The following is a 521820-nucleotide window of genomic DNA, read 5'->3' as shown; positions in this document are numbered from 1 at the left end:
TAGCCCGGATCCATCAAAGGAAAGAATCATAAAGTAGCGTTGCAAGGGACCTGCCTGGGTCAGTGTTAGAAACCAGCCATTGCTGTGATTAATCATGAAAAATTAAACCAGGGTAATAGTGTTGGAGCAAATGAGGCAAGGCTGGAATAATCTGTCACTTGACTGGGCATGAGCATAAGGGATAGATCTCCGGATACACTGTGTCACCCTGGGTCACAGATTACCTGAGGGAGAGAAAGAGAAGGCCAGAGCTGGAGTTGCTTGGAGTCACCCTCAGCCCCTACAGCGTGACTTCCATGCTCAGCAAGGAACCAAACAGGAAATGTGGGGAAGGCAGGGCACAGCAGGTAGGGGCACTGACCAGCCCTGCTCACAGACTTCCTGTTGCGGAGCTCTGAGTGCTGGCGGCCCAAAATCAAGGCACCGATGTGGCTATGCTTCTCTGTGTTTCTCTCAGGTCTTAACCATTAGGGCTCACAGAATTATCCCATCTCAAGCTGCCAATCTTAGGAAGGCCCTGTTTTCAAACAAGGCGGTGTTTCAGGATTCCAGCAGATCTTTCAGGGAGCTGCAGGCAGAGTTCCCTCAAGGTCCCCCCAAACTCCTGGCAGAGCTCTCACTGGAGCCCACGCCCCACCATCCTCTCTGACCTGACCCTCTCAGGCACACTGTCTCCCCCAAGCTGGTAGCCCCATGTGGCAGAACCACCCCACTGTTCCTCACTCTGTGTGTCCACCCTGAACCAGGTCTCAGGAGGATTCTTCAAGCCCCCAGGTCCCTCCCTGTTCCTGGACTTGAGAATCTCCATGAAGTTTTCACTAGTATGACAGTAGGAGGCTGAGCCCAACTCCTGCTGCCATGAGCCACATCCCCAGGGGACTCTGTGCCTCTGCATCCTCTTCAGGGCAGTGGGGAGCCATCTCCCAGACCCAGACACACCTAGATAGCAAAGCAGCCATTCCCTTGGGGCTCAGCTCAGAATGGTTCCACCTACAACCGAGGAGTCTCCGTGGGTGCTCTGTGAGGCCAGCGGCTTTCCAGGAAGGAACCCACAGCACAAATTAGTTTCCTAATAACCTGGCCTAAGAGCCCACAGTAAGTCCAAGCTCACAGTACAGTCAGCACAGAAAAAGGGATATGCCCCAGCCAGGCCCAGGCTGGGCTCAGACAACATCACCCACAGTGCACCAGGTTTTCTGAGGCCTCATAAACTCTGGAATTTCCTGCAGCCGGTACAGTTACGCCACTCTCCCCAGAAGCAGACACACACATCAGAAACAGATTCGCTCTGTCATGTCCATGGTGACACGGCACACCAGAAGCCAGACTGATCTTCCCAGCAGATCGGGCAGCCGCTTCAATATCCATATGGAAAACGCATCGACCCTCTGCCTCATCATAAGCAAAATTCAATTCCAGATGGGTGCAGGTGGCGGCTGCTTTGAAAACAAACTTACCAAGCCCTCCCTGACCTTGGAGAATGGGGGAAAAAAACCTCAGGACACAAAAAGTCCCATAACTGAATGAAGTATTAAAATGAAAAACTCTACTCAATAAAGGACATCAGTGTGACTGCTCCAAGTGGGAGATGAGTGTCTGACAGTCTCCAAGTCTCCAGATGATCTGACTCCATGTATACATCAAGAACAGGATCGCCAAACCGGAAACCGTCAAAAGTTTAGCTAGCATGTAGGCATTTCACAAGACGGTAGTTAAGTGGCTAATAAACTCCCCCAAATTCTCCCTGTCATATACAAATGATATGGCACAAATACACAATATCTACAGATGAAATGCCATTGCACAGCTAACAGGATGACCACAGATGACAGCGACAATTGCCAGAGGGCTGTATGGAGCAACCAGAACTCTCATGCAAAGCCTTGAGTACTCTCAGCTGCACGTAACGACCCCATGGTCCAGCGTTTCCTATTGGTGCATGTCAGCACACATACCCACGTGGGCACAAGAAGCATGCTAGCTGTTCGTAGCAGCCTTGTTTGGTATAACCAAAGGCTGGAATCAGGTCTGGGACCCATCGCCACAAGACCTGGGGTCCGTTCACACAATCTCTACCATAGGGAAACCAGAACCCATGTAAAAACTGACCAGGTCAAACGTATCAACAGCATCATGTCGAAGTATCAGAACTCAAGGGACTGTACCTTGATTCCCATTTAACACAGCCTTCAACCAGCAATTTAGTGTTAGAAACCAGGGCGGAGTTGTCCTGTGGGATGCAGGATGGGAGACTATGACCTCTTGATGGGATGTTACAGGGGAGTTTCCACCTTCCGTACAAGTGTGCCAAGCTTTAAAGTGCACTTGGGTAGAAGGGATGGCTCAGAGAGTAAAGTGCTTGCCATGCTCATACGAGGACCTGAGTTCAAATCCCCAGCACCCTGTGGAACCTAGATGCAGTAACACATCTGTCATCCCAGGACTCCTGACCTGAAGACCAAAAAATCCCCAGAAGCCCTCAGACCGGTTAATCTGGTGTGACCAATAACAGATACCCTGTTCAAACAGCATGGAAGATAAAAAACCCAGGTTTTCCTCCGACCTCCACATTCATGCTGGGGCGTGCCCCACCACGCTGACATGAACACACACACACACCACAGTTAAGCCAGGGATGGAGGTGAACATCCTCCATCCCAGCAGTCAGGTGACCAAAGCAGGAGAATTGTGAGTCTAAGGTAGCCTGGGCTATACAGCTAGGCCCTGTCTCAAACACACGAGAGAAAAGTGTTTGCAAAACATTTATGCTCAGTCCTCTAATAACAAAGTTCTGCTTTCACCTCTAGAAAAAAGGCCTCTATGGAGAACCCAAGCACAGACTCCTAACAATAGTGGATAAGTAGCTTGAACTGGCCATCGCCTGTGATCAGACTGTTGCCTGGCCCAGCTGTTATCAGAGAGGCATCATCCAGCAACTGATGGAGGCAGATGCAGAGACCCATAGCTAAACATTAGCCAAAGTTTGGGAATCCTGCAGAGGAGGAGGAGAAAGGAGTGTGGAGCCAAAGGGGTCAAGGACACCACAGGAATCAACTAACTCACAGAATCAACTATCCTAGGCTCATAGGGTTCACAGAGACTAAACTGACAACCAGGGAGCCTGCATGGGACTGACCTAGGCACTCTGCGTATATGTTACAGTTGTGTAGTTTGGTCCTCTTATGGGAACAGGGGCTGTCTCTGACTCTTTAACTGGCTTTTAGGACCCTACTTCCCATACTAGGTCTCCTTGTCCAGCCTTAATATATGGGGATGTGCTTAGTCTTACTGCAACTTGATTTGCCATGTTTTATTGATTCTCGCAGGAGACGTACGTACCCTTTCCTGGCTGGAGAGAGAAAAGGAGGGAATTTAAGGGGAAAGGGAGGGGAATGGGGAGAAGCTGCGGGTGGGATGTAAAATAAATAGATGAATGAATAAAAATGAAAAAAGAGAGGAAGGGAGGAAGGAAGGAAGGAAAGAAGGAAGGAAGGAAGGAAGGAAAGAAGGAAAAAGGGAGAGAGAGAAGAAAAGGAAGAAAGAAGGGAGGAAGGAAGGAAGAAAAAAGAAAGGAAGAAGAAAGATAAAGAAATAAGAAAAAGAAAGGAAGAAAGAAGAAAGGAGGAAAAGGAGATAAAGAAGAGAAAAACAAAAGCCTGAAGGCAGTCCTCCCCACCCGCCTTCTTTCCTTCCCAAGAATTTTCTCTCTAGAGGCCACCAGGTGGCGCTCAATCCCAGCGCAAGATGCTCTTCTGGAGGCACCCATAGGCATCCGCTCAGTTGCTGGCAGAGCCACAGGACCCATGCAAAGATGACCGGACATTCTAGCCTGAGCTCAGAGTGGCACACACGCAACTATTCACAACCCAGCTAAGGCCCCATGGGTATATTACTTCCCTGAGGCTGTGATTCTTCCCCCAAAGTAGGATTAAAAAAAAAAACGTATTTTAAAACAAGGTGGTATGCATGTATGTCAACTAGACAGAATTAAGGGGACAATGAGACTACAGGAGGATACTAGAGTTACTGTCACCAAAGGAGGGACTCTCAATGCCTTGTGGCAGCAGAGCACACATTCTAAGATAGTGCCCACCCTCTAGGAAAAGCAGATGACCCTGGCCTGAGTGTAAAACCCAAAAGTCTATTTAGATTTATTCACAGATACCCCAGTACACATGGGATCTGCAGGGTCCTAGAGAGCACCCATACCTGGCATCATATGGATGACAAAATGTGGTGGATTACAGGAGATGTGAAATATGAAATGTGACATGCTAGTCACTCCCCATACACACACGCACACACACACGCATGCACACACACTGCTTACAATAAATTACATGCATGGATGCCTTAGAATGGCCAGAATGAAGAGGGGAGTAGGGAAGGAAGGAGGGAGGGAGGGAGGGAATGAGAAAGGGAGGACAGGTGAGTGAGTTCCAGTCCAGGGCTGCTGTGAGCAGAATTCTGAGGATGCCCCTCTAGGAGGGCACGGATCACCCAGGAGATGACTGTGTTTCTGCTGTACCACACGTGAGGGACACACAGTTTCTAAACGTCTGCTGTGTCGGGCAGGGTTCATAGACTGCGATGCAGTGTAATGGACACAACAGATCAAAACCAAACTCCACCGCCCTGGGCTGACGCATTAGCAGCTCTGAGCATTCTGCCACTCTTCAGGGCAAGGAAAGTGGGTGGCACCCTTGTCTAAATCAATGCTGGGGCAGCTGATTTCATAATCGGTCTTACTGGACAGTGGGACATCCGTGTGACCCAGATATAATACTCCTCACATCCTTGAGACCGAGGCTCATCAGGAGCCCCATCTGGCGCTAGTCCCAAGGGACTACCAAATCCAGTCTCCATCCAGAACTGTCTGGAGAATTGCTCCAAGATTCCCCATGGTTGTGACATTGCCTCCTGGGGAGGCCACTCTTCCCAGCAACAAAGACAGCACCTTCCAGCCACCCTGCTACTAGTCCCTCTCCATGATTCTGCCTGCCCCTCAGCCAGAGCATGCCTCAAGGAGCCCACCTTCTGGACTCTGGGCCTCTTGTGTGTGCATGCTTTCTGCTCCCTGCCTGGGACAGCAACTTTCTGCAGCTATGGTTAAGCCAGCATGAAGCTGCTGTCCTGGGGGAGGTGGGAGAGAGATTCAGAGACCTGAGCACCATGAATTCGCAGCTTTTAAATTCTTTTCCAAGGCTGTGAACAAAACACAAATTAAAATGGCAACAGATATTCCTGATATCGGTCACACTTCTAGACGGTTAATTTATCCAGCATACTGATGCTACCGAAAGACGATGTTCCCGGCGCCAGTGGCTTTGATGGGTGTTGTGACTGCAAATGATCTGAAGCAAATGGTAGCAGTGGCATACCTGTCTTTGGCAAAAGAGGAAAGTCTGGGGCTCCGAAGAAGGCTCAGTGGGCGAGAGCCATGGCTGAGGCAAGCATGAGAAGCCGAGTTTGAATTCCCGGCACCCATGTTAAAAAGCCAAGCGTAGGGTGCCTGCAGCCCCAAAGATGACAGGCAGAGACAGGTGGAGCCTGTGAGCTGGCTGGCTGCTCAACCTACTTGAAATGGGGAGCTCAGGTTCAGCAAGAATCCCTTTCTTGAGAGAGTGAAAGAGAGAGCAAGAGAGGAAGGCATTCCACATCTTTCTTTGGTTCTGAATGAGCACATACATGTGTGTGTGCATACACACTCACACATACATGCTCGGGATGTATGTATGTGTATATGAATATGTGTGTAAATGCATGTATATATACATGTGCATATGTGTGTATGTCTGTAATGTTTGTGTGAATGTGTGTATATGTATATGCATATATGCCGATTGTGTGTAAGTATATGTGTATGTATGTGCATATACGTGTGTATATGTGTGTATGTATATATGTATTTATGTTAGATGTCAAGTAATTTCCAGAATCAACACAAGTTTCAGGGAGAGTTTCTGGAGCCTCCACTGTTGGCTCCAGAAGGGCCACATGCTGGAAGAGGGGAAACCCCCACAGAGCACTGAGGAGTTCCTCAGCTGTCTGAAGCTAGGTATCACAGCCCTTGAGCAATGAGAAGCCCTCAGCCTTCCACAGTGTGCCTGAGCACTGGAGCAGACTCAGAAGCAGTTAAATGGGAGCTCCAACTCTGTCAGTTTCAAAGTTCATTAGTTGTCCCAGAGTGACCACTGTCCACTGTGTGGGAGCATCTTCATCCACCATGCCCAGGTCTCAAGGCTGGCTGGGGCTGATTGGGGATAACTCTCCACATGGTCCCCTTTATTGGGCTGCATAAACTTCAAAATAAAAGCCTTCTTCAGGCTAAGCAGTCCACGAGGAGCAGGTGAAAAAAAAAGAGTCCCTAAAGCTCACCTCAGAAGTCACCACCACCACCACCACCATGTCTGTGATGTCCTGTTTGTCACACAGCTCAGGTCTAGTCAACAAGAAAGGGTATAACATCATGCTGTTTGCAGATCCGGAGTTGTAGGCACCTATCAGGAGCCACCAGCTGTCAGAGTGGCACTGTAGGAAAAGGGACAAGGAGGCGAGGAGCTACACAGCAGAAGTTGGGACCACACCTTTGGACTCCTGGCGAGTGCAAGGTGATGTCAAGAATGCTGTTCAGGGAGGAAACACAGAGGCTAGCAGCTACCCTGAGGAGCCCCGAGGCCCCGGAAGGCAGTGGTATATGACTTAGAACTCTAGGGAGAGAGAGAGGATGCACCATAGAAGGGCAGATGGTGCTGGGCTCTTCTGAGAAGTTTGATGTGGCTGGATAGTGGAAATTAACAGCCTTTGAAATGTCCCAAGGTGATGCTCCCTGCCCCTGCCCCCCTTTGCTCCCAATGATAGAACTCAAGGTGAGTGGACTTGGTTTCTGGGCTTAGAGCTCCCACTTCACCAGCCCACTAACTCCCAAGATGGCTCGTCCACACAGCTAAGAGTGAAAGACAGGGAAGTGAGTTTATGTTTGCCTGACATTAGGCCCTTTCTGGGACTGGTGACAGCCAGTCAGCCTACAAGTGCAGAATTCCCAGGGCTTGGGCTGCTGGGCACTTATTGCTCTGGGCAGGCTGAGCTTCCTCGCCTAAGGCATCTGCCTCCCCCAGGATGCATTAGGCAGACTCCACCAGTCAGGCTTCAAGTCCTGCAGGGGAAACAGGCTCAGAGGGCTCCATCCCAATGGGGAGGCCATGGTGACTGGTTAGAGAAAAAAAAAAGGGGGGGGGGCTACAGGATCTTCCTCCTTCGTCACAGTACAAAGGAAGGCCTGAGGGAGGAGGCGTGGAGGAGTAGTGGAGAAGTTGGGGAGATACAATTAAGACGAGGCAGAATGCTTCAGGGCTGCAGACCTCTGGTGTGTCCCTCTGGCAGGGAGAGGAAGCCGGGTCCATTCTCTACAGTGTCCTTGAAATCCAGGTTGCTTCTCTGGACCCAAGTAAGAAAGGAGAGGCCACAGTGGCCACCAACCTGTAGGTTCACAGTAAACGGACTCACGCATCAGAAGTAGACTCCCCTAAAGTCAGACGCCACTTGGGAGAGACAGCTTTATCCCAGATCCACAGAAACTTCCAGAAAAGAAAACCTCTGCTCAGCCAGCTCGTGTCCTTGATAGAGAGACGGGCTGTAACACAGCTCTGCTGGGGTCCACCTGTCAGTGTGCTTTTTATCTCCCTCAACACCCTCTGGGCCTCCTTAGACTCTGAGAAGGAAGTGAGTTCAGTCACTGAGAGAAACTGAGTCCCAGAGAAACCGAAGAACCAGGGGCAAATTAGCAACTTTCACAGGAACCCTAGGTTCTCTCCTTAAACTGCCCTTTTCTCCCGCTGCCGCCTCCAATGGAGCCTTTCCTGAATGGCAGGTTCTCAGTCCCCCCTCAGCCCCCAGATACTCGGAAAGACAAAGTTATACATTTGGGGCTTTGGGGGTTAGCCAAGAACGGGTCCTATATAAGTGGGTGATTGTGAAGTATGAAGGAAACAATGGGGGGCGGCTACTTCAAAAAGGCAGCAGACCTTTAACCCACGCTCAGGAATAGCAGAAATGAGCTCTGGGATCGATTAATAATGTCTGCTGTGGCTACTGAATTTGGAAATGGGTGGGTACCCCAAATGCTTGCTTCTTTCACTTTTAACGCCTTCTCTAGAATGCTTGCTTTGCAAAGAACTAGAGACAACGCTGCTTCTCAGTCTCTCATGATAGAGAGAAGAAGAACACTCAAAGGACCATGAGCCAAGGCAACTCACTAAGCTCATTAGTAGAAAAATCAAGGAAGTGAAGTAGAACCATTGTGGGAGACACTTCTTCCCAACCAGGAAGGTGTTAGCCTTGAAGAGCCCGTGTTGAAAAGATGGCAGTGTTGACTTAGCACATAGACTACAGCCGTGACGGGAAGGACAGCTGAGCCTGTGCAGATGCACACATCCGCCTAGATTTGTAACCCCCTCCTGCTTTGAGAGTGCCAGCCCCACTTCAGGCCGCCGAGTAGAAACGACCCCCTCCCATCAGCTTTGCTCATAACCCCATCGGGAGTCCCACCAGTGTGGCCCCTGGCTTTCTTGTGTGTGGCCACATGCAAGTGGCCTGCTCCAAGTCCACTGGATGTGACCAGCTGCCTTGAGGAACAAGGGCTAAAGCAACCCGCCCCTATATCTCCCACACACACACCCACATCCCCCGCCACAATTGTAGTCATTCCTTTCCATGACTCTCGACTGTCCTTACCCCAAGGACTGTGTCCTACGCATTCGCCACCAAATACCCAGGACTCGCAGAGAGCGGATTGGTTTTCAGTTTCCTGCTGAATGGTAGAAAACTGAAAAGTTTAAGACCTCACCTCACACACACCACTGGCTCTGGGTTCTAGGATAGCTAGCGGGTGAGGACAGCATGAACGCCATTCCCCTCAAACCCTACTTCTAAAGCCTTGGCGCTGGGAGAACTCCAGGAGCAGGTGAGCCCACACCCTTCGGCTTCTAGTCTCGTCACTTTATATTGTTTGAAGAGACCCATCCTTCTTACCGAGTTGCTCTGTTGGTCCTGTGCCGTGTACTAGCTTCAGACAGGACCTGTGTTCCCGGAGAGCTGGGAGATTAGCTGAGCAGTCAAAGAGATGTGTCGAATACTCACAGATGAGCATAAAAACTTCGAGACACATTCAGTGAAGACGGTGAAGCTCCGGGACTCAAGACAGGATGGTTTGGGGCAAGTGGAGAAAGGGCTCTCAGAGAAAGAAGCTTTACATGGAAGAAAAGGAATAACTTAGGATCAGTCTGATACGAGTCGGAGTCTTGCTGAGCGGGGTCCCTTGGAGGGAACTGGAAAGAAAACAAAGTGAAGCCAGCTCATGGTAGGCTTTGGTTCTGAGACTGAATGGCTTCAAGTTGGGCACATAGGTGCTAGGAGGCCACCATGAATTTTCTAGAGTCAGGATCCCGGGGGGCAGGGGGGTTCTGGAGTGATGGGCAGAAGACACACCTATGCCCCCAAGAGGCCAGACTTTGGAGAAAAGGGAAAGACACCCCAGGGCGCAGCAATGGATGACTCTATAGACCTTGATTTTCAAAATGTGTCTCATCAGAGAAACCAGCCACCTTGTTAGTTCTCGAAACGGCGTATCTTCCCTGGATCAAGACGCCTGTACAAACACAATGGCCACAAAGTGGGTTTTGTGTCTTGGTTTTTCTGGGCCTCTCTCCCCCGCCCATATCTGTTCTCCATTATTGGCCAGACAAAGCCCATCCCAAGATCCCGCGTCTCCGTTGTCACTAACATCTGTCCTTTCTCACCTGTGCGTTTACCCATGCACGTCGCCACCGAATCTTTCATCCCATTGACATTGTAAGGGTTCAAAGTAAGGAGGTTCACGTTGTCAAAGAAGCCTTGATCTGAACGCCTTCCCCCACTTTTGCCTTAAATGAGTTGTTAACAGGAACCCAAGTGTCTGTTGAACCTAAAATACTTTTTAAAAAAAATAAAATAAAATAACATTTCAAGGTAACTTGAGACGCACACTTTAAGAAGCGAAGACTCAGCGTGTCCCCGGCTGCTTCCTCCTTGAAGCTCTGGTCTTCGGGGCTGTGGGAGGCATCCAATCAGACGGCCGCCGCTGAGGGCCAGGGAGGAGGGCTGGTGGGGGTTTTATTTTAGATTGAGCTAAGACCATGAAATGGAAGGCAGGAGGAAAAGTGAGTGAGCGAGCAAGTGTGCATCTGTGTGAGGGCGGCCAGAATAATGAGTCGCACTAATTCATAGGACTCCATTTGACCATCACACACGGCCCCCTTTTCTCTTGAAGGCCACTTTGAAAAATCCCATTTTTTAAAAGTCATTTACTTCCCCTAGGAGGGCAGGCCTTCTAAAAATATTCCCCATTTCTTATACCTTGGAAGCAAATTATTTATGTTAAAGTAGCTTCGTTATCCCGGCCCCACTGGGCCAGCCAGGAAATGGAGGTGACTTCCAGAAGGCACCATTGTCGATGGCAAAGTCCTGGGAGCCGCCTGTTCCCAACCAAACAAAGCAAAGCTTGCTGCCAGACCTAAGGGGCCCAAAGGAGCTTTCGTGTCCATAAGGGGCCTTCCTTACAATCTCCCACAGAGGCTGTGATCCACTGTGAACAGCGTGAAGTACTGGGAAGTCACAATGACACCCCGATCTGCATCTCAGAGTTCACAGTTCACCTTGAGCTGACTGATGTTTAATACAATCACAAATAGAAAAAAAGGCACAAATAGGTATAGTCAAAACTGGGTGGTGAATGGCAGATGGAACCTCTGGGTAGCCCACAGTCAGCCCTGCAAATCCACTGGTCCCATATCTACATATTCAACCAAACATGTATAGACAAAATGTCTTTTTTTGTTTTGCCTTTTTTTTTTTAAAAGGCTGGGTCCGTACTACATAGACAGACTTTTCCTCTGGTCATGATCCCTAAACAATGCAAAATAACAACGGCTTACACGGGGTTTACAAAGCCTTAGGGATTACAGATCACCTGGAAGTGGTTTAAAGTCTGAAGAAAGGGTTGCAAGCAAGCACAATGCCATTTTACAAAAAGGGTCCAAGTACTGTGGTCCCAGAAGCTGTCCCCAGCAGACACACAGACTATGCTTTGACATGGCACCAAACTTGGGGTTAGGATCACCCTGAGGCAGCATCCAAATAAGAAGGGTGTGGGGAAATCTAGTTATGACTTCGGGGGCCTGGAAGGGGCTCCCAGAACAAAGATCTGAGGGTGGAAAAAGCTGGTCTGCCCTGGGGAAGAGAGCCAGGAGGCACACAGTGGGGGGCGGGGGGTCAGAGGGAGGGTTTCCTTTCGCTGACCTGGTCACAAGTCGGCTGAACATTAGAGCTCCACAGAAGCTTGCTCCAGTAAGCAGGAGGATGCTGGGAGACATCCCTGACCCACCCCTCTCATCTCCACTTCCTCTCTCCACCTGGGAAAACGCAATTAAAAATCACCTCTGAAAAGTCGGTGGGAGGAGGAGGGGAGCCGGGAGGGGATAGGCATTCAATGTAGGTGGAACTGTCACAGGCCCCCTAGAGGGGAGTTTGTCTTCCCCCTTTAATCAGCCGCAAGTCTTGTCATTATCCGGTGGGGGAGAGAGGCAGAGCGAGGCGAGGACCGGCTCCCTGGAGAAGCCCCTCCATTCTTCCGATGTCCATAAGGCAATTAAGTCTTCACGTTGCGAACCTGAAGGTTTTCAAGGCTGCGCCAATTGGTGTAGCTATATAGGAGGGGCATCCTGCACTAGACATCCCCTGGAAACCACCACCTCGTTGCAGCACAGAGGCCCTGGTCAGAGATGCAATGGAGGACAAAGCGAGACCTCAATACAAATTGGCCCCAGCACCAAGAGGCTGCCCTGGAGGGTTTGGGGCGACAGGGGGAGGGACCGAGACTCTGGGGGAAGCAGAGGGTGAGCATATACCAGGATGAGCTCTCTGAGAAGTAGCCGGGAACGTGAGGCCCTTCTGTGAACAGCCTCATTACCGGTGAGCCGGGGACTGAGCCTCTACCACAAGCCTCTCATTAGGGAGCTAAATAGTCAGCTGTCACCCTGTGGATGGATGAGCCAGAATGGTTCCTCTGGGTTCCAGTGAGACCCTGGATCAGGGGTGTCCCAGCTGTCCTAATATGCAGGGGAGGGTCTGGATGTGAGTCAGCAGGGCCTGGGATGGGAAACAGCACATGCTGAAGCCCTTGCCACTGGCTGGCCAGACAAGGAGGAGACTTTTAGACCCAGCAGGATGGGGGTAAAGAGTACACTATCTAGCAGTAAGATCCACAGGTACAGAGGCCACGGAGGGAGGCCCTGCTACAAGTTTGGAGGTGCAGACACATGAGGGAAACCGCCGTCAGCCAGTTCCGAGGGGTGGGGGCTGTGGTTTGAAAACGGAACATGGTGCTTGGGGGATGGCTCCGGATGATGTATTTACTTTGCAAGAGCCTGAAGACATGAGTTCGGATCTCTAGCCCGCATATAGAAGCTGACTAAGGAGAGATGCGTGGATCCCTAGAATTCACTGGCTAGCAAAGTAGGCATGCTCCAAGCTTGGTGAGAAACTGCATCTCCAAAAAAGAATGTGAAGAATGATAGAGGTTCAATACTGACCTCAGGCCTCTCATGTGCATGCTCACAAATATGCCACACACACACAACAGACTCTCCATGCTGACCTCCGGTCTCCCGTGTGCACGCTCACAGATATGCCACACACACACAACAGACTCTCCATGTTGACCTCCAGTCTCCCATGTACACACTCACAAATATGCCACACATACAGCAGACTCTCCACGCTGACCTCCGGCCTCCCGTGTGTACACTCACAGATATGCCACACACACAGCAGAAGAGCAATGGGGTGGACCTGAACGGAACTGCCATGCTGACAGAAATGAGGCAGGGACCGAGACCAGAAAGGAGGACAGAGGACGGGGAGAGAAAAGGAAAGCAAGAGCATTGAGGGCTGTTAGCAGCAGAGATGAAACTCTGTCTGGATTCCCTGTCCGTTACTTCCCCTACCCGGCTGTGGACAAGGGAGGCACTACAGTTGGACTCTGGGTATCTCCCACAGGCTGTTGGGTTGAGCACTGAGGCCAATGCTTATGGCTGCTATTTGAAGAAGACGGTGGGAATTTTTCACAGTGGGGTCCTGACTGGAGGAAGTGGGTACAGGGAACCCACCCTGAAAAAAAAATACCTTGTGCCAAATCTCCCTCTCCCTTCCCTCCCCTCTCTCCCACTATTTCCTCTCCCTGTCCCCCATGCAATGAAAACCTTCCTCTGCTACATACATCCAATACCTTATGTTCCACCCAGCCCTGCTGGGACAAGAGATTGCACAGGGAGACGTCTGAAACTGAGTCAAGATGATCTTGTGCTCTCTTCCGTCCATCTGTACTTCCATCTTGGTTGCCACAGAGGACACGGCCCCTCACATCTGCCCTGCTCTGCACTGAATGGATGTTAGGGACACATAACAGCTCATGCCTGCTGGGGACTTGGCAGACGGCAGTCACAGGCAGCAGGCTTACCCTTGCCTCCCAGGAGGCGTCCTGGAGAAGGTAGGAGACAAAAAGACACCCCAGCAGCCATCACCCCCTCCCTGAATTGAGTCCAGGCTTTCCATGGGGCTCAGACCTGCACATAGGAAGGAAAGTGGGTGAACTCAGAGTTGGCACTGACTGGGCATGAGGCACGCCCTGAAGCTGACCTGCAGTCCCCTCACCCTGCTTCCTGATGACTTAGGAATCTACTGAACCCATGGGGAGAAGGGTCTCGGGGATGAATTGGAGGTGGCCACTGTCGTGGCTAGAGGATATAGCCTATCGGAACTCCTTCCCTAGCAGTTAACCTGAGCACGACCTGAGAGGTGCAGAAGCTGGGACCAAGGAGCACACGGCTCTCTTCCCCTGACAGCTATGGCCTGTGGTGGGGAAGGGTGGCCTGCTGAACTTTGGAGGCTACTGGTACACAGCATATAGCAGCCAAAACAGAGAGGCCAATACCTCTCCGCGCCGCAGGGACAGTTATATAATGGGCTGAGGAGTGGGTCTATCTCAGTGCTAGAACACTGCCTGGAACACAAAGCACCCGGGATGTGAAACCCATGGCTGCTAAGTGAAGAAAACCAGGCTCAGAAAATTGATCCATGCTGGCAACAGCTCAGAGCTTGCGAGGGATGAACCTAAGTCTCCTTGTGTCCTAACAATGAAAGGGTGGCAGCGTTCAGCATGGTGCCACCAGACTGCCCATGGCCTTGAGACCACTACCTGGTTATATACATGAAACCTCTCTCAGTGGCCTCTACCCAAAGAACCCGAGGCCTGACTACTTGCCACAAAGGGCGAGTGGCTGATCCCTGCACAATAGGCCCTGCCTTCTTCACAGTCGCCCAAAATCCAGCAGACAGGAGCCTTGGCTGGGAGTCATTGTCCCTAACAAGTTAGTTGTGATGATAGAACATGTCTCCCTACCTGTCCCCAGCCTCATCAAAGCATCCCCTTAAAGACTTGAGACCATGAAAGGAAACTGGTGGGTGACTAACCAGGCGGCTTAAGGCAGCAGGGGGAGCAGGACTGTCTTGTTTGTGGAATGAACACTGCCAGGCCACACGGATGTGAAGTTCGTCCTCTCAGAAAAGCCAACACAGGGCTAGCAGATGCTCAGGTTCTTGTGTGTATCCCTGTGTGTCACCCCAACTCCCCCACGGCAATTCGCCATGGGGATTGTAAACCAGCTTCCTCTCCCCTCCTTTGGGAGGCACCCCAGGACTGCCTAGGTTGAGGCTCAACCCTAGCCCCTCCTCCACTCGGAAGCATGCAGTGGCTCTGTAAGGTCCTCTCAAGTGAGGTTTCAAACTCTCAGATATTTCTATACATTGTAGCCATTACAGCTCCTTCAGTGGCAAGTGACAAAAGCCAGGCTCCCACGATTAAGTAACCAACATGATTAAATGAAAGAGCCATGCTTGAGTAACTCTTACAATCTCACAAACCCATGGCCCGTCTGTCATCAAAAGCCAGCTTGTTCCAGGAGCAGAGTGTGATCATGCCCAGTGAGTCTCTTCCTATTTCTGCAAGCTTCCTTCTTAGACAGCTTCTTCGGAACAATGAGATGACTGGACTGCCCAGGGTTGCTCTCCTACGGCTTCCAGCCCAGCAGGCAGATCCCAGAACACCCGTTTCCTGGTCACTCAAGCAGCCTCTTGCTGGCCCTGATTGGCTGGGTCAGCTCAACTGATGTTTCAAACCAGATCTGTTTAATAGCACAGCCAGGCCGCCAGGTCTAAAAAGAGCAACACTCTCCAAGGGTCAGGCAGGTTGTTTTAAGCAGCAGTCCCCTTTCCAGCTTCCAAGGTCAGAGTTTCGCGTGTGGAGCTGGTGACTGAAAGGCCAAATCTCCTCTGCGGCTTAGGCAGAGGATGGGAAGCCAGCAGCACTAGACAGACTAGTCTGATCCGGCTTAGGGAAAGCTATTTCTCCTCCAACAACCTCAGCCACCCTACTTCCAGAATGGAGTCATACATGGATGGTGGTCAAAAGTTCAAATGAAGACTCAGCTATGGTGGATTCCTATGACCGCTGTACTGAAGGAAGCTGAGGCAGGAGGCTTGAGAACTCTAGGCTATAGCCTGAGCTATATTGCAAGATCCTGTCTCAAAAACAAAACCAAGACAATAATTACATGTGGGGTAAGCTTGGGGTTTGATGACTGTGGAACAAAAGGGGGTGAGCTATCTTTGTCCATACAAGTTATATGACAGATTGGAGTTCTCCCAGACAAGAGACACCCAGATTCAGATGAGGAAACTGAGGTTTGCTGATATGCAGTCTATAAACGTGACCAAGAAAAAGCCCTCTTCCTTTTCGCTAACCGCTAAGGGAGATCTACCATTTGTTCCTTCAGATGACAAATGCAGGCAACAAATGTATAGGTTACAGGGTCCTCAAGACGGCAGCACATGCATCATAGCCTCCAAATGACAGTAGCACCAGACTGACACAGGCTGCACCATGCGCCCGCAAGGAAGCACATTACTAAATCAAATAAAAACGAAACACTTAGGCAACTGTGTTCCCTATGCAAGGCTCTTTCTTTCATTCCTGTGTCTAAAAGCATTGCTCTGCAGCTGCCAAAGGGTCTGTGGTATCATAAGGGTGAAGGTCTCCTCTGGTTGGTGAGAACTGCGGAGTTGGGGAGCTGGGCTGCTAAGCCCCACCTTCCTTACCAACCTCAGGGTACAGCCCTCAGTTTCTTGTTCATCAACTGTTCCCTGGGTCTAGTCCCTCCTCACCAGAGACCTCCACAGGGGCCTGAAGCACTTGTCCCTTGGCTCTCACTTCCCTTGTCCGTGTTGCTGTCACTGTATCAGCTCCCTCTGGCAATGCTGTCGAACATCCAGGACCCGCCTTTCACAAGTTCGCCACACTCTTATTGAAACGTCTTTGTAAGACACGGCTTTGGTCCCAGTGTATATCGGTCAGTATTTTGCTACGCTGCGCTAAGATAACAAACAGCCCCAAATCAAGCAGATTTACAAACAGTGGTGTCTTGCTCTCTTTGGCTCTACAGTGTGCAGGTGGGAAGTGGGTAGGAATGGAAGAAGAGCAGTAGGTGGATTTCTATTCCACCCAAGACAGGAAAGGAGTCACATGAAGGATGCACACAGGCTGATGATGGCCACTACAGAGCTGCCCGAAAAACATCAAAAATGGGATTCCAAAAGGCATTGGAAGGAAGGGAAGGTGCTGAGGTGGGTGGGCCAAGGCGTGGAACTTGGCAGTGAAGAAATGCTACAGCTGACGTTGAAGTGGGGCAGCCCGTCCAGCTTCCTATGCCCTTCCCGCTGCCTGCATGCACACCTTCTCCTCCCTCCCCCCCCCCCCCCCGCAATAGGCTTTCCCTTCTATTTCTGGTCTGTTAAAATTACCCGAAGCTTCCTGTGCAATTCACTGACCCATATTCTTTAAGGAAATGTGTGGAATCTTTTTTGGAGCCCAACTTACAACAGAGAGCAAGGCATTACTAACCTGATTTTACTCAGAAAGGAACCAGCAGCCAGAACCTAACAAGCGTCTTGACAGGTGTCTCATAACAGCAGAGACACGGACCCAGGGCTCCCACGCTGAGGCAGGTGTGCTGCCCCCAGCTGCACCATGGATGTCCCCTGGACACCAGGGGTCAGTCAGGGTCACACTGCCCCAAGTGTGCCTGGATGAGAGGTTCCTCCCAGGCATTGTGGAATAGAAAAAAAAAATGATCACTGTCATCTCCCCTACTCCTACCACCTGCTCCCAGCTACCTCCTGCCACCGCTGGCCACCCTCCACAGAACTGACAGGGTCTGTGGGGCCATTTCTAAGCTATGTCACATGCTCCATCCTCAGAGTTAGGGAAGGGATCTGGCATGGCACCCTCTACAATTCTGTGAGCCGCCATACTACAGCCACATTTGACAGGGACCATGACAGGGACAGTGGGGTCAATTTATCGGTGACAAGCTGGACTAGATGAGGCAGAACATGACACCCCAAAACACAGCCATTCGGAGTTGCTCATGAGCCTCCACGAGCAGGGCCTCCAAAGCATTGACAATTCCGTCTCTCTGAGCTCACATCGGGGGAATCTTCCATATTACCAAGATAATACTATATTAAGCGAGGTTTTGTATTTGGTGTATTTAATGAGCAAGCAACTCCCCAAAGGCCTTTCAATAAAGCCAGTAAATTTAACAGGAGAAACGCGTCAATTGGCTTTGCTGCTTCGGCTAAGAGGGCTGCCGCTTCCCGCTTTTACACATCCTGCCGTGTATTATGCTAAGAAAGCCGTGGAATCAATCTCCGAGAAGAGGTCTGGAAGGTGGGCGCAATTAAGCAGCTAGTTCTCAGCCCTCAGCTGCCCCGGCAGAAGTGATTATCTTTCAGGCGAAAGCAATGAAGTTGACGAGAAGTCACCAGCCCCACTTGCCATGAGAATGTCCCAACCCTGAAGGGTCTCTGAGAGGCTGCTGTTCATAAGGCAGGCCAGAGACCAAATCAAAGACTAAGTGTATAAAGGCATGCTGCACCCCGAACAGCGTGCTCGGGTGAAATTGATTTATGAAAAGCAATATTATAGGTTTTGACAAGAAGGGAGAGGAGATAAAATATTCATATCCTTCATCTCCTCACGGTGACTGTAGGACACTCTGCTGCCCTGGCACAGCACTGACAGAGGGGACCTACAGTGAGATGTTAGAGGAAGCAGGGATCCATTGTGGGACGGGACCGGGGTAGGGGGGCGGGGGGGGGTCTGACTGGCCTTGTCTTCAGTCATAAGCACCTACCTCCCCATTCAGCTTGCAAAGCTCAGCTGTACTCTCCAGATATTTTTCCTTTAGAACACATTTCACAGCAGAACAGAGGTACGCGTGACTCCCCCGCCCTGGGTGCACAGCTCAAGGACGGGGTCCCACACCACCCACAAGCTCTCCTGCCACTGTGATGGAAGGGGCTTTTCAGGCTCTGAGGGAGGCCATGCCAAGGGGAGCATCTGTGGCCATCTGTCTGCTAGCATCTGAATATGGCTATCCCCAAAGTCCCGAAGAAACCCGGCCCACAAAATCCGATGTAAAGGACTTAAGAGATTGGAACCCTAACCTCACCATGGTGTTTATTCGCGAAGCCTTTGGAGATTGTTAGGTCAACAGGGCAGAGCCTCCCGGGAGATGGAGACAAACCACACAGACACATGTGATCCTGCCGTGTTGGGATGCAGCCAAAGGGCATCCATGCAAGACCCTGCGCTTGCTGTTGGGACTCCAAGCTTCTAGACTATGCAGCAAAATAGACGCCTTACTCTTTTTAGTAGAGCGGCTTGTCTCAGGCATTCCATGATAGTCTCAAAAGCTGGCTATTATCCTGCCATATTGTGCCACTGGCCAAGAGCAGGCGCAGAAATGGCACCATCACCAAACTTCTCTTGTGTGCAGCTTTTCTCCCAGGCTGCATTCCTCCTTGCCCCTCTTCTTCCTGTGGAGAACTTCTCGACAGAGCTGGCACTTGCAGTCTGTCCTCTGTGCCTGCTTGCTCCCTCTGCAGAGACATTATGCATTGGGCCTCTCTCTCCTAGAATCTCTGCTTTCAGTGGCCAGTTGTGTCATTCACTGCTAAGGACATGGGCTTGAACTGGGACTCAATTTCCCTGCCACGTGACCCTCAGGCTTGGAAGCCCCGCTGCCACGCAGCAGCTAAGAGGCAGACATTGTTAGACATATGCCAAGCAGTGTGACTCAGATGGATCAACTATTCTACATATCAGGGTCTTGCTCAGCCAGTGAGCCCCAAGCTCCCAGCTTGGCCTTCTCCTCCTTCTAGACTTCAGATCATTGTTCCCAAGGTAGATAAGTGGCCTCACAGTCACTAAAGTAGCACGTGTCCAAGCATTCCTGCATCAGGAGTACACAGGACCACACACATGCACACAGGGCCCACCCAGGAGGTCCCTGTCCCTTTCTGGTATGTTTTCTTTGTACCCTGGAACTGTATCTCCATCCACATAGGCCAATGCAGGTCACTGAATCCTGCCAACAATACAGCAGATAGGCTCCCCCCTCATGCTGAGGGCACAGAAAGTGGCAGCCTGCTGGGGAGGGTGCTCACCACGTCTTCCCATGTATAACATGTGTGGTCCCGTAGTGTAGACAGCTGAAGACTGGTGTTACTGGAAGGTGGGGTGGGGGATGGCTAATTACCTTGTTCCATCAGGTTCACTGGATCATTCTGAAAGCTGGGCGCTACCTTTTAACCTGGGTTGTAAAGGAAAAAGCTAAGCTCCAAGTTCAGGAACAGATCATACCCTCCGCTGACTAACCTGACCCCAGGCTCCTCACCTATGAGAAGCAATAATGTCACAGATGTACAATGAGAATTCCCTGGAGGGGTCAGGGCACCCCACACCTAACGCCACCTCGCAAGGGCTCTTCTGGGAAGCCCCCACTTTCCATTTCCAAAAGCATTCACCACACTTGGGCTGCCTAGCGGACACCGGGTCTTCTCAGCTCGGTTTACCCGGTCCACAAAGACCAAAGCGCTGGTCATTGTGGCCTCCTGACAGCAGTCTGGAGTGGACCCCAGAGTGTTCCATCAGTCTTGTCTGACCAGGTGTGAGCCTGCCTGCGTCCCTCTCCTCCAGACTAGGCCAGGAACAGCCAGAGAGGTTGATCTGAGTGGGTACCAGGTGCAACCCACCTGCTCCGTCTGGATCAGCAATTTCGTGACGGAGGTTTTGCTTCCTCCATACACAATGCTTTCTGAACCCCACTCTGCCTCACACTCAAAAGTCATTGTCAGAGGAAACCATATTCTTCCCCCAGAAGCTCGTCATTCAGGGGCACTCGGGCAAAGAGGGGCTTGAAGTGTAAGCGACAGAAAGGAGGAAGTCAGCCTCCACTTCTCACCACAGGAATATCCCCACAAGGAAATGCCCTCCCGGGTTCTGCCCCCCTCCCGACTGCCTCCTCCCCCTTCCTTTCTCTCCTTGGGAATCCATCCCTGGCCTCTGCCACTCCTGCTCCTGAACTCTTGGCCCGGGGCACACTTGGTCTGAAATCTTTTGCAGGAGCATGTGTTGCCCTGTGTACCACACGGTAGGCTGTGCTCAAACAAAGCCTGATTCAGATAGCAACACATGTATACTTTATAACATGCAGAGGAGCTAAACCAAACCCAGACCACCGGCCCTGAGGATATTTTAACGTCCATGTACCCAGTTCCCAGTCTGTAGGCACATTGGCCTGTTGGGGTTTGGTTTTGTTTTATCTTGCTTGTTTTCCTTTGCTTGATGTTTTTATTTGCTTTGTCTTGTTTGCTTATTGATGTTGGAAATTGTTCGTTTGTTTTTTTAATTTGCTTGATGGCAAGAATCGAATTCTCTCTGTAACCCCAGAGGAAATCTGCCCGAGATGCTTCCCACATTACCCCACACCACATTTGCTTCCCATAATAGGAACTCGGGACAGTGAGGGCCGCTCATGTCCAGCCCATTTTCCCGTCAGGGCTCAGGGCCTTCCGAAGGAGCTTCTTTGGGCAGGTGTCCCTGGTCACCCCAGGACTGCAGGTGGCTGCTGAGCACCAGTGTCTTGAAAGAGAATCTAACCCATTAGCTTACCAGAGTCAACCTTACGCCTAATCCCACATAGATCTTCGGGCGTTAATTAGGCTAAATGCCTAATGATCCCACCTCTGTCTTCAGAGGAATGTCCTCATCCCTGATGGTGATGCGCCCGAAGGGGCCTGGTGGAACATTATCTCAACTGCTGAAGAGCCACGCCCACTCCCACCTCCACATTTGGCGCGCGCCCTTCAGAACCAGCCCCTGTTCATCATCTGTGAATGTTCTAGGTGCTCTAGAAGGTACCTGGCTCCTTTGTTTTCGGCAGATACAGCAGCAACCAGTACAGGGAAGAGCCCCGCCCACATGGTCCTCGAGAGAGGAAGTTGAGCCATGTGGGCAAGCACTGAGAGCTGGAGCGACCGAAGCCAGAGCTGGCTGTACTACAGCTGCCGAACATGATCTAGAACAGGTAGATGTTCCCCAAGTGTCCCCAGGTTGTCACAAAACATCATGACCAAAAGCAGGGGAGAAAAGGATTTTCTTTTCTGCTTATGATTCCACTGTGGTACCACCCCTGAGCAGGTGGTCCTGAATTGTCAGCGGAAGAGACAGGAGGAGCAAGCCAGTAAGCAGGGTTCCATGGTTTCTCCTTCAGTTCCTGCCCCAGGTTCCTGCCTCAAGAGCGCAAACGCTTGCCTTGGCTCCCCAGGATGATGTGCTTACTGCAATGTGCAAGCTGACATAAATTCTCCAAGTTGCCTTTGCTCATGGTGTTTACCCGAACAACAGAAAGGAAACCAGGGCACCTGGATGAGCTCAGAGTGCAGGTAAGAGCTAAGGGGTACCACCTGCTACTGTGAGACATCAGTAGCCACAGGGGACCTGGCTGGTGTAGCAGAGGAGCTGGAGAACGGGGCTGCACTGTGGGCTGCAGGTACAAAGCCCCGGAAAGACCTGTTAAACAATACAGACACACCCCTTGCCCTGGTGGAGCCTGCAGCCAATGAGAAGAGGTTGTGGACCAGCGTTTTCTCTCTGTGCAATGTCTGAGAATGATTTTGAAGGTTTATGGGTGAGGCTCCCCCATTCACTTAGCTCCCACAGAACCTTCACATCTGGTCACACTGTGGTGGGTCTCAATGGTAGGCATGCATGCAGCAGCAGCCAGAGATTCACATCTGGAAAGCTGCAACCCAAGGGCACACTCTCCCACCAAGTCCCACCCCTCAGTGTTGTGCCAAGTCCCATTGCTAACATCCTGACCAACGCTCCAATTTCAGTGGATATGGAGTGGCCAAACCATGGTGGAACCATAGCAAAAAGAAAATAAGGCTAAATTCTGTCCCGACACAGAAGCTACTTCATCACCACCACAGAGGTCCCAGCTAGGTGTGAGCATCAAGAGATTTTTAGAAGCTTGTGTGGAGGGGGGCATTTGAGAGCCAGGGGAACAGGTACCTACATCACAGAGGGAATTGTTACATGAATCAAGGTCCTTTTAATGGATTAGACACAGAAGACCAGGATTTTGCTTCCACTCCGAGAGGGACCCTCTCTAGGCCTCCTAATAGCGAGCAGGTTTTCCTGTTCCTTTAGTGGTTTGTGGGTCCAGATATGATAATGGTCATGAACACATCTTGATAGAGTGTGTGTCTGTCTGTCTGTCTGTCTGTGTCTGTGTGCTGGGGGTGGAACCCGAGGTCTGAAACATGCCAGGCAAGCCTCTACCACAGAGCCTCCCCAGCATAGCACAGCAACTGGAATGAAGAAGGTGTCAAGCCTGGGTGGCTCTCCTTCAGGTGCTCTGGGATAGAACCTTTCACACACATGAAACACTGGTGCATCTGTGAGGATCCCAGGCTTGGCACTCAGAGCAAGGTCTCCCAGGCAATAGCTTTGTGAGCCTGCGTGCTGCACTGTCGAGCCGGCCAGCAGGGGCACCTGTGTCATGGTGACCTTGCAGCCAAGTCTGAGGACAGCAGGACTTCTGCAAAGCTGTGAGAACACACGGGGGAGGGTAGAGTCCCCGTTGTCTGTCCCGTTGTCCCGTTTCCCCTGAGCCAGCCCAACACTGCATCTTACACTCAGGGTCACAGGCAGGACCAGAAACCAGGCCACTGGAGGTCATGCCAAGGAGGGAAATCTGCCTTGGAAGGACAGGGAAAAAGCCGGGTCCAGGACTTCAGCGTTCAGAGAGTGCTGTCTGGTCTCTCTGCCTAGCCCAGGCTCTGGGACTCCCAGGAACTACATCTCCAGTCAAATCTGCCACAGCCATTCCAAGGGAAAAAATATCCTCTGTGGCAATGGGACATCCCACGGACTGCCACCAAGGACAAAGCTGTACACTGGAGGGCAGGGGGCAGCAAAGGCCCACAGATTGTCCAGACCCAAAGGGAGGCCACATCTCCAGACTCAAAGCAAACTTTCCAAATGCAGACAGGATGGACCAGAGGGGATGAGACATCCCAACAAGGAGAGCCAGGTTCCAGAAGAAAGAGGGGTACATGCGGCTCCTTGGGACAGTGTGTGTGTGTGTGTGTGTGTGTGTGTGTGTGTGAGAGAGAGAGAGAGAGAGAGAGAGAGAGAGAGACAGACAGACAGACAGACAGAGACTATGTGTGAGAACATGTATGTGTGTGAACGTGTGTGAGAGTACATATAAGTGTATTTGTAAATATGTGTAAGAGTATATGTGAGCGTGAGAATATATATGAGCGTGTGAATGTGGGTGAGTGTGTATGTGAGTGGATGTGTGTGTGTGCATATTGTTGACTGTGTGGGTGAGTGAACATATGTGAGAGTGTCTATGTGTGTGTGAGTATGCATGAATGTGTCAGTGTGAATGCAAACGGATGTGAGTTGTGAATGAATGTGTGTGTGTGTGTCAATGTGAGAGTGAACTGGGTGTGAACCGTAAATGAACGTGTTGTGTCAGTGTGTGATTGTGAATATGTGTATGTATCTTTTAGTACATATACGTATATAACTCTGTGTGTGTGAGCAAAAGTATGTCTGTGTGAGTTGAGCGAAAGTTTGTGTGCGTGTGATTGTGTATGTGAGTAAATGGAGTGAACGTGTGTATTACCAGTGTGAGGATGAACTGGGGATGAGTTGTGAATGTGTGTGAGAGTATGTGGGTGTGAGTTAACGTGTATATGTGTCAGTGTGTGAGTTGTGGGCTAGTGCTTGGATGTGTGGAGTATATGTATGTGTGCGTGCGCACATATTCCCGTGTCCATGCAAGGGCTGGCAGTAAAAGGGGGAACTTTTTCCAAGGACTATTTTGGGTCCATGATGGGAGGAAGTGGGGTCAGCTGGGATGTGCACCCTGGCCTTGGGTTCACCGTCTGTCCCTGTCTTTAGTGTCCGTCTCCCGCACAGTCTTTCTCTGTGTCTGGGGCATCTTCTGTTCTCGGATTCTGTGTGTCTGTCCTGCTTGGGTCTTCGCTCCTCCTCTGTCCTCTTGTTCTCTCTCTTCCCATCTCTCTCTCAGCTCCATTCCTCTCTGACCCTCCCCCTGGGATCCCAGCGCCCTCCTTTGCCACAGGAAGCCTCTCCTTCAGCCTCAAGTCTGCCTGTTCTTTTGTGCCGTGAGAGGTGCATCTTCCAAAGGAGCTGAGCTGACTCCTCCGGGACATGGTTTCCAGGTCTGAATGCTTAATTCTGCGTTTCTGCTCAGCAAGGGCAAAGACTCAAGCCCCATTGTATCCGCTTATCTTGCACTCTACCAGTCTGGCTAAAATGCTCTCTTCTCCTCCCTTGTGGGCTGGCATCCCCGGAGGAGGGGGTGCATCTGGAGCTTCTCTCAATGCTTTTTGCTTCCCTGGTTATGGAAGGTCGGGAGCCCAAAACAGGGTCTTCACCTGCTCAGCAGCCAGGGAGTCCCGGAGATGGCCACAGGCAGACAACTCCATCTCCCAAGCTGCATATTGGAGCTCTGTATTTTGTTCTGTTCTGTCCCGAGACCCAGTGCATACTGTTTGTAGTTGGGTTTAGATCTGGTTATAATCTGGAAAAATAGAAACTGTGATGAATTTTATGTATGAATGATACTGAACACTTCACCAGTATGAGTTACTGGTTTCCCACACTTCCTCTTCTATAGATGAAGAAACTGAGGCCCATAAAAGGCATACAACTTGCTAAGGTCACACAACCACCTGAGGTGAACCTAAACCTTTCCATCTGCCCTGGCAAGGGTGACCTCCAGAGTCACATTGGAGCCTTTTTCCTGCTGGCGCTTCTGTTCCCTTTCAGCCACAGGACACTGCCCGGAGCCCACTCCAGGTTGGTGCCTAGGACAGCCAAGTCTTTCCACCTCAGAGTTTAAGGACAAAATCCCTAAATCTCAGCTTTTCACGGATCTTCATCTCTCAGTTCTGGTCTCAAACATCCTCTTTGGGGTCTCTTTCCCTATGCCACCCCACACTGCTATGTCCCTCCAGGCTCACACAATAGAAGGCGCCTTGCTATCCTTCATCTGTATTCTAGATACTCCCTCTTCCCTGCAATGGAAACTTGCTCAGCTGCCTCTTCCCCAGCTATGACCTCAACATCCAAAGTAGCCTAACATACACAAGGCGTGTGGGGAAAAGTGGACGCGAGGAGCGTGATGTGGCCTTGCTTGGAGAGGACATGAACCGTAGTGGGTTGTTTCTGAGGAGGACCACAAAATGGAGTCATGGAGGCTCAAGACCATGTGCGGGCTGAAGCAGGTGGCCAGTCACGCTGTGCTATGAATGGCAGGGGTTAAGAGGACAAGAAGGACCAGGGTGTGAACCGTGACTGAGGGACCTGGTCTTCACCAACAGGAAGAGAAAGTGAGTGGGGAACCTTGGGGAGAGGCCGGGGAAGACATGGCCCAGGCAGTGTGGATGCAGAGAACACAACAACTGTGAGCCAGGCAGGAGCAGAACCTGATGAGAGGGAGGAAGTCTCCTACGGTCTGCAACCACCCAGATGCATTTCCTAGAAATAAGAGCAGGTGCGGATCTTTGTTTTCTGTTTCCCCTGCCCACTGAGGGCAATGAGGAGCCGAGTGCGTTTCCAAACACATTGCAAGAATCTGCAGTGGAAGCTGGAAGAATAACCCCAGGCTTCTTGGTCTAATTCTCAAGGTCAACTGATATCATTAGAATAACATGAACTCAATTTGAGTTCCAGCAGGGAAATGATGTTAGGAAATATGGGTCACTCTCAGACCGCGTGATGAAGCCGCTGCCATCGGAAGCACTCGCTCAGAAGCCTGCCAACAGTCCTTGCCCCACCGTGGGGCTGGCTCCCGGTAGCAAATCACCCCCAAAACCCAGAGCCCCCTGGAGAAGCAGAGGTGTGACTGAACAGGGACCTCAGAGTCAGCTAGAAGGGTAGGGTGTCCCCGAGCAAAGTGCGGGCTGGTTCCCATTAGTTTTCATTGAGAAGTTTGCCATGCGATTTGCTTCAAAGTCCTCTATGGAGAAGGAGGGAGAGGGAAGGGCTGGGGTCAGGCAGCACCAAGCCCAGGGTTGGGGAAACATCAGGTTCCAGTGAGGACTGCACTGAGAAGAAAGGCAAGGCTGGGGCTCTGCTTTGGGATAAATGTCAGAGATTTGCTCCCCATTGAAGCATACGTCATACATGCCCACCCCCTCCAACAGCTTGTGGGTGATGTCGGGGGCCCCTCAAGAGGCTTGGGTTCCTCATCCAAACGTGTGACATCTCCAAAGGACCACGCACACACCAAGGCTCTAGTGATCAGCTGAGGACTTTGCACCAAGGGACCTCTACCATGGCCTACCTCGGTCTCTGGCCTCCTTGTGGGGCTGATCCTCACCTCCCAGAAGGCTTTCCTGGCCCCTAGCACTCCCACCTGCTACAGATTGCCGCCTTCATCACGTTCTTTACAAGTGAAATGTGACCTCTTCGGCAGGTGCAGCTTCACTAGAATTCTGCCCGCACTGGACTGGGTAACCCTTTGTGTGTGTGTGTTGGTCTGAGAACACAGACAACAGGGAGAAATGGTGGCTGGAAGGACCAGCCACAAGAAATTCAATCTCCTAAATCAGAGCCTCACCCCAACTTGGGGATTTGTGGGCGACAGGAGTTCCTATAGGATGGAGGATAGCTAGCAAGCTCGGCTCAGTTGATGCCAAGAACCCATATCCAGTGGGGGACAGTGAACAGGGTTCCTAGACACCTCCCAATGTCCCCTGAGGACAAATTTGCCTGTCATTGAGAAGCTGTACCCTGATTCACTAAAGTTCCATGGCACACAGAAGAAGCCACAGACTGGGGGACAAAACTGACCAGGACTCTTTCAGGCCTCACAGAGAAGTGGACTGTCAAGGCTGGCCAACCGGTGTCAGGTACGGGAGGAGCCAGCCCAAAAGGCTGGGCTCCCTACTGCGAGCCCCAGAGACACATCCTGCAGCCTGGACAGCTGGTTCTCTTCTCCCGGCTCCACAGCCTCCAGTGAGAAATAGAGACACCAGTGTCTGAAGAACGATTAGTAAAAACTCAGACACAGATATTGGGGTTCAACCTGAAGACCAGAAAAGCGAAGCAGCCAGCCACTGGCTCTCACCTTGACCTCAGTCCGAAATGGCGATCCTGCCTCCAGGAATCTCAGAATGAGACTGAGAGCTGTCTCCTCCCATTTTATAATCCTCTCTAGTTCTGGGATTAAGGGCATGTACCTCTACTGCCCTGTTTCTATGGCAAACTAGTGTGGCTACTGGGATTAAAGGTGTGTGTCACCGCTGCCTGGTCTATAAGGCTAGCCGGTGTGGCTGTTTTACTTTTCTGATCCTTAAGCAAGCTTGATTTATTAAAATACAAATGAAATGCCACTACAAGTTTCTATCCTGCTGACACCCCCACCTCTCAGAGAAGCGGCAGAGCAACAGTGAGATGCACAGATGAGCACGGGGCACGAGTAGAGAGCTGTGCACACGTGGAATGAAGTCGACATGAACATTCAACACTCCCAGGATCAGCTAAGAAGTTCAGCCCGAGGGAGGCTGAAAAATGAGCAGACAGACAGACAGACAAACAGATGGACTGTCTTTGTTTACCACTTTTTTCTTCCCCAATCCCCAGTTGCCCTGGGAAAAGGAAACCACTGATCAAATGCTCAAAGAGCAAACTATAGCAAATTCTCAGGATCCCCTGAATCCTAAAGAACCCAAGCATTTCATCTTTGCTTCAGACGCTCTCACTTTATGCAGTGGTGCACCCCGACCTTGAGTCGATGCAGGAAGTGGTAGAATCTGTTTTTAATTCCAAGGAGAAAGTGAATTACAAACCTATTAGAGACGGATGACACCTTGACAGACACATTCCGCCAGCAGTGGGCAGCAGACGCAGGAGGAAGAGTTTCCCTCAAAAACACCTGGTGGGAGCCAAGACTTGGTGCCTCTGTCTTCTCTGCCCACCTCCTTCCCACCTCGTCAAGCCAGAGGGAAGCAGTGTGGTCCTGAAATAGCTTGGCTCCCAGCAGCGACAGGAAACTGCAGCCCCATGCCAGACAGCCGCCCTATGACTAACACAAGGACCCGCTCACTGGCCTGTTACTTCCTTCTGGGGACTCTTGGCCGCCCATATTCCCATGATGGGAAGAAGCCATCTGACACCTGGGAGCCAGGAAGGTAGTGGGTGAAAGGGGCTACGGACAGACGTTTGCTCCTCTGTGACTCTTGCATCTTAAGCACAGGGAGTCAGTTTACCGCATATCCCCTCCCAACCGTTAAACAACTTGAAATCGCTTTTAAAGGAGTCTAAAATACGGGGTGGGGGGGGGGGAGGAACCTGTAAAATCAAAATTGGTAGTCATTTCAAGCATAAAAATCTATTTTGTCACATTTTTAAGCAGAAGGAGTTTATTGAACTATTGCACCTTGTGCGAGCTGGGTCGTTTACTACGTGACATAATACGGGAAGGGGGTCTCCCTGTCTTCAGCCAACCAGAACATGCAGGTGCTTCCTTTCCCTTCCAAGTGTGTCTACAGCAACAGTGAGTGTACTTACTGAATCTGTAGAATGGACACAGAGACTCCAGGAAGATCCCGAGCTGTGGGATCTGGGCGCCAACCTGTGTCTCTTAGGTGCATTGGGGAACTGGTTCTAGACATTTAACATAAACATTTACTGCCAGCCAGTTCTTACCATTGAGCCTTGCAGACTGAATCTCTGCAAATTTGGGAGAAGATTCTGGGAGCCTGAGTCTGGACCTAAACCCTGTGCTCTAGTTTTATTTATTTATTTATTTATTTATTTATTTATTTTGTTGAATGACGGGAAAACCCAGTACTTTCTGCTCCCATATCTTGGCCAAAATAAGAGTTAAACAAGACCTACCAAGAGGACCATTTTCACACGAAAAAGAACCCATTCTTTTGTGGAAAAGAAAGCCATTCTCATGGGCTTCAGAGGCATATAAAGCAGACTTGTGAGCACCTCACTTGCTTGGCCTCTCTACACTAGGTCCTTCCAGCCCCGCTCCCCGCTCCCTGGCTCTTCTGTGAAATCGCCTGTGTTGGGCAGAGGGCAAATGCCAGAAGGTATGACAGTCTGCCCAGTGCCTGCTGGTCCCCAGCTGGCAGACATCTCTTTCCACAGTCAGCGAGCAGAGTTGTGTTTATTTTGTAATTAACAAAAAACAAAGGAAGAGGCAGGGGGCTTGGAGGCGGTGCTTGTGGATTGTTTTGGGGGGCTGGGATTCCTCTTTCACCCCTTGTGCACTTGGCTCTACATACGTGGCAGGGGAGGATGGGGTGGCAGCCCTCTCAATTGTTTCATAAGAGTCTGTGTCTTTTGTGGCCAGGTCACCTGCTATGACAAATAGACCTTCTATTTCAAAAGAGAGGTGAGGGCAGAACTCTGCCCAGAAGCGCATTTGGGTTGATCACGTCTGAATGGTGACGAAAGACAGCCATAGTTGCTGATGGAAGGCACTATAGAGGGATTGATGAACCTGGGTACTCCAAGTCCACACCTCAGACAAGAGTATCTAATAATCCTGTGTCAGGATATCTTCAAAATGGGTCCATGTTCCTGTACCCTATGGAGGGATGGAGCAGACCCTACCAACAAAAATGGGGAGGCTTGGGGGAGCTTGGGAAGAACCTATTGAGCAGATAGGATTCCAAGCTACCCATGCTAAACAAAGCAAATTCTATTTACTTCCATGGGAGCCTGAGGTTTTTGACAGCAAAGAGAGACTTATGGTAGAGTTGTCGCTGCATTTATATTTAATAAATTTAAGAGAGAGATGAAATAGACTTTAGCAAGGCTAGTGAAATATTTATAAAAGCACACCGAAGCTGTGTAAGGGAGAGAGGGGAAATAATACGGCTCACATGTGGGATCAAGTCGAGCAAGCCAGCTTTTAACCTGACAGTTCCCTAGCACTGCAGGCATGAGAGCTGCCAACAGGCCACAGATGCACCACACCTGAGCTAGCCGGGAAGGTGGGGAGGTAGGAGCGGGAGGCGAGATGGGGACGGGTGGGCACAGCCAGTTCCACACAGTTCGGGCAGCTGGCGCACCTGCCTAGCTGTTCAGGTGCGCCTGGCACCTTGCAATACTCTCCCAATCCTTCCCGCCCCTGGCCTGGATCCAGAAAAGCCCATGGCCCAGTAGGAGCACATGGAGCTAGCTCCTAGGGAGCCTCCAACGACCGAGGATTGAACACCCTGTGGCTTGTATCTCTTTAAGAGACCCCCATCTGTCTTCAAGTTACTGTCCAAGCAAAGGCTCCTCTTCCCATTAGAAGGGAATGTGGTTAGCTTTGTTTGCATTTTTTAAACACACAGTTAATACATGCCCATGATAGAAAGCTCCAAACACACAAAGAAAACATCCGCACCAGCAAGCATGCGCACTCCACCAACCACCTTGCACTCACCCTGTTTAGGGTGACCTTAATGTCAGGAGGGTCATTTCAGAGCAAGCCCTGCTTGCAGCTGAGGGTTATATGACACAGTGTGTGCTGGACATTTCTCCTCAGTTTTGTATGGGTTTTGGGGGGGGGGTTGCTTTTTTTTTTTTTGAGACAGAGTTTCTCTGTGTAACAGCCCTGGATGCCCTGGAACTTGCTCTATAGATCAGGCTGGCCTCGAACTCACAGAGATCCTCCTGCCTCTGCCTCCCGAGTGCTGGTATTTAAGGTATGCACCACCATTGCCCAGTTTTCTTCTCCCAGCTTAATCCAAATCTAAACTCACCTTGCAATCCCACGTCATTCTGTCTTCCCAGAGGGCGTGTACCAAGAACCACTTCTAAACTCAGCCTCTCGGACACGCCTGTGTGGTTCTTTTCCTTCTCCACCTTCAAGGGCTCGGGCTTGTGGTAGGGTCTGGACCACACCCTTCACCGACCGCTCCCTATAAAAGCATCTTCCATGCCCTTCAATGGAAGAATGGATGAAGAAAGTATGGAATATATACATATTAGAGTATTACTCAGCAGTAAAAAACAAGGACTTCTTGAACTTTGCATACAAATGGATGGAAATAGAAAACACTATCCTGAGTGAGGTAAGCCAGACCCAAAAAGAGGAACATGGGATGTACTCACTCATATTTGGTTTCTAGCCAGAAATAAAAAAACATTGAGCTTATAATTAGCGATCCTAGAGAAGCTAAATAAGAAGGTGAATCCAAAGACAAACATATAGGCATCCTCCTGAATATTAACCTTCATCAGGCGATGAAAGGAGACAGAGACAGAGACCCACATTGGAGCACCGGACAGAAATCTCAAGGTCCAAATCAGGAGCAGAAGGAGAGGGAGCACGAGCAAGGAACTCAGGACCGCGAGGGGTGCACCCACACACTAAGACAATGGGGATGTTCTATTGGGAACTCACCAAGGCCAGCTGGCCTGGGTCTGAAAAAGCATGGGATAAAACCGGACTTGCTGAACATAGCGGACAATGAGGACTACTGAGAACTCAAGAACAATGGCAATGGGTTTTTGATCCTACTGCACGTACTGGCTTTGGGGGAGCCTAGGCAGTTTGGATGCTCACCTTACTAAACCTGGATGGAGGTGGGCGGTCCTTGGACTTCCCACAGGTCAGGGAACCCTGATTGCTCTTCGAGCTGATGAGTGAGGGGGACTTGATCGGGGGAAGGGGAGGGAAATAGGAGGCGGTGGCGGGGAGGAGGCAGAAATCCTTAATAAATAAATAAATTAAAAAAAAATAAAAGCATCTTCCAGTTTCGGCATTGGGCTGTGAGCAACATCTGCGCTTCTCTCTCTCTCTCTCTCTCTCTCTCTCTCTCTCTCTCTCTCTCTCTCTCACACACACACACACACACACACACACAGAGAGAGAGAGAGAGAGAGAGAGAGAGAGAGAGAGAGAACCACACCACTTTGTCCACTTTCCCAAGAGAAGTGGAAAATTGCTTTGCACTTTGCAGACTGAGCTGCAGAAATGGGTTCACCAAAAGCCAATTTGCAGAAGTCCAGCTAAGCAGATGACAGGCTGACCAAGCCTCTTGGGTTTGTGTTCCTCGAACCCCTCTATCCATTCTTGTTCCAAATAAATGAATTGTCATTTCTCAAATTCTACCTCCCTCTCCATCCCCAGCCTTTGGATTTTCCTTTTTGTTTTGGTGTGTGTGTGTGTGTGTGTGTGTGTGTGTGTGTGTGTGTGTTCATGTGTGTGCACAAGCCTGTGTGTTTGCAGGTACAGACCAGAATTTGACTTGACATGGCATGCCTTCCTCAATCACTTTCTGCCTTACATTGTAAGACAGGTTTTGACTGAACCTGGAGTTCATGAATGAATTCAGTAAAACTGACCGACCGTGGAGCACCGGGGATTTGCCTGGTTTTTGCTTCCCCAGAACTGGGATTTTGTTTTGTTTTGTTTTGTGTTTTTTTTTTTTTTTTGAGACATGGTGTCTCAGTGTAACAGCCCTGGCTGTACAGCAGCTCACTCTGTAGCCAAGGCTGACTTCAAACTCACTGAGACCCACCTGCCTCTGCCTCCCCAGTGCTGGGATTAAGGGCGTGCATCACCACCTCCCTGCTGGGATTACGGCTTTTTACATAGGTTTTAGAGATCCGGACACAGGTCCTCATGCTTGTGTGCCATGCACTTTCCCTACTGAGCCACCTACCAATGGCCTTTGGACTATAAATGGTCGCAGGGAGCCCCGCTGGACAATCTAAGATGTGGATCTGATGGTTCATTCAAAAGAACCGTGTCTACTAGCAACCTGCCCACACACTGACTTTTGTGACCCAACACATACCTTCCTTTGGGCTGCAGGGAGGTCTGGGGGCCCATTTCTCTGAGCCCTGAAAGTGCCTTCTCAGGCCCTGCATCAGTATCCAGAGCCTCAAACTCCTACCATGGGGCTCATTTGAATATCTGGGGCAGGGGAGGCTGAGTGTTACAGGATCATAGAGGCAGCCACACTGGGCACTGTCAGGAGTCACAGCGACACTAAGCACAGAACAAATGGAAAGCAGGGACAGTAATTCCTGAGTCTCCCCTTCCTACTTCATGTTCCTGTTCTCCAGCCAGGCCTCCCTGGTGGAACCCTGATGACTGGCCTGCGCCCAAGTCGGTCCTTCTATTTGGGGCATTCTTCCTTACTCCCTCAGCATTCTTTTTGTTTCAAACAGGTTTACTACGGTTTGGTTTGTTCACAATAAATGGCACACGCTTAATGTTTGCAACAAACTAAGTTTTGACTCACACATATACCTATGAAACCACCGTCAAGGCAGTGCACCTGTCTTTACCCCAAGCTCCCTCCTGATGCCCTGTTATCCCCTCCCATCTGTTGTTCCAAATACTCACGACCACTGCCAGGATTTCTGACCCTATGGGTTATTCATAGTCTTTACAGCTGTGTGTACTTTGAATCATATGGTATGATGACTTTTTGCATAAAGCATCACCTCTGAGACTCATATGAGCTATTGAGTAGACCAGTAGGGTCATTCCTCTGTTTTGTTGAATGATATTCCATTTCAGGGGCATACCACAGTTTCTTCATTTGCCTCTGCGTGGATCGTAGGCTGATTGAAATCAAGCTATTGTGAATATCATGTGCTAAGTTTTAGATGGACGTAAGCTTTCATCTCTCTTGATAAATCCCAGGTTCAGAACAGTTGGGTTATGAAATAGGTGTGTGTTTAAAATGTTCAGAACCTAACAACCTGAGTTTTGGCTCCATAGTGTAAGAGAGTCCCTTTTTGTCGACATCCTCACCAACACTTGGTGAGTCACGCAGGTTTTAGTTACAGCACTAACTAGACAATCCCGGGTTGCCCGTCGTGATACAAGCTTGCTTCCTGATGGTGGCTGCTCTTCGTCTTTTCCTCTACTCATGGAACATCTTCTTTTTCTTCTTTTTTTTTTTTTCAAGACAGGGTTTCTCTGTGTAATCCTGGCTATCCTCAAACTAAGAGATCCACCTACTTCTGCCTCCTGAGTGCTGGGATTAAAGGCGTGCATCACCACTGCCCGGCAACTAACATCATCTTATATTTTGGGTTGTGAGTCCAGCTTTTAGCAGCTGAGCCATCTCTCAAGCCCAAACATCTTCTTGATGAAAACATTTCACATTTTCCTCCTTGGGTGTGTGTGTCCCTATATGTGTGTGATGTGCATGCACACATGTAAGCCTGTGTGTAGAGGTCATAGGTCAATATCAGGGGTCTCCATCAAGTGCCCTCAGCTTAGTTTTTTGTTTTTCTTTTTGTTTGTTTTTGTTTTTGCTTTTTCAAGACAGGGTTTCTCTGTGGTTTTGGAGCCTGTCCTGGAACTAGCTCCTGTAGACCAGGCTGGTCTCAAACTCACAGAGATCCGTCAGCTTAGTTTTTGAGGCAGGGTCTCTCACTGACCCTGGAGCTCACCAATTCAATGATCCTACGGGAGCCTCCTGCCTCTACCTCATAGCTAAGATTTCAGATGCTTGCCACCACACGCGTCCTTCCACATCTGCGCTGGGCTCCACGTCAGGACCTCATGCTTGAGAGGCAGGCACTTTACTGATAGGCCACCTCCTCTTAGGGGCCATTTGCTGTCGGCTTATCTTTTTTTTTGTTACTGAATTTTGAAAGTTTTAGAAAAACACCCTAAGAACATTAGTCCGTCAGCTAATAATCTGATTGCAAGTGGCCCCGTGCTTTGTTTCTCCTTCCTTCCGTTGAGTCTTTCAAAGACAGTGCTTTTCATTTTCAGAATCAAATTCATTGTTTTTTCTCCTCGGGACCACAGTTTTGGCACTACGTCTAGAAAAGCTTTGTTCACCTCGAGGCCAAAAAATTTTTTTCTCCTGATTTATTCAGGGATTTTTTTTGGAAGTTTTTGCATTTTTGCATCTGGGTCTGTGGCCCCGTGTTCAGTGCTTTATGTAGCAAGTAATAAATCAAGGTTGATTTATTTTGTGCAAGGCTCTCCAATGGCGCCAACACAACTTCTAGAAGCAATTATTCTAGGCTCACTCTCTGAACTCTGAGAAAGCATGGCTTTCCCACGAATGGAACGCATCCTTCCTTCGCCGTACATGGCGAGCTTACTTCCAGGCTGTCTGCTCCGTTGTCCATCTCTACTTCAACAGCTGCTTCCTTAGCCCGAGTGTAAGTCTGGAAACAGGGATCATGTCAGGCCTTGGCTGCAGGGATTTCAGGTTTGTTTTGAGTTGACACATGTGGGCAGGGCAGGTCCGCCTATTCAGGTCCTCCTAACTCTCAGCAATATGCTAGTCTTTTAGAGAACAGCTCTTAACATCTTTCTCTCAGACTGAGCTCCTAGCATTCCGAATCATATACTACATACAGCAAGCAGTGTTTTTAGTGGTGGTTCTTGGCTCTTCCTCACTAGTCTGTGAACTCAGTAGATTCTGTGTATCACCGCGTGTCCTTCAACCCAGTTCAGCATCATCATTAACAGTAGCGAATATTCTATTGATTATCACATTCCTACACAGACAAGCATGTAAACTGCAAATAAAACTATTTTAACTGCTTTATTTACTTTCTATCCCATGCACATTTGGGAGCCGGACCCTCCTGGATGATGCTGTATAAAAACAAAGAGAAGACATCCAAGCCTTGCTGATGACCTGGCAAGGCATCCTGTTGTCATTAAAGTAAGTACACTGTTACCCGTGGGTTTTTGTGGTCAAGGACACTCTGGGTGTGTTGAGATAAACTTATTTTCTTTTTTATTTTTTAGTGTATATTTGTCTGTTGGAGAGTATGTGCCCATGTGTGCAGGAGCCCGCAGAGGCCAGAAGAGGGTGCTGGATCCCTGGAACTGAAGTTATAGGCCCTTGTGAGCTTCAAAGCCTGGGTAAGGAGAACTGCACTGGGGCGCTGTGTGTGAGCAGTTTGCACCTTGACCTGCAGAGCCCCTCCCTCCTGGGCTCAGAATAGGCTGAATTACCCAGCTTAACATGTGCAGCTTTCTGTTGCTGTGATAAAACACCATGGCCGGAAGCAGCATTTGAAAGAAGGTTTATTTGACTTACTGTTCCAGAGAGAGGAGAGTCCATCATGGTGGGAGGCGTGACAGCAGGGTGACAGTGTGGTGGCTGGAGCAGGAAGCTGAGTGATCACATCTTTAACGGTAGGCACGAAGCAAGGAGCAAGCTGGAGCAAGGCCTTAAACTCTCCAAGTCTGGCTGCAATGATGTATTTCCTTCATCCAGGCTGCAATCCCTCCCTTAACCTTCCCAAACCATAGAACTCACAGAGACCCACCTGCCTCTGCCTCCCAGGTGCTGGGAGGAAAGGTGTGAGCCACCACCGCCCAGCTCATTTATCATATCCTCATCTGTGCCTTTGTGTGCCGGGAGTTAACTGTTTAAACAGGAGTGCCGTCACCAGAACGATTTAATGTCTTTGCTGCTACCTCTAACATCTGTATCCATTCTATGTCAGTTTTGATTGAATAATTTCCCTCTTTCTCATAGGCCATATTTTCCTGCCTCTGGACACATCTGGTGATTTGTAAATGGGCACCAAACTGAATCTTTGCCTTCTGGGTGCCAGATACTTTGGGGTTTGTACACATCCTTAAGCTTTGTTGAGGATGAGCTGAAGTATTTAGGGCCAGCTTCATCCTTCTGGGGTCTTGTTTTCAGGGCTTGTTAGGTGACACCAGAGTGCTCAGCCTAAGGCTCGCCACTGCCTCCCTCTGAGACAAGGCTGCTATGTCAGTCAGCTTTGGGTTACTGTAACAAATAGAAGATGATCAGGTCATGAAGTGAAAAGGTCCGTTTCATCTCAGTTGGGCGGCTTCGGTTCCTGGCTGGTGGGTCCCACCTCTTTGGGTCTATGGTGAACTATGTGCTAGTGGAATGCCTCGTTAGGGACCAAGCTTCTACCACATGGGCATCTAAAGGGACCCAAAAACCCAAGCCATAGCAGCCCTGCTGAGTGCTCTACCCAACGCCTTGTGAATCGCTAGATCTTCCCACCAAGCTGCTCAGAACAGGCAGCGCTCCAGCCCTGTGCCTCCAGACCCTCGTCTCTCAGGGTGTTCAATGTTAACTCCAGGACCCCAGCTAGTTTCCTCCCGTGCCCTGGTTCATTAGTACTGTGTGAAGCACACACAGGAACAATGCCCACTCTGATCTCAGAAACATAGGTCTTTTTTGGGGGAGGGTGAGACAGGGTTTCTCTGTGTAACAGCCCTGGCTGTCTCTGTAGGCCATGATGACCTTGAACTCACAGAAATCCACCTGCCTCTGCTTCCCTGAGAGCTGGGATTAAAGGCGTGCACTGCCGCTGCCACCACCATCACCACCCCAACTCCTGGCTAACATGGGTCTCTTAACTCAGGTCTAACCTTCTGCTCAGGGGCCTGATCGTATTCTGCTCTTCACCCTCCCCTGTGCCCAGGGCTCTGATAGCCCAGGGCCTCACTCCAGCCCTGCTCAGCTCTCTGACAGTCCAGCTCTTTGGAAACCTCAAGGCAAAAAGCTGAGGCAGACACAGGACTTCCTTCACGTGGCTCTCACGTCTCAGGGAGTGTAGCCTTTCATTTCTGTCAGTGTTTAACAAATGACTGCTTAGATCATTCTATTATTTTCTATGTAGGGGTGTTTTGCCCACACGCATGTCTGTATACCACACATATACCCCGTGTCTCAGGAGGCCAGAAGAGAGCATGGGATCCCCTGGAACTGGACTTGCAGATGGTTGTGAGCCATCAGGTGGGTGTTAGGAATCAAGCCCAGGTCCTCTGGAAGAGCAGCCGTCTCTGCAGCCTCTAACCCGCTGTCTTATACCCCTGTCCTATAATCTTTTTGTCTCAGTCTGGCCCATGTTATCCCGTCTTGGCTGGAAGTAGAAGTTCCCTCCCTCACAGGGATGATAGCGCTCCCTATTTCACCCAGAAGTTATATATGAGTGCCTCATTTCTTCCTCTGACGTAGTTTATACCCATTTGTATTGCTCTTGCCTGATTATAATCAAATGGACCATAAGGAAACATGGGGCTGATCCAGGTCTTCCTCACTGGCACAATAAGTCTGGCACACAGTAGGTGCTTGATTCATGTTGAACATTTTGAAGATGTTTAGCTCCCAGTGGTTGAAATAACAATAATAACTCTCTCTTCCTTGTGTTGGGTCAGACACTGAGGACATGAAACTTATTAATATAAGGTGTACCTATGCACCCACAAATAAGACACTAATTCACCAGTTTGTGTCTTCAAGACCCCAGAAGTCACAGTTGGCAGTTAGTCAAGCAATACTGATCAGTGGCAATTTGGACAAGAAGGTGGCATGCAGAAACAAGGAAGACAAGACGGCTGGGCATCCCAGGCAAACAGGGAGCCTGGTCTCAGAGTGAAGAGTCTGTAGCTGTACAGCCTGTCTTCCTCCTGAACTTCAGGCTCCCCAACCCCCAAGGTCATGGAAAAGGTCCTAACCCAGGTAGTTTGAGAACAAAAGTCTATAAAATGACCTGATTTCAAATGATATTTTGGTCTGTATTTGATGGGGGGTGGGATGCTCTTAGTCAAAGAATGCTCAGCCCCTCCTCCCTGCCCTTCCCTACAATGAGGCATTTCCATAAGAGAAACTGCTTGATGGACCTGCTCCCTTTAAATTATTTCCTAACGATTCAGGCCCTGAGCCTCTCCTTGGCTCACCTTTCCTTTCAATTACTTCCATTCTCCAGTGGAACAATGGCGGCGACCGGCCCCTCCTGCCTGGGACTCTGCAATGTGTCCCCCTACAGCCAGGTGCCCAGGCTGGGCCCTGGCTTTGTTCCCCTGGCCAGACAGCCGGTGTTTCATCTTCCCATCTCCCCATTCTGCACCATTTAAACTTTAACCTGGTAGTAACTTTGCCCACCTTGGCTCCCGATTCAAAGGCTGGAAGATGAAAGCCCTCCCCTTGGATGTGGCTGGAAACTTCATCCCCAGTCTCTCTGTGTCTTTGAACTGCCTTGGAGCCTTTGTGCCCAGACCCTTTTATTCCCCCTGGGGCTCTAGCTTTCAGGCTTGGGGGCTTAGGAAAGGCAGCAATGGGGGCTTCCCCACCGGGGCCCGACGAGACCCCCAGTGCCCCTGGTATGCCTCTCACCTGTACGCACACATGTGCCATCCCACCCCGGGCCCAGGAACCAGTCTCTTGGGCCACTGGCCTTCAAGGCCAGTCCCTCGCCTTCATTCAGCCCTCCCCCATCTCAGCTTCCCTTCACAAGCCCCAGACCCACAGCAACTTCAAGGCTGAGAACCCCAGGTGGGTCTTGCAGAAACTTTTTCCTTTCAATGCCAGGCAGGCCACTCGCTGCTCTCAGATGTCGGGCAAGGCACAATGAGAGAATTCTGCAATCACACACACACACACACACACACACACACACACACACACACACACAAATCCAGGTAGTCAAGACCAAATGGGAGAGTAGGAAAGTGAGCCTGAGAGAGTGAACCCCAAAGCAGACCCAACTTTTCTTGGACCTCCATGAAGGTCTCACACTGCCAGGGTGCACAGCACCCACCTTTCAAAGCCACTGGGGCCCCCCTCAATTATACTCCAGGATTTTTGTCATTGACAATGGAGAATAGTCTGTGTCACCCATGTCTCTGATGCTGACAGAGGTAAGGGGCATTGACCTGATTTGTATTGGTGGACTTCAGAAAGATATGTCCAGTCTCTAACCCCTGGGATCTGTGGCTATTCCCTGACTTGGAAAATTGGTCACTACTGACTAAGTTAAGGTTTGAGAAGAGGGAGTCACTGTGGCTCACTCGGTGTGGTCACTTAACCCAGTGACAAGTGTCTTCTCAGACCAGAATTCTGGTAGCACACTGTGACCCTGTTGTCCTCCTGTTCCGATACCACCTGTACCTGTGGGGATGAGATGGGAAGTGTGACCATAAGCTAGGGGACACTAACAATCACTAGAAGCTAGACTATCCCCTACAGCCTTGGTAGGGGAGCCCTACTAACACCTTAACTTTTGATTTATGCCCTGCAGAATGGTGACAAAAATAAGTTCTGTTTTCTAAGTTACCAAGTGTGTGTCAGTTTAGCTTCAGGAAATAAATGGAAGTGTGCAAGGGAATGGGCCATCACACTTCTTCCTCTCTGAGCCTGGATTGTCCCAGGACATCACCAGAGATGGCTCAAAGAGTGACCTTAGCCACGAAATGGGAGAGGGGCATGCTGGGAGCAATGGACCCTCTCCTTTCCCAGGGTCATATGAGGATAACAGAAGGATAAAGGGAGGAATGGGGTCTGTGGAAGCAGAGGAAGAATGAACCAAGATGCCAGTTCATCGCCACCACAAACTGTCCACCAGGCTAGAACAAGAGACAGCACTTCCCAGAGGAGAAACTGCATTCAGGAGTCTAGGACTGGAGACACAGCGTGACTTAATCCTGCCTCCTAAAGAAAGCAAGGCACAGGACTGGAGAGATGGCTTAGTGGTTAAGAGGTCTAGCTGCTTTTTCAAAGGTTCTGAGTTCAATATCCAGCAGCTACGGGGTGGCTCACAACCATCTATGGTGGGATCCAATGCCCTCTTCTGACATGAAGCTATCCACGCAGATAGAGTACTCATATACACAAAATAAATAAATCAATTAAAGAAAGAAGGAAGGGAGGAAGGGAGGAAGGAAGGAAGCAAGGAAGAGAGAAATAAATAAATAAAGAGAGAGAGAGAGAGAGAGAGAGAGAGAAAGAAGGAGGAGGAGGAGGAGGAGGAGGAGGAGGAGGAGGAGGAGAGAGAGAGAGAGAGAGAGAGAAGAGAAGAGAAAACCAAGCACATATGAGGAGCAGGAGGTCAAGACACACACTGTCCACTAACATGCTGGTCACACAAACATGCTGGTCAGAGAAGTCCCTGGAACAAAACATCTTCTGAAGATAGAACCCGCTGACGGCAAAGCTGTATCTTGGGGTAGGGTAAGCAAGTATTCAAGAGCCGTCCTGAGTCTTGACTCATCTCCTGACCACACCTCTCACTTCAAGCCTCACCTTGGGAGTCAGAAGAGCTTTCTATAAATTTGAATGTAAGGCCAAGACATTGAGAGCAGTGATGAGAGATCAAGCAGAAAGGACCCAAACTCCTAGGCACTTTTAGCCACTCAAGAGTGCCAACCCCCTGCGGTGGGAGCATGGTACTGAGGCAGCACAGGACCCGCAGAATGCCACCTGTGTGCGCAAGAGATTGGGGCAGTGCCCGGGCTGCTGTGGGATCTAGTGAAGGTTCTGGGAGCTTATGACAGGCCTCTAGAGATGGCGGCAGAGTCTCCAGTGACTGTCAGACAGCGGAGCTATTCGAAGCACTAACATAAGTGAGAGGCTCCCACGTGTCACTTGGTAGCTGAGAGGTATGTTTGTAAGGTTATATGAGACAAGCTTGGTGGGTCCCCAGACTACTGGATGACGGTGTCAGAGGGAAGACATTGTCAGAGGGATTCTAGAACTGCAACATTAAGTGAATGCAAGAGTCGTGTGTGTGTGTGTGTGTGTGTGTGTGTGTGTGTGTGTGTTACATCTGTAGGTTCAAACTATATTTTTCTTGGAGTTGTCTGCAGGTACCACCTCCAGTGAAGCCAGTGCTTTTAAGCAGGTACCAGCTTCTGGGACCAGAGTTGCCCTGAAGGTTCCAGTGCACAGACAGGTAGAGCGCCACTCCATCTGTCTACCTTGACAGCAGTCAGAGAGCCCCTCCTTCTGCCCCTGTTACCACCATGGCCTGTGCCCTGCTCCTGGCCAAGACTAAGTCTTCTACCGGCCTGGCTCCTTAGGGAGCCTTACCAGGAGGTAAGCATCACTGGTCACCCAGCAGCTTGCCTAGGTACGGCCCACAATCTGCTAATGGCCTCACAGTCATTATGCAAAGGACACACTTGCTCACAGAACCATCTAAACCCCATTGAACTAATCGCATAAATTTTCTAACAGATGTAAACTCTCTGGGAAGACGGGCTGGGCATAAGCACCCTGCTGCTGACCCACTGTGAGTAACCTAGGTTTCCATTTCAAGGCAGATGGCCTTCCAGAGAGAACTGGGCCTCTAACAGTTATTTATGGGCGATGACGGAGGTAGCACAGAAGGCAGGTAACTTGGTTTTGCCCCCAGGAGCCCTCCACATCCAAAATCCCTGAGTGCCCTTTGTTATCCCGCCTCTCCAGACTGCTCAGCGGTGGAGACGGTTCCTGGTCCCCAGGTAATAGTAACGGTGACAACCTCTGCGTGTGAGAGCCCCTTAATAGTGTGCCAAGTGCATGTTTCTCAGAGACACTGCCTGTAGCTAGAAAGGGAGCCCTTTGCGAGCTGCAGGATACTTTTCTGTTGATGGTGGGTGGCTTTTTCAGAGAGCTGATCCAAGAAGAACCATCACTTTGGTGAGTGCACAACCGTGATTAGATAAGCCACATCTCTGGGAACCCAGCCAGGCTATTTCGAACATTTCCACATCGTCCTACCCCCTAAGCTGGAACACATTTTCCTGGAGCTGAAGACCACACCCCCAGGTAGGACGATTGGCATTTATCCCCTTCTTGTGTATAGCCCAGAGCTTTATGTAGTGGTGCCTGGCTCGAAGGGGCCATAGGAGGGTGAACTTTGAGCATGAACTTTTGTCTAGGTGCCTTGGAGGGGAGGGCATTGATTCTGATACAGACTGAGACCCACTCCTCGCAGCTTGTCTGTAAACGCACAGGAGTATATGGGCTGAGCTTATAAGCTGTCCCCGTCCCCCATGCTGCCCTGGCAGGGGAGCCAAGCCCAGGCAAAGGCCGAGCACAGCATCTGTCCTCAAAAGAGCTGGGTCTTAGTTCTGGTTCGGAGAAAAAGGCTTAAAATAGATCATCTTATAGAGAAGGGACGGTCTATTCTGGTTCACAAGTTCAGCAGTCTTAGACCACAGTCACTTGGCCTTGTTGCTCTGGGCCTGTGGCAGACAGTACTCAAAGCCTGTTTACTCTATGACATACAAAGAAGCAAAGAAAGGGACACACAGGAAGGGGTCAGAGTCCCGGCAATTTCTTCAAGGGCATGCCCCTGATTATCTAACTTCCTTCCACTAAGCTCCGCTTCCTTAAGGTCCCATTACCTTCCCATAGCACCCTGGGAAGGAAACCAAGCCTACAAAAAATAGGGCTTTGGGCAAAGGCGCAATGCAAACTCCAGCAAGCCTCTTCTACCTGCCAGACTGGGTAAGAAGGCCTTAGCTTTTACTGCAAATGCCCCGAGCCCGGGCGCCCCAGAACTACCCAGTCCTGTGTAAGATGCTGTGCCTCTTCTATACCCTCAGCACTGTGTACACAATTGATGCATTCATTGCATTTGCATAGTGATGACCAGAATGCCTGGCACAAATAAATTTTAAACGTGTTTATTGGGCTGGAGAGATGGCTCAGAGGTTAAGAGCATTGCCTGCTCTTCCAAAGGTCCTGAGTTCATTTCCCAGCAACCACATGGTGGTTCACAACCATCTGTAATGGGGTCTGGTGTCCTCTTCTGGCCTGCAGGCATACACATAGACAGAATATTGTATACATAATAAATAAATAAATAAATTTTTTTTAAAAAGTGTTTATTTCGATGCACAGTTTCAGAGGCATCAATCCACGCACTTGGGCAGAACACCAGGATGAGACTGAAGAGTTTCTTCACCATGGAAGTAGAGGAGTGGAGCTCAGATAAGATACTGCCAAGGGTCATCCCCTGGCCGTCTAGTTCCTAGAACTGGTCCCCATCTCCAGCATTTCCAGCACTTCCAAAATTAGTGCCACCAGTATGTGCAACCACACAGGAACCTGTGGGGGACATTTCATATTCAAATTATAACTACTGATGATTTGTAACTACCCAGCACTTGGGAAACAGAAGCATGAGAATCTCTGTGAATCTGGGGTTAGCCTGGTCTACGGAGTGCATTCCAAGACATCCAGGGCTACATAGAGAAAGCCTGTCTCAGCGCGCACATGCGCGCGCGCGCGCGCGCGCACACACACACACACACACACACACACACACACACACACCAACAACAACAAAGCTGTAAATGTAGCTCACGCATGGACAGGTGACATGTCTGAAACCCACTTAATGTACAGACACGTCTTGTCATCCGCTGTGCTCCCGCCTGAAGGGTTTTCTACAGCAAACACCTCCTCTGCGTCCCAGGCTGCTTCTGGGCCGTCCCACCCTCACTCTCAATGAGCTCAAGGATTATGAACTAATCCTAATATATTTGCCTGAGCAAAACCTAATTAGAAAGACAAATCTGCAAAAACGGAGAAAAACCATGAAACTATAGAAGGTGCCCCCAGAGTCTGGAGGTGAAGAGAGGATCTTCCTCCCTCTGAGCTATCTCTCTCAGCTCAAATAAGGGAGACAGGGCCCCTCTCTGTAATGGGCAAAGCTGGCAGCCTTTGGAAGATGGCATTTGGAATTCCATCCTGAGAGGGGTCTGGATGCACCTCACCTGCCACCTTCCTTCAAGCTTGAATTCCAAGTCCACCAGAGAATGCCACAAATGGTGACATGTTTCCATCGAAGGCCATAAAATCCCAGTTCCAAGGCAAGTGTGGAGGGTGGAGGAAGAGAGAGAGAGGATGTGTATGAACAAAGAACTTGGGAATCACGTGACTAACGCCTCAGGACTGGTACAGTATGGCAGCTTGCACAGAGAACTCTCCCGCCCTCCATCCCCTCAGCCCCACAGACACTGTCTTCGCATGATTGGCCACTAGTAACCTGCTTCTACTCCATGGCCAGTGGGGCAGAGGTCCAGGATCAGCAGTGGTTGGATCTGATTGGCCTCTCTTTAGCCAACTATGCATATACATATGTGCTAATCATATGTTCAAGGTGGGGGATGTAACCCTCTGACTGATGATCCCTGGGGCACTTTTCCACCTCTACATAAAGTTTATCTCATCTAATACCAGGGTAGCTTCAAGAAGGCGAGGGGCAGCCTAACCTAGGACAGCTCTCAGTGGACAGCACTAGAGATTCTGTGTCCTACAAAATGAATGGAAAGGAGAAGCTCTATGTGGCCTGGGAAGCTCAGGCCCCAGTCTGTTCTGTCACATCATGGGATACCATCAGTCTGCCTGAAGACCTAGTCGATGGCAGACTTTGGTCAGGAGAGACGGCCCTCGTTCCCTCTGAGGTCTCCTCAGCCAGGTCCTGCATGCAGCAGTCACTCAGTCTTTGCCTCTGTTGGATAAGGAAGTCAGCGAGCTATAAAGAGAAGCAGGAGGTGTATACTAAGTAGCGAAAAGTTCTATATAGTCCATGGCAAGTTATTTACCGAGCACCCAAGGGTTCTCAGGTCCCAAATGCAGCAAGCACAGAAGGGTTATGGGGATAAAGGAAAGTGCTCCAGCATAGATGGTACTGAGCGGGACCTGGAAGGATGGTGGAATCATTCAAAAGGGGGCATACATGGGACCAACAAGAACACAGAAGTGTAACTGCTGATGTAAGAGCTGTGCAGTCTGCCACCACATTGGTCAAACCCACCCTGGGGTTGGTCCAGCTGGGCTAGGTCGGTGTCCTCTTCCTCCTTTACCACCCCACGTGCGTTTCTCCAGAAGCTGTGTGTGATGTGGAAGACGACCTTCCCTAAACAGAAGAGGACTGGTCCTCCATCAAGGGTACATGGGTAACTGCTCTGCTGCAAGAACTGCGAAATAAGCTATCAAAGGGCCAAGGTGCTGTGTGAGTTGCCCACGGAGTAGGCTCTATGGCCAGCAGATGACAAAGCTGGCTGCAGAGATAGATATTGTCAGTTCTTAGGATTGGGACCCCCACCCAGGTATTATTTATTAAGTTTTTGCATGATGCTGGGCACTTTGCTAAGTACTTTCTGGTATCACTTGTAGTATTACTGATTGAGTACTCATTCAGTGCTTATGACTGTTATATTATTACAGTATCAGTAGATATTAAGTGCTTGGTGCTATTTCCATATCTTGCTATTGATAAGTACCCACGAAGTGCTTGTTACTGTTCTCTCATAGGATTAGCTCTATCCCCATTAAACAGATGGAACAACTGAGATTCACAGAGTCATATAACCTGAGGTTGGAATGCAAGAGACTGGCTTCCCAGCCAAGATAGCTCCCTTTCGACAGGAGAGTGGGGAATGTACCCTACATCCAGTCTGAGGGGGCTGAAGAGGAGGCTCTGTTTCACCGGTTCCCAGACCCCAGCCCTTTCCAAGCAGACATGCAAGGCGGGGAGTAGATGGAAGCTGCCCACCCAGGGACTGGCTCCAAGCCTTCCAGAACCCGGCAAACATGAAACAATCACAGATGAGACAAGGCTTGAAAGCCACCGTGCCTAAAATAAAAGGAAGTCGCATTGTAAAAGACCTGGCAAAGATGACACAAAAAAACTTGTTAAGATCAAAAATATAGCAAACCCTCAAAAAAGAGGCTTGAGATAAAGGAAGTGGGGATTTACCTGGGGGCTTCCACAGGGGCTTCTAACATGGGTGAGGGCGGGGCCATCCCCAGCAGGGCTTGGGCACACTGGTTCTTTTGTCCTTGGTGGGCACCTTTCATGTCCTCCCCTGCCAGGGCTACGGGGCTGGAGGACGTTGTGCAGACGTCGGACACCCATTAAGTTTTCCAACTTGAAACTCATTTCTTTCCTTTTAAACTTGGAAACTTGGAATCCTTTCAAGGCCTGAGGATGCAGGCCTCCTCACAGTACCGTCTTTCTACCTCCGCGTGCCCAGACAGAGGGGCTTTCTGTCTCTGCCCCACAACTGACAAAGGGCCCGGTCTCCTGTGTTTTGAGTCCTCTGAGGAACAGAGGACCCAACAGATTCCCGGTGTAGTTCTTTCTCAAACAAGTGTGCTTGTGGGATTTACCAGACGATACGGATACGCCACGCCGCAAAAAGCAATGCTCCCTGACTCCCAACCACAACGGTGTGTTTGAGGGGGTCAATCAAGCCCTAGTGTCCAGGCACCCATGCTTAAAGATGACTCTCAGAGCAGCCACAGCCCTCATAGGACTTGGGGGATACCTCACCTTTGAGGATGACCTGCTCCCTAGGTCTTGCTTTAACCCAGCTTAGACAAATTCTCACAGATGCAGCACCTCCCTGGTCAGGCACCACAGAGCTGGCCCAGGAAGACCCAGGAACACAGGCAATGTACAGGCTGGGGCCAAGGGCTTAGTGGTTTGTCAGGCTTCCCCAGCGCCAAGCAAACTGGAGTCAAGCTCACTGACACAGAAGCCCCCCTAATGTGGACTGGGATCTCATTTGGGTTTCATCTACAGTATGCACAATATGGACACCTCCCACCCAGCTGTCCTGATGAAGGGATGGGGGATGGGCAGACTTTGGTCCTGGTCACAGCTGTTGTATGGCACCATGTATGGGTCCCACAGGTTAGGTAGGTCTATCATAGAACTCTGGGCTTGCTAAGCCTGGAAGGTCAGTGTTAGTGTTACTGTGTAGAGAGCTGGAGTCAGCGTGGCCATGGAGCAGAGAATGAGAAGTGAGGTAGGCGTACAGAGAGGGAGAAGAAAGGAGGGAGACAGATAGCAGGATGCCCCTCACCAAACCTCCAAATTTGTGAAGACATAGGAGGGGTTCACACACTCAGTGACCTCCCCCCATCCAACCCTCCCGATCACTGGGAGCCCTACCCTGAGAACCTTGGGCTGTGCAGTTTGTCTACACAGACCTTGGGGTCCATCACCTGGATGGAGTGCCCTTCAGTGCGATCTGAGTGGTGGAGTTTTCTCTCCTGAAACTGGGATCTGAATTCATCCCAGATCACTGGATCTTCAAGAATTTCCATGACCTCTGGTGCAAAGAGCCCAGCTCTGTCCAAGCCTCAGGAATCTGGACTTCAGCCTTGATGGTCTTTAGCCTCCTGCTTTCCCCTTCTTTGCCCAAACCCTGCCAACCCTGGCACTCTTCATGCCCAGCATAGAAGGCAACTGTCCTGCCAACTCTCAACAGTGGCCAGTAGCCTCTAAAGGGGTGCTGCCTGGCCTCCCCTAAGCCTATGCTTTCTCCTGTAGGAGAATTGAGTCCCCAAAGACATCTATCAAGCTTATAACCCCATCAACAGTGTTAACCCCAAAAGGTCTAAGAACTCAAATGTCCCTATATCAAATTTGTCTATAAGATAAAGCATCCAGATGAAGGTAGACGAGAAAAGGTTGAGGATGTGGAAGAAGAAAGGGGAATAGGGGGAAGGACGTGGGAGAAGTGGGGAGGTAGAAGATAGAAGAAGAAAGTGGGGGAGGGAAAGTAGGACGATGAGGGAGGGGAGGGAGGAAGTAGAAAGGGAGAAGGAAGATGGAGAGTAAAGAAATTCGTAAGCCTTTTGTGGAGTGCATGGCTTCTCTGCTCAGGGTCATGGCCCTAAGATAGAAGATATCTCTTCATTGTGAATGCTCCTCCTCGACCCTGGGACTGAGCAAAGGACCAAGAGGTCAGTGTGACTCAAAGTACAAGACTAAAAACGACAAATTAGGGCTGAGTTAGGACTGCAGGGACATGGTGGCTTAAACGTAGTCACCAAAGAGTCTTCATTGACCATTATCTTTGCACGGCTCATGGTTCCCTTTTGCTCTGAACTTCCTAGTTTGGTGTAGGGGGACCCAGAGTCAGTTTGCCACCCTGGACACCCTACGATTCTTTATGACAAGAAGTTAGGCTTTTACCAGATGACAGGAAAGTAACTGTGCAAATCCAGACCACCTCAGGAAAGGGGAAAGGATTTCAAAGTCTGGGGAGTAGGTAAGAAGTATTGGTCCTAAGGAGGGGACATCAGGCTCTTGGTCCTCTGTTCCCATCTGCATAGCCTGGTGGTCCTCTTGCCTCCATGAGTTTTTAGTGAGCCCCTCAATAGAAGGTGGCCATGGCATGCATACAGGTGAAACATCTAAGGACCAGACAGAATACAACAGGGACTATTTAATCGGACATCAGTCATGTGTAGCCACACGAAACCATCTTCCTTGTGGATAAGAAATACTCAAATGCTGGATACTTTATATAACTCGAACTAAAATGGAATTGTCACAATAGGCTCCAAAGAGACTGTGCTACTTGGGTGATACATGGGGCAGGCCTGTTGGGTACAGGGAAAAGAAGGCATTGGTAAGGGAGCTTTGAGTTCCTGTTAGCCCTATTTTAGGATGCTATGTCACTGTCCCCCACTGATATGGGCACAGGTGCCCCCTCCCCTGTCTGGCCCATGGCACAGGTTCCAGGAAGCCAAAGCAGATGAGCTGGACAAGCATAAGTTCCAGGGTAGCGGCAAGACTGAGAACGGCCCAGAGTGGGAAGGTATTGAGGAAGAACTGTGGGTCAAAGGCACAGGTTGGAACACACAGAGGTCCACAGGTGACAGGAATACACGCTTGGTGACAGGCAAAGTACTTGTGGGTTCTTTCCAGGGCTGTCTTGCATTCTAAAGAGGAAAGTGGTAGGAAATGCCTCTGGAGACCCAGTAGGTGGCGCTGTAGTAAAGACTAGATGGAAGCACCCAGCGAGGTTCCTGGTCTCAGAGGCCACAAGGAGCCTAGGAGATGGCAAGGGCCACAAAGAGGCTTTCTGAACACACAATGACTGGAGCCCGGACTCCTGGGACCCTGGTCTGGCCCTTCCCATGCTGTGCTAGGTTTTCAGCTGGATTACAAAAACCGTGTGTGCTAGGGAGCTGGAGCTGGACAGGAAGCAGTGACTGTGAGATATGGCACGAGAGGGACCCTGGCAGGTCCTACTGCGGTGGGGGCTGCCGTGGGTGACAGACATGCCATACAGAGAGAGTTGAGTTTTATTGAGAAGAGGATATTGGGAGGTGAAGAAAGAGGGAAGGAGAAATGGAGGGGAGAAGGGAGGGAAGGAGGGAGGAGAGGGAAGAGGGAGGGAAGGGGGAAACATAGAGAGGAGACAGAGACAGAGAAAGAGAGAGGAGAGAGGGGAAAGAGGGGGAGGAGAGGGAGAGAGAGAGACGGAGTCCCTCCTGTCTCAGCAGGAAGAAAGAGGTCTGGAGTAGGTGGAGCTTGTCTCTTAAAGGGCCCTTTGCACCTAAGTAGAGTCGGAACTGCTTGCCATAAGCAGAGGGGTGACTGTGCCAGGCTTCCAAGGGGCACCAGGATACCACCAGTGACTGGTCGCTTCATGGTGGTGGTCACTCACTAAGCACCTCACTCTTGCCTTGCCAGAAGAAAAAGGATCCAGGATGTGAAAGTCCCTCTAGGCCTCAATGAACTATGTGGCTTGCTGGGATCCACTGAAGAAGAGAGACTGTGACCTCAGGACACGAGGCTCACTATGTGCCGCCTGCCTGGCCAGGCTCTGCTCAGACTCCCTTCTCCAGGGACCTGCTCCAGCCCGAGTTTGTTTTACATGGAGTTGCTGCAAGAACTCTCCTGGATCACCCAGCGCCAATGGACAGTTTAGATGGTCATCCACCTCTCCCCCTTCCCTATCCCCCCATTCACACTGAATCCCCAACAGGAACTGCCCTGGGATGGAGCAGAGCAGAGCTGGGTGTTGCTAGCAGCAGGTTGGGGTGGGGAGCAAGTATAGGAGTTCCAGCAGGTTCTGTTTACTTACTTTCCACATCACTGACAAAACCAGCTTAGGGGAGGTTTATTTTGGGTCACAGTCTCGGAGGGCTCAGTCCATGGTTGCCTGGCCCCATGTGGATGGATGGACAGGAAGCAGGGCAGAAGGAACACAGGAAGAGGATAGAGCAGGATGCAGACCTGAACATGCACCTAGGTGCTGCCTGCCTTTCCCACCTCCAATAACGCCATTGAGATGCCTCTCTGACCACACATCTGAATTCTCATCTAGAAGGCGGAAGATGCGGAACCACAGAGGTAGTTAGCGAACATGGATTGGCAAGAGAGGGAACATGCAACACTTTTGCCTGACGTACATGTCCAGGTTTAGGCACCACTGTGGATAATCTTGGGTTCATTCTGATCCTTCTTGGTCACCAAGTGACCTTGTCTGATATGGGAGATTCTCTGGAACGGATTATCAACAGAACACCATGGCCTGGCAGTGAGAGCCAAGGCAGTCTACACTGTCAAGGGCTTGTTCATGTCTCGGTTGTTCTGAGGACACTTGGCAAAGCAGAGACGCCATTCCAGCTGTGCTAGAGCCTCCGTGGCGGTTAAGTGTTGCTGAGGCCGCTGATGCCACAGAGGCCCAGAGGAAAGTGGGGCCTGTGTGCACAATAACATGAACAGCACACGGCTGGCAAGGCTTAAAGAACGCCTGTGAATTGCAAGGCGAGAATGGCTTAAAGTGAGTTAGAGGGCAGGCTGGGTTAGTCCAGTATGATGACTAGGCAGATGTTGCTCTGTGCCAAAACAGTAGCCACCCACTGTCAACTTGGGACCCTGTGGTCAGTAGACCACAAGATCTGCCACCAAGAGGGAGATCTGAAGAACATGTAGGGTCCCAGAAAGAAAGCTGCTCTTTGGAGAACCATTGCAGTCTTCACAGTGGGTACATGTACCTTAAAGAAGGAGCCAAGGGGCGATGCGAGGGGTCAGACTGTGACCTCTCAGGAGGGCTGACTCCTAGGACTTTTATTGAGCCCCCTACCACAGGACATGTGGCCTCTTCTCTGGCATGGGCAGGCATGCAGGCCTGATTGATTTTGAAATCTTGTCTCTTACACAGGAAAAGGTCATGTTTGCAGGTGGGCGGCCTGAGGTCTCTTTTCAGCAGGAGCCCCGTCCAGGCCACAGGACTTCCATTAGTACAAACGGGGGGCTCTGGGCAGAGGGCTTGAGTGGAGGTAGGAGGAGGCCTGAGTGCGTCAGTGTGAAAATCGTTCCTATCAAAGCTGCTCAGAGCCAGAGGAGAGTAACGCTAGCCTGTCTTCCTGGGCCTGCCAGAGCCAGTGGGCCGCCGTGGGGGCAGGGATCATTGAGGTCCCATCCTGCATCAATGTGCCTAAGAAAGCTAGAACACAAGGCTGGCCACCCTCCTAGCCACAGACAGGGCTGTAGCCAGCTCCCACTGGCCTGTGGTAGAGAGAGTGGGCGAGGCAGAGACCTGGGCCCGGAAGCAAGCGCGGGGTAGGATCGTGTGCCTGAGGCCTGAGAGGGGTCACAAGTGCTATTTCCACACTATCAGCCTCAGTTCTGACCAGACAGGCCTCAGGGGGTTGGGAGGAGGCTCTTGGAGGCAGGTGTTTGCACTAGCCTTCAAGGACCCCAGAACTGAGAGCGCCTCAACTCCTGCCAGACCCCACCTCGAGTCAGGCAGATGGGAGTGGGATCCAATAGTCAAGATCTGAATCAACAGGGGCCTCACAGAAAGCTGGCTCCAAAGCTGCCTGACTTTGCCTGTAGCTGAATTTTTTTTTAAAATATTTATTTATTTATTATGTATACAATATTCTGTCTGTGTGAATGTCTGCAGGCCGGAAGAGGGCACCAGACCTCTTTACAGATGGTTGTGAGCCACCATGTGGTTGCTGGGAATTGAACTCAGGACCTTTGGAAGGGCAGGCAATGCTCTTAACCACTGAGCCATCTCTCCAGCCCCGCCTGTAGCTGAATTTGATCTGTGGTTGGCTCCTCTGTGCCCAAAGCAGAGCTGTAAAAAGCACTTTAAAAACACCCTCCAACTTGTTGGGAAACCATTTTACATTTTAAAACGTAAAACTGGAAGAGCATACCTTTTAAAATATAAAGATTTGAGTGTGCAGTCCTGGCCTGCTTTCCGAGGCCAGGGGATCGGCTTCCTGCAGCAGAACCTGCCTGGTCTCCCAGCCGGGAGGGAAAGGTTGGTATTTTCCTTAACACAGTGTGCCTAGTTTGTGCTCATTCCTGGCGCTATGAGAATTCATAACCTTGGTCTGTCATTGCAGAAAGGCTACCCTTCCCCCACCTCAGGGCCTTTGCACCTGCTGTAGCGTCCACTTAGGATACTCGTCTGGATGGCCACGCAGTCTCTCTTGAATCTCATTCAAGTCTCTGCCCAGAAGTTACCATCATCTCTCCCTTCACCTTGCTTTCCTTTGATAATCAAAGCTCATGCTTCCTCCTAACATAAGAATACATTCATCTCTCAGCCTTGGTCTCCAGCCCACTCTTCCAGGCGGCTAGCCACTCAAGACAGTCCTTGTGTATTTTACTGCTAGCCCATGGGTAGAGCATAGAACACAGCAGATGCTCGACAGATAAAAAGGAAGGATGCAAATTGTGGACCATAAAGAACCTGGAACGCTGGTCTGAAGTGCAGGGCTAGCAGCCTCCAGGAGCTCTAAGCAGTGGCGTAATAGGTCGGGCTGTGTCAGTCTCAGCCTTCTCTGGGAACTGTCTCTGGCATGTTTATGAGAACCTTGAGGGAGCCGCATTTCCACACTGACTATGCAATGCATGTGACAAGCAGCCACGAGATGGCCAGCATCTTGGGAGAGAAAGGCCACCAGAGCCTTGCCTTCAGCCAACTCCAGAAGAACTGGGAGACAATAGGGCATCAGAAGAGGGGGAAGGGATCCCTTGAGCCTGCAGACGCATAGATCACTGTACAGAATGGACAGAACTCAATGTGCCCAGCCATGCACTGAACACGAGCTGATGGGGGTTATAAGCAGAAGCTTGGGGGAGCGGGGAGGCGGCTGAATCTCACCCTTCTATTTTAATTTCTATTTTTTTTTCCAGTGTGAATATAGTGGCCCGTGTGTTCCCACTGAATGCTGATGAAGAAATGCCAGGTTCTCTTGCAGACCAGCTCAGAGAGGTATAAAATTCTTGGGGGCCATGGGGACGCTGCTCAAAGGCAGGGGAGATGACGGAGTCAGGGAGGGTGGAACCCTTAAATTGCTGGGTTGCTTTTCCCTGTGTGTGCTAAGGTGCCTGGTGCTGAGTGGTGGGCTCTGGCCCTGGACCGGACTCTCCCCCTGAGTAGGCACTTCTCCTTTTTCAGGAATGTGCTCTGACTGGCCACCACTTGGCCTGCCATTTTGATGCTCTCTGTGGGCCCAGGATGCTGTAAACACCCATACGCGACTCTCCTGCAGGGTCTCGGGTTGCCAGCAATCACAGCCATCTGGTCGCATGGCATGGAGCCCAAGCCCAGTGTCCAGGGAGCTGTGCCAGGCAACGATTGGTTCTGAGACATGCCCCTCAAACTGGGCAGGGGGCCTCCTCTTTTGAGGAGCCTCTGGGGGCGCAGGGGAACAAAGGACAGATTTCTTTTTCCAAAATTGTAAAAGATCTATTTCACTTAAGACTCAGCACAAAATGAGGAGCGGGGAAAGATGCGGGAGAGAAGAGTGTCTACAGGGTCCTGAATATTCACAAGCTGGCTTTGCATAGCTCTGGGTCCTGGGGGATCAAGAGGCAGCGAGGGCACGCTCCATGTTTTAAACATCCTCCAAAAGTCATAGTTTCATCTGAGTTGCCTGTCTGCAGCCATTCCCACAGCTCAGCCTCTCTACTCACCTCACAAGAAACTGCAGGTAGCCCTGGCCTTGGGGGTCACCAGCCAGGGTGTGTGGGAATTGTATGGGCTCTCTGGTCCTCATACGACAGAGGTGACAGGATGCGATGGGACAAGAGATAGTGGCGTGCCTTTGGAAAGCGAAGCACTCTACATGTCTCCTGTACTTGGCACACATGAGAATCCCTCTCTAGTCCAAGAAGCGTGGCTTAGTGTCATGAGGCCGGAGTATCCTGGTCTCCATAGCATGAGTGTGCTTTGACTTGACTTGGCAAGTGTTACTCCAGGAACCGACACCACTTGTATCAACCATTGCCGACATCTGTAGTCAGGGAGGTGTGAGTGTGCCCAGTGGGTGTACACACAAAGCAAACCTGCCCCTGGCTTGGGGTCTGTCTTCTCCAGAGCCAGCTGTCTGCTGAGTATTTGGAATAAGGGTTCTGTCCCAACCACTCTCCCTTAGGTAGCCAGGTAGAAGCAGGTAGAAGCCAGGCTACCTCCCTGGAAGCTTCTCTTGGGGTAACTACCTCCAATTGGCATTTGGGGGGCTGGTACTCACTTAAAAACTTATGACAGAATAAAGCTGGGAAGTGACCCCGGGCTGTCAGGGGACCTGTATACCCCTGGGTGCCGGTGACAGACAGCTATAAGCTGTATTTAATGTTTCCTGAAACAAGCTGGGCTAAAGAGGCTGAAACAGAGGCCGAATGACTGCTGGACATCAGACACTGTGCCCTACGGTGGCCCAGTTCACCTCTGCCACCATGGCAAGCCAGAATGACTTCCCAACCCACCCACCCACAGATGAAGGAATGAGAGGTACAGGGGAACAGAGAATACACCGGGATGGCCCTGACTTCAAAACCTCTCCCTTAGACTGATGAGTTCACGTTGCCCTAGTATACTGGGCTGGGAAAAGGCTAGTGGCTGTCAGCTGGGTACTGTTGGAAGGGCTCATTTCTTCCTTCCAGACCTTGTAAGATCGATCAGCATTAGCCATGCCCTATCTTAACCCAGGTGATATTTGGTTCACAGAGGCAAAAGACTGTGTGTGCTCTTGTCCATCTCCTGGATGCTGAGCGGCTACTGCTCCGTGGAGAGCAGAAACATGGGGAAGATGGAAGCAGCTCTTGCCTTTTCTTCCTAGCAGAGATGGCAAGGGGCCACCCCACAGTGCCCTAGAACTTTTCTGGATCCTGAGGGCCAGGTTGGGAACTTCAGTCTGGCAAGAGTAAGAGATGAGCCAATGCTGAGACCAAGGACATCCAGATGTCTCCTGAACCACATTCCACCCTGTTCACCCCAGGCTCCACCTGGGGCCAAGCTTCTCACCTGACTGAGAGACAGGTGGCTCTGAAGATGCCTCTGTTCTTGGTGACCCCAGTGGTCAAGGGTCCCTCCTCATCTATCCTGTCCCCAAGTCTTCACCAAGGGAGTGGCTGGGGTTTGGGGCAGGAGGGTATGGGACGGACTGCGAACCCATCAGCCCCTGCAGCTCCTCTGCCTCACTGAGCCGTGTAGGGTTTGTCAATGTAACGTTTAATTACACTGAGCATCTAACAACACAAGGCAAGTCAGATGTGCAGTTCGCCTCCTGCTAAGCCTCCTGGAAGCCTGGATGAGGCAGGTTTTCTCCATATGTGGCTACGTGGGGGTGTGCGTGTGTATCTGGAGGGCCCATCTTTCTGTGTTCCTCTGTATTGTCTGTGTGGCTATAGGGTGTCGCTGTCTGCAGCTCTGAGTGAGTGCATGTACGTGTCTGGGTTGTGCTTTGTGAGACTGTTTAGGTGTGGGTGTGTCTCTTGGCAAGCGTCACTGTGTCCCTGACTTTGTCGCAACTCTTAGAATCAATCTTGCAATAGATATTTGGAGGCCCCCAGTAAAAAGCATCCTGGTCAAAAACTCTCCCAGGATGTACACCACTCTAGAGCCCAACCCTTGAGAGGGGAGGACTGGGTTTTGATCCTACTGCACGTACTGGCTTTGTGGGAGCCTAGGCAGTTTGGATGCTCACCTTACTAGACCTGGATGGAGGTGGGTGGTCCTTGGACTTCCCACAGGGCAGGGAACCCTGATTGCTCTTCGGGCTGATGAGGGAGGGGGACTTGATAGGGGGAGGGGGAGGGAAATGGGTGGCGGTGGTGGGGAGGAGGCAGAAATCTTTAATTAATTAATTAAAAACAGAATGTCTCCCTTAATTAGCCATAGACCTTGGTGGCCCTCTCTCTGCTCGATTTTCTATATGTACCTATATAGTGTTTTCTAGAATGTTACTTTGACTAGGACCTCCTCTTTTAACATTAGACTCCAGAACAGCAGTGTGTTCTAGATCTGTGTCACATATACCCTGCCTTCCATACAGGACATCTCAAAGGATGCCATCATGTGTTCATAGGGCACCGTGCAGTACATACTGTAGTCAAGGCATCCCAAAGGAGATGGTGTGTTCATAGAGCACCGTGCAGTACACAGTGCAATCAAGGCATGTCACTGTGAGAAGCTTGAGTCCCGCTGGAGTTGTGTCTTTAGAGAGGAAAGGATGGGATCCGTGGTGGGATACAGCTGCAGGAAGTCAGATTAGCTGCTGGAGGGATGTATATGTTCTCCCAGGGAGGCCTAGAGAGCTGATGGTCCATAGACAGCAGGACCAAGCTTAGTCAGGGCTAACTGAGAATTTCCAAGAGAACATTGCAATACCTTGACGGCTAAACTGAGGCAGTTCACTTGCTGTTTGGCCCAGGATATGCTGTGGTAGTTGGACAGAAAATGGATCCCAAAGAGAGTGGTATTATCAAGAGATGTGGTTTCATTGGAGGGTGTGTGTCCTTGTTAGAGGGCGTGTGTCCTTGTTGGAGGAGTATGTTACTGTGGAGGTAGGTTTTGAGGTCTCACATATGCTCAAGCCACGCCTAGTGTGCCAGACCACTTCCTGTTGCCTGTGGGTCAAGATATAAGAGCTCTCAGCTTCTTCTCCAGCACCATGTCTGCCTGCATGCTGCCTTGCTTCCCACTGTGATGATAATGGACTGAACCTCTAAACTGTGAACCATCTCCAGTGAAGCGTTTTTCTTCCTAAGACTTGCCATGGCCATGGTGTCTCTTCACACTGAAAGAAACCCTAACTAAGACAGTCAATCATGTGCAACTCTCTACACACCCCTATTTGTCTCTCCACCAAAAGTGTTCGCGTCAAGAACCAACTGGAGTCCAATCTGCTCAGCCAACAAAGTCTAGAATTGTCGCGCACTCACCCAGGGAATAAAGATGTAAGTACAAAGACGTCCCCGGTGGTGTTGTTTATGACACAAAGGCTGGGACTCATGCACGTTTCCCACCAATTACGGTTTGTTTATGCAGTGAGTGCGCTGTGATCGCTGTAAAGAGTGGTCTGCAGGGAATCCAGCAAGGTGGGATGGACTTGCTTTTCCTATTTCTCCCGCTAAGTATAGTGAACACCCAGAACATTACATATTACAGAGAAGGGGGGGGGATGAGGCGGGGGAAGGGCTTGACAGAGGACAGATTGGCTCATAACCTTGAGGACAGCATAATGATGTGTATTCCAACTTTGCTTTTTGCACCATAGACCATAGATCCCATACTTGGTTGGTTTTTTTTTTTAAAAAAGGGGGGGGGAGCCTGATCTCTCTCTCTCTCTCTCTCTCTCTCTCTCTCTCTCTCTCTCTGTCTGTCTCTCTCTCCTCAAACAGCCTCAAACTGAAGCAGAAGACTTTGGAGATTAAGAATTAAGTACAGGCAGATGCCACAAATATAAAGAGTGGCTCCATTCCTAATTGGAGACTGTGACACCTGCCCTCACCGTAGTCTGCAATGGTGCCCTGTGTCTTCACCAAGCAGGTAGTAGAGGGGGCCAAGTAGGAATACAGGATGTTCATCCTTGCTATGCAGCCCTTCCATGGAGACAGAAGACCCTGAACTTCCACTTCCGGGTGAGGGGCCCTCCCTTCCTCATTTGAGAGGTATCAGAGGTTGGTTAGAGAAGCCAGGCCCCATGGGAAGCAATAACTCGCCTTCCAACCGTCCCCAACCTACCCAGCTGTCATGAGAAGCCCCACCTCTAGTCAGTGGGAACAGAGTAGGGGACATAGAATACTATTGGCAATCAGCATCAGGAAGGCAGAGAACCCCCACCCCATCTTCCCCTGCAGGGACTGTATGGTTGAAATGTGATACAGAATTTGACAACATACAAAATGCAAATGTTTCAATAAACCGGGAGGATGTCAGATAGAATGAAAAGGGACAAGGCAAGGCAGAATTGAGCTGACAGGCATGCTAGAACTACTTAGGCAGCCATCATAAAAAATGATCAACTACAAACCTGAAAGGCTCAGCCAAGAAACACATATCATGAGGACTTGAAGAAAATTCTGGATGGGAAAAAAATAACGGTAATGAATCAGCACATTAACTGCTGAGCTCGGCAGCAGAATAGAGGGGACAGGGAGAAGTCAGGGAGCTGGAAGAGAGAGCGATAGGAATCGGCCACGAGGAGTGAAACCGAAACAGAGCCGTGGGTATTGGGGGTTTAGAGTGAAAAGGCAACACTAGTGTCCCAGGAATCCTGGAAAGAAGAATAGGCAAATAATAAAGCAATAATAACAATAATAATACTTGAGGGAATATAGGCTAAAGAAAAATCCTAATTTATTATAAACTCATAAAACAAAGGAATTCTGAAGAAACTTCAAACTACACACAGAGAAACACAGTAAGACAGGCATAGACAAATTCCCAAAACTGACCAAGAAAAAAAAAACCTCTTAAAATGGCAACAGGGTAAAGGGGGGGGAACAAGTCAAATGAAAGTGTGTTTCTTGTAGGAAATCAGAGGCCAGAAGGGGACAGCACAAAGTTCAAGGCTGGAAGAAAGGAGCTGCCAAGCCGGAGTTGTACCCAGTGACAAATGTCCTTCAGGAATAAAAGGGATGAAAATGCGCATAGATGAAGGAAAACTACGAGCAGCCATAACCAGCTGGCTACCCAGAAAGAAGAGAGGACATTCTCTGAACACGAAAGCATCAATGTGTTTAAAACATGGAATCTTAGAACACGAGGGGAAACAAACACGGTAAAAGATATGCATCAGCGAAATTGATTTTTCTTCTTTTGGGTTTTCTAAATTATGTTCAATGGCTGAAGCAAATTATTTAAAATATCTGATATAAAAATAAAATAAAATAAAATATCTGACATAAACTTGTATAGAATATTTAAGACAATTAAATTATAAAGAGTAGAGTATAAAGAATCGTAAGGCAAGGTAATGTTTCATGCCTCCCTGAGCCAGCACAGTAATGACACCACTAGATTTACATATATTTTATGAGAATTATTTATGTGAGGGGGCATGGGCATGCCACAACGTATGTGTGGAGGTCAGAGGTCAAAGCTCTGAGGAGTCAGTTTTCTCCTTCTATACTGGGTCCCAAGGATTAAACTCAATGGCCCACATTAGCAGCTTTGGAACCTGTTCTGAAACTTGCTCTGTAGACCAGGCTGGCCTTGAACTCACAGAGATCTGCCTGCCTCTGCCTCCTGAGTGCTGGGATTAGAGGTGTGCGCCACCACTGCCCAGCACATTAGCAGATTTTAATAAGCTATGTGCATGCAGTGTGAATCTGAGAGCAGTTGCTAAAAGGCCTCAGGGGAAACCCACTAAAAAACACTATTAGTAAATTCTTTGTTTAAGATTTATTTTTCTTATTTTATAGGCGTGTGTGTGTGTGTGTGTGTGTGTGTGTGTGTGTGTGTGTGTTTAGCCCCTGGAACTGGAGTTGTAAACAGTTGTGAGTTACCCAATGTGGGTGCTGGGAGCCAAACTCAGGTCCTCTGGAAGAGCAGCAAGTGCTCTTGCTACGAAGTCATCTCTCCAGTCCCCACCCAATTAAAATTCTTTAAAAATGTTTAAGATAATAAGACTGGAAAAAGCATATGCTAAAAATATCAAGCAAAAGAGCAATTGGCCAAGTACACAACTATCAGCAGACTGCATGAAATCTGTGTCAAGTATGATATAAGCATTCTGAAAATCCAAGATGAGAAGACATATTATTCAAACATTAATCAAAAGAAAATGCAAGTGGTTACATTAGCATCCAATTACATAGACTTCACAGCAAAATGATCAGCTCACAGAGAAGAGAATCCTAAAGGTTTAGGCACCCAACAACAGAACTGCAAAATGCATAAAGCCACCTGATGGAACACAGATAAGAGGCAGACACCCATTACCAGGCTTTAACAACCTTCTGCCAATGACGATGGAACCGAGAGGAAGTCAGCAAGGTTGTGGAGCAAGCTGGCAGTGTCTACAGAACACACGGCCGAGCGCCATTCTTTCAAGTCGCAGCAGAACACACACTGTGATAAACCTTGTCATGGGTCACTGAACGCCCTACGTAACAAAGCTAGAAGAATGAAGTCATATTCTCCAACCACAGTGGAACAAACTAGACTAGGTACCAAATATGATAGGAAAGCCACCACACCCTTGGAAACTGGAAGGAATCCTAAGTGACCCATTAAAACTTTCTCTATACATTGAACTAAATGACAGTATGTTATATATTTGAAGACAAAGAATGAAGAAGTACTGAGAGGAAAACTTAGAACATGCATTTATTAAAAAAAAAAAAGAGGGAAAACAGCCAGGGCTACACAGAGAAACTCTATCTCAAAACAATAACAACAAAAGGAAAGAAAAGAGAGAAAGTTTCTAATTATCAATCTAAAATTCCATATCAAGAACTTTAAAATGGGGCCCGAGAAAGCCATCAGGCTCTGTAGTTAAGAGCATCTGCTGCTTTTCCTGAGGACCTGAGTTCAGTCCCAGCACCTGCGCTGGGAGGTTTACAAACACCTGTAAACCACATGCCAAAACCGCAACATACACACACATCAATAAAAACAAGAAATATATCTTTAAAAGAGAAACGTGAAAAGTAAAAATAAAGAAAAGCCAGAAGAAGTAGTGTACACTTTTAATTCCAGCACTCAGGAGGCAGAGGCAGGTGGATCTCTGTGAGATCCAGGCCAGCCTAGTCTGCAAGAGTTCCAGGACAGCCAGGGCTACACAGAGAAAACCTATCTCGAAAAACAAAAACAAATGATCAAACAAAAATCTAAAAAACAAGAGCAAAATAAATCCAAAACAAACAGGAAGAAAATAATAGGAGAAATCAATGAAATTGAAAACAACATTTGCTCAAAGATTTGAGTCTTTGATGAGATCAATATAAAATGAAGAGCCTCTAACAAGACTGACAGAGAGAAGACAAAGTACACTACTGGAGATGAAATGGGCCATCACTACAGACACTATGGGCGTCAAAATAGGAATAAGGGAATACTATGAACAGTTCGGTACTCAATGTGAAATGGATTGCTTACAATAGCCATACACAGCCTATATTCACTAAGGAAGTTGAAAATGGTGACCCTCCTTGCCATGCTAACATGCATGGGCTCGTTTTCCCCCCTTGCATTCCTTTTTTAAAGGCTGTTTATATGCATTTATTTACTTACTTACCATGTGTGTATGTGTATGAATGGGTTGCACACATGCCACATGCTAACATGAAGAAGTTATAAGATAACACGTCGAATTGAGAAAAGACACAAATGTGAATGTATGTGTTCATGTGCACAGACTATTTTTGGAAGGGATGATGCATCTAGAAATGAATATCCCCATTCTCATGGTGGCATTGGCATTCCCTGCTGCAAATGAAGGAAAATCCCTGGGAGTGGCAGTGGTTCTGGTGTGACTCACATGCCAGGGTTAAAGCAGATGAACCAAACCCAGAACTTGCTTGAGGGAGGCAGGAAGTGCTCTCAGAGGTGGCTGCACTTGAGCTAAGCCTTGAAGGAAGAATAGGATCAGGAGAAGGGAAATGTGACATCGAAGTGCAGGGGGCAGGGCTAACCCACAGTACTGGGGAACAGGGTGACTAGGGGCAGAGTGGAGACAAGAGCCCAGCCTGGAGTGATCCCGCAAGAGGTCAAGTCCAGCTTCAACTTTGCTAAGGTGACAGTTTCCTTGTCATATTCACAGGGCTCGTTTTCCCCCCTTGCATTCCTTTTTTAAAGGCTGTTTATATGCATTTATTTACTTACTTACCATGTGTGTATGTGTATGAATGGGTTGCACACATGCCACCATTCTTCAGATACTCTGGAGGACAGCCTTGTGAAAGGAGTCAGTTCTGACCCACCACTGTAGAGTCCTGAAGACTGAACTGGGTGATCAGGCTTTATGGCGTGTGTCTGCACACTGAGCCACCTTGCCAGCCCTCTCTCTTGGACTCCTTATGGGTGCTCAGCATGTCACCAGGTGCAGCACGTGTCCACCTTCTCCCCAGTCTGAGGCACAGGCATCCTTCCTCCATATATAGATTTACAGACCAGTCATAAGCCCTGTCCCAGTCCCTGGGCCTCCCAAGGAAGTCCCAGACACATCCAGATCTTTAAAGGTAAGAGATGGGTTTATGGGTGAGGAAACTGAGGCAGGGAAGGAACAGGCCTGTGATGGTTTGAACCTTACTGGAGTTTCCCAAACTGTTTTAAAGAGTTGGTCACCAGTCCCAGGTGCTACTAGGAGATGGGAGAACCTTGGAGGTGGGGTCTAGTGAAAGAATCTTAGGATAGGAAGGCATTCCTATAAAGGGAACATTGGAATCCCAATCTTTCCTGGTTTTGCTTCCTGGCTGTGGTGAAATGAGCAGCTTTGGTCCACCATACACAACACCCACCATGCCCTGCATTGCCACAGGCCCCAAAGCTACAGAAGCGAGTAGCCAAGGACTGAAACCTTGGAGACTGTGATCCGAGATAGACCTTTCTCATTGTGAGCGGAGTCTTTTAGATGTCTTGTTATAGTGACAGAAAGCTGACTAACAAAGTGCCCAAAGTCCCATGAGCAGATGATGAGAGAAACAACCCCCCTCCCAACACTTGTCTTTCTACATGAGAAGAAGAACAGGCCTTGTTTGCTGCTGCAACACAGAGACTCAGGTATTAGAACACACAACCTTGAAATGTTCTCTTAGTGCATCTAGCACAAACGAGTAGTGTGGTATCCTCAGACACTCAGGCACAGAAACTGCTTTCCGAGTGGTTTGCTACATGTGGCTTCTTGGTGCCTCTGGAGCCCTCAGCCAAATGCAGGAATGGGTGACCACCTTTGCCATGCTAAGTGCTTGTGACATCATCCTGTCAGATGCTCACAGCTGTGGAGAGTTTGATGCTTGCCCTTGCTTTCCTGATGGGAAAACAGAGGCATCAAGACAAAGATCTAACTCTGACCACCTCCCGCCAGCAGACCCAGCTTCCCCTGTGGCTGCTCATTCTGGTGACTGTCACTCACTCACCCGAGTCTCCTCAGGCACTGGACATGTGAGCCCTTCTCTTATCACAGAGGACTCAAATTGGTGGCCCTTGGAATGCTTTTCTTAAGCACACAAGGGACTTTGTTTTTGTTGTTTTGTTTGTTTTTGAATTAGACTCTGGGATAGGTAGTACTAATGATGCGGCTGCAGATGTTTCACAAGACATTCTGTATTTCGGTGGCTGGAGAGATGGCTCAGCGGTTAAGAGCACTGATTGCTCTTCCAGATGGACCTGGGTTCAATTCCCAGCACCCACCTGGCAGCTCACAACTGTCTGAAAATGCAGTTCCACGAGATCTGACACCTTCACACCAATGCACATAAAATAAAGTTAAATAAATCATTAAAAAAAATTTAAAAAAGAAATTCTGTATTTCTTTCTCTCTCCTGGACCGTCCAGAGACTTGGGTTTGCATTCCTATGGGGCTAAAGGCACTGGGGCTGCCAGGCAGGAGGCACTCACTTCCCTCCCCTCAACCCATTTCCCTCCTCAGTCTGCAGCCTGCTTCAGTCAGCCTTGGGTTGGGGACTCTGACTGTAAACAGTCATTCAACAGGCATTCACTGAACACCTACTGGGTGAGGGTGGTTTCAGAGCAAGAGCAGTCTGTCCTCTCAATGGCAGAGCTAAGGAAGGTAACAGGGTAGTGATAGAGTGTGCTAGCTAATTCTATGTCAACCTGCCACAGCTAGAAAATGCCTCCCTAAGATCAGGCTGTAGTCAAGCCTGTAGGGCATTTTCTTAATTAATGATTGATGGGGCCGGGTTCAGACAACTGTGGGTGGGGCCATCCCTGAACTGGTGGTCCTGGGTTCCATAAGAAACTTTCTATAAGAAAGCAGGCTGAGCAAGCAAGACAATCAGCAACACTCGGTGAGCAAGACAATCAACAACACGTCTCCATGGCTTCTGCACTGGCTCCTGTCTCCAGGATCCTGCCCTGTTTGAGTTCCTGTGCTGACTGCCTTCATTGATGGACGATGATGGGAAGTGAAGCCAAATAAACCCTTTCCTCCCAACTTGCTTTTGGTCATGTGCTTCATCCAGCAATATTAACCCTAACCAAGACAGGGAGCAAATGCAGTTTTTCCCCCTTGGGGTCTCCTAATCCACTGCCGTAGCACTAGCGCAAAGGAAGGGCCAGCTGCTCCATTCTACACATTTTATCCATTCAGCAAGCATTTTCTGAGCACTTACTATGACCTGGCACCATTCTAGGTACTAGGCATCCAGCAGAGATAAAAGACCACACTGTGCCCTTTGGAACTGCGTCTGTTGAAATCTCACAGCAACGACGCCATGGGGGGTTGGGAGGCTGGGGGTGGAGGGGTTTTTCCATCAGACCCGAGGCTGTCATTGTCACTGCTAACCATACTACAAAGAAGTGGAAACAACACAGCTCCACCAGTCTGAGCCCCTGGCCTCTCAGCCTCAGCTTTGAGGAGGACCATGAGGCAGAGGTCAGCCTATCCAAGAAGCAACCAGCGCAGGTCCTCTGGGGAGTGGCGTCTGGCATGGAGACACAGTGGCTAGGATGTGCCTGACAGCCGCCTTAATCTTCCCAGTGGTCTTGACGCAGCTAGCAGGACCTTACAGACTTCCGTGACCCTTTTGCCTTAGCATCCTTTCTCCAAGGTCACCAGAGTTGATACAACTGGACCTAGCGAAGCCTTCCCAAGGATTCCTTTGTGTTGTTATTGAACTAGGTGGGACCGTAACTGGGCTTGGCGTTAAAACTAGGAGCGGCCACGGCAGGTGTAAATTATGCATAGCTATTTCTAGAAGCTTCTCAGATTTCTCAAGAGAGAGAAATTAATTTGCCTGTTTGGGCAAATAACACCAATTTTTTCCCCCTGCTTAAGGTCATTTTGTTAAAATAAAATTGATTAACGTTCTCTTTAAAGTTTAAGTAGAAACTGCTCAAACATATTTTTATGCACAGAAGCACGGCTTGTGCCCTTCAGTAATTAATAACTCCACAAATAAGTTCTCACCGTGCTGCCTACGCTCAGCTCGCTGCAGCAGCGGCCGCGGACACGAGTGGGCGGGGCCAGAGGTAGGCGGGGCCGCCCCGGCCGGACCAATCAGGACTCCGGAAGCAGAGGACAGGCCTCCGGACCGAGCTAGCTCAGCAGGGTGCTCCTGAAGGCGGAGCCGGGCGCCTCCGGACCCCGGTTCTGGTCGGTGTGAGGGGCACACGGTGGTTAAAGGAGATCCACGCGGTGCTCAGTTCGGTGCCCGGGCCTGAGTGCGTAGGACGTAGTTCCGACCTTACTCAGATTTACAACTTTGCGAGCTTAGCTCTGAGTATTCTGTTTGCCGCGGACCGTACCGCCTGGCTTGAGCAGACAGAGTGGCGGAAGGGCTCGAATCCAAGTCGGTCTACTTCCTCAGCAATTGGAGCTCCGAGCTGTCTTTGAGCCCTCTCCTCTTGTCCTGGGCCATCCTTCTTGTCCTTCATTCACCTTCACGCTCACTTTCTGCATCAGGTAAATACACTACTGTGGGAGTGTGTGCCCGCAATGGCGATACCCAACTTTCTGAGTCAGACCCGTCAGTCTGGCAGTTGCTCAGCCTCTCTTCTAGGTGTCAGGCAGGCGCGCGCACGCACGCACGCACACACACACACACACACACACCACGAGCCCCATCAGGCCCCCCTGTGAGAAAGTGAGGTCACGTGTTGCAGTGGCTCCGTTTGTGATGGGGATGGGAGTGAGGGAGTACAGAAACTCCCCAGTCAAGAGCACTGAGTTGCCATTGGGACCCTCCTGTCCCCTGCTTGAATTAGTGACTACATTTAAAGTACTGGCTGCTCTCTGTGCCAGACTTCTAAATAACTCTGATGAAAAAAGGTCCCCGGGGATTCAATTCAGGATGGTCATAGAGCATGAGTGAGCAGTAAATCTTTGTTGTGTCAGCCGCTGAAAAGGTGGACCTTTTTGTTCCGTGTCATAATGTAGCCTGTCCTGACTGATACATGTTCCAATGGACAGACAGGTAAAAAGTGTGTGCACACCCAGCGATGGGCTGAATATCAGGTCTTATCAGAATTCTGGTCTTTGCAGCACCTTGCCAGCTTCAGGAGTCGGAGTGCTCGGGGTAATCGTATGAATGAGGCAGGCACCTACTTAAGCTATAAAGTGAAGTGAATGCAAATCAGCAAGCCAGAAAGCAGACTATTTTCATAGAATATTTCTGAAAATCAGAATTAACAGAAAATAAATAAACTCCCTGAACAAAATAACCAGTTATGAAATAAGCACAGATTTGATGCTGTGTTCTCCTAATCACTGCATTGGGTATTTAAAACCTATTTTACAAAAGAGGCTGCCACCTACCAATTTAGAGTTTAACAGATTGGGTTTTTTTGTTTTGTTTCCTCTTGAACAATGTTCTTGAGGTGAGCATTTCCGTGACACACACCCCCCCCCCCACACACACACACTCAGCAAGAGCTCACCCTGAACCAGAAGGGAATGAAATTCCACCAGAACACAAAAGATGAGCTGGAGGAAGGAGGAAGAGGACACCAAGCCTGTGCAAATAGCTAGCTAGAGACCCAGCAAGAAAGCTATAAATTTTTGGTGTTTGGTAGCTGTCCTGAGTCTTCCTGTTCTCCAGCATCGTGCACACCTGCAGGGTGTGGCTTTCTTGATCCTTCTCTCCCGAGAGAACCAAAATCAAGTGTAAGCTGTACAACAGTGATCCTGCGCTTGTTGCTTGGACAGGCAGCAAGTATTCGGGAGGCAAATCATTTCAGTGTCTCTTCTCCAAAAGTAATTCCAACCTACATCAACAATAGACAATGGGAAAGAACTAGGAACTGAGTGTTTAGTGCTAAGTTACCTACCTAATCATTCAAGGTGGTACCCAGCTCTCCCAGCTATTGTATCCACAGTACAACCAGCCAGAAGAGTAATAAACTCCCTTTTCTCCTTAAAGACAGCTCCTACAATTTCCATTTTCTTTGTGGATATTGCCTTGATAGACTAACTGAGGACACACTAACTTCTGGGAGATGGATATAGAAGCTATACCGGCGTCTCTCCAAGGTGGAGAGCCTGAAACCAATTCTTTCATTATCAAGGAAAAGGGGAGCCAGCAGTCTTTCTGTGTCACCTGATTGATTATCATCCTCATTATGTTTGAATCAAAATATTGCTGGGAGCCAGACATCTAAGGTAGAAGGCCAGTCAAGATGCAGATGCAGTTCTATCTAGTGTGTGACCTTGGACAAATTATCAACTTCTCTGGACTGCTCTCAGACTATCTAAAGTAGAAAGGCAGAGGTGAAGACCTCTAAGGCAACCCCCAGCTTGCTTCTGGCTCAGAGCTCCCCGCAGACTGAGCCCTCTTCCTCCTCTTTGTGCCCGCTGGCCTCTTTTATTCTACAGGTCTCCGTTCAGGTCACTTCCTTGGCAAGGCCTCTTTGACACAACCCTGCTCCTGCAACAAAGGCATTTCGCCATCATAGCACTGTAGTTGTGTGTTGCTGGGTATCTAGTGACTTGCTCATTTAGAAGGTAGCTGTCAAATGACTTTTGAGGAGGGGAAGGGACACATGGACCTCCTCATCTGTCGCCCCTGTGTGCTGGAGGATGGATGAGTGAATAGGTAACTAGGTCAAAGTTGAGTGCTCAACAACCCACGCCAAAGAACTCACCCTCAGACTAGGAGGGAGGAATTCCACATTATCACACTGGGAGTCAGAAAGGACCGCTACATGGTTGGGGGAGGGGCGCACTAAAGACCTTCTTCCTAGGGCAGCTTCCCTGGTAACCAAAACTCTTACAGTCCTGCTTCCAGAAGCTCTGGGAGGGTATGGAGAACAGGGTCAAGTACCCTAGGATTCCTGGGTCATTTCCAAGCCTGGGCAAAGACTGAGCCTAATAAAATGGATGGTCTGCTCATCTAGATGCACCTACCGCGAAAGTGGGCTTCTGGACACCCACCCCTGTAGCAAAATGCAAATGACACAGCTGGTTCCCTGCACCCTCCAGGCTAAAGGTGGCCTGGAGAGAAGGCCGGGCCTCACTTTGCTCACAGCCGAGCCGCAGGCACCGTCACACACACGCCTGGGTTGCGCGGTGAACCCGCTCACTCAGCTCTAAGTCACTGATTTATAGCCGTGCCCCACTCCCCACCCCAACGCCGCTTGACAGCGATGAAGGCGAGTCCCAGCCCCCATCCCGCAGGAAGTGGAGAGGGGCGCTCAGCTGCCGCGATGGGGGCACAGCCAGCAGAGAACAATGGGGTTGGGCGAGGGGAGTCGGCGGGGTTCCCTGGCAGCCTTGTCACCGCCATAAACCTCATTACCTCGCCGTCCCCCAGGCCGCCTCTCTCCTTACCCAAGGCAGCAGCCGGCTTCGCCGCTGATTCCCACTCGGCGTGAAAAGCTCTTAAACCCCCCGCTGTATTTTTAATGGGGGCAGTGACTAATTTAGCCCTACGCCACCAACCGTCAAATCACATCTTCTGTTGGTACTTACTGAGGGCTCACCTGGGCTGCATGGGGCTCGGATAAATCCGGAGCTGGAGAGCGCCCGAGGAAGCGAGGTGGTAAGCTTGGGGACCTGACTGGACAGCCTCCACACTGCCTGCAGATGGCCAAAGCATCCTGGCCCAACCCGGCCATAACGGCGGCCTTGAGAAGCTTCGCGCCAACCCAACTTTTGAGATCTCTCCAGAAACGGCCACCCTCCCTCCGCATCCCCAGGGACTGCATATAGCATCTTCCCACTTTGAGGCCACCCGCATCCAAGGACGATATTCCCATTCTGTGGGCAGGGATAATTCACTGAGTGAATTCTCGGGCCAAAGTTCGCTTTGTAACCTGGGAAGCGCCACCCCCTAATCGTCGTGGGAAGAAGAGGAAGGACCTCCTACAGGTCACCGGAAACCCCTAGCTAGTAACTCCCTAGAAGAAGAGGAGGCTAATTGCTCCAAATTCCGCTGACTCGCTATCACCTTATAATTAGGTGCAAGCTGTCTGCTTCACTTCCGCTCTCCTTGCCCCAGGTGAAACCCGAACCAGGAAAGGTTCCCAGTATAGGGTCCAGCCTCTGCGATCGGTGGCAGTGAAGCAGTGTGGAGCCGAGGGGAGGGGAGTCCAGGAAGCCTGCTGAAATTCGGGGCGAGCCCTGAGGCAGCGGCAGAGCCTGCGTCATTAGGTCCCTGAGAAGCTAGGGGCTTGCACCACCTTCTCCCGGCTTATGTGCGCGGGTAGCCCTTGAACACTGTCTTCTGGAATTCTGCAACTGGAGCACTTTCTTGTTGGGCTTTAGTCCTGACCCGGGTCACGGGTCTCCTTTGCGAACTTGCTATTTCCACCTTGTTCCACTCTGGAGCTACCAACCCTGGACCTCCCACGGCTGGGTAGCTGCTGTTCCCTCCCCTCACATCCTATGCCTTGGCCCAAAGTAGAACCCACGGTTTTTCTGCTGCCCTGGTACCGTGAGGGCTAACCACCAGCCTGCCCCCATCCCGGTAAAACAACAGCAATGGATGAGAGTCAGTCATTGACATGTGGCAGAGGCAATGAAATATCCCCCAGGACCCCTGAGCCTCAGTTTCCTGATCCAAAAATGACAGGAGCAGAATACTTGATCTGTGGATTCTTTCTTTCAGTGACCCCTGCAGCTCATCCGGCCTTCAAGAGTTAGTCTAAGGCGCTTCTTTCTGTGAGTCTATTGTATGGAGTCCCCAGGGGTCTGCGTGAGCCCATGGGAACTTCCCAGAGACACACCTCCTGCCAGCCCCTTTGGCCTGGGGTTGAAGAGGAGAGAACCAGGCAGTGCTGCTGATCGCATGGATTCCCTTTATTGAGCTGAACTAGTTACTGCAGTCAGATCAAGTCACATTTAAAAGCAGACCATCCAGTTGCACGGAAACCGATTATATTCATTACAGAGTTTTAATCACTGTCCGGTGAACTGGCAAATCCAATCAAAGCATTAGTCTTTAATTAAAAAATTAAAAGGAAATATTCAGACAATAGCCAAGCAATCACATCACGATGCACAATTACCTAGAATTGCAATTAAAAAGTAGTTAACCGAAGGGGGAGAAAAGAAAAACAAGAAAGAAAAAAAAAAGAAGCAAAGAAAAAAATCACACTAATCCTCTTTTTAAAAACTATCAATATAATACATGAAGGAACAAAGGACAATAGCCTCAAAAAGCAGGTTTCTCTAACACTAGAAATGTACTCTGCGGCGAAAACTCTAAAAGCACGCTAGCTGTAGCAGGACAATAAAAAACACTGAGCATGGAATACTTTTAATCTCTGCCATTAATATTCATTTCCAGCTGCTTATAATAGCAGCGCCTCATGGCCAAATCATTAGAGTTTTACATCTGGGTTGCAAATGACACTTTGATTGGATGTAATGTTCAAATGGCCCTCCCCACGGCGTCTCCGGCAAGCCTTCTGCGGAGAGGTGTCCTGTCGCGAGGTCCCTCACTGTGCGTGCTGGCTCATCGTGTGGTTCTGCAAAGGCGAAGAAAGGAGACACGCATGAGGGCGAAAGAATGGCGAGCATGCCTGTCCCCTCCCACCCGGGGCATGGACGCCGAGAGCTGCAGAAAGCGGCTAGATCATTACAAAACAAAATGCGAAAGCAAAAAAGTGCTCGGGGGACGCCGCTGCCAAGGCGCCACGTAGATCCGAGCTTGGGGATCGGTTCCTGTTGCTGCCAACCTGGGTTCCCTGTAAATTGTTTTTATTTTTATTTATTTATTTATTTTAGACCATTCGGGTCGCACCTAGAGGGTGGGCTACGTGAAGGGAGAAGGAACAGCCGGGGAGGTGGCAATAATGAGCACCACCTCCCATTCCCTCCAATGGCGAGATGGCGAGGAGGAAACTCTGACGGCCTGCAGGCTGCCCCCCGCATCCCATCTCGGTCCCTTTGCTCACTGTTCTGAGCCACGCAGGAGGAAACCGCAGATGTGCAGAGCAACGCAGCCGCCCAGAGGCACCCGAGCGAGCGCAGACGCGCCAAGGCAGTGGGTGGGCGACGCCCGTGGCCCAGGCAGGGGACAGGTCACCCAGCAGGGAGGGTGCTGGGAAGAGCCAGAGGCTGAGCTCCCAGGGTCCTGCCAGTGTGGTCACGTGAGAAAGAGATGGTGCGCTTTGGCCGCTTGGGCATGGGAAGCCAGGGCCCAGTTGGGACCTTGTGGCCAAACACTTCCCTCTCTCCGCAGCCCACGCACATCCTTCCTCCAGCCGGGACAGACAGGGCGGGCAGTGTGGGGTCTGTTTCCACCACGGCTAGCAGCCTGGGGCTGGATTTTGGCTTCTGAAGCCTGGTCTTTTTATTTCTTTTCTGTCACGGGTGGTGCCCATTCAGACTATTATCGTCCCAGCTTCAGGCAGCGGTCCACCTCAAGACACTTGAAGATGGGAAGCAACATCCTCCAGGGACAGACCCCCAAGGCTACATACAGCCGATCTCCATTGCAGGCTTTTTAGTATGCCTCAGCCTCCCAGCCTCGGTGCCCTACAAGGAGACCCAGTCAACCAGTCGCCAGCTGAAAGCAGCGGCCTGCATCTCTACCACTAACCACTAGGGGGCAGGAGAGACGCCGCGACTTTTTCCTAGACTCCAGGCCTCGCTTCCAGAAAGACCAGAGGACAACCAGATTTTTTTCCTAGAGGTCTGAGAACCTAGGATGGTGATGGGACCACAGCTACTCTCCAGGATAGGTCCTTTGGTAGGCGCTCAGGCCACAAACCGACACAGGCGCATTGCTTTCGATTCTCAAGTGAGGCTCAAGTAGACAAAATACCAGTCCACTTCAACCTGCTAGGATCCAGGAGGGGCTGATCCAGGCCACTAGAATCTAGTGACCTGCACCCAGTAGGTAAATCAACCCCCTGATTATCCACAGCTTGCCCCAGCACCCTGCTGCACACTAAAGCCCAGACAGTCAGCATGACCTCACACCTCAAATGGTCCAAGGTCCAAGGCAGATTGTTTGAGCCGAAGATGGGGTCCAGGTGGTTTCCATGGGAACCCCATCCTCCAGCCCTGTGAAAGCAACCAACCATGTGGAACTGCAAGCATCCTATGTACAGATCTGGCTTCCTTGTAACTCTGGACCTTGGCTGCCTTAATACTTCCTCCAGCCCAGGTGTATCCCTGGGATTCACCTGCCCAGCACCCACACTTCTTGTACTTAGGCCTGGTTGTCCCCACTGAGCCACAGGCAGGACAATAGCACCTGGCCCAGGGCTGGACACATGCTGGGTTCCCCAGTGCCCAGTGGAAGTGTGGTAGGCACAGCTGCCTGGGAACAACCGAACTAACACAAGTCGAGGGTGCTAACCAACACCTGGGTGGAGAGATGGTGTGAATGGGGAGAGCAAACAGTGAGTTCTCGTGTGTGTGAACCACTGCCAAAGACAGCAGGGAGCCAGGCAAGACCCTTGAGGGCTGCTCACCTCCATCTTGGGAGGAGTTCCTGGGAACCTAGGGATAATGAGGCAGCCTCTTGTAAGGATGCCGGAACAAGGACACACGACGCACTGGCAATCTCTAGAGGTGGAAAGCCTTGTCTTGGACCACGGGCTAGGAAACTGGGAATAAAGAACACTTCTCAGAGCCTTCTCCCTTTAGGAGCAATAGTGCATGCATTTTAGGTTAGGCTCATAAAGGAAACTCCTCCAAAAGGCACACTAGTAAAAAAAAAAAAAATACCTTCCTAAAGTTTTACTTTCCCAACAAAAGTCCAGGATGTCACAGTGTACTCAGCTTGTGTCATTAAAAGTATCTGCTAGATGTTCTGCTCCGGGCTGGGAACAGTGACAGCTAACGGCGGGGAAGACTCCAGTTGTCCCCCTCCCTAAAGGGGTCTGATGCAGGAGTGACAAACACAGAATTAACGGTGCCAACAGTAGTCCAGGAGAGGGTCACAGCGTGTGTGTGTGTGTGCTTTAGAGAGGCTGTTCATGGAGTTGAGGGCTCATCCAAGGAGGGTTTCATCCAAGGTCAGTCTCTGAGAAGGCAGAGGGGGTCCAAGATCCATCACTCAGATCCCCCAAACACCTGAAAGGGCATATCTGTGGGAGCTCTTTTCCCAGAACAGCCACTGCTTCAACGCTTCTGATGGCTTCCTCCAACCTCACGGCTCTTCTGAGACCCTTCTAGCTCCAGTCTCTTTCTCTAGTTCTGCTTATGCCATACTGAGTCTCCTTAGAGAAGGAAAACAGACCGACAACAACAAAGCAACCAGTTTTTAAAAGACGCTTCCGATCTTACAGTTGAGCACTCCCCGGAACCATAAAGGCTGGCAGCGGTCTGGCCAAAGGCTGAGATGAGCCTGGCCAGGACGCCTGGCACCTGCAGGCCTCATTGCCTGCCAGGGAGACACAGGTGTGGGGCAGAAAAGCAGGTGAGGAAAATAAAGCGGAGGCACAGGGAAGGCGCTCGGCCGCCCGCCATCCACTAGGCAACGCTCCTGCACTCTCGGATGGGGTTTCTGTGATGCCCTGACTCAGGGCCTCCTCCTGATACATACCACTGGTGTCTGGTTGGCCCTAGCTGAAGGGACCATCCTTTGTGTTAGTTCTTTCACCCACAGAATCTTGACTGCCCTTCTGTTGAGTGACAACCACTAACTGCTTGTTGGGTTTGTGCTGGGTACAGGAGCAGTGAGTTGTGCATGAAGCCAGGTGGAAGGGCTGTTTTCAACCCCAAAGCACATGGAATGCGCTAGAAGGTCACGTGAAGTCCAACTCTGGGCACGGAGTCAGAGCTCCACCCACCTCCTCAGCCCACGATTTTGTGGTCTGGATCCACAGGTCACAGCTCTAGGTCTGGGTTTCGGGTTCTGTTCACTGGCTTGCCCACCAGCAGTCATGCTTGAGGGGACAAGTATTTCAGTACGTTGGTTGTCTGATTGTATGAAATGATGTAATTCCTCCTGCCCTGGAGGCCCTGTTATGGGCCAAAGAGACCCCTCAGTCCTGTACACCACTCTTGGTGTCCCAATAAGCCACCCTACTTGTGTGCTGGCTGCCTTGATAGCCGTCACCTACCTACCCAGTCCTAGCACCTTGCCTGGCTCGTCCCAAATGCCCCACTAGTCACCCTCCCAGGTGACCACAAGACAGGCAGCTTTAGTGACCTGTTAAGTACCTTAGTGACCAAAAGAGCTAGTGTTCAGTGTTAGCGGTCACTTGCCAACCATGTGACCTTGCAGCAAGTTCTTTCACTGCAAGGTTTGTGAGTCGCCTCTTTCTGCGATGCCAGGATGACTCCAAAAATGATGATGCCCATGAATCTACCCACAGACAAGTGCCTGGGACAGAAGGACTGATTACTCCCTGCTAGGACCCCTCCCCAACCAGTAACAGCTGGAGCTCCAAGCTAACTGCTCTCAGGAATGCCCTGCATGGCCCTGCCCTCAGGACAGCAGGTGTCACTGATCCCTTTTCATCAGACCTGGCTGGATACTTGCTTCCCCGTTTCTGCAGTAGAGTGAGTGATCTGGTACCAAGGAGAGCCCTAGGAGATGCTATGGTAGAGGGAGAGGTACATACCAGCATCCATCCATCCATCCATCTCACAGACATTCACTGAGGCCCTGACTGTGAGGTCCCAGGCTGAGCACTGAGCATGCACAGATGGAGACACCTTGCCCCCTCCCTTGTGAGAACACTCCCGTGGTTGGAATAGGGAGTCTGGACTCATAGACATCAAAGACCCTAAGGAGGCAGGGAAAAAAGGATTCATTCCTGAAGATCCAGCCCAGCTGGTGCAGAGACACACTTACTCTCCACGCAAACCAGCCCCACCTCTCACGCTCTTTGTCCGGCTTGCATGACTCCCACCCACCATTATGTCTGCACCTGCGTTCTCCCTGCCCTACCTGCAGGACCTTCTTCTTGAAGCCACTGCACTTCCTCAGGTTCCCAGTCCAGAAGAGGCTATTTCTCCTCATCCTGTCCCCATGCCATCCCTGGATGGCTGCAGCTCGGAGAAGCCCTTGTGGACCTGGTTTTACAGCGGTTTTACACACACACACACACACACACACACACACACACACACTGCCCACAAGGTCAGGGACCAAGGGCTAGGATGGGCCTTAGCCTGAAAGATTCCATTTTCCGAGGAAGACAGATGCCTTAGCTGGCTTGGCTGAGCAGGGCTGCTGTAGGGCACCATTCATTATGTGCCCATTTCACAGTCAAGGAGCCTGGCCTTGGGCAGTGGACAGGGGAGAAGGAGAGGGGCTACAGGCCAGCCTCTGCCAAGTTTCCAGCTGCAGAACTGCATGGAGAGCAGCAGGGAGACAGGGCTTCTGATGGGGACCCACTCCGGAGAAGCCTTTCAGCTGCCCTTGAAGGACGGCTTGAGCTAGGATCTGCACGAGTGTGTGTGTGTGTGTGTGGGTGTGTGTGTGTGTGTGTGTGAGAGAGAGAGAGAGAGAGAGAGAGAGAGACAGACAGACAGAGACACAGAGAGAGACAGAGAATGAGGGAGCACTTTGCCAAGTAGGATAAACACACAAGCATCATGTAGGTGTCACACTCACAGAGACGGTGACTCACAATGACCGAGGCTCAGTGCCTGGCTCCGCCAGCCAGACGCCACACACTTCTATAACATCTGAGCCCTCAGATGCAAGGACCACCTTTATCCCTGCCGAGCAGGACATGAGGTGCAGGGTGCTTTGGATCCCAGGGTTTGACAATGGCAGTGCAGGCAGGATGCGCACCCACCCAGTGTCTGTATAACCCCCTCTGCCGTGGCACCGCTCTGCCTGTGAAATGTGAAAAGTGCAGCATATGCTGGGGGAACAATGAATAATTCAGCTTGGCAGAAGCACAGGGTATGTGCTATGGAGACGAGCCTCCAAAGGAAGGCAGGGGCCTTATTGATGAGGCTCCGCGATGCCAGACGAGGCAGCTTGCCCTTAAATCTGGGCCACTGGGAGCTATCGAAAAGTATTTGAGCTGTGGAGTTACATGACGCAAGGCAGAGGGAAAGCTCATGCCTCCACCCAAAAGGTGTCTCGGCAGGGGCTTGTCATGTCCCTCCGCGCCCTCTCGTGGCTTTCCCAGCACACAGTGTCTCTTGTCTTTCCCTTTGGGGAGGGTGCAGACCCAGGCAGCTCTGCTCCCCTCTCTGCCGTGCATCACCTGGGCAGCCCCTCTCTGCTTGTGAGCACTAATTTTTAGCAGTGCTTGACAATCGTCCAAGGGTCTAAGACGAACAGATGGCCTGTCTTAAAGGCTCGTATGTTCGCTAGTTTGCACTTCTGACAAACGGTGCGCACACTCGAGAGCACCCCATAAACGGCGCCGAATGAATACTCACAACACAATTTAGCTAATGCACGTCATTAAAATTAGGAGTGAGTGATGGCTGGGGCTCCCCATAAATGCCTGCCGGTGACGTGCTGCTCCCTGGGGAGTTGGGGCAGGCCTTGTTATACTTGTACCCTACTTCCCCCAGGAGCCCTCTTGTCACCCACTTATCCCCAGGCCAGAGACATTTGCTGCTGTGCAAGTAACATTCACCTTTGGCATCTGAGGGAGGCTGGTGGCCCAAAAGGCCTGGTACAAAGCCTCAGAGTTACCTGTAAGATAGAGAAAGCGTGGGAGACCCTCCATACACGGGGAGACTTTAATTGTTCCTGCTGCCCAGTCAGCAACAAGGAGGAGCCTGCCCCTCCAGAGCAGCAGCAAGTGAGCTGCAAAACTAAGCTCAGCCTGTGACAGGTCTGGAGTTAAGAGCCCAGCTTTCAGGGAACAAGATGTAGCTTTGGGGGACATTCAAGAGACAGAGCAGATTCAGGGACCCAAGAAATACCTTGAGAACAGGAGGAAGCTCTCTGATCCAGATGTATTTGGCTAGTTGATTCCTGAACACTCCCTCCTCCTCAAACCCCTCGCCTGTTCCCAGGACACAAAAGGCAGGTAGCCCTACTCTATAACCAGTTCCATAGGTGACAACTGTTTACGTGCCTGGGGACCCGCAGCCTCAGAGGAACACACCCCACAAGCGAATGAGCCCAGTTCTATGTGCTTGGTGTGGAGGGTAAGAACTATGACAGCCAAGCAAGGGAAACCAGTAGTTTGATGGCTGCTGTCACAAACAGGGTGTGTGTGTATGTGTCCACGTGCGCGCGCGTGTGTGTGTGTGTGTGTGTGTGTGTGTGTGTGTGTGTAATACTCCCAGGACTGCTTATAGACCTGTCCCTGTGAGGCAATAAGGTGCACATTAGACCCAAGCCTTGAAGAAACTTAGCAACTGTTTCTCTAAAGATGTGCATTTGCGTAGCAGATTCACTTGTGTGTGTGCACACTAGTCCCTCTTGAGCAGGATGCTGCACTGGCTCACTCTGAGCGTACCAGCCTGCTTTGACTCTAGCTGACAGCTCCCAGATATGAACTGGGCCTTGGGTCCCTTCATCAGAAGGGCCAAATCAGATTCCTAAAAGCTGATTCCTCAGGGCAGGCACGAAGCAAGCCTGTCTGTTACAGTCAAGCCAGGGAAAAAGTGCTGTCATGGAAAAAGGTGGGGACCAAGAGCAAGCCAGGGGCTTCTCAGACCAGACCTGCCACTGACTGTGCTGAAGAGCGTAAGCCCCAAAACAAGAACAATATCCTTGTAAGCTAATGGGAGCCCTAAACAGGAACAATACACCCTGCAGGAGATGTGAGGACCAAGAGTAAGCAGGAGGCTAACCCGCCACTAACTGGAGCATACGCATACATGGGGTACACAGGCACAGCCTAAGTAACCTAGAGGTAGTTGTGGGGACTAAACTCAGGAAGTGCTGATGCTAGGGATAGATCCTAGAAGAGCTGCTCCGGTCACACTGACTGGACTCTGCAGGAGGCCTCCAATGCAAGGCATGTGGTGTTGAGAAGGAGTGGGTCCAGGCCAATGCAAAGCAATGGGGCCAGTGGGTCTGTGTCAGCCTCTAGAGCTCAAGCTCGGTAAGATGCATAGCTCAGCCCCACGTGAGGCCACTGTGGGAATACCTGGGCCAGTAAGGCCACATCTGCAAGCTTTGTCAGAAATCTAGAAATGATAGGGATGATTTCAGTTGCTCACCGGCCCTGCCCGGTGCTGCTGCCACGGCTGTCGTGAGGTCAGTCTGCAAGCCATGTAGCAGAGCGTTGGCAGCTAACATGTGGAAGCAGCAACTCCCTCATCCAGTACACGCTGGGCAGTGGTCTTAAAAAGTGCCAGGATCATTTGGGGACATTACACTAGGCAAAATCAGCTAGTCACAGAAAAATGCATACTGCTGGGATCTTCTTGTTTGGGGTCCTGAGTTAGCCCAACTCACAGGACAGCACGTGGCGGCTTCCAGAGGCTGAGAAAAAGGGCAGGGTTTCAGGCTGGGAAGACAAACGCGTTCTGGGGATGGAGACGGTGAAGTCTGCATGGTAGTGCATGCCTCTCAATGCCAGAGCTGCACACCAGAATGGAGCTTCATGGTGCATGAATTTACCACAGCTGAAAACCGAGCAGGTAGGACAAGCAAGGGACAGGCGTGTAGTCTTCACCAAGGGTGGAAACTGTAGATTATTGCTGTGAGGCCATCTCATATCTGTATCCTCAGAGGAAGTAGGACATAGTAGCCTGTGACACCCTGGGCTGTGGACTGAAGCTGCAGCATCCAGGGACACCACGCCCCCTGTCAGCAGTTGCTGGTATTGACTGGAAGGAATCTCCATGACCATGCTATGCTGCAGAAGGCTCTCCTCCACAAGAACAGAACTGACCGTTGGTATCAGTGGCGTGGCTCTCTGAGCCAGGAGATCATGGGCACAGAACCCAGAGAGACCCAACGCCCACAGACTAAAGTCCTATTCCAGGGGACACGGACCTGCTGCTGAAGGAGGTGTCTGCATTTTCCTGGCACTGGAGAGGAAACAAGAGACAAGCATGCAGCCCACCCACTTTAAAAAAACAACATAGGAAGGACCTGGAGAGGGAGGGCCGTTTCCTCTTGGCCCATTTCCCACCCTTGGCAGGTTTTTACTACGTCCACACAGAATCATCCTTCCTCACAAACCTAAAAAAAAAAAAAAAAAAAACCAGGGCAACTAGCCAGTAGTGGGATGTAAGACCTGAAAATGAGGGCTGTCCTGGAAAATCTAGGTCACACGGTCACTAATTATACTGAACACGTATGTTCAGGTCCCTGAACTGCAAGGGTGCTTTTAGGTTTTGTAAATGATAATGAAAACTTAGATCCAGATCTCTTTCTGCTTTCTTCCAAATTCCCGCTAAAAAGAAGACTTTACCACATCTTCCAATTTTCTGGAAAATTATCCCTGCCAACAAAGAACCGTTCCAGCAGATATTCTGAGGGTGGCTGCCCTCACGCCCAGCATCCACAAACGGCTTCTGGCGACCACACGGCTCTGCCCCTCGCCCACAGCCCCCCAGGCTGCAGAGGCAGAAGTCTCGAAGATGGACCTAATTTACTGTGATGAATCGTGGCATGCGCCACTGATCCACACTGCAGCTGAGACCCATTACAGCTAACAATCGCCACAGTCCTCATGGAACACGTAGGTGTGTACCCGTGCCAATCCCGAGGGAGTCACGCACCACAAATCGAAGGGCGCAGGGTGATCTCCCTATTTCTGGGATGTTGCTTTCGGAGACTGTGGCTCAGCTGGCAATAGCGTCTCCGACCACATACCTGTCCTACCAACACCAAGTGGGTCTGCCCGATGCTTCCCTTCTACATGGCAGAACTCACTGGTTCCGTGAGGCAAAGCCACGGTCATCTGCGCTCCTGGTCTATTCCATCCCACTCGGTGAACCAAAGCAGGACGTGCGCATGTGTACAGGCGGTTTCAAGGGGGAATGTGACATTAAGAATATATGAGGCGAAGAGGGCGCTGGAGAGATGGTGCAGTGGTTACGAGCATTTGTTGATCTTGCAGGAGACCTAGGGCCGCTTCCCAGTACCCACGTGGTGGCTCACAACCATCTACTCCAGGGGATCCGACACCCTCTTCCAGCTGCCTCTGGCACTGAATGCACAACACATGGAGAGAAAATAAACACATAAAATTAAAATTAATTAATCTTTTATTTTTTTTAAAAAAAAAGAGCATAAAAGAAAGACACTCTAAAAGCTGTATATGTGGGAACTGGGGAGATGGCTCCGTTGTAAAGAGCACTCACTGCTCTTGCAGAGGACCCAGGTTCAGTTCCCAGCACCTCTGCTGAGCAGGTCATAATCACCTATAACTTCAGCTCCAAGAGAATCTGACCCCTCTAGTTTCGGGCACCTGAACTTGTGCCCCTACCCACGCAGAGATACAGACACATATCACATAATTAAAAATAAATCGTAAATAAAAGTTAACATATATACCTCATTATTGATAGGTGGGTAGATATGTGTGTATCTGCTGGATGGACAGACATCTTGTGGGTGGAGGGGTGGGCAGGTGAGTGGGAGCATAGGTTGTGAAAGCCTCAATGGCAGGAGCCAGAGAGTGCCCGGATGAATGAACAGGTTGGAGGTGGCTTTGGTCAGTCACTACTTCTGCGATCCTAGGTTCTAGGAAAACTTCATTTCTTTTAAGTCCTCACTTATACATCTGAAAGGGGGCGGGGCTAACTGCATCTACCTCACAGCCCCGTTAGGAGGGTTAGAGGAAATACACATAAACCCTGAAATGGCACACAGAATGCCATGTGCCACATGGGGTAGCTGACCGCTGCTGCCAGGGGGACTAGAACATTGGTAAAACCAAATACCAAAGCAGATAGATAGATAGATAGATAGATAGATAGATAGATAGCCAGCCAAGAAACCCAGCTTTTGTGTTTGGTGTGGTGAAGAAAACAGGGTCTTGGGTAGTGGCCTGAGGCTAGCACTGACCAGCTCTGTGGCCTTGGGGCAGTGAATCACCTCTGTGTGTCTTGGTTTTCTTATCTTAATAGAGGCATTGTGAGGACTAGGCGTTTAATGTTCAAAAGTGATGAGGACCACGTCTGGCACTTGATAAACACAAAATAACATTGGGATGCTAACTATAGGAAACCATCCTGTTTGAAAGACAGAAATAATTATTTAGTTTCCACATCTTCCAGACCAGGAGGTTTACCTTTTGCTCTGTGCGGTGTTTGCTGTTATGGTCACAGTGACAACGGCTTACTCCTGTGTGAGTGGAGACTGGAGGGGGTTTTCGAGATAAGGCATGCTCCCCTACCCCACTAGGAACCCCACACCCTGTCCCAGATCGACTTAGCGCCTTACCTTCTCCTCTGCCTCCCCCACAGTCCCCACCAGTGCCGGGCTTTATCTGTTCTAAGATGTATCACAGTGAACCCAAAGGCAACCCAGCTCCACATCCTTGAACACGTCTGTGTCCCGGCTATCACCTATGAGCCCCTGGGCTGCTCTTCACACACTGACATCACTTTTTCAACATCTCCCTTTTCTCTGATGAAGAAACTGAGGCTTTTCCTCAGTCTTTCTGCTGGCCAGAGGTGGCCCTGACTCTCGCTGTCTCTCCTATCACCCCCAGGATGCCACCTAACGCCACACCAAAAGGAAACTGTCAACCAGCACAGGCCTGGACCCACCCTAGCCAGCCGGCTTGATTCTGTGTAAACTTCAGCGGCAGAGTGAGTACAGCCGGCTCACTATTGACACAGCAAAATTAATTTCTTGTCCCCCCCCGACCCCCGCCCTCCGCTCCGTCGAGTGTTCACGGGGCCACTGACTGCTGCTACTGAAATGCCAACTTGCATTTCTCATCATTAATTTCTTTCTAAATGTCATTAGTAATTGTTCCTGCTGCACCGATGAGTACAATCTAAGCTTCCACCAAGAGCCACCCCGGTCTCCGGCAGACTCGTCAATGGGGGGCCAGGGCCCCTACCACACAGAGCCCAGTCTCCTAGCAGGAAGTGGCCAGCCACACTTTCAAGAAGAGGTGGTTTGAGCAGGAGTGGCCTAAGCACATGAAGTCTATCCAGAGTACTGCAGCAATGCACACCTAGGAGCCAGGCTGTCGAGGTTTCTGTCTCCACTGCTGCTCACCCATGTCTCAGCCTTCCACCAGCTGCACTAAGATGGTGCTGTGGGAGACGGTGGCTGAAGGGTCTCCACTGAGTTTGATGTAGGGTGTTTCTGATATCCTTACTATTTCTCATACCACCAGGCCTGCGAGCTCAACTCTGCCACTGACAAGGGCATGCCATGGCATCACTCCACTGGTGTCCTTGACTGTGACCATATCAAAAGTAGAGAGCCCAGCACTCAGGATGCCGAGGCGGGAACATGAAAGTTTGTAGCGTACCTTGGCTACATAGCAGCAGCCGATCAGAGAGAAAGTGAGATGGCAACACTAACCACCATTGTCTCCCCCATAATGCCCCCTTTATCATGTCCCTCCTGGGATCTGATCTCAGTACCCAAGGTCCCAGTGACCAGAAGCGTCAGAGCCTCACAACTGTGTCCTTCCTGTATACTAAATACCCTGTCTCTATCCACATGAGGCAAAGCCTTGTAGTGTGCAACTCTCTGTGAGCGCTGAAGCGACATGTCACCCACTGCCACTGGTATTGTCATTGTTACTAAGAAACTGAAGGCATTTGGTTCTGCCTAAAACGGCGCCGGCAAGGGGCTAGGCTTGAAGCATACACAATGGTCCCAGGCTCAAGGCTCCTGGCAGTCCCCCATGCCCATCTGTCACGATGGCATGGTGCCCCCAGAAAGTTGGTTGGCCCCAGCCCCCGGGCATGAATGGCAGGCTCCAACAGGCAGCCCGAGATCCACTCTAAATGCCATCTCAGCTCAAAGCTGAGCCTCTGGGGAGGCCCCCAGTCCCCACATGGGCCTCATCATGGTTCATTGTTCAGCTGGACCGAATCCTGGGGCTCAGAAGACATCTCAGCAGAGCCGGTCTTCCACTCCCTCTCTGTGACTGTCACAAGTCCTTACACACCCAGGACTGCTGGAGCAGCTGCAGTCTCATGCACCAATGACCACGCTTGGTTCTGGCCTCTCCCTTAGAACAGACCTCCATGAGAAACAAGGCTGCCATCTATCCCAGCATCCTGAGGGCTCTACCTCACTTCACACAGTCTTAGAGTGAACTCTCTGACAAGGAGGTCCAGAGAGCAACCCTGGGAAGGGCTGGCCCTTGGAAGGGGCTAGTCTTAGAATACCAGCCAATACACACTCCACTAGGTCATAGACACAGACCCATGCCCTAGGGTCTCTAAAGATGGGATTGGTGTTCCTCTGCATATAGACCCCAACATTGCCACACATAGTTCCTCAGGACATGCAGCTGACCCCAGTGATGGTAACTGTGGTCAGTGATGAGGTGACATTCTACTGTAGATGGAGAGGCCTTGTGCCCATGGACATCAGACACTGGCTAAGCAAAGCAAGTGGTAAACCAACAGTAAGCAGAGACAGGGTCTAGGCCCAAGGTGTCCTGAAGAGTCCTGTGAGACTTCAATTGTTCGATTACTGATTGACTAATTGATCAATTTATTTCGGGTTTTCGGCGATCTCTTATTCAAAATGCTTGACACAAGAAACATTTTACATTTTGGAGTCTTTTAATTTGTAGCATCTGCATCTGTATAACGTATACCTCTAGATGGGACTCAAGTCTACACACAAAATTCATTTGTGTTTTGTATATATAACGAAGGAATTTTTATCTAAATTTAAAGTAATTTTCAGCCTAAAACATGGTATCATGGTGTGGAATTTTATACTTGTGACATCATGTTGGCTCACAAAAATACTGAAATTTTAGAGCACTCACAAAAGTAATATAGAATTTTAGATGTCATCTTTTTAGATTAGAGTTGAGCAGTTTTGTCTGCTGGGGCTGAGGCAGTGGGGGCAATTCTGTATGATCGATCATTCTTCACTCAGCAAGCAAGCAAGAAAGGCCCAGTCCTACTAGTGCACTGTGCCCTCCGTGCAGCAAGTGCACACACAACTATAGGCCTTTGTGTGTCTCTGTTGCCTGCACACACGCACGCACACACACACACACACACACACACGGCACATAGTAGATGCTCATCAAACAGTGTGGTCACACTGAGCATATGTGTGTACCACTGACTACCTGAATTAAGAAGTTCTCAGCACCCAGACCATGGCTGGACGATGGTGGCAGTGGTAACACTGGCCAATGCCTGTAGACTTGATGCTGGAGGCAATGATACCTTCAGACCATCCAAACTCCACGGGGAAGAAACTCTAATCTCTGGGCTCCTGAGGCTCCAAGATCACGCAGTTGCTTGGTAGCAGGGCTGGGATTCAAAGACAGCCTGGGCTACAAGGGTGGGCAGATATGAGCTGTGCTGGGCTCTTGTTGTCCTAATGGGAACACAGCAACCTCCCTGGCAAGTCACTAGTACTACTAATCACAAGAGTCCTGGCTTTTGAAAACCTCTACCCCTAAGAACAAAACCCAGGCAAAGGAAGAGCCCCTTTGGTCAGAGGTGGCGACTGTACCCTGGGCGATGAGATGCCTGTGAAGCCTCAGAGAAGGGTGGCTCCAGGAGCCCAGCAGCCAGCTTGGCCCTCAGGCCCTGGAACTCAGGAGTGACCAACTCCAGGGCTAGCAACAGATTCAAACTCCCAGGAGTCGCTGGGGTGTCCCCATCCCAGTCCCCCCAAGGCTAAGCTCTGCTCTCCCTCCAGTGGTGAGGTGCCCTGGGCCAGGCCATTTTTAAAGCAGAACAGAAGAAGGCATGCTAGTCAGAGAGAGTGCAGCTAATGAGTCAAACGCTAAGCATATGCCTACAGCACTTCCACTTTTTAATTATTATTAGTTATAATTATCTGGCTGGATCTGACAGCAGCAGCACAAAAAAGCAAGGAAAGCGGCTCCTCCGTTACCCATCTTATCAAGACCAGGGGCTCTGAGAGTGGGCTCAGCCTCTGCAGGCTGTAGCCTTCCTTTCTGTTTTCTTTCCTTTTTTGTTTGTTTGTTCTTTTTCTGCTTGTGTTCTCCTTCCTACTTTCCAAGTGTTCAAAACCTATAGCAAAATATATGGTGGGAAAAGGAAGAAAGGGATGAGAAGATGATGGACGGTTGTGCAGGTGGATGGGGGTGTGGGTGAATGAGTGGTCCAGGGGGTGCATGGATGGACGGAAGGAAGGATCTGTGGATGGATGAACGGAAAGAAGGAGCTGTGGATGGATGGGTGGAAGGAAGGATCTGTGGATGGATGGATGAATGGATGGATAGATGGACGGAAGGATCTGTGGATGGATGGATGGATGGATGGACGGAAGGAAGGATCTGTGGATGGATGGATGGATGGATGGATGGACGGAAGGAAGGATCTGTGGATGGATGGGTGGGGTGGGTAAATATGTGGTGGGTGGGTAGACAGGCTAGTGAATGGGTGGGTGGGTAGATGGACTGGTAGATGGACAGTAGGTGAATAAATGAGTATCTGATAGATGGATAAGATGAGTTGATGAATGGATATAGAGGAGATGGGTAGGTAGGTGGCTGGGTGGGTGGATGGATGGATAGATGGATGGATGGATGGATGGACAGATGGATGGATGTGTGGATGGATGGACAGATGGATGGATGGATGGATAGATGGATGGATGATGAATGGATGGATGGATAGATGGATGGACGGATGGATGTGTAAATGGATGGATGGATGGGTGGAAGGAGGGAGAGTGGGTGGATGGATGATGAATGGATGGATGGATAGATGGATGGATGGACGGATGGATGTGTAAATGGATGGATGGATGGATGGATGGTGGAAGGAGGGAGAGTGGGTGGATGGATGGATGAGTGAATAGATGGATCTGACAACGAATGAATGGCTAGGTGGGTGTATAGTGGATGGATAAGTGTATGGGTAGGTGGATGAAGGGAGGGAGAGAGGGATGGAGGGAGGGTAGGTGCATGGATGGGTGAGTGGTGGATGGCAGAAGTCTTCATCCTCCAAAATCTCACATTTGCATGGGAAATCAGGAATATACATGTTATTTCTAACTCATATTGGTAAAATAATTTAGAGCTAAATCAAAGCCTGAAAAAGTCAGAGGGAAGATGAGGGAGAGCATCCCAGAGATGGGGCTACTTAGGCAGGGTTGAAGCAGAAGAAAGGATGTTCCATTAGGAAGATGGGCAGATGCCTCACACTGGCTTTCTCAACTTCAGGTCTTCCTGACCATTCAATCCAACTGTTCAGCCTTAACTTTTCCTGAACACACATACACACACACACACACACACCTCTACACTACCTCCATCACAACACTGATTTAGTGTATCTCCCACAGAATGTTACCTGTGTGGATGAGGTCCCTGTCTGTGTCCCAGCTTCATCTGAGGCCACTGAACTGTCACCAGGTCGTGAGTGTGTGATAAATGAATAATGGAAATGGGTGAGGGGACTGGGCAAGAAGGGTCCCAGCAGAACTCAGACCACACCCCTGGCTCACAGACGCCTCCCCCTGGCTGGGCACCAGGATCCAGCCTGGCAGGACCGGGCTCTCGCCATCAGACTGCTCCGGGTTGCTTGTTAGAGCACCAGCTCTGCTTTTAATCAATTGTAATCATTTCGCTGGAAGCGGCATGATTAGGCACACACAAGCAAACAGCGTGAGCTAATCCTTTAAACAGGCCCGCTCGGCGCTGTGCTGGCCGCTTGGCCGCCGCGGGCCAGCTCCGAATCACTTCCTACAGCCCCTGGCTTTGTCACTGAGGGCATCAAGAGGCCAGGACATGGAGCAGGCCCATAGGCACTTCCCCCTGACCAGCCCACCAAGGAGAGGTATGTGTGTGTGTGAATACCCATGTGAACACGTGTGGGTGGGCGGCGCACACACATGTGCAAGCTCTCACATGAGTGCACATGTCATGAGCTTGCAAGTGCCCAGGCAGGCTGTCCCCCACCGGCTCAGAAATGCCAGAGCACAACTTTGGAATAAAAAGAAGTTAGAGCTGTAGGGCTCCACCCACACTGTGATAGCACCGCACAAGTCCCTGGACACCATAACAAGCTGGAAAAGCAGCACTGGGAGGCAGGCGGTCTCCAGCACTGGACCCATGACCAGAGCCATCCTCTCCTCTCTTCAGCCCCACCTCAACAGAACCCATCCCGGTGCGGTGCGTGGCTCCTCTGCAAGGCCTTTCCAGTCTGTGCCTGCCAGGCCTGGCTCCCGGCAGGGCAGCCCCACCCACAGCTTTCCCACCTGGCTCACCCAGGAGCACTTTCTTTTTCCTCCCTTGTTACCGCCGCCCGTGCTACCTGCTTGGCCCAACTACTAAAATAGTTTCTGGGTCCCCTGACAACAAGGCTTTTTATAGTTCAGCACTGCAGGCCTCATTTAAATCTATTAGCTCATATAAATGGCAATTTATTTAAACTTTGGAGGGTTTCTGTTTGCCTCCCTGGTAAAGACAATTTGGTTCTGGGGGGGGGAGGGGGGACTCTGCCACTTACTGTGACCTCAGACAAAACCCCCAAAGCTCTCAGAGCCTCAGTTTCCACTCTGTACTCGAGGCTGTGCTGTGACAGGCTATCACAATGGCTAGCAACAGGGTTGGGTCACGGCAGAAATGAAGCAAGGGGCTGTCACTACTGCTCTTCACCCCGGCTCAGGGACACGCCCACCATCAGAGGTAGCAGCGCACCGGCCCAGGCATCCCGGTGAAGACAGAAGGCAGAGAAACCTGAAAGAGGAGGAAGGTCATGCTATCTGTGCTCCGTTAGAGGGCACAGAGGGCACAAGGGGATGTGGAGACAGCTGGGCTGGGCAGGCAGAATCTGTTGCCCCTTCCTTTAGGTTGGCTTACCCTGGCAAGGGGCCGACAGGGCCCCAGGCCTTCATCTGCTGAGGCCTGCGGCTGAAAACACAAGGCCAACAGCCCTGGCATTTTCCAAGTGTCTTATTCCCTAATCAGTCTCCATCCTGCCCTTCTGAGCCAGAGAAAAGGCCAGGGTTATGGGAAACAGAGGCAGGGGGGCCTAGGGCCATGCCCTCCCCCTCTCATTGCAATGCTTCTCTCCCAGCCCTAACATGGCTGGTGGCTGCACACGGCATCCAGGCCAGCATGGTTGTCTCAGATGGAAGTTCTCAGAGTCCTGCTTTGTTCCAGCTCAGAAAATAAAACTCCAAGGGGGAAGGGACCTTACAAACCCATGCGATCCTCAAATTGCCTAAAAGGCAACTGCAGAAAGCAATAGTCAGATCACGGACCACATGCTCCTTCCTGTGCCCACCACGTGCCAGGGGCCTTTCCAACATTTCTATGAGGAAGGGCTGGACCCCCCAGTGTACAGATAAGGAAGCCAACAGCCACAGGCCACCGGGTAAGAACACAAGGAAAGGATAAGGCAGGTGTAGTCCCGCAGCTTAAGTGACACTGGGCTCCTGCAGACAGGACCCCAAGAACCCAATGCCATCTCCTACTCTTGGCTTGCAGGAGCCGCCTATATCGCTACAGTTTCATTCATTTTGAAGTTTTAGCTCTCTCCAGAGGAGAAAACCAGGAGTAGCCATGATCAAACATCATGCCTTTTCCCAAAGCTTGGGGTCCCAGAGCATGCTGGGAAGCCTCTTCTCTCCAGAGTTGCAAACGCTTAGGGACAATAGGCTTTCTGGAAACTCGGAGGTCAGCTTGGGTCCCCATGCCCAGCATGTGACCTGAGCACACAGGCGTGCTGTGTGTGACTGGGGGTGGTTAGGGAAGTCAGTGTTCCCTCCTGTTGTTGGACCACCCGCAGGCACTGACACTGGCCTGCTTTCTGTACTGAAACATTTTTGCTTTTCCCAAAATGTCATGTCAGAATGCACACGGCAGGTCCTTTTGAGTCTGACCTCTCCTGCTTGGCATGAGAAATCCCTCCAGGTTATTTCAACATCCACAGACACGGTTCAGGAAGTGTCACCTGCTCACCAGGAGTGAATGCTGGGAGCGTCCACTGTGGGGCCCCTGCCAGTACAGCTGTTTCAGTTACCAGTGTGGGGTGTGTGTGTGTGGGGGGGGGGTCTCAGCTTCCCTCTTTCTGGACAAATGTCCTGGTTTGATTCTGAGGAATGGCCACTGTAGGCGTAACTTTCTTTTTGTCCTATGGCTCTACCATGTTGGATTCCCTCAGCAGGCTGCCAGAGTTCCCAGCTCCAGTACCCAGGCCCAAGACCAGCTCCCGGCTTTCTTTATTTGCCTGGCTTTAGCCACCCTGGTGCAGAGGACGGCATCATACTGTGGCTTTCTCTACTCCTTCCTGTCACAACCGACATGACATTCATCTTCTCTGGGAGGCCTGCCTGTCAAAAGGTTTGGCTCATTTAATTGAGTTTTAGAGTTCATTACACGTTTGCTCAAACCTTTAGCAGACACGTGATGGGCAAGGACCTCTTCCCTGCCTGTGATTTCCCATTCTCTCAATGGTGTCTTCCCAAAGCACAGTTTCAAAATCTAGATTTAGAATGTCCATCAGTCTTCTCTCCTGCCTGGGCTCCCATCACAATGGAAGTAGAGTCGAATCCCCATGATCCTACACACGTTGCTGTGACCTGTGTTCTATCTCCTTCTCCCTGCCCATGAGGCCCTGCTCTTTGCTTCAGCTGTGCTCTGCCTGGTGGTCACAGGCCTTCTGCACACATGGCTCTCTGCCACAGAAGCTTTAGCCCTAGAACCGGCACTGGGTACACACAGAGCCCTCCGTACACAAGCACCGCGTAGATGAGCTTGGTCCCCTCTCATGCTCCTAACCATGCATAAACACAGTTTATCCAAATTCCTCTGAAGGAATCTCAGCAGAGCAAGCTGAACTCAGATGTAAATAAGGCCTGCACCTCCCTCATTCTGGCAACTGTGCCCCGTGAATGTACCCACTCTTCGGGGGCAGACACAGAAAGAACAAGCCTGGAGGTGTCCAGCGCTGGCACCCTCCTAGCCCCACAGCAGAACACTCCAGTCCTGGGTAAGCTCAGCCCTAGACCGTGCATCTTCTCCTCAAGCGCTCTTAGCACGCAGTCCCTGCGCCCACCGACTCCGGCTCCACAGAGCCTCCGGACTCAGCATCATTCGGCACATGGTTGAGACCCAGCAAAGGCGGGCGTCTTGGCTGGCCTCACCGCCTGTTGCCCCATGAGCCCTTACATGGGGACTCCCAGGGGACACCTCAGCCTTACTGTCTTCACACAAACAGGACAATCCAGACCAGTTCCAGTGAATGGTGATGAAACCGTGGGGCCTGAACACCCTCCTCAAACCCAGAAAATTGCTACTCGAGTTACTTAATGAAAGCCATTATTTGCAGAGATTTAGTGTTGTTACACTTCCCGCTTAAACGGTCTGTAATTAAAATAATTAATTGCAGAAAATAGTGAGTTGTTAAGGCTATAATTTAGTGAGGTTCTTGTACTTGAGGATCCCACTCAAAGGTTATCGGGGTGACCAGGGAAGCAGCAGCTTCTAGGGAGCGCTTTTCCCTTTTGGAAGTGCTAGAGATGGGTCCCAGGGCCTGGGCAGGCTGGAAAGTACTCTACCGCTGAGCTACATAATTCTTTTTATTTTAAGGCACAGTCAAAGTTACCCAGGCTGGCCTTGAACTTTTTATCGTCCTGTTTTAGCCTCCTGAACAGCCAGAATCACAGGCTTTGTTATTCTTGGGTTGGTTCTTTGCCCAAGGTTAGGCAGAGGGAAAGTGAGGTGAAGTATATTACCCTCGTTTCCCAATACCTGTACATTCTGGAAGTCAAGCTAGTACCCATGGTGCCACCGACATGGCAGAGAAACAGGAACAAGGAGCCTCTCTTTCAGTGAGAAATTTGTCTATTTACTTATTTATAGCTCTCTCTCTTTCCATACCCTCGTTCACACAAACATATTCGTGTGTGTGTGTGACAGAGAGAGAGAGAGAGACAGAGAGAGACAGAGAGAGACAGAGAGAGAGAGAGAGAGAGAGAGAGAATGAGAATGAACATGTATGTCGTGGTGCACACATAAAGACCAGAGAACAAGTTGGGTGTCTAACCTCATCTAACACACTGAGACGGGCTCTCTTTGTTGTGTGTTGCTGCATACACCAGGCTAGCTCTCTCATGAGCTTCCAGGGATTCTCCCATCCCCACCTCCCATCTCACGGTTGAAGCAACCGGATTACAGGTGTGTGCTAAGTACCTGGCTTTACAAGCCTTTGGGGAATTGTCAAATCAGAGTGTCACACATATGCAGCAAGCTCTTTATCCACTGAACCACATCTCCCAGACCCTCAGGGAGACCAGTTGTTCCCCTCATGGTATCCAGGAACAATGGAAGAGAACAAAGCCAGGAGTAAGAAAGGCAAAGTGCAAAGCATTGTGACTTTATGTACTAAGGATGGTGGTTTGTACAGACCAAGGTGTTTCTAGGCAGCCTGTCCTGCTGGGTTATAGAAAGCTTCATCCCTCAGGGGACCCTGGCCTACTCTGATAGATGGGCCACACCAGTAAGGCTGTTAGGGTAGGACAAGGCAGCTTCCCAGACTTCCCAGCGTGAGCTGACTGCCCTGGTCCTGGGTCCTGGGTCCTCAATATTCTCAGCACAGAGGCTCAGGGAATGGACAGCAAGAAAGACCCGAGCATCCATCCACTCATGATGCTCTCCTGGAAGTGGAGCCCTCCCCGGCCTGCTCTCTTAACGGAATGTCTAACTCATCCACACTGGGGAGGAACTGAAGGCCACAGGAACAACAGAAGAATGTATGGATGCATTGGGCTTGCCAAGAAGAAAAGAACCCAGCACTCTCCAAGGTCTGGTCACTCGGCTAGAGCCAAGCTCACAGGATTCAGCCAGCCAATGACAAAGCCCCCTCTGCACCCTTCCTGGACCTATTTTCAACAACTAAACAGATGGGGTGAGCCGAAGCCTTGCGAAGAATGCCCAGCCTGCCCTGCACCAAGTACTGCTACAACCAGGAAAGTGTTGGGTGACTGTCAGTCTCTTGCTCTGGGTGGGTGGGAGGTCCCCTGGGTGAGGTAAGTGTTGCCCTGCGGGCTGATGCACCTGTAAGCACAAAGCGCATCTTTAGGGATTTTGTCACATGCCAGCTCCCTTCTGCTTCCTCGGCAGCTTCAGCTTCCTGACCTATGCATTCAGACAGTGATGCTCCTTTCCACCCTCAGGAAGCCAAGCACAGAGTGACGGTGTGACTTGTGTGGAGAGGCTGATTGCTTCACTTCCCAGTGGAAGCCAGAAGAGCTGGTGCTCTTATTACCTCTCCCTCCCTCTTTCCCCTCCCTGCATGGTGACTATGGAAACATAGATGGGCACGGACCCTCTGTGGGCACAGGTCACCAAATATCATGAACTCTGTCTGGCTCTGCCACACAAATGACAAGGAAGCAAGCCTTTGTTCCAGGCTACAGTGATCTCAAGGATGCTGCGGCTGCAAGCTGATCTCCCCATTGCTACTGAGAGCAGTGACTCCCCAGCGGGCAGCGTTTCTGAGCATCCACGCGGCTTGGTTCCAGGGGATGGGGGTATAGTTTCTGAGCCTGCAGTGATAAGCTGTATGAGTCTGCCGCCCCTCGGTGTATGCTCTGTCAGTGTTGATGACGGCGTATGGGTGGGAGGAACTGTCATAGTGATGCTATTACAAGGCATGACTTTTATGTGAGCATGAATGATGTTTCTAGTAGGCACGTGAGCTCTTCCATGTTAATAAGAATTTCCTGGAGAAACCAGTGGGACGGAAAGTTCTGGACCCAGATCCAGATCTTCAGAAAAAATCAGTACCAAGTAAGAAGAGGAGGCGGCCCATGGGACTCAGGGACAGGACTGCACCCAGTGGTGCCCTACATGAGGATCCCTTGGTTATGGTAGACTCTGGAGGATCAAGGAAGCTGGCTGAGACCCTTGTGGCTACCTGAGGGCCACACTGGCCTTACTATTTATTGCCCTTCCTCTGAGCTGGAGCCAATAGACATCCACTACTTCTTATATTCCAATTGCCTGGGCAGAGCTGAATTCAGGCTGCATGAGCCACATAGACCACAAAGCCAAACCCGGGCAAAGACTATCAGATGATCTGAGAGGAGAACATGATGGGATGGAGCTGGAGTCTCCTGCTCCAGGCTCAGTCTCCCTCTGTAGGCTCCCCCAAGAATACACAGGCTGGCACACACTATGCCAGCTGGTCAGGAGTGCAGCCGCTGGCGCACAGAGGCTGCCACACTCACCTGCAACTCTGTCTGGAAGAAAAACTTCTGCGGGCACTGCGAGCAGTCGTAGATTTTGTCCTCCTGTCCGTGCACGGCAAAGATATGCTGCTGCAGCTTGTTGGCCTGGACGAAGACTGCACACACAGACACGACAGTCAGAGGCCAGCTTCAGCCTCAGTCCCACCACCTCTCCCCAAGCAGGGATCACCCAGGCACAGCCAGGGTTAGCCAAGAGTATTTCTGGGAGCGTTAGTACCCATCAGGGGACCTTGACGCTGATAAACTAAGTTTGCCACTTAGTAGCTGTGCAGCCTTGGGGGGAAAAAATCAAGCTCTCTGGGCTCTGGACCTTGCTTTAAACACTGGAGTTAACTGTAGTAAACACCTCACCGGATATCTGGGAGGATCATATGGACAAATATGGGCGAGGTGTCTAAACGAATGAAGTAGCTCATGGTTAAAGATGGTGGATGTACCCTCTATCAGCCAAATGCCTTCGCCCTGGCAAGGCAGTCATTGTTCTTATCCCATCTGACAGAGAAGAAAACCAAGGCTCCAGGAATATGAAATGACTTGCCCAAGGTCCAACTGCAAGCAGGTTGCTGAGACAAGATTGAAATTAGGTCAGCAAAGCACAGTGCCTGGTAGCAAGCAGTTAGGCAATCCCACAAATCACTGCTCCTGTTGTCAGGGTTACTGTCTGCATCCTTGCATGGGATGCTAACAGATGGGCAGGGGATCCTGAGTTGCGGGAGGGAGGGAAGGACCAGGGTGTCCCAGGGTGATGGGACCCCACAGGCATGTGCATATACATGCGTGTCATAAGCAGGTCATAGCAGTGGCTTCTTCACCTCCCAGTGGCAGCAGTCCCCATGGCAGCCCAACCCTGGGCACACCCAGGAGGTCACCCAAAGCAGCTGTGTGTCTGGGACGAAAGCACTTCAGAGATAGCCTCCTGCCAGGCACCCCCCTGGGGTGGGCTTCCCGCAGCAGTAGACAACAGATGTCAGGGAGGCAGGGAGAGCCCAGCTCCCTGTGCACACCGGCTGCCATCTGGGCAGCAGGAGGGGGCCAGTAAGCCCCCCGAGATGTGCCTCAGGCCGGGACAGCCGCTCACTTGCTGGGGTTGGCAGCCAGCCTGGGGGCTGGAGACGTGGCCAACAAAGCTGGCCTTGAGCTGCTTGGCTGAAGCCTGGCTGGGACAGGGGGCTCAAAGGCTGGAAGTGGAGGGTATACAGAGCAGCTCCACTGACGCTGGGTGGGTGGAGGTCATGGCTCCACGGAGCATCGAGGGACCCGGAAAGGGCTGGCCAACTGCAACAGAGATGCAGTGGAGGGAACAGTCACTCAGCTACAACAGGAGGAGGGACAGGAAAGATGTCACCCAAGTTGCCCAAGAGGAAGGTACAGGTGAGTTATGGGTTAGCTTTGTATGCAGGCAATCTGGGGTTCAAAAGAGAGGGGGGCTGAGAGGCTAGGCTCCAGTCATGACGCAGGGTAGGCTCCTCCCCACTCCCATGCATTCTTGTCGTCCCCACGTGGGTACCATACCTGTGAAGCACACGGGGCACTTGAAAGTACCACCCATGCCCTCAAAGCTGTGCTCAATAAGGTGGCAGAGGAGCTTGGCTGGGGAGTCGAACATCTGGTTGCACAGCTTACACTCGTGGTTAATGCCTTCCTCTGCAAGAGAAAGTGACAACTTCAGTGATGCTTACATAGGAGCAACCGGCACCAAGATACTTCACCAGTCCCGGGACACCCCACACCAGCCCCAGAACACTGCCAGTCCTGGGACACCCCACACCAGCCCCAGGACACCACCCTGCACCAGCCCCAGAACACTGCCAGTCCCGGGACACCCCACACCAGTCCTGGGACACCCTACACCTGCACGAGTACATCTCTGATCACCAGAATTGAAGCTGTGTAGGGACCACAGACACAAATCAAATCTCTGCTTTGGATGGCCCAGTCCTGACTCTTGCAGCAGCCAGGGTTTGGGTTTAGATGTAGGTATCTGAAATGTTGGATGTTTCCTCTGGTCACAAGCCATGTTCAACAGCTTGAGTTCTGAGATCCCGTGGAAAGGGGGGCATATTGGGTACTCGATGGTGAAGGGAGTAACCAGGTCTTTAGAAACCCAACTGCATATTCATCGGGTGTGTGTGATGTGCCAAGAACTGGTTAGAAGTGGAGAATGAAAGAGATGTCTTTCCCTCATTCCAGTGGGGCTGGGGGCCACGGCGCATAGGCTGCTAAGCTGGTCTGAGGGTTACTCTAGAAGTACAGGGTCAGAGAGGACAGAGGAAGAGAAGGTGGGTGGGGGAGCTTTGTAGGAGCCTAGAAGTTGCAACAAGCAAGTGTCTCTTGTGGAAACAGTTGCCCACGCTGCAGGTCACAAGAATGGACAGACTCCTCCCTTTGCTTCCTCCCAGAACAAATGCTCCCACCCGGGAACTGCTTCAACACCTAAGCCTTCCCTCCAAGGTGCCCAGAGAGTGCAATGAGTCACTTGCTGGACTGGAGCTGAGATCCACACTTTTAGCCCAGTGGTCAGAGGAGGCATGGGCTCCCTTACTTGAGTATCATACCAGCCAGAGTAGGCATGGGCTTCTGCAGCTCACTATGTCTCAGTGTCTTCTCTTAGAAGCACTCAGGACCACCCTTCCTCTTCTAGCCAAGGTGTGAGTTAACGATTAATTCATATAAAACAGCATAGCCAGTACTCAGTCAGTATATACTGCTGGGCATGGCTGTTCTGGCAAAAATGCAATCTGGGACAGCCAAGGACACAGCCCTCCCTTGGCTCCCCGGGGGAACTGGGCTCACCAAAGGTGCCAGGTGCTCTGATTTGCCCTCAAAGGCAAGAATTAGGTAGCAGAGGGGCCCTGCTGGTGGCAAGCCACAGACACAGATGGGCTGAGCCTCCTGGCGAGTCCCTGGGTCCCCAGGCCCTGGCAGGAATGCTGGGACAGCAGGCTCTCATTCCCCTGGCCCGGCTCATCCCCCCACACCCAGGGCACCCCCACAGCTGAACTGCACACTCGTATGTGCAGGTGGGCCTGCCCCACATAGCCCAGTGGCTGGAATCTGCCGGGTTTTTGTCGTGTCCCTGGAGCCCCAGCAACTAGGCCATGTGCACTCGGCAGAAATGCAGGCAGATCCTCCCTGTACACTGGTGGAAAAGAGACTCATTGACAAGTTTGGGGACATGGGGCAGACTCAGCACGCTTGCCACAAAGGCCCCGCGCACCTCCTCCAGTTCCCATGGGAGACACTCATTGTAATTAGAGATGACTTCCAGTGTGGGGGGCTGCCTCTAAAGACCCCCCAACATGCCCTGCACTCCTCCCCCACTACACCAACAACGCTTCTCAGAGCCTGGTGCATGGATGAATGAGTGCATGCAAGCCTGGTGAGAACCACCCCCTCTGTGTGGTTTTCCTACGGCAATGTGGACAGCAGGAGTGAGGGGGCAGCGGCGAGAGGATTCTACAGACCTTTTACACCAGCAGTCTCAGAAGCAGTACTGCTGACTAGGAAATGGGATTTCCAGGAAGAAGAAACAGGTTCAGAGAATGAGGTCACTTGCTAAGATTGGGGTGTTGTTCTGTGCAGCATACAAAGATGATCACATGTGCGTGCCCTACTCCCACCACCCCACCTCACCCACGAGCCGCAGCCTCTCACTGCTCCGGAATCCAAGACTTCCCAGTCCCAGCACCTGTGGTGGGCAAGGATGCGGATGCTGCCTTGCTGTGGGCAGCTCCCAAGGCACAGGCTACCTAGAGCGGGCTCAGGAAGCCGTCCTGAGGAGAGGCGCCCAGCTGGGCCTCTGCCCCTGTTTGGCTAGAAGCTGGCTCTGCAGCAGAGCTGATGGCTGACTGCTCTGACTCCAGAGCGAGCCTTTCACCGCTTGGCTGTGAGCGGGGCTGGGCTGTCTCATATACAAACACTGAGAGGACAAAGAAGGCTCCTGCAACTTGTAAATCAGAGAAATCATGTCTGACAGTCACTTTCCGTTTCATGAGCGCCGAGCAATTCATCAGCTGCTCCCCTCTGATTCACAGAGGCAGCTCCGCCCAGCACCCGCGTTCATAAATATGTGCACAGTCAGGCGGCCCTGAGCCGCCAGCCGCTTGCGGGGGCCTAAACGGCTGACAAATCACAGCCCGAACCTGTGTCAAAGTGAGGTTCTGGGCTAATTAGATCAAAAGCCCAGCAGACAGACAACTGCCTGTCTGGGACCCTTTCCTCTGTCTCCCCCAAGTGCTTGAAAGAGTCAGACCAGGGGAAGGAGGGTGAGTAGCGCATGCAGAAAAGTCCAAGGGTGAGGGGACAACAAAGAGCCTGGGGGTTCCTGCAGACCTAGGAATATCTTTCCCTCCGTTTGGCCTTTGATTTGCTAGTCTTCACAGGCTGGGCTCCTCCCTATGGCAGGGTGGGCTGCACTCCTTGGGGTGCCCATCAAGTGCACCTCTGCCTAGAAAGCCAGCCCGGAAATGGGGGAGGGCCAGGAGGCGGTGAGGGACTGTCCTAGTTAGTGTGACAAACGCTGCTGGCTGGCAAGTGGGGTGCATATGCCCCACCGCCAGCAAACCCCGCCCGCCCCCCACCATCACTCTCACCCCCAGGAGCCAACAGCCTCTCCTTCTGTCCCAAGACCTCGGTACCCTCCGAGAATCACTTTTCTGAATTATATAAGATTGCACAGAGCTTGCCACACCTCGGAGCAGAATGACAAAGCTGTCTGGGAGCTCTCGGGCCTCTCCGCCCCAGTGTGGGAGCTGGGGGACTTTGTGAGTTAAGACTCACAATCACTTCCATCCTCCTTATCCCCCCCCCTTTTTTTATAAGGCATGACAGGCATCCATAAGAGAGATCTGCCTGCACACCTCAAGTGAGCTACACAGCCCCACTCGTTCGTAAAGTGAAATGCAGATCTCGTCCTGAAATTCAGATCTGCCTCCTGCTCCCTGGAAGTCACGCTGGCACAGGGAATCTATTGATTTTGTCTAATTTTTTTTTAAAGTAAAAATAAGTCGAGCTCGGTGGTACACACCTGAACCCCAGCATCCAGGAGGACCTGCTGTGAGGTCAAGGCCACCCTGGGCTACAGATTGAGTTGGAGGACAGACTTAGCAAGAGCCTGTCTCTAAGACAACTAGATAAACAAACAAACAAACAAAAGTCGCGGTGTGCCAGACAAATAAGCCACCAAGCATGAAGCTTCCAGGGCCCCTGTTTTTCTTTTTTCCTCCTCTGCTCAGGAATAATAAGTGTTAATTTTACACTTCATTTCTCAAAAAAATAATAGGATGTGCGTTTGCTTAAAACCAAGTCAGCACACTGGAACCTTTCAGGCTGAAACTGTGTCACCCAAAAGAGGAGCTGAGGGCTTTGTGGAAGAGCATCGTGCAGAGATGATGGCTCCCTGTAATGTCCTCGGCCCCGACTTTTGTCTCCAAAAGCATTTGATCCGTGGCAGACACATACTTATTTCCATACAGGTCTTGGAGGAAGCCAGGAGGAGAGAGAGCCGATTATCAGAACCCTGAAGGTGAGACGCCAGTGGGTCCCGCTGATGTCAAAGGCAGGCCAAGCGCACACTCAGAGGCCATAATTTGCTGCCTGGGAGGGAGAAGCAGCAGGCTGTGGAGGGAGTGGACAGGGCATTGTTCTTGGACTCCATGGAGCTGAGCAGACCCGCTCCAGACACACTGCCTGATCTGGATCTGTTGGCAGAGACTGCACTGGAAAAGGTACCATTATCATTAATGTGTATCCCTCTTTAGGAAGGGGGCTGGGTGACTGCTGCCTCGTGTTGGTGGGAGGCACAACTAGTCACTTACATTCAGGAAGTGGTAATGAAGGACAGGCAAGTCCGAACTAGAAACACTTGGGTTTGAGCCCCAGCACCACTAACATTTACTATGCATATTTGTGTGATTCACGTAACCTCTTTGTGCTTACGTTTCTGCTAGAAATTGGGAAGAATCATCATAGGGTTTCCACAAGGCAGGCAGGCAAGCAGACTGCTTCTACCACAGGACTTCTGCCCTTGTTGAAACTCTTCCCAAACGTCCATAACCTCCACTTCTCCTTGCACTCAGGTAGGCCTCGGGGACACCTCTCCCTAAACCATGGACACTCTGCATCTCTTCTCGCATTTTTCCTGTCTTTATAACCCTTGGGGGTGCTTGCTACCCCCACAAGGCTGTGGCCCTGGATGCTGGGCCACGGGGTTGGGTGGGTAGAGTTTCCTGATAGCCTGAGGCTGCACAGGTCAGCAAGAAACAACGCCTGCAACGCCTGGAAGATCTGAGAAGGTGCTAGGAAATGCTGTCACACGCCTGTGGGCACTCCCAACCACAGTGATCTCATATTTAATCTTTGGATCCTCTCAGAAGCACAGCTGTTTTCTGGCTCCCTCAACTGACCCGGGAGGCGACCTCTAGAGAAATGATCCTCTCCAAGGACATCCATCCTTCCTCCTTTCAAAGTCCACACTACCCTTAGAAAATGTAAGAAAAGGCAGAAGACTGGACGACCAGAGCCAGAAAGACAACCCGTGCTCCTTAACCTTTTTTTTTAGGGGGGGGGGGGTGTGGCAAGCTGACAGTGACACTCAGACCCCGGGACAAAAAGAGGCTGAAAACCAAACACCTGCCCTCTGTTGCCTGGGACAGCCAAGGGGGTGTCGTGCCACCGGGATAAATAGTGAATCAGGGGCCACTGCAACAAGTTGTAGCCTCAGAATTCTAACTGGAGGAGAGGCCCATTTCAAGTGAGCTCAGCATGGCCTTGACCCTCATTCACCCTGGACTTCGGGTTTTTGCAGATGTGGTGCAGGCAAAAGGGCAAAAAGAAAGCCTCCATTTTCCATGTTTGAGTTGGCTGGGCCCCTTGCTAGCACTAACTCAGGGTTGGCAAGAGAGCTGGGGACTTTTCCAAGCTGGGGAAAGAGTGGCGAGGTAGGATGGAACCCTGCTGCGGTATCATCCTTGGGATAGCATTGTTGCAAGTAGAGGAAATGCAAGGGATTGTGGTCCTTGAAGCTATCAGTTGGCCACCAAAGAAGAGCCCTGTGGGCTTACTCCACAGTGTCAGGCCTGAGGTCCACGGCCTGGCCCAGACATACCCCCAAACCTCCACCCATGGGGAAAAGCAAGGGTGGTGTGTTCCAGCTCTCTAAGCAAATGAGGAGGCAGGAAGTATGTGTGGTGGGGAGACCCAGGAGAGAGCACCCTCTCCCACACCTCCCTCTAAATGAAAGCCTGTAGACTGGAACAGGAAATAGAGAGTTGGCTCCTGGGAGTCAGTCCTTTGTTGTCATCCAGGAACAAAAGTCTCTGGGCAGAAGAGGAGAGGGCAGGTGAGTCTGAGCACAGACACCACCCTGGGGGCGGGAGGAGGTGGTGAGAGGTGGTGCCAATGGGTGAGAGTTGAGAAGGGTCAAGGAAAAATGCCGGTGGGCACGCAGAGGTGACCCTGGACCTGGCAGCCCTTAGTATCCCCCAGATCTCGCACCTTAGCTCCTGGGGGGGGGGGGATCTCAAGCTCAGCTTCAGACCCAAAGAGAAGATGGCTTTTCAGGCACTCTGGTGTGGGGCTTGTACTGAAATTGGACACCCACCCATGTGGCCCAGAGACTGCTGGCCAGAGCACAGCACACCCAGCTCTATCTAAAATTGCACTTTGCCCACACCAGCTAATGTAGGAAACCATTTGCTATAGAAAGAGATACCGGAAACTCCATGAACTAGTGACCACGGCTCCCTGCAGCCCTCAGGCATCACCAAGACCCTGCCCTGGTGCTTGATGCTATGTGCCCCTTGACACTCCATACCAGTCAGGAAGGCTCAGTGGCTACTTGAAGGCCCCACTGTCACTGCCGCTGCTACCCCCACCTTGGGTTCACAGTTTCCTAATTAATCCTGGAGGATGGGCTGTACCCCTCATTTCCCCAGGGGTACTTTTCTAGGCCTGTCTGGCCAGGAGGGACCCATCATCACACTCCCCCGGTGTTTCAGGAGGGCCTATAAATGAGCTCTGGCAGCCTGAACTGGGACCCCACAGGGACCCAAAGCCTCTTCAAAACAGAGCCCTGACAATTAGGCAGTCTGAGTTTTGAAAGGCTTGGGATTGATGGCGTGGACAGTAAAAATATCACCTGGGGAGCTGGGTGTAGTCCTTGGAGGGTTGCCTGAGGTCAGTTGCTATGGCAACGGAGAATGAGCTCAACCTTGTAACTGACCCTTATCTTTTTTTGATCTGTGGGCCACTTGGGGCCAAGGCTTGAAATCAACTGGAAAATAATCCGGTCACATATCAGAAGGAAAACTATTTATACTTATTTACCAGGGTACCCCTCACACACACCCCATCTCCTTAGATGGGAAGGCTGAGGCCATGATGATCCAATGACACCGCACCAATGCTATTTATACTTATTTACCTGGGTACTCCCACACACACCCCATCTCCTTAGACAGGGAGGCTGAGGCCACGGTGATCCGGTGACACCGTACCAATGCTATTTATACTTATTTACCCGGGTACCCCTCACACACACCCCATCTCCTTAGACGGGGAGGCTGAGGCCATGATGATCCAATGACACCACACCATTATACATGAAGGCTATGGGATTTTAGGGAGAAGGAAGCATGACTCTTCCTCCGCAGAATGTAGCCATTGTCATGGACAGGCCCCATGTACATGGGAGGATCTATCAGCTTCTCCCCATAGTCCTTTGCTTTCTCCTAGACTACCGTGGGCCTTCCTGCCTCTTGCTGTCTAGTCAAGTCCACTAAGCAGGTAGACTCTGCAGGGGCCTCTATTGTCTGCTGTGTGGTGGGAGCACTATGGGAGCCTGGGAGGGTCCCCTCCTGACTCTTCCCTGTGCCAAAGGTGTGTTCTAATTGTGAGACTCAGAGGCGCGGGGCGGGTGTGCATGCTTCTCCATAATAACTGAGGTGAACCCTGAGACTAGATGGGTGGCGGGCAGTCTCACACCTTGGGAAAGGCTAAATTGGCCGGCTTGGCTACCCACACCCTCACCTGGGATTCCAGGGCAAGACCAACCACATGACCAATCCGGTCCTCCAGGATGTTGCTCTCCTAAGTTCCAAGTACTTTGCTTTCATCACCTCCAAAACTGAAATCCAAAGACTCTGGATGGTTCCATTGACTAAACGTTCCCGAGAGCCATGTCAGGGGGTCAGATCGCAGCCAGAGGTCAGCAAAGCCAGAGTGATTCCGGGTAGGCATCACTGGAGAATTCTTATCATAGCCAAAGTGACGGTCTATCACGCCACCTGGCAGGTGCCTCTTCAAACAAGCAAGGGAACGAGTCTGGGGCTGTCCAGCTCAAAAGCTGTCCAGCACGAAGGCTGTCCTGCCTCTACCACAGAATATGCACCCCCTTTTTTTGGAGTGGGGGGAGTCCAAGACAGGGTTTCTCTATATAACAGCTCTGGCTGTCTGGGAACTCGCTTTGTAGACCATATTGGCCTCAAACTCAGAGATGAGCCTGTCTTTGCCTTCCAAGTGCTGGGCTAAAAGGGGTGTGCTATCACAGCTCAGCACCAAACACTTTCAGAACACGCAGTTTGCTTCCCAGGGCTGCAGGAGAGTGAGGGGAGATGGAAAGGCCACAGACAAGGCTACTCTGTACTCAGAAACTGGTGCCCACTGTGTCCAAACCCTGGTGGGCAAATCAGAACAACAGCACCCTGCTCACCTTCCAGAATGCATGGCCTGTGCCTCATGCGCTTTCCTGTCAGCACCACCCAAGGCGTGTTTAAACTGCCTCGCCTCGCACTGCAGTAGGTAGGGGGCAAGCAACAGATTTCTGCCATCTCTTTAAAGAGTTCACATCAGCTTCGTCACCACCCTCCATAGTGCTCCCATATATGTGCTGACCTGTGCGGATTCCAGGCCCCTTCACCCAAATGACAGTCATGGCTGGAGGCTCGCAGCACCTTCCTGTGTCAGCAGGATTGGGCATTCCCTGCACCTCTCCTGCTGAGGTGACCAGACTCTCTTGTTTCTCTGTGGTCCCCCCCCCCCCCCGGTGCTCTTTCTTAAATCCATGTTTATGTTGTGTGTGGATGCGTGTGAGAGTACGTGTGTACACACAGAGGTTAAGACAGCTTTTCAGGAGTTGGGTCTCTCCCTCCACCCGGTTAAGCCAGGGTCTGCTCGCTTCTGTCACTGTTGGGTCCTCCAGGCTGGCACATTGCAGTAAGAGATGCACATCAGTACTTTTTATTTCTAGGATTTATTATCAGTGTGTACATGGCATTCTATCTGCATGTTCACCTGCATGCCAGAAGAGGGCATCAGATCCCATTATAGATGGCTGTGAGCCACCATGTGGCTGCTGGGAATTGAACTCAGGACCTCTGGAAGAACTGCCAATGCTCTTAACGGTTGAGCCATCTCTCCAGCCCCACATCTGACTTTAAAAACAACAACAACAACAAAAAATTGTTCCAGCGATCAAACTGAAGTCAACCAGGACTGTGCAGTAAGCACATTTACCTGCTGAGCCATCTCCCAGCCCCTTGTTCTCTCTCAAAACCCAGGGGGACTTTCTTCCTTGGAGGTCAAAGAAGTATGGAAGGGAAGTCTGGCTCAGGTCTGTGTGTGCCCCTGTGCCTTGCCCCTAGCCAACTTCTCTGCAGCTGGGCCAGTGTAAGCGGCTCCCTAACTTGAAAAGCCCCAAGAGCTCAGTCAATCCTGGAGTGGTTTGGGTGGGACACTGCTGGGGAGTCTGTCCCACTGGGGACAATGACAAAAAAACCAACCTCTAGCTCTCTGCATAGAGTGTGACCTCCAGGACAAGGTGACAGGTTGCCTGGGTAAAAGAAATGTCACCAAGGGATAGAAGGTACCTTCTGAGTAGAAAGAGGAAGAGTGGAGGAACCCTCAGCAGCGGCACTCAGACAGAAGAAGGTGATGTCTTCAATAGCAACAACGAGACACACGCTCGTTCTAAGCAGCGGAGACCTCTAGGAGGCTGATGCATAGCTCAGCGGCAGAGTCCTTGCCTAGCGCATGCGAAATCTTTGGTTCAATTCCCAGTACCACAAGAAAACTCAATTTAAAAGAAACTCTCTCTACCTCCCGCCCTCTGGAACTTGAAACTTGAGAGGATTTGAAATACATTGAAAAGGAGCTGGTCCCCAGCCCTCCTCACAACCATACCCTTCTTCCTTCTGTCTGCCACACTGAAGACTGACGTCCCAGAAAGTGAAGATTCCACACCCCCTGCTCAGCGGCCTCCGCCGCCTGGGCGCGAGTAACTTCGCCTCCTTTAGCAGATCGCTGATCTTAGATTAGTTTCCCCAGCAAGGCAACTGCCTAAGACTCCATCTTGTTAATAATCCTCAGATTAATGGCCTCTAATAATATACAATTAACGTGACAGGCAGGCTCCAAAGCCCTCATTGTCACCGACCCTGCCGAGGACAGACGAATTACCCCTGCTTCAAGGGTTTTCTCTGCCGCCGGCATCACTTTTTGTCCCTACCAAAATGATCACTTGAAATGAGTGACAGCATAGGAGAAAAAAAAAAGCCAGGCAGTGGCTTAAGTGGACGTAGAGACACAGCACTTGGTGGCGGAGAAGGAGCCACACCTTCACTGACCTTCCCAAGGTCAGAGGCAAAATGGACCTTGCACTCAGTAGGACCTAGAGTAAGAAACACTGGTGCTCAGATAGCTTGGAACCTACAGTCCACTGCTTTCTTGACTCTCTTTAGCCTTTAACTGGACATGGAGCATCCCAACCTCAGCAGAAGAATTGGGGGACAGAGAGTGATGGATAATTTCTCTTGGAAATTCTTTCCCTTAAAAGAAAAAAATAAAGGCATCTTCTAGATCTATACTGTCCAATATGGCAGTTCCTGGTCACTCTTGGCAATTCATATTTGAATTAATTACAGTTAAAATGAAACCCTCAGGTCCTCGGTCAGGTCTCATGGACTCATTCAGCAGGGCTGCCAGCCACCAGTTAGAACAGTGTATCCCTGCAGAGGGTTCCTCAGGATAGTGCAGAGGCAGGATGCGGCATGGTGAGGAATGCCGGGACCCACAAGTACATGTGTGTCAAAGCACAGCGCACCTCAACTCAGAGAGAGTGGGGGCCACAGTCAGCTAAATCCACCATCAGAAATGTGGGCGCCAAAGGCAATGGGTACACCTCAGCTGGGCAACACGGCCCAACAGGGCCCCTGCTATTTGCCACCATAACTATGTGTGGCCGCCCTGCATCTCCAAATGGTTTCCTATCAGGTGTGTCTAGCCAGGGAAAGAAAACTCACAACCCTAGGTATGACTTCTAATGAATCCGCATGGCTGCACACCACTACAGATCTGAAAGCCGTAATGAGGGTGACTAGGAGCCAGGCCGTCTGAGAGAATGAAGACCCACCCTATGGCTTGCTGACATTGCTTGTGATTGCCTTGTATGGACCTGCTTACACGGGAGCGGCCCTGACCCTCAACTTAACTCTACCTTCATAACAGCATGGCCACTCTGCTCCAGACAGGTAAGAGTCTGGTGAATATGGGAACATTCAAGAAGAATGGGGTGTCTCTGAGGGGTGGATCCAGAGCCTGACAGACAGTATATGATGGATCTGAAACATACAGCTGTTCTAGAAGCCCACAGGCCACCCCACCATGGAACCTGCCCTGGCCACAGCATCTCCATGGGTCAGCAGGAAGGTCAGCAACCAGGAGATACCTGCTGAAAGTCAAAGCCGAAAGAGAGGAGCCAACCAGAGGAGTCCGCCTTTTAAGTCAATCAAGAAACGCATACATGTGTTTCCAAGCCTGACTGTAGGGCTCCTACTGCTGCTTGTGAAACCTCAATCTCAAAGAAGTAGGGTTTTGATTTTTTTCTGTTTTTGTTTGTTTTCCTGGGACCTGAGTTCAGTGAGAAGAAAAGCCCATACTAGAAATTTGAAGGCAACATGAAATAAATGAACAAACACACTCACATGAACGACACTTCCTACAAGCAAGCAGTCACGAGTCCAAAGGAGGATGGAGGAAGCGTTTTTCTGCCTTCAGTTTAGTGGGAGAGCCACACACATAGCAAGGCAGAGTGTCCCAAGGTGTGCAGGCTTCTACGGGATTCTTAGGACCATCCTCCCTTGTCCACTGATCCCCGCTTCTTCTCTATGTGTCCTCATTTCCAGGCCAAGCCTAATGCCATCCCTGACCATCTTCCCCAAGTAGGCACAGGACAGCGGTAAGAGAGCCACGTTAGTTAGCTCCAGGTCATATTAGTGTTGATTAGTTCAGCTCTGAAGCCGGGAGATTCCAGACACTTCCTCAGGATGCTTTGGTGGCAGCACCTGGGCATTTCAGAGCCCTGTAGCGTGGCTGCTGGCCTCTGGCTGTGCTGCCATCTGCCCTGCAGGTGAGGTGGGTGAGGGTCTTTGATGATCCCATTGACCAGGATGAGGTAGTTCAGAGCAAGAGCCCTAACAGCCCCTAGCCCAGAAGGGCAGAGGACAAGTGACGGAGTGGACTAGAAGGAGGGAAGCAGGCTTTCTGCTGAGTTGCTAGAGATCACAGCAGAAAACATACAGGGAACCTCAAGCGAGCTCAACAGGCTGGGAGGAAATGTGGACATCGGGTCTCGCACGGTGGTAAGATGCACACCCCACCTCCAGCCCCATATAGCTCTGGTTTCCATGGCATCTTTTCCTTTCCAGAAATGGCATTTTTCTAGATTCCTTAAAAAAAAAAAAAGCTGGGCGTGGTGGCGCGTTCCTTTAATCCCAGGACTCAGGAGGCAGAGGCAGGTGGATCTCTGAGAGTTCGAGGCCAGTCTGGTCTATGGAATGAGTTCCAGGACAGCCAGGGCCACACAGAGAACCCTGCCTTAACAAACAGAAACAAATAAACAAAACAAACAAACAAAAAAAAACAAACATGGAGAGAGGGAAAGGGAAGGAAAAAAGAAAAAGAAAAAAAAAAAACGGAGAGAACAAAATAGCGCCTCCACCACCTGACTCCGCATCTTGGTTCTATCCACCTGGCTCGTCCCCCACAGCTGCCCAGGCTCCCCTACATCCGTCTGTGCAGCACAGGCCAACCAGACAAACTTTCCAGCTCAACTGCATACTCTGGAGAACCTGCAGCTACTCCCTTTTGCCCAGGCCTCACCTACCCACCCCACCTGACCCCGCCTTCCTCACTCAGGCAGTTCTCTTACCTATACCTCTGTCCTCCTAGCCAAGTGTCTAAGAGATGCCTACTGTACACAAAGTGAGCTGACCTGTTACAACAAATGAGAGCATTCTCTTCTTATGTCTACCTAACTTTCTATCGCTTGCAACCTAGACAACCCCAGCCAATAAATTAGAGTCTTTAGAAGCCCCAGGTAGATACGCAGAAGATGTTCAGTGAAGGCCAGTTGTGTTGATTAGCTGCTGACTCACGCTTCCCGTATCTCATGGCTCTGGTGATGGATCAGCTCTACAGCACATAGGACATGGTGGCACCCCACACCATTTGAGATGCCATTTGCCATCCCTAGACACCACACATAATGACTAGTCTTTCCATGAGTCATGTCCCAGCCAGTGTGCTGCTCTTAGATGGTCCTGGCTGTCTTCTGCCTACTTGTTACAATCAGCTGACACTTCCCAGGCAAGCAGAGCATTCATAGCTCAAGAGCCAACTGCCACCCACAAGCTGAGGGCTCTAGGCTGGTGGCAGCACCCAGAGACCAGTGCCCGCCCTGCCTCACAAGGCTACTGTGTGCCCTTGCCGGTTATAGCAAGTGTTGTTACCATCAACATGATCACTTAACTACTGACCATGGCAGACGTGCAGGACACATGGGGGTGACAGAAGCCAATGAGACTCTCTTTCCCATAGCAAGCTTGCTGAGAAAGAAAAGCCTATAAGGCCAAGCCAAAGAACATATGCAAAAACTCTCGGGGGTGGGGAGAAGGGCGGGGAGAATCCCAAACCAAAGCTCTCAGAAATGCAGAGGCCTAGGCTGGCTCAGCTAGGCCCACACCAGCCCCTTGGTCCTTCCTATATGCTACATTCAGCCTTGAGACTCAGGGCAGGGAGCCCACGGACACTCTGAGGGGAGGTGGAATGGTAGAGGCCAACCATGATGAACCAGAGACCTGGTACTGTCCTAAGACTTGCTTGATGGAAAGATGGTACTTCCCTTCCCACTAGACATCACACACACACACACTCACACAGAGACGTGTGCTTGGTAGTACATTTGCGGAGCCATGATGAAGTCTGGCAAAGTAAACTTTTCCTCTACAACATCTCTCCCTATAGCAAATCCTTACAGCTCCCCACCCCTTTGTGGTGACCTCAGGTTGCTAGAAAAAGAAGACACTTAAAGCTGACTTCCCTGCCTTTACCGTGTGTTTTAACCGCTCTGCTCATATAAGGGATGGGCTTTAGCAAAGCCTTGGAGTTCCTTAAGTCAGGTCTCAGGCACGTTCCAAAACCTAGACTGTGTCTCTAGTGTATGAGTCCCTTGAGTGGAACTCTGGAAGAAAGCTTCCTCTCCCTGCCCAGGGGTCAAAAGGGCAGAGATCCTGTAAGCCCTATAGAGACTAGGCATATACACACAAAACCAGAGTCCAGGATGAAATAGGAGTCCAAGTGGCCTTTAGCCCAGTATATAAGCCAGAACCTCTCCCTGTATTTTCATAAGCCCTTGCAGCCATCTGAAAGATGTCTGTAGAGCTGGGCTTCCATACTTCCTCCTAGGAATACTTCCTGTCCTCAGCCATGCATGGGCTGGGAACCAAGATGCCACTCTGCACCAGGGCACACTCAGAGGTAAGAGTGGACTACACTCTCTTCTCTTGCCAGCACAAGCAACACTCAATCAGAGAACAGAGCTTGGGGTGGGGTGGGGTGGGGGTGGGGGGACGGTGATGTGTGTGTGTGTGTGTGTGTGTGTGTGTGTGTGTGTGTGTCCGTGTCCACGGTAAACAGTATTTAGTACCGTCCATACTGCTGCCCCCCTAGAAACAGCAGTGCCTCCAGCAGGGGACGCAAACATGCCCTCCCTCCAGTACTAGCTGGGTTGTGGGGTGGGGAGAGAAAGCTGCTAGGATCATAGGAAGAAACCAAGGGATCACCTTCAAACAGCAGGACACTTAGCGCTGCCTGGCTGCCCTGCCTAGCTTTTCTGTAATGAGAACAAATAGCTTTTGTAATAAACTAGAATTAAAGCTTTTTAATTTAAAACATTGAACTCAGGCTGAGTTTAGCAGCACATGCCTTCAACCCCAGCACTTGGAAGGCAGAGGCAGGCAATCTGTGAGTTCAAATCCAGCCTGGTCTGGTTAGAGAGTGAGTTCCAAGACAGCCAGAGATATATAGTGAGACCCTGTCTTGAAAAAAAATCGGTAACATAATTAATATAAAAAAATAGAAGCCAGTGAATAATGACTGAGACAGTGGTGGTGTTGAGAGTGTACCCACTCAACCTCTGCCCTGTAGGTCCCTGGATAAGGCAGACTGGTCAAGGCACAGAGGATAAGTGTTGATGAAATGCTCAACCATAAAGGAGACACCCACTTCTCTCCAGGGCTCAGGGAACATCATGGAAGGGAAGAGGATTAGAAAGATTTGAAGAGCAAAGGGTCAAATAAGACCTAAGAGAAACTGTCTTCTGAATGACAGGACCACTTCCCTCATGAACTGAGAGCCGCTGTGGTGGCCTGCATCAGCCCTTCACAGGATCAAACCAGTCCGTATGGAGGAAGTAGGGGTTCACAAGGACACCCCCCCACCTCTAGCTAAGGAGTTGTTGACAGCTGATAGCTGCTAGAGGGAGGTGAGCCTATTTTCATTAAGGATCTGACACCAGGCAGGCCAACGATGCTCCGGTGAATGGCCCCACACCCATGAGTATATGGGCACCATGAATTGGACCTAGCGTATTATTTTAAAAAAAAAAAAAAAGATACAGAAGAGACGTGGAGTTGGGAGGGGATCTTGGGTATGCATCTGGGAGGAGGGGAAAGATATGATCAAAATACATTTTACACAGGCATAAAATTCTCAAAGAACTAATAAAAATATGATATTAAAAGAGACTATAGGCTGTGGTAGCTACCTGCAGGTGGGCAGCTCTAGCTACAGGAGGCCTGCAAAGACCTACATGGGGGCAGGCTGCTCCCTGTTGCCTTGACTGCGTTCTCTCACCTTTCAGGGGGGCTGGATCACCTTCCAAATCCAGGCTCTGCCACTGTGGTGGAAAAAGCCCCATTTCTGGCTGGCTGAGTGATGGCATGCCTTCCTATGGCTTGGCAGACACCTGCTGGGCACTTGGCAAACCATAGTTGCTCAGCACGACAATGATGACGTTTGAACAAGGTAAGTGGCCACGCATTCTCATGTCAGGCATCAACCGTAGCACACGTAAGGCTGGGGGATGGGGAGAAGGTGCTGTAGGCGCATGTCCTGGACAGCCAAATGCAACTAACAAGACTCCTGACCACAAAGCTGGAGGCCAGGAGGAAGGGAGAATGCAGGCCAGTTCTGATGGGTGAGCTCTCGTGGGTGAGGAGCTGGCATGTGACAGACCCCATGACCTGCTCAGATGTTCTTAGCAGCAGAGGCCTCTGGCTGGGTCCAGGCGGGACCCCTGGGGGCAGGCAGCCGCTCCAAGTGCTGAGGGCCAGATGCAGCCCGACCAGATCTTCGGTCTCCATGAGATTGAAGATGACAGGCTCGGGGGCGGGGAGAAGCCGGGTCACAAGGAAACTTGGCAGTGAGACATGGGAGAGGACCAGCTGGACTCAGAGGGCTCAGTGTCCCCACAATTGGAGGGCCCAGCGAGGGGGCCATCTCTTCACCCCTGAAAGTCTAAGAAGGTGCTGAATATTCCAGTCTGGGGTCCAAGCCTTCCTGTCGCCTACTCATCCCTCCGGCGCCTGAAGACAGGGCAGAAAGCAGTAGAAAGATCCAATGTTTGTTCGTTGAATGCTAATTTGACGGAGGAGTGGGCATGGGGGAGTGTTTATAATCAGCACTCCAACAAGCCACAAACGACGCCAGTATTTTATAAGCTTGTTAGAAACAAATCACTCCTCAGCTGATATTTACTTACTGATGAATCATAAAAGGGCTCAATCCACAAAGAGTAAATCCGAGAAGAATGTCTTTCTTGGTTCCATCTTCAGCAACAGTGCTGGGAGCCTGCCTTGGCCCAGCCTCAGCCCTCTCCCCCATCCCCAGCAGCCTCCCCAGGGTGGCATGTTGCTGGCACCAGCCCTGTGTGCTCCCCCCCTTCCACTGGCCTCCGTCCTTCTGCCGCCCCCGGAGTCCTCCGCAGGAGCGGATCCAATCCTGCTAATTTGCATGATGATGAAGCCTCTAGTGCGGGCTGGGTCTTAAGAGGGTTGGGAAGAAATATGCCCTGTCCTTTGGAGAGGAGCACAGAAGGATCTGCGATGCCCAGGAGGATTGGCGCTCCTGGCAGGTGGGTGGGGGTGGCGAGGCAGGGGCAGTGCCCGCCAAGGACAGCTCAGCTCTATTGCCCGCTGAGCTTATGTCCAGCTGGCCCAGCTGAAGAAAGACTGCCCAGGGCTTAAAGCAGCAGGAAGTGAGGTCCCAGCGCCAGCTCCAGACTCAGCCTAGACAGGCCCAGGTCAGAGTGACCGACACTTACTGGCTAAGTGACCTTGAGCGATCGCAGACCTATCCACATCTCACTCAGATCTGGAAAGCAGGGCCACAGGCTGGCTGCGAGGACCAGGAAAGGCAGCTATGAGCATTGAGGAGAGCAGCCTATTAGTCACTGCTGTATTCGTATCTGTGTTAGAATTGCAATTAGTCTTTGTTGAGTTACCAGGTCCTTAAATCTGTCTACACTTATAGCCATCTCTTCCCCCCTCCCTAGCTAGCCCCCACACCTGAGCCATCCATCCACTGACTTAGCCAATGGAAGGTATACTATATTAGGCATACCAGGAGACACGGGTGCATCAGACAAATAACAAAAGGTATCCCAAGGTGAGGACGGTGCTACCCTGGAGGCGGCAGAAGGCAAAGGCAGGCAGTGTGGGGTGTGGCAAGGGGTACCAAGTCTGCTCTCTATACATGTTCAGCCTCGGAGGTCTTTGCATGCTATACTCTTAGGGTGTGAGTTTTTGATGGTGTCTGCACTCTGTCTGAGCAGGAGGGAGGTGGCAGGCGTGGGATAAGCATAAAGTAGGCAGGAAGGAGCCAGGTCCCTAAGGGAGTAGATGACGGGCAGAGGCCACTGCAAGAGGAAGAAATGCCCTAATCTGTCTGTTGCATAATAGATACAGGAACGCCAAGTCAGTGAACGGATGAACAGATGGATGGATGGATAGATGGATGGATGGATGGATGGATGGATGGATGACTTCCTGGGGGTGGGCCTAAGAACATGTTGGAGTACAGAAGTGAGTATAGTGTTCCCAAGAAGAGTGCTCTTGGGAGGGTTTGGGGGAGGCTGGGAGATGCTGGTATACAGGAGGGACAGGAGGATGCCTCCACCTTGCCGGGAGCACAGTCTGGGGAGTTCCTCTACCCTGCAGACACTGGGTATAGGTGCAGTGTTGGCACAGATAACAAGCAGGGACAGGGCACTGCGCTTCTGACTTCCCTGGGTCTCTATTAAACAGAAACTGTCCAGCAGAATTGCAGAGAAGCAGGGTCCTAGTGAGTCGGATGCTCCCCACAGTAGCACACAGCACAGACAGACAAACTGACACTGCTTAAACATGTTAAGTGCCGAGCTTTGTCTAAGGTCCTAGAAACTCAATTCTGAACTTATGTGTTATCCAGGAGCAGGCCAAGGAGCTTCTGGCTCTCTGAAACATATGTCTCTTGCAGCCTTCTAAGTCTGCTGGGAAAAGAACAATTCTTACTCCTATTTTATAAAGATATTATTGTTATTATCACTATTGTTGTTGCTGTATTATTATTATTGCTATTGTTACTATTATAATAATAATTATTATTATGGTCTTTCAAGACAGGGTTTCTCTGTGTAACAGCTCTGGCTGTCCTGGAACTCATTTTGTAGACCAGGGTGGCTTCCACCTCACAGAGATCTGCCTGCTTCTGCCAAGTGCTGGGATTCAAGGTGTGCAACACCACCGCCTCGCTAAGATTTATTTATTTTAATTTCATGTGTATGAGTGTTTGACTGCACACATGTGTGTGTACCATGTGTGTGCCTGGTACCCAAGGAAGCTACAAGAGGGTAGGAAATACCCTGCAACTGGAGTTACAGATGGCTGTGAGCTGCCATGTGAACGTTGGGAATTAAACCTGGATCCTTTGCAAGAGCAGCAAGGGCCCTTAACCACTGAACCAGCCCCAGTCCTATTTTATAGATGTGACACCTCGAGCTTCTTAGCACCAGTCAAAAAAGGCCAAAGTGACAGTGTAAGTGGCCACTCAGGCTTTTGAAGAGAGCTTGTTCTCTGCTCCAGGGTATACGTCAAGATGGTGGAGGCCACGGAAGGGGAAGGGCAGGCTTGAGGAGGGCACCCCAGCACGTGACAGCCGGTGCAAACTGGACCCTGGCCACCACACACCCTTGCCATCTTGTTCACCCTGCTTGCAGCCCATGAACTATGTGGCATCTTGCCGAGTCCTGACATCTACGTGCTGGTCTGGGTGGCCACCTGCTCTACCCACCCAACGCCCAAGGCTGAGCAAGAAAAGCGGCCATGGGCAGACTGCAGTGACCCTCTGAAATTATTATTAATTAACTTTCATTGATGATTTTGAAGTATGGGTGCAAAATAACTTTGTACAGCTTATGGGAGTGAATGGGTTTGTCTGTGAAGGATAGACTAGACCCAAAAGTTAGTGACCACAGGCCCTTCTGGACTCCTCAGTGCCTACTGATGCCAACCAAGACTTCTTGACACTGGATGACCGAGAGATAATTCTTAAGGAAAGTCTGAGGGAGTGTTCCGGTACAGTACATGATGCAGCCTAAACCTCGAACTCTGGACCCCCAGAAGATTCTAATTGCGATCATTAAGAATCTCCATTAGCGCTGGGCAGTGGTGGCTCACGCCTTTAATCCCAGTACTCGGGAGGCAGAGGCAGGCGGATCTCTGTGAGTTTGGGGCCAGCCTGGTCTACAAGAGCTAGTTCCAGGACAGGCCCCAAAGCTACGAAGAAACCTTGTCTCAAAAAACAAAAACAACAACAACAAAAAATTCCATTAGTACCAGGTGGTGGTGGCACACCTTTAATCCCAGCACTTGGCAGGCAGAAGCAAGCGGCTCTCAGTAAGTTCAAAGTCAGCCTGATCTACAAAGCAAGTTCCAGGACAGCCAGGACTGTTACATAGACACAGAAAAACCCTGTCTTGAACAAAACAACAACAACAAAAAACAAACTAAAAAAACCAAAACAAACAAAAATTCCACTAGCTGGCTATGGAGGCACATGCCCTTAATCCAGCACTTGGGTTTCAGAGGCAAGTAGATCTCTGTTAGTCTATATAAAGAGTTCTAGGACAGGCAGGGCTACATAAAGACCCTGTCTGAGAAAGAGAGAGACAGAGACACAGAGAGAAAGTTTCCATTAGTAGCTGAATAAGGACCATTCAGTTCAACCCTAACTGTTAAAGTCACACAATGAGGAGCCAGGCTGCTTGCCAGGAGACGTCAAGCTGTCCACTGGCAAACAGGCTGACCGGCACGACAAGTGGACAGCTCTCCACCACACATTGCATACAGTAGCCCCACAATCAATGCTTTCCGACTCCGTAAAAAAGGGCGACACATTCTTTCCTTCTAGCTATTCTCTACGTCATTTTAAGCCATTTTAATAATTCACTTAGATCGTTACTTCCCTGTTTTTTTTTTTCCCCAAGAAAAGCTTTCCACTCACAAAGTGTTCTGTGGGGGTGTCCTTGGTGCACCAATCCCATCTTTAAGCCCACAGTCCTCATTTCGTGAAAGGGGGGACTCCATCACTCCTGGCCATGAGGGACTAGGTCCCAGAACATTAAATGCTGGTCTCCGAAGGACTTTACCACACACAGGCAGGAGATAAAGGAATAAATGTGAGATTTCATTACAGAGTTCAAGGTTTACAGTCAAGGTCGGGACATCAGAATGAGCGGCTCACACAGAAAACGTGTGCCTAGCTTTGCTGCTGTGAGCAGACACAGAAGCACTGGGAAAGTTCACAGGCTCGGCAGAAAGCTCAGCTGCTTGGCTGTGAAGAGTGTGGTCTGCGATCCTCTCCAGTCCCTGCTGGCCTGCACCCTAAGTCCCCAACCTGGCTGAGGAGAATTCACTCTTTAAAGCAAAGCAAGAGGGAAGACAGAGCTTGGCCGGTGTGACTAGGAAGCATCCGTGCTGGTTTTCTGTACGCTGCGTAACCTTAGGAAAGTTATCTAACTTCTTCCCTGCCAATAATGGGGTTGGGGGAGGGGTGGGGTCAAATGAGATTCTCAGCACACTGCTGAAAATCATTAAGTCTGAGCTAACCACAGGAGAAGTCAGGATAGTCAGGAGTCAGGATGGGCTAGGATATGCTTGGGTAACAAACGGCCCCAGCTTTCAAGGGCTGTAGCCAACAGGTCTTAGTTCTTATTGTCCTTCATATCCATTGCAGAGGGCTCTCGGATCATGAATTGCTTTGAGCACCTGCACTAGTGACAGTTTCATCTCTGACACTGACAGTTGCTGTCCCTGGCCATAAGAGTATTCCAGAGCACCGCCCGCCTCCCCCAACTCCCAGGATAAACGCTCTCATCTGCAGATGACCTAGGCTACTTCCACACACAGAATTAGCTACAAGAGGCCCCCAAACTTAAGGCCCCGGGGTGTGTGACACGGCCTCATGCCAAAAGAGGACACTAAAGACTCTCAGTTACCAAGAAGAGCTGCGTCGCTTGCCAGAGGACTCTCCCACTCTCAAAGTAAAAGTCAGGAAAATGCAGGGCAGACGCTGAAAACTGGTGTCAAGAATGCTCCAGCAGGCCGAGGTCCAGGTTTTGGAGGGGCAGGGAGACTGAGTCATACTCTCCATTTCTCAGGGTCAGCTCCAGAGTGGTGAGGGGACCCAGGAGGGTTCCTGAAGCTTGCATGCCTTCTCCCGAAGGCAGAAGGTGAGCCCTCTCTCCAACCCTGCACAGGCCACCAGCTCTCCAAAGAGCACACCAGGTAAATGCCATAAGCTGTCCTGGGGCTTCCCGCAAAAGTCGCTCTCTCGCCGATAATGGCTTTAGGAGGCTATGCAGCCGCACGCCTGGCATCTGAAGCGTCGTCTGAGGCAGGTGTTGCATCTCTAATTAGGATGGGGATTTTTTTTCACCCCACACAGAATTTACATAATTGGGAAGGAGGTTACTACGAGGACCATCCCCACCAATTGTGCATTTTCCATGCCCCTCCTTCCACCTTCCTTTGCACACACACCTTAAATTTAAGGCAGAAATGAATCTATTTGAATTTTTTGAAATTAATTATCATCATTGCCACAGAAAATGTATCTGCTGCCTTCCTTGGGGAGTTGAGAGAGGAAGGGGGTGATCTTGACTACAGAGGAGAGCTGGGAGGTGCCACGTGCCACCCATCGCTCTCTCAAGCATCCCCCTCCGCGGGCAACTCATAGCCTCATTCAGTGGTCCTTACAGCACCGGTCTGACCATCCTGTGTATTCTTCAGAATTTTTTGAGCATCAAAATTAATGCTTTAAAATGTCACTTGCTGCAGTAAAATTTATCAACATTATTATATACCACGGAAACTGCCATCCCAGACAAATGCACGACATTAAACTTGGTCTAGAGCTCCCCAGAGGGAACGTTTGCTGCAATTTGTATAACAGTTTATATATTTATGCTATTTAATGGTACAAAGCAATAATTATGACTTCATTCACTGATAAGCAACGGTATTACATAAATCTGATGCGGATTTAGAACGTGCCAGCTCTGACGCTGGTGGACCGGTTGTAAATTATGTTGCCGTTAAAAAAAAAATCCAAGCAAATATGAAGGAGCAGCAGGAAACTAATAATGCATCTCCAGCTGCTGCAGTTAACCTGCAAATGTGGCCATCTGCACCTCGGGAGGGGGGGAAGGGAGTGGGAGGCAGGGAGGAGCAGCAGAGCCTTCAGCCTTCCCAAGCACAAAGCCTGCCCCCAACGTCCAACCAAGGCCCTTGCTTTCCTGCCAGCCTGCAACTGCCCCACTCAGGACTTCCGGGCCTCCTCCGGCTACTCTCCTGCTTCTCTGGACTCAGCCTGAGGAAGGCAGGTGCCCTTGCTCCTCTCCTCTCTCCTCCCTTCTTCTAACCTCAGAGCTCCCGACTCAGCAGGGCCTGCCTGGCCAGGCAGGTTCCTTCACAGATCATTTCTGTCCTTTTTTTTTTTCTTCTTCTTTCCATTTCTGAGTTTTCTTTTTTAACACTTCACAGACTTAGCTTGCACGGTTTGTGAGGATTTTTGTTTTTATTTTTGTTTTTTAATAGCAAGGGAGCGAAGGGGAGCAAAGTCATGCTTATGAGACCCAAGCCAGGGCACAAACGGCTCCTGCTCGGCCCAGTGGGGGACAAGCAGAAGAGTTCTGGGCCCTACTCCCCCAGAGGGCATGGCAGTACAGGGAGAGAGCCAGGCTCCCTGGATGGAAATTAGACTCAGAACTGAGGTACAAGGGACCCTGTGTTCTCTCCTTCCATCTGAAGACTGGCTAGAAGGCACATGCCCTCCTCCTCTATGGAGATGATGGCACTGATGGCATCATGCCCCAAGTCCTACCAGCTTTCTGTGCTGGCTGTGGCTTTGAGCCCATTGCTCAGGAAAGAAAACCGAGTCTCAGAGAGATTATACAATTTGCTCGTGTCATTTCAACTCAGGAACCACACATTTGTGCCATGTAGCTAGGAAGAGTGCTTCAACCAGGCAGTGGTGGCGCACACCTTCAATCCCAGCACTTAGGAGTCAGAGGCAGGTGGATCTTTATGAGTTCGAGGCCAGTATGCTCTACAGAGTGAGTTCCAAGACAGCCAGGATTGTGACACAGAGAAACCCTGTCTCAAAAACAAAACAAAAAAACCAGAAGAGTGATTCTAGGCCATCTGACCCCTCCACTCTTTCTTTTCTGAGACAAGGTTTCTCTGTGTAGCTAGCTGTCCTGGAACTAGCTCTGTAGAACAGGCTGGCCTCGAACTTAGAGATCTGCCTGCCTCTGCCTCCTGAGTGCTGGGATTAAGGGCATGTGTCACTACAGCCCAGAATATCTCAAACTGCAACCTGAAGCAAGAAAAACATGCCATGTGACATGGCCCCTTACTAGGACTCACGGATGTGAGGCTAAACACCTGCTCTACAAACGACATCCATGCTTGTGAGTGTGGTAGCTTCCCCCTGCTCACTCGCTCTTTGCTCATTTTGCTGCAGGGGTCGACTGCATTGACTTCATAATTTGCTAATGGGGCTCCTTCCTCAATTTCCAGCAAGGAAACAGGGACTCAGAGGTCTCTCATGGGCCTGTGCCTTAGCCAGGCCTCTAGTCTGCTTCCCACCAAACTCTGGCTTGATGGCCTCCTCCCTGAGTCTTTCCTGGGCCTCCACAGGGCCTCTCTGAGCACACTGAGTTCCTGGCCATAGTGTGGTGCAGAGGGGAGCACCAAGTGAGGATGGAGAGGGAAGAGGCAGGGGCAGGGCTCTCAAGGTGGGTCTAACCGAAGGTTCTGAGAGTCCAGTAGAGGCAACAGTCTCCGTGGGCTGCTCCTCAGAGCAGGGAGTGGTACCTTGACTGGTCCCAGGCTTCCCTCAGAAGGCACTCACCTGCTAGATCCAACAAGGACCGTGGTGGCTGGTGTGCAGGTAGGTCAGCCCTAAGAGCTCCAGGGAGGACATTCACAAACTCTCCCAGCCCAGGACTCTGCCTGTCAGCACATCCCCAAGCTGAAGGTCTCTCCTGCCTTTCCTAGGTCTCTGAAGGGAAGCCTGGGACAGGGGTGAGAGGCACAGTTCCACCAGCTGCCTTCTGCCTTACAACTTCCTATGGTTTTAACAAAATGATTTTATAATTATGAAAAAAAGCCCAGCCTTTTCAGAGTGGGCATGGTGGGCCATGCCTATAGACATAGTACTTTGGAGGCAAAGACAGGAGTTCAAAGCCAGTCTCTGCTACAGAGCAAGTTTGATGCCATCTGGGACTATATGAGACCTGATTCAAGAAAAAGGGAGGGAGGGGGGAGAGAGGGAGGGTAGGTGGTGTTGGAAAATATTATTTTCAAGTGTGTGACTTCTGTTTATGCTGCATTTGGTTAACTCTGTGAAGCTGTGATTCCTTTGCCTGTCTAAAACACCTGATGGTCTAATAAAGAGCTGAACAGCCAATAGCGAGGCAGGAGAAAGGATAAGCGGGGCTGGCAGACAGAGAGAATAAACTAGAAGGAGACCTGAGGAGAGAGAACAGTGAGAGAACAAGGGGAGGAGGGTGTCTGGGGCCAACCATGGAGTAAGAGTGTAAGTAAGATACACAGAAGAAAAGGGAAAAGCCCCGAGGCAAAAAATAGATGGAATAATTTAAGTTAAGGAAAGTTGGCTAGAAACAAGCCAAGCTAAGGCCGGGCATTCATAAGAAAGTATAACCTCCATGTGATTTATTTGGGAGCTGGGTGGTGGCCCCCCCCAAAAGCCAAAAGAGTAAAAGAGTAGCATCACACAACGGGGGGTGGGGAATGAATGAGGGAAGAAAGGAGGGAAAGAAATATCATTTTCTTCTTTCTAAACACCTAATGACAAGGCAGAATCTCAGAAGCCTACATCTATTGCTTTTTCAGGGTGACTAGAAGTGGTCACAACTCCATCCCCACTCCTCTTGGCTTACACGTTAGCATTTATGAGGACAAGATCCCTCAGTGGGAACCTATTTAGTGACACACCCTGCAGATTCTGAGGACCGTCTTCTCAGCAAAGCCCAAGGAGCGTGGGTCAGCCCTGCACACCTCGGGGGTGTGTGGAAACTGGAACTCGGAGCAGGGCTGGCGAGGAAGAGCCGGGTCACTGAAGGACCACACAGACAGAGCTGAAGATGAGAGTTAGCTCAAGATGCCAGGGTCCAGCCCCTTGAGACCACCGCTGAGGACAAAGAGGGATGGCGAGGAAGGTACATCAACTCGACACAAACCTAGACATATTTGGGAAGAGAATTTTAATTAAGAAAACGGCTCCGTAAGATTGACCTGTAGGCAAGTCTATGGGGCATTTTCTTGATTAATGATTGCTATGAGAGGAGCCAAGTCAATGTGGGAAATGTCACCCCAGGGGTAGCTGGTTATGGATGGGATAAGAAAACAGGCTGAGGAAGCCATGGAAAGCAAACCATTGAGCAGCGTTCCTCCGCAGCCTCTGCTGTGCTTCCTGCCTTGAGTTCCTGCCAGGACTTCCCTCCATGAGTGGGACTTGAGAGCTGAAGCTGAATTAAACCTTCTCCTCCCCGGGTTGCTTTTGGTCATGTATTTTATCGCATCTATAGAACCCTAAGTGAGAAAGGCCCCACATGAGGTAGAAGTCAAGGCACCAAGAAAGGTGGGGCAGCAGGGCAACCTCAAGCTGGGACTGAGACAGGACAATGGCCTTCAGCCGACAGCTGTGACCTTGCTGGAAGCCACACTAGGCTTGTCTGCACCCACAAGTGCTTCAGGACTAGCTGTCAACATTTCAAAAGTCGTGAGATTTTACGTTAAATCTGAACCTTTTAGCTAAACAGTGGTGGCACACACCTTTAGTCCCAGCACTTGGGAAACCGAGGTAGGAGTTCGAGGCCAGCCTGGTCTACAGAGAGAGTGCTAAGACAGCCAGAACTATTACACAGAAAAACCCAGCCTCCTAAATAACTAATACAACAAAAACAAAAACCTAAAAACTTCATCTTTACAAACTTGGGACTCTCCAAAAATGTAGTCAGTCTCCTGGATACCAAGGCAAGGGCATGAGTTCTTGCTGACCACCGTGACCTAATCTTGTTCCTTGTACCAAATTGTCTCACACACATTTACAACCCTGGAGCTGTGAGGCCAGATCCTTGGTGACCTTCCACACAGAAGAGCAAAGGACAACATGGTTCCAGTGCCCCTGCCACAAACTATGTGACTTAGGCAGGCTCTTGCCCCTCTCTGGGTCACTGAAAACCTAGAACAAAGGCTGGAAATCAACTCCTCTTAGGCTTGCTGTCTCTTCCTCATCGTCTCTGGCCCTTTAGCTGGGCATGGCCTAGGCGAGGGTTTCTCAAGAGAAGAGAGCGTGGTGGGGACAGAGAAGGGGAGGCACAGCTGTGGCAGTCACCCCCACCAGCCCAGGCACCATCCCCGAGGCTGTGCTGACGCCACTCCTCGGAAGCCTGATATGAATATTGTGTCAGAGACTGGCTATATCAAGAATGGCAATGCGTTCTTGCTGCAGCAGGGAAATCTCATGAGTCCAAGAGATAGGGTTTCAAACTCCGCAGCCAAAAATCAATAGCAACGCCCAAGCATTTATAAAGAAGCATGTCAGCCTGCATCGGAGGAGACATGCTTTCAGTTTCCACAAAATCAAAGGGACAGGTGCAAGTGTGTCGTTCACACAAGCAGAGGATGGGCAGCAGGGCACGCTTGTGGACCTGAAGACCACACCAGGGCCTTACCAGGCCAGCAGCAAAGTCAGGGGTGCTCCCTGCCCTGACAGATGCAGGAGAACCCTCTTCCCAAATTGTTTCTGGAAACTGTTCTGTCCTGGAAACCAAGCTTGCCTGGGAAGCAAGAAAATAAGTGCGTAGCTTGGAACACCATCAGAGGGATTCTTAGTTGCAAACTGGGTAGAGGGAGAACAGCCTTACGGACTTCCTGGGATACCAGGAGAACCAAAACTCAGGGTTTTTAGACAGCTCAAACGCGCCATAGGAGGATGAAGATCCACGGAAAACCCCCAGGCTGCGGGCAGACACAGCTGGTTCCAGACTCAGTAACAATGACCTTCTTTAACCTTCAAGGCTATCACAAGAGTTGGTGGAAGCTTCTGCTGTGTATGGCACAGTGTCACCTCCCAATAACTATAGAATTTTCAATATTATGATCATTTACTAAAGATATAAAGAAATGCAAGATCTCCTGCCCCTCTATTTTTTAGAAACAGGGTCTTATAGGTAGCCCAGGCTTCTAGCTCTGCCTCCAGAGTGCTGGAGTTCCAACTGTGTACCATGGCTCTCTATGTGCATTTTTTAAAAATTATATTAGCTGGCAGTTGGAGTAATTATATGAAATATTGTCTTTCTCTGATATAGGACTCCCCAGTTTACAAAATTTCTGTTTTTGAGGGGGCGGTATTTCAAGACACGGTTTCTCTGTAGCTTTTGGAGCCTGTCCTGGAACTCACTCTGTAGACCAAGCTGTCCTCCAACTCAGAGAGATCTGCTGACTAATCCCTTTTTTCTGGAATGAGGCTTGTAGAGGAAGTGGGACAAAGTCTTTCTATTTGATGAGAAACTGCGGTTCCCAACTGGACATGAATGAGACGAAGACACTCGTCCAACAGCTGCAGCATGGAGCACACGGGAGAACCCCAAACCTCACAGACTACCCCCTGGACTGGGAGAACCCCAAACCTTCACAGACTAACCCCCTGGACTGGGAGAACCCCAAACCTTCACAGACTAACCCCCTGGACTAGGAGAACCCCAAACCTCACAGACTACCCTCTGGACTAAGAGAACCCCAAACCTTCACAGACTAACCCCCTGGACTGGAAGAACCCCAAACCTTCACAGACTAACCCCTGGACTGGGAGAAGCCCAAACCTTCACAGACTAACCCCCTGGACTGGGAGAACACCAAACCTTCAGACTAACCCCCTGGACTGGAGAACCCCAAACCTCACAGACTAACCCCTGGACTGGGAGAACCCCAAACCTCACAGACTAACCCCTGGACTGGAAGAACCCCAAACCTTCACAGACTACCCCCTCCTTAGCTGGGTACATGCCCTCTGCCCCCAAAACAATGGTCTCTTTTTAACACTGACTCTCAAAGGGACGAGGAAGAGATGCCCACCTAGAAAGAGCCTCAAAAAACTTCTTCCTCTTGGCTCCTGACTTTCCAGATCTCAAGCCCCCAAATCACATCTTCTGACTGCAGCTTCTGAGCAAATGGACAAGGAGACTGGAAACTCACTCCCCTCCTTCCCCACGTGGCCCATAAGGTGGCAGAGCAGACCATGGCAGCAGGAGGGACAAGCATTGGGACTGGGTCTGCTACTGCCACATGTGCCAAGGCTGGGGTAGCATCCAGGCCACCACCATGGCTGCCTCCAGTACCCTGTATGCTCTAGATCCCCCGGTGGATGACAAGGCCATAGCCACCCAAACCTCAGTTACCTCTCAACTGTCTGGTTGAACCCCATCTCCTCAACAGTTTTGTTCAAACTGAAATAAGACGCTTCACGTACAAGAGCCAAGCAGGGAGAAGGTAGAGGGCACCCAAGAGGTCCCTGGGGTCAGCAGAAACTGGCTCGTGCCCAATCCCACTTTCAAAGCAATGCAGTCTCCTCTGTACACACACACGTATACATATGCATCTGAGTGTACAGATACATGTTCACATGCATGTCAGCACCCATGTGTAGGTGACTTTTTAATTGTTTTCTCCTTACTCAGGCAGGACTCTGAACCGAACCAGGAATTGGCCAATACAATCAGTCAAACTGTCCAGCTTGCTTCAAGCAACCTGCATCTTTACCTTCCAGATTACAGGAGAGTGTCTGTCCTCACCCAGCATTTACATGGATGCTAGGGACCCCAACTCTTGACTTCCCATTATCATGGCAAGTGCTCTAACCACTGAGCCATCTCCTCAGCCCTGTCTTGGTTTGAGCGCTAAAACCCAGGGTCTGCTCCTCCTGCACCTGCCGCTGGACTGCTGGGGTTGCAGGGGCGTGCCAGTGTGGTCAGTCCAGAAACCTCATGTAATGAGCCTACTGTGGCCACTGCAAGTGGTCACTTCCTTCCCTGTTAGCGACTCTGCAAAGCCTGGCATGCTCATCTGGCTAAAGTGCTTGTTGTGAGGTCACTGGTAACATAAAAGTGCTTCACGTGATGGGAAGTGATTATCTCAGGAAACTTGGAAGGTCACCTCAACTCTACCTGACTCACAACCCATGTTGGCACTGAGTTCGCTTCTCTGCAATGAGAAACATCTTTCATGAAGTCTTTTCTTAGTGTTTAAAAATTAATTACAGGGACTAGGGAGATGATGGCTCAGTAGTTAAGAGCACTGACTGCTCTTCCAGAGGACCCGGGTTCAATTCCCAGCACCCACATGGCAACTCACAATTGTCTGTAACTCTAGTTCCAGGGGATCTGACACCTTCACACCAATGCACATAAAATAAAGTTTAAAAAAATAAAAAAGACAAACATACAGTCATTCTCCTGGACATTAACCTTCATCAGGTGATGAAAGGAGACAGAGACAGAGACCCACATTGGAGCACTGGACTACAACCCCAAGGTCCAAATCAGGAACAGAAGGAGAGAGAGCATGAGCAAGGAACTCAGGTCCGCGAGGGGTGCACCCACACACTGAGACAATGGGGATGTTCTTTCGGGAACTCACCAAGGCCAGCTGGACTGGGTCTGAAAAAGCATGGGATAAAACCGGACTCTCTGAACATAGCAGACAATGAGGACTACTGAGAACTCAAGAACAATGGCACTGGGTTTTGATCCTACTGCACATACTGGCTTTGTGGGAGCCTAGGCAGTTTGGATGCTCACCTTACTAGACCTGGAAGGAGGTGGGAGGTCCTTGGAATTCCCACAGGGCAGGGAACCCTGACTGCTCTTCAGGCTGATGAGAGAGGGGGAGTTGTTTGGGGGAGAGGGAGGGATATGGGAGGCGGAGGCGGAGGCGGGGAAGAGACAGAAATCTTAAATAAATAAATAATAAAAATTAATTACATATGCATGTGTGTGCATGCCATGGCATGTGTGTGAAGGTCGGAGGACAACTTGTGGGAGTCATTGCTCTTCTTCAAACTCAGGTCATCAGGCTGGATGCCAGTGCCGTTCCTCACTGCACTGTCTTGTTGGTTCCTCCATGAGACAGATCTTGAGGACAAAAGGGGCCTGGCCCAGTGCCTAGTGCACAGCTGGTGCTCGACACATAGAGGCTGAAGAAACAGTCCAGAGTGAATGGATTTGGGTCTAAGTGGCCTTTTTGAGATCCCAGTGAGTAAAAACGGCACTTTAAAACAAATGGCCTTTGTGGCTATGGAACTTTACCAAAACCGTCATTTTCTTTGGTGTTCCATAGGCTCATTTAATAACTAGATGTTTTTTTTTTTTTTTTAATTGCCTACATTTGAAACAGTTTGGGCAAATATGTAGGACAGGAAATTTCCTCAAAACAACAATAAGAATAAAATTCATAAGCGATTCCTTCAGGGTCCTTAGGATCTTATCAATAAGGCCCTCCTGCCAGTTCAGGAACAAGCAGCGTATCTGGCCTGGAGCACTGAGCACTTCTGGTTAGGCCGCGTAGGAGGCACCCGGCAACCAGCTTCTCAACACACACACCGAAAGCAGCAAGCGCTCACCGTGGAGCTGACAAAGCGCCAAGCACTTTGCTGGTGACAGCTCATCTAATTAATTGATCTTAACTCGCTTCTTGTCCTTTGCTATTTTCCCCATCTCATAAAGGAAGAGATTCCCACAAGGGCTAAGGAGCTTCCCTAAGGATGTAGTACGGTTTGGATTTTTGAATTTAAGAAATCTGATGGCATCAGGGCGGTGGTGGCACACGTCTTTAATCCCAACACTGGTGTGGGGGAGCAGAGGCAGGCAGATCTCTTTAAGTTCAAGGTCAGCCTGTTCTACAGAGCTAGTTCAAAACCATTTAAAAAAAAATCTAACTGCATAACCTCTGTTTTAGTACTTACACTCGAAAGACCTATGGAAGTATATAAATAAATGGATGGACAACGGATGGATGAATGGATGAATGGATGGATGGATGGATGGTACCCAGTGATGAATGGATGATGGCTAGACAGACAAATATATAGGTGAATATATGTGTTTATGGGTGAGAAGACGGGCAGATAAATGGTTAATGGAGGAAGAGATGGTGCAGGAAGGGACAGGATAGGACAGGTGGATGGGAAGATCTTAGATAATGTGTGGTAGACAGATGGGAGGGAACGTACTAAGTGGACAGATGACTGGTGGGTGGGAGGGGAAGAGGACACAAAAAGATGGGTAGGATGGTTACAGATAGATAAGAAATCCATGTCAGGCCAGATCTGCCATAACTAGCACCTTATCACTGGCATACACACAGGGAGATAACCAAGGGCTGTTCCCATCAAAAGGCCCAGGGATGCAGTTCAGGGACAGAACATTTGCCTAGTGTTTGCCAGGCCCTGTGTCCAACCCGAGCACTGCAGGAGCAAACAACAAAAACTAAAATCAAACAAACAAAGTCCCAAGATAACCTGAGTCCCACAAAGGGGCTTCCTTCCAAACAACCCAGCAGAGGTTGTTTCTGAGGCCATTAGGTCCTGTCCTGTCACAGAGTCTGACTATGGCCAGGAGGATCTGAAGGACTTGAAGAGCACTAAGAAGAAATCTGCCAGGGTACAGACACCATGCGGCCCCTGCCACTTGCTTCCAACCTCCACTCTCACAATGGAGATTAGCTACTTGGCTCTGGTTATATTTCAGCAACTCTTGGTGAATTCTTCCAAGAATGTGAGCATGGGCATCCTGCCCCACCCGAAGCCCCTCTGCAGGGGGGGGGGGGCTCAACAAATGTGTGGAATAAATTCCAGGGCCCCAAACCAAGACCTCCAAGACTCCCATCTCTGTCCCAAGTGAACCGGAGCTGAAACACCAGCTGCAGAACACACTACTTGCAGTTTCTTCTCTGTCCACAAGAGGGCAGAGTGTCTTGGCTAGCTGCGCAGATTCTTTTGCAAATGCCTGGTGTACTTACAGAACACTGTATAACTCAAAAATTATAATTAAAATGTCTTAGCGCCTGTATTTATAGTAACATTTAAACTACTGTGCTTTCTTGAAGTCAGTCATTTACTTGAGAACAGCACACTTTATGGTGAACAGATCTTTGAAACAGTTCCGCTGGGATCTAGCCCAGGCACATGTAACTCAATATATGTCAACAGCTGTAAAAATATTGGTGAGAGAAGGCAGGAAGAAAGCCATGAGCCCTGATCAAGTGTGCTGTCTCTTGCATCTGACTGATTTTTAGCTGCTCCCTCCTCTTCCAAATAATTGGGCCATTTTGGTGCCCGCTGTCACACAAGGCAGGCCCTCTTTGAGGCTCAATGATCAAAAAGGGTATAAATGAAAATGATTTCGATGTTGGCAGCCTGGAGAGTGACCAGGGCATGCGCGGCGGCGGAAGGGGTGCGGTGGCAGAAGGGACTGTTCTAATCTTGCCTACAGCACACCGCCAACCGGAGAGCATTCCTAGGGCTAGAGCAGCTCCCTAGGGTGAGGCCACGGTAAATTCCGCCTAATCCCTTCTGCATACAAATGAGCGCTTGGCAGGGGGACTGGGCGAGACTCTGTAGCCCCCACCCCCATCTCCCGGGTTGCTGTCTTGGCTGAACAAACAACCCAGACACAGTAGTGAGGGCCTCTGGATGAAGAAGGGAGGGATATCGTGGGGTCTTGGGTGCATGCGTGCTGAGACAGGGTACCTACCTTTTGTCCTCATGGCCTGGAGGAGGTGTGCAGGTGCCTGAGGAGCAAAGGTGGTATGGGAGGGGAGAAGAGAAGAGTAGCCCAAGGGAGAGATGCTAGAGGCGGTCATGTGACTGGGCAGCTTGTGTGGGAACCACACCTGTGTGGGATGGTTCAGTAAGGTGCACAAATCCGTGCCCATCGCACATGGTCTCCCTGCAGATGAGTGACAGCAGTCAAATGTGGGCTCTTAACCTGTGCCTCATGACCTTATGGTCTCTGAGGGTCCAAAGACCCTTTCACAGGGGTGGCATAGCAGATATTCACCTTACGATTCATAACAGTAGTGAAATTACAGTTCTGAAGTAGCAAGAAAAATAATTTTATGTTTGAGGGTCAACACAATACAAGGGACTGCATTAGAGGGTCGCAGCATGGGGGGGGGGGGTTTAGGAACCACTGTCCTAGAGAAATGGCTGCGGAGGAGCCAAAAACCAAAGTAGGAAACAGCCCCAGGGTAAGGGATGAGTGTCTGGCCAAAGATGGCACACAGGACCACAGGGACTGCAGGCTGTCCTGAGGGCAGGCACATGGTGCCATCCCGAGGGCTGAGTCTCTGGTATCGGTCTTCCCTATAGCAAGCTTGTCAAATCTCTAGGGCGGCTGTTGGCAACATGGCCACCAGTGTTGTACCCTATGCTCCTGCAGTAGGGGGCAAAGCTTACAGTGCAGTACTTTGGTAAAATGCCCTTAAAGTCTCAGTCTCTCAGTCTCTCAGTCTCTCTTCTCTCTCTCTCTCTCTCCCCCCCCCCCCCCCGTGTGTGTGTGTGTGTGTGTGTGTGTGTGTGTGTGAGAGAGAGATGCTCTCTTTGGTGGTATAGAGAAGGTTCTAAGGCACACAAAGGTTAATTGCTCTGTGGCTGGACTGACAAGGGTCCCTGCCCCAGCCCTAGGTCACTTCCGAACTTGAAGGTGTGTTCCAAGACAAAGGGACTGAATGCAGAAACACGCTGAGGCCTTTAATCAGCAGTGGGCTCTGTGATAGGTTCCATGTGCATAGACACACACTTGCATAGCTCCTGAGCCAGCGTGTGCCCACTGTCCCCAGGATACACATGCTCACACACATACGCTTGTGTACACACACACACACACACACACACACACACACCTATCCCACACCTACATCTTCCATGGAAAGCAGCAGGCACTGCACATTCTGAGGACTCAATTAGGCTCAGTGTGTTGCTGACAACCTTTCAACCTCCAGAAGGCATTTTTACAACGCCTTCCAGCTAAGAAATTACTAGGTTCCTGTCCTTCCCCAAATAATCTTGGCACCAGTAAGAACCAAGGTGCGTCTAGCTGTGAGGAAAGGGGGCTCCACCTGAAGAGGCCCCAGGATGACTCCATGAACATGGAGAATGTAGGACTCAGCAGGGGCAGTCCAAGGTAGGGACAAATCCTTAGCTCCCCCAAATCCAGGAGGGCCTAGGCTCAAGATCCTGCTCCTGGCACAGGCTGACCCCAGGAAGGGCTGGGTCAGTCCCTCTGGGCAATGCCCGAGCTCCACACACATCTTCTATGGTCCCTTTTCCTCCACCCAGCGGACTCCTAAGCAACACTACAGGGCAAGCTGTACACCTGGAGCAGGGGCTACTTTCCGTCTCATAGGCAGGGAAACTGAGGCCAGAGAGGTTTAGTGACTGATCTGTGGCTTTGTCACACAAAAGGATCATAGCATAGGTGACCTCTGCTTCCTGCTCAGTGAAGTTACCTGGAAAAACCAGGTGGGATGGGAGGGAGCCCCAATCCCCAGACTTTCTGAGGTGGTATAAGCATCAGTCTGGGGACAGTTGGTCCCTATTTCCCCTAATCCTCTGGGAAGTCTAACTATGACTTGTAGCAGCTCCTGTCTGCCCCAAAGAAATGATTCTAATCACACATTGGCCTAGAGTGAGTAGCTGGGCCCCATTCTACTTTAATATCTCCGACTGTTCCTGGGAGCATCCGGACTTTTGCCTATCAGGACAGTGATGTTGGAGGAGGGTCTCTGCTATTACACTCCACAGCCCTGATTCTGGGCTTTTTGCACGTGAGCCAAGAGTAACAGCATTAGCATCTATCGGACACTGCCGGATAATGACAACAAAATCCTTGAACTTCGGGGTCTCCCCTTTCACTAACATCTCCAAACAAAGACAAGACAAGTGGGTTCAGGTGTAGCTCAGGAGTACTGACTTGCCTAGCATGCACAAGGTCCCAGGTGCCCTCCCAGTACCACCCCCCAAAAGGAAGATTCAGCCCACCACATCCATGTTAGCATTTTTTTGGTCTTCAGGGTGAAGGGTGTACCCAGAAAACTATGACATGGTCAAACAGCCCAGGCTGGGGATGCCAAGCAGAACATATGTTCTGTGTGTGGCTTTATCTGAACCTCTAACTCCGCTCTCTCACAAGCAGCAGGTTGGCGATTAGCAAAATAGCAATAGTGAAGATGTAGGTGACAACTGCCATAACTGCGGCAACGACGACAGCCGTCGCCAGGAGCCAGCCTTGCTGGCTTTCTGCTCACTGGCCCCAGACTCCCCACGTAGGCAGGAGCTTGAAACATTTTAGGAAAACTTGGCCAATCATTTCCGTGAATCTTTGCTGCCTGGACAGATTAAACCCAGGCCCCAAGTGGCTCTCCCAGTTGACAATTTTTCTTTCAAAAAGACAGAAGTCGCTGTGAGCCAAGTTCTTGCAGCCGAATTCCTGGACACAGTTTCCAACTATTCCAATCAGCCGGCTCTGCGGTGGGGCTGGGATTTCAAGCTCGCCACAGTATGAAGTCCAGTTTGGGCTATATTCCCTTCCCTCTCGCAGCGTGATGAAGGTTTCCCCGCGAAATCAAAAGGCTTACTGTCAAGTTTTCGATTGGTCTGGGCTCCGTGCTACCGTGTGTGTGGTGAGGGAAGGAATATGAATTGATGCCGGCTTCACCATGGGGCCTGGAGGCCTCGTCCAAGCCGTCCAGGGACCTTATGAAAGTGGAGCGGAACTCTTTTCATGTATATTCCAACTGCTGAAATTCCCCAGACGCGCCACAGTGTGCAAACGCGGTGGAGAAATGAACAATGGCTGGATAAAAACCGAGGCAGGTCCACAGAGCACGCTGAAGGTGGACCTGTGTAGCTGCTCTGAGGGGAAGCCAAGCCCCGATCCTGCTCTCCCTTCCTTCACCTCTCCTGCTTCCTGGCTTCTTTCCTGCTCGGAGCTTAATGAAAATGAAGTCACCACATTCTGGGGATGCAGGCTGCTCTTTACTAGAGTAAAATAGATGAGCAAATTCACCAAAGAAAGCTGACACTTGGGAAAAATACACAGGTGACACTCAGGGCAAAGTGAGAGAGAGCATTTGGTATCTTATTTCTCTTTCCTAAAGTATACTGCAGGTATATCTAGGTGCACATGGGTGAATATGATAGCACGCATATGTGTGCATGTTGCATGCATGTGTGTACACCTGAGTCTGTGTGTGTGTAGAATAGTGACGTCTTAAAGCCAGCTCCTCCTTCCTCCCCACAGTCCAATGTGTGCTTATTCTCCCAACATCAGATCAGTGTTCTGGTAGTAGCTTGGAACTTAGGATCCCTGCTTTCAAAGAATAAAGGGAAGCTATGAGGGGAAACGGGAGCATTTTATATGACTGAAATTGGCAAAGACTATAAATCAGAATTCATTTTTCTCAGACAAGTAGCTGTTAAATATTTACTGGCTTCATCACCATATCACTGCCACTTGTATTACTGTTTGTATATGTACAGACACGGAGGGGTCTGTAGATGCGCATGCACACACATGCATGGGCGCATGCACACACACACACACACACACACACACACACACACACTGTTCATATACTAGCTTACCCAAGAGCACATATACGCATCATTAATGTCTATATGTCCTCCCTAACTCCTAGCTTCTCTTTAAATAGAAGGCAGTACTTGAACCAAAGATCTAAGTCAATTGTATGATTCTACCATAAAAAGAAAGGTAAAACAACCCATTCCTCCAAAATACAGAAGTAATAGCTAAATTGATGCCTCTTTTCACCGCCTGGGTATTAACTTCCTCCTATCTCTGCAAATTTTCTGCGCTCGTATTTCCCTGCAGCCCCAGAATTAAACACACTTCTAATCTCTCACTTCAGGTGCATTAAGTGCAGTATAGGACACAAATGAATAGTTTTATTGATAATAAATTTTATAATCCATGCAAGCACTTTGCTGAAATGGATGTGTTCTGGATGCATTCATTATTTCTCCTAATTTGAAGACCACAGGATTGCAGCCGCCCTGCTCGCAATGCCTCTGATAATTACCGGCTAGCTGACGACAATTCGTATGCACGCCCTGCATTAGGGGGATAAATGACAATAAACTGTCCATCAGATTGTTACTTCTGAAATTGTTACAATTTCAGAGACTGTCCAACACTGGTCAGTGGCTTCTGTCTCCTGCAGATAGAAATGCCCTGCCCTTTTGATGATGCTGGTGGAAACGGGGTGATGGATGGTGGGTGGTGGGGGTGTAATAACACTCTGCTAATGGTAATGTATGCATGCCCCCCATACACACATGCAGGTGAAACATGGACCAGAAGAAGCTGTCTGGGAAGTGAGCTACCTGCAGTTGAGAGGGAAGATGCGTGGAAAACAGTAAAAGGATAGCGGTGGGTTCTGAGTTTGTTTGGAAAGAAAGATGGCTCTAAGAAGAGGGGGTTGTTGTCAGACAGTCCTGAGCACAGTCCCAGATGGCCCATCTAGAATTATGTGACCCTTATACAAGCTAACTTTCTGATCCTGTGTTTCCTCATCTGAGTTAAAATTACACTCGTCAAAAAAAAAAAAAAATGACACTCGTCCCTCAGGAGACAGGAGGACGGCAGATAGCGCCTGTGCTGAGCCTGTCAGTCTGTCCATCCCATTTGCACTCACAGGCTACAACTACTGACTGTCTTGAGACTCTGCAGTGAAGTGGAGCCAGCAAAGTATTCCCATCCAGTGAGACTCACCAGAGAAGCATAAAGTTTAATCTGGGCCCATGATTGGTTGCCATGGCAGCCTTGGGTGAGCTCACTATCTTGGGAAGCTCTTAAAAAAAGCTGGAGATTATGGGAGAGACTGGTTATTAAGTTCCCTGTTGAGATCAGATGACCGAATGGTCTGAGACTCTTGTCAAGCTATTTTTGTTTGTTTGTTTGTTTTGATTTTTCAAGACCGGGTTTCTTTGTGTAGCTTTGGAGCCTCTCCTGGCACTCGCTCTGTAGACCAGGATGGCCTTGAACTCACAGAGATCTGCTTGCCTCTGCTTTGCAAGTGCTGAGATTAAAGGCGTGCACCATTACCACTTGGCTAAACTATTCCTAATAAAGAATTTGACCAAATTGCTGTGCTTATCATAAGCACCGTGTTATCTCAGTTACTCTTCACAACCCTTTGAGAGAGATGCTATCACTACCCTCACCCTTGGTAACACTGTCGCTATTGGAGGTGCCAATACTCTTGCATGCTAGGTAAACAAGCTACCACTGAACTGCTCCCCGGTCTTAACCTCATTTCATAGACAAGAAAAGCTGGGCATGTGGGGGTTAAACAGCCTGTTCAAAATCAGGGGTGGACCACGGACTCGAACAAAGTAGTCTGTCTTCAGGAGGCAGGCCCTGGCAACCTGGCAACACTGCCCCTATTCATGCCTGACCATGTCTGCATCGCTGCCTTGCCCCTGCCTACTTGGCTCCCGCTCTCAACTAGTATCCCACCCGACCCTCTCAGGGATGCTCACAACTCCAAGAAACACCTGAAAGATGGCTGCACATCAGGAAGAAAGCACCAATCATGTCTGCTCAGGAGCTGCCAATCACACCACTAAAGGGTCAACGTCACCCCCACCATTAGATGGACAGAGGCCATGGCCAGCGCCTTTGGAGTCCAGGAATGTTCTCGAGTATGATTGTTGCAGTGGAGGAAGTGCAGCCAAGACGCTCCTGACCCAACACACATGCTCTCTTGTTTGTTGACCGCTTACCCACTACCCTAGTCTGCCCAAGTGAGGACCATGGTGGGTTCACTGTGGATAGACCACATGTACCACTGAGACGAGTGTACCCAAGGCTGTTCTATTTATAATCATAATGCCGTTTAGTGGAATTTTTTCTTCTTCTTTTTTTTTCCCCAATCTGGCCCTTCCACTGGGAAGAGTTTGCTTTATACAAAAATCAGGGCATATCCAAAAAAAGGACTTTCTCCCTCAGCATTCGGTCTTTCTACGAAGGGAAGTGCTGTAGATGGGCCCTTGAGTGGCAGCTCTGACAATGGAAAGTAGCTTTTCTCCTGCTTGGAGTCAGACGCGTTGAGAGCCAAGTTCTTGCCAAGAGGGGCCATCGCTCACCTTCAGGAGCGCAATCCAAAGAACTAGGGCTCGACCTGCAGCCAAGAAGAGCTTGGGTCAGCAGACCACAGCAGCACAGACCGCTCCCAGGCGAGGGGAAGCTGGTGTGACTCCCCAAATCTGCACCCGTCACATTAGACGGGAACCCCTGGACACAACTGTCGTGCGTTGAGCTACTGAAGATCTTTGGAAATAGAAGTCCTAATGGCCCAACTCCAACAACTCCCAGGCAGCTGCAGCAAGGCACAGGGTGGGTGCTGTGCCCAGTCAGGCCCCACCACGGCAACGGCTTTATTTTCTGGCCCCCAAAGTCCCAGTGAAGCAAAAAAATTCCTGGTCTTGGTGCAGGCAACCCGACAAGTCTCTTCTCCCGCTTTGAACCCCCAGCAGTCCCCGTCCTTTTCCCCCATCACCTGACTGCCGGTGAACTAACTTTTCTCAGAGTTCCATCCAGTTCTTGAGTTGCCGTCAGAAACTTGGCCTAGATGACAGCTGTGTGGGCCTCTCCCCAGCTCGACCCAGCAGGAGTTCTAATGCACTTCATTCTGGGGCTGGTTGCCGCTTTTAATCTATCAGCACGGCGCCACAGCTGCTGTAAGCTAGCTGAAATTTGTCTGCACACGGGCGAACAATTGTAACCCTTCTCTGTGCAGGCTCACACTTCAGCCCAACATCCTGCCTGGTTCTCGGGGCCTAGGAGGTGGGTAGGCCCAGGACGGCCAAGGTTTTCCAAAGCACCAGGACATCCTCACCTGAAAAAAATCAGCAAACTCAGAAACCTGAGCTGCCATCAACACAGAAAGGTCACCCTTCTGACAAGATTTCTGGTACCAATGGGAGCTTTTAACAGACTCCTTCCCAAGCTGCATTAGGGCAGTGTGAACCCCTTCAGCTAGGGCTGTGACCTGGAGTTCCTGCCCCTTCCCTTTGAGTCTGCAGAAGAGGGGCTTTTCTCCATGAGGCTCTTTCTAGTTGTGGATGCTCTCCCTACTGCCAACACCCCCAAATCGGAGGGCATGGCCTGAGGCAACAGCACCAAGCTCTCAGAAGCTCTGGTGCCAGTCTCCTGCTCAGGTCTCTGCCCCATCCACTGAGCAGTGGCAAACTTAAACGGGCTCAGCAGGGCAGGTTTGGAGCTGGAATCTCTGCCAAATATTAATAGTTACCGTTCTGACAAAATAGCCCGCACACTTCAGGCACTGAATACCAGTTTAGGCATTGAAAGGGAGAGTGCAGAAACATAAACAGGAAACACACATGAATACAACCCAGAAGGGCAACAAGGTATACTGTCAAGAGATCCCATCCTTCCCTCCAACCCCTCAGCCTTCAGTCCAAGGCTCCAACCTTTCCTTCATCCTCCCTCAAGCTCCCCTCCACCTTCCCTGTCCTGGTAGCATTAACTGTCAACTTGACATCACCTAGAATCACCAGAAAAGATCAGCTGAGTAGCCATCTTGGTCAGGTCAGTCTGGGGACATGTCTGTGAAGGATGGTCTTGAGAAACTTATGGCAGAGGGTCCAGCCCACTGTGGGCAGCTCCATTCCCTGGGCAGTTGGCCCTGGCTGTATCAGGTAGTTAGCTGAGCATGAGCCAGGGCAAGCCAGAAAGTAAGTTAGGAAGCAGTGTTCTTCGTGGTTCCTGTCTGCCTTCCTTGAGAGCCTACCCTGACTTCCCTAGATGATAATCTAACCCTGTTCTCCCCCCAAGTTGAACTCGGTCAGAGTGTTTTATCTTGGCTATCGAAAAGTAAACTTTAGCACCCCTTCGATATCCCCTCTGCCCCCACAACCCCTCACCCAGGTTTCCGAGTGGGCAGTGATGGGAAGTAAGGCCAAGTCCCATGGCTCAGGTCAGTTCCAGGGCACCTTCATGTGGATACAGAGGACTGGACTATGCACCACCCTCAGGCCTCCATTATAAAAGGGGACACGCCTCTGGCCTCCACCACCGCCTCAGTGAGGTCTTCACACAGCGCTCCCGGGCTTCTCAGCTGGATAGGGACCCTCTGCCCTCCAAGCAGGCCCATGAGCCTGCCTGCTCACTGCTGTTACATTTCTGTTTCTAGAACACCACCTATAAGACCCTGGCTGCCCAGTAGGGCCAGTCCCACATCCGGTTCCTGGAGTGGACCATGTACACTGATGGTCCCCAGGCCCAGCTCCCACTCCTAGGAAGGCAAGAAAGGGCCATTACAGACTCTAGAGTCCACCGGAAAAAAAGGCCGGAGGGGTGCAGGGAGAGCATCTCCCCAAACCATCCATCTCAAAACTCCAGTCTTCCTTCAGAGCTGTTACGGCAGCAGCTGAGTCTCTTTCATTTGAGCAATCATCATATAATTAAGTGGACGAATTACAAGAGAGCCAAGGCATTAAATTAAAATAGTTAATGCTTGTAAATCTGAAAACGATCACCGTGCTGATGCAGGGGCAGTGAGAAGGGACGCTAATGGCTCAGTGGCCAGTGCTGCCCGGGGGAGGGGGTGCTGGGGGGAGTGGGGAGACGTAGCAGCAGTAGTGTGGCACCACCTAAAGCGAGGGACGAAGTTCAGTGAAGTCAGCATCCTGAGAGGCCCAGGCGATGCACAAAACTCAACTGGTTCCCTTAGAAGGTAGAGGTCCTGAAATGGCAGCCGAGTGTCCTGATGCCACTAGCTGCAGCCACAAATGACAGCATCACTTTTATGGGAAACCTCACTGGGACAGAAGGAAATGGAACGATGTTGTGGCACCCTCCATATTGGAGCTTTATCCTTTTGAACCCCTGGAGTTCAAAACAAAAGGCTTCTGCTTCAAAGCAAGTCTGCCACCCATCAGTTCCGCTCTGTCCCACGGGTCAGGTCAGCCTTGGATGAGATTCCACCACAATATAGGAGAATGGGAGTCAAGAACAGGCACTGAAACCCTCAGGACATAGGAGGAATGGGCATCTAGCCAGGCAGTGGTGGCGCATGCCTTTAATCCCAGCACTCGGGAGGCAGAGGCGGGGGGGGGGGGGGGGGGGGGGGGGAATCTCTGTGAGTTCAAGATCAACCTGATCTACAAGAGCTAGCTCTACGACAGGTTCCAAAGCTACAGAGAAATCTTGTCTCAAAAAACAAACAAACAAAAAGAAAAAAAAGAATAGGCATCCAGACCAGGCTCAAGGACATAAGCCATGTGAGGCCTTAGGAAGGTCACACTGACCCTAAAGGTTCATCATTTCTCGGCTCAGGAGAACCCTGTAACCTATGGATCCTGACTCGAGTGATGGCCATCTACAGCCACATCGTTTGACAGAGGGAGATTCTGATGAAACGGCATGCCAGGGAAAGACGGCCTTTGCACCTCTAGAAGCCGACTTTAACTCCACCAATGTTTACTTTTTTTTCCTGTGGAATGAACCCAGTGTTTGCTTTTTTTGTTTGTTTTTAATTTTCGAGGCAGGATTTTTCTGCATAACAGACCTAGCTGTCCTTGAACTCACAGAAATCCACCGGCCTCTACCTCCCAAGTGCTAGAATTAAAGGCACGCGCCACCACTTCCCAGAAAACCCAAGGTGCTTGAAGACCTGACCAATGAAACCGGTTTATGTCTCTAGAAAAAAATGATTGGTTCAGAGACAAACACGTGATCAGGCCTGACCACACAGAACCGATCCTACGAGATTTCTGGTTTCATTGGCGTTTAAAGGTTCTTCTGTCTCTGGGGTTGCCAAACAAGCAAGACAGGGAACCTGGAGGACCACTTTTCCTAGGACTAGAGACAAGCTTGCCAAAGCTAAAGACAGGGGAGGCCAGGGCTGCTGCAGCCTTGACTGAGACGCCCATTTGGGGAACCAATGAGACTCTTTTTGTTTCTGGGACCAATTTACAGCCGCGTGGGCTCCTGCGACTCAGATAAGGCCTGACACCTCGACTTCTTCTGAGGGAGAATTTGGCCCCTGGTAGTCCATCTGTCTGTCTTCTCGCTCCTTTCAGCTGTTCTACTACCTAGTAGTATTTAGTACAGCACTGGTCTGAAGCAAGGCATAAAGAAATGCTTGATGCCCCTTGCTTAGGCAGATGGATGCATGCACCGGGGTTCCAGCGTGCCCCTCCCCACTTCCCATCCCCGTCCTAGCAGCCTCTCCTAAGACAGTACACCTGTGGTGTTGCGGGTATTTAACATCTATTGTCCCAAACCACACGGGATAGCCTTGGCAACAGGCCATGTCCTTCCTTCCTTTTTCTGTTGTTTTTGTTTTTCAAGACAGTGTTTCTCTGTGTAGCCCTAGCTGTCTGGAACTCACTCTATAGAACAGGCTGACCTCGAACTCACGGAGGTGTGCCTGCCTCTGCTTCCCAAGTGCTGGGATTAAAGGGTGCGCCACCACCGCCTGGCTCCCTCTTCTGTTTTGTGCAACTGGTCACAGGGTGTTTCTACCTCAGAGTCACTACCAACCCCCATGCTCTCTGTCTGGAACAAGCTGTCTGCCCTTAAGGATTGAGGTCAGGTTCTACCAGGCACTCCTTCTGCAATGGTTACCTTATCATCTCCAGTGTCCACCATCATCTTTCCTCAGGTGACCATCTTTCCTGGCTGGATGACAACAGCTCCCAAACTACATTCCTCTCTCCTATGGAGCACCAGCAGGGGACATGAGCTTTGCATAGGTTTCCTGGTCAAGAGTTAAGGAGGGGCACACAGCCCTCATGGAAGCCACCCTACAGACCCTGCAAGTTCATGGTGCCAGTTAAATCCTAAATTTAAATTTAAATTCCCACACCAGTTAGGATTTAAAGGGGTATTTATTTTGGGGGGTAAAACTAACAAAACACCAATCGTCAGGAAAGGAGCCTAGTCGCCATAGCAGGAGCTGGAACCAAGCACCAGAACCAAGAGAGCGACCAGAGGCTTGCCGCTCTTTTTTTAAGATAAATAGACCACACCCCAGTGGGCTGGTATTTCAGCAGCTATTGGCTGAAGGAGCGGAAGGTCCTCCCACAGCACCTCCCCCTTTTGTTTAAGTAAGAGCATTCTAAACCTACTACAAAATAATATACAATAAGAACAAATATCCTATCCTAACTAGCCCACGTCTTGCATAATAAATAACTTGGAGAAGTCATGAGAGGAAAGTTGCTACATTTATCTAGTTTTCAATCCCATAGAAGATCCGAGAAGGGAAATAATGTTACCTGAGTAATTAGGAAGTGCAATCAGACAACTTCCAAAACATGCGACAAATCACAGAGACAACTGGCTACCTGGGCAATCACCCAAACTCATGTTTTCAGCATTGAAGCAACCAACTTTCACCAAGGCCCAGAATAACTGACAGATTATTTTTAACAGGCAAGAGATTTTTCAAAACCGTCTTACCCTGTCTTGGTAAGATTTGACAGTTCTGCTTACCCATTTCTGGATACTGTGTATTTTGTCAGTAGATGAGGTATGGGCAGTTCCTTGCCCAGAGAGAGGTGGTGTTCTAGGCAGAGGTTCAACTATCATGGTCCTAGTAAGCCATACTTTGGAGAATCTTCCAGCTTATATGGTCAGGCTTAGCACATGTGGGCTCTTCATAAGCAATACAGAGAGACATGAGTTTGGTTGCCTAGACGATGGGTAGATAAATGAACAGATGTGAGAGACAGGGAGATAGGCGTGTGGATGGCAGCTTAAAATGTAGACAGCGAGGTGACTATGTTAACAGAATAGGCATGACGGATGGGATCAATGGGATGCCAGAAGGTGGAAGTGAACAGTAGAGCAATGGAGTGAAGGGTGTGCTCAGTTGATGACAAGATGCATGAATAACTCAATGGAAAGGTGGATGGGTAGTGATTCTCGGAGACTGTGACTGGGGGATGCTGGACGGCTCATTCTGACTCGACATGTGTTTTCCTTTATCCCTTCAGATGAAACATCTCTCCCAGCCCCACCCTCAACGTCCGGAAAGAGCAGTCCTGATTCCAATCATCTTATTAGACTTACTCCCAATTCCAGTTCTGCTGTGGCTTGCTATGTGCACTCACATAAGCTCCTGTCACCGACGGGCTCCTCCTTGTCATCTGGTACCTAGGAATGCCTGATGTGGTGTTTGACAGTCATCTCTCCACCTTCCCCATACCTCACTTATCTGGACAGATTCTCCTTTAGGAAGCCCAGCAAGCTGAACCCCACTTGCCCCGGAAACACTAAGGAACTGGAGCACACAGCAGACTCTGGAGCTCCACACTTGGCCTCTGACTCAGGAGGTCTTGGGTGGGGCTGAGGTTGGCCTAACAAGATTCTGAGTAAAGCTGACTCCCTGCTCCTGGGCCCCAACCTGGAAGGCTAGTGATTTCGGGGTCCCCACAGCTACCCCTCGAATTTGTGTGGAAACCTAGAAACCCATAGCGGGCAATTCTCCTGCCCCTGCCCCATTCCCTGCAATCACCCACGGCAATGAAGGACTTGATGAGAGGGATGGTCCCCTTCCTGCCCTTTCAAGGTCCTACATCTACCGTCCCTCACCACACCCCCTGCCTGCTTCCCTTTACTCCTGGAGCCTGGAAGAGCATCATGCCTTCTGCTGCTTGCACAATGCCTGCCCCTGCCGCCCTCAGAACAGCTGCAGGCTTAATTATCAAAATAACATTTTAATAGTTTTATAACCGAGCTCCCTTCAAAGATATGCCAGTAGAAGAGGCAGGAAGGAGCCCTTTTAGCACCTCTTCCCGCCCGATTTGTTAATCAGAGGCATTTAAGCTGCCGCGAGGCCCAGATGCCCAAGGAGCCTGCTACATAGATGTGGTTTTCCCACTCATAGTGAGAGCTTCAGCTCATGCCAGCCAAAAGCAGGAGCCATCACAGGCTTCTTGCTCCAAAGCAGTGGCTCAGAGAACTGAGGCTCCCTACTGGGATCACCAGTGTAGGAGTGGGGGTGGGGAGGAGTCACCCTTACTGGCTTTTATCACATTTTTCTATATTTCAGAAAGTTGCTATGGCTCCTCCCACCCCTTTGCTGCTGCGTGTAATAATTCAAAGGGCTTTACGCTGGTACTTAGCTCTTGAGCTAGCCCAGGGAAGACCTTGCTTCTCAGATCAGTCTTTCATTCCCCTGGTGGCTCCTTAGATTCCTGGGTCCCTAAAGTGAACCCCACACTCACTCTACCTAGTCCTGGCTAAATTCAGAGTCCAAGGACACAGGCCTGGCCCAGCTGCTTGCACCTCTTCATCTAGGACAGGAGGAAACCGGAGCTAAAATAAGCTACGTCCTGACAGTGGTGAGCTGGGATGGATAGCATTATCCTGGCTTCAGAGGGCAGAACTTGGGTAAAATAATTTCTTTCTAAGGGTCCTTCTCAAAGTTCAGTGGCCCAGGGCATTCAGGTTCTGGCTTAGCAGGGGCAGGGCACAGCTGGGAGTCACTCTGTCTAGAACTTTCTTCTGCCACTGAGCCACACCTTGGGAAGTGCGGGTTCAGGAAACAAGGCCCCGAGAAGGCTCAAGCCTGTCCATGGTGAAGTGAGAACAGAGACTGTGGGGACTGGGAAAGGTGGCATGCAAGCTCAGCCTCCTCCAGCAGCCCTATCCCCAAGCCGTGTGCCCGGACCCTGAGAACGGAGAAGAGGCATTTCAGAGGCCAGCACTCTCTGCTGCCCTGATCACGTGTGCTTGCCACGTCAGCCTCTGCCTGCTGTAGGAAGCTGCCCTCATCCTGATCCCTGCCACCGCCGCAGGGCATCTGTTGGGCATGGAGCAGGAGCTGAGGAAGCACAGGATAGCTAGCATGGGGGATCGTCCAGAAGACAGGGACTGTCTGTGGGTCCAGAGGGGTCCACAATGGGATGGGAGGACCAGCACGAGCAGAGACTGGGTGAGCTGGACACTGCAGAACCTGAGCCCTGGGCAGCTTAAGTTGAGCAAAATTACAACCAACCTTACAAGCAATGCAGCAGGAGGCCACCATGCCACCCGAACACAAGCTGGGGAAGGCTGTCGTTTAGACCTACAGACTCAGAGCCACCCAGTCCCCAGTCAGTTCTTCACAGACTGGCTACCTGCCTTTCAGGAGAGAAGGCTTGGAGAATCCAAAATCCCATGTGCTTTGCTGGCCACAGATTGCTCACAAGCCTGGCTTCTGTCTTTCCAAGCTGTGTGACTCGCATGCAGTTGGCAACAGCCAGTCAGCACCCTTCATTCATCCCAAGATTTTTCATTAGCAACCTGGATTAGCACTTGGATTCACAGATCTGCCCAGAGCAGACATCACGTATGTGTGTCCACTCAAATGTGTATGTACGCACATCTGGATTCACAGATCTGCCCAGAGCAGACATCACGTATGTGTGTCCACTCAAATGTGTATGTACGTACATCTGGGTTTTGTTTGTTTTTTTTTAACAGTCATCTTTCGACATACGCAGGGAACTGGTTCCAGGCATCCCAAGGACACTAAAGTCCCTCCCATAAGGAGGTGCAGTTTTGCACAGAACCCCCACATGGCCTTCCCATGTGCCTGAATCATAAAGCCTTACACAATGTAGGTACTGTATAGATAGTTACACTGCTCGGGAACTAATGACGAGGGCAGAATTGTACATGTTCAGCACAGACATATTCTCCCGAAATGTTTTCCAGATACACACGAACTCAGAGATACGGAACGCTGGTTGTAGGCATTATACTCTTCAGTAAGTAGGGAGTTTAGAGTCAGTATCTCTCAGTCTCTCTGTCTGCCTCTGTCTTTGTGTGTCCCCCCTGCCCACCTCTCCACAGTGTCTTAATGTAGGCCTGGATGTCCTGGAACTCACTTGGGAAACTGAAATCCAACTGCCTTTGTGTATGGATCCCCCTCTCCCCCATGCTGGAGTGGGCCTGGATGTTCTGGAACTCACTTGGCTAACTCTGAAATCCAACTGCCTTTGTATATGGATCCCCCTCTCCCCCGTGCTGGGGTAGGCCTGGATGTTCTGAAACTCACTTGGCAAACTCCAAGATCCACCTGCCTTTGTGTATGGGTCCCCCCACCCCTGTGCTGGGATTAAGACCATGCACTTCTACACCCTACCTTGAGTGTCTTATAAATCTAGTCTAATTAATATTCAATTAGGTGATTAAATGTAGTCTAATGTTCAATTATATTCAATCACGTGAGCATTTAGGAAGCAGCTGTCAAGTCCAGAACGTGGACAGGAGTCAGGCACAGATCATAAGAATCATCATTGCTTTCAAGAACCCAGGATCCAGTTGAGCTAAGCCAAATGCACTAAAGAAGAGAAACAGACAGGGCTGACTAGGCCAGAGCAGTTCCAAAGCCTCCTCAACAGAGTCCTGGAAAGGGGCCAAGGGGAGCAACAGGAGCAGACCTTTCCACACACTTCTCAGAGATGCTACTCCGCTAAATACTCACAGACTTTAAACACGAGGCCCCTCAAGGCCACCACTGCATCAAGGAGACAGACTCAGAAGTTCCATGACTTCCTCACAACAAGAAGAATGCCTGGGTCACACCAGGCAGAGAGATCAGGGCCTGTAGTCTTCCTGCAGCCAGGATCCCCTGACCATGACTCAGCAGGCGCCTGGCTGAGGGAAAGGATAAGGCACAAGGGGAGGCAGACCAGCCCCTGGCACTGCTGAGAATGTAACGGCTTCACAAGGGAAGCCCTCTGCCAGACAGACAGCTCCCAGTCTCAGCCCCTCACGGACCAGAGGCCTCACTGAGGCACACACTCTTCAGTCCCTGTCTACCAACACAGGCGGTCTAGCACTCATTTACAGTGCTTGGGACAGGAAGTTCTTTGCACTTAGAGTCTCGAACTTTTATATACACATCATGAGAGAGCTCGGGGGTGGACTTAAGGCCACGCTTGATATTCCTCATGCATTCTTTACACAAGCCGGCAGAGCAGCTCACCGGCGTCTTCAGCATACACCTGCCCTCTGACCATTACCCATCCCGCTGGGTGAGGTGGGGATATGCCACTTGTAGAATCATGACATTGCTCAGAAGCTTCCAGAGTTAAAAGCGTTTTGAATTTGGAGTCGGGAGGATTTGGAATGTTCAACCTGTCCTAGAGACTTGGCTCCCAGACACCCTGCATCAATGGTAGTTGAGACCTGCATGACCTGGGTTCTTGACATAGGTACATGCACCATGAGTGGGTAGAGGACCTGGCACATGACAGGTACATGCACCATGGGTGGGTAGAAGGAGGTTGAGGGGACAGTGCCCAGTACCTGCCCTCATAGGAGGGGCAGAAAGTAGAGACACAGAATAAACAACAGCCCCTGGACTTTCCGGGCAGTTCTTAGGAATGCCATTGAACCCACACAAGAGGCAACGGTGCCAGCAAACATCCTCAGACATGACAGAGACTTGAGTCTTTGTCTGTAAGACAGCCACCCTCCCAGGGACCCCATGGGCAACCAGCTCCCTCTCCCTACCTTGACCAGGCCGCTGGAATACAGCTTCCGGGTCCCCCTGGAGCCAGCAGGATAGGGCTTCTTCCGTTAGCCAAGGGCCATCTTCATTTCCTTCACCTTCTCACAAAGCACTTTCCAAAACAGGATATTAAGGGAAGAGAAACCGAGGGCTTTCGGGGCTTTGCAGCCTCCGCTCCAGGGAAAACCAGACACTCATCCCTGTCTGAAATTGCTTCACTCCGTGAGCCTGTGGGCCACGGGAGCCCTCCCGCCACAGCTGAGCAGAAAATAGAGTTTGTTTCTCTATTTCCCAGACCCCCTCCCTGCCTCTTGCCCTCTCTGCGCCCCTTCCCCCCTATTTAAGGGCTCCTCTGCCTGGTCCACAGCTGGGGATTGGGGCCTGGTAGCTTGCAAGCTGCCTGGTACCAAGGCCTGGGCACGGCTCCCTCAGCCTGCAGCTCTGGGAGGGAAGAAAGAAGTTGGAAGTCTTCATATCTCCTCCCATGCCCCAATCCCACCCCATGAAGCCTTTGCACAACCTTTTGTTCCCGGCAATATTCAGGTTTCCAGGTCATTCTCTGGCCTCGCCAGGAATGCAGTGTGTTCCTGGCTTGAGCAAAATGTGCTGGTGTTGAAATATTCATTCGGTCTGGGTCGGGATGTGTTTCAGACAAACACAAGCCTTGCTTGCCCCTCCGCCTCTGCTCCTAGCCCACCTAAGAGGGCTGCACGCCATCTTGATTTTGGCGACGCATTTTTAGATTTTAGAGTCCTTGATGATGGCCTACGATGCTGGGAGTGGCGGGGGAGACACAGATGGCCTCAACCAGTTGTCACCTCTCCAAGGGACAGGACAGGGATATTAGATATTTTCTTGGAAGTTAATTCACTCAAAACTGGGCACTGGGAATATTCTGTCGAAGCAATTAATCCCTCCCCCACCCTCTGCTGCCCACCTAGCATCAGCTGGAACCCCACCACTCTCTAGAGGAGCAGGTACACATGGACCCCTGTGCAGGTGCCTGGGACAGGACCCCGCCTGGGCCAAGGGGGTCGGAGCCGCCCCAAGGATGCTTCTGATTATCAGTCTCCTAGTTCGCTTTCCCTCTGCTCTCCATCCCCAGCACAAAACCTTCAGAGTGCCCACCCTGAGGAAAGAAAATCAGCTACCTCCTAGCCCTGGTCTGTAACTAAAGGCTTGAGCTAAATTATACTGGCAGCCTCGGGGAGCTGGGGACTAGGGGCTAGAGGAAGGGCTAGCAGTGGGTGTGCGGGGAAGGGGGTAGGTCCAGGCATGTTGAGTCTGCTTTTTATCCTGTGCCAAGAGGAAGGGGAGAAACCAAAGCTGGAAAAGAAATGCCATAGTTCATGGGGCCCTTGCTCTGTTCTTCCTGGAAGACCACCACGAAGTGTCATGCAGGCTACAGGAAAGGAAGATAGACACCCCAGTTGGCCAGTACTAGTGACAGAAGACCTCTAATCATGAGTGGGAGGTGGCAGGTAGGGCCAAGAAGAGCATGTGGGGGTATCCAGTGGCAAGGAGCCATTTAAGCCAGCATTCTGCCCAGCACACTCCTTCCCCTGAGTTTGTCTGCCAACTTTGGAGGTGACCTTAAGTAGCCTTTGCACCCGCTGAAAGTCTACTAACCCATGTGCACCAAGACAGCGTTGATACACTACCCCACCCTCCATTACTGTGCCCTCTAACCCTTGCCCCCTCATGACCCACTTCTACCTAGGGCTTAAAGACAGTGAAAACCCTAACCACTGGCAGACAATGCTGCTTGGCCTCTCCCAACCTCTGTCGCCACTGGAGCCTCTGTGGTCATGCCCCAACCCAGCCCATCACCTAGGTCAATATTCCAGCTCTCCTCATGCTTGAACCTTGGGGGTAAACAACACCCCCCAACTTGCCCTGTCTCTGCACTAACTGTCCCTGTGCCCATCCTGAATTACATATGTGCTTGTTTGCCATGCAGTCTCTGTTCCTGCCTACGCAGTAAGCTAGACAAAGGTGGAAGAAAGGAACCTGTTCATTCTCTAGAGTCCAGCAAAATGCCTAGAAGAGATCCACCTCAATAAGTGTTTGTTGAATGAATTAAAGAGCTACTGGCTGCTGGTTAGCTCCAAAGAGAGCCTTCCCATGGCCCCAGGGTAGAGAAAGCAGGGCTCCAGGCACTCAAGACCCACAAGCAAGCACTTCTCCAACCTGTAATGAATATCAGCCTTCTCAGCTCTGCCTTAATTCTTATTCACAATTGGAGTCGGATATTCAAGAAGCCAGAGGAGCAGTGTTATCCGATGCCCCAGAAAGCCTCTGAGACCGGCATCCAAGGGTAGAAAAGTTTCACTTTCATAAGGCCTAATAAAATCTTGCTTCCTTGAGCAGGCGGCAGAGGACCCACTCCGAGAACAATGGGGCCTTCTAGGGAATGCAAGGAAATGTGGGTTGTGACTAAAATATGGAGTTCCCGAAACACATGGGAGAAACAGGTGAGTCCTGGCCAAGACCAACAAACGACAGAGAAAGACTCTAGGGTTCACAAGCTGAGCAAATTCACACCCAAGTGTGACATGCATAGCAGTAAACGCTTCAAGAGATGGCCAAGGCCCACGGCACCCAACTTAGGAGAATGGACCAAAAAGTCACCTAGCCAAACAAGGAGGGAAGGTGGGCAGCCCGCAGCCCGCACTATGGGCTCCCCCGTTTCTCCGCTGTGATTGGAGGAACGTTCAGCGTTTCTTCAGTCTCTCTGTCTTCCGTGGCTGATTAAGCAGTTGGGAGCAGAGTTTACTGTGAAGAAAGCAAACAATTAGGCGCTATCCGAGGTAAACAGTACCTTGGCGGTGGAAGCTGAGAGGAGGATTGTTGTCAGGAGGGATTATCATTATAATACTTAAAATAACATTTATAACACTTACTGAAATTACGCCAATGAAGTCTGCAGAGACACGGGAATGAAATCAGCTCGATGTGTTTTTATAAGAATACCAAAATCTCTGTCCCTGGGAGGAAAGTTAGAGGCATTAGCGCTCTTTGCCGGGCCTCCATTAGCTGGTAAAATTTGAATACTGTTTCTGAGGTGAGCGCTAATCTTCTTTGAATCCTCCCAACACATTTTATCTGTAAAAAATTGTAGTTAAAAATTTAGTTTGATGGAATGATATTTAAGTGCTTTCTTCATCTTACTCCCTGAAAGCGCCCCAGAGAGTCTCCCTGTAATTTGTTCAAACGAAATAATATTTTCGTTTCCCCGTTTCTCTTTGTTGTCTTGGGTGATGAAAAGTAACATTTCTTTTCTTTCAATCCTATTAAGCGAGGCTCTCAGAGTGCCAGCCACTCAATCCAAATGCGATCTGGCAGACAGGCCCTCGGCTTAGAAAACGGGGCCTGCCAACCCCGCTTTCTGTCAGGGGTTGACATGTCACCAGGCAGCGTTTCCTAAGCAATAACCGAGGAGGCCAGCCAGCTGCGGGGGCCTTTCCTCCGCTCCAGCACTTGTCCTCTCTCTCCAGCAGCAGACACCCTGGGATTCTGGGCCCCCGTATCCATGTTCTGAGTCCTCCTAGTCGCTCACAGTTCACCCTGAGCTGAAGCCACACTTCCCCAGGGCAGGAAGAGCATGGAGCGCAGACCCTCGTCCCTTCCTTTGTGGGCATAATCCCATCCTACACAGCCTCTTCCGTACCCCAGTCATCACCAAAACAGCCTGAACTTCCAAACTCCTACTCGCTCTTCAAAACTCTGATCAAATGCTACCTTTCCTCTGAGGCTCTCCTCGGAAACTTTTACCCCAGCCAGAGGGCGCGACTGAACCAGTCACGGTGCAGCCATTAACTATAACGCCACACGTGCTCTGTTACTTTCAAATGGAGCAAAATCAAACGAGCCACTGGAAGACACGCAGTGTAGACGTGAAGTGAGCAAGAGACGAGAGAACAGATGCATCTCAGCCGGTCTACACAAACACGTGCACATCCGAACAGCAGTAGAGTGGCAGGAAGCTCCTGGGGTAGCGAGCGTAGGAAGGTTTTCAGAGGAGTCACGCAACGGAACACTTAGACCTTGCGTCTTTCTTAAAATACACCCCACCCCCCCCAATGAAGGTGCATTACCTTTCAGTTGAAAAGTAAATAAATCCACACCAGTGGGAAACTTCCAGGGGCCATTTCAAATCTCCCCTCTTACTTCAGTAAACCACTGTGGACAGAGAGGGGAAATCTCTCCTTGGACGGCCTCGTCACTCGCTGGCCTCAGGGACCCTGCTCCCCATCCATGTGACATTTTCCTAGCACCCCACTTCTGGGTTTTCATACACACCAAAACCCTCTAAAAATGAGAGCCTGTGTTCTGCTCAGAACTGGGCTCTGCCGTCCCCTTCCTCTCCTTGTCTGTGGCAAACAGGGAAGGACCAAGAATGAGGAGATCTTGGGATTTGTGCTAGGTGAAGGTCCTGATGGCGGCAGAGTAACTGGACTCTCCGGGCCTTTCGGATGTGATGGCCACAAATGGCCAACTAGTTATCTGCCTAGGAAACCCTGCAGGACACTGGCCTTTGAGATCCCTTGATGGAGGAAGGTCATTGGTTAATTATAATAAAGAAACTGCCTTGGCCCATTTCATAGGTTAGAACATAGGTGGGTGGAGTAAACAGAACAGAACGCTGGGAGGAAGAGGAAGTGAGCTCAGTCTCGACAGCTCTTCTCTCGGGAGCAGACGCCTGAGAGAGACGCCATGCCCCGCTCCCGGGATGAAGCTCCGACCCAGGATGGACATAGGCTAGAATCTCCCCGGTAAGCGCACCTTGGGGTGCTACACACAGATGATTAGAAATGGGCTAAATTAATATGTGAGAATTAGCCTAGAAGAGAATGGGCCAAGCAGTGTTTAAATGAATACAGTTTGTGTGTTGTTATTTTGGGCATAAGCTAGCCGTGGGGGCGGCTGGGGTGCTGGGGACGCAGCCCCGCCGCCCTTATTACTACAATCCCTAGAGAAAGCTGCCATGGCACATGCAGAAAGCATTTTGTGACTGTGCTCACTGCACTCTAAGAGGGACCAAGGTGGAAGTGGCAGTAGCCTCACTTCCTCTTTATGTGAAATGTCTGTGGAAGGAAAGCCATCTGAAGGCAAACACACATTTAGTCACAGAAACAGCAGTCCTGCTAATTTTATCCTAATGACATAATTTTCTTTGCAAATACATGAATCACTTACAAAATTATTTGCACACCATATATATACTTTATGCTACAGAAACATGCACACACACAACATATACACACAGCATCAAGCTCAACTGACCAGGACTAAGAGAGCACATCTTCTCCTGAATGTCCCATGACAGCAAGACACCTAGCATAGAGGAGGAGCACCAGTGACACTCAGTGGCACACTGACCACTTGACCGATACAAATATCTCATAACCAAGCATGATAGCTATTCTGGAAACGTCAGTCTGTTGGGAAGTTGAGGCTCAGAGTAATATCTGCGGTTTGTGTTAGGAGTTCGAGTGAATTCTTTACAAACTGAAGTCATGGGTAAGGAATGTTAAAACCTGGGTATTGGGCCAGGCAGTGGTGGTGCACACCTTTAATCCCAGTACTTGGGAGGCAGAGGCAGGTGGATCTCGTAAATTTGAGACCAGCCTGGTCTACAAAGCAAGTTCCAGGACAGCTAGGACTGTTACACAGAGAAACCCTGTTTACACAGAGAAAAAGCAAAAACAAAAAACCAACAAACCAAAATAGAACCCTGGGTGCTAATGCATAAGCCAGCCACACACATAGCAGACATAAGCAAGGGATGTGGCTAGGATGGCCTCTGATAACCATAGGAATTGTCCCAAAGGCTTAAGGTATCCTTTCCTTAAATGTGGGTTCACAAGCACCAACACCTCCATGCACAGTGAGGAAAAGGAGCATTCCTTGGAAATGGGAGCCGAGACGGTCAGTACATCAGAGAGTAGGAGACCTCCATGAAAGCCACTTCTAGTGACAAGGCAGATCCTTCCTATGTCCCTTATAAGTGACTGTGGGTGTATAGGACAGGGCCTGTACAGCTCTCATGGAATCTGCCCCCACCCTCTGTCACCTAAGTCTGCATCTTTGTCAAGCTTTAGGGGTGCTGCTGAGCTTAGAATTTCGGGGACTGCCCACCAGATCCAGCAACAGACCTCCCCAGCCACTGAGATGGAGCTGCAGGGAGGGTCGTGTGCACCTACCAGCATGGCCCTAACACACTGGACACAGTTCTGGAGGCAAACGGCCACGGCCGAGGTATCATCAGGGTTACGCTTCTCCTGAACCTCTCCTTAGCTTGGAGGTAGCACTGTGTCCTCCCCTGGCTCTGACCTCTGCTATGCTTACCCCCGTGACCTCTGTGCGTCCAAGTCTCTGCGACTGCACTAGGGTGCCATCTACGCCATCACCTCTGTAGGTACCCTTTCCCAGCGCTCACATCCTGTGGTACTAGGGTTGGAATTTCCACTGAGAACCCGAGGGAGATACAATTCAGCCCCAGCTAACAGCACACTCTGTGGATCTGTCTCTGCCAGTCTAGAAGGGTACTTCATTCATCCGCCTGGCTGCTGGGCCACCACCCCTCATTTCCTCTTGTGTCTGAGCACATCTTCTTTAGACTTTGCTAAGCACCAGCCAAGGCTTTTCCCAAGGCAAAGGAATAAGAAACGCTCGCAGAATCCCAGGATCAATGACAGTGGCAACCCCACCATTATCCAAATGACCTTTAGCGAAAGGGACTTGGGCAGGCCCTAGAGGAAACTGAGCAGCCAAAGAAGACCCACGCAGGACTCTGTGATCACACGTAGATGGGCACCTGAAACATAACATAAGCAAGGTGAGAGCACTGGGATGTACAGAAAGTCATCCTCTTCATCCCAAAGGTCATGTAGTCTCCCCACGACTCCTACGTAGCAGTCACTGTTGCAAGGCCTTGGTGGGTGTGCAAACAGGGTTCTCAGTCACAGCCATTTCAAAGTCTGTCCATGTGTGGGATGCGGCTCGCCTCTGCCAGAGAGAGCATGCTTTGCAATCTGAACGGGCAGGCTTGTTAACTGACTGTTGAGTCTAATGTTATACCACTATTCTGCCTCTCGTTAGCAACACAAATTACCAGCAATTAGCTGGCTGACTGTTCAAAGGCAGTTCAATTTCATGTATAAAGAGAACTATATAATGCTTAATGTATCTATCAAATGTAATAGCCCAAACAAAATTAATGATATGAACACAATGAGTGCTTATACGGGATAATTACAAGGTGTCGGTCATGAGAAGCATGCCACGGCGTAAGACACACAATGCAGGCAAACAGTCACCAAAGTTGACAAGGCTGTCCCAGCTCTTAGGAGAAGGGAAGTCACTGTGGGGCACTGTGGGACTCAGCCCCATCCAGGGACAGAGTAGGAAAGGCAGGCCACTTCAGTGTCTGAAAAACACCAGGCTCTAAGCGAGACCAGAGGATTGATTTTTCTCATCTGCAAAATGGGAAAATTCACAACCGCCTCTCAGAGGCCTAACCTGCACCCCGTATTAGCATGACAAAGAAAGGGCTTTGCTAGCTGTCCAGATCTCACCTGGAGGAAAGTGGCGATGCTGTTGATGTTATTATTATTACCTTAAAATTTCCAAGGTGCGGCCCAGCAGACCTCTTCCCTCCCTCGTCACTAACCGTGTGGCGGCATGATACAAACGGCACTGCGATTTAATTACCATCCTTCCTCCCCCTCCGGTAACTAAACATTTTCCTCTGCTCAGTATCCCTGGAATGACAGGGCCATTCCCAGTGTATTACTTGCATATCTATAATTAAATAATTAAGAATTGTTCAAGCCCTTCCAAACACAACAAAAGGCGATGATTATTTCAAACCCACTTTAGGAGAAGTCAAGCCCCGATCAGTTCCATCTTTTGCTAATAGTTATGCAAGGCTGCACCGGCAGCATTCCCTCTTGCATGCCAGCACACCAATAAATTAAGATATTCCTGGCCGCATCTGCACGAGGGAAATTAGAGCATTACCTGGTCCCCGCCAGTGTGCCAGCTCCGAGCGGCAGGCGCAGCCCACGCTGGGCGACCAGCTGTCTGCGAATGTGGCGTGTGGATCACAGCTCGGAGCCAGGGGATCTCTTAGGAGGTCTGCTCTAATATCAAAACTGCCGCGCCGCAGGACTGTTCCCTTCACGGCACAATATTCAAACACTTCTCCCGCCTCTCTTTCCAGATCTGAAACCACGGTGAACCCAGGCCTGGGACCATCCAACATCATTGTCCCAGCCCCAAGAGCCCCATGGATTTGGAGTTTTCATGCTGCCTGGAGGCCTAGGCGGTGAGGTCAATGCCAAGGCACTTTGTTTTCTGAATCACCAGCTCTGGGGTGACCTCATTCCTGATGGGTGTAATGTCACCAAGAACAGTTTTGATGGGGGCACAGTGGCCCTTGCAAGGACTTCACAGCCAAACAGATTCCAAACTGGTTCACATAAGCCTGAGCCCACACCTTGAAAAAGAGGAGAGAGCTATTTCCCAGGCTCAGAAATGATGGGCTTCCCACCCAAGCCCCAACGTGTACACCACAAGACTCAATATTCAGCTTCCCACATGTTCTTCGAGCCCTAGCCTCTCGCGCTCCTGGGGTTGGAGACCCTGCTCTGGAACCAGCCCCTGTGCTCTAGACAAGCGGAAGCAGATACAAAAGCATATTGTTCTGACAGTTGGCAGGCGTGCCAGGCATCTGGGACTCAGCAGAATGAGAAAACAGTGAGGTCCAGCAATCATCAGAGACTGACCCACCATGCTGAGGCAAGGAGCTTGGCACTGGGATGAGGAAGAAGGCAGAGGCGTTCTCAGGCACACTCAGGAGAACTGTCAGTAGACAGCAGACCATGCCAGTGCAGAGGACAGAAAAGGCAGTCTGAACTGCAGGCCACTGATCAGAAAGGAGTGGCCAGCAAGTCTCAATGTTTAGTAGCCTGGAACATGCCAAATCCATCAGCTTCCAGTCGGGAATCCTCTAGCAAGAACCTGAAAGAACATTGTGTTCACTTTAGCACCTTTAACATGTGCTTATGTCTTTCTCAGAATCTTCTGGTGAACTCCAAGTAGCCAGGCAGCTTGAACGTCCATCCCCTTTCAAACCTCATGGACTATCTGTGCCTAACATCATATATCTATCTTCTCTCTTATGAGACTGGGACAGTTACCCCTTCCCAACCCGCTCACAACCATCTGAACACTTCTGTGTCTGTCCCCTGCCATCTGACTGAGTCCTTTGGTGTAGAGTCTGCATTTGCCTTGGCTGAGGTTCCATGCTCAGCATAACTCAGGCACAACGGTGGCAGAACAAACTAGAAGCTCATGGGAGAGGGTCTGAGACCCTGGACATGTTCCATGTGGTAGAGGACTGCCCAGTTGCTAGAGGACATACAAACCCAAGAGAGGGCCAGTTATTAGGAGCTTTTGGACCCAGTGTCCAGTGGGGGTAAACTCTGTTCTCTCTCCACACATCTGTGCTGAAGACAGAGCTCCCACGGGGCCCCACAACAGTGCAAACTAGATCTTTTCCCTCCTGCATGGGGGTGTGTACCACCTCACGACTAGCTTAAATGCCATCCAAGGTGATCTTAAGGGTGTGCAAATTGTGCCCCAGCATTCTGAGGCCTTTCCTCACTTCCTATCCCTCCACAGTTGTCTTCTGGGATAAAACGTAGGCTCTAGCACAAGTTCAGTTATGAACTGCTCCTGGTCCTGGACACTTTCCCTCTGGCCTCTCTAAGAGACTGACAGCTTCTAGGGACAGAAACAGATCCTACACTTCTTCAATATCTTCCTTGATCTAGAACCAAGAAAGTGTATGTGGCAGACTAGTCTAGAGAAAGTGCCACCATGCCACCACTATGCCACAGGTGGCAGAGACCGCCAAACAGGAACCCACCAGCTGTCTTGCGGTGAAGGATCTACTCATAGGACCAGACCATTTCTGCCCATTTTCCCTAGGGGCTGCTCTCCCTCAGACATTAAGGATCTGAGAAGCATCGTTTCCAGGAACTCCCAGAGGGCACTGCTGCCAGGACCAGTGACTTAGATCCTCTTTCTGAGGTTCCCCAGCCCTTCTCTGTTGAAGGCTAATGGGGCCTCCGAGCACCAAGGGGAACAAAACCAAGTCAGGGAACCCCTTCTTTCCAATTCCCAATTCTAGCAACTCAAAGGCCACAGCCGAGGAGAATCACGGCTGCCAGCAACTCTTCCGATGTCGACGACCCTTCCAACCAAAGACTCAGGACAAAAGGTGGCTCAGTCTCAAGCCATCCATTCTCAGTTCTTCAGATCAGTTCATAGATGTCATTTCTTCTGCTTCTGCTGCTCACTCGACTCGGGGCTAAGAAACCTAGCTCAAGACCTGATGTGGGTATCACTTTTCAAATGCCCAAATCCCTGTAAAGGTTTAGTGTCTAGCTGTGTGCATTTTGCTCAGTATTAACATGTTCAATGGAGTACTTTGATTTTTTTTTTATCTAGACGCCAGAAGCTGGTGAATATATGCTTCATAGCTTCAGATAAACCTTTTGTTCTTCTGGGGCTGATCAGCTGGTGAAGCAGCGAGAGGGAGAAGGGGAGGGGAATTCACAGGGGCTCAGCGGTTTCAAAAAGTCAAATTACCTCTGAGCCATAGCAAGGCTGATAATTTAAATGAAAAAATATATATACAGGCCGCAGCACACAACACCGTCTCTGTTAGGACTTTTAATGAAGCCCCAGTTGTGATGACACTGAAGCCGGGAACGCTACGGTGGGATAATTACTTGGCTCCCACACAGCTGAGTTCCATAGATGCATTATTAACGGCACATTCCTCGCCATAACGAGAGCTGAACAGAGGTAGGCTCACAGACCTTGGCGTCCGCCATTAGCGGCCTGGCACAAACACAAATGAGTGTTTTCACAAAAGCATGCAAAGGTTGTGAAATTCCAATGAATCCGTGCTAGGAGGCGGAGTCATGGGGGAAGGGGAAAAGGTCTATGGGGTGTGTGTATACACATGCGTGCACACATGCACAGGTATGCACGAGTGCTCACACACACACACACACACACACACCTGTGTGGGCAAACGTGACTGGAGATGTCACCTTTCCTGTACAAAGTACTTGGAGTAAGGCAACCTGGGAAATTATGGACTCGGAACACATTGATTTTTCTGCAGCAGATCCAAGCAGCAGCCCCGGTGAAGAATTACTGAGAAAACAAAATCATCCAATTCTCCTAGAACTCTCTGCTATGCCAGCAATCCTGAGCTCACTTGGCTGGGGGCACTGTGCTGCTGCCCAGCTGGACACCTACACGGCACCAGCAGGCAGTTGCCTGTCCACATCTAGGGTCGCTTTCTGAACTGCCACTCATACGGTCTATATTTTCAAGACTTGCAGGCACTCCTGGGACCCCAAAGATTTCTGGAAAGGGGTTAAATGCCGTTTGGGTATTCTTGTAACCCCAGTTACAACCAGAAATGCAAGCACACATACATCCTCATGAGGGCCTTGCAGGACCCTATGAGCATCTCAGACATAGGCTCCAGAGCCCCAGTGACTTCAGGAAGGTGGCTGGGACAACAGCCCCCAGTCCTATGCCTCTCCTTAGTCTCCTCCAATTTGCTTCCCCCGAAAGCGTCTGTTTCAAGGTGACCCTGTTTCACGAGTTAGCCCCAGCGTCCCCCGCCTGCTCACAGAACCAGGGGCCTCCCAGTAATTAACACCCGCACTTGATGAGGTCCAGCTGGCAGACTGAAGCCGTGCCAGCATCTTTTACTCCAGCCCAGGCGTCTCCAGCCAGCCCTGTGAGGCCTCCTCCCTCCCACGCCGTTCTGGCTACTCTGTCCCCGGAGAAAAAGGCAGAAAGTCACCCATCCCGGGACACCTCACACAGAGCTCTTCGTCAGAGTAAATCGCTAACTGCTCCAACTGGAAGTAAGTATAAAAGGCGGCACTGCCCACAATGGAGTGCCAAGAAGTCAGAGATGATGGCAGAGGTTCTGACCCAGAAAGCGGCCATCGTCCACCATGTGTGGACACAGTACACAACAGCACCGGCTCTGCTTACACCACACTCAGGGCACACAGAGCTAGATCACAGGGACACAAATCAGGCATGGCCCGGGCCGCCTCTGTTCCTGACATCAGGATGGGCAGGGAAGTTTCAGAGTCATCACAGCACGGTGGCACTTCCTGGTTTGGGGAGGGACTCCAGCAGGTCACATGCTTACCCAAGTCAAGCTTTCCTGCATCAATGGCACCTTTACAGTTCTTACTTACTCGTCCCTATGTGTGCCTTCCTGCATACATACCAAGCACCGATAAAAAGTTAGTTTCAAGTACGTTTACACACGCACAGAGACACCGAGTCTGGAAAGACAAACACCAGATTGCTGACAAGAGCTTCCTGGGAGGTGAGATTAAGAGGATTTCTGGACCTTCTTTCTGTGCATCAGCATCTTCTCTCACCGAGGAAGACATACTACTTGAGTTCAAGCAAACAAACAGCTTTCTTTAAAGAATGAGGAACAATTTGCCTTTAGTTATAAAGAACACAGCAATTAGCAAAGTTAATAATGATCACGCTGTCACCAGCCGCTCGGCAAATACAGCGCTAAATGCAGTTTGGATCCGTCCCCGCCCCCTGGAAAAGCGCAGACAGAATCGTTCACAGAAATCACTTGTGGGAGTGAACTGCGTGAGCTGCATCTCCCAGCGTCACTGTGAGCAGGGTAAATGCGAGGGATAAGCCCGTATACCCGGCAGCTGTAATGTGTATGCTGTCACTCACGCAGGCCGAGGGTGGGAGCCACTAAGGCACAGATGGACAAAGGCATAACAGTAGGAAGCAGACCCAGTCCGTGCAGGTGTGTGCAGCTGCCGTCTTGCCAGAGCCCAGACTCCTGGGAAAGCCCAGCCCTAACCCTAACCTGACTCACATGGGATGGCTTCAGCTCCTGGCAGGACGCTCCACCAATGTGCAGAAAAAGAGGGAAAGGAGGCAGTGACCAGGGGGACATCAAGTGTGGCTGCCACCCATTCTTTCAGTACCTGGACAGCATAGATTGCTAAGGCGCTGTGTAGAAGAATGAGAAGGGGAGACCCCTGGTGGTGAACGCCACCCCCAGAAATTTGGCTCCCTCACCACCACCCCCCATTCTGGCCAGCAGAGTAAGAGCTCTTGTTCTCAGAGGGCTGTCCAGGCAGATGCTCTCTGAAGACCTGACCCCTGCCTACTGGTGTCCTTCCAGAAGTCTGGAAAGCTGTGGAGATTTCTCATGGAGTTGGAGCACCTCCCTCAGGCTGTTCCCAAACTCAACCAAGACGCTCTAAAGCCTCTGAGACGAGCTTTTCCAGATGCTGAGTAGATAGCAGGGCTGGGGAAGGGGGAGACGGGCAGGAGAAGGGGGGAGAAATGGCCCTCAAGGTCCCAGAAACCAGTGTTATGCCTGAGGAGAACCACTTCCTTCAGAAACCGGTAGACACTACTTAGGCAAACACACAGGGAAGGTACCAGAGAGGAAACGGAAGATGTGGTTGAAGGCTCTGGGAGCAATGCTCCCTACCCGGGAGATGATACTCTTGTACATCCCTCAGGGGCCCCTAGAGGCAACCCATTCCCTGCAAAGAAGTAGGGGATGTTGTCCTCAATTGGTCACACCAAAATGTGAATTCTTGGGAGCCCCTCCTCAGTATGGATGAGAATCTAGGAGAAAGTTTTGCTCCTATAGGCTGTGCTGGCGGGTCTCAGTCCCAGGTCTAGTATGGCCTTTCTTCATTAAAGCATTCTTGCATTACTCTTTGTGCCCCCCCTCCTGTCCTGGTCCCTTCCTTCCTCTTCCTCTCTTTATATCAGAAGTTTGGTGGAAAAGAGAAACAGACCCTCAGCCAGCAGCCTCTAGCCTGGGAAGTCCAGCTCGATACCAATAAGGGGCTAGCTCTTCCTCTTCTCTCTCTCTCTCTCTCTCTCTCTCTCTCTCTCTCTCTCTCTTGTTCTCTCTCTCTCTCACACACACACACACGAGAGAGAGAGAGAGAGAGAGAGAGAGAGAGAGAGAGAATTCATCAAAATACGGTCACAGACTTACACAAAATATACCGAGAAACCAACAAACAGATCCAAATACACAACATAAAGAAACTCTCAAAGACAAAAAGCACAAAATGAAGAACCAAACCAAGTGCATCGACCCCCATAATCATAAAGGCACCTAAACATACCCAAACACAGAATTCACAAGCTTACCAACAAACAAATGTAGAGAGACACAAATTTCATATAAACTGTGCATGTCCTCTCAACAGCAACAGCTGTTGGGAGGCAAAAAAGCCCCGGCCCTTCCCAGGACTCAAGACCAACTTCAGGCTCCTCAGAAACAAACCCAGAGGATCAGCAGTCCAGATGCCTGGGAAGGGCGAGGAGGAAGAAACGGGGAGGTCAGAACAAAGCAGGTCCTAGGTCAGCAGCTCTCTGAAGGCAGCAGGGCCCAATCCAACCCTGGTAGTACCACACAGACACACAGACACACAGACAGACACACAGACAGACACACACACACACACACACACACACACACACACACACACACACACCAGTCCCCCGCAAAAACAAAAAACCTTCTGGTCTCCTTCACTGCTCTGCAGGTAACCCTGCCAGGAAACAGCTAATAGCTGGAGGGCAGAGCCTGGACAGGGGGGAGAAAACAGGTCTCTCCTATGCCCACCAGGACTATTTTTCCTTCTGAAATACGACTGTACAAAGCAGACTCAAAAGTTACTTAGCAATTCCCTGTCCAATAAGGGATCTGCATGTGGCAGAGCCTCTGGGACAGTGTCCAAGATGTGCTTCCTTGGGGTCAGGCTGAGCACTGAGGTCAACTCTTCAGAGATGCCCAGGACTCCAGAGGCCTGGACCAGCCTCTGATGAAGCTTGGACCCAATTCTCAAGCCTCCCTTCCTTGAGGCCATCACCCAGAGGGCAGAAGCAGGCCTGACTTGGGGAGATGAAGCTCTGATAATGCAGCTCCCAACAGAAGGGTACCCAGGTAAAAACTGAAAAGATAAAGTAGCCAACTACAGACACGCCATGCCCATCAACAGCTAACAAAGGCCCGTGTCCACCCTGCTCAGCCTGTAACCTTGGGAACGAACTCAAAACAAAACAGGAACGAAGTTCCTCAAACCTGAGTGAGTCCCACGAAACAGCACCAAACTTTTAGACTACACTCACTTCCCAGAAGAAGAAAAAAAATCAATTGTCTTTTTAAACCTCTATAGTATTTTGTCAATATTTTTATTACAGCGGAGAATGTATAAATATTTTATTATAAACCAAAGGCCTAAAATAAACAGTTTAGTAAATAGTTATTACATTACAAGGAAAAACATCTGTGGAAACGGCTTTCCATGTAATTATTCTTGCTATTTTACATTAGCGCTCAACGTGAATTTCTTTGGCACTAATGTTTCACTTGTTCTAAATCTTCATCCTTGTTGCTATTATTAAAATCTTAAAAAGGTGCCAAATCTTAAATGAAGAAAAAAAATGATTCGCTAGAAATTATTCATACCACAGTGAGCCGCTACTAAACCTGGCAGGGGTGCAGTATTTTCGGTGAAATTAACATAAAATATACAACTGCAAATTATCCAGGAAATAGCTATGTTCTTTACAGCATGCTTTTACATTCAGAAAAAAAAGCGTTCTCCTTCTCCATCTCGCACAAAGCCACAAACAGCTCCATTCTGGCAAGTTTTAAAGGGAAAGTAATAGATCTCTCAGCAGAGCTCGGGCTCTGGAAAGGGGCTAACAAACACTCACGGGTGGGTCGGCTCTATGTGAGCACCAGACGACGTCAAGCCCAGACCGCCAGGGCAGAAAAGGCAGAAAAATACAGCCTCTTTCTCTGTCCATAACACAGAATGGATTTCCTTTCCAAGGCCTCAGCCCTTCCTCCTAAACACAAGAAAAACTGTAACACCATGTAAAATGCAAATGTCCCTGTAAATATTTTATAAAATTGTTGCATACATCCCAAAAGCTATAGGTCTTAATTGAGAGCAGGCGATTTTTCTAGTCAATATATGGAAATGGAAAATGCTAATTTGTGTTTTTCTACTTATGAAAGGCCCTGGAGAACAGCAAGCCACAAATGCACTCACTTTAATATTATAAATATAATTTGGCTCCCCCTTTACCATCCCCACTGCCGTGGCTTTTATCTCCCTGTGGCTGCAGGGGGAGCGGGAGAATCGCTTTTGCAGCGTTCGCCAGGGAAGGCAGCCTCGGGTGATGGCAGGGGGCACGGCAGGCACAGGCTGCATGCTTCCCCACCCCTCCTCCTGGGACTGGCAAACAAGGATATAGTACGATTGGGCCACACGCCAGAAAGCTCTGTCCCACCTGATGTGCCCATGGGACAGAAGCCAGAACAGCGGCCAGTTTGGGCCATGTGCATCCCTTGTTCTAAGCTTCACCTGCCTGCCTGAGAGTTGTCTCTGGCTGAGGGTTACCTCTTGTATGTATTGGAGCATAAGCAAGTGGCCAGGGGATGGTCAAAGATTGAAGTGTTCAAGCTCCAGAGAGAACAATGCCACTGTCCCCTGGGGAGTGCTACCACCCTCCACCCATCCTCCATCCTACTTGTCAGCCCAGCCTTCTAAACACACCTCACCCTACAACTTCTGCACACTTGAGGCCACTTGAAACTGACCTGGTCCGTACCGAGGTGTGCAGGTGCACCAAACACATCTCCACTTGAAAGTTTAATAGGATACAAAAATTCAAAGTCTCGTTAGGTTGATTTTCTGGAGCAACTAGAGTATTTATGTGCGCTGAATTAAATAAAAAAATATATTCTTTTATTTTTCCCGTTTCCTCTTACTTTGCTCTTCATGTGGCGGACAGGAAATTTCATATTAACCACGTGATTCTCGCCCTGCATCCTTTTGGGGAGCCTGCTGTGTAGGACACACGGATGAGCTGTGGAAGCTGAGCAAGCTGTGTGCTTGGTGTCTCTTGGGAATCCTCAGATCTGCAAGTCTTCAGTTGTAAGAAGTGCTACAAAGCAAAGGGGGCCATGCCTGGCCTCTAATGCAAGGATTAGTTCTTGCCCATTCTTCAACCAAAAGGCCCCAAACCCTTGGTGACTTCTCCAGAAAGACTTCTCCCATCCCAGCCCCTCATACAGTTCAACCCCTCCTTCCCTACTCTATCCACCAAAGTTCATGTTCAGGGGAGTCCAGAGCACCCTGGAAAGCCAAGCATCCATACTTTAATCCGATTTTACAGCTTTATAAACAGAGGCTCCGAAAGTCCAATCAACCTGCATAAGGCCACTCAGCAAAGGGGTGGCAGAACCCGGTGGGGAGGCTCTTCCTAGCACAGGGCTTCGACAACCAGACAACATGGAACCAAGGTGGCCTTTATAGCATAATTCGTAACAGACCCAAACAGGAACAACCTAAAACAAAACCAGTGAAAGGCCACTTTGAACACACTAATACAGAACACCGGAACGCACAACAATAAAAAGGGAGAAAGCACCAGCTTCATTCCAGCTCCCTGGACGGATGCCATGGATGAATGTTGACCTAAGGAGATCAGACCCAGGGTCAGTACACCGTGAGCTCAAGCAGATATCCTGAAACAGGCCAATAGTCACAGTGGAAGACTCAGAACGGCAGCTGCCCTCGGTGGGGGAGGGAAGGAGAGTGGTCTGGTGCCAGGTGTGTGAGCTGGTGACGTGGATACACCTGGGTACTCTTACTGCATCAGCCTTGGCCTCTACTCAAAGGAAGACCTTCCAGAGTTGGAGGTAACAATGACCCGAAGGTGGGGCAGGCATCTCACCAGAAAGAATGAGTCCACACAGCCCTACAAGATACCCCAAAAGCTAATCCAGCAAGATCAAGAGTCTAGGAACCTCTCTAAACCAGAAAGAAAAATTCCAAGTAACTTTTTGGCCTCTATGTTCCAGCAAGTGCCAAGAGAGACCCTCTAACTGTGGAGACAGGGCCCAGTGGGGCGCTGTGAGCTGGCCCCCCTCTTGTGGGGAGCAAGGAGGTAGCTGGTGACGTTTATTACCCGCCTGCAGCGAGACTGACCGCAGGCCTCCTCTGCCTACACTGAGCCATTAGCTGGTAATGGCCCCAGAGGCTCCCGGCTAGGCCCGGGCTGTGCACACTTGCAACACCAGTGACACTAATGACCGCCACATTGTGCAGATAAATCATCATTGCTCAGAAGGGGCCCCGGCTGGCTGGCGGTCTCCGAGCTTCATTTCACGAATTTTCCTAATACTCAGCTGCCTTGTGAGGGTTCTGGGGCAGACAATCATCTTCAGATTTCTCTAATGCAGTGTTGTAAAGAAGGGGCAAAAGGAGAAAAGGCGGGGGGGAGGGGGGAGGACATCAGCCCATGCCACAGAGGTCTACGGTGGGGGAACTATGGTCTGGAGCAGAATCCACGTCTGGGATTCCTCGGGCATCCATGCAACACACCAAAAATGGTGATCCAGGGACCACTGCCAGTCCAAATCAGAATTCCCCAGTCCAGGAGGCTCCAGGATTCACAGAGCAACGTGGCATGGCAGTCAAGGCCATAGATGACCACAGTATCTGGGCTCCAGCCTAGTACTGACACCTGCTGGCTGTGTGGCCTCCAGCAGGTCCCTTTACTTCCATATTTCCTATGAACAAAATGGGGAGGTGTGGGTGAGGATGCAGAGCTCAGCACCTGATACACAGGTGCTATCTGCGGCTAGTATTACCATGGCACGTGTCCTGCTAAAATTCAAGGGACAGATAGCAATGGCCACTGTACAATACCTGATCTCTGCAGGTTAGGACTTGAACTCTGGGTCCGGGGCGGGGGGATGCTCACAGTCACAAGGTTCACGGGAATGAGCAGCTCCGCGATCATAGAAGAAGCACTCTCTGGAAATGGGCAGTGCGCATAGGCTCCACAAACCAGTACAGGATATGTATGAGGGGGTTGGGAAAGCTCCAGGTTTACCCCAGAGACCTGCTGACAGAAGTCACCTTCAGCCTTAGGATCAAGAAGTCACACTAGAATCCCAGGGGCATCTGGAGAACAGCCTCAGCCCACCCTCCTGGGGGAGGGAACAGAAAGGTAACCTTGGGCATAAACACAGACTCCTCAGGGCCCATAGGCGCTGTCCCCTCCTCCCCGCCCCTGCCTGGCACCCACTCTTCTCTATGGGTGACCGATCCCTGCACTACACCTCAGTCTGGCTGTGGAGTCAGTCCACTTCCAAGTTCAAATCAATTCAGATCTCACACACACCTTTATTCAATTACTGTTTTATCAGAACTGAATTTCCTTTCCTTCTTTTTCTTCTTTTGTTTTTCAAGACAGGTTTTTTTCTGTGTAACTGTTCTGCTGTCCTGTAACTTGCTTTGTAGACCAGGCTAGCCTCAAACTCAGAGATACCTCTGCCTTCCCAGTGCTGGGATTAAAGGCGTGCACCACACTCAGGTTTAAATTGTATTTATCTATTTATCAATCTCAATCTATTTATTTATTTGTCTATCTATTTAACATGTATGAGTATTTTACCTGGATGTATGTTATGTCTGGTGCCTGAGGAGTCCAGAAGAGGGCATCAGATCCCCTGGGACTGAAGTTAGACAGTTGTGGGCCACCTGATTGTTCTGGAAACTATACCCTAGGTCCTCTGGAAGAGCCATCAATACTCTTAACTGCCGAGCCACCTCTCCAGCCCCAACCAGGACTCAGTTTCTAATGTTATTCCAAACTCAGAAGTGTCAACTTTCTGTCTTGGACCAGAAACACTCCATTCTCAACCTCACTCTGTTCAGGCTCCAAAATGACCAAAGAAGAGGCCAGAGTCCACATCATTGATGCCTCTGCCCAGAAGTTCTCCCTGACCACTCTAAGACACCCCCTTCTGAGCTGCCTGAGTGCTGGCCCTTCTGAAAGCCCATCTCTCCCAGCTTCACAAGCTAACCGCCAGTTCTCAGTCCTACCACAGGCCCTTAGCATCAGGCAAGTCCACGAGGCCACCTCATATGCTCTCCAACCCCAGGAGCCAGCTGACGTGGGGCAGAGGTCATAGGGATGCCCACTGCCCAGTGCTGGGGCAATCAGGAGGCAGGTCTGCTTACCATGGCCTGTATAGGGAGGTTCAGGTGGAGTCAGTGGTCCCATGAAAACAGGGGCATTCAACCCTCCCCGCTTGGCAGGAGCGTGGCCCAGTCTGAAGACTGGAACTGCATGAGTGCAACCTACATGCCTGGTGCGAACCGAATTCCTTCTCATGGGCTGTGCATCTCCAGCATCCGGGAATCACTCCTTGCTTGATTCAAAACCAGGTCAGAGAAAAGTGGCTCTCATTTCCGGAAGGGGTGAGCGGGCCTCCCGGGGAAGGGTTCTGCAAAAGTCTCCAAACCGAACGTGAGAGACGAGTGGGAACCAAGCCTCATTCCCTTGGTGGCCCCACAGCTGCCAAAATTACTGACAAACTGACCTACAAAGAGTTTCTATTTTGTGAGCAAACCCCAAAGGTTAACAGCAGAGCTGCTGGCAGGCAAACGGCACCGCAGAGAGAAGTCTCTTCAGCAGCTCCAGCACGGTGCCCGGGCACTAAAGTACCAAAAGGAGGAAAAAAATCCACAGCCATGAAAGGCAGGGTCCCAGGCCACGGCCAAAGGGCAATGCTATCCCTAAGATCTAGACAACTGCGATTATCACGACTGCCTAAAAAAAAAAAAAACAAGATGAAAACCGTTCTCAGCCTGCACACATGTATTGGGGAGACCTACCGTTCAAACCATTGCACCTCAATTTAACACCAGCCTGTGGACATGCCACATAGGTGACACATTTCTCCAGGAAGTTAGATACAAAGTCCAGGAAGTTCTTGTACGTGGTTTAAAACACCACCATCTTAAGCTATTCCAGGGCCCCACGTAACTCCATGTTTGAGGATGCTCGGGCCACGCCAGTGCACGACCTTAGGAGAATTCATCCCTTAACTGTTTACATGAGAATGTCACGAGGTACTCAGCCTGCCTCCATCCTCACCTTGCAAGCTGCATTTTATGGCTGGTGGGCGCAGAGGCAGGGCTAGGGACAGACAAATGCAGAGGTGCATGGTCATCAATGCAGGGAAAACTTTAGGCAGGAACAATGCCAGCTGAGAGGAAGAAGAGGAGCTGCACTCAGGTTTTGGTAATGGGAAAACAACCAAAAGTGGGTCAGAGAATAATAAATACAGACAGTCAGGCAGGACCCTGGGCTTCTGTGCACTCCCCACTCCACTTGCCATCCACTTGGATCTTGAGGAACACTAAAACCCATTGGCTCCCCATCAATCTGCTGGGCCAGATGGGAAAGCGTCCACCCTGGGCACAGGAGCCTGGGGTCTCAAAGGCTGAAGGCTTCTGCAGACTGCCCACCGGGATAGGCTGACACACATGTGTTCCAGGCCTCTTAATGGCAGGAAGGACAGAGCAAGGGGGTCCAGAGCAGACTTTCCCGACCTTAACTGTGGAATCTACAGAACGCTCATTTAAGAGCAGAGCTCCCCAACCACACCTCTCCACTCTCCGGGGACACCTCTCATCCAGCGGCCCAAGGGCACAGGCATGAAGCACAGCTGTGATTTCAGACGTACCTGCTGGCCTCATTTCTGGAGTCTCTCAACAGCGTCAAGGTTCCCAGTGAGCCCTCAGCCAGCAACAGCAGGTGTGGTATGGCCCAGAATCCTCCAAACCTCCCCATGACACAAATCCTGGAGGTGGGGCAGGGGTACTTGGTGATTGCACAGACTCCTAGGGTCCTCCTCCGGAAAGCATCACTCATGAGGACGATTTTAGTCCTTCGCTAAATGAATGAGTGAGACCACAAATGTGAAGTGACCACTCAAGAAGTAGTTCATGAAGAGAAGAGGAGACAGAACTTGGTGGTGTCAAGGGTGGTCTGCATTCGGTCAGCTGTGTGACCCTGGGCAGGTGTTCTTCTTTATCTGGCTCCCACTTCCTTGGCTTTGGCGGAGTACAGAGACCATGCAAACACTGTTCCTAACACAGAGAACACCCAGCTCTCTTCCTGGAGACAGAGCCAAGCTTCCCTGCCTAGAGCCACTCTTAAATAGAGTGGGGACATCCTCGACCACCCATCAGGAAAGCGAAATGGTAATTTCCACTAAGTGAGGCCTATCAACCTCCCTTAGCCCTGGAAAGCTGTGAGGTGAACAAGGAGCGCTTCTGCTTACTTACCCCTCAGCATCTAGTCCCTTTCCCTGTTAAATAAACACATTCTCAAGGCCAAGGCAACAGCCGACGGGTGGGAGATACTCAACCCAGGGTTGACTGACAGGCGTCAGTTCCCAGCCACTGCTTCACAGTAGCCGCCAGACGGCGAAAGGCGGGCAGATGTTCTGATGACACCTCCCCAAACTGCCTGATGCAAAAAGAGAAGATTGATCCAAGGGGGATTTCAACCTCCATGAGCGCACCACCCCCAGTACAGGGTGCTCAAGGAAATTGAGGGCTGTGAATGGTGTGAAGGGCTGTACCTCAGTCGCGTGCACAGCCCCCATTGCTGCTGCAATGAATTCAGCCAGAGCGACCGTGCTCCAGAAGAGCCCTGTCCTCTGGCATCAGGAGCAGAGCAACACCAAGTTCATTCCTGTACAGGTTCACTCTTTAGCAACGTTCAAGGGATGGCCTGCAGGCTGGGGTTCAGGAGGGAACTCGGAGTCCGGGAAGACAACAGTGTTTAAAGTACTGTAACCGAAGTCCCAGATCAAACACTGGCCCTATATGACTGCCTGGCACGTGTGCCCACAGGGCCCTGGGACATAAGAAAACCAAGAGATATCCTAGCTACCTGTCTGCTTTGGTTGAGCAATGCCTTGCTGTCCCAGAAACAGGTTTCCCAAGTCTCCAGGCAGAGATGGCACAAGCCACCCAAAGGCCATCTGACTGGCCCTGAGCAGTGATCATTCATTCATTCAGTGGGGTCCCACGGGGAGGGAGTCTGCTCACAGCCAAGAGAAGGACGGTCTACCTCTGAAGGAGAGGCAAGGCATCGCCCCAGATGATCTGCCCTACCACACTACCCTCCCTTTCTTGGCTAAACAGGTATTAAAAGCTTATGCTAAGATAGGCAAAGCCTTCTACACAGGCAACCGCCGAGAGTGTTTATCCTTCAAAGTACTCCTTATTAGAAGACAGCCCTCACTCAGGGGTTTTATGGATGCTATACTGTGAAGGGTCCCTCTCTGCTCCCTTCAGCCTGTGTAGGGTGATGATCAAGCCATAATTTCAGACATGTAAGATGACAAATCGGGCTGACTGGACGGAGAACCTCAATTTCCATATCCTTTAATTATCAGTGAAGACCCTTCACTTTGGTTCACTAAAGCTATGGATGTTTGTTACTGCGCATGCTAACTAATATATGAGAACCCAGTCTTGACTTGGAAGCCACTTTTTGCCCGTCTCTTGCATTTCTATCCGTCCCCAAAACTTCAAAGGCACAGGGGGCAGAATCCTTTCCCTAGAAAAGATGGGCCAAGAACAGGGTTGTTTCAGTCCAGCGAAAGTACAAACAAGACTGCTTCGGAACAGGTCTGTAATTAATTCGCACATTTGACTGTTAAGTCCAGAAGTATGTTCATGTTGACAGTGCATTTGATGCTTCGAAAAACAATCTGTCGCCTGCTCATTTGCCTAGCAATCTCCGAAGTGTCCTGACTCCAGTACCTACCCAAGTGCTGTCTGGAGCTGCAGGTTCCTTGGATGATACCCCGGGGATGAGAGAGGAGGCTGAGGATGCTCAGCTGAATAAACAGTGCCCATGCAAGAGCTGTCCCTGTATGAAGGGACAAGACAACCAAGTAGCCCATAAAATTCTAGTATTCCTCTTTCCAACTCCCACAGCAGCTTGCAACCCTCAGCTCCAGGGCCTAGAGAGCTCTCTAGCGCCTACTTCAGTGATCCTGAGGCCCAGCCCCCAAACAGCCTGAATTTGCCTTGCATCTGGCTCAGCCCAGCAGCTGTCCACCTCAGCTCCCAGGATAACACCAGAATGTGAAGGACAGTTGGTGGGAGAAAGAGAAAGACTACATGGGAAGCACAGGCAAGGTCTCTACCCCCCACTTCATGCTGGGCACTGCTGAGCCTGGTTTACAGTGGCGGCAGCCAGGGGTCTGCACAGCAGAACTTTCTCCGCCTCTGTGGAGGACGAAGGAGAGGGAGGGGCTGGAAGCTATCCTGCCTGTGTCTTGGTGCCACTATTCTCCATGAGTCCTTTGACCCAGGCTAGCCCAGGAGTAGCTGTGGAATCAATGTTTCTGAGACACTGCTGACACTCCTGACAGCCTGCTTAGCTTCTAGATCTTTCCATGGACAGAACACCTTCGGGCTAAGAATTAGATACTGTATCAGGAAAACAAGAGAGACCACCAGAGGCCACTGGACATTGGAACCCAAATAAGGATACAAGGCAAGGGTGCTGAGCTTCCTTTTTGCCTTGCATACCTCAGGCTTAGAGTTGGAGAGACTGGGAACTCAGAAACGTACACTAAGTTTTTAAAACTTTTTGTTATATATATATACACACACACACACACACACACACACACACACACACACATAGGGGTTTCTGTTGGCAATGTTTAATGAGGCATCAATACGCTCTACATCTCGCTGTTACAATGAGGTCAGGAGGAAGCCAAGATGCTCCTCCTACTGAAAGCAATCAGCCATAGTGAGGGACTTCCACCCACTCTCCTAAAGACACTGGAAGCAGGATGAAGGAGCTTTATCACCACTACAAGACAGCGGTTGAGGCTTAGCTGGGAGGCTGTTAACGCTACCACCGTGCCTGGCTATACGATGGAACCTGCGGCTAAGCAGTGGCGTTGCACGTCTTTAATCCCAGCACTCAGGAGGCAGAATCAGGTGGATCTCTGAGTATGAGGCCAACCTGGTCTACAAAGTGAGTTCCAGAACAGCCAGGGTTACATAGAGAAACCTTGTCTCAAAACAAACAAACAAAAGATGGCATCCGGACCTCCCCTTCCCTACAGTGCAACAGAAAAACTCGGGTGAGACATAAGGTCTAAATAAGAGCCAGGGTTTCAGCAGATAATCCAAAACATAAAGATTTCAATCAAAAGCCATGCACCTTCAGTGCTCAGAGGCAGAGCAACACGAGCTCAGCATGCACCAGCCCTTATATTCGCCACCCAACACCACAAAAAACAACAGCAACCAAAATAAATAAATAAATAAGTAAGCAAGTAAATAAATAAATAAATAAAACAAGCCAGGAAGATCTCAAATTGAATGAAAAACATAATCAGTACATGCTTTCATTGAAATGATAGCCATGGTAGAACTAGCTGATCAAGAATTTAAAGAATCCACTATAGGGGGCTGGAGAGATGGCTCAGTGGATAAGAGCATTGCCTGCTCTTCCAAAGGTCATGAGTTCAATTCCCAGCAACCACATGGTGGCTCACAACCATCTGTAATGAGATTTGGTGCCCTCTTCTGGCCTGCGGACACACACAGACAGAATATTGTATACATAATAAATAAATAAATAAATAAATAAATAAATATTAAAAAAAAAAGAATCCACTATAAAAGTACCAAGCTTTGAAAACGTGCTTATGAGTAAGATTATATAGACTAAGTAGGTATATATTTAGGAATATGTATGTATACATATATGCATGTAACACCAGTTAATGGATTTGAAAAAGAGAAAGGGGTGGTATATGGGAGGGTTTGGAGGGAGGAAAGGGAAGGGAGAAATATTTTGTGAACACCCTTAAAACAGGAAGTCTCACCACAGGCATAGATACAAAGAGGAACGAAGCAGAGCTGGAGCTGGCTTAGTGGCTAAAGGGTTTGCAGCATAAGGACCTGACTCTGGGTCCCTGGCAGCCACATAAAAAGGCAGGCGCAGTGACAAATGTCTATCACCCCATTGCTGGATGTGGGAGTAGGGGACAGGAGGATTTCTGGAGCCTGCCGGCCAGTCAGCCTAACTATCAATGAGTCCCGGTCTCACTGGAAGGCCCTGTCTCGAAAAATACAGTGGAGAGTGACAGAAGACATCTGACCTCAACCTCTGGCCTTCACACATGTGAACACACACACACACACGGACACACGTGTACACTATATTTTGCACACACAAAATGCAAATAACAAGAAGCACTGACTGGAAAGCTTAAAATAAAAACAAAGTGAAATCTATTAAAAGTCAATGAGAGAACTTAACAGTAGGAGTCAGAGAAGAGAATCTATGAAACAGAGGGCAGAATGGCTGCCAAAAGAATGACCCAGTCTAAACAAACAGCACCGAGTAATGAATATAACAGAGATTGCTGCAACTATAAAATCTGTGTCATGTGATCCAAATTCCAGAAAGACAGAGGCACCTCAGGGGAGGAGGGATGGACTTTGAGGTTGTGAGCCACTGTGGTGAAAGCAGGGTGGAGTTCATGGCAGCAGAAAATGAGATGATAGCCATAAGTACAGAGTCTGGAACAAGGGATGGGCTAGGACCCTGAAGGCCCATCTCCCAGCAACCCATTCCTCGAGCAAGGTTCTGAGTAAAACAGCACCACCAACTGGGGACCAAGTGGTCACACACATCAGCCTGAGCAGGACATTGCACACTCAAACCTCAAGAGCATCTGTGCATCACTAAAGAATAACCCAAAGAAATCCACACCAAGACCCATCTAGCTAGGGACAAAGTGTGCCTTGCCCAGGAGAGTTACACAACAGCTCAGGACAGCCGACATCTCACTAGCAGCAATGGAGGTGAGAAGGAAGTGGCACATTGCCAAATACTGGAAGCAAAGGACCTGTCAACCTAGAACCTCCATTCAGTAAGAGTCGAATGGAGACAGCCCCTGACAGAGGAACCTAGGAAAATGTGTCAGCAGAGGCGGATGTCCGCTGAATGACTGAAGGAAGTTCTCTAGGCAGAAAGGAAATGACCAAAGATGGGTGGTTAACAAGGGAGGGATGCTGGGGAGACAGCAAGAAGCATACGTGACTTTTTTCTTCTAAATGAGACTGGACACAAAACAAGAAGTTACATTAACACTGACAGTAATTCCAGAAATACAGAGAATAAACAACTAAGGTGATTAGAATAAACAGGGGAGGCAGTGTTTTCTGCATTTCAGCTAAACTGGTAAAACAATACAAACTGTATCTGAAAATGCTAGGCATATAATTTAATACCTACAGTAACGATTCTTAAAAACATGCAGGAGTTAGGGAGAGGGTTCAGTTGTAAAGAGCCTACCATCCAAGCACAGGGCCCTGGCTTCAGATTTCTGGGGTTTGGTGCTGGCAATATGGCCTAGCTGAATCTATAAGCTCAGTGAGAGACACTAACTCAAAAAACTAAAGTGGAAAGCAATGGAAGATACCTGACATTGACCTCTGAAGGATTAAGAGTTCAAAGCAAACCTGGGCTACATAAGCAAGCAAGCAAGAAAGGAGAGAGGTAGGGAGGGAAACAGGGAGAGAGGGAGGGAGGGAGGGAGGGAGGGAGAAAGAGAGAGAGAGTCATACACATAATCATGATAGAATATAACTAGAGATTAATAGTGCAAAGATAAACTCCAAACACTTGTATATTGAATAATGTACTTCCATATAATCATGAACTAAAGAGCACATTTTAGGCAATTTTTAAATTGTATCTAATTAGAGTTTAAGAGACAGCTGGGTGGGTAAGATTGCTTACCATGCGAGCATGAGGACCTGAGTTCAAATCACTAGTGCTCACATTTAAAAGTCAGGTATGGTCATGAGTGCCTGTATTCCCAATGTTACGGGGTTGGAGGCAGTAAGACCGCCAGGGCTTGCTGGCCACTAGCCTAACTCCAGTTTCAACAAGGGACTGTGTCTCTCAAAAGAATAAAGTAGGGAGTGACAAGACAGGACACTAGAAACCCACCTCTGCCCTCTGCATGCATACACACAGGTGTGTAAATAAACCACAAACACATAACACACACACATACAAATAAATAGATAAACTAATTAAAATAAAACTACAGCATATTAGGAATCTGAGAAGCACGGCAGAATCAATGCCAAGATGATAGCAAGAGCTCAACAAAGATAAAAAGTCCCAGATCAACAAACATCCATTCCAAAACCTAGAAAAACAGTAAAGCCTTAAGCAAGCCGAAGAGAGGGAATAACACCGATGAGATCAGAAATCAGGCAACAGAAAACACAAAATTGAAAATTAATTAACAAACAGTTGGTTCTTTGAAAAGATCAATAAAATTGACAAACCTCTAACAAGACTGAGAAATAAAGGGGGGTGGGGGAGGGGAACAGGCTTACAAATTACCAGCATCAGGCATGAATGTAAGGCTATCTTTATGGACATCAAAAGGATAAGGGAACAATGCCAATACAGAAAATTTAAGAATTAGATGGAACAAACTAACTTCTTGAAAAATAAACTACTAAAACTCACATATTATGGCCTGATTTGAATAGTCCTATACTAGCAAAGAAGCTAAAATATTCATGATTTAGCTGGGCTGTGGTGGTGCATGACTTTAATCCCAGCACTTGGGATGCAGAGGCAGGTGGATCTCTGTGAGTTCGAAGTCAGTCTGGTATACAGAGAGAGTTCCAGGACAGGTTCTAAAGCTACACAGAGAAACTCTGTCTCGAAAAACCAAAAAGAGAAAAAATAAATAAAAATGAATTGTGCTCTCCCGGAAACAAGGGTATCTATTCCACCACTCTTACTCAACACCATCTTGCAAGTGCAAGCCAAAGAAATAATACAAGAAAAGGAAATAAAAAGATATAGATAAGGACCTATAAAATTCCCCAATAGACAACATGACTGGTTATTTCAAAAAAAAAAGAAAGAAAAACCCACAAACTCTAAAACATAAAATAAAAATCAGATAGCTATGCTAATTGAGCAAATTCTAAGGATACAAAACTGCGCTCAAAGAACCATCATTGCCACATATAGTGTCATATGCCTATAATATTAGCACTCAGACAGTGGAAATAGAAGGATCAAGAGTTCAAGACCAGCCTGAGCTATATACATCAAGACTCCATCTCAAAAACATAATGCAATACACTACAATATACACAATATGATATATACAATACACAACAAAATAAAATAAACCAATTACATTTGTAAATATGGATAACAAATATTTAAACACCAAAATTAAAAATACAATTTATAATTGGTAAAAACAATAAACATTTAAATAAATCTATTTAAACCTACACAGGTATCATACAGTGAAAACTAAAAAAAAAAAAATGTTTTGAAAAAAAAATCAAAGAAGATCTAGCTAAATGAAAGGAATCACTGTGTTAATGGGCTGGGAAACAGAACAGAGCCCAGAAGACAGCACTCTCCAGATCAACATACACATGTAACACAACTCTTATCGAAACTACAGAAGAGGGCTGGAGAGACAACAGGCAAGATGCTGTCTCTCTCGGAGGCTTAAGTTGTTTCCAGCACCCACATCAGGCCACTCAAATCCTTCCTAGAACTCCAGCTCCAGGGGCTCCAATGCCCTCTTCTGACCTCTGTGGGCATCCGTACACACGTGGCTTTTATTTACACACAAAAACACATAAATAATAAAGTATAAGGTCAGGTGGTGGTGGTGGCACACCTTTAATTCCAGCACTCAGGAAGGCAGAGACAGGCGGATCTCTGTGAGTTTGAGCCCAGCCTGGTCTAGAGAGTGAGTTCCAGGACAGTCAAAGACAGAGAAACCCTGTCTCAAAAAACAAAACCAAAACAAACAAACGAACAAGAGAATAAATACATTTTAAGTTACAGTAAGAATTTCTTTGGATATAAACAAGGTTATTCTAAGATTTATCTGAAAAGCAAAGAAACTGGAGAATCTAGAATAATATTGAAAAAATGATTTTAAGAGAGGATCAGTCTATTAATTTTAAGATTTAAGCCAGGCATGGTGATACATGTCCTTAATGCTAGCACTTGGGAGGCAGGAGCAAGGAGATCTCTGATTTCAAGGCTAGGCCAGTCTATAGGCAGGTTCCAGGGCTACACAGAGAAAGCCTGTCTTGAAAAACAAAAACAAACAAACAAAAAAGAGATTTACTCTATAGTGGCAGTAATCAAGAGTGTCACTGACAAAGGAACAGACACACTGATCAATAAAACCCAGAAATATACCCCCAAATTAATCCAAACTGATACGTTGATCACAGTGGCACACTCGCATTGACCAACACAGCCCATATCTGAGGCTGGTGACATTATGGTAAACTTGAAGTATCAGGTGCCCAGATGAACGAACAGTTCCTCAGAACATGCCCAGAGGATTTAACCAGGTTTGTTGGATGTAATGTTACAAGGTTACTAATAGGGGAAATCCCAATTGTACACCTCTTTCCTCTTCTTGAAAACAACACACATACACACATGCACACACACGCGCACACACGCATACACACATACGCGCACACACATACACACATGCACACACATACGCGCACACACATACACACATGCACACACGCGCGCACACACATACACACATGCACACACACACGCGCACACACGCATACACACACATACGCGCACACAAAGTGAGAATCTGAGGGTCACACCATTGGAAAGAGTCAGAGTGCTGACCAACAGCTTTCTAGAACACACTAACAGGGAAGCCAACGGAAGTCAAGGAAACTGAGTCCTGCTTGCTCTCTTCTCTGCCCGAGCTGTGATAGCTTACTGGCTGTCTGTTCAGACTTATTACTGTGGCAGAACAATTCCAAAACCCAAAATACAGTCTCCAGAGAAGCAGACATTTTATCACATACTGAGGGGAACAGAGGCTCAGGTCTGGCGTTACCAGAATCAAAGGCGCCATTACTGAGCCTGGCAGGGAGCCCTTTCCTTTTCCTTTCCACGCTAACCTCTTCGGTTTGATTTGAGACTTTCCTATCTCCCTGGTGCGAGAGAAATCTCACTGGTTTCCACTCCAAACTATTCCCCCTGGACCAGCCAGGACTCTCCTCCAAAATGCTGTGGGCTGGGCCCACAGGGGGTCCCAGACTTCCAGAGGGCAGCAAGAAGGGTGGGCTGGTGTCTTCAGGTACTCAGATACATAACCAGAGATTCATATTCACATTCTCTCTCTCTCTCTTTCTCTCTCTCTCTCTCTCTCTCTCTCTCACACACACACACACACACACACACACACACACACAGTACACAGAGACCCCCTGCAGATGGATTACCTATTTGTATAACGAGGGAATGGCTAGGAAGCCAACAGTACGGTATGCTTAAGTCCCGAGCAGAAGCCATTTCTAGCCCAGCCCCTGATAGGCACCCAGGGACAGGGGCCAGCAGGACATGACTAATGTCCCTGGGGAAAGCCTGGCCCTGCCTAGCTGTCCTCCAGAGAGCCCATAATCATTGTCCAAGGACACTGAGGACAAACAATCCTCAAGGACTATCCCTTCCCAACTTGACTTCTTTGGGGTTCCCCCAGAGGTCTATGAGGCCCCGAGTAAGGATATTCAGAGGTCCAGGGCCTAGTAACCACCTTAGGTCACAGCAAGTTTCCTATCTTGAGAGTAAGTTCTCAGAGCCTTCATCCTGCCTGTATCAAGTGCTCCATCCCAAAGAATCAAAAGAGAAGATGCCTCCAAACAGTCAAGAAGCAGCCAGCTTGCCAGGACAATTGGTTTCTCAAAGATCTTTATATGCCCATTGCAGGCGCCCAGCCCTGTGGTAGCATGGGCTTTCAAAGATGACCCTGTATTGAAAGGCTTCCCAAAATCCTTGTCTCCAGCAGATCCAAAGTCCCACTGCCCCAGCAGCCCTGGGAGGGATACTAGAAAAATGCCCCTAAGGAGAAGCATCCTCAGCCACCCTAGTGCCCAGCATATACAGGCAGTAAAGCCACTCTGCGCTTCCACCTCTCTCCTACCAAACGGCTAGTTTACCAGCCCCAGGGGAGTTCTCCAGCAGCTGGGGCCCCAGAGGAGACCTGTCTCGGCCCCCTACGTGCCCCGATTTTACTAGAAGGCTGCCAAGCTGAACATTGCCACTTCCACCCCCAAGTCCCCTTGGTTCGGCTGAGGGCAACTGTTACTCAGGCCGGCCTCAGGGCAGCCACTCCGGACTCAGGCCATTTAGCAAGAGTCCCTAAGGACTCTGGGCCCAACAGATTTACTAGGACTGCAGAACCAATCCTACGTCACGGCTCCTTGCTCAGGGCTTATATGCTCACAGTACCGGCCAAACGTCATCCTGTCCACTAGTGCTTGCCTCCAACCCCTGGGGTACAGGGAGAGGATTTCGTACTCGTCCCACCCTGCTCTCTGTCTGCAAACACGGCACTCTGCTCAATCCTCCTAAAATTCTCAGCTCTGTCCAAGTCACAGCCCACTCCAAAACCTTCGATGGCTCCCTGGTGTTTTAGATCAAGCCTATATGCACAGACTGATGACTGGGGACACAAATGAGCCATCCTGCCCCATGCAGCACCCAGCCTACCCCAGTGAGCCTGCAGATCCCGAGAGGACACCTGCCTACTCTTCTTGCCCATGGAGAACAGCCGCTGTTTGCTCCCATGCGCTGTGCCTGTGTGGAGAAGGAATCCAGATGCCGCCTCTTCTAAAATTTCAAGAAAATCCAAACAAAACATCGGGCAAGAGGATGGATCAGGTTGAGCAGTGGACCCAGCCTAGAATGTAAGTCCAAATTGACATCCCTTAATTCGGTATTCAGAGCCCCTTGTGACTGTGCCCACAAATGGCATCCCTGTCTTCACTGCCATGATGCTATGGCCATGTGCTGAGCCATCAGACTGAGCCCCACAGCTCTTCCACTCCTGTCCCTGAGCTCTGCTGCCACATGGTCCTCTGAAGGGCTGATCTACACCTTCATGGCCAAACGGCAGAAACAAAGGCTCCTTTCCCTATGCTGAGCTCATCTCTCAGAGACAACCCCACCAAAGAAAAAACTCCTCATCTTTCAGGACCCAGGCAGGTCCTTCTGATCTGCAGGTCCCTGAACTGGGGCCATCGGAATCAACTCCAGCACTAATCTGTCTCCTCTAGAGACAGGGACCCATGGTCCCTCTTACTATAGGCCAGGCCAGGGCTATAAACACAACGGAGAGAGTCAGGCTGTTGTTTGACATGCTCTACTGTGCAGCAGCGGTAAGATCTTGAACAAGTCATTTAAGCGAGTGTGCAAGGCCTCTCTCTCTCTGCAAGGCTAGATCCTTCCGTTTATAAGATGGGGATTAGTACTGCATCCTCCTCAAAGTCTGCACTGCACAGCTGTGCCCTACAGCATCTTGAACAGGATGTTGTAAGTCCTGAGAGCAAGGCTGTAGGCATTCCACCCTCAAAGTCCCCTAGAGGCCACATGGCTCTCACCATCCTGCTCCACTGATGTTCTCTGATGGGTCAGAGTGAGGAGGTAGGAAAAGGGCAGCAGCTGGCAGAGAGGTGAGGGCAAGAGGCGCTACCAGGCCATGGGCATGAGTATCATACCCCCTGCTAAGGGGGCTAAAATCTCAGGTCCTAAGACCCTCCACTGAGCTGCAGGAGACCAATAGCTCCCCCATGTCCTAGCAGCAGACCAGCTCACAGTGATGCAAGCAGGTGTAGATGAGGTGCCATGCCCAGTCACCAGATAGATGCCACCCATTGAGGACCAGCTCTCAAACAAAACTGAAGGCCCATCACACCCTCCTTTTGAGGTCCTATACTCTGGTGCTGAGCAGCCCTCTTGCCTTGCTCCTGAAGACAAATGCTTTTCAAGTCACGGACAAAAGAGAGGTAGAAGAGAAAAGGGAGGGGAACATCCTGGAAGTCTCCACGGTCCAACTAGCCGGCTCTTGCCCTCCATGTTCACAAACAGGAGCCATATTGCCACTTGCTACAGAAGCAAACATTTCCAGATATCTTCATCAGCAACCACCGGCTCTTCCAAGGAAGAGTCTCAAAGCCTGCAGACAGGATAGTTTCCCTTCCTGCACTTTTGCAGGGCCTTTCAGGTAGAAGACATTAAAAACCCACCAGTCTCCCTTTCAGGCTGAACCCCCGGGCCCACCTGCCCTTCCTGGTGCTTCCTACCCATTCACTGCCCATGTGTTCACCAAACACGTGACCATGCTCTCTGCATCAGAAGAAAAACTCCACACCACCCCGGGCAGAAGTTGATCAGATGAGGGGTGAGTGAGGACCCCACTAAGCAGGATGGGGACCAAGGGACCGTTCTCATTTTGTACCATCTCCATTAAAGGGGGCCTTTGCGACAGTTCCCTTCATGTTGACATGACATATGGACTGTGGCAGAGGCCTCACACCGTGGGCTAGAGCAACATGCATCCATCCACTCTGAGAACTGATGTGCCTCCGTCTACTGAAGGAGAATATCACACACCCGGTGACCTGGCAATTCCACATCTGCTCTGGTATCCCCCCTTATGCATATGACACATTATATTATCTACAGGATATGGTACCTATATATTCCCACATCCCCATGAAGGTCCCATGTGTACATTCACTAACAGGCATGTGCAGCACCCTAGTCACAGCAATGCACTCTGTGAAACAACCCCAGAGTCAGCCAGGAAGGAGCAAGTACACAAAGCCATGTTCCCATGACAGAACAGTCCACCCTGAAGAGAGAGAATGGGAAGACTGGGCCTCAGACAGAGGCAAGCATGGGGAGAGAGGGAGCATCCAGATACTGTGAGTACAAATGGTGAGGATCCATTCATAGAACACACAAATCAAACACACCCAACTGTGCTTTGGGACAGCAGGACGGGAGCAACCTTTTGCTGGTAGCAGGGGACCTATGGAGTCAAAAGAGTTAGTTGGTTTGGGGTGCTGGGGACAGCTGGCTTTCTTGATCTGGGCACTGGCTATAGAGGTGTGGTCAGATTCAAAGACAAGCGAGTAAGGTTTCTAAAAGTGTGCCATGAAGGGTTTAGTTAGGACTCAAATGAAAAGATACTGGAGGAAGCAAAACACGGGCCAGGGGCAGGCCACTCTGGCTGACAACAATCTCTCTGCTCAGACCACAGGATTTGGGAGGTGATCAAAAGTCGAAGAAAAACCCAGGGTACTGAAATTCCAGGACTTTTCTGAGGCTGGGGTGTCAAAAAGAGCCATCCCATCACACCGCAAACTGGCCGCTGCCATTCCAACCCCTGGGGACATTTATAAAGCAGCAGCATCTTCTCTTCTGAACCAGGCATCTCCAGCTACTCAAGGTCAGGAGAAAGTCACTGCCTCCCTGGGAATGCTGGGCTGTGGGTGAGCTCTGTGGGATTTTGAAAACTCCCCTTCTAAAAAGAGAATTTTTCGCCAGGTGGTGGTAGCACACACCTTTAATCCCAGCACTCAGGAGGCAGAGACAGGCAAATCTCTGTGAGTTTGAGCCCAGCCTGGTCTACAGAGTAAGTTCTAGGACAGCTGGGGGTACACAGAGAAACCCTGTCTCAAAAAAACAAAAAGGAACTTTTCGAAGTTCAAAACCACTTAGGAATGGGCCCAACTTTGTGAGCATTCTCTTTTGACAGAATGCCGCAGAACTCATCACATGGCATGGGAAAACATGAGCAGTTAAATGTATTCAATGTCATGCCACACAGAATTGAAACATAATTGCCCCTGAGTGCTCGGCAACCGGAAAGCACTTGGCGCAGAAATGGAGGGAAATGGAAGCAGCTGTCAAAATTTTGATTGCAGCGTGAGTGCCACCGTGACAACAAGGCGTAGGCAGGGCGGGCGCTCCCCACCCTGCCATCTTGGCTCCCACGAAAATGCCACAGAATCAAAGGCCACCATCCAGCAAGTGGGAAATGGTGAGGAGCCATCCATGTTACAGTCGTAGCGAGAAGCCCCATGCCGGAGGGCATGCTCTTACCGATCATGTGGTTGGCAACGTGGATCTGGATCTCTCTCTCGTTCTCGAAGGTCATCTGGCACTTGATACACTGGTACGTCTTTTTCTGTATGAAAGAACGAGAAGGAGGAGTCAGGTAAACAGAAAGCCAGGTCCCCAATAGCTTTGCTCAAGATGTCCCAGAACGGTCTGGCCTCTCCCAAGCATCTCAGTCCACCCTCTTCCTACCTCCCTCCAGCTCTAGCCTCAAAAGATCACAGGCCATCCTTCCAAGGGGCTGCTCCTCTGCAGAAGCTGGGGTAATTCTGCTGTGTGCCAAGGTCAACTTTCCCAAGAGCCAAGGGAGTGTTCCCTGCTTATAAAGGCAAATCCATGTACCCACCCACCCGTCTGCGAGGACCCCCACCATTCCAGTTTGGGTGTGCTGAACCCCGTATCATCTCTTGCATGAGAGGTGTGGTTTGCCAACTGGTGAGATCTGAGAAAGAGCTGGGGGCCTGAGAGCTGGCCTGTCTGAGGAAGTAATCCCTTGACAGAGTCATATATAATGGCACTGTGTCGTAAGAAGTGAGGCCTAGTGCGAGGAAGGAGGGGCCAGCCCTGGCACATGCTCCTGACGTCATCATGTCCTGCCTCACTATAGGAACTGGAAGTACAAAGTTAAGAAACCCTGGAATGAAAGATCTGAGATTGTAGGCCAAAATAGGGCTTTTCTCTCCTTAGACTGCTTTTTTCAAGTATCTGAGACACACACACACACCCTAAGTAATGCCAACACATTTATCCACTGCTCTCTTCTTCCCATCTATATATCTACTCATAACATCTACAGCTTCCACACTCATACCACCCACTTTCTGTTTGTCCATCTATACACTCACAAACACACACACACACACACACCCCACCCACCCATCTGTCCACACAGCATCCATCTATCCCATAACCAATCATCCGCTGGCCCATCCTAAGAACACTGTGGCTGAGCAGGGGGTGCTGCTCCCAACAATTTTAGGGCTCAGGAATTCGTCATCTGCCCTGGGTAGACAAGGCCAAGTGCCAACAACTGGTTTACAACACAAGTGGCTACTACCAGCTGTCTCCGGAGGTAAGTGAAGGCACCAAAACCAGAAACTAGCAGGTTTCCATGTTCGCAGCTCAGCATGAGTAGCTGTCCACAGGGACAAAGTGGTGTACCTGTCATGCGTGGCTATGGAGCATTTACAAGGATATGGGCAATAACAGGACTCAGTATAGCCATATTAAGAAACCACTGTGGCTTCTGAGGTGTTGGTGCCTCACCACTGGAAAAGGTGGCAGGACTTGCAGGAGCCACTGTGAGCTACAAAGCCAGGATTAGTCACCAGGGAGCTCAGTGCCCAGCTCCACCCGGGCTCCATCTGCAGGCTCTCTCCTGGGGCAGCCTTTACACCTTGGAGAACTCAGCTCAATGTCACAGTTTATGAGAAGCTTTCTGTTCCCACTCCAGGGTGAGTCCAGGACCTAGCAGGTCCCCCAACCGATGGCCAGAACTTACCATTGGGTCCTGACTCAGTGATTCATCTGCTTCCCAAGCACCCAGAGGGCAGGAATGTGTGCTACCCACCCTATGGGTCAGCACAGACTCACAAGCAGGTCATGAGTAAAACTGCTGAGCAATATGTAAAGTGCTGTATTAGATCAGAAGAGACGTAAAGAGCTAGAAATGATTTGTGTATCCTGGGCTCCACTGCCTTAGGAACCTGGTGGGGGGAACGCCTTATAATTATTTAACTTTTCTGTTGTTTTGTTTATCTGCCCCTCCCACTTTTTCAGCCTCATATGGAGTCTCTCTCCATAGCCTAGGCTGTCCTCAGACTCATGGTTCTTTTGCCCCAGCTCCCTAGTATGGGGATCACAAACATACACCATCACACCTAGTATTGGGATCACAAACATATACCATCACACCTAGTCTGTTTAGCTTTTATTGTGATTATTATTGAGGCCACAAAAATTTGAATGGATAAACTAGATGGACAGATGGAAAGAAACTGGGGTTGGAAGCTTCAAGCTCTAGTGTTAGTGCCCCTGCTCAGATTCCAATATCCCTCTAACAGTTCCCAAGTGTTTCAGGAGAACACGGAGTTCAGCGTGTTCCTAGCCAGGCCATGACACTGGTCCCAGAAGTGGTACTCAGCTTGGAAAGACCCCAGGAAGAAGAGGGCAGATTAGGTATCAGAGAGCGGATTAAGACAGTGCCGAAGAATCCTGACCATTGTAAGACCACAGGGATGGAGACCTTCTGAGGAAGACACAACTCCATAGGCCCTATCTCAGCTCAACTCCATATTCATGGAGAAGAGGTGTCTTGGCCTCTCTACTATCAGAACCGTTCATTCTGTCTCACACATTAAAATACCTGCTCATCCTGGCAAAGGTAAGAACATGCATGCCTTCTGCTCTCACTGGAACCCTGATGCCTGCATCTCACATACCCTGGCAGAGGCCCATGAAGTGTGTGACAGAAACACAGGCACTGAACACCCAATGCCTAGATTCATATGTGTACATGCATGACTAGCATGCAAGCACACACACACACACACACACACACACACACACACACAGAGGCTCACCAGCACCAACACTTCCAAACTTGGCTCCCACATCTACTTGGCCTACCTTTCTTCTCTAGCATCCCAGAAAAACCACTGCCTCCTCCTCTTGAGCCTAGAGCACCATAGGAGACATAACATAACACAAAGGCAGAACTTGACATTCAAAGCCCCTCCTATGGCAAGGCCCTTCTCTAGGGGCCGTCCAGAAACACCAGACCTAAGGCCCAGGGCCTGTGGCCAGGGGCTGCCTCCCCAGCAGAGCCCTGAGCAACCTTGGAACAGAAGACTCTCACCCCAGAATAAGGAAGGAAAGCAAGAAAGGCAGGGAGGAGCTGGCTGAGCTCGTCAGGGGGAGAGGGGTCAGCTTCGGAGTGTCCATCACTACGTTCTCGCTCGGCATGTACCCAGCAGCCACTGCAAGCTGGCAGTTTATACCGCATCATCACTGCCCTAAGAGATGCTGCAGTGCCACAGGCGCTACCACCAGGTCCAAGCCCCATGTTGTAAGCGGGGGACTGGAACTCCCTGCCAGGCAGGCTCCCTCTGGAGCTCCTTGTTGAGCTCTTCTAGGCTCTAGGGCCCCAAGTCTCTAAACAGTCCTGCTCTGTGTGAGAGAAAGCTGGTGTGACCTAGGTACACGCCTAACCTTCCCAATTGGAAATCCGCTAATCTTTGGTAGAACAGGTAAAGGGAGCACCCAGGGGCTCCACCAAGAATGGAGCCACCCCAGGACCTGCTGAGGTAGTGAGAGGCCAGAGGTTTGCCCATGTTGGCTAGGCGGGTTAATGTTGTTATTACTTATGAACGGGGGAGCTAGAAACCTCAATGCTTCACGCTCCAGCCGACAGCATCCTCAGCCCCACAGGAACCCAGTCCTCTGAGATCTGGTTGCTATGGATACACTCCCAAGGGTCCCAGCCTTCCAGCCCCCAAGCCCCTGCACAGCCCCCAGAGTCTGCTCTAACACGAGTGAGTCCTGGGGGAAGTGAGGGGTGGGTGAGCAGACAGCTGGGTCCCTGGCCTCAGGCGTGCCCAGACAGGGGGCAAGGTCCCAGGGGCAACGGCTAGATCAAGGAGGTACCTGGGCTTTGTCTAGATTCTTTCTGAAAAAGGTCTATCTGTTTGGATCTCTGGGCTGGCAAGGGTGGTAGGATTTTCAGCCTGGCGCCTCATACATGGAAGACAGGGAGGGAAAGGCCTGGGAAGAGATAGGAACAAGACTTCAATCTGCCTCATGTGCATCGCTGTGCATTCTTGGATACAGGCTCACCTTTCAGAGTCTGGATGGAGTTCCTCTACCAAAACAGAGCCTCATAGCAGGGCTCTTGCTTACTGGAGACCAACCCTGTCACTGGGGGCCAAGAGAAATACCCTCAGGTGATAGGGGTTTTCTAAGCGAGGCGCTCAATGCAGGGCAGACGAGGGGAGGGGAGTTCCAGGATTCAGAGAGCAGCTTCCTGCCCATCAGGACCCTCAGAACAGTGGTGGGTGGGCTGAAACAGGCGGATCATTCAGGTTGGGATGCATTCAGGAAGGGCAACAGGAGCCCAACCACATGCCCCCGTGTAAGAACAGGACTGGCCTAGATTGCATTCCTGCCAGCTGCATCCCCGTGCAGGCTGGATGGGCCATAGGGTGCCTGCGGAGAGGGATGGGCATGAGGAGGAACTGTGTAAACAGGAGGCCTTCAAGTCCCACCTCTGCCTCTTGAGAGCTAAGGCCCGGGCAACCGAACTCACCAGTCTGGGCTTGTGTCCCTTGTGAAAATGAGTGTGGGAAGGACTGCCTAGATGACAGGTGATCATTACACCCTGACCTCAGCCAGAGTGGACCCTAAGTGGCAGCGACAACACAGGACCCATCCTGTGCCCAACACTCTGTCACTCCTTCCACCCTCTGAGCACAGTGCAGCGGTCAGCATAGGAAAGGTCCCACTCCTCCCACCACCAGTCGTGGCAGGGCGGGGTAGCTGTAGGGATCCCTGGGGAATCAATTCAGCAGACACTAGGGGTTAGCGTTTCCTTTGTCTGAATTACTACCCTGAGGTCACCAACACTTTCATGTTAAGTCCTACTGCTATGACCTTATGACCTTACAGGAGGACCTTGGCCCAGAGGGGTCAAACTACAGCAGGTCCTGGGAGAGGGAGATCTGCAGCTTAGCCATATGATTCCAGAGTACCACACTCCCAAGGACAAAGTAGAGTGCCCCTGGCCAGCCAAGGCTCAAGGCCAGACAAAGCTGGGCAACGAGACCAGTGTCCACACTCTAGATTTCTGAGAGGTGTCCCGCTGACCCTGTTCAGAGGCTCACTGAAGTCAACTGGCAAGCCATGAGATGAAGGGGTGCCACAGTCTCCAAAGAGAGGTCTCTCTCTAGTCCTCCAACTCCCAATGCACTTCACAGTTCTGTCTGTATTGGGGCATGGTTCCATTAGCCAGGTGTATACAGGCTCCCTTGGGCTCACTGGGCTTCAGTAGGCCCATCTATAACACAAGGGCCAGGGTAGGAGGCTGTCCTCTGGGGGTTCTTCCTTCACTCTCTCCAGTCCTCTCTCCTCCTCCTCCTCCTCCTCCTCTTCCTCCTCCCTCAACCCCAAATCTGTGTTCCTATCCTGAGACCAAACACCTTTAGCAAACACCCCCACGTTTCAGCAAGCATCCGTGGCAGGTGGCTTCCCCAGTCTGCCTCCCTATCAGTGGCACCAGCAGCAACCCTTGAGGGAGAGATACTCTTGAGACCTACGTGATGCCTCCTCCATCTGGAAACACAACATAAATGTGGTGGGAATTTCGGGCCCAGGCTGTCTGACACTCAAAGGCCACGCAGGCTGCAAACACCTCAGGTGTTCACCAACCTAACGCCAAGGTCCTAGTGGGCCCACTGCCAACCCATAATCCTCTGCCTCAATCAGAACAACATGTTATGAGCCCATGGCTCTCCTGGTTATGTAAGTCTCAAAGGTGGGATCCACTCCTGGCTCACAGACCCCTCCAAACATAAGGGGCACTCAGCAGTTAAGAGCACTGGCTCCTCTTCCAGAGGACCCGGGTTCAGTTCCCAGCACCCACATGGCAGCTCAAAACGGTAATTCCAGTTCCAGAGGATCCAATGCACATAAAATAAAGTTAAATAAATTATTAAACAAACAACAACAAAACATAAGGGGAGCTCCAGACAAATTTGATGACATCATCAAACAATTGCTATACCATACTCAAGGGTTCTTTCCCATACCGTAACTGCACCAGCGACCATGATGCTGTCCATGACATATTGTCGGCAGAGGTTGTAGCAAGCATATACAATCCCAACCAACGCCTGGTTCTACTCAGGTACTTACCTGTCATCACTAGGATCTGCGCTACAGGAATCTAAGATTGAGAGCCCAGAGCTAAGAAGTGCCTCACTCAAGAAGACACAGTGAGCCAGGTAGTCAGTTCACTCCAGACAAACAGCGAAGCCGCTGGTCATCACAAAAGGAACATGGACTGCAGATTAACCATTTACTCTGCTGGGCACTTTGGCTGCATGGCACTGGCTCCTCACAAATCTAGGGTATCAGGATGACCGTTACTCCCATTGTATACATGAGCTCTTGACAAACCCAGAGAGGAAAGATAAATAAATAAATAAAATGCGCACCACGCAGCTGGAAGGAAATGTTGGTGACACAGGACAGAGTAGATGCTCTTAACTCACTTGGGCAGTGCTGCTCTCTGAGCTGCTATAAGACAGACCACCATGAACTACACAGGCAGAGCTGTCATTTCTCTGAGTACCCATTGATCCCCAAGGAGGCTAGGCGAAGGAATGATTGTCAGGCTGCACTTACCCGGGGCACTGGTGACGTCTGGGCCCCTTTCCGGGGCCCACTGGTCTCTGGTGTAAGATCACGGTGGTCCACCTGCATGTGGCTCTCCAGGTCCTCGGCACTCTCAAACTTCACGTTGCATTCAGGGCAGCGGAGACCAGCACAGGGCCGGTCAGCAGGTTCGGGTGGGGCTAGGCCACCCACCTGTCCATTGGCACTACGGGCCATGCAGCCGGCACATAGGCCATAGGGAAGCCCATTGACATCAAGCCTGACCAGGTCCTGCTTGCTACGGAACTCTTTGAGGCACAGGGCACACTTGTAGAGCTTCTGCAGGCCCTGGCCATTGGGGGAGGAGGCAGCCGAGCTGCCCGCCAGCTTCTGCATGTGGAAGGTGCCATGGATCTTGAGCTCCAACGTGGAGGTGACAGTCTGCATACAGACCACACAGCGGAAGCCAGTGAGGGAGTTGCGCAAGTCGGGGTGCATCTGGCAGTGCTCAATGAACTCCTCCTCGCTCTGCAGGGGCATTTTGCAGATGCGACAGGTGCCCGTGTCCAGGCTCTTGCTGTGGGTCACCTTGTGCTCCGTGAGCGTCAGCAGCGAGGGGAAGCGCTCACCACAGATGGGACACATGTAGTGCTTGGCAGGGCCCCGGTGCGTCTGCAGGTGTTCCCGGAGCCCGTTCTCCGAGAAGAAAGTCCGTGAGCACACATTGCATTTGTGGCTGCCCTTGATGAATTCTGCCTTCTTCCGTGAGCCGTCATCCTCGCCGGGCCGGATGTTGTGATCCCGAAGCCGGTGGTTCTGCAGTAGCACCTCCATGGTGTAGGCTGCACCGCAGATGTCACAGCCATACATGGGCTCTGACGCATCCACATCGTCCTCACTCGCCTCATGGCTGTTTGGTGCCTCAGGGTTCTTGAGCAGCATGCCCTGCAGGTCAGCAGGCTCTGCCTTCTTGGTGGAAGTGGGGGGCACCCCGTTGGTCGTGCCGTTCTCTGCAGCTGCATCGAACACACAGTGCTTCTCCCGCAGGTGCTTCTCCAGCAGGATGACGGCGTGGAAGGCCTTGCTGCAGAACCTGCAGTTGTACTTCTTGCTGTGCGTGGTGATGTGGCACTGGAGCTCCACCTCGGTGCTGAAGGTCTCACCGCAGAAGATGCACTTGTGAGCCTTGGCCGGGTTGCCGAGGTGACTGTGCTTCACATGCACCTGCAGGTCAGCCTCCTTGCGGAAGTCCCAGTTGCAGGCCGTGCAGCGGTACATCTTCTTTTCGTTGCTGTGTTTCACAGCCAGGTGCACCTGAATGGACACCTTGGAGTCGAAGACCTCCTGGCACAGGGTGCAGTGGTAGAGCACGAAGGTGTGCATGTCCAGTAGGTGCTTCTGCAAGTCGTCCACGGAGGAGAACTGCTTGTCGCAGCTCTCGCAGACATAGTGGGTGGACGTGGTCATGTAGTGCACCGTCAGATGCTGCAGGAGGGACTCCTGGGAGTCAAAGTCTTCTTTGCACTGGGGGCAGGCCTGCTTCCGAAGCAGCAGTTCCAGGTGCAGCTTCAGGTGGGTCTGAAAGCTCTCGAAGTTGGAGAACTTGAGGTCGCACTGATTGCAGGGATACTCGCCATTCGAGATGGAATTGGCGCTCCCAGAGAGACGCTGCCGTTTAGGGGAAGACACCTCAACGTCAGAGGAGACGGGGCTCTGCTCTGCCTTGGACTTCTTGCTGTGTGCCAGAGGAATGTTCTTGTGGTTCTCTTTGATGTGCTTAGTGAGCTTCAGGATGGAGCCAAAGATAGGAGAGTTGGTACAGTAAGGGCAGGAGTAGACCTCCATGAAGGACTGTGTGGGCTGCACGACAGGAGACTCCAGCTTGGTGCTCCCCACGCTGCAATGTGCCTGCTGGATGTGTTCAGTAAGGGAGGACTCAGTGAGGAAGCCCATGGAGCACTGGTTGCAGAAGAAAGCGTTATTACCATCAGGAGGGTTGGCATTGGGGCCACAGTGGGAGACTCGGATGTGCTCCTGCAGGCTGTTGATATCGGCGAAGATCTCAGGGCAGTAGTTGCAGTGGAAGGCTGAAATGTTGCCAAACTGCATGACAGGGTAGGCGTGGCTCTTGTGTAGCTTGCGCACATGCTCGTTGAGGTTGTAAAGGGTGGGCATGGAGTCTAGGCAGATCTGACACGTGTGGCTCTGCTGAGGTTTATCCGCGTGGATGGTCTTCAGATGAATCTCTAGCACAGCCAGGCTGGTAAAGTCCCGCTTAGAACAATAGGGGCAGCTGTAGACCACCTTGGACCAGCTCTGCCCATCATCCCGCATCTTCTTCTGCCCCCTCAGTGGCTTCAAAGTGGAGTCTGGCGTGGATCCACGCTCCACTGAGGCGCTGGAGTCAGGCGTAGCGCTGCTCATAGAAGCCACGCTGCCCAGCACAGGGTCAGGGCTGACACTGTGATTGCTGGAGTCGGGTTGCCGATGGCTGTCCAGGTGGCAGTACACACCCTCCACCGAGGAGAACTGCTCGGGGCACATGGGGCACTTATGTTTCTGGTTGGCGTGGGCTTGGTGGATGTGGGCAAGCAGCGTGCTCTCGTCAACAAAGACCTCAGGGCAGTGAATGCACTGCAGGTCCGCCTTCTCGGAGAGCTGTGGGTGCAGGGTGAGCACGTGCTTCTCCAGCTCCTCCGTCTGGCTAAAGGTGTCCTCACAATAGTCACACATGAAGTCGTCCTTCTTGGCCTCCTTCTCCGACTTAGCCAGGTGTTCCTTGTTCTTCTTGTGGGCTTGCATGTGGCTCTGCAGAGAGCTGGTGGAGGAGAAGCCGCGCTTGCACACGCTGCACTTGAACGGCTTGCTCGAGCTGTGGGTCTTCAGGTGGATCTTGAGGTGGTCGCTGCGGGAGAAAGCCGCCTCGCACTCGTGACAGTGGTACTTCTTGTCGCCTGTGTGCAGCTTGATGTGCCGGTCTCGGCTCCTCTTGTGCTTGAAGAGGCGGCTGCAGTAGGTGCACTTGAACGGAAGCTTGTCGCTGTGGATCTGCTCGTGCCTCTTCAAGTAGCTCAGGCGGATGAAGGACTTGTCGCAGAACTGGCAAGGGTACGGCAGGCCGGTACCTCCTTCCTCTTCACCGAGGCCGAGGTCACAACCATCTCCGATCATCTGCGTAGGTGACGCAACATCCTTGCTGGAGGGAGATGAAGCCACCCAGGAGAGCTGTGGGTCGTCATCACCATCTGCAGGGGAAGGCAGAAGAGAGATTAGAGGCAATTCCCAGGCCCACTGGGAAGCAAGGACAGAGCCAGCTTCTCGACAGCTCTCGGCAGAGGCTGTGCAGCTGGCCAGCTGCTGCAGGGGCGGGCGGATGATGGGGCCGGAAGTAAGTGGACATACAGGCCTTCCCATCCACAAGACACGGCGGAGAGGTGGCAGGGTACTGAAAGGAAGTGTCTTTTCAGCGATGACACCTGTCTAAACCTGGCTGGATGCAGTACACCCCCATGAGAGGAAGAGCCAGCAGCCACTTCCCTGGTGGGGGGGGCGGGCGGCAGCCTGGACAAAGTCACCGGAAATGACCTCACAGACCATCAGTCCCATAGGCCAAAAGGAATCCAAGTCTCCTAATTCCAACCACATCTGGGAGTCAACTTCCATCAGCCCTCAGCCCCTAGCCTCCAGGCCCCCAGTTTTAAGAGGAATCCATCTGATCCTTTGGGCATCAATTTTAGCAAGGACAGAAAACTCCCTTGATTTTAAGAGTACCATCATATCCATGGATGGGGAGTGAATAAGTTGGAAACAAGGGGTGCAGGGCCCCCAACATCAGACTCCAGGATGCAAATGAAGCAAGCTGAGGGCAGAAAGGAAGACCTAAGGTACCCAGTCAGTGTCCCCAAGGAGTTGTCTTCTTTGTTTCCAACCCCAGCTTTATCCTACTCACCCAGGAGGCCAGGTGATAGTCATAAGGATGGACCAGGCCACCAAAGGCCAGAGCCCAGGGCTAGCAACCCTTCACTCATCTAAGGGACTCTGTGCTCGCCAGAGACAAGAGGGACTTCTCTGGCCCATCCAACCTCTGATGGAAGCTAAACAAACCTCAGGGCTGCCCATTTCTGGGAAAACAAAGGCACACAGGACGCAGCAAATAAAGCCAGCGAAGTTCAGAAAGCACAGCGGGGGTTGGACAGAGCCAGCACGAGCAGGAAGGCGTTTGGAGGCTCAAGTTTCTCGTAGAGTGGATTGAAAACTTAATAATGAATGAAACAGACCACAGGCCGCTGCGGGCAGGGGAGAGACAAACAAAAGCCCAGATTCTGCTGCACTGACCTTGTCTCGTGACCCCGAGGAACGAGACCAGGGCCCCTGGCCACACTGTCAGCCTCCAGCCGGCCAGCTCAATCCTCAGAAAAACCTCACAGAAGTTGCCCCTGACCCACAGGATGAGAAGAGGGTGGAGAGCCTCACACCCAACACAGGCAACCATGTGTGTGCGCAATGCCCCCAACCCCACTCACATACCTAAGAACATGTGCTCACCACACCTTACACACAGCTCCCCAAACACACACCTATATATATGTTCACACAATCACAGACACGTGCACTCCCACACTAATTCACAGGGACAGGTACACTCGCCCTTGCTTTAGTGTTGTATGTGTGTATACAGCCTGCACACCAGCGTCACAACAACCACATTATGGATGCCATACACACTGATACTTAAACACACATCTTAGACACACAACTATACCATCACAAACCCAGGGCTCCTGTCCAAGGCTCTCTGTAGTCACACTGCTGTTTCTGCTGTACACAAGAGCTTATTCCAAAAAAAAAAAAATTAAAAATACAAAAAAAAAAAAACAACCCAAGAGCTGGCAGGACAGCTCCTCGTAACTAGCACTGGGCAGGCCCCAGGCTCCCATCACAGCCCCAGCGCCCACCCCCTCACCCTCAGCTTCCAAAGCATAAAGAGTTACCCCTGGCTGGCACAGCGGGTCCAGCTCCGCCTGATGGAGACTGCTTTCCACAGCCTCTGTTCTGTGTCTCCCAGCAGCCTCCTCACCTCTAAAGCCCAGCACCCCTAGGAACGCCCTCCTGGAGTGAGGGCACCTTCTCTCTTGGGGGCCTCACGTTACAGGCCCTTTGGCCGGGAAGGACGCAGCCGCTACCAGCTTCCTAGATTAGGCGCAGCGGGAGGTGCCTTATCCCTTGCCTATTAATTCCCAGCCTTTGCCAGCTGGGCTCTGAGGGGCACAGACAAAGGGACCCAGGGGAAGAGATGGATGGAGCAGGGACTTGCTTGGCCTCTGCCCATTGGCCAGGCTCAGCTAGCTTTACGTTATTTTGATATCTTAGCTCAGAAATACCCAAACTACCACAGAACTTCTCCAGTGTGCCCAGCCTCTACCAGGGACTTTCTCACCATCTCTGGGGAGGTGGGAACCAGGGCACTCCCACTGTACAGACGGGGAAACTGAGATGGATCCCAGAAACAAAATCCTGACAAGCAATGAAAGAAAAAGGTAGGAAATGTTCAGGGCATACATCTCAGGGAGAGACCACCGACGCTCAGAGAAGCCCCCTAGATACCCGATGAGTGGAGAAAACGAACAAGCAGGAAGGTGACACCAGGAAGGCACTCTGCCCTTGGGACAAGCCTGAACTAGCATGTCTCTAACAGTCCTTGGTTCCTAAAACCTTCGTCCTAACTGATGACCAAAGGGCAGCTACCTACACCCCTGAGCTTCCAAGCTCCCCCAGCAACTCATCCACACCATGGATGAGCCTCTCAACCTCTGAGATTCAGTAAATACGTCTAAAAAAAGAACCACTGTGAGGGGGTGAATGAGGAAATTAATAGGAAACCCACTCGAGTTCCGTTGGCATGCATGTTGCAAACAGGCTCGTCCACAGACAGAGCCCACTCAGGACTGCCTGAGGCTGAAAGTGGGCGCCACAGTCAATGTCAAACTGGCAAGCAAAGTCTGCCGAGGAAACGGAAGTGGATTTAGCCATAGCTGCAAAGGCCCGTACAGTTCTGTGGACTGCCTACAGAGGTGCTGAGCGGCACAGTAAAGTAAGTGAACATTACAGCATGCAAATTAGACTTCTATAAAGCTGGTAAACAAAAGCAGTATTTTGCCAATAATAATAATTAATTCTAATTAGTACCACTAGTGCTATTTTTAGCAGCTACATTTATCGTTCATGTCCCGCATGCCAGCACTATACATGTCTGTTATCTCAACGAATCTTTCAGCCTTCACAGCTCCTGTGGCTGGTGGTCTGCGGGAGCACCCCGTTTGAGGTGGGGATGCTAAGAGTCAGAGGGGTGAGCAACCTACCCATCACACAAAGCTGGATGCTTCACAGAGTTGAGCCCTGCATCTCCCAATTGGACAGTATCCCAACCTAGGCTAACATGAGCCGTTCAACTGCCACCGCCATGAAGGGAATCAAGACCTGCCCGGTTGTGCAAGGTACCCAAAGTTTACTGTGGGGCTAACTGCTTGGCTTTATTTTCTGCAAACAGGTTTCAAAGTGAAAAGGAAGTGCATTATTCTCCATCAACAAACCAAACCACTGCTGAAATCATAATAATCCAAATTGAAATGAAAATAAGGCTCCTTAAAATGAAAGGGTCCAATCAGAGGAAAGGGGCATGCTGACATGTGAAGTCCAAACTGGCTGCCCTGCTTAGAGTCGGCTATTCAAAAATCACTCGACCCTGGTGGTTCTCCGCCCACCTGTTCCAAGTGCCCTGAAGACATCTAGCCAATGGCACCAGAAGAAAACTAGAGAGAGGAGCAGGAGCCAGGGCTCCGCTGGACCTACACGGGCATCAGCAGAGGAAGGGGACACTCCTGTTCCTCACAGGAACACACACCCCTCAAACACTGTTAGCACTTATGCTGCAAAAGCGTGCCCACCCCTGAGCAAGCACAACTACCCAGAACTAGCATGACCACACAGCCTCTGGCAGGAGTACAGAAAGGAAAGGGAGGAGAGTGGAAATGGGGCCAAGGGTATCTCAAGGTTCCCTTCAAGGTGAACGGTCAGGGTTAAGCAACAAGTAGGTTCCTGGAATGCCTCCCCGTCCAGCCAGCTTTCCACCTTCAAAGGAAGATTTTCTGAGAACCAGGCATTCTTCTCTAACTTTCCATGCACTAATTCAATCCTCAACAGTTCAATGAGCTGGGCGTATTACTACTTCCTTTCCATGTACAGGCGAAAACGACGCACAGAGGCTGCTTTGCCCAGTGCCACCCAGCTGCCAGGCAGTAGAGCCAGGAAACAAACCTACTTAATCCTATTCAATTGGTAGCTTCATCCACAATGCTGAAATGGGAGACAGAGTGACAAATGCCAGCCCCTCAGCAGTTCCCTCCTCTCGAACAAGCATGGTCAAAGGACAGAATGAGGAGAAAAATTACTTTCAAAATGGAGATTAAATTCATTTGAAAATGGCTAATCCAGCAAAGAGGCCTGGAAGGAAATGGTTTATAGAAGACTTCTGCTGTCTGCTGGAGGAAAACACATACACATACACACGCATAAGAGAGGAGGAAATGTTGATAAAAAAAATCAATTAAGTAAAAAGACGATTAACTAGGCTTTTAAATATATCTGCAGCATAAGCAAGTGCATTCCAGGCTTGTGGGATCAAACTCAGAGACTGCCAGGGGGCTAGGGGCACATGTGACCACAGCAAGTACAGCAAGGTACGGCTGCAATGGATGCACCGGAAACTGGCAGGCATCATGGAACAGCCACCCAGGAAGGCAGGGGGCACAGTTCGTAGCTGTTCCTATCAAAGAACATCAATGAGCAGCTACTGAGGGTGCCAGGATCCTGGAGGGAGGGTGGCCTAACCTTCAGATCCACAGGAATTAGCTAAAAGTGATCATCCAGCCATAGGAGGCATGGGCAGAGGAGAAAGTGACCTTCCAGCACCGAGATGAAGAGACAATCATAAAAAGCGTTAGCAGAGACCCCTGCTTCAGTAACAAGACGAGCATGGCTGAAGCCTAGGAAGTTCTGAGTCTCCAGGACATTGCCAGCCCAAGAAGTTCCATCCATGTGAAGAAAAGTTGAAATCAACTGGTAATGTCTGCCATGAGCAAAGTTGGATGGGAATGGAATGGTCTCAGGGCACCAGGTTCCTCCTTGAAGAAAGGCTCAATCGATCCTCTGAGCAATGAGGCTTTGGGACAGCGTCCCCCAAATCCTGCTGTTGGTGCAGAGACAAAAGGACCTGAAAAGTTCTGTGTCTCCAGAGCATGCAAGACCTGCATGCATATGCTGTAAGTCCCACACACACCACTTCCCGCAGAGTCAGTCAGAACTCAAATTAGTGGCCTTCTGACACAAAAGGATACACGCAGTGTGGGGCATCTGGGCATGTTCCTGCTTTCCCTTCAAGGAAGAGCACTTGAGCCTGGGAGTCTATGGCCCTGGTCATCAGGGGTGAGTGTAGTTGATGATGGCTGGCCTTAGAGATGCCACCAATCCCTCCTGAACCAACTACGCCCTATACCATGGGTGGACAGAGCCACCTGAGGCTTTTTCCTGGAACTACTTTTAGTAATCAGCAATAATAAGTTTCCCCCAAGAAGTCTGAAGCTTCCAGTACACAACCCTAGGTGTTTTGTGGCTTTCCTGGTAAATTCAAAAGAAATGTCCAGACCGAAGAAAGGTTCCATCCAGTCCGAGCTGGCATACAAAGGAGCACACTGGGTCACTTTCAGGAGGACATGTGACTGATGGCAGCTGTTGAGGGTTCACCTTTTCTAACTTAGTGTTTCTAAGATTAGGTGCAGCTAGGGCAGGAAGGAATGGAGATTGGAATCAAGGAGAAGTGTCTTGATGCCCCACTCCAAGAAGGAATGTCAACAGCCCATTCCCATGGAACTAGTTTCTTCTATAAAGTTCTGCTTCTTCACCATGACTCAAGTCAAGGTCTCCTATATGTCATTAGAGACATTCTTGTTCCACTTCATGGTGATAATGGTCATGTTAGATCTAAAGGAACCAGCTACAGTATCTCAGGCGGAGTGGAGCCATGCTCCAACACACAGACGTATCCTGGGCAAAGCTGGTGGTAGGGGAGCAGAATGGATGGGGTCTGCTGCCAAACAACCATGAAGAAAGCAAAGGAAGCAGGTTGCCTACAGACCCTGCACAGAACCAAAGTCAGAGGCGGTGCTAAGCAAAAGCTAATGGATATGAGCCTGTAACCGTGACCTGGGGTGCTGATTAGCACCTTAACGTACAGAGATGGTTCTGGATTATCTGGGAGAGGCCTCTGGAGACACTGGGTCTTTAAACAAGAAAAGGGAGATGGAGAACAAGCCAGTCCATTGCTGCTGGGGTTGAAGACACACGAGTGACCAATGCGGTGACTCTATGAGTGGCAAAAGTCCTCTGCCACCACCTTGACCTTTCACCTATGTGTCTATCAGACTTCTGACCACCAGAACCATACGGTGACTTTGTGTTGCTGGTTTTTTTTTCCTTTTTCTTTTTTTATGTATATGAGCGCTTTACCTGAATATATGCAATTGCACCACTTGGAATTTGAGATATAGATGATTATGAGCCACCATGTGGGTGCTGGGAATTGAACCTCTTAAAAGACACTTGAGTTCTCTTAACTGCTGAGCGACCTCTCTAGTCCCGGACTTTGTGTTGTTTTAAGCTACAATGTACATAGGATTTGTTACAGTGGCAATAAGAAACAGTATAGCCCGTAGGTGACAGGAGTGGGGTGACTCAGGAGCTGGAAAAAAAAAAACCCTCAAGAGGAATGTATTCTTTGTAAAGGGGTGGGCAGCCTTTTGCAGGTTAACTGAAATACAGGTATAGGTGACTGTTGATGCAGACTTGGAAGGAGAGCAGTGTTTTCCTGAAAACTAAAATCCCCTTGGATTGAAACCTAATCCAGCACGAGCCAGGGGCTGGGACACTTGTATGGATAAGGCTTACCAAAAAGAACTATGCTCTCAGAAGGCTAGAGTGTTGTGGTCCCCATCCCGTACCCCCCTTCCCCGCACTGCTGCACGAGAAGAAGAGCCTACAATGGAAAAACGCAGGTATTTGCTGGGTTTTCTAGCAGAATGTTGAAGGTATTTCTGGCTTCTTCTTGCAGCTTACAATAAGAAAGGAGACATAGACTAAAGGCAGAAATGTGCAAAAGGAACCAAGAGGCATCCTTGGGAAATTCTCGAACTGCTTTACTTTTAGGAAGGCACACTGCAGAGGAGCAAAGTGGGTGTGGCCGTGGATTCTGCTGCCACCTCAGGAAAATCAAGAGGTCAGGGGTGAGTCACACAGAAGGCCGTTATAAGAGACGAAGGCTGTGCCTCGCAGACCTTCCCCAAACAAGACAGAGTGTCTGGGAGACTTAGGAGCACTGTCCTCGAGCCATCTCAACAAAACCCAACAGCAGAGACAAAATTCTCTAGAAATCGCCTCTGGAGAAGCCTCTTGTCTTAAAGGGCAATTCCCCGTGAAACACACAGGAGAGCCACAAGGGTCTTAAAATTTTTATACCAGCAGAAACACTGCCGGGTTAGCCCAACAGGGAGTGAGAAAAAGTACAAGATGAAAGCCGTCCAGCCCACGCTCCAAGCCCTACACGCAGGAGTGGAGAGTAGAACCGTTCAGCTGCAAAGGTGTGCTACCCTGCAAAAGTGTGCTACGGTTTGCAGATGGAAAGGATGGCTCAGATGGGGGGGGGACGACCTCAAACCCAGAGGGTGGAGCCATGAGCCATCAGTGATGAGGTCACCACTGGGTGGGGCTCAGACCTGGCACTATATAACCAACCATACACGAGGATTCCCTCTCTTGCTGTTTAAGACACAAGTAGACATGTCTGTTAGAACCTCTGGGGCTCTAAGAGCCGAGCTAGGTGATGCATTCTGCCTGGTCACAGCAGTAGGTGTCTCAGCTTTGTGATCCCCCCACCCCCAGTTTGTTCGGTTTTTTCCTCCCTATTCAGGACATTTGTTGAACCTGCCCCATAGTCAATGTTTCTCAGGGTGAGGAATATACCTACACCCTTGGACTCCTATGATGCTATCGATCCAACCTCTATTTATTTCATTATTATCTGTTTACATTTTAAGACCACTTTTAGATGGTTTTAAAAACTATTCTAAAAGGAAGAAAAAAGAAAATACAGGAAAGAGCCTTTTCATGCCAGGGGTCATGATTACATTTTTCAAAGTTGACAAATTGGGGTGTTGAAAGGACAAAGGCTCTGCTCCCAGAAAGTCAAAAGGCCACACCAAGGAAAGGGACTGGAGTAGCTGGGGGCGGGAGAGAGGAGACATCTGAGAAACCCACAAAGCTACAATGTCCAACTTGGCCCCACTTGAAATACTGAATAAGAATTATGTTTTCACCAAACATAGCTGCAGTTCCAACCTGCCCATCCCTTCCACAAGGAGCTCAGGGTTTTTCTGGATATGGTGTTGTCATTGTCCCCAATAAGACCGCAGCAAGGAAAGACAGGGACCATGCTCGCCTCAGGGGGAGTCTGCATGCAGAGACAGGTATGCAGGGGTCAGTGGTCTTTGAAAGCTGGGGGAAGCACTCTTGCAGACAGAGGACAGGAATCCCCCCTCTGCCTTACCACACAGGCACACCTGGGCACATACCTCTGGGACCCGTCAGTCCCCCAACAGGACGGTGGCCACTGTCAGACATTCCCTTTTCCTGCTAGCTCTGGGGTTGCCAGAACGGCATGAAACAGCAAAGAGCTGCCATTGAGGACCTTAATAAGCCTTCCAAAGAGTCGGGATTAAAGAATCAAAATGTGTTTAATTCTAGTACTGAGGAAGCAGAGGCAGGTGGGTCTCTGAGTTCAAAGCAAGTCTGGTCTCCATTGCAAGTTCCAGGCTAGTCTGGCCCTACACACTGAGAGTTGTCTCAAGAAAGTAAAGAAATTAAGACAACCGTAGAGAGATGGCAGAGCTCCAGACTAAATGTACACACAGGTTTGCCCTAGACTCGGAAGGGCTGCTGCTCATTACCTGTATGAACTGGACAAGCTACTGCCCCTCTCTGAGCCTCTGTAGGATGGAATAAAGGAATCACCACCTTCCAGAGTGGCCCCTGCAAACAAAGGCTGGCAGAAGAAAGTGAAGGGAGGGGGGCAGAGAGACAGCTCAGTGGTTAACAGCACTTCCTGCTCTGGCAGAGGGGACCTGGGTTTGGTTTCCAGTACCTACCTGGTGGCTCATAACCATCTGCAACTCCAGTTCCAGGGAATCCAACACCTTCTTCTGCCTCCTTGGATATACATAGGGTACATATATAATATTGGCAAAATAATCATATGCATAAAATAAAGAAAGGGGACCCTGAGTAGGTGAGGCAGCTACTGCCAACCTGGAGCCTGCGTTGGGTGACAGCACTTCACACCATCTGGGCAACAGCATCCGCGGATGGTGCATTTGCTTCTGCAGGCACCACCTGCAATGAACTCAATGACCGCCAACCTGTGAGCATCCCAGGAGAAGCCCCAGATCCCCGTCTAGCAAAGGTCCTCCTTCATATACAAAGGAGGTCACCTCATGAATGAAGGAATCGAGAGAGGTGCCACAAAGCCTATGGTATTTGCTTTTGACCAGCTGAAGCAGGAGAAAGGACACGCTGAGCAGGGAGGCCTCAGGGCACCATAGCCCTCCCCCACAACCAGGCAGTCTGCCGCTGTGCAGTTATCAGGCATTTGGGGGAGACCAACGAACTCACAAACTACCTCTGCATGGTTTTCAAAGGTCTACCTTCACTCCTGGTCATCCCTGGAGGAGGCGGGAAAGTCCTAAAGGGACAGGCCACATAGCCACGGGACAGCTGAGCCACAGTTCCCCTTCTGACCAAGGGCACTTGTTTCCCTACGTGCCCGTACCCAGAAATTTCCCTCTTTGGTCCTTATGGCCTAGACCCAGAACACATTTGTATTCCCAGCAGCTGATCAGTCAGCAACTGAGCTTGCCCCACTCCTGTCCCCATTACAACCCATTCATAAGACATCACATAAGTTCATTATCCTGCCTTAGTTTTACAGATAAAACTCACGTTTCCTCCTTTGTACAATGGGGGCACTGACAATCTCGACTACTGTTATTCTACAGATGAAATTAAGCGAGTGTCCGTGAAACGCTACCCATGATCAGTGTTCTGCAAGGAGTGAAGAGCCGTTGTTGCTGGCTCACAGGTCACCAAGGTGGTCACAGAGTAATAAGACAGCTTTGGCAGTTTCGATGGCCAAGAGACGGGGATAGTATCTCCCTGAGCCTTAGTGGCTAGCAAAGAGGAACTGAGCTGAGGACCACAAGTTACCCTGCAGATGCTGGTTTTTAAGGCAAAAGAAATGACCTGTATCGAGGCCAGATGTAGCCCCGACTTCCAACCCCAGGACACCATCTGAAAGGCACCTTTGAGGCCATCCAGACCAACACACTCATGACAGATGGCAAAGTCAAGGCCTCAGCAGCCCATCCACACTACCCTGCACGGCACCACTGGGGCTGCCTTTCCCAAGGCCTCCAGACTCACAGTGCAGGTCATCTTTCCCCTTGAAACCTCCGACCTGGCAGAACACACAGCCGGCTGACTGCATCATTCCTTGGACAAATTTACTTAGCACTGATATTGTGAATGCAATCCCATTCAAATTTTATCACAGAAATTAAACAGACTACAGGGGAAAAAAAAAAAAAACAGCACTCATCAACTCACTGAGAGCTGGCTGCGCTCAAGCTTGCTAAAGAGGAGTATCTGAACCAATCCTGCCAGCAAGGAGGCTGCTCCCCAACCTGCCCCTGCCAGAATTCCCCAAACACTGGGCACTGGAAATCAAGAAGGTTCCTGCAAACCCACACTGTTCTGCTTGCTTTCACCAGGAGCCAGCACCCTGTTAAGTCATCTCCGAGAGCTTCAAGAAGCTGCCGAAGGCTGGTGCACAGGGCACCCTGCTGACTAGAGAAAAAAACAGCATGCTTTCGGCTTGAATCACTGTTTTTCTTCACTCCCTTTGGAGATCAGCAGAGCCCACATTCGGCCACGTTCATGGACCTGGGACTGTAGACAGCTGCACTCTAATTACATGTAAAGTGTACCAAAACATCCCTTTTATCACAGACTGGAAATCTGTTAGCATCTGTCTCTCCTTTGTTTCTTCCACAAGATACAAGCTTGTTTCTACATTTTTCTCACCTGTAGCGGTGATTAAAATTCATTATAAATGAAAGGAGCGAACAGAGAAACAAGTTCCTCTGTGTACCGTTCTAAACTCAAATTAGAAACAGCTGTTTGCTAATTCATGCAGCGATGTTTTGTCGTGCTCTGTGAATCAATAATAACTCACCCTATTGCTGCAGAAATTTTTGGATAATCCATATATTTAACGCGGCATCGGGTTCTCTAGACAGAGAAGCTATTAGCAAAGCAGGCAGGCAGGAGGGGACTTAGACTGACACCCTGGAGGCAGCTCCCATAACCCCACCCCAGATAACCTCAAATCCAGAGCCACCTGGCACTGCCCCACCCCCGAAGGAAATGGTCTTATCCCCATCACTTCTCTAGAAAGAAAGAAGGAAAGAAGAAGGAAAGATAGACAGAAAGAAAGACAGAAAGAAAGAAAGAAAGAAAGAGAGAGAGAGAAAGAAAGAGAGAGAGGAAAGGAGGAGGGAGGGAGAGAGGAAAGGAAGGGAGGAAAATTCAACTCTGATTAAACATCAACCATATACATTATCCAGTCGCTGGAGGGAACAGCAAAATTAAAAGTCTAATTGGTACTCGGAACAATTTAAAACGATTAAATATACGTGAAGCTTTCCATGAGAAAACAAACCTTCGGTTGAGATTAGGAATGTTTGGATAGCATTTCTACCCTTGAATGAGTCTGAGCATCAGAAGTCAGAATTGCTCGCTGTCCGGAAGCCCACAGAGGCCGTGGGAGGGTGTGGGTATGCCCTGCACCAGCTCCTGGGACGAACATGCAGCAAGAAGAGCTACACCCCTGAGGCCATGGAGGGAGCAGATGGCCTTTCTCCTCTGTCAAGAAGGAGGTAGCTGAACCTCTGGAGCCCTCTGCTGCTCCCTGGCACACCACCTTGCTCCAGGTTGACTAACACAAGCTGTCCTTGGAGACACTGCCACCAGGAAGCCCTCCCCAATGGCACCTGCCATCTATTGGTGTCCCTCCTTAGCCTCAATAAACTGCTTGTCTGTATATGAATGTTTGAGTCCCTGTGCCCCTTGCACCCTTTAGGGTTTGGGACATGGTGACACTGATCCCTCCCCGTGGCCAGCATATTGCCACGCTCTTCCTAAGTTTTACATGGTGACTCTCACCACCATCCTGGGCAATGACCACTTTCAGTATGGCCCTAGTTTACAGCTTAGAAATTTGGGACTCAGGGAGGCACTTGACTGGAATGATCTTCAGTTTATGAAGAAAGCCTTAACTCAGACTGGATTGCTTGAATTGCACAGCTTCTGTGTCCAGCTATGGTACCCACCAAGGGCGCCCTCTACTGGCCATGTAGCCCACCCTGCTGCTCATGGCCCAGCTCTGCCACCCCCACAGCATCCCAAAGAGCCCCTGTGCGAAACTATGAGGCCACAGTCCCTCACTTCCCATTCACTTGAGTCTTCAGAGAACAGTGCTTCAATGCCCCTGGGCTTTCCCTAGGGAAGTCCGTGTTACCATACAGCACCAAACATAGATAGAATCAGACAAGCACAGAAAGGCATTTTGAGAGGCAGGAAGTTCTTGAATTGGGATCTGAAGACCAGGTAGGTTCGCCACCGACTTTCTCCAAAACATGGGGTACCTGACTTGGTAGAACCATGCTGACTGGAGGAGGGTGTAGAGATGCTGTTGATGACGTAAATGCTGAAATAGTGACTACCCTTTGCAACCCTGGGGAAGGGCCAAAGGCAATAATGCTCTATTCGCACTCTATACCCAGACTGGGCATTCTCGAAGGCTCCTGAATGCTATCAAAAGATCTCTTTGATTTTGTGTATCATTTACTTTGTTTCAAGGAAGGGTCTCACTATGCAGTCTGGTTGTCCTGGAACTCACTGTGGAGATCAGGCTGGCCTCAAACTGAGATCCACCTGCCTCTGCCTCCTAAGGGCTGGGAGGAAAGATGGGTGCCCACTATGCCTAGAAGATTTTCGTTTACTTTTGAGTTCTCCATCATTTTAGAGCAAATGATCCTGGGCTCCAATTGCAGAATGAAATGTCTAAGTGAGAAGAGTGGGAGGCCCAAAGGGCAAGTGACATTTGAGCCACAGCAGCGATACTAGGGTACAAAGGCCACAAAACTCCCAGAAGAGGTGAGGATGGGACCAGACAGTGAAGACGGCCTCAGGAGAAAGGGAAGTAAAGCCAGGTGAGCACACAGTGCCCCAAAGTAGCAAGCTGTCAGGTGATCAGCCCCAGAAGGAAGTCTGGAGGATACAAGCAAGGTCAGGGTCAACACTATGAATATTAAGCAGAGAAGTCCAAAAGTACAATTCACAGTACCCAGGGAGCCACCGTGACATCAGAATAACAAACTAGTCATGAGTGGGCTCCAAGTGCCCCCAATTCCCACCAACTGATAAGGAATCACCAGCCTGTGAGTAGAACCCACTTGGAAGAGATCTCACTAGAAGGGGCTATTGTCAGCACAGATCCTGTGGCCCAAGGGATCAATGTGTAAATCACTGCGGACAGCGGAAGTAGCACCACTGAGGACCTCCAGTACACCCAGGAAGGGGACACACAAGCCCTCAACCATGTCCCTCCCGCAGCCAGCACTTCCCTCCAGTCTTAGAAGAAATCACCATGTCCCCAGTCTGTATAGAGAAGCAAGGATGACCCAAAAGGCACACACTGGACCACAGAAAGATCTGCTCTCTCAGAAGGAACTGTGGCAGCTGGACAGTTCCAGAATCAGCAAGCGGAAGTCTGTCTCAAGGGCGCTCTAGGGCCAACGATGCACTCTTCATCCCCCACCCCCACCCCCGCCCCAAGTCCACCTTACATTTCCAGCACAGAACCTATAAACCTGAAGCCACAGCAGCATACTGGGGTGAAGGTGACCCCAGCTCTATGTTCATTATCATTCAAGGCAAGCCCCCCCCCCCCCCCGCCCGCCAACAGGGACTAGAATCAAAGGCATTCTATTTACTTGGGCTGTTTTGGGGTTGTGTTTTATTTTTTATACAGGACCTCACTATATAACCCTAGCTGACCTGGAATTCGATATGTAGACAAATCTGTCCTTGAAATCAAAGAGATCCATCTGCCTCGGCCTCCTGAGTACTGGGATTAGAGATGTGTCACTATGCTTGGCCAGATCTTGAACTTCTGATACCCCTGCCTCTACCTCTCAAGCTCAAGCACTATAGGCCCCTGGTAAATCAAAGGCTGGGACTCCCAGCTTGCACCTGTATAGAATACAACTCCTTCTCGGCAAACTACACAGCCCTCCTCTGGAGGAGAGGACAGTCAGGTCCCCAGGCCCATTTCGCCCTGCAGTGCCTGTGGCTGGGGGTTTCCAGACTCAATGGGACCAATAACACCGGTGTCAAGCCACAGTCTTTCCCCAACCCAGGTGCAGTCCAGTCCTGTCCCCACCCCTCTGTCATCATCAACATCGCTGGGGAGACATGAGGAAGTCTGAATCCTGAGCCCTAAGGGAGAATGGAAGTGATACCAGAGTGTGTGGCCAGCTCAGCTGGGCCCCTCCAGGGAGCACAGGTGTAAAGAGGTGCTCATTAAGGGTCTGGGTACCGTGAAGGGGTGGGGGAGAACTACGCTGCCGGTCTGCGGCAGCCGCAGGGCTCCATTCCAGCAGTCCTCCACAAGAGACCATTGAGGGGTTCTCTGAGCTCAGGGAAAGTACCTGAGGGAGGTCACAGGCAGGGCATGGGGAGGGGCCTACACAGGTTCAGGTCTCTGCAGCGCCACACTCCAGGCAATATCAGCTGTCGACAGCACACTGTCTTCTTCAGGTCTGGTCATCCCCAGAACACAGCAAAATCAGCTCCTGCCTGTGCCTCTTACCCAGCTAGACCAGAATATCCTCAGTCCTGTGGGTGTGAGCAAAACACTGGGCCCGGCTCTCCAGGCTCTTCTACAAACACGGAACTTTCTTACGGGAGACGGAGACAGATGTCACAGGTGGAAACCATGCCTCAGAGGCTCTCTGTGGCCAATGTGGACCCACTTCCTGAAGGAGCATATCAAGGGGTACAAAGACCAAGGGTTCACCATCACAGCCAGCGATTCCTTCAACGGAATCACTGCAGCTACACTGGACAGTCTGAGAGTCAGGGTTTGATGTCCCAACCCAAAACCACTTGCAGGGCTCTCTCCTCTCAAAAATCAGGGGAGTTAATAGTCACAAGATGATCTTCACCTGAAAGGAGGCAGGGAGCCCGTGGTCACCCACGGGGACATTCATAGGCATGTTACCTAAAAGGAAGGTCCAGCAAAATGAAGCCTGAAGATCTGCAGTTGCACCCCAAACAGGCTTGCCCCTCCCTTATGCCTCTGGGCCACCAAATCTGCACCATATCCTTGCCTCAGGCTCGAGGTTCAGGGAGCCTAAAGGATGCTACATGTGTGTTATGGTGTGGGTAGGTAGCAGTCATGTCTTGCAATGACTGCTCCTGCTTAGATTTGCATCCCGGAGTCACTAAGAGGTCATCTGTAGGATCTAAGCCCTGGTACTACAGCTCACCTTGGTCCTTTAAATTGCCACAGGTACGACAGTGCCACCTACCTAAGGTCAGTCCTAAATCATGACATGGATAAAATTGATGTGTTGTCTTCATAATGCCCATTAGAAGAAATGCATTGCAGCTAAAAACAAATGTACAATGTACAATGTAGCTAAAAATACAATGCCCAAAATTGGGCTGTGCATTCTTATAAATGGCTTGGGGGAAACCCTGGGAGGCCCTCTGCCCTGCCTAGCTCTGGCACTGCCCCCCACGCCCCAGACACAGTGATGCACAGAGCCTGCACAGAGCTCCTGGAGGAATCCCAGCACCTGCTGCTCCTAACAGAGACAGGGAAGAGAGAGGAGGTGGACAGGGAAGAGGGGAGACGGGGCAGCCTGGGGTTCTAGGCTGTGCTAGTACCTGCCTACAGCTACTCTGCAGTCCCTGTTCTGCCTCTGTGCTGTGCAGGTACAATTTCCATCTTCTCCATATTTTCACGTTGCAGCCTCCGAAACACCCTCCACCATGGGCTTTACTGCTGAGCTGTAGAGCTACTGGGACAGAAGGATTGACGGCTGCCCCACCCTGCCCGTGCCAGCGCTACCAGTGAGCATGCGCTCTGCGCAGGGCCTCGGAACAGTTGTCTTACATGTTTTGCTTGTTTGAATGCACTGAGACTATGTCTTTCTTTCACAAAACACATTCTGCGGATAGGGAAACCGAGGCTCAGTAGGATAAAAGAAGCGTTTAGTATCATTTGTGTGTACTGGGAAAATGGGGCTTGTGTGTTTGGAGGGAGATGACATTCCCCAATACAGAGCCCAGCAGGGTGTGGGGGATCCAGCTGTCTGCTTGCATGAACTTCTGGTGTCACTGGATCTGAGGGCCATCTACCCCCAACTCAGACACAATCAGGTCACCTCGGGGCCTGCACAGAGCAACCCTGGGCATCTGTAGAGAGAGTACCACCACACCTTTCCACGGAGCCACCTGACATCAGTGATGGTGCAGGACAGAGCTGCATGAGCCTTCCTTACTCCTCAACAACACAGCAGTCACACTGCTTCTCCTGGCCACATCTCCCAACGGGCTGTAAGGATTCTCACAGGTTGTCTTCAGACAGCCTAGATAAACCGGGGCTTTCCTGACTCCTGGGGCCTCTCGGGTACCCGGCAAAAACTAATGAATGGATGATGAATGAATGAATGCAGGAATTAATGACAGTGCCCAGTCCATAAGAAGCAGTTGGCAACTAAAGCATGAATAGATGTATGAATGGGTGGATGGACAGATGGATGAATGGACGGACAGACGGACGGATAGACAGACGGATGGACGGACGGACAGACAGATAAAGCATTACAGTCTGGGTCTTGGTCCAAAGAAGGCATTTTGTATTTATGGTATGAATGAAAACCTGTATGCAAGAATGAGAAAATGAACACAGGATAGGTAAATAAGATTTACCACAGAGAAGACACAGGAACCCGTCAAGATGGCCCCTGTAAGGTGAAGGCTGAGGAGTTCTGACCTTGACCCAAGGGGTCTGCCCTGAGCAGAGCCCCTCCAGCTGCCAAGTGTGGGACACCCACACTTTATGGCAGAATGTAATCAGAGCAGTCTTCTGTGTGGCCGGCATTGCCTTCTTTTATTTAAAAAAGGCAGGGGGTGCACAAGGGTCATAAGGGAGTGGTGGGGACAAGGGGGCAGAAGGAACAGCTCCATCGCTGGCCAAAGCCTGAATCCCTAGAGAAATATCCTTAAAACAAAAGAGACACCAGGCAGGGAAGGGGCTGTTTGTTCAGACCAGAGCAGAACAGCCTTAATACGATAATAAGCGGAGATTCCCTCCTCTTAAAGAGACAGACACAGCAGCGAGGTTGAGAGGCAGGGAACACATTTTTCTGGTAAAGTCACAGAAGTGGTTGCCTCTCTGTATCCCACACACTGCAGGCTCCTGGTATGTGAGGGTGAATGCGTGCATGCCACAGACATATTCCTAGTGACCCCCTTCCCCCAATCCAGGAACCAGAAATGACCTGACTGTACCTGTACCCGCCAACAAGTGAGCCCTCTACAGGACATGGTAAAGCAAACCTTGGCACAGACATCTTCTCGGGAAAGAGTTGATCCAGCGCAAGTGGTTATCACCCCTACCCAGCTAGGACTTCCCTCTGCCTGCCTGATGGACTGACACTGAATCGAGGACTTCTGGTTCGTCGTGGAGGCTCCATGCTTCCATTCATTCATCAAATCACAAATCATTCTCCAAATATCTACAGAGTGTCAACCCCGTGTCACACTGTCCCTGGTGTAAAGCCCCTACAGGGGCTGCATCTGGGCATAGTGACAGAGCCAGAAAGCCTAGACTCAAAATCAGTTCCACTGGCCAGCTGTGAGGACTAGGATGTGTTACAGCAACTCACCAAGAGGAAGATGGGTGGAGAAAGCCCCCATCTCTCTGGCTGCAACAAATAGGTGAACCACCCTGCTCCAACACCTGGTACTAGGAAACACTCCATGCACCACCTATGATGGCTTGATGCGTCCAGACCAGGGGTAGCCTGAGTGGAGATTGCCTGGAAGACCTCACTACATACAAGCTAACTACAGCAAACCATCCCACTCCCAGTTCATTCTTCCCATGAGTGCCTCCAGTTTATCGCCTCTTAACTCACACCCCACCCCACCCTAGGAACATCCTGTGAAAGAGAAAGCCAAGTCTGCTGTCTTGACCCTGAGCCCCAGCACAAAAACCTGAACACAGAAGGACCCCTGTAGGAGACAGAGTTTTCTCTTGAGTTAAACCCCTTCTGCAACTAAATTTGGTCTCTTCCAGTGATACCTGCTCCCCTCTGGACCCTCTTAACATGCAGGAAGAAAACAGCTTATCACGAGCCCTAAAAGAACAATTGCTGACACCTCTTGGGGACAGGAAAAACAGATACGCTAATGCCAATTATCCTTCAAGAAAAAAAAGACACAGAGTCACCTGTTGCCCGGAAGCCATCTTTAAAGAGACACTGTCATTTGCATCAGCCTATTCCTTCAACAGTTATGAATCAGTGTCTGCTCCACCAGCCTGTTCAAGGCTCTAAGGACAGGGCATGATCACAACCAGGTCCTTGCCCTCAGCATGCTTTCAGCGTGGCAAGAGGAGACCCAGTTTTCCAGCTGAGTGGAGTAAGGCAGCATGTGGTGGTGCCGTTGACACAGACGGAGTAGGAGATGAACAGAGGAGGAGGCACCACTCTGCGCAAGAGACAAAGTGACAGGACAACTGAGCAGACGCTTTAGGCCGGCACAGAGACAGCCAGGGCAGGATCTGAGGAGGAGCATTCCAGACAGAGGATTATACATACGCACTTGCCAAAACCCAAGAGAGCCAATGTGGAGGCGTTTTCTGAGATAGCACTATAGCAACATGGGAAAGGAAAGAGAACAAGCAGAGGGGCTGCAGTAGGGCTCACTGGCCAAGGGACTCCAAGGCCAGAAAACCCTTAGTGGTACCCCAGCTCAAAAGGCACAGAGGCATCAGGGATACAAGCCAGAGGGGACAGGGATGAAGGGTACTGTCGTCCTGCCTTCAGACAGCACAAGTCAAGCTGTGCCCAGATTCCTACAGAAACCAACTCACTGTGTGACCTGGTGCTGCTCTCTCACCCTCTCTTGTCTTAGTTTTGGCAACAGCTCATCAGGGCTGAGTATCCTCCACGCAGGCGCTGGCAGGACCCCGGAGTCCTCGGAGTCTGCTGTTCCATGCACGACGCACCCACCATTCCTCTCCCCCACTGCGCCATCCTTACACCCATGCCAGCAACACCACGCAGGATTGGTACTCCTGCCAAAATAGCTATTAACCCAGTAGCCAATAATAACACGTTATCCTATCAATTTGCTGCTGAAATGCTGTGTAATTGCAGAACCTAAGTTTGCCATCTCGGTAGCCTGGTTACGACATAAACAGAAAGGACCTCACCAGTCCCCTCCTGAGGAGAACAAGTGGCTGGCCAGGAGCAGTCCTGAATTCCCACCTCCACTCACCTCTGGCAAAGCCCCAGGAACCTGTCCAGAGACCTGGCTTCTTATCCTGGAAGCATGTCAGCGCTCTGAACAGAGAGGGCAGCATGCATGGGCCACGATGCTTTGTGAGCAGCAAGGTCAAACCCAGAAGCCAGCACTCCCTCAGCTTCCTGGCTGGCAGAAGGGCTGAAGAGCCAAGAGACACTCAGGGGTACCCAAATTAAGAGGCTCACAGACAACAAAAAAAGATGCAAGCCAGGACTCCTTGAAGGATGGGGCAACAAGAAGCTAACAGCGCAGGTCAAGAAGGGAAGGGCAACAGAGAACGGAGAGCTCAGTGTTAGACCCAGAAAGCAGCCTGGACCCTGAGGGCTGTCGCAGTCCCACACACAATTCAGAGCCACCAAGCAAGTCTGACACTGGCCAACAGTCTCTCCTTGGCAGGCAGTCTGCTCATTTTACCCTCTTCATTCCAAAAGCCCAGTTCTCTTCCTTCTGGATTTGATACACAGCACAGACATTCCACTCTCAACAAGCTGGGAGCCTCCAATGGGACTTGGCATCCCGCGCAGACCAGGGCCTGATGAATCCATCCTTCCCTCTTCCCAGGGTCAGTCTGTGCCTTCCCTCCCGCTCCACCCCACCCTTACCTCTCCCCATGCTCACCAGAATGCCCAAAAGGCAGGTGGCTGGTGCCCAAAGGACCAGAGCTGAGCCCGTGAGTCCAGCACTGGAGGCAGGGCAGGCAAGGGGGAGACAGGCACTTCCCACTGGCCCAAGGGTGACCTCAACCACGGGATGCATCTCCACCCGCCCTGCCTGGCCAGCCCAGGAAGGCTGGGTTGAGGGTGTGCTGCTCCCACTGCGGGCTTGGCGGGGAATTCAGCTAGTGGGGAGAGGAAGAAGCTTGGGAAAGGGAGGGTAGCAGATGCAGAGGGAGCGGACTGAGCAGACCACGCTCAAGCCACATGGCCAGATGCTGGCTCAATGCAGGCCCAGGCCCTAGGGGTGCCAAGGAAGCTCTCTGTCTTAGGAAGCCACAGAAGAGGAAGGCCTGAGCTTGGGGCTGAAGTAAGGACCAAAGACAGGCAGCAAAGGGGCTCTCAGTCACACCCAGTTGGCCAGCACAGGATGAGGGACAGCCTTTCGGAGGCCTCTGGGTGGAGTGGGTGGGGTACTGTCTGCGGGAAGCAGCACTCAGCAAATGAAAACCAGGCCTTGAAATTGGCTGGTTGCTGCTGTTCAGCTCCAAGGAGACCTGCTGCTGGCTAAGGTGCCCAGCCAGAGTAGAAGATGCTGTTCAAAATGCAAGGGCAGGGAGGATTCCCAGCTGCTGACGCAGGGCTGGACAGATACTGATAAACCATCCAGTCACTCATGTCTGCACTATGATTGGAACATTACGCCCAAGGTCCATGTGGCCTAAAGTGCTACTTAAAACTAAATAAAAAAATAAAATAAAATCACTAAAGGTGCCATTTTCTTCCCTCTGCAAGGCTGTCAGGCAGGTCCTCAGCAGAGCTGGGACCGAGAACTGGAATCAGGACAGCAGCCAGGAGTGAGTCCACTGAGTACCACAACATCATGGTGTGGTGTCTACATGTATCCTCACCACACGTCACAGAGAAAGTGCCTTCCATCCCATCAGGGGAATGAGACCACCTGTTGTGCACATGCATGGCCAGCAGTTCGTAATCAGTGGAACCCCAGGTCCTGACACACCGAGCTGGGCCCGTGGCCTGCCTGTCTGTCTGTCTGTCTGTCTCTATACATTTGGATGCCAGTCACATCGTCCACTCATCTGGCCTTTCAACAGAGGCTCATGACCTGCAGCTGACAACTGCCAAGTACCTTAGTGTTAGAGGCAGGAGGATGAACCCCAAAGGTTGTGGGGTTCCCACACAACTGTGAGGGTGATACATACTGGGGAGTACTTGGAACTATGAGAGAACAGGGGTCCTACAGGGGTGTTGGGAGGTATCCTGGCCAAAAAAAAACAAAACAAAACAAAACAAAAAAAACCTCTGTGTGGAGCCCGCAAGTAAGAGTGAGGAAGCAGAGGAGGGGAACAGAGCCTGGGAGTCTTCACACAAAGGCCAGGAGGAGACTGAAGCCCTTGAAAGCCTAGAGTGGGCCTCATCTAGCTCCTCCTTAACCACAGTGGGTGGCCCATGGCCTTACCCTAGCTCAATATGGTGGGCTCCCTGGCACCTCCAGAGGCCATTCCCGCCGAGCCACGGTCGTGCCCTCATTCCTAGCATTAGTTCTTGTTAAAAATGTTTTTGCTATGTTTATTTTTAAGGGAAGACAAAAAGAGGGAAAAAAAACCCAACCAAACCTGAGGTCTTTTTCTTTGGTAGTGACGTGGGGGGTGGATAAATAGATAGAGCTGGGAGAAAGGGCACAGAAAGGTCTCAGCATCTGTAACCACTGAACAAATTAAAATTAGCTCATTTAATCAGTGCCTAATGGCCTGCTGTCCCGAGTGGGGCCCAAACAGTGCGAACTTCACAGCAACAAGGCGAGGGGACCGCTGTCGGCTTATCACGCCAGAAAGGGGTTTTCTTTTCTTTTTTTTTTTTTAAAATTTATTTATTTATTAAGGATTTCTGCCTCGTCCCCACAACCGCTTCCCATTTCCCTCCCCCTCCCCCGATCAAGTCCCCCCCCTCATCTGCTCGAAGAGCAATCAGGGTTCCCTGACCTGTGGGAAGCCCAAGGACTGCCCACCTCTATCCAGGTCTCGTAAGGTGAGCATTCAAACTGCCTAGGCTCCCACAAAGCCAGTACGTGCAGTAGGATCAAAAACCCACTGCAATTGTTCTTGAATTCTCAGTATTCCTCATTGTCCGCTATGTTCAGCTAGTCCGGATTTATCCCATGCTTTTTCAGACCTAGGCCAGCTGGCCTTGGTGAGATCCCAATAGAACATCCCCATTGTCTTAGTGTGTGGGTGCACCCCTCGTGGTCCTGAGTTCCTTGCTCGTGCTCCGTCTCCTTCTGCTCCTGATTTGGACCTTGAGATTTCTGTCCGGTGCTCCCGTGTGGGGTTTTCTAAATAGTGTGTCAAGATGCACAGAGTGCTGCAGCGAACTAGGGAGACGGAAGATCGCCTTGCCGATCTCGGGCGGCCCCGGCCTCTCTGCCGGTCTCTTTGAATAGAACTGTTCTTTGGCTTTTGTTCTACTTATCTAAACGTGTGTGACTATGTTCCAAGTGTTTCAACCAGTAGAGGAAGTACTCAGCCCTACCATACATTACTGGGCCCCTAGTTCAAGTCCCGAGCCTTGACACCAGTCTGACACATGCATATAGACGCACAACCACCTACACACATGCACAGAGTTACACGGTTGTCCCTTCGTACATGGTCACATACGTGCAGTTACACATGCGTGGTCACACACACAGCTACAGAGTATGGAGGGACACACCACATGCGGGTACATATATACACAACTCTCTCGGCTCTTCCACCCCTGCCTAACAGCTGGAGCCAGGAGAGGCCCAGCTCGCCGGGACCCTAGGGAGTACCACTATGAGCACACCTGAGGCCCAGGCGGGTAGCAAGGACTCTTATTTCCCTGGAGTTATTTCTCTACTCAACTTGCCACCTGGGCTAAGTCAGTAGGGCAACTGAGGAGGGAGAACAAAGGCCAGGGGAGGGGACAGAGGCCACCAGAAAGAAGGCACAAGTTGAGGAAGTTGCTGGGTAGGGGAACAGACAGCAGCTGCTCTGGCCAGGTCCTGAATCAAGGCCAGCTTTTACCAGTGCCCAACTACAACCTTCCCATGACCTCCAGGCCAGCCGCACTGCAGCCTTGAGCTTAGGTTCAGAGACACCGTGGGGCTCTGAAGCTGGGTGGCCTGCTGAACACCAAGACACAGCACAGGACTCTACTGGGCCCCTCAACGTGGAAGCAGTTTAAAACATGAAAACAGGGCCAAGCCTTTAATCCCAGCACTCAGGAGGCAGAGGCAGGCGGATCTCTGTGAGTTCGAGGCCAGCCTGGTCTACAAGAGCTAGTTCCAGGACAGGCTCCAAAGCTACAGAGAAACCCTGTCTTGAAAAACCAACAACAACAAAAAACCTTGACAGAAAAACCCTGTCTCGAAAAACAAAACAAACAAAAAAAACCTTGAAAACAGCTCATTTCTGAAAAGCTCCATTTTAACTCTACAAAACATGGTTGACCTTGGTTAGCTGAAACCCTGGAAAACAAATTGAATATAGCTATAACTGCTATAAATACATTAAATAAAGGGTAAAAAATATATATATATATATATATAACACCAGTCAAGGAAACAAGAAGCTTCTAGAAGGATTCTGACCCAGAGTCAGAAAACAGCTTGTTTTCCAATTCTCACAGTAACACTCTGAAGTCAGTTCAGTCGTCATCTTCACACCCCCCCAAAAAGGAAACTGAGGTTCAGAGAGATGAGAAGCCTGAGCTGGGCGGGGCTCTGTCCACACTGGCAAGGCCCTGACACCAGGCTACTTCTCAAAGCAACTGTTGTGGTCTTGCCTGCTCCAAGCAGCACACTTTCCTGAGAAGGACTCCCAAGGGTGAGCTGATCTAATGCCCCAACAGGGATTACTTTCAGACAGGGGTATAGCAGATGCTGAAAGCGGCTGGGGACTTCATGAGCCCTGGACCACGTAACCCGTAAAGATCCAAATATGCAGGTCCTTTTCCACGCAAAGGTGCAGATCCGAGTCGTGAGTCTCCCAGACCCCGTGATAAGGAGATGGGCAAGAATTCCCTTCTAGGGGAGGGGAGAGGCAGGGAGGGGAGCAGAGAAAAATGTAGGGCTCAATAAAAAAAATCAGTTTAAAAAAAAAAAGATTTGAAGAATTAAAAAACAAAACAAAAAAAAAAGAATCCCTTTCTCATCCTTCAGATTTGGAAATAGTGGAAGGAAATTCAAGGCCTCAGGGCATAGTAACGGTGCCCCAGACAGAGCCAAGTCCTCTTGGGAGAGTCCTACCAGACCCGCCATTTCCTCACCGTGCCCTCACTACTGTGGCTCCTCTTGTGACTTGTTATATGGGCAACAATGTGTTCATTTTGACACCATCAAGTGTTCAGAAAAGAAACCAACATATAGGTTCCACCGCATAGGTCCCTCTGGGTGGACAGCAGTTCTATTTAAGAATCTTTTCCACTTAGCTAGCATGACCCATAGTGGCCTTCGGCGCCCCTGCCCCAAGGATAGCTGAGGTACAGGCAGCTGACAGGAGTGAGAGCCATGTGAGGTAGCTGTGGCAAGGGGAGTAGACCCCGGGGACAGTCCTTCCTCGGGCATTGCTAACAGCATCCGCAGATAGCACATTCTGCAGGCTCCCCGGCCTGCCCAGACAAATGGGTAAACGAACTGATCTCCCCACTCAGAGCTTCTAACCTCAGTGACGACGAAGCCTCTCCCCTAAAACTTGCAGATGGCAGGGAATGACAGTTCAGTGTCTGGCCTCCCTGTCCCACTGTGCCCTCAGCAAGCACGGAACTGAGTAGGTGCAGAGATGGTCTTGGCCTCATCTCTGTGGGTCTCCTGAGAGACCAACCATAACCCTAGTAAACAGGATGTGAACATCTTTCCTCTAAGATCCAGCAAGACCACACTGCCTTGGACTTCCTGTGGCCGTATCCACACCACGACAGCTGGCAGAACACCTAGACAGACGCACATGGAACACTATCCTGATGGGGTCTGGGCCTCACAGACAAGAGTCACTTCACGCAGCCAACTCCATTCTCTTACCATCAAGATTCAGAACAGAAACAGAAGAAAAATATTGCGGATGATACCCTCGCCCAACAGCCCCAAAAGGCTGGGAATCAAGAACTGAATGGGGGCTTTGCTTCTATACCCGAGGCTGTGTAGACATCCTGAACCACAGTTTCCATGTTTGATTCTATGGACTTCACAGGGCTACAGTGGGGGTCAGAAGAGAAAAATGGCTGGGAATATGCTTTGTAAACTTCCAACTGGTACAAGCCTGGGGTTATTGGGACAATGAAGGCGAAGGAAAGGGAGGCTGTGCTGCCTAGACACTCACCTGATGGTGGGCAACAGTGGCTGCAGCCCAGGAGTTCTGCCTGGTGGTGGTCAAATGGGAGAGTAGCTGGCACTGGTCAGTGACAGGCAGCTAGTCAGCTCAGCTCCCAGCACATGGCAGGTGCTACCAGCACAGAACTCAGCACATGGTGGGTATTATCAACTGACCGACATCAGGGGTTCCCAGCCTCTGGCCCTCAAGCAACTGCTTCTGTGGGTCCCCAGAAATGCAGGTCTCTTTCCCAAAGAAGGCAGGCCATATGGGGATGAATCTCAGCTAAGGGAATAGGTCATTGAGACACAGGACCCTCTGATGGAGGCAGCAACCGGGTGCCAAGAAGCTGGGCAGATGAGAGTTGGGTTCCTACCTTCTAGCCTTCCTCATGTTTGCCCACTGTGCCATTTCCATCAAACGCACACCCCTATCTGAGATCAGCTGCCCTGTGTGCTCCAGCTCCCTGCAACCCAGAACCTCTGAAACCCAAGGGATATGGTGTACCACTTCATTCTGAGCCAGTGTAGACTGCAATTAATTTCTTAATTGCTGGTTTTCACAACCCAAACATGAACATAAAATACAGTTTGCTGGCAATACCAGCTTGAGGCAAGATGTTTCAAGCCTCCTTTTTGAATGTGTGGGGGGAAGAGGGTACCACTTTTAAGAGCTGTCATGTGAACAGGACTATGCCCAGAGCACCAAAGCAGGGTACTCATGGTCCAGACAGAACTGCCAGTCAGTTGAGGGTCTTGGGCATGAAGCACAGGGGCAATGTCTTACTGGGGAGTCAACATCCAATATATAAGGGGTGGTTTTCCTAACAGTCTTCCATTACAGGCACATGAGACTTCATATGCCGCAGCTTTCACAAGTTGGTTCAGAGCCAATAGGATCCCATGCCTAGCAAGGCCCAGCATCCATCATTAGCTAAGCTTGGCCATCCAGGGGATGCAGGAAAAATGGTGTCAGCATGCACCTGGCATGGCCTACCACAAAAGGATGGCTACTCTAGAGAAGAGTCTGTGAAGAAGACCTTTCTAGTACCATGCTCTCGGGAGACTACAGGCCAGGAATCTTCTTTGAGGTCCCAAGCATAAATCAAGCCACTCCAGGGCATTGCCACTAATACCAAAAAGGAACAATCCCCACCCTAGCTGGGTTGACAGTAACAAACAGATGAAGGACCCTTCCTGCCTGTGTGGCCAAGAGGGACAGAATGAAGGGAAAAGGCAGCAATTAGACAAGGCCATTCTGCTGTGGTGCTCCATTACAGCTCCATCCAGCACCCAATGAGCATGACTGTGTGGGTCCCCCACAGACATCTTTCACTTGTAACAGGTGCAGCCCCTGCAGCCAGTCAAGGCCTGCATTCAGACCTTCTAGGGAGGAAGCTGTGTTTCTTGAGTATTTGGGGGTTCCTAGAGCAACCAAGTATATTGATGTTTCTATAGTAAAGAAAACCACTACCTCTAAAACATTACAAGCAGCCTTATGCCAGCTCAGGTCAAACTATATCACTAAACCACACCAGGAAACACAGTTGCCAACTTTCTAGAACTCAGGAGACATGAATAAAGCATTATATAGAGCTACGCTGTCTCCTTTTCCTGCTGTGTGCAGATGCTGTTTGTTATTTCTGCTTCCCAGAAGAAGAAACTGAGGCACAAGCATGAGGACCTAATGCCCACAGAGTCACTGGTAAAGTCAAATAGAAAGTATAGCCAAGGGCGTTGACTAAGGTCCTGGGCCACAGATTGATGGCTTCCTAGGGGAAACACTCCAGCCATGCATCAATGGAGGCACGAGCCCAGGAGCAGAGATTCTCAGCAGCAGGTGAGACTCACCATCTTACCCTGCTACTCACGCAATTGCCCCTACCTGACAGATCGTCTTACCTACAATAAACATGCTAACCACATCCCTACCCCAGAGACACAGGGAAATGCTGCTTTCTGGAGGATGCGGCTTCAGGCAGTACTTCCAGATGGAAGGACAGCGGCCTCACTTCTCCCAAAGGGTGCCGGCACCCAGTGACCCCTCAGGTACATCGCCACCAGTTTCTCTTCATCAGCACTTTTTTCCACTATCATAAAAGATTCGTGCACAGCAAAATCATGACACTATGTTATCAAATAATTACATGGCAGTTTCGTGGCATTAAAAGACCCACCCTCCCTCCTCTGACTACACACACACATATCAGTGAGGACCTCTGGTATCTACTCTAACGGGGGTGGGTGGCTCTAGACTTAGAGTTTATTAAGGGAAACTCAAGCCGCCATTGGCTGGTCCTTACTCCCCTACAAATAAACATTAAAGGAAGTGCTTTTCTTCAGTTAACCAAAAAGAAGAGGCTTTGGGCTGAGGGACACAGGCATGAATAAGTGTGCACACATGGGCAGCCATGAGCATGTGTTATTCACTCTAGTGCACAATCACATGAGTGTGTGCACTCTCCTCCCACTCCACCACACCCTTCTTTGCCCGGTGCCTGGAGAGTCCATTCTGGTCACTGTAATTAGGATTCTCAAAGTGCTGAGGAGATGTGAGCCAATGAGAAGAAACGTCTGGTGTGAGCTAGAGTTGGTGCAAAGGCAAAGCCAGCACAGAGACAAGGCAGGCATGGAGAGACCCCAAGAAGGTCCCCTCAGTCCCAGAATGCGCGAACCTTGCCAGGAGATTAGGGACACCAAGGGCAGGTAGGCCTTGTGCTGGGTCTTGATTTAGGGGAAAAAATATAAAGGAGGAAATAATGAGGGCCAACGTAAGAAAGCGTAGCTGGCATCTAAGAGACAGACGTTGTTCCAGAGAGCAGGAGACGCAGATATGATGGGACTTCATCCAGTGCCTAGCGCACACAAGAGTCAGCGCTCTGGGAAAGTGGACACAGTGACAGGCAGATAATGTGTCCCTGAAACATCACCCACCTTACCAGTAAGGACAGCAAGGCACTGAGAGGCGATGTCACTTGGCTAGTCTCAAAGCCAGTCAGTAGTGGAGTCTACTCTGGGGCCACGAGGAGGCAGGAGGGAGGCGTGCGTGCATAAAGCGACTCACTCACTGGGAGGTGGCCTGGTATAGAAGTGGGGTGAACAAACCACAGAAGAAAAGCACCCCTCCGGAGTGCTCAGCAGCCTGCGACACCTCAAGCCCCTGAAGCAAACCACAGTGCGGGGAGACACGGCCTTCAGTACAGCTGCCATCACCTGTCTCAGAGAGACTCAGCCCTAGCTCTCCCATTCCCAACCTGACCTCTGATGAGAGAAAGTCCTCTCACAGCAGACAGCCTGGTAAAGCAGCCTTGCCATCATCCAGATGACAGTAGACAAGAGAAGAGCTCCTTGTGGCAGGGAGACACACACACAGCTGTGGTGTATGTACATCCGCTGGGAGCAGCAGTTCCCAGTGCCGGAATTTCACAGGGTGAAAACAAAGTTAACACTTTATAGCTGTGTGACCCTCGAGATAATACTTAACCTCTCTGAAATGCCATTTTTTCTGTTTGCTGTCTCATCCATTCAATAAAGAGACACAGAAGACTGCATATGCCGGATGCTGAGCAGGAAGAAAAAGGGTGGTCCTATACATCTCGTGGTCCAGCGCCCACCCTGGATCATGGTGAGAGCTACATGCCCCACCCATGGTAGCAGGAGCCCCAGGGAATTCAAGGAGCTCATCCACACCTCGAAAGCTTCCCGCTGGGGTGGTGCCCAGCACCAGGGGCTGCTTGCTGCTCCGTGCTCCTGTGGCACCATCAGCTGGGACTGGCGCGTTTGAAACACAGGCTGCATGGGCTCCTCTACACTGCTGCTGCCCCGCCCCCTCCAGCTGCCTTTGCGCCTGCTGCCGGCGCTGCTCATTTCCAGGCAAATGTTCTAGTTAATTAAAACACACCCAAGTGCTCACACGCACATGAAGCCAAGCTACAAAATCTGCTCTAGCTAACAGCGTCTCCAGCATGGGATGGATGCAGGCCAGGGAGGTTTCCAACGCTGATGTCATTTCCATCTAAAGCGCTCTTACCCCTCTGCCTACACGGACACACAGACAGACAGACAGACAGACAGACAGACACACACACACACACACACCTGTATACACGTGCACTTCCGGATGTGTACCTGCAAGTCATGTGTATTGCATGTGTGCTCTGAACACACCCACATGGCCCATTCTCAGACATACACACACACTCACACAAACATGCTCTCTCCAGCTACTGTGGCCCTCCAGCCTAGAGCACTGCCCTGGCTCAGCAAACACAGACTAACTGCATAAGGGAATGAATAAACAAATGTGTCAATCAAAGCACTGAACAATAAATAGGAACAGCCTAGCTCTGGCCCACAAGTCCAATTCTGTGTCGTCACTGACTGAACTCCCCACAGATCAGAAAGAACAAAGGGGTGGGACAACCTCCCTCCAGTCCACTCAGGAAATTGCCATTCTCAGACCTTGCCAACCCAGAGATGGCAAGAGGAGGCTGTGGTACCCAGTTCAGAAATAGAGAGGGGAGCTGCTCCGTGAGGGACCCCAACAGAACCCTGCTCCAAGTTGGAGGGGAAGAGCGTCTGGCACCCCCAGGTTTCCTCGTTGTCTGAGATAGGAAGAGCCTCACAAGGCAAACACAGGCAGCAGTAGGCAAGCCTGCCAGGAGCGCACACTCCGGCTGCATGGAGACGATACAGGGTGAGCCCCAAACAGTCCTTTTCTTCACCAAGTAAGATGGAGGCTCACACGGGACCATGGGTTATTTGGAGCCCCAGATGGGACACAACGAAGATCTCTGTTTAAGGACATGGGAGCAGCTGTGCTGGTGTCTCAAACTCGTCACATGGACAACTGACCTTCTCATTCATGCCCGGGGCTGCCAAAGCTCTGATGTGAGCAGAAGGGATGGAAAGGGTGGGTAGGGAAGGGCAGCTTGGAAGTCAGGAGCAGCCTCTCCCAAGGGGTGAGAACCAGCATCCCAGGCCTCGCCTGGGAGCCAGGTAGAGATGCAGCTTGTCTCCCCCACTCCATCTGCTTGCTGAAAGTCTACACTAAACACATTCACCAGCAACCGTAAGAATTAAAGCAAAATATTTAACTCTCGATTTATGGGTTTTACTTTGCAAGCATCTGTGAGTGTTAATATAGACATGCCAAGCTGCTTGGACCAGATCACCTTAACAAGAAATTCTCAGAGCCCTTCTGGATCCTCTGTGATCTGAGGCCTTGAGGGACCAGCAGGAAATAAGACAAAGCCCTTGCATTCAAGGAGCTGTGGTCCTTGAGGCAGGGACAGTAAGAAAACAGTGATCAGGTGAGATGCTAAGTAACTGGAACGATTAAGTAGGGCAGGGTATTAACTGGCCATGTCCCTCCTCTGTGTCGACCTCCTCACCCCCATACCAACTGTCATCAAATATGCCCACCCTGCTGTTTCACTTTTGCAGGTTTACCCTGACCCAAGGCATCAAAGGTGGCTGGGTGGGTTGACTGGTAGGAGTTCACATGGACACTGGGTACAAATTCAAAGGGGAAGGAAGTGGGAAGTGAAGGATGGTTCTGGAGAAAATGACTGAGCACCAAAGGCATCCTTTGTCCTGAGTCATGGTAGTGACAGCTCTAGCTTAGAAAAATCAAAATCTACTCAGCATCAGACTCAGCCACTCCCAAGTGGCAGTGAAAAATAGAACAGGGGTTCCCACGCGGCAGCTGGCTTCCAGAACCTGGGCTCTAGCTTTGGTCAGGTGGTTTGGACCATGGTAACCAGCTACTACAGCAGTCCTCCACACCCACTCCAGCCCGGACACAGCAACCAAGTCCAGATCACCTCAGTTTGCTGCTTTTTTAAATGCCTAAGGTTTTTCCACCTCTCCAGAGATCAAATCCTCAACCCTCAAACCATCTCTCTTCTGGTCAATGTGCAACTTCAGTCTTGGAGGCAGACTGGACAGGTTATCCTTATTTCTCTTTCCATCTAGATTTCTCTGAGTGGTTGCTTTTCACCCAGGACAACCACCAACAGCTAGCTCAGCTTTGCAGAGCTATAATACCATCCAAAGGAATGCGGTACAGTCTAATGCTGAAATGGTGGACAACCTGAAAAAAGTAATTCATAGCGCATCCAACACACAGTGTGCACTGGATGGGGTTTGTATTGCTGGGATTCCCGTGGCATTTTTATCACCCTACAGAGACTCTGAGAGTTAGCTGTGGTGCCCTCGAGTACCTTGACACACAGGTTATTGCAACCAATCTCAAATACGCAGTGAATGAATGAATGAATGAATGATATTAAGAGGATCTGACAAAGCCACAAGAACCAGTACAATGCAAATATCAGGACACTAAGGGCGTGGCTCAAGAATGCCAGCCCAAAAGCCAGAGTCTACTAAATCTCAGCCTGTTCCCAGAAGCGGACAGGTCAGGATTTATGAGTTACATGTAAAACCCTTGCTCTTTTAGGAGCTGGAGACACAGCACAGTGGTTAAGAGCACACTAGCTGCTTTGTCTAAAGGACCTGGTTCTGATTCCCAGCACCCACATGGGGGCCCACATCTGTCTCTAACTCTAGTTCCAGGGGATCTGACACTCTTCTAGCCTCCGTGGGCAGCAGGTATGCCCATGGTGCACAGATGTGTACACAGACATACATGCAGACCAAACATGCATGCACAAGCTGGGCACTGGAAGCACGCACGGCCTGAGATGATTTGGCGGGGTGAGTGCTGAAAAGGGGGCGCTCATGAGACTAAGTCAGGATCATATCATCCCAACACGTGGGCGGCAAGGCCACACAAACAGCAAACACACACAAACACATACCACCACCACCACCCCCTCTCTCTCTCAGCTCAGTCAGCCATGAAAGCAACCTACAGGCCCGCTCAGCCTCACCCCAATGCCTGCCACAAAGTTCCTGGAGGTTGCTGGGACTGTAATTTTCAAGGTTTGCTTGTAAGGACTTTCAAATGCACTTCACACAGTCCTCCCTTCCCAACACCCCCCTCCGTCTCTGACTCCCCTTGGCCCCCCTCCAGTCCTTCCTGCTTCTTTCCCTCCCCGTGCCACCTGTCCACTCCTCACTCTCCTGCCCTCAGGACCAGTTCCGACATCTTAGGCCTGCTGGCTCCACCTCTGCTTCCTTCCCTACACCCTCTGGGGTTCCACCATCCTCCTCCTCTCATGTTCCTGGCCCTGTGCTTTTCTTTTAACCTCCCTCACTTCTCTCCCACGGCCTCCCCTCCGCCACTGAGGAAAACAGGCAGAATGAGTTCTCTGGTGGGTCCCACCCCACCTGCTTAGGAAAGGAGCTGAGCACAGAAGGCTGGCTGGGCGCAAGCCCTGGGGCTACTGGGCCCTCCCGGCCGCACTGGCAGACTAGGGTCTGGATCGAGGCCGAGGCCTGTGAATTCGTTTCACCTCCCTCAGCAGCAACTCTCCTGCCTGGGGATCCCAGGAGGCACGTCGCATCTGGCCAGAACAGAACCTCCGACAGATGGGACTGAGCCCGGAGCTCAGCGGGAGGCCTGAGAGATGGAATGGAAGGCTGGAAGTGGGGTAGTGAGCTCATGGAGGGGGAAGGAGGAGGTCACAGGCTTGAAGACAGGCCCTGCCACTTCAGCCAAATGACCAAGCACCAACGAGCCCTGGTTTCCTCATCTGTAAAACGGAACGACAATCTGGGGCTGCTGTGATGAGGAAAGGGGGCGCTATCACAGACACTCTGCAAATGGCGGTGCCACTTATTTTGCTGCCATACGGCTATTATACCTGTACCTTATAGTGACAGCTCGAAATAGATTTCTGGGGACCTCTCCACTGCCAGCAGTCTAGGACCCCACTGGGCATGTGTGGAAAACAAGGGGGCCTCAGCGACCAGGGAACACTGGGCAGCATCTCATCCCTGGCCACAGCCTTCAGGACCTTGTGGAGAGGGACGGACCCTGGCGCCAGTCTGTGTCCTGCCCGGCTGTAATCCAGGGAGCAGGTGGCAGAGGGTGCACAATGTCTGCCAGCAACTTTGTTCTCTCACCTTTCACCCAATGTCTACTTAGCTCTTCGTGTGCGGTGGAATGGAGACTTCAGTGGTGACCAAGGCTAAAGGAACCCACCATAGAGCTCACTACCTCACTAGAAGACAGTCACAACTGATCAAGAAACTACAGATGAAGGCTGGAGAGACTGCTCAACAGTTAAGAGCACTGGGTGCAATTCCCAGCACCCACATGGCAGTTCACACCTGTAACTCCAGTTCCAGGGCATCAACACCCTCACACAGACATATATGCAGGCAAAACACCAATGCACATGAAATAAACATGGGGGAAAATTAGAGAAAAAAAAGCTGGGTGGGGGTGATTTATGGCTTTAATAGGACAAAGAGAAACCTTGTCTTGGGGCGGGGGGGGCGGGGAGAGAAGGAAAGAACAAAACTACAGCTGGTGTAAGAGCTACCAAGAATACTGAGTACCCAGAATTCCAACTCGGGATAGCATATATGCTGGTGTTTAACACTGAGTACCTGGCATTCCAACTCGGGATAGTGCATGGGCTGGTATTAAGCACAAATAAATTTTCACATTTAATGAAAAGCATAGCCTTCTATTTAACAATAGAAGGCTTGCTTTCTTCTTTCTTTCCTTACAGAGTCTCACTATGAAGCCTAGGTCTCTATGATTCCTGCCTTCATCTCTGGAGAGTTGTGATTATAGGTACACACCAAACATGGGCTCTAAAGCTATATTCTGTTTAGTACTGAGCATGCACACTTAGGTTTAATAAGTACGTTCCTATATACTGTGAGTATATTCCTTGCTTTGTGTTCCAATTTTTGGAATGTCAGAACTGAATAAAGGGTAAATCCTCACATTTTTTAGACAAACTGATTCCCAGAAGATAATGAGTCAAGCTCACACGCAGCCACTTAATGGGGTAGCCCATGTGAACCCAAATGCAGAGTATAGTGATAACAGCTACCTACGTATATAAATGATGAACCATGGAAGAGGAGAGGCCTCCGGGATATTTCTGATGGGCTGGCCATGAAGCTGAGCGCCTCAGTCTCTCACTTGGGGTCCTCACACGCTCAGTAAAGACAACTGACAACGGTGGCACCAACCATGAGCTTACTGAGTCATGGCAGAGTACAGTGGAGGCTTCCTGTTATAATCTCAGAAACATACACATGTGTGGACAACGACCAAGAGGAAAACAATACCCAAGAATATAGCATGTTTAGATAATAAGAAATGATTTTTTTCAGCCGGGCGGTGGTGGCGCACGCCTTTAATTCCAGCACTCGGGAGGCAGAGGCATGCGGATCTCTGTGAGTTCAAGACCAGCCTGGTCTACAAGAGCTAGTTCCCGGACAGGCTCCAAAAAAACCACAGAGAAACCCTGTCTCGAAAAAAAACCAAAAAAAAAAAAATGATTTTCTCAAAATTCCTCTATTGAATTCTTGAGTGGTTATACCAAAGATTTAAATTCTCCGGTTGTCCTAGAGAGAATTAAAGGGACATTTACAAACTCCCAATACCTTGTGCTCAGCACAGAAGCTGGATGAGGAGAGAAGCAGCGGGTCAGGGGGTCAAAAGACCACAGGCTGCAGGCAGACAATCATGTGGGTCCCATCTGCTCCCCTCAGCTCCCGACTATCCAGGATGAAAATGAGGACAGGGCTGTCGAGTCCCAGAGAAGCTGGCTAGGTGAGGAAAGACCCATGATATTGAGCTCCTGCCCTGAGGGAGGAGATGCCTGGCCTGGCTACAATGGCCTGGTCCATCTGGGAGGCCCCAACCTCCCAGAGCTCTGACTCCTCTGAAGATCTCCCCTAATGGGAAGCACTTCAAGGCCCTTCGCCAGGCTAAGCAGCACCCGATTTCCGCGGCATCCCAGCTGCAAGAGACTACTGCCAAAAGTGCTGGACCATAAATGAAGGGGTCCTGACAGGCCACGGGGTGAGGAGTGCAGAGGGCTGGGCGCCAGACTCTGTAGGCACCAGGTGCTGCACAGGCCCGGCTCTGCGTGCACCGGGCAAAGCAATTTGTGTGCAGTCAGGTAGGCGGGTGCAAATGTACCTCCCTGTCAGCCAGGAAGGCGGGGCTCGGGCACCATCAGCGTGGCCCAGCTTGACCAGCCAGGAGGACTGGCAGAGGAGCAAGAAAGCTGGACAGAGCTTTCCATCCAAGGCCATAACTAACAGGCATAAACAGTCTGGTCAGGTACACAAGTTCAATGAACAGCAGGTTAGCATCTCTGCATAAGGTAGCAGATACCAAGTTCTGAATGCCTGACGTGAGAGCAGCCCAGGGCAAAATCTCTATGGGTCAGGCTGAACCCCCATCCTAACATGGTTTTATCTGCCCTGTGGCCCCAGGAACAAGTTTCCTCAGCTGAAACCATTGTGGATTGGGCTAGAATAGGTATAATCCACTAGGCTGGAGGCAGAGTGTGGAATGCCCCTACTCCCTGACAGCAATCTTCTGGAGGCCGAGAGGCAGCCAGGCTCTGGCTCCTCGGATCTACTACCCTCGCCTTTGTTTCCAGGTTCCTTCCTAGGTCCAGCACTGTCAGGAAGGGAAGAGTTCCCACCTCATAACCCATCCTTGTGTAAACCTCCCTGACTCCAGTAAAGACCCCTCTTCTCTTGGGTGTTCAGGCAAGAAACTCAGGGATTGTCCCAGTGCCCGTAAACCCTTGCTTCCAACATTTAACCCACCATATCCCATCATATTAATCAGACCATATCCATATTAGCACCTAGCACAACTCTGGAATAAGCTCTCCCACCTCCAGCATCTATACTGACCAATAACAAGGCAGCTGCCCACTCGGGCTGCCATCTGCTCAACGGCCACCACCAAGACCCCAGCTCTCCGTTTCTTCACTCTACTCTTCCCTCCAAGCATACCCATTGCTTATCAGGCACCCAGTGTCACCAGAGATGGCCCCCCTCCCCAACAATCTTCTGCCTTGGGTCTGTGAGCCACCACCTACTCTACCATCCTATTAAACATGCCCCACACCCGCGTCTCCTTCTGAGACACTTTTGTTCCTTTGAATCTTCACATTCTTCCTCAGCACACTCACACACCTGTAACAATGGTCAGAGAAAGTCCCAGAAGAGGGGAAAGATTCTAAGAGTATCCCAGACATCTATTGTGAGAACCCACAAATTCTCATCAACATGACTTCCTAAACAAGACCAATACAAAGACAACAGCAGTTGACATGCTAACGGACAAGGGAAATCCCTCAGAGTTCCACTAACTGAAAGGGGGATTCAGTCTTCTGCAACAAGCTCCTACATAGGTTTTCTGATGTCCAAGGGTCAGTCCTGGACACAAGTACACACAAACTACATGGATTCAGTAGATTACACATACATGTGTGCATATGTGTGCAGGCATACATTAACAACAATAATTATGAATTTGAGAGAGGGCACAGGAAGAGTTGGAGAGGAGGAATGAAGGGGTGGAAGTTATATAGATACAGTATTCATGTAAGAAGTTCTCAAAAGAAACTATTAAATTAAATAGGTATAACGGGACTGGAAATTTCCTGATAGACCACAGGTCATCCATCACTTGGGGGTTAGTGGTGTTGCTGATGCCAACAAACTGTTGTATAGCAGTTTCCCCAGATATGACAATCTTCCACCTCGGAGGGAATGCTAGGAAGGAAATGAGACAACAGGATGTTCTAAGAGGAGAAGAAACACTCCATCCTGCAGGGAAGCTTATTAAGTTATTTAGTGCAACTCAAAGGCTTCAGGAAGTCCCTGAAACTGACTGCATTCACTAGACTCCCCTCCCCCAGCTTATATAAGCAGTAAGGATTGTTGAGACACTCTCAGACAAGCTGAGCTGCCTTGGAAGAAGCAAAGACCAGCTGAGCTGACTGGAAAAAATGCTCTTCAGCTTGTCAAAGCTCCTTGCACGTTGTGAATTGTACTCCAGATCTCCAGTTTTTATGGGCTGCCACCCACGCTAGAGCAATGCAACTGTCTTCAATTGATTTATCTTCCTGGAAGTACTCATTCAACCATATTCTTGTATGCAACCCCCCAAAAATTTATTGGTTCACCAAGTGCTACTTTGGCAGTATCCATACTTTGGTCTGTCTGTAGTTCCCTATTTGCAGTGAGCAAACATTTATTCCTGTCTTCCATGAGCAGTATCATACAACAAAAGCCCACACAGCTCACTGTCAATGTATGAATACACAGACAGTACACAGCACTCAATAATTAATTACATGTAACAAGTAAACATCTTTATCACAGAGCCATATTCAGTCTACTAGTTCATACATGTTTGCTTGTTTCTTCAGGACATGGTTCTCTGTGTATCTTTGGATTTTCTGGAACTTGCTCTGTATACTAGGCTGGCCTCTAACTCAGAACTCTGCCTGCCTCTGCCTCCCAAGTGCTGGCACTAAATGTGTGCACCACCACTGCCAGGCTCTTCGTACCATTATTATAGAATGTATCCTTCACATAAATGCATGTGTGTGATGAGGGAAAAATTTATATGACACCAGTCTTGTTCATCTCATGCCCATTCCGATTGACTCAAGGAGCTACTGGGGTTCTGGCTTGGACCACGAAGGACCACAATGTTCACAAGACAATGAATTCACTTAAATTTGCAGTTCCGAGAACGTGTCTCCAACATTTATATCATGAATTGATTATTATCAATCTCCTGTGTACAATGGGATGGTGAGGGGCGGGGGATCTACAGGGACCAGTCCAGGTTGTCCCTGGTCACCATTCAATACCCAGTACTCAGCACAAAGCAGACACACAAGTGCTCAATAATGCCAACTGAAGAAGTCGATGCCTGAAAGTCCTTGCACTTGAGCCTGGAGAAAGTGGGCAGGAAGGTCCCTAAACTTGTGAACACCCTGCACTCTGCGTACAAGAGCCCTTCACCACCAAGTGCTGAACCGTCTAACCCATGGAACTTGCTGCCTGGAAATGTCCCACAGCTCTTCTGAGGCAGCCATACCTGAGCCACAGCCTTCTGAGCATCCCACAGATGCAATGGATGCAGAGCACAGGTCAAGGTTCTCCAAGCCTTCCTGCTGGTCCATCACACTGAAGCAGCCACTCCTCCCCACCACACCAAAACTTTCCTATCTCCCAGGCCTTCCACCATGATCCCCTGACAGAAAGACATATTTGGTCTCATTTCTCCAAGGAACTTCTAATGAAGACTCAAGTGTCCAGTTCCCTGTGGCAATCTGGGAGTGTGGGCTCTAGACCCAGCCTCCTTTCAAGCAGCGTTCAGGGGCAATAACTGGCCTGGGTTCATCAAAGTCCCAGAAGCCCCCATTTCCTAGCATCGCCAGTTCAATCTCTGGTGCCATCTGAATTTGTGGTCCAGGTCCTACACAAGTAACTCTGACCTGGGCCTGTCTACTTCTAGAGGGAGATGAGGTACCAGAAGATATGGGGATGTACCTCTCAGACAACATAGCCGCCTATGCCCCACACCCCCTGATACAGCCCAGCACGTCATATGGCTGAACTCTCAGTTCACGTATGACTTCTGTGGCTCATCTTGTAGCATTTATTAACATTCACTAATAATGAGTGTACATGCCTCCTACAAGCGCCAAGAGAAACCGGGCTGAGTGGGTGTGTCCTCTGGTCCTGCGCCCTCCCCCCCCCCCCTCCCTATTTCTCCATCAGGGAACAATTAGGAAAAATTCTCCCCAGGTTATATTTAGAAAGGGGTGGAGGGGGAAGCTTCCTCTAGTAATTTTCATTCAGCGGCACAGGACTGCCTGGCCCCACCAGCCCCAGGCCATCGCTGCAGGACAGGCAACCTCCTCTCCCCCACACACACTGGTGGAAATGAAGCCAGCCTTTGCCTGGCCCTGATTATGCCTGCGTTTAAAAATAAGATGTGAAAGATGCATTATGTAAGACCTATACCACTCTCCTGGCCACCTCCGACTCGGGAATCAAAGATCATCATTTCTGCCATCAAAAAAGAATGAAAGAAAGACAGGAACAATGAAAATAGCCGCCCGACATGAGCCAGATCAAAGGTGTGGACACAGAAAACGAAGAGCCGGGGGGCCTTTAATTACTGCCTGCATCCTCCGAGTCATGTAGCGAGAGGGGAGAAGAAAAGTTTTGAAGGCCACCAGGCCTTGTCCTGCTGCGGCTCCTGTTTCCACCGCCAGCACCAGTTCCCGACAAACTCTCGCCTTTCATTTCCCTCCCTTTTTTCCCTCCTTTCTCTCTGCCCCCCACATGTCAGGCAGCACTCCCAGACTCCCTAGTGCTAGCTGTCCACCAGCAGAGAGCACTCTGAAGGGCTCCTCAGAGACCTCAAGCAAGGGACTGTCCCCAGAAGGTCTGCAGCCTGGGTGGGCCCCTGTCAGCCTCTCTCCCCCAAACAGAGGGTACTGGGAGGGACCCAGGGACCCACCATGGGTGCCTACTCTGCTGTACCAAAGTGGTTACCCCCCGCCTTTTTTTTTTTGCAAGTCTCTCTGGTGAGTTGTGGGGGGGTACTCTTCAAATTCACATTGGGCAGGGCTCCGTGGGGCAGCAGATCAAACCTGAGAACCGGCTGTTTGAGCTCAGCGGCAGAAAAAAGGATTGCCCAGGGACTGCGCTTAAGTAGAGGCTGGATTAAACTTCAAACACAAACTCCTCCTTTTTCTACACAGCAGACAGTCATGGCTAATATCGCAATGTGGACTTTAAAAACGAATTACAAATAACTTACTCCGGGACTTGGGTCTTTTGTATTCGGAGGAGGGGCCAAAGAGATCATTGCAGCAAAAAGACAAATGAAGGGCCTGCCCTCTTGGTCTGCACAGGGAAGACCAAGAAAGCTAGGGGCAGAGAGGCCCCAAGTGAGAGCCCATTGAGAAGGGGCCTTGCTGGCCACCAGGGGCTTCCTCATAGTAAGACCCTGAATAGAAAGACCCCAGGTATATAAAGAAATGCCAGGCTAAGGGGACCACAGTGTAGCACATTTTAAATGTCTAGAGATTTAAAGTACTCTGCTAAAACGTAATGTAGTATATAAAGGTACTGTCCACATGACCAGTGAGTCAATGGGCTTTTCACAAAGAAAAACTCAGACAAGGAAGAGGCTTGGTGTGTAAAGGCATTTGCTACCAAGCCTGATGACCTGAGCTGGATCCCCAGAACCCATGTGCTGAAAGGAGAGAAACAACGTGCTGTGACATGCACAGACACACACACACACACACACACACAAATACACACGCAAATACACAAATAAAGAAAGAAATGTGAAGCGTTCTAAAATAAGAAAGAAAAAGAAAAACGTGCGCACTCACAGTGGCAGTAGGGGTGGGGGCCGGGGAGAAGAGCATGTGAAATTGTAGGAGTCTCTCCTTCCTACCTCTCTGGGCAGCCTCGAGCTTTAGCGATCCAGTCATGGTGACTCTAGATACCAGGATGAGTCTAGGGTGAGCTGGAACCACTTCTGCATGCCCTATGCTGGACACCAGGCACCTCAAGGGCTTTGAAAACAATGGCACAAAGGGGAGAATTCAGGGAGGCTGGAGAGAAGAGAGGGCTCATGGGAGCAAGTACCACTCCTGCAGAGGATTGGGGTGTTCCCAACATCCATACCAGGTGTTTCACATCCTTTGACTCCAGGTCACTACTCTGGTCTTTGTGGGTACCCACAGTCATATACTGACATAAGTATCACACAGACACACTCACAAGCACACTGAGGCACAAACATATCATTGAAAATAATAAGAAGCCAGTTGTGGTGGCATATGACTTTGGTTATTGGGAGGTAGGGAGATTCCTGGGAGTTGAAGGCAAACCTGGTCTACATAATGGGTTCCAGGATAGCCAGGGCTATATAGAGAGACCCTGCCTCAAAATAAGTAAGTAAATAAATAAATAGGTGAAAATAAAAACAAACAAACTTTAAATCCTAGGTTTGGATGCAAGGGGGAGGTGACAGCCTGACCTGCGCATCTCCTGAGCGCACATGCTGGAGTGTTTATCTCCAGTGCAACCATGTTGCTGCTGGGAATGGACTGGGTGGCTGTCCCAGGAGAAGGCTCCTGATGTGGGTACAGCTGGTTTCTTTCCCTTCTCTCTCACTCATCCACACTCTGGCCTCGGTGATGCCTTTCTCCATGTTACAACACATCAGGGAGGCTCTGCAGATGTGAACCCTCCCATCATCGTGCCCTTCCCAACCACCATACTGTAAACCAGGTAAAGGCCCAGTGTTCAGACCCAGCCTCGGGTCTCTATCACAGCAGCAGAGACAGACTAGGACAGGGAGACGTTCTTTTTTGTTTACTCACTGACACTACCACTTAGGATGTGGCCTGAGACACCAGAAGAGTAATCAAGACCCGGACAAACACGCAGGGATCTTGGGGCAGTCTCAGAACACTCGGAAGCCCACCCTTCCATCCTTTAGAGGCACCTCTTCGTCAGTGGAAAGGAAGTGCACGCAGACTTCCCTGCATTCAGGGTTCCCAGGAAAGGCAAAGTCCTACAGCATGGTTGTGAGCGGCGTCCAGAAGGCACACACAGGGACCTCAGAGGCACATGGCGTTATCACTGCTAACTCCTTAAAGCTGTACCATCAGAGTCACATCAATAGCCCAGGAAGTCCCACCACGCAGCACTATGGCCCAGCCTGCCTCACCCCGTCCTATCCTCATCCATCTCCACACAATTTAGGCACTCTGTGTCTTTATATCTACTCCAGGGTAAATGGACAGCACCCCAAGTTTAGTGACTGCAGCACCAGGATGCAGCTGATCCCAGCTCTTCACATTCTTTAGTCTCTCTCTCTCTCTCTCTCTCTCTCTCTCTCTCTCTCTCACACACACACACACACACACACACACACACACACACTATGCAAGGGAGTGTTTCCAGCCACAGTTCACAGAAAGGTAAACTGAGGCTCGGAAATAGGTAAACTGTTGTCTGTTGACTTTGAGCAGAGAAAGCGTTTGAGCCTAGGACTATCAGAATGTAATCCCTTGCTTTTCTTTCCTTGGACTGATGTCGCCTTCCCAAGACTCTTCAAATTAACCATGCTGCTGCTAATGATGATGGTAATAATGATGATTCTTAGCATCAACCATGCCAGCAAGGGCAGAGGTGGAGGTGGAGGTGGTGGAGGTGGTGGTGGTGGAGGAGGAGGAGGAGGAGGAGGAGGAGGAGGAGGAGGAGGAGGAGGAGGAGGAGGTGGTGGTGGTGGTGGTGGTGGTGGTGGTAAAGGAAGAAGAGGAAGAGGAGGAGGGAAGGTGATATCAGAGAGCTTACGGGACAGGCAACAATGCGGTTCATAAAATGACTTATCCACACACAGCAGACAGTGCATTCTAAAAGCCTGATATTCTAACACAGCCTAACAAGGCAATCACAGCTAGCATGAGGACAGGAAGTAGACAGAAACTTCACAACAAAGAGGCACGAGCCCTGGTGGAGCCCAGAAGGCAAAGGAAGAGGTGGCAAACCAGACTAGGTCCTGGAGAATGCAAAGAAGCAGGAGGGACAACCTCCTCAGCAGTCAGCGCCAGTCCAAGCGCAGACATGAACCACTGGCCACTTTCTTCGGGGGGGGGGGGGGGGGGGGGGGCGCAAGGTCGTGGTCATTTCCTCCAGGTTTCTGGTCACCAGAGGAGAGCTGTTCTCTAGCTGGGAAGATTTGGCTGGGCCTGTGGCCAAGGATCCAACAGAACTGAGTCAACACAGCCCACAAAGACAGACTAGGAAAGGAAGATGAGACACAAAGGCCATGTCTGTAGCTCCTCTTCAGTCTCTCAGGCCCCAGTCCTCCTGATAATCAAGTTTGCGGCATTTCTAGCTGTCTATGGAAAAGCTGTTCCCTTTGGGAGAATATTTGAATCTGTGTTGACACTCATTCCTATGCCACAGAACAAACTATGACTTAGGCAGTGTGGTCAAATCTACCTGTTTGCCTCTCGGCCTTATCACATCCCTGAGTGACCTTGAATACACCTGGGCCTCAGTTTCTCTGTAGGCGAAAGCAAAGGATTCCCCCATCTGTAGTATACAAAATTATTACAAATGCTTAATTCCCTACACAGTCCCCTGTACCCCCAAATCACTGGAAGATGTATGTGAGTGTGGATGGGATCAACCTGCCTCAGCATTCACAAAGGAAGGCTGCAAAGCTGGGGAGACAGCTCCAGTGGGTAAAAGCTTACTTCACAATTCTGAAGACCTGAGTTTGCTCTCTAGAGCCCACATAACAGGCCGGAAATGGTAATGTACTTTGTAATCCCAGCACTCCTACGACGAGATGAGAGGCAGAGCTGGGAGAATAGGCCACGAGTACACAGGCCAGCTAGCCTGGACTACACAGCAAAGCATCAGAAACCAGAAAGCCCCTGTCTCTCCAAAGTGGAAGGCCAAGAACTGACTTCTGAAGAGCTATTGTCTCTCTACATCGTCACAGGGTGCATTGGCCTGTACTTATACATATGCACACACATGCAAAAATAAACCAGACAGAATCTTAAACCAGGGATGTTAACAGCTGGGTGCAATGGCACACATGGTTAACCCGGGCACTCAGTAGGCAGAGGGAGGCAGCTCTGAGTTCAAAGCCACACTGGTCTACCCAGCGAGATTCAGGACAGGCAGTGCTACACAGAGAAACCCTGAACCCCCCTCGAAAGACAGAAAGAAAGAAAGAAAGAAAGAGAGAGAGAGAGAGAATCAAGGATGCCGATAAAGTAAAAGCATGAAGGCCCATGTCCCACTTGCTTTGGCTTCGCAGTAAGCAGCTCTACTTGGGGAGTATGGGATTGAAGACTCAGCAAGCTGCACACTCAAGCAAGCTGCTCCAGACGGAAACAGGGACCGTCCATGAACAACTGCCTAAGTACCCCTTACCCAGGAGCATAAATAAATGCATTTGACATCAAAAGAAAGATGGCTTAGCATGTAAAGGTGTTAGATCCCAGGAGTCCACGTGGTGGAAGGAGAGGCCTCTGACCTCCACATGGGTGCTGTGCCATGTATGCATGCATATGCAAGCACATCATACACACACATAAGAAGAATTAATAAAACTGTCTTTGTGACAAATAAGAAGAACCCGGGGTGGAGGGAGGGATGTAACAGCAATGACCACCATGCTACCAGTGCTGAGGCCTTGTTTCCTGTGACAGGTATCACGAGTATGCACTCCGTCCTCTAGGCTGGGGAAGAAGGATCAATTGAGGCTTTCTCACTCCACATCTCTTTGACAGGATCCCAGCTTGCGTTCTGGTACATGGAGCTGAGGGACCACATAGAAAAATGACCTAGAGACCTAAAGTGGTAGACTTGAGAATCCCAAAGGGCCCACACAAAGGCTTGACAACAGGTTGCCGAGAAGTGGAATGAGATCCCAATCACCAGATGTTGTGTCTCTCACCAAAGACCAGCACCTGAATCCAAGCATGACCCCCACCTGCAACAGATGCCGGAGAGAGGCGCTATTGCCGCCTCCACCATCTAGCAGGTTACATAAAAGCCAAGGAGAAGAGCCACAGCGGAGGGGGCACCAGAATGGGACACGGCTGGGGAAAGCCAAGCTCCCTTAGGCTAGCAACTGTACAATCTGTGGCAATACTTCCCCACCTCTTCTCTTTAGCCAGGCTCTTTGGCAAAAAAAGCAGTGGTGGTGCACACCTTTAACCTAGCACTCGGGAGGCAGAGGCAGGCTGGTCTACAGATCCAGTTCCAGACCAGCCAGGGCTACGCACAGAGAAACACTGTCTCGAAAAACCAAAAAAGAGAGAAGAATGTCCCTACTTCTCAGATAGGAGCCAGAGAGATGCCTGTCTGCCTCCATGGAAGAAAGGATGCTCCCTTACCTGTGTCCCCGGCTCACGCTAGTCCTGTACTGGGTACCAGAGGTGATTAAATAAAGGAGTGACTGAGAAATAATCATCCAGTCCCTCTGCAAATCCCACAAAGGCAGAGGCTGACTCATTATTTGCTTGCTCCACTGAGTGCTTAAGAGGTCATGAATAAATAAATGAAAGAAAAACAAATAGTTAATATTTATTTAGGTGCTTATCATGTGCCAAGCATTGCCCTGAGCACTTTACACAGATTGATGCGTTTCATTTCCATAACAAACCTGACGAGGTAATGACAATTGTTAGTTTTGTTTTACAGGTGAGGAAACTGAGGCCTGCAAAGCAAGGTAACTTCCCCGGTGCCACACAGTAGGAGGAGGTGTGATTGGGACTGAAACCTAGATGGTCCCAGCCTGTCTCAATGAGAAAGGATGGAGGAAGGTTGAGGGGTAGGAGGGGCCGTGCTTGTTGGCTGATTCAAAATATCTATCCCTGCCTACTTAGAAGAAACCTCCCTCCCCTGTGTGGTCAGGGACCGCAGGCCTAACCAGACAGCACCGCACCATGCAGCCATAGTAATGGATGGGTAGACACAGGACCAGTTGGAGCCAGTAGGAAGGAATCCTGAGACTTCGCTATACTGCAGGAAAGAGAGGCTCAATCTGAGCGAAGAGGCTGTGAGCTTGCTGCACCTTCTGTGGGTAACGGAACTAACTTGCCCTCTTAAGAGAAACCTGGCAAAGAACGACATCAACGAAGGAGAAAAGCAAGAGATGATGATGAGAGTTGAAGCCGTGAGGATGCTCCAGGGTCTGTCTGAGCTGCCTCTCTGAGCCTCACAATGACAGGTGCCAAGCTGTGCCTGTTCAACATCCTCACCTTGTGAGGGCTCAGAGCAGGCCAGTGACCAAGTCAAGTGCAAACAGTACAGAGTCAAATCTGTAAGATTCCTCCTTGGTCATCACTGAGAAAGCTGTTCCCATTCTCTGCTCACTTTGAGCACAGGAGCCAAGGATACATCATAGATTGCTAATGACAAGGTGGGCGGGCGGGCAGGCGGGCGGGAGGAAGGCAGGGAGGAAAGGAGGGAGGAGCTATACTTCCGAGGGTCAAAGGGTCAAACAAAGGCTGATGGTAACACGAAGCCCGGTGTGCAGAACCAACCCGCAACCATATGCGTGGAAGAATGAAAGAACAGAATAAAGGGAGCTGCAGTTAATTCTGCCACGGACGACGGAGGTCCCACAAGATCCCTGAGGGATTCAGAAAGTCCCTAACGCCAACACGGGAGGGGAGCCTTCAGCCACAAAGTGAAATCATCCACCAATCATTGCTCTGCAAGCAGGGGCTGGAACCTGCGCTGGCCAGTGCCACCCTGTGGGACTTTCCCAACACTGCAGTCCTCTTATACCTAAGGAACCAGAGCTCCCTGCAGCCTACTGCCTATCACATCTGGGTGCAGGGGAGGAGACCTGCCCTCTCCCAGGAAAGATTGGGTGCTTTGTGGTCACAGTTGACACCTCGTGGCCACAGTGAAATATAGGGGATCCAGCAGCCAAATATCTGTGACTCCTCACAGTTTGGGAACAGGACTGGGAGGACTGTTGGAAATACTAGCAAAGCTATATATCTTGGCCATGAAGTATGAAGAGCGAGGAGACCCAACCCAGTGAAGAAAAGAGACGGAGGCCCCAGAAGCATCCTCAGGCTCCCTCACCCACATCCTGCTCAGACTGGGCCTCTATTAGTGTTCACAGCTCAAACAGATCCTATACCAAGCCACCAGGGATGGGGGTGGGTGTCTGGCCTGGAATCTAGGCAAGACAACCTCAGCATGATAAGGGAGTGGCTACTGGTTTTTGAGTGCTTAGCGTGCTAGACCCACTTCAAGCCCTTCCCACACATGGTCTTTGCACGGTTACAAGAGCCCTACGGTAGGAGCCTTAGCCCATCTAACCGAAGCAGAATATGCCCAGAGACTTCCACTAATGAACAAGGGTCAACATTTTACATGCGCTGGATTCAGTACGGGGTACCATGTGGCTCATTCATCTTCTCTGAGCCCTGGTAGCTTCATCTGCAAAACATGAGAACTAAATGCCCAACTTTCAGTGTTACAGTGGGAGTTCTAGGAAGTGACGAGGAGGGAAGAACACAGCATGTGACCGGAAACTGCTCTTTCTCACCTTCCTGTCCCATGAGAGACACACATCCTCCCAGCTGCTCCCTAGCCTCACCGAGCAGGCAGATGCCATTAAGATTCCGGTGGAAGACACTCTGAGTTCAGTGGCTGCCTCCATACACATGGGGTATTGTCACTGTACATTTCGAAAGGCCGACGGCTCTGCTTTAATGCTTAGCCCGAGGTACAAACGAAGTGCATCAAGACTAAGACTGCCAGAGAAAGACCCCAGCCCATGACTCCCTGTGGAGCCAAATTCCACAACCCAGGCTCCCTGCTCACTCTCAAGGGTGTGAGGGGGGCTAAGGCGGGGACCTGACACACATGGACTCTGGAGAGGGAGGCCCAGCCACCAGGCCTGGCTGGCCTCTCCCCTTGCCCCTTTGAAGTTCCCAGCATGGGGTGGGCTGGAAGGAAACCCTGGGCCACAGAGGCTGACTGGGGCCTCACCTACCCCCCCTACCCTGCCACCTCCCCCCTCATTGTGCAGTCCGGCTAGGCTTTTGTTGCCAGAGCCCTGGCAGGGGACAACCAGGGACCTGGCCTCATTATGTGCCTGACCTCGGGCACACCTCCCCCACCCGGGGCCTGGGCCTCCTGGAGGCCTCCTCCATGGGACAAAGCACCAGTCCCCAAAACAGCTGGAGGCCTGCACAGCTCTTTGGGGGTGGGGGGAGTTGAGGGGCCTAGAGGCTGCTCGGCCTGCTTTGATGACTTGGGGAGGGGAGCACTCCTTTGGAGACAAAGCTCAGGGGAAGCTACTGAGGACTGGTGCAGAGATATAGTCTTGGGGCAGGAAGCTGACCTCACTTCTCCCTGACCTTCCAGAATTCCCCACACCAGTGGGTCACCAAGGGCGTATGAAATAGACGCATTGTCAGAACAAACCAATAAACCTCTCAGTCCGAGAACTAATGTCACTTACCCCAAAGATGACTAGGAGTGAGTAAGGTAGGTACAAGAAAGAGAGGAAGCCAGAGGAAGGGTGGGATCGCCGCCTGATAAGACGCCTTCTTCCTAGGATCCGACTGCCAGTCATGCAGCACCAGGTAGAATCATCTAGAAGGCTCTACCCAACTGCTTCCTTCATAAAATCTCCAGTTACTTGGGGGTCTGTGCTTTGCATGCCCGACTGGCACACAGGTTTACTGGGTACCAATTTTAATATCAAAAGACTCTAGGGAAATGTTTTGGAGTGTTTTATTTGCTTAAGATCCTGGAGCTGACACAGGAGCTCCCTTGAGCACAATGGGACTCACTAGGGAAACAGCAAGGGAGAGCCAAACATGGAGTGTGTGTGCGTGCGTGTGCGCCAGAGTTGCGCTGGTCACGCGTGTTTTGAAGCAGGTGTGTCCCAGCATGTGCATGTTGTCGGGGACACAACAAAAGGCCGCCTAAAAGCCTCACCTATGGAGCAGGCGGGCAGCCTGAGCCTGCAGAGAGGAAACAGCCCGGTTAGCCCATTGTAGAGAAGGGATGCCTTTTAAGGGACAAAAGATGGAGGGGACAGAGCCACACACCGGAGAGGCAGGCACATCTGTATCTGCTATCCGCCGGTCACATAGGCCCATTATGCTGCCTCTCCTGCAGCATCATTTGGAGGGAACACACACGTGTGTGTGCAGACACAGGAGCGGATCCGGGCTTGGCCTGACTCTGCATTGTCCTGCTCAGCCAGGAGACTCGGAGCAGCGCTCTTACAAAGACATCGATTTTCCTCCTTCCTTTCCAGAATGAGATCAGATGAGCTCCCGGAGCGACACATCCTTAACTTTTCAGTGGGGGTTTCTTGTTTGTTTGTATCCTGGTTTTTTATTATTATTTTTTTTTTTATTATTTTTTAAGGACTGGGTCTCTAATTGCGTCTCTTTTTTTTGGCCACATGCATCTCCCTGGCTCTGGCCCCCCAAAACAAGGAGGGCACGCACTGGTTATCTGTGCCTGCAGACTGCTCACCGGGCATCCTGGGCTCAAAGAATGCCAGGGGGTTAGAAATTGGAGGGGGGGTGGAATTAATTGCCAAGAAAACACAAGGCTGTGCTGTGACTCTGATTCCATCAATTACCATTATCTCTCTGTGCAGGTCTGCCAACCATCCCCCAGATTCGGCCCTGCTTAACTTTCTTTGCCAGTTGTGATACCCCGTCAGATGCCTGGCGCTGCCAGGCTACCCGCATGGGCTCCTTCTGGGCTCTTATCAGCCTCCCCCAGTCGGCCTGGTCGGCACAGCTGTTCCAGGCCCCCAGCCCCTCACTTTATCTGCTTGCACAGACCTCGGCCTGGCAAGCAATGGGCCCAGCGCCTGCTCCACATTCCCCAGGAAGCCCTCTGGGAACACAGCCTCCCTGCTCCCAAGCCCTGGGAGAGTTCATTACCAGCCCGGGTCCCCCAGCTCAGCAGCCTAGGTGCAGACCGCATCGCCCAGCCTGGCCGCCAGAGCCGCCTGAATCATTAAAACTCCAACCTTCTGAAGGGAAGAAAGAACAAAACCACAAATTTAGATTAATAAAGCATTTGTTGATTCTACAGCAATTTAGCAGGCCCCTAAGAAACCCACCAGAGACCCACGGAGCTCCAGTAATTTTCTGTTATATTATCTTTCTTGTAAAATACTTCCCCAGACAGAGTCCCCAAAGGGGCTCAAATATCACTGTGACTAACCAAAATCAATGTGCACTCACCTATTGACATTTTTACATAGTTTTTGGATTTAGTATCCAGCCGAAAACACAATCAACTCCTCTGCCAAGGAGCAGACAGGCACTTAGCTAGCCAGCTATTAGTGTTACAAAGGAAAAAATGCTGGCACCCAGGGGAGCCGGGCAAGGCGCACTGACGTCAGGGGGTAATTGGGTGTCTGAGAGAAATTGCCAGCGGCTGGCCGGCTCCCCCGGGGGCAGCACAAAGCTGAGCTGTAACTCTAATAAAGGAAAGGAAATTCTAGAAAAGGGGGCCTTGCTACAAAGGAGCCCAGGCAGATGCCAAAAATAGCCCTTTGGAAATAAATAAATAAATAAACGTGGCCAAAACATATAGATCTAAAACATAAAATAAATCACTCCTCTGAGGAGGCGCTCTGCCTCCCCTCTCTGGACATCTGTGCCGGGCTGGAGTGCTCTGCTCTGGGTCCTTTCTCTGGAAGCACAGAGTCAGGCAGGAAGAGCTGTGCCATCTCCTTTGGCACACAGGGGGGGCTTTTGGAAAGAAATCTAAGTTTGTAACCCCCTCTTTCCCAAAAGCAATACTTTCTTCTTCTTCTTCTTCTTAAGGCTAAGGAGAGAAACAATTCCTATTGTTTGGTTTCTTTCTTATTTTTATGTTTTAGTATGTGGGGAGGAGAGCTCAAAATGCCATCGATATAATAAAAATGTCAGAGTTTCCAGTTACATGGTTCTAGCCTCCTTTGGAAAAAGTCTATGTGTATGTATGGACAATGGGTTAGGTTTTCTTGCCTGACAGCTTGCCAGCGACTGACTCAAGGTCAGAGGCTGTGGCAGGATCTTGACGGGTCCTGACATTTCCCCCCAAAGACAGCCAACAGTCTCCAGGAGGAAGGAGAGCAGGAAACAGCATCTGGAAGGCCCCAGGCTGGGTACTGACCTCCATGGGCCATCACAGGACCCAGAGATGCTCTGAGGCCCACGGGCTTCTAGGAAATTCAGACCTTCTGGGCCAGAAGGGAAAGAGTGGCTTCGGGGAAGGGAGAAAAAGGGGAGGCAAAAAAGTGAGTCTCAGGGTCAATTTCAATTTTGTTGCTCTGCAAGAAAAAGGAAAAATAGGATGAGGAGTTTTTAATTTTAAAAAGGACACAAACATGACACCCCCCCCAAAAAAAAGGGGAAAAAAAGCCAAATGCACTGAACGCCACTTGGAAATCGGTCTGAACGAATGTCTTTAAAAGCTAAACTTGCCAAATCAGCATCTCAGGATGCTGGTCCCTGGTCTCCATGTCCCCGCTGAGGCTCCTGGGGCTTGCAGAAGGCAAAAGGCCCCCTGAAGGCTGCTCAGAGCCCAAGCAACGCTCCTGCAATCTGACCAGCCAGGAGCCCCAGAAGCTTTCTGGCTGTAGGTGAGGGGCAGTCTCTCTCAGGCCAGAGCCTCCAGTGCTGGCATGAATGAAGAAACCCCAGCTGGGGAGAAAAAGCTAGAGAGCCTGTAGTGCAGACCCAGGGGAGGTAGGCAGAGCTTTGGAACGCCGCAGCCAGCGCCCTGGCGCCAAATCACAAACCTTGAATCAATGACGCAATTGCTTAATTAATCAGCCTGCTCGGGTGGGTGCAGAGGGTCTCTGTGAGTGTCTGACCCAACCAGCTCCTGATGGGCAAGCCCCCCTCCTCAGGGCCCCTCTGCAGGGCCCTCGGGACCACAGATGGTTGAACACCGTCTGGGAGTCTCACTGAGGGGAGAAAATGTGAGTTCCCGAGTCCCCTGTGTGATCCAGTCACTCTGGCAGAAAGGAGGAAAGAGGAGGGAGGAGGAGGGAGAAGGAGGGAGATGGAGGGAGGAGGGAGGGTCTTATCAGCAACTTAGGATTTCTTGGCCTTGGCAGCTGCAAGTCAGTTCTCTCAATGTTATTTTCTTGTCCCAGTCAATGAGACTGTAAAAGAAACACAGAGCACAAGACCTCTTTTCAGCAAGCCAGTGAGTGCCAGACTTAGACAGGCAGAGGCCATTTAAATTAACCTTGAGCCTTAACGCGTTTAAAGGCTAGCAACTTTTAAACAACAGCACCGAAGGTGAGCGGGCAGCTGGCTGAGGCTGGGGCGGGGTAGGAAATGTGCAAAACTGGAATATGCATCTATGGGAGTATACACGCATGTTGGGCAGGAGGCATTCCTTCTGTCGCTACCAGACTTCAGTAGCAAAACTACAGTAGCTGGCAACCTTCATGTCTCCTGTTCGGCTGGTCAACAGGCACAGGGTTGAAAGCAGTCCTCACATGCGATTGGACCATCTACGAGGCTGATCTCTTCATCTTTAATGTGCAGAGGGGAAGGAAAGGGAGGCGAGGAGAGGGAAGCAATCTCTCAGAGCGACCCCAAAGGGTTAATGATACTGAGCCAGAGCGCACCAGGAGTTTAGCGGTACTGAGGAAGAGGGGAGACCCAGAGAGGGGCCTGGCCAGAGGTGTGTCAATTACCAAAATGAAAAATCATTTCTTTTTAAACAATATCCCTCAACACTGAGTGTTTAAGAGAGTATACTCTGGCCCCTAAAATATCAAAGTGAGATTTAAAAATAGAAAAGTCATTTCCCCTTCCCCGTTGCAGATTTTGCTGCAGCGTTCTAGAAGGCAGATTAAATGAAGGAAGCTCAAACACACTCAATTTTGTCCTTTAGCAAATTCTTCTCTTTCACTCTTGCATGAAGAAAAAAAATCTCCCCACAGAGTTTTTCTCTTCTTCCTGGTGTGGATCTGGGCCCCTGCAGTGCCCTGTGTAATTTCTAGTTCCTCAGAATTCAGGTATTAATAAAGACCCCATGGGGACTTCCAACAATATAACCCTACATTTTGAGGCATTATGAAAGGAAACCCCCAGGGGTCTGTGGCTCAAATTTCTGAAATGTAGGCATTGTAAAAGGCACCCCAGGGGATGCCCGCAATAGAAATCTGCTGAATTCAAAGCATTTTGGAAGTCCTGGTGGGAGTCATTACTCCCACTGGAAGCTTTTTACAAAACATGTGTTGCTGACATGTTGACAGATTGCTCAGTGAAGTGTTTAGGTGCATGCACAAGGCGGGCCTTTGGAGACGCTCGGCGCTGCCAGCGAGTCTCCCAACGCTGGAACCGGTACCATCCATATTTCATAATGGGGGAGGCCGCTGCAGCCAGGGACTGGAGACGTGTTCTCCACACCCGCAGCCAGCCTCGCACCCCTCTGATGAGGAACACTTTGAGTGGGCTGGCCCAGTCCTCGCCTTTGGAAGCTGGTCTGTGCTGCACAGCTGTGACGGCCCTTGTATCCCTGCCAAGGGCTCTACTGAAGGAATCTTGAAGCGACCTCACTGATCACTGCAAGGCAGTATGCAGATCAAACCAAGGAGGGGGTGGCAGCCTCTCACCCCCCCCACCCACCCCCCTGAGGAGTAGCAGCATGGCAGGGAGGGGGTTTGAACTCAGGCTTGCTGGTCTTGACAGCATGAAGCTCAGGAAAGTGATCTGTGACTTTAATAAGGCAGAGGGGCTCAGAGGAATTAGCTGCCTAGGTGATGGGGGCGGGAGATGGATGGAAATGCATCTGTGGCCTGGTGGGCTATGGGCCAGGCTGGGGCCCTGGGGAGGTCCCCTCACCTACAGCCCATGCACTCCCAGACAGTCATCTCCAAAGAGTTTTCCGCCGCCACAACAGTCTCTCTCTCTCTATTTTGTGTGTGTGTGTGTGTGTGTGTGTGTGTGTGTATATGCCAAGCCGGCCTGCTTGTGTGTATACACACACTTTCTTTCCTACACAGGATAATGTGCCATATGCTCACGTTCATAAAATTTTAAAGGTAAAAGCAGATGTAATTTGACAAATGTGTACATGTGTTGATAGGAACACACACACTGACACACTCCTGCACACACCCCGCATTCCAACACGGAGCGCTTCCCCTCTACCTGGCTTTGCCTTTACCTTCAGGGCCTCTCTGCGTGCACCAGGATGAGAGCGGCAAGCTCCCAAACACACAAAGACATCTCTGGAAATGTCTTTCTTCTTTTTGTAATTTGTTCTCTTGGAACCGTACTGTCTACCGCGTTGCTGGCGTGGGGTTTCCCTTTGCTGAGGTTTTTGGAGTGTGGAATAGAGAGAAATCACCCCGATTTCCATGCCAACATCGTCAGGCATACCAACACTGAGAACCGGTCAGGGGTCAGAGGCAAGACCCACACCCAGCCCAGCCCCCAGCCCTACAGGACATCACCTCCTCCACTGTCGCAGACACCCTCCCTCTCCTGGTGGACCTTCTTGCCTTTATCATCCTTTTAGAGTACATTACGTCTCAATGGACAAATAGTTTTTCCAAAAGAAAGGTACCAGATTCCATTCTCACAAGGTTCTGCCATGCACAGAGAAGACAACTGACTAACGCCCCTGGAGGGTGACCTTCCTGGGGCGTCTAGCCTGGGAGAGGACCTGATGACATCATGAATTCCTTTCTACCTAGGGTGAGAAGCCACCAAGGCTTGCATAGCCATCAGGCTTCCAGGCTGCCCGACTTATTGGGCTAGCAAAGGCTCGTATTTACCGGCACTTGTGTGCTTGGTATATCACAAGCCTCATCAGTGACCAAGGGCTGGGGGAACACAAAGAATACAACACCATGATGTTCAAGTTTCCCATGTTGATCTTCCCCATGCACTCCCTTTAGTATGAAAGACAAGGTCCTCCAGGGTAGACTTGGGGAAAACCTGTTCTGTAAACAGGGGCAGCTGAACCCAGGCTCCAGGGAACCAGCTCCCTGACTACACCATATGATAGGAGGGCCTCGGAGCCATGGAGAATTGAGAGGGTCTCACCCCTTCTGGGACATCACAGCGATATGAAGTCCCCACTACATATGACTCACCTTACAAAAAGGCAAGTTGTCCAGCGAGGGTAACCAGTTTGTCCCAATTTGCGGGGACTTTCCCCATTTCAGAAGTGAAAATACTACACTTTAGGAAGCTCTTTGCCACAGGCAAACAGGGATGTTGGTTCCTCTGTGCCCCCACACATCCCTAAAGTCATTTCCACGAGACCAAGGACTAGCACGGAGCCTGGTACTTAACAAGAATTCAATAAACAGCTGTTTAGCCTGTATGTGTGTGCTTAGCTAAACAGAGCCTTTTGTCCTTACGCTTCAAACAGTCTGGAGGAAGGACAACAGTTTATGCTTCATCGCACAGGACAAACTTCGTTGTCAACGCAACAGAGGAAATAGCGCTCCACACAGAACACGCATTCCAGATCCTCAAAGATCGGGAAGCCTTAAGATACAGCTGCCAGAGTGTAACCGGGAATGAAATGCCACAGCAGACAGGGACTAAACCCCCAAAGAGTCCTTTCTGTACCTGCCTACAGCTGCTTCACTCCCCCCTCCCGCAGCCGCCCCCGGCCAAGAAGCCACTTTAGGAGCAGGTTCCAAGGCTACCCTCTCCAAATGGCCTCTGTATCCACCCTCTCTTACCTCACCCATCCTTCGAGTCTCTTCCAGCATGAGTCTTTCAAGGTCACGTGAAAGCAGTGTGGCTGGTGGGGTCTTTTTTATGGAGAAAGGTGGAAGACTATTTGCAACGAGCAAAAAAGAAAGCCTCACCTCTTCACACGTGAGGTGAGCATGGAGGCAACTTCATTCATCCACATCACTTTCCAAGAACCCTCCAGGCAGATGCCAGGCCCAAGGCCAATAAGGTGAAGAGCCCAGGCCTCAAGAGTCCATAAGGCTCACACACCGTCACAGCATGGGACTGGAATGGGACTAGGATAAAACTACATGGGACTTTAACGCCAATCAAAGAGGGGGTGCCGAGAAGATGTCCAACGTCATGGAAGGTCACAGTCTACAGGAAGCACAGCATGTTGCCAAACAAGACCCGGGAGACACAACCACCAAACCTCCACACCATGGCTGCTTTCACTTTCGTCTTTGCCTGTCTTGATTTAACAGATTTTCCGCAGTAAATGTCTATAGTGTGCATAAAAGGGGGAAACGCATTCTGAAGAGCAGAGAAGTGTCTGAACATTCCAGGGAGTCTCAGAGAAGGATCACAGGGAGTTCTTGCTGAGAGATCAGGGAAGGCGTCCAGAATGACCAAAGGAGAAGTCTGGCTTTGAAGCAGAAGAAGACTAGGGTGGTGCTTCAGGCAAGGAAGCCAAGCCAAGGACACACAGAAGGCAAAGGCAAGGTAGAGCACGGGCTGGAACCAGGGGTAATAAAACCATAAGTGGCCATAAGAGTTAACTATGGTGTCCTGGTCACTAACCCATCACTATCCTGTCCGTGTGAGAGCCTGACCACCACTGCTGGCCTCCATCTCACAACCAGATGCTATTCCAGCTGGAGGGGGCCTCCAAGTTCTCAGTACTGAGCCAGTGCTATTACAGTTGCCTGACCAGGCCAGCCCCATCCTCAGGCAGGCATGTGCCCCTAGTACCATATTCTAAAGGACTCACTTCTTCATGGGGATCAAGGCATTATTGCCTCCGTCCATACCCACCAATCATGACAGAGCCAGGTGCAGACTGGGCCCAGGGCCACTCACCACCTGGAAGAAGATTTCCAGGCATTGATAGGACAGCTGCCACCAAACATAAGAGTCCAGGTGTCAGAAGAAAATTAAAACAAATGACCCTGTCACATGATTTTATCATCCATTCATAAAATATGCAAAAGCAAGATGGAAGAAAAACAGCTCAATTCAGGGAGATTTACAGTGACACCCGAAGTACCTCCTCCTGGCTTAGAGAGGCCAGGTCTGCCTAGCCCAGATAGAGAAGAGTCCGGCAGTGAGCCTAGGCATGTGAGTGTAGGCATGGCCAAGGGCATCAGAAGCACAAATAATGGCTTCAGCCTCAGGTCCCAGGTGACGACCATCAACAAATGCCCAGGAGGGTACCCACACAGTCTCCACAGCAGCCAGAGACCTTTAAAGACATTCCCAATGTCACTCCTCATCTGTCCCTTCCAATGGCATCCCTCTAGTCTTGGGAGAGAATCCCAGATTTGTCCCAAGCCATTAAAGGTTTTCTGTCACCTGGGCACAAATGACCTTCAGCCTGACCCTACCCTCTGCCTTCAGAGCTCCCAGGAACCAGCATCCTGAGGTCCCTGCTGGCCTGCTAGCCCCAGCCTCATACCTACCTACCAGCCTAGTCCTCAGCTCTCCATTCCACAGCTCCCACCCCTGCTTACTCATCCCTGATCAAGGAAGAGGGCCTTCAGAGGCCCAACTACACGTGGGCAAAACACTTAAGTATGTATTTTATACAAAATATAATATATAAAGTAAACAAATATAGAATATAAAGAAGTGTGATTTTTATTTGTTCATTTACTTATTTATCTACCCAATATTTAAAAGAAAAAAAAAACGAAGTTGGGGCTTGGGCTGTAGGTCAGAGGTAAAGCTCTTGCCTAAGGACTTAAGTTTAATTCTCAGTATTCCTAAATAACAACAGTAACAGCAACCTTAAATTAAGCTCTCAAAAAGGAGATTGTCGTGTGGAAGTGCCTAGCTGGTACCTTGAGCGCTCCCTGTTCCTGAGGGGTGAATGGGCACGCTCCCTGCCTTCTTCTAGTGCCTGCACATCACCCACACACAACACCCAGAGCTCGTTCAGTGCTTTCACGCCACCATGGTCCGACCTTTCCCAAAAGCACTTAGGGCAGCTATTTCCCCACTGTGTGTAAGATGTTTAGGTTAGTATCTACTCCTTCATACACCACCAGCTCCACTGCTAACTATTGCAAACACTATTCAAAAACAAAAGCAGCCCTCGCTGCAATCCTGGACTTCTGCTTCTCCTGGTAAATTTAAGTAGCTCTTTCGGCAAGCATATATATGTGTGTGTGTGTGTGTGTGTGTGTGTGTGTGTGTGTGTGTGTATATATAAAGCTGAGGAAACAAAACCAGACTGCACACCCTGTTCCCTGCACTGTGTCTCCACAGAGGTCCTGAAGTTGCCATGGCCCCAGTGTTAGGCAGGTCCCACCTGCGGATGCTGGGGAGACACAAACTAGAGGCTGTCAAGGATATGAAACTCGCCACCACACACGCTCCAGACACTGATCCCATGCTGACTGTGCTATCCACCACTGGTCCCTTCCCAGGGACACATCCGAGCTCGGAAGTTTTATAATCAGGTGCAGCAATGTCCTCCAGGGACATTTTTTTTTTCAAGTGCCACTACCATGGTCTGTATGCATCTCCCTACAGCTCATGCTGTGAAACCTAACCTTGTGATGGTATCAAGAGGAGGTAACTCTGACAGGTGGTTAGATAATCACTGCCCCATGGACGGGGGCATCTAAGAAAAAACTCAAGAAAGCTTGCTAGCTCCTTTTGGCCCTTCCACCATGTAAGGACACACAGGTGACACCATCTAGGAAGAGAGGGTCCTCACTAAATCTGCTAGCACCTTGAACCTCGTAAACCCCAGAGCTATGAGCAATAAATTTCTACCGCTGGCGTATTACCCAGTCCCAGGTACTTTGTTATAACAGCCATAATGGATGAAGATTTTTACTGGCATCTAGTGGGCAAGGCCAAAGGTGTTGCATGCCAAGGAAAGAACGGTGCCTTCCCCTTCAGATGTCCCCTGCTCTCACTGCCACCCTGTATCTGGAAGCTCTAACACACACCAATGCCATCCCACTCTCCCCCCAGACTCGCGACGAACTGTTGCAGAGCAGTGAGACCAGAGCGCCAAGGACAGCAACACACATCTATCTGGAGGAGTGAGGTGCTGGGTGCCGCCAGAAAACTCAGCTCCCACCCAAGCTCTCCTTGCCCACGGCCCAGCTCTCCCAGCCTCCAGTTTGCATATCACTCCTAGAGTCTTGGTTACTGAAAGTGTGGCCAATAAGCCCACAGCACCTGCACCCCCAAGGGCTCATGTGAAACACAGAGCCTTGTGTGACCCAGAACTGCCAACAGAGTGTTCGCATTCACCAGACTCTGAGTCAGCTACAAGTACTGGGAAGTCTGAGGGGCATTTCTGGAAGCCTCAGCAGGACAGGTTCCAGGCGCTGCTGTCCAAAGGTCACTACCAGCTGAGCTGGCAGAGGAGGCACCTTCTACTTCCTTCCCCACCTCCCTCCAGTCTCATGTTCCCTACATCTGGTGGGAGACAGTGGCACAGCATCTCCGTGTAGAGCAACGAGGTGCCAAGGGGATTGCCATCGGTGGGCAAACATGGGGAGCCAGTACAACAAATCCAACAGGTATCCAGACTAAGCAACCCACTGGTACGTGTTACATAGCTTAGATCCCACTCTCATTTCGGCTTATCTTCCAACTAAATCAGAAGCCACTGTGGGGCAGGAAAGGCCAACGAGCCCGCATAGCCTCCAAAAATCAAAACTGAGTTAGACCCAAGATCTGATACCAAGTAAACACAAGGGTTTTAATTGTAGAAAACGGTGGAATGGGATAAAAATGAATGGGTCAGAAGGGTGTGGGGTGGGAGAGGATGGGAGTGATGAGCATGAAGAAATGGGGTGGAATAGAACAGGGCCGGTTATGTAGAAGGGAGCAGAATAAAGGCTAGCCCAATAACGGTCCTTCATTATCAACCATGGAAAACGTGCTCCTAGGGAGGCATGCGTACAAACATTTGCTACAGCGAACACTTGGAAACAGTCTAAATGCCCAGCACCGGGGGACCCGCGCAAGCCATGGTGCATAGTACAGCACACTAGGCAGTGCCATGATACAGCTAATAAAGGCCGGGAGCTCCCTACAGCAGCGTGGGAAACTCTCCAAGGCACAGTGCTGAGTGAAAGAAGCAGTCTGTAAAACCATGGGTCCATTATGGCATCCTTTATGTTTTAATCAAAAATCAATACCACACCATTTCTGTGGGTGCACGGACACTACCTTTTGTGGAATGTGAGACACTGCAGATGGTTAAAACGCACTATTATTTTACATACTGCTGAAAAGGAAAAGGAAGCCTCTGTAAATTAAGCCAAATTAAGCCATAAGCCTATACTTGGAAGGTGTACTTTGGCTTGGGAGATGTTCAAGCATATCCATGAACCTGTTCAGTTGTATGTAAATTCACAGGTCATGAGATAGGCGGGCCAAAAACAGTGGCAGCAATTAGCCTGAGGGCTTAGGAACAGGACGAGGCCTTATCTGGAATCTTTGAGATGATTATAGGAGACATTCGGGTATTGCTGGATTGTTTAATAACGTTTAAATGTTTAAGGACAGGAAAACTGAACAGCTCACTTAGAGGGGATGAGACAGCAATGACGCAGCACCAATGCATGACTCAGAGGCACCCAGGGCACTCGGCTCCGGCTAACTCAGAGGGCTCCAGAGGTGGGTGCAGGGGAAGCTCTCAGTGTCCAGAGGGAAGGTGTCACTGGAAAAAAAGAAACAAATGGGAACTTGATCTGGAGAAGCAAGCGGTCAATGCGCTCACAGTCGCCACCAGGGCTCTTGGGGGCTGGAGGCTGTCTCCTAAGTGTTACTCCTCCACCCTTGCTGCGCTCTGCAAGAAGCTTGCCAGGCGGTGGTGGCGCACGCCTGTAATCCCAGCACTCGGGAGGCAGAGGCAGGCGGATCTCTGTGAGTTCGAGACCAGCCTGGTCTACAAGAGCTAATTCCAGGACAGGCTCCAAAGCCACAGAGAAACCCTGCCTCGAAAAACGAAAGAAAGAAAGAAAGAAAGAAAGAAAGAAAGAAAGAAAGAAGCAGAATGGAGAACCGCAAGGACTGCTTGAATGGGCCACTCACAGGGGACCTCCTCAGACTCAGCCTCTGACTCCACCTCAACATCAACTGTGTGTCGGCGACAGCTGAACCCTGGCCTACAGCAGCTGTGTCACCTTGCCCTGCACACAAACTAAAATAGCTTTGGTCCTCAGAGCACAGGTTCTCTTGCCTTATCCTCCGGGGTCCCAGGAGCAGCTTGGTCAGCGAGTAGAAACGACGGGCGGTATAAATACATAACGAACAGGGGGGTTTCTGCTGAGGCATCCTCGACCTTCCAGCTTCTCCTTGACTCTTCTGCTGCCCTTGCCCCCATGCACTCACAGCCAGAATCGCACTGGTCCAGTGTGCCTCCCAACGCCAGTTCCTCCAGTAGCTAAGCAGGCAATGGCCTTAATTGGAAAGATAGCCTATTCACAACTCCATTTATGCGAACAAAGTGTTGGCAGCTCCGGCTTCATTGTGAACAACTGCATCTGTCAGGACCCACACCTTGCATCTGGGCACTGTGCAATGTTAGCCTAGGAACCTGCGGCCAGATCAGTACAGGACTAAATCACAGACGCTCTGCCTGTCCCAAAGAAAGTACCACAGAAGACTAAAGCCCACGACAACCAGGCATAGCTCCCATTCCCAGCACGAGAAACTTCTAGAACTCGGGGCTGATAACCATGATGCGGAAGTACAAGCTCCTTGGCAAGACCTAGGGCAGCCCAGGGGACAATATATGAAGCACAAGATGTTCACCTTGAACCCCTTGAGAGGCACACACTACCTTTGTCCACCCCATTTGCAGGGGAGGCAGATAAAAGTGGCTCTCCATGAATCCTCCCCACTGCACAGATCTCCTGCTAACAGCTCTTCCTGTGCCTTCTTCCTTCAGGTAGCAGTTGGCACCTGCAGATATGAAACCCCCTTCTCAGTTCTGTGAGCAGGCCCCTTATTAAAAGTTTCTCATGTCCCGGTTTGAGTGAACCATCTGCTTTCCGTGGGGACCCTGGCCAAGGGGGTGTCCTTTAAACCTGCCCTAAGTCAATCTGCCTGCAATTGTTTATTTCACTGCTGGAGAGCTGGGGTCTCAGCCAGGCAAGTGTTTGCCATGAAAACAGGGGGACCGTAGTTTGGATCCCCAGCACCCATGTAAAAGTTGGGCCTGGTGTTCATCTGTATGTAACTCCAGTGTCGAATGCATAGAAACAGGCAAATCCTGGAAGTTTGCTGGCAGGCCAATCGGACTATGGAAAACCATGAGTTCCAGGATCATTCTCCAAAGGCAGAAGATTCTAGGCAGTCAGCTCCACACTGAGACTGTTTAGCACAAAGGGACACATTTTATAATCTCCGTATGTTCCCCTGAGCCGGAGCCTGGAGCACGGACACACTGCCAAAAGCTTCAATTTTTATTCAGGCCAGAGCCAAGGCTATGCTTCAAATGGCCTTGTTCTTTTCTGTCCTGAGCCCTGCCTCCTCGGCCTGGCCCTTCTCTCCATAGGAGCTACACGAAGACTTGTCTATGTTCAGAGGCCGCAGAGCCCAGGAAAGGTGGAATCACACTGTGCACGAACCCCTGCTGACTACTTGCCTTGAACTGCATGCCCCAGCAGGAGGGAAATAAATTTGGTTGGTTTCTCATTTTGTTGGGATGTTCTTTATTTTGTTGTGTTAGGGCGTCATTTTAAGGATGCCAATCGGAGTTCGGAAGAATGGGGGTGGGTTCAAATCAACCAGTGTCCATTCCTGGGCTTCTACCTCCCCTCCCCACCCTCTCTCTACCTCTGCATCATCTGATGCCCAGTCACCACCAACCAGGAAGTTCAGAACGGTCCTGATGCTGTCCCTTGGAGCACTGATGTCAGGGGTTCTAGCCCTGCACACCCCTGCCTCTGGCATATGCCTTTGACATAGTTTCCACCTTACCCAGAAGCTCCAGTGAAGCTGTGAGCCACTTGATTTTTCACCATTACCACCACCACCACCACAGGCTTCTGGTGCAGGTATGGTGCTGGGAACCAAACCCAGACTTCGGCAGGAATGCACTCCACCACTAAGCTACACCCCAGCCCCAGTCACTCGCTAACTCATCCCTAGTTCACACCACCCATTATGGAATCTTCAATACTGCTCTAGGTTCTTTCCCTCTTGCTTGAGCCGCTGCCACCTGCCAACACCCATCCCTGTTTCCTATACCAGCAGCACAACTGGGACAACTTGACATGGCCTGGACCAATAGTTCCATCACCACAGGCAGGAGATGCAGGAAGACTGAGTCTAGCAGCCTTCGTCACAGTCCCTGGATTTTGGCTGATTGCCCTACTTGATAGAAGCAAAATTGGGCTTGGTCTTCTGACACTGGCAACCAAGTAATCTCTACTTCTCAGTCTGCAGCCACGACTCAGGCCTCCCTCTCTGTCTTCCAGCAGCACAAGAGCAAAGGGGACACTGTGTCTTTTGTGGATCCATGGGTGCTACCTGGGTCTGCGAACCTTTCTGCTTTGCTCCACACTGCTCGTGCTGACCTTGAACAGGGGCAAAGGACTGACCAACTTAAAGGTCAGTCTCAGAATCCCCTAGATGGTTAAGGGGCTAGGTAATACGAAATGAAACTTCTACAAGGGGAGAAACCCACAGGCTTGGGTTTCACACCATTCCCAGCACACAGCGGGGATTTGAAAGGGATCCTTCTGGAAATGAACATGCAACAGATATCATACATCTGAGGACTATATTTCTACTTCAGTCTATATGCCTGCTGGTTTCTTGGGGTGTCCAAGACACCCCTTCACAAAAAAAGCAAACATCAAATCGGAATGGCAAAAGATTTGAAGACATCAGGTGTTGCGAACCTGATGCCAGGCTTATTCAGCCATCCATGGTATCGGGCAAAGGCTCATAGTCTCCTGCCACTTGGAAGCTGCCAAAAGGATTATCAGATAGTCAGACTCTAACCAAGCCACCACCTCCTCTGGACCATCACCTGGAGTCAGGCTTGCCTTACTACCAGTTTGGTAAATCAGGGTTCTGGTTGGTTTTTAAACACTTCTGCAGCCCCAAATGGGCTGGTGTCAAGACTAAAAGGATTCTTCCCTCCAAACTGTCCAATTGGCTGTGGAGATGATGCAAGGAGTAAGTAAGTGAAATTGATGGGTAGCCCACACCCTGGTGCAGGACTACGATCTCACTCTTTTACATTTGGGTGCATGGCATTCTCACCTCTGGAAGAGATGCCCATGTTGTCTGGTCTCCAGTTCCTCAACTCCTATCCCAAGGTCCACACAGAACTGCTGACTTCCTACACTAAGCCATGATAATGGACATGACTGTCTCCCATAGGTCCATTTTGCCCTGCAACAGTGCCGATCAGAGGTGAGTAATTCCTGGTGCTAGCTGTTCCCCTGGGGTTCAACCTTAGGAGGTCTCTTCTGGCCATTGAAAAAGCCATGTGTTCTACTGACACTGCTCAGTTGGGAGAATAATCACCTGGGGGTACCAAGGACACCTCTACTGATGTTTATATGGAAAAAGACTTCGGGTGGTGACCCTGGAGGAAAGGTGGGAAGCTAGCCTTACTTCTTAGTTCCCTGGGCTAGAGAGTCTGTGATCTGCTTTCCATTTGGGTTAAGTCTCCAAAGTACACTAACTGGGGGCCTACTATGTGCCAGGCAACCAAACATGCTACTGCAATAACTTCACCTTCCAGCTAGATTGTGCACTTCTTTCAGATAGGAACAGATGAGGATATAAACATACCCATCTGTATGTACCATATGTGTGCATACTTGTCTTATGAAAATTCCCAAACTGCAACCGACGAGAGAGGGTTAGACTCAGACGTCATCAAGTCACATGTACAACTGGCCTGGTGCCAGGCTGGGTTTGGCCCTCATAGTCTAGCATGGTGTACATCCTGGGTCCATCAGCCGGAAGTTTTAGGGCATGGTTAAAGAAAGCCAGACTCTCTGCACATCCCATGCCCCAGGGCCATCTCGGCCTCTACTCATTTGGGCTGAAAACACCAGAGGTTGTTATCAGAAGGCCCACACTATTGCACCTGTCCCACCCTGGGCCACCGAGGCCAACTTCAGTGATACAAAAGCAAAATAAGGTGGCCACAATGGCCAGGTTCCGGGAATGAAGTAAAAACCTCTCTACTTCTCTACCTCAAGGTCCACTAGACCACGGCCCAATGGAACCCTGCCTTCTGCAGTGCTGGCTTTGCTAGCCAGCTGTGAAGAGACACACTACCAACAAGCAGAGAGCAGCGCCAGCTCTGTGCAGTTGGGTCAAGAGCAGGCTACTCGGTAGGTCTCCTATCACAATGCATTGGTGCCTCAGAAGGCCCCCTCTCACCGTACATGCTAAGTAACACTTGTGAGATGAAGGGGGACCATTTTGTTTATTTCAAAACTCCCCTTCCAGGACACCATACCTGAAAATCTACCATGCCCAGGCACAGTGCATACAGCATCTATGGTGGTTACCCAGAATGCAAAGCACCGTGTATGTCCTTGTTCATCTTGCCGTAAGTACCCATACCTTTCAAGGAGCTACAGTCTCCCTACAGCAAAATCGGCAAGCATTTGCAGAGTACCTAATGTGGGCTCTGACCACAGGCGAAGGTGACCTTAAGAACAGAAAAGAGAACAAGATCCAATCCTGGACACCAAGAACCACCAGGAGCAAGATGGGATGGCAGGTTTTCCGATCTTTGCCAATCTGGTGGTTTAAAAATTATATTTCCCTGTGGCTTAAATGTATGGTTTTCTTATTATAATCGGAGCTCTGAATCTTTTTAAATGTTTAAGATCCCACTAGTATTTCTTTTTCTGGTTCCATTTCTATCCTTTGCACATGGGAGATATTCAAAATATCTAACCACCAGTGTGGCACCAACCAATCAGAGCGGGCACTGGCCTTGGGCACGGCTGTCCTCTCCAGTGGCTGTGTCTCATCACAGGCTCCGCCTGTGTTTCTGATTTATTGAGTATTTGCTTAATATTTATAGAAGCCTCTTATTCATTAAGGAAAGAATGCTTTGCCTGTGATGTGTGTCTAGTTTGACTTATTACAAGGGGACGCAATGCAATATTTTGGTTTTGTGCAGTTTGATTTTTCTATCTCTTGTTTCATGGCTTCTAGATATTAGGGTATAGTCAGAAATGCCTTACTCACCCTGATCATAGTAATTTCTTACATCTTCCTATGTGTTCTTTAAATATTTTTAAGTTTTCTTTTTCTGTTTAAAATGCTGATCCCTGTGGGAGTGGCCTGAAGAGTGAGCGAGGTTCAGTTTCCTTTCTTTCTCTTCTTCTTTCAGGACAGCCACCCTGCTAATTCCAATCCCAATTCTCGAACACCCATGTGTCCTTGTACATTCAGTTTCTTGGAAAGGGCTTGTCTCCAGTATCCTGCTCTGCCCCTGGACACTTAGAATCCCCTGGCTCTAGCTAAGCTGACCTGGGTACCACCCCTGCCCAGAGTCCTTTTCTCAACATTCTTTCTTGCGTCTTCAACCCAGTCTCAGGAACCCTAATTTGCCCACTGCTGAACAAAACCAACTTTTACCACTAACACAAGGTTAATACAGGAGAAGCTGAACCTTTCCAACCGAGGGCCTGCCTCTTTATTCCTTTCCCTTTTGTGCCCCTCAGTAGTCAGTCTTGTCTGTTTGCCCCATCATACATATGTATGACATTTCACTGGGTTGGCGTCTCTGGCTCCTACACATCTGGTAGCTAATACCACTTCTTGCTCTGTTTTTAACCAGATACTGTCTGCACACAGGAAAGTCCCCAATGTGGGAGACTGTGCTCAAGCCCCCCAAGCCTTCTGCACTACTGGGTGTCAGTTCCCCACAGTTGGAAGAAAGTCATACCCTGCACCTGTGTATCTAGCAGCGCACGGCTCAGCGGCTGACTCCAGCCCTTCTCTTCATTGTCCGAACGGAGCCAGTATGTGGGATGCCCCAAGCCAATAAGATGGGAATGGACCCCCGGTGCTGTTAGAGCAAGAAAGAGGCCAAAGCCGGCACACAAAGGCAAGCCCTGGCCAGCGGCACACAGAAACAAGGCCAGCAGAGGTGCCAGCGTTTGCACGGCCCCAGACCTGTAATTGGGACCCACAGGTCACTCTGGCCACAGCTGAACAAACCAGGGTCTAATTAACTTTCCCCTTGGCTTCTGCTACCGCCACATCTCACCTTCACGAAAAGAAGGCGGCTGGCCTTTCAGGGAGGCTGGGGACAGTCCTGTGTCCTCGAGAAGCAGCAGCAACAATAACTGAAGGGAACGCAGCTTTTGCTGTTGTTTAAACAGATCCTTACGTTTTTGTGACTGGGCCTTTAGAAGGGCTGCGTCTGGAGTTTGGCTCAGAACTCCACACTGCCTCCAGCCTGTGTTCTTGCAGTAGACAATACAGAACTCACCTGTCACCCTCTCTTCCGGGATTTATTATTCTGGGTGAGCACCTTCAACTCTGAGCCTCAGTTACCCAATGTATACATTGACAGTGAATGGGAGTGGCGGAGGGACTACTGCCTCTTGCTAGGATTGCTGCAAAGGCTAAGCGGAGAGCATTCATTCATTCATTCAACAAGCATGGATTAAGTGCGTCTGTCTGCCAGGTGCTGGGCTAAAATAAAGTGGCACAACCAATGTGGGTCTCTGCTCGTGAAGCTTAATAAGGGACATGGACAATAAATGGTGAAAACCATAGCAGGTGCCCTGCAGACACTGACAGGGGCACGGACCAAGGGCACAGCGCAACAGAGAGGGCGATCAGGGAAGGCAGTGGGGCCATGTTCCAGGCTACCTCACAGTGCCCTGCATGCTGGAAGAGCTAAACATGAACAGGAAGCCCGGCCCACGGCACACAGAAAGGAATATTGGTTTATTTTTCACTCTGGGTACCAGGGACCTCATGGGCCTCCTCCGTAGACCCCTCTACGGTCATCATGTACCCTGGGGCCTCCATACTGCCTTCTACAGTCATCATGTACCCTGGGGCCTCCGTACTGCCCTCTACGGTCATCACGCAGCCTGAGCAAAGTCAGAGATGGGAGCATGGCAGCCGAAGTGAAGACATCGGACTCAGCTCTGCACCAGTCCTGCAGGCTCTGTCTACTGCATGGAGCATGCCCTACAGCCTCGTATTAGACACCATGGTCTTTCGGCAGAAACTGCACCTGCCTGCCTGTCCCTGTAATGAAAAGCTAGACATACCATAGCTGTCCCGTTAGCAAAGAGGCCACCGCCTCTAAAAGCCATCAGTAGCTCAGCTTGGGAGCCGGGATTGTTGGCGAGCAGGACTGACAGCCAGCTCTAGGCACTATCAGAAGAATCACTGCGAAAGTCAGTTTTAAAATGTCACAATGGCATAGACAGAGCACCCAACCTCCTCAGGAGGGCAGCCTCATTCAATTAGGCCAAAGCAACGGTCAGCTGAAATCACAGACTAAGCCTCACAAGCCAGCACTGGTGCCGGCAAATGAGAAAAGATTCCATCTGAATCTAGACTGAAAGGCCACGGTGATCAGCTTCAATGGCACATCAACATTGGGAGCTGCCCACGGCCAAATGGAACCTGCTTCTGCGGAGCCCCAGGCAGTGCCCAGAGACACTTTCTGAAGTCACTGGAGCCCCCCAGCTCCCAGCTACAACCATTCCTAGCCCTTTCATGGGCAGAACGTCACACAGTGTGTTTGGGTAAATTCCAGCCACTCCCTGTTCTAACGTTATTTAAGAGCCTGAATTAGTGGGGATTTTCCGAAAGCTGCAATTCAAACGTTCACCAAATACACAGCGTCTCCTAACAGGGTGCCCACACGTCACGTCTGTATTAGGCACAGCAAGCCAGCTACTGGAAGTCAACAGTGTACAGACTCCTCCTGTTTACAGGATGGACACATTTCCCAGCTACCTGAACTTCCGCTCCTTGAACTCTTACTGTTTGAAACCAAGAGCCCCACTTCCCCACCACCCCAAGAAAGAAAAGCGACATGAGAATCTACCGAGAAAAAGTTAAGGGCTAAACACAAGCATGGAAGTGTCTGCTACCCTGCTGGGGCCAGGGGCTGGAGAGAGGCAAAGACAGGGAATGAGAGAACAGAGGAGGCTGGAGTTTTCCTTGTTTCTTTTCATAGCCTAAGATGCACACATAACTCTCTGTGTGCTGGGGGAGGGGAGAAAGAAACTTTCAAGTTCACGCTTCAAAGTCAGATGAGCCAAACATACAGCCACTCTTACCACGAAACACTGACACCTTCTGAGAAAGTAACCGAAAATGAGGGTTCCTCAGGAGAGGCCTAGGGGCCAGGTGGGGTCATGCTTAAGGATCCCATTGCCACCTCTGCACAGACAGCTACCCTTCTGTGACAGACCCCCCACACCTGAGATGATCCCCAATCCTCGCAACTCTTCCCTTACATGCTGATGAAGCCAGGCAACACCCCCTCCATTACTACCCCGAATCTTATGGATCAGAGATGTTCCCTGAAGGCTCATGTGTTGGGATCTGGGTTGCTAGCTAAGGGGGGTGAGGGGGAGTAATTATGAGGACTCAGACCCAATCAATGAATTAGTCATATCATAGAATTATTGAAGGATAGAGCCTAATTTGGGGAAGTGAATTACTGGCGGGAATGTCCTGGAAGGATGTACCACGCCCAGCTGTTCACTGTCTCTCTTCCCTTCTCCCCTCCCTCCTCCCCCTTCTCCCTCCCCATCCCTGCCTTCTCTCTGGCTACCATGGGATGAACAGATTTCCCCTGCCACATTCTTCCCCATGATGGTCCACCTCATCCTGGTCCAGAAACAACAGAGCCAGGTGACCATGGACTGAAATCTCTGGAATTGGGAACCAAAATAAATCCTTCCTCATTTAAGTTGTGTTTCTCTGTTATTTGGTCACAGCAAAGAAAAACTGACTAACGTGGGTTCAGGGACCAAAGAGTTTTGAATAAGCTACACTCAAGTATACCTCGCCCCAGGCTGCGGATAGCTCGGTGGCTAAAGTGCTTGCCATGAAAATCCAAGGAACTCAGTTCAATCCCCGGCACTCGTGTGAAAAGCTGGGTGTGGTGGCACACACTTGCAATCCCAGAGCTGAGGAGGCAGAGACACACGCGAATCTGTGGCACTCGGTGGCCGGCCAGCCATCCTAGCCTAAGTAGCAAGGCTCAGGCTCCAATGAAACACCCTGTCATTTAAAAAAAAATTAAAATAGAAATAAAGGAGGCAGTTGGGGAAATGACAACCCAGGTTGAGCACTGGCTTTACACGCACATGTGTACATGTATGTACACACATGCACACCAGTAAACATATCATTTTAAAACACCACTTCCCATGAAGGCACACATCATGGTCCTCCACTCACTATGCAGCTTCATAGAGGGGCTCCCCTTCCCCCAGCATCCTGGCAGTGCTGGCTTCTACAGCAGACAAGACTTTAATTCTCAGAGAAATGGACATCAGAAAAGACAGGTGGTGTTGCCCTAGACCCTCAAATTCTCAAGGGGGGGGGGCCTTTGTGTCCTGACAGCCTCTGATTGGTCCCAACCTCCAGGAAGGGGAGGGGCTAGAGGGTATACCAACGTCCAATGGTCAATAATCTAAGCCGCCTGATGATGCAATGAATCTCCATGAAAGCCCAAGAGACCAGAGCTAGGAAGTTTTGGTGGTGACTGTAGCATGCAGAGGGAGGAAGCTCCATGCCCCTTCCCTACACTTCACCCTCTCATCGCTATGCCCATATCCGCCATAACCGCTTGTAGGGTAAACTGGCATTTACTAGAGAAGTGTTTCCTTGAATTCTTTGGGTCACTTTGTCAAACTGTTCAAATTCAACATACGGTGTAGACCCTAACGTACAGCTGAATGAGACCAGAGGACCCACAACAGAGTCCCCTGCTCAGCACCTGGCGGGCGGGCGGGCGGGTGTGTGTGTGTGTGTGTGTGTGTGTGTGTGTGTGCGCGCGCGCGCCCGTGTAAAATTCCTACACCTGTGTCACATATGTGTTGTGTGCTGAGCGCCAAGCAGGAGAATCAGGTAGACACTGAGTTTTTCACTGATAAGTCTGATAAGACTAAGCATAAGATTGCCTTAGGGACAGGAACTTCAGCAGAGCTCAAAGCTGCCAGACTCCCCTAACAAGAGTCTCTCTGGAGTGCCTTTCCCCCAGAGTGGACAGACCTCCACCAGCTTCTGTCCAGCGTCCAGCAGGGAGCAGGACTAGTAGCTCTATCACCGATCATTGGTGAGCCCGGCCAAAAAAACTAAGCTACTCTGTTTTCTTATTTCTTTAGTTGCTTGGGTGGTTGACTGGCTGGTTGGATTTTTGAGACAGGGTTTCTCTGTGTAGCCCTGGCTGTCCCAGAAGTAGCTCTGGGAACCAGGCTCGCCTCGAACTCACAGAGATCCACCTACCTCTGCCTCCTGAGTGCTGGGATTAAAGGCATGACATCCAGCTACTGCTACTACATTTTTACATCACTTCTCATACAAAAGCAGAAACCAAGTCCCTCATAACATTTGGAAGCTGAAGCCCAATGCATAGACCAGAACTGGTAAGGTGAATGAATAGCTTGAACTGGCCAGGCTGCCTCAGGAGGAAAGGCCAGGGTGCTCCACACACAATAGCAATGCAGAAGCAATGGGAGTGTGTGATCCCCCCCCCCCCCCAGGTAGAGAAGAGTTTGTGATAAGGCCCCACGATTCCCAGTGGTCCATTTCAGTGATCCTCAACGTCCTGAGGAGAATTCTGCATGTCTCATCCATGTCAGGAAGCTCCCAGACCGGGGTGATAATGAATTTCTCCGGGATGCTATTAAGCAAGGTCACTTCTCATACTCTGAGTCCCTTCCAAGGCTCCAGGTTTTGGGGGTGTTCCTAGATATCACATCCCAATGGAGGTCGTTAGTGGGGTCCTGTTAGGAAATAGGCAAGGCTGTAGTTATAGTAGGTACCACCGACATCAATACCAATGCTGGGCATCCCGCAAACGGGCTGCTGCAGAGTTTAACCCGCTGGAGGCCATGGAGAAAAGAGCCTGCCAGTAGGCGAGGTCTGCCTAGCTGAAGCAGTTAGCTGCCTGCTCTTATTTCGGACACAGACCTCAGCCCCGGCCCCTGCCTCTCCCTGCCCCTGCTCCAAACTGATTTCTTCTCCACATAGAAAGACTAGCATTGTTAAAAGGATGGAAGACAGGCGTGAGACTCAAGTAGATGCTGGGAGCTGAAGGAAGGTGCAGAGATGGATAGAGTCCTGTTCCAGGACCTGCTGAGATGGGAGAATACGTCTCAGGAGAGACCCGGCCAAACCTAAGGAACAGGATAAGCAAGAGTTTTAAATTTCAAGCTGCTTCCTACCAATAAATCCGATCCCAAATGGGTGACAGACCCCCTTTAGAAAACTGACCTGAGGTTTAGAGGCCCTTTCCTCAAAACTAGCATCCAAAAGGTTTTACTGATAACCATCATGAAATACAGGGTTGTGAAAAGAACATAGCTACTATGGCCTCCCTCTACAAAACTCAGAGTCCAGACATACATGGTGCACGTGCTCCTGTAGTGTGGCTGGCACACCCCAGTATATGCACGTGTTCCCAGCTTCCTACACACCAGACAGACAAAGAGAGCATGCACTCTGCTGAAGTCTGAAGCGGCTCCTCATGACCCCATGTCCCAACACACCCTCCAAAGTGCTGGATGCCTGCAGAACAGGGCTGCCGTCATCTCTACCAGTCCTCTTACCCAGAAGGAGAGCACCAAGCCTAGGGGTCGACCTGGGTCCCCACTGCACAGGCTGGCCTTGGTCTTTAGAATTCCCCCGTCCCATCACAAGCCCTTCCCCACAGCTTACTGCTTTGCATGGCTTTCCACACTTAAGCTGCTTAACTTTGCACTAACAACCTCTTAATTGCTAGGTTTCCAAAAGGCTTTCCATAAATCTGGGGTACGGATTCACCCACTTACAGCCTACAGACTGTACGGCGAGACAGAAACAGGGCACCTCCACCCAATTTCTGCCTGCCAGGAAGCTGTGGCTTTTATTTTTAATTTTATTTAAAGGAGGATGCAGGGTACCCAAGACACCACAATAAAATGACATTAACTGTAAAATTACATTATTAATTCTTTAATCTCACTTGAGGCTTCAAGCTGTTGCTATGTCCAATTATCCGTGTAACCACCTGTCAGAATCCCGGCGCTATTTAGCATTACCTCCAGGACAGCGGTGGGCCCGGTGGTCCGTCAGGTCTGCCAGAGATTCGAAGTCCTGCTGACAGTGATCGCAGGTGTAAATTGACTCATCCTCCATGTCTTCATCGTCCTCATTTCTCTCCTCTTGACTTGTCACGCTGTTCCTGTCTTCCAGCGCACGGCTGGTTTTCCGATCACACTCTGGCTCTCCTTCTAGGCCTCCTGCCAACAGGAAGAATACAGTCCACGTCAGCTGACAGGGTCTCAGAAAAGGGGTTTAAAAGAATCACCCAGTATTTATTACGATACATTTAATTACTCTACCTCCTGGGGTCCATTATTCTTGACACCTCTCAGTATATTAATATATTGGGGGGGGTTGTAGCATGTGGTGCAGTAATTCTCAACTAGATTCTTTAATTCATGGCGCAAATCTTCTAGGAGGACTTCCTGTCATCTTCCCTCTATGCGTGGATGCTGGGTGTTGTGACCCCTCAGGGAAGTGAGAAAGTCTAGCATTTGCTTCCTAACAATCAGTTCTATGGCGTACCTCTCTGAGACGCCCACGATGTGTCGAACACACCCTGACTTGTCGTTTTCCCTAAAGCCTGCAATTTGGAATGGGGAGATAGATCTCAGTCACGTTGACCCTCCACACAACACATCTCCCAGGTCCTCGTAAATGCCCTGTCTCTAGAAGGCGCATGAAGTTGAAAGATCCGGGATGGTTAAATCTGGAACTTGAATGGAGCCAGTTATGGAGGCCTGACTGAATCTCAGCACTGGAGAGACCGAGGTATAAGAATTCTGAGGTCAGAACCAACCTGAGCTATAGAGTGAATATCAGGCTGGTCTGGTTTCACAGACTGAAATCTCAACAAAACAAAGCCATGACAAGAGGAAGCCTGAACCCATCCGGCCGTTCCCAGTGACCAGGGAGTAAATACAAGGCTTGGATAACAGTAGCGGTTTCTATAAGATTAACAACTTCTCTGGACTTAACCCTATGCGGTGAGCCTGTGGAGGGGAAAGACTCCAGACCACATTGTAGCTCTGCGTTTACACGCTCTGCAAAGCCACAACTCTAAGCACACAGCCCCATTTCACAGTCTCCCATCCAGAGCTGAAAAGGAGCTCAAGAGGTCACACTGTGTGCAGCATCCCACAAAGAGGGACAGCTCTGTGCGTCCCATTTCAAAGCAGGGCCTTCCCATGCCCAGCAGAGGGGTAACATCCCATCACCCTTCATTTCCTGACTTCTCTTTACCTTACACCACATCTGTGGGAGCAGAAAAAAGCCTCAATCTTAGCAATTAACAGAACTTGTAAAGCAATGTGTGGAAAGAAAATAAGAAGGCAAATATACTTACTACATATAATGTCAGTAACACTCATAAACATCAGTGGTTTGCCCACTAAAACACAGGGACCCTTGATTGGAAAACTAAAGTGTGTGTTATCCCTTTCCACACACAGTTGTACGGCAACACAGAACTACTGGTCAAAACCTGGCAGCACTGATCTAAATCAACTAAAAAGGCCTCTATCATGCATAAATGTATTTATGCAAATGTGTGTGCATGCAAAAGTGCATGCATATGTGTTATGTGCATATCTGCATGCACATAACTGTCACCAAAAAAGGCTTAGCAGACAACCTTTAAATTCCCCAGGGTCAGTCGCCAAAGCATAAGAGAGAGACCTCAAGCTAGGAACGCATTCAATTTGAGGAGCAAAGCACAGACCCATAAATATTTCAATTTAGAAACAGATGATGTTATAAGGGCTCTATTTCTCCTGTCTGCAAAGAACACACACTTCCAAGCCCCCAGCATCAAGAACCTGGGAACACAAATCAGCTCATCGGAGAGCCAGCTGCCGCCTTCCATGGCAGGGAACAGCGTAGGACACACGGCAGAGGCAGTAAAAAATCAATGCTTCCATTTGTGGCCCATCAAAACATCTCTCTTCTTACCAATTAAGGGATGTACAATTTTTAGGTTCTTTTATTAACAGAACAAGCCAACTCCCGGCAATACAGAAATCCCATTAAAAGCTAAGCAGTATATTTATCTCAGGGAATCAGATCCGCAGCAGCAACTGCAATGTGAAGAAACAGAAAGTGAAGAAATAAAAAATATCATTCAGAGCCTTCGAAGGTATAATCATCACACGTCGTAGTCACACAGGCAAGCACTGCCCTCTGAAATTCTAGTTTACGGTCTCTTCCCTTAATTTAGAAACAAAAATAGAGGAAACCTTCTGCAGAGGATTTAAAAGAGTCATAATTCCAATTTTATCTGCTCAACCAACTCTCTAGATAGTAAGTTACAACTCCGCACCAAGCCTTTGCTACTTTACTTAACACACAGTTTAATAGACATATTTAAATTACCCCCTTGGTTTGTTTTCTTTTTTTCCCTGCCATATTTACTTGGCAATTCCAGTTGTAATGGCTCAGCAAATCCACAACTGGAACCACAAACGCCACACTGCATTTGATCTCTTTAAATCTGGTACATCCTGTTGACTCGGGAGTAGATAAATCAGAATGTCAACTCCCGGTTTTATAAGGCAAAAGCCCATAAAGTCGTCCAAGAGTATAAATCTGTTTTAAGAAACTGTCACCTCCCCTATGTCTGGCTACTAATGGGAAGATGGGGTGGCTGTGCAGAAAGGGACAAGGGAGGGGAGAGAGGGAAGGAGCAGATAAGAGCCCAGACCTCACCATCAGCCTCCCAGGGGTGGAAAGCTCCGCCAGCCTGACCTTCAGGGAAGGCTCTGATAGCCAGCCCAAGTTCTGAGGAAGAGATGATCCCTGAAGATCCAGCACCCAGCGGCTCTGTTGACTCCAAGCAATCAGAACCTTGGAAATAAGCACTCCAACCCTGGGCAGGACAGGCTCTGTAGAGTCCCCTTTCCTGCAAGAAAGGATGCTTGCAGGACAATGGTGGCCCACACCTTTAATCCCAGCACTTAGGAGGCAGAGGCAGGCGGATAAACTCAAAGCCAGCCTGGTTTACAGAGTAAGTTCCAGGCTAGCGAGGGCTTAACAGAGAAACTGTCTCAAAAAGCAAGAACAAATGAAGAAGAGAGAAAAGGAAAGATGGAAGGACAGACAGATGGACTCCACTTTCCTACTCAGCCACCATTCTAGAATCTTTACTGGCAGGAAAAAGGATGAAAAGTCTTCTTTTGTCAGGGAAGGAAAAAGAGGCTCCAGGGTCACCCCAAGCTATAAAAGAAGTGGGGCCTACACTGTCCATCTCTTCCCAGAGGCCCAAGGCTTAGGAGAATAGAGGGCTCTTGGGCCAACATCCTCCCTGGAGCACTCTCTGGCTGCTATTCGATCCTGGACCCACCCAGAACCAGCCTCAGAATAAGCCTCTAGGATCCAAGGATTGACCTTCCCTTTTCCTCTGACCTACTTCAACTAGTCAGGGGTAGCCTTGCTTGCCCATTTCCTTCCCTGGCCAGCCTCAGAGGTCCTCCTGGTCCCCACTCTGAACCTGTATGTGGCTAGAATAAGGAGAGGAGGCAGAGGCCTAGGCATGCCCCAGTCCCTACCAAGTGCCATCACATGTTTCTAGCACAGAGGCCTCCCGGCATCAACCACAGCCAACCTACTGGCCCTCCAGACACCCGGAGATCAGACACAGCAATCACCAACCTAGGAAAAGCAACCTTCGGTTTCTTCAACCTGTCAAGGCCTCTAGGTCTGTGAAGTGGTTAGTCAGTTCTTTTCCCTCCCAGCCCACTCTGGTTCTTCCAGATGCCATCCACCATAGCTGAAGCCTTGAAAAAGGGAAACCCAAGGACTTTGCACACATGGGACAGGAAACCAAATGAGCCAGAAAAGCCTGCCTCCCCGATCCAAACTATACGGCCTCTACTTCCCAGACCTTACACTCCACCCCAGAAAGCTCACAGTTTGGCATTTTCTATGTTTTTGCCCAGGCAGCCATCAAGACAGCAGCTGGCATTAACTAGACCTTCGTTGGCTGCCCGGCCCCTTCCAAACACAGCCATGTGGGGAGTGCTATGGGTAGTTGCCTTCATGTCCCCATTCTAAGTAATGAAAACAGGGTTCTATGTGTTAGTCAAGACCAGAAGATAAGTGGCAGGGCCACCATACAGCTCACCCACAACACAGACTTGACAAGAAATGATGAGCCAAGTGTTGGGGACTTGTCCCCACCATGGAAGTCATAGGGAGGGTCTGTGTTGGCTCCTGCTTCTTCTCTGTGCTAGCATCTGTCTGCACAGCCACACGGTTCGAAGAACTGCCAAACTGCTTCTGCCCAGGACTTAATACTTCCTGTTCCCTAGGAGGCAGGAGAACACCCTTACCTCTCGCTCACCTAACACAAAGCCCACACACACCTGGGCCCCTGCCTCCCTACCCCGTGTTGTGAGAACATTCGGTACAAAAGATGCTTATGAGGACGGGTTTGCTTTTCCTCTCTCACTCACTGTGGCGGTCTGCATTTCCTAGACACACCAAAATAGTTCTCAATCCACCTGCCCCTCTGCAACAAGTCCTTGACCCCTCACCCACCAAGAAGAGGGACCTACGTGTCCCACCCACAATCCCCCACAGGCTGGCAGCCTTGGTGAGCCTCTAATCAATAGAGCGCAATGGAAGTGGTGTGCAGGGATGCTTCTGACAGTAGGCAGAAGAATCTTGCCGCTTCCCTGTAGGTCTCCTGGGATCCTCCCACTGGGAATGAAGCCGCCAGACTGCGAGAAGCCCAAGCCTAGCACAGCTTCGGCTCAACATCCAGTACCAGTATATGGGTATACAACCCATAGGCATACACCAGTTCAGACTTCCATTCCTGAAAAACTTCTTAAGGCTATAGCTCTGGCCACCACACAGCTGCCACTCAAGGGACACCAAGAGAATCTGCCATAAAACCCAGCCGGCCCGCAGAACAGAGAGAAATAACAACAGACTGTCAGTCGCTTGAAAGCACCGAATGCAGGAGACTTGACACTTAACTGGCCAGAGCATGCCCATCAGACTGCCAACTCCCTGGGGTGTGGCCGGGGCTGCTTCTGCTCACGACCATTCCCCAGCCTCTGGTGCAGACAGCCACACGGTGGGCACTCAGAGCTGAGGATGCAGAAAAGTGAACTGGTTTCAAATACGCAAGCCTCTATGTCTGCAAGCACTATTTAGCAGATGGTACTAAGTGGGACCACAGAAAGGTATCAACTTTTAGGCCAGAAAGGTCAAATATTGCTGGTTTCAAAGTATTCAGCCTGTACAGAGAGGCTACTGTGTCACAGTGGCTTCCCGCAAACCGCCCCTTGGTGCCACTCTATGGTCTATGAAACTCGGAATCCAGATCCAAAAGGTATGGACTGGAAGGTTCCAGCAGCAGAGGCCACGGCACATGCTGCTTCTCGTTAGGAAGTAGTGTTCCTTTACTCCACCATGCTACAATCTTCCTCAGGGTGAGAGTGTGAGGGAGAGTCATGGACTCTGCAGAAAGCACCACACAGCCTAAGAAGTGGCAGAGAGAGGGCAGAAGTTTGTCGAAGAAAGAGGAAGGTGACCCAGCCTCCCCAGCAGAAGGAATCTTGGAGTCCTCAGCCTAGGGCTTCCATGTCACAGTAGCTCGATGCCTCGATACCATGGTTTCCCGAATTTAAGGCAGTGAAGCAAACTACATTAGGAACACCCGCAAAAAGCAGCTCTGTATTCCAAATCCCCAAATATTAAAGGGGGGAACCTGAGGAAGAGCTGCATGGAAAACAGCTGTGTTTGTCCTGTTCAGAGAAAGAAAAGGAAAGTCTGAGGCTGTGAGTCTGGGAAACTTCCTGGGCTTCTGACCTGGGGATACTGTGGGGCTTCCCAACACCTACAGGCATCTGAGACAGTCTCAACAGGAATCAGCAGTGAATGAGGTCCCTCTGTCCCCGGGTCAAAGGGCACTGTGCCCACATGGCTGCCTCTTCGCTTCCCGGGAGGAATTGTAGGTCCAGGTGTCACGTACAAGCCCTGGACACTCTGAGAGCCTCCACAAACCACAGGGAAGGCCTTGACTTTGAGACTTTAGGGCTGAGCACCACATGGTGGTGGCAGAAGACCATGATATTCCAAGGGAAGAGCTAGAGAGGACATGGCAGTGCCAACAATCACACGCCTCTATTCACTCCACCCTCGTCCACAAATGTTTCCTGAGTGCCCAGTGTGTGCCAGGCATAACACACACATGTTTGCTAAACGTCAGTGCACTTCCTAGCCCTGTTTATCTTGGTGGTCTCAAAGCCCACAGAAAGCCTGGCACAGAAAAGACACTTAAGAAATGGGATGTGGGCAAATGAATGAGCAGGTGGGAAGCTGAGGGGGGAAAGTGGGGCAGGAATGTGGGTTACACAGACAGCTCTAGAAGTCCCCTGCTTCACGTGACCTCAGAAGTGCCTCCAGCCTGAGCCTCTAGCTTCTGCTGTACCCACAAGAGTCTGAGTGGGACTGGCAGCATCTGTTCCAGCTGCAGCAAGGAGAGCAACACTCACTAAATAGACAGCCATGGTAAGATGTGAGAGCAGCCAAGGCCCTTCTACCAATAAGTACATGAGCCTGGGAGGTTCTGAGTGGGAGGGGAGAGCAGACACATGCAGAAAGAAAGGTCACAGGGGGAAGGGGGCTGGGAAGGAGGAGAGGGCACGAGTCACCAGATAGCCAAGCAGGCAAGTACTTGGAGGGCTTCGTTTGTCAACTCTTCTCACAAGGGGACCTGGACGTGACTCTGAGCTCCCCACCTCTGCAGGAAGTAGAACCACCCAGTGCTGAGTTCCAGGTACATCCAAGAGTTGAGAGTCGTGGTCTAGAAACATCAAGACACCAGGTACAGCCCACTGCTGATGGACTAAAGGCAGTCACTTAATAACACAAGCAGCAGATGGCTGGATTTGTAGTTCAGGGACCATGAAAAGGGTAGAGAAGACAGACAAGAGCCACAGGCTGTGGAGCCAACCTGACTCGGTTCAAATCCACATTCCACCATTTATCAAGTGGGAACTTTGGACAAGTCATTTCTTGTCTCTGAGGCTCATTTAACTTTGTTTTTTAATTTTTCTTTTTGGGACAGGGTTTCTCTGTGTAGTCCTGGCTATCCTGCAACTCACTCTGTAAACCAGGCTAGACTCAGAGATCTGCCTGCCTCTGCCTCCCAAGTGCAGGAATTAAAGGCATGTGCCACCACTGCCCGGCTAATTTAATTCTTTTTTTAAAAAAAAAATATTTATTATGTATACAATATTCGGTCTGTATGTATGCCCGCACACCAGAAGAAGATACCAGATCTCATTACAGATGGTTGTGAGTCACCATGTGGTTGCCGGGAATTGAACTCAGGACTTTTGGAAGAGCAGGCCAGTGCTCTTAACCACTGAGCCATCTCTCCAGCCCCTCTTTTAATTCTTTAATTGTTGTAATGAGGTAATAAATATGAAGTCTGGTATCTAGTCTACGGTGTGAGAAAACAGTTCGTGGCTACTGGCTTATGGCTGCTATTAGGCAGACCCAACCCACTCACCACCATGACCCAGACAAGGGTTAAAGACATCACTCAGCAAGTGAGGCCTCATGTGTTCCTAAGGATGGAGAAGGTGTGAAGATCAAGGCACATGCCCTTGCGAAAGGCACAAATATATCCATACAGGAATTCCACACATCATCAATAAAACTCACTTAGCCCAGAGAGAAGACTGAGCCCCCACTAACAAGCTTGCCATGTGACTTGAGTGTGCCAGGGGGCCAGCACGGACACATTTACCTCACAGTTCATTGGCCCCGCCTTCCTTGTCCTTACATCTACTGTGGTCGAGAGGGAAACGGGCTGGAAGGTGTTTTCCACTTCCACGTTTACTGGAGGCTACGTTTCCCTACGTAGGAAATCCATACTCTATTCTGACAGCCTGTAAGCTTCTTTAAGACACGCTCCCATGGCAAGAGCACTCTCAGAACTTGGGTGCTGGCTAGCTTAGCTCCATATGTGGGTCCCGTCTGCAGAGGAGGGGTCATTTTTGACATAGCCTGAGCTAGTGGGCTTGCAAGGACAGGGACGCAGCAACAAACCAAACAGGGCCAAAAGTCTCTGGCCCCAATTAGACAGAATGTTCGTGCATCCGCTGCCGGCCCCAAGTTCTGAGGGAGCCGTTATTATCTGTAGGTTTACAGAATTCGCCGTGTGAACCAGTGTTTAACACTCAGCCTAAAGTGCCCTTGGCAGCAGGGCTCTTGGCAAGTATCTCAACACATAACTGTCCGTGTTCTGCCTCTTAAAGAAGGAAGTGACTGTTGCCCCTGGTCAGGGTCAGTGGGTGCACGGAAGGAAGTCAAGTCAGGGGCAGGGGCAGACTGTACTTCATGAGCTTGGCTGGGTGTACTGTCCAGGAGGGACTGGTCCAACCCAGGACCCCAGCTGACCCTGGAAATAACCGGAACCTTCCAGGGAAGAGTTCTGGACCCTACAACCAAGAATGACTCACAGTGTTGTAGCCAAGGTCTCCTCCTTCCTCAGCATCTTTCGTCTCGTGTCCTAGTTTTCCATCTTTATTGCTGCAACTGAACATCATGACCAAAGGCAACTTGGGGAAGAAAGGGTTCATTTGGCTTCCAGTCCTGTGGTACAGTCCATCACTGAGGGAAGCCAGGACAGGAAGTCAAGGCAGGAACTGACGCAGAGGACATGGAGGGGCACTGCTCACTGGCTTGCTCAGTCTGCTTTCTTATACAACCCATAACCAGCAGCCCGGGAATGCCCTGCCCAGTGTGCTAGGCACTTCCACAGCAACCATTAGTGAAGAAAATGCCCCCCGCCCCGCCACATACACACCTATAAGCCAATCTGATGAAGGCTTCTTCTCAGTTGAAGTTTCCCTTCCCAGATGACCTCACCTGTATCAGGTCGACAAGAACCAGCACATCTTGCGACCGATAGCCCATTAAGGGAGACGTCACTTCACCCCGATTATACAGAAAGCCGAGTAGGCTCAGACTGGGGCAAAAACCCAATGCCACTCAAACACCACGTGAAGCAAATCTCCAACATCACACACTGTACACACAGGGTGTTCCTGGAAGGCCCCAAGGAAGGAGCCCTGCCTGGCTCCTAGAGACCATCATCACCTGTGGAGAGCGCCATCCAGCACAGCTTCACGCTATTCTTTCCTTACAGAAAGAAGGTCTTCATTTTCATGGAAAATCTCTGGAACTTTTAAAACATTTAAGTTTGTGTGTGTCCATGTACTTATTATACAGGTCACAGCCCAAGTGTGGAGGTCCTAAGACTTAGAGGAATCTTCTCTCCTACCACATGGGAGCCAGGGATCAAACCCAGGCTGTCAGGCCTGGCTACAAGTGCCCTTACACCCTAAACTATCTCACTGGCCCCTAATCTCTGAATTTTTTGTGTTGGCTCTAAGTTTTAGGAAACAGTGCCAGCTGAGCTTGGTGGCACGTGACTTTAATCCCAGTACTCTGGAGGCAGAGGCAAGCAGATCTCTGAGTTCAAGGCCAGCCTGGACTACAAAGCTAGTTCCAGGACTGCTAAGGCTACACAGAGAAATGGCGGAGGTAGGATATTAAGCCTTTGGAAGACTGGATATAGCCTAGAACTCAGCTGAGAGTCTCTTCCATGGAATACCAAGCAGGAGCAAGCAGGGGTTCTCACATCCGGGCCATCTACTCAATGCTCCTTAGATGAGACAGTCAGCTGAACAGTGTGACAGTGGCCCTTCTTTGGACACTCAGGCCCTAGGTTTGTGTCCATTCTATGTGATCTCGATGGCTTACACTGCTGAGCCTTATCCTCAATCTGAACACGAGGGTGATCCTGTAACCTGGTCAGGTTATGAGCGTCCGCTACTAGGGCCTGCCCATGCTGGCATCACTCCAGTTTCTGCCAACCAGGGCGAGCTTTCCCCCAGACCTATCAGACACAAAACTTCACACCTGCAGTCCGCCAGCATTTACTGAATACTTGCTAGATTCTATCCACTGCTGGAGGCACTGCAGAGAACCAAGCCCAGCTCTGTGCTGGGAAAAAGCCAACATTCTGTCACAAGCATCTTGCTCTTGACGATTGTTTATAGACAGACAAGGGGAGAACACGCTCCCTCAACCCAGCCGTTCAAGTGTGGCGTCCATCCCACAAAGGCACAGGGACAAGGCAGCTTCTTCTGCTCATAGCACACCTGCACAGGCTCACTTGAGATAACTGTGGGAGCAGGGAGAGCAACAGGGCAGGTGGGGTGAGGAAGAAGAGGAGGGGACAAGCTCTCACTGAAAGGGGAAAAGAAATGTTTTCCATTAAGTAGTTAACAGTGACACTCCCCCGAGCCACACAATCTCAACAGAATGGATGGCCTCACATGCAGTGATGAGGAACAGTAGGACTAAGCCACCCTGGAACTCTGAAAATTGCACGCTGTGACTTGCTGGTGACCTCCTGAAGTGGTGACCATTTTGTCCTCCCAGAGCTATCAGATGACATCTCCAGGCAGGCCAGAGATGGGCAGGACCACATGGGAGTTAGATCAAACCAGCTGATGTGTGGCTATAGCCAGGCCTGACTCTCCTAACTGTTCCAGAACCCAGTAGAGAGCTCAAGGCCAAGATGCTGGGGCAAAATTCCTTCCCTTGTAGCTGCAGAAGGAAGAGCCCCATGAAGAGACAGGGGTGTGGAGGAGTCTGTTTTACTCTAACCAGAACCTATGGCCAGACTGTAGAAGCTTGGCTGGGGATAAAGTTCACACAGAGCCCAGACTGAGCGCAACAAAGCTGCTTTGGCTTCTGAGGACCAGAGAGGCACATGGTACTCAGAAGCCAAGGTCCTCAGCAGGCCTGACTGTAAGTCAGGACTGTGGAACACAGCCTTTTGAAACAGTGTGCCCGGGACAGACACTTAGAACACGCATGACATCCCCCAGGGGAATCCCCTGCTTCTATTGTTTGCTGCAAAGGCTGAGGGGGTCCACCAGGCCCACTTCACCTCAGCAGCCAGGGCTTCCCTAAGTCTCTCTCCTTGCTGCCTGCCTACTCCCGAGTATACTGAGTACTCGCTAAATATTTCTTCTGCTCCTGTTAACAGAAGTTTGTTGGATCAGCTTTGCTCACCCATAAGCACCTAGCATAGGGCCTAGCACACAGTAGGTGCAGTACAGAATGGGTCCTCCAAAAGACTCTGCGAGGTGGGTGGGATTCATTAAATCCCAGCACTCCGAAGGCAGAAAAGTAGGAAGGAGGATCTCTGTGAGTTCAAGGCCACTCTGGTTTACAAAGAGATTCCAGACTAGCCAAGGATACATAATGAGACCCTGTCTCAAGAAAAGGAGGGAGAGAGGGAAGGAAGGAGAGAGGGAGGGAGGGAGGGAGGGAACTAAGAAAGGCAGGCAGTCTGAAGAGAGCAAGCGAACCATGCAATCCGTCAGGAAGGGCCCAATCCACTGTGACATGTAATGATCCCACTGGGGTATGGCTCAGTGGTAGCGTGCTTGCCTAGCATGTACAAGGCCTTGTATTTCATCCCTAGCACAGCTAAACAAACAAACGAACAAACAAATCCAGATATGGGTCTGTATGAAGCCAGAACCTTGGAAAGGGTCAGGCAGTGGTGACACAGCCAGGAAGAGGCACTTAATTCCCTCCTGCCCAGATGCAAGGGATATCTGGTGCCGGAGACCCCAGCCCAGGCTCCAAGGCCTCTACTGGAACCCAAAGGCCAGATACTCCCCATCCCAATGACCCTCCAACCCAGGGCGGTCTCCAGCCTGGCTTCTGTGCAGCCCTAGGAGACCAGGAGTCCCCTCTCTCCTTCAGACACAGAGCAGAGACTGTGTAAAACACTTTAAAAGTTAACTAGTGACAGGCCATGGAGACACTCCCGTGTGTGCCACATCCCAGGAACCACAGAGTGTCTCCTGGAGAAAAGCAGAGGGTCTGCTGGGTCCTTTTCCCCACACGAGTAAGTCAAGCGGTAGCCAGGTCTCATCCTGACCCAGGCCAAGCATCCCTAGGGCAGAGTGACCCCAGGCTACCTCCGGGGACCCTGACGGCAACAGGTTTCTTCCAGGGACCACATGTTCTCTGCACAGCTTAACCCCATCCACTTGCTAAGGTCTGTTGGCTTTCTGCTTGTTTCACTCCAGTCCCCGAGAGAGTGTCTGGAGTCTCACACGTGGGCTGTAAGACAGAGTCTAAAACCCAGTTTCCTACGGCAACCCACGGAACAGAAACTAGCAGCCTGCTGCCCAGCATTCTCACCCTCAAGAGAAGGGAGGGGGTCTCCAGGCCGGCACACCTTTCCTGGTGGGATGGACAGATGCAGGAGTTCTGCATGCTGGTCCCCAACCTAGGCATCTGCATTCCCACACAGGAAGAGCTGAGACTTCAGGGGATTAGATTAGCCACAGGTCAGAGGTCAAGTGGGCAGCACAGAGGAAGCTTCCAGATCCACCCTAGGGTTTGGCAATCTCCACCCAAGGGTCAGTATCGAAGCGATCTTTATGCACACGCACACGGCACCCCACTCACCCCCGGGCTCATCCTCCAACCGTCACTTAACTCCTATTTCAAACTGCTCTTGATGCTCTTTAGTCAACATGAGGCAGAAACCTTTTATTAAATGCTGCTAATTTTTTATTGATCACACTGTGAATCATTTCATTTTCCATTACCGCAAATGTCTCCTATCAGGGCTCCGTAATGACGCTCCTTTATGCAGTCCCGAGCAACTTGTCACTTTTAATCAGTTTTCAGCTTCAGCGTGGCTCAAAAATTAGAAAGCGGGCTCTTTGTGTCATTATTGCTTTTGTTTAAAAGAAAAAAAAAGTTTCCATACAGGAAAGGTTATTACACTTGGAATAAATACACACGAATCAAATTCGAACTAAATTCCTCCCTGACTCTAACCAATTTTAGCGTTAGCTCTTATAATTTTTTTTTTTTAGGTTTATTTTCATGGAAAGACTGTGCGTAATTATTGTTCGTGCCCTCCCAAAACACTTACGTTACTAAAGTGCGAAATGTCTTCTAACACAAAGACAGATCTCTGGGAAGTAATTACAGAAATGCATTCGGGGCAATAATTCTATATTAGCTGTCAGCAGCAGACATCTTTAGGAAGGCACTTGTTACCAAGGAATTATTTTTGTTGCTGTTGAAGGCATGGCAGGCAAGTCCCAACCAAAGACTGCATCTGACCGGAAACACTGGATCCCTCATCAAGGGTCAAATTAAGTTTAAATCATTACCTTGAAGCCCAGCAAACTCGTACCTGCCTGTCTATTGTGGAGACGATTTTGAGGCACACTCGAGCGAGCAAAGCGGTCTTCCCTTTCGCAGCGTGGTGCAATTACCTTGAGTCTCAAAAGGATTCTGCCAGGAGCTTGTCACAATAGGGGAAGAGGAGGTGGCAGGGTGTCTATTAAATGCTAACTCATGTCACCAAACAGAATTTTCAAGAATTATAAATTGCCGAGCTGCCTCGCGGCTGACCCCCTTGCGTTAAGAAGAGCCCAGAATATTATCAGGAAAGTGCAGGAATTTGCATCAAAGGCAGGAGAGGTTGCTCTATAGGGAGCCTATAGGGGTGCCGCTGAGGAGACAAACCACAGACCAGTACTCGATCCACAGAGAGTATGGGCAGCTATGCAGTTCCAGGAGAGATAAAGAAATACCCTAAAAAGGAGAGACGTGAGGACGGGAGATTCGGCTGCTGTGTGAGCGTTGTTGCTAACTCTTGGCATATCCATGAGCCACAAATGTTTCCCCCTTCTAAGCCTCGGTTTCCCTATCTTCATTCTCCTACCTCAAGGCTCTGCAGCAATTTTTTCCCTCAGTCCAGGATGGCCTCGAACCTGTGATCCTCCTGCCTCCACCTCCTTCAGCAACTCCTACTGGTGTGTGCCACCACAACCTGCATCTGCTGCAAATTTAAGTGAGCAAATCGTACCTGCTCCTGTTCCAGGCTTGTTCTCCCACTTGCAAAATGCCAAGACCTATTCTAGATGCCACAAGGAACCACCAGGTCTTCAGGGCTAGGAGGAAGGATAGAGCAGAAAACAGAGGGGTTTCCTATGTTTGAGGGGTCCCTGTTGCCCAGCCTCAGTTTCCCTATCTTTAATAAGGATAATGACTAAGGATAATGTCACACTGCCTTTGTGAAACAGAGCAAAACACAAGCATAGGCTTCTTAATCTGCTCACCCACCAATGCTTCCAGTGACAGGTCCTTGCTGAGGTCACTCAGCAGGGACCCACCCAACCTGGCACTGTCTCTTCCGGGCCAAAGCACTGCCACCTTCGATGGAATCATCCCTTCCCACTGCCCTCTATGGGGTCACCAAAACACAATCCAGGCGATAAAAATTACCTAAAATGAAGCCTATAGTGGAGAACGGAGCAAATGGGTAAAGCTGGAGGAAGACACTGTCGCCATGTCCTCGGACCCAACCACTCAGTGACAAGGCTAGAAAGCCCATGCACTGGAGAGCTCACTGGGAGAGCATAGCTGAGAAATTAAGGATGCAAATATAAAATATTTCAATATGTCTATGGGTGGAAGATGGATAAGCTGTGGTATATTTACAAGTAGAGGCCATGTAGCAATTAAAATTAATGAAACAAGGCTGCATGGATCACCATAGATCCTCCAAGCAAAACCCGAGAGAAAACAAGTGGGTAGCAAAATAGAAGCCATATTTATATACTACACGCCAGCATAGCCTTATGAACTGTGTATGTATACTGACATTCCAACATTTGTGCTGTTTTTAAAGAGTGTCCAGCAACAACATTTAGATGTATTTTCCCCACATTTCAAGAAGAAAGACGGGCACAGAAGTGATGGACGCCAAGCCCTGCAGGGGAACGAAGGGCCCTTCAGAGCTCTGCGGGTGAATGAACGAGGTGTGTTCCTGAAGCTGAAGGTCTTTCCTTGGATGGCCCTTATTCCCTTTCTTACATGAGAAATAGTTCACTTAAACAAACACTACCACTGAGCCACTGAAGTTTTAAATGCTAAAAATTTTGAAGAGAATGAATGGTGGGTAAATTTGAGAACCGCAGTGGAAGCACAGGGTTTTAGATGGAAAGACTCTGGTGTGTGTGTGTATGTGGTGTGTGTGTGTGTCACTGTGGGGGGGGGGGGAGGAGACCAACACACCACAGCCAATCCAGCCTACAACACAGCACACAGTGGAGGCAGAGATGGGGTGCCCACACCCACAGATCCTACTCCACATCCTCCCTCCATACAGAGTAATGCAGATGGGCCAGAGGTAGAAAACTGAGAGAACTTTCACCATAAATATGAAGCGGTACCAAAATACCAAGTTCTGACAGAACAGGAACATGCCCGTCACTGCAGAGCCCCCCTCCAGTGCCTTCAACAGTACCTAGCGCAGACAGCATGCCTCAATCCTAGTTCAAATGAATGAATGAACACAGAACGGGATGAATTAAAGCCATTTGTGTCGTTATTTAGAGCAGATGGACACCATCAGGTTGGCCATTCCTAGCAGGTTTTTTAAATGGTGTGTGTGTGAGTGTTGTGTGTGTGTGTGTGTGAACACGCTAGTCACATTAATACATGTAGGTTGTCAGAGAACAACCTACAGGGGTCAGCTCTCTTCTTCCGCCACGCAGATTCTGGGAACTGAGCTCGGGTCATCAAGCGCTGGCAAGTGCCTTTACCCACTGAGCCATCTTGCTGGCCCAACTGAGTCATTTCTAAGTAAATGTAGATTTTGTCCTTCTGTACTGGGGAAAGAATGGCCCAGCCCTGACTTCTCACCAATTTTCTGCCCCTCCTGTGGGCAGGCTGTGTTCGTGAGCTCTCACTGAGCACAGAAAGCACCTTTGGGGAGATGAGAATGGAAACAGTCTAATTCAAGACGGAGCCAGGCGCTGCCTAAAATGCATCCTGGCCTCCTTCCACAATCACACATCGAATGGAGAAAATTACTCCAACCCACTCCACAGGAGCACATCCAGGCCTGGCCAGCCAAAAGCAGCCGTTGCTAAGAAATCACACCGGGTGACGTCACATGATCTCTTGCTGCAGGCAAGATGCAGCCAGGGTCAGAGTTCGGAGCAGTTTCTGCAAATCTTCCAAACAAAGCAGGGAGAGGAAGCAGAGGAGGTTTCCTGACAGGCACCCAGTGCGGCTGCACGCCCTATCAAGTCTGTGCTCTTACGAACGTGGAAATGGGCCAGCGCGAAATCCCCCCAAAACAGGTACTTCTTCTATGCTGGGGTACTTCCCAGAACATGAGGGTCTGACTGCCTCCAAGGCTGTTGTCCTCTGCAGAAAGGAGGAAACATAAAAGTCCAGGCCACAGCAGAAGCAACATGATCTGCAGCTTCCCACATAGGGAGCTCAGTTTCCATAGTGTCCAGGTGCCACCAGCTGTTCGTATGGCATAACAGAGAGTGGGCAGCAGTGGGTCTCTCCAGTCAGGCCCCCAGGGGCATCCAGCAGCACCGAGACCCATAAAAAGCAGGTTGTAGGAATGAGGTCCCAGAAAAGCTCTCAGCTACAATGGACATAGGGACAGCCAAGTGGGATGACACAGCCTGGAAACCCCTGGACGAACGGGTCTGCCCATACCCAACAGGAGAAAGATGGGAAGGGGGAGGCAGCTGATTTCCTCTAGTTCTGATTACGAAGATGTTCGTGATGGATGTCAAACATACCAGCCGTAAAGAAAATAGCACGAATGATTGAAACCTCACCACCCAGAAATCCAGCCTGGGACCACTCTGGGGCACTGAATCTCGCCCACCCTGTCCTGAATTTGAAGGCAGGGGCAGCAATCACTATACGGAATGAGATGGTGCTCTTGATGACGATCCGTCACCTTCTACGCCTTGATGTGCTCAGCCCTGTACTGTGCTGGCCTAGTCGCTGGCTTCTGGAAGTCGCCCTTCAAACTTCATCCAGAGCAAAAATCACAGCTTGACACAGTGACTCACAGCTAAACACAAGAAAGTGCAGCGATGCACTGGGGAGGACTGAGATTTGTCTTCCAGGCTAGGTTTCCTAGTATTGCAAGAGGATCCACCCAATGGCCTCCGAAACTCTCTGTTGTAGCTTGGTTCAGAGGACTGCCTTCATCAATGCTGCCTGGAGGGAAAGCCATCAATGTCCCCAGAAACATCATCACTGACCATCTTTCTGGACATCACTCTGATGTTCTAGTTACATACGCCAAACAGACAGATAAGATAGACGGATAAATGGATGATAGATAGATAGACAGACAGACAGACCGACAGATAGATAGACAGACAGATAGACAATAGATAGATGATAGATAGATAGATAGATAGATAGATGAACGGATGATTGATAGATAGATAGATAGATAGATAGATAGATAGATAGATGATAGATGACAGACTGACCAAAGGCCCGTGAGATAGAAAATAGGCAATTTTTGAAGGGATGGGTTCCTTCAGCCCAAGACTGTGCTCAGTAGCCCCAAAGTCCATTCTCTGTCACTCGCGTGTGCTCATGCACACCCCTGAGCACACACCACATTGTGCTTCTGCTCCAGGAAGTCACTCTGGGCCTCACCTTCACAGCTGAAGATTCCAGTAAAACTTAGCAACTTCCAATTCAGGAATTCTGGCTGTAACAGCAAGAGGTACAAAATCTGGGCGCTTCCCAGATTTCCTAACTACCGCCGTGGAACCAAGTCACCCCTGCACCCCAGGGGTCAAGTCGGGATGGTCCTGGGAAGCCCCTCCATTCCTCTGTCCCAGAACCTCAGACAGGAGAAGAGGTCAAATGTTGTTGTGACCTGGACTTCCCTTAGAGGCACCACCCTTCCTCACTGCCAGCTGCTGGCCCACGCTGAGTCCCAGCCAACCTGGTGGGCAGGGGCAGAAGGAGTCCGGGACAGCACCAGTCTCATCCAGAGGGAAGATGCAGAGACATGAGGACACAGCATCTTATGCCCTACGACTGTCAGGAACTTCCTCAGATCTCAGGAAAGATCAAGTGAGGAAGAATGGCGACAGATATGCTAACAGAGAAACGTAAAAGGACAAGGAATTAGAAAACCAGGAGAAAGCTTGAGACAGAGCTCAGAACTGCTGCACCTGTGTTGAGGGAGCTGCGGGTTTGCATTCTTGCCGCCCTACTCCCAGCCGCCTGGCTAGCTTATGCTCCAAAATAACAACACACAAACTGTATTCTTTTAAACACTGCTTGGTCTATTATATCTAGCCTCTTCTCGGCTAACTCTCGCACCTGGACTAGCCCATTTCTAATAATGTGTGTAGCACCCCAAGGTGCGCTTACTGGGAAGATTCTGGCCTACGTCCATCCTGGGTCAGAGCTTCATCGCGTCTGCCCTCACTTCCTTCTACCCAGCATTCTGTTCTGTTTACTCCACCCACCTAAAGGCTGGCCTATCAAATGGGCCAAGGCAGTTTCTATATTAGCCAATGACCTTCCTCCATCACACTTGTCCCTGAAAGTATGCATACTCTAGGCTTCAGGTGGGTCAGTGGTGACTTCAGACAATAAGTTTGGGAGTCCCTATACACTTGAAATCGTTGCCCATGCTGAATCTTCCTAGCAAGCACTTCAATCCCAGAGCCACAGATATGGAGGCACATCCAGTTCTATACAGAAGCCAGGCCTAGGTCCCAGGTCCACCATGACCACAACTAAAAAGTGTTCTCATTTCTCAAAGACTAAATGTGACTCAGACCCCTCCAGGTAAGCTAAATCTCAAGATAAATACACCACCGCCCGTGCACTGCCTCTGTTTCCCAGAGGAATGATACCATCAACCTGGAGGGCTCTACTGTGCTGGGCAGTGGGGCTTGGGATCATCTCTCCCAGGGCAACATGGGAGTCATCACCTTTAAACTCAGAAACATCTGAATTGGAGCCCTAGAAGGAAGAACAGCAAAGAGGTCCCTATAGCCAGAACAAGCAGGCATCAGGACGGCATCTCACAGTGAAGAGTGAGAAAGAAGAGAGTAGCTCACCTCAGGTCCTCAGCCCCACCTCACAGGCTACTTCCTAAAGCAAGGTCCTAGAGGAGAAAGCTGGACTGTAGGACATCTGCCCCGCAACCTGTGGCTCAGCGACCCAGGCAGCCACATAACTGGGAAGAAGGCATTTGAGGCAGGAAGCCTGGTGCAGATGGCTTCCACAGAATCTAGCTCACAAATGAACCCTGTGGGCTGCAGGGTTCAGATCCAGCAGGCCCAGTAGCCCTCGGGTGAGAAGGAAATGTCGGAACTGGTACCCTATAGCTATTTGAACCCTTTCAGAGAACTCTGGCCTAGGAGTTTGCAGGCAGCTTATCCTTTGAACAAGGAAGAACAGAAGACTACACAGGCTGGAAGGAGGCACTTGGAGAGGCAGGTTGCTCTGGGAGGTACTGGAGCACATCACCAGATGTCATGGTGCCATAAAGAAAGGAAGGTGCACACTTTTATTCTGTTTGCATATATGCCTGCAGGCTAGAAGAGGACATACTCTTAACTGCTGAGCCATCTCTCCACCCAAAGGTGCACACTTTTAATGTCAGCACCGGAGAGGCAGAGGCAGGCAGATCTCTGTGAGTTCAAGGCCAGCCTGATCTACAGAGTGAGTTCCAGGACAGCTAGGCTACACAGAGAAGCCATGTTGAGAGAGAGAGAGAGAGAGAGAGAGAGAGAGAGAGAGAGAGAGAGAGAGGGAGGGGGAACCTGATGAACCCATCATCATAAAGTCTGAGACATGGGCTTACCAGAGACAGCTAGACAAGGTCTGTGTTGTACTAGGTTACTTAACCAGTTTCTTCCCTCCCCATAAGTTGTCATTGAGAGCCTGCAGCATGTGCCTCGTGGACCCATTGAGTATTAAGTATTACCTAGCCAACAACACCAAGAAACACAGCAGTCAGGGAGCCCAAGGTGGTGGTGAGCATGTGTCCCAAAACAAGAGGCAAGACAGTGACAGGAGGCGAGGAGGCAACTGGAGTTCCAGGGGTTGACAAGGGTCTCTCTAGGAGGGGACATTTGAGACAACACTAAAATAGCAGCAAGGGCCAGGCATGAAAAGGTATACCAGGTAAAATGCACCGCTCATGCAAACACCCTAAAGCGTCCACTGTTTCGGAAGGCAGTAAGCCTCCTGTCCCCAGCGCATCCCCAGCAGTATTCAAGCAAGACCTGGCAGAAGGTATGCTAGGGGCCCTAAGTACTAGGGGAGGTTTGGATAAGCCAAGGTTTCTAGGTCTCTCCCACTTCCAAAGCTGATGCAGCTACCTTCTGCCTAGTGCCCATAGCTGGGAGGTAGCTGGCACCTGCTACAGCTGCCGGGCACACAGGACTTACGTGCACAGTGTGGGCAGCACCTTGGTTCCACTACTAAATGCAAGAAGAGCAGCTTCTTATGTGCCTTGATGAGGAAGTAGAACCATGGCAGGGAGCGGGTAGGATAAGAAGGAAAGAAGAAAGTTTTCCCGTAGACATCATACATGGAATTCCAGGCAGAATAACCTTCCTCCCTACCTCTGGGCCCCTTGGATGGGCACTTCCTGCAAACCTTGGCACTTGGCCTGTGGGGGTCTACTTCCTTTGTACTAATTAATTTCTAACTGGGTTTCAGCTACCTGCTCCTGAAACAACTGCAAACTTCCAATGCTCCATCTTCTTCGACGTTGACAACACGTGCCTCTCTCCCCGCCTTCGTAAGAGAAGAAGGGAGGTGTGAAAAAAACATCTAAAAAGGGCTGGCTGGAAGCAGTCGAGCCCTATCCCAACATGCAACCTTCATTCATAACTCTATGGAGTCAAAATTCAAGAGGTGACAACAGGAGGGGTCTCGTCACCGAGGTGCCAGGCAGAACAGAGTCAGGGGAAGCCAGTCCCGCCCTCAGAACCCAGCCCAGGAGTTCCACACTCCCGCAGATCTCCCTGTCCTCCAATCCTGCCCCTTGCTAATCTTTCTCGAATTTGCCTGGTTGCCTCCAACTTCCTCCAAGCCACCATAACTGGAAAATCTCCAGTTCACACGCAGTCACAAAGTCACTCCCCGCTCTCGGAGGACACCTATGGAGGGTGGAACCACCTTGTCCATCATCGTTCATGGCTAATAATGACCCTCTTTTGCTAATAAACACACACACACACACACACACACACACACACACGTATGCATCATGGTTGCTGTAATTAAGCGTGTGACGAGCTGAACTGGAGGGAAATTAGATTTGTTTACATGCCGTTCTGCCGCTGATGAAGCACTCGCTATCGGGGAGACTCCTCACTAACCCTCATTTGGCGGGCACACTCTTTCGTGCTCTCCTCCTTCTATGCCCCCTTCAGAAATGGTAGTTGGTTAAAAAGCCATTCTCAGGGCTAGGCTTTCTTCTAGCACCTCTTAATTTTCAAGCCACATCGCCCAGATGCTGACGGTGCGCGAACGTCAGAGTGATTACAGTTCTCAAGGCATGAGCCCAGTGCTGGGAGAGGGGCAGGGAGTGAGAGAGAACTGTTCTGGGCACTTGATGAGTCATGGCAGTGTGGGGGCCATCCCTGTCTCCGGAAAAGAGGTGAGGGAATGGGTGGTTAGAGATAATGAGAGGAAGCCAGACTGGAGATGGAAGAAAGAGACCAAGCAGATAAAAACGCACAGCTTCAGCAAGGGCAGCTGGAGCCCACAGAGGTGACACTGGTATCAGTGGCCAGGGTAGCTGACTATTCCCTAGATACACAGAGGAGCCCAAAAGCCCAAGAGCTCTCTGGATTTTGTTCAAATCCTAGAGATGGGCTATATCAAGAGGTATCATATCCCCCTGGATCTTAGGGGTCATGAATGTACAATACAAACTTAATGACAGGCAGGCTTGTTTCTGAAGGGTAGTGTCACATACAGGAGTCCCTGCCAAAGAGAATCGGCCCACTTACCCGAGCCCTGCAAGTGACCCAGGCAAGGAACAATAGACCAGCATAGATGACTCAGGCTCAGAAGGCCTCTGCCTGCCCATCCCTTAAGCTGGGACCCAGCGAAGCTTCAAGTCAAAAGGGCCAGAGACCACATGACCACGTCCGATGCTACCCTGGACAAGGACACTCTCCAGCACCATCCTGTGTAGAGCTGGCAGGGGAGGATGTGGGTGCCGGGGAGGACGTGGGTTCCACAGTCATCAACTCCCAAGGCACACTGGGCTAGGGGGCTGGGAATTAGGGATGTACCCATGTGAACTGTTATCAAGTTCATAGAGAGAGTATGTAGGAGCCTACGGAGCAGATAGAGGGATGGGTGCCAAGAGAGAACCTGGGCTATGGGCTTGCATAATTGCCTAAGTTTTTTTGTTTGTTTTGTTTGTTTTCTAAAGCAAGAGAACTTTTAAAAGCCCAAGTTCTACCAGAGACAGAGGTCCTCCTAACCACAGCTAGCCTGTGACCAGAGCAGAAAGGTGACAATATAATGCTGAGAGTCCCAACAGCTAAGACAAGTATTTGACCTTACTTATAAATTACTTGATGCATAATGACTGAGGTTTTTCTGTTTAGGTTTTTTTTTTCTTTACATTTCATTTACATTAGACTATGTAACATTGGGACTGAATCCAATGCCTCTATCAGTTCCATGCCAAAGACAAAACTCGGGCTTTCAACACACGCTTATTAATAAGCAGAGTCAAGGGCTTCCACTCATATTCTTGTTGCATTTCAGTGCTAGGCTTCATTGTTGCCTTTGTTTAACCTCCTGTACTGCGGATTCCCCATAACGTCCTGAGTTCATATGATGGCTATCACCTTCCTCCCAGAGCAAGTAAATGAGGAGACCAGACCCTGGCTACTGCTAAAGTGATGGCTTTGTCACCCAAAGAAAGGACACAGGATGGAGAGCACGCAGCTCATGCCAGAGTTCAGCACTGCGCCATTGCACACAAGTTTAAGGTAAGTTTCAACCTTCTCCTATGCAACCCATAGTCCATAACGACAAAACATCAAGTCAAACCCAGCCAGACAGGTGACCGGCTGCTTCCAAGTTATCGCCCTGGGTAGAGCATCATGCTTAACACAGCAGGGGAAAGAGCTGCCCCTATTCTTGGCCCCGTGCCATCCTGTTCCATCATGGAAGCTGAAAGAGATGGATTTTCTCTAGCACACAAGGAAGAACGGCCAGTCAAAGACAGGACAGTGGATAAAGCTCTCCTCCCCACAGAGGATCTCTCCTTCAGAGCCAACGTCAGAGTCTTCCTTCCACACAGCTGTTCCATTGGGGCTGTGGTCACCTGTCTAGGACTGCTGTGTCTCTTGCATGGACATCTTGAAAAGCTCTGGTTTCTTCAGCCATCCACATGAGTGGGCTACGTGGTGGTCACGTGCTGACCTACCTTCACCTATCAGCAGTGGGAAGTGGCCTGTCTGGGAGCCTTGCCACCATGAGTATCCAAGTGTACTCTGACAGTGTCTGTAACGATCTGTAAGGTTTCTCTTCACCCACAACCGGACAGAATCTGGAATCCCCGGAGACCCGACTTTGAGTTTGCCTGTAGGACATTCCTAAAGAGACTTAAATGAGGTGGAAAGAGCCACCTTAAATGTGAGTCCCACTGCCCCATGGGCAGGGCTTCAGGCTGAATGAAAACAGAAAAGGCAGAAGCCAGCAGCATTCAGCTCTCTCTGCTTCCCGACTGCGCACAGTGAGACTTGTGTCCTTGTATTTCTGCCACCATGGCTTCACTGCACACACAGTGTGACTAGCGTCCTCATATTCCTGCCACCATGGACCATGGCTTCACTGTGCAGTGTGACTAGCATTCTCATATCTCTACTGCCATGGCTTCACTGCGCACACAGTGTGACTAGCGTCCTCATATTCCTGCCACCATGGCTTCACTGCCATAATGGATTCTATCCTCAAGCAGGGGACAAACTAAACCCTGAAGCAGCTCTTTGTAAATCAATGGTCACAAAGGTGAGAAAAATAACTAATACGTCACCCTTGCAAAGATGCTCTTCCCTCATACTTCTCAAAAAAGATAATCCAAGAGTCAGACACAGCATGACAGAACTTAAAAAAAAATAGCGATAGAAGTAAGCCAGTGGACACTTCAGGGAGAGGAGGGCAACAGCTGTGATGGGATTTGGAGGCAGCCAACAAAGTTCTGTTTCTAGATCTGAGAGCTGGCTTCTATGGCTTCTTCTAAAACAGTCACTGAACTGTTGTATAAAATTTCGATGTCTGCTTCATTTTGCAATGAAAGTTTGTGAGGCACGGGAGGCAGAGGCAGACAAATCTCTGGGCTCAAGGCCAGCCTCGTCTACAGAGCGAGATCCAAGACAGAGAGACTCTGTCTCAAAACACCAAAAGGTAGGCTAATTGAAAAAGGGAAGTTTGTTATGCCTTTCACATTAAGGTAATGCAAGACAAGGTGCAGCAACTGGCTGTGAGGTGACAGCATGAAAGCCTGGGGTAGCTCACCAGTCAGATGTTGTGACCAAATGGAAGGTGCTATAGGACCATAGCAGGCTCACCAACATCTGGGACCCATCAAGTTCTAGGTCATGTGTGTGTGTTTGTGTATGTGTATGTGTGTGTGGGCGCGCACGTGCTTTATAGGGCAATGGCACCTCTGTCCTGCTGTGTGCAGGATCTAGACATTTAACTCAGTCCGGCCTTGAACCGACATCTGTTCCCTCTGCCTCCCAAATGCTGGGATTACAGCAAAGGCTATTTTAAGCAGAGCTGCTTTTTGGCGAGTGTCACAGCTGAGCCTTCCTGCTTTCACCCTCGTACTCTTCTGGAGTTCGGATGCTCAACCTCAGGAGGCACTGTATTTGGAAGAGGCTGAGGCCTGACACGCCAAGTGGAAAGCCTTTCCAAAGTAGCAAGCTGGGAGCCGTGAGAGCCACCTGCAACAGTGTGCGTAAGGAGACTCGCACCCAGCATCCCACCTCCCTGCCTCTCCTTGACTAACTCCAAAGAATGTTCATCTTTGCACACTTCTGCATGCACATGCACACGTACGCACACACATGCACACGCACACATATGCACGCGCACACATGCACACGCACGCACACATATGCACACGTACGCACACATATGCACACGCACACATATGCACATGCACGCACACACATGCACACAAAGGAGCATCATTCATGGAAGGCTTAATAAGGGAATAAATGAACAAATCGTGTTCAAATCCATTGAGCGAGGGCCGAGTCCCAAACTGCAGAAGATAGACTAAAGTCGCACTTCCGGAGAGGCCTGCAAATTAAGACCCACCCCAGGTCACAGCAGACATGGGATGGTCTCCGTGACCCAGCAAAAGTGGATGGGCCCCACTGAGGAGTAAACCCAGACAACTTCCTTGCCCTGTGCCCCTCCTCCATTCCTATGGTAAGTGACCACACAAATGATCACACGTCGGGCCTATAATGCCGCAAAGACATTATAGTCTTTGGGAAGAGCCTGTGGCTGGTCTGTGACACTGTAGGGTTAAAAGGCACGAATGGCTGTCTCTATATCCAGGTGAGAGAGCTGTGACTCATAGGACTCGGACAATTTAGGGGAGGGCAAACCAGGAGGAGAAGGGCGGTTCTGCCTCTGCTTTGAACAACCAGCCCCAGAAGTTCCAGTTTGCTTTCCTAATGTTACCACAGGCATCAAGGGCTGGCCTCCCCTCTCTGCGATCACCCGGGACCTAAGGACACCGCCTCCCCTCCCCCCTTGAGAACTACCTGTGTGGAATGAATGTTCTGTTCCCTAGCTTCAGCCCCAGCCTGAGAAGCAGCTGGGTTACCAGCACCAGACTTGGTCTCCGGATGTTGTGCCGGGTTTAACCATTTAGGGGAAATGGTGGAGAAGCGGGAGTGCACGCCCACCAAGGCTCTGCAGCAGCAACGCTTGTTTTTCCGAGCAGCTCCTCGCTCCCCATTTTCACTGAGTTTAACTCATAAATCCTAAACGGGTGACAGGACATTTTGACCTAAGTGTGCACGCGAATCAGCTGTAGGACATCCCGTCCTTGGCGCGGTCCCAAGTGTTCCCCAAGGTCATCTTGCTCACCTCAGCCACAGATGTTAGCCTTCCCTGGTTCCAAACATAGATATGGATGGGACTGAACTGCTCACACTTGTGGCTTCTCTCACTTAACTAACGTAGCACTCCACCCAGACACTCTGTGGCAATGGTTGCAACTCCCTGGTTGGTGGCCTGAAGTCACAGCACTCCCGGGACCACAGCTGACTTTGCTCTACCAGGTCTAGGTTCCATCTCCTCTCGTGGTTCATGGCATGGCAGCATGATAGTTTGAGGGGACAGGGCAGTGCCTATGGTTCACCACCCATCACAGCCACCACTCTGTTTAAGTGAGACATGAAGACCGGGTATCTTTCCCCTAGGGCAAAAGAAGGGTGTGGGTATGCATGGGTGTGTGCATCTGTGTGTGCGTGTGTATGTGCACATGCACATACATGCAAGCATGTGTACCTGTATAAAGATGGAGGCCTCTCCTGCACCCACACCCTTGTCCATGGACCTAGATGCAGACAGCTGGGATCCAGCCAGCTCCCTCTCCAGGTCACGTGGCTGAGGACCACGCTCTACAAGTGTGTTGTCATCATGTGCACAGACCGGCTGGAGCTGCTGCTCCCGGAAGATGAGACCACTGAGGAGCACTGTGACAGATGCAGGAAGTGGCCAACCACGCAGCCCCCCGACAAGGGGACCAGTCAGCACTGAAAAGGAAGGAGACCCTAATACAGTCTGTAACATGGATAAGCCTTGAGGACAGACAGGAAGGGGAGCGGCCAGACTCAAATGACCCAGCACACCTCCTTGGTACCTTAGGAGCCAGTAGACAGGACAGGGGCGACTGCCATGCTGGGAGCAGAGAGGGAGGCTGACATCAGGGGGGATGGATTTCAGGAATTCTGAAGCTGGGAGGGACAAAGTGGTCAGCAATGCACTTGAATGCCTCTGAACTAACAAATGCTCCTAAAGCACTTCATTACAATTTCTCTTTTAAAAAATTATAAATAAGGAAAAATAAATGCTGAGAAGCCTAGCCAGCATATATAAGAAAATGAAAACAGAATTCATAATATTATCACAAACAAAATGCAACGTCTTAAAAAGAAAAAAAAATGCAACGTCTTTAACTGGGGCCACAAGGGTTGCTTTATATTACAAATGAAAAAAAAAATGGGGGTTCACGGTCCCGGTATGTTCAGAGTACAGCAAGCAGGGACGGACACCTCACCTCCAGCAGAGGAAAAGCACAGGAAGCACCCGCTATTTTCTTTTGTTAATTTTTAGTTTTGGGTGCATGCATGCATGTGGGGGTAGGTACATGCACACGAGGGGCAGGGGATGTGCACGCGTGCATGCACACACACAAATATGCACGTGTGTAGAGAGGGCCAAGACGACAAGTGTTTTCCTCAATCCCTCCCCGCCTTGTTTTTTCTCTCTCACTAGGACCTGGGGCTCTCAGCTGGCCAACCAGTGCCAGTGCAGCTGTCCCCACCTCCCCGGAGCTGGAGTCACAAGCCTGCGTCTTCACACCCAGCTCTTTACGTGAGTGCTGGGGGATCAAGCTCAGCCCTCAAACTTGCATAGCAAGCTCTTTACCAACTGAGCCATTGTCCCAGGCCCTAGCACAGTGGTCCTCACCCTTCCTAACGCTGCAGGCCTTTGATACCTCATGTTGTGGTGACCCCAGCCATAAAATTATTGTCATTGCTACTTCATAACTGCAAATTTGCTACTGTTATGAATCATAATGTAAATATTTGATACACAAGATATCTCCTATTGGACCCCATGGGGTTATGACCCATAGGTTGAGAATCACTGCCCTAGAGCCTTCTTGCTTGCTTGCTTGCTTGCTTGCTTGCTTGCTTGCTTGGCCAACGTGGCTCCAGAGAAAACAGGCTATGCAAGAGGTAAGAAAACGTGCATGCTCCAAGTTAGTATGGTGCCCATACCACAGGCCATGACAGGTACCTCCTTTGGACATCTTTTGTGGTATGTTTGTTCTTGTCTTTTTTGTTGTTGTTGTTGGGTGGCCTGGCCTGGCTTTAAATTTGATCTGTAACCCAGGTGGCCTTACACCTTCAATCCTCTTACATCAGCCTCCTCTGGGCTACAATGCCAGGCCTGCACCACAAAGCCCAGAATGCTGACATCACACCTTCTTTTTTTTTTTTAAGTCTCTTAGCCTCGAGAGTAAGTCCTAGCTCTGAAGAACAACTTCTCCTGGGGCTCCTGGTAAAACAGGGTTTTTCATCCTGGGAGATCAAGGAAATTCAAGTTGCTCCAAACCTGAAGCTGAGTTGTGGGGAAACTGACAGACTCCAGCTTCCAACCAAGGCTGGCATGCATGTAGAGACAGGTTCTGTATAATCTGCTCCCTTTACCCCTTCAGAACGGGGCCACAACCTGAGGGCTCATGCTACAGGTCAAGATGTCAATGACCCCCATAAGACAAAGCTGAGGTTTGGCCCAGTGTTCAGCCATCACGTGGGGGTGTCCTCCAGGGACAATGAAACAACCTGGGCACCACAGTGAGACCTGAGACAGAGCAATTTAATGTGGGCCAAGGTTTTGGCATCTTTACTCCAAAGTCAAAAGCCAACTCACACAAACGGAGTGGTTGGAATCTAAAAATTCATTTGATCTACCAACCCAGGAGAGGTTTCTTTATGATCTATAAATGATGAGGGGGGAAAAAAACTAGAGGGCTGATCAGAGAGGAGCAAGGACAGCCAAAAGTCACACAGCAAGTTCCCAACCTTTGACCCTAGAGGGAGAATCAGACCTCACTAGGCCCCCAAGGCATGAACCATAGATGGCCGAGACACAGATGCCTTCTCTTAAGTTGTCCTGCCAGGCCACCACCTACTGCCCACCTGGCGATCAGTCCCTCATTTTCTCCTGCTAATTAACTTCAATGGAAATGTCTTTAAAGTGAGGCTCAGGGCCCCCCACCCCTTCTGTGAACCAATTTCATCACAACGAAAACTGTGTTGCCAAAATGAGAAAAATGAGAATCCCCTCCTCCTCGGGCCCTCGCCCTTGAAGGCATCTTATTAGAGAAGGCCAGTTCTTAATTAACATTTTGATCTTTAATCCATTACCCATCCCTCTAATCCTGTTCAGAGGTGCGGCTGGCCCACTTCCGCAGGCAGTGAGTCCGGAACCCGGGCTCGCCACAGCTGGACGCCACCGACAGCTTCCATTCCCAGACACATGCTCTGCTCCAGGCGGGAGCCACAGCCAGGACGGGTGGGAGCCGGCTCTCCAGCCAGCTCAGTACAAACCCGGATGGCAACTGCAGACAGGAGTTCACTTCATTAACCCAGAGCCCCAGCTGTCCCCCACTGGCCCTAGTACTCTTGGCTCTGAGGGGCTTCTTCAAAGAAATGATGTCCTTCCTAGCCCAGCTTAGCCCCTCCATCACTTTCCAGCCCATGGTCAATTCTGCAGCTACACCAAACATATCAAGACAGAGCTGACACAGCAGCCTCAGGCGTCAGAAAGCCCAGAACCTGCCCTATGACTTAAAAACTAGCTTGGGGACACGGCCACCCCTGCCCACCTCCAGAGACCATGTCCAACCTCACATTCAATGTTCAATGCTTCCCAAGTGGTGTGGCCTTCACAATGACAGGTGCCCAATGTATGCATGGGACCTGACCCCTCCAGATACAAATGCTCATAATCCACCACCCCAAAGTTCCTAGGAACCTCATCCTAATGGCAGTTCAATCCAAGTCCTTAGCAGTGGTCTTGAAGAGCCCTACATCTCAGTAAGGCTCCTCCAGGATCAGCTAGGTAGCTACCATCGTGGAGGGCCTATATCCTATCCTTGGCTCAGATTATTCATTCCGGCATTCTGTGAGAGCTACCTACGGAGAGGCTGAGCTGACCACCTCCGTCCAACTCCCTGGCCCTCACCCAGAAGTGGGTGTCATCACCCTGTCTCCTGCTCATGCCCAGCTGGAAGGGCATTCCAACAAAGCCACCCAAGCACCTGACAATACCAGAAGAGATCAGCTTCGCACCCTTACAGCTTGCTTACCTCCTCAGCCTGGCCCCTTGGGCTCTCTGCTCCAGCCTCCGTAAAGAACCCTTGTTCCACAGGTTCACCTCAGCACCTGCCCTGGCCTTACTCCCCTTTTTCTCATGCAGAAGTCTCTGGCCACTCCCACCTACCTACCATATGTGGTCGTCTTCTACTGACCACTTCAGAGCCACAAGCGATATGTCCAGTCACACAGTGACATCCTCAGCACTGCCTCTACTCTGCGTAGAAGAGCCTTGTCAGTCCCGCTCAGCACCCAGAACAAGGACAACGCGCAGTAGGTGTGCATTAACACTGGGGACTGCGGGTGTAAACACGCCTCTGGGGGCTGCGCCAGCAGTGACCGAGCTTCACATCCCATCAAGGAGACAACCTGGATCCATCGCATGACGTCCATACAGCATCCGCTGAACAGGTAGTCAGACATGAAGCAGAACTTCCTGCTGGTACATGTCCTGAGAAACTGTCCGTGCGTGAACAAAGGCAAAACCCCTGCTGTGGAGGAGGAAGAGGAAACTATGGAGCCTACAGACCAGGGAGAAAGGGCAGTCAGCGTGTGGTCATCCACGGACTCCTAAGGACAGGATGAGGGCTCATATACAGCGTGAAACCCAGGAGCCATACAAACCATTGCCTGAAGAGGTGCAGAGCCTCCGCCCTCACAGGCTCAGTTCACAGTCGTCCTTAAGCTGCCTGCACTGCTCACACTGGGAGAAGCTAAGTATGCACTGATGACCTGCAAGTACAGCCACGCCACCCTCGGCAACTCAAAGAGAGGCGCCGTGTGTGCAGTAACACAGTTGGCTGCAGCTTGCGATGCAGCGGCTGGCCAGACCCCTGACATCTCTGAGCCTCGCACTTCCACATCCAGAATGCAACACTACCTATGGCCTGAGCGCGTCTATGAGGGTCCGTGAAGAGTTGCCTGTGGCTTTGCTAGAGGAGGAAAGGGAGCAAGCCCGTGGACCTTGGAGGTGCACCGCAGAATTCCAATCTACCCTGGCAGCTCACGCAGACCTGCCCCAGGCCTCTGCAGAGCATGCTCAAAATGCCCATAGGATGCATGTAAACTGGGAGGTAGGGGTGGACCATGGGGGCATGGCCATCAGAGTGTCTGCCAGGGCCTCCATGGCCCTTCCGGAGGAGTAGGGCCCCTCTAAAGAAGGCAAATTGGTGACAGGTTCCCTAAGTTTGCCACCCCTCTTTCCTTTCCTCCACACTTGGGAGTTTCCTCCCTCCCTCCGAGAAAGATAGCCCCAGGATTCCCCCAAGAAGGCTCACCATAGAGAGTCCACAGGGCACCAGCTAGCCAGAGGAAGTGGCCAGCAGCGGATCTCAAAGGCCAGGCCCAGATCCCTCTACAATAAGATAGTCAAGTGGGCATCAGAGCTACGTAGGGGCAGAAGGTCCTATACCCCGGAGCTCTCTATCTCCTCTGTACCCCCACGCCTCTGGCTGTGCCCCTCCCGGAAGTTGTATTCTAGCCACACACAGCAGTCAATACGGTAGGAGGAGAGAGGACAGGCAGGTGTGGCGAGAGGCAAGTCCTCAGCCTGTCTGTGGCAAGCGTGGCCAGCAAGGCTTTGGGTGGGCAGGTGGGTGAGGTGCCTCCCGAAGGGCTGGGTTGAGCTGGACTTGCCGACGTCAACAGCTCCCAGCCCTGTACCCAGACTTCAGGAGCTGGACACAAAACACCACTGCTGTCATCGCAGGTCCTTAAGGCTCACAGAGCCACAGCAGGTGAGGGCTTCACTAGGCCGGCTCGGGAAAAGTTGCTAAACTGCATTATGACCCCGCTTGGGATCGATATCCAGGACAAACATCGCAACTTCCAATGAAGGCTGTCTGCCAGCTCCCCGCATGGGTGGCATGGAAGCCTGGGCTACAGGATGCTCTAGTCCATGAGTGTCTTCCTGGGGTCAAGGAAAAACACTCACGCCGCATATGTCCAATTGTGACTTGGTGGTGGCCACTGAGACGGTTGGTGGCTGCAATGACAGTGACAACCATGCTTCCTTCAATCCATTTCCCTCTTGTTCATCAACTGTACACTAACCCAACCCTTATTATAAGTTTCCAACAAAGTTAGTCTTCTCCTCTACTATTTAGGCTGTCCAGTGAGGCACAGGCCACTCCCGCCCTGTCACAAATCACCACGGCGAGCCTTTAATGAGTGTCGGTTGAACACATCCCATCTCCTCATACCGAGGCCGCTGGCAACGGCTCTGTGATCCCACTGGAGGTCAGGAAGTGTCCCAGGGAAGGGGCAGTAACTGAGTCAGGTCTATTTTCCAAGGGCAGCTCCCAGGCGGTGCTGTCCGCTCACCAGCTCTCTCCCTATCCTGGCAGGCAGGAACCCCACTGTACCCTGACACCTCATGCAGCCCAGACACGTGCGGATCACATTGGTGCAAAGCTGATGACGGAAGCAAAGGCCCATGGGCTTCAGAGCTGTGCCTTTGCGTCTTCAGGGCTCAGTCGCCCTCACCCTAACATTAACCAGAACCACAGCCTGGACCCTAACGTCAAATCTAAACCCATCCAACCCATGTAAACTGACAACTATGGAAATTCTGCTGGCCTGGTCTCCACCCTGCACAGCCAGCATTCTGTCGCAAAGGCTGGGCCAGGTGGGGAGAGGATGCCTGGGCTCACACAGCTGAAGGAGGCATGTGGGGTCTGCTGCAGGGACTCAGCAGGGACAGGAGGCCACCACACGCACACTGCAAAAAAAAAACCTGGGCAGAGTAGGCTGAGGCCATAAAAGCCCAGAAAATTGAACAAGAGCATCATGTTGACCTTCCCCTGGCTGTGGTGACGGCTCTAGCCTTCAAGGGCCAGCCTAGGGGGTGGGGAAGATGCCCAGCCCTGCTTCCTGCCTGTTCCAGGCTGGCCAGGAGCCCTAGCGCCAGCACAGGAAATAACAGTGGCCCCCAGAGGCCGCCCAGGCAGGCCCAGCACCGGTCAGCCAAGGCTGCCCGGGAGGGAAGGAGGCCATTGTCAGCCTTTGTTTCAGTTTCCCCAGTACTACCCAGACCCCAAGAAGCCAGGGAGATGAGAAAACCTCCCCTCAGCAGCTGTCCAGCCCCCCAGTCTCAGCTCTGCAGACAAGTCTGCCAGGTCCCTGGGCTCTTAAAGAGGCAGGTGCAGGGTGAGAACTCAGCCATGTCAAAGCTGAAGGTGGCTGTGCATGGGACGAGATGGGCCAGGCAGTGAAACAAGCAGATGGGTAAGGGAGTCTGGCCAGCCCTGGGCCCAGCAGCAGGGATGAGTGGCTGGGAGAAAGAGTCTAGACCCTGGTGGCAACAATAAAGAAAACGGAGAGTCAGGAGACACTGCATAGCCCAAACACACTGGTATCCACCTGGCCCGGAAAAAGGGCCAAGGGACCATCTGAAAAGTAGGCATCAGCTCCCCAAGCTAGCAAGCACAGCACTGTGGACAGGAGAGGAACCACTTGTCAGGCACATACTTGCAGGTGTCTTTGTGGGTATGCATACACAGTTGAGCATGCATCTATGCATGCTACATGGAGGGGCATGTATGAACATGTACACACTGAGGAACGTGCACACGTGAATGTGCTGGTGCATCAGTGGAGAGGTATGCTGTATGTGCAATGCTCAACACAACTCTCATTCACGCACAGTTCCTGGCAGGTTCTCACCTGTGACCAGTCACAGGCACCTCACACCAAAGGAAGGGCACTGAGCCCCGGACTCAGCTCAGGCAGGAGCCCACCAGCTGTGAGGCAGCCCACGGATCTTTGCCACTCTAGACTCCAACGGCCATCTGTAGGGTTACATGCACAGGCTGTAGGTACCCTGCCTGGCACTGAGTGACTGTTCCTTGGACAACAGTTACTAACGAGTCAGCATTGTCTCAGATCTGCAAGTCTGAGGAGCACCAAGGCCCTGTACCCTGACTATAAAAATCAGTATCTGTCTGATGTGCTAACCACTACCAAGGAACAAGGACAGCCATCCATCCATTAAAGCAATCAAGATGCAGGATAGAGTGGGGGGGCATAAGTTATGTAGATGAAGTGATAATATATGATATTCTCAAAAATACTTTTTTTTTAAAAAAAAAGCATTCAAAAGGAGAATATGCAGTGTGGACAAACACAACTTCTCTGAGCAGGACAGGCTGGGCAAGCAGCTTATGTGTGCACATGCGCACCATGTACAGTCCTGTCGAGTAAGAGGACAACAGCCAGAGCCCAGCATGCTGCCCTGGAGCCTACAGCTGATGCATTATGGGACCATGACTAGAAAGACCCAGAGGCTGGTCCACAGTGTCCACCTAGGAAGCCAGGACCAGCCAGGCTGGGTTGACCTTGGCCATTTCCCACCAGGTGCTGGCTCTACCTCTCCACAGTTCATGCTAACCACGTCATGAGCACAGGACTCTGGCCTCATTCCAGGCCCTCTGCACCCCATGCTCCTCTGTACCCCAAGTAGGGTTGACACAGCAGAGGTGGTTCTGAGGCCTGCCTGGGAACAAGAGTGAGGCTGAAGGGGCCCGGGGGCTGTGGTGAGAGGGAGGGGGATCTGAGCTACTCGCCACCCCAGCTCCAAGCTCAGAGCTAAGGTCCAATGCCTGCTTCGCCATGTGTGGGCCACAGCAAGAAAGGAGCAGTGGACACCAGCCCCTGGGGACTGAGCACTGCACATCGAGTCCCCCCTGAGCCCTCACTGCCATTCCCATTTTAGATGAGGAAATGGAAGGGCCTCAGGGAGATAGAGTAACTCAAAAGTCACAAAGCTAGTGAGTAGCTGGAGTCTAAACCTAGACTTTGTTCTTCTCAGAGAGGATAAAAATCCAGCCCTAAAGTGCCCAGGGCAAATACAAAACAGGAAAGATACTGCTCTGGACCTTAGCAAACACTTCCTGCCCATTGATGTGCCTAGGCTGGGGTCTGGAGCCAGAGAATGGGAGCAGTACCCTGGGAGCGACCGAGCTGGGATACAGTGGTGAGCTCTTCAGTCCAGCAGTGGCAGTAAGAACAGGAAGCAGGAGGCTGGCCCAGCGGCACTAAGGATGGTAAGAAACCATAGCATGGTCATCCTGGGAGGCTTCCTAGAGGAGGTGAGGCTTAGGCTGCTTCAAAAGACAAACAGGAATGGCACCAACTGAGGTCCCAGCAAGAGAAGAGGCTGGCGTCTGGTTGGATCAGTGGCATCTCTAGGACAGCGTCAGAACCACAATATCTCAGGCACGTCTGGCCCTGCCGAGCCACAGTCAGCATTCTGACAAGGATGCATGTCTGCTCACATGTTCAGGTACAGGCAGTGATGGCACAAACTCCTCCAGGAGGCAGAGGCTTAGCAACAACCCACAAATGCATCGTCACCACACATCCCACACACCTCTGAGGATGGTCCTGTTCAATGACCAGGCTGACAGTCAACAAAGATCTACATACTGGCTTCTGCGTCCTCCTGCAGGGTTCCCGGGTCTCTGGGAAGGGTTGATGACACAGAGGCGATGCCTTCCTGTAACTTCCTGTAAGTGAGAGTCACCTGAGCTCAAAAAGAGTAGAAGCATCACCCCATCCCCCAATACACACCCTCTGGGGTCCCCTGAGAAGCCCACCAAGTGGGAAAGTACTGCACACTGGTCTTCCCAGGCAGACAGATCTGAGCCCATGGACCAGCAGCAGCAGAGCACTGGCTGGGGCCATGTACCAAGCAGCAGGAGAATGCCCACATCTAGCTGGAAAGGGTAGAACAGAGCAAATGAAGCCCCGCACTATGGAAGTGAAATAGCAGAGAAACAGAGCTTACAGGCTCCCTCCTTGTGCCAAGCTCCAGCATGCCTGGCTACCAGCACATACATGCACACAGATACCTGAGCTCTGTATACATAGGTGCACACAGACCCCACAGAGGTAGTGCGTCTAAGGGTGACCAACAGGAGCCAAGAAGCTAAGTACCCCATCCTCAGAGCTACGCCATGTCTTGCCTGGTCCCAGGGAGCAGAACCAGGTAACACGGGCACAGAGGCACCAGGACCTCTTAGGGGTCTGAGCCAGGGAAGCAAGAACCTGGAGACACACACACTCACTCACACACACACAGAAGCAAGCAAACACACATGTGTGTGTGCCTGTGTGCACACATGGTAGATGCCCTACCTCATCTGACTACTCACCATGGTAACAGAGTGGCCCCCTCTCGGCTCCAGTCATCACCTGAAGGCTTCTGAAGTCCCCCCGTGCTGTTGGGAAGCAGGTCTAACAAAGGCCCCGCTCAGGCCAGCCCAGCCAGGGGGCCTTCCAGCCAACCAGCTGACGCAGGCCCGCCATGCTCCCCTGGTGAGCTCAGGGCCACCATGTCTTCCTACCCAGCCTGCCTGGCTCCACTTAGCTCAACTCCCCACAGACTCCCCAGCCGAGCTAATGAGAAACTCCCCAGCTGGCCCTGTATAAAAACGCATTTCATAAGTCTTTAAAATGCTAGGAAATTCTACATCTCTTTAGTGAGACTTTCCTGTTCCCTGAAAATGTCCCCTGGTCCTCATCAAGAAGACGAGGGGAGGGGGACAGAGCACAAAAGGTGGGTAACACCCTCCAGAGCAGCAGCGGGCTCCTCCTGGAGCTCACAAGGCCCTGGGGCAGCTTCCACCATGGGGCACAGCAAGGGAACTCCCAGCCAGTACCAGAGGGACAGCGTGGACCCCAGGGTAGGAAGCTCAAGGAGAGGAACCATATGGGGAAAGCGGGAAAGAATGGGAGCATCAGTCTTGACTGCCTTGATTTGAGAACGGAGAGGGGAAAGTGAGCCTGGGTGTGGTGGCTCCTGCCTGTCCTTCCAGCCCTTGAGACGCTGAGGTAGGGGCCATAGCAGCTACAAGACCACAGCTGAAAGCAGTGCAAAGCAACCCACACCTGAAGGCCAGCGCCTGCGCCCTTCCTCGAGCAAGAACTAAGGTGGAAGTCCTTGAAGCTCTGTTTACTGGGAACGACCATGGAGCCTGCCCACTGTCACATCCACCCGTCCTTCACCCAAGTTGAAAATCCAGGATGTAAAGACCTGGAATGTGAAAGGCATGAGTGAAAATTCTGGGTGAAGATGGGGTGGGGAATGGAGGGGTTGCAATCACAGGCTCTGTGAAGCCCCTGGAATCAAACAGTTCACATTCTGACCAAACAGGACCAGAGTGGCTTCCACTCCCCACACCGTAAGGTCCACTCTTCCGGACCGTTCCCTTTTGAACCACCTAGCCAAAGACTGGAGGTGACAGACTGCAGGAAGTGGGGGCTGACCACACCCTACCCCTTACCAGAACAGGGCGAAAAGGAAATAAGAAGCTCTACATGCTTGTCCCCAAACGCCCAGAACGGATACTCAGCCCCTGCTGCTAACCTCGCAGCCAGGCAGGTCCCAACCACGACATCCCCTGCTATCTCCTCCCCCCATGCCCGACACTTCAGTGTGGCAGGAGAGCCTGGAGAATGGTGAGGGAAAGTCTGGTGAGTGTGCCAGGACTCAGTTTTTCCAAAAGAAGGTCTCAACTGAGCAGGTATTTCCCAGGCAGCAGCCGAGGTTAGACCAGCTCTCGCAGGACTCTTCCAGTGACCTAGAAGCCCTGCACCAGTGCTAACCTGTCTGTCACTGCATCTCTGGCCTTTCTACAAGGGAACGGCATTCTTACAGGCAGCTCTGCCATCTATGGGTGAGCTGTGAAGTTCGTGCATGAGCTGCCTGGATTCCAATCCCTGCTCTGCCACTTCTGGCTGTGTGACCTGGAAGCAATCAGAAGTGTCTCTGAGCCTCATACCCAAAGGTGACAAGATCCGACTCAAGAGGCACCTACTACATAGCAGTAACAGCGTCTACCAGCCAGGATGAGACCGATGGCCCGGCAAGAAGGCCTCCAACTCTGACCACAGGGCAGCATCAACAGCCGCCAGCTGCTGGGCCAGCGCAATGGCTGATCACAGTGAGTGTGGTAAACCTCAAGCGTGTGCGTCACCGTGCCAGAAGCAAATCTCCTAATCTGCCCAAGGAACATTAACCAGCAGATTCACCTTACCCCACCCTTCTCCAACCACGGTCACCCTCCAGACCTTCCTCCTTCGTCTCCACGGCTCCGGTGCACAGAAGTCATGTCAGAAGAAAGCCTCGTGGACCCCGAACCCAGCTCGGAGAGGGCACCATCCAGGGACACCAAGGCGAGACAGTGACAGGAAGGTGAGCACCTCTGCCTCTGGGCTCAGACCCAGTGACAAGCTTGGAGACAAAGAAAGAAGCACACGCTTGGCTGCTTCCTCACAGCCACGCACCACAAAACTCACAGACATCCTTACCAGAACTTTCCAATGGGCTTTCAGAAGAAAGAGGGGCCCTGGAAGAGGGGAATGGGATCCCATCCACACTGGGATGGACAGGAAGGCAGGAGGAAGGGAGGATATGAGCATGAACACAGGTTCAAGGCTGGAGACCTGAACACCATTCCAAACACGCCCCTTATTACTTGCAGCCAGGCTGAGAGCGACTGATACAAAGAGTTTCTTTGGCCGAAACACTAATTTACAAGTTGTTCAAAATGAAACTGCTCCTTTCTCCTCAGCAGGACAACCGTAAAGGCCATGGCAAAAGGGAAGGCTCTCACACCTTTGGCAGGATTATGAAAGGTGCAGCCGTTCTGCAGAACAGTCCAGGCCTCTCACCAAGTTCAATTCCCTGCTACTGTAGGACCCACCTGACCACTCCACCCATGGAGCTGAACGCAGGAGTCCAAACAGAAACTTGCACGAGAATATTAATGGCAGCACTGTGCACAGCAGCCAAAGATGGGAGCGCACAGCAAGAGTCCATAGACAGAGGGATGCTAAACAAAATGATGTCTACCTAGACTGGGGATCTAATTCAGTCGTAAGGGACAAATGCCACACAGCCTGTGTTAAGAATCACTAAAAACACCCAGTCAGCAGACACTGTCCAGGGGCCAGCAGCTACAGGCAATGTCCAGAAAAGGCAAATCTAGAGGGAGGGATGGGTAGCTGAGCCACTACCCAGAACGTGAGAAGTGGAAGAGTAGGAAAAATAGTTTTAGAGGTAGAAGGCTTCTTTGGGGCGGGGGGCTCATAGCTTACCCAATTGTGACAATGGTCCTACACATCTCTGAACATGAGAGCCACAAAAGTCCCCTTATAAAAGTGAATAAATATCTCAAAGCTGCTTTTAAAACTGAGTTGCTATTTTAAAAAAATAAATCAACTTTTTATCCAAAAACTGAGCTCTCTGTGCTGTTTCTGCAGATCTCAGATGTCCTGCAGTTCCAGGCCCAGTGTCCCACAGCACAGCCAGCAGCTGGGTGACAGCTGCCTTCAGCAAGACCTGTATCATATCATCTACGAGCTCACTTGTTCTACAACCAGGAGCCTAAGGGGAGGAAAGACACTCTTGGCTGTAGTCCCCAGAAGCCTGGAGGAAGAGGAGGAGCTCTGGCTCAGTCACCTAGGAGTCTGGGGGAAGGGCTCTGCTGTGTCACCTAAGAGTGTAGGGGGAAGTGAGAGTTTGGACTGCATCCCCTAAGATTCTGGAAGGGAAAGAGGCCTCCCTCTGCCTGTGACCTCAGAGTCTAGGGGAGAAAGCGCTCTGGCTCTGGTTCCCAGAAGTCTTTGCCATTAGCAAAGATCAACCATGTTTCCAAGGAGTTCACACCTCACACTGGCAAGCAAGCGCAGCTGAGATCATAAGCCCCTCTTGCAATCACACACATTCATTGTGGGTGCTCAGAGGCTATTAAGGTTCAAAACAGGGTCAGACTTCTTCAGACTAAAATGTCTGTTCAGATACAAAACACACACAGCCCATGGACCACACATAGCTCACACACAGCCCATACACAATACACACATAGCCTCCACACACTACACATGCAGAGCCCACACAGACCATATAAATATATATATATATATATACACATATATATGTATATATACATATATAGATATATATACACACACAGTACCAGACAAGACACAACCCAAACACACATCATATATGCACAAAACATACAAAGAACACACACAATATATACACACACAGAGTCCCAAACAAGACACAGCCCAAACACACATCATATGCTCAAAACATACACAGAACACACACACACTACACACGATTCATTGATCCGTACATATCAGATACACAGAGCCCCCAACACAATATACACATAACCCACAAAAACCATATGCACACACAATACACATAGCCCACACAACCATATACATACAGAGCTGCCATCGCAAACAGCTACAACCACACACACTCACACCACATACACTACACATAAATAGTCCCTACATACACAGACAGCCTGCACATTAACGAAACCACACACACTACAAACAGCCCACACACACCCTCAAGCACAGGCCTACACCCCATGTACACACTACACACAGATTTCATACATAGCCCCCACATACACTATATGCCATACTCAGTACATACACACTACACACACACACAACAACCCACATAAGAACACACATATTCTACATGTATCATAAACACGTCACACGCACACACACACAAATGCCATATCCTACACACTCAGATCACACACACACACACACACTCATCACATACACACACCACACACACATACCACCATTTCCAACATCTCCTGAGTTTTGTGAGTATGAAAACCAAGATCTTAGCCTGGGGAGATGCCTCATCCAGTAAAGAGCCCCCATAAGCATTAGGACCCAAATTTGGATCTCCACGACCCAGGTAGAGCCAGATGGGCTTGGCAGCAGTCCTATAATCCCAGCACTCACAAGAGGGAGACAAAATCTCCAAAGCAAGCTGCAAACTCAGACTAATCAAAACTGCGCTCCAGGGAGAGACTCTGCTTCAATATATAAGGTGGAGAGGCATCGATAAAAACACCAGTTATCAGCTGCAGACCACATACACAAGCGCACACACGCACACGTGCATACTCTCACACACATGCGCACACATATACACGCACGCACGCACACTCCAGGATCACAATCACATAAGAAACCCCACACTGCTGACCCTCTGAACAGGGCTTCCCAGGGCTCTGCCTAACAGCAGGCCTGTGCTTGTCAGTCCAAAGGCAGGAGGCATCCCTCACCAGGTGGAGAACACTACATACCTTCCCATGCTGTCCCCACCAGGCAAGACCAGGTCCTCCTTCGTTGTCAGGTCCCAAATCAAGGACATAGAGGAAACAGGCCAGCGGTCCCTAGGAGGGCTACAGGGTCCAACTAGTGGGAGGCTGGGGAGGGCAGGGTTGACCACAGTGGACATCTCAACCTGGGTCTCTATCCGAGTCCTCTACCACACACCCAGAGCCAGGGCACAAGGGGCAGCCGGATACCTTCTGCTCTGCTCCTCCTGGTCACCATGTGTTCCAAGGACCAGAATGAAGCCATGTCCTATAGGCAGGGACTATATTCTACCAGAGTACTCACAGTGCCACCGTCAAGTGTGCTTGGTTCTTCACCTCCCTGCAATGTAGGCTAAGGATGGGTTGCTTACTCTGGGTACAAAAGATCAGGCTCAAGTCCCCACTGCACAGCGCTCTGACCACTACACTGCTCAGCAGCCTTAATGACACCACCAACACCCTACCCCATCTGGAAAATGAGGACAGTGAGTCTCAGTAGCTTGTCAAGGGTAGTTGCGGGGGTGGGGGTAGGGGTCTGCTCCCCATATTCCTTAGTGAAACCTGTCTCCATTTGCTGGCGTAGCCAAGTGGCAACATCTCAGTTTAATGACGATTACTAGACAAAGAAGTTTCATCTAGGTCATTGGCCCTGTCCTTCTCAGGTGACCCGAAAACCATCCCACAGAAAAATGACAGTATATATGCTGGAAAGTGTCCCATCACAGAGCTATCGCAATGAACCAACGGGTAAAGCATTCACTGTAACTGGCACACACTAAGTTACATGCCTAATAAACATGTCATCACACACACAGAGGTCTGCTTGCTGCACTGCCTTCATCCTGTCCCAGGGTTAGAGCCAGCTCACAAGCTTGCACTCAGGGCCCCCAAGTTCCTTCATGGCCCAAGTCCAACAGAACTGGGAAGGAGAAACCCATGTCCTATTAAAAATCATCCCAACACACCAGAAGGCAGCAAAGCAGTCCACAGCCAGCTCTGGCTTGTCCACATCAATTAGCAGGTGGCCCTATGTTCTCTGGAACCACAGAGCATGGTGGTCATGGAGTCCATAGGGTCGGGGGGTGGGGGATGGATTCACAGGGGCGCATGGTGCATGCTCTACTCCTGAATGGAAACTGGAAAATCCCACATCTCCCACCACTCCTGGGAGCCCAGGAAGCCCAGAGGCTGAAGGAGTCACAATGCAGGTGGCACTGAGCACTGGGAATGTCACCCTCCCTCCTGCATGCCAGAAGATGCCTCACTGACCTGAGCTGCAGTCTATGAACCTGATTCTCTCTTCACATCACAACCACTATCACACTGCTTCCCTCGCACCCCAGCACTGTTCCCACCACGGGAGTGAGGACAGCAGACACGGCCAAGGATGGCAGCCTTCTTCCAGTAGAGGGTGGGGCACGGCAGGTTCCTCTCAAAAGCCTGGCACAGCCTGAGTTCTCACACACACACACACACACACACACACACACACTCTTAAGGGCAGGGTCCCTCTACATAACCCTAGCTGTCTTGGAACTCACTAAAGTAGATCAGGTTAGCCTCAAACTCACAGAGATCCACTTGCCTCTATCTAGGTGATAGGACTAAAGGCATGCCCAGCCCAGTCTTACTGTATTTCAGCAACCATAATGGATGCCTCTCTCTAGCACAAAATGAGACAATGACGTCACTAACCGATGATCACATCTCTGTTTCCCTCAAACTAGAACATCCCCATTGCTCATGCTTCCAACAAGTCTCCCCCATGGTAGGAGCCTCCATCACAAATAACAAGGGTAACAGACCAGTCATAGACATAAAAAAAAAAAAAAAAAAAAAAAAAACATCCAGGTAATCTAAGACTCTGTGGGCTCCAAACAGCACTCTGAGCTTCTGGGAAGGCACTAGGCCAGAAGCAGGGGGCCAGAAGATCAGGGGCCAGAAGATCAGGGGCCAGTTCTCAGTTGTTTGGAAGCCATCTTCAGGATTTCTCCTGGGGCACCGACGAGATGGTTCAACAGAAAAAGGTGCCTGCCACACAGCCTGGAGATCTGCCTTCAATATCCAGGACCCACACAAAGATATAAAGCAACGGTTCTCGAACTGTGGGTTGTAACCCATGCGGAGGTCGAACAACCCTTTCACAGGGGTCACCAAAGACAGGTCTTTACATTACGATTCACAACAGGAGCAAAATTACAGCTATGACGTAGCAACCAAAATAATTTTACTGATGGGGAGGTCACAACATGAGGAACTCTGTTAAAGGGTTGCAGCATTAGGAGGTTGAGAACCATGGGTATAAAGGGAAGAACAACTCCATAAAAGTGTCCTGCACAAAAAACACAAACACACTAATAACAATAAATTTAAAGACCTGCTGAATCTAAGTATTACAGTTTGTCAACTCAGTTTCTTCAGTTCAGTGAGCTAGCCTTAGAAGTCATACATGTATTCAAAGTCACAAACCACATGTGCAACTGTCAATGTTAAATACGTGTAGACCTGAAACGCGTACCCATCTTTGCTCCCTCTGGCCTCAGCTTCCACAACTGAAAGAGAAGACTGGATGTAAGGATTATCTGCTAGGTCTCGTCAGACGACACTGAAACGGGCCTTGGGCGCTGCATGGATCTGGAGGTAACTATTCAGAACCCAGGGCTACACCTGGCACAAGGTGGCTGAGAGGGACAAAGAAAGGAAGCCTGTCACCTGCCAGACAGAGAACTGGGGCCCAATACAAAGGAAGTCTCTGGCTGCATGCAGAACTGGCACTCCAGAGCTCCACGGTGCCAAAGCCAGGTCCAGTCCTTGTGGGCTGCCTCAGAGGGTCACCAGTGTGAAAAAACCCACCCATCAGCTGCTTCTGACAGCTGGGGAACAGCTGCAAGAAGAGAAAACCTGAGGTTGAAAACCATGGTCCCCAACGGTCACATCATCCAGCACCCCACAATGATACACATCCCAAAAATCCGAGCTTGCTCCCCCATTTTCTTCCCTCGAAGGCACGGTCTTGGGACTGACAGCCCATCCCAGGGGCAGTAGTGCAGGAATTCTTGTTTTCATCGGAGTTTCGATCCATTAAAGTGGCTTACATCGATGCACTTGGCAAGAATGTTAGTGGCATTCAGAGATGAAGATGCCATGCCTGGCAGTGAAGGGACTCACCACCCATCTAACTTGCCCAGAGGATGGGACCATGGCCCTTGGGAGGAAAGGGGCGTACTTGTCTCCATATGGAATCGATTTTATCAGCCATATGGAATAAATATAGAATCGTGTTGCTTGGGGAAGTCTGGACTAGACACAGGAATGTGACATGAAAAATACCGTTTCTATAACCAGCTGGGTGGCTTTCTGAATCCCCAGGCCAGTCCCCCAAGCCCCCAGCAATGCTCGACCAGTCCCCCGGCTCTTACCTGCTGCCGCCACAGAGGAATCCCAGGCCAGCGAGAAGTCCGAGGCCTCCCCCTCTTCAACTGGAAGAGAAGAAAGAAGGGCTCTGAGTTTGGAAGCTGCACACAAAGGTCATGGGATAGGACATAAGAAAAGAGCACTGTGGCAATATATACATGCTGTCTGCCACCAAGGCGGGAAAGCACAAAGCCAACGACAAGGCAGCCTTTGTGGGTGCTGCAGAGATGAAACAGTGATCAAAGGGGCTAGGGCATGTTTGAAGGGTAAAGCATGACCATGCAAACATGAGGAACTGGGTTCAGGTCCCCAGAGTCCACACAAAGCTGGACACCATTTGTATCTGTAATCCTGGTGTTTTTATGGTAAGGCTGGAGACAAAGCTAGGAATCTCCAGAAGCACATACATCTGGTAGCCTTGTGTACACAACGACAAACAAGAGCTCCTGTCTCAAACAAGGTAAAAGACAAGGACCAGCACCCAAGGTGTCACCCTCTGTCCTCCATGGGTACATACATCTACACACACACACACACACACACACACCATATACACACATATATATTCACACACACAAATATTATAAATAATAAAAAGTATCAAACATGAATGAGAAGTAAGTGCTGTCTCCATTATGTTTCCATAGCCCTGCATCCTGGCAGACATCACTAATCAATCACAGCACTGCCTCTAGCCAGACATATCAGAATCTTTCTCTACTCAGAGCTACAACCATTAGTACATAGTTTCTGCTCATGAGCAAAACATCTGCCACCCACAGAAATGAGGCAAAACTCAGAACAGTCCATAATCTTGCAGGCATTTTCCCCTACCAAAGGCCACACTGCCCACCGCTGCTACAAAGGCTGCCTTGATAACAGCAAGGAGCAGATATAGTGGCTCCCGGAATATGGGAAAGTTCAGCATACTACTCTGCACTTGGAGATGTGACCTGCAGACAGACCTCAGGACACACAATGGCCTGCAGACAGAATCACGGCAGCTCATTGGCTGGTAACAGAGCAAGGGAACTCACCCCCCCCCCTCACTTCAGCCTGGACCCCACAGAATGATGCCTGACAGGGATGGAGCCTCCCCTAACCCAGACCCCTGCACTTGAGACCAGGCTGGTGGGAACAGGGGAGAAACACTATCCAGCATAATAGCACTCTCGTCCTGGAATCCGTCCCAGTTTGGAGCACATAATAATATTAAAGCTGGGTTATGGACTTTGTAAATGGAACTTTGTTTAAGCCAAAAATGTGCACACATGTTTTTCAGATTTAACAGGCTCTGCGACTCTGCACATGTGCAAGTTGAAGGGACCTGAGCCACCTATCTCTGCCCAGGATGCTGGAGATGGAATAGCTGGGTGCCCACTGTGATCAAACAGGGCACCCAGGGGTCCTCGGCTGAGGAGCACCTAAAGTCTCACAGCTAATGAGGGCAAGGTTGGGCTCCAACTCCAGGCGGTCCAGGCAGAAAAGAGTCCGCTATAAACCAGGACACAAAGGACGTGTCTAGAGTCCTAGCCAGACAGCATGCTAAGTAGTCACCCAGTGAGGGGAAGGGGAGGGATGACTAGTCAGAACCTGGGTTCAAATCCTGGCTCTGGGCCTGACGAATTGTGTTATCTCATGCCCTACACTCAACCCCAACAAGGCTGTTGAGTTAGGAAGTCTGACTTCCAAAGGCCTCGACCTTGAGGACGGTCCCGCCCCACGAGAAGAGCTAACACCAGCCACAAAAGAAAGCAAAGGTGCACGCATCTACCATGTGGGAACAAGAGGCTGAGGACGGCTGGGTTCTGGGGACAAGGGACTGCCAGGAGGAATGGGCCGGTACAGCTGTTGAGGAAGGTCAGAAGTTAGCAGGCCATGGTGCAGACTTCCTGCAGTATGGACGGTGACCCTGACCACGGCCTTCTCACTGAGGGGCCCATACACCAGCTGGCCTTGTGCCTAGAACATGAATGTGTTTTTTCCCACAGCTGCTGGCACGCAACACCTCCCCATGCCAGCCCTGGCCCACATTCCGCCTTTGGAAGGTATGAGCATATGGCCTTTCTACATTCTTGATGAGAAAAAGTAATGCCCACCTGCCCCGTTCTTCTTAAGGCTCTCTTCGCTGTCAAAAGCTGTGAGAAGAAGGAGGGTTTCCTACCTGGCCAAACTCTGCAGCCCAGTCTGAGTTCCCAACAGGACCAACAAGGACAGCAGGCACAGAAAAAAAAAAAACTATACCAGGTGCTGACTGGGGGATAAAGGCATTGTTCTCTGGGAGCCCAAGGGCTGGGGTAGGAGCCCCCACATCCTTAAACTGGAATTCTACTGCAGAAGCACCAAGAACCCATGAGAGCTAAGCATGTTGGAGATGACCAATCAATGCAAAGCCAGCTTGGCAGCACACCACAGGGACTATCCACCATCCAGGATCGTGCTTTCTGGAGACCTCCCAGGCTCCACAGGTAACAAGTTTCTGAGATCGAGCAACAGTAGAACCAAGACACGCCTTTCTAACCATGCCCAGTCTCCAGTGTGTGGGCATCTGTGAAGAGCATGGCACAAGAGCACCGAGTAGCCCGCAGCCAAGAAGGAGCAGAAGCTGGTGCAGAGGGCCTATGTCCACATCAGTGCTGCACACAGTCTCCAGGCACGGGAGCAAGCATGAAGCTCACAGAAGGCAGAAAGGCCTAGGAAGAGCTCAAGTCACCGACCGGCAGGGCCCCTGATGCAGCCCCAGACCAGCCATCTTCAGAAAGCCCTTCTGTAAGGAGCCACAGAGACTCTACAGCCCAGCATTTTCTGTAACATTAGTTCAAGTAAGATCTGTCACCTGTTGGAAGACCACAGCCTTTCTCTATTCCAAAGTCTCTTACGTCTCCCTCCAACCCCATCAGTCACCCCTGGCAGCAATGGGCACTGGGGTAGTTTTGTCTCACAGGGACCTCAAACCGGTTTCCCTCCTGATCCCACAAAGGAGCTCCATTTCAGATTCAAGCCACAGATGCCCAGTGACCTACAGAGGACAACAAGGACACAGAGGGTTCGAAGGCTCTGGAAGGGCTTCAAACATCAGAAAGCCACATTCTTTCTCAGCTGTGGGATCAATGGCTACCTAAACCATGGGAAAGGTGAGTCCCTCCAGACCCCATCTCTGTAATTCCTCTCTGGCATATGCAGAGCTTGGCCTGTGTACCACAATGGGATTTGCAGTTCCAAAGGTACCAGACCTACCCAGGGCCTTGTGTGCCGGCCTCTGAGCTGTAGACATCAACAACAAACCAGAGTATTAAGGTAGGTGGGCACTGGTGTGAGCTACTTGCTCCTGGCTAGAGAGCAGTGTCCTTGCTGAAGGGCAAGGCCTCCCCAACACCTCACAGAGGCAGAAGGGTCACTGGAAACAGAAAAAAGATGTGGATTAGTGGGACCCTCTAATCCAGCATCCCGCTAGCTCAACAGAGCACTCCGTCCTTCAAGCTGTGGCAAAGTCAGGCAGGACCTGTTTTGTCATAGGCAGGAGAGCTGGAGGGATGGCACACTAGAGACAAGTTCTAAGGTGACAGCGTCAGGAAGTGAAGGAGGAAAGAGAAAGGCTGGCTGAGACCAGAACCCTGGACCCCAGAACCCTCCCTAGGCCAGTGTTCACCAGGACCCTAGAAGACAGGCCCCAAGACTGGCTTCTCAATACCCACACAATGGGCATTTTTCTTAGGAAAGGATCATTTTCGCCAAGAATTATCTAGGAAAATGTTCTCCCCACAACACCTGCCAACAAGGTCAAGAACCCCTGTACTCTTTGGAGAGTTATCTTTCCCCCTCTGGGTCATGCTTCTGGATCTTTTTTTAATTGAACCCGGGTCCTCTGGAAGAGCAGTCAGTGCTCTTAACAGATGACTCGTCTCTTCAGCCCCACCTCTGGGGTCTTAGTAGACTCCCTTCAATTTCCTGGACCCAGGGATCATCGTACTCTTGCAGAGGAGATAGGCTCACCTTGGCCACAAAGAGATTCCTGAGAGTCCCTCTATCCCAACGAGAAGTGGTAAGCCAGGCAAGTTCATCTTTAGAGAAGCATGTCACCCCCACCAAGTTAAATCCCAAGAAGGTCAAGGGACCCTAAACCCAGAGTCTCACTGTCAAACATAGAAGACCACCTCACTGCTCGAGGAATGAAAACACACAGAGCTGAGGGAGGAACTCAGAAACAGGGAGCTAGGCAAGGATAGGGGAGGCCTGGGGCTGACCCAGCAAAGCATTTATTTATTTATAAATAAATCAGCACAGAGACGGCAGAGAGACTGGCCCACCATGTGCAGATGTACAGCCTGTGCTCTGGACAAAAGACCAAGCAAAGGTAGGAAAGGGAGTTGAGATATAAACTGCTGTGTTCACCAAGGGTTCAGCCTGGTCCGGGGCTGTGGGTGCCCAGGGAAAAGAGTGTATATTCCTCAACACAAAGACTTGATAGACTCCTTGTCCAAATAGCACACAAGTGCTGGAATGCAGAGTCCAGCCTGTGAGCATCTCTGAAATCAAGCTTCCAGGGAAGATGACCATGTTCAAAAGTAAACCAAGCACCAGGAGAGAAGCTTCCTTCAGACCCCATCCATTGCCCTTCCCCAACAACCCCCCGCCCTGCACCAGCTAGACCTTCACAGGAGCCTAGAAACAGCATGATTGTCACTCCCAACCTTGGAACCCCATGTTCTCTACCCGCTCTGGTCACTTGCTAAGATGAGGACAACTAGACAGACACAGCAGTACACACCTGTCATCTGCACCCTCTTAAGCTCCAGGATAAAAGGAATGGGAGCTACAGGACCAGCAAATATGGTGGTGGTGGTGATGGGGGGGGTAGTGGTCGAGGTGGTGTAGGGGGTGGAGGTGGTGCTGGTGCTGGTGAAGGGTGTGGTGATGGTGGTGGTAGTGGTGGTCGAGGTGGTGGAGGGGAGGTGGGGGTGATGGTGGTGGCAGAGGAGGAGGAACTTAGGTATGAAGTCTTTAAGCACTAGAAGATGCGGGTGTGGCTCAAAGGACCTCAGTCACAGAGAACAGCTTTTATCAAGTCCACATCTCTACTGCTGAACGGAGATGCAGCTTCAGAAAGTCCATGAAGTGGATCAGGTCTGTTGCTGAGAACTTCCTTTCCCTCCTCATAAAGCACCTGGGAGAACACACACACACACACACACACACACACACACGCGTGCATGCGCGCACACACACACACACACACACACACACACGTGCATGCGCGCGCGCGCGCACACACACACACACACACACACACACACCAGGGGTGGGAATGGCCACAGTAGCACGGAAAGCCAGACCCACAGAAGTACTGGCACCATTCTCATCACCCAACATTTGCTCCCCTTCATCCTCCGGTCCTCCACACGGGGGTCCCTTACCCACCCCTTTCTGGCAAGGAAGGGAGCTCCAGGAAGCCATCACGTCTCCCAGGAACACCACAAGTGGGGCTTCAGCTCACAGGCAAAGAAAGAAGAGTGCATGAAAAGGGGGAAGAAGTACCGGCCTTCCCTTGGCTGCCACCGTGGTCTGGTCCAGCCTCAGGCAAGAACAGAAAGGAAACAGACTGTCATAGTCAAGTACCATGTCAACACGAGTGAGAAACAGAACCCAGAGCTGGGAAAAAGCAGAGAGAACAGGGCAGAAGCCAGGAGCCTGAACAAACCAAAACATCTTTCTTCTTCCTTTACTGAGACTGTTTCATATCTCAAGCAGAAGAACCAGACACAGAGAAGTAGAGGGCCCTGGGGTGGTGCAGACAGACAGACAGACACACACACACACCGCGCGGCTTCTCTGTGTGGGTCCCGAGCTGGTGACATAAGAGGCATAGCACAGGTCACATGCTCACACCCTTCCCCAACACCTGTGCCAGAACTATGGCACCAGGCCTTTCATAGATACCACCTCAGCAGCTGCCTGAAAGCCCAGGCTTTACTGACCCATCCCACAGACGGTGAAACAACCCCACAAAAGCGACATCACTCACCGCGGCCCAGTCAAACAGATCTAGAACCCAGGTACTCTAGCTCCAGACTTCCCCACCACAAAACAAGGTGACTAGGTCCTGAATGAACCAGCTGCTGGGGGCAGGGAGGGGACAGTGTTCGTGACTGCCAGAGCAGTAATGCCAGCAAGAAAAGCCGTATCTGTAGCATGTCACAAGTATAGTGCTTCATCCTGGGCGTCCATGAGGTAGCCTTGGTATCCTGTACTTCTCTAGGCGAATCTGACACGTACCGGAGGAAACAAACCACTGGCCTAACAGTTCAACAAAACAGGGTATGTAGTGGTACATGCCTTTAATCCCAGCACTCGGAAGGCAGAGGCATACAGACCTCTGAGTTCGAGGCCAGCCTGATCCTCATAATATGTTCCAGGATAGCCAAGGCTACACACACACACACAAAAAACTGTCTCGAAAAAACCGGGGGGCGGGCATCTTTAAATACCAGTCTACAGGTAAGAAAAAGTAAGGCTAAACTATTGCTAAGAGCAAGGAGTTGGGACTTGGGTTCTTAACCCTTTGTTTTCCTTCTGCTTTCTAGAAAGCAGAAGCTCTGGCTCCAGTAGAAGGGAATCCAGCTCACACTCTCAGAGTCCTGGTCCATGACCCCACCGTCCACAGAGTCTCCTTTATCTCCCTCCCCACACTCTCAGCTCCAGAACATCCCAAGAAAAGAGTTATCTGTTGGGTATCCCCAAGGACACAAGCCCCTTAAGGCAACATGGGAAGCCATGTGAGACCATGGTTTGCTGGGAAGAGTTTAGTGTGTGGCTTTTAAGGGGGGAAGGACTCCTCTATCTGCAGCGTCCATCACTGCCTGTGATATAAATTCTCCAGACATGGCCAGTATCCACCTACCCACCCCCCACCACTGAGCACTGGGCTGGGGAAGGAAAGGGAAAGGTTCACTGCTTCAGGGGGTACCTCTGAGGGGAAAAAAAGCAGCAGGCTACTGAGGGGGCACCCTGCCTGTCCACTCTCTCAGCTCACCCTACCTCCCCTTCCTGGACTTGCTTGAGAACAACTATGCAGCGTTTACCAAAGAATTTAAGAGCCACCACCTTTTTCTTACTGCTTTGCAGAATGAGCACCTGTTTTCTTCTTACATAAGTTGCAGGCTGAAGTATACATGTATACAATGTATACAACCAGAAAACCAGACAGTCAAAAATCAAGGAACTAGAAGAGCAACTTCTCCGGCATAATCACATTGTTACAACTTTGCAGAAGGCTGGAGCAGATGAGGAACTGAAGAAGGCAGGCTTCTGCAGGATTCCTTCCACAGTGTGAGTGAACACAGCCACCATCTATTCCCATCAAATCATTGAAACATCACTACTGATGACCCTCTGAGTCCAAGCCCAGGAGGCATGGGGACTAATTTACCCAGTGTCCTGTTGCTAGATGCCTAGGCTGCTTCCGGCTGTTCCCTGCCACCAGCCAGTGTCTACGCAGCATCACACACTGACAAACGTCACACCTGGCCATGAGACTTTACAATGAATTTTCTTGAGATTAGTTCTCAGAAGCAGGGTTTCTAGAACAAAGATTCAGCCCTGTTGAGGCTATTAGGACACACTGTCGATGTGGTTGACTTTCTCTCACCTTGAAGCGAGGTACCAGAAAAAAGGATTGAACTTTGACTTTTGTCCACTACACTATGAACACTGTCTCAGGCTTTGTCTTCCCAATGGCCTTAAGATGTGGGTCGCCCGTTAACCAACGAGGGGAAACAGAACCTAGATACCTCATACAAGCAGTGAAGTCTGTATGAATCAGGGTCTGAATCCATAACACACAGCTTACCTCTCCGCTCCACACTCTCTCAAGGCAGCCACTACCCGGGCTTCTAAGAATGTCTGCACCTTCCCAGAAACACAGAAGCTGATGGAGAAGGTGGAGCTGAGAGCCCTCTGTCTCAAGCCTTGAAGAGATTATAGACAAGAGGCAAGCCTTGAACTTGCCAGCCTAAGGCAATTACAAGCTTTCCGCCTTGCTTACAGTGTGACCCCAAGCAATGACTCTACCCCTTTCAGTCTTAATTTCCACATCGTAAAGTGAGGCCAATAAAACTCCCATGCATTTGGAAGACAAAGATAAATAACCTAGAGAAGGAGTTAGGCTTGGAGTCTCCAGAGAGTGGGTGACACTAAGCAGAATTACCCTTTGTTCCCCCTCTCTGGAGAGAGGGCTACGCAGGCCCTGATGGCTGCCCTCCTGCCTGCTCAGGTCCCTCCTTGCAGTTAGTTGTCTTCTGAATGTATTTCCTGTCAAGCAGTCATCCTTATGTATTCTTAGTGACACACAATGCGCACACAGAAACATGCATTCATGACATGACATGTCTCAGCGTTGTTTTGATGGTAGCATGGGGCTATCTCCTACTCCGTAGCAGCCCAACTTGGAAGGATGATGACAGCGTGGAAGGCATCAGAGCAGTATTCAGAGATCATCCACAAGCAGGGCTGCATGGAGGCACCAGCTGTGCCCTGGGAAAGGCAAGTACCAGGACTATACAACCAAGCACAACAGAGGAACCCAGTATCTCACACCCAGTGGAGGCAACCTGCACTCACTCAGAACTACCGCTATTTGGGACAAAAAGGAAGAAGCGTAGAGTCCCGCTCTCTTATTTTTTCTACTTTTGTTTGAAGAAGGGCATCATAAAGTAGAAGCTAGTAGATTTTTATGAGCCCTCAACAACTTGGACTCTGTACTAACATATCATGCATGAATGTTGAGGCCCTGTTATGCATGTGGTTTAAACACCACAAACAGGAAACTGAGTCTGATTGTAAACTCATGGTACATGCTCACCCATGCACACGGGGTGGGAGGCAGATTTTCGCTGGTTTGGGCATGCAGACCTAACTACCATCTCTCTTTTTTTCCCTTATTGCCTCTTTCTCCAATTGAGTGAAGAAAAGAACATAATAAAAACAGTCATGGTCCGACCACTTTGGAAAGTGCAGGATGCTAGTGGTGACCACATGCAGACTGGTCTCCCATCCTTCCTACACACAGGCGGCCCTTCCTCTCCCACACTCACACCCCAAGAAAAGCCATTTCCCAGTCCCCAGGGTAGGAGTAATCAGAACGCTTCGCACCTAAGGAGTTAGTGTTTTTAATAAGTCTGATTTAGGAGGGGAACATTTCATGGGCACAAGTGTGTTGTGTGCCCCCTACTCTGCCTGCTTGCCCACCTCCAATGAGTATTGTGCCAGTGTAAAGACCTTCAGGATTTCAAGCTTCCCCACCAGCCGCTGTTCACACATAGGCAAGGATTCCCCCACTCAAATATGTACAGGATCTCCAAGACTCATCACACCCAGCACCCATGGGGGGGGGGGCCGGGAGGGCACACACTCCCTAGCAAGGACAGCCTTAGCGCAGGAAACTCCTAGGTGATGGGCATTCTCCACACTTCCACCAAGCACAGGTGTACATGTATGCACATGTTACACACACACAGACACACACACACAGAGAGAGACATTACGTTATAGTGGCATTGTGTGCCTAAACTCCCTCCTTCACACATTCCTAAGCTTCCATCTCACACACTGGCTGCACCATTAACCACCTTTGTACTACACCTTAAAACAGACAGAAAAAAAAGCAGTATTTTCCTGAGCCGATGCGGAAACTCAAGGACTCTGGAGACTAGAGCAGGACGGCCAAGAATTCAAGGGTAGCCTTGGCTACATAATCAAGCGCAAGGTCAGACTGGGTTCCCAGAAACCTTAAACTAAGATCAGATAGAAAGAAATGTTTCCCTAACCAATACTAAAATGAATGTGACTCAAGCTAATGGATACAAACGTAAACATGAATAAAGACCATGGTGAACTGGGCATGTCACAGCTGCGGAGAACAGCGTGACAGCCAGTGGTGCGGTGGAGAGCGCATGAACCCAGCATTCCATCTACGCACAGTGGCGGCAGAATGCTGCCAACCAGTGCTGGGTAGGGAGACGGGCACACAGCTCACCCCCCTACCGCAGCCCTTGAGGGACAGAAGAAGAGAGATACATTTAGTCCTCTCTCCTCACTAGGGCTGGGTACTCGGCTCAGGAGCACGGGCCCATTTCACAGACTGCATCATCTGGGCTGGACCAGGGAGTCCGGGCCGCAGGAAAGCGCATAGGAGGTTCAATCCCAGCAAGGCCCCTGAAGAGCCTGTGGGTGGACAGGAATGAGACTGAAGGAAAGACACCTGCAGCCTTAAGGTCACAGAGTTCCAAGAGAGCCTGTCACTGGTAAGGGGCACACAGCATCCTACACTCCAAAGATGTCTGTCTCATCCCACGGGCCTGAAAGACCCAAAACTTACCAGATGTGAGCTGCCGAGAGAGACCAAGTTCATTTTTCTTGTGTCCTATGATAATACTTGGCTGTGTTTATTTAACTTTCGGCTTTGGACAGCAGAAAGATGGAACAGGGAAATCAGCTTGGCTCCCTTCAAAACACTGCAGCCCACACATCGCGAGAAGACACCCACACAGGCACTCCCCCCACCCTCCAAGAAGACACATCTGGCCCACTGCTGGCAGGGAGGACCCTTGGGGCTGAGGGAAGACTATAGCTCATCCACAAGTTCCATGTGCCCCACACAATGCCTGGCTCCCTCTGGCCAGAGTCTCAGGCACTCCTCCCCATGAGCCCTGGCCTTGGAGCTTTAAGTGAACAGCTATAGAGAAACAAGATATGCCCAAGTTCCCGTGATGACAGAGTTCGAAGAAGAGTAGGCTACAGGAAGAAAGGAGAGTCACATGACAGGGCTGTCCCCCCCTTCCTCAGCAGAGGGGACCCTCTGGACAAATCGTCCAGCCTGAAAAAGCCCTTCTCCCTTGTTCTTCTGCACTGGGTTTGGTATTCTATCCCTGTGGCATCTAAAGCATGCTCTCCGGGCTCAGGAGAAAGAAACTGGCGGTGGGAACTGGATTGTCTACCCAAGACCACCCAGCAAGGACCTGGGGGCAGGGAATGTTTCTGCACTGCCATGGCCATGTAAGCTCTCCCAGAAGGACAGACAGGGTTCAGCCCTTTATCCAGACGTGACAGTCACAGGGCCCATGCCCTACTCCTCCACTCCAAACCCTTCTCTCATGACAGGATCATTCCTATGCCAAAATTCCACCTGGGAGCCACTCCCTGCAAGTGGCAATACCCCAACACCTGTGACCCCTGCAGTGACCCCCCCCACACACACACACAACTCCCAGCTCCTCAATACCCAGGCTCAGCTACCTTGGTAAGCAAATGCAGAAAGAGGCTCAGTATCCACAGGGGCTGAGGCAAAGAAAAAAGTTTATATTCATGGCATGGCTTGAAGACCCCTCATCCTGAGAAGTACAGAGGGTCCTTAGAGCAGAATTTAAGTCCTGGTGACCCTGACCCTGCTCCCAACGTATCATGCTCCCTGGCCTGGAATGCCCCAGTCTCTGATTCTTGCTCACACTTCGGCAGGGACGCACGCTGGGTATGTTTGGCCCATTCAGGATTCATGGTAAGAACTTGAACATTCAAGAGTCCACAATTTAAAGTCAGACGAGCCTGTCACCTGGCACTAACAACTATGGAAACTCAGCTTGCTACCCACCTCTCTGTGCCTCCATTTTCTAGACAAGGTCAGACAGGGGCCATACTCACATTGCCCCTAAGAGGGCTTACGTGGAGCTAAATGGGTTGTGAGATGGGGGTCAGGGTTTAGAACCTGGGGCACAGTAAGAGGGCCTAATGAAGGACAACAGGACAGGTGGGGCAGCTAGTCTAATGACACCAAGCAAGCACACGCAGCTACCGCATTCCTATGATCACCTATTCTCTCATCCAGGAAGAACTACATTTGATGCTTCAGAGCGTTGAGCCAGGATGGGCAGTACCCTGGATCACATCATATGTTATATGTTAAATGTGACAATGGACACTAAACCCAAAGACTGCTGTACTTCCAGGGTCACACCTAAGTCCAGTCAAGCCTTGACTCCAAGGTCAGGACCAAGCTCTTCAGGAAACTCCTTGTCATGCACCAGCTGTACTGGTCATTGCTGATCAAAGTTTCTGGTCTGGAGGTTAGGAGCATAAGCAGGATGCCGAGAGTCTAATATACTCACTTCCTCAGATAATGGAAAGGCCATCTCCTTAGGGTCCCAAGGCCCTCTGGGATGGAGAAGCTATCCTGGCCTCATCCTTGCCCTGCCGAGAGCATGCCACAGCCACAAGGCAAGAAGATCTCAGAGCTCCTCTCCCAGGGGCTACAGTCTGGGGACCAACTCCATGTGCCTAAGGATGGACTCCAAGTGACCTACTGTGCCAGGTGCTCCATCTAGCGCTTGCCAGGAGGGCAGAATCCACCAGGCCTGGCACACACTCCCCTAGCCCTGCAGTTGCAGTTCCCCTGCCTAGAAGGAAGTCCTAAAAACACACCTTCCATAAGCCAGAGGCTACCTGGGCAGTTGTCTGTGGCAGATGAGGTACTCCAGGCAGATTTCTCTCCCCGGACTTGAAAGGCAGGACCAGTCTGACGGAAACCCAAGCCAGTGTTTTGGTCCTCAACCACAGACTCGGCACAAATCTTTAAAATGGAGAAGCACTCACTGTCCCGTCACCTGGTAGCTGTGCTGGTCAGACAAGCTTGGTGCAAGGAAACACTCAAGGGCCACAAAACAGTCATGGGTGATGGGGGAAATCTCACCCTCAGCATTCCAGCCAGCCAGCAAAGCCCATGTCACAGGACATCAGAGAGCAGGTCAGAGGTTTCCCAGCAGGCAGAGCAGACCAGCCCTGGCTGCAGAAACCAGACTTTTCCACAGCTGCAGCCATGCTTGCTGTAATATCTCACCACACCGGTGCTCCAAGACTCCTCTGCCCGAGGCTGCTTCCCACACAGCCCTGTCCCTCTACCACCAGTGCCTTCCCAGAGACTTTGACCACAGAAGCCCCTTCTCTTACCATCTCAGCTGACCTCATTACCCAAGACACTTCCCCAGACCCCTGAACCAACAGAATCTCACTCTCCTCTGGTTCCAAACCCTAAACCTTTCTCAGCACCCTGTGACCAAGATACCAAGCATCAGGGTTTTGAGGGTTGAACACCAGCCTCTTCTCTCTTCTTACTTCCAAGCCCAGACCCATCTCCCACTGTCTAGAATTCATCCAAGACCCTTTGTTTCTTCACCTTTTTAAATCCCAAGATTGCAGGGGAAGCATTTAAATACAGGTGCACACATAGAGAAAGACAGCTGACACACAGAAGGGCCTGCCAGAAGCCCTGTGGGCTGGTGAATAAGAACCCTCCTGTGAGTTTACACCCCCCTTTTCGACACAAGTGGGCCCCAGGCCCTGAGTGGTCTTTGGCTGTAAAGAGCAGCTGTAAGAAGTCCACAGGCCGACAGGGATGTGGCCAAAGAGGGATGCCGCCCGGGTAGATGAGATCCTGGAACCATGTCTCAAAAACAAAGCTGAGTTACAGACAGTGTTAGCCCACTGGGCCCGGAGCTGTCTGCAGGCATCTGAAGGGCTGTCACTGGGAAGAGGGAAGGAGCTTGCTGGGTGGCCCCAAGGGGTCAATTGCCAGGACCAAGCAGTGGAATTCCGGACAGGAGAGATTCAAAAAAGAACGGAGGATTCAATCAGCAAAGCTACTTGAAGGAAGACACAAGTGGGCAGTGGCAAGGCTCCTGGCACAGGAGGGAGCCAAGCAAAGCCCCCCTGGAACTTCCAGTGACTCCAGAGGAAACAGAGAGGAACAAATGGACTTTGAAAGACTCACCCCAGCCTGCTTCAGCACCCTCCCCCTTGAGTCTGTGCAGTCTGGGCTGGATAGGCTCTCACAGGGATTCGAATCCAAATGCCTCCATGAATGCCCCTACAGGGCACACCTGGACCACTGTGGTCTAACAAAAACTCACAGGGTCACCAGGCATGGTGGCACAGACCTTTGATCTTTGTCACTTAGGAAGCAGACGGATCTCTGTGAGTTCAAGGCCAACCTGGTCTACAGAACAAGTTCTAAGACAGCCAGAGCTGTGTACAAAGAAACGCTGACTCAAAACAAAATAACAAAACAACAACAACAACCTCACAGAGTAAATAAAGTCCCCGACTCAAACAAAGAGAGCGCACTGGAGAAAAGAGGAGCCACCGTACATATGGGAACAGTGTGGGTTAAAGCTGGACTTGGAGCTCTGCCCCAATCTGGGGCTGCAGCTGGCTTCCCAGCCCTCTGGGAGACCTCGTCAGCTGCCTGGGCCCCCCCAACTGGCCTGCCTCAGCCACCCAGCCTGAAACCTCAGTTCTAAGGAACAGGGCAGCTGTCCAGAGACTGGGGGAAGGTCACAGCCTGTGGAGAAGAACCTGTTCCACATGTCACACGGAGAGACACTCGCTCATACAGGGTGCATTGCCATAGGAGGCAAAGCAGAATTCGGGTCCTGTGCTCCTCTTGCCCTTCCCCCGGTACCTACAGGGCCTATGGCTGGAACAGACCTTCAGTGGCACAATCATGTGGGCTTTACAGTTTAACTTCACAGAACTCGGTCGCCCAAGACTGGCAGATGACTGTCTACGGCAGAGCAAAAGGGGCAAATCCAACGTCACAGAGATGGACTGAGATAAACCAAACTGACAGACACTGAACAGTTTTCCTCCATGTCCGCCCTGTTCGAGAGGACGCCATACAATCATGGTGAATTGTGCGTGCAGCAAATTGGGGTCTGGGGATCGGGAAAGGAAGCAGGAGAAACTTGGGTCTCCAAGGCTCCAGCGGTAACCCCAGGCTTGTCCCACCATCATTCCTGGTGTGCCACAAGGGCAACAGCCCTGGGATAGGCTCCAGGGGAAAGTGCTGCCTGGGCATCTTCCAGAAAACACAATTAAAACAATCACCCAGGGTTGGCGATATGGCTGAGCGGGTAAGGGCACTCGTGCAAGCCTGACGGCCTCAGTTCAATCCCCAGAACCCACATAAAAGTGAAGGAGAGCCGGGCGGTGGTGGCGCACGCCTTTAATCCCAGCACTCGGGAGGCAGAGGCAGGCGGATCTTTGTGAGTTCGAGGCCAGCCTGGTCTACAAGAGCTAGTTCCAGGACAGGAACCAAAAAGCTACAGAGAAACCCTGTCTCGAAAATAAAAAAAATAAAAAAAATAAAAGTGAAGGAGAAAAATGACTCCTCAAAGTTGTTCTTTGACCTCCGTATGTATCCAGTGGTATGCTCATGCGTTCATGTGTGTGCGCACACACACACACCGTACACACATAAAATAATTAAATTCTTTAAAAAAAACAAAGTCATAGCAATTTAAATCCAAGGAGGCCATGGCACTGACTACCATTCTTGAACACAAGGATAGGCAGGTCTGCCCTAGGAAGCAGTTGGGCTCCTGGCTTTGCTCTATTGTTAGGCACACTGACCTCCCCGGGACAGCACCCCATTTCTTTTCCAGGCAGGACTCAGGGACACAGCCTTCCCAAGCCAGCTAAAAGCATCTATCTTTGCAAATATCCCCTCTCCAGTAGAGCCTCGAGTGTAAAGACATGTGTGTACCCCCACTCCCAGTGTAATGGCCAATCCTCCTCACTCCGCTAGCTTCCCTCGGCTTCTTTTTCATTCTCTTATGGCTTTGTTATCCAGTGTTTACCGGTGTTGAGGGCAGAAACCACATCTGGAGTGACAGAAAAGCTATGCAATAGCCAGGACAGTAGCTGTGCCCATCAGATGGTCCCGCCCTCATCCCCTTATCCGAGAAACGCCCAGACAAGGTGGGAGACACACAAGCACATACACGCATACTCAGACACAGAGGCATACAAACACACACACACACACACACACACAAACGCACACGCACCAGCCTAGTGAGTCAGGAGGCACCCATTTGGATTGCCCAGAGGAAGCTAGAGGAGCAAACAGTAGCTCCTTTCTGAAGGCCATGATTGGGACTTGTGAGAGGCTGCACTTCCTTGTCAATACCCTGGAGGAGTAGAAGCATCGCTACAGCAGGGTCTAGCTAAAGGCTTCCAGGAGCCAAGAAGAGGATCACAGATTCTACCCCACCTCCACCCCTCAGTGCAAAAGCTGGGGTCCTCAGACAGAACTGTGACATTAGCTTTTCTAGTCACTGTGTTGGCCTCCTGTGAAATGGGGTGAGTGGAGCACCCTGGCAATCCAGAATGGTAGCTGGGTACCTTTCCAGCTAAGTCTCTTCTCATAGGAGCAACTGAGGCTCAAACCAGACACAGGCTGGGTCCTCAGAAGGCAAGATCACCCAAACCTTCCCAACTCCAACTAAATGACCAAGTAACTTACAAGGCTATGAGCTTGACCTATTGAGCTTGGCTAGCCACTAATATCCCCTCAACCAACATCACAAAAAGATTATACCCAGACAGACTTTCTTATCTGTTTTTCTAAAGCATGGGATACCAGAAACAAGGGCTCAGACAGTTCTGGCAGAGAGGCTTTGGGACAAGAGCAGAGTGGCAGAAGAAGGCCAGATTCCTTGGCAGTGAGATGGAGATGGTGGGGGACAGGCTGGGATGAGATGGAGATGGTGGGGACAGGCTGGGATGAGATGGAGATGGTGGGGACAGGCTGGGATGAGATGGAGATGGTGGGGACGGGCTGGGATGAGATGGAAATGGTGGGGACAGGCTGGGATGAGATGAGATGGAGATGGTGGAGACAGGCTGGGATGAGATGGAGAGGATGGGACAGGCTGGAGCAGGGACCCAAGCCTCTTAGGAAACAGTTGGTGTGCACTCGCCTCACCTTGGCAGTGACTCCTTCCTGAGCCGCTTTCCTAAACCCACTCATTATAACAGCCACTTCAGACAGCCCCACACTGCTCAGGGCCTTGGGATGACAAAACCAGCCCATCACTGGATATAAAAAGGCCCCATTCCACCACTCTTGACAGGGAGTCAGTATGGGTAAGTTGTCTGGGAAATTCCCAGTCAAGCAGGGGCGCTTATGTTTCCTTAAGAAACCTAACATACCTCCCACCTCCCCCATCAGGCTCGTCCAGGCACAGTGGGAAAGTGCTTATCTAGCCTGGTGTTCCACCCTCCACAGGGAAAGCAGAAGCACAGAGAGGGGGTACCTGTGTAGAGCACAGCAAATGGGTGTAGGGTGGGGACTGGACCAAGAACTTCAGGTGAACCCTTCCAGGGCAAATGGGTGTGGAATGGGGAGAAGAGGGGTGGAACAGGAAGTGGGAGGACAACACACTACAGCTGACCCTCAACAGGCAGAGGGGCGGGGAGTGTGGGGGTGGAGACGCGTGTGTAAAAGCAGGTGCACAGAGTGGGAGGAAGTGTGCGGGTGGAGACGTGTATGTAAAAGGCAGATTCACAGGCTCGGTCAAAGCGGGAGTGCAGATATGAGGTCAGAAGACACCTTTCGGGAGTAAGCTCTCATTCTCTATCTTGTTTTGAGGCAGGGTCTCTCTGTTTCTGCTATATCTCCTCATACTCCGAGCTAACTGGCTCCCGAGCTCCCGTGCACTTCCCTGTCCACCTCCCATCTCACGCTACCACATACGGCTTTGTACATGAGCTCTGGGAGCCAGACTGTGGTGGTCACGCCTGTGCAGCAAGGGTTTCACCTGCTGAACCATTTTTCCAGCCAAAAACCTGGATTTTTGTACAGACTTTACTGAATTTGTGTGACCCTTTAATTCGAAGCTAATTTTAATCCTGAACAGTCATGAAAGAAAGAAAGAAAGAAAGAAAGAAGGAAGGAAAAACAGTCAGACAGACAGACAGACAACTCTAGAGTTGTGTGTCCTTCTGGAGTTACCAGTATGCACAGTATGCAACCTCCGTCCAGGATTTCAGTGCAGGGCCTGAGGATGCGTTCCTGGCAGGGAGTCAAAATGGCATGAGCAGTGCTTGGAAAGTATCTTTCCCCATAAATCAGTGTCTTGGCCGGATGGTTCAGACTCAGCCATTAGCTATTCATTCCACTGCAACAAACCGTGCTCTCCTTGGGCATTCTTTGGAAAAAAAAAAGACTTCGAGAGTTTGTTATGAATGTCTTTGGAGGAGAGACAAAATAATAATAATAATAATAGCAATAACTCAACTATACTGAGAGATTCCAGCGCAGAAGTCCCCAGTATGCAATGGACCACAAAGGTTCTGCAGGAGTGCAGGAAGGCACACGGCTTAGGTAACAGGCTGCTGATGTCCCCCGGGACATGCCCCAGACTGGGTCAGACTCTTGGTGTCTGTCCAGTGAGAAGTGTCCTCCACATCCGCCACCTCAGAGTAAGTCTTGCATCTTCCAGGGACAAAACTCTCCGCTGCCAAATGGCTGGGACGTGGCCTCCGCTCTGGGCACCTGACATGGGGGTTGAGAGGCAGAGTCCCAGAATTGGGGAGGGGTGGGGAGGGAGACAGGGGATGTTTCTTTTCCCTAAAATGCTGATCTTAGGTCTAGACAAAAGAAAAGATGTTGCTAAAATTACTGAGTCTTACCCAAAAGGCATCCGATTACACCTGACTCTAGACCAATGCTTGTAGTAGTCCATGCTCTTGCTGGCCCCTGGCTTCCAGCGTAGGGCTCCAAAGGGAGCCTGCAGGACATGGGCACAAGTCAAAGCACAGGATTTCCAAGGAAGCAAACAGGCAGGATGAATACCACAGGGCTCCCCCAAACCAGAGTTAAGAGGTCAGCACAGAGAGTCATGGAACCAGCATGCACATTAGCCCAAATAAGAGGTACATAGAGCCTGCTCTCAACAGTTCTCAGAGAGATAAGGCCATGGGGGAGAAGAGAAGAATGGGGAATTAAAAAAATAGGAAAAAAAAATCAGTGAGAAAAGAGACCATCAGATCCCTCCCCCATCATGCAGGCTCTACTTTGGGGTTTCAGGCAGCCTACCAACCTGACATCTGACTCTATCAAGTACTGACAGGTGGAGTTATCTACTGTTCATCAGTGGTGAGCATGAGGCCCAGAGAGGTTAAACACCAGTCCAGAGCTGGGCAGTGGTGGCACATGCCTTTAATCCTAGCACTCAGAAGGCAGAGGCAGGAGGATCTCTGTGAGTTCGAGGCCAGCCTGGTCTACAAGAGCTAGTTCCAGGACAGGCAATAAAGCGACACGGAGAAACCCTGTCTCGAAAAACCAAGAAAGAAACTCAAGAAAGAAAGAAAGAAAGAAAGAAAGAAAGAAAGCAAGCTCAGTCCAGAGTCACTCAGGCAGCAATACCAGATCTTCCACCCGCCTGTCTCAATCTGTCCCAACAGTTCACAAACTCTTAAACTCTCATCAAATGTGCCAAGAATACCACTGGGTGTGGTGAGCTATGAGCCACCACCACAGTCCCACCCCTCACCAGGTCACTACCATCTCCTCCTTACTCCTACCTTAGCCATAGGTCCACCACACCTTTTCTCAAAACTCCGGTCCATGTAAAATCCAGTCTGGTATTCCAGTGTGCTTCAGACTAAATGAACTGGAACATAACATCGCACCCATAGCCTAGTTTTCAGGGGCCTGACTACACAAGCCACCTGAGGAGCTACTGAAAACTCCACCTGCATTGTGGCTAACAAGCACCGACAACTCCAGTTCCAAGGGATCTACCCCTCTTCTGGACTCCTTGGTGCCTGCCCTCACACAAACACTTGCATGCGCATAAACAAAAATTTGAATAAACAAGCAGTTCTTGGTCACTCGTCACAACAGTCACGTGTGGTCGGTGTCTACTATGCTGACTAGCACACATGGAAACATTCCCACACTGTGGAAGTTCTGCTGGACAACACTCATCTAGACTTAGAGCAGACTTTGTTGGTAGTTGCAAACTCACCCATGTTCTCTCAATACTGTTCTGAGTTCACAGAGGGTCCTCAAGAAATGAAAGTGAGGAAGGGATAGAGAGGAACAAGGAAAAAGAGATAGATGGAGATAGACAGGATAGACAGATGGAATGACAAATGAACAGACTGATGGAAAAATCATGAACAGGTAGACAAATGTATGTATGTATGTATGGACAGGCGGATGGATGGATGGATGGATGGATGGATGGGCAGATGCATGGATGGATGGATGGGCGGGCAGATGGATGGATACATGGACAGGTGGATGCATGCATTCATGGACAAGGGATGGATAGGTGGACGGATGGATGGATGGATAGAAATGCAGATAGGTCTAGATCAGACTCCGCAGGTCCTTACTCTCAGGGGTCAAACACCCACACAAACAAACCCTTACCCAACTGTCCAATCACAGCCCCTCTGTTCAATCCAACTGACCCTGCCCTGGACATGAGCAGCTGAGGACTGTCCCCCAGGGCCCTGCAACCATGCCTCGCTGGACTAAGAGGGGTCCGTGTTGGGAAAGTATTGATTCTAAAATGCCTTCACTATCGGGAGTTCTTAGGGCCCAGCCAACAATAGCTGACACTCTGCCTCTGATAGCTTCAGTTCTGCGAGTCTTAAAGACGCTTCTTTCCAACAAGTAACCCAAATAAATGTAGTGGGTTTTTTTTTAAGAGAAATAATTAAAGAGCAGATGGTGTTGCTTACTTTGAAATGTTTGCTCTAAAATAGATTTGCGTGCACCTTGGTTGGAGTTCATCCCCCTCTGCATCCGTGTGTCAGGAAAGGAGATGAGCTTGCTAATTACCTGGCTGTCTTTTCCCTACAAGATCCCAATTTAAGAATCTCGTTTCATTCTAAGAAAATTAATTCAAAATGCCAAATAATTTAAAAATGTATTAAGATTCCCCTTAGACCAGCATGCAAAAAGGAGTTTTTCATCTGTCTGCTAAAAATCACCTTGGGTAGTAAGATTGAAGTTTAGCTCTCAAGACTTGATCCCCAAACCTGAGCTCCTGGCACAGCTATGGGTTCCATATGTCCACAGAATGCTTCATTTAAAGTATATATGCTTTTAAATTGGTCTCTGACCATTTTTCTGCTATGTGTCTCTAAGCACTCCACACATTTTCCCAACCCTTGGAGCCTTGTTCTTCTCGGAAGCTAGCCTCTTTTATTTGCATTGGAGGTAACCTATTTCCAGCATGCCAAAACCTGTTCATTTTCAAGGCCACTTTAGGAGATTTTATAGCCTAAAATGGAATAAAATTTAAATTTAATAAAATTTGAGACCTGAACCAAAAAGAAAAAAAGGAAAAAGAAAAAAAAAGAGAGAGAAATGAACTGGTTTAAAAGCCAGCTACTCAGACTTTGAGGAAAATACCCTGAGAAATCCCACGGGGCGGAGACCATGGTTAGCCTGCCAAATGTCATTTGGGGCTGGCTTCAGAAGAGAACCAGAGCTGAGGATGCAATGCAATTATTTAAATCCAGAAAGAAAAATGTTTGCTCCCAAATTTGGCAGCAAATGACAGCCTCTGATTCCAACTGCCTCCATGCCCGGGTGAGGAGGCTTCCTGCCCAGGAGTCGCTCAGGACAGCGGCCACACCTGGGCTGGAGGTGAGCTTTGTATGGCCAAGGGGCCTGGTTGTTTGCTTGTTTGTTTGTTTGTTTAATCACATGAAATCAGAGTTGCACTTCTTTAAATCACAGGTTAGAATATGAGACTTGTCTCTTTGTTTCTCTCTCGCTGCCTTTGTCCCTGGCTGGCAGCCCCCTCCTCTGGCCCGGTAGCTCACTCTCTTCCTCCCCCTAGCCTGGTTCTGGGTGTGAAGGACCTGGGTGGGCTGTCTGCCACTCAGGCCTTTCGTGGGTCCAGGGAAGGAAGCTACACCGATGCCAAACGTCTTGGGGTCTTTACTGCAAACCCCAATAGCCCGATCCCTCTGCAGCATTGGAGGATGAACTCAGACCAAGGGTTTTGTAACACACACCCACAAAGGGCCTTGGGAGGATACAGTCCAGGTCTCACTGGGTTTGTCCATACCACCACCACCATCACCACCACTGCCACCCCCCATGCCTGGGTTATCTCCTATTGTAAGGCAGAGTTGCAGAAACCAGGAAGTGGAAAGAAGGGATACTCAGCGATTGGTTGGCTCCTCGCAGGAGCATGGGCAGAAACTCCAGGGTGTAGGGGCTGCAGATTAAGACAGCTTCCAGTTCCTAAGGCTGCTCTGAGATTACAGGTAGGACGGACCTAAGGGGCGGCTCACTTGCCTACATCACTTCCACTGGGATCTTTTTTTTCCCCTAGTGCCCATGACCAACTCTCTTTTCAATGCTAGGCAAGCACTCTAACCCTGGGCCGCATCCCGTCCAGTTGCAGGAAATTCTGAAGATTAGTCAAGGCCAGAAAGGATGAAGCTCCTTTATCCTTCTTCCTGAGAAGGCACAGCCCACTGTAAGGTCCCCAGGGGTCAGCCCCAGGTGTCCTTGGCAAGAACTGGGCTTTCCAGCACTTCACTTCTCCCTGATTCCCTCTCCCAGCCCTCAGGCCTGCTTTTTCTCATAACCCATGGCTTTTCTTTCTCAAGATAAGCTGTCCTCCTCCAGAAACCTTCACTGGATAGAATATTGTGACAGGAGACAGGGCTGCATGCAGCAAGCTCCATCTCACAGAGAGACCCTGAAGCACCCACTGAACAGATCAAAACACCAAGGCTCACAGTGGTGAAATGATTTGCCTGGCTAGGGGTCAGCTGAAGCCAGGACCGAAATGCTTCTGTACATGCTTGCCTGGCTGATTCTGCAGACCCTCCAGCAGCCAGGCCTGGCTCTGGGTGTGGCCCAGGGGGTCCTGAGTCATCTCTACTCTCTCAGTCAGGCCATTCTAGTGACTAACGACTCTGGGCAAGACGGAAGACCAGGTTGGGGACAGGAACCCTGGGATCGACCTTGAGTTTAAGAGGCTCCCAGCTCTGAGCAGGGTTACTAGCAAACCAGGAGTAACCCGAGCCAATCTTTATGGATGCACAGGAGTCTGGCGGGCTGGCTGGCGCTGGCATCCCCAGCGGAAACAAGCCTCCCTTCTCCGTTTCAGCGGCCTCTGTTCTGCAAAGCCCTTTCTCTGCAGCAACAAAGCCACTCCTGCTCATCAAGGGCTGAGACAGGGCCAGACACCGTGCTAACTCCTTTACACACAGTATCCAGTTTAATCTCCGGCACAGAAAGAACAAAGTATAGGGGTTCATCCTGCATTCCACGCAAGGAAACTGAGGCAGCTGTGGCACTCATGACAGGTCTCTGATCCCAGTTCTGGAACAAGGCCTGTGTCTTACCACTGCTCTGTTTGGCTATCAGAGTAGGGAGTTCCTAAGGGAGAGTACAGGAGACCTAACATCTCAACACAGCCTGTGGTTGTGACTTGTTATGATTAAAAAGGAAAAAGAGGGGACGGTGAAGACAGAGAGAAGGGTTATGTGCAAGCAGCTCACATTTGAAAAAAAAAGTTTCACATATATGCAAACACATGGAACGTGTGTATTCACCCAAACGCACTTCCTGCACACACAGCAGTTTTTAATCTACTAATTTATTGGAGACTTTATGAATGCTGAAAGATTAAAAGTCCAAAGGTTCAAGGCAGGCAGTGGTGACGCATACTTCTAATCTCAGCACTCGGGAGGCAGAGGCGGGAAGGTGTCTTTGAGTTCGAGCCAGTCTGAACTACAGAGCGAGTTCCAGGACAGCCAGGGCTGTTATATTGACAAACCCTGTCTCAAAAAACAAAACAAACAAACAAACAAAAAAATCCAACAGGTTCACTAGGCCTGAAGGTTGAGGCAAGAAGATCACAAGTTCAAGACCAGCCTAACAAATTAGTAAGATTCTGTCTCAAAAAAAATTTTTTTTAATTTTTTATTAAGAAAAAGAAAAGAAAAAGTTTCTGCGTCCTCCCAGACTCCCATTTCCCTCCCCCTCCTCCCACCCTTCTCCCAAAGAGCAGTCAGGGTTCCCTGCCCTGTGGAAAGTCCAAGGTCCTACCCGCTCCGTCCATGTCTAGGAAGGTGAACATCCAAACTGGCTAGGCTCCCACAAAGCCAGAACATGAAGTAGGATCAAAACCCCGTGCCATTGACCTTGGCTTCTCATCAGCCCTCATTGTTCGCCATGTTCAGAGAGTCCGGTTTTATCCCATGCTTTTTCAGTCACAGTCCAGCTGGCCTTGGTGAGCTCCCAATAGATCAGCCCCACTGTCTCAGAGGGTGGGTGCACCCCTCGTGGTCCTGACTTCCTTGCTCATGTTCTCCCTCCTTCTGCTCCTCATTGGGACCTTGGGAGCTCAGTCTGGTGCTCCAGTGTGGGTCTCTGTCTCTATCTCCATCCATCACCAGATGAAGGTTCTTTATAAGTAAAATTTAAAAAAAAAAAAACCTATGGAGCAGAAGCTGTATCTCCATGATAGAACATGATAGAACATGACAGACATGATAGAATATGTCTGGTAAATATGAAGCCCTATCCTTAGTACTAAAAACAAAGTAAAATTTAAAAGGTAAATTTGCTTGTCTAGGCCTGAGATTCATCAGTTTCAAACTTGGGCAGAAACTAATCCCAAATTCAGATTCTTCTCCACCATGCTGTCAAGGTCAGAAACTTATAGACCACAAATTACTCCAGCCCTGAGGCCTGCCTGGGCCTCCAGCAGACGGGGCCGCGGGGATGCCAGGCTAGAGTGAGGGTCACAGAGCTGGTGGATACATCTCACTGCTCCTCCGCTAAAAAGTGGAAGAGCCAAGTTTGGAACCCAGGGACCCACGGTTCTCCCAACCTGCTTCTAACTTCCAAGCACTGCATTCAAGATGACGACCAGCAGCTGGATGCTCAGGGGCCAAGGGGGCCAAGGGGATAACAAAGATTCTACACAGCCCTCCAGGGATGTAGCGGTTCAGGAAAACGGGGGCAACGAACTGAGTGCTGGACACCCAGACCAGGGCATGAACCAGGGCAAGGCACTTCCCTTCTGGAGCCATTCCAGGACTCCCATCCTAGGTCCCTACAGAGCTTCCCTAGACCTCCCCCAGAGAGGAAATCCGACCCTTTTGTTTTCTCTTCTGGGACCCCATTTCCCCACCAGATGTCAAGCTGCCTGGTCAAGGGCATAGTTCAGGGTGCCCCAGAACAGAGGCCCTGAGATCAGTTGGTAGACCCCCAGCCCAAATACAGCTACCCTCCTCAGTGACAGGAGAGAAACTCCTGGACGGTTCTTAAGGCTCGAAATAAAGTTTAAATATTACTTGGAAATTACTAAACAAATCAAATCACTGTTAAGTGGATGTCGTGGGCTTCCTCTAGACAATACGTTTAATGAAGATTATTGTCCTCCTGGTTATAGTCTGAGATTTGCATTTTATTATCAGAGAACCACTTATGCATTACTCTAGGATTTTCATTAGGTAAATAAATTTTTATGTGGATTTCATTATACTCCCTTGGCTGAAATTCTGATCACTTAACAGCAAGAATGCTGTTCTAACATCCTGTCAGTCAGTCAGGATGTCCCCATTTCCTCGGGTTGCCGAAAAGTACTTTTTTAAAAACCTGGTGTTGATGGGGAAAGGAAAAGGAGCAGGGTCAGAACTCAGGGTGGATTTTATATCCAGTTCCTTTGCTGAAACACACCCTCGAAAGGAATTCCGTGTCTCAAAACATGTGTGTCTTTTTACACATACACTGTGTAAGACGCACATAAATCATCCACTGTTTCTCCACTTTGGTCACTTAGAGGTAAACAGATTCAACAGCACTAGGACCAGGGAGCAGGCTAGAACTGAAGAACCAGAGTTGAAAGAGACATGCATGGGGAGATTCAGGAAGGAAGACAGTAGAGGGAAGTATTCCTGGAACCTCAGCCATCAGCAGAAAAAAAAAATCATTTCTAAGAAGTCTAATATGAAGCAATTAAGCTAATTGGAATCTAGACTGTACAGGGCGCCTCCGGAAACTGGAGACCGAGGGACTCTCCTTGCTGGAAACTCACACCTCAGTATGAATGAGTGAGGGAGGGAATGAATGAAGCAGCTTGCCACAGACCCTCACCTCAGACCCAATCTCACCAGACCCTCCCCCCCAAGAAGACACAGGTGGTTCTGGATGGCCCTTTCCTATTGGCCCTGAGGGTTTCACAGGAACTTGCTAACTAAAGGGGGAGGGGGACCCTACTCCTTATTAAAAAGGACTGCCCCATGCCACAGACTGGGCTGCACTCCGGTCTACTACAGCATCCCTCCTTGGTCAACCCAAAGGACCCAAGGGGACCTTTCGAGATAGCTTTGCTGAAAGCATATCACAGGGTAAACTCCCAAAATGGCCCAGGGAGATACAGCAACAGAGCCCACACAAGAACTACTCGGAAGGGGAGCTGGAGAGATGGCTCAGTGGTTAAGAGCATTGCCTGCTCTTCCAAAGGTCCTGAGTTCAATTCCCAGCAACCATATGGTGGCTCACAACCATCTGTAATGAGGTCTGTTGCCCTCTTCTGGCCTGCAGGCATACACACAGATAGAATACTGTATACATAATAAATAATAAATAAATGTTTAAAAAAAAAAAAAAAGAACTACTCGGAAGAAAGAGGGCCAGGCTCCACATGCGTCCTGCCTCGCACTGGGACTGAGGTGCTGAGGTCTCGATGTCAGGGAGTCCCTAGTAACCTGTTTGATTTGGAGGAGGCCATTATCCTCCCAGCACTCAGATTCTTGTCCCTAAGACTAATGGTAGCAACCACATTGCCTCTCAGCGACAGCGACAAAAGTCTTGAACCAGGGGTGTCTAAGTATGGGGTCAGGGATGTCAAAGATGGCCATGCTGTCTATACATGGGCATCGGCCCACAGGCACTTGTCTCTCTACAGCCGCTTTAGCTGGAAACACTGTGTACCAAAGGTACCTGGACTCCAATCTCAAGCATCTTCAGGACATCACAAAACCTCCTTGGTCTCCACCCAAGAGTAGACATCTGGGGCTTTCAAGTAGAAGGCTAGCTGTACTTCTCTAGGAACTTTTGGCTTTTTGGAGTTGACTTTGTTTGTTTGCTTGCTTGCTTGCTTGCTTGCTTGCTTGCTTATTGAGACAGAGAGAATCTCACTATATAGCTCAGGCTGACCTTAAACTCTCATCCTCCAGCCTTGGTCCTTTCAGGGCTAGGACTACTGGCCTGTGCCACATGCTCCACTCTTCTAAGATCTTTGAGAAAACAGCACAGGAAGAAAAAAATGAGGATAATGAGAAATGAAGATGTCCAATAGGAGGGCCCCAAGAATAACAGTTTCCTTCCCGAGGGAGAGAGGTGTTTTTATTTTTGTTTGTATTTGTGTGTTTGTTCCCATCTGCAACTGAGCAAATATAGCAACTTTTTTTTTTTTTAAAGAAACAGGCTCTCACTATACGGCCCAGGCTAGCCTTGTACTCCTAAACTCAAACTATCCTCCTGCCTCGGTTCTCCAAGAAGCTGGAACTATAAGCATTGCCACTGTGCCCAGATTCACATCAACATTTCGAGCAACATTTTCTGCTTCCCAGCCGCTGTGTGACCTGATCAATCACTTCTCTTATCAACTCCTTACAGTGTGGCCACCTGTCACCCAGCCTCCAACACTTGTCCTCCTCAGCTTATCAGTTTTCTGCTATCACAACACCCTGTGCTTAGCATCCCTTATCTTGCTTCTTGTGCTCCATCCCTAACAACAACTGTGGCCCCAGGAACCTGAGACATCTTTCCCCAAGGCACATAAGCCTGGTTCACACAGTACTGGACAGACAGACACAAGTCAACTTTAAATCCTTCCTCCCCCTTCACCAGTCCAACCCCAAGAATCTCTTTTGCACACTCTCCAGAAGTCTTCGTCTCAACCGTAGGCAATCCATGTCAATCCACGGACAGAGACGTGCAAGCCTTGTGGACAACTCTCTCCTACGGCAATGCAGAACACATCCTCTACGGACCCTCTCACACGAGGCTCAGCCATCGCCGCTCAGAATCTCACTTGTCCTCAAATACCTACTGTTGATCTTGGTAACCACCTACGTGAATAGACCATTTGTTGCAAGAACATAATATTTTCCTTGGCTTTTTAGGCACCAGTCTGGCAAATGAGCATTTCCCCACCTAACCTTCTGATGGCTTTATGTGAGTAGTTAATTAGAATTACACACACATGTTTATAAAAGTTTAAATAAAGCATACTTCGAGTTTGTGGAAATATATGTAATTACTCACATCGACACTTCCCACTGAAAAGAAAGGCAACATAAGCAAGGCCCTGGAAGGGCCAGCGGGTGGAGGAAGCCTCTGCCAGCTCCAACAGTTCCACCTTGGGGGACAGAGCCTGAAACCCCATCACCAAGCCTCTGGCTCATTATGCTAACACTGCAGCCAACGCATTCCCAAAAGGGCCCTGGGTAGGCACTGGAGTGGCCCTAGGAATACACAAAACGGCCCTTATCTGGCCCCAGTCAGCCACGGAGAAACCTAGAGGCCAGGGGAGCCCTTTTCTATGCCCACGGAGAACCCCTCTTTGCTAAACTGAGCAGAGATATGAGCAGCCCGAGGACAGACTTGGCTAGCACTTTGTAGCAGGATGGCTGCCTTCAAGGCCGTTCCCCTCTGGGCTTCCTCTGCTGACCTAGATCCCCCTCTGCCGTCCACCTATGCTCCACTCACTCCCGTGGCCACTTCTTCCACCCCTCCCAAGTTTCAATAAGGTGGTTGCGTCCACATCCTGTGGGTGTGCCCAAACCCACTTCAGCTTCCTACAGTGAGCAGTTGATAGTTCCCGCTAGGAATTCTTGGCAGCTACCAGATGACTTGCCTTGGACAAAGAGGTCTCAGTTGTTCCCATCACCTCTGTGCTGTCTAGAAAATCCTGCTGGCTCCTGGGCCAGCCTCCCTACTCTGCCGCAGAGGACCAAGCGGCCTTCCTGGGGCAGGGAGAGCTGATAACACTGTGAAAGGAGCTGTCCTGGGGCAAGGTGACCCAGCCAATATGGGCAAGGGTGAGATCCTGAGACCAGTCCATCAGTGCTGCCCAAAGGCTTCAGCCACAGACCTGACAACCAAACATCCTCAGAGTTCCCGTCTGTCTCTCAGTACTGCGTGCCCTGAGGGTAGGCTTTCCCCACTGGCCCCTGGGGAAGCCCTACCTCTGTCACAGTAAAGAGCCAAGGAGTCCAGAGGCTCCTGGGGATTCCTTTTCCTCACAGAACAAAGAACAAAGGAAGCCTAGGGCCCAGGGGATCAGGACCCAGCAGATGAGGCAGGGCACAGAGGAGGGCCTGGTAAATGCAGGCTCAGGGAAGATTTGAAAATGCCATGACATGAGATGAGCCAGGCACTTCTGGGTCTCTTCTCCCTTCTGAGCAGTCTTCTGAAGCCCAGGGACTCGATCCAGATGGAACTAAGAGTCCGGCAAGGAAGGAACCGCAAGCAAGTAAAACAAATCAATTCTGCGGAGAATAGTTCAGCTGGCATTAAGGAAAGTGAGCGAGAGATGGATGGCAGTGGCCCTGCCATGTCCAGGCAAGCCAGGTGGCCTGGATAGCCTTGTTGAGTGACCTTGAACCTGCACAGAGGTCTCTTACTCCAAAACGCTGTGAAAGGGTCTACCAGCCTAGGAAAAAAGAAAGTGTGTCCCTGCTGAGGGAAAGATGCACAGAGGGGAAGACTGGGGTGAGGTTGAAGCTGAGCACGGGGGATGGAGATGGCATTTTAGAACCTTACATGCAGAAAGGCAAAAACATTTATAGTCCTTCTGGAACCTTCTCACCCAGAGCCTTTCTTGCTGAGCTGACAAAGATTTTTCTTAGATGTGCTTAGAGGCCACTAACTCCAAGGAGTTAACTCCATCGCCTGGCCTGTGGCTGGACAGGATATCAGGGGACATTATCCTCATCAATAAGACACAAAGGAAGGACTGTGGGGTCATTTAGAAGAGGCAACCCTCATCTTCTAAAGAAACACCTTTGTCAGGGAATTTCTCACCCCTGGTCTGGGACACAAACATGTGGGGTGTGGTTTCTAGTACAACAGCAGACATTCCACAAGGAGGCAAATTGGAGAACAGGGACCAGAGTTGAGCAGAACAAAGCAAGCGTAACCATGAAAACAACCCAGGTCTAGGCCTAGTACTAAGTATAGCACCCCACCGCTGTGCGTCTCCAGGTCCCTCCTCCCATTATCTCCAACAGCCCCTTATTCTTGGGCTGTTCTGAGTGTGAGTTACTGGCCTCGCTGCCTACAACACCCTGCCCAAATGGTCCCACCCCTGTCAGTCAGCCAGTTCCTCCAGCAGCTAGCCCTGTCCCTCTCCAGAGGATCTTTTCAGGTTCTCTGAACTTCAGAGCCCTTGGATGGTGGGAGAAATCTCATCCAGAACAGAGCACTGGTCATCAAGGTGGGGTGGAGAGGAGACTTCAGCTTAGTACCTTAAAAAGGGCTTGACTCCAGGCTCCTGCCCAAAGGGAGAGGTAAGAGCTCATAATGGAACCTTCTCTGCTGGTTTCACATTTTACATTCCTGGAAGCTGGAGAAATGGAAAACATGGAACAAGGGTTGAGATGAGAGGGCACGCTCCAGAGCCAGGAAACCTGGGTTCCAATCCTAACACCTCTGTCCATTTGCCAGTTCCGTGACCTTAGGCCCTGGAACCTCGGTGTCATCACCCACCACTCTATCAGGAGAACACTCAGAGCTGCTGGGAAGATCGTAGCAGACCGCGGGAGAAAGAGCACAGAGCCCAGGCGAAGCAGATCTCCGACTGGGGCTGTCTGCAGCAAATAACAACATTCTTCCGTAGGGTGATGTCAGAGCCCTCCACGCATCAGGGGTGCAGGGTGGTGAGCGGTGCTGCTTCACTGCTCCCATTGGTTAAAGGAGGCCAGGCTCTAACGGCTCAGGATGCTCCTCCAGCTTCCCTCCTCCTCGTCAAGCCATTCCTTAAGAGGATGGCACTATTCTGGGTCCATTCAATATGAGCAGATTTCAAGTTTCTCTAGAACCAGTTAAAATGTTACCCCCAGCTAAGGCAGCTCACGAACCCAGATTATACTGCTTGTGTCTAAAGCACAGACTGAGATTATGAAACGAGCCACTAAGGAAAAGGCCAAGAATGTTCTAGAAAGGGGAAAGCCATGAGGAATGAGGCTATGACCTCTCAAAGTGTCTTTTTCTCCAGATCTCCTTCCTTCCATGCACTAATTCTGTGTTCAGGGGGGTCCCTGAGCTCACAGTCATTGGGGCAGAGCCAAGGGGACGGGAGCCTGAAGGAGAGCAAAGGATTCAGCCTCCAAAGGCAGAAGCAGATGTGAAATGACACAATGTAGGAAGGTGCTTGTCACTACACCTGCTGACCTGGGTTCAATCCCAGGAGCCTATGTAGTGGAAAGAGAAAACTGATTCCCACTGTCTTCTGGTCTCCACAGGTTCACCGTGGAGTGTGTGGAGTGTACACACATGTACACACATGTGCGCGTGCATAGACAGACAGACAGACAGACGATGATAGATAGATAGATAGATAGATAGATAGATAGATAGATAGATGATAGATGGATAGATATGGATGGATGGATAGATAGATAGATAGATAGATAGATAGATAGATAGATAGATAGATAGATAGATAGATATGATAGACAGACAGAAAGACAGACAGACAGACAAACAGACAGACAAAAAAAGCCCCCAGAAAGTCCCAAGTTCCACAAGAAACTTCCAGAGGAAAAAAAGTCCATTGCTTGGGCAGGAGACTGCAGTCCGCAGACATTCGTGCCCGCGTGAAGAAACAGCCCCCTCCACAAGCCAGGAGTCTTGTCAGGTAGGAATGTGGGCCTTATGGTCCCAGGTCCATCCATTAGGCACTAGAAAAGGAAGCCAGAATATGAATTTTGCTGTGATATTTCCAGTTTCCCCCATACTGGCTTCTTTCCAAACCAGTGCAGAAGCTGGAGAAACGGCTCGTGGTGTAAAACACTTGTTCTCTTGTACAGAATAGGATTCGAGTCCCAGATCCCTCATGATGGCTCACAGTCATCCATAACTCCAGTTCCAGGGTAACCAACACCCTCTTCTGGATTCTATGGGCACCAGGCACACACATGATACACACGCATACATGTAGGCAAAATACTCACACACACATAAATAAATAAATCTTAAATTTTTAAAAAAGACAGCACAAGCCAATCATAACACATCCGTGAGCAGAGTGGTTGATATGCACCTATCAAAAAAGGAAAAAAAAAAAATCCAAGGGCAACACTCATCCTCAGGCCCACAGTCTGCAGCCTTCATCTGAAAGATGGGAAGGCAGGCTGAATGGCACAAATCCACAATCCAAGCACTCAAGAGGCTGAGGATAAAGGACCACAAGTTCAACTATAACCTGGCCATAGAGTGAGGTCATTCTGAAAACTCTGTGAAAATCGGGAAGCACCACCCGGAGGAGGGGGCTCAGATGCACACCTCCCGCCTGGGTCAATCGCACCAGGGTACGGGGTACCGACCTCGTCACTAAACCTCTTCACCACCACAACCTCCGCCCATCAGCAACCCCAGGACTCCAGGCAGGGAAATAACCCTGAGCTCCTCCGAGAAACCCAGAGCACCACCGTTTTTTTTTCGGTTTTCTGAACTTCATCTCCAAACAGGATACATTGACATGTGGGAAGGAAGGCCTGCGCAGGCACCAAGGACGCGGACCCAGGTATTTATACAGTTTCATAAACTGCGAGTGATTATTCTGTTTCATAAGAACAATCACTATGCAAATGAAACCTCCAGCTAATACAAACAGGGCTGTTAAACTCACTTGCCAATGTTTATGAAAAGAACCCCAGCCTGGCCCTGACCAAGCATGCTAAGAAAATGTTTAATCACAAGACACATTTGAGTGAGGAAATTAGGCAAATAAGAAAAGATGGCCTGACTTCACTCCCAGAGCCCCTTCCCACCTCCCAATCCTCCTTTATTCAGCAAGACAATGATGGCAAAATGAAAAGGTTCCCAGAGGAAGGAAGATGTCAAGGCTCCAGGAAAAAAAAGCAGGGCAGATGTAGGGGGAGGGGGCACCCTCACAAATATCCACAACCCCTCAGGACCTCCCACCTATTCACACTAGTATTTGAGTGGGGTGGCAGGAAGGGTGGAGAGGACAATGTGCAGGAGGCTCATGGGCAGGGCACAGGAAATTCCTGGCTGCTCCTACCCAGGCCTGCTATTGAAAGCAGACCCCAGGATCTACTGCATCCCCAAGTTGTGCTCACCAGGGGACCACCAGGCTAGAATCCCCAGGTTGTGTTCACCAGTGGGGGGTCACCAGGCTGGGGTCAGACGGCAGACCTCAAGGAAAGGCCTCAATATAAGGAGTCCCAGCCCTGGCAGGCTAGTACTTGGCCTTTGCCACCACCTATCTCAGAGCAAAGAGTCAGGCTTTTTGCAGCTAGTCAAGGCATTAGGAAGGGTCCCAGGTTCAGGAAGCCACATCCTCAGAGGGTCACGCCACTGCAGTTCAGGAGTCAATAGCCCAGGTGTCAATATGGACTATAGAATGTGAGCGGTGAGGAAAGATATCTCAGTCCAGTACCGGGGCATAAACCCCTAGAGCATGGCCTCCCCTTTAAAACAGAGAGTAAGAAACCATGCTCCCAATGCTGCGACTGGACACTGTGCACAACCCTTGGGATGTGATTCTGCTCAGTCAAGCTTAGCTATGTGGTCTAACTTCCTCACTATACACAAGAGGCCCACAGGGGGCTGACGGAGTTTCCCAGATCACACAGGTTAATCGCACACATAAGACAACCTCAGCTCCAGGTTTTCCAATAGAGATGGAGGGGAAGGATGGGTGGAAACTAAGCTGGTACTGCCCTGCCCTCTGGCTCCTCCCGGAAGTGCTCCGCAAGGAGGCAGTGGTGGGAGGGACCTCTGTAGCCACTGCTCCCAGGGGCTGGGGGAAACCAGAGCCGTGTCCTGGCAGGGCCTCCCAGGGGCCCGGGCAGGGGCAGCTGTCCAGAACTGTCTGTCCAAGGAGGGGGCAGGGAGGCTGCCACACGGAGCTCGCCGTGTGCCAGTCCCTGGGGCCAGGCCGGCTCAGCCTGCTGGCTCCATCCAGAGCCCGCCCCAAGGGATGCTGGGGGAGGCAGCCAGGATCAGAGCCGCCGGCTGCGCATTCCCCTCCCCCAGCAACAGGGGACTAAAGTGGGTCAAGGAGGAAGGAGGGGGCCCAGGAGGGCTGGGGGAGGGGGCCGAAGAGCTCGTGAAGGCACCCAGGGGGAGGGAACCAGGGGAGGATGCCTGGAAAAGCAAAACCATGTGTGCAGTGGGCCTTGGGGGGCCAGGCAGAGCGGCTGAACGACTGCAGAAGACTTGAGGGTTGTCAAAATCGCCTCAGAATTAACGGGGAGGGGGGCGGGGAGGTCTTAATTCGGGCTCCTGCCCAGGTTGGTCCTTCCCTTTACCCCACCCCTTGGCCTTGCAGGCTCCTTTCCCAGTCTTTTTTTTTTTTTTTTTTTTTTTTTGCCTCTCCTAGAACCCACCCTTCAGTCCACACGGAGCAGCCGGTTGGCTCAGACCAGGAGGTGTGCCCAGCTGGGGCCCAGCTGTACCGCCAGGAGGTGGGATCTTGGGGTGGGGAGCAAAAGTGTAGCCCAACCCATGCTGGGCCCTAGTTCAGCAGGGCTGTGGCTAGGCTAGGCCAGGCCAAGTCAGCCACTACTCACCAGTGAGAAAGATTGGAGTGGGCCCCTATCCCCCAAGAGGCATCCTTGGGGAGTCTGGTGAAAAAGGAAAGGGAGGGAGGCAGGAAATGCCGCCCAAGCCGATCCCCACCCAGGAGGAGCAGCCAGGTCCCAGGGCTCTCAGGGGAAGGACTAGGGGGACACGGTTTGGTCCAGGGAGACACCAGCTGGTGGTGGGCCTCCACCCATGACTGGTCCCAGCTCAGTCACTTAGTCTCTCTAGAAGCTTCTCCAATCCTCGTGACAAAAAAAAAAAAAAAAAAAAAAAGAGGAAGCATCCATCCACCCAGGCAATTCGATATGGTCCAGAAACCTCCAGGGTGCCTGGGTTCCAGGAAGCCAAGCAAGGAGGGGGTGGAAGGCAGAGAATGTAGAGGGGTCCAGTGTCCTGGCATAGGAGTGGACCTAGAGCTCCAGGCTTTTGTGGGGGATGAGGGAGGAAGGTCAGAGGGACAAAGACTTAGAGCAACCTGACCTGACAGGCTCCTCATAGGGACATACACCCATGGGATGGGGGGAGGGGTGGAAGGAAACATGATGTAGGCTCACAGGCCAGTCCAGGGCCCTGGGCAGCAGTTCAAGCAGATGCCACACTTTGTATCCCCCAGCAAAGTCACTCACACCCCCCCCCAAATAATCACATCTAAGATTCCTGATGATCCAGAAGGATTCCCAAAGCCTGGAAGGAGGGGTGGGTGGGAGAAGTCACCAGAGAAAGGAGGGCTCCTATCGGAAACCCCTAAGTGTACAAATTCTGACTTGGCAGAACAGAAGAGCTGGCCTCGGGTATTGCCAGGTGCTCATGACACCACAAAACAAGTACAGCCTGGTCCGTCAACCTCTCAAATGTCAGGGTGGGACGCCCTGGTTAGCCTTCCCCTCGCTAACCTGTCCAGGCTGCTTCTTCCCAACTGAAGTCTTAGCAATGGGCCCAACCCAGGAGCAGGGAAGGGATGAAGCTGACCTCCTTCCTCAGGGGGACACAGTGCCACCAGCTCCGAGTCCAGGACATTTTACTGTCTCCTAGAGGGCCAGCACCTCCTGGGAAGAAGCTGGGTGGACACTGGCTCACCATGTATGCAGAAGGCAGCCCAGGAGTAACTAGCGGACTCCACAGCATCTAGCCACCATAACCTGAACCATTAGGCTGCTCCCCAAAACTCTATCGCCTGCAGCCAAGTAAGCTGGTTGGTACCAACCTCACAGGGCCACTGAGGGGATTCAGAAGAAGCTTAGGAAGCAATTGTCCTGCAGCTGCACAGGAGGCCTCAAAAAGCACTGATGAACATCCTGTCACAGCTGTTGCCCCTTACGCATGGGCCAAACCTTTCAGGTGGACTCACCAAGGAAAATACATCAAGACAAGAAACACAGGGAGGTGGGGACAGGTTCCACCTCACCCGGCACTTCCAAGTGGGAAATGAATTCAGGAAACCCAGGACAGGCCTCCACATTCCCCCCTAAAGAACGTGAAGAGCCAGTACTTAGAGCCAGTGAGGAGGACAGGACATTCAGAATAAGGCCCCGTGAGACCTGCAGACAGACTGAACTGTGGACACAGTGGACACATGCAGGCAGCTGGCTTCTCGTGCATCCAGCATGGGGGATGGGAGCAGCTCAGCCTGGCTAGGCACTCAGGGACTAGTAGCAATGCTGGGGTGTCAGTATCTCCCTTCCATCCCCAGCCCTAACAGTGGGAATGAGGTCTTAGACCCCAACAAGATCCTGCCCATTGGTACGGAAGCTTTGAAATAAACAGCCCAGCTCACCCAGCTCACAGCAGCAAATGGCCCTGATACTCCGGGGCATAGGCCTGTAGTTTCTGTGGACCCCCTTTCTCACTTGGCATAGCAGGAGGGACCATGCCCAGATTATCTCCCTGGATATGAGGAGGGACCATGTGAACCTCTAGAACTACACAATTCACAGAGGCTGTATAAACCTATGTGTCCTTTACAAGCCGGGTATGGGGGTACACACCTATACCGCTTAATCAAGGGCGGCTGCATATCCGAAAGCTGAAGGATGACCAAGGTTCATTTCAAAATAGACATCACAGGGGTTGGAGAGATGACCCAGTGATCAAGAACATTGGCTGCCCTCCTAGAGGACCTGGGTTCAAATCCCAGCGCCCACATGGCATCTCACAAGTGCCTGTAACTTCAGTTCCAGAGGATCCGAGGCTGTCCTCTGGCCTCCACAGGGACCAAGCACATACGTGGAGCTCAGACATACATACAAACAAAACACCCAGACACATAAAATAAATAGATTTAAGAAATAAATAAAGAGTGGGGGACATAACTTGGTAGAGTGCTTGCCTAGCACGTATAAATCCTTGGGTTCGATATTAACAAAAAAGAAAAACAAAAATTTTTAAAAGAGGCCTTTTAAAAATCAAAGGCCCAGCCAAACACTGGTGGCGCAGGCCTTTCATCCCAGCACTCGAGAGGCAGAGGCCGGCTGGATCTCTATGAGTTCAAGGCCAGCTCAGTCTACACAGCTAGTTCTAAGACAGTCAGGGTTGCACAGAGAAACCCTGTCCCCAAAAAACAAACAAATAAATAAATAAATGGAATCGGGGCCAGAGGAATAGCCAGATGGCTTACCTGTAAGGCCTGCCATCAAGTCTGGTGACCTGAGTTAAATGCCTGGAACCTACACAGTGAAAGGAGAGAACAGTCTCCTGCAAGCTGTCATCTGACCTATACACACAGGCTCAGACGTGCACGCCCACACATACACATCACACAAAATAAACAAATGTAAAGATCAAAGCCCAGGCAGCCATCTTGGGGACTCCCCAGAACAGACCATGCTTCGCACTGTGCGCACACACCAGCATTCTACCCCAGCAATGCTATCCCATACCCAGCAGTCTCCAAAACTATTCTGTGTTACCTCTTCCGTGTGCTGTGCTCTAGCCTCAAAGAAAACCATCGAGACCCGTCCCCATTCTTCCGGTCATACACACCCCACATTCCCACAGACTTTCTTCCACCATATTCTCATGGGTGAAGACAGTGACTTTTTATTCTATCCACAGCAGGGCTGGGCCCAAGCAAAGAGAGGCAGCCCTGGGGTCAAAGACACAGAGGACTGGCTACTCTGTGGTTCCCTCCCATCTGCCGAGGTCAGCTATCCCATCACCGACTCTGTAATGTCCCCCAGCACCCGAAGTCAGATAAGCAGCGTAGGTTCCCAGTGAGAATCAGCCACTGGCAGAACTGTGTACTCTGTCTATCTCACTCCAAAGTCCACTGTCAGCTCCCTGAAGGCAGGTCCAGGGTGCCTCTGAACGGCCCTCCAGCTCAGGCAGTACCAGCCGTCCACTGAACGAAGCAAACTAGGTGACTCTGGTCGGTCTGCCGGACTTCTGCCTGTCATTTCTTGCACAGATGCATTTAAGGGCTGGGGATGTAGTTCCATTAGGAAGGGCTTGCCTAGCATGCACGAAGTCAGTGCTTGGATCTCTGGCACACCATAAACTAGTGTGTTGGTAAACCCAGCATTTGGAGGGTAGGGGTAAGAGAACCAGAAATTCAAGATCACCCTCAGCTATAACACAAGTTCTAGGCCAACCTGGAATGTTTCAAAGTATTTTTTGAGACCCTATCCAGAAAAAAGAAAGAAAGAAAGCACACACATGCCCACATGTTCAGTCTCTATTTTATATATTCCTGGCATTAGGCAGAGACACAATATAGTTCTGTGGTCTTCAAGCTTGCCTTCAAACAGGATCTAGTCCTAGCTGCCCGATACTGGGCAATTGACTTTACATCCCTGTGTTTCAGCTTCCTTCCCTCTCTCTGTAACAGAGCGATCACAGTACCTGCCCATAGGTGTCTGTGAAGCTTGAATTGGTGTGAGCTACTCAGAGCAGCCCTGGCCTCTAGAAAGCAAGCAATAGAAGGCACTGATTGTGTTACTGTGCACAAGCCAAGCTGCTGCCTCTGACCTCCTTAAGCCCCGCCCCAAAGCTGGGGGCCAATCCGTGCTCCAGGACCCCAAGGCTCCCTAAGGTGCACATCTGGTCCGCGGGCTTCAGCCCACCACCCACCACCAGCCGGCACCCTGCTGAGGTCGCGACGCCGCCCCCGCTGGACCTGAGTCTCTGAGGCCTGAAATCGCCGGGATCGGCTGAGTGGCGGGGCTCACCCGGAGTCGCGCGAGCGGCGCAACCCGCGCCTTCCCAGCCAGTCCCCCGCGGCGGCCGCTTTGTGCCAAGCCCAGATCCTGAGTTACTGCGCCGCAGCCATGGAGCCCTCAGTGCGGGGGGCAGCCGGCGCGTTCCCAGGACGGCGCCTCAAAGAAGTCCCAGGGCTGCCTCCACGGAAAGGAGGGTGGGGACCCCAAAAGGGCCACGTTCCCAAGGCCACCAGGCTTTCGCAGGTCGTGAAGCAGAAAGCGTCTCCGAGCGGCGGCCCTGTTTCACTTACACTCATCAACCCCCCCACACACACTTCACCGCCACCCCTCCTTTCCCCCATCTACCTCCCCATCCCATTTCTTGCCCTATCCATCCATGACTTCTTCCCTTTCAACCGCTGCCTCACTGTCTTACCATTCCTGCCCTGAGGTCCCTGGACCCAGATCTCTGAGGCAAGTCCACAGACAGGCCACAAAGGCGCCCAACTCCCGCCTCTCGTCCTATGAGTCTCTAGTGTCCCCCACCCACGGCGCTTCCCCCATCAACACCACTACCCTCGGGTCACAGCCTGGCTTGGAGAAGGGCCGGATTCTGGGCCAGGCCTCTGAGGAGACTGAGGAGCCTCCTGGCCTCATTTCCCCATCTGTCAAATAAGTCTGGAATGTGAGTCCACTGCCAGGTGCTGGGGACAATTCAATGACCAGACAGAGAAGGCACTCTGCTAGACGGTTCTAACCGGGCTGGGTCATGGCCTGAGTCCTCCCGTGGTTGATATACTGAGAGAGACCTGTGTGCCTGTGATGAGGTGGAGGACACGACACTTTGGTTCCTGGGGCAAGACTTCTAAGCCCAAACTGGCAACAGCCCTAGTTGAGCTGATCCATGACCCAGGGAGTCTCTCTGGGGCCCGGATTACACCAGAAAAGCCAAAATGAACTGAGCCAGTGGGGTTGCTAGCGATGAGCGGGGAGGGAGCTCAGGAACACCCAGACACCTCCCACAATCTCTCCCAGCCCTGGGGAAGCGAAACCTTTCTGGTCCCCTCCCATCAGAAACCCCAGTCATCTGGACACATGTGCCCTCCAGGATGGTCCTGGCCAGACAGCTTCTCCCGACCCTTTCTTTCTGAACGGGAAGTGTATTATTAACTGGTATACTTGAAGAAGCCTCTCCTTCCAACTACAGTGAACTTGCATGTGCACCTGTTGCTGGAGCCTCAGCATCGGCGGCAGTGCTGGCACCGAGTACATGCTCAGTAAACACATGGGATGCATGAATGAGCACGCCAACAGCCAGCAAGCGTGTGGATCCTAAAAGCCTTGAAACTCTCAAGCTGGGATGAGAAGACCCAGCAACAAGCGGACAAGTGGACTTCACAAACCACTGGGCTCTCCTGGAGACTCTCACATCAACATTTTAAAGGCTCAGAAAGTTCTAACGGTTTAAGAAAGTCACAGCTCTGCTTAATCCAGTGCTGCCAAGCGCATCTGGCCACAGGAGACACTATACCACTCTCACAACGACGATTTCATAAACGGGAAAAAAAAAGGATTTGATTCTTTGTGCTTAGGATAGGACCCAGTCAAGCACGGCACTGGGCACACAGGAACAGCTGAATGAAGCCCACCAGTGACCAGACTCTTCCCCAGGCTGCCGGCACCTGAGGCTACCTCACACACTGCGCAGGTGTGTACATGCACACACCTTGACTCCTGCACACATGTACAAAGATAGAGAGGCACACTAGAGGAAACACGCCGAGAAGTACAGGCATCCGCACACAAGTGCACATACCCTCCGGAACACAGACTCGTGTGCGCAGGCACATACAGCCCATTCTGTGGCAATGCCCTGCTCTCAACAAACATTTCTGGAGCCTGGTGGCCATGATTAAGTGGACAGAATTTGCAGGGAGGATGGAGAAGACAGGCCTTGGTCAGCACAGCAGCGAGTTCCCAGGATGCCCTTGCTTCTCCTCCAGGCACAATTCTGCCTCAAGGTCACTGCACAACCTTGGACACCTGACTTGCGGCACTTGGAGCACTTCTGACCATCCTCATGAAGGGGGTGCTCGGCTGAGGAGTCATGACGTAGGCTCGTTATTAAGAATCATTATTGCGCCAGGCGGTGGTGGCGCACGCCTCTAATCCCAGCACTTGGGAGTCAGAGGCAGGTCACTCTCTGGGTTTAGGGCCAGCCTGGTCTACAAAGCTAGATCCAAAACACTCAGGACTACACAGAGAAACGAAAGTGAGCGCCCAGACTCAAGGACATCTGGAGCCTGCCTACGACAAGCATACAGCATTCACTAGACATTAGCTGTTCCTGGGGATGCAATCCCATCCTCAAAGCACAAATAAAATGCTGGGTTCTGCCCATTCCCCGTCAAAGGAATTCCCTCTGTCTAGCCCACCGCAGCCCAAAGCCTGTGCCTCTCTCTGCCTTGGCTGCCCTGTGTCTAATCCAGCACTCAGGGTTTCAAACCTTTCCCACCATGCTTTCCTCTTGGTCCCCAACGAATCATCCTTTGAACCAGGCTGAGTCTCACCTAGGTAAGCTGTTCAAGATGTATGAGGAAGAATGAATGTAAGAGAAGAAAGAAAAGAGGGACAGGGGACTAAAGGACTCAGGGAGAGAAAACAATGCCCACACTCGTTTAAGCAGAAGCCATAAACACGAGAAACTTCACTAATAAAGAAAGTGCACATGAAAACAACAAGTGAGTTCTTGGCTGTCTGCTTGGCAAATAAAAAGAAAACAAAAACAGAGAGGAAAGAAAACCCATTTGGACAAGGATGAGGCGAAGCAGCCTTCACACACTAGTTAATGGTGGACGCGCTGGTCACACACTAGTTAATGGTGGACACGCTGGTCACACGCTAGTTAACGGTGGACGTGCTGGTCACACGCTAGTTAACAGTGGACGTGCTGGCACATTATTTGCAAGTCAGTTTGGAAACAGCTACACAATTTTTCAAGTGAATACTCCTGGACCCAACAATCCCACCTCTAGAGATCTAGACTAAGAAATGCTCAAACGAGAGCACAAAAATCTGTAAGTGAGGATACTTTCTGCATCGTTATAACAGAACACTGGAGACAATTACACATCCACCAGCAGCAGACTGAGCGCAAACTCTTTCTGGCTGTTGATGTGGAGACTACAACGCTAATGTGGTAGTAACTTCCAAGCTAACAGTCTTCTGCGCCGGCTGTACGTTCAGTTCACAAGAAGCTTTAAAGTCAATCAATCAATCAATCAATCAATCGCCTGGGTCCTTATCTTCAAAAATTCTGGTTCCAACTAATGTTACTATTTCAGGTACCTAAGGGAAAAAAACTAATTGTGCAACGAAGACTAGAAACCCACCGCGATGTGAAAATAACAAACGAGAGATGGTGTAGTCGGGTAGCATAAGATGCAATCTGTGTGCTTGTGCAGATGTTACAGATGTCTTATATAAACGTGCCCCTCAAAAGGTCTGAGTGAGATGACAACAACCGCTGTCACTAGGCAAGAAAGAGAATTAAGTTATCTTGAGACCCAGAAATCTTTTACTTGGTTTTAAAGATGTCAGCACAGCCAGCCCCAAAGGCAGCATTCTATTGAAGAAGAGGAAACAGAGAGGACTCCTGGTCCTCCAGAGCCAGGGGCTTCTGCAGCCCTGGAGAAGGTAGGTAATTATAAAGCTAGTGGCCACTGGCTCTGGCCCTGGAGCAGGCTAAGATTTGTCCTCAAATCCCTAGTTCTTCTGAATGACCTTGGACAGGGCATTTCAGTGCTATGGTTTACACACACGTCTCCAGAACAGAAATCAGTCAGGGAGCTGCTACGAGGATCACGTGGAGAAGCAAATGGGATGGCATCATACATGGCTGACCTCACACGTCCTCGCCATGGCTCTGGATGGACCTGTGTATGGTCTGGTCAGTCTCCACCTTCATCGTCCCTTGATGAAAAAGGTACCCAGAGAACCAGCTTCTGTGGCACTCAGCCAAGACCCTGGGGCCTACGGTGTTCACATGGCTGGCACAAGAATCCCCACAAACTCTAAGATTCATATGTGTCTCACAACACTACACGGCTATCAAGTCCTATGCCATCTTCTCTCATCTGTTACACTCCTCAACCTCCAAACTGGCAGGAAAGCAGGACAAGACCAGCTGCCCACTGCAGAATTCCCTGGAACAGTCCCTCTGGACTCATCCCTACCAACCCATCACAGAAAAGGGTAACTTGAAAAAAGAACTGACTCTTATCTTCCTAGCTCACCTTATTAGAAAGCCAAAATCACCTACATTTCCCTCTTTTTTATGCTTTTATGAATTAAAAACTATACTTAGGCTGCAGGCAGTGGCAAACACCTATAACCCTAGCACTCTGGAAGCTGAAGCAGGAAGATCTCAAATTCAAAGCCGGATGGCTGCATAGCAAAACTATCATACACACACACACACACACACACACACACACACAGAGCTGGGAATGTAGCTCAGAGTGTACAGCACTGGCCTAGCACGCACAAGGCTCTGGTTTCATACAATAAGAATCCAACTAATTCCATACCCTCTAGTCGGGAAACAGACCCAGCCAAGACACTGTCTGCCCAAGGCCTCACAGTATGCTCTATAACCTCCCTCACCCCTACCATAGAAGCCAGGCTGACTTTCTTTTCTATTCTAGATAACTAAAAGGACACCATGCCATTACTGTTCATGTTCTCCCTCCCACCTCTTAGCTTCAACCCCACCCCTCACTCCAACCACTGCTCCTGGGGCAAACCCTGGAGACAAGGAGGGTCCGGGAGGCCCCCAGTAGGGCTGGAATGTAAAGCCCTGGCTAGCCCCAAACCAACCAGGCATTTCCAGCCTGTCCCCTGCAGCTCTGCAGCAGTTCAGTGTGGGCAGTAGGAGGCGTGTGCTCAAGCAAGCACTCCGCTTTACTTAAGATTATTATAAAAATCCCATACTAAGCTATCATTTCTAAAGTGCGCAGAATAAGAAATGGTGACTACAGAGAAGAGAGAATAGGAAGAAAATGGCACCAGCCACTCCCAGCTTCCCCAGCTTCAACAGGCAGAAGGCTCACAGCCCTCACTCAGCAGAAGCAGAGGCTGGGAGGTAAGGAGGATGGAGGACCCTGCCTCAGGTATGGATGCCAGCAAGTCCAGCTCCGGTCATAAGACAGACAGTGTGTGCCCCTAGCAGTCCACCCTCATTTATTTCATTAATTCACATTTCCCACACACTTATTCACACCCATTCACCATCTACCCGTTCGTATGTGTTCCTTCAGCAACCAACATATTTGCTCAGTCATAGGTTCTCAGACCCACAACCCGGGCAGCCAGATGAAGATCATGTTTAAGTGACTATGGAGTCCCAGATGCCCATGGGTGTGTCCACATCTCAGCGAGGTCTCTGGCCTGAATAAGGCAAGGTGGATACTGCCATCTCTCAAAAGGGCTGGCTCTGAGGACTACGAACTGCGGGGCTGGGAAGCAGAACCAAGACTACCACAGCTAGGCTGGGGGGTCAGACAGCTCTACCGTTAAAACGCAACGCACACACGTGCAGGCGGAGTGAAAGTGTGCCAGTCCGTGTTCGCTGGGACTAACATGGAAAGGTGAGCTTCAACCCAAGGTTGGTCTTCATCCCGTGACCTTCAGAACTGAGGGACCCAACGGTAAAAGAGGAAAGGCCTGAACCTTCCCAGTGTGTGCAAGGGTGGCTGATCCCTTCATAATGGACAACAAAGTACCTGTGAGGTTAACATGGACAGCAAGCACTCTGCAGCCTCCACCCCAGGTGACTACAGCCTACCCCTTTTTCCATCTCTCTCCTCTGGGACCCCGCTCTTCTGCACCCTCTCCCTAGAGAGCCCTTGGAGCTGGTGATTGCTTCGCCTTTCCCTAAGTTCCAACCTGTAGCCCCCTGGGAGTTAGGGACAAAGCTCAGTCTCCTGCTCAGAAACCAGAAATATCCCGGTAGCTGCAAGGTCCCACAGCACCTGGACCAAGGGTCTAACCTGGCTGTGGCCACCACCCCACCAGGCTGCCTCACGGTCCGGCCACGTTCACAGCCAAACCCAGACAGCAATCACTCCGCCTTCAGGCAAGCAGAACCGGGGGGCAACGGGAGTCAGAGGAGCTGTAGGTTTTACTTAATTACGAGCAACAAAAGAAGTAAACCTCAGAGCAAGGCAGGAAGGACAATACTGCACAACATAACCCTGTCCAAGTAAGGAAAGGGCAAATCTCAATGACAGGAAAGGCAGGGGTAGAAAAAGGGCCCCACCACCACCACCACCATGGGAGACCAGCAAATGGCTCTATATCAACACTCACACCCATGTGCCCACATCGGGACTCTCAAAGACTAAGATCCAAAGCAGCCATTCCACAGAGATGTTCTCCCCTTCTCTCAAGTGAGCCAGCATGGAGAGCAGGTTGGATGATGGGCAAGGACCGTCTGGGTCCTAGCAGGTAGCTGGAGTTTGGCCTACCTAGCTAGGGTCCTGGTCTAGTCAGGCTCAACTAGGATCCATCTCCTGCAATGTGGCCCTGAGGAAAGGTCTAATACTCCAATCCTAACACTGCTCACCAGACCACTCAGCAGGCTCCTGCACCAGCACGGTGTCCCTTCTAAACTACAGGGTTTTCCTATGGATTCCCAGCTGCCTTGAACTTGCTATATGAGCCAGGTTGGCCTAGAACTCAAAGAGATCCTCCTGCCTCTGCCTCCTGAGATGGAAGGTATGTACCACTACTTTGTAATCTTAACCAGGTTTGCTCACACAATGGTAGAGCACACACATCTGCAGGAAATCAGACTCTTCCCTGGGGCCGCAGCATCTCTTGGTTCCCCACACAATGCCTCAAACTATCTTGCAGGAAGGAACTTCCAAAACAATAAACCTAGAAGTTCCACAGCCCAAGGAAAGCCTTTCACTTATGAGTCCTCCCTCCACAACGAACCCACGAGGAACATGGGAGCGCCTCCCACTTCGTTCCTCTCTCTCAGCTAGGCCCTGGCCCTTAAGTGATATCAGCCCCAGCACCCCCATTATCTAGGAGAGAAAAGTGGCTGTTAAATTAGTGAGCACATCCACAGAGCCCCATTTTATATCCCAATTCAGAAGATGACATGAACATCTGCTTTCACTTCAAGACATTAATTTTCAATTATTGGAGAAAAACAAAATTAGTCCTGACAAATTGCTGGTGAATACTGGCTCGTGTCTGGTGGTTCATAATAACAACTTCAGGGGCCACAATTACTGTCCTAGGAGAGACTTTCCTGATGGGTCCTTGTCATCTGGAGTCCAGGACAGTGGCAGCTTCTCACAAGCGATGCTCCGTCATGCAACAGTAAGGCCACGCTTCCACCACCCTCCGCAGGCAGGTGCCTGCCTCTTCCATGACCAGATGACAGAACTGAGGAAAAGACAGGGACGGTAAAGTGGGAGAACACCCTGGAAAGCCCCACCAAGCTTTTGCTCCTTCTCAGAAAGAAGATTTTAATGCCAAGTCCTCCTGTGTCCAGAAAAGGCAGGACCCACCTCCTGAGACCACCTCAGAATGTGATGTGGAACTGGGGCCCCGTACATGATTCTCCTAAGGCCCCTCTACCCTGACACTATGTCACCCAAAAGCAACAGCTCTAGCCCCCCAACATCCAAATGCTTACGGATGCTACGAAAAAAGTGTCAGCTAGGAGTGAGTGATGCCAGAAACCTATCATCTCAGTACCAAGATGGCCAAATAAACCAGAAGGAAGCCAACCTGGGATACACAGTAAGATCCTGTCTTTAAAAAAATTTTAAGCTGTGCAGAGGTGGTGCACACCTTTAATCCCAGCACTTGGGAGGCAGAGACAGGTGGATCTCTATGAGTTCCAGGCCAGCTAGATCTACAGAGGGTGTTCCAGGACAGGCTTCAAAGCTACAGAGAAACCTTGTCTCGAAAAAATAACAAAAACAAAAATAATAATTTAATTAGCGTCAGGTGTGGGGGCACATGCCTTTAATCTCAACACTTTGGAGGCAAAAACAGGTGAATCGCTGTAAGTTCAAGACCAGTCTGGTCTACATAGTGAATTTCAGGACAGACAGGGTTCTGTACAGAGATCCTGTCTCAAAAAAGAATAATAATAATAATAATTAAATAAAACTTTTTGCCAGGGTCCTATGGAGCCAAGAACCAAGTTCAGTTACAGTCTCAGAACAAAAAGAAAAAGGAAGAAAACTGAATTTGCCAACTTCAATGATCCCCAGATCCAGAAAACAAGCCACTTGATATGAGATTATCAACACGTTAATCTCATTTGTCAGGCTTTTCATGTATCTTGGCTGCTATAGTTACTGTATCAATAAGAAGTCACGCAAATATGAATGAGAATTCCAAAATAACCATGTGGCATTCTTTGACGGTGACTTGTCACAAACGAACCGGAGTGTAAATCTAGCTAGCATGCAAAGATTCTGGGGCTGGGAGGTATGGACACAAGTGAGGGGAGATAACCAGGAAGGAAGGCAGGTTAAAAAAAGAAAGAAAACAAAACAACAACGACAAAGGAAAATTATATCTTTAAGAAGAGAATGAGAAACATTGCTACTTCCAGAGTCAACTCCGTAACTGAGCTGACATTGTGTAATTGACTTTGCAAGTAGAACAACAGCAGTGTAACAAAGAAAATGTCAGTGTTTTCACAGCACTAATCTATAACGCTGGGAGGCCCTCCCGCTGTCAGCCAGGGCTGACAATACAATAGCTTTCAGAGGGATATTACCATCATGCTTTTATTCCTGACATCAATCAAGACAAAGAGAATCCTTTTCACAAGACATTAAAAATCAAACCTTTGTACAAGAAGATAGGTAAAGCACCATTCTCCTTAAAGACAGCCATGAGGAGCAATCAGCTAATTGGCAGCCTTGAAAGGAGGTGAAGTATTTTTATTTACTGAGTGTACAGCCCCAATCGTTGGCTGTCCCAGACCCTGGCAGGTAAGCGAGGGATCAGAAGTTGCCATCCTCATCTCCTCCACTCACTTCACCCTTCCTGGAACCCACAGCAGGCTTACAACGTCAAGAGCCAGTGCCAAAAACTTCATGCAAAATGGAACCAGCGCAGGCTTTGTCGGGCCATTTTCGGTACAAAGCCACTCCAAGGATTCTATGGACACAATGCCCTTACACGCTGATAGGCATTTGTCGAAACTGTCAAATTTGCCAGCAAACTCATAGGGGAGTTTTGCCAGCTACCCGTAGTAACGGGGTACCCAAGTAAGTCTCCACGGTACTCTGTACAACAAGTACACTAGACCCACACATCTGAAGGAATCCTAATTGCAGCTGTTTTCAAGACATGAGAGCAATAGTCTTGTACCAAGGACCAGGCTTGCTTTATGCAGGATCCTATACAAGGTAGGTTCCTAAACCTATTCACCAACCTTGGCAAAGGGACCAAGACATAAGGAAACCTAGCCACCTCCAGTTCCATGACTTCAACACAGTCTGAATGCCTGCATAACTGCAGTTGACGACACACAGAACTGCAGGTTCAAAAGCAGCAAGAGAGCAGGGCTAATGTTCATGAGAGTCTATTATCTACATACATCCTTCCCAAAATAACCCGCCCAGCCACCAGCCCTCCAAGGGGCACAAGAGCGTGATCTTGATCCCTAAAAGGTGCACACTTACACAGGGCTTGGACAGCTGTGATGGAGGGAGGGGCCTCAAAACTAGAAGAACTCAAGGCGATGTGACTGGCCCCTCTGACACCTAACAGACAATGTAGCCAAAGTATGCACTTGAGTCTGGTAACAGAGACTGAGATGTTTTGCCAAAAGCATCTCTGGCATACAAGGGTGTTTTCACTTTTTGGACAAAAAAGTCGACACCTTTGTTCTATCTGTACAGTATTGAAACAACAGGTGCTCCTCGTTTTGTTACAAGATGACAAATTCGAAAAGGAGGTGTCATCCTAATGCTGCCTTGAGGGCCCATCCTCCCACCACCACCTAAAGCAACCTTCTCTAGAGCCAGACGGCAAGCCTGCACCGCAGCCTCAGTGGTGGGCTCCTTTCGTTTACACATCCAAATGAACAGTTAAGAGAAATCAATGCATCTAATTGCCAGACTATTAAATCCAACATCAGGGGAAGAATTCCACAGCCACCAGCTTAAGAGCTGGCTACCGATATAGCAATTGTTGCAACTTTCTATTACACTGAACCAGATCTGGAGCCTGTCTGTCTCCAGCTAGGAACGCTACACTCGTCTAAGATGCTGTGCTCCAGTTTCCTCCTCGTGTGGTCCCCCGCCTCCTCTGCTAACGTGCCACAGCACTGCCAGGGCTGGCTGGTTCTACTGAATTGCTTTATGACTGCAAAGTCACCGGCATTTTGCACCTTCCCTGGCGAATGCACACTAGACACCTCACAGTTAAACATTTTGCAAGATTCTCCTGCCAGAGGCACATGGTTATCATTTTATTGCTTATTAAGTTTTTTTTTTTTTGCAAGGAAACAGGTGTAAGAACCTAAACAGCAATTACTAGACATAAAGGATATTTTTTAAAAGGAAACAGGCTCTTCTAAGCTGGGAATCAGTAACCTAATTGGTGTGGAAGAAATTAAATATTGGGATTAAATGTCGTCTACCTGAACCCAGAGAAAGCTAAGGAATCTACAAAGGATTCGTCTTGCCCTTCCTGCAAGATCATGTACATTTAGCCAAACAAATCTCAACCGTTTGCACTTGTGTGTGGTCTCTGCTGAATCAAGAAACCTGTAACCTCAGAACGCCTCTATTTATTACATCTCAATTATTTCCATGGAAACAGGCACAATGGTGAACTACACTGTTCCCAAGTCCCTAGACCACAAAATTTATAAGATGGACTTTTGAGGAGCTCAGGCCGGCAAGAGAAGACAAAGAAAGGGAAAGTAGAGAAGTCACTGGTGGTCCTTTTGGACTGTGGGGGGGGGGGGTACATGGACACACCTAAGTGCTAATTAATATTAATTAACAGATAGTTGCTAAAATGGAGAAAATCAACAATAGTACAAATTATTAAAAAGTTTTTAACTGAGGCTGGGGGCGGATGTATTCATTTTCTACAGGAATGAAGAGGCTGTTGCGTAGAGCCTAAGGGAGATGGACAGTTCTCCTTAATGTCAATGAGGGGAAACCTGCTGACAGTCGTTACCAAACTACCTGGAATCATCGTCCAAAATAACATCAGTGAATGAGATGACAACAGCCTAGGGAATGAGGCCAAAATCATCAAAGGGAGCAAATTGTTGCAACTGCCACACCACCAAGACAGGCATACAAAAAAAAGGGGGGGAAATCGGTCAGAAAATGTGACTTCTGTAACATTTATGGATTTGTTGGGTGGTTTGGAGGTTTTGTATTTTTAACAAAATCACAAGGCTTTTGAAAAACAGGCTGCTCACTCTCTGCCCTCCTACCTCGGCACCCCCCCCCCCCTTCCCATTTGCTGGGAGTCCTCCCTATAGAGCTCAGCTTTCCAAAGAAGGACAAACATCCTGAGGGGACAAGTGACCCCACTCCAGAGAGAGGTTGTGTCCAGAGTGGGAAGTGACCCCTGAGGCCTGTTTGATTTTCAAAGCCGCAATACCCCAGCTTTCAAATCTCACTTTCTGAGCATTCATTCAAAATTGTTACATTTCTGTCTTTCCTTCCTGCTATGGGCGCTCAGATTTCAGAGATCAATTACAAATTATGGTCAAGCGACTTTCACAGCAGAATCCACTAGACTGGGGGAAGTCCACAATGCCTCTCCATCAGCTCTGACACACAGCAGTAGAGGTAAAAGTAGAATAAGATACAATGGAAAAGGCAACCACTGTTCCTTAAGAAACACCTTCAAGCATCTTTAAAGGGGAAGACCTTGTGTTTCAAACCCTTGGTGTGGAACAGTCCACCCTCAACACTGCCTGTGGACTATTGCTTGAAAGAAAGGGGCAGTTCTTGACAAGCAATAAATCTTTCACCTATTGTAATTCTTATCTATTCAAATTATCTTCCCTCTTAATTCCTCTCTTGATAAGCAGTCACATCTTCACCTAATTCACCTCAGTAAAGGTAACAAGAGGCAAAGTACTGAGAGAGAGAAAAAGGCTGGAGCTGCTTTCAGTAAAGAGCCCTGGGGGGGGGGGGGGATGTTGGGGCAGCAAGGATGGAAAAGTAACGTGTGGCTGATGTCCCGAACTTCTCAAAACACCTGGGCTGGTCCACCTGCCACTTGGCTGTCTCTGCCCATTCCCTTTTGAATTTTGTCCACTACACATAAACATGTCCATTCCGGGACAGACACCGGTTAAGTCATTTCAAGGCTCATTTCATGAAAGGCTGAAGCTCAGTCCTCGTCTTTCACTGTGATCCACGGAGTGTTTTTAGAATTTTGTTCGGGCAATTTTGAAACACCCACCCATCTGGTTTGCTGTGATTTGCCCTACCTTTGCTTTCTGTGGCTTGCCTTCTAAAATAAAAGGTTTGGAGACACAGACCGGGTCCTCTGTGGGCAAGCTTTGCATCTACACAAGCGCACGCACATGCACACACACGCACGCACAAATCTGCTCTTACACATAGGTTTGACTCAAAATCAACTGCCTCAGTTAAAGAAAACTGCTTTCCCCACCAGCAATCCCAGCCCTACTTTTCTTCTGGGTTGCCTTAAGTGCCTCTCCAAGAACTGAGTAGTTAGCCGAGGAAAAGAGGAAAGAAATCAAATATTATTTCAAACTGCAAAGCTCTTCTTTCCAATCTCCTCTTCCCTGTCGTCTTCTGGGAGTCTTCTCTTCTGGCCTCCTTGTCCCACAATCAGAACTCTCCGGAACCTCCAGTTCTGGGGAGCAAGTCAGGCTGTTTGAGACTGAGAAGCTGGACGGGGTGCCTTAACTACAGCCACCTCTCAAAATGAAAGAAAGGAGCCGGTGCTGAGAGTTAAGACGACAGGGAGGGTCTCGGTGGGGTCAGGTGCCCCTGACTCTCCAGGGGCTTTAGAAGGAAGGAGAAGCCAAGGTTCTCAAAACCCACGTGGTGCAGATTCAGCACCAGCTATTCCAACCAAGGAGCAAGACTGGCAGGAAGGGAGCCGGCCCCAACGCCTTCCCGCGCGGGCCTCCAGGAAATGAACTTTTCAGAGCAGAGCTGGGCTGTGGCCAGAGGTCATCAGGGGAGTTGGACCAGGACAAGAGCCTCAGGACTTCGGGCTCCACGGTTGCTCACATCCTGCTCCTCTATCATCTGTCTCTCAATGCGCCCAGGCAGAGGCTGGAATGGATACAAAGCAGCAGGCCATGCCTGCAGAAGCTAGCCGGGGAGGGGAAAAGAGACAGGGAGGACCTGGAGGCCTTCTCAGCAGCCTCTCCCTGAGGCATCTGCTCTCTAGGGGTCCCTTCAAACCTGGGACTCTCCGTGGAAATAGAACGCAAAGGGGATGTGTGTACTTGGCTATCTATAGCTCCTCATAAACGTACGCACCCTGGGGACTCGGTACGGAAGGCAGTCAGGGTGCCCGCCGCGCGGCTGCCTGGGGTGGTACCGGACGCCCTGCTCCAAGGGGCGCTCACAGCAGCCGCTGCGCTCCCCTGGGGACCAGCATCCCGCCGGCGCGGCACAGACAATGAACTCCTGGCGAGTCTCCCTGCCCAGCTGGCCTCGGTGGAGCCGGCAGGAAGTGCGGGGGCCCGGGCCAGGAGCTCGGCCTGGGCCCGGGGCGGGGAGGGGGCGCCGGGCTTGCTCTCTCTCCGCGTCCCTGTGTGACCAAAAGGACACCGGAGAACGCGAGCGAGACCCGGGGCCAACGAAGGATTGCCGGCCTCTAGGGCATCCGTCCTCGCCGCCTCTTCCTTCCCCATGCTGCCGCCGAGATTCGCAATCCCCGCCAAGTCTGCCCGCACCCCTTGATTGGCCACGCGGGCCCGGGGCCGGCACGATAGGAGCCGCGAGGGCCCCTATGCAGAGCCCCCCAGTCAGAGTCCCCCCAAAAGCGGGCGCCGGGCCGGGAGCTGATCGGCGGGCAGGGTGTACGTCCTGCCCCCGCCGCCGGCGCCTCCCGCCCGCGGCCTCCGCCTCCGCCTCCGCCTCCGCCTCCCTCCGCCTCCTCCTCTCCGCGCTCGCTCGCTCGCGCGGTCCCCGGCCGCCCGCCCGCCCGCCGGTCCCTCCTCCCTCGCTCTCTCCCTCCCTCCTCGCTTGCTCGCGCCTCCGCCGGGCCTCGCTCGCTCACCTTTCACCGAGCGCGGCTTCGCCTGCTTCCGCCTGGACATGTCCGGGGCTCCGGGCGCTCCGTCGCCGTCCGCGGCCGGCTCCCCGCGCCGCCCCCTGCCGCTCCGGGCAGCCCTTCTCCCCCTTCTCCTCCGCCTGGCTCTCGGAAACTTTGTTTTTTGCAGCCGGGTCGGCGGCCGTAAGGAACGGACCACAGGTCCCGGGCAGCCTCCCTGGGGGGGGGCAGCCCTGGCCGGCCCAGGCCGCTCGGGGACTGGGGGAGGCCCAGGGGCCGCTCCGGGGCCCTGCCTGTTGCAATGCGGCAGCCGGGGGCTCCGGGTCCCAGCGGCGGTCCCAGCGGCGCGGGGAGTCCGGAGGCCACTCGGCCGAGCCGAGTTATGCAAAAAAAAAAAAAAAAAGCCGCCCCCCTCCTCCTCCTCCCCACCCCCCGCCGGCCCCCGGCCCCTGCGGCCCCCTCCCTCTCTCCCCCACACCACCGCCACCCTCACCCTCCTCCTCCTTCTCCTCCGCCCCTTGCCGGATTTTTGTGCAAAGTTTGCAGGCGTCCGGCCACACAGCCCGGTGCGGAGCTCACAATGAACCCATCTGAGGAGGGGGAACGGGCTGGAGCCGGGAGGGTCTCAGGGGGCGAGGAGACCGGAGGCGGTCCGGAGCACAGGAGCTTAGTACCCCCCGAAAATAAAAAGAAAAAGAAAAACCTTCAAATTATCCTCTGCCGCACACGCAGACACAAAAAAAAATAATAAATATTAATGGCTCAAAAATGCCCAAATGCCTGATTTGGAAATTATGATGGATGGGGGGGGTCCCTCAACTCAGCCTACTTGGAAGGGGGGCTCGAAACGGCCTCAGTGGCTTGTAAGCCGCGGCTGGGGGTCCCCGGCTCACGCCCCCTTCTCTGGCTCTCTGCTAAGTCTGATGCCGGCTCCCCGGAGGAGTAAGGGGCGCGTGGGGGCGCTCAGGCGGAGGCGGGCAGGGGCGCCCGTGCCACGGGCATTGCTCAGCCGGTGCGCCGGGCCGCCGCTGCCTGCCCTCGGGCTGCGGTGTTAGGCGCGGGACGCGCAGCCGATCCCCAGGCCGGTGCCAAGTCGCGGGCCCCGCTAGCTGCCTCCATGGACCAGGGGCTGGGAGAGGGGGGAGGCGGCGGCCGCGGTGGCGGAGGAGGAGGAGGAGGAAGAGCAGGCGGCGACGGCGGCCGGGCTCCCGTCCTCCCGGGCAGCGGCGGCGGCGGCTGCGCCCCGGCTCCTCCGCGCTCCAGCCGGCGCCGGCCCGCCCGCCAGCCTCCCTCGCGCTCCTGTCTTCTTTGTGGTCGCTGGCTCTCCTCCTCCCGATCCGGCTGCTGGGGCTGCACTGCAGAGACACATAATAAAGCCAGGCTTGGCTGGAAATGTAGCCGGGTCCCAGCAGGAGGATGTGAGGAGCGGAGTCCCGGCGGGGGAGCGCTCTGATCCCGTGGGGCGCCCCGCACTGCTCCGGCTCGGATCAGACGGAGAGAGGGCCAACAGCACCGAGCGATGGACAGCGCTGGAAATACAGCTCCGGCCGCCCGCAAAACCCGGACCGCGGCGGTGGCGGCAGGCACGGCGCGGGCGCGGGCACCGCACCGACTAGCGGGACCCGGGCTCAGGCACTGATGGCGCTGGGCGGAAGAAGAGAATAGATAACAGGCCCACGAGGGCTGACAGGCTCGCCCGGGTGCCTTTAGCACCAAAAACTGAAAAAGTGAGAAAATGGGGGAGCATACTGAGATGAGGTGCCTCAGCATTGCGGCCCCCGAGACTTATGATCCACGCACAAGAATTACCCCAGAACCTAGGTTTTTTCGCTAGTTCGATATTCCAAAAACCACCTCTGCCCCACACCAAAGAGAATTTTCCACCGCTGAGCTTACACTTCCATCCGTATAACTCTCGAGCCCGGTGCAAACTAACCAAACAACATATACACCGCACACCTTGTATATTTATTTCACCCCTTCCCTCCGCCTAGAGGGGGGAAAAAACAGCTTCTACATTCCACCAAGTTTTGCCCCAGCCACAAGGGGGCGCCTCGCTTTCCTGCGGCTCTTGCAGTAGAGGCTAGGACTCTCAACAGGCCCTGGGAGCACTCATCAGGAGGCGGTTCCCCTAAACTGCCTTTTGGGGCTTCTCCCACCAGCTGTAGAGGCCAGGTCTTGGCTGAGGAGGGGTCTAGACACCGCCCCCTCCCAGCAAGTGGCGCCACCTTAGGCCGGCGCGCCCCGCAGCAGGGAGAGTAGAGCGGGTGAGCGGCGCGGCGCTGGGGGTTATCAATCTCGCCGATCGATAAGTTGCCACTTGGAGAGGGGAGGGCTGTGTCCCCTCGGAGACGAGTTACCCAGGGCAACCTTTCACGGAAAAAAACCCGCTGCCCGCGGAGAGCAGAGCCCGGCCCAGGCCAGCAGCGGCGCCCGCCCCAAGCAGGGTGCCTGCGCCCTGCCGTTCCCGGGACTGAGAGCCAGCCGGGCCCGCGCCCCCCTTGGCTTGCTTCGCGGTCCTGCGGGGCCTTTTTCGCCAAGCTCGTGCTGGGCTGATTGCAGAGGTAGATGCCACCCCCGCAACCCTGCGGCTTGGGAGCGCGGGCCGGCGGCTGCAGAGAAAGGCCTGAAGCAACCAAGCCAGTGTGCGCGCACCTAGGGCCATCTCCCGAGGATGAGTCGGGTGACCGCGCTATGCGTCGCCCAGGCAAACGCTCCGGCAGCGTGAGACAGAGGCTAGGCTCCCTGGAGGGGATAGAGTCAGGCCAGAGACACCTCTCTGTCTAGAACCTGGGTCCAGGGGGCCACCCCTATTTCGGGGTTAGGGCTGCCATCCTTGACCATCTCCCCTCCCCTCCTCCGGAGCTCCTGCCTCGGAGTGCACACCATCCCCGACTTCCCGCAGGGACTGAAAGCCGCCGCCCACAGCCCAGGGATGTCCAGCGTTAGACAGAGAAGGGGTGCCAAGGGCCAGGGCAGAGGCCGAGAGGCGCCTGGGAAGGCGCCAAGAAGGAGGGGCTGAACCCGCCGCTCCCCCCCCCTACCCCCGCCGGCGCCTGGGATCGAGGCCCGTGGAGAGAGGCTGACAGGCGGCAGATGGCACACGCTGGGGGAGGGGGCGATTGGCCTCGGCTCGGGGTGCCCCCGCCGCGGGCTGCCTTTCCTAGGTGGAGGGGGAAGGGACCAGCCCCCAACTTGTGCGCTCAGACTCTCTAGGGTACTGAGACTGCGGACTGCGCCCAGCCGAGAGCCTGGAGGGAGAGGGCCAGACAAAAGAGAATGATAGTGAAGAAGTGTGTTGGACTGAAGGAGGGGTTCCTCACTGGCGTGGAGGGGTGATTAGGAGACCCGTGTCGCTGCCCTTTTCCACCCTCAGGGAACTGCGGGAAACTCCGAGGTCGGAGGTGGCAGTAACAGAACGGAGGAGGGGGCGGCGATGGACCGTTTGGAACTAATCTTCAAGGAGAAGGGTCGTGGAGCAGATTACAAAGTTCTCGGGACCCTTCCCGCGCTCCGCAGTCACACACGTTTTCCTCTTGACGCTCATCCCTGCCCCCCACCGGCGCGCGGCTGCGGTCTCCAAGCTCAGCCGCAGTCAGGGTGCTTAGGGAACTCGACCTCGTCCCACAGCAGCGGCTGGATTCCTCTGAAGCTTGTTTCATTTTTAACTCCTTCCAGAAAAATGTTGTTTTAAGGAAAATTGCAGAGCTACAAAAAAGGCCAGTAGTGTCCCGTCCCCCGTCCCCCTTAACTGTCTTCACCCTTGCTGAGCTCCCATCCCATCCCTAGGGTCTCAGGGAATACCTAGTGACCCTGGGCCTTGCTTTTCACCAACCTAGTGACTTTGGACCAGAAAGAGGTTATTTGCGGATGGTGTTTTACCTCCTGTCTGCTTCCTTGGGAACGCAAAAGGTCTGGGCCCCTCCTGGTGAAGCAGGGCCCCTTTGGCTTTTACCCTATCTGCTCAGAGTAGCTGGGGAACCCCTGCAAAGGAAAGAGAAGGGGGTAATGTAAATGGCTCTTCCTTCCAAGCCCAAGCTCTGTGGAAGGCGGGAAAGGTTCCTGCCCTAGGCGCTGCCATTCTCGCTCAGTGCTCCTTGAGGATCGAACTCTGGACAGCCAGGGGAAGCTGCCCCTAAATTCCAAACATAGGCGCACATCTTACAGGGCCATCTGCAGAGGGTCTGTAGGACAGGAGAAACCAAATAGGACCAGAGAACAAAACACCAAAGGAGCAAAGGAGGGGTTTCTCTCTCTCTCTCTCTCTGTCTCTCTCTCTCTCTCTCTCTCTCTCTCTCTCTCTCTCTGTGTGTGTGTGTGTGTGTGTGTGTGTGTGTGTGTGTGACTTCTAAATTCATGAAGAGTCCCCAGAGTGTTTCAAGAGATATGTCTTTTTAGGCAAAGTGGCCCACACCTGCCTATCATCAGAACACCTGGAGGCTAGAGGCAAGAGAATCAAGAGTTGGAGGCCATCCTAAGATACATGGTGAGAAGTCTGTCCCAGAAGACATCCACATACTTCCAAATACAAACAGACCACAAACACCGTTAACTTAGATAAGTCACTTGAATGAATATTTGCAATCTGAAATTAGCTATTCTTTTTACTCTCTTGCTGGGAAAAACCGGCCATGTGGAGGACTAATGATTGCAAGTCCATTTCCTTGTCCACTTGTTGACTCTAAATGAATGTGTTAGTTGTGTGCCTACTACGTGCCAAACAATCAACAAGGACTTCAGCTCCTCCTTGTTGGGACTGGCTCTCTAGAGGAACAAGAGAGGTAGCTAACTTCTAATAAGGCGCCAGTAACGATCTAATTGTATTTTTGAACAATATACAGTGTAAGTGATGCCGAAAAACAAGAGTCACAGTGGTGGCCAAGAGCCTGAAGGAGGACATCAAGGAAGAGCAGCGAGCTCGGTGTGCAAAGGTACCTCCAGTAAGAAAGGGTGCTGGGCGGTTTTAAGGGGCAGTAGCCAGTAGCACAGCTACCTTAGCCAGGCTTGAGAGCCAACCCAACCAACGTCCACAGCTTCCCTCACTGTCTTACCACGGAGCCTTAAGCAAGAAGAAAGTTTATTGCCTCCGTTTTCTCATCTGCAAAATGGGAATACAGAGAGTGCACAACCCATTGAGTGTTCTCTAGCCCAGAGGCAGGCCATGAAGCTGCTCCCAGGCCCTTGCTACCTCCCTTCTTTTCCATCTTTCACCATAGGGAGAAATGCCAGTCACACAAACACAAATGCCTTCCTTGTCTAGGAGGCTCTTCCTTCCCCGATGTTCCACCCAAGACAGTCTTGCCCCTACCTTCTAGAAGTTTCCCAGCTGCTCCAGACATAGCAGGAGACTTTTGTGGTTTTTGAGTGTGTTGGGGGGTAGGCTGGACATCAGGACCTTGAGCATGTGAAGCAGTGGTCTACCACGGCTACACACAGCCCAGCTTCAGTTCCATGTACTTTTGTTGTGTTTTCCTAGTGACCACTCATTGTCTGTAGAACCCACTTCCTCTGGGCCATCTTGGGCTCCAGGGACACATAGGGGACCATGAGCAGACCCTCTGCTTGCATGTCACAGCCTAACAAGTCACCATTAGGCAGTAGCTCCCCTTCCCAGGTTCTGACTCTCCCCCAATATACAGCACCCCCCCCCCCCCCAGGGACTTGGTGCTGAGGCTTTGGAACACTCTGCAGAGTGAAGAACAAGATGGAAGAATGATCCTTTCTCGGTGTCTAATTCTCACCCTGACATTTGGGGGAGGGAAACCCCTGCAGATGCTTCTGAAGTTCCCCCAGAGATCTCCATTGTCCCCCTGACCACAACTCAAAGAGGCCAGCAACAGGCCCAGACATCTGCCTCCCTGGGGCCGTAGGAGCCTGGTGCCAAAAACAATAAGTCGGGTGTGAGAACCTCCTTGTCTTCTCCAGTTTCTGCTCAGCTGGGAAAGCCATTTCTATTTTATCATCATTATTATAATTATTTAGTTCTTCAAGCATCAGCAGTCTTTGCAGCGAACACCCACACAGCAACAAGGAAACCAACTTGGCAGGAGGATCCCAATGGACTCACGCCCTCAGAAAGCTTGCAACTGCTGGCCCAGCCTGGAACCTCCACCAGACCCCCACTAGCCACCCGGTGTGCAGCACTCAAGTCTTTGAACCAAGCTCGCTTCCTGCTTTGTTCTCTCAAAATATCTCCTGTCAGTGTTTGTGACTGGCTTTATATATTTCAGTGTTTCTTATTTTTGAAGTTTTAAATATTTTTTAAAAAACATTATAATGAGTTACAAACGGTGGCACATACCGTTAACCCTAGCATTCAGGAGCAGAGGCCAGCCTGGTCTACATATCAAGTTCCAGGCTAGCCAGGGCAACATAAGTGAGACCTTGTCGAAAGAAAGAAAGAAAGAAAAAAAGAAAGAAAGAAAGAAAGAAAGAAAGACAGTATAATGAATCCAATTTTTAAAGCTTTATCTAGGAATGGTTGGATAAAATGCCCCCAGCATACAACCTCCAAGTCTCACGTCATGACTGGACATGATCTAGGACTGGTCACAAGCCCATTGACCATCAGTACCTTAATCAACCATCAACCAAGAGTAATTGGTTTAGAAGTAGATTCTCTTTGAAGTAGAGTCTAATAGAGGTAGACTCAAACGTAAAGGCATTCAAAGTACTGTTGGCAAGCATAGTCTCCCCCCACCCCCATATGATCAGCTGAGGCTGGGACAACTTGTGCACAGCCCTCATGCACACACACAAGCATACACTCAGAGCTCAGCCACTGGGGAGTCCTGGGTCCAACCCTGAGTAGTAATTCTGACTGCATGATGCCCACGGCAGGGCCTGTCCTAAAGGGAGTGGTCAGAGGCTATGAAAAGACAATGCTTGCACTTCACTGAGCTAACGAAATTGCTTAAAGACTACTTTTGTCCTTAGAGTGGTTGTGCTTTCGACAGGTCACGTGGTAATGATCTGCGTGTCTGCTAGGTCTGGTCTGAGGCCGCCTTCACTGTCACCTGCTACAAAGGCAGGAGAACAATAGCAATCCCTCACCCATCTCCAGTCTCTTTGGTGACCACTACTGTCTGAAGCTACTAAGAAAGGCCATGCTAGTTTAGATAGCTTAGAGGAAAGATGTTTGATTGGTTGGCTGGTTTTATTTTTTGTTTTTCCCCTGTGTGCATACCCCTTTCCTTACCTATCCATACTGTGTAAGAAGGAAGCTCTTCAGTATCCAAAGTGTGGAGAAATAACCGTGGAGATCCCAGACCATCAACACATGTGACCCCTCCACCAGCTGAACATACAGGATGGCCCAGACATGGAGAAAATGGAATGGCCCTTTGGGGTTCCCCATTACCTCTCAGTGTCTTGCAGGTGTTCAGAATATAGTGGTGTTGTTAAAACAAGAACCCTCAGTCTCAGGGGCAAACAGAGGAGTTGACCAAATATGTCACTTTGCATCTCATCATTGTCATGAAAAGGCTTTCTGGTGGGAACAGGAACTAATGGCTGGGAAACTTCTCCTGTCCAACTAGACCCAAAGTTCTTTGAGCAGAGCCGTAGACTTTGGTAGGTACTCCCAGCAGATCACATAGCCCACTTTCTATCGGGGGCATGGTGGTAACCAAAGAAGCTGGCAGAGCACAGGTCAGAGGTGAGCTCTGGACAGGCAGAGCTGCCTTGTACTACAGGAATCTATATCGTAGAAGGAGCCAGGAAGGCTTGAATTAGAATCCAGGTGTATCCTATCCCAGGCATCCCCTCAAGCACAAACTTGGGAGTCTCGTGTCAACAGAATAGGGTAGCCGTGGGCACTAGGCAGGGGCGCACCTCATGATGAGATGTTCTGTGGGGCTGGGGCATGTACATCGAAAGATCTGAATTATTGTTACTGCATCTGAGTTGTGTTCTGACTTCAGGAACGGCTTGGCTGTAGCTGAGATAGTACTGCTGGTGGGCTCACACAGAAATAAGCACACTTGCACAGACTAGAACCAACTAAGGTTGGGGGGAAAGAAAAGGCAAAAGAACCCCCCCTGGGAGGAGCCTTGGGAAGATTCACCTCTTTTTATCTGCCAGTTCCCTGGATTCATCAGCCAGGTTCTTCCTATGTCAGTGTTCAGAATGTGCTGCCTGTCCGTTGCCGTGATAAACACAACTTGGTGGGTTTAGATTCCTCGGCGTGGCCTTTATCTGCCTCAGTCTCCCCATTTGCAAAATCCTTCTGGCTTTCCGAGTGAGGAAACAGTTCTAGACCCACCTTCTGTCCCAAAAGGCACTAGGTCAGAGTTCAGAGCCTAAGGGAGTAGAGAGGGAATTCAGGCAAAAGGCCACTAAAGGGGGGTTATGGGGCTTGGGCCTCACTGGGATGGGAGCAGAGGGGGTAGGGCCCAGGCCCCAGTGGACAGGCCTGGTGCACATTTCCCAGGGCCTGCCGCTGCCTCCTCTGAGTGGCCTGGCCCCATCCTGGCCATGCACATTGGGACATGCCAGGGCCTGGCTTCCCAGGGACTGAAGGGAGCTCCCGCAGGGGACTTCAAAAGCTCAGATGCCTTTCAGAAAGGAGCTGAAACTTTCTGCTTAACCAAAGCCTCCACAGGAGAAGAACAGGCCTGGCCCTTTTCTTTTTAAGTCTCTTTATTTTCCAGCCGGCTGGCCTGGTCATTCTCTTTTTTTTTCCTATTATAAACGGTCCCAGCTGCAATACACAGGAAAGGGAAAAAAAAAAAAAAAAAAAAAGCCATCTCCCAGGACTGGGCAGGGGCTGGTTGCAGCCTCAGCTCCTGGCTGGCCTCCTGGGGCCCACAAAAGCAGCTCTGGCCTCTGGCACCCACTGGGAGAGGCCCTGGAGCCCCGCCCAAACCTAAAGCCCCAGCAGGAGGAGGGGAAGATTCTGGAAGTTTCTGCCTGCTCTCCAAATCTTCCTGCCCTGGGAGTCAACATGTCAGGGACAGAAAATGAAGGATCAGGCATCCCTTACAAGGCCCACGGAATTCTAGACTTTAGGCCAAGAAGGATCCAACCAAATGATTCAGAATGGGTTAGAAAGATGAGGAAACACCTGTCTGGGGAGCAATTACACAGGGCAAAACTGTTTTCAAGTCCAACACCGGGTACCAGAAGAAAGTCTCAGGGAGGGCAAGGAGCACCCTGGGGCCACTGGAATGTGGTTACTGTCCTGTTTCCCGGCAGGCTGTTTCGTTTCTCTGTGCCTCTCATTGTGAAAAGAAGGCTACCCCCATGGCCACCGTGTAGGACTCCTAGTACAGTGCTCAGAAAGGTTGCCTCTTATTGTCTGTAAATGCAAGGGCTCGCCTTCTTCACTCGGTGAATGTTTATTTGTTACTTCCTGGGGTCTGTGCTATGATGGGCACTGGGCCAGATGCTGGTGACACAACTGGGCCAGATGGAGAAGTCCCTGGCCAGGTGGAGCTTGAGTAGGGGTGAGCTAACAAAGACACCAGGCCTGACACATGGCACACCCCGATCTTCCCTTCTGATCCTAGAAGTACGGCAGGATTTCAGAGCCACGGAGCCAGGACCATGCCACGGAGAGACAGGGAAGATTAGGAGTTCAGAGTGATTGGGATCATTTACCTTTCTTGCAAAAGGTATTGAGAATGAGTTTAAGGATTCTTGCTGTGTCTTTAAGTGGGTTGGGGCCCCAGGCCTACAGTTTGCACAGCCCCAGCTGGGATATTCTAGTGTTTTCATGCTAATGCCACAGAGGTAAGAATGTTCGCTGAGGAAGGGTACCCCTAGTCCCGATGCCTTTTGAGATATGCTTCCCCACCTACAAAGACCTCCCGAATATGGCCTGTCTGCAGGGCTTTCCACTGGGGCTCTTCTCAGCGAGCCCAGGCCCCAGCTTATGATTTTTAATATGCAGAAAATAATGCATTGTAAATTCATGTTCCTTCATAGATATCTTACTGGAGAGAGCTTTTGTTTTGTTTCTGAGATGGTGTTTTTCTGTATAACCCTGGCTGTCCTGGAACTCACTCTGTAGACCAGGCTGACCGTGAACTCACAGAGATCTGCCTGCCTCTGCCTCCACAGTGCTGGGATTAAAGGTATGGGCCACCATTGCCCAGCTCCAGGGCTTTCTTTGATATGAACAGTTTATGTTTCCTTTGTCTTACTCAACTACAGTTGCCAGTCAAATGTCCTGGTTACCTCACCTCCTCCAACTTGAGTCAAGCTCCCTAGTTCTGAATGCAAGTGGAAAAGGCCCTAATATTTAGATATTTGCACCCAGGAGGGGAGCTCCAGGGGTCATAGTGGAAATGACCGGTTCTTGGCCACCTGCAGGCCGTCTGGAAATTTAAAGGGGCGTCATCCCAGACACTGTCAGGAACAACAGACAGGCTAACACATCGAGTGGGTTTATCTCTCCAGACATACCAGAGCTGTCCACACCAAAGAACTCACCAGGTTGCAGGGTGTGATTCTGGACTCTCTGTCTCTTGTTGGGCAAACTACCCTCTGCCACCACACTTAGATGTGGTCAGCATCATCCACATACAAACACATTTGTAGAGCTAATCCTAACCTTGGGAGTCTACAGTCAGATGTTTCTCTTGGGCAAGTGCTTGGTCTTCCTGAGGCTTTGGGCAATGCTGTGCAGAAACACTGGAAGAATCACGGTAGCAACAAGTCATTGTTCTGTTCTAACTAGTTTATCAAAAGCCAGGCTTGAAGGGCTAGTTAAAGCTCCCATGTTCCAATAGCAGCAGGTTGCTAAAATTCCTTGGGGAGGGACATAAAACAATATCTCCCCCTGCCCAGGTTCATAATGCGGATCAAAGTAGCTTCCACCACAGTGCACTGGGTGAAGGGGAAACTAATGAGTTTATTGGGCTTCCTTTTATATTTATTATATGTTTTTTAATTTATCTACTTATTTATTTTGGGTTTTTGAGACAGGATCTTTGGTTGTCCTGGAACACACCTTGTAGACCAGGCTGGCCTCAAACTCACTAAGATCTGCCTGCATCTGGGTGACCCCAAAACAGCTGCACTTAAAAGTCTTCACTTGACATGAATGGCTTCCTAGTAGCGACACAAATGGGGTCCCTTTCTGTTAGTCTTCCCCGGCCAACATACAGACCCTAGCAGTGAGGAATACAATTAGGGCAGAATTGCACACAAAAGGCTAGAAAGAGTGGCCAAGTACTCAGCTGAGGATCTAATACCCTCCCTGCCCACTCCTAGGAGGTGACATCAGCTGTCATACGGCCCCATCTTGATGAACTCTTGCAGGTAGGTACAGCTGATCCCCTCCCTGAAGATGATGACAGTATTACTCAGACAGTGTATTTAAAATACACTACTACCAGGGCACAATCTCCATCACTCAGCCTGACAAGCCCCTGGTGACTTCAGCCCATGTCCACATAGCGATTGAATCTCCCATGCACCACTACACCCAATTTATGAAAGCCTGGAGATTAAACCCAGGGCCTCAGTCACACTTCTCAAGCACTCCGCAAAGAAGTTACATCTGGTCTCCAATTCCTTCTCATGAACACACAGTAGCACGTCTGTAAATACATCACAGTGTTACCCTTTTGTCTTCTGGGTAAATGTCTCCATGTTTTTGTTACTTTGAAAGTGGTTTTTAAGTATCTGTCTTTAATCCTTTGACTCAGAATGAAATTTCAGGGGTGTGACAGATATACAAAGGCTAGGTTTTTGGTTTGTTTGCTATAGTTTTGTTTCCATCAGTGGTTCCCAGCCTTCCTAGTGCTGCAACACTTCAATACAGTTCCTTATGTTGTGGTGACCCCCCCCAACCATAAAACTATTTTCATTGCTATTTCATAACTGTAATTTTGCAACTGTTATAAATCATAATGTAAATATCTGATGTGCAGCCCTTGTGAAAGGGTCATTCAAAACCCCCCAAGGGGTCTGGACACACAGGTTGAGAACCACTGGTCTACATAACGATATGCATACATGATAGCTAATCTTCATAGTTTGATAGAATTTAGAACTATCACAGCAACATCCCCCTGGGGATGGCTATGAGGGGATGTCCAGGAATATTTAACTGCAAAGGAAGTCCCCACTCTAAATGTGGCTGGTATCATCTCACTATTTTGTCCCGAGCCTGAATACATAAAAGGAGGTGAGCATCAGTGTTCACCTCCCTCTGCTTCCTAAGCATAAAGTGTGACCAGTTACTTCATGTCCCTGCCACCCTGCCTTCTCTGCCACGGCAGACCGTAGACTCATGCTGTGAGCCAAGATCTATCTTCCTTCCTTAAGTTGCCTTTGTTAGGAATTGTGATCAGAGCAACAAGAAAAGTAACTAACACATACTGACAAATTACTTTTTTTCTCCAAAGTAATTAATATTTATGACAATTCTACAAGATGCCTTCTCCACGATATTAAGTTTCTATTGATAAAGACCATGACCGAAAGCAACTTGGGGAGGAAAGGGTTTATTTAATCGTACAGTCTATCAAGAAGGAAAGTCAGGGCAGAAACTACTGAAGCAGAGACCATGGCTTGCATGGCTTGCTCCCCATGGCTTCCTCAGCCTGCTGGTTTGGTTTTTTTGTTGTTGTTAGTTTTTTTTTGTTGTTGTTTTTTTCTTTTTTTTTTTTTTTTGGTCTTTCGAGACAGGGTTTCTCTGTAGCTTTGGTGCCTGTCCTGGAACTAGCTTTTGTAGACCAGGATGGTCTTGAACTCTCAGAGATCCACCTGCCTCTGCCTCCCAAGTGCTGGGATTAAAGGCGTGCGCCACCACTGCCTGGCAATCATCAGTCTGCTTTCTTATAAAATGAAGGATCACCTGCCCAGGAATGGCACAACCTATAGTAGTAGGTGACTACTATATATAAAATTATGAAATAATATATAAAACCATAAAATTATGGTTATATGGCTACTGTTATGGAACATAATGAAATATCTGACTTGTGACCCCCCACAAAGGGGTTGTGACCCACATGTTGAGAGCCATTGATTTAAGTGGTGTTTGTTTGTTTATTTTTTGAGACAGGGTCTCTCTGTGTAGCTTTGTAGCCTGTCCTGGAACTAGTTCTGTAAACCTGTCTGGGCTCAAACTCACAGAGATTGGTCTACCTCTGCCTCCTGAGTGCTGAGATTAGAGGTAGGACCCCCTCCCACACTCCCCTTTATCTTAAGTTATTTTTCTATTGCTGTAATAAAATACTTGGACAGAAACAGTTTGAAGGAGAAAGGGTTCATTCTGGCTCACAGTTAAGGGGGTACAGTTCATCATAAGGAAATTGAGACAGCAAGAGCTTGGAGCTTGGATCAGACCCAATGCACAGACAGAAAGCAGGGAACCGTGCTGGTCTCCAATTAACTTGAGATAAGTGCTACCCTCTCTTTGTTGTTGTTTTTGAGGTAGGCTCTCGCTATGTAGCCCTGAATGTCACATCGTGAAACTCTCTATGTAGACAAGACTGGCCTTGAACTCACGGAGATCCACCTGCCTCTTCCTCCCAAATGACCGGATTAAAAGTATGTGCCACCACGACTTGCCAGTGTCACCCTCTCTTTAAAGAGGACAAGTCAGGGAGAGTCTATGCCCTCCCATGTCACCTTGCCTTGCCTACAACACCCTCCCCTACAGCTTCTTCCTGGCCACTGTTCCTCAGCCTTCCACGTTCTGGCCACATTTCAACTTGAATTCCACAGCCACAGTGATGCTGGCATCATTTTAACACTCCAGATATTAGCGGAGAAAAGATCCAAAGTTAAACAGCCCCAGGAGAGAGGCGGGACTAGGGAGGTTTGGGGGCTTCCCTAAGCTTGGGCGACAGAGGATTGGAGAAGGCTGGGGGCACACAGCTTAGACTTGGAATACAGCCTTGTGCTCCGATGCAGGGGTCTGCTCCCCAACTCTCCACCCTTAAACCAAGCCATGCCTCCCAGGTCTTTATAGAAGTGAGAAGCAGGTGAATGCTCCGCGACTCCCAGAACAGGGGGAAAATGCTTCTGGCATTAAACAAAGCCTTTTTATATTTAAACTGCCAGCCCAGGATTTTCAGGAAAGTTCCCCAAGCGTCACTGAGTGTGTGCACAAAAAATTATGCCCCGGTGTATAAACACGGTTGGATGCAGAATCACAAGCGTACAGGGCCAAACTCCACTCTGCCCCGCGATCCCCGCACTCCACGTCCCGCACATCCAGCCGCACCCAGAGGGGGTGGTTCGCTTGAGACGGGGCCAGAGGAGACTCCACCAGGAATTCCAAAGCCACAGGGAGGGAGGAAAGAGAGGAAGAGGAGGAGGAAACCACCGCCGCCGCGGGAGTTCGGAAGGGAGGAAGGAGAACACCCCACCTCCCATGGCTAAGCCACCCAGCTGGCCAGGTGGGGGGAGGACCAGGAGGAATGCGGGGCGCAGAGCCAGGGGCCTGGGAGCGGGGGCGGGGTCTTTGTTGAAAAACTGGAAAACGAGATTCCCTGGCAAGAGGTCCCGAGTCCTGTCCCTGGAGGCGCCTCTGAAGGCACAGGACTAGATCAATGCTTAGGATCTGGCGTCCCTGTCAGCCAGTCCTGGACAGTGACCCCTCAAGGTCCTGGAATTCTTTCTCCCTGGGGCCCGAGAAGACTCTGGTCAGATTCAGTGGCGCTCCGAAGAGAAACAAGGGGCCCAAGACCCTCCACTGGCCAATATCCTTTTGAACTCCTTTTTTGTTTTGTGTTTAATGGAGTCCCGCTGGCCACAGCTTGAGTGGGCTCTGCAGCTTCTCCTCACACCTTGGCTAGCCCAGGAAGACAGGCCAGAGGGTCAAATATGTCTGGGTCTCGCGTTCCAAGACCGGATTTCCTCTTAAAAACCTGCCTGCCTCCAACAGGGAGCCAAGCTACCGAGCTACAGTGTTACTATCAGTGCAAGGAGCTAAAGCTGTCTGAGGATCCCTAGGGCAACACGCAAATCTAGGAACTGTTTAGTCCCTGCCTGCTCCTTCCTAGTCTAAGGTGTGTTGCTGACATTCAACACTGAAAAGCGAGTCCTGGCCGGAATGTGGTTACAGCTGGCCAAACAGGCTCAGAGTGGTTACATCAAACTGTTGAACTCCACAGCTGGCCAGAGGCAGAAACGAGACCCAAATTGATGTCATCAAGCCCCAGCTGTGGGGAACCTTATTATGTCTCAGTCCCGAAGCAAATGGACTTGTTTTCCGAGTCCAGCTCAAGCCAGGTCAAAAACAACTCCCAGTTGCTTCCTGGCATTGTTCACAGAGCACCTTTTCCGATCCTGACCCACTGCCTGATAGAAGGAACCCTTCCTGTACAGCTCCCAGCTGCTTGTCGCAGCAAGGGGACATCACTTACTGCAGTCACCAGGCCAACCCTGGGGCACAGCTGGGATTTAGGACGGCAGTGACTGTGCTAGGAGCTGAGACACCCCACCCACCCCTACCACAAAGTCCCAGGTACTTACCCAGTACAAAGCTGGCAAGCAGTGCCCAGTGTGTCTCGCTGGTATCTTTCCTTACATACACATGGTAATTTTGAACATATTACTAGTAAGTAAAAAAACAACCAATTTTACAGCAAAATTGTGCATGTTTTTTTCTTTTTTCTTTTGTTTTTCTTTCAAGACAAGGTTTCTCTGTAGCTTTAGAGCCTGTCCTGGAACTCACTTGGCAGACCAGGCTGGCCTCGAACTCATGGAGATCCACCTGTCTCTGCCTCCCACTCAGCCCGTGCCACCATCTTCGTCTACACCAAAATCTTACTTTCTGACTTTTTTTTTTTTCAGCAGTTAGAGGGTCAGACAACAGTGAGTCCTCATTTGTGTATTCTGTCATTAAGTGGATGGGACAGGGAGGACAGAGGTGAAGGCCTGTGCAGGCACCTACGGGTGAAGTAAAACAGGGACTTAGTCTTGACCTGTTATCTCTGGAGGCAGAGGCAGGAGGGTCGGGAGTTCAAAGCCAGCCTAAATAATCTGGTGAGACCCTGTCTCAAAATAGAAGGAAGGATGGGGCTATAATTCAGTGGTAAAGGACTTGCCTGGCATGTGTAAGCCCCTAGGTTCGGTTCCTATCACCACCAGGGAAAAAGGAAAGGAGGGGAAGGGAGAGGAAGGGCTGAAGCCAGAGCCCCTGGCTCTCAGACCTGCTCATTTTGAGCCCATCCAATTGTTGCTGAACTATTTCCAGATGACCCTCCTGCCTCTGCCTCCAGGGATGAAGCAGTCTTAAAACAAAAGGAGGTAGCTGGGGGGGGGGGAATCATGGGAACTGAACTTGGGTCAGTGTAGTACATGGTCTTTACCTCATATCCCATGTGGCCTAGTGGGCGGAAAGGTCTCCAGGTGGACCCTTGCAGGAAAGAAGTCAGTATATCTGTCATGAGTTGGGGAAGAGGGCAGAAAGGAGGAAAGTCCTCAAGCTGGGCCTGCAGAGCCCAGAGAAAGTGGAACACTGGAAGAGGGACAAGGGCAGGGGCATGCGGATCAGCTGGGGTACCATGGGGGCCATTCTGACTTCCTCTCGAGAATAATGGGAAACAGCCGAAAGGGATTTTAGGGCTAAGGGCCCATGGAGGAGCCGGTGCAGCAGGACAGCAGCTAGGAAAAGACAAACTGACAAGTAACAGAGCGAGTGATGAGTGTGGGGACCTAAACCAGGTCAGATTCCAGGGACTGGAATATGGGTAACCGTTAGCTCCAGTGAGGCCTTCTTCCCTGCTTGTGCAACTCTGGAGATGAGCAGGGGGACCCTGAACATACCACTGAGCCACATCCCCTGCCTGCTGGTTTCCCAGGTCAGGCTGGGAGTTAACCCTTTCTTTTTCCGCAGCTCTCTTTAGAGAAAAGCAGTGTAGGCTGGAGAAATGACCCTGTTGGGTCAAAGAACTTGCCACACAGCGTGGAGACCTGAGTCTCACATGGGCTTGTAAGCCGGTACTATCAGGGATGAAAACACGGGTGTCAGTGGGGCTTGCTGGCCAGCCAGCCCCACAAAAACAAGTGAGCTCCAGGTCCAGGGAGAGAGCCTGTCTCAAAGGAATAGTGCAAAGTGATAGAGCTGAACATCCAACGTCTTCCTCTGGCCTCCAGGACACATGTGTATGGTTGCATGTAACACACACAGAGTCCATGCCAGACGTGGTGACACATGACTGTAATGCCAGTGCTGATGATGAAGTTGAGGCGAGAGGATTGAAAGTTCAAGGCCAGCCTGGGCCATCTCAAGTCAGCAACTCAGGCCTTCAAAGCCAGCAACTCAGGTCCCTGCACCAAAGTGGGAGAAGATTGAGTCTGGTGAAAGGAACCCACACTCAGGTGCCCACACTTAGCTCAGCAAGGGCTCCAGACAAAGCAGATGCCCTGGGGTTTCTTGCCTCCACCATAAATCCCACTGTCATATGATGGGGGCCCTACAGAAGACTAGGGAAGATTGGCTGGATTGCCCTTCCCATAGAAGAGGTTAGTTATGTTATGTGAGTTTCAGGGTAAAATTCTCTCCAGACCACAAGGTCTTCCAAGACAGCTTTTATGGCTATGTTGCTAAAGATGTCAACAGCCTGGCATCTTTTTTTTTTTTTTGGTTTTTGAGACAGGATTTCTCTGTGGCATTGGAGCCTGTCCTGGAATTAGCTCTTGTAGACCAGGCTGACCTCGAACTCACAGAGATCTGCTTGACTCTGCCTCCCAAGTGCTGGGATTAAAGGTGTGTGCCACCACTGCCTGGTCATTCTGTAAATCCACATTAGTGTGTATGTGTCGCCCCAGGGAACAGATGAGAAAACACACACCAGAGAGGGAATAATATTCTCTTCTTTCCTTTTGTCTTTTGTCCCCTTTTTGTGGGGATGAAGGGGCATAGGGTCTCACTATGTAGTCCTGGCTGTCCTTGAATTCACCATATAGACCAGGTTAGCCTAGAGTTCTTAGAGATCTGCCTGCCTCTGCCTCCTGAGTGTTGGGATTAAAGGCGTGAGCCATCGTGCCTGGATGATGATGATGATGATGGTGGTTTAGAGATGGGTCTCACTACATAGTCAGATCTCCACAACACGCCACCTGCCTCGACTTTGCAAATGCTGAGATTACCACCCCAAGCAAGATGAGTTCAAGCAATTTAACCAGATCACACAGCAACTAGAGACAGCTGACCAAATAAGGTCCTTGAGCCCCATCTTCCAGAGTTAGTAAGAGTTACAAACAATGGTGCATGGATCAGTGCACCACCCCGACTGTTCCACACACCTAGCATGCTGCTGCTGCTGTCGCTGCTATGACAGTGACCATACAGCCAGCTAAGATGCCGTGGCAAGAACTGCAAACTGGGCCATTGAACAACAGGGGCTGATTTCTCCCAGTGCCGGAAGCTGGAGGTCTAAGACGGGGTTGGCAAAGTCGGTTTCTTTGAAGCCTTCCTTGTCCAGAAAGAGGCCATTTTCTTCCTCTACCTTCATGGTCTTCTTTGTGCTAGTGTTCTTTTCTGGGGATTGAACCCAGGGCTTTGCTCATCCCTGGTAAGTGTCCTACCACAAGAAGGCATCCCTAGTGCTTGCTAGTTTGAGAAAGAATCTTGCTATGTAGGCCAAACCATTCTGAGCTCACAAGTCTCCTGCCTCAGTCTCCCAAACAGCGTATGTTACAGGTGCACACCAATACTCCTGACCTAACCTCGTCTAAGAACAGCAGCCACACTGGCTAGCTTTGGCCTCAGGGTATGGGTGCTGTTGGTCAACCCCAGAGTCCCAGCAGTCACATTGCTAGCCCCCCCCCCCCCCCGCCCCGGGCATTCCAGGAGGCAAATCCCAAAGCCTCCCAATCAAGGCTCAACCCATCCTGGCAGGAGCCAAAGATGTCCCCTCTCCTCATTTTACATCATTCTTTTTGGCAGTTTGCCTCTAGAATGGTTTCCTGTCTTGTCCCCCTCCTCTCCTACAGCCACCAATGAACTAGAGGGACCTTGACACACACAAACCTGACCATGTCACCTCCGCCCCCCATGGAACCCAGACACTTATACAGCATGCCAAGCAACTGCTGTACCAACAAGCGACAGCCTCAGCCTTTGTTATTTTGGGATAGCGTCTCACAGCGTAGCTCAGGCATGGCACCTGAGCCTTGCTCTTTCTTCCCTGCGTCACCTTGGCTTCCCCAATCCCCCACCCCACCCCAGCTCCAACCCCACAACTCCCAACCCCCAAGCCCAGATTAGCCCATGCAGTGGTCATGGGCTGTTCCTCAGCGAGATACTAACAGAAGGCTTTGAGCTTCAGGTCAGAGCTTCAAAGGGCCTGGTAGGGCAGGCTGGCCCTGTGCCAGCTAGCAAGTGGGGTGGATGGTGAATGCAGCTGTGCCGCCTGTGGTACAGACAGACAGCTAATTCTGATCCTCCCCAAGCAGGAGCTACAGGGACAACTACCTCCTAAGGTGGCATCACTCCCTACAGCCTAGGTCGGAATGGGGCCAAGCTTTGTGTCCTTTTCTACTTTTGTGTCTAAGGTAGAAAAAGTCCGGGCTTAGGTGAGAAGTGGGAGACAGTTGTCAGATGGTACATACATGGGCCATAGAAGGATGAAACTCTGGATACACGGAGACTCACAGAGATGCACGGAGCAAGCGTTGTCTCTTGAGTCAGTCACCCTAGATGCTCCAGTGGCCTCCTCTGGGGAGATTCTCAAATGAGATGATGAGGAACTAGGTTATTTGCCGATGACCAGTGGCTTTCTATGATGCTGATGTCTTTCTCAGCTATAAGGAATCCTGGCTTGCTGTTTTACCTTCCTTGCAGTGGTACCCATCAGTGCAGGGGGAATAGAGCGCCCAGCCGTGACAAGCTCAAGAGAAGCCTGAGTTTCAATTTACCCTAAGGCAACATCTGGTTCCAAGAAAGACCACTCAGGCACCACCCAGGAACTAACCATCCAAGAGAAAATACCTAACATTCCAAAGCCCAACACACACCCATCCCCTTTTCACCCGGACACCCCTAGGCAAACGTCAGCCAGTCAGGGGGTCCTGAACCTTAAAAATCCCTCACCTTGAAAGTGGGGGGAGCCGAGGAGAGGAGGGAGGGGGAACCGGGTTAGTTTGTAAAATAAATAAATAAATATTATTAATAATAAAAAAAAATCCCTTACCCCAGCCTCTGCTATTATAAAAGCCCCACCCCAACTGGGCTCAAGACTCTCTGATCCTGCCAATGGCCACTTGTAAGAGTCCAAGTTCAAACTTGAATAAGGATAAGACTCTTTGTTTTTACATGTAGAAAATGGCCTCCTTGTTGGCTTCTATGGGACTCCGTTATCTGGGCATAACAACCTGAAAACAAAGAGACAGACTGTGACGTGACCAATAGCAGAAGCATTGAGCTAGGCAGGGTGGCACACACCTGTAATCCCAAAACCCGGGAGGTTGAGGCAAAAGGTTCTTGAATTCAAGGTCAACCTTGGCTACACAGAAAGTTCAAGGCCAGGCTGGTTTACACAAGACCCTGCCTGAAAACAATAAATAAATTTAGAAGACTTATATGTATATGTGGTGATTTGAATAGGAATGGCTCCCACAGACTTGCTTGGCCTAAGGGGAGTGGCACTATTAAAAGTTGTGGCCTTGAAACTGGGTCTGCCTTTTGTCCCAGCTCTCTGGTGGCAGAGGCAGGCTGATCTCCGTGAGTTCGAAGCCAGCCTGGTCTACAAAGTGAGCTCCAGGACAGCTAGGGCTGTTACACAGAGAAACTCAGTCTTGAAAAACAAAACAAAACAAAAAAAGGTGTGGCCTTTTTGGAGGAAGTGTTTCACTGTGGAGGTGGTCTTTGAGGTCTCATATGCTCAAGTTATACCCAGTGTGACACACAGCCTCCTGCACTATGTCTGCCTGTACACTGCTGGAACATGAGCTGAGAATTCTACACCTTGATCCACAGGCAGCAGGAGACTAGTTCTGCTTCTCTCTGCTGAGCATGCTGCTCCACTCCACCATCTTTTCCCAATTCCATGAAACCACTTACCAAAAGCATCGTCCCATAAGATCTGCTTCTTTTTTTTTTAATTTTTTTTGTTTGAAATATTTATTTATTTATTATGTATACAATATTCTGGTCTACAAGAGCTAGTTCCAGAACAGGCTCCAAAACCACAGAGAAACCCTGTCTCGAAAAACCAAAAAAAAAAAAAAAAAACAATATTCTTTCTACATGTACGCCTGCTGGCCAGAAGAGGGCACCAGACCTCATTACAGATGGTTGTGAGCCACCATGTGGTTGCCAGGAATTGAACTCAGGACCTTTGAAAGTTGGAAGAGCAGGCAATGCTCTTAACCGCTGAGCCATCTCTCCAGCCCCCAAGATCTGCTTCTTTTAAGTTGTTCCAGAGATAGCGTGCTCTGCAGGCCCCTCCTCCACCGCTGTGTCTTCTGGGAGAAGCCTCGGTGGGTCTCTCAGGCTCCTCAAGAGAAGCCCTGCAGCCTTGGGGGTGTTGGCACCTGCCACCATCTTGCACCTCCTTTTGCTAGTGGACGTCTTGAATAATCACTTTCTTTACTTGAAAGGTTGAAGATTTATTCATTTGAAAGCAGTCTGGCTTTCCTTCCCTCATACAGGTATCCAGTGTGTGAAGTGTGAGAACAGTCCCACGAAGGTGGTGCCACGCCCTAGACCCTCGGCAAAAAACCTTGCCGGTCCCACCAGGCTTGTGCCCACATCTTCAACTGCTCCTCATCAACTGCTCCAGTGCCTGCTTTCTCTTGGGTTCCAGGTGGATGTGAGTTTCTGCTGTAGTCAGTGAGGCCACAGGAGAAGCGGACATGCATCCCAGCATCTCCTGGTGCCGTCCTGCCCTCATCTGGATTCTTTGGTAAGGAAATAAGGTAGCAAGCCCTTCCTGAGTTCTGCGAGCCATCTTATCAAGCATGCAGCCAGTGTGGTGGTTGCTGCTGCACACAGCCAGATGGCTAGAAGCACAGGTTACAGCCTAGGACTTAGGACCGTCTTGGGAACTGGAGGGCAGCCATGTGATGGAGCCCTTAACCTCTGCAGTCTGCACTGTGACCGAATGAAACTGCGTCAGCTGACCCCCCAGCCAGTAACCATACACAGCTAAAGCTTACACAGGGCGGAAAACTCTTCACAGCTGGACCACGATGGGAAAAGGCTGCTTCCCTGTCATCTAGCGCTGAGTTCTGTGAACTCTCAGCCTAGACAGATTTTGTACTGTGTGTCCTCAGACCTGACTGGATGGTTGCCCTTGGGCCACAATGTCCAAGTTCCCAGTAGCCTGTGCAGTCGGGTCTGGCTCTATCAGCTCCTCTGGTAGAGAACCTCTTGTTTTCCACCCAGGACTTCAGAGCACTACCGACTGGTTTGCTCAGGTACATGACTTCAAGTTTCTGTCTCCTGGCTGTCCTGCCTCAGGGAATATCACCGGCACTTAAGCCTACTATGGTGCAGGGGAGTAGAAGTGAGCCACCACCTCTGTTAGGCTGAGAGCCCCAATGCTCCTTGGAGACCCTCTGCCCTTAGCTGTCCTCTGAGGGCTCAGACATTGTTCTAGAACAGCTTGGCCGAAGCCACTATATTTGCATTCTATGGCTGCAGAGCTAAGCCTCCACCAACAGCGTAAACGCACACGCCATCGTGGAGGCCAGACCTGTGAAGCAGGCCTTGCTAAGCTTTGCCAAGTCTCCGTTCATGGAAAATCCATTCCTCTGCCTTCTCCAAATTCAAAGACCACTTCCGTCGTTTGCTTTGTGGCCCCTTTCTCCATCTTCAAAGTCAGAATCTTCACATCTCTGACTCCAAGCCCTGCTTCTGCTTCAAAGGACCCTGGTGACTACACTGGGCCCACCCAGTGTACGACACCAAGGGTGTCTTTTTATCTTAAGGCTGTCTCATAGCAACCTTGATTTTAGCTGCAATCTCTGTCCCCTGCCACCTTTCATAGGATACTTACAGACTTCGGGAATTAGGACATAGCCACCTGCAGGGCTGTTATTCTGCCTTAGACAGTGAAGGACAGTGTACCCTTAGCACTGTAGAAGGAAGGAAGGAGGCCTGGGACAGGGTAAGGTCCAGCCAGCAGCTGCCGAGTTGATGCAATCACCTGGATCAAGTGCGCCAGCCACGCACAGCTGGATGAGCTGCACCTCTTCTTTGAGCTTCAATCTCATGTCATGTGGTTGGATTCAGTTGGTTTCTTGAGCGCAGCCCAGGTTGGTCTTGAACTCACCACAGATCTCCTACATCAGCCTCCACACAATGGGACCTGACGGATATCAGTACAATGAGGAAGTGAGGAGCTTTGAGAATGTCCAGCTGTTGCCCCCACCACAGCTCAGCAGCATCATTCTGTCCAAGGGAGAGCCAGGTACTGATACTCTGAACAGAGTGGGCTGCAGAAATACCACATCAGTGAGGGAAGCCAGATGAGAAAAACACACTCGCTGCAGGACTCTGCTTACACACACTTCTACAGAGTGTAAACTGTCTTATAGGGATGGAAATCAGCATTTCCACTGGCCAGAAGGAGGGATTCCAAAGGACGCAAAGATGTTCAAAGGGTGATGGAGATGCTCACTGCTGTGGGATGTTAGTGAGCTCGTCATCTTAAAATCATCTGCAGGTCCAGTGTACCAGGGTATAGTTCATTTTATGTGAACAAATATCTGTGCCTCATGATAATGGGACATCTATACTATATCTCTTTTCTCTAAGGTTGAGGAAATATCATAGCAGATGAGGGCAGAAAGACTGGAAGAACTGGAGATGGGAGAGGACTGGGGGAACCAGCATCTTCTGGACATGACAAGACCACACTCACAGTAGCTTAGCCTGCATGAGGTCGAGTCAGTCAACATCCCAGTGATGACAAGGGAAGGTCTCATGGGCCCCCACCCCGAACTGAGGAGTTATTGACAGCCATGGCTGCTGCGGGAGAGAGTCAGTTTTCCTTAAAGGTGTAGCCCCTAGTGTGTTGACTACACATCACTGCATGGCTCCACACCCATGACCACATGGGCAACACAAACTGGACTTAGTGGGCTATAAAAAAAACAAAAGCATGAACATGAAGCTAGAGGGGACTGGATCTGAGGAGTCAGGAGGAATATAATCAAAATATATTATATGCGTGTATGAAAGTCTCAAAGAATTAGTAAAATTATTAAACTACATGCTTTACGTTCACAGCTCATTGTGCGTCCTGCGACTGTGTGCTGCTCTTTGAAAACTGTTTGTGTCTTAATAAAACATAATCGGAGCTCGTCATACTTTCTTCTTCATAGGGTGATAGTATAGTTGAAAAGCCTCAACATCTGGCACATAATCCCTCAAAAGGTGTCAAGCAGAGTCAGGTGTGGTGTCGCAGGCCCGTAATCCCAGCACTCAGGAAGCTGAGACAGGATTGTGAGTTCAAAGGCAGCCTAATTACAGAAAGAGTCCTTGTCTCCACAAAAGGGAATGGGAGGTATGTGTGGGGGGAGAAGTTGGGGAGGAAGTCTAGGCTAGTGTTATTAGTAATGCTGTCACTGGGGCAGGAGAGCCCTGGCCCCTCCCTGGCCCACACTGCAGTCCTCAAGCAAGGGTCTACAAAGTACAGCTGCCCTGCCCTTCCCAACAGGTTCTGAGGCAGTTGTGTTAGAGTAAGGGTGTGGCTGGAAGATTTTAAGGCTCTTGAGTGATTGGATGGATTTGAGTAAGCCAGGACTCTTCCTCGCCGTGTCAATAGTCGTGAAGTCCCTCGTGTGGAAACTACGCTAGCATATTCCAGAGCTCACGCAGGCCAGAGCTCACTCGTTCATTCCTCAAGTAGAATCTGCTCCGTTATGCAGGCCTGACCAGATGCTGAGATCCATGACAGATCCAGGCTTCTGCTTCCGAGAAGCTAATCTGTGAAGAGAGCCCCACACCTAAGACGCTGCAGCACGGGAAGACTTGAGGAGCCTGTCACAGGAGCTGGAGACATACACCTCTCAGGTTCTCCCTGAAGAAGGTGCAGGCGTTTGCTGTGCAAGGAAAGGCAAAGCCGTGTTACAAATTCCCCCAAACTGGCATCCTAAGGGGACATTTTGCTGAGTTTAGAGTCTGCAGGTCAGGGGTGTGATGGACAGGGCGGAAGCAGCTGGCCTTCCCCCCCCCCCCCTCCGCAGTGTCTGTGTCTCGGCTGGAGTCTCATTTCAAGGAGCAGTATGAACTGGTGACTCGCCTGCCACTGAGAATAGATTGTCTGTGTGGAGTGGTGGGCTTCTTCCCAATCATGGTGGCCCTGGGTAAGGCAGGGGTGAATGAGTCCTTGCAATTTCCTACAACACTGTATCAGCTGTGGGAGCCTGAAGGTCGCCCTTGCATCCTGTGACAGCTGTAACAGACAGTATTTCAGCTGGACAAGATCTAGAATCACTTACAAAACAGAACTCCAGCCGTGTCTATGAGGGGCTTTCTAGATTGGGTTAACTAAGGTGAAAAATCCCGCCTCAAATGTAGGTGGTCCCGTGCCTCGGACGGGGTCCTGGGCTGAATAAAAAGGAGAATGCATGCTGAGCACCAACATTGGCCTGCTCCCTGACCACAGCGCAATATGAGCAGCCACCTGCTCCCACTGCCACGCCTCTCCAGCCATGAAGGACTAAACCCTTAAACTGTGAGCCACAGCAAGCCACTCCTGTGGGAGGCGGTGGCGCACACCTTTAACCCCAGCCCTCAGGAGGCAGAGGCTGATGGATCTCTGTGAGTTAAAGGCCAGCCTGGTCTACAGAGCAAGTTCCAGGACAGGCTCCAAAGCAACAGAGAAATCCTGTCTAGAAAAATCCAAAAAATAAAAAATAAAAACCACGAACAAACAACAACAACAAAAAGTCTAGACAGATTGGCCCTCTTTTCTTCCTAAGAGATACACCAAGAGTGTTTAAGTAGAAAGTGTCCAAGTGTGATGTTTGCTAGAGAAAGGAGACATGTATTTCATTGTTCCAAGTGGGGTGTGCAGCTTGATACAGGCGGGGCCACAGGTTGCTAACAGTTGATAGGGGCAGGTAACAGTGTCAGGTGCCAAGCGTCCTATTAGGAGTGGGGTCTAGGCTGCTAAGCTATGGCTTCTCCTTGCCTGCCTCAAATCCTCATTGTCTCAAGGAGTGTAGGGAACTTGTAAAAAGTTGGGGAGCTGGTAAATAGAAATGAGGTCTGAGCCAGGTGGCCTGGCTCCCCAGCCCTGGCACCAGCCACTGGTCTACAATGGCATTTTCAGCAGAGGCAGGTGGAGCAGTTGGTCTTGCTCTACTTATGGGGAAGGCACGAGCCAAGACCTAGAGGCCTTGACCACATGTGGAAGAGTCTGGAGTTCCTGCCAAGTATGGCGGGGTCCTGTGAAGAGGTCTACAGCCAGAAAGCAGCATGGTCAAACTGTCTACCCTGGAGGAGGTACCACTTCCTCCCAGCTAGGCAAGGGCTGGGAAGCCATGCCGTAAGGAGGTGGGGCAGCTCAGAGAGAAGATAGGGACTACCAGTTATTACAAAGCTCCTCACACATGAAATATTCTGATTTTGAAGACTGTTCTTGCAATATATATGAAAACTTTTAAAATTTTAGGTAGTATGTCACATTAACAAATTAAATTTAAATACAAAGTATAATATATAAATATATTATGCATCATTCAATGGAATAACAGAAACATGTAGCATAAATATACAAATGATATATAATATTTAATACTTGATAATATAAACATACTGCAGGGAACCATTGAATTCACTTGGCCTAGCCACCTTGAGAGGCATGTGCCAGGTTACAGTCCATGGCTCTGGGGCCACAATGTGCCTTCCAGTTCCTGAGAGACCGATGTACTCCCTCGGGCAGTGAAGTGCTTAGGCGTCTTTGTGTTTCTCTCTATGTTCCCTTAGTTGCCAAAGAAGCACGAAGGCTTGACAGAACAATTAGTCTTAGACATTAATCTTGTGTACCCTGTATGACTTGCAAACTTCATTGTGTCCTGGCAACTACAATTGTATTGATCCTGTCGATTACCATTATATTCTGTTTTAATAAAGGTATAAAATATTTGATTGCTCAAATAAGACCATCACAGCACCTTGCTGTGGCCCCTCCCACGGGCTCGATTTCATTCCTCAAGGCCATATCAGGTGAGTTTGGCCCAGTAAGTAAGAGTGCTTACAACATACACTATGAAAGTAAGTTATATATTAATGTGGTACTGAACCCCGCTAAGTATGTGCCGTGCTACTGAACTGATCGTCTAGTCCCCTTGGTAGCTAACACAATGTTGAGGATGGTGCCCTGGATTCCAAGTTTGAGATTAGATTAGATGAGATTGAAGACAAGAAGCTGTCACTGGGGAAGAGAATGGTACCCGTTTAGGGAATGCTGGCATGGGAGGCCCCAGTGGAAGAGGCCCAGGCGCACTGAGGCTAGGTTTGGGAGGAGGAAAAGAAAGACTATCTAGGAGAAATGGAAGTGGTTTCCTCAGACAGTCCTTCCTCAGTATCCAAGAAGAACAGGCTCCAATATGCCCACAGATCCCAGCTTCCCAAGTAAGTCCCTTCACCAGACTGCATTCACTAGGACAGTTCTAGACTACCCGTAATGCTCCATACAATGTAAATGCTGTAAACTATTCATCATGCTATATTTTATCATGTTGCTTTAGTATCATTATGAAAAAAAATACCTGATAGAAACAACTAAGGGAAGTAAGGTTTTTTTTTTTTTTTTTAAGTTTTTAGGGTTTTATTTATTTATTTTTTTTAAATTTATTTATTTATTAAGGATTTCTGCCTCGTCCCCACAACCGCTTCCCATTTCCCTCCCCCTCCCCCGATCAATTCCCCCTCCCTCATCTGCTCGAAGAGCAATCAGGGTTCCCTGACCTGTGGGAAGCCCAAGGACTGCCCACCTCTATCCAGGTCTCGTAAGGTGAGCATCCAAACTGCCTAGGCTCCCACAAAGCCAGTACGTGCAGTAGGATCAAAAATCCACTGCAATTGTTCTTGAATTCTCAGTATTCCTCATTGTCCGCTATGTTCAGCTAGTCCGGATTTATCCCGTGTTTTTTCAGACCTAGGCCAGCTGGCCTTGGTGAGATCCCAATAGAACATCCCCATTGTCTTAGTGTGTAGGTGCACCCCTCGTGGTCCTGAGTTCCTTGCTCGTGCTCCGTCTCCTTCTGCTCCTGATTTGGACCTTGAGATTTCTGTCCGGTGCTCCCGTGTGGGTCTCTGTCTCTGTCTCCTTTCATCGCCTGATGAAGGTTAATATTCCTGAGGATGCCTATGTGTTTGTCTTTGGATTCACCTTCTTATTTAGCTTCTCTAGGAACATGAATTATAAGCTCAATGTCCTTTATTTATGGCTAGAAACCAAATATGAGTGAGTACATCCCATGTTCCTCTTTTTGGGTCTGGCTTACCTCACTCAGGATAGTGTTTTCTATTTCCATCCATTTGTATGCAAAACTCAAGAAGTCCTTGTTTTTTACTGCTGAGTAATACTCTAATATGTATATATTCCATACTTTCTTCATCCATTCTTCCGTTGAAGGGCATCTAGGTTGTTTCCAGGTTCTGGCTATTACAAACAATGCTGCCATGAACATAGTTGAGCATATACTTTTGTTGTATGATAGGGCCTCTCTTGGGTATATTCCCAAGAGTGGTATTGCTGGATCCAGGGGTAGGTTGATCCCGAATTTCCTGAGAAACCGAAACACTGCTTTCCAGAGTGGTTGCACAAGTTTGCATTCCCACCAGCAATGGGTGAGTGTACCCCTTTCTCCACAACCTCTCCAGCAAAGGCTATCATTGGTGTTTTTTATTTTCGCCATTCTGACAGGTGTAAGGTGGTATCTTAAAGTTGTCTTGATTTGCATTTCCCTGATCGCTAAGGAAGTTGAGCATGACCTTAAGTGTCTTTTGGCCATTTGAAGTTCTTCTGTTGAGAATTCTCTGTTCAGATCAGTGCCCCACTTTATAATTGGGTTGATTAGCCTTTTACGGTCTAGTTTCTTGAGTTCTTTATATATTTTGGAGATCAAACCTTTGTCAGTAGCAGGGTTGGTGAAGATCTTCTCCCAGTCAGTGGGTTGTCTTTTTGTCTTAGTGACAGTGTCCTTTGCTTTACAGAAGCTTCTCAGCCTCAGGGAGTCCCATTTATTCAATGATGCCCTTAGTGTCTGTGCTGCTGGGGTTATACATAGGAAGTGGTCTCCTGTGCCCATGTGCTGTAGAGTACTTCCCACTTTCTCTTCTATCAGGTTCAGTGTGTTCGGACTGATATTGAGGTCTTTAATCCATTTGGATTTGAGTTTTGTGCATGGTGATAGATATGGATCTATTTTCATTCTTCTACAGATTGACATCCAGTTTTGCCAGCACCATTTGTTGAAGATGCTCTCTTTTTTCCATTGTATACTTTTAGCTCCTTTATCGAAGATCAGGTGTTCATAGGTTTGTGGGTTAATGTCAGGGTCTTCTATTCGATTCCATTGGTCGACTTCTCTGTTTTTATGCCAATACCAAGCTGTTTTCAATACTGTAGCTCTGTAATAGAGTTTGAAGTCAGGGATGGTAATGCCTCCAGACAATCCTTTATTGTATAAGATTGTTTTGGCTATCCTGGGTTTTTTGTTTTTCCATATAAAGTTGATTATTGTCTTCTCCAGATCTGTGAAGAATTTTGATGGGATTTTGATGGGGATTGCATTGAATCTATAGATTGCTTTTGGTAGAATTGCCATTTTTACTATGTTGATCCTCCCAATCCAAGAGCAAGGGAGGTCTTTCCATTTTCTCGTGTCTTCTTCAATTTCTTTCTTCAAAGACTTATAGTTCTTGTCAAGTAGATCTTTCACTTCCTTGGTCAGGGTTACCCCAAGGTATTTTATGCTATTTGTGGCTATCGTGAAAGGTGATGCTTCTCTGATTTCCCTCTCTGCTTCCTTATCCTTAGTGTATAGGAACGCAACTGATTTTTTGGAGTTGATCTTGTATCCTGCCACATTACTAAAGCTGTTTATCAGCTGTAGGAGTTCTTTGGTAGAATTTTTGGGGTCGCTTATGTACACTATCATATCATCTGCAAATAACGAAAGCTTAACTTCTTCCTTTCCAATACGAATCCCCTTGATCTCCTTATGTTTTCTTATTGCTATTGCTAGAATTTCAAGCACTATATTGAAGAGGTATGGAGAGAGTGGACATCCTTGTTGTGTTCCTGATTTAAGTGGGATGGCTTTGAGTTTTTCTCCGTTTAATTTAATGTTAGCTGTTGGCTTGCTGTAAATAGCTTTTATTATATTTAGGTAGGACCCTTGTATCCCTATTCTCTCCAAGACCTTTATCATAAAGGGGTGTTGAATTTTGTCGAATGCTTTTTCAGCATCTAGTGAAATGATCATATGGTTTTTTTCTTTCAGTTTATTTATATGGTGGATTACATTGATAGATTTGCGTATGTTGAACCAGCCCTGCATCTCTGGGATGAAGCCTACTTGATCATAATGGATAATTTTTCTTATGTGTTCTTGGATTCGGTTTGCCAGTATTTTATTGAAAATTTTTGCGTTGATGTTCATGAGTGAGATCGGTCTGTAATTCTCTTTCTTGGTTGGGTCTTTTTGTGGTTTTGGTATCAGGGTAACTGTAGCTTCATAAAAGGAATTTGGCAATGACTCTTCTGATTCTATATTGTGAAATACATTAAGGAGTATAGGTATTAGTTCTTCTTGGAAGTTCTGGTAGAATTCTGCATTGAAACCATCTGGTCCTGGGCTTTTTTTCGAAGGGAGATTTTTGATAACCATTTCTAATTCTTCGCGAGAAACCGGTCTATTTAGATCATTCACCTGGTCTTGGTTTAGCTTTGGTATGTGGTACTTATTTAAAAAAATGTCCATTTCTTTTGTATTTTCCAGTTTTGTGGCATACAGGCTTTTGTAGTAAGATCTAATGATTCTCTGAATTTCCTCTGTGTCTGTGGTTATGTCCCCCTTTTCATTTCTGATCTTATTTATTTGCGTGTTCTCTCTCTGTCGTTTAATTAGTTTGGATAGGGGTTTGTCGATCTTGTTGATTTTCTCCAAGAACCAGCTTTTTGTTTCATTGATTCTTTGGACTGTTTTCTGTGTTTCTATTTTGTTGATTTCAGCCCTCAGTTTTATTATTTCCAGTCTTCTACTTCTCCTGGGCGCGTCTGCTTCTTTTTTTTCTAGAGCTTTCAGGTGTGTTGTTAAGTCCCCAATGTATGCATTCTCCGTTTTCTTTAAGTGGGCACTTAGTGCTATGAACTTTCCTCTTAGCACTGCTTTCATTGTGTCCCATAGGTTTGAGTATGTTGTCCCTTTATTTTCATTAAATTCAAGGAAGACTTTAATTTCTTTCTTGATTTCTTCCTTGACCCAGGTGTGGTTCAGTAGTTGACTGTTCAGTTTCCATGAGTTTGTCGGTTTTTTGGGGGCAGCGTGGTTGTTGCCTTCTAATTTTAATCCGTGATGATCTGATAAGACACAGGTGGACACTGATATTTTTTTGTATCTGTGGAGGTTTCCTTTGTTTCCGAGTATGTGGTCAATTTTTGAGAAGGTTCCATGAGCTGCAGAGAAGAAGGTATATTCTTTCCTATTTGGGTGGAATGTTCTATAGATGTCTGTTAAGTCCATTTGCTTCATTACCTCCAATAATTCTCTTAATTCTCTATTAGGTTTCTGTCTGATTGACCTGTCCCTTGGAGAGAGAGGTGTGTTGAAGTCTCCTACTACTAGTGTGTGTGGTTTGATGTCTGCCTTGAGTTCTAGTAATATTTCTTTTACATAAGTAGGTGCTTTTATATTGGGGGCGTATATATTCAGGATTGAGACCTCCTCCTGATGAATTGTTCCTGTTATGAGTATAAAGTGACCGTCTCGGTCTCTTCTGATTGATTTTAGTTTGAAGTCAGTTTTGTTAGAAATTAGTATGGCCACACCTGCTTTTTTCTTAGGACCATTTGCTTGAAACACCTTTTCCCAACCCTTTACTCTGAGTAGGTGCCTGTCTTTGTGGTTGAGATGTGTTTCTTGCAAACAGCAGAATGTTGGATCCTGTTTTCGTATCCAATCTTTTAGCCTGTGCCTTTTTATAGGTGAATTGAGCCCATTAATATTAAGTGATATTAATGACCAGTGGTTGTTTACTCCGGTTATTCTTATTGCTTTTGGTAGTAGAGATTGTCTCCCTTCTTTGAGATGTGCTCGTGAAGGGTCATTAGATGCCTGGGTTATTGTAGGCAGTGTTGGCAGTGTTGGATTCCTTGGGTTGCGATTTTCCTTCTATTACTTTCTGTAGGGCTGGATTTGTGGCTACGTATTGTTTAAATTTGTTCTTATCCTGGAATGTTTTGTTTTCTCCATTGATAATGAATGATAGCTTGGCTGGGTATAGTAGTTTGGGTTTGCATCCATGGTCTCTTAGCTTCTGCAGAACCTCTATCCAGGACCTTCTGGCTTTCATAGTTTCCATTGAGAAGTCAGGTGTAAGTCTGACCGGTTTACCTTTATAAGTTACTTGCCCTTTTTCTTTTGCAGCTCTTAATATTTTTTCTTTAACCTGTATATTTTGTGTTTTGATTATTATATGGCGAGGAGATGTTTTTCTTTGATCCAGTCTGTTTGGTGTTCTGTATGCTTCTTGAATATTTAAGTGAATATCTTTCTTTAAGTTGGGAAAGTTTTCTTCCATAATTTTGTTGAAAATATTTTCTGGGCCTTTGAGCTGTGACTCTTCTCCTTCTTCTATTCCTATTATTCTTAGGTTTGGTTTTTTTATTGTGTCCCATAGTTCCTGAATGTTTTGTGTTGAGAATTTGTTGGCTTTGCTGTTTTCTTTGATCTGTTCGTTTATTTTCTCTATGGTGTCCTCAGCATCTGAGAGTCTTTCTTCTAGCTCTTGTATTCTATTGATTATGCTTGTTTCTGTAGACTCTGCTCGTTGGCCTAGATTTTCCATATCCAGCTGGTCCTCAGTTTGTATTTTCTTCTTTGCCTTCATTTCAGTTTTCAATTCTTGAACTGTTTCCATTACCTGTTTGATGGTTTTTTCTTGGTTTCCCAGGGTATCATGTACGTATTTACTCATTTCTTCAAACTTTTTGTTATACTTCTCATCCATTTCTATAAGGGCATTTTTTACATGTTGTTTAAGGGACTCTATTATCTTCATAAAGTCGATTTTTTCCATTTCTTCTGTGTTAGGTTGTTCAAATACTTCTGTTGTAAGATCATTGGGTTCTGATGTTTTCATGTTGTTTTTCGGATTATTGGGAGAATTCTTGCCTTGGCGCCTGCCCATCTCCTCCTATTGATCCTATCCAATGGGTCCTTTAAAAACCGGATCAGGTTTCCCTGCTGGCCAAGGGCTCCGCTTACAAAATGCCCTCACTCTCTTTCGTGGTTCCTGCTGCAGGCCACGAACCCTCTCACCCCTCTGAAGGATCTTCAGGACAGGACCAGGCTCCCCTTGTGCCAGTGACCTGGCCAACCAAAGGCCTACCTCTTTGATTCGATTGTAGTAGGGCGATCTGCTCTCCTTATTGCACACCTGTTCCCGCCGCTTGGGTCTGCCTCTGCGCCGGTCCCCGAAAGCCTCTTCCTGTATGCGGTGTTGCTCCGCCGCGTCTGGCCGCCGCCGCTCCGCCGCGTCTGGCCGCCGCCGCTCCGCCGCGTCTGGCCGCCGCCGCCGCCGCTCCGCCGCGTCTGGCCGCCGCCGCCGCCGCTCCGCCGCGTCTGGCCGCCGCCGCCGCCGCTCCGCCGCGTCTGGCCGCCGCCGCCGCCGCTCCGCCGCGTCTGGCCGCCGCCGCCGCCGCTCCGCCGCGTCTGGCCGCCGCCGCCGCCGCTCCGCCGCGTCTGGCCGCCGCCGCCGCCGCTCCGCCGCGTCTGGCCGCCGCCGCCGCCGCTCCGCCGCGTCTGGCCGCCGCCGCCGCCGCTCCGCCGCGTCTGGCCGCCGCCGCCGCCGCTCCGCCGCGTCTGGCCGCCGCCGCCGCCGCTCCGCCGCGTCTGGCCGCCGCCGCCGCTCCGCCGCGTCTGGCCGCCGCCGCCGCTCCGCCTCTGTGCGTCTCGGGAAGTAAGGTTTATCTTGGCTGTTAGCTGTTGGTTTCAATCCATCATGAAGGGCGGGGGCGGGGGGGGGGGCATGGCTGAGCAATTCAATCCAGGGCTTCAGAAACATGGGTAAAGGCTATTCACAAGGAGATGGACCAGGATGTGGAGACCGAGACCCAAACTAGGAGCTGAGCTATGACATCTTCCACCAGCTGGAGCAAACCTCCTAAAGGGTTCACAACCTCCAAAACAATGGCACCATCCAGGGAACCAGCATTCATAATATGCATGCAGATTCACACCATAAGAATATCTGCATCATGTTTTTATTGCTGTATTGTTATTTTAATTGTATTTATTTGTTTGTCTGCCTATCTATCCAGCTATCTATCTGCTTATCTATTATCTATTAATCAATCTATCCATCTATCTATCTATTTGGTTTTTCCAGACAGGGTTTCTCTGTAGCTTTGGTGCCTGTCCTGGAACTTGCTTTGTAGACCAGGCTGGCCCTGGCCTCAAACTCACAGAGATCTGCCTATCTCTGCCTCCCAAGTGCTGGGATCAAAGGTGTGCACCACCATCGCCTGACTTGTTATTTTAATTTTTAGCCTGCCTTCCTTCCTTCCTTCCTTCCTTCCTTCCTTCCTCTTAGACCAGGCTGGCCTCAAACCTCTGTCTCTGCCTTCAGAGTGCTAGAATTAAAGGTGTGTGCCACCACATACACTCTTATTTTTAATTTTTAAAATATTTTCAATCCATGGTGCTTGAATCCATGGGTGGAAACTACAAATAGAGAGGGCTGTTCTCTCTATGTACCCGGAAGAGAACCACCTCCCCCTGAACCAGGACTGTTCACGACTCTTCTCCAGACTTGGGAAGCCATCGCCCAGAGCTTGTGGGAGGGGGTTCCTTGAGCTTATTCTGCCCAAGAAGGTTGCTTTCAAGAGCTTTCTCAGTTTGCTCTTTTCCTTCCATGCTACCGTAGAGAAAAAGATAGATCGAAGTCCACCTTTCCACACACACTCGACAGAAACACTCACCAACACACACTCTCAGGCTGAGGTCTCCTCTCAGGACCAGCTCTTCCTGAGTGATTTCAGTGATGGTGACTTCAAGGGGAGGCAAGACTCCTTAAAACCCCCCACAGCATCCATGTGGGACCAACTCTGCTTCCCTGGGTTCTCAAAGCCCAATTTAATCCAAGCTTATTAACACATAACATTTTAATTTGCCTTCCAATATGTTCCACACTGTATAAGCGTAACAAATTTAATAATTTCAGAAATAAGGATTTCATATGTTAATTACAATGTTCTATTTCTTTGTGAAGCTCAAACCAGTTGGGGTAAACCCCTGTGGAAAAGAGATTGGTGGAAAGAGAGGGTTTCTGGTGTCTCCACGCACCCCCCCCCTCCAAAATGCTGTTTTGAAAGCAATTGAAGGGAAAAAATGGTTTTCTTAGGTGCAAAGAATGAGCCAGAATCTGATGTTCTCCAGTGTCTTCCTTTAGGGCACTCTATCAGAGGCTAAGATGCAGGTCCCATGCTAAGCTGTCTACTTGATTCCAGGATGTACCAGAAAGGGAAGAGGTCTGGTACAAGGGCAAGATGCCATAGACATGGGCTGGAGAGATGGTTCAGCGATTAAGAGCATTGCCTGCTCTTCCAGAAGTCCTGAGTTCAATTCCCAGCAACCACATGGTGGCTCAAAACCATCTGTAATGAGGTCTGGTGCTCTCTTCTGGCCTGCAGGCATACGTGAACACAGAATATTATATAGATAATAAATGAATAAATATTAAAAAAAAGATGCCATAGACAGGTAGGGCAGGCAACTGGACAGAGCTTGTGCTACTGAGCTTGCTGGCACTGAGGGCCACTGTGGGACGCCTGGGAGGCAGGGAAAACACATCCACTTCCTAGGTACCATTCCGGGAAGGAGGAATCTCAGTGATCACCTTCTAGCCTCTCCAATTGCCCACTTCAGGCTGTTTTTAGAGCATTCCCAGTCTGCTGTGTGAGTGGAAAATAGACCCCAGAGCCCAGAGGAAGCCCATCCCCAGGCCTAGGAAGAGGAGCTGGTAGCTGGAAGTCAGGTAGGGTGTCCTGCTAGGTCGGGCTGAAGAACAGGAGAGCGTGCGACCTTTCAGCAGCACAGACTTAAGTGAGGACCCCCAGAGGACAAGCAGTTCCCTAGTACTGGGTGAACTTGCTGCTACATTTGCTGGAGATTCTGATCCTCCACCTAATCTATCCAGCAAATTATTTATGTATGATATACCAGCCCTGGCCAGGTGGTGGTGGCGCACACCTTCAATTCTAGCACTTTGGAGGCAGAGGTAGGCAGATCTCTGTGAGTTCGAGGCTAACCTGGTCTACAGAGCAAGGGCTACACAGAGAAAGCCTGTCTAAAAAAAAAACAAAAACAAAAACAAAACAACAAAATCACTTTTTGTTCTTGAAGAGGACCTGTGCCAATGCTCGCTGGTTCATAACCATCTGTAACTCCAGCTCCACAGACCCAAGGCCTCTGAGGGCACTTGTACCCTCCTGTGCATAGTCATATACAGACGCAGATACACATATTAAAAAATAATAAAAACAGATACCTTTAAAATGAATGAGGGAGCTGGGTAGTGGTGGCACACACCTTTAATCCAAGTACTCGGGAGGCAGAGACAGGTGGATCTCTGTAAGTTCGAGGCCAACCTGGCCTGCAGAGCGAGTTCCAGGACAGGCTCCAAAGCAACACAGAGAAACCCTATCTCAAAAAAGAAAAAAAAAATTGGATAAAGGTATATATATGTTGGTTCATGCCTGTAATCCTTGCATTTAGAAAGTGAAGGCAAGGAGGATCAAAACGTCTAATTCTCAGCTATATGTGAGTTTGAGGCCAGCCTGGACTACATGAGATAAAAGTTTTATTTTTTTTAAATGTAACCAGTTGGTGGTGGTGCACGCCTTTAATTCCAGCATTTGGGAGGCAGAGGCAGGTGGATCTCTGAGTTCGAGGCCAGCCTGGTCTACAGAGCATGTTCTAGGTAGGACAGCCAGAGCTACACAAAGAAACCCTGTCTCAGAAAACAAAAAAACAAAACAACAGCATAAAAAGTCAAGAGCGAAAGGACTGGCTCAGTGACCTTGTCTAGCATGGTAAAAGGCCCTGCTTTCTACTCCAGCACCAAAAGATAAGTAAATGGTAATATGGCAACCTTAATGTCATGCTCATTCTAGCACACCAAAAACATAAGCATATGAAAATATTGGTTTACTTCAAAAATGGCAAACGAGTGTGATTATACACCTGTGACACATGCCTATGACAAAGGACGTCTGAGGGACTGTCAGACAAGTGTAGAGGAAGAGCGACAGGTGGTTGTCAAGCTGTTAGGGAGGCGTGGAGGCAGGTGCATGAGATTGCCAAGAACAGGGAGGTGGACGCCCTGTGGGCAAGTAGGGAAAGGCATGGACGTCTTGGGAGCACTGAAGATGTAGTAGCGGGGTGCCAGCTTGTGGCAGGGAAACATCTTCGGGGCTCACAAAAACCTTAGCACTTCCCAGATGACTCCCACAGACCAAGCAGGATTCAGGGGCCAGAGAAAGTCCAGGGGAATCCAGTGTTGGGAACCTGAAGTCTCCAGATGGGCACACTTTGGTGGCATGTGCCAAGGGGCCAAAGGCAGGTGGCAAAGTACCAGTGGCAGTAGCAGAATTCCAGCTCAGCTCGTGTCCAAGGCCATCCTGATGGTAAGGGCAGACAGAGGAAAAACATCATTTTTGTTTGCTTTGTTTTTTGCTTGGTTTAGTCTGTTTTTTTTTTTTTTGTTTTGTTTTGTTTTTGTTTTTTTCCCAAGACACGTTTTCTCTGTGTAGCCCTGGTGTCCTAGAACTCACTCTGTAGAGAAGGCTGGCCTCGAATTCCGGAATCCACTTGCCTCTGCCTCTCATGTGCTGGGATTACAGGTGTGTGCCACCACCACCTGATTTAAAAGCATCATTTTTAACAAGGAGGGGGTGGGCCCACTTCACAGTTAGATGGGAGCCCCGTTCCTCCACCCCTTACTAGTTTCAGTCTGCAACATGACCACCTCTCTGTGTGGGGACGTTCATGCATATGGGGATGTTCTAGTGCCCCAGGGTGTGTGTTTCCCCTCCATGTTTTCCTCCACACAAACCCAAACCACCCAGTCCTTCTACACAGCGACATGCTGCATCGTCTCCATGGGAGATGCTGGGGCTGTAGGGATCCTGCATGTGATACAGTGGCCGCCTCCTTTGGGAGGTCCTGCCCCATCTCATCCTGTGACAGTAGACTGTCACACTAGTCCAACCTATTGATGGCTCCTTATGACACAGAGCCTCACCCGATAAGACTCAAGCCATTCCTGCTCATCACTGTATGCCTGCTGCTCTTGGAAAACAACCCCCAGGGGAGCATGGGTTGCCTGCCCTGAAACACACACATGAGGGCCAGCCTCTCCTTCAGCCTGTTATCATATGAAAGAGAATGTCTTTTCTTCTCCTTCCTCCTTTCTCCTCCACAACCCCCCCCCCCCCCCCCCCAATTTCTTCTGTTGACTTCGGACTCCTGGATCCTCGCCCCTTCTCTTTGGTGGAGCTGGGGCTATAGCTATGGGCCAGTCCTTCCCTTTTTCCTGTCTTTGAAACAAGGCTGCTCTGGGGCTGGAAGGATGATTCAGTGGTTCAGACACTGACTGTGCTTCCAAAGGACCTGGGTTCACTTCCCAGAACTCATCTGGTAGCTCATAATCATCTGGAACTCCAGTTCCAGGAGATCTGTCACCCTCCTCTGGCTCCTGAGCAGACAAAAAACACATACACAGAAAATAAAAATAACAAAAATTTGTGTATACACACACATGCGCACACTTTTTTTAAACCCCTGAAAGAAGGCTACTCTGGTTAGCATAATTTAACAGATGAAGCACTAGGTCCAGGTCTAGGCTTGCTGTAGCATTGTAGGGACTATTTCTGTGTCCCCATTCTCAGCTCTTCCAGGGCCTGAACAACAGACAGCCAATGACAGCCTGTCCACCTTAGTGTCTGAGGACTTCTCTGGCCATCAAAGCTGACTTCTCACCCGTAGGTGGGCCTGAGTGCTGTGGATCACTTACCATCCTGGTAAGCAGCCTTCAAACAGAGGTGACAAGACCCCAACTCTCTGCTCCTTGGGGACACACAGCTTATGAGTCCCCAGAACCCCCGTGGGGAGACCTCCAGGTACCCAGAGTAACTTCGCTCTATATCAGCTCTTTTCTGTCCTGGACATCATCTCACCCATCCCCATTCCCTGCTGGGGTGGCTCCGTCAGGTCCAAGTACGTATGCGTCTACATACCTGCCTCAGTATCCACCTTCTGCCTCAATGTCCCTGGGTCATTAAATGACCCTCTAACTAGGCTCAATCTTCAGTCTTGGAAGACTACTATCTGGAGTTAAAATGGTAAGCAAACAGAGAAAGACTTTTTAAAACTTATTTTATGCCCGGCGGTGGCTTGTAATCCCAGTACTTGGGAGGTAGAGGAAGGCGGAACTCTGTGGGTTCAAGGTCAGCCTGTTCTACAAAGTGAATTCCAGGACAGCCTGGATTGTTACACAAAGAATTCCTGTCTCAAAAAAAAACATATATATATTATACATAGATAGTGTATGAATGTCTTGTCTGCATGGATGTGTGTGCCCCATATGCGTCCCTGGTGCTCCAGAAAGTCAGAAGACCAGAAGAGGGGGCCAGAGCTTCTGGATCTATAGTTTCAAATGGTTGTAAGCCACTGTGAGGGTGCTGGTAACTGAACACAGGTCCTCTGCTTGAGCAATTAGTGCTCTAGCGGTCCAGCCAGCTCTCCAGTCTCCACAGGAGACTCTTTCAGCAGCCTCTTCTAAGGGGAAGCAGAGGCTCAGTGCCCCTCCCACTTCCCGGCTCTGCCCCTCCCATCTCTGCCCACCAACAGGTTTAAGTAGATCAGCTCTTAGGAAATTCTTAACCCTTAGTGATACAAGGCAGGACCGTCCTGCTGACCACCGGAGTTCATTTCTTGGAAAAGATTTGTACCAGCAAGGACATGACTTGGACAGTTCCCCTCTGCTCAGCTCTGCTCCAGCCGAGCCCCTCCTTTCCGTTACACACCACAGGGAAGCCTGCCTTGCTGCCCCTGCTTTGGGCTTGGGTTCAGGTGTGTGGCTGTGGTGCTCACCTGACCTTGCTTCAGAGTTGAACTGTGCTTACTCCTCACATTCCAAAAAGCAGAATTTTGAAATGAACAACCGCCTTCACCCCTCTTTCAGCCCTGTAGGCAAGTAGACAGTTGAACACCAGTGAACTCCTTTGCAGATTTTTTCCAAAGGCCATCCTCAGAGTCCCTTGGAGATGGACATGACACCTTTGCCTGCTCTTAACCCTGAAAAGGTCTCACGGTCCCCAAGGAACCCCTGATGTGTCTTCAACCCCAGCTCCACCAGCCCCTTGTTCTCCAAATGCAGGGCTCATCCCTTCAGTCCCTGCTGAGACTTTGTGCAGCTTCTCTGACAGAACACAAGCTAGCAAGTGTTCATCGTCCTGTCCATTGCACAACAGGGCCTTCTGACCTCATCTTTCACACCTTCCCTCCTCCCCAAAAAGCACCCTGCCTCTACCTGCCTTTCCGTTCTGGAGATCCACCTGCAGCTCCAGCCTCAGGGCCTTAGTTCCTGCTCAACCTCTGCCCTTGTAGCTGGCCCCAGGGCAAGTCCCTCCCCCCTACCCCACAGGCCCTTCCTGCTCCCCAGGCTCATCTCCCTCCTTCAGCCAGATCATGCTGGTCTGCTAGCCACAGTCATTCTCCTCATAGAAGACAGTTCCCCACTCGTTAGCGGGACCAGGAACTTCCTCCTTTTTGTTCAGCCCTAGGAAAGAATTGCTGTTCAGTGCAGGGAGGACGTGTGGACAAACAAGAGACTGCATCCATCTGTACACTGCCCAGGAGGGTGGACCAGACAGGAAGCCCAGAGAGGCTCCTCGGCTCCGGTGGTCCCCAGAAGAGAAGTCTCCCTCCATTGGAGATCGGATCACTAAACAAACTCTCGCTTACAGCCCGCTGGTCCTGTGCCCGTTTAAGCATTCAAATATTTCATTTTTCCACTTGGTCTTCTCAAAGGCCCAGGGGAGTCTCAGAACCTTGGGGATGGCATCTCTGATCTCCAGGTGGGGGGGCCTGACAACCAGGCTCTGAGCACCCCGATCTTCAGGGATTTCTTAAGACTTTTCCTGGTCCCCTGACTCTTGGTGGCCTCTGCTCAGCAACCCAGGCCCCAGGTGGAGGGAGCAAGTCCCTATGGGAAGAGACTGGAAAGTAAGACTCTAGGGTCAGGACCTTCTGGGAAGAGGCCTTATGGGTAGAGGGGTCCATTGGGAGTTACCCAGCTCCAATCACCCACAGCCCCCTCCCAGGGTGATGCCTCCACGGGAGCCAGCCCAGGGACACAGGAGGCCATGTCCTTGGAGGATGCGTCAGGACATTGGCAAATGGCTTGGAAAACTTTGGCAATACTCTGTGTCTCCCCAGGGTGCTCCTAGGCTCTGGCTGCTCTGAGGAGGACATGAATCCCAAGAAGCTGAGTCCCAGGCCACCCCCATTCTTTCCGAGGCAGTCTCAAGGGCCAGGCAGTCCCAGAGCGTCCAAGTCTAGGCCTGTGAAATCTGTCACCTTATCGGGTTCAGGCCTGCTGTCCTGCGTCACTATACCCTATCTGCCACGACAGTGCGCCGTCAGCTCTCAAGCCTGGCTTGGCAGGTTCCCTGTGTGCCCCTTGTTGGACCTTTCACCCCCAGGCACTCCTGGGTCTGACTTCCATTGTAGACCACAGAGGCCCCATTTAGCACCTGTGCTTGTAACATGCCTTTAGTTTTCCTGTTCTTTTTGTTTTGTTTTATATTTCGAGACACGGTTTCTCCATAGCTTTGGGGCCTATCCTGGAACTAGCTCTTGTAGACCAGGCTGACCTCAAACTCACAGAGATCCACCTGCCTGTGCCTCCCAAGTGCTGAGATTAAAGGCTTATGTCACCACTGCCCAACCTAATTGTCCTGTTCTTTCAGACAAGCTCCAACATAAATGAAGTAGAGAAACAAAGGCAAGCATAGTTTATGCACCTGCATCTATTTATTTCTTAGATACTATTTTAAATTTATTCTTTGTAAATTTCATACATTATACAACATATTTGGATCATATCTACCACCACTACCTCCCTCCAATGCCCCCCCAGACTCCCCAATGCATCCCCCTTCTGACTTTATGTATTTTTTTAAAATATTTATTTATTATGTAAACAATATTCAATCTGTGTGTGTTTGCAGACCAGAGGAGGACAGCAGACCTCGTTACAGATGGTTGTGAGCCACCATGTGGTTGCTGGGAATTGAACTCACGACCTTTGGAAGAGCAGGCAATGCTCTTAACCACTGAGCCATCTCTCCAGGCCCTGACTTTATGTATTATCATCATCATCATTTATTATTTATTTACAACTCCTAATCCATCTGGGGGGCCATCCACCGGGTCGTGGGCAGCTCACCAGTGGCCATATCCTCAAAGAAAAGGTGTGTCTGCATTTATAATAAGCCACAGAAAGACCTTTTGGAAGTGAACACTTGCACTGCGCTGTCCTAGACATGAACCTCCCAAGGGGCCCTCCTGTCCCGTGTCTGCCATATCTAGAACCTCAGAGGCGCTAAGAAAGCACAACTAGCGCCGGCTGGTGGAGGGAAGCTGTGGCTGCAAGGAGGAGCGGTGGCTGAGGTCACAGGGCCAGCCATCTGCAGCACACGGCACTGGGTAGCAGAGGGCTCTGGGGTCAGGTTCTCATGAGCACAGTCTGCTCAACGCTACAGGGTCACAACAAGGATCAGATGAGCTAGCTCCTACTGAGAACTCAGAAAACACACATACACATGCACAGTGGTTCAGGGGTCAAGTGTTTGCTAACGTATTTCAGGCTCTAGAAGGAGGTAGAGTGTAGACAAGGTGCAAACATCTTCTGGAAGCTGACATTCTTGCAGGGCATCATAACACACAGGTAACCAGATATGTAAGGAGGAGAAGGTTGTCAACAGTAACACATGAGAGCAAGTATTGAGATGGAAAAGTAATTTAGGGTTGGTTTCTTCCTTCCTTCCTTCCTTCCTTCCTCCCTCCCTCCCTCCGTCTCTCTCTCTCTCCCTCCCTCCCTCTTTCTTTCTTGGAATTTAGGAGGCCCAATGTCAGGATCAGACATTGCAATGAGGGCAAAATGATGAGACTTTGTGACCTAGGCAAAGATGGAAGTTCACAGCATTCTAGGTAGAGTGGTAACCTGTGCAAAGGCAGATGTTCAGTAGCTGGAGATGTTATAGAGAAACATAAGAGATACAGAGATCAGAGTGTTGACCCACAGATTTGGCCAAAGACAAAGGTTCAGTTCCATGGAGGCTCAAAAAAATTACAGTGTGGTTGCTAGAGAAGAAAGAATCTTAGAAGTTTCAGCCAGGCTATGGCAGAACCTGACTCACAGTTTAGAAACCTCCTTCTATTGCTGTGTGAGAGAAGAGAGATGGGGGCAGGAGGATGGCAAGTCGAGAAGCCAGAGGGAGGTTAGTGTGATGGCCAGGGGTGGGGTAGCGAAGAGGGTGGACAGATGTGGAACGTGTAAGCCAGTGAACATGGGTGGTCCCTCCACACTTATCTTATTGTACGCTCCCTCAATCTGACCTGCGAATCCCAGCACTCCCCCACATGTTATACAGCTGATGCATTCTGGGCCTATCGTGCAGGGCTCTGCCCCAGGCCAGACTGGGAGAAGGCTGATAGTGAAGGAGGCCACGTCGCAGCAGAGACCAAAAACAGTAAAGCCGCCTATGGGTGGTTTCTGCTCCCAGGCCCTCTTCTGTAACAGCTGTGCTAAGTGGCAGGACTCTTACCACCTCACCTCCCCAAGTCCCTTCATGTAGACCTCCTCTTCTGCGTGGGCAGAACACTACAGGTTACAGGGGTGTGCTCCCCAACCTGGGCCTCCATCCTCTATTTCAGCTGTGCCTTGAGAAGGGCTTGGGGCGTCTGTTCCCTCTGGCACAGAGCACCAAGGCCTTAGCCAAGGCCAACATAGACAGTGTTCTAAGCACATAGAACTCGCGTGCCGTGCGTTCTCAATGCCTCGGCATTCAGAGCAGGGCAGTGGCGTGGCAGGTGCACCTCAGCTTACCCTGATCACAGCCCTGCCTTTGTGGGAATGGTCGGGCCCACAGGTGGCACACAGATTAGTCCTGGCTATACCTCCCCTATACCTGGTTATCCAGAGCCCATAGCTCTGAGGCTTGGCTCCTACTGCCTTCATTTTACAGCTGGGAAAATGGAGGGTCTGGTGTGCCCAATTCTGTTAGCGAGACCCACTTACACCGTCCTGGTACAGACTGTCTCCAACCCCATCCCGCTCCACCCAGCCTTGGGCAGAGTGCTCACTCCATACACACAGCTTCCCAACACTCCTTAGCTTCAAACCCTCTCTCCACTTCTGTCCCATGGCAGTGCCATCACCTGTGTCTGTCTCCCCCAGAACCCATGACTGTCCCCTGCTGCCCTTTGCCTGTGTTGTTCAGCAACAGTACAGGGTAAGCTACGGCCCTAGTCCACGACAATTATTTTATTTTCTGCTATTTCTTTTTTGCTTATTTTTGTTTTGTTTTAAGACACATCTGATCATTATGCCTTTACCTCCCGTGTGTTAAAATGAAAGCGATTTTCTGTTTTAATTAGTTCATTTTACTTATTAAAAAAGTAGTTTAGAAACCCTGTCTCGAAAAACCAAAAAAAAAAAAAAGTAGTTTAAGCCAGGTGATTATGGCAAACACCTTTGATACCAGCACTTGGGAAGGCAGAGGCAGACAGATCTCTGTCTTTGATGCAATAGAGTTCCAGAATAGCCAGAGCTGTAACACAGAGAAACCCTGAATCAAAAAAAGCAAAAACAAAATAAAAAAACTAACTTAAAACAATTTTTAATTTAATTTTTATTTATTCAATTTTTATATTCCTTTACCAGAGCAGGTTCCCTATACAGTGACACATTCACTAAACAGCCCTCGGTGGAAGTTAGGTACTATCCATCTAGATAGACTTCGGTTGCACTTTGCCTATTGGTGGAATAGTTCATTTATAAAGCTTTGAATTAGACCAGGCTTTCCAGGAATCATCTCTGAAAAAGTGGCATCTAATCTTAGCTCAGTTTTACAGTATTAAGAAGCCTGGACTCCTATAGCTTCCCAAAACGCTTTCTGCTTACAGGCACTGAGCAGAGCCGAGTGGGCTCCTCACCCTGATCCACGCAGTCACATCTGAGGACTTCTGCCACGTACTTAGGACTTGAGAGTCGAACCATCCTAACCACCAATATAGGCGTCTTGCTCATCTTGTTGGCCATCTAAACGGCCACTGAAGACCCATGAAAACCATCCCAGGTACAACTGACTTTAAAGCAATGGGTCTCTGTGACAGGGGTAGCAGGTATTTTTTTTTTAATTTATTTATTATGTATACAATATTCTGTCTGTGTGTATGCCTGCAGGCCAGAAGACAACACCAGACCCCATTACAGATGGTTGTGAGCCACCGTGTGGTTGCTGGGAATTGAACTCAGGACCTTTGGAAGAGCAGGCAGTGCTCTTAACCTCTGAGCCATCTCTCCAGCCCCAGCAGGTGTTGTTATTATCATACCTAGGTAACTAAAGGCCCATGAAAAATGCCAAATTGAGAGAGAGAGAAAAAAAACAAAAAACCAAAGGTGCATTCCATGGCAACAAACTGTACCCATGTTTCCCCAGCCATGAAGACATCAAGACATAATTCAGATCTGATTATTCAGTCTGCATGGTCCTGAGGGAATTCTGCAAAGTGTCTGTCAAAAAGAACAAAGCCAGCCGGGTGGTAGTGGTGCACGCCTTTAATCCCAGCTCTAAGGAGGCAAAGGCAGGAGGATCTCTGTGAGTTCAAGGCCAGTCGGCTCTATAATAGCTGGTTTCCAGGACAGGTTCCAAAGCGACAGAGAAACCCAGGCTCAAAAAAATAAACAAAATAAAATAAAACACTGAAAAATATGAACTGAGAAAGATAAAGTTTGGCATGATGTCATTGTGCAAGTCAGACTTGGAAGATCATCGTAAGTATTCTGATCAAACCCTTCATGGACCATTTAGTTTTGTTATAATAAAGCTGCTTGAACATTTTTTTGTTAAAACAGTGTTATCTTTCTAGTGGAAAAAATTTTAAATAAGCTTTATTTTATGTGTCTCTGTGTGCATATAAGCATGAGTGTGGTGGCCACAGAAGACAGAGGAGGATGTCAGCTCCTCTGGACCTACAGGTGCTACACACAGGTGCTGGGAACTGAACTTATGTTCCCTAAAGGAGTGATCAGTCCCCTTAGTACTGAACCATCTCCTCAACCCGAATTCTTGTTCTTTTGTTTTATAACTGAATTTGTTTGCTTACTGAACATGTAGCAGGGGCTGGAGAGATGGCCCAATGGTTAGGAGCACTGGCTGTTTTTCCAGAGGACCAGGGTTCAATTCCCAGCACCCACATGGCAGCTCACAACTGTCTGTAACTCCAGTTCCAGGAGATCCGACCCTCACAAGACATGCATGCAGGCAAAATACCAATGTATATAAAGTAAAAATAAAACAAAAAACAAACAAACATGTAGTGGTCAGAGAACAACTTGTGAGCGTTGGCTGTCCCCCGCCCCATGGGTCTTGGAGATTGAATTCACGTGGCCAGTCTCGGCAGCAAGTGCCTTTACCACTGGCACGAGAATAAAGCTGGAAAGGAAAAAGTGCATGTTTGTGTGCATGTATGTGGGAAGGAGGATGCCCATGCATGTGTGTGTGGCAGCAACAACCCTGGGCGTTGTTCTGCAGGTACCATCCACCCTTTTGATTGGGATGGAGTCTCTTGCTGTCTTGGAACTCACCAAGTAGACTAGCTTGACTGGCCAGTGAGTCCCAGGGACTCACCCATCTCAGCCTTCCAGTTGCTGAGAGTATAAATACAATTCACTAGGTGAGTTGTGGGAATTGAACTTGTCTTGGTGCACGCAGGTCAAGTGCTTCACTGAATGAGCTACCTCCCTAACTCTAGAACAAACTTTTAGTTGACAGGTAAAAACCGTGCATTTAGAGACTTGAGCATAACTCAGGGGTAGGGTACGTTCCCTGGGGCACAAGGCCCTGGGTTTGATCTCCCTAGTGCTGTAAAAGCAGAGCATCTTTCTTGGGTACCATATTTTGTCTAGGTACACGTGTCCAGAGTGTGAAGCTCAAATCAGGGCAGTTAGCGTACTCATCACCCGAAGCATCCGTTATTTCTTTGTGGGGAGACCATTCATTCCAGAGCTGTTTTGAAGCATACTGAGTGTTATTATTAACCACGCTCACCCAGAACTTCTCCACCCTATCTCGGCAGCTCTGCACCAAATCCAACCTCTCCCCAGCCCCGCTGCCCTTCCACCTTTCCACCTCCAACTTCTGAAATCAACTTTTTTTTTTTTTTAAGATTCCTGGCTTTGAAAACAATAAAGAGAAGTAGATAAAATTAATTTTAATACCATATTTTAAGCTAACTACCCGAAGCATCATCATGTCGGCGTGAAATCAGCATTTGAGGCTGCTGATGAAATCGCTCATCCTCTTTGTCGTGTGCGGTCTTTGGCGTCAGGCTGCACGGACACACACAGCACGCCTGATTCAGATGAGCCATATTTCAAGCCCTCAACAGCCACAGGTGGCTAGGGGCTTCAACAATGAGCAGACAGCTCTGCTCTCAACCCAGCAGCTGGAACGGGCCTTTACAAAGTAGACCAGAGCGTGTCACGTCTCTGTTGGGAGCGATGCAATGGTTCTAGTTTCTGAGTCAAAGTCCTTACAAGGTGAACAGTCTTTGTCCAGCTGCCTGTCCTCTGCTTCCTGCTGGGTCTTTGCCTCTCTCCTTCCTAGGGTGCTCTCATCCTACATCACTCCTGCCCTGCTTTCTGCTCTGTTCACGCTCTTTCTCCTGCATCATTCTTAGGGCTGCCTGTCTGATGACTCCGTCTCACATGTAGCCCCACCCTCGACTTTTCTTTCTTTATCCCAGCTCCACTTCTAATTAATTTCTCTTGCGAGTGCTTATTCTTCTAATGGACTATATAATGTTCCTATTTAATGTATTTGCTATCTTTGTCACCCTTGTTAAAAATATTGGCTTCAGTCGGGCAATGGTGGCGCACGCCTTTAATCCCAGTACTTGGGAGGCAGAAACAGGCAGATCTCTTTGAGTTTGAGGCCAGACTGGTCTACAGAGTGAATTCCATGACAGAAATCCTGTCTTGAAAAACTATATAAAAAATGGCTTCAGTAGAGAAGGAACTTTTGTCTGTTTCGTTTAATGCATACTCCTATGCCTAGAGTTTGGCCCATAGTATATATCAACATATGTTCCTTATTAGGGTGTGTAGGATAGACAAATGGATGGATGTGTGGGAAGATGGATGAGTTAGATGTGTGGCTAGATGGATGGATAGATAGATAGATTGATGGTTTGGTGGTTTGTCCCTCATAGGTTTATATATTTGAATGCTTGGTCCCTAGTTAGTGGAATTGTTTGGGAAGGATTAGGAGGTGTGGTCTTGTTGGAGTTAGAGCAGGTGTGGCATGGCATTTCTGGAGAAGGTTACTACTAGGGGTGGGCTTTGAGGGTTTCATAGCCCACACCAGGTCCTCTCTCTCTCTCTTTGTGGATCAAGATGTAAAGTTCTCAGTTACTGCTCCAGCACCATGCCTCTTTATTCCCCACCATGATGCATGATGATCATGGACTAACCCTCTAAAACTGTGAGTAAGCCCCCAATTAAATGCTTTATTTTATAAGAGTTGCTTTGGTCATGGTGACACTTCACAGCAATAGAAAAGTAACTAAGATGTGTGGATGGATAGATGGATGGATGGATGAGTGGATGAATGGATGGATAGATGGATGGTGGATAGATGGATGGATGGATGGATGGCTGTGTGGATGGATGACTATGTGGATGGATGGATGAGTGGATGGGTGGATGGATGGCTGTGTGGATGGATGGATGAGTGGATGGGTGGATGGATGGCTATGTGGATGGATGGGTGGTGGATAGATGGATGGATGGCTGTGTGGATGGATGGATGAATGGATGGGTGGATGGATGGCTATGTGGATGGATGGGTGGTGGATAGATGGATGGATGGATGGTAGATAGATGGATGGATGGATGGATGGATGGCTGTGTGGATGGATGGATGGATGGATGGATGGCTGTGTGGATGGATGGCTATGTGGATGGATGGATGAGTGGATGGGTGGATGGATGGCTATGTGGATGGGTGGATGAGTGGATGGGTGGATGGATGGTGGATAGATGGATGAATGGATGGGTGGATGGATGGCTGGGTGGATGGATGGATGGATGGATGGGTGGATGGATGGGTGGGTGGGTGGATGGATGGATGGCTGGCTGTGTGGATGGATGGATGGATGGATGGATGGATGGATGGATGGATGTGTGGATGGATGGCTATGTGGATGGATGGATGGATGGATGGATGGATGGCTGTGTGGATGGATGGATGGATGGATGGATGGATGGATGGATGGATGGATGTGTGGATGGATGGCTATGTGGATGGATGGATGAGTGGATGGATGGATGGATGGATGGATGGATGGATGGATGGCTGTGTGGATGGATGGCTATGTGGATGGATGGATGGATGGATGGATGGATGGATGAGTGGATAGATGGATGGATGGCTGTGTGGATGGATGGCTATGTGGATGGATGGATGAGTAGATGGGTGGATGGATGGCTATGTGGATGGATGGGTGATGGATGCAAGTGTGATTAGTGGATGGCTGTTTGGATGAATGGGTTGAAGGACATGTGGATATTTAAACAGATGGGTGAATGGATGTGTCATTAGATGGATGAATAGACATGTGGATGAATGGATGGACCAATGTGTAAATGCTTAGGTACTTGGATGTTTAGATGGTTGTTGGATAGATGGATATCTATTAAGGGGCAAGCCAGAGCCAATGAAAAGACCATTATTCAAACTCATAAACACAAGCACAATGGAGGCCTGGGGGAGCCTGTGGTCTCATGAGCGCAGGTTTCTAGCTCCACTGCAGGCAGTGACCTGTTTTCCTAAGCAATTCACTCTGCAGCATCAGGAGCTGCAGGGCACACAGCCGCCGACAGGGTACACAGCCATCTACAGGGCACACAGCTGTCTCTACAGGGCACACAGCCGTCTATGGGACACACAACCGTCTACAGGACACACAGCCACCTACAGGGTACACAGCCATCTACAGGGCACACAGCTGTCTCTACAGGGTACACAGCCATCTATAGGGCACACAGCTGTCTCTACAGGGTACACAGCCATCTACAGGGCACACAGCTGTCTCTACAGGGCACACGGCCGTCTATGGGGCACACAACCGTCTACAGGACACAGAGCCGCCTACAGGTACGCAGCCGTCTACGGGGCACACAGCTGTTTAAGGACACACAGCTGACTACAGGGCACACAGCCGTCTACGGGGCACACAACTGCCTACGGGGCACACAACTGCCTATGGGGCACACAGCCGTCACACATAGGAAACCAGATGATCCCAGATGGCTGTGACAGCATAAAGACGCCCTGAAGTAGGCAGTGGTGGCACACACCTGTAATCCCAGCACTCTGGACGCAGAGGCAGGTGGATCTCTGTGAATTCGAGGCCAGCCTGGTCTACAGAGTGAGTTCCAGGACAACCAGAGCTGTTGCACAGGGAAATCCTGTCTCCAAAAACCAAAATAAATAAATAAAGTCCTGAATGATCATAGGGCCACTTAGAAGATGGCCACATCCTTGATAAGGAAACAGTGTGGGGAGCTAGGAAAAGAAATATAGGACAATCCCCTGGGGAAGGAAGTCAAGATTCTTGTCAAGTCTTTCAGGGACTTGAGCCAAGGACCCTTGCCTTCTGTCAGGGTTAAGGGACAGAGAAGAGCGTCATGAGGGAAGTGGGGACAGATCAAGGCTGCCTAACGTGCAGCCAAGGTTCTTGATACTGTAAGCCATTTTAACTCTACCACTGTCTTTCTGGCTGGCCAAACAGGCAAGATACAGCCAGAGAGAGCCAAAGAACACTAGCGAGTTTGAGCTTTGAGTCCAAATCCAGTCTTTGCTTGTTAGTCACCTGAACTGCACAAGTCACCAGGCTCTGTGCCTCAGTTTCCTCATCCACAAAGTGATAGAAAGCTTTCTGGTGTCTATAAATGTCACTCAGTTGTAGAGCACTTGGCTTGCATGTGCAAGGCCCAGTTTCGTTCCCAATGCCGCAGAACAAAAGAGAAGGACCCATTTTAGTTGTGCATGCTATGACAGACACCCGAGTAGGGACCTGGCAGCTTGGGTTTGTGGGGGTTGTTTCAGAGTTGGCAATAGAGACAGGTCAGGGAACCCTGATTGCTCTTCGAGCAGAAGAGGGAGGGGGACTTGATCGGGGGAGGGGGAGGGAAATGGGAAGCGGTTGCGGGGAGGCAGAAATCCTTAATAAATAAATAAAAAAAAAATAGAGATCAGAGACTGATGCTTGCTAGAAAAGTCCTCTACCATGGAGCTATGGCCCAGTCCCAGACGCTGCTTTCTTACAAAGAAGAGGAAGTCTGGAACCAGGTGCCCGGCACACACGGGTACTGATGGCAGCATTCTCCCTGGCTCAGAGTCATCTCACTATGGTGGAGGGAGGGGGCACCAATGTCTCCCTCTGCTTGTGGGAAAATGCCCATGAAGGTGTCACTCTAATATCTGTAAAAGATGATCACTCGCCTGGACACGCCAGTGACACACACTTTTAATCCCAGCACTCGGGAGGCAGTAGCAGGAGGATCTCTGAGTTCGAGGCCAGCCTCATCTACAGAGTGAGTTCCAGGATAGTACTAAGAAACCCTGTCTTGAAAACACAAAACCACAACAACAAAACAAAACAACAAAAACCTGATCATTCTCCAATATTCTACCTCCAGAACCTGCCACTCAAGCCAGACACCAGACACATTCAGGTCTTAACTGTTCTCTGTGACAGTATGGCTCCAGGGAGGGTAGCAAGAGACCCAGAGACAAGCATACCCCTCTCCAAGCTCCCCGGAACCTCCGGCAAGAAGAGCATTGAGGAGGAGGGATTAGTAAAGAGGCTGCACACTCCAGCTCACTGGGGCCTTGCAGAGCACTCGGGAGCACAACAGAATCCGTTGCTCTCTGTCCCCACCACTGCCATTGTCGCATGATTGCCACAGTGGTCACCTGTCATTCCCACCAAAAAGAAGAGTGCTCCCGTAGTCACTGTCCCTCCTCCTCGCTCACTCCCTCTCTCCCCTACTCCCTCTCTTTCCCATCTAGTTAGAGCCACAGCACAGAGAGAGATCGCATCCCAGTAAGGCCCACTGTAAGAAGAGTGGCCAGGCACACATAATGACCAACAGCCCCCAACCTTTGGTTCCTGTCCAGAGAGGTGAAAGAAAGGCAGACAGACAGATAGATAGATAGACAGACACAGTTAGAGTCTGTGACAAGATTGGAGATCTGCCTTGATTTACCAGTGGTTACTCTGAGGCCAGTATAGAGGACAAACACTGAAGCCTGCGTGCCCAGTGTTCTAATCTTCAACAGGAAGCAAACCCTGGTGAACAGATTTCCCAGCTTCTACAACCATTGTCAATCTAAAGGAAACAAGCTGGTAGGTGACACTGAGCCAGTGTTAGGGCAAGTGCACACTTCTGGAGCACAGAAGACTGGGCCAGACCCAAGGTCAAGGGAGAACTAAACTTGTCAAACCTGGGTGAGAGACAGCAGGATGGGATGAGCCAAGGCCTGGAGCCTGATGGCCTCTGCTGTGGTCAGGGCTTGGTAGAAGGGCGACTGGAATACGGTGGGTGAGCAGAATCAGCCCTAAAGACCAGACTGGGACTCTAGAATCTTCTCCACTCTGGCTCTTGTCTTCCTCGGAGGGTTTCTAGATCTTATGGTATTAAAGAGAAAGCGCCTGGTGGGCTTTGCTAAATCTTTGGCTGTGCCCCCCCTTCTTCCAGCAGAACTCCAGCCTCCCTTCCCTCTGGTAATCTCCACAGCTCACTCATAAATTATGAGCGCATTCATTTGCATGTCAGAAGCTCGGCCAAGAAATTAGATAAAATTGATCCGCCGCAATTTATTCTCTCTATTTTTCCAAGAAATGGCCTCCCTCCCATGTTTTATTCATGGAGACACCAGCTCTCTCTTTTATCTCCAACCCCAGTAACATTTTCAATTTACTCAATTTATAGCTGCAAGATGCCCTTGGGCTGGGCAGGAGGGAGGCCACCCAGGAAGGTCCGCTGCGCCCTGGGGCTCACCCAGTCCAAGTTGTCTCAGCCAGTCATGTCTCTCAAGCCCTGGGCTCCAAGGCTTTCCTGGAAGCCTGCAAGGATGGAACTGTGCACCCAGGGCCCTGGTCTCCCTGCGGAGGTGAATGGGGTGCTTGGGGTGCTGTGTCCCTGATGGACCAGGGAGCTCAAACAGCTCCTCTCTCTGGGCACCTTTGGCCTGACATTCGGTCACTGACACCTGACATTGGTGAGGGGGACAGAACCTCATGCCTGTCAGCCCTCCAGCCCCACAACCCCACCCGAAGAGAGTTCTTTTCCATCTGTAGGTTGAGGACACTTCTCGTCTTGTGGGAGTATGGGTTTGAGTTAGTTGGTCTTCTTATACCTGGAATCACTGCCTTCCCTGAGAGGCGCAGTTTCTACAAAATTACAGTCACAAGTCTAGTGGTGTTGGTATCAGCTCACAGTCCACGCAAAGACACTGGATGTGTGTATGACAGCCCACCAGGAGCTACATCAATCTACATCAACAGATTGATACCTCCGAAGCCGTGACAAGAAGCTAACAGTGTCCTGTGTATGCAGACCCAGGATGTAGGCTGAATTTCCCACATAGGCTGTCCTTGCCTTGCTTAGTTCCCTGAGGTATAGTATAATCCTTGACTGCCTACATCTGAACTTGTTCTAGAAAAAAAAAAAAGAAATGAACTGTAGCCTAAGACACTGCCTCGTAGTCAGGTGGTGGTGGCACACACCTTTAATCCCAGCACTCGGGGGCAGAAGCAGGCAGATCTCTGTGAGTTCATGGGCAGCCTGGTCTATAGAGCAAGTTCGAGGACGGGAGATTATAAAAAGTAAAGAGACACTGTTGGGGTTTTCTGTTCTATGCTGCTGACTTAAGCCTAGCACAAATTCAGCTTTCTAAGAATGTCAGCTCACTGCCACCTCTACCTTTCAAATCTGGGGAAAACCAGCTCATGAGAGCTTTTCTTTATGAATAAAACCCAGGAGCTGATTGTTAAGAAAATAAAAAAAATGATCTCTTCTTCTGTGTATATATGTGTGGCTGTGATTATGTGAATTTATGTGACCCACATGCATGCAGGATCCAGTGGTGCAGAAGAGGACATTGAATCCCCTGGAACTGGGCTTACAGACAGCCGTGAGACTCCATGTGGGTGCTGGGAACCGAACCTAGGTTCTCTGGAAGAGCAGCCTGCACTCTTAACCCCTGTCCCTTAGCTCATGCCCTGTGTGGCTAAGGCACCAGCCACAGGCCCCTACACTGGACCCAGCTGCACACCTTTGCTCTGACTCACACAGGGTTGGAACATGGATGTAGACAGAGGCTAGCCTGAGCATGCGTGTCAGGGCTTGTCCTTGGTGCCGTTGTTCCCAGAACCTGGAGTAGGAGGAGAGACACACAGAGCAAGCCGCGATCAGCTGGCTCCAAGCATGTGAGTAATGCCTTTGAATTTTCTTTCTTTATATATATAATATTTGCATTGATTCTCAGTGATTTTTCATACAAACCTACAATGCATTTTAATCATTTTCACCCCATTCTTCCCCCCAACTCCAAAAATAACCACGCCACCAACAACCTTTCTATGCATTGCCCATGTACTCTGAAGCCATCAGTCGCGAATATTTCCTCAGCCAGGAGTGGGGGTTCATGAGTCCCTTCCCTCTGTGTTAGAATGTCAGCTGACTTGCACAGGCCACCACAACTGCTGCGAGTTCATGGCGCAGTGTCCTGCCACATCCAGGAGACACTCTCCCTGCCCTTCCTGCCTCCAGCCCTTACAGTCTTCCCGCCCGCTGTTACCACGATCTGTGACATTTCTAACTCAGTGCTGTTTGTTGCATGGTGTTATCATGTCCTTAGACAACCCATACACATCCGCAGCACACGCATGGACTTGAACCTGCAGAGAGGCTTCCTCATGGTTCCTAGCAGCCACATGGAGCCAGCCAGTGCTGAGGGCTTGAAGCGAAAGGGAGCATTCTCAGTGTGGGCCCCTTTATTAGAAAAGGCCCAATCCTTCCTTTGAGGGCAGGCACCTCAGCCAGCACCTCACCTCACACCCGTATTTAAACAGCCCATAGCAAGGGAAGCGGCCAGCATGAGTCAAGGAAGAACAGCCCTTGGGGGAGGGCAAGGAAGTTGGCGTGAGAGTCAAAGGGCCTGTTTGGTGAGGAGCTGGGATGACCCTAGGACTGACGGTCAGCAACCTGAGCCCCACATAGTCCTTGGGCATCCAGTTCCCTACCCTGTCAGGTGGAAGGACGCATACTCTCTGTACTTCCTGGTCAAAATAAAAAAAGATACCAGCCAGGTGGTGGTAGTGCACACCTTAAATCCCAGCACTTAGGAGACAGAGGCAGGCAGATCTCTAAGTTCCAGGCCAGCCTGGGCTACAGAGTGAGTTCCAGGGCTACACAGAGAAACCCTGCTTTGAAAAACCAAAAACAAAACCAAACAAACCAACCAACCAGACACTAAACTGCTAGAGTCCATCAAATGCTAGCTTTACTCTGAAATAGCGCCATTACTTCCTTCCTTTAGTGGTTTGTTTTGGATTTTCCTGTGTGTGTGCTGGAGTTAAACCCAGGGCCTTGTGTGCGTCCCAACCCAGAGCTGCCAACTCAACCCTCTCGCTTGCTTTTTGTTTGTCTGACTGATTTTGTGAGTGTTTGCACACACGTGTGTAGATGGCAGAGGACAGCTCGGAGTCCGTTCTAACTATGTCATCCCATGAATTGCATTCAGGTGTTTGCAACAAGTGCATTTACCTGCTAGGCCATCCACCAGCATTGCTCTGCTGGTTCTTAGTGGCCACAAGAAAACTCACTCACCAAAGCAGCCTTCCCATTGGCTCCAGTCCTCACTGAGGAGGGCGTTTGTGTCTGATGGGCTCATTGAGTTGGGTTCTGTGTTACTTTTATCACTCTGATGCAAGTGGATCACTGTCTGTGAGTTCTAGGCCAGTCAGGGCTACTGTTTATCTAAAAAAAGAAACTCGATGATTTTGGCTCACAGTTTCAGAAGGACTGGGTCTCACATAATGAGGAAGGCGTGACAGCTTGTGGTGGCAGGAGTGTGTGGCACGGCTTCTCACACAGTGGTCAGCCGAGTCTGGAAAGCACAGACTAGAACTCTTAAGTCTGTGACTTTCAAAGTCGTAACCCTAGAGACCTTTCCCACCGCCAAATCAAAACAAACAGTACTGCTGCCGTTGGTTCAACAGGGTCTGAGAGCTCAGGCTACCCCACTATTTGTGAAACAGATGAACCCTCTCTATCAATCATTTGCAGAAGGGGTAGGGACTATGGGGGAACCAGGACCTGGTCAGGGCTGGCTTATGGCTACAACTTCAGGTGGGCAGGACTCACTCAAAAGGAAGGACCAGCCCTGGTGAAGGGTCTAGCCAGCTTGAGCATGGCAAACATGGTTCCCACAGGCTTTGCCCTTCTCCCCATTCCCTCTGCCTCGCTAAAAGCTGTTAGATTACATTCCTGAATCTGGCCACCAAGGTCTGTTCCCCTATTTGGCCACTCCCTCCTCCTGAGCCTGACTACCAAGGTCCAGCTATCAAAGCATTGAAGTTCAACGATCAAAACCCCCCTTTGGGGCTGGAGAGATGGCTCAGTGGTTAAGAGCATTGCCTGCTCTTCCAAAGGTCCTGAGTTCAATTCCCAGCAACCACATGGAGGCTCACAACCATCTGTAATGAGGTCTGGTGCCCTCTTCTGGCCTGCAGACATACACACAGACAGAATATTGTATACATAATAAATAAATAAATAAATATTAAAAAAAAAAACCCCTTTGGCTCACCTAATTCACATGCACAATTAAAATGAAACACTTCATCCTAACATGGGGGTTTCCCCTTTTACCTTCATGAACTGCCATATTCCCACGGGCCACATCTGTCTCCTCTTCATCAGAGGCAGTCCTTTGTCTCTGTGGGACAAATGTCCCTGTCCCTGCTCTGTTGTTCCTTCCTCTTCTCCCTTGTCCTCTATCTCCTTTTTTGTCTCTTATTCCCTGCCCTGTGTCCCTCTGGGGCAGAGAAATCTCCTTCGTGCTGAAAACCTGATCTTGGGGGTCCTGAGCCAATGCCAGTTCTTTCAGTCTTGGCACACTGGCACCCACCTCAACTATGGCACCAAGCAGATCCATGGCCAGGGGAGAGCCAGAGAAATAGTTTAGTGCTTAAAAGGACTGGGATTCAGTTCCCAGCACCTGGCAGCTCACAACTGTCTGTAACTCCAATTTCAGGGGATCTGATGCCCCCTTCTGGCCTCCAAGGGAACTGCACACACAAGCTCTTCAGGACCTAGCACACCCACCTGCAGCGCAGACTGTTCGGAAGACAAGTTTCCAGGTAACAGCAAAGTCCTTAAAGATGCTCCCCCAGAGTTGGGGTACTGTGATGTGCAACTGCAATCTCAGCACTCAGGAGGCTGAAGCAGGAGGATTGAAGTTTCTGGGCCACCCTGGGTTACCTGATGATCTTGTCCTAAATAAGTAAATAAAGCTGGATGGTGGTGGCACACGCCTTCAATCCCAACACTTGGGAGGCAGAGGCAGACGGATCCCTGAGTTCAAGGCCAGCCTGATCTACAGAGTGAGTTCCAGGACAGCCAGGGCTGCGTAGGGAAACAAACAAACAAACAAACAAATACAATTCAACAATAGACCTATTGTTTTAACCAGCCTTTCCCCATTAGCTATCTGTGTGGGTTAGTCTCTCATTCCAAAGGTAAAAAGGCTGAATCCTGGAGAAGCACCTGGCTGCAGTCTCCAGGCAGACTCTAGTGACCTGAGAACTGGCTTCCTGACTCTCAGTGCACATGAGATCCTAGCACGCAAGTCACTAACCTCCAGGCCAAGACCCTCTCTGGCCAGTCTCCCAGCTGCCATCTGCCCGGCCCAAGGCGCCCTCAAGTCTGGGCATCTGAAGTTGGTGATGCTGCTGTAGCCAGTGGAGCCGACACTAAGAGGGTCTCGGCCAGACCGCTTCGACACGGCTGAGACACGAGGTCTCCCTCTAGCCAACCCTGTTCCCATCATAGTGTGCTGCTTGTAAAATACATTCTTAAAACGCCTGTCATATTTTATCTGATGTTTACAATTGATTTTCTTTTCGGGTGACAGGGAGTATGAGCCAGCTGCCTAATGACCTCTCTATGGGCCCTGCATCCCAGCCAGCATCCTTCATCCCACTCTGAGGAGGCCTAGAACTGGCTCAGGAGAGGGGGTCCTCAGCTCTGGGTCTTGGTGAACAGGTGGGGCTGCCCAGCTCTGCTCCCAGGTGACTAACAGGGCCTCTGTGTATTGCAGAAGCCACTGAAGTGTCCCCACTGAAATACAAGCATAAAGGGACACTAGCTGAAATCAAAGATCCCTCTCAGAAACACCGGCTGTGGCCTTGACGACTACAGCGGTGCTGTGACAGCCATCTCACTGGCCCAGCCCAGTGGCCAGCGAGGTTGGGGGTTCACCTGTTTTTGCAAGGTCTCACTAAAGCTAGGACAGCTACGGGGAGGGATCATGAAATGACAAATGAATTCATGGGTTCTATCAGTGACTATCTCATGAAGATCTATGAGGCACTGAGCATCTCTCTGGGAATGACATGTACATCATAAAGCAAATGGAAAAGAAATCTCCCCTGTTTATTTTAGTTTATTCCAATTTGAGGTTTTCAGGTGCTGGGAATGAAACCCAGAGACCCATGCATGCTTAAATATTCAGTCTTCCACCAAGTCACTTCCCAGCTCTCGAGACCTTACACAGAGGTATCCAGGGGAGACCTCAGCAAGGTGTGAGGAGCCTAGCTTGGGGGTCTTTGGATTAAGGATGGGAACGGAAAGGCCTAAGGCATACATCAGGCTTCATTCACCCCACTGCTCACGCTGGTCCAATCAGCTGTGGCCAGGAATCCCAGGTGTATAGGAAGGGTTGCGTGTCTCCCCATCCAGGAGGCAGCACCTTGGTTTTTCAGAGGCCCCCTATCAAATACTGTTCAAGAGACCATTTTATTTGCCTTGCTAGCTTCTAGCTTGGTTGGTGTTTACTTGTTTAAGCAACTGAGCAAATATTTATGTGTCTATTTTTATTTATTCAGTCTGTTTGTTAACGAAGTATATTGTCTTGTAACTCAGGCTGACCTGGAACTCACCATTCTCCTGCATCTGCCTCCCAGGCGCTAGGCTTGTGGGTCTGTGTCCCTACCATGGCTCAGCCCACATTTAAAATGGAAAACCTGAGATAATAATCTAGGCCCTTTTTCTCCCCCTGAAAACAACTCTCTAACCTAGCATCTGTTTCTCTGCCAGGCCCCACTAGCTGGAGTGCTTCCCTCACTGACAGGACACTTGCTCTCCCTACTAGATGCATAGGACGGTGCATGTGGCTTGCTGCTTTGACTTAACAGTTGTTCAGTATCCCAGAGGAGTGGACAGGAGATGGGACAGGCCTCCTACTTACCAGGGCGCCCCTGGAACTACTCCCTCCATGGCTGCTGAAGCTGCATGGGTACCTGCCCTTGTGTTGCCACCAAAGGAGCCCTCTGAGCAGACAGAAGGGAGAGTTCCCAGGGGGCTCTTCCTGGCTTACTCTTTACCCCTCCCCAGGAGCCACCAAATGTACTAAAAAGTCCTTTCTGAAAAGGACAAGAAGTCCTGGAATCAGTCCAGGACTGAGGAAGTCAGCCCTGTGCTCATGGCTCTTTTAAGATTTAGTTACGCATATGTGTGAGGATGTATGCATGTGTGGTACCCACAGAGTCCAGAAGAAGGCATCAGATCCCCTGGAGTTGGAACTATAGGCATTTGTGAACCCCTCAATGAATGTGCTGGGGACAAACAGGTTCCTTGGAAGACAAGCAAGTTCTCTTAACCTCTGAGCCATGTCTCCAGCCCTGTTCAAGACCTTTGGCAACCTCTAATTCTGAGCACAGTATATGATTCTCAATAGTACTAGTGACCAGAGCCAGGGAGGACAAGGGACACCTTTCCCTCCAGCCAAGGGCTTTGGAGAAGAAACTAGAGGAGTGTTTTAAGAAGTGTGTATGTGAGTGGGGCCCTCAGGGTGCTTAGGGACTATGCTTTCCAGGAAGAGTGGCTTGGGTAAAGCCTGAGAGAAAGACAGGACCATGACAAGCAAAGTTGGTCCCCAGGGTAGCCTTCAGTTTGTGGCACTCACTCACTGTGCTGGGAGCCTGCAGGTAGCTAGCTCAGCTCAGTCCCACTGGAGACAAGTGGGGACAACCAAGGACAAAACAGGAAAGAGAGGCAGCCCTGGGTAGGGGGCGGGGAGGGGGAGCAGACCCCTCAAGGCCCTCTGTGCCCCTCATTCCTCCCTCTCCAAATTCAGGCAGCACTGGCTTGTTGAGTGGCTAACCAACCATGTGCCTGGTGTCCAGCTGCTCCGTGTGACTGAGGGATAAGGAAGTCAGGAACAAAGGGTAGGATATATGACCACACCAGGACGGAGGCAGGGGGAAGGGCCGTCTCGGTAGGGAGATGGAGGTTATATTTAAGCTGCAGCTTGAAGGACTGAGGAGTGGGCAGTGAAGAACTGGCAGATGCAGGATCTGGCGGGAAGGTGAGCTACGGACCCAGGATCCCTTGCAGCATGGGGATGGTAAGAGGGGGTAAAAACACAAACCCTCATGGCTGGAGAGCTAAACAGGGTTCAAGGGGCTTGGAGCAGATCTGGACTTTGTCCAGAGGCTGAGGGTGGCCGTGGAAAGAGTGTCAGCAGGAGGCAGATGCAGCAGGATCATGCTGGAAGAGGCCAAGGCAGTATTAGGACACTAGGAGCAGACACTGATTCAGGGGCTCCGATGTTGGGATGGTGGGCTAGGGTAATGCTAGGGTAATGAGTACAGAGGGGGTGTGAACTGATTGCCTGCCCAGTCATTGAGTGAGGGCTGGCGAGGTTCTCCTTAATTCTATTGTGGAAATCCATCCTCACCCTGGGAAATCAAGGGACCTTCAAAGTCCCATGCAGGAGCTTGCCTTAATCTGGGCAGACACCCTCTCGTGGCAGCATGTCCGGCTTATGTCATTTTAAAATTCTCTTTGTTCAGGGCCATCCACGTGCTATGTTGCTCCACAGCTTAAGAAACAGACAGAAAGGCAGTTCTAGTGGGGATCCACCCAACGGGGACCCATTGCAGAATGGTAGCCCCCAAAGAACTTTCCAGTCCTAGAACCCTTGCTGTGCCGCAACTGTGTCCAGTGTTGGTGTTGTAGCTGTGGTGGTGGGCAAGGGAGTAGTGCTGCCCACCTGGCATCTGGACACCACAGAGCGTGGCAGCGTGGTAACTTTAGGGGTTTCTGAAGCCCGAAGAACGCCCTCAGCATTGGCCAAGCCACATCCATAGAATAACTTAGGGGGAGCATAAACCCACCCAGAGCCTCACTAGCCTGGCAGTCACCCCATTCAATCTATAGCCACAAAAGACCTGCTCTGCTTGACAACAAACTCAGGCCAGCGCCCAGCCTAAAGGGAAGCATGCAGCTACAAGCCCTGGGGCTGGCTTGAGATCCTCTGAGCCATCAGGCCTCGCTTGTGTCCCTTGCGTGGAGGGACCTACCTACCCTTGGTCTGTCTGGTGGCCGGTCTCGTCGAGCCTGCTCGCAGCCTCATTGTGTTCGGACTTTAGAAGTCAAAGCCTGCCCCCTTCTGGTGACTGGTAATTCACAGGATGCCGTGGGCTAGCCAGGATAGCGGCACAGAGGTAGGGTGGAAGGCAGCTCTGAGGGTGGCATGGTGGTGGGTCCTCTCCTCACCTTCTCACCTGTGATCTTCATTGCAGCTGCAATCCTGCACAAGCCAGAGGATCCAGGCCGCAGGACAAGCATCCCTTACCCTGAACTCAAACTCCCTTGCCAGCCCAGACCGCCTTCAATGGCCAGTGAACTATTTCGTATGGTAGTGCCTATAGCCCTAGTATTGGGGAAGTGGAGGCAGAAGACTCTCTGTAAATGTAAAGATATCCTGGGATATATATAATAAGATTCTGCCTTAAAAATGAAACAAAAACTCTAAAAATATAACCTAGTTGTCCTAGCACAGTTAAATTGAACCATGTGTTCAAAACTGTGCACAGGAAGGGCAGTTCATGGTAAACATTTGTTTTTGTGCTTTTTCAGTTTTTAACATATGAGAAGCCTCAAAAACTGCACTTGGCCAAACAGCTCACACTGCCCAGGCCATATTCCAACTGAGATGGGATAAAGCATCTTTATAGTTCACAGTGCCCAGGCTATATACCAATGGGTAAAGCATCTTTGACTTCTGAGCCCAAGGCAGGTTCTAAGTCTGCTATGCTCCCCAATGGCAGAGCTTAAAGCTGGGCGGGGAAAACACCTCTTCCATAAGATCACAGGAAAAGGGTGCCACCACCAGTTTTGGTGATCTGTGGGCTGAAGCCTCTGGCTTTAGGTGCTCTTACCTCAGCCTGTATGGTGTTGGGGTCATCTCTAACCTGGCTATGGATATAATTTTATAAAGAAAGAATTGTTCTGTAGATAATTCAAAAGAGTTGGAAAAAAACTCTCCTGGAACTGGCAAGTGATTATAGCAAGGTTGTAATAATTCAAACTTAATATACAAAAGCCAGTTGTTTGCCTATAGACCAGTAATCAAAATACTGTCAGGCAGTGGTGGCACAAGCCTTTAATCCCAGCATTTGGGAGGCAGAGACCGGTGTGATGGAGGAAGGTCACTGGTTAAATAAAGAAACTGCCTTGGCCCTGATAGGTTAAAATTTAGATAGGCGGAGTAAACAGAACAGAATGCTGGGAAGAAGAGGAAGTGAGCTCAGACGCCATGCAGCTCTCTCCAGGGCAGATGCGATGCAGCCAGCCACCAGGTCAGACATGCTGAATCTTTCCTGGTAAGCGCACCTCGTGGTGCTACATAGATTATTAGAAATGGGTTAAGAGGCTGAAACTAATGGGCCAGGCAGTGTTTAAAAGAATACAATTTGTGTGTTGTTATTTTGGGGTATAAGCTAGCCAAGCGGCCAGGAGCCGGGCTGTGGGAAGAGGCCCGCAGCTCCCACAACACAGGTGGATCTCTGTGAGTTCAAGGCCAGCCTGGTCAACCTTGTCTACAGAATGAGTTCTATGGCAGGCTCCAAAGCTATAGAAAAACCCTGACTCGAAAAAACAACAAAAAAAAAAAAAAGAAAAAAAGAAAGAAATGCAAAATACAACACTATTACTATAAACATCCCAAAATGGAATACTTGAGTACAAATTTAAGAAATTTGTACAAAACTTTTTATGAAAACTAAGAACAAAGATTCAAATCAATGAACAAGTATTCCATGTTCATGGATAGTGTCCTGGTTGGGTTTTGTGAACTTGACACAGCTAGAGTTATCTGGGAAGAGGAAACCTCAACTGGGAAAATGCCTCCCTTAGCCTGGCCTCTAAGCAAGTCTGTGGGCATTTTCTTGATTAATGATTGATGTGGGAGGGCCTAGATCGTAATGGATGGTGCCATCCTTGGGCAGGGGGTCCTGGGTTCTATAAGAAAGTCGGCTGAGGAAGCCTTGAGGAGCAAGCCAGTAAGCAGCATCCCTCCATGGCCTCTGCATCAGCTCCTGCCTTGAGTCCCTTTTCTAACTTCCCTCAGTGATGGGGTATGATCTGAGAGTTAAAAGTTGAAACAAACCCTTCCCTTGCCAAGTCAGTCATGGTATTTTATCAGACAATAGAAACCCTAAGTAAGGGGGCTGGAGAGATGGCTGTGTGGTTTAGAGCCACTTGTTATTGCAGAGCACCTGGATTTGATTCCCAGTACCCACATGGAACTCCAGTTTCAGAGGCTCTGATGTCCTCTTCTGGCTCTTGGGACACCAAGCATGCACACGATGTACATACATACATACACGCAGGAAAACACTCATTCATATAAAATTTACCAAGAAGGAGAAGGAGAAAAAGAGAGAGAGAGAGAGAGAGAGAGAGAGAGAGAAGAGAAGAGAAGAGAAGAGAAGAACCCTTAAGTCTGATAGGATGTCTCAATGTGATGAAGATGTCAGTTTGGGGGCTGGCATTAGCTCAGTGATACAGGACTTGCCTAGCAAGTCTAAGACCTTGAACTTGACTTCCAGCATCAGAAGAAAAAAAAAAAGAAATAAGTTAGTTCTTCCTATTTTCTAAATTGAGCAGAATTGAAATGAAAGCTCCTGCAAGTTATTTTGAAGATTTTGATAAAATGAGTAACATGCTCTAAGGTACTGAAGCTTATGTGGAGAAGTCAACTTACTATTGAAGGACACTAAGTCAGATGACAGATGCCATTCAACTTCAAGCTCACTGTGAAGCTACAGTAGTGACATCTGCACTAATTCCTGGAGCCACTTCTTAGTTCTCTTCTTAGGGACCCCCATATCCCTGTTCCCACTACCCAGATGTCCACCAAACACCCATTTCCACCCAGAGCTAGGTAAAGCAGCATCTCAGTCAGCCCGAGAGGCAGTAGGACCATTGTTCAGCGCTTGCTCTGTCTCTGCTCGCACAGGGGAAATTCTGTTCTTCCACCATCGACTGCTGTGTCCACCTGATGTCCCAAGCAACCTTTTAAAGGCTCCTTTGCCAATGGCTGCTCACTAGGCAGGCCTAGGGTACACAAATGTGGGCTTCTGGGAAGCATGGGCCTGTCTCGTTCCTGGGGAATATCTGCAGAATGAAGGTGTGCAGAACTGAACGAATGAATGAGGCCCTCTGATCGAGCCTTGGTTCATCAAGGGAACTACAGATCTTCCCGCCGCAACTGTGCCTCCCACCATGAGTACCCAGTGGGACCAAGACCTGCTGGCAGCTTCCTTTAAGGCTTAAAACTGAGCACTTGGCTTCCCTCTTCTCTGCTGCCCCTCCCCACTCCTCCTCACTGGCTACTACACAGAAAAGCCACACACTGTAGAAGTGGAAGTCATTTTGCAGCTCAGATTTGTAAAACTAACGCTTGTTTCCTAGGTACATATATAATTAGAGTGCTTTAGAATGTAAAAGAAAACAATTATAGAAGAAATTTACCCATATTGCCATAATTAGAATGAACATTTTGGAATACTTTCAGCATTTTTTCGAAGCATAAATATACTTCACATGGCTGAAATCATATAGCTTATGTATTTGTAACCTATTTTCAACATAGTCTAGCATAAATCCTATCATTACACTTTCTCTATAAACTTAATTCTAATGTATGTTTTATATTTTTCTGTTGTGAGCCTAGCCTTTAACGGCTGAGCCATCTCTCCAGCTCCTAATGTATGTTTTAATACCGTGTAATATTCCACATTAGGAACAAGCCACAATTTAAGCTGCGGTTTGTTGCTTCGCGTTTCCTGTGACATAGTGAGGAGCCACGTGCTCCAACCTCTTGTCCGTCTATACCGCTCTCTGAGCGGGAACACCCCTGCTCTAGTAACTTATAGGCACAAAAGCTCCTACTTCAGTTTTGGGTATATGGAATGACCATCATTCCCCGTTCGCTGAATAGGACATAGGACTGCAGTCTGACCAGTTAGTTAGCTTACCCTGTCCCCCGGGTTATTGGATACAGAGTGATCACAGGACTGGATCAGAGTCAGCACCAGGCCGAGTGTGCAGCACTGGACAAATTTTCTACCACTGAACTTTACCCTGACATCATTTAGGTTTATTTTATTTTATTTTGGCTTTGGTTTTTCGAGACAGGTTTTCTTTGTGTAATCCTGATTGTTCTGGAACTCACTACATAGGCCAGGCTGGCCTCAAACTCACTGACATCCGCCTACCTCTGCTACCCAAATGCTGGGATTAAAGGCGTGTGCCACCACCACCCAGTTCTTTTTGGATTTTCTAAGACAGGTTCTCTCTAGTTGCTCAGGCTGCCCCCAAACTTCCAAACCTCTCGCCTCAGCTAACCAGCTCAGTCTATTGGCCCCAGGCACCAGGCTGTGTTCACTGAGAACTCTACTAACCTTCTTTTTCCCCATCCCCGAGTTCCCTAGATCTGAAGGGAAGCCGAGAGCTTCTGGGTTGCATACAGCCAGCAGGTAGAAAGCAGACAATTGCCCAAGCCTGTGTCCAAGGCCAGAAGCTTCTTAGCCATTTTTGCCACACGAACTGCCCCATTCCCACGCTCTCTCCAGTCACTCTGGGTTGGTCCCAACCCTGCAGCCCCGTAACAAACTCGCCTGACACATGTACCTACAGTTCAAACCCTACGTCTGTTTGTGAGACCGATCCAACAGTAGAGCCCAGAGACAGAAGCGGACAGCTCTGAACTCGGCACTGGCACGCCTGCCACTCAACCTCCCTTAAAGAGGGCGAAGCTTGTACATCCTGGCACAGGACGCCCAGATCTTCCAGGGAGGAAAGTGGAGAACAATGTGGCGGCCAGCAAGTGACGGTGCCCAGAAGCCATTTACTAAGTCACTGTCAAGAGCCACAAATTAAGATTCCCCCAAACACAGGCTCCTCCCCTAAAGCCTCTTACTTTTACATTTGGGAGTGACCCAGAACCCTTCCCTCCCTAGAATCAAGAATTTAAGATAAATTTTTTCATTTTCATTTTTTAACATTTCTTTATTGTGTGTGTGAAATTTTCAGGATTCTCGTCTCTCCTTCCACCATGTGGGTCCCCTTGATAGGCTTGGTGACGAGCATCTGCTGAGCCATATAGAGCTCCTCAAAACAAATTCTTTAAGGAACTGATAACTGAAAACATGCTGATTTGTGACTCAGATACATCAAAACTGGGAGGGCAAAGCCTGTTCTCTTCTACTTTGACTAGAGGTGGGAAGCCTGCTGCCCGGTCCCCTTCAGCAGACATAAGGCAAATGTGTGATGGTCCTCTCCTCAGGACAGGCCACAGCCTACAAAATCCAATGTTCAGGAACAGGTCCTCCTTGCTGGTACACAGAGGAGCAGGTGTACAGGGCTCGATGGGAGGGACAGGCTGGTTCTTATGGCTCTACCTCCCGGTTCCAGCTATGCTATGTATGGTCTCTCCTTCCCCTTTCTCCTCCAAGCCTAGTGATAAGGACGGCTTTATGCTGATCTTAGTCTCCAAGAGTCCCACTTCCTTTCTGGACTCATACCTTTATAATTAGAGATGGGGTATAGCTCAGTGTTAGAGTTCTAGGTTCAATACCCAGTACCCCCCACAAATATATTTTTATAATTAGTCTCTTTATTAGACTCTTTGGTCGAAGCTTTAGAAGGTGCCATATCTCCTGACATCATTTTTTTCTGTTTTCAGGAAGAGGAGTTGGGAAAACTGGGTCTCACTAAGCAACCACTTGCTTCTGCCTCTGGGATTAAAGGTGTGGCCACCACACCCAGTACACACATCACGGAACTCCAGCAGGCACTGAGTCTAGAGATGTCAGTAACCTTCTTCACTGTTTGGGAGGAAAAGCAGAATCTGTCCAGGCCACACAGAATGAGTTCCTGACAGCAAAGCAACACATACTCTGGGCCAAAGCCCCCCCTCCTAACTGCATGATGGCCAAAAAGTGAGGTTTGCTGCTATACAGACCAAACAAGGCAGAGTTCTCTATAATGTGGGTGACCTTGTTCAAATGCCCTCTGATGTGGACTGTCCTTCTGTACACTGCAAATATGTATTGCTTCTATTGATTGATGAATAAAGCTGTTTTGGCCTATGGCAGGGCAAAATATAGCTAGGCGGGAAATTCAAACAGAGATATAGAGAGAAAGAAGGCTGAGTCAGGGAGATGCCTGTAGTCGCCAAAGAAGTAAGATGCCAAAGCATTAGCGGTAAGCCAAAGCCACATGGCAATACATAAATTAATAAAAATGGGTTAATTTAATTGTGAGAGCTAGTCAGTAATATACCTGAGCCATTGGCCAAACAATTATAATTATTAAGCCTCTGAATGTTTAATTGAGAACTGGTGGGCAGGAAAAAAACATCCATTTACAGCCCTCCCTCTCAGATTGTCCCATGAATCAACACCAGAGAAGAGTCATGAGATTTCAATAAAATATGTTCATGAGAAACCAATAGTACTTGTTTTTTTTTTGGGGGGGGGGTTTCAAGACAGGGTTTCTCTATGTAACCTCAAACTGGACTCAAACTCACAGAGATCCATCTGACTCTGCCTCCCGGTGCTGGGATGAAAGGTGTATGCCACCACTGCCCAACTCCCAATAGTACTTGTATTCAAAATGACAGCACACCAGAGTTTTGTACTGAGGCCTTTCTGTACCAGGGCCAATACAGGCCCCATCTTGTTGATAGAATGGGACACTTCCACCAGAGGTGACACATACTAACTAGCTTCTTCCTCTCACTCTGACTTCCTTCAACAGTTCCTGTTGTCTTCTCTTTGCCGGAGAGGAGTCTGGGTTCTGCAGAGGTGAGGGACCCTGGCCAGGGTTCCCAGAAACCCCCAAATAAGCCCAGAATCTCTAGTTTCTGAAGAAGGGCATGTACTTTTGAGGACTACTGAAAGTGGGCCCAAGAGCTGGCACAGCACTACAGATCTCCAATTCCTGAAACTCCAGAGAATGAGTAAGTACAAGACCAGACCCTGCAACTTAGGAAAGACGCATGGATGAGATTGGGGAGAGGGAGAAGAAGGGAGAGGAAGAAAAAGAACTCACTAATTCTAGCTCTGGGAATTTATCACAGAAGATGACTAGCAAGAAGTCTGATTTAAAAACAAAACAATGGGCTAGAGAGATGGCTCAGCGGTTAAGAGCACTGCCTGCTCTCCCAGAAGACCCTGGTTCAAATCCCAGCACCCACCTGACAGGTAACAGCTATCTGTAACTCCAGTTCCAGGGGATCTGGATCTTTTGGCCTCTGTAAGCACTGCACACATGTGGTACACAGGCACAAATGAGTACAGGCAAAACAACCATACATATAAAATAGAAAATGAACATTTTTTTCAAACAAACAAACCGAGGGGTAATGGTACACACCTTTAATCCCAGCACTCAGGAGACAAACACAGATGAATCTCTGTAAGTATGAGGTCAGTTTGATCTACAGAGGTGATGTGGGAATTCCCCTTTGTGTGCTGTGAATATGTCTTATTACCATTTGTTATGTAAAAAGCTGTTTTAGGGGCTGGAGAGATGGCTCAGAGGTTAAGAGCATTGCCTGCTCTTCCAAAGGTCCTGAGTTCAATTCCCAGCAACCACATGGTGGCTCACAACCATCTGTAATGAGATCTGGTGCCCTCTTCTGGCCTGCAGGCATACACGCAGACAGAATATTGTATACATAATAAATAAATAAATATTAAAAAAAAAGCTGTTTTAGCCAATGGCTTAGTAGAGGAAAACAAGGTGGGAAATCCAAACAGAGATATTGAGAGAAAGTAGGCAGAGACAGAGAGATGTCATGTAGCTGCTGAAGGAGACAGCCACCTCCTTTCATTTCCACAGAGGATGAGAACCTGTGGATTCCTTCCAGGCTAATGTGGTTTGATGGACCAACATCCCCGAAATGTCTATATGAACCCCTAAAAAATACTTTGCCCAAAAAACAGCAGGAAGCAGTTTGGAGAGTGCTCCCAAATTTCCAAATATTGCTTATAAATGTTTTCATTTAAATGGGGATATGATATAAAGATGAATATTTGCATTGGTATGGATCTTGATTTATTGATACACATTTAAGGTCAATTTTATTATATGTATATTCTGCTCTTAAGGGATTGTGTTTGTGCAGCTCATTTAAAAATATGTTTAATCAAAAATACATGTTAATAGTCATCTATAATAGTCAAGCTTGTAGTCATGTTAGGTTTTCTAAATGTACAGAGATATAGTTCAGATAAAGATATTCTTCAAACCTTTCAAAGACTGACAGAATATGACATTTAAAATGTTTTAAAACTTAGGACTTTTCATGACAATGAGACACATCTGCTCTTGGTAGCATCAATCTACTTCAAGAAGATGACAGGCATTGAAGAGGCTCCTTACGGAGTTTGTTAGCAATTTGGGCAAGAAACTGCTCTTGCCTGGACTGCTTGATGGCATGCTGTATGAACTGAACATGAGGACCCACAGAAAAATGACTGCTAAACTTGCCAAAAGAAGATGAGATGGTCCTTTGGGGTACCTGCTTCATGAGAGAACTGCCAGACATTTTACAGGACACAGAAGAAAGCAACTGATAAACTCTGCCAGTACAGGGCATCAGAGATCTTCAGATTTCCTGCTTCATGGAAGACGGATGCTGCAACGTTGTAGAACTTTGGGTGACTGTCCAGGTAGCAAGATGTCTCTGTCAATTCTAGAGTTTTGGAAGTTGCTTACAATGCACTTCCTGTTTACTTAGGTAATATTATATCCTTCTGGAATCTTTGATGAAGTTAGAGAAAGATAGTTATAATTATAAAAGATAAATTAGATATAAAACTTTAGACTCACAAAGATAGGATAGACAGAGTATTTTCCTTAATTTGCCAAGTGTAAATGAACTAAATATTAACTATAATTCTTTCTTGATAACTGTTTTGTTATATGTAATTTTACTATGTTAAAGTTAAAACCTTTTTATTTAGACAGAAAATGGGAAGTGATGTGGGATTCCCCTCTCTATGCTGTGATTACCATTAATGAATAAAGAAAACTGTCTTGAGCTTGTGATAGGGCAGAACTTAGGTAGGCAGTTAAAAACTAAACTGAAGGCTGGGAGAAAGAAGGGCAGAGTCAGAGAGAAGCATGTAGCCCTGCTGGAGCTGAACGGAATTTTACCTGGTAAGCCACAGCCACATGGTGATAAACAGAAAAATAGAAACGGGTTAAATTAAGATGTAAGAGTTAGCCAAGAAGAAGCTAGAGCTAATAGGCCAAACAGTGTTTTAAATAACATAGTTTCTGTGTGATTATTTCAGGGCTGAGCAGCCAGGAACCAATAAGTAGTCTCCTCCAACAGTTATTAAAGAGGCTGTTTTGGTCAATGGCTTAGCAGAGTAAAGCCAGGCAGGAAATTTAGAGATTTAGAAAGAAAGTAGGCAGAGTCAGAGATGCCATGTAGTTGCCAAAGGAGAAAGATGAGAGCCACCAGCCAGAATTTTAGTAGGAATGAGTTAATTTAAAATGTAAGAGTTAGTTAGAAATATGCCTCAAGGGGCTGGAGAGATGGCTCAGAGGTTAAGAGCATTGCCTGCTCTTCCAAAGGTCCTGAGTTCAATTCCCAGCAACCACATGGTGGCTCACAACCATCTGTAATGAGGTCTGGTGCCCTCTTCTGGCCTGCAGGCATATACACAGACAGACTATTGTATACATAATAAATAAATATTTTTTTAAAAAAAGAAATCTGCCTCAAGTATTAGCCAAACAGTGTTGTAATTAATATTAATAGTTTCTGTGCGATTATTTTGGGTCTGGGCAAATGGAAACGAACAAGCAGCCTCCACCTACATAGAGAGAGTCTAGGGCTCCACAGAGAAACCCTATCTTGGAAACTAAAAACAAAAAGCAACCCCCACAAAAAACCCTGAAACAAAAACAAATAAAAAATAAATTCAAAGTCAGGGAGGCAGCTGAATGGAAGAAACCTTGCCTGGCAGAGCGTGCAAGAGGTTCTAGGTTTAATGAACAATGAGGGTTTGGATGGATCAAGACCCCTGCTTTTTAAAAAATATTTATTTATTTATTAAGTATACAATATTCTGTCTGTGTGTATGTCTGCGGGCCAGAAGTGGGCACCAGACCTCATTACAGATGGTTGTGAGCCACCATGTGGTTGCCAGGAATTGAACTCAGGATCTTTGGAAGAGCAGGTAATGCTCTTAACCACTGAGCCATCTCTCCAGCCTGACCCCCAGCTTTTTACAGGAGTAGGGGTGCTAGGGATTAGACCCAGAACCTTGTACAGGTTAGACCTATTCTATCATCATTCAGCTTCGGCCTCAGTCCAAGGCTCATCTTTTTTCCCTCTTTCTTCTTTTTGTTTTTCAAGACAGGGTCTTTCTCTGTAGTCCTAAAACTAGCTTTGCAGACCAGGCTGGCCTTGAACTCAGAGATCCACCTGCCTCTGCCTCCTGAGTGCTAACATTAAAGGTGTGTGCCACCACCACCTGGCTCCAAGGTACACCCTAAAATTCAAGTGCTCTTATTAGCACATATTAATTATGTATAATAATGGGTTTCATTGTGACAGCTTCATACATGCATTTGGATCATATCCATGGGTTACTCCCTCTCCCTCCTACTGATCTGCTTTCTCTTCTTATCTAGCCCCTGACCCCAACTTTTCCAGAACTCTTTCATGTCTTATTTTCTTTTCTTTTTGGTGACCCAATGACTTTGATCAGGGCTGCTTAGAGGAACATAAAAAACTAATCAATGGCCAGCCGTACTGCAACCATTAAGTGCCTCCAGACCCTCAGGGAGACATTCTTACAATAGAATACAACACACCCATTAAAAATAATTGGGCCCTTATTCACTGATAAGCAGAGGCAGTTAGGTGGAAAAGTGGATAGAGAGTAACAGTAAATACTTGCATGGCATTTATTATAGGCCTTACACTGTTCCAAGTGCTTCACGTACAGAGATTCCTTTTGTTTTTTATTGTAAATTTATGAGATGAGTACTTCTCTCATCCCATTTCGTGGATGAGGACAGAGACTAATATTAAAGTAACCTGTCAAGGTCATGTAACTAGTAAGAGGTAAAGTAGGAGAGATGGCTCAGAGTCCAGGATCTGAATGCTGGTGCCAGCATGCACACAGGACTCCATCCACGGCTCCACCCGGCTATTAACACTGTCCAGACAGGAGAGCTGCAGAGTGTGCTTGCTTTAATTGTCTACATCAACAGCACTGATGAACCTTTCCTTACTTTCTAGACTTTTGATTCAGGAGTTCCATTTCTCCGAATTAATTCTCAGGAAAAATTATAAAAGAAAGGCAAACAAAAATATATGGGTAAGGATACTTATCACAGGTAAGAACAATAAACCTTGGGAGTCACACTAAATGTTCCCCGAGACTGGCTAGACGGGATGTGGTGTCTGCACAGGTAAACTAACTGATACTGACAGACAGATGGCCATGCTGCATTTGAAAAAGAAAGCCATGTGGGACCAGAAGACAAGAGGAAGAGGCTCAAGCGCCCTCTCCAGGCACGCCTCTGCCGCTCAGGCTATTTCTGCAAGGCCAGGTTTTCCGCCTAAATGTCTATTACTCCCATAACAGTAAAAGAAACTGTTCACTCTCTAAGCGGCTGTCACCCCACTCCTCAACTATAAGACGGTAGACAGCAGAATCCTCAAGTCTATGCCATTCACTGGATTCTCAGGAGACCACTAGCATAGAGTTCTCTACCAGCAGGAAAACAAGAAGCAAGCCCTCACTACATTAATTTCCTCCTTCAAAGACCATCTTCCAGGAGTGCCAGGAAACCGAGAAGGCAGGGCTGCTTGCTCTGCACCGGCCAAGAGCACACCTTCTGTCTTTCTAGCCCAGTCGGAAAGACTGAGCCCCTCAGTCCGTTGGTGCAGACAAGCACTAAAGGTTGATCAAATAACGATGCACAATTCAAACATTTACCTTCAGAAAGTTTATCATACACAAACAAGCACAGGAGAGCCAAGAAGGGTTCAAGTTCAAGCCAATTCGTTTGCCCAAGGGCCCCAGAGACCAGAAGCATCACACTAAGCTGCCCACAGATGCCTGGGGTGGGAGTGGGGTGGCTCCCTTTGGTAGTGGAGGAGGGTGGATTGGTTGTGAAATACACTGTTTGGTAAGTGTAACCAGGCATCAAAAGGTCAGGATCCCGAGTGGGATCAGCATTCACAGGGAAGGGAAATGGGCAAGCTCAGTAAGTACAGCAGCGGTTCTCAGCCTTCCTAGTGCTGCGACCCTTTAATACAGTTCCTCATGTTGTGGTGACCCCCCCCACCAGAAAATCATTCTTGTTGATACTTCATAACTGTAATTTTGCTCCTTAGTTCTTAAGACCATCGGAGCTATGTATTATCCAATGGCCACAACCTACGGGTTGAGAACGGCTGGTGTATAGCGTCCATGACAGCTATTGGTACATCCCGACCAAACAGAAGTTTAGGAAAATTTCAGAAAAGTTCGTCATCAATAATGCTTCCTGAGATTGGAAAAGACAGTCTGGATTTCAGTTTCTGCTTTGAGACAGGGCTTCTCTGTGTAGCCCTGGCTGTTCCAGAACTCACCTTGTAGACCAGGCTGGCCTTGAACTCAGAGGTTTACCTGCCTCCACCTCCCAAATGCTGGGATTAAAGGTTGCACTACCATGCCTGGAGTTCAGTTTCTGTCTTTAAGTAGTTGCCCACAAAGGAAGAAATCAGTCTTACACGTGACAGTCTTGGGCAGAGAAGTCAGGCAAAGTGACTGGGCTGGGCCGTCACTCCTCCAAGACCTCCCTGCCCATAGGATGCAGGGCCAGGGTCCCATCCACAAGCCTTGGACCTAGACAACCCACGTGACAAGTGCTCCGGGAACCTGTTGGGTCTGGGCACTGTTAGGTACTGAACACACAAAGGGACAAAGCATACTCCTTTCACCTGGGCCCACGATCTGCTGAGAGGACGGACAGACAGACTTGATGGCATTGGAATAAATGCCAGGAACTCAGGAGCAAGTCTCAGGAGTTCTCAGAGCTTGACGTGAAGAATGAGGGTGAAAACCAACACCAGAAGCACAGAGGCAGGAAGACCAGTCTGGGATTTCCCAGACAACGGGATCTGAGCCTGAGAAGTCAACACAATTCTAGCGGGGCTCGGGATGTAGCAAGTCCTTTTGAGCCTAGGAACTGTTCTCAAAGCTGTGAACAGACATGTGAACATGTGCCAATGTGTACAGATAAAACAGAAGAAAAACACCAGGTCAATAGTGAAAACTCTAATGGTTCCACTGGGCATCATGCCACAGCCTGCCATGGCAGCACTCGGGGAGTAGAGGCAGTTAAGAGCAACAGAGCAGCCCAGACCACTCTATCACCTGTCTCACAGTTGTGACAAAGACAGGTAGGCAGCGTTCGATGGCTCTGAGTGTGACTGTGCATCTGTCACCACAGAGAAGGCAAGGCAGTATCAGCATCAGACAGCAGAGGGGCACGCTGGCTGCTCTCCTTTTAATTCAGACCAGGATCCCAGCCCATGGGGTGGTGGTGTCCACAGTGATGTTGGGTTTTCTCTCCTCAGTCAAACCTTTCTGGAAGCCGGGCGATGGTGGCGCACGCCTTTAATCCCAGCACTCGGGAGGCAGAGGCAGGCGGATCTCTGTGAGTTCGAGACCAGCCTGGTCTACAGAGCTAGTTCCAGGACAGGCTCCAAAGCCACAGAGAAACCCTGTCTCAAAAAAACAAAAAAAAAAAAAAATCCTTTCTGGAAACACCCTAAATAGCACACCCAGAGGTGTGTTTCCATGGTGATTCTAAATCCAGTTAAGTTGACTATGAAAATCAACTACTGCTATACAGCAAGACCCTACCTTTAAAAGAAAACAAAGACCCACTAAGATGGCTCAGCAGGCAAAAGAGCCGCTACCAAGGCTGACAATCTGAATTCAATACCTGGAACTCATGAGGCAGAGGAGACTGATTCCTGCAAGCTGTCCTTGAAATAAAAACTTAAAGGGAGAACAAAGGAGCTGGAAAGATAGCTCAGCAGTTAAGAGCACCTGCTCCTCTTTCAGAGGACCCAGGTTCAAGACTCGGCACCCACGTGGCAGCTCACAACTATAGCTCCAGTTCCAGGGGATCCAGCATCCTCATACAGACGTACATGTAAGCAAAACAGCAATGCACAGAAAATAAAAATAAATTATTTTTAAAAAGAATGGACTTGCTAATAAAGACTTTCTGGGGGGCTGGAGAGATGGCTCAGTGGTTAAGAGCATTGCCTGCTCTTCCAAAGGTCCTGAGTTCAATTCCCAGCAACCACATGGTGGCTCACAACCATCTGTAATGAGGTCTGGTGCCCTCTTCTGGCCACACAGACAGAATATTGTATACATAATAAATAAATATTTAAAAAAAAAAAGAGAGAGAAGACTTTCTGTTGGCTTAAAAAAAAAAAAGAAAAAAAAAAGAATGGACTTAAGTTTACAGACAAATGAAGATAATCATATTAAGTGAATCAAATTAGTCTCAGGAAAAAAAAACAAGTATTACAAGCTTTTATTCATTTGCATGTCCTAGAGAGAGATTCTAAAACATATACCAATGACTTCAAAAGAGAAGCAGGAGTGTGGGGTTGGGAGAGACTAATATGATGGGAAAGAGTGAGAAGGGAGAGGATAGTGAAGTAGGGGGGCATGCTCAAAGTATATTATATATTTAAATGAAAATAACATTATGGCTGGGTGGCAGTGGCACATGCTTTTAGTCCCAGCACTTGGCGGGCAGAGGCAGGTGGATCTCTGAGTTCAAGACCAGACAGGTCTACAGAGTGAGTTCCAGGACAGCCACTACTACATAGAGAAACCCTGTCTCAAAAAAAAAAAATTATTTACTGATGTATGTGCTTACACATAAAATGTACAGGGAGGCAAGAGGACAACTTACAGGAATCAGTTTTTTTCTTCCATCAGCTCTAGGGACTGAACTCACGTTATCTGGCTTGGCTGGGGGCAAGCACCTTTACCCAGTGAGCCATTTTGCCAGCCCCCATTATTTTTAAACTTTCTAATACAATGCCAGAATGCTTCCTTCCCTGGACATCTTTCCCAAAAAGCAGACTCACTTGCCAATCACAGCCCAAAGGTAAGAATAAATTTCTGGTTGAAGCCCAATCACAGACCAAAGGTAAGCGTGACTACTATCTGGTTGAAGCAACAAGCCAGTTTACATGCACACTAACGCTCTTTTGCTTAGACAGCTCAAGATCAGAAATTATCTGAACTGTATGCTAGAAAAGCCTTGTCTATACTCTAAACTGTTTGCAAATATTCAAGAGGCAGCAAAACACACAGGTAGTCATCACCAAGACATACCAGAGAAGAGAAGGTCTACACGAGCTCAGATGCTGACCTGTAAGTGAAGAGACCATAGATGCTTGCACCCGGAAGAAGTGGGACCGCTGCTCCTCACTGCTCACCACGTTTGCTTTGAGTTCTTTACTGTTAGTGCATCAGCGACTTTTCTTCAGTGCTAGGGATGGAACCGAAAGCCTTATCCATGGGAGGCAAGTGCTCTGCTACTAACCTATGCATTTAGCTTTATTTTTAAAGTGCTTATCTATTTTTTTTTAAAAAAAATATTTATTTATTATGTATACAATGTTCTGTCTGTGTGTATGTCTGTAGGCCAGAAGAGGGCACCAGATCTCATTACAGATGGTTGTAAGCCACCATGTGGTTGCTGGGAATTGAACTCAGGACCTTTGGAAGAGCAGGCAATGCTCTTAACCACTGAGCCATCTCTCCAGCCCAAGTGCTTATCTCTTTAAGATTTGTTTTGTTTGTAATTATACATTGTGTGTGCAATAAATGCGAGTGCAGGTGCCTGTGGAGGCAAGAGGTACTGATCCCCTGCAACTGGGGTGAACAGTCAACGTGCATCAAACCTGGGTCCTCTGTTCTTGCAGGAAACTCTTAACTCTGAGTCAGTTCTTTAGTCCCTAAAATGTTGTGCACTTGTACGATGCCAGGGGAACTTCCTCTCTGTACTAGGAAGTCACCACTCAGCCCACACTGCTAACTGCACTTAACTGGACCTTTTAATGTGATGTATCATCCCCAAAATACTGTAGTCAAAACTTGCGGCATGAAGATCATCACACCACTAGACCAAACTCTAGAACAGGAATTACAGTGCAGACAGTCACAGTCAACACATGCTGCAAAACCACTGAGTGGAACTCAAAACAGTATGACAACAACAATACACACAGACACACACATACACAAAGAGGTGAGATTGATTAATACAAAAAGAAAGCAACTACAATGAGCAAACATTAATTAGATCCCTGTTTAGGAAAAAAGATGTCATAAAAGCACTCCTGGGATAATTGTAGAAATTCAAATACTTAAGGTAAGGAAATATTCTGAAATAATATTTTTATTATTCATGGTGTGAGAGATTTGAGATGGGTCTTACCATGTTGCCCAGGTAGGCCTTGAACTTGAAAACCTTTTGCTCTAATCTCTGGGATGCCCAACATTCCAGGGTTAGTTATTAATTTTCCAACTAGGATAATGGTATCACAGTTATGTAGGAAAATAACCCTATTCTTGAGAGATGCATGCAAAGACATTAACAGGTGGTATGATGAACTATTCAATTTACCTTCATAGAAGAGCAAAAAGATATAGGCATGTTTACAATACTTTTCATTTTCAAAAAATTTTTAGATTAACTTTGTGTATCAGTGTATTTGTGTATCAGTACATATGTGCACCATGTGCATGCCTGATGCCCACAGAGATCAGAGGGAATGTCAGATCTCTTGGAGCTGAAGTCACCCTGTGAGTGCTAGGAACCTAAGCCAGGTCCTCCGAAGGACCTGTAACCAATAGGCTACAGGACTCCCCAGCTACAGGACTTCTTAGGCAAATGTCTCCATACTAAAAATGGTTCCCAGTAAAAGAAGGGAACATACTAAAATGAAAAAGAATGTAGATGTATTATGGTTGCCAGACTAGGACACTGGAACAGAAAAACAACTTGAGCAAGAAAAAGACTAAAACCCAAATAAAGTCTGATATATATATATATATATATATATAGAGAGAGAGAGAGAGAGAGAGAGAGAGAGGGAGAGAGAGAGAGGGGAGAGAGAGAGAGAGAGAGAGAGAGAGAGAGAGAGAGAGAGTGTTAATGTTCCTCTGAGGCATTCAGGCACTAGGCTTGACAAGCATAGCACGGTTATGTAAGATGCTGCTGGGGAAGCTGCATGAAGAACCTCTCTGCATCATCTTTGCAAATTTCCTGTAGATCTAAAGTTATATCAAATAAGCAGTTTTTTAACATGAAGGCAAGCATTATGCAAAAATCAGACATTTTATTGTATTTTAACATAACTGAATAATTAGGGTTCAATACAACAATGACCTCATACAACTCAGCCACGGTTGTGTTCAGGGCTGGGAGCCTTGACTCTTGGAAGATGTAAAGCTGCCATCTGGGCCACAACCAGCTAACCCTGTTCTTCAGACTTCTCAGCACATCCCTTAATTCCGTAAGGACATGGGTTGGAGTGCCCGTTTTGGTGGCACTGACTTAAAAAGAACTGCAAAAAGAGACAAAGCCGTATCATTTTCCATCCCAGTAGCCAACTTGTCCCAAGGCCCAGCCTCATCAGGACCAAACTTATCTGTGCAATTCTCTAACAGGCTGAAGTTTCCTTATTACTTCACCAAATCCTGAATCTTACTGAAGGGAAACATGGAGCAGTTCCCAACCCCTATCTCCAGGGAGTCACATACATGGCCTATAGGTTCTTCCCTAAAAGATGAAGATGCCCCTCCCTGCCAGGTTCCCAAACCCAACTACCTCCTGGGTACACCCAGATCCATGCTAACCAGGCTCACAACTTTTGTTGTGACATTCTATAGCTCACAACTGTGGTGGGTATGGGCAGGTGGCTCGTAGGAGAGTCCTTTGGGCTGCTGTCTGAGGCAGGCTGTGAATGAGAGGATACAACTGAACTCAGGCAAAAACCCAAGAAATCAATTCACCGAGATCATGAAGTGATAAAGGACACAGGGTATGGGATCCTCGCTCCACAGTGTGCAGTCTTGGCTCCACTAGGCACTTGAGTGTGACTCTGGGCAAGTTAATACTTTCTGTGCCTTGAGCAGCTCATCTAGAAAGTGGAGGTGACCATCACACCACGGTCACAGAAATGTTCAAGATCTGACAGCAGCTGAAAAGATGAATGACTCAGCCATTAAGTACTTTCTGCTCTTGTAGAGAACCCAGGTTCACTCTCTGTCACAACCATCTCTAACTACAGTTCCAGGGGATCCTATGCCCTCCTGACTTCCTCAAGCACCAGACACATATGTGTTGAACAGACACACATGGAGGCAAAACACTCAGACACAGAAAATAAAACTTAAACAGAAAAAAACATTTTAAATAAAAAAAAAATCTCCAAAACCTACATGGCACATCCATGTCTGGTACCCAGTGGGGGTCTGATGTATCCTAATAGTTACTGATCTACTTTGTACCAATATGCTTCCCGCTGTCCTTTTTTATGGGGAGAAGGGGTTGTACATATTTTTATATTTTAATTCATTTAATGTGTGTGTGAGTGTGCGTGCGTGTGCGTGTGGGCGTGCTTACAGGTAGACAAGTTAGGGACTGGATGAGAGATGGGCACCGCTGCATCCAGCTTTAATGTGCATTCCGGAATCAAACTTGGATTTGCCACATTTGTGCAGTTAGCTTTACACACTGAGCCATCTTCCAGGCTTATGTGTGTGTTCTGAGACACCGCTTTATATAGCCCAGGTTGGCCCTGAGCTCATTATTAGCTGAGGGTGACCTTAAACTCCTTCTCTGCCATACCTGGCTTATATGGTGCTGAGGATTGGTCCAGGGCTTCATACATCCTCAGGTAAGCACTATGCCAACCAGCTGCCTTTCTGTTTTAAAAAGCTTCCCCCCAATCATCAGTTTTGTTGTCTGGGGACTAAGAGAGCCTTCAGAAGCCATGGAGTCCCATCTTAGGGGCAATTAAAGTTCTTTAAACTTCTCCCAAGGAAGTCCTGCCATTCCAGCCGTGTCAAAACCAGTCATACTATTCGGGTGCTCAGAAGGTGGAGCCACAGGCAAAGCTTGCTCCACGCATGCCACCATTTTAAAAATGTGCATATCACAATCACAGCAACACCTCTGTATGGGAGAGCAGGCCTGCCTTCCTCCCATGAAGGGGAGCTGCCTGCTCCTTTGATTCCAACAGAATCTACAGAGGCTCTTAGAGATTCAAGACCCACAGCTGACTGGCCGCATTATGAGAAGACATTCCTTTGGCCCACCTCTCCTGGTGACAGAGATTAGTGCTGGTGTATTATTAGCACCTCTTTGGATTTTAGTAACCCTCATTGTAGTCAGAAGCAAGTAAGCTTTAAGCTTAAGCCACTGAGGCAGACAAGAGCATCTAGCAGGAATTTAATAACACTGTCACGTGCATATTTTTCCTATGGTTATCATCCATCCACAACTGACAATGATCTCCATTTATGAAAGAAACATTTCCTATGTATGTGTGCAACTTTAAAAAGAAGTGGGAGAAAGTCGGGCAGCAGTGGTGCAATCCCAGCACTCCGGAAGCAGAGGCTGTCACCTCTATGGATCTCTGTGAGTTTGAGGCCAGCCTGGTCTACAGAGTTGAGTTCTAGGACAGCCATGACTACACAGAAAAAGTCTGTCTTGAAAAACAAAAACAGCCAGGCGATGGTGGCGCACGCCTTTAATCCCAGCACTCGGAGGCAGAGGCAGGAGGATCTCTGTGAGTTCGAGACCAGCCTGGTCTACAGAGCTAGTTCCAGGACAGGCTCCTAAGCCACAGAGAAATCCTGTCTTGAAAAACCAAAAAAAAAAAAAAAAAAAAAAAAGAAAAAACAAAACAAAATAAAAAGAGGGAGAGTACAAAGGACTAAGAAATCAGGTTTATACCAAGTAAAAACATAACACAGCCTTCTGATGCCCTCACTGGCCCAGAGCTGGGCTGCTCACTATGGTCTCTTCAGTATAGATGATGGTCATGTGAACAATTAAAATTAAATGAACTTCAAAATTTGCATACTCTGGGTAATGGTGGCACATGCCTTTATTCCCAGCACCTGAGAGGCAAAAGCAGGATCTCTGTGAGTTTGAGGCCAGACTGATCTACAAAAGGAATTCCAGGACAGTCAGGGCTGTTACACACAGAGAAACCTTCTCTTGGGGGAAAAAATGCATACTCATGCTAGATGTGGTGACACACACCTTCAGTTCCAGAATACGGGAGGCAAGGCAGGTGGATGGACTATAGAGTGAGTTCCAGGACAACCAGGGCTATGTTAGACTGTTCAAAACACAAAAAGTTACACACTCAGTCACAGTAGCCACATTCAGTACCCAACACGCACAAGTGGTAAATGATGCAGTGTTCACAGTGTGGCCGCAGAACTCGTCCCTTACCACAGAAAGGACTACTGGCGAGAACTCCACTCAGCTCAAATGTTACTCACCTGACAATGGAGCCAATAGGCTTGGCTTCTCCCCAGGTAGTGGCCTTTTGACTTGCACAGCAGGGGAATATCCTAAGGGAGCAGGCCTCTTAGATGGGCCTACCTGATGCAAGGAGGTGGGAAACACACCTTTGGGGTTGCCCAGTCCTGCAGAGAATGAAAGCCGAAGCATAAACAGGAAGACACGTCCAGCTGCTCTCCCCTTCAGAAAGAGCATAAAGGAGGAGCAATCTGAACTCCCAGCAAGCTCCAACTTCTCGCATTGAGATAGTTCTTAGTGGTCCAGTCTAGGGTAGGAACCAATCAGGTCTTCTGTCTAGAGAAGGTCTTCAGGCTAAGGATGCTCTCCCCAGACCCTTAATTTGTATGATTTGTTTTGTTTTTATGTTTTCTGTGACAAGATCTGGCTATGTAGTCTGGGTTTGCCTTGCACCACCTGGCCCAGAAGTCTACTGTTTTAAACCACTATTCAAATATACATACAATAACCTGAATTTTCTTTCTTGTCCCCAAATCCTAAATATTTACCAACTAAAACTTCAAAAGGAAGTGTAAAAATCTGGGTCCGATCCCAGTTTACCCTAATTCTCTGGTCCTCTCACCCCCCCCTTCCCACACAGTCTTTAAAAAGGATTCTTTTTAAAAAGATTGATTTATTCTGCCACACGGTGGAGGATCATGCTTTTAGTCTCAGCACACAGGAGGCAGAGGCAGGTGAATGTCTGTGAGTTTCGAAGCCAACCTGGTGGTGCACCTTTAATTCCAGCAGATTAAAGGAGGCAGAAGCAGATGGGTTTCTGAGTTCGAGGCCAGCCTCGTCTACAGAGTGAGTTCCAGGACAGCCAGGGCTACATAGAGAAACCCTGTCTCAAAAAAAAAAAAAAAAAAAAGAAGCATATGTAACTTTCATGCACAATGATGTCCCCAAAGCTATGGATGGAACTGAGGGTAGAACATTTGCTTAGCTCTTATGAGACCCTGGGTTCTATCCCAGCACTAGGAAGAGTTGAGGGGCATTCCTAACCATAAATCTAACTTGAAAGAGCAGGTGAAAAGTCATTTTGGGAGGCTGGAGGATGGTTTGGCGGTTAGGAGCTCTGGTTATTCTTCCAGAGGACCAGGTTCAAGCTCCAGTACCCACGAGGTGGCTCACAGTCATCTGTAAACTCACTCTCAGAAGACCTGGGCACCAGGCACACACATGATTCATAGATATACATATAGGCAAAACACCCATACATATAAACTTTACATTTTCTAAACATTATAAAAAAAGAAAAGCCATGCCTTTAATCATGACCTCACCGGCAAGTTCTTCAATGTGATAAACTGAAAATGTGCTCTGGCAACCAATCCTCCCCAAACCTAATTCAAACACAGGGAAGCAGAGGAAAGACAGTCCTGGGGTTAGGAAGGTGAGGACCTAGGGGTGCTCTGCGGGAGATAAACTCCATTCTTAGAACTGAAAAGGGACCGAAAAGGCTCAGCCACTGGCACAGAGAGGTTGGTGCTGAGAGCCAGCCAGGCCTGATTTGATGTCTGAGCACTATGTGGTTAGACTTCAGCCAGGCCTCCTCCCAGAGGGAAGAGATGGGTCTGAGTGACAGGATCCAGTTAGGACTGAGGTTAGTTTTGAGAGCTTTCAGGTCTGCAGTGTTAAACCAACCTGAGGCAGATCCCATCACACAGAGAAAGGGGACAGGGAGGCTGGAGGGATGGCTCAGTGGTAAAAAGGACTTGTTCTAACAACAGACCCAGAGTTGGTTCCCAGCACACACATGATGTCTCATGAGTGTCAGGAACTCCAGTTCCAGGGGCTCAATGCCCTACTCTAAAACCTCAGTGAGCACCAGGAAATGCATGTTGTGCACACACATACATAGGGGCAAACTCACAAGTAAAATCGATAAAATTAAAAAGCTACAGAGATAAAACTTCTTTAGAAGACTGCCATCATTCAGAAATAAAACCCTCAAAAACATGTGAATTTAGAGTAGGGATTATGAGAACCCAGTTTAAACAGCTCTAGCCATGGCCATAAAGCTCAGTAGAAGGATTTCTTCTAAGTTCTGTGTCTCCTTCAGGAGGAAATCCAAAGCACAACATCTGTTCCCCGAGGGAAGAGACACCGCTGGAGGAGATCTGCTCTGTGTCACACAGACAAGCACTGACCTGGTGCTGGGAGCGGGACAACTTCCTGCCTGTCTCCAACGAGGGGCTTGATAGAGCGGGGAGGAGGAATATCAAGTAAGGGCCGGGGGCCAAAGACTGGCAGCAGAGGAGGAGGCTTGCTCACAACGGGGGTGATCTTGCCCTGAAAGGAGGCAGGCACACTGCTGGCGGATGGATCCGGAGCCTCACATTCTAGAAAAGTCAAAAGAATCAATGGTTAGCAGAAGCTTCCCATCCAGGCCAGTGAGCCTTTCAGGCTATTCAAAGAAGTTTCACTTCTGCTTATTCAAGAAAGTCTTCTTTCCTTTAACTGATTTAGAAGGTCTATAATAAAAAGAAACAGGACTAGGACTGTCATGTTTTAACTTTATAGATTCCACCCACCCTGAGAAAGTAAGTATAATAAGTATATAAAGCTAAACCCACTCTCTCTTGTCAGATGAACGAGTCATTAAAGCTTTAATGCATCCCAGGTGTGCTGCACAGCAGCTCCTTTTCCCTTGAAGGGACAAGTGGTTATTATTTTTGTCTCACACACTTCATTCAAAATGAGAAAGCTACTACTTATTAATTTACTTATTGGGTTGTTTTTTTTTTTTTTAGACAGGTTTTCTCTGTGTCACCCTGGCTATCCCGGAACTTACTCTCTAGACCAGGTTGGTCTCAAACTCAGAAATCTGTCTGCCTCTGCCTCCCAAGTGCCAGGATTAAATGAGTGTGACTGACACCATGCTCAGTTAGAAAGTCACTACACTTAGCTGGGCGGTGGTGACGCACGCCTTTAATCCCAGCACCCAGGAGCAGGTGGATCTCTGTGAGTTCGAAGCCAGCCTGGTCTACAGAGCTAGTTCCAAGAATGGCTCCAAAGCTACAGAGAAACCCTGTCTCAATAGATAGATAGATAGATAGATAGATATAAAGTCACTATTTTAAGAGGTGAGCTCATAAATGAAATGTTCTTTAAACTCCTCAAGATTAAGAACCATATACATCTTTAACATATAACATTGGTCAGCGTTGTAAGCATGTTGGTGTTAACAAAAAATGATATGCAGAGCCAGGAGGGAGGAAATTATAAGCCTATGTGTGGACAGAGGTCATTCTACTTACTATAAATTTAGTTCAACATATGATATGAAAGTAGAAAGGAAACCACTGGGGATGGAAGGAATAACCAAAAACTAAGGATGCATGAAAAAGCAGCCCGGAAACCTACTACGTTGTAAAGCTAACTTAAAGGAAAAAAGGAGGGAGTGTCAAGATGGCTCAGAGGATAAAACACTTGCTGTACAAGCCTGAGTTAATCCCTGGAGCCCATGTAAACAGGGAAGGAAAGAACCAACTCCACCAAGTTGTTCTCTGACTTCCACATGTATGCTGTGGCACACTCATGCCCTCTATGTACACATCATGCATGTGCATATAACCCTGAGTGGTTGAGCAATGCTGCTCCGTAAGCCACCAGTTGTGAAACACAAGTCCCAATGGTAGGTGTGGGATACCTCCCTATGTGCTATTGGTTAGGGAATTTCCAGAGGTCATTGCCACTTCTCTTGGCTGCCTAGCAGAAGTAGATTGTAAGGTTCTACTGCTGTAGACACACACTGTGTTACGTGTTACAGGATGTAGAGAAATCGGGCTAGTACAGAGCTGGAGGCTGATGGGATAAAGCCATCAACAGTCCTACTCAGTCATGGATACTGCATACTGTGATACTGACCAGCCAGGCTCAGTGATGCTATCATGTGACCTGAAGGTTGTAGGGGTATCCAACCACTTGATGGTTGGAGTTTACACCACTCTAAGGAGGAAATTCACAACTGGTATTGTAAACCAGGTCAAAAAGAGATGGTGCTGGCTGGAGGTCATGGGCCTTAGGGAAAAAGCTACTGTTGTTTTGCTAAGTGGACATGTTGTCAAATCGCCTGTAAATAGTTACATTTATATTCACAGTGCTGGTCTCAGTCTTGCACAGAGAAGTCTTAGTTAACGCAGCCACTCAAACCTGGTGGAGGTGCTGAGAATAGGTGCTCAGCTTTCCGTGGGACACCTCTATCAATCCTCCCACCCACCCTGCAGGCTGAGGAGGGGGCAGAAAGCAGAGCCGGAGGAAGAGAGACAGTGTTGTGACATACAGCCTTCTGAACACCACGTGGCTGCTGCACTCACGGAAGCATGGTAGGTCGATGTGGGTGCCCAAACAAGACTGGACCTGCCAATATTCTGTCATGGGTTGAGGAGCTGTGGGCTGCTAATGGCTGCTGGGAAGAAAGGCAGTCGTTTCTTTCAGTGGTGTAGCCACTAGTGAGCTGCTTGTGCTCCAGTAAATAATCCACACCCGTGCTTATGCAAGCAACCCTAATTAGACTCAGCAGGGCACAAAATCCAGTCATGAAAGCAGTGAGGGCACTTGCTGCGAGAAAGGTGAGCTCAACAGGACTGAGACAAGGGAAGAAAGGGTAATGAGGTATAGATGATCAGAGTTCATTATGTGTATGCATAACGGTATCAAAGAATAAGTCAAAAACTGTACTCTAGGGTCAGCGATAGCTCAGCTAGTAAAGATGTTTGCCACTAGGCCTGACAACCAGAATTTAATCACTTGGACCCACATGGTAGGAAAAAAAAAAAAACCAATTCCCACAAACTGTCTTCTGATCCAAACCTGCACATACACATAGCAATAAATGCAAAAAATTTATCTTAAATATATTTTTAAACATCTGATTCAAAAGAAACTCTAATCTTAAAAGAAGCATTTTAGTGTGTAAAGGTTAGAAACCCATGCTGACCAGTTCCTTTTGTATCACTCACACACATGAATGCACATGAGGGCGCGCGCGCGCGCGCACACACACACACACTTCTTTCTCTGAATGAGAAACCTAGTTTTTTTTTCACACACGGGTTTATAGAAAAAGGATGTGCCCAGAGTTCAGAACTCAGAAGGGAAGGGACAGAGCCGTGTACCTTGCAGCTGCTCTTTCCTGGTTGTTAAGTAGTCCATGAGCAGGCCCAGCTCGTCACTGTACAGATGCTTCCCCTCACTCAACAGGAAAAGAAGGTAACAGATGCTGGCTGGTGGAGAGTAACTGGCCAGGTGCTCACGGGCCAGGAAGTCATCCACCAGCTCAGAGGCCCTCTGAGAAATCCCAGTGCTTTGTCCAGCGCAAAATCTCTTCAATTCTCTAGCCACCAGGACCAGGGCATCCTCCAGCGGCATATGTCGATGTACTAGAGACAAGAACAAGCTGCTTTAGCATACAGGTATCTCTCTATTTTAAAGAAATTTTTATAAAATAAAATAATGAGAAAGGACAAGTCAGAAACGGATAATCCACCTGCGAACTGTTCTAGCTGTGGTCTTTGATGCAGATGTGACACTGACTAGGACCCTCCACAGCAGGAGCTTTATTTAATTTCAAAACAGACGCTACTTCTTATTTAAAAGTTATACAAAGGCTAGGCCTGGTGGTACATGCTGTTAATGCCGGCACTTGGGAGACAGAGAGCCTCTGGGAGGTCAGCCTGGTCTACATAGTGAGTTCCAAGACAGTCAAAGTTACATAGAGCTGTGGTTCTCAACCTTCCTCAGGCTGTGACACGTTAATACAGTTCCTCATGTTGTAGTGACCCCCAACCATACAATTATTTTCATTGTTACCTCATAACTGCAATTTTGCTACTGTTGTGAATCATAATATAAATACCTGTGCTTTCCGATGGTTTTAGGCAACCCCTATGAAAGGGTCATTCAACTCCACAAAGGGGTCATGGTTTTAAGAACCACTGATAGAAAGAGACCCGGCTCAAAAAAATTGTTTAAGTGAATACATAAACTATAACAAGCAACAGCTGTAGGAATACATGGGCTAAGTGTCAATAAAATTAATTTTAATTATTTACTTAGCGTATATGTGTGTGCAAGAGTGTTTGGAAGCACAAGTGCATAGGCATGGCACACACGTGGAGGTGAGGGAACAACTTTTCAGAAGTCGTTTCCCCCTTCTACTTTGTTTTGAGGAGGGTCTCACTTCTATTGCTACACACGGTATACTCCAGGCTGGCTGGCCCATCAACTCTGAGTAATTCTCTTGTTACCTCCCATCTTGCCATAAAAAGTGCTGTGGTCACAGACCACACCTGACTTTTTGTATGGGTTCCTGGCATCAACCTCAGGCCCATTAGGCACACAGCAAGCATTTTCACCCACTGAGCAATTTCCCAGGCCCAGAAATTCTTTATTTTTTATTTTTTGAGACAGGGTTTCTCTGTAGCTTTGGAGCCTGTCCTGGAACTAGCGCTTGTAGACCGGGCTGGCCTTGAATTCACAGAGATCCACCTGCCTCTGCCTCCCAAGTGCTGGGATTAATGGTGTGTGCCACCACCTCCCGACTGGCCCAGAAATTGTTAAGAAAACTAGTTTTTAAAAGACTAAATCATCACATTAAAAAATAGAACCCAAAGTCAAATGTGATACCACATGTGTACTCTCGGCACTTGAGGGGCAAGGCCAAGTTCAACATCATCCTCGTCTTCTTAGCACATTTGACGCCAAGGTAGAGTACATGAGACCACATCTGAAGCAAACAACACCCAAAAACAAGGGAAGGGACAAGAGGAAACAATGCGGGGAAATGTGGCCAAAGTACGTGATGTACTTAAACAATGTCATTATGGTACCCAGCACTTTACGGTGATCTCTAATAATGGAAGAGGATGATAGAGCAAAGAATGAAAAGCTGAAAGGTGAAGGTGCTCTGACTACAGCATCAGGGCGCAGTACTGAGAGGAAGAGGACATCAGGAGAGAAGGGCAGGACTGGAAAGCACAGCCGTGACAGGGTTTCTCTGTGTAGCCCTGGCTGTCCTGAAACTTGCCCTGTAGACCAGGCTGGCCTCGAACTCACAGAGATCCACCTGCCTCTGCCTCCCGAGTGCTGGGATTAAAGGTGTGCGCCACCACTGCCTGGTTTATAAAGCGCGTTCCAGAACAGGCTCCAAAGCTACACAGAGAAACCCTGTCTGGAAAAACGAAAACAAACAACAACAACAAAAATACTCAACAAATAGTCTACCTAGTTTGTAATGATTTCCTAAATGATCTTGCATGATGTCAACACTTAAAAAGCGAAACATAATTAGTCTTTCTCACAACTTACTCAAATTAAACATTTCCCAGGAGAGTGAGATTTGTAATTATTGAAAGAGTGTGTTCTTTTACATTTCTAGAACTTATGTGCAAAGTAACTGTGATTTTTGCCTTCTAAACTACCAAATACAGAAAAACCTTAATTTCACACTCTCAAGTGTAGTACTGAATGAAAGTTGGCAGATAGGCAAAAGAGATGTCATGATTCCAATAAAAGAGCTCAGCTGCTCCATGGCAGAAACAAGAGCTCATCATTCTTCTCCCTCCAGACCCAATGTGACAGCTGAATGTAGATTATTAACCCTATATTCACTTCTCTACCAGGTCTCAAAATTACAGGGATGAGTTAATTCTAGCTACTAGCATCCCATGGGCTCTGTTCAAGGGAAAGAGCTTCTGACTTAGCAACGAGCCTCTGATGCTGCTGAGACAGGTGACCCAGAGTCTGCAGGAGAAGCATGCTCAACTGCTGCTAACCAGCACGGAAAAGAAGCCAGGTATACAGAGTCTAGGATACAGGAGACACTTAGTGCATCCAGACTGAACAGAAGAGTGCAGGGGCTTCTGAAAGAAGACTAGAAAACTCAGTAGGTGTGGGTGAGACTCCCATGAGGCTCTCCCCCTGTATCCAGAGGGAAAAATGCCATTTTCAGCCTCTGACTGTAGTGGACAGAATCAAGACAGGACAGGAAGAGCACATTTGAGCACAGTGGAGAAGATGAAGGATGTGCTTACATGAGCGCATCTGCCTAAGCTTGTACAATCGGAGAGCAAAAGGGGATTGTTTCACTGGGCGGTGGTGCCGCCCACCTTTAATCCCAGCACTCAGGAGGCTGAACTCAAGGCCGGCCTGGTCTACTCTACTCAAGACTACACAGTGAGATCCTGTCTGAATGAACAAACTAACAAAAAGGGTGTGTGTGTGTGTGTGTGTGTGTGTGTGTGTGTGTGTTAATTTTCATGTATTCTCATGAATGCCAGAACAAAGAAATGGATGAGAAAGCATAGAAAAAGCATACTTTAAAAAAAAAAGTCAGGGTCAATGCCCCCAAAGGCCCAAGTGTTAAAGGTTTGGTCTCCAGCCATTGGGCTGAGAAGTAGGGCCCAGCAAGAAAGAGTCAGATCACCAGAGCGTTCTCTGGAAAGGGACACTGGGCCTGGTCTCCAGCTCTCCTTTCACTCTCCAATGGTCCAGGGAAGCTGCTTCCTCTGACACCCCTGCCATGACAGACAGTCTCGGCAGGGCCCACTACCAGGGCTCTAGATGAACTCAGATGAAAAACTAAGAAACTGGGATCAACAAGCCTCCTCTCTTTTTAAGTTGATCATCTTTTTTTTCCCCCACAGTGAGGGGAGGTAGATTAATAAAAAGTTTAAGAGAATCCTTGGAAAAAGAAGAAAGAACCTGTGAAACTTAACCATCAAGAATATAAAAGCTAGTGGTAAGATTTGGCCAAAATCTCTACAGATGGCAATCCGTTATTTTAGGCTCTTTTGTATTTGAGACAGGGTCTACATAGCCCAGACTCCTGGGCTCAAGTGACCCATCCTTCTGCCTCTGCCTCTCAAGTTCTGGAACTAAATGTGGAAGCCTACCATATCTGGCTGTGTGATCCTTACACAGATGCAGTAAAGGTGACTTAGGTTTCAGTTTTCAGCAATACATAGAAAAAGTACTTTGTGGTACCTGCAAGACTTTCTTCCTCAACTAAAAGCAGTTCAGCTACAAACATGACCCTTCAAAGCATGCCAGCATACAAAGAAAAGACACCTCATGTTTAAAGCAGGGTTTGTCTCCAGAGACACTTTTAGAACTGACACTTACTTTTGATGGATTCATGAAGCATGATTACAGTACAAGAGGAATATTTCACATTAGACTGCTCCACGAGAACACAAAAGGGGGAACCATCATCTTTAACATCCTGCAGTGCGCGAGTGAAGTCCGATTCTGAGGCAAGGTGAATTATTTCCACTACAAGACCACGATCCCGCAGGCGGCAGCCTATGGCTGTCGCATAATCCCTTAAGACACACACACAAACACACACACACAAATAAATAAAGAAAAATGCAGGTTACTTTTCAGTTCAATAGAAGAAAAAAGTCCACATTACCACTACACATTGAAGCAAGCAAAGAGTAAGACAATGTTTTTATTTTATTTATCTTAGTGAAGTGCCATCTTTTCTGAACTGTAAAATCCTTTATAAGATTGACTACGTGTATAATTTAGTAAAGAAAGGACAGCAGGCACAGTGGCATATGTCTTTAATCCCAACATGTGGGAGGCAACGATAGGAGGATCTCTGTGAGTTCAAAATCAGCCTGGTCCACATATCAAGCTACACAGGACAGCCAGGGCTACATAGTGAGACCTTGTCTTGAAACAAACCAAACACTGTAGAAGCTGCTTTTGTTTGGTATACTGGGTACTGTGCTGAGTAAGCACCATGAGTAGCCTGTTTTGTTTTTTTTTAAATATTTATTTACTTATTATGCATACAATATTCTGTCTGTGTGCATGTCTGCAGGCCAGAAGAGGGCACCAGACCTCTTTATAGATGGTTGTGAGCCACCATGTGGTTGCTGGGAATTGAACTCAGGACCTTTGGAAGAAGAGGCAATGCTCTTAACCACTGAGCCATCTCTCCAACCAGAGTAGCCTGTTTTTAAAATGGAAGCCTTCAGGTGTTCTTTGATGATGTCATGTCAATTGAGAGGCCATAAAAGAAGCGTGAGATTGTTTTAAAGGACAGGTGGGAAGACTACTCCAAAGAACAAGACAGCCTTCACCTCAGTTGGCTAAGAGAGGCCCTCACCACGCCATGTCCATCAGGAGGGTCCTTCCTATGGAGAGGATGAGTGACGCTGGAGTCTGCCAGCATTCACCACTCGGTAACCAGCCTCGGATCAAAACCTTTCGTGTCCTGCTTCCTCAGCCTCCATCCTCAGTCAGTCTCCCAGGCCTCTCTGAGTGATGTGGTCATTGTTGCCTAATAATTACTTAAAACCCGCAAAGCCCTGCTCTGCAACCTAACCGGCATTCTCGTTTCTGGCAAGACATTCATTGGAAAAAGCAAAACAAGTAAATAACAGAAATTACCCAAGTCCATCTAAACAGGCTTCAAACACCCCATTCTCTTGCCAAACAGATTAAGCACCCCTGGATAATCAGCCCTCCCCTTTCCTTCTGTTTTCCCTCTGCCATTCTGTTTGTTAAGTCACATACTAGTCCTCAGCTCAGAGACTCAATGCCAGTGACATTATTCTCTGCAATCTCTTTAACTTCTCTCCAAACTAACGGTAACCCACTCTTTCTCATATGAATATTCAGTTGCTGGTGGAACAAGCCCTCGGTACATTTGATCGCTCTCTCTTTTAAGACAATCGCATGTAGTGCTGGCTAGCGTAGAACTCACTGTGCAGCCAAGGATAACCTCAAAATTCTGATACACCTGTCTCCATTTCCCAGTACTAGACTTGAAAGCGTGAACTGGGGTAGAATCCCTCATAACTGAGCTATACTGTCAGTCCACATCTGCTCTTCTAGCTGTAATGTGTACGCTTTATCCTATTATACAGCACCTCTCACAAACAGTATTTGTTACTGAATTATACTTATGCTCCTGTGCACAGAGCTTTACATGTAACAAGTCAGTAAAATGCATGTTTTACAAAACTAAAGACTGTTAGGATGACAGGAAAACATGTTTCTGGCAATTTAGCAAAATATAGATGATTTCAGAAAATAAACTCAGGAAGGAAACAACAGTTCACACAGCCCATGTGCCAAAGCCATCCCAGAAATAATTCCTATTAGATGACATGAACTGAAAATTAGCATTTTGCAGTATAAAGGAATGAATCAACCAGCTGATGTTTCACTGTAAACCTTACTGACATCGAAGTGACACAAGACCAGACAGCATGCCTTGCTTACAGGGCCCCAGCAGCTGCAGACACCCCTGTGGCTGACAGAGCTCTTTGCTGCATCCTCTCCGGTGTTCTGATCCACGGCTAACTGAACACCAGGCAGGAGTTACAACATGTGAGGAGTAGCTTCTAACGCCACTCTAGGTGGAGAGGAGAAGAAATGCAGCCTCAGACAGTCTGCACTACAAGACCGCCCTCATTTAGTGCCAGCCGCCCAACTCTGCTGATGGGAAGATAGCCAGTGCATCAGGATCATGCTTAGTCCAACAAGCAGCTGGAGTTCTAAATGAAATACGAGATGATCCATGTCAGATATATGATACTGCTACAAATGCTAAGAAAGCTAATCTAAGGGCTGGGCAGTAGTTCAGGTGGCAGACAACTGGCCTGGCATGCACAAAGCCCTGAATCTCCAGCACCATATAAACTGGGAGTTTATGCCACATGTTTATAATCCCACTAAGGAGGTGAATGTATGAAACCACAAGTTCAAGGTCATCTTCACCTAGATAGCAAGTATGAGGTCAGTGTAAGCTATATAAGACTATATTAAAGGGGGTGGGGAGGCCTGGAGAGATGACTCAGAGGTTAAGAGCACTGGCTTTTCCAGAGAACCTGAGCCAACCACACAGTGGCTCACACCATCTATAATGAAATCTGGTGCCTTCTTCTGGCATGCAGGCATATATGCAGACAGAACACTGTATACATAATAAAAAATAAATATTTAAAAGGGGGGGGAGGAATAAGGAAAGCCAAGCTAGCTAATCTAACTTAGGCATTGTGGCTCAAACCTGTGACTAGTACTTGGGAGACTCAGGCAGCAGGGTTGCCAGGAGTTCACAGTCAGCCCAGGCTACACAATGAGACTTTGCCTTTGGGGAGGAATGGGGGAAGTTTATTTAGCCAAAGACTAATGCCAAAGCAGTCTTGTGGCAAAATTGCTAAATGCTGAGGCAGCAAACCTCCTACACGTGCTGAGTCTTTTCCACCTCTAGGTTTAAAATCTGTTTAAATTACTCAGATTAATCCAAGGCATTTCTGGACGTCTTTCAATTAAGGAGACATTCCATCATTTGACTGTGAAAGGAATGGCCCTCTCCCATGCTGTGACTGACCTCATTTCTTCTAGCTACTGTCTCCCAAGGTCCAACCCAAATGCCCTACAAATGAAAAGGAGCTATAATTTTGCTTTTGAATGGTGAATAAAATTTCTGAGTTGTAAGATTGCAGATTAAAAAAAAAAAAGGAAAGAAGAACCAGAGGAAGAGGAAGACGACAAAGAAAATGGTTCAACACTGCCTTCATAGAGTCATGCTTCACATATGCCTGACACCATAGAGTAGAGATCTGTTCATCGGATGACCCTTAACATCACGTAGTGAGTGATACTGCGACAAGTGCACAGCCCTCAAGCCCAACGCCTGTCTACCAGCCAGACTCGGCCAGGCTCACGAATGGTACCACTCATGACATCACTGTCATTACGATGTAAACAGAAGCGATTTTAAAACAGCACGGAAAAGTCCCAATGTATGAGATGGGCAGACTAAAAGGGGGGTGGAGTGGAAGGAATGCAAGCAATAAAGACAATCTGAGTAAGACAGGACCCTGGAAGTGATGCCCCTACTTCCAATGTACTTAGCCCAACAGTGACATTTTGACAGTCTTAAAGGAATGTCCCTAATGTTGACTCCCAGTAAGTTACGTACCCAAGACTGAACACTTAAATCCCAATATGCACATACCCCCATTTGGTAAGCTAAAAAGAAATAAAGTCACCTCTGGTTTGTGTCTATAGAGACAATAACGCAATCCGAAGGTTTCTCTCGGTCTTGTGCTTTCTGGAGCACTCTGTAGAAGTGCTGGAAAAGTGCCTCTCGCTGAGCATCCCGGCCATTGGTGAGATCTGAAAAACAGGTGCACTGGGCTTCCGTATGACCAAATCACCATCATGGAGGCTGTGGTGGCCTTACAAAAGGACAACAGTCAGCACACTGTAGACAATCTGGAGAGAATTCTTACCGAGCTGAAAGTACTGGCATTGCTCATGGTTATCTTCATTCCTTTTTGAATAATCAACCACATTCCCCCATAATTCTTCAGTACTGCTGGAAGTATGAAAATATTTTCTCAAATTGTGCAGATATGTTTTCCCTCTGAACATGCCCCCACAACATAAAAACCCTATCCAGATCACCCATTGCAAGCTGCAGTCACCTAAGACAGTGGCTGCTTAGAAATGTTACCCAAGAATCTGCTCTCATTTTAGAGTATTATGTGAGTCTAAGAGTTTCTGCCATTTCTCATCCATTTCTTCTTATCTGCTACAAGAAAAAGTGCTAAATGGAGACAGACGAACTCATGCCTACAGCGGTCAGTAATAAATAAGAATGTTCATTTGGGGGCTGGAGAGATGGCTTAGTGGTTAAGAGCATTGGCTGCTCTTCCAAAGGTCCTGAGTTCAACTCCCAGCAACCACATGGTAGCTCACAACCATCTGTAATGAGGTCTGGTGCCCTGTTCTGGCCTGCAGACATACACAGAGACAGAATATTGTATACATAATAAATAAATAAATAAATAAATATTTTAAAAAAAGAATGTTCATTTGGGCTGGGTGGTGGTGACGCATGCCTTTAATCCCAGCACTCGGAAGGCAAAGGCAGGTGGATCTGTGTGAGTTCAAGGCCAGCCTGGTCTACAAGAGCTAGTTCCAGGACAGGCTCTAAAACTACAGAGAAACCCTGTCTCAAAAAACCAAAAAAAACAAAAAAACAAAAAAAATCCAACAACAACAACAAAAAGAATGTTCATCTGTGAAAAAGGTGCTCACTTCTACACTTCTCAGAGTCTTTGTTAGATGCAGGCAGGCAAACGCGACTCCTTGAGCTTTGCTCCCACACTCCTAAGTACTCCTCGGGCTCCCTTGAGCAAGTGATGTTCCCTTGTTAAAAGCATGCAAAATAGTGCACAGATGCTGGGTAATCTATTAACCATCCAAAGTGCTCCCGTTTGCTGTGATTTAACAGAGGAAAGGGGGAATTAGATGCACGTTGTACCCTAAATCAGGCACTTTTATTGCAGCTCCCCAGTATCTAGATAGCAATGTTTTTGTCCACAAGGAACGTCCTGCCAGGGAGAGAAGTCTCGGCAGGCGGCAATTAGCTGCATTCCCACAAGAGGCCTCGCACACATGGCAGAGCGGCACTGGATCCACTCTGTCAAACAGTCTGCGCCCTACACTACCACAAGCGTCAATCCCGCTGCTTCTCCTCGTAGGTTTTGGGTTAGGTTTGTCTCATCTACTCTCACAGTAGACATAACTGTGAAGTGTTTGCCTGAGGCCGAGACGCCCCCTGCCTCCTGGAGGATCCCACTCTCCGCCCAGTGCTCCCTCACCCTGACCTGCTGAGCTTTGTCTGCTGCCTGACAGACACAGGCCTGAGTCCAGTTACCTCAAAGTTATCAGCTTTGCTTTAACCCTGGATACATTTGCTCTTGCTGGCTTTCCCTCAATCTTTGGATTTCCTGTCTCCTTTCCTTTGCTTTTGCCTTCTTCCCTCCATTCTTTTCTTCTTCTTGGGGGAGGTATTCAGGGCCCCATCCGTGCACACCAGATAAGTATTCTACCAGAGCCACACCCATGGCCCTAATGGTAGAAAGTAAATTCCCTTGCCTCCCCAACCAAGGAAGTACAGAGGGTGGCGCGGCATTCCAGAAGCCCACACCTGGGCAGTCTAGGCAAGCAGCAGGGGATGAGCACAACTGCCCAGGCTCCACCCTCAGCTTCACTGCTAGCAGAAAAGAGTTTATCCTCCTCTGTCTCAGACTCCTCTCTTCTGGCTGGCTGGGTGTGGTTTGGTTTGAGGTAGGGTCTTACACTGGCCTCTGACTTACTCTGTAGCTAAGGATGGCCTGAACTGATCTCCCTCCATGCCCCATGGACTTGGGTTAGAGGTTCCTCCTTTCTAAAAGGGAAACTATAACAGAGCCTGTTGGGGGACTCCAAGAGCTGAAATAGCAGAGCCCAGAAACAGAGTTGACCATTGTCACCCACTTCTGCCTCTAGGCTCCTCCCAGAGCAGGGCCAGAAACCCTCTCCTTCTGAAGGTAACCTAACAGCGAAGGCATTCTAGGTCTCTTTAAGGAAATGGTACCTGAGAGAAACTAACTCCTATTAACAGCCACTCCTGAATTCTGTATTTCCAAGTGCTTCTGCACTTGAGGAAGCATTTTTCAATTTTGAATTATCAATTTAATATGTCACAAAACTCATCTCTAATGGAGGCAGAAGGGAGGCCTTGTCAAAGTTCATACACATAAAAATCAATTCAAATACAGTTCAAGGAAAACTGCTTTTACCGAAACTCCATAGAAAGATCAAGGTGAGCAGCGTGAAACGCTACGCTGATTCACCTGCTTAGAGGCATTCCCCTGCTGAACACAAAAAGCAAGGAAAGGAGACAGAAGAGCCTTGAGAGGGAGGCGTGCATGCTTCAGAACAATAACCATGTGAGTCGCTAAAGTCACTAAAGAAACAAGAGGACGTGGCGCCCTGGCCTGCTACAGATCCTTGAGGCTCACACAGGAAGATCATCACTTGAGTCCAAGACTTCAAGGCTAACCTAGGAAACAAAGCAAAATGTTTAAGGCCAGGCATGGTGGTGCACGCCTTTAACCCCCACACTTGGGAGGCAGAAGCAGGCGGATCTCTGAGTTTGAGGGCAGCCTGATTTGTGTAGTGTGTTCAAGTGCAGCTAGGGTTATGTAGAGAAACCCTGCTTCAAACAAACAAACCACCAAACCCTGGTACAGAAAATTTCACTTTAATATAATATGCTTTTATCTATCTGTCCATTCCTCAGTTTAAAACAAAACAAAAAAACTATTGTTCTTATGTATACAGATGCTTTGCCTTCATATATGTCTGTGTAGAGTGTGTATGTGTGATGCCCACAGAGGCCAACAGAGAGCTGGGACTAGAGTTAAAGACCATCGTGTGGGTACTAGGAATCAAACCTGGGTCCCCTCTGGAAGAGTGCCGGTGTTATTAATCGCTGGATGAGTCAACTCTCCAATCCCATTTTAAAAAACAACTGATATTTATATTTGTCTCTGAAGTACTAATTTGTCTTACAAGGAAATAAATTATCTTTTTTGAGCATATAACAGCAATAAGACAGGAGCAGAAAAGTACATATAAAAGAGAGCCACAGGCCTGAACAGAGAACGGATAAAGCAAGGAAGTCACTCAGAGATGATTGAAAAATACCACAAAGAGCTGGTGGTGAAGGCCCTTCTGGCCATGGGTATACATCAGTTAAGAGTCCAAATGACTGTGGAAAGGTAAAAGTTAAAGTAGAGTGGTTAATATGATCAACTTGACCCAAGAGACTTCCCAAAAGCAAATATTAATAGCACCAATTTCAGCAAACATCTAGGTCCGCACAGTAAGAATACATTTGCATTACTACCTAAGCTTTTAGCAAATTGAGCCACAACAATAAAACCTCACCTTAGCCTGTCTTCACACTCCTTTAAGTAGCCCTCGTGGGGAGAATGAGAAGTTGGCAGAAAAGGTTTAGATGGCTTACTGCTAAAAAACAACAAAGACAAATTACACTCAAGAAGAAATTATTTCCCATAGTTCATACATTAGTTTCCACAGTTCTGGTACACTCAAAGGTGATTAAGTCTTCAGTAAAACTGGATTTCAAAAACTCGAACAATGGCGTTTTTCAAGAATCTTTTGTCAGAAGCTCTACTCTATTCCTTAATACCTGTTTCTATTTTTTGCTTAGCGTGTTTATTCAACTGTTTCTGCAAAGTTGGCAACTGAACGTGTAGCTGTGACACAGAAAAGACCACGACAAGCCACCAGCAGAAGGGGCTTCAGCTTAAGTCTGAGCTGCCCAAGTGGACAAATCTGCAAGCCAACATGCGATAGTAGAAGTGTCTGCAATTATCTATTATAAGAACAGAAGCGACTGGTTTTGTTTTAAGCTTCTTTTTGATGGTTGCTCCACTGACACCATCCAGTGTCTAAGGATTCGCTGCACCCAGATCATACTCCCTTCCTAACAGGGCTCCAGGTATGTGCGTCAACTCCGGTGTGAGGCATCCTCCACTAAAGCCACATTGCAGTCACACTCCAAATACACTCTGACACACACAGCCACCATCTGCCTCATTTAAGGGATGTGTTATTAATATAGATTGCAATCTAAGACATAAAGAAGGGCCAAACCTTAGAAGACAATAGTTGCTGCAAGTTGCTCGCTGACAGAAGCAAGGGTTTTGACAAGAATGTTACAGATTTGGACTGAGAGAGTTAAAGAGTTAGAAGAAAGCATTCCATTTCCAAAGAGGATGAGCGCAGATGCTCCACTCGACCCTCTTCTCAATGATCCTAGCCAAGTTTGAAGGCCACGAAAAGGAATAAGCAGATGGTTCAATATGAGCAAGTCAAAAGGAAGTTGCATTTGCCTTATTCGGCTTCCTAGCAACTAAACCAAATGATGCCAAAAAAGCCAGCCGGCTCTAAGGAGCAGCACTGCAGGGTATTGGAAACCCAGCGGTGGGGCAGAGCAGAGAAAGCCTTAAGACACCCCCACTTGGCAAAACAAATCCTTTGCCCACCAATCCCCCCTTTACCACTTCCCTGGAGCTCCAGCTCAGTCTACCTGCCCATGCTGAGGGCAACCTTTCAATTCCACTGACATCAACTGAGCAGACTGACACTACTATCAAAAACTAACTCCCACTTCTGCATTGGAGGGAAGGCTCCATACGCTCTAACACAGTTTAGCCAGCTGGACAAAGGATTCTGCAGGCCAAAAAGACAGCATCCTTGTCACCCGTGGTCAAACACTGCTGAGAAACTCAGGCCATGTTCACAGGCCATGATCCCAAAAGCCTGAAAGCAACCCTAGTGGAGACAGGGTGTGCTCTGATCCTCTTAAAAACAGACTGAGTAGCCAGGGAGCAGACCAGAGGCTTCCCTGAACAGGCCGCCTAAAGGAACACACTCTGGCAGGAGCTGCCTTGGTGGGAGTACCTACACACACATCCCATATCCCCCCATATGTGCAAATGATCAAACCATGGCCTGGATGTTATTAAACATTTCATGGTCACCCTGGGAAGGCAATGCACTGTAACTGGTGATACCCATTAAGAACTCAGTTCCTCAGTCAATTGGTGGGTAATATAGGTCACATACTGTTCAACAACAAATAGAACAAATCTATTTTAATAAATAAACAAATCTTCCCGGTGTTCAATAAACAAAGATGTTTTGATGCATTCTATTGAATCCTTATAACCACCATCAAGCTGGAAGCTTTAGGTTCCCCACACACTGTCAAAGCAAGATGAGCAAAGTAAGGCTTATCACACAGCTACGAAGCCTGGATTCAGGTCCCCGTGGTCAGACTCTAAAACCCTGACTCCCTTAAATAATTCTTAAAAGTGTGTTGTTTGTGTGTGTCTGAGAGAGAGCTATGCGTGAGTGCAGGTACATCTGTACCTCCACACACGTGTGGAGGTCAGAGGATAACCCTCCTGGGTTGGTTCTTGTGTTTCTGCTGCTCTGTGTTCTCCACATCAGTTAGCTGGCCTTCAAGTTTCTGGCTAATGATCACCTGCACCTCCCATATTGCCACAGGAATGCTAAGATCACAGATGCGAGCCACCACATCCAGCTTTTCTCACATGGGTTCTGGGGTTAAATTCGGGTCACCAGGCTTGCAGAGCAAACGCTTCTACCCACTGAAACATGTTGATGCATCCCGACCCCAACTTCCTTTAATGCCTCTCTTCTGCCCAGTGACCAGAATCAGCCAGTTGTTTGGGTTTTTTGTTTTGTTTTGTGTCAAGAAAAGGGAAAGCTAGGAAAGACCAAGGAAGAGGGGTGAAAACACTGTCATTCTAGGTCTTTATGAAAAGTAAACTAAAATAATAATAATATCCGAATCTAAGAGCCTGAGAGATGGGGGAGGCTCCATAGCACACTGTGCTTGCCTGATCTCTCCTAGCCAAGGCATACCAAGTAGGAGCCTTTGGTGCTAAGAGCAACTCAAGACTGCCTAGGTATGAGTGGGGAAGAAACAGAACTCTCATTGTAGGTAGGCAAACAGAAGAACTTCTCAGAAGGCAGTTTGACAGTTTCTTAAAAAGTGTAACAGGAGCTAGAGAAATGGCTCAATCAATAGAATGTATTCAACAGCCATGGGGGCTGAGGTCAATCCCTAGCACTCCTGTACAAAGACAGGGAGAGGGGAGGAGCAGCTGGAGAGATGGCTCAGTGGCTAACAGCACATATTGCTCTTGTAGGAGATGCAGAGTCGGGTTTCCAGCACCTACACCAGGTGCTGGAAAAACATGAAGACTCAACACCCTCTTCTGGACTCCATGGGTACATACCCCCACACAGACATAAACATATAATTAAACTTAAGTCTTGATTTAAACAAATAATCCCTCCCTAAAAAACAAAACCAAACCAAAAAAAAAAAAAAAAACCTAACAAGAACAAATTACCACAGCTAAGCAGGACAGCGTGCATCTGCCATCTCAGTGCTGAGGAGGCAGAGACAGTAGGTCACTAGGCTGTGCTGGCCATCCAATCTAGCTGACTTGGCCAGTTCAAACTAAGCAAAACACCCTGTCTCAAAAAATAAGGTAGAGAGTGACACCCAATATTGACATCTGGTCTCTACACATGTACACACAGAGACACATAAGCGTGCACCACACGTGCGCGCACGCACACACGCACACACACACACACACGAACTAACCAATCTATTCCAGACACACAATAAAAATGCTTATTTTCATACAACAATGAAACAGCCGTGGCTGTGTAACTATAAAAAAAAGTATTTACTTCATAGTTATAAAGGCTTCAAATCCAAACAGCTGGCTCCATTGAGGGCGCCTGTAGTAAAAAGTAGAAGCAAGAGACCACAGGGCCAAACAGGAACCCAGAGAGGCAGAGTTCTTCTGGAGGCAGTGCCCTCAAAGGCTAATGGCCTCCCACTAGTCAGGACATTTCAAGCAGCTACCTCCCCCAACCCACAAACACTACCTTGTTAGGAAACAAGCTTTTGGGGACACACACTCAAACCACAGCAGAGATGTTGGCACAGACTACATGTGTACTCTATTTCCAGAGGCTTTGTATGAAGAGACTGGAAACTAGCCAGCAAACTGCGCACAGTGTGCCCCCACTGAGCCGCTGCAGCAAACTGTGCACAGTGTGCCCCCACTGAGCCACTGCAGCAAACTGTGCACAGTGTGCCCCCACTGAGCTGCTGCAGCAAACTGCGCACAGTGTGCCCTCACTGAGCCGCTGCAGCAAACTGTGCACAGTGTGCCTCCACTGAGCTGCTGCAGCAAACTGTGCACAGTGTGCCCTCACTGAGCCGCTGCAGCAAACTGCGCACAGTGTGCCCTCACTGAGCCGCTGCAGCAAACTGTGCACAGTGTGCCTCCACTGAGCTGCTGCAGCAAACTGCGCACAGTGTGCCCTCACTGGGCCACTGTAGCAAACTGCGCACAGTGTGTACTCACTGAGCCGCTGCAGCAAAGCACCAGAAACCACGTGGCTTAAAAAACAGAACTTTATTTCTCAAGGTGCTAGTGAGAAGCTCAAGGTCAGGATGGTCACTGCAGGTCTCTCCCTGTTCAGAAATCTCTTTCTTCTTATAAGGCAACTAATCAACTCAACAGGATCAGGGCACACACCCTGGGCATCATTCAACTTTAATTACCCACTACATGCTCTGTCTCAAATATTGTCAGCGCTGGGGATTAAGCGTTTCAACATATGGCTCTACCTCAGATGGGATTATGCTGCTCAGGTGCAGGCCACACCAGTCAGAAGAATAGAGAACCTCCTACTAGACCAGAGGCCATGTTATCTTCCAGAAGCCCAGCCCCCAGCTCTGATGGAGACTTCCTACTGGACCAGAGGTCCTGCCAGAAGACCAAAGAGGAAACAGAAGCCAAGGAACAAAGCACCTATCCAACAAAGACAACTCGGAAATCAGCACCTAGACCCATGTTTATCCCAAATCCAGATGCCTAGACACCAGTGTAAGAAGACAATCAACAACAGCCAGAGCAATATGGCCCAGCCATCATACTACAGCAACCCCTGAGTATTCCACACAGCTGGAACACAAGAAAACGACCTTAAAACCAACTTTATGAAGATGATAGAGGTCCTTAAAGAGAAAATGAATAAACCCCTTAAAGGAATCCAAAAAAATCCACAAACAATGGGAGGACAAAACAAACAGGTGAAGGGAATTAATAAAACCGTTCAAGACCTGAAAACGGAAATAGAAGCAATAAAGAAAGCACAAACTTAGGGAATCCTAGAGATGGAAAATCTAGGTAAGTGAACAGGAACTACAGACAAAAGCATAACCAACAGAATATAAGAGATGAAAGAGAAAAATCTCAGACATAGAAAATACAATAGAAAAAACTGGTGCATCAGTCAAAGAAAATGTTAAATCTAAAACATCCCTGACACAAAACATCCAGGAAACCTGGGACATTATGAAAAGATAAAACCTAAGAGTAATAGGAATAGACGGAGAAGAATCCCAGCTCAAAGGCCTAGAAAATATTCTTAACAAAGTCATAGAAGAAAATTTTCCTAACCTTAAGAAGGACATGCCTATTAAGGAAAAAGAACACTAACTAGATTGGGCCAGAAAAGAAAGTCTCCCACCACATAATAATCAAAATGTTGAATGTACAGAACAAGGAAAGAAAGGCAGAAGGCCTGGACAGATATCTCGAAGACACTAAGAGACCAAAGATGCCAACCCAGACTACTGTATCCAGCAAAACTCTCAATCCCCATAGATGAAGAAAACAAGATAGTCCATAACAAAATCAAATTAAACAATATCTATCCACAAATTCAGCCCTATAGAAGGTACTAGAAGGAAAACTCCAACCCCAAAAGGTTAAATACACCCATGAAGACACAGGAAATAATCTCACACCAGTAAAACCAAAAGAAGTGAAGCTCATGCACCTTATGTAGCTACTCTATGTCTATAAATAGACTTTCAGCCAGAATTAATCAAAACAGGCCGGAAAGGACACTTCATACCAAGAAAAACATCCATCAGGATGACATAACTAACTTCAATGCTCCAAACACAAGGGCACCCACATTTGGAAAAGAAGCATTATTAAAGCTTAAATCACACATCAACCCTCACACATTAATAGTGGGAGCCTTCAATACCCCACTCTCATCAATGGACAGATCATCCAGACAGAGAAATAACAATATAACTAAGAGATGTTATGATTCAAATGGACCTAACAGACAGATAAAGAACATTTCACTCAAACACAAAAGAATATACCTTCTTTTCAGCACTGCATGGAACCTTCCCCAAAATAGACCACATACTCGGTCACAAAACAAGTCTCAATAGATACAAGGAAACTGAAATAACACCCTGTATTTTTTATCAGACCACCACAGACTAAAGTTGGATTTCAACAACAACAGAAACAACAGAAAGTCTACAAACTCATGGAAACTGAACAACTGAATAATTACTGGGTCAAGAAAGAAATTAAAGACTTCCTGGAATTCAATAAAAATGAATGCACAGCATACCTAAACTTAGGGGACACAAAGAAAGGAGCTTCAGAGGAAAGGTCACAGCACTAACTGCCTACATAAAGAATTCCAAGAGCAGGGCGGTGGTGGCGCACGCCTTTAATCCCAGCACTCAGGAGGCAGAGGCAGGCGGATCTCTGTGAGTTCGAGACCAGCCTGGTCTACAGAGCTAGTTCCAGGACAGGCTCCAAAGCCACAAAGAAACCCTGTCTCGAAAAACCAAAAAAAAAAAAAAAAAAAAAAAAAAAGAAAAAAGAATTCCAAGAGATCTCATGCTAACGACTTAACAGCACACCTAAAAGCTCCAAACAAAAAGAAGCAAACACACCCCAGAGGTAGATGAGAGGAAATAATTAAACTCAGTGTTGAAATCGGTAAAATACAAACAAAAAGAACAACACACACACACAAAAAAAAAAAATCAGTGAAACAAAGAGTTTTTTTTTTTTGAGAATATCAACAAGATAGAAGATACCTTATCCAAACTACCTAAAAGTGAGAGAATAGCTAAATAAATAAAATCAGAAACAAAAAGGGGGATATAACAACAGACACCAAGGAAATCCAAGGAATCATTTAGGTCATATCTCAAAAACCTGAACACAAAGTTGGAAAAATCTAAAAGAAATGGGCAATTTTCTTCATATATACCACTTACAAAAGTTAAATTAAGATCAGATAAACAATTTAAATAGACCTATAACCCCTAAGGAAACAGAAGCAGTTATTAAACATCCCCCCCCCCCCCAAAAAAAGCCCAGACCAGATGGGTTTATTGAAGAATTCTACTAGACTTTGAAAGAAGAGCTAATATCGATATTCCTCAAATAATTCCATAAAATAGAAACTGAAGGAATATAGCTAAATTTCTTTTGAAGCCAGTCACTCTGATACCCAAAGCACACAAAGACTCAAAAAGAATAACAGACCAATTTTCCTCATGAACACTGATGCAAATATATTCAGCAAAATGCTCACAAACAGAATCCAAGAACACATCTAAAGGTCATCCACTATGATCAAGTTAATTTCATCCCAAAGATGCAGGGACGGTTCAACAAATGATAATCTGTCAATGTAATCCACCACATAAATGAACTGAAAGAAAACAGCAACAATGAAAAGAAACCAAGAAACACCATATGATCATCTCATTAGATGCTGAAAAAGACTTTGACAAAATCTAAAATCCTTTCATGACAAAAAGTCTTGCAGAAGAGTGAGGCCCTGTCTTTAAAAACCAGAGCCAAGAACATATGTGAGAACAGGCCAGAGCCAGCAACCTCCATGGGAGCAGGCCCAAGGGACCTCTGGGAGACAAATAAAAAAATTGGAAGACATCAACAAATCCCTTAAAAAAAAAAAACAAGAAAAAGAAATCAAACAGGTGAAAGAAATAATTCAAGACTTGAAAACCAAAATTGAGACAATGAGGAAAACACAAACTGAGGGAGTTCTGGAAATGAAAAATATGGAAAAACAATCAGGAACCACAAGTGCAAGCATAAACAGCAGAATACTAGAGACAGAAGAGAGAATCTCAAGCGTTGAAGATTCAATAGAGAAATTAGGCTTATCAGTCAAAGAAAAAATTAAATCTAAGAGAAGCTTAACACAAAATATCCAGGAAATATGGCACACCATGAAAAGATCAAACCTAAGTCTAACAGGGATAGAAGAAGTCCAACTCCAAAGCACAGAAAATATATTTAACAAATCATAGAAGAAAACTTTCCCAACCTAAAGAAGGATATGAATATGAAGTTACAAGAAGCTACAGAACACCAAATAGACTGGACCAAAAGAAAAAAAGTCCCCATGACACATAATAATCAAAACACTAAAATACAGAATAAAGAAAGAATATTAAGAGCTGCAAGGGAAATGGCCAAGTACCATTATAAAGGCAGAACTATTAGAGTTATACCTGATTCTCAATGAAAACAATGAAAGCCAGAAGGTCCTGATCAAGTGTTATGCAAAGAGTAAGAGACCAAAGATGCCAGCCCAGACTACTCTATACCCAGAAAACTTTCAATTACCATAGATGGACAAAACAAGATATTCATGACAGAACCAGATTTAACCAATACATAACTACAAACCCAGCCCTCTACAAAGTACTAGAAGGAAAACTCCAACCCAAGAAAGTTAGCTACATCTACAAAAACATAGACAATTGATGATCTCACAGCAGCAAATCCCAAAGGAAAAAAGACACACAATAACATCACCAGCAATGGAAACTAAAATAACAGGAACTAGAAAACACTGGTCATTAATATCCCTTAGTATAAATGAACTCAACTCAACTACAAAAAGACAAAGGCTAATAGAATGGATATGAAAACAGAATCCATCCTTCTGCTACATTCAAGAAACACACCTCACCAAAGAATAAAGGGTTGGGAAAATTTTTCCAATCAAATAGGCCTGAGAAACAAACTGGTGTAGTTATCCTAATATCTAACAAAATAGACTTCAAATTATAATCAATCAAAAGAGACAAAGAAGGATATTTCATATTTGTCTGATGTGGGAGTGTCATATATCAATCTGTTGATTTCATTGGTTAAGTAATAAACAAACTGCTTGGGCTCATAGCTTAGAACATAGGTGGGTGGAGTAAACAGAACAGAATGCTGGGAGGAAGAGGAAGTGAGGTAAGACGCCTCAGACAGAGATGGATAGCTCTGCTCTCTGGAGCAGAGACGCCATGCTCCCGGCTCCTGGGCAGACACATGCGATGAAGCTCCGAACCAGGATGGACATAGGCTAGAATCTTCCCGGTAAGCGCACCTAGCTGTGCTACATAGAATATTAGAAATGGGCTAGTCCAGGTGCGAGAGTTAGCCTAGAAGAGGCTAGATAGAAATGGGCCAAGCAGTGATTAAAAGAATACAGTGTCCGTGTAATTATTTCAGGGCATAAGCTAGCCAGGCGGCCGGGTGCCGGGGACGCAGCACCGCTGCTCTTATTACTACATTTGTCACAGGAAAAATCCATCAAGAGGAAATCTTAATACTGAACATCTATGCCCCTCATACAAGGGCACCCTCATCTGTAAAAAAAAAAAAAAAAAAAAAAAAAAAAAAAAAAAAAAAAAAAAAAAAAAAAACACTACTAAAGCTTAAATCACACATTAAACCCCATACACTAATAGTGGGAGAATTCAACACCCTACTCTCACCACTGGTCAGGTCTGCCAGACAGAAACTTAACAGAGAAGTAAGGGAACTAACAGATGTCATGACTCAAATGGACTTAACAGACATCTATAGAATATCCATCCAAACATAAAAGAATATACCTCAAAGCAATCCCATTGAAATCAAGAACAAGACAGGTTGTCCACTCTAGCCATATCTATTCAATATAGCACTTGAGGTTCTAGCTAGAGCAATAAGACAACAAAAAAAAGATCAAGGGGGTACAAATTGGGATAAGAAGAAGTCAAACTATCACTATTTGCTGATGATATTATAGTTTATATAAGCAAACCCAAAAATTCTATCAAGGAACTTCTACCACTCATAAACACCTTCAGTAATGTAGCAGGATACAAGATTAACTCAAAAAAATCAGTAGCCTTCCTTTACACAGATGATAAATGGGGTGAGAAAGAAATCAGAGAAACATCGCCCTTTACAATAGCCACAAATAACGAACTATCTTGGAATAACTCTAAACTAACAAGTGGAAGACCTATATAACAAGAACTTTGTGTCTTTGAAGAAAGAAAATGAAGACACCAGAAAATGGTAAGATCTTCCATGCTCTTGGGTAGGTAGAATTAACATAGTAAAAATGACAATCTTACCAAAATCAATCTACAGATTCAATGCAATGCCCATCAAAATCCCACCAAGATTTTTCACAGACCTCAAAAGAGTAATACTCAACTTCATACGGAAAAGCAAAATACCCAGGATAGGCAAAACAATCCTGTACAATAAAGGAACTTCTGTAGGCATCACAATCCCTGACTTCAAACTCTACTACAGACCTACAGTACTGAAAACAGCCTGGTATTGGCATAAGAACAGACAGGGGAACCAATGGAACCGAATTGAAGACCCAGATATCAATCCACATACCTATGAACACCTAATTTTGACAAAAAAGCAAAAAATATAAAAAGGAAAAAAGAAAGCATATTCAACAAATGTTGCTGGCATAACTGGATATCAACATGTAGATATCCAGTTATCTGTAGACATGTAGAAAATAGACCCATGTCTATTGCCATGCACAAAACTCAAGTCCAAATGGATCAAAGGCCTCCACATAAAGCCAGCCACACTGAACCTCATAGAAGAGAAAGTGGGAAGTACATTTGAACGTATTGGCACAGGAGACCACTTCCTAAATACAACCCCAGTAGCACAGAAACTGAGAGCAACAAATTAATAAATGAGACCTCCTGAGACCGAGAAGCTACTGGGAGTGAAAACTTGTACAGATGTACGGAGAAACAACAACGTTCACAACAGCCACAAATAATACAAAATATCTTGGGATAACTCTAACCAAGCAGTGAAGACCTGTATGACAATGACTTCAAGTCTTTGAAGAAACTGAAGAAGATATCAGAAGATGAAAAGATCACCTATGCTCAAGGATCAGTACGATTAACATAGTAAAAAATGGCCATCTTACCAAAAGCAATCTACAGATTCAATGCAGTCCCCATCAAAATTCTAACACAATTCAAACTTCTTGATGTATCACCATCCCTGATTTCAAGCTGTACTACAGAGCTATAGCAATAAAAATCTCATGGTATTGGCATAAAAATACAGGTGGACCAATGGAATCAAATCAAAGACCCAGACATAAATCCACACACCTATGAACACCTGATTTTCGACAGAGAAGCAAAAATTATATAATGGGAAAAAAATCATCTTAAACAAATGGTGCTGGTCTAACTGGATGACTACATGCAGAAGAATGCAAATAGATCCACATTTATCACCCTGAACAAAACTCAAGTCCAAGTGGATCAAAGACCTCAACATAAAACTAAATACACTGAACCTGATAGAAGAAAAAGTGGTTAATAGCCTTGAACGCATTGGCACAGGAGACATCTTCCTAAACAGAGCATCACTATCGTAGGCACTAAGATTAGCAATTAATAAATGGACCTCATGAAACCGAAAAGCTTCTGTAAGGCAAAAGAAACTGCCAAGAGGACAAAATGGCAGCCTACAAATGGGGAAAGATTTTCACCAACTCCACATCTGACAGAGGGCTAATATCCAAAATATATAAAGAACTTAAAAAATTAGACATCAACAAACCAAATAATCCAAAATAATAATAATAAAAATAAAATGGAGTGCAGATCTAAACAGAGAATCTCAACAGAGGAATCTCAAATGACCAAGAAGCACTTTAAAAAATATTCAACATGGGGCTGGAGAGATGGCTCAGTGGTTAAGAGCATTGCCTGCTGTTCCAGAGGTCCTGAGTTCAATTCCCACAACCACATGGTGGCTCACAACCATCTGTAATGAGGTCTGGTGCCCTCTTCTGGCCAGCAGACATACACACAGACAGAATATTGTATACATAATAAATAAATATTAAAAAAAAATACTCAACATCCTTAGCCATCAAGGAAATGCAAATCAAAACGACTCTGAGATTCCCCCTTACACCAGTCAGAATGACTAAGAACAAAAACACAAGCTGGGCGGTGGTGGCGCACGCCTTTAATCCCAGCACTCAGGAGGCAGAGGCAGGCGGATCTCTGTGAGTTCGAGACCAGCCTGGTCTACAGAGGCTAGTTCCAGGGCAGGCTCCAAAGCCACAGAGAAACCCTGTCTCGAAAAAAAAAAAAAAAACAAACCCACAAGTGACAGCTCAAGCTGGAGAGGATGTGGAGCAAGGGGAACACTCCTCCATTGCTGCTGGGAGTACAGACTTGTACAGCCACTTTGGAAACCAATATGGCAGTTTCTCAGAAAACTGGGAATCAATCTACCTCAAGATCCAGCAATACCACTCCTGGGCATATACTCAAAGGACAATCTATCCTACCACAAGGACTCTTGCTTAACTATGTTCATAGCAGCTTAATTCGTAATAGCTAGAAACTGGAAATAACCTAGATGTCCCTCAAACAAAGAATTATATTTGAATTGAGAGAAGAATAAATAAAAAAGAGAAGTTTCAACATATGAACTGGGGAAATGGAATAGGACTGAGACACGGCTTAGTGGCAGAGCACTTGCCTGTGTGCAAGGATTTGGGTGTGAGCCCCAACACTGTAAATAAATAAATAATAATGAAAGGGAAACAGATTTACCTATCCAGCAATATGGATGAATTTCTAAATAATTACACTGAAATAGGACAAAAATGAATGAACCCTAAAAGTACTTTCTGCATGATTCCCTTTATATATTTTTTATAAAATAATATTATACACAAGTTGATACAAAATGCAAACTAAAGTAATAAAAATGAGAGAGTGGTGCTGAAGGCATGCAAAAAGGCAGGCTGAGTGCCAAGAGCTCCAAGAAGGCTTGGGGAGGTGACAGCATGTTCACTATCTTTATTATAAAGACAGCCTGACATCCACTGGCCAAAATCAAGCTATACATTTCAAAGTGCAGCATATTATTATACTTCAGTATTACAGAGCTAAAATTATAAAAAAAAAATAATACTGGGGAGAAACCCCACATTGATTTTTTGCTCCTTTTAACATCATTTTCAGCGTTCTCAGGCTTTGTGCGTCAGAAGCTTTTCAGAGCCTGACGTCACTGAGGAGTGAAGCCCTCATGAAGACACCCAACACTTTCTCGGGTTAAATATGCACACATTACCCAGGCCTCCAGGAGGGCCAGGGCGATTATTTTTAACGTTTTTACTGTTGCATCTCAATTACCTCAACTTCTAAGACAGCCAATCTATTAAATTCTCACAGTAGGAATCTCTGGGGATAAATTTTAAAATTAAAAAGATTTTTAAGGATCCACTCTTAGAAGTTCCATCATAATTTTAAATTTCACTAGAAACAATTTGAATTTTAACATTCCTCTGGAGAAATTTTAACCAAGCCTCTAGAAACAGACAAAGTAACATGGCTTTGTTAAAGAGACAAAACCCAAAAGGAGCCACAAGTTCCCTCCCTAGTCCTGTGTCAGCCCTTGTGTTTTACAGGATGGTGGTGAGGCCATGGCTGCCAGGGGTTTGAGGGGAAAAGAGGACTTGAGCAGGGAGAGAAACAGTGCTACAGCTTGCTCATGATCTGAGTGTATCCCCCAGGAGCCTATGTGTTGAAGTTTAGATCCTAGGGCAGCCGTGCCTAGAAGAAGAGCCTTGTGAGAAAGGTCACTGGGTAACTGGCAGAGCTCTTCTTGGCAGAGAGTAAGATAGCTCTTCCAGAGGACTCCTGAGTTCCTGTGAGAGTGTCTTATAGTCCACCATTTTAGCAGAGTCAGGCAGCGGGTACTTGAAGCCCTTAGTCACACTATTTAACAATCAGGAGCAGAGAGCATGTATGCATGCTTGCTCCACTAGCTTTCTCCTTTCCGTTCAACCTAGGACCGTGGCCCAGAGATGGTGCTGCCTACAATGGGTGGGTCCTCTCACACCAATTAGCACAATCAAAATAATCTATCAGACACTTTCCGAGGCCCCTTTCCCAGGTGATTCTAGATTGTACCAAGATTAAATTTAACCATCACAGTTGGTGTTAAGAGCAAACCAGTCCACTGACTCACCCTCTGGTTCCCTGTTGTGTGGTCATGTGAGCTCTCTTTCCTTTCAGCATGCATTCCCATCATAAACATCGACCATGAGGTCCCTGGGCGCACTAAGGTATCAATGGAGCCATGTCTGTGACTCTCCTAACAAACTTCTTCTTCCTTATGTTAGTTAGCCTGCCTCCGGAATTTCATGATTGCCTTAGAGTCTCTAGTGCTGTGATAAAACACCACTACCAAAAGCAGCTTGGGGAAGAAAGGGTTACTTCAGCTCATGGTCCATCACGAATGGAAGTCAGGGCAGGAACTGAATGAAGCAAAGCCATGGAAAGCCACTGCTTAGCTGCTTACTGGTTTGCTCACTCCTGACTTGCTCAGCCAGCTTTCTTATACACCCAGAACCACCCACCTGCCCAGGGATGGCATTGCCCACAGTAAGCTGCTCCCCCCCAGCAGCAAACATCAATCAAGAAAATGTCCCACAGGTTTGCTCACAGGCCAATCCGGTGGGGCCACTTTTCTCAGCCGAGGTTCCCTCTCCCTTCCATAGCTCAGCTGGTAGAGCAGAGGATTGTAGTGTCCAAATGACTCTAACTCATGTCAAGGTGACATAAACTACCCAGCACAATACAGCAACAGAACGTGAACTAATACACAAGGAGGCTTTTAATATTTATCTTTAATTATATGTATGTATGTATGTGTGTGTATAAAGTACAGTTGCCCGTGGAAGCCAAAAAAAAAAAAAAAAAAAAAAAAAGCATTGAAGTATTGGATTCCCCCGGTGCTGGAGTTACAGGTGGTTGTCAGCCACCTGATGTGGGTGCCAAGAACTGAATTCAGGTCCTCTGGAAGAGCAACATACATTAATCTCTGTGTCTTAAATGGTGTTCATGTCCACCATCACTGTGTCTTACAGAACAGTTCTCAGCATTCTAAAACCTCCTGAGTGTGACAGCTGGAGGGATGGCTCAGCAGTTAAGAGAGAGCACTTGTTGCTTTTCCAGAGATCCCAGGTTCAATTCCCAGCACCCACATGGTGGCTCACAACTGTCTGGAACTACAGTCCCAGGGGATCCAATGTCCTCTCTTGGCCTCCATGGACACTAGGCACACATATGGTGCATAAACTTGGAAAATTTTGGAAAGAAAAATAGAAAAAGGAAACACACTGAAGAGTGTTGGCTCTTCTTTACATAGCTTTGTAGGAAAACAGGTTGCTAGGAGCTGGCCCAAAGTTTCAGAGCCCATGTTGAAGCCTCGCAATGCCCTCTAGTGGGGATTTTCAGATTACTAAGAGGCCAGTGGTAGAACAGGCTCCGTGGGACGCAAAGGTAACCAGATCCACAGCTTTGCACGTTTCTGCCCCGTCAGGCCAGAGTCAGGCCAGAGTCCTCCACAGCACTCACAGGCACCCACCTCAACTATCCGACCTTATTCTCTCAACAGTCTCAAGCTGCTCTCTCCTGGAAGACCTTCCCTGGTCTCTGTGCCTTAAATACACTTAAATACATGCCATACTCCTTCCTAATCACCTAGGCCCCCAGTCTTTCTGACAAGGTCCCCCAACGTCTGACACACCGCCACCATCATCATCACATCACTTGAAGTCCTGGTTTCAGACGGATTTTTCTGTTTTTACTTAGATTTCCTGATCCAGGATCACATTAGCCATTAGGCTGTCAGAGGCTCTTGGCTACAGTAATGGCCTTACTAGTCTTCAGGAGTACTGGCCACATCTTAAGTGCTCACATCCTGTGTGTCACCTCATTCCTGGTGGGGAAAAAGCTCTCAGACAGGAGGCTCTGTTCACTGCTGTCCCTCAGCACCCGGCCAGACCCTGCCCCCACAGGAATGCTACCTAAGGCAGGCAGGCATCAGAGAGCCCTCCTTTCGCACGTTGTAAATAAAGCAATAGGAGAGTCAGGTCACCTGCTTGACCTCCTGTTGCTTCAGACTGGGGACCACCCAGTCACTGCTAGTCCACTTCAAACTGCCTTGAAGCAAAAGCTGGAAATTGATCTTGGTCTGCAGCCTCAGCTACCTTAAGACTCTTCTGTCAAATATGGTTTCTTTGGATCACCAGCTTGGATATTTTATAGACTTGCCTCTATTTTACAGATTTATCTAGACAAACAGAAGAATATGCTGGTGCTCTTCACTGGGAGAAGGCTAGGGAATGCAAAGGGAGAAAAAGAGTGAGTTCTTTCAGGCCATGTCGGAGCTCATTAGGCCCTAGCCAATCACCAGAAACCTACATTAAGTGCCAGGAAATTCCATCAAAGCTATGTGTAAGCGGAAAAAGGTAGGTAGCTTTTCCCCCTGCCCCACCAACTCCTGCCAAACAGCCAGTGTTAGACAACTGACTATTCTACCTCTCTTTGCCCCATGGATGACTATGGGTAACTTAAACTTAACTTAAACATGGGGAAGGGGGGCACGCAACTGTACTTCCAAATAGGACCTTTACAGAGGCAATAAGTTATAACAGGGTCATTCCAGATTCTATTGAGTACAAATGCAATGACTAATGTCACCAGGCCCTCTGGACACAGGTGGAAAGGGCACATCATGTGACAGTGAAGGGAGATTCTCCTGAGCTGCAGCTGGAGGCCAGACTGGGGAGCGAGGTAAACCCACGATCAGGAGAGGAGACAGGCCTCTGAGAGAATCTAGACACAACCTCTACCACCCTGATTTCAGACTTCCATATCCAGAACGGGAAGAACGTGAGTTTCTGCTATCCTTTGCCACTAGGGTCCTGCACGTCATTAGGGTTGCCTATTCACAGCTAATTCTTTCATGGTCCTGAGGGCATTTCCAAAAAGAAATGGAGATCAGACTGTAGGAGGACGGAACACCTCACTCTTCAAACCAGTTAATACTGAGCTAGCAGCTGCCTCCTGCTGATTTACAGACCCCACTAACTAGAAGTCATAGGTACAAGTGCATAGACACGCGTCGTCTACCACTCTCAGATTATGCTAACAGAGAAAATCTCAGTCCCCAACATGGAAAACTATTTGAGAAATACACAGCAGGGATTTGTCTTGAACAATCTCTGACCCTGGAAATTTTTCTTTAACCACAATAATTACAAATACATAGTCTCAGACCGGGAAACTACACAGCCTTCTGGGAGAAAGGAACAAATGCCTTAGCTGTTCTACAGATCTGCACCTCTGGCTTCTCAGTGGTTGGTGGAATGAGACAGGAACCACACTGCTACTTGGAGACATGACATTTTCACATCTAATTGCATTTGCTTCTGAGAAACAATACAGTGTACCTATGTTAGACTTGTGGGAAAAGCAGAATTGTGGAATCTAGAGCCCATGTCTTTCTCAATGAAAGACAAGTGAGTCTTCCTTGCAAAAGTTCTTGTTTTACCTATAGGAGCTGTCTGTAGATGACATAAATTGCTCCAACTGCCCATAAATCTGCACAACCTCAGTTCCTTTAGGCATTGCTTAACACCGTCATTTTGGGGTTGTTTAGCAATGCCATGAGCCAATAAATTCACTATAACACTATGACAGTATGCTGATGTTACAGCTGGATATGTCCTGCTATGTCCCTTATCTGTGCCCTATTGTTTAGCCCTCAACCTGGAGGCTTCTTGTTGCAACTCTACACAAATAGTGCTCTGACTTTCCAGATTAAACCTATTCAAGCAAATATTTCTCTCCAACACCAGAATTACCAATAAGAGCAACTCTGACAAGACAGTCCTACACTGAGGTTGCTCACTGAGCAGCCTAGAAGCAAAAGGGTGGGACAATTGTAGCATCCTTGGGACCAAAGGGTGGTGGGGCACGCCTTTAATCCCAGCACTTGGGAGGTAGAGGCAGACGGATCTCTGGGAGTTCGAGGCCAGCCTGGTCTACAAGAGCTAGTTCCAGGACAGGAACCAAAGCTACAGAAACCCTGTCTCGAAAAACCCAAAAAAAAAAAAAAAAAAGAAAGAAAGAAAGAAAGAAAGAAATATGTGTATGTGTGCAATGTGTGCCTGAGTGTGTACTCACGCATTTGGGAGGTAAAAGCAGGAGGATCTCTGAGTTTGAGGCCAGTCTGCTCTACAGAGTAATTTCTAGGACAGCCAGGGCTACACAGAGAAACCCTGTTTCAAAAACAAACGAAACAAAACAAAAAAGGAAGGAATCAAGCAATATTAGCTCAGTAAAGCAGCAAACCTCTAACATAAAAAGGAAAGTTATTACATACTTTTCAATAACTCTAATACAGTCATACTTCTCCACTTAAAAGACAGACTAGCTGAAAGGGTTATGAAGAGAGCCAACTGTCTGTTGTCTACAAGAAAACTTATCTCACTGGCAAGATACACAGAGTGCAGAGGAAAGGATAGAAAACAATAGCCCAAGGAAATGGAAGCTGAAGCAGCCAGGGTCTGCTATACTTACTGAAGGAGACTTCAGTCAAAAGTAGAAGGGATAAAAGTCATTGCATAGGAAAAAAAGAGAACAATCCACCAAAAATTTAACAATGATGAATATATGTACCAAACAATGATGTGCCTAATTTCATAAAACATTCACTACCAAACTTTCATGGATCAAATAGTTGTTTCGAAGGAGGAGGAACAACAAGAAGAGAGAGAAGGAGAAGGAGGAGGTGGAAGGAAAAAGAATTTCAAACCCTAAAACAAAGTAACTGCCAACCAAGACTACTACTATGTCCAGCAAACTCATCTTACTCCACAGATACTTGCTCAGCCATGTCAACTGCAGCTCTATTAAAACAGCTAGGAAATGGAAACAACCACAATGTCCTTCACCTGATGAATGGACAACAAAATGTGGTACATATACACTACGAAATACTAGTCAGCAGTTAAAAAAAAGGAAAAGAAAGAAAGAAATCATGAACTTTTAAGTTCATGGATGGAACTAACATAGGTCATTTTGAGTGAGGTAACAGACCCAGCGAGACAAATGCGACATGTCCTCTCTCACCTGATGCTCCTAGCTCTCAGTCCTCATGTGAGGACATGTACTGGAGTAACTGCAGAAACCAGTGAAGTAAAAAGGGACCATTGCCAAGGTAGGGGTGGGGCAGCAATAGAGAGGGGGAATAGCAGGGTACAAATGGGGAAATGGGGAGCCTGTAACTGGGAGGGCATAAATGCAGAAGGAAGGAGGGGGAAAAACAGTAAGGATGTCTGAAAGTCATAAGGAATCAAGCTATTAACTATTTTTTAAAAATATAATAAATAAATATAACACACCTAAGTCTGTATATAAAAATACATATATACTTTAAATAAAATGTTCTTATCTGGGCTGACAGTGCTCCTTCCAAGAGCCAAGGACCACCTAACAAAAACCCCAACACCAGGCATAAGAAACCCTCGTTTTGTGTTGTTGGTCAGGGTTGTCCAACAGGCTCCCAAAATATATAGGTTATTGCTATTGCCCTTGGCTGCCCTCAGAGGTGGAATGGCTAAGTCCCTACTGCTGAAAACACTGCATCTCAAGCACAGGGGCCATGTGAGCGCCCAACGAAAGGAGGGAAACAAGCAACAGTCCTATCCAGCTATGACACATGAAAACACAGCAGGAGACAGCATGGCACGACATACCTAAGATGCAGTAGAGGCCTGCACATTGTGGCAATAAGCCACAGCTCTCTAATTGGACTTTAGACCTGGTCAACAAGAGGGAAATTATGCCTGGGCCTGGAAACCTAGCCCACTGTCCAGGGATAGAGAAGTCACGGATCATAAAGGAGAACTTACAACCACCACATTACTAAACAAGCACAATCTCTAACTACACTAAGCATTTCTCTTTATACCCATAGGGAAATATAGCCCTCACTCTTTTTTTTTGGTTTTTCGAGACAGGGTTTTTCTGTGGTTTTGCAGCCTGTCCTGAAACTAGCTCTTGTAGACCAGGCTGGTCTCGAACTCACAGATGGCCTGCCTCTGCCTCCCAAGTACTGGGATTAAAGGCGTGCACCACCACCACCCAGCAACCCTCACTCTTTATCAAGAAAATAGAGACCATTACAGAAGACCACAACCTATCAAAACACAGAGCTATGGAGTCCCAATAAATACATCTACACAAGTCCCACACCCAAGGCACAGGGGACACCGCAGAAGACTGTAAGAGTCTGCTCTGAGACAGCATCCCCTAGTGATGGTAGAAGATACACCCACAAAGTCTCACCAACACAAGTGCCCAAACACGAGCTAAACAAGGACAACAACAGACACACCAAAGTGGACAGAGGAAAGTCCACAAGGACTAAGAAATGAGAGGAGTAGGAGAGATCATCTTTTCCAGGGAAGAGCACACCAACTGGTTATCTAATACCAAATGTCAGCCTAAAAACACACATACACACACACACACACACACAAAAGTCAGGCAGTGGTGGCACACACTTTTAATCCCAGCACTTGGGAGGCAGAGGCAGGCAGATCTCTGTGAGCTGGAGGCCAGCCTGGTCTACAAAGCAAGTTCCAGGACAGCTGCAAGTTCCAGGACAGCTAGGACTGTTACACAGAAAAGCCCTGTCTTGAAAAACAAACAAACAAACAAAAAAATCAGAACACGCATACAAGAAACATTATACAGACTGAGCAGGTCATATTTAGGAAAATATGTGTATAACACACACACACACACACACACACACACACACACACACACATATATATAACAACTAGTGAAAAAGAAGGCCATGAATTTGAAAGAGAGCAAGGAGGAGTATGCAGGGGAGAGGCAAGAAAGGAAAGGGAGAAATTATGTAATCATTGTTCTGGTTAGAATTATTGCTGTGATAAAACACCATGACCAAAAGCAAGTTGGGGAAGAAAGGGTCATCACAGTCTGTCATCCAGAGAAGTCAGGACAGGAACCTGGAGGCGGGAGCTAATCCCGAGGCATGGAGGGAGCTGCTTACTGGCTTGCTCTTCATGACCCAGGACCACAAGCCCACAGATGACACCACCAGACTAAACACAGAAATGTTGGAGCTAACTGACATTATAAGCCAAATGGATCTAACAGGTATTTACAGAAAATTCTACCCAAACACAAAAGAATATACCTTCTCGGCACCTCATGGAACTTTCTCCAAAATTGGCCACATACTCAGATATAAAACAATTCTCAACAGATATAAGAAAACTGAAATAACATCTTGCATCCTAACTGAACCCTACAAATTAAAGCTGGATACCAACAGCTGGAACATCAGATGGCTCATAAACTCCCGGAGACTGAACAACTCGCTACTGAATGAAAATGACTATAGAACATCCCCAAACTTATCAGACTCAATGAAGGCGGATCTAATAGGCAAGTTCATAGGAGACTAAGTGCCTACATTAAAGAAAGTAATCGGAGAGATCTCACCTGAAAGCTCTAGAAGAGTGATTGTCAACCTGTGGGTCATGACACACTGGGGGCACAATCGGATATTTACATTGTAATTCATACAAGTAACAAAATTATAGTTATGAAGTATCATCAAAATAATTTTATGATTGTAGGTCAGCACAACATGAGGAACTGTAATATTAAAGGGTCACAGCATTAGGGAGGTTGAGAACCACTGCTCTAGAACATAAAAAAGAAATCACACCCAAAGAAGTGGAAGTTAAATGACCAAACTCAAAGCTGCAATCAATAAAACAGAAACAAACAAGCAAAAATACAAACAGTCAATAAAACAAAGAATTGGTTCTTTGAGAAAACCAGTAAGATTAACAAACATTTACCGAAATTACCTAAAAGGTGGATGGAAAATATCCAAATTAACAAAATTAGAAATGAAAAGGGGGCATAACAGCAGACATTGAGGAAATCCAGGGAATCAAAAGGACATACTTTATAAACCTGTACTCCATAAAATTGAAAAAAACCTAATAAAAGAAATGGATAATTTTCTCAATACGTACTACTTACCAAAGTTATATCAAGATCAGATAAGCAATTTAAACAGAACTATAATCCCTAGTGAAACAGAAGCAGTCATTAAAAATCCACACCCCCCCAAAAAAAAGTTCAAAACCAAATATGTTTTAGTGCAGAATTCTATCAGATTTTCTAAGTCGAATTAATGCCTGAGGAGTTACACTCCTCAGCTCTACCAGATCAACTATCAAAGGAAGTTAATGCCAATACTCCTCAAATTATTCCACAAAATAGAAAGAGAAGGAACACTGCCTAATTCATTTTATAAGGCCAGCTACCCTGATACACAAACCACAAAAAGACCCAACAAAGAAAGAGAATTACAAACCAATTTTTCTTATAAACATAGATATAAAATTAGCCGGGCGGTGGTGGCGCACGCCTTTAATCCCAGCACTCGGGAGGCAGAGGCAGGCGGATCTCTGTGAGTTCGAGGCCAGCCTGGTCTACAAGAGCTAGTTCCAGGACAGGCTCCAAAACCACAGAGAAACCCTGTCTCGAAAAACCAAAATAAATAAATAAATAAATAAATAAAAATAAAAATAAATAAATAAATAAAATAAAAAAAATAGATATAAAATTTCTCAATAAAATAGTTGGCAAACTGAATCCAAGAACACCATGAAGGATGGTTCATCATACAAATATTGATAACTGTAGTTCGCTATATAAACAAACTAAAAGAAAAAAAACAAAAACAACAAAACCACATGATCATCTCATTAGATGCAGAAAAATCCCCTTCATGATAAAAGTCCTGGAGAGATTAGGGATACAAGGGACACACCTGAACATAATGAAGGCAATTTACAGCAAGACCATAGCTAACATCAACTTAAACAGAGAAACTCAAAGCAATTCCACTAAAATCAGGACCAACACAAGGTTGTCCACTCTCTCCATAAACCTATACAATATAGTACTTGAAGTCTTAGCTAAAGCAATATGACCACTGAAGGAGATCAAGGGGATACAAGTTGGAAAGGAAGAAACTATAATACACTTCTTTGTACTATATATATCTTTTTCCCCCGAGACAAGAGACAGGGTTTGTCTGTGTAACAGCCCTAGCTGTCCTAGAACTCACTCTGTAGACCAGGCTGGCCTCGAACTCCCAGAGATTCACCTGCCTCTGCCTCCTGAGGGGTGAAATTAAAGGCGTGTGCTACCATTGCCCAGCGATGATAGTATATTAAGTGATCCTTAAAAAAATTCACCAAGGGGGCTGGAGAGATGGCTCAGAGGTTAAGAGCATGGCTTGCTCTTCCAAAGATCCTGAGTTCAATTCCCAGCAACCACATGGTGGCTCACAACCATCTGTAATGGGGTCTGGTGCCCTCTTCTGGCCTGCAGGCATACAGACAGACAGAATATTGTATACATAATAAATAAATAAATATTTTAAAAAAATTCACCAAGAAACCCCTATAACTGATAAATACTTTCAGCATTAAACACAGGCTGGCAAGACGGCTCAAGTAAAGGCTCTTGTTACCAAGCCTGATGACCTGAGTCCCAACCTGAAACTATACCGTGGAAGGAAAGAATCAACTCTCACAGGTTTATTCTCGCCTCTACACATGTGGTAGTATATCATGTACACACACATGCACACACAATAAAAACAAATACCGAGAAAACAAATAATCCAATCAAAAGCCGGGCAAATGAGGGGGCTGGAGAAATGGCTCAGCGGTTAAAAGTACTGGCTGCTCCAGAGGTCATGAGTTCAATTCCCAGCACCCACACAGGGCTCACAACCATCTATAACTGTAGTCCCATGAGATCCGATGGTCTCTTCTGATGTACAGATAAACATGGAGACAAAACAGTCATATACATAAAATAAATAAAATCTTTTTTAAAAATAGGCAAATAAACTGTACAGACAATTCTCAAAGTATAAACAGGGTCATCAAGTAGTGGTTCAGGAGGTAAGATCCCTTACCACAAACACCTAGCAACATAAATCTGACCCTTGAAACTTCCATAAAGACGAAGAAACTGACTCCACAAAGCTGTCCTCGGACCTCCAACACGCACACACAGTTTTCTAAGGCCAATAAATACATGAAGATGTTTAACATCTACAGCAGCCATCAGAAAAACGAAATGCATCTCAAAACCATATTGAGCTAGGTGTAGTGGCACACACCTTTAATCTCAGCACTCAGGAGGCAGAATGGCTATCACCAAAACAAATGCACCAATCTCCTTATAGTCGTATTAATGAACTTGTATAGCAATTATGGAAATCAGTATAGAGGTTCCTTAAAAAGAACTATATCCAGCCCAGCCACACTACTACCAGCATTCACCAAAGGAATCAAAGTCAGCACACAACAGAGATCCCTGCAAATCTACATCTATCTTGAAACTGTTCACAATAGCCAAGATACCCACCACAGATGAATGGATAAAGAATATGTGGCGTATACACGCACACAAACACACACACACACACACACACACGCATGCACAACATATACATTGGTTACTACTCAGCTGTAGAGAAAAATAGAGAACTGATGTCCTAACTTCCAACCGCCATGATAAAACACTGACTAAAAGCAACTTGGGGGAGGGAAGATTTATTTGGTTTATATGTCTGTATCACAGTGTGTCATCTAGAGAAGCCAGAGCAAGCTGGAACCTGGAAGTGGAACAAAAGCAAAGACTACAGGAAACATTGCTTACTGACTCACTTTCCCTGCTTCTATTCAACTGGCTTTCTTATACAGCCTAGGCCCTCCTGCACAGGAGTAGGACCACCCACAGTGGGTCAAGACCTCCTCCACCATTTATTAACAATCATGAAAACACCCACGGACATGTCCACAGGCTAGTCTGATGCCTTCCTCCCAGGCATGTCAAGTTAACAATCAAAATTAGCCACCCCAGCAGTGCAGATAGCTCGGTAGGGAAGTGCTGGCCACGGCTTGAGGATCTAAGTTCAGTGAATAGAATTAACATGAGGTGGATGGGTATGTGTGGATATAGTGGTCCCTACCTGTAAACCTAACGCTGAGGAGGCAAAAGCAGGTACGGCTTGCTGGTCAGCTAGCTATCGCAGCCTAATTGGTGAGCTTTAGGCCAGTGAGAGACCCCATCTGAGAACACAAGAGATGGTTGCTGAGAACAGCACACTCATGCATGTACAACTACACACACCTGCACGCCCGAACACACACTCAGAAAAAGGGAACGTCATCACAGGAAAGCAGATGACACTGTGATCGCCTATTACACTAGACAAACCAGACTCAGAAAGACAGGATACAAGTTGTCTCTCTCCTGCCAAATTTAGAAAATAAAAGCAAAAAAAAAAAAAGGTAAAAGAAGAGTGAGGCTAATAAAGAATATGGGGGCTGGAGGAGGGAGAGAAGGATAACACAGGAAGGGGGTGGTAAGTGCGATTCAAGTCTATTACACAGATTTACGGAATGTCACAATGATACCTGTTTTCTGTACAACTAATATATGTAGCTAAAACTGAGAACAACAGAGAAGGGGCTGGAGAGACGGTGAAAAGCACAGAGTGCTCTTCCAGGACCTGAGTTCAGTCTTGCCACCCATGCCAGGTGGGTCCCAGTGGACTCCAGGGGATCTGCTGCCGCTAGCCTCCACAGGCACCCACACACATGCACAAAGACACACAGATAGACATAACTAATTTCTTTTTCATCTTTAAAATCAAAGAAGAAAAAAATACAAAAGCTTGATAGCAGCTATTCTGACATTTGCAGAGGTAGAAAGTTAATGAATATTCATGAACAATGACGTTTCCAGACTACCTGCAAACACTGAAACAGAATTTACAAGCAGTATAGAAATGAGTGTGTAGAATCCACATCGCTTAACCCTGGAGAATGCCCAGGGATGGACTACATGGTTGGGGCTTGCTTCATACCACACACCACAGGGCTGTGAATGTATTTACAAAGTATTTCTTTTGAGTATGTAATTATTCCAAAATAGTTTATTTAAAAACCAAAAACTATGTATTGCTTTTGATACCAGAATGAAAAAGATGTCATTTTTTCTTAATTATATGGATTAAAAATTAAAGTGAAATAAGAAATAATTGTCAAAGTTAAATCTTGATACTTGCACTTCTGTCTTCACTGAATTTTGATATTTTTACCCCAGAATACATTTAAAAAAACACAGGACACATTTTAAAAATATTTCACTTTACCTTCTAGCTACTGAAAGTCTTCCACGTCCTAAATGGCGCCTGATCAAAGACATCTTAAGTCCTAAAAAGATATTTCAACAATTAAATTAGGAGACCATTTTATTTTCACAACATCGATTCCAGTGAAACTCTTATCGGCAGCAATCCTTGTTTCCAGCCCACACTCCCACCCTGTGATTGTCAATTCAAAGCACACATAACAAAGAACTAAAAATTACAGCCCAGAGACCCTTTATGAACTCCATTTCTGTGTAAGAGAAAAGAAAAAGGTCTAATCAACAAAACCACCTGCCGAGCAGTGGTGGCTCATGCCTTTAATCCCAGCACTCAGGAGGCAGAGGCAGGTGGATCTCTGTGGTCTACAAGAGCTAGTGCCAAGACAGACTCCAATTTACAGAGAAACCCTGTCTTGAAAAAACAAAAACAAAAAACAAAAAAATAAAAGAAAAAACCACCATCTAGGAAAGATGAGATTGTAGAAGGGGACAGAGGAAAGTGGAAGCTAAAACCACAGTGGAAATGCATAATTTGTAAAACTGGAGTGCTGCTCACTGGTGATCACTTGCCCAGGAACACAAGGTCCCAGGTTTAATCCTCGGCACCCCAAAAGACGTTTAAAAAAACAACTGAACTTTATTTCACAGATTTTAGCTCTCTTTGCCATGCCTTCTCCCTTCCTTCAGAGCCACATGCTTCTGGACAAGGATGACAAAGAAAAGTCATGTCGTCAAAGCACCATAAAGCACCTGTCATTCAGGGCCAGCAGAGATTTTTTTCCCCTTAATTGATTTACTTATAAGCCTCCTAAGAAATGATGAAATGTCTGAGACTAAAAGGCAGAAACAATAAAGCTTGGTGATAGGAAGAAACAGTAAGGAACCCTTCCTATTAAAATATACTCCATGGTAGGTACGCTGGTTTATTTATTTTCACTCTAGAGATTGATACTCACGATATACACAGCTGTAAGCATAGCACTGAGAAGACAGAGGGCACCTTGGTGCTACCTAGTGGTAGAGTATTTGCCCAACATGAGAAAGTCCTGAATCCAACCCTCAGAATGGGCCAAAGGTGAATTGTATGGTGTTTTCTTGTTTGATTGGGTATTTTTGGCCATTCACACAGTTGTGCGACCACCATAAAAACTTCAATGACCACTCTCTACTTTTCCCTCTTCTCAACCCCAACAACTAATCTGTCCCTACGGGTCGTCTATTCTGGACATTCCACATAAATGAAATCAAAGAGCATGGTCCTCTTTTTATATCTGACTTCTTCCACCCAGCACACTATCAAGACTGTACACACTGTAGAATATAGCACCCCTTTCTTCCTATGGCTGAAAACTCCACTGTTCAGATACGCCATTTTGCATTCACCAGGAGACAGGGGTTTAGTTGCTTACACTTTTTGACTACTATGAATAAGGCTGTTACAAATATTTGTTTACGTAATTTATATGAACCTGGTTTTCTTTAAAAAAAAAGAAGAAAGAGAGAGAGAGAGAGAGAGAGAGAGAGAGAGAGAGAGAGAGAAAGGGTTTCTCTATGTAGCCCTGGCTGTCCTGGTCACTCTGTATACCAGGCTGGTCCTGAATTCACAAATCCACCTGCTTCTGCCTCCCAAATGCTATAATTAAAGGCGTGAGCCACCATCACCTGGCAAGCAGAATTACTCTTTCAGTGACACAGTTATAAATAACTGTATGGTGGGGCTAGAGAAATGGCTTAGCCATCAAAAACAACTGCTGTTCTCCTAGAGGACCCGAGTCCCATTCCCTAGCATACAACTGCCTATAACTCCAGGTCCCAGGCACCTGCACACATGTGGCATACATACACAGATACATATACATTAGTTATTTTTTAAAAGAATAATTATATGTTTAAGATTTTGAGAAACTGCCAGACTATTTTCCACAGAGGCAGTTCCATTTCACATTTCCAGCAGCAATGTGATATCCTTTGGCAACACTTATTACTGTCATTTTAACATTACATCAGAAAAGGTCAGTATGTTTACCTTCCTACAAAGTTCTTATGCTCCCTCACAGTAACAGTATAGGACATGGGGATTTTGGGTGGCAAGCAAGCAATGCTTAGGACAAGAGCTTATGATGGTCAGTTTTGACTGTCAGCTTGATGAAGCTGAGGATCACCAAGGAAACAAACCCCTGGGCATGTCTCTAAGGGAGTTAGTTTCTAGATTAGATTAACGAGGAGGTTGGAGCCACTCTAAATGTTAGCAGAACAATACCATTCGTTGGGGTCCTGAAATGAATAAAGAGGAAAGATTTATTTATATTTAGTTTTATGTGTATGAGTGTTGAGGGAGGTCCTCCCACTCCTCCAGCCTATCACCGCTGAGGTACCAGCCCATTGGGGCGTGGTTTCTCTCCCTTTAAAAAAGCGGCCACTTCCCTCTCCTCTCTCTCTTCACTTCCTGCTCTGCCGGCTACTAGACTCCTTTCCTGGTAGCGTGGAGGGCTGTTGCCTGGGACAGTGATCTGTAAGTTTTTTCCCCTTTAATTAAATACCACCCTAATAATCATAACCCCGAATTGGTGTGGCATTGTTTGTGACTTACGCCTTCATTTTGGCACCCAACGTTTGGTTTCAGAACCTCTCATTTCCCCGCTCGCAGCCGCGAGTTCGGCTTGGCCGGCCACAAGTTCGGCTTGGCAGCCGCGAGTTCGGCTTGGCGGGCGCTAGTTGGGCTTGGCGGGAGCCCTCCCTTCCTCAGCCACCGCCTGTGCCTTGCAGCAGCGGCCTTGGACTCCCCACGTGGATTTAAACTCCACAGGCCCGCGTAGTCTCTGCCTGCGTGGTTTGCTCTTTTCTGAGTCGTTTTTAAATCTCCCTTGCAAGCACAGCTCTTAAGTGGCATGAACCAGAGCACGCGGTTGCTGAAAGCTGCAACCCCTCAGGGTGACTCTGTCACGTGGAGGCATAAGCGGCTTCCAGATTGCTCTTCTCTACCCCTGGATTCTGGGTTTCTGGTTCCGTCTCTGGAATTGATTTAATTACATTTACTTTGTTGAGAAACTTGCATTTTCCAGTTTTTAACATCTACTAAGGCACTGAAACAGGACCATGTTTTCACCGCGACTCTGCAACAACGCCACCTGCTGGATAATAGGTAATATGGCAGTTTTCGTTTCTAACGCAAATTTTACTGCTTTGTTTTCACTAATACAATGGATTAGTAAACTTATATTTACTAATACAATGAATTACATCATACAAGGTTTATATGATTATGGGGATACCTTAATTTGCTTGTTACTAGGCCTCAGTTTTCTTTTCCATATTCTATCATTAAGGAAGAATATGGCACTCCTAAGAACGATTGAATCTTTACGTACTAATAATGAACAGAAGAATATGGCACTCCTAAGAACGATTGAATCTTTACGTACTAATAATGAACAGAAGAATATGGCACTCCTAAAAACGATAGAATCTTTACAAACTAATAATGAACAGAAGAATATGGCACTCCTAAGAATGATAGAATCTTTACGAACTAATAATGAACAACTAATTGACAGGATTAAAATTATTGAAAATCAGAGGTTATCTGAACAAGTGGATACTATGACAGACAAAATTGACTCCATATCCAAGGGTATTAGAAAGTTACCTGAAAGGGTTCAGGCTGTTGAATTTGACCTTCAGACTTTATCACAAAGTTTTGATAAGGTAACAGACAGAATGTACCTCCAAGATGGGAATCTACATGATATACAAGAAAAGTTTAAGGAGGACATGTTATCTTTGAAGGAAAAAATTAAAGCTTTGGAATCACAGGTGCAGAATGGGGACCAAAAAATTGATACCTCAGTGAAATCACTGGAAATATATACAGGTCAGGAGATTCAGGATTTAAGAGAGACAATGATAAAAAGATTTGAAAAGATTGGGGAAATTATTGCAGCTGGTGAACAGAGTAAGGAGGCACAAGGACAGGATACAATGCCTCCACCAGCTATTAGAACTGGCTTACCCAGGGTTCTAGCGACATACCCTATACTTAATTCTGAAAAAGCATCAACTTCTAAAGGCTCAAAGGGAGTCAGAGAAGCTAGATGGACGCCAATAGCAATGAATGATCTGAAAGAAATTAAGCAAGCTGTTGTTAATTTTGGCTTGCACAATGCATATGTAAAGGAAATGATAAGGACTTGGGCTTCTAATGCTAGAGCTACTCCCCATGATTTCCATCAGTTAGTGTCTGCAGTTTTAGATAATGGACCTTCCTTGATGTTTGGAATTTATTTCAGAGAAGAATCCAAACATATGGAACAGCAAGGAAGAGCAAAAGGTATTGAGGTTTCCCAAGATCAAATTCTTGGTGCAGGAGAATATGCTGATCCACAGGTCCAAGCTCTTTATGACGATGAAGTACTGTGTCTATGTCACCAAGTAGCTTTAAATGCTTGGAATAGGATACAAGATCCAGCAAAAAGGGTTGAATCATATACCAGAATTCGGCAGGGACAGAGAGAACCCTTTATTGACTTTTTGCAAAGATTAATTAAGGCTCTGGACATAGGGGTAACAGACCCAGAAGCTAGACGAATACTTCTTGAATCTCTAGCTTTTGAGAATGCAAACATAGAATGCAAAAAGATAATTGGGCCTTTAAAGTCTAGATCAGCACCTATGGATGAATGGATTCAGCATACGATGAATGTTGAGACGTTTAGCTATAATGATGAATCTTGGGTAGGAGAAGCGATTTCCAAAGCAATGAGGAGACATCAAACTGCCAGGTGTTTTAATTGTGGTAAATTAGGACATTTGCAAAGGGATTGCAGGCAAAGAATTTCTAGGAATAATATCTCTTCTGGGAATGACAAAAATAGGAGACCTCGGCCTTCAGGTATATGTAGGAGATGCGGTAAAGGCAGGCATTGGTCCAACGAATGTAGGTCAACAACAGACAGACGGGGCAATCCGATATCATCGGGAAACTCCTTGGGGGGCCTCTCGCAGGCCCCCAAGCCAACAGTGGCCCAGTCATTCCAAGTCACAGTGGAGAACGTGCCTCACCAAGAAAATTAAAAGCTCCAATTTCTGCTGTAAAAAGTAATACTGGTCTAAATGAAGAATTACATGTGGAGGATGAGTCAAAAAACCCAATAGGACAGAGTAAACGTATATTTTGGCAGACTTCTATTAATGATCAAAGACCAAAGCTAAGAGTCTGTATAAATGGCACTTTTATTGAAGGCTTATTAGACACAGGTGCGGATGTATGTATCATTACCCCAGAATCTTGGCATCCGAATTGGCCTCTTCAAGAGGTAGATGTTCAGTTCCTGGGAATTGGAACCCTATCTCGTGTAAAACAAAGCACAAGATGGGTTGAATGCATAGGGCCCGAAGGGCAAATAGGAAGACTAAGGCCATATATAGCCAATATTGCCATAAATTTATGGGGCCGTGACCTGCTACAGCAATGGGATACCCAGATTAACATTCCTGCATTTCCAGGAACTCATAATTCTGGGAAGGATATGATGAGGTATTATGGAAAAAGGTCACCAGCCATTCAGGCTGTACAAGAACATACAGCAAATACCAAACCTTTAGAGGTACCAACAGCCCTACCTTTAAAATGGCTAACTGAGAAGCCAATATGGACCAAACAATGGCCTCTAGCTGAAGATAAACTACAGGCATTGGAACAGCTGGTGCAAGAGCAACTAGATGCTCACCATATTGAAGAATCAACCAGCCCTTGGAATTCTCCTGTGTTTGTTGTAAAAAAGAAATCTGGTAAATGGAGAATGGTGACAGATCTAAGAGCTGTCAACAAAGTAATTCAACCTATGGGCCCACTACAATCTGGAATTCCTTTGCCTTCTCTGTTACCAAAAGGATGGCCTCTTATAGTTATTGATTTGAAAGACTGTTTTTTCACTATACCGTTACAAGAAAAGGATAGAGAAAAATTTGCCTTCACAGTGCCTACTTATAATAATTCTCAGCCTAATAGGAGATATCAATGGACTGTCCTCCCACAGGGTATGCTCAATAGTCCTACACTGTGCTAATATTTTGTAAGTAAGCCATTGGAAATAATTCGTAAACAATTCCCCAAGTCCATCATTTATCATTACATGGATGACATCTTGTTATCTGATTCAAATAAAGATACTTTAGAAAGGTGTTTGAAGAAGTAAAGAAAGTCTTGCCTAGGTGGGGATTACAAATTGCCCCTGAAAAGATTCAAAGAGGAAATTCTATTAATTACCTAGGTTACAGAATAGGGTTAGAGAAAATTAAAACGCAAAAGGCACAAATTAGGAGAGACCGCTTAAAGACTCTTAATGACTTCCAAAGATTGTTAGGAGACATTTCCAGTCTACGACCAGCTGTTGGGATAACACCTGATCTAATAGTTCATTTAAATAAAACCTTAGATGGTGATAAAGATTTGAATAGTCCAAGAGAACTGACAGCTGAAGCAGAAAAGGAACTGACAATGATTGAGGAAAAATTACAGGAGGCACATGTGGATAGGGTGAACCCAAATCTTAGCTGCGTCCTAGTCATATTGCCTTCCAGAATTTCTCCTACAGGGATTCTAATGCAGAGGGAAGATATTATTTTAGAGTGGATATTTATACCTAATAAACCAAGCAAAAAATTAAAAACTTATGTGGAAAAAGTCTCTGAATTAATTATAAAAGGTAAGCTGAGACTTCGTCAACTAGCAGGTATAGACCCAGCAGAAATTATAGTGCCTTTTACTACTGAAGAAATAAAAAAGTTATGGGAAGACAATGAACTGTGGCAAAGAGCTTGTGCTAACTTTTTGGGAGAAATTAATAGCAACTATCCCAAAAGTGATAGACTTAATCTCATAAAAAGAACTTCTTGGATTCTTCCTAGAATTGTACGTGATGCTCCAATAACTGGAGCCCGTGCGTTCTATACTGATGCAAATAAATCAGGGAAAGCAGGTTACAAGTCAGATGAATTGAGTAAGGTGGAACAAAGCCCTTATAATTCTGTCCAGAAGGCAGAATTATATGCCATTCTTATGGTGCTAAGGGATTTTAAAGAACCTCTTAATATAGTTACAGATTCACAATATGCAGAAAGAGTTATCTTGCATATTGAAACCGCTGAATTTATACCAGATGACACAGAGTTGACTTCATTGTTTATCCAGGTACAAGACATAATCAGGAACAGGCTTTGTCCGATGTACATAATACACATCCGGTCCCATACAGGTCTGCCTGGTCCTCTAGCCCAAGGCAATGCTGAGATTGATCAATTATTGATTGGAAGTGTGTTGCAGGCCTCGGAATTTCATAAGAAGCATCATGTCAATAGTAAAGGCCTAAAGAAAGAATTTTCCATTACTTGGCAACAAACTAAGGACATTATAAAGAGATGTCCTACTTGTTCTTTCTATAATCAAACACCGTTGCCTGCAGGGAGTAACCCAAAGGGTACTAAGAGAAATGAAATCTGGCAGATGGATGTGTTCCACTTTATGGAATTTGGTAAATTAAAATATGTACACCACACCATAGACACGGATTCAGGTTTACAATGGGCTACTGCCCTGAGCTCAGAAAAGGCTGATTCAGTAATCACACATTTATTGGAAGTTATGGCCATCATGGGTATACCTGCACAAATAAAGACAGATAATGGTCCAGCATATGTATCTAAGAAAATGAAACGCTTTTTTGATTATTATAATATAAAACACATTACAGGTATACCAAATAATCCTACAGGTCAGGCAGTTATAGAAAGATCAAATCGTACTATAAAGGATATGCTGAACAAACAGAAAGGGACTGAAAATACCCCCAGAAATAGATTACATAATGCTTTATTAACCTTGAATTTTCTTAACGCTAATGAGAAAGGAATGACAGCAGCAGAAAGACATTGGATAATGGAAAAGTCTGCTGAACTAAATCAACCGATTTATTTCAAAGATGTGCTGACCTCTCAGTGGAAGCCAGGAGATGTGCTACGTTGGGGAAGGGGTTTTGCTCTTGTTTCCACAGGAGAAGAAAAATTGTGGATACCATCAAAATTAATAAAGTTTCGATTTGAAGAGGAGAAACCTCTGGGAAAGGAGAAATGACAACTCATCCACAACGATGATATTCATACAGGTGGTAAGAAAAACATATAGAATGGGGGCAGGGTTCTGTTCTTATCTCCACAGGAAAACACTCATCTTTGAGAAATTCAAGGGACCCTGGATGTTTGGATACTGACAGATGGAAAAATACCTGCCCAATAGGAAATATCAAGACAACTGAATGGGTTGTGTAAGTAATATTAAACCATATTTCTAAATTTATAAAGCTGGTTTTGAAGTTGGACTCTGGCTCAGTCCCTCTCCAATTCCAAGCCTGTTAGTAAGAGAAAAACCCAGAGTTTCTGGAGTTTCTGTCTCATGTCAAGAGCCATGATATGGGACAGAAAGAAATATGAGTTTAGAAAACATCTTTGCTTTTCTTCATATCTATCATACTTTTCATTGAATATATCTATCATGTCTTTCATTGAATATATATATATGTCTATATATGTCTATATGATTAATGTTTAAGTTTTTCATAATGAACAATGAGTTTTTCCTGAAGTGACATTTGAAGTTTCCAGGAAGATGGGGCCCCATAACAACAACTCCACCTGGTTGATATGACGTCATGATACTGATAGCGCTACTACAAGACCTGCTTTTGGTACCAGCTGCACAAGACAGTTCCAACTTGGTTAGCTGAAATGGTGCACATCTTATACAACATTTTGGCCAGACCTGCACAAAATACTCAGAGACTATTGGCAATTTTAAAAGACATTGATCTTGAAATTTAACCATCATTTCACTTTCACAGGATCCCCCAGAAAGAACGTTGCCCCCATGACAGCTGGAAGTAATTCTAGAGGACCACGTCCCCTCTCCCAGTAAAGTTTGCCCTTGGGTTTAGGGACATCATTTAGGGGTTGATTATAATTAGTACACGATTGAGGGTTGGGGGAGGAATTTTATACGCTCAGGGATCATTTTGAAAAAAAAAAAAAGGGATGATGGGATAATAGATTTGTAATTGTGAGTTACTGTTTTTAGACAAATACATTGGTATAGATTCTTGTATATTGATACAAAGTTAAATTATATTGACTATTGTACGCATGCATGTTTTTACCTCTGTTTAAAACATTTTTTATGTATTGACATATATTGTATTGATATATATATATATATATTGTATATATTTACCATATTGCAGTGTACATTTCTACCTCTGATTAAGATACTTATATAATGATTGTGTATTGATATATATTTACCTACTGCAATGTATATTTGTACATTGTTTATGTTTGGAGGTGATTGTCCTCATTTGTTTCACAGTCGTTTATTGTCTTAGTCTTTAAGTTAGATAGATATTGAGAATTATATAGACTAATAGTCATCTAAGTTTGTCATTTATAATACACTAATCAGGTTCTTTAGATATATAGAGATTATACTCAGTATAGATAGATAATCTTCAACTTCTTCAAAGAGCTGTAGAAAATGGCCTTTAATCTAACTCAGAGTTTTGTGGTAGTGAGACACAATTGCTCCTGGCAACACCACTCTATTCCCGAGAGAATGTTAAGCACCAAAGACACTCCACCTGGAGCCTTCTTTTTGGCAGAACTGGCCTTGGGGCAAAGAAATGCCCATACCTCAACGACTGACAAAGATACAGAGCATGCATCAATGGATAAAACAGGGCTGTCATATCCTGCCAAGACAGGGTAAGATTGAAAAGTTGCTTGCCTTTGAAAATGGTATGTCAGTTATGTTAGGCCTTAGCCAAAGTTGGTTGCTTCAACGCTGCTAACGTGATTTTGGGTGATTGCCCAGGTAGCCAGTTGTCTCTGTGATTTGTTGCATGTTTTGGAAGTTGTTTTACTGAACTTCCTAATTACCCAGGTAACATTATTTCCCTTCTCAGATCTTTGATGGGGTTGAAGACTATATAAATGTAGTTACTTTCTCTCATGACTTGGCCAAGTTATTTATTATACAAGACCTAAGCTAGTTAGAATAGGATATTTGTACTTATTGTATATAATTTCATAGTAGGTTTAGAACTCTCTTATTTAAACAAAAGGGGGAGGTGTTGCGGGAGGTCCTCCCACTCCTCCAGCCTATCACCGCTGAGGTACCAGCCCATTGGGGCGTGGTTTCTCTCCCTTTAAAAAAGCGGCCACTTCCCTCTCCTCTCTCTCTTCACTTCCTGCTCTGCCGGCGACTAGACTCCTTTCCTGGTTGCGTAGAGGGCTGTTGCCTGGGACAGTGATCTGTAAGTTTTTTCCCCTTTAATTAAATACCACCCTAATAATCATAACCCCGAATTGGTGTGGCATTGTTTGTGACTTACGCCTTCATATGAGTATTTGACTGCATGTATGTAATGTACCACACACATGTAATGCCTGTGGAGGACAGAACAGTGGCCCTGAACCTGGAACTACAGACAGTTGTGTGCTGCCATATGGGTGCTAGGATCCAAACCTGGGGACACCTTTTGACCTCTTCGGGCACTGCATGAACGTGGTGCACTTACATACATGCAGGTAAAACACTCAAGTACATAAAATAAAATAATTTATAAACATCCAGGGCTGCACGTAGCACCTGACAAGCATTCACTGACCTAATAACGAATGTAGTTTAAGGCAGTAGTCGCTGTAAAGCATTGCAGTTCTGATGCAAAGGGATCCTAGGAGTCCAGAGCCAAGGAATACCACAAAGCCACCATAAGCATAGCCACTTACAGCCCTGCTCCAGAGAAAGGGTTCACCAATTTAACAACTCTGCTCCAGCAGGGGAGGGATTCCCCCGCGAAGTTGTTACAGTTCTGCTCAGACTCTGCTCCACTAGGCAAAGGATTCCCCAGCAAAAGCGTTCAGCCTGGCTCTTCTCTGCTCCAGCTCTGAAGAAAAGTAGTGACTTCTCTCCTCCACTCCATTCTAGCTAATGAAGGTCTCACTCAAGCCTCATTTAAGAAACTTACTGGGAGGGAAGAATCCAGGAGAGTGGCTGCCTCTTCCAGGGTGGAAAAAGGCAGCAGCAAACGAAATAGGCACAGGGCTTATTTAGGACTTCTTAGAGGCAGAGTTTTTCCAGGGTGGAGATTATCAGGGTGGGAACTGGTTGAATTTTAACCCCTGAACTTGGACAAGTTTGGGGACTGGCTGGATTTTGTGCTCAGGGATTGGTTGGTTTTGCACTGTGTTGATCAGGGGCAGAGTGTGTTTCTTTAGCTCTGAAGGGAATCAGGTGTGATGGCGTACATTATAATCCCAGCATTCAGGGGACTGTGACAGGAAGATTGGGTGTTCAAACCCAGCCTGAGCTACATATGTAAGACAGACTCTGTCTCAAAAACCAAGGGTGGGATATAGCTCACTGACAGACAGCCTGCCAAGCATGTAGCAAGGCCCTTGGTTTCAATCCCCAGCAGTGTAAAAAGAAAAGGAAAAAAGTTCATAAGCGGGACATGTTAACTAATTTTTTTTTTTTTTTTTTTTTGGTTTTTTCGAGACAAGGTTTCTCTGTGGTTTTGGAGCCTGTCCTGGAACTAGCTCTGTAGACCAGACTGGTCTCGAACTCACAGAGATCCGCCTGCCTCTGCCTCCCGAGTGCTGGGATTACAGGCGTGCGCCACCACCGCCCGGCTAATTTCTTAATTTTATGTTTCAAAACATGTAATTAGGGAAATATCTGAGAATTTTATTTTTGACAAAGTATCCATAAAAGTACAATAAACTTAAAGAGCTCCTACAAATTCAATAATAAAAGACAATGCAAATAACATTTAAATAACAAGCAAAGACCTGGGTGTAGTGGTGTGTTTACCTGTATTTGAGACTGGAGGACCGTCCTGAGTTTGAGGCTAGCTTGGGCAGTGTTCCATGTCAGCCTGCGCTACTGAGTAATTCTACCTCCAAAAACCAAAAAGGACTTTCTAGCCTCTTCTGCAACATGCACAGGTGACACAAAGCACAGGAAAGCTCAGGGCCAGCTGTGACTGGAAAATCAGTGCAAAGCAAAACCAACGAAGCCCTTTCTTTCTTGCATAAGGATACAGAAAAATCTTTTAAAAATTAAAAAAAAATATTTTTTAAAAAAGACAAGAACTGGCAAGGAGAAGGAACCTGGAACCATTGTGATCTGTTGGTTAGCATGTAAAATTAACTTTATCTAGTGATTTGGAATGCCAAGTATTTCCTCTTGACGCTGGCTCTTTTCCAGTCGGGTCGTCCTTTGTTAGGCTCGACCTGCTCTTTTTGTGGTTTTGATATGGATATTAACATTGTCCTTGACTATGGAATTTTCCAACTACTTCTGCAAAAACTAGAAACCTCTCCATCTCCTGACACCTCTTCTTCTGTTTCTTCCCCTTACTCTTCTTCTCCACACCCTTTCACTTCACTTTTTCCCCTCGCACGAAAAATGAAGAAGATGCAGTGGTAACGTATTTGAGTGAATTTTTTTTGCCCACAGAAGGAGAGAATGGCTAAGATAGCAAATACAAAGTGTTTTATTACAATAAAAAAAAATGTCCTGGGGCTGGAGAGATGGCTCAGAGGTTAAGAGCACTGACTGCTCTTCCAGAGGTCCTGAGTTCAATTCCCAGCAACCACATGGTGGCTCATAGCCTTCTATAATGAGATCTGGTGCCCTCTTCAGGCATACAAACATACATGGAAGGAATGTTGTATACATAATAAATAAATAAATCTTTAAAAAAAATGTCCTAGTTTCATTCTGTTGCTGACCAAAAGCTACTTGGGAAAGAAAGGGTTTGTTTGGTTCACACTTCCAGGTCATACAATCCATCACTGTCAGGTTAGGAACCCACTTCCTGGCTCACAGGTTCACGCTTAGCTAGCTTTCTTAGATAGCCTAGAACACCAATCCAGGGAATGGTGCTGCCCACAGTGAGCTGGGCCTCCCACATCGTTTAAGCAAGACAATTCTTCAAGAACAACATGATAAAGACAATTTCAATTTCAACTGAGACTTGTGTGTGTGCGTGTGTGTGTGTGTGTGTGTGTGTGTGCTCTGCCTGCATGTATGCCTGCCTATATGCCAGAAGAGGGCACCAGCTCCCATTACAGGTGGTTGTGAGCTACCATGTCGGTGCTGGGAATCAAACTCGGGACCTCTGGAAGAGCAGCCAATTCTCTTAACCACTGAGTCTAGGAACAACAATTAATAAGAGAAACAAACCAAAACCCAACAATAGCATACTGCTAAGATGGCTGAAAATAGCATAGTGCTAAGATGGGTGAGCAGTGTAGGTCAATCAATGTCCTAAGCATGCACAAGGTCCTGGGGGCTACATCCAGCTCCAAACATATTGATGAGACTGCAAAGCACTCAGGAACCTCAGATTACTGGAAGGAATATAAAATGGTATAAAAGCTTCAGAAAGTGGTGTGGCAGGTCCTCAAAAAGGCAAACTTTGCTGTATGACCTAATAATTTCACTTACTCTTCCAAGAGAAATGAAACATAGGTCCATGCAAAGACCTGCTCAATAATGTTCATAGCAGCATTAGCCATAATACAATCTAGATGCCCGTGAACTTGTGAATGCCTTAAAATGCATGCGTGTATACAAACATACATACGTAAAAAGGCTTGTCTGACAGTGTTCACCTGCAATCCCAGCTGGCTATAGTGTGAGGCTTACTTGACACCAAAAAGTTCAAAACCAGCATAAGATGATCCCATTTCAAAAAACACAAGAGAGAGAGAGGGGGGGGGGAGAGAGAGAGAGAGAGAGAGAGAGAGAGAAAACCAAAGTGCAGGGACTGAGAGATGGCTTAGAGGTTAAGGGCACTGCCTGCTCTTCCAAAGGTCCTGAGTTCAATTCCCAGCAACCACATGGTGGCTCACAACCATCTTTAATGAGATCTGGTGCCCTCTTCTGGCCTGCAGGCATACATGCAGAAAGAATACTGTATACCTAATAAATAAATAAATATTTAAAAAAAAAAAACCAAAGTGCAACAAAAGGAACTAAGTCTAGCAACATGCTGCAAAACAGTTGAACTTCAAAAATCATTACGCTAAAACAAAAGCCAACTACCACAAGACTTAATAATGAAATCAGACTTTCAGGTTAGACAAGAAGGCCCAAGGCAGCCAGTTAGATTTTTCTTTTCTTTTCTTTTTTTGCCAGTCAGTTTCTAACAACTACTAAGCAAAGTCTGAACTGCCTAGCTTTTACTTAAAATATATTTAAATGCATATTCACGAAAAAAGATTTGGGTCACCTAGATGGCTCAGAGGGTAAATGCATATGTTGTCAAGCCCGACAAGGTGAGTTCCCTGACTTGCCACCCAACCACAGAACACCTATGAAGGAAGGAGAAAACCTCTGACATTCACACACCCGTGAGCCCACACACATAATCACACCAAATAAATAAATGTTAAAAAGATTTTCAATAGACAAAATAGAAACGACCTTCTACAATTCTTTAGAAGTAAAAACGAAAAATACTGCAGCTGTCTGGTTACACATGTGAAAGAAAGAAATGTCTTTCTAAAAGAAAAAAATTGGAAACAGGGTCATCCCACCAGCCAGCTCACTGTCACCAGAATTGGTAAAATGCGACAACTCTGCAAAGCAGCAGATTCCTGCACTTTCTCAACAGAGGGCTGCACTGAAATCAGCACCGAAATGCAGGTTGCAGGAAAGCCGGGGCAGAAGGCGCTGACTTGGCTAAAGTCTTGGCTTCCACCGCCTAGGTCAACCCTAGAATACAAACACTTAAGAGGGGGAGGGAGGCACCGCAGGAGGAAGAGCTGCTGTTTCAAGGCACTTCTAGAGTCAAAGACTCTCCCGGGCATTATGCCATAAATGAGGCCCAGTCACGCCATTTTCCTCCCTCCTTTCTTGAGAAAGGGTCTCACTGGGTAGCCCTGGCCATCGTGGAACCCCCCTCTGTAGACCAAGTTGGCCTTGAGCTCTGGAGATCTTCCTGCCTCTTCTGGGATTAAGGGCCTGGACTCACCAAACACTCTAATTATTAAAATGCCTCTTTAAGACAGAGCAGAAACCTCAGAATCAACTGCTGACCCCCTCCCCTGGAGGGCGGGGAGGACGGCAATACTAAGCCTCAGCCTTTCCTCCTGATTCAACGCTCAGATAAAAGACATGAGGACAGAGATTTCCACCCAGCCCTCCTTTACAGGGGAGGAATTCACAGAACATTAAACCGAGGACGCGGCTCAGTGGTACACCCTATATCGCAGAAGGTCCTGGATTCCACCCCAGCACAACAACAAAGACAACAACAACAACAAAAGCCACAAACACTAGGCAATCAAAATTGATAACCACACCATCATAGAAGTACAACCACAACGACGCTAACACAAAGAAACGCTAACACAAAGAAACGGTGGTTTGATGTGCTCTGAACCTATATCGACCGGTCTCTTAAAAACCATCAAAATATCAGGCAGGGTGCACGCTGCCTATTTCAATGCAATCTTTTCCCTTTTCTCTTCTTTTACATTTACTTTCTGGGGTTGAGGTGTGCTCACGTGCCACAGCATTGGTCTGGAGGTCAGAGGTCGGTTCTCCCCTTTGACCTCCGTCAGGCGCCTTTACCCGCTGCGCCGTGCCCCTGGGTCTCAACCTATTTCGACCCTGAGAAATCCGGCGTCTAGGAGGGGGACGTGACTTACCCAGGGTCGCACAGCAGGCCTTCTAGATTTTGGCCCCAGCCGCCAGGCTGCAAAGGAAGAGGGATGGGGCCTCCAGGGTATATGGTCCGCCCGCCCCGGCCGAGGGCCCAAGCAGCTAAGCCCATCCCCCATACACACCACAAAACCGCTGGGTAAACTGAGGCCTGCAGGAGCCAGTCAGCCCAGCCTCTGAGGCCCGGATTCTGCCTCCCCAGCAGAGAGGCATCTTTGGGGGCCGGGAGGATCTCGCTGTGAGCCACAGCAGGGGGGCGACACTCACCTGGAGCAGCGGAACCTCGCCTCAGCCTCTCTTCTGCCAAGCTTGGTTGTGGCCACGCCCCTTGTGCCACGCCCATAAAACTCGCTCGGTCAAACGGCGCCCCCTGCCGCGGCGGAGGTGCATAGCAGAACAATTTTCCTCTACTCCACCTCCCAGAAACTGGGATTTTTTTCCCACCCTTCTTTACTTTTTCTTTTTTTCTTCTTTCTCAGTCACTCCTCTTCAGTACCTTCCTCCCTCTAGTTTTGCCTTTCTTTTTTTCTTTTCTTTTTGGCAACCAGAGCATCTCTCTCATTCAGTATTTGTATACTACACACTGCAGTTCAAAATGTTGCGTGTACGGCAGAAAAGACAGAATTTCTGCAACCAAAAGCTTCAGTTCTACCAAAAGAGATGACATTGGTGCACACCTTTATCCTAGTCTCAAGAGGCAGAGGCAGGCCAGATCTCTGTGAGTTAAAGGCCAGCCTAGGCTACACAATGATTTCAGGCCAGCTAGGGCAGCAAAGTCTCAAAATATAGACACTAATCCAAAAGTTCACAACACACGTGGCACCGCCTCTAAAGGATACCTATACGCATATACGCATATACACTCAAGCCAGGTCTTCCTGTTTTCTTCTCTGTAAGCATGGTCGCTGTACAGTAGTTACTAGGAGCAGAGGGGACAAGCACGCCAATGAAGGGCTTCCTGCCAGTTTGTTTTCTCCTTGGGGTGGAGCTAGGGCTTTTGTTTGTTTGTTTGTTTGCTTGCTTGCTTGTGGCATTTTTTTTGTTGCCTTTGTAATATTGAATGTGTGATCAGTTCATTTCTGAAGACTGGCTACTGAGGGAACCATTGTAAACATGTATTAAGGGGCTGGAGAGATGGCTCAGAGGTTAAGAGCACTGGCTGCTCTTCCAGAGGTTCTGAGTTCAATTCCCAGCAACCACATGGTGGCTCACAACCATCTATACTGAGATCTGGCACCCTCTTCTGGCGTGCGGGCATACATCGAGGCAGAATGTTGTATACATAATAAATAAATAAATCTTTTTTAAAAAAGTAAACATCATTAATATCATATCCAGAAAGCAATAAGACCCATAAACATAAGAAAAAGGTTCCGGCCTGGAGGGATGGCTTGGATTAAAAGGCTAGGCTCACAACCAAAAATATAAGAGTTTGGTTCCTAGCACCCACGGCTGTCCCTCCAGCTACCAAAAATTTAAAAAAAGAAAGAAAGAAAGAAAGAAAAAGTTCCATAAAAGCAATTGTTTCTATCCCCCTGCTCTGCAGTGCTAAGGATTAGATCCAAGTTCTTGCACATCCAAGGCAAGCTGTGTGCCACCAAACGAATAAGTTACCCCTAAGTGACACCCCAGTGAGTAAGCCCAATACACCCACTGGTTTGCCAAGTTGGGCTCTGGCGGAGTCGCTAATGTGGTCTGTCATTGACTCCTTATCTGTCTCTTGAGTTTGGGGATTATAAATGTGTACCACCCCACTCATCTCTGACTTCAGAGCACAGTTAGTGAATGGGGAACAAAAAGCAAAATGACCAGAGTGAGCAAAAGGAGCTCGTAAAGGAGAAGCGGGAGCGACAAGGGGGGTTCATTCAGAATCTTGTGTGTGTAAAGTAGGAGCAGGAGCGACAAGGGGGGTTCATTCAGAATCTTGTGTGTGTAAAGTAGGAGCAGGAGCGACAAGGGAGGCTCATTCAGAATTTTGAATGAAAACTATTACTCCTGCCAACTTAGCCACATCAGGGCTTACCTGACCAAACACTAGTCTAATAATTATAAGAAGCTATTTTTCTGTAAAACTTAATGACTAAATCAGATTTTGAGGGACTGGAGAGATGGCTCAGGGGTTAAGGGCATGGACTACTCTTCCAGAGTTCAATTCCCAGCAATCACATGATGGTTCACAATTATCTATCACAGGATCTGATGCCCTCTTCTGGCATGCAGGTATATATGCAGAACCCTCGTATATAAAGCATAAATAGAATTTTTAAGAAATCAGATTTTGGATAAAGCAGATTTCCTGCTATAATATAGATGGCCCTCATCCAGTCAGTTGGAGGACTTGACTAAAACACAACTGCTGCCCTCCCCAAGCAAAAAGGAACCTTCTAGAAGGCCTTCAGAGCTGAGCTTGTCCATGGTCTGCAACCTGAGAACTACCCTGATGATGCTAAACACACGAGCCTCCACAATCACATGAGCAGTGTCTTTTACACACACGCACACACAATTGGAGAACCCAGAAAAATGCAATTCATTTTCATCTTCTTCTATAACCGTGAGCTATTTTTAGTAAGTTAATGCCTATTACTTGGGGACTCATTAAACATTTACTTGAGCACAAGTGGGAAGATAGCCATGCCTTATTAAAAATGAAGAAAGCAGCACACACTCAACTAGTAAAATATGATTTCATTCATGACTCTTCAAAAGAAGAAGAAGAAAGAAAGAAAGAAAAGCCAAGAAAGATGATGTATATCTTCAATTCCAGCACTCAGGAGGCAGAGAGGCAGGAGTGTCACAACTTCAAACCAGACTGAGCCACACAGTGAGTTCCAGGCCAGCTTGGAGTACTGTCTCCAAAAACAAAGAAGCCAGAACAGGACTGGGGATGGAGTTTAATTGGTAGAGTGCTTGCCTGGCCTACACAAGCTCAGAGTTCAGACTTCTGTATACGCGAACTGGCTGTGGTGGCACATATCTGTAATCCCAGACTTTGGAGCTGAGGCCTGTAGAATCAAGAGCTCAGATCCATGCACAGATACATGGCAATCATGAGGTCAGCCTGGGATACATGGCACCCTGCCTCAAAAACAATATAATAAAGCCGGGCAGTGGTGGTGCATGCCTTTAATCCCAGCACTCACGAGGCTGAAGGATCTCTGTGGGTTTGGGGCCAGCCTGGTCTATAGAGAGAATTCCAGGACAGGCAGGACTGTTACGCAGAGGAAACCCTGTCTTGAAAAAGCACAAACAAGAAAAAAGCAATAATAATAGTAAAATAAAAAGAAAATAACAAAATCTCTACATACACAGATGTGCATTAGTATATTCACAAAAATAAATTTGCAAGCAGGGCCAGTCAAATGGCTTAGCTGTAAAGGCACTGACCATGGAGCCCAGCAATCCCTATGTTTGAATACACAGATGTTTTGGCTTTCCTAACCTTTCTCTAGAGCCCCTCTCTGCTATGTGGCTGACCTCCATGCCAGTTTAATCTTCTCCAAGTCTTCTCTGGACAGCTGCAAGATTTACGGCTTGGTTGGCCTGAGTCCCCCACCACCACCACCACACACACACCTTTGGAGTTGTTTTGTTTTGTTTGAGTCTAATAAATTTTCCTCAAACTTCCATTTGAGTCCATTCTTAAATTCTTTATTAATAAGAGAGACTCAGAACCCTGATCTTCCAAGAATCAGATGGTGGATGGTGGTGGCTCCCCAAGGCTCCCCAAAGGTTTCTCCTAATGCTTCTTTCCTGCCTTTTAATCCTTTAATCAGAGAGAAAATGAGTCTGTTCCTGCACCCATCCCCAGCATCAAGCAAATGTTTGTTCCTGTCTTCCTGGGGAAAGTCACACACTGGTCTAAATTAAAACAAAGATTGTCTGTTCGTCTTTCACTGATGAAGTGACTATATATAAATTGGGAGATGATGCCAACACTGAATATAACCACGAAAAGATGAATGCACTTGAATAGTCAGAAGTGAAATGGCAGAAGACGGGGCAGATACATCTCTTTGAAGGTGACTTATGTCTGGGCGGTGCCAGAGATCGAAGTCGGGGGACCTTGTGTCTAGGGAAATACTCTAGCCTTGAAGAGGGCATGCACTGGGGCATTATTTCTTTCTTTTTTTTTTTAAATTTTTTTATGATTTATTTATCTTTATTTTATGTGCATTGGTGTGAGGGTGTCAGATCCCTTGGAACTGGATTTTCAGACAGTTGTGAGCTGCCATGTGGGTGCTGGGAATTGAACCCGGGTCCTCTGGAAGAGCAGTCAGTACTCTTAACTGCTGAGCCATTTCTCCAGCCCCTGGGGCATTATTTCATCCCCATTTGAAGTACTAGAGGGGAGTCACACGGCCTAGTAAAGACAGACAGTAAATGTTCTTAAAAAAAAAATTATTAATTTATTATGCATACACATGCCAGAAGAGGGCGCCAGATCTCATTATAGATGGTTGTGAGCCACCTTGTGGTTGCTGAGAATTGAACTCAGGACCTCTAGAAGAACAACAACCAGTGTTCTTAACCTCTGAGCCATCTCTCTAGCCTGTAAATGTGAGTTCTTCTATGCCTTCTTGAGATGAACTAAATATACCAAGCAGCGGGTTACTAGGTAGCCACCCAGACTAACTGTAGGATTTTTTTACATTATGGATTTGGGGCCAGCGAAGTAATTTTGTAATCTGCATCAACATCTTCCTTTAAAAAGAAATGGGAAATGGCGAAAGAGATCCTTCTCGCGGGGTGGGGGTGGGGGGTCCTCAACCTACCTTGATGCTGCTTAGGTTGTGGTGATCCCCAACCACAAAAACTACTTCATCTGCAATCTTGCTACTGTTACAAATCACAGTGTAAATAAATATCCTGTGTTTTCTGGTAGCAACCCCTGGGAAGGGGTCAGACCCCCCAAAAGGGTAATGACCCCAGGCTGAGAACCACTGATTTAATGGTTAATTGACCACAAGCAGTTTCTTTGTGTCTTCAGGGGTTTTCTGTTTTGTTTTTTCGAGACAAGGTTTCTCTGTAGCTTTGGAGCCTGACCTGGAACTAGCTGCTATACATCAGGCTGGTCTCGAACTCACAGAGATCCACCCGCCTCTGCCTCCCAAGTGCCGGAATTAAAGGCGTGTGCTACCACTGCCTGGGCACCAGGCATTTTCTACCAGAGCATGTCAGTTCTGAGCACCTACGTGATACAACCTCTCCAACTCCAGCTCTAGGAGCTATGACACCCTCTTCTGGTCTCTGTGAACACTACAGGCAAAACATCAATGCACAGAAAATAAAAAATAAATCTTAAAAAATTTAAAAAAAGAAAGAAAAGGGTAGAGTAGAAAAAAATGCCAAGAAACATCACAAGTCAGGATGGATACACTTATCTTTACTTCATCACAACACAAAACACACTTCTTGCCCAGAATTGAGGGGTCAAATACCCACTGCCCAGGAGAAACGTATGTGCACTCCAGGAAACCTGTTTAGGCAGTAAAAGCTCATGAAATAAATCAGTAAGACAGAGAGGAAAAGCAATGACCGAAATGTCCATCAACACAGTGCATGCATCAGTAATGAGGGCAAGGGATGCGCGCAGCTCAGTGGTACCGCGCTTATGCCACCAGCACTACCGAAAACCAGTCATATAAGGAACGGGTTTTACAGCGACGTGGCGGTGAAACGGATGGTGGCTCTGCATATCAACAGAGGTGAATTTTAGAGTTAGCCATGGTAAGTAAACCAACTCTCCTAGCAATGTTCACAGCAAGAAGCCACTTTCAGAAAATTTACAAAGCCCAGCTAAAAGCTGCTTAAGTGTGTGTGTATTAAAATGGTAAGACCAGGGTTGGAGAGGCAGCCCAGAAGTTAGAGCACTGGATGCTCTTCCAGAGGACCCAAGTTCGATTCCTAGCATTCCACATGGCAACACACAGTCATCTGTAACTCAAATCCCAGATCCCACACCTTCTTCTGGCCTCCTCGGGCACCAGGCATGAACATGGTGTACAGACATACATGTAGGCAAAACACACATACATGTTAAAAATAAATAAAAGTAACAAAAAATAAAAATTAAAAAGCTATGAGAGGCTGGGGGTGGTAACGCACTCCTTTAATCCCAGCCTTCTGGAGGCAGAGGCCTTTGGATCTCTGTGAGTTCAAAGTCAGCTTCTACAGAGCAAGTTCCAGGACAACTAGGGCTCCACAAAGAAAGGCTGTCTCAAACAAACAAACAAACTATGAGGAAAAGCAAAGGGATGGTTCCCCGTGTTTCACACATGACGCACTGCAGTTCTGAGTACTAAGTTGCTCATATTCTCCACACACAGGGAATAACATGAAATGTTTTGTGAATTTTTCTTTTCCCTCTTTTGTAGTGCTGAGGGTGGACCCAGGGTCTCAGGCCCTATTTCGTCACTTTAAAAGAGGGAAGTGTGCTATTGGGTGGCATTTCTGAGCCTGGCCTAGAGTCCGGGGCTCCAGGGTAGATGTTGGGAGAGGACCGCTGAGGTTTCCAGTAGAGCAGATGTCGAGAGGAGGTGACAGGCTTCGGATGCGTTCCAAAGAGGGAATGCACTTGCTCAATCAGGCCTGGAACAGAGCAGAGCCCAGACACAGAACCAGAAAGCAGCAGAGACACAGGCTAGATGGCATGCGTGGCAGACACATGGCGAATGACTCGGTAAGTGGTGCTGGGTTGAAGGCAGACCAGACGGAAAGGAAGAGAAATGGATGTGCTCTTGACCAGCTTGAGGCTTCAGCATGAATAAACAAACCCCGAGCATTTAGAGAACGGTTTTGCTGATGGAACGGAGAAACCAGGGGGGAAAACATGAGTAATTCCTAAAATTGTGATTTAAGCAACTAGACAGCTAATGCAAACGTTGATCATAAGAGGCTGGGAAGATGGCTCGCTGGTTAGGAGAACCTGCTGTTCTTCCAGAGGCACCTGGCTCACAACTCTGCAATCCTAGTTCCCGGGAATACCCTCCTCGAATGTGTGAGCATGTGTGTGCACCAGGTACATATGTACACATCTGGTGCGCATACATGCAAAACACTCGTATACACATAAAATAAAGTTTGGGAGTTTGCTTTTTGTTTGTTTGATTTTTGTGGGTTTTTTTTCGGGGGGGGGGGCGGGGTGTTGAGACAGGTTTTCTCAGCCCTGGCTGTCCTCGAACTAACTCACTTTGTAGATCAGGCTGGCCTCAAACTCATAGATATCCGCCTGCCTCTGCACAGATATCCACCTGCCTCTGCCTCCTGTGTGCTAAGATTAAAGGCGTGCATCACCGCTGCCCAGCAAATATTTCAAAATATATAAATAGATTCGTTTACACACACAAAAAAAAAACTTATAACAAAAGCTAGCGTTGAACTTGTAGCTTAGTGGTATTTACCTACAGTGAGTAATCCCCAGAGGGTACACACGCGCGCGCACACACACACACACACACACACACACTCATACACACACATGATTAACAACAAGAATAGCTGATACTGAAACAGCACTGTGGATCTGGACAGGAAACCTGACCCATGTCATCCCTCCCCGCCATTTTCCCGTCAAACACCTGAGCAACTTGCTTCTCTTACCTTCCCACTCTGTAGAGAGGAACTGAGAAAGATGGCGAACCCACCTGGGATCCCAGGCTTGTCGGGAAGAGCCACCATCTGTGGAAGAGGGACAAAAGCAGACTCCTGGCCTCTCCCAGCCACTCTCACCTGACCAGGAACTTCCGGCAATGGAGATTTTTTTCTGCCCCTCCCCCAGTCTTTCTCCCCAGGGGATTCTGCTTGCCTTTGAGAAGTGAGGTCCAGGAGGGCTGTGGAAAAAGTCCCACTACCCCTCCTCCTGGAGGCTCAGGCTGAATCTAAGCTTTCAGAAACTGGGAAAGTTCTTGAATATTTATTATTCTATATCCCTGTGCTCCCCCCCCCCTCCCCGAGACAGAGTTTCTCTGTAGCTTTTGAAGCCTGTCCTGGAACTACTAGTTCTTGTAGACCAGACTGGCCTGGAACTCACTGAAATCCGCCTGCCTCTGCCTCCCAAGTGCTAGGATTAAAGGTGTGTGCCACCACCACCCAGCCCCCTGTGTTTTTTTGTTTTTTTTTTTTTAATGTGGCAGATATACATAACAAAAATAGGGAGTGAGCTCACTATTCCAGACTTTAATTTTTTTTTAATTAAATCTATTTTTTAGTTTAATTTTTTTTTCCTGAGCCTGAAACTCAAAGAGATTCTTCTACCTCTGCCTCATGAGTGCTGGCATTGAAGGCATATGGCTTCAGGACAGCCAAGACTGCATAGAGAGAGACCCTCTTTCAAAAACAAACCAATAAATAAAAGGCCTTAGCACTGTGAACAAAACCTTCCAGGAAGAAGCTGAATGAGAACCAAAAGGAATCTGTGTCTGCTCCTGGGCTTCTAGTTAGTTTCAGTCTGTGGAGAGATTGGAATGTCCTGGGTCCAGAGGTTATGCCTTATCTTGGACTAAGTTCTGGACCTCAGGACAACCATTCCTTGCTCAATGCCAGAATTACCATCTTAAGACAATGGATGGAAACCCTTTAGAAACTATCAATATGGGGCTGGAGAGATGGCTCAGAGGTTAAGAGCATTGCCTGCTCTTCCAAAGGTCCTGAGTTCAATTCCCAGCAACCACATGGTGGCTCACAACCATCTGTAATGAGATCTGGTGCCCTCTTCTGTCCTGCAGGCATACATACAGACAGAATACTGTATACATAATAAATAAATAAATAAATAAATATTTAAAAAAAAAAAAGAAACTATCAATATGGCAGGCAACTAGCTTCCACCAACCCCAAAACTAAGAATGTAATTAGACAGCATCCTGAGCCTACAGAAAACTTTAATCTACCAGCCCTTCTGATGTACCTTTTTTGAGACTGTGTAGCCTTGGCTGGCCTAGAACCAGCCCTGTAGACCAGGCTGGCCTCGAACTCCCAGAGGTCCACCTGCCTCTGCCTCCCAGATGCTGGGATTAGAGGCGTGTGCCACCACCACCCAGCTTCCCATCAATGTATTTTAAACTTGCCTTGATTTATGATTTTGTTTGTTCTGTAAAACTAGAATAACTCCATGAAACTGTTTCCACATTGGAACATGAAATTTGGGGTCACCTAAGTCTGCGTACCTGGACCATGGTCACTCAAAATGGCTCCAGAATAAACTATTCTTATTGCCTTTAAGATGAGAGTCTGCTTTGTCAACCACACAGCCTGGGCTGTCCTCAAACTTGTGTTTCTCCTGTCTCCGCCTCCTCGTGCTGTGTTCACAGACATAAGCCAACTCACTCAGCTCAGCTCATTGTTTAAAAAGTTTTTAAAAAACTTAAAAAGTTGGTTTTTTTGTTTTGACTGGGGGGGGGGCACTGGAGAGATGGCTCAGAGGTTAAGAGCCCTGGTTGCTCTTCCAGAGATCCTGAGTTCAATTCCCAGCAACTATATGGTGGCTCAGAACCACCTACAATGAGATCTGGTGCCCACTTCTAGCCTGCAGGCATACATGTAGACAGAACACTGTGTACATAATAAATAAATAAACCTTTAAAAAAATAATGGAAACATAACTGGACAGTGGTGGCGCACTCCTTTAATCCCAGCACTTGGGAGGCAGAGGCAGGCGGATCTCTGTGAGTTCGAGGCCAACCTGGTCTACGAGAGCTAGTGCCAGGACAGGCTCAAAGCTACAGCAAAACCTTGTCTCGAAAAACAAAACAAACAAAAAACCAACAACATTAAGCCTTGCGGTGAGGGCGCATGCCTTTAATCCCAGCACTTGTGGGAACCAATGTGTGACTTAGTTTCCATCTGGAGTCATTTCTGACTTAAAGTAGTCATTTGAGTTTGAGCTTGCTTGCCCGCTCTGCTTTTTCCAGTAACCTTGATGGAAGTTCTGATTATGCCCGTGGGGAAGAGAATTTTTGCCCAGTCGAAAGAGCACATTTTTCTATTAAGATTGGGGCTGGGGTATGCCAGCCAGAGGCACTCCGCGTTAGACAATAGAAGCTGCTTAACTGAATAAAAAAATGTACCTGTTGCCGGGCGGTGGTGGCGCACGCCTTTAATCCCAGCACTCGGGAGGCAGAGGCAGGCGGATCTCTGAGTTCGAGACCAGCCTGGTCTACAGAGCTAGTTCCAGGACAGGCTCCAAAGCCACAGCGAAACCCTGTCTCGAAAAACCAAAAAAAAAAAAAAAAAAAATGTACCTGTTTGCGCTTCCTTCCAAGGACAGTGCAGGGAGGTGGTTAGCTGACTGGACTGCTCTTTGTTCTGCCTTTTGCCTGTAGTATATGTGCTACCTGAGAAATAAACCCGGGGCTGTTTGGTATTAGCCTTCAGTCCTCCGGGTCTATCCTATATTTCTGTCTTCGTTTCCCTTAATCTAACATTTCCTCAGCCTCAGCGCCCAGGCTCCTACAGAGTGGCTTCAAGCATGGGGCTGCACATGGTGGGAAGAACGCAAGGACACCGCAGGGTAAAAGAGTGTACGCAGTAAAAGGGAGATCTGCGGAGAACTTTATCCTGGGAGCCGCACAATGCAAATACAAAGAAAGATAAGGAAATGCGCAGGTGTACGTAAGAAAAAAAAGAAGAAGTTGGCTGTGCAGTGTGAAAAAATAAGTCTAAGAAGTAACTCGAGTAGAAATGTAAATAAGGAGTAACATGGCCAACAAGATAAAACGACAGCCTACAGAATGGGAAAAGATCTTCACTAACCCCATATTAGACAGAGGTCTGATCTCCAAAATATACAAAGAACTCAAGAAATTGGACTCCAAAAGATCACATAATCCAATAAAAAAAAATAGAGTATAGACTTAAACAGAGAACTCTCAACAGAGGAATCTAAAATGGCTGAAAAACACTTAAGGAAATGTTCAACATCCTTAGTCATCAGAGAAATGCAAATCAAAACAACTCTGAGAGTCCATCTTACACCTGTAAGAATGGCCAAGATCAAAATCACTGATGACAACTTATTCTGGAGAGGATGTGGGGAAAGGGAACACTTCTGTATTGCTGGTGGGAATGCAAGCTGGTACAGCCCCTTTGGATGTCAGTGTGGTGATTTCTCAGAAAATTAGGAAACAACCTTCCTCAAGACCCAGTAATACCACTTTGGGGTATATATATTCAAAGAATGCTCAATAGTGCCACAAGGGCATGTGCTCAACTATGTTCATAGCAGCATCGCTTGTCATAGCCAGAACCTGGAAACAACCTAAATGCTCCTCGACCAAAGAATGGATAAGGAAAATGTGGTACATTTACACAATGGAGTACTACACAGCAGACAAAAATAACGACATCTTGAATTTTGCAAGCAAATGGATGGAGCTAGAAAACATTATTTTGAGTGAGGTACCCCAGACACAGAAAGACAATTATCACATGTACTCACTCATAGGAGGTTTTTAAACATAAAGCAAAGAAAATCAGCCTACAAACCACATTCCCAGAGAGCTTAGACAACAATGAGGACACTAAGAGAGACTTACATAGATCTAATCTAGATGGGAAGTAGAAAAAGACAATATCTCCTGAGTAAATTGGGAGCATAGGGACCTTGGGAGAGTGTTGAAGGGGAGGGGAGAAACAGAGAGGGAAGCAGAGAAAAATGTAGAGATCAATAAAAATCAATTTTAAAAAAGTAAAAAAAAAAAAAGTAACCATGAACCAAGTAACTAGTAAGCAGCTGTTTCTACATTTACTTCGAGATATTTTGAAAGTCAGCAGGGCTAAGGCAGAGGTCAACAACTGTGTAAATTTCTAGAGTTTGTACATTTACTTAGAGATATTTCAAAGATTAGGGCTACTAAGGAAGGACAACAGCAATTGCTTCCGGTTTGGATTATGGAAAGGCTGTGTTCCCCTGGTTTCCTGCAGAAGGGAGTATGCGTCAAGAGATTTCAAAAGGTGTGTGTGAGCGCTCTCTGTCTTGGTCTGTGTTTTGATTGTCACTCTGCTGCTGTTCTGTTTTATGTGTTCATGTCTTTTAAGTTTAAGTGGTACCGTACCTACCTATTGACCTTCTTTGTTGTCCTGGAGGAGATGAGGCAGGCAGCCTCTGCCGCTAGCATTTTTATTGGATCAGTTCCAGATCTTTGGGTCTGAGAGAAAAACTTCTCTAAGGAGAGGAATGGCACTGGTCACCTCCCTTCGTCGTTCTCTGGCCAACAGCCAGCCAGCAGCTCCCTCAGAGGGCAGGGGGTGCGCATGCTCAGGTGGGCAGAGATGCTACCGGAAGACATGCTCATGTGAACCGGACAGCATAGAACTGACTGCTTGTAGTTAACAAACTGCACAGATGTGAAACAGAGAATCTGAGATTGTGACCAGAGACACTAACAATTTTTTTCCCCACGAATACTGGCAGTCAAGGACACTCTGTGTCCACCAGCGTTGCTTCCCTCTTTTCCTTCCTAAGTCAAGTTCTTCTTCACTGTGATAACACTCAAGGTCTCTTCTGCTGATCAGCGGTTTCCCATCTTAACCCTTTTCTGTTCTGAGGCTTGAAAAAATGGTGAATTATACCAACCTGTATACTTTGGGAAGCGTTGATTTAAAGTAAAAGTTAAAGGTGCATTATGTTTGGGGGAAATTATGCTTTTGTTTCCACAGGAAAAGAAAATTATATGGGTCACTTATATCTAAAAGGTTACAAATACTAGTCATATTTTTAGGAAATTGGGTACAAATTATTATTGATTATGATAAAGGAAACTGCTGCTAGTTTTAAGTTTCATATTGTTACAGGCTTTTTATGTTAATGCAAATTTAAGTTATTCCTATTGTTTTTTGTTGTTGTTGTTGTTTGGTTGGTTGGTTTTTTTTTTGGATTTTGGAGACAGGGTTTCTCCGTAGCTTTTTGGTTCCTGTCCTAGAACTAGCTCTTCTAGACCAGGCTGGCCTCGAACTCACAGAGATCCGCCAGTCTCTGCCTCCCGAGTGCTGGGATTAAAGGCATGCGTCACCACCACCCGGCAAGTTATTCCTATTGTAATACACACACACACACACACACACACACACACATTATACATATATTTTGGCTCTCGTTTGAAATGTATCTATGCAATGTAATGTTCTGGACCACTGAAAGAAATCACAAGAGGAGGCATTGATGGAGATTTGCATGCTGTCTGAAGGACAAGGGGACAGAGAAGAGACTGAAATAAAGTAGGAAAATGAATTTGTTTATGAGCAATGTGAGTTTAAAGGGAAACTATAAAAATGCTGGAGATTTTACCATGTTAATTCTGGTTGATTTTCTTCATTCATAAGGCTGGTGATTCATCACTGAGGAATAGTTATGTTACTATTTGGATAATGTTCTCTAAAGATGAAAGGACTGAGGTCCTAAATACAACTTAATAATTAATCATCCTATTCCAACCTGCTGCGTTACAGGGTTCTATATGATTGCCTCTTTCAAAATGACAAGGCTGACACCTTTAGCTCTTCACACTTTCATAGCGAAGTTCAAAATATGCTTATTAAAAACTGCATTTTTTTTTCTTCAAGAGAGATCCCTGAGCCTACTTCATTTCCACCTCCAACCTATACCACTTATAATCCCAACCCTATACCAATCCCTAATAATGTCCCTAGCCCTGAGGACAAACTTTGTAGGTAGATTAGTGTGAGCTTACTCACACTAATAATAATGGTGAGTAATAGTGAGATTACTTGTGAGATATTATTTATAAATAATTTACATTAGTATAGATTCTTGTATATTGATACAAATTCAAATTATATTTATTAAATTGAATATGCTCCTATTTCTGCTTACAATATTTGTGCATCTACACAAAGTTATTTTGTCATATTATATGCATGCATGTTTCTACCTCTACTTAAGATATTTTGTATATTGATGCAATTTTAGAATATATTTATCACACTGTACTATACATTTCTACCTCTGATCAAGATAATTATATATTGTTTACATTCTGAGGTTATTGTCCTCATTTGCTGCACATTTGTTTAAAGATTGTTTAATTTTTTAATATGAAGTCTTAGTCTTTAAGCTATATAGGTATTAAGAATTACAGGTCAACAATCATTCATATTTGTCCTACTTAATGTTAGACTAATCAGATTCTTTAGATGCATAGAGATTGTATTCTGCATAGATAATCTTCAACCACTTCAAAGAACTGTAGAATATGGCATTTAAATAATTTAGGATTTTCTTGACGTGAGACATGATTGCTCCTAGAAGCACTGATCTATTCCTGAGAGAATGTTGGGCACTGAAGACACTTCACTTGGAGCTTTTATTCTTTTTGGCAAAACTGGCCTTTGGGCAAAAACTGCCCCTGCCTTGTCCACTGACAAAATACATGGTGTCTAGACTAGACAAGCAGGATACAAGAAAAAAGACTGCCAAACCTTGCCAAGACAGGATAAGACTATTTTTTCTTTAAAAATTTCTTGCCTCTGAAATAGGTCTGTCAGTTACTGTAGGCTTTAGACAAACTTGGTTGCCCCCATATTACAAATGAGACTTTGGGTGATTGCCCAGGTATCTGGTTGTCTCTATCCTTTCTTGCACCTTTTGGAAGTTGCTTGATTGCACTTCCTGTTTACACAAGTAATATTATTTCCTTTCTCAGGTCTAAGATAGGGTTAAAGACTAGATTAGTCATAGTTACTTTCCTCTCATGACTTAGCCAAGCCGTTTTTAATATAAGACTTAGAGTCCTTAGAATAGGATAACTATTAAAACATTTAGAATATGTTTCTTGTTTGGTGTTGTTCATGCTGGTTGTAATTCTAATTTTTTTAAAGATTTATTTATTTATTTATTTATTATGTATAAAATGTTCTAGCTGCATGTATGCCTACACTCCAGAAGAGGGCACCAGATCTCATTACAGATGGATGTGAGCCACCATGTGGCTGCTGGGAATTGAACTCAGGACCCCTGGATGGAAAGTCAGTGCTCTTAACCTCTGAGCCATCTCTCCAGCCCTATAATTCTAATTTTTATGTATGTTTTTCGCCTCCTCTTTTCCTTGGACAATACTTGATATTTGTTCTTATTGTATATAGTTTTGTATTAGACTTAGAAGTCTGTTAATTAGACAAAAGGGGAAGGTGCTATGGAACTCCTCCAGTCAATAGCCTTTAAGATACCGGCCCACTTTGGGCATGGTCTCATGCACTGTAAATGCAGATGAAAAGATTCTGTGGGCCTCTTGGCTGCTGGATTTGGTTCCAGGTCCCATTGCATGCAGTGGAATGCAGATCATTACCCTTTCTGTGAATTTATCATCAAATAAATAAACCTTTGTTATACTCCATTCAGGGCTGTTGTGGAACTCTTTTGTACACCAACATACAATTATACACCTACATGAAGTTACATTGTGTACTACATTTTCTTTACCCATTAATCTGTTGATAGAGTTCTAAGCTGGCTCTATTAGTAATAAATATGGGTGCACACGTATCTCCGTGGCGTCCTGACTCAGAGCCCTTCAGGTACACTCAAAGTTGGCAGAGCTGGGTCATATAGCAGCTCCGTCACAAGGCTTTGAGTAATTTTTTTTTTTTCGAGACAGGGTTTCTCTGTAACTTTGGAGCTTGTCCTGGAACTCCCTTTGTAGACCAGGCTGGCCTCGAACTCACAGAGATCCTCCTGCCTCTGCCTCCCAAGTGCTGGGATTAAAGGCGTGTGCCACCGCCGCCCGGCGGCTTTGAGTAATTTTTACATGGTTTTCATAATGGCCGTACCAGCTTACATTCCCACAGTCAATAATTGAAGATTCCTCCCCCGAGGTTGGAAAGACAGTTCAGTGCTCTTGCAGAGGACTGAGCTTGGATCCTAGCACCCATGTCAGGTGACTGGGAAACACCTGTGACTCTAACTCTAAGTGAACTGGACACTTTGGCCTCCAGGACATCAGGACACAGTGCAAATATCAACACAGAGACACACATATTTCTTTCCCCACACCCTAGCAACATTTGTTGTAAAGTGTTGTCTTTTTTTCTTTTATTCCATTTTTTTCTTGGTTTTTTTTGAGACAGGGTTTTTCAAACAGGGCTATACAGAGAAACCCTGTCTCAAACAAACAAGCAAACAACAAAACTAAATAAAAAGAATATCTACATGAGCTTAATGGACTGACTGTCTTTCTTTCCTTGGGCTCTCAGTTTGTGGATGTGTTTGCTATTGAGGTATATTTTTGGGAGACAAGCGACAGCTGGTTCCAATTTTTCCAACTCACCAGAACTGGAACTGGAGACCTGCTCGGCAATTAAGAGAGTTCACTGTTCTCTCAGAGGGTCTGAGTTCAGTTCTCAGCGCCAACTGGGCACTCACCACAGTAGGATCTGGTCTCTGAGTGTGCCTACACTCATGTACATACCCACAACAGACACCCACACTCCTGTGAGTACCCCCAGCAATACTCCTGTGAACCCCCAGCAATACTCCTGTGTACCCCCAGCAATACTCCTGTGTACCCCCGCCAATACTCCTGGGAGTACCCCCAGCTATACGCCTGTGAGTACCCCCAGCTATACTCCTGTGAGTACCCTCGCCTATACTCCTGTGAGTACCCCCATGAGTTCACTGGTTCACCAAATCAGACTCCTGAGTTATCCTTGCTTTGCCCTTTCATCGGGTCCTTTTTTTGGGGTGAGTAGACAATTGTTCCCCCTTCCCTAGAAGTGTCACTCTCATAATAGCCTTCTTTAGGTACTCCTGTGTGTCAGAACAAACTGTGATGAAGTAGACTCGGAGACGCAGAAATGGAAGACCGGAGCCAGAGAGACATGAGAACACCAGCATTCCTCAATGCAACTAACTACAAGATGCACTTTCACTGGAGGCCTCGGGTGCCCGGTGCCATGCCTCCTTGGTCACGATTAATGGTTTACCCTTAAAGTTTAAACTAATGACTCAGAGGCTAAGAGCACTCAGCGCTCTTGCAGAGGACCCGAATTCAGTTCCCAGGATCTATGCAGCAGCTCAGAACTCTGCAAGGTCAGTTCCAGGGGATCTGAATCTGTCTTTGGGCTCATCTGGCATCCATGCCCAAGTGACATAAAGACATAATCGCATAAATAAATTTTAAAACTCTTTAAAAAAAATTGTGATGGCTCACGGGTTAAAGCCACTGGATGCTCTTGTAGAAAACTCGGGTTTGATTCCCAGCACCCAAACTGCAGCTCACAACCACCTGTAGCTCCAGCTCCAGGACATTTGACAACTCTTTTGGCCCCTTCTGGCACCAGGCATACAAGTGGTCCATGGCATACACACAGGCAAAACACCCATACATATAAAATAAAATAAAAATTTTAACATTTGAAAATCATGAGCCAAAATAAATCCTTCCTTCCTTAAAAAAAAAAAAAAAAGACAGGAGGGAGACAAAGAAGGTAGGTTGAAATAGAGTTTACAGTCGGGCTATTGTTATTAATACAAGCTTTTTAAAAATTGTTTCATTTTATATATATTTATATATAATTTTTATTTTAAAAAGGTTTCTCTGTGTAGCCCTGGCTGTCCTGGAAATTGTTGTGTAGACCAGGCTGGACTTGAACTCACTGAGATCTGCCTGCCTCTGCCTCCTGAGTGCTAGGATTAAAGGCGTGTGCTACCGCCCGTCCATCATTAGTGCAAAATTGTCACAAACACATTTTTGCCCTTCTCAGTTGTGCAATCGACCTCCGAACAGCTGCCTTGATAAGTCATACTGTTTCAAATCTTTTTCTTACTGGATCCTGAGTTAGGTATGAATGTTTCATATTTTGATGAGAATA

General features: G+C 49.0%; 1 protein-coding gene across 2 annotated transcripts; it reads right to left on the bottom strand.

Annotated features, from left to right (window-relative positions):
• Positions 1-71217: 71217 nt before the first annotated feature.
• Positions 71218-309738, bottom strand: Znf423 (zinc finger protein 423). 2 transcript variants are annotated; one of them, XM_041650920.1, is made up of 7 exons: positions 309675-309738; positions 265040-265240; positions 188572-191786; positions 182158-182242; positions 96146-96277; positions 94613-94728; positions 71218-71909 (listed from the first exon to the last, which is right to left on the bottom strand). In XM_041650920.1, exons 2-7 carry the CDS (start codon positions 265134-265136, stop codon positions 71880-71882), a joined length of 3675 nt encoding a protein of 1224 aa, XP_041506854.1. In that variant the 5' UTR covers positions 265137-265240; positions 309675-309738; the 3' UTR covers positions 71218-71879. The 2 variants fall into 2 exon arrangements, with proteins under 2 accessions (XP_041506854.1, XP_041506853.1); XM_041650919.1 differs by lacking the exons at positions 265040-265240; positions 309675-309738 and adding an exon at positions 191944-191988.
• Positions 309739-521820: the final 212082 nt, after the last annotated feature.

Source organism: Microtus oregoni, unplaced genomic scaffold (assembly GCF_018167655.1).
Source record: "Microtus oregoni isolate MIOR12 unplaced genomic scaffold, Mior012 000004F_ref0000308, whole genome shotgun sequence".
NCBI classification, from domain to species: Eukaryota; Metazoa; Chordata; class Mammalia; order Rodentia; family Cricetidae; genus Microtus; species Microtus oregoni.
Note: the sequence above shows the minus strand (reverse complement) of the source record. Positions and strands in the feature narration are given on the sequence as shown.

Bases quoted from the DNA above. Each gene is read 5' to 3' on its own strand.
- Znf423 (XM_041650920.1), bottom strand. From the start codon at position 265,136: ATGGAGGATGAGTCAATTTACACCTGCGATCACTGTCAGCAGGACTTC. The intron at 94,729-96,145 runs GTATGGTACCCA...CTGTGTGTGCAG, and splicing joins GTGCCCCGTGTGCTTCACAG to TCTTCGTCCAGGCCAACAAG. The intron at 71,910-94,612 runs GTGAGTGTGGCA...TCGCCTTTGCAG, and splicing joins TCTTCCAGACAGAGTTGCAG to AACCACACGATGAGCCAGCA.